A 537,270-nucleotide genomic window follows, 5' to 3' on the forward strand; every position below is an offset into this window, starting at 1 on the left:
GTGGAGGGATGCAAAAGCAACCGGCCTTGGCTGCAGCGAGCACACGGGTGCTCTGCCCCATGGGATGGAGGTGGCCCAGGAGACCTGCTACAGCATCAAGAGATGCTCTGATGTCCCGGACTAAAGAGCTGAGCAAACACGGGCAGACTGCAGATTTCGGGGCCCCTGGCCATGCCTACATCACTTTCAGCATTTCATAACATGGCATCAAACCAGCCCCCTTCTGCCCCCCCCCCCCAGCCCCAACATATGCTCTGCTAATGCCAGAGCGAGGCACATTTTAGGATCAGTCCATAAACCATCCGTTGTCAGACAAGGATTAGTGTGAGCCAGCCTTCCTGAAGAGCTCAGAGCTGCCGGCTGGCTCCTGGTACAGGGACCAGGGCACGCAGGGGGCTCAGACCATCCTCAGACCTTGAGTCTAAGCCCTCCAAATGCTCAGGCTGGCTCTTACCCTTGGATGCCCCCCGGGGTCCCCATCAGCCCCGCTCCCACATGCTGAAGGGCAGTGGGACATCCTGCAGCACCCCAGGCATGCAGAGGGCATTGCACGGGCACGCTGGTGCTGCTGTGCTTGTCCTGTCGCTTGCACATCAGAGATCATTAACACCGCAGGGCTGCGTGTCCCCTGAATCAGCAGATCTCAGCCTGGCTCCCGAAGAGCGAGGACAGCTAAAACCCAAACTGAAGGAGACGCCGTGGAGGGAACAACGCTGCTTTTCTGTAGCGGTGCAGAGAACATGCCCATCTGCCCCAGGAACCAAAACCTGGGAAGTGACCCTCAGCTCCCATCCCAGGGTCCCACAGTCCCTCAGCTTCTAACACCACATTGGCAACGAGTTGATTAATCAGCTTCAGCAGGGACCAAACGGGCAGAGTGTGGGGTAATGAGAGAGAAAACATGGTGGTGGCAGGGCAGGCAGGGCACACAGACTGTGTCTTTTTAGAATGATAGATGAGATGATGAAGGGTCTGGCAAGCACGCTGTCCCGGGCACGGGTGACAGCCAGGTCCCATTCCTCCCCTGGGGTGGGTGAGGGTGGGCTCCCAGCAGTGACCCACCCGCTCTCACACCAGCGGAGAAAAAAACCAAAGCAAACACAGGCAGGGAGTCTGACATTTTGTCCCCAGGGGTTCAGCTGTAAATGTTAGCACAGCATAAGGGAGCAGCAGGAGAGGAAAGATTGAGGCGCCAGCGATTCATCATCCCAACTGGCTGCTGTTCCCCCCGGCTGCTCCGCATGCTGCCAGCTGAGGAACGCCTGGCACGGGGCTTGCAAGATCACAAAATCCTTCAGGTTTCTTGTCATCAGCACAAAGATTAGGGCAGAGCCACCTACTACAAAGGCGCGGCGAGCTGAGGATGTGCCTGCCCTTGGTGCAGCCACCCAGCACCCAGCCCTCTCCCCAGCACCGCCCCACCAAGGTCTCACATGATGCCAAAATTCAAGGAGGGCACAAAGCTCCCAGAAGATGCAGGCGGGCAGGACACCCCGGCTGAGCTGGCTGCCTGCGGGCACCATCCAGGGCAGGGAGGAGCCGGCAAGGTGGGGATCTGAAGTGTCACCGCAGAAGAGGAATAAACCAGGCAGCTTCACCAACTTTTGGGGAGAAAGCAGGAACGTCACCCTGGCTCCCCATTCATAACGGGGCGGCTGCCAGAGGAGCGCTGCCCAGCCGAAGGGATCGGGGAGGTGAAGGCTCTGGCTGCTCCCCCGCCTCCGTGCCGCTCGCCTCTTAAAATAGACCCGAGGAGTGCAACCTGATGCAGCCACGGGGCAAGTCTTGGCCGAGGTGCTCCTCGCTGGCTCTTCCTAGTCGCTACAAACAGGATTATTTTTTTTTTTTTTCCCCAAATCCCCCTGAAATCAAATCCAGACACCACTTGTGAGATGGCATGTATCCTCTGGGCACAGGGCTGGCTCCCATCACCCCAGCGGAGCCCCGACCCTTGTGGCACCTCGCACGGACCCATAAACAAGGAGGTGACGCCGCACGTGGCACGACTCTGCTGGCGTTGGAGTTCCCCAAATGCACCGTCCCTCCTGTGCTGCTTGAGGTAACCCCTGCCCTGATCCTGACCCTCACCAGCCTCCTCACTGAACTTGCTGCAACTATTTTCTCTTGGAAAATAAAATACAAAGAAACGCATTACGCCACAGGGAAGCGGCCAAGCCCCAACAGCCCCTCGTACCCCTCTCCCTGAAGCTGCCACAAGCAAGCTCCTGGAGAAGACGATCTGCCACATGTGCAGGACTCAGAACAAGATTATCGCATTAAACATTAAAAGTCCCAATTCAGAAAGCACCAGCCAGCACTGCTCCCTCTATGGAGCAAAACTAGAATTTCCTCACAGCTGGGTTCATGCTAGCCACATAAAGAGAGAAAGCAAAGCTCGGAGGCCTCGCCAGGCAAGCGCAGCTCAAAGCTTTTGTTCCCAGGTGAGAAAAGACCCTTCCCCGGGGGCCAGCATCCCGGCCAGCCCACCCAGGCAGGATGCGGCTGCAGCCCGGCGCCTGCCAGGCTCCAGCTCTGCCTGCCCAGCCCACGCACGGGTGCCGTGCCCGCGGCAGCTCTGCCATTGCCACGCAGCATCGCGGTGGCGGCAGTGGCGGTCACATTCCCCCACCCACACGTGCCCCAGGAGGGCAGAGGTGAGGGACACCACGACAAATTACAGTGACGAGCCGGGGTGCCAGCACAGACCCGCCACAAAGGTGGGCAGGGTCTTCCCTCCCGGCTCCCCGCAGTCCTCATCTGGATCAGGAGCTTTTCAGGGCAGAAACTGGCTTTCAAGCACATTTGTGGATAGCTGTTGGCTAACACAGGAGACCTCTGATTTAAGTTGGAGTTCTTGCACACTACTGTATTACAACCTAAATTAAATATTTCATAGCGCTAAGCAAGTGACATTTGAAATCCAGTCATCGCAGGGGTATCAAATAAAGATATTTGCAACAGGATCCATCTAAATCCATGTAGTGCTTTGGATCAGTCCATCAAAACAAGCCCAGTGCTTTATTAAAATAAAAGTTATCAAACACCTGATCTCCTGGAGGAGGCTCTGGAGCCCACACAGTGGAGCTCAGTAGTTCGGGGAACGGGGGAGGGACAGTAAATAAGCTGAGCCCCGCTGACCCACGAGCCTGCCATTAAAGCGTAGCTTTGAAAGTTATTTTCATTAAAAAGTTAAGACCGACAAGAGACTTTGCATCACTTCTGCCTTCTGATTTCTGAACCTTCCATGACCGTACATTGCATGTATTTTAACCACCAGGACTGAAGTACCTGTGCCTCATCAGAGACTCTCCCTCCATCTCAGGATCACGCTCAGAAGAACTTAAACTTGCAAGGGAGCCACACCAAACACCACCAAAGCAAAGCAATTTCTTCCCAGGCCAGGACCCCCAAACAAAATGGCACATTAGGACCTACCGGCACATCATGGGGGCCCAGACTGGCAGAGGGCAAAGCGATCCCTGCCGAGGGACACCAGGGTGCAGGAGCAGGGAGGCCAGGCAGGACACCCCCTCCCAGGTGCTGTCCCCCCCCTTGTTATACCCTCCCAAACTCAGCCCAGCTGGGGCTGCCCCGAGCTGGCTGTAACCCACCCCCCGCAGCTCTTGGCAGGGGGATTCACCGCAGCTGCGAGAAGGAAAAGCATCGACCCCTGGCCAGAAATGAAACCTCTTTTCATACAGATCTCTCAAATAAGTGTTCTAGGAATTACCTTGATGTTGTTCAGTTCTGACAAATGCCTGATTTACTTCCCCAGTTAAGCAGTATGCTCGCTGCATAGAAACACACTCTAAAAATGAAAGTTTGTCAAAATATAACAAAACTACTTTCATTAACTTCCCTAAAAAAGTGCTTGGATAGATAAAGGCCGGAGAAGGATTTTCTGCATCAGTCACAGCAGATATGGCACAGAGTCCAGGCAGCAGGATCGGACTTGATGATGGTGAACATGCATTCAAGGACATATTAGGGGAAAATTTGCTTACCAGCACATGGTTCAGTCCCATCAGCTTCAGTGGGAAGGAAAGGCTCCCCAAGTGCTTTGTTACTGGGACTGCTCTCAGGTCTGCCCTCTGACCGCTGGCTACGAAGGCCTGAATTTTGGAAAGAAGGGACCAAGAGAGAAAGCCTGAGTTCGCTGATAACGCAGCGGAAGGGGCCGCCCCTCCACTGATCCGCCCTGGCACGATCTGTCCCAGATCTGTAGCACTTGTCATGGCGCTGAAGTTCCCAAACCTCCCGACTGCTGGGAAGAGCTTGAAAAAGCATCTCTAGCTGAAAGGCAGATGACAAGTAAAAAGAACCCCGAATTTATTGTTTTCTTAGAATTTAGAGTGGGAGGAAAGAAAATGGGACGACCCATGATTTTTTAATGCCTGCAGTTGGCAGTTCCATATTTAATGTGACAGCATCCCTTTAAGAAAAATATGTTCATACACAGGAAAGAAAATAAATTGGCAAAGCAATTTGCTTTCAAGCCAGCCTGACAATTCCCCACACAAACACTTTACTGCAGCCTTGGTTGAGCCGCAGTGGCCAGCGCTCCGTGCTGGGCAGCATATAATCTAAGAGTTTAAGGATGCTTCACTGGTTGACAAGCCCATCTGTGAATACTGGAAGCAGTAATTTATCCCAGAGATGGTACAAAGAAAGAGTGGAAGAAATAATTCATTGTGTGTGAGACAACGGGGAGACGCGTTGTCATGTTATCACGCTGACAACCCCACAATACAAACAGAGATGCTTGTTACAGAGTCTGAACCCGGCATGATCAAAAGGGTTTCTTCATTTGGGGTAGGAAGGGAAAAAAAAAAAGAAAGGAAGAAAGGAGAAGAAGACATAAATCAAAGCCTGTGCTTACCATTTCTTATGAAAGAAACTTGTGAGAAATGCTTTCTGCAGAGCAATTAGTAACCAGGATCTGAGGCAAGCGCCGTACGGGCAGGACCCCGCGGGACCCACTGCTGCCGTCTGTCCTCCTTGGGGCTGCGGCAGCATCAGCCCCCGCACGGGCCTTTGGTCCCCGCTCGGGGCAGCGCGGAGGGGGACGTGGCTGAGCCGGCAGCGCCAGCGGGAAGGACAGGTCTGAGGAAGGCGAAGAGCAACAGCACCGGAGCTGCGAGGAGGAGAGGAGCCAGAAACACAGGTCCGAAACCATCCCTTGCTTCTGCATCCGCCCCGGTCTCATGCCTGGGCTAGAGAGGGACCACACAGTCAGCGCTTGCCGCCTTCAGATTAGCCACGGCAATCCCTCCATCTGCAGGTTATTTTTGCAACCTTTTATTTGTTTTTAGCAATTCTGAGACGTTTACCAAAAGCCCTCCCAGAAGTCCTGTCAGCCAGCCGAGGCTGAGGGATCAGTCAGAGACAGCCCAGCCATTCCCATCACTGCTGGCTCAGGCAGCTCACCCCTTATCTGATCCGCCTCGCAGGAGGTGGGAGCTCAGTCATTTTCCTTTTAATTGGTTTTACTCATTTTTATTAACTGCCAGCTACCAGTGCTCCACCAGGTTTTGCAGTTTTGCTGGCTGCTCCGCAGCCCTGGCCGCCCCGAGGCGGATCAGAGCCCCGCAGCACGATGCCACGCCGCCCGGCGCTGGACCGCTGGCACCCCTGGGCTCCCTGCGGGCAGCAGCAGCTCTCAGGAGGTTCCACCTCAGCCGGTGTTCAGGTGATGGGGTGACTTGTCCCACCCTGCTGTACCCTGCACCTCCGGGGCACCCCGACACCTCTTGGATACTTGGAGCACCCAGACGGCACCGTGGCGCTGGCCTGGCCGGCTCAGGTAGCCCGGACCCACGGCAAAGGCACCGGCGAGCAGCCAGCCCCCGCGGGGGATTTGCCTCAGCCAGGTAATGAGGGTGTTTGTGCAGATCTGGCAGAATTATTAAACCCTCCAGACAGTGACAAAATCTCGCCGGAGTCAGAAGAGCTCTGCCTTGGAATAAGCTGGGGAGAAACGCGGAGACCTTCCTGTGATGCTGGGACAGACGGGGCACACGTTGGTATGTGGGAGCACTTTGGCCCCTTCCAGTCATCAAGCCCCTAAAGCCTCGAGCCTGCTCGCAGTGGTCCCCCAGCCCGGGGCAGCACGGCATGCCTGAGACCCTGAGCCCGGGGGCAGCGAGGACCGGGAGGTGCTGCTGAGGGGTTCCCCAAGAGCGATGGGGGTGCAATGGTCCCGTCACAGAGCTACGTGAGCGGGAGCTGCACTGTAGGAGCGCAGAATTTCAGCCTCAGCTCACATCTTGAAACGCTGACTTGTCTGTGAACCGCCGGGAAGCCATCACTGACAGGCAAGGAAATTAAATGGGACAGATGATAATTAATTGTCCATGTCTTTGAGTGTCTCCTGGATATGGACTAATGAAGTTATACATTACTCGCTGGCTAGAGGACAGAAGGAAGAGGAAAAGAGTTTTAGAGCTCGGGTTTAATCAGTTCAGTGATAAGAGTGGCCTGAATTAGTCACCTCCTCTCCGCACGCTGTCTTGGTTTCTTTGGTTATCTCTAAGCTCAGCAGCCCGTGGCTCCCGCGAGCCGGCTGGACTCACTCCCCTCCTTTTGCAGTGCCAGGATAAAGTTGCAGGAACCCAATCGCCGCAGTGTGAGCATCCTTTGCTGTAGCAGAGGTCACCAGTGTCAGGAGAGAAGCACGTGTGTCCAATTAAACTGAGAAACCTTTGCTCCGAGAAGGCCAGAAGGCAGCAAGTGTTGGCTGGCAGTGCAGGTGGCGGCTCTAATATTTATTTGGGCAGCACCATTAACGTTATTTAATGAGCTCTAGCGGGTCAGCTTTCCTGTTTGAAAGGAATTTGTAAATGGACTCATGAAAAGTTACTTGTCTCCCTGCCATGGAAAACACGTGGACACGGGCTGCGAGCAGCCGGCCCCGGGCACACCGAGCCATGCACGGTACGTGCCGCAGACGGCTCGCTGTATGGGGGGGCTTCGGGCAGGTTTGTAACAGCACAACACTCGGGTCCCATCTTGGGCTCGGCTGGCACAGGAGGAGGGACTGGTGACGGGACTGGGACTCACCCCCAGCACTCGGTGACATTTTGCCTGTTTCCTTTCCCACTCCAGCCGCGGGTGCTCTGGGGCCGCAGCTCTGCACCCACTCTGCAAAACCGTCCCAAAGGGGACAAGGAGCCCGTCACTGCCCCGTGGCCAGGAGAGCACTCGAGCAGTGACGGGGTCCCCGCAGGGTGCTGGGGCACCCGCAGGAGCCGCACTGAGCCCCGTGCAAGCCAAGGCACCCGGCACCTGCCTCCCTCCCGCGCATCGGCGCTGAACGGGAAAGATCTCCTTCCTCCCTCCTCTGCCGCTCACCTGCATCCCACACCGCCCAGCACGTGTGACACTGCGATCGCTGGAGCGCCGTCACCGCAGGGGCTGCCTTGCTGTCACCAGATGGTGCCTGACAGAGCGGGGATGGCAGGGCCGGGCACAGAGGGGGCAGCTCACATCGACCCCTGTGCACGGCCGATGAGCAGCGCGGCAGCCATGGCTGGAGGAAAGGCTGGTTCTTCTGCAGGGGCGTTCCCAGGGCGAAGCTTGGGAGCTGCCGTTCCTCCAGCCGGGTGTGAGATGCAGCCCTGTGCTCAGCACTGCCCGCCAGCGAATTCCAGGCGACGGGAAACACGGTGGCGAGGTGGCCCGGGCAGAGGTGCTGGCAAGTCCACCGCCCGGGACGCACGGCCGCCAGACAGCGCAGCCGGTCCGTGCCAAGGGTCTGAGCGTGTCCATGAGTGGGCACAGTGCCACCCTCGCAGACGGGATCGGGGGACGCAGCCAAGGCACGGTCCTGCAGGCTGCCCCCGGGGCGTGTGCCGGGGCCGGCATCCCATCGGGAACCCCAGCACCCGGCCAGCCCATCGCCAGAGCTCACCGCTCCCCCGGGCGAGCGTTGCTCCCGGGCGGATGCGAGAGCCGGAGGGGCGGCGCGTGCTCCAAACAGGGATGCGCAGGAGGGCGGGAGAGGGGGGTCCTCGTTTCGGCCCCGGCACACGTGTCCCCACGCCGGCTGCAGCCCTGCGCGCTACCCAGATGCTCGCTAACCGGGGCGGGCGGCTGGAGCATCGCCGAGCGGCAGCCGTGCGGCGTGCCAGCCCTGCACCAGGCAGCCAGCTCCGCAGCGCCCGCGCCCCGCACCCTCCCCGGCGAGTCCGGTGCTGCCCCGGCACCGACCACGGCCACCCGGCGCCCCGGGTGCGCGGGGACGCAAGCGGAGGACAGCGGCGAAAGGCTCGTCTCTGCTGGCAGCTGGCGAGAGGCGGAGGCGTTGCTGTTAGGAAAACATGCGAGGGCTGTGTCTGAAAACATTGCAAGGAGCCAGCTACATAAATAGGCCCTTTATGGCTCCTTCCTGCTCTGAGACAGGCCCTTTCACATGCGCTTGGCTCCGGCACGGCGGGGTTACTCGGCTAAAAGAACTCTTCATGTTGGGCGCGGGGGGAGGCAGGGAGGCACGGGCAGACGGGAGGCTGAGAGCCCCAGCACAGCAGAACTGCCCGGCCCAGCCCCACCACGCCGGCACCCGCCCGGGATGGGGAAAAAGCTGATTTGGGGCAGGTCAGAGGACAACAGCGATGGGGACGGCCAGGTCCAGCGCAGAGCGAGCCAGATGGGTGTCACGGAAGCCACGTGGTGCCTGGCCAGGAGCATCCTGTGCCTGCCCTGGGACATCCCTTGCGGTGAGGCTGGGGTCCAGCACAGGACACCCCCTGTGCCAGCCGGTGCCCTCCAGCCCAGGTGGCATGGGACCAGCAGATCAAGGGCCCATCCATAGTCCAGTCCCACACTGTTTTGCACCAAACCCAGAGAGGTCCCTGCTCTGTGCACACAGACGTGATTTGAGGACTCGGGGCTACCCCGCAGCTCCCAGCTCCTTTCTCCCCCGCAGCAATCACCTCCCGGTGAGAGTGAGCCTCTTCCAGGGACGGAGCAGCCGAAGCTGAGCTCCCCACTGGCTCCGCGTGCCGGCACCGTGCTCTGCTGCTTCCCACTCCCCGGCCCCACGGGCTCCCGGGAAATGAGGCTGTGCAGGGATCTATTTCTGTCTGGAGGCTCCAACAACGTGACACGCACCCGGCCCCCCAGCAGCACGGGGCGGCAGCCCTGCCAGCATCTGTCCTTCTGCATTTGCAGCTGCAAATGTGTTGACACCTGAGCAGTAATCTCTTTTTCCTCATCCAAGCTGCTTTGGGGCAAATGGCAGAGCAAAGCGTGCTGCGGTCCCCCAGGAGAAGGTGCCTGCTGGCACCCAGGTAAGAGGACAACAGGGATGGGACCGGGGCTTCCCCCTGGCCAGAGGAGTAAGCTGTGTTATGGGGGGAGCTTGCAGCCCTGGCTGCTGGCCGTACACGTTCGCAGGCAGGTTTGCAGCCCTGACTCAGTCCTTTCTCATATTTCCAGGTCACACACTTGAGAAAGAAGCATGGCAAATCCCAGCTCTCCAGCAAAATTTTCTGCTTGAAGGACAACAGCCTCCGGCTCAGGTGATGGGGGCAGGTGGCAGCTTTGCTTTCCCGAGTCCCAGAATCTCAGATGCGCCTCCACTGTGGTCACCCGAAATGTCCCATAGGGCGATGCCTGCGGAGATGGGCTTGGAGGGCACGGACCAGGACGCAGCGACCCGTGCTGTCACGGGACACGGGCAGCAGCTGCTCTGCTGGCACCACCTCCGCGGGGAGCACACCTCAGCGCCGCAGCACGCGGGTGCTATTAATCAATGGTTTCGTTAGGGAGTCGTCATTAATTGAGCACCTCCGGTGGCTGTACAGCCTGATGATCCATCTGGTGTCAGATGCTGCGCGTGCAGCAGCAGCTCTTTATTTCTTTCAGTCACATCTATTTAACGCGATTACAATTCAGTTTATGCCCCCTCAGCAGCAAACGTCCCCCCAGTGTGGGAAAGCTGGTGACTAAAGCAGCGGGTGAATGATTAGTGACTCAGCGGATAATTTTGCTCATCTCGTGGCTTTTTTTAGCATGGGGCGGACAGAGCTCGCTCGGCAAACCCTCGCCTGGCACCGCCACCGCTCCCACCCCCCCAGGCGTCCCAGTGCCGGGCTGCCCACCTGGGGCTGGGGAGCTTTTGCAGACAAGTGTCTGCTTGATGCAGTTCTCCGGAAAACAGGGAGAAGAAATCAGACAATGCTGCCAAGGGCTTTAGCTTTTTGTTATTTTTCCCTTTTATTTTTTCCTTCATGACTCAGGAAAAGGTATGGGGAGTGCTACAGCCCCGGTTAGCCGGGAGGCGCAGGCAGCCCCGGCAGCGGTCGCTGCACAGTTCACGCCGCACTGGAGCTGACCCGGCAGCAGCTTCTGTCAAGAGCAAAGCACTAAGCTCTTGTCTTGGCGGTAACTGATGTCTGAAAACACCAGGTGCCGGCTTGAATTAACAAGCTCTTTGAGAGGGAATTCTGCTGCGAAACAAGCCAACACCGGGGCGAACGCTGCCGGAGAGAACCTCTGCCCGTGCCATCTGCAGCAGCAGCACGAGGGGCCCCGGACCTGCTCAGACTGCACGGGCAGCCCAAGGACCGCGCGAATGGCTGCGTCCCGGCGGCTGGGGACGGTGATAGGGACGTGTCATGAATTTCTTCTCATCTTTGCAGACAGGGCAGCAGCAGCACATCAGCCGTCCAAGCACTGAAGCTCGACGCGGCGAGAGCTGGGTCCAGCCCTGGGCGGCTCCGTGCCCGGTGGCCAACCCCAGCTGCCGGCGTTTCCAGACCTTTTTTGGGTCATCAGGGCAGGAGCAGAGGCTGAGGTCCATGTCCTTGGCACCGCCACCACGCCTGCACCAATCCCCCTCCATCCCGGCTCAGCCCCCCCCAGGTCCCCCACGCCACCTCCCCAGCACAGGCCCGTTGGCAGGTGGCCCCTGCACCAGTGCGACCAGTGCCAGCTGCTCCCGTCTCCCCTGAGGAGCTGCTGGTGTTGATGGCAGACGGCTGCTCAGCATCGCCAAACGCTCTCACGGGGCTGGACCGACACGGCCCCAAAGCAGCTCCCGGGGGTGGCAGCCCCAGCCATCGTGGGGGAGGATGGGGAATTGCTGCCTCCCTAAAGCGGCTTCGTTTTCACTTTCTCTTTAATGATTTCCCAGCTGCTTCCCCATTTTAGCTGATAATGGGACTTCACTATCTATCTGGGTTTGAGAGTTGCTTGCCTTGTTCAAGCTGAAGAAAATCAATTCCCCTCTCACTCAAGTCTTTCCAAGACAGATGAACTGAAGATCGCGCCTGCCTGAGCAAAATATTTATTCAGTCTGGAAACAGATTTACTTTTGAACCTTCTATAAATACAGCTGAGGGCCTCGATTTAATCCCTTACCAGAAGACCTAATTTTATTTGTTTTATATTTTAAAAAATCCTCCCTTTTCCAATGCCTTGTCAGCAGGTGAAGAAAGGCAGAAATTTTGGCACCCGCCTCGACAACGGGCACAGGGCTCCGGACTGCAGCCGTGGGTGCTGGGGTGCCCGTGCACGGTCTCACAGCGGGATGGGGCTTGATGGTGCCAGGGAAAGGGCGAGACCCCCACGCCACCAGGGTCTGGGCTCTGCGGGGGCTTCCTGCTCTTGATTACTGATTTACACCCTATTGAAGCACTGCCAGGGGCCAGGGCAGGCAGGCAGAGGCCAAATTCTCCACAGAGGTGTCTTTGTGACCCTGCCTGCCCTGTCCGCACAAGGCGTCCCTGTGCCGGGGGCAGAGCCCACCGCCCTGCCTGTCTCGACGTGGCCCCACACACGACCCTCTGCAGCCCCCCGGGACCGGCTACCACCATCCCGCAGCCACGTCCCCCCCAGTCCGCGTGGAGTCCGCCAGCACCGGCTGCCCCTTCGCTCCATCCACGGCCAAAACGGGCTTCGTGCGCCTTGTGCTGATTGGTATTCAGATGGGCTGGCTGTTTATTAGCGATGCAGGCGGCGCTTCGCCACGAGCCAGCGCCTCTCCCCATCGCCCTCCCCGCGGAGGCGACGCACCGAGCGGGGACCCTGCTCAGGACCTGCGGCTTCACGCCGGCCCTGACGCCCCAGACCTCGGCGCAGGCAGCTGCCTCCATCCTCCCCTGCCTGCTGTTATCTCTGTCACTTCACAGCCAGCGTTATCTCCAGCCAGGGCTGCAGAGGAGTCGGGCTCCCCGCAACCGGCAGGAGAAGAAAAAGCTCCTTCGTCAGCCGGGTATGGGTGGGCAGTGGGGAATTGCCCCCCAGGGCACTTGGAGGGATTCTGCCACCTGCCAGCATCTCACCAGCACATGCCACCGCCTTCCTTGCCAAAGAGAGGATTTGCCCAAGTCCTTAGGAGGGGAAACGTTCCCAAGGACGAATTGAAAACCTTTCCCACTGCTAAGCAGAGGCCAGACCCAGGCGGGCACTGGAGCCGGATTTCCTACTGCCAAAGCCCATCTTGGCCCTTCCGTGGGCTGCACTGCTGCTGCCCGGAGCCCCCCGCCAGCGCGGAGCAGCATGGGCGCTGCAGCAGCGCTGGTGTCACGCGAGCACCCAGAGGTGCAGGTGGCTGCCGGGTTTCTGCAAATCCCTTCGACTCATCCGCTGCCTAAGTCGGCACTCATCCTGCCCCGCGAGCTCCCAGCCCCGCGACGCTGCGTGCCTTCCAGTGGTAACGGAGCAGCACAAATAATCTCCCCTCTGTGTCTGGCCGGGGAGGTGAGATACTGGCGCAGATTAAAACATTGAGGTGCCCGTCCCACGTCCCTCCCCGAGCTCCACAGCAGCTCCCGGCCAAGAGTGAGCTCACGCACGGCCGCGGGATGAACAGCCTGACCCCCAGCTTGGGCGAGGGGATTGCTGTGTTCCCATTTGAAAGGCCGCCTGCCACATCCCCACCCCATGGAAGGCTCCTCCAAAGGCACAGCATGCCCTACACCACGACTGGCTCGCTAATTTGACACACTTATTAAATTGCTATTATGCCTGTTGGCTAATTACCTCCTCTGAAAACCGGAGAGGACAGAAATTTGACATTGAGCTGTGAAAATCTGCAACCCTACAGATGCTGGCTGGGTCTGGAGTGCCCAGTGGGGCTGGAGGGCGAGGGGGGACTGGAAACAGGGCGGCCGCTGAAGCGTCCCTCCCTGTCCCACCAGCCGCAGCCCCACGGCCCAACCGCTGCTGCTGCCCCATGCCCCGGTGGGACGGGGAGCGGGGAGCCCCGGTGAACCCCCCGCACCGCGTCCCCGGGGCATCAGAGCTGCCCTTCCCGCGCCCTGCGCCTGCCGGAGCACAGATTAATCTGGGCGCGCTTTAATCCGCTAAAGCCCTTTCGTAACAGCGCTCAAAAATAAGCCTGGAGAGTTCCTAATACTTCTTGAAAATTTGGAGTTGGGATATTTATAGGCTCTGCCCTTGCGTGCGATGAAGCTCACCCGGCGATGGGTGGGAGGGCTCTGCTGCGGGGGGGGTCTCGCCCCCCCAATCCTGCCAGGAGCCCGCTCTGTGCCTCTCCCCCGTCTCCTGCCGGCTCAGTAACAAGCTTCCCTTGTTTGGGATTTTTATTTTTTTTTCCTAAAAACATTTCAGGGCTCCTCAGAAGAAACTCCAGCCCCCAGCGCACAGACAGGCTCTGTGCTGAGATGCCTTCAGCACTTCAAACGAATGCAAAGCAGCGGCGCTCCCAACCAAGATAAACAGTGGCGGTGCCTGCGTCCCCTGCGGCACGTGTTCCCTGGGAGGACGAGGGCAGGGTGAGGGGAGCAGATGACAAACAGTAACGGGAAAAGTGACACTTAAAAAAAAATAATAATAAAAATACAGCCTGGAGGAGCCCAGCCCAATAAACAACTGACCCTCCCCGCAAGTCTGGGGGTGGGCAGGGTGGGAGCACAGCCACACACTTGAGGGTCCTGGCTGCTCCACTTCACTCTCCAGGAACATGACACGAGGTTCCCCCCCTCGCCAGGAACCGGCCCGGCCCCCATCAGCATCTCCTCCACCAGCCTTGGCACAAGGACAAAGAGCCGGAAAGGTCCTGGAGAACCGATTCCCCTCCAGAGGTGGGTTAGATCCCGCTGGGGGACAAGGTCTCTCACCAGCTGCAACCATGCGGTGAAATCTGCTCCAGCGATGAGCAGCTCTCGGGCTGGACCAGCCCTGCTGGAGTCACAGCTTTGGGCAGGGGCTCACGGGGCTGGCATTGCCCCCGGTGGGGACAGGACATCACATCCTCCAGGCCAGCCCTGACACCTCCATCTGTCCCAGAGCAGGGTTCTTGGCTTTAAAAATATTGTCAGCTGCCATTCTTCTTTTTTATATCTTTGTGACTTACAGATTAAAAGAGGAGAGCGCAGTGGACAGTGTTGGTGCTGGATGAGGGAGCGGCACAAAGCCTTCAATTATTTCTCCACTAACATGGCAGGAATTCTTACTGAGGATCCGTACCCACAAATTACTGCCCGGGCTCATCGAGAATTAGTCGTGCGGGGAACCAAATGCGAAAGCTCTGAGCAACGTCGGGTGCCAGAAATTACCCACATCCACAAAAAACTGGAGGGAGCTGCTTGGTCAGGGCCACTGAGAAACAGCTGCGTGCAGAGCTCTGACCCCGTCTCCAGGCGCTGGAGCAGCCCCTGCGAGCACAGGGGCTGTTCGATGTCGTTGTGCCTCGGGGATGCCGCACAGGGCAGAGCCAGGTCGCTTGTGCTTTTCAGCGACGGGGCTGCTGCTGTCTCCCCTTGGGAAGCAGAGGCCATGCAATGCCAGCCGGCGAGATGGCGATGGCACAGAGCAGCCGGGCAAGGGGCTCCCTGGCTGCCGGTAGAGAAGAGGGGTCAGCTCCTCCACGCGCATCCCTCCTTCATGGGGACGGACCTGGCTGCTGACATGAGGGTCCTGCTCCCCTTGCCAGCGGGAGCGTTCCCTCCACGCCGCTTGCAGTGAGCCGTGACAGCCCAGGGGCTGCTGGCCAGGCACACAGAAACCTTGGGAAACCAGCCGCCCCAAAGGCTACGGCACTGGGACAGGGTCCTGCCGCGGGTACCACCCCCCAGAATTGCTGCTGCCCACAGGAGAGAGCTTGACGTGTTTGAGGCCAGAAATCCCTCTGGGTGCTGTACCTCGCTCGCCTATGGCCAGGATCAATCCCCCAGGACCTGTCCAGCTCCATCCGCCTCCTGACAGCAGCAGGCCAGGAGGCTGGGATCCTGCTCTGGAGGTCTGGTTTCCAGTAACCACCACTGGTGGCCATTGGCACCTCTGCCATGCTGGTCCTGGGCTCAGCGGCGTCCGGGAAGCAGGCAGACGGCCAGGGCAGCCACACCGCAGCACCTGCAAGGCCCAGGTCACCGGTCCCATGTCTTTCTTGCTCCAGCAGATAAAGGGAAAAAATAACCCCAAAAAGCTCTTGGCCCTCTGCCACGCAGTTTTACAAAGATGTGACCTGCTGCTCCCCACTGCAGTGGGCTGCAGTACTTTTCCCAGTTCAAAGGCAGCAGAGGTCTCAAAGAACTGGGAGGTGAAAGCAGGTGAGAAGCAGCCTCTGATCTTACACTGGCAAAACCCACCCGACATTCAACAGTTCCTTCATCCCCCGCTGATGCAGAGCAAGAGCCGCGACCAGACGTCAGAGCCAGAAATATCCAAACTGGAAATAAAGTGCTGGGCACAACCCTGCCAGGTGGGCGGCTGGTGGCATCTGCCTCACAGCGCAGCATCAGCCTGGATCCCCCCGACACACACGGACCAAAGCCTGTGCCGCGTGGGCTCCCACCGGACCACCAAGTCCATGTGGTCTGGGAGGGGAGGAAAACCAGCCCCGTGCTGGGGATCTGTTCAGATGGAGCAGAGAGTGCCTGGAGCAAGACAGGGCATGGGCCAGCAGCGGGAACCGTGATGGACCTTGGCAAAAGACCCTCTGCTCCCCACGGCCACGCTGAGTGGAGCCCAGCAGCCCCCGTCCTGCAGGTGCCTCCTCGCCACAGAGGAAAAGCATCCCTGCCGCCCAGCCCAGAGCCCATGGAGTATGAAATGAGAGCCTGGCCTCAGAGCCAAACCGAGCAAAATCCAGACTGGTTTCATTCCTCCAGGATCAAACCCTGTTGGCCAAAGGAGCCCAGCGCCTCGCCGTAGGAAGTGGCAGGGACGCCCAGCCTCCTCGGCACCCCGGCTGCTGCTGCCTTTACAAAGGTTCGCGGAGCCGGAGCAGCTCCCATCTTCAGGCAGATACTGGCACAGATTAGGACTTAACCTCAAAATGTTTCCCTTGCAATTTCCAAGTGATCTTTCTTATCAACTAATTAAAAAATTTCCATAATTAGGCCAGGGAAAATCACGACTCAGGAACGTTCCCATTTCAAAGCAGCACAGATCTGTTCCACGTTGACGGCTTGGACCCCGGGCCGGAGCAGGGCTACCCCCCACCCCATCAGCACCGGGGCTCAGCCCAGACTTGCCCCATTTGGGCCCTGCAGCCCCAAGAGCTTCAAACCCTACAGGGAAGGACCTGGCGATTCGGGGGTCCCCACGGGAGCTGGGGGTCCCCACGCTGCTCCACTGCCCTCACGGCGTGGCGGCACGGGAGCCCACGGGCACGGGTGACACCTCCCCGGGTCCCTGCGAGAGCCCCGGCCACCGCCGGCCCCTCTGCCTGGCACTCATCCGGGTATTCATTCTGGGGAAACGCTGTTTACATTGCAGGGGGAAAAAAAGTGGTGTTTTTTTTTTAAAAAAACCACAAACACAAATGGCCCTCTGACAGCAGGGGGACCCTTCCCTGCCTTCAGATCCTGCAAAACTGGGGTGCTCAGGGGACCCCCCCGCCTCTGCCCCACTGCTCTGCAGAGCAAAGGACCCCGCTGCCCGCAGCCCCGGGGCGCTCAGCCCGCAGCCCTCGCCCATGCCATGGGGTAAGAGCCCGGCCGGACCCACCGCTACGGCCCTGGGGGGCGAGAGCGCCCACCCAGCCCCACAGCCATGGCCAGGCCGGGCATGCCAGCAATTTGGCCACAGAAGGACATTGCAATGCCTCCGAAAGACAAAAACCTGCATCCTTGGCATCCGAGGGAAGCGCCGGGGAGATTCCTACAGGAATCCGGGACCCTCCCTGGGTACGTCCCATGCCTGCAGCTCGCCTGCAGAGCGGCTCGAGGCTCCTTAAATACGCAGGTTCCCTTTTATGACTTGCAAGTAAATCATTGTGGCTCTAATAAAAAATGAGCGCTTGTTACCATGCAGCCGCAGACTGGATTTCCTTGAGAGCACAGATATAATTCTTGACAGGGGCTTCCTGACACATAAATTATGACACTATTTTGGAGGCAATCTCAGAACATCAGACTAAGAAACACCCTTTGTACATCACAATATTGTTTCTAAATTGACAAATAGACCCTCATGGGCTTCATTACTTTGCTCTGGGTGCACATCTTTGCATTTTTATTTTCCCTAGGAATGATTAAAGGGCTCCAGAACTGTGGACTCTGGGTTTAGAAAGTTCAAACACCAGTCCTGATCAAGCTGAGAAACAAGAAAAGTATCTTGATGGGTTGCAGAGCTCAGAGAGGGGCTCTCTGTTCCTATAATGTTTAAGTTTAGCACAATTTGGAGATTGCCCTGTGCTTCCAGTCCTGGAAATTCAACACTGTAAAGCAACTTGATTAACATGTTCAGTACGCGATTGAGAGCATCTGTGCAAAGGTCCTTGCTTATTCAATAGCAGACTTATACTATGCACTTGTAGAAATATGTAGGTCTCCCCAGAAATGCCAGATAAAAGCCAAAGCAAGGGGAAGATCTCCAGAAATATAGCAAATAACAGCTCCAAGACCAGGTTTCCTTTACTGGCCGCCAGCCGATGTTCAAGGATGCTGGGGCAATGCTTGAGGAGTATTTTTGGGTTCGAATGGCTGTGGTCAGCCGCAGCCAGGTGAGCTCCTGGTGCTGCTTTGCCAGGGCCACAGTGTCACGCCAGGCTTCGCTCAGGAATGCCTGCCCTAGCGTCGACCCACGGGGATAAACAGCAGGAGGGTGCAGGCGGGACCAGGTGGGGCAGCTTTGCCCTGTCCCTGTCCCTATCCCCGTCGGCACATTGACGGGAGCTTCGTCCCATGCTGTGACAGCCGGCTATGCCAGGCAGCCACCACCAGCCACAAATAAACGGCGCAGAGAGCGAACCAGCCTCGAAACACAACCCGGCGGGGAGCACCGCAAGCGGGAGGGGAAACCCCACAGTTTTGGGTGCGACGTTGCTGTGCAGCCAGTTCAGTTTTGTACTTCAGGTTCTGCAGTATTTATACTCTTCCCTGACAGTAAAAATAGACTCATCACGTCTGAGTTGGGTGTCTCGCGTCTTTTGTGCTGAAAGAGATGGGAGAAGCCAGGCAGGAGGGGAGGGATGGAAAGGCAGCCCCAATCCAGCCGGCAGCACACGCGTGAGCGGGACGGCATCTCCCTGCACGGGTTCACTGCCGGGCTTTGCTGGGTGGGCAGGCCCCCGGTCCCCACCTGCCATGGCCGGGACACGCGTCCCTGCACAGTCCAGCAAGAGGGACGAGGCCTCGAGGCCAGCGAGCCACCAACCCCAACAAATATTTCTTATCTCGGGACCATTACACCAACCACCTGATTTATCCATACCAGAGGCCGGCTGTTTCGTCAAAGCCAAAAATCACTCGAACAGCCAGCAGCAAGAGCAGCCCGCTCCAGAGAGTGAGCTGAGCAGAGCACGAAGCAAGAGCTCAGGGATGCTCGTGCACAAGACGCACAGCGGGAAGTCACAGTTCGGTGTGACGTCACCACCCTGATAACATATAGCAAAGCTCTGTACATTTACATACAGAGAGCCACATCCAGGATTATACGAGTCTTTTCTTTAATGCACGTGGCAGATTACAGAACAAGCAAGAAACCCCACAGCACACGTTATCACCAGCCCGACTCTGAACTCTACATATGGCAGGAGAGTTTCTTGTCAGCAGAGTCACACCGGCAGCTACTGAGGGACTGGTGCGGTTCCTCCCATCCCCACAGAGCCACTTCAGCCAACTGACAAACATCACTCAGAGAAGCCGACGCTGGGCTGGATGCTCCATCGGAAAACACCTGCAGCCACTTAAAAAAAAAAAAAAGTCAATGACTGTGGATTTGACTTGCGTTGGCTGCAGAAACTCCTGGCCAGGCTGGCAGCTGGGGACAGAGCTTCATTTATTCGCAGACTGTCACATACAGCGGCACTGCCCATTGATGCTATTTTCAGGCACCGTGCCCCACATGCAGGCACAGCAGCTTACACCAAACATCTCAGCTCCCTGTTCAGACACCCCAGATAATCACGGAGATGAAGACAATTTTTGCGCAGCGCTGAGCAGCACAAGGCCAGCTCCTGCCTCACATTTTCACTGAAAACTGCTGCCGTGCTCCACTCAGGGCAGGGGGTGCTGCCAGCTTGCATGGGACCCGCGGACACATCCAGCCCTCACAGGAGCCTGCAGCTCGAGCAGCAAGGTGGCAACAGAGCTGGTGCTGATCCCTTTCACACCATTGAATTAACCTAGAAGTCCCTTAAAGATTCCAGGAGGGCAAAGCTGGGCCCTAGGCCCCTTACCTTCATACAGAATAATCTCCTGTATTTAAGATGCACTTTCAAGCTTTGCTCTGCAAATAAAAAGCAGCCCCATGTGCCAAGGAGAGCTGGGAGTTCAGATTCTGTGCAAGAAGTTGTTTTCCCACATGCACATCCAGCACGATCAGCACTCACAGCCCTGCCGCTGCACTGTCAAGGGCAGGCACAGGCACGCTCCTGCTCTCCGGGATCTGCAGGGTTTGCTCTCCGGCAAAGGGGACCTCCAGCCCTACCCCACCCTGATACACAATTCACCAAAAGCTTCAGCAGTAACTTGCTGCTGCTTCAACTTAATAGCAAAATATATCGATAAAAGCTGAGGAGAGAGTGGGCGATCTTCCAGATGAGGATGCTGCTTCTGTATCCAAGTTCACTCCTGCTCCGTGGGTTATGCTGCAGGTGCGTGCCCGGTCAGCAGGACCATGCTCTACCCCAGGCTGCAGCCACCCCGAGACACAGCGCTCACTGCCCAAATTGCTAACAGAAAGCGCTTTTGTGAGCCTTCAGTAAAAGTCCTTTTCTTTAAAAGCCGAGTACCCCTTGTGGAGACAGCCAGAAAGCCTCGGCTCCATTTCCAACACAAACCTCTCCGTGCCTCAATCAAAGCAGGGACGTGAGCAGCCGCGGGCACCCTGCGGCCGAGCCGTGGGACACGCAGGGTACGCCGCGCACCTCGACGCCCTGAGCAGCACAGCGGGGCCCGCGGACACGGCCCCACGGCCCACCCATGGACACGGCCCCACGGCCCACCCACGGACACGGCCCCACGGCCCACCTGCCCGGGTTGTGCCGCACAACCCGGTCGCGCTCAGACACCTTGGCAAACGCCGCCCGGGCCCAGGCGCTGCCGGCAGACCCAAGGCCACCGCGCGCCCGTGGGGATCGCACGCCGCGCACCCCAATGGCGCGGACACCTTGGCAGAGACGAGCCGGGGGGCACCGCCACCCGCCACGCACCCGGGCGCGTCCCGCTCGCCTGGGAAAGGCAGCCCCACGCAGGGAGAAGGGGCTGCAGCCGGGGCTTCGGCAAAGTTCCTCTGAAGAAGTTTCCCTCCTGACCCGACGCCTCCCGAGGGGGAGGTCAGCGGGCCCGGGGGCTCCGCCGCCCCCCCCCGCCGCCCTCGCCCCGGTGCTCGGCGCTGCGCAGCCGGGCTGTCCGTTTCCAGGCGCCGCAGGCGAGAGCCGGGATGGAGAGCGGGGACCGGAGCATCCCCCCCCCCGGGCCGGCATCCATCCCCTCTCCCGGCTCCGCGGAGCCTCCCCAGCGCGTCCCCCCGCCTCCCACAACTTTGCCACGGCCGCAACTCTCCCGGGCCCGCAGTCCGGCCGCCGAGGACCGGCGGTGCCGGGGGAGCCCGGGCCGCCCCCGCCCGCCGTACCTGCCCAGCCGCCCGGCTCCGCCGCCGTTTGCAGCATCCTCCCGCCGGCTGCTCGCTCCCGGCTGGGCGAGCGCGCTCCCGGAGGAGGAGGAGGAGGAGGAGGAGGAAGAGAAGGAGGAGGAGGAGGAGGAGGAGGAGGAAGGGGGGGGATGAAGGCAGCGCGCGCGCCGCCGCGGTCGTCCCCGTGTCCCCCCCCCGCCCCGGCGCCCGTGCCGGGTGGGAGGGGGGAACCGCAGCGGCGCATCCCGGTGCTGCATCCCGCAGCGGGGCCCGGGGGGGGCCGCCGCGCACCCCCTCGCTCCGGGGTGCCCCGGGCTGGGCCGGGGCTGCAGAGAGGCGGAGAGGGCACTGAGCGGGGGCTGGGGGGGGAGCGGGGGACCCCCGGGGACCCCCTGTCCGGCTGTGCCGCCACAGCCCCCTGGGCACCCCCGGGGGAGTGCGCTGGCTCCCCAGGCCCTTGCCAGGGGATTTGGGGGGTCAGTAAGGTGCGTGGCCGGGCACGCGGAGGAGGGTGACCCAGCAGGACTCTGGGGAGGGCACCCCGATTGCAGGGCGCAGAGATGCCCGGTGCCACCAGCGCCACGGAGCACGGAGGGGTCAGGTCTCAGTGCTGGCGGGACGAGGGTCCCCAGTCCCATAGCGCTGAGCGGCAGCAGCCAGCCCGGATCTCCAGGAGCAATCGGAGGGGACAGGGCAGGTGGCACCGCTGGCCCTTGTGGGGGCTGCAGGGCTTCGCTGGTGGCAGACCCCCGGTCTGACCCAGAGTGCGGCTGCGGTTCCCGTGCGGGCAGCTAGCAGCATGGCAGGATAAGGCCTCGCACCCTGCCCGGAGAGCCCGGGCAGTTCGAACGAGCTGGAGGAGCCCGGCTGCTCCAGGAGGGTGAAACTGAGACGGGCGAGAGGGACGGAGGGAGGGGGCCTGCAGGGAGAGGCTGTTTGCTGTTCAGTCATCATAGCTGGAGCGCAAGGCACCCGCCAGGCAAAGGCTCCTTTGCTGACATACAGCTGGCTGGTGCTAACATCAACATTTTTTTGAGTGCAAAAGCATGTGTTTTCCTATTGTTGCCATTGTTATTAATATTTTAGCAGCTCCCAGAGCCTTTAAGCAGGGCCACACAGTGTTGACATAGAAGAGCAGATATAAAAAAGACCTGCTCCCTGCCCCAAGGAATATACTGTCTAGACAAGTTATATAATCACATTTTGCCCTCCTCCAGGACATTTCGCGGAGGATCTCAAAGCACTTTCACAAAAATGCTAATTAAGCTTTGCAGCCCAGCTGCGAGGGAATTGCTCTGCCCTCCCGGGCTCTCTGGCCAGGAGCACTTTCCTCCAGAGCAGACGCACTCAGGGGCTCTCATCTCCAGGAGCTCTCGCCCGCTTGCTGCTTTGCCTCCACTAAAAAGTGGAATTGATGCCAAGACGAAGTCCGATCAGCCCCATGAAGTTGCTGGCAGAGGGGTGGAGGCTGTGGGAAGCGAGGGCAGACCACATGCTGCTCTGAGCCCCTCTGAGCCCACGGAGGACCACGGCTGCAGGAGGGCTCGAGGGCCCCCCAGCTACCAGGGAGGTGGAAACCAGGAGCAGAGAGATGGGGCTGTGAGCAGCTCTCCAGCAGCTATTTCTAGGTCTGTAGATCTTGGAACACAAGCGGATGGCCCAGCAGCGCTGGGTTACGCCTGTCCACACCAAGAACCCCTTTCCTCACTGCCACCGCAGGCAGGGTCGGGTCCTGAGGAACAGCAGTGCGGCACCATCCAGCCTCAGCGTGGCCCTCATAAACTACTTTGGCTTTAAGTATCCTTTCTCCAAAGCTTGGTGCATTTATTTGCCATGCCATCTGATTTTCACAATGTAGGGTGGTTTTTTTCTTCCTATAAATAATTACAGGCACTCTAATGGATCTCAAACCTTGCATTACCTTAGCTGTCAGGAGCTTGACGATTACGGTGTAGCCTTCCTCTCCAAGGAGCAGAGACAGGGCTGCAGCTCCTCCACAGACTTTTTTCATTTACCTTAACCCTTACAGCCTCATCCTGCCTCCACCACACCGTGAGGAAGGGGGCCGTACTCCCCCCTTCCAGGTTTGGGAACTGGGAAGCGGAGGGATGAGGCCTCTCGCCCAACCCACGTCTCCCAGCATTCCAGCACTGGGGAACACGGATGAGTCGCTCCCCCTCCACAGTAACTGCTGGCTTCCCCCTCCCGAAGGCAGCCGTTCACATCGCTCACAGTCTAATGCAATATTCCTCTTGCCGTCTTTCCCATCTCCTGAAGTTTTCATGGTATATTTAGCAAGCTTGCATGCAGGGATTTTTTAAATTAAACTAAACTTTCATGCCCATTCTAGCCTGTCCCTATGAAGGGAACAAGCCGGTGACACTTTGCTGCGTCAAAAAGATGGGTGAGAATGCTGGGCGGGAGGGAGGAGGGAGCTGTTCCCAGCCAGAGGCTTGGATCCGATCAGCTCACGCAAAGTGTCCTCAGCGGGACCCCCCAGGTCTGCACCTGCCGAGAGGAGCCCAGCTCTGCCAGGCGCTGGCTCCCCACAACACAAATGGGCTTTGCTGATTAAATTCCTCATGAAAATGTTCTCAGTAGTGCTCACTTCATGATCTGTTCTTTATTTCCCACACAACCTTGCCCAGCCCTGTCTGCTCCCATCCTCTTCACACACAGATCCAGCCCAGCTGACTCAAAACAAACTCTAACAGACTGCAAGTAAACTTGTTTTCCCATCCAGAAACATGCGCAAAGACAGGACAAGGCAATCAATGTGATGTGCATCTCAGCAATGCTGGCTAATCATCCCGGAGACACCTCTTCTCTTATGTTTAGTTCAGCTTCTCCCTGAGATTCTGTTTGTGCCAAGGCCAACGGAGACTCGTTGCCCTTAAACCTTTTAGTTTGCTGCAGATATTTCTGAAAATGAAGACAAATCTCTAAACAAAGAGAAGGTCGTCTCCAGCTGCACCACACTGAAATGCTGTGGGACAGATTAGCAGAAGGAACAGCATATCCAAATCCTCCATCTCTCTGCAGTTGCCCACAAAGTTTCTCCCACCCCCACGCTCATTTCTTTACAGCAGCTTTTTGCATTCAAAAGAGAAGAAATGAGCCTACAGGAGAACGGGCACTCCTCAGGGCTGAAGCTTCACCTTTCCTCCTGTTTGTGGAGTTCATCAACTCTGCGTTCAGTAAATTAGAAGTTTTACAATTAACCCAACGTCTACCTCCTCACAGCAGTGAGGGAGCTGCATTGTTGGCCACCGGCAGCTCCAAGCATCTTGCCACACAGGGAGGTGCTGGTGCTGCCCGGGGATGCCACGGCGGCACCTCGCCGGTGAGCTGGGTGCCGGGTGGGGCTGACGGAGGAGCCGAAGGCTGTCCCGGACGCGAAGCCATCGAGATATTTCCAGTCCCAAACGTGGAGCCACAGGAACATGAGCCCTGCCCATGTCCTGCCCAGAAAGCCACAGGCTCCTGCACATCGTCAGGGTCCCAGTTCACCAGTAGATAGGAAGAGGGATGATGAGGAGGAACCTGCCTCTGAAAACCACAGTCTAGACCCTCAGCTGCGCCCGCCTCGAGGCACCGCTGCAAGCACCTGTGACGGACCAGGAGGGACAGCAAGCAAGAGTCTTTGAAAGCAATTTTAAGCAACTGATTATTGCAAAGCCCTTCCCTGCACTGGCCAGCTCTGCAAAGAGCAGCCCCAAGCACGCAGCCCGAGCCACCAGCGCTGAGCTATCCCGGGCTGCTGGCCCCTGCCCGCGCAGAGCCTGTCTGCAAACACCGGGGCGCGGAGCCGGTGCCGCTACTGGCTGCTGCTGCCAGCGCAACAACTCACGCGTGATTCACGAGCGACAGATCCCCCCGAAACGGCTGCACAGGGTCTGCTGCGTCCCGTGGAGACGCGAGTCAGCAGCTAAGGTGCTGCCAAAGTGCCCCCCAAGAGACCCCAGCCAGGGTCGAGAGCCCCCCAGCCCCAGCCTCCTCTGGGCAAGCTGCCACTGAGGGCCTGAAGGTTTTTCCAAGGGGAGGAAGACCCCCCCTGCAGCTCCTGCCGGGGTCCCACCGGCGCCGGCTGGCTGCAGTGCCGCGTCTCCGGGCGCAGCCGAGAGCTGTTTGTCCCCATCCCCAGCATCGCTGGGGACCTGGGACAGGCAGAGCCTCTCCCTGCCTGGGCTTCTGGGCACCGAGGCCCACGGGAGATGGGTGGGCAGAGGAGGGTTTGTGCCACAGGAACCGAGCCCGGGGTCCCGCAGCCTGGGAAGGTCGGCACAGGGCAGCTCAGTCCCAGCGTCACTTTCCAGGAAGCCTCACTTGCTCCTCGGCCACTGTGCTGAGCCATGCCAAGCTGCTCCGGCAGCTGCCGTGGCCGTTCAGCAGCTGTTAAGCCTATAATTGCTCATTGAGTCTTTTTTTTTTTTTTTTTTTTTTTTTTGTGAAAGCAGCACTGTCAGGGAATTAAAATCTTTTCAAAAGCCCATAAAGATTTCATAAATGTTTCAGATCCAGATCAATGGGGATCTCCCGGCATCTTTACAGCCAGGAGAAGGGGGCAGGCAATGGGGAGACAGGCAGCAGAATGTCTCAACAGCCATCAGCTCCAGCCTGCAGAAAGTCATCCTTGCCTTTGTACCAAGACTACCATGACTCTGCCCGCCCCTGTGGCATGGGGCAGGATTGGTCCTGGTGAATAACCTGGGTGCAAGGGCCCATCTTTGGTGGGGTCCAGGTTATTTGCCTTAAATTCTCATGGCACGCTGCTGACACAGGTGGTGGGATGCCAGGATGCAGGCATGGCAGCACCACCAGTCTCCAGGAGAAGCCAACACAGGGCAACCGCAGCTACACCGGCCCCGAGCAATAGCCGCATCTTGGCTCTCATGCCTGTGCTCCACCCGTTAGCTGAATTAGCAGATTACCTGGCTCCGGCCAGATGCGGAGATCAGACCCAGCAGTCAGCACAGACAGGGAGGGCGCCGGCCCAGCAAACACCCGCATTTGGATTCAGAGGAGCCCACGGTGTCCTCAGGGGTGAAGGTTTGCACTCTGTAAGTTAAGAGTTGTTGTAAAAATGGGATAAGCTTTTCCATTTATACAGCCCTTTCCACACGAGCACTTTGCAAATAGCTCCTTAATTAAATCTCAGCATTCTTCTGCCTGCCTTGAGCCTACAAAAGCTTGAGACAAAGCGTGTGCTAGCAAAACCTTTGGAAACCAAAAGGCAACAAGAGGAGCGCAGTATCCGTCATGGTAACACTGGGGAGTTGGAGTCCATCCCTCAAGTCTTGGGAAGCTTGTTTATGAATTTTGAATGTTCTCAGCAGCTGATGCTCCACAGCTCTGCTGATCCCACACCGGGCGCGCGGGGTCCGTCCCTGCGGGGAACCCGGCCGACCAGGCGCTGCAGCCACGCTCGGCGCAGGGGCCCTGGTCCCACAGCGTGGTCCAGAGGCTGCCCCATGGCAGGGATGCTCCAGCCCCGTGGCAGGACAGACCCGTCGGCCGTGCACGCGGTCCGGCGCCCACCCTCGTCACCCTGCGGTAGCTGGGAGGAGCAGGGGCTGTTGCGTGACTTCAAGAACAAGCAACAGGGACAATCGAGCCCCAGCGGGGATGTTGTGGGCGACGCTCAGTGTTTACAGGTTACCGAGGCACCGTGCACTCCCACCGGTGGCCCCCGCTCCATCCTGGGCACCCACTATTTTTAGCACAAGCATGGAGCTGCCTTGATCGACTTTCTATTAAGTTTGTAAAATACCGGGGCCAGACGAGCGCATCGCGCAGCCTCCGCAGCACAGCTCCGCCATAACGTGCTTTGCAAGGAATGGCTCAGGAACGCTGGCTGCCGCTGGTGGGCCCACGCCGTGGGGAGGAACCCGGCATCTGGGGGGGGTCAGGGACCCACCCGCCTCTGGAGATTAAACACATATGGGGCAGCCGTACCCCCGCACCCCTGGCAGAGCCAGGCCCTGTGAACAGCCTGGTGCGCACCCCGGGGTCTGCGCATCACTGGGACACCGGCACCCTGCGCCCACAGGTGCCGCAGGCACAACGAGCCCCACTTTCTAACCGGGACGCAGACGCGAGAGCACAAAACAGGTCAGAGCCAGCGCTGCCAGGGGTTCAGCATGAGACGGGCTCTCTGCTGAGCTGAGCACCCGTTTGGGCACCCATGGGTACCAGAAACCCCTCGCCAAGGGCTAACAGAGGGACACCCGGCACCGGTTCCTGGAAACTGCCCCCCCCCCGGTGCCTGCAGCCCCAGCTGCCCCCGTTACTGCTCACCCTCGCAGCCCCGCGCTGGGCATCACTTCCTCAGCCGTGGCATCAGCTCCCAGGAAGGCCGCCCGAGTGAAAGAGGCACCAATAACTCATCATTAGTGGAGAGACTTCTATTATTTTATGGCAGTTGTTCTTTCCTTCCCGTTGTAACTTTTAATTAAAATCTACAAAAGGAAGATAACTAGTCCCTCTGCATAATTGCGGGGAGTAAATTTTATTGTATAGAGAAGTGGTTTTAATTTTTAATAGACTTATTTTTAAGGAAGAGCAACACTTTGAAGGGAGCTGTGAGCCCTGGTAACATATCAAAGGCGAGAAGAGGAACAAAGATGGGTTTATTACATGTTCCCTATAAAACTGTTATTTTAGGGGAGTTTTGTGCTTCCTCCTAATGAGAGATGAATTGCACCAGCTTCGTTTGCTGTAGGAGGAAAATTAAAATGAAACTGATAAGAGGCCCAGCCTCTAGCTTCTGACTTACCTCCCAATTATAAATGAAAGCTCACAGGCATTCCAGAGATGGGACTTGATGTCTACATTAATTATAAATAAATTATCTACACTTAATGTTTAAATGAAATTCCAGATAAAGCTTTATATTTAGAAGAGCATTGCATCACTGCATAAATATTTATGCGAGGAGTCTGGATGAACTGCGGCTGCTTCAGTGTGATGTTGGAACAGAGCTGGAGCAGGGAGCCCCGGCCGGGCGCTCAGGGGGAGCAGAGCTGAGCCCACAGGTGCCAGGAGGGGCATGGGACAGTCGGGTCTCAAACCCAAACCACCACCGGCATTTGGAAAGGGGAGGTAACGGAACACATCGGGGCTGCCTCAACCTGGCATTGGCCATGTGCAGAGCAGCAGAAGCATCCGCTGCAGGTGGCCAGGGTAGCCGATGACAGCGGCTTCCCCCCCCGCTCCGTCTTTCTCCATCTCCCCTGAGAGCCAGTGGCCACATCCCAGTGGGACCAGTGAGGCCCATGGTACTGGGGCAGGGGCTGGAGCCCTGGGTGGTACCTGGGGTCACGGTGACAGGGAACCAGCACTGTAAGCCCAGTGGCCCCAGCCCGGGTGGGGGCTTTGTGCTGGCAGCACGGGCAGCCCCCGCAGGTCTCCCACCAGTTGACGGACCACGGCAGCTTTCACAGGGGATGGCGGGACGGGCTGGGCAGGAGCAGGCGCTTGGGAAGAAGTCTGGGTCCGTGCTGGGGGGACGGCTGCTCCCCCAGCCCCTCGCTGCCGCTGGAGACACACACACCTGCCAGTTCCGAAAGGTTTCTCCTGCCTTGGGGCTCAGGAAACATCACCGAGTCCAGCTCCATCCCAGCAACAGAAATAGCCATTTCCCCGCAGAACAAACCTAGTTCTCTTTTCCTTCCCAGCATCCCTGCCCCCAGGCAGCCCCAGAAGCCACCAACCTCCCTGCAGCCACCCCGCTCACCTTTAAAACCTCAGCCCCGGGGTGGGGGAGGCTGAACGACCCCACCTGGGTGCGGGGGCTCAGCTGCCCTGCCTGCCCAGCTGCCTGCACTGCAGGGGAGCTGCCAGGACCCCCTTTCCCAGGAGGTAAACTGAAGCACAGAGAAAAGCTGTGATTTGCTCAACACCTTCTAGTATTAACCCTGACCACTTTAGCAACATGGACAATATGTTTTAGAACAGAAAATACATGCTGTTTTCCATCATGCCCTTTCCCTGCCGCCCCAGACCAACCCCCTGGCTGCCCCTGCCTGCACCCTGATCCCTCAGTCCTGACAGCAAGACGCCATTTCAGAGCTTTTTGGCTCCCCAGCAGTGAGAAGGGAACGTCATCCGTGCCACAGCATTTTTCACAGCTTCGCCTCAGCTGCTGCAGAAAGTTTTACGGCTCGCACAGGTTTGCCGTTTGGCTCGGGCTTAAAAGGAGACATTTTTTTATGCTTTAATGCGGCCAGGGTGGAAGAAGAGAAATTTGACAGGCCCATGGCTCCAAGCTGTGTAGAAAAACAGTAAAAGAGAATGAATAAAAGAAGATTGAAATTGTTCAGCCCCCAGTCACTTATGCAGCAGTTCAGCCAAGGTCTGGGTGGGATCCAGCATCCTGAGCAGCCACTGCTATGGTGGGACATCATCCCTGGAGACACAGGGACCAGCCCGTGCCAGCAGCTGCGTGCTCCCAGCCCGGTGCCCCCCAAAGCATGTGCCAGCCCCCCCCAGTGTCTGCCAGCCCCCACCGCAGCCCAGGTTGCTGGCATGTTTTATTAACACACCTTCCTGCTTGCTGATGCCGCTGTTTGCTCCTGCAACAGCCCCAGAGCAAGGCAGGGGAGCGGGGCCACAGCTGATGCCAGGCAACACTTGAAAATAAATAAACACCACGTCAGGGTATGAGCCCTCCTGCCTTGCCGCACGGCTCTGCCCTTGAGACTGCAGGATTTTATCTCCCATCCCTGCCATGCTGGAGGGGCCGGGGGCTGAGCACGGTGGGGCTCCTTTGGTCTCCTGGGAAAGTTCCTCTCCTCCCCTCAATCCCCTGCAGCCGAGCTCTGCCGGGCCTCAACTGGTATGTCGGCATGGCACTGGGCTGAGCTCTCGGCAGGCTCTCGGGCAGCTTGGAAAAAATCTGTGCTAATCCCCTGACTCCAACGACCACGTTCGTCCCTCCTGCCAAACGCTGCCACGGATGCTGGTCCCGGCCCCGCTGCATCCCCCGGGCCGTTCCCCGGCTGTGCTGCTTCACCCAGGATTACCTGAAGCACAGCGAGTAACGGTGCCCAACTGCCTCGTCCCTTCGGGAGCGGCTGTCGTGCCAACCGGCTGCTGCACAGGCAGGACGCATGTGGGACACAGCCGAGCATGGAGACCGCACAGAGCATCCCGGCCAGGGCAGAGCATCCCGGCCAGGGCAGAGCGTGCACGTGTGACCCATCGGTGAGGGTTGGCGCAATCGGCCCGGGAGTTGCAGGAGGGTCACCTTCGGTATGGCAGTGCTGCACAGTCCTCGTTCTGCAACGGGAGCGGTATCTCATTTCTTCCTCAATTAGCTCCTGATTATCAGTGTCCCGGGGCCCCTTTCCAGTCTCTGTTTAATGCACCATTAATAATTCATTTCTCAGATAGCAAGAACGCAGCGCGAGGTTAGGGCTTTGTGACTAATAAGTACCAGAGCAACCCTCATCTCCAAGGGACAAATGAAGGGAACAAAAATAAAGCAAAAGAATCAAAGATAATATGTTTTGTGGCCTTTAATTAAACACTGGATAAAGGGTTTGATTACTCAGGTGAAGAAAACACAGGTACACTCCTCCTTGGCAGCCGCAGGCTGCTGGGCTCCCACGCCTCGCCGGCACTGGCATCGTCCCACCACCTTCCCTGGTGGCAGAGAGGGAAACTGAGGCACCGTGAGGCAAAACCCGGGTGGTCACCAAGCCAAAGCAGGGGCTGGCCTGTGCCACCCCGCTCCCAGGGCTGGAGGTTCAGCTGCAAGCTGGATCTTTCCTCAAGCTGGAAAATCCCAGGCAGCCAGATTTGCTCAGTGCCCGGCCCTAACTGTTGGTCCCTGGGGCAGAGAGAGAAACCAGAAATCCTGACCCTTTCCTGGAAAACCCTGGACATTTCCTCAGAAGCCCCAAAAGCCCCAGCACCTCCACGGGGGCTTTGGGGATGGGTGGGAGGCGCAGCCCAACCTGACCAAGGGGCTGCAACGTCCCACTGCACAGCCCAAGACTCTGCACTGCACCAGGGAGGGTAAACGACATTGAAGAACTTCCATTAACATGCATGTCGTCCCACACGGGATGGGAAGGAAAAGCAGCTTCTTGCTCTCTCCCACCACTGCTGCCCCGCTGTGCGCTGTTTTAGGTAGTAGCAGAGAAACTGTGGGAGGGAAACAAATTACCGAACAAAAAAACATCCATCAAAGTAACCATGGCTGCAGGAGAAGCAGCTGGGCGGTGCGTGAGGCAGGGAGGTGTGATGGACCGGGAGCACCATCCAGGCCGATGGTGACAGCACGGCCCACAGCCCTTGGGTGCAAAAAACTCCTGCTTCTTCATACAGGAACCCGCAGCTGCAGCCAGCAGCACCAGGGTGGGACAGGAGACCAGGTGTTCCCAGTCCGCTGCTCCAGATGGGAGGGAAGAGCTCTTGGCAGGTTGAACGCCGAGGGGTTGGTGTCCGGAATGGGTGGGATGAGCAGCGCTCCTGTCGCAGCCATTCCCAACACCGCGCTGGGCAGCAGCGGTTGGGGATGTTTCTGCAGTGTGTTGGGGCAATGGGCACGTCAGGACAAGGCATTCCCGGCTGCCTGCCGAGGGGCAGGGAGAGGGGCAGAGCCAGCACCGGCCACAGAGCGTGGCGAGGAGCCGCACGGCGTCTTGGCAGCTGCACATTAAGTGTGACGGGTTTCTGACAGATCCAATTATAAAGCCAGGTCTCAGCAGAATCGCAGTCCTGAGATTTAGTGCATGAAATTTTGTTTTGGAATTTTCCGATATTGCAGCTTGTGCTGTGGGTCCCTGCAGGCTCTGGGCTGTGCCAGCACCCATCGAGCCATCCCTGGGTCTCACCCCCACTGTGCTGCATCCCCTTCCTTCCCCTCGTCCCGCCAATGCACAGCCCAAATGCAGAGTCACCTAAAAATTGGCAGGAATGAGAGGGAACCCCCCAGGCAGTGCTGAAGAAGGGGGGTACCTGCAGCCTCCTTGCTCTTCTGCCCGACGGAGACGTGCCCTGGCCTCGGCCCCGGGTGCTGCGTGCCAGGAACATCCCTGCCCCTGTGCAGCCCCAGGGACAGCCCGCTGGGATCACGCACGGGCTATGGGCTGTAAATCATTCGGGCTTCCAGTAGCTGAGGATCTGCCCAGTCTTTTGCCACACAGCCCTAGGACAGTATTTTTAGCCCAGCTTCCTAGAAAAGCAAGGTGGGCACGTGCAGGGCAGCATCTGCCTGGTCATTGGTGCCTGCCCAGGACCTTTCAGCCAATTTCAGTCGATTGACCGGTCTTAGGCCAAGGAGGTACCCACGAGGTTCCCTAAAAGCAGCGAGCCTGGGGAGGCAGGAGAGGCGGGAAAGCCTTCCCCCCAGTGAGGGGATGAGGCAGTTCGGCCCCAGGGCTGTGGCACAGGGGAGGCAGCTGCAGGGAGAGGAGCCACTTTTCACCTGCACTACCACTGGGGAGCAACCTATGGGTTCACCGGGTCCCATCTCAAGTAGGGGAGAAGCAGGCAGCCCACGGCTGGAGGAGAAGGAGACGCATGGCAAATCCCCCTCAGGAATAACTCCCACCAGCATCTCTCTTCCCGGGCAGGAGGCCCTGCACCAGCTCACACCTGGAACCCCAGACACCACAGGGGGAGATCTCTGCAGGGTTTCTTTGCCTTCTGATGAGGAAGCAAACGACTGTGTTCCCCCTCGTCACAGCCCCGTGCTAGCCCACCCACCGCTGCTGGGTCACCCCTTTCCCCAGGGCAACATTTCTGCAGGCAGCGCCATGCCAAGCCCCCCTCTGCCAGCCCACGGCGCAGCCACAGTCTCGTCTCAGCGAGCGGTCCCATCCTCCTTGGCTGACCAGAGACTTGGCCACCCTGGAAATGCTTCTCAGATGAAAGTTGCCGAGTAAACTCCAGGGACCGAGGAGATTTGGGCCAAAGAGGATGTGTGGATGCGAGGCTGGCTGCTCCCCCACGGCGCTTTGGTCCAAAGAGAAGTCGAGTCTCTGCGCCGAGCATGGGGCTGGCTACTCTGCCCCTGCCCCAACAAGAGCTGCACGAGTTCTTTATCAAACACACGCCCTGGATTAGAGGGTTTATTTTACTTTTTATATAGCGGCTGAGAGGGCAGTGCTCTGCCCCGGTGCTGATAGTGGATCCTGTGATCGTAGGTGGGGAGGAAGCTTGGGATGAAAGCTGGCAATTCTGCAGCACCACAGTCGTTGGATCAGAGCTGCGTCACTGTCCCCTGGCTCTGGAACGTGGGAGCTGTGGGGAAGACAGATTTGCTTTCACACCTGCAAAGCTGTTCCATCCTCTGCTGTCCACAGCTGAGCCCAGGCTGGCAGGAGCAGCAGGGATGAAGGTGCTGGGGGGGCTCGGTCGCTGCCTGGGGGCTGGGACCCTCCCCACCTCCAGCCCTGGCTTTTGTGCTCTCCTCAGGGGCATGTGATGAACAGCTTGGTTACACGAGTACCACTCAGGACACCTCCCCGAGCCCCCTGGGACAAGCAGCTCCTGGTCTTGGCATGCCCGTCACAGTCCCGGTGGGGACCCTTGTGCAGCAGAGGCAGCGGTGCCCCCGCAGTGCCCTGGGCACGTGCCTCCCTGTGCCACCGGCACGGCTGGCATCACCCGGCCACATGCCAGGGAGCTTTTTTAGCCTAAGCAGAATAAAACCGCAGTGATTATATTTCCTGCCTCCCTGCTCAGGGCGGGAGGGAAATTGTTTGATGCTAATCCCCTTGTTTAATCCACCAGCAACCTGACATGCTAACAGTCGAGATTAACTCCCGGCGGGGAATCGTTAGACATGCAGCCGTTGGTCGCAGGGACGGCGGAGCAGAGCAAGACGAGGACGTCCCCGTGCGTTTTGCGGGCTCCCATGCACTCCTGGCAGCAGAGGAGAGGGGAGGTATGAGCAACATGGAGAGAGGGCTTTTGGTTTTCAGGATCGAGTTCCTCCGCGATGAGCAGTTTTCACCAGGCTGGCATTTCCCCTGGTACAGAAAGGGAGGCTCCAGCTGTCCCGAGAAAGGTCACCTCGGGGGCTGACGTGCTCCCGGGCTCTGGCAGAGATACCGTGTGACAGTGAGTTTTTCAGATGTGACCGGGAAGCAAAATTCAGTCCCCAATCTGCCTTGCCCACAATGCCACCGGACTCATCCTGCTCCCCAACCCCACGTCCCCACGGGGCCAGAGCCATAGAGGCAGGACGGAGCCACCCCCCAGGACACAACCCCCGGCCCCAGGAACCTGTGGTTCAGCCAGGGCATCGCTTCGAGAAAGGTGCCCAGGGACCCTGCTCCAGCCGCTCTGCGCCCTCCTTGCTGCAGACCTGCGCCTGATTTTGTGTTTCAATTTGTCTGACTTTATCTTCAAGCCCTCGGTTCTTATTATTCCCCTCTCAGCTAAGTTAAAGAGCCCTTTAATACCTGGCAGTTTTCTCCCTGGGAAGGTACTTGCACACTGTAATCAAGTCACATCTCAGGCTACTTTTCGATAAGCTAAACAGATTGAGCTCTAAGTCACTGCTTAACATCCAGCCTCAGGAAAGGGCCAATCTGAGGCGCTGCCAAGCAGAGCGGAGCCGGAGTTTTTTCAGCTGGTGCATTGAAAGGTGAATTGTTGCTTTCTGATGCACTGATGATAAATGAAATGGGCTGTAAAAATTGTAGCATTGGCCTTGCTCTGGGCTGTGAGCACACATGGCTGCCGGAGGCACAAAGGGGTGCTGGGAAAGGAGAACACGGGTGCTCCTGGGGCTGTGCCCATCCCCACGCCAAACCCTGGCCTGGCAGCCTGTGGGCAGCTCACCTGCAAAAGAGCAGGTGGAAAACACCTTTGCTGCACTTTTGCCAGCAAAACTTGCTGCAGCAGCTGTTTGCTGCGGGGCTAATGGTGCCTGTCTCCACTTACAGGCAGGGAGTTATGATGGCCAGGAACATAAGTGCTTTGGGGAGCTGAGATAAGCAAAGATGCTCTGAGCCACAGGCTTAAATCCAGAGGTTATTGACAGGGGCTGTGTCAGGGCGCAAGAACTAGTCCAGCAGCCCTCTCTAATGCCGGGGTATTGACAGGGCAATTGGAGTGAAGTGAGGCTTCAGGCTGGTTTAATCACAGGACAAGCCCACCCAGTGCTGCTCGAAGGGCCAGGTACCTCTGCCACTCTCTGTGGGGGCACGGCCATGCTGTGCTGCAGGGAGCGGGGTGGCACAGGGCAGGGCGCAGCCCCCTCGGGGGACCCTGGCCCTGGGCTGTGCAAGGAGGGGGAGAACAGAGGGTCCCCCCAACCAGGGGTCTGACCATCCCCCCGGCAGAAGGACAAGTGGTGCAAAGCAAGGACACTGTGCTGGTGTGTGGGGAGAGCCTGTCGGGAGCGGGCTGGGGCTGGGGACACGCTCGGGCAGCCCCACAACACGCAGACCTGGTCAGACACAGACTTCCAGCCTCCCTGAGTCCCTGTGGCTCCAAAGCCACTTTATCAGCACACTCCAGACCTGATCAATGCGGGAGTGATCCGAATGGCTGATCAGAGGGGAGCAGCCACTGCCTCTGCCCCGGGCTGAGGGATGCAGCAACAGCACACTCGGGGGGGGTCTGCCGGCGACAGCCAGGGCAGATTAACAGGGCTCGCAGGGATGTGTATCCCCGCACCCTCATGCGGGCTGGCCCAGCCACAGGCAGCCTGGAGACTCAGCCACACAAGGCCGGCTCTGAAGGATGCCGGCTCTGAAGGACGCCGGCTCTGAAGGACGCCGGACAAGGTCGCAGCACGGATTGCTGCAGCTTGGCTGCTCCCTGCCACGAGGCCCAAGGTGACCGAGCCCCTGGGAAGGAGAAGCCAGATGAGGCTGGCATTAAAGCAGAGGTACTTAGGGAGGAACAAGCAGAGGCTGGATGCAGACCCACTTGCAAAACCCACAGAGTCCCACAGAGCAATGCTGTCCTGGCCCTGTATCCCATGGGGTCAGGTGAACCCCTTCAAAAATGGGCAAGTTCAGATCAATGTTGCAGAAAATCTGGTTTTGGACACCAAAGCGGACAATGAGATCCATCTAGGCTGTTAGGAGGTCGTACCACCCAGTGCACCCATCAGGTTAACTCACAGCCTGGATTCTCCAAGCACAAACCAGGGCAATTTGAGCTTAGCAAAAGGATCTGGGGTCCCTGCAGGAGGGATTCTGCCTGGGGAGAGGTAGGAGAGGCCATCCCGGCCCACAGAGAGCTACAAATAACTCGAACGGCCTCATTACCCAGTTTCTGATGAACAGGAGTTCGGTTTCATGTTTCCCCCGGGGCTAACTCCACCTGAAACTGGGCTATGCCTCATTACGGCAGAAGCCGCTGCCTTCAAAGTCAGGCAGGAGCCGCACGCTGGCTCCGAACGCGGGGCCTCGCCGGAGAGAACCGCCGGCAGCGGCCCCGGTGGTCGCAGCGCCCGGTACCGCGCTCCCGGGGGGGGCTGTCCCGGGGCGGGGGGGGCGGGTTTTGGATGGCGATCACGCTCAGGCATCCAGGTGCCCCTGCCTGCCCCTGCCTGCGCCTGCAGCCACCGGTGCCCGGGGGAAAAGCCGCCCCTCGCCCTCCGCGGGAGCTCCTTGTTGCCGGCAGGACCGGGCTGGGAGCACGGACGGACCGCGGCTCCCGGCGCTACCGCATCCCCCGCCGCCCCCGTGTCCCCCCCACACACACTCCGGGCACCCGGAGCGCCCCGTAACCCGCCGAGCGACCGCGCTGCTTACCAGGGCGGGAGGTCCCCGGGCCGGCACCGGCACGCGTGGCAGGATCCCGCGGGGAAGGGCCACGCACGGAGCGGCGGGTACGAGCGCCGCAGCCTCCCGGCCACCGGCCGGGCACCGGCTGAGCATCCTCCGGCCGGCGGGCGGCACCCCCCGGGCGTCCCCCGGCTCCCCGGGCATCGCCCTCATCCCGCGGCCGGGCCGGGCCGGGGCTTCCCTCTAGCGACCGTCGGCGGGAGAGCACGCCGGGGGGGGCCGCGGGATCCGGGGCTGCAGCATCCCGGGACCCGAGCGCCCGGCACCGACCCCCCCCCGCCGCCCCGAGGCCGGCCCGGCTCCTGCCGCCAGCCCTGCGGCTCCCTCAGCGCCCCCGGCTGGGGAGCAAGGGGCCCGGCCAGCCCGGCTTCCCCGGGCCGGCCCCAGCTGAGCCCGCGGGGACACCCGGGGCTGCCGAGCCCGGGCACCGGGGCCGGGTGACTCCCGACGCCCCGGTTCAGCCTCAGCAGCCTTTTCATTTCTGCCAGAAGGTCAAATCCACCCGCAGCTCCGGCCGCGTTCCTGCAGGGCTGAGCTGCCCCGGAGGGGCTGAGGCTCGTTCTGGGCCACGGGAAGGTTTGGTCGCGGGTGGGTGGGTCGCTCGGGCCGGTGTCTGCGGGGAGGGGTAGGACTGGGGCAGCCCCACGCATGCAACTCCAAGCACTCGCAGGTGCCTCCCTGGGGACCCCTGCCCTGCTGGCGCGGTGGGATCTGGCTCTCCAGCAGGTGATGGGGTGGTCTGGCTCTGGTGCGAGGGGGGTCCCGCATCGAACATGCCTGCGCACAGTGAGCTCTTGCAATGAATGAAACTGCCAACGCTTCCCTCATTCCCAGCGCACACACATGTTTTTAACGGAGGACCATCGAATTCACAAAGCAGACTGGAGGCTGCCAGGTAAACGCTGGTCTGTGTCCTGGGCCCACGTGAAATGGCTGGTTCTTCTGGCAGGGTTGCGGTGACAGCCCTCCAAGCCGGCAGCGCTGGGGGGCAGGAGGGGAAGGCAGTGGCACAGGGAGCAGCTGCCAGCGGGCAGGGAAGCGTTCATGTATTTTCCCATCCCAGTGTCTCGTCCTTTCTGCATGGGTGCAGCAAAGCCTCCTCCTGCAGTTTCAGGTTCTAGCAAGGGATGTGCTGCGGTGACTCAGTCCAGCAAGGAAAAGAGGAGCAAGCTGTGGCTTTCTGCACAGGCCTGGAGGTAGGGTCCCATGCCAAGGGCAACGGGAAGGGTCCCACTGCCCCAGGAGATGGCCTGGGAATAGTCCTCTTCTGAGCAGAGCCCATGCTAGAAGAACTGGCCATGGGTGCTGGAGCAGTACTCCAGGTAGTCAAACTCCTTGACAGAGAATGTCACAGCACTCCATTTCTTGTACCTCCTCTTCTCAGCCGGTGTCTCCACCACAAAGTTTTTGATGCAGAGGATGGGCAGCTTCACCTGTCGGTAGATCATCTCCATTCCCCAGTCCTGTGTGGGCAGGGAGGGGACAGTCATGCAGACCGCAGAGCAGCATCCCCAGGCTGCAGGGCCACACACACCTGGGACGGAGGCAGCTCCTTGCTCCCAGGCTACGTCCCGCTTGGAGACAGCTGCACGCGTCCATGTCCCACATGCGCAGCGCGCACATCACATGGGCATGTACTGAAGGGAGATACAGCTCCATTCCTCAGCCAGGAGCTGGGGCACAAGGCACGGTCCCTCCAACTCTGACTGGGCTGCAGTCGCGGGGGGATTGCCGCGTGTCCCACTCACCTGGCTGCACTCACTGCACATGATGCGGCAGCCGGGCTCCCAGTCCTTGAAAGTCCGCTGGAACTGTATTTTCCCGGAAACTCTGTAGTACACCCTGCAAGGAAGGGGCCAAAAGACACTCTAAGGACAATGGTCCAGGGGACAGAAACAGGGCAGCACATGTGCTCCCATAGTCACACAGTCCCACAAAGCCCCTGCGACTTCCCCGGACTGGTGTCCCCAAGAAAGAGCTGGCAGCAGGCTGCTGCCACCCCCTGCCCATCCTGGGTGGAGAGTGCAGCAGCTTATGCAAGTGACGCCTGACAGCTGGGCTCTACCTGAAGTTGGGGTTGATGTTAACGTGGTGCATGCCCTCCACAGTGCGGATGTCGCTGCCACGGCACACCGCCACGTTGCAGTTGACGCAGTAGAAGTACACATCGTCCGGGTCGTGCAGCTGCCGCCTCTCGCTGATCCTGGCCTCCTTCATTAGCCAGCTGGCAACGGCAACTTCCTGCAGGTCCCTGATCTGCAGAAGGCAGTGGGAGGCAGGACAGTGGGGAGGACAGGAGGCAGCACAGGGCTACGGGCACAGACAGATAGCAGACATGGCAAGACACATGGCTGGAGAGAGATGTGCTGTCCTAGAGAGCGCAAGCTGCACGGCAGGATGGGCAGGGAAGGATGGACAGGACGGGATGGGCACGCACTGCCCTGGGGACCTGATGCCTCCCCTACACAGGAGCCGGTGCTGTCCCAAAGGGAGAGCAGGTAGCCAAAACCAGAGCACGGGCAGGAGCTGCCTGGCCCTCCTGGTGCTCAGGGCAGGGCCCAGTGCTCACCTTGAGGCTGTACTCCTGCTCAGGCATGGCCTGCACCTCTCTGATCGCCCTCTCCATGAGCTCCACGAGGTTCTCATTGAGCAGCTCACGAGAGACCTCTCTGCTGTCGGCTTTGGCGAGGACGGAGTAGACGCTGTTTTCGGCACGGGCACGGCCCCGGGCCTGCGGCAGAAGGGCCAAATGCTGCGGTCAGCAGAGGAGGGCCGTGGCCGACCCCTCCTGCCCCCCCAGACCACCCCGCGAGGATGGATCCACCCTCCACACCCCACTGCGCCTCGCCAAGGAGATGCTCTGCCAGGGGCTGGGCTCATCCCCAGGGAGCTGCCAGCAGGCATGGGATGTGAGAGCCCCCGTGTCCCACACCCGTGGCTTTGGGGCATTCCAGCAGGCTGCCCTCCCCATGGAGCTGGGAAGAGCATCTGGAGGGAGCCCAGGCAGCTACCTGCACCATGGCGATCTCGTTGGTCATCAGCCCATAACGGACCACAATGTTACACTCGGGGATATCCAGGCCCTCCTCAGCCACACTGGTGGAGAAGAGCAGGTTGAGGGCTCCCACACGGAACAGCTTGATCACGTCCTGCTGCTCGTTCTGAGGGAAGAGGGGGTGATGCTTCAGCAGCTGCGTAGGGCTCTGAGCCCCTGGCAGCACCTGCAGCACCCACAAAGTGCGTAGGGAGGGATAGGTCCAGCTCCTTCCCACCCTCCACTCACCTGCGTCATGTGCTTGGTCTGGTTGCTGTAGCCGGCACCGGTGAGGACGGCGGCCCTGATGTGCTGGCCACAGAGCGTGGCCGTGTCCTGCAGCCAGCTGAGCAGGCTGTGGGCGCTCTGCCGGGTCTTGGTGAAGACGATGCCACGAGCGGTGCCTGGGGGCTGGAAGTGCTCCTGCAGGATCTCCTCCAGTTTGCCCAGCCTGGGGTTCTCGTAGCGCCGGTCCCTGGCAAGCGCCTGCAAGCTCATCCTGTTTTCTGCGCAGGCAAACAGGGCGTCAAGGGGGACTCCCTGCCCCCCAAATGCTGCCAGCACTAACCCCCCCTCCAGGCCTCTCCATTACCCTCAAACGTGGTGGTGAGGAACCGTTCGGTGGGGTCCTTTGCATCCCTCTCAGCAGTGTAGAACTGCTGGAGGCACTGGAAGGCGTCGATCATCCGCACCGTGTCGTTGATCAGCAATGCGTCATTGTACTTGCGCAGGTGCAGTGCGCACACCCGCGTCTTGCGACAAAACGTCTCTGCCGCTGGCAAGGGACAGAGCGTGCCGTGGTCACGGCCTGGCCCCGCGGCTGCCGGCTCTGCCCCTCCGCACCCGCACCACCACCTCCTCACCTCTCTTCTCCAGCTCCATAATGCGCTGCTCGTAAATCTGCGTGCCGAAGTCCTGTGGCAGGCCAGGCATCTCCATGTACTGCTGGATCTGCTCCATCATCTTCTTCAGCTGCTCGCCAAAGGGGTCCTGGGAGCAGAGAGGGGCTCAGGACCTGAGGAATCAGGTACATTGCTCCGGACAGCCTCGAAGGTGCAGCCCAGAGCGCCTGGCCTGGGATTAGGGGATTTTCGCACGGCAGGACCCAGGCGGTTGCAGGATCCCCCTGCACCAAGGCTCTGGATCAACCGGTTCCTCGTGCTGGCCTGAGCTAAGCAGGTGGAGGGACACAGCCCACCGGCTCAGCAGGGCTCGGGGGTCTGGTCTTCCACCCAGCGAGCAGCCCTGTGGCTCCAACCAGCTGCCCCTCACCTGCGCTCTCTCCTGGCACAGGTCGTACTGCTTCCTGGGCTGGGGGACGTGCCTCTGCAGGTGCTGCACCTCCTCCTGCGCCGACATGATTTTCTCGGTGTCCAGGTTGGCACAGATCTGAGAGGGCGAGACCCCACTTCCAGCCCTAAGCCTAGCAGCCCCGATGAGTTTGGGGATGTCTGCCCCAGGCCGCCCGGCTGCCCAGCACCTGCACACCAGGTTATCAATGCCCACACCGAGGGACATCCCGCTACACCCCAGGGGAAGCTGTGCCCGGGGCCATTGCACCGTCTCGGCACAGGACGGGGGGCACAAGACCCACCTGCAGGATGTGCTCTACGGCTCCCTCAAAGGAGGTTGCCCCCCCGGTACCGGGGGACGCCGTCAGGCCCAGGACCTGCGGCAGGCCCTGCTGCCCGCTGAGCTTGCGCTGGAGGTAATTCAGCATGATTTTGTTGTAGACGCCCTCCTTGTGTGTGTGGTGGCACTCGTCTATCACCAGCAGCGAGAAATCTGCGTCGGGCGAGAGAGGGGAGCAGGGTGAGCCGTGGCGGAGGTTTGGCCGGGGCAGTCGCACCCCAGCCCGGCCGCGGGGACAGCAGCGCGTGGGGTCCCGCACCCACCCGTCAGCTCCACGTGCATGTCCTCCTCCCCGCTGACCAGCGCGTTCTGCAGGATCTGGGCCGTGCAGATGACGACGTCGCTCTGCTTCACCACGCAGGCGAAGAAGGACTTGTGGTGGCTGTCCCCGCTGATGGCCGTCACCTTGAAGGCGTCCTGCAGCACGTGGAACTCCTTCTTGGCGTGCTGGTCCACCAGATGCACCTGCGCCCGCGAGACCCCGCTCAGCTCCGGCCCCGGGACCACCGCCCGCGACCCCGCGGCCGGCGGGCGCTGGCGCCCCGTTACCCCCGGGGCGGGGGACGGGGGCTCGGGGGGGCACCTTGTTGACCAGGACGGCCACCCTGCCGCCCCGCCGGCTCTCCAGGTGCCGCCGGCAGACGTGGACGGCCGCGCGGGTCTTGCCGGCGCCCGTGGGCAGCCAGATGATGCTGTTGCGGCCGCGCAGGGCCGGGGCCACCGCCTCCCGCTGGTACCCCCGCAGCTCCATCCCGCCGGTGCCGGTGCCGGTGCCGGTGCCGGTGCCGGTCCCGGCCGGGAAACGAAACTCGGGGCGGCGCGTCCTGCCGGAGCCCCAGCGAGGGGGGGCTCCGCCGGCCGCGCCGCCGGGACCGGGCGGGTGGCGGGACCGTGCTGAGCCGGGCCGGGCCGAACCGAGCGGGGCCGAGCCGGGCCGAGCCCCGCGCTGCCCGCGCCCCCGCCGCTCCCCTCCCGGCCTCGGCGCCCGCCCGGCCCGCAGCGGCCCGGGAGCCCCCCCCGGGAGCCCCGGTCACGAACAGAAACCGAAACCGGGCGGAGCTGCCGCGGCCGCGGCCGTCCCGGTGCAGCCCGGCCCCGCACCCCAACCTGCCCCTGCTCCCTGGCCAGTCCGGGTCCCCCCAGGGCAGCACCCTGCACCCCAGTTCAGCCCAGTGCACCCCAGCCCGGCCCGGGGGCCCTCCGCAGCCTCCCCACCCTGAGCTGCTCCTGGCCCCCTCCCCAGCTCAAATACCACCCCCCCGAGCACCCCACCCGGTCGTGCTGCAGGACCAGGCTCGAGGATGCACCTGGGTCTGCACAAGGACTTTTATTTAAAAAAACAAACAAACAAACAAACAGAACAACCGTCAAGTGGAATGGGTGGAGGGGGCTGGTCCCACCCTGGCGAGGCCAGTGAGCCGCAGAGCATCACCAGCGCCCACACGGCAATGACAGCACTGGGGGGGGGGGGGGGGGGGGGGCAAGGCAGCAGGGGACCAAGCGAGGGTGGGGGACAAGTCAATGCTGGGGTCAGGCACTCCCCAGCCCAGCACCCAAGTAGGCACAGGGGGAATATGGCCCGTGAGGTGCAAGGAGGGGGCAGCAAGGGGGGGGGGGAGGCAAGCAGGAGCCGACCCCACACCCAGGGGCAGAAGCTGGCTCCCAGCTGGGGCAGAGCCGGGGGAGCAGAGGCCAGTGCAGCACCGGGCAGGCCACTGACCCAGCAGGCAGGGCTACCAACCCTCACCACTCCTGGCCAGGCGAGGGGCAGCCCTGGCTGGCAGCAGGAGCAGGCAGGGAGCACTGTACAGACTGCAGCTGGGCCCCTGCCTGGGGCACAGGCAGGGCTGGGGGCTGACCTGCCCCCCCCAGGGGGAGGGAAGAGCTGATAGAGGCAGCAGGAGCTGGGGGGGTGTGGGGGCAGAGCACCCCCTCACAGCCGGACCCTAGACCACTCGCAGCATCGTTGCCCACAGCCCAGGGCGGGCAGGGTTGAGCCCTGCCGTACATTCAACAAGAGGGGCAGGAGCTGCCTGTGCGTGGACGGAAGCAGAAAACCAAAGCACTTTTGTATGCCCCTGCCCTGTCGCAGAGAGCCAGGGCAGAAGGCACGACCCTGGGGAGGAGGGAAGCGCTGGTGTGGGGCGGGGGGGGGGTCCCAGCCCCCCAGGGAGAGGCAGGAACTCAGCACTGCTGCTGCCCCTGCCCCAGGTAGATCCCAATGAGGCAGCTCCAGCCCTGCTGCTCACACACCCCCAGGGGAGGCAGCCACCAGCTCGGGATTAAAGCATCAGGCACCCCCCACCACCTTGCTGGCCCCCCCAAGGGAAGGCCCAGCTCCCCCAGGCTGCTCAGCACCAACAAACCCTCCAGCAACCCCTGCCCACGGAGCGGGGCTGGGGCCCACAGGCAGCCCTGTCCCTCTCATGGGGGGGGCCAGTGGCCAAGGCGGGTCGAGGCCAGCTCCCCTACTTGTCGATGAGCCCCCCCTCCTTGAGCTTGAAGTAGAAGAACTTCTCCAGGGTGTTGGCACACTTGCAGTAGTCACTGTCAGGCGGGTTGTACTCGCGGCAGTTGGTGATGATGCGCTGCAGGTCGGCGATGAACAGCTTCTTGGTGACGTAGTAGCGGTTCTTCAGGCGCTCGGTCATGGTCTTCAGGTCTGGGGGTGGGGAAGGGTCAGGTCCCCCAGGCCTCTGTGCCCCCCCAGCCACGGAGCTGGACACCAGCCGAGGGTCCTGACTCACCCCTCTCTCCTCTGGACTGTCCTGGGGCTCTCAGCACCCCATCACCCCAACCATGACTCCCTAGCCCAGACCCCACGACAGGGGGTCTTCAGCCCTCCCTCCACCATTCTGCACGGGGGTTCCAGGCACAGCCACCTACCGATGGGGAAGCGGATGATTTCGTAGTAGTCCGGCGCCTCCGACTTCTTCACTGGCTCCATGAAGGGCCACGCGCTGGGGTGGGTCTGGGGAGAGGGCGGGTGGTGGGTTACAACAGCGAGTACACGCAGCCCCTGCCTGCTGCAGCACACGGGGGTCCCACTCCCCGTGCGCCTGGGTCACCCCACCTGCCCCCCGAGGGCAGAGCCCAGGACAGCCTATCCCGGGGAAGCAGCTCCGAGGGCTGTCGGGGAGACAGGCACCCCGGAGCGCAGGATCCCCTCCTGCCGCACCTTGATCTGGGCCAGGAGGTTCTTCAGGGTGTTGTAGAGCTGGTCCGGATCCTTCAGCTCTTTTCTGCAGGACAAAACCAGCGCCCATCAGCCCGAGGGTGGGCAGCCTCTCTCCATCCCGGCGCTCCCACCTCCCCAACACCCAGCACCGGGCCACAGCCGGGGCGGCACCGGGGCAGTGCCAGGAGCGAGGAGCAGCCCAAGCCGAGCCCCCACAGCCCGGCCGCAGGACACCCACCCCCTCTGCGCAGCACTCACCCCTTCTCCTTCCCCAGTGGTTTCCATCCCGTTTCTCCTGGAAGACAAGGGTCAACATCACCATGTCTGCCCCACACCAGCAGGCGAGGGAGGATAGAGCCCTCCTGCCAGACAGCTCTTCCCCACCAGAAGCCGGCCAGACTCACGGATGCCGGGGACGCTCTCGATGGGGATCTGCCGCACACCCTCCTTGAAGCAGGTCAGGCCAGGGTAGACCTTGCGGATCTGCGCCTGCTTCCTCTCAATCAGCTTCTTGATGATCTGCAGCAGGAAGGGGAGGTTGGAAGAGGGGAGGTGAGCCGGGACTGCAGGATGCTCCGGGGAGCCAAACCGTGACGTGAGATCCCAGGGGCCCAGAGCACCGGCTGCGCCCGCTGCCCAGGGCTGGAGCCAAGCCCAGCCACCGTAAACACCACCACAGTGTCCCTCCCCTCTCGACCCTGCTCCCGGGGAGATCCAAGGGCCGGCACATCCCCACCCCTCTCCCCTGCCTTTGGGAGGCAGCTGGCAGGGGCCTGAGCAGGCAGATCCTGGCAGCGCCCGCCTGCCCGCGGGACGTACCTCCTTCTGCTTCTTGATGATGTGGGAGAGCTCGGTGTAGGGGATGCGGGGGTTCAGCTCACACTCCATCAGGGTTGCCCCCTCGTAGTCCTTGATGTAGCCCAGGTAGCGGCTCTTGGGGACCTTGATGTCCTTGGAAAAGCCCTAGGAGGGAAAGGGCAGGTGGGAGGGGGCTGGCGGGCAGGAGGGCTGAGGGGAACCACCCCGGGGGAAGCAGCCCACCTGCTTCTTGAAGTAGCCGATGGCGTACTCGTCCGCGTAGGTGAGGAAGTAGAGGATGTTGTGCTTGATGTGGTACTCCTTCAGGTGGTTCATCAGGTGCGTCCCGTAGCCCTGGGGGAGCCGCCGTGAGACAGGGACCCCCCGTGCCCCCCCAGGCAGCCCAAGTCCGATGGGACGCACGGCCCCCTCCCACCCACGGACACGGGCAGCTGGAAGACGTTCCTGAGCAATCGCTGCCACTCAGGGCTGGCCAGTGCCGAGCGGGTCTGGCTACCCCAGGGGCTGGGACACCCCCGGGCTCTACCAGCTACAGCAAGACCATCCTTCCCCCCACAGCCCCCACCCACTGCCCCACTCCTCCCCACCCTGCAGCCACTGCACTGCACTGCCAGAGACCCCCGTGCCGTGCCCACCACCCGCCTCCCCACTCTCACCTTCACTTGTTCGTTGGACGTGACGGCGCAGAAGACGATCTCCGTGAAGCCCTGGGTGGGGAACATGCGGAAGCAGATCCCCCCGATCACTCGGCCATCCTTGATCAGTGCCAGGGTCTTGTGCTTCCTGCGGGCAGCGAGGCTGAGGGTGAGATGGGAGTACCCTGTACCAGCCCCCCCTGCACTCCCCAAGCCACGCACGGGTCAAAGACGAGGCGGGTGATGTACTCCTTGGGCATGCGGGGCAGCTGGTGCGAGAAGACATTCTGCAAGCCCACCAGCCACATCAGGATCTTCTTGTTGGACTTCTGCGAGAGCGAGTTGCCGATGACGTGGAACTCGATGATGCCGCGGCGCTCCTCCAGCCGGGCCGTCTCGTCCCGTGCCGCATTTGCCGACAGCAGGCTGGTCTGGGGGGGTGCAGGGGCTTTCACTGGCCACGGCACACTCTCCGCAGAGGGAGACCAGCCAGGCCCCGGCACACCAGGAAAGCAGCTCTGTGGGCCCTGACAAGCACCGATGCCACCTCAGTGCCCCAACTCCGTACCTCGGGGCCCAGCATGGCAGCGGGGTCCGTGATGGTCAGCATGACCTCGTTCACCAGCTCCATGGGGATGTCTCCCATGACACGGATCCGCTTGGCATCTTCCAGCGTCAGGCTCTCGGGCAGCTTCCGCTTCTCCCCTGGGGACCGGAGCAGAGCAGCACATCCAGTGCCAGGAGGGACCAAGGAAGGTCCCAGCTCCCCCGGTGCCAGGCTCACGCCAGCCCTACCTGGCAGGGGCTCCGGGGTGCTGGCATCCATGCTCACTGCAGAGCTGCTGTTGCTGAGCTTCTTGCTGAAGAGCGGAGTGGTGGGCACGGCGACGGTGCTGACCGCGGCTGGAAGAGACCAATGATGCCCGTGACTGCCAGAAAGCAGCTCATCACGCTGCGGCAGCCCAGCCACTGCCACCAGCCAAGGCTCACCCGCACCTTGGTCCTTTATCCTACAGCCCCCGAGCTGGGGGGGCTGCTCCCCGAGATACCTGGGCGAGACACCAGCTGGGCACCCTCCGCGGCTGGCACAGTGAAATCAGCCTCCCAGATTGGAGAGTTCTCGCCATAGATCTCCTCCTCCAGCATGGACAGGAACCTGGCAGGGAGCAGCACGTCGGCCACACTCAGTGTGCGAGTGCCCTGAAGGAGGAGAGCCTCCCCAGCGGCACAGCAGCCATCCCCACATCAGGCACCTACTTGGGGAAGTGAGTGAGGATCAGCGTCCGCTTTTCTGGCACCAGCTTGTCCTTCTCCACCCGGAACTTCTCCAGCAGCTGCCGGCGGGTGACTGTGAAGATGGACTTCAGGAGACTGCGCCCGAAGACGTGGGTCGTCTCGTAGCGGGGAAGGCTGTCGCAGCTTTGTGGCACGTGGCAGTAGCACAGCCACCTAGGAGACGAGAACGCGCTCCAGTGACAGGGCTGGGACCAGCAACCCTGGAGCATCCGCACCCCTCCTGGGACTACACTGCTGGAAGCAGGGACCAGAAGAGCAGGCATCTGGGGGGGTCACAGCTGACGTTATTTGGAACAGTCTCCCCACTGGATGCCTGCCCTCCTAACGGACCAACAACCCTGGAGAGCTGGGGAGAGGCGAAGACCCTGGGAGTCAGGGGTCAGCCCCACTCAGGGGTGGGAGGAGCAGGCAGACCCCCAGGCTGGCTGGCTCAGACCCCCTCCCACCCTCACCTCGTGTAGTTGACCTTGTAGGTGGCCACATCGTCATTCTGGGAGCGCTGCCGGAACTGGGAGGGCGTCTCCAGCTTCCAGTAGTTGAGGCAGAGCAGGAACATCTTGGAGAGTTCGTACATGGTCTGCCGCTCCTTGGGTGGCAAGTGGCTGAACTTGTACTGGACGAAGTTGAGGACTCCCTGGGCAGAGGAAGGGGAGGTGGAGGGGTGCCGGGTGCTGCATCAGACCCTTCAGTGCTGCCCCCCAGGAGGGAGGGGACCATGCAAGAGCAGCAAAACACAGAACAAGTCATCAGTGCAATGCGTGAGCCTGACAACAGCCTCACCTGCTCAATGTTTGGTTTCTCAAAGGGGGGGCTCCCCAGGGACCCCTCGACCACAGGCTGGCTCATCTGCAGGATGCATTTCCGCAGGAGCTGTGAAGACACCGTCAGACACAGTTACTGAAGTCCCAAGAACCAGACACACCACAAGCGGTGGAAGTGGCAGAACGGTGCTGCAGGGCTGCACTGATTCACACAGCCGGGAAGGTGCCAGGGTCCACCTTGGAGCACACCCGTTTCTTTCCTGGAAACCTTCCTCCCAGAGGAATTCAAGGCCCGGAGAGCAGTTGCTCCCAGGACAGGGTCAGCATTTCAGGTCTCTAGCTGGGCTGGTGGGCTGGCTCACAGCCACAGACAGAGCACAGCTCCCAGCAGAGCAGGCAGAGGACAAGCAGCAGGACAGCAGCCCCAGCTCCCCAGCAATGCTGGGGACCCCTGCACCAGCCCCACCGTGAGCGGGGCAGCGAGACGTGCCCAGCCCCAGACGCACCTTGAACAGGTAGAAATACACCTGCTTGGTGTCCGTGTCCTCCTCCTTGTGCACTGACATGAAGAGGTTTTCCACGTCCACCACCATGCCCAGCAGCCGGTTGATCTCCTCCTCTGAGACATTCTCCAGGTGGGACACGTGGTCCGCTGTGGCGGAGAGAAAGCCGCAGTGAGACCGGGGTGGGGGTCAGCACCGCTCTCCCTCCCCATGGGGGTCCCAGGCACCCTGTGGGGGGGTTACCCAGTGCATGGCTGCAGCTCCGGCAGGGCTCGCTCAGGTTGGTCACCGGCTGCTGCAGGTCCATGCGAGGGGCGGTGGGAGGGTTGGGGTTCTTCCAGCCATTGCACTTGCAGGCATCATTGGCCTGGGATGAGGGACAGGAGAAGCCGTCATGCAGCAGCCCAGGCACTGCCTCGTGCCAAGGCTGCCGCCTTCTCCAGCCAAACAACTCCCCCTGCAAAGTCTCCTCCACCTGTCCCACCCACCCCTATTTATCCATCCCAGCTTTCCTCAGCACCCACCCTGCATGACCCAGCACCCTAACACTCTCCCACATTTCCCCTGTGTGCAGCCCCAGGATCTGCACCCCCTGCCCACGGATGTCATTGCATCTCCCTTGCACAGCCCAGCACCCTCCTCCTGCACCCCGCAGCCATATACGGCCCAGCACCTCCTTCCTGCACCCCCTGCACAGCCTAGCACCCTGCTTCTGTATTCCCTGCCCATGCATGTCCTTGCACCCCCCTCCTGCACAGCTCATCTCCTGCCTCCTGCACCCCTCTGCACAGCTCAGCACCCCGCTCCTGCATCCCCTGTCCATGCATGTCCTTGCATCCTCCTTCTGCACCCCCTCCACAGCTCTGCACCCCCCTTCTGCAACCTCCTGCCCATGCATGTCCTTGCACCAGCCTCCTGCACCCCCTACATGCTCCTCCTGCAACCCCTGCCCATAAACGTCCTTGCACCCCCGCTCCTGCATCCCCCACCCACGCGTGTCCTTGCACACTCCCCCTCCTGCACCCCCGTCCTGCATCCCCTGCCCATGCATGTCCTTGCATCCCTTCCTGCACCCCCTGCATGGCTCAGCACCCCCTCCTGCATCCCCCGCCCACGCACGGCCTTGCACCCCCCCCCCCGCACCCCTTGCCCATGCAACACCCCCCCCCCCGCCGGTCCTGCCCGGTACCGGTCCAGCCCACCTTGCAGGCCGAGAAGACCCCCAGCTTCTCCAGCTTCTTGCCGCGGGGGAACCCCCGCACCTGCGCCTTGCGCTGGCTCGCCCGCTGTTGCTGGCTCAGCCCGGGTCGCGCCGGATCGCTCGACCCCGCTCCTCCCGCCGCCCCGCTCCCCGTCGCCGTCCCCGGGCCCGGCGGGGGCCGCCCGGGCTGCGCGGCCTCCGGCTCCGCCATGCCGGGCCCGGCGTGCGCTCCGCGCTCACTGCGCCTGCGCGCCGGGCACGCCGGGATCGGTAGTCCGTTGCGGGGAGCCGGGTGGGTCCGGTGATACCGGGGCCGGTTCAGGCCTTCCGCAGCCCCGGGCGGGAGCGGAGCTCCCGCCCGGGGCTGCGGGAGGCCTGAGCCGGCCAGGGAGGATGGAGGTCTGGACCCGACGGGGACCAACCACCCCGAGAGCCCCTCCCGAGGCCGTGCCGGCGGCGCGGACCCATCACTGCTCGGTGGTGTCCCCGCTCCGGTAACCGGTACCGTGCCCGGTTCGACGGTGCTCGGCGCTGCACGGCGCGTTCCGCGCCCAGCACCCTCCTCCAAATATGGAGCGCGGCCCCGCCTTCTCCGCCAAATATGGGGTGAGGCCTCGCCCCTCCGCCTCCCGCGCCCCGCCTCCTCCCTGTAAACACGGGGAGTGTGCGGCCACGCCGCTGCGCCCCGCCTCCTCCACCCAATATGGAGTGTGGCCCCGCCCCCGCCTCCTATATATAAAGTGAGACCGCCCCCGCCCGCCCATTTATGGGAGTCCCCGCCCTTTTCAGTCTCACGCGGCGGAGGGGGCGTGGCTTGGCGGCAGGCTGGGTGGCGAAGGAGCGGGCAGCGCCTGGAAAGTGCCAGCAACGGGCGGGGGGGGCGGCACGGTAACGGGGGATGATGTCACGGCACGGGTGATGCTGTCACGACACGACTCGTGGCCGAGCGGGCATCGCACGGGAGCGTCCCAGCACCATCCCGAAGATGGAGGTCAGGTCGCGAGGGCTGCCCTGGGGGATGCTGAGGGCCCCCCCCGGGGGTGCTCAGCGTTGTGCATGTGCTGGAGCCCTTCAACCAAAATCCCTGCAAAGGCAGGACTGGGGAGAGGTGCCAGGGACGTGCCCTGTGCCAGCACAGCTCAGCTCCCTGGGCTGCCGTCCTGCTGCGTGGGCACAGCCGGGAGCGTCGCAAAGCACGGGGCCAGGCGAGACCAGCAAACACAGAAACTGCACAAATAAAAGTCAGGAATATTTATTACATATCAAAAAAAGCTACATGTTTTGGGCAGAGACCCCCCCACCGGGCCGTCACGCAGTCCCCAGCGCGGTCCCGCTCTGCAGCCAGCAGCTGCCCTGGCAGCCGGGCTCAGCCCAGCCCCACGCCGCTCCCCGTCATGCCTTGGCACGCTCGGCTCCGTCGTCGGTGCTGGCTGCCGACTGTGCCACCACTGGCCCCATCTGGATGGGCACGTTCCTCTCTGGAGCAGCTGGCAGGGCCAGCCTGGGGGCTTCGATGCGGAGCTGCCCTTCCTTGGACAGGGAGCATGTCAGCGCCTCGGCATCCACCTCTTCGGGCACATCCCACTCCCGCTTCAGCACCTCGTACTTGTAGGAGAAGGAGCCCTTCTCGTCCGTGCTCTGCGTCTCCTTCTGCCCCACCAGCACCACCTTCCTGCCCACCACCTTCACCGACAGCTGCTCGGGCGCAAAGTCCTTCACGTCCTGGCAGACGGAGAAGCCCTCCCCGGAGCCCTGGGTCAGGGCTGCGCTGGTGCTCGGGGCTCGCTCCGCGGCAATGCCGATCCGGCTGGGGCTGCTCCCGCTGCTCAGGAACTGCTCGAAGCTGCTCATGAACTCCCGAGCTCTCTCCATCTCCAGCCGCAGCTCTCGCTCCAGCTCGGCGAAGAGGGTGCTTGGATGCGGCCAGAGGGTGCGGACGGGTCCCAGCCACGGGAACAGCGAGCTGGACGCAGGCGGCATGAAGTGCAGGCGGCAAAGCATCTCTGCTCCTGGTGCGTGCTCCCGGCGCGTGCTGCGGCTCGGCTCTGTGCGAGAGGCTGGAGCAGTGCTGGGCTGGGGCTGGGGAGCGGAGGGTTTTATCCTCCTCTGCCCAGGGGTGTGCCCCTTCCAGAACGCTCTCTCCCCACGCACCTTCCTAGAGCCATCGCCTATTTTTGAGAGGCTGATTATCTGCCAGCCAAAATAGCAGCGCCTGCTTCTGGGGACGAGTCACACGCCACAAATAGGGAGCTGCAGTCACCGCTGGGAGCTCGGGTTTCTGCAGAGCCACCGTGATGCAGCAACGCCTGCGGGACCACTGGCTGGGGGGGCGAGCAAAGCCCTTCCCACAGCCCCTGCGCTGGGGGGCTCGGCAGAGCGCAGGTTACGCTGCGCCGGGAGCGCGTCACTTCGGCTGGCACAGGCACAGTCCCACCCCTAAAGCAACGCGTCCCTACGTCACCCACTGCCAGACACCTCTCGCACCTTCTAGGCCCCCTCCCTCCCCGGGGGCCACCCGCCATCCTGTCCTGGCCCCTCAGCACCCCGCCTGTGCACTTCGCCTGGGGAGGGGGCCCATGGGCTGGTTTCTGCTCTCACCCTGGTGTCCCCCCCGGGCAGCTGAGGGTCCTGCAAATGGGGTGGGGGGCAGAGAGGCTCTCCTGCCTGCAGGTTGGGGGGGGGGGCCACAGACAAGGGGGGGGAAGGCAGGGAGGAGAAGAGCCCAGCCCTGCTCCCTGCCTGGGAAGTAGAAAGGCCACAGATTTTTGGCAGGGGCAGCTCAGGCATCCCGCTCAGAGGCTGAGGTGATGCTGCTAATTATAAGCCAGGAGAGCAGAGCTGCAAGACTAAGGGCGAAGGTATGCTGGGCACGACGTAAGAGGTGCCTCACCTCATGAGTGAGTAACAAGAATGAGCTGGAACGGGCTGGAAAGAGCTGAGCTCTTCTCCCGAGGATGACGTGATGTGCGGGTTGAGGCCACTCCTCCCGGGAACAGGAATAAAAGCCACGGGCAGCAGAGCCGGGGCAGAGCGCTCCCAGCCTGAGAGCCACCAGCAGCAGCAGCAGCAGCAGCAGCAGCAGCAGCGATGCTTTGCCGAATGCATCTCGCACCATTCGCCTCCAGCTCCCTGGCCTCCCGGCTGGGCACAGTGAGGACCCTCTGGCCGCACGCTGAGACCATCTTCACTGAGCTGCAGCAGGAGATGGAGAAAGCTCGGGAATTCATGAGCAGCTTCGAGCAGCTCCTGAGCAGCCACGGAGCCGCTGCCTTGGAGCGAGCCCCGAGCACCAGCACAGCCCTGACCCAGGGCTCCGGGGAGGGCTTCTCCGTCTGCCAGGACGTGAAGAACTTTGCACCGGAGCAGCTGTCGGTGAAGGTGGTGGGCAGGAAGGTGGTGCTGGTGGGGCAGAAGGAGACACAGAACGTCGATGAGAAGGGCTCCTTCTCCTACAAGTACGAGGTGCTGAAGCGGGAGTGGGACGTGCCCGAAGAGGTGGACGCCGAGGCGCTGACATGCTCCCTGTCCAAGGAAGGGCAGCTCCGCATCGAAGCCCCCAGGCTGGCCCTGCCGGCTGCTCCAGAGAGGAACGTGCCCATCCAGGTCAGCCCTGCAGCCCCACAGCCTGGACCAGCCTCCGAGGATGGAGCCACCAACAAAGCCCAGGTGTAACGGGAGGGGAACAGATGGCCCGCGGCAGGACCGGAGCAGACAGCAGCAAGTCTCGGGTTTTAGCCCAGACATGCTCCATCAGCAATGATGTCATTTTTTTCACTATACTGGAATGTTTTTGTATCCAATAAAAATACTTTTGCATAGAACCTGCTTGTGGTCTCTTGGTGTTGATTAATGGGGTGGCTGGGCTCTGGTCTCAGCTCTCGATGCTAGAGGAGCTGGATGCACAGAGAGGAAGAACTTCTCTGGGTGCCTCAGGGCAGCACAAAATGGGGCCAACAGTGGACCCAAAGGGAGGAAAGGGATGGGATCTATGAGCCTGGTGCTGCTCAGGGTGGGGGGAGGCAGGAAGGGCCCCAGCAGGGAAGGGCAGCCCTCTCACCTGTACCTGAGCCGAGGCAGCTCTCCCAGGGAGCAGGCAGGTTGCCTTCACTTCCTCCTCATGCTACTGCCAGCATCTCAACCAGCTCCACAGCCCCTCCCTCCCTGGCCAATGCCACCGAAAGGCAAGACAACCATGCTGGATGGCCTGGCTAGGTGTAGGGTGCCCCTGTTGTACTTTTCTCCCCACACAGCTCAGAAGGGGGCTGCTGGAGCCCCCTCTGATATCCCAGCAGCGGGGATGGTGAAGCCCATCTCCAGGTACTGTGTGCAACCACCACAAACACCCATGCTCAGGCCTGGGCAGGCAGCAGGTATGCAGGCAGGCACACCTATTTGTGCTAAAGCTGCTCCAAGCTCGGACAGCCCTTCCCTGTGGCAGCAGAGTGCTGGCAGCAAGGAGGCTCCGCTCTGCAGAGCTGTGCTGCACACCTCTGCAGCCAGCAACAGGTCCCCAGCCCGGCTAGAGTCCCTTACAGCCAGCAGAGCAGCACATGCACAAATATGTGCTGAGCATATTTGCACATGCTCAGGCAGCAGTAAGACACCCCTTAGGGCATCACAGGCTCCTTCAGAGACCCAGAGTCCTGGAAGGAGCTAGAAATGAAGCCCTGCCGACCAGGAAACAAGGAAAAGAAGCCAGCAGATGGCAACAGCACCTCACAGTGTTTCACAAGATTGATCAGATTTGGGATTGGGGAAGCCTTTCTCCAACATGTCCAAACCAGCAGCACCAGTCCAAACCACACTGGAAGAAATGAGACCTCAGATATCCCACAGAGGTCCTGAGCTCCTCTAGCAGATGAGCAGCCAGGCTCCCTTGCAGGGGCTGGAAACAACCAGCACCAGGTGAGCAAAGCCCATTTGAAGCCACTGGAGCCCATACCACAGGCAGCCTGTGCTCCAGCCAGGCATTGGGAACTCGGTCACTGAGTCACTCCAGACCCTTCCTGCTCCCCGAATTTTTTAAGAAATCCACCATGAGCAAAAGGCACCAAGACCTTGGACAGAGGATGAAGCCCACATGAGCCAAGGCTGTTCACACAGACAACTTTATTTGCAGCTACCCAGCAGAGCTTTCAGAGCCCCAACACTGCAAGCCAAGGGCAAGCCCAGCTGAGGGATGGTCACACAGTTGACTGTAGCTGTGCCTCTTGCAGAGCTTCCACAGCAGCCACGCAGCTGAGAGGCAGCATGTTCAAGCACCAGCACATCACAATCTTCAAGATCTCCCAAGCACATACAGTGCTGGCCCAGCAGTAGAGCTACAAGGGGATGCTCCGTTTTCCATACTGACTCCAGGTCTCACCCGTGGGCGTAAGGATCTCAAAGTCCATGCAGCAGTGACAGGAAAGTACCGTCTTTCAAGGCCATTATCCTCCAGAGACAGAGCCATTTTCTTCATTAATACTTGAGCACAGTATTCCCAAGCCCCTCCAGTTGTCAAGCTGAACTCCTCTGCATACTGCTCCCCTCACCTCTTCCCAACTTGCACTGTAGACAGTTTCCCTAGAAGTATTAGGCAATGAATAATTCCCACTTTTTGCCTCAAGCTTCCTTGCACGCCACTGCACAGCACACCACAAGCTTACTGAACCACCTGCAGCATCATGGTAAGGAGTTCCTGTCTCTCAAGGGAGCTGGCTGCTGCAGGAGCAGCCACCGCAACCCAGACTCAGGCTGAGGTCCAAGGGCAAGCAGCCCATGTTTCTCCCTGCCCAGCAAAGGAAGGCCACATTTCCCTACAGAAGAGCTGGGTGTTATACACACCACTGCAGCCTAGCACATCTCAGCCTCCAGCACAACTGTTATGTTCTGGTCCACTCCCAGTCTGGTTCAAGCTGATTAAGAAACATGAACATTGTTGATTATGATAGGTTTATAAAAATTTTTTTTAATCACACAAAACTGAAGTTTGTGATGAAGACTAAGTTGACAGTTCCTCTTAAATACCAGTATGCATAAGACATTGCATTAGGCACTAGGCAGCAGCCAACATCAGTTAGAGTCTGGCAACGGAAGCCATTTTAATACCTCCCTTCATACTTTGTGGAATTACAGGCTTTTGCAATACATATTGTTTTCACTGACAAGTTATCCGAGGTTTTCCCCACCCCACCTCTGTACATCAGTAAACCATGTGTATTCACACTAGAGTAGGGTTAACAACATTAGTGGCATCACAACCATCAAAAAAAGGACAATTTTCTATACAAGATCTTTGCAAAAGTTGCAACAGGATTAGTGCATTACGACAGAACTGGAGATAGAAAAAAAAAGAGTTGGCATGCTAGAGTCCAACACAAATAAAGACAACAGGCAGCTAGTTGTATGTACTATATTGACAAGATACTGATTGGTTACATGAAGAAACATACAATACAAAATACAGAAGAAACCAGTTTTGCTTCCCTCTGCCCCAACCCAGAATACTCATCATTGATTTGGTCAACAAGCGGCTGAAAAGCCAGAGTTTGTCACTATAATGCTACAGTTTAGTGGTTGTTCTAGGCATATTGTACTGGTATTAGCCTTAGCTTTTACATACGGGTAATTTTAAACAAGGTTGTCTAGTCTCAATATCCCTTTGTTTCCAATAGTGAACTACAGTACTGTGGGACCTGGGTGCTGCTGGCCCTCACCCGCAGGAAGGGGTGAGCTGGCTGGGCAGACACCAGGTCATGCATCCACCACCACCAGGAAGAGGGAAGAGCAGAAGTTCATATATTAAAAAAGTGACTTAAGACTTAGAATTGAATTAGTATTTGTACAGAAAGGTGCAGGTGGAAGAACTCCCTCCAGCCTATGATCAGAAAGGGATGGAGAAATCACAGCAGCCACCAGCAGCAGCCGCTCTACGGTAAGTGCGATTGTTAGCGTGGATTCCAGTCACGTCATTCGAGGGCTCCGTCAGGCGGGAACGGCTGCTCAATTGCTGCAGCACTGGCTCCTGCTAGGCTGACTGCTCTCCTGAAGGTCAACCACCCGATTCCTACCTGGGCCACCAGGAGCATTCTGCGGTTCATTTTTTGGCAGTTTCTTGGCTAGAAAGAAACAAGATGTTAATAGGCTCCTCTAGAGACCAACCTCCTCCCCACTGCAGACCACAGGCTGGGCTCAGCTCTGCTCTGGCCCAAGCCCTCACACCTCTTAAGGAGTTTGGGATCAGGCATTGCTAGCAGCACAAGTACAGCAAACCAACCCACTCCTAGTTCCGGCTGTCATCAACCCTGCTCCATCCTTACTCACCACCCCAGATAAAGGGAGAAAGGGAAGAGGCCTTGCAAGGCAAAGGCTCCAAACACTCAGGGAGTGACTGTTCACAAAAGTACAGCAAACTGGTCATCTACTCCAGTAAGAGCCTCCAGGCCCTGGATGACATGGGACCTCCCATGGTTTCCAGTGGGCTGCACTGCTGGTACTCAGAGCTACTCCAGCCATCCCTCTGTACACGAGCTGTTACCTATTGCCATGAAGATTTCATTCACATTCATCGCTGTCTTTGCTGACGTCTCCATGAACAGCAAGCTGTTGTCATCTGCATATGTTTGTGCATCCTACAAACAATCATATTAGAGTGGTAAAGGCATCCTGCCAAGAGGAGGCCCAAGCAGGCTTCACACACTTCACTTGTTGGCAAACTAAACACTGAAGAAACACTGTCCCACCCCAGGCCAGACATTCCTACCCCAGTCCCCTGACCCTGCCTGGCCAGGACAGCTAGGAGACACGCACCGCTGACAATACTGCATGGCTAGTGTCCCAGCAGCCAAGCTGGGGTACAGCAGCAGACTGTTTGTGAGCCACTTGAGCCAAATGTAGACACAGCATGTCCCAAGCAGCACAACACAGTGTACTTTGGTTAGCTGGGAGAGTAATACACACTGTAAATGCACCACAAGCAATCCTGTGCAGAGGTCTGAGATAAAAGCTTCTCCTTTAAAGTCTGCCTTAGACAAGGTAAGAGCTGTGAAGAGTAGAGAACAAGCTGGGAATCATTCTTCACATGTCTTGTATCTAAAAGACGCTGTGTCATACGCTGCTGAAGACAGCCCCAGATAAGTAAAGCACCAGAAGAGACTGAAGACAGAAGCTTGTGCTCTGTGGGCCTTATTCTCCACATTCATCATAACTGTTACCAGCAAGAGCTACAAGTGCTGTGAAAGGAGTGCATGGGAAAGGCAGGCTATAATTCACTTTAAGTGGCATCCTGGGGTCCTCAGCAGCATAAATCTTGGCTTCCACTCTCCCTCAAAGCATTTTGCACATAGCCACCATATCCCCCACTTAAGCAAAAAACTGCTTTCCTGACTTGCTCAGGTAACAACTGATCTGGATTCCCACTCACCTGGAAGTCCACAGCTCTCTTGGTAGCAAGGTCTGCCTTGTTTCCTGCTAGTGCAATTACAATATTGGGGCTAGCCTGCCTCTGCAACTCTTTCACCCAGTTCTTGGCTCGTACAAATGTGTCCTGGAAGCAAACAGGAGGCAGCAGTCAGGAAGGGCAGCCTCTTACTAATCCACAGCGAAGATATGATTAGAACAAGTCTTTCCTGTAAGAAGTGTTCTGCCTCTACAGCACTTTGTAGCAGGATCCTTTATCAGCTTAGACAGCCTCGGTCAGAACTGAGGAAGAGGCCATTAGCAGTTTTCAAGAAACTCAGTACCTGCAGGCAGGCATCTGCAGGGACTCTGAACCCAGACACTCTCCCAGGGAACTGAGAAGCATCAGCTGCAAGCACAGATGCCTCCTCCCCAGCAAACACTCACAGCCCTACACAGTACTCACTGTGTTAGTGATGTCGTAGACAACAATGGCTGCCTGGGCACCTCGGTAATACATTGGCGCCAGGCTGTGATACCGCTCTTGCCCTGCTGTATCCCATATTTCAAACTTCACCGTTGTGTCATCCAGACAGACTGTCTGTGTTAGGAAGGCAGCTGAAAGAGAAGGTGCATATTTGCATTACCTCCAGCTGGAGAGCCCCTGCAGCAAGAGCCAGGAGCTTGGAGCAGTTCTGCTTTTGCATGGGAGTGAGCAGAAGCCCCAGACAGAGGCCAATGTGGTGCCGCTTGCTGTACAAGTTGCAGCTCTGCTGTATCAAGCTCTTTGCACATAGAAACCCAAGAGCTACCATGCAGCCAACAGGAAGGTGTCCCTGAGAGCCCAGGCAGCAGACAGCCACTGGAACAGCAGCACTGCTAGTCCCTTCCCCAGCCACCTCCTCTCACAGATCATACACTACAGCTGCAACATCGTCAGGATTAGCTTTAGAGAGCACCAAGTGCCAAAGCACTGAAGTCAGCCCAGTTACACTGCACTCTCCAATTTAGTAACTGGTTATTTTCTTGTTCCAGTGAGCATAATACCATGCATTACAACTAGGATAAAGGCAACCAGCCTTAGATACAGGTTGGAGCAGAACAGCAGAGTGCCCACATGGCCCTCCGCAGCAAAGCATTAAGCCCTGCTTGCACATAAGCTATACTTACTCCCTGCATGGGTTACTATAGGGACAAATCAAGCCTTTTCTCAGTACAGACCTCCTCATATTACTGCCCAGAGACATGGGTGCTGACTGACCTTTGATTGGTGACACTGTGCTAATGATTTCAAGGTAAAGAACTACCAGACCTGAAAGAGCTGTGGAAGTAGTTAACAGTATCATGCTAGAAACAGCCCCAAAATCCCAGGTCATGGTCTGAAAAGATAATTAAGGGCTATAAACCAAGCTGAAGGCCTCAGTTCTAATTAGAAGCAAGAATTCAAGCACTGGAAGTGAAGACGCCTTAGAGGCAGACCACACAGTTGCCATAGCATTATTCTCTGCTGCACTGATCTTACACTAAGAAATTGTACACCAAGAGTTAAAGCATTAGCTGCTTGACTGTGTAGCAAAAACCCCAGATCAGATTGAAATAGCCATTATTATTTCTGTTACCCCTCAACTACATTAGTGAGGCCAGCATCTTTTAGCCATAGCAATTTGGAGTTGGCACTCACCTCCAATCGTGCTCTCCTGGTACTCATGGAACTGCCCCTTCACAAAGCGCAGGACGAGGCTGGACTTCCCCACTGCTGACTCTCCCAGAAGAACAAGTTTAAACTGGCAGATTTTGTTTCCAGCAGCTGGTCCATTCGGTCGAGCAGCTCCACCTCGACCTGCCATTGTGGCCTAAGTGCAGGGTTGCCAAGAGTTAAGGATGCTGCAGGTTCTGCACTGGGATCCACCTGGAGGCAGGTTGCAACTGGAAGAGGAGGTCAGAGTTAGTGACACACTCATGGACCAGCTGTACCAGTTCTAGAGGGTGGGTTTGATGTGCAGCCACCATCAGCACAGGCAGGTGGTAACTCCTTCTCACAGTGGAAAGTTATCAAGTGCATGCACCACAGTACTATTGGGCACTTTCTGTCTGTCAGCAGCTCCTTCAGCAGAATCTTAAGTCTTCTGAGCCTCCTTGGAGAAGGGATATTGGTAAAACAAGCTTCCCTCCCCTCCAGCACTTCCACTGTGGGGATGTTACACACACCTTGCTAGGGTGAGGCAAGTAAAGAACAGCCGGCACACCAATTGGTGTTATTAGAGCTTCGTCTGTTAAAACAACAATTACTCAGTTCATGGAGGTAACCGAGGTTGACCTTTAGCTCCCTCCTCCACTCCCGAGTTCACAAGGCAGCAACTTCAGACTATCAATGCCATACAGAGATGTTTGAGTGCCACACAAGCCATTACAGGAAACAGTTCTGTATGTCAGTTCTTCAGATCACAAGGCATTCAAAGGCAGTTTCTATATTCAGTCTTAGTTTAGAGGCACTCACACCAAGCCATTAAATACTGTATCTTAGAGCAGTCCTGAGGAAGGCCCTTGAATTGCTAGGCAAGCAGCCTGCCACAGGGAGCAAAGTCATTTGGTAGCAGCCACTCACTAGGTACAGGCTGCATATTCAGAGACTGAAAACTACTACTGCCCATCCCTGCTGCAAACAGATACTTACCACCAAACAAGAGCCTAAACAGCTTGATCCAAATGCAGAGGCAACACCTAATGCTTGCCACTTCCCACACCCTGTCCCAGCTGCCTCAATGCCCTTATCCCACATCATTCCAGGTCATCAGGCTACTGGCCACATTCTTCAAGAAGTCTGTTCAAATCCAGTTACGCTGAACGGCACAAACAGGTAGCATCACCCATGATCAGAGCTGCCATCACATCTCCCCAGCACCAAACCTCTAGAGCTGTGCAGAAACACAAAACCATTGCACAAACAGCATGACAAGCTGGTTTACATCCATAGTTAACCACAAGTGAAGTCTCAGTGCCTTCCTAACCATTTAGCTCAACTGCATGCAGCAGAGAACAGGAGCACTTTCAAAGCACACAGTTACACAGATTTAGGCATATTTCCTGTACTCATCACAACTCCCACTTCCTGTCAATAATAAATGTTACAACTGATCGCATCTGCTCAGTATTGCTGCTTTCTCTTCAACTCTCATAACCCAAGCTTCTTGTTGACAGAGACAACTGCAAAAAAAAATCCCCCAAAAGCCAATTTCTCCTTGTTCTGAGTGTACCCCCAAAGAAACTCTGGGTATGCTCTGAGTACATCCAGCATTTATCCAGCAAATAGCAGATCCCCAAGAATAAGGTTAAAGCCAGTTGAAATGGGTCTGAACTGGAGCAGTGTGTCCTGTGAAGAAGGCTCAGGCCTGCCTCAGTACAGAGGCTTACTAAAGAAGAGTTTAAATACCTGCTTTCCAGAGCAAACCCTGTCCAGCTGTGACTGCTGTGAGGCTACTCAAGTTTAAACTCAATTCTATAGTTTGACAGGAAACCTACAGCCATTTCAGACCAAGAGCTCATCCAGAGGGATAGCCCATTAGTGTCATCAGCTGGAGAACTTCTTCAGCTTTCAAAACACAAAAGCACTTGCACATACTCTGACCTAGAGACATTCAACCTCAAATTGTTTTGACCAGGAGGCAAGTAAGAAGCCTACTGTTAAGCCAGTACCGTTCACTGAAGCTAGCAGGTAGGAAAGACACCATGAGGAGTAACTTCCCAGTGCAGTGAGATGTTTCAGTAGCCTGAGCTGTGAAGAAGCCATTGCTTTGAGTGGCCTGTCCAGTCTTGGGTTAAGTCAGTGAAGAAATTGCAATTCAGAGCTGGGTCCTTGCAAAGGCTAGTAACACTGTCAAGGACCCCCACCTCTGCTTCCGAGAAAGGACAAACACTGTTTTGACAGGATGAGAAAGCTTGATAGGAAGCAAATTAGCAGCTTGTTTTGATGGACAGTGAGGAAGCAGCATTTTGCAGATCTGGCCAGGAGCAGCTTGGTTATCACCACGTTTGCAAGGCACATCAGCAGCTCTACATCTCTACCAGCCTGAAACTTTCCACCTTTTAGAGTTTCTCCTCTAACCAGAGTTTGCAAGGGAATGCCTTTTGCTTGTTTAACCTTGTATTCATTTACCAGGGCAGTCTATCAGCAATATGTAAGCTCTGTTGCTGTTTCAGACTAACTTTCTGCACATTAAACACCACGTGAATCATGCCCCTACTGAGTTATGACCTCCTGAAACATGATAGGGGTGATCCCCAGAGCAAAACAAGGAAATGAGCCTGTTGACATCCTCAAGTCTTAGCGTAACCAGTATTTCACAGATCTTGATTCATTTTGCCATCTGGTTGTGCTATGTGAACTCAAACAGAATTAAGCAAGCATGTCTGTATGTCCAACCCATCATGGAGAGCTACCGATCAGAGCAAGTAGTCAAGCAGCTAAAGTCTTTGACCAGTTTTAATTATAGGGAACTTGATCATCATCTAAAGATCGTTTGAAGTTTGGCTGCAGGATTACATTACTTCACATCCACCTGAAGCTGCCAGATTTTCAGGATGTTTGGGTGGAATTTATGCAGTTCAGATGACCCTATTCACAGCCATGTCACTAAGGGTCTCAGGCTAAGAGCATACATGAGATCAGGATGACCAGCTTAGCACTTCTGCTGATGTTCATAAGACCACCAAATAATTGAAGTGAACTACCAAAGCTGTAGACACCAAGAACTCTCCACTGCAGGAGGATCAGTTTGGCACTTTCTGCTAACGCCAACATCTTTGAGGATTTCTACATTCCTGTCAAACAGAACTGTACTCTGCTGAATGCAGAAGTAACAGGCAGCTAAACTACACAGCCTGGATCTGCACTAGATCAGCCTACACCGATCAGTGAACACTGGCTTGAGAAACAGGGAATGCTTCCTGCTGTACAAAGCCATTTCTGATGCTCAGGGAGGCTGTTCATCCCCTCTTCCAGCAAAATGCAGTGGGCACACACCCCTCCCTGCTCCCTGGGAGAACACTGGCACTGACACTCGAACCATGGGTCAGTCAGACCAAAATAACTTCAGCAATACTGAGCAGACAAATGAAAGCAGCTGAAGTTGCAGCTTGCCATACTAATCCAAGAAGTCAAGACCATGAGAAGGAAGGGTATGATAGGGTACTCATGTAATTAAGAAGTGTTCATTTTCCTACTAGCTTCTTGTAACTAGTAAAACTCAGCAGCTTGTGATATCACAAGATCCATAAAAAGGTACATGCTGGTTTGTTTGCTTGCCCTACCCGTCTCCTGCTTACTGAAGCACTTGCAGGAGCTCTGCATTACAGGAAAAAGTACCAATTTTTTTATTGCAAACTCTTGGAAAAGTCTCTTTTGTTTTGAGATCAAAGACAAGTTTCAATACCTGATGCTGTCCAACAACCAAGAACTCTTAGGTCTATCATTTCTGCAGTTTATGCTCCTCTCAAGACCTCACCTGTTTGCCACTATTTGTTGTAGGGGCTTGTACACTTCCATGAATACTGAATTCAAGAATTTGAGTGCCCTAAATGAAGAAGTGCATGCCAGCACTGCTGTATTCCCAGCCTACCCAAGAACAAGGTAGTTCTCCAGAGCTGTTAGGATGCTCAAGAATAACACGAGAGCTGGTTTCAAACAAACCAGCCCAGTACAAGAATCCCAATCTCCACAGGGCCATTACTATGAGATCCCCATGTTAACCCCTGCATGAGACAATTGCTTCCCAAGACTCCCTACCACAGGAAAGCTGCTAGTTTAAGGTGCCAGAAGTTACAGACTCTGAAGACTGCTTCTGCTCTCAGCTATGCAAGAAGCCATTTCACTGGGGATTTGTTGGCTTAGAATCAAAATACTAAAGACAAAAGCCCCAGTGAAGTATTTATCTTGTTAAATAGCTGACAGCGTTACATGAATTCCTTGGCAAAGAAAGCCCTGAAGTTACTGAGTGGTTTTGCTTCACCTAACACTGAATGGGCAGCTAGCCACCACTAGCAGGAAGCTTGTGCTACCTTGCTCCCACTCAGAACTGTTAAGTCAGCTTTAGGACCCAGATTCACAAGCAACTTCCATGAGCAGGACTAGCAGCAAGTGTAGGACCTGCCAGAACAACACACAGACTCCACTAGCCCAGATTAGCATAGGATGGAGTGTCAACCTGATTTCCCAACACATTAATATGATTAATAAGAACAAACTTCAAAGGCTTACTGCAGTAGGGTCCACACTGCAGAGGAAGGAGTAGATCCAGCTCTTACCAGCAAGATGAACAAGGAAACAGACTTGAAGTACAGACCTCAGTCCTTCAGCCCCATAAAGTCTGATCAGTTTTAATACTTCATCTTTCTACAGACAACATGCACTTCGCCCCACAAAGAATACTTAGTCTCTTGATCAGTAAGGCTATTATCTGGAGCTTCAGCAACAGCTCTAAATTGGGGAATTAGTTATTGCAGTTGTCAAGAGCTACGCTACAGCTTTAAAATGTAGATTCGCAGACCTAAATCAGCCAAGGCAGCAGTTCCAGAAGTACTACTATGGTTGTTACACTATCATAAGTTAAGGTCACAACTTCTCTGAAGAGTCTCATGACCAAGTCTCCCAAAGACTTGGGCACACTCATTTTAATTTAGACCTAAATAGGATTTACATTGGCAAAAAGTCAAATTACTTTTTGTTGGTAGCTACAGTCCTGAACAAGCACAGTAGAATTTGTAACACCAGCTCCTTTTCATGCTTTTAACACATGCATCTGTTTCCTGACATCTGCAGAGCCATGGCCTCCAAAGCAGCCCCAGCAGCCGGCTGTTTTTCAAAGCAGCTTTTCAAAAACAATTATATCAGAGATTTCAAGGCCACTACCCTGCAGTTACCACTCAATCCAGCACAGATGCTATGTGCAGCTGAGCTAGCAGGACAGTACAACATGCAGCTACCCCCAGCTGGGCAATCCAGGGCCAAGCCTGCAGAGGAGGCCTTTCCATCGCTTCACAATGCAAGCTGAAGCCTGATCTTATGAAGGACAGTTGCCAAGCACAGTGAAATGGAGCCATCTTCCTTCAGTCATCTCTAAAGCTTTTTAAAGCTTCAAAGCAAGACAAACCCAAGAGAAGAAATCCCAAGGAAGGCTAACTTTCTGCTACTTCTCAGGGCCTCATGCATGAGGCCCCACCAACAGGCTGCTGCTCAGTGCCAAGCACAAGTGGCCACACTGCAGATCTCATCTGAACAGACAGCGCTGCACCTGGACAAGATCATCCAAAGTTCAGATTGACTCAGAACACATTGTTACATACAGAAAGCTAAATCTCATTTCCTAGGTGTCATCTGCTTGAACTAGGCAAGTCAACTCTAAGACTGTTAGGAAACTATGAAGCCAGGAACACTTCTGCAACCTACAAAGCTGATCTGACTTCTCTGGAAGATAAGACAAATATCACAGCCTGCATGACTGAGTCAAGAAGTGCAATAGTTTGGTCAAAGGGAATTCTCAAGCTCCCTCAAGCTGCCTTACAGCCTGTTTAACCCCATACACATCCCCTCAGAAGGGTTTCCTAGGTTTATGTGGTTATCCTTTACCAGGAATTCTCAAAAACACCTCATGATGTGAAAAAGATGTTACACTTACTGGTGCTACCTTGGAGCTACAGTTTTTTAATACTCACAGACAGTTGACTAGGTATCAGCAACAAGAGTTATTACAGTGTTGGTCACACTGGCAGCACAAGGCAGTTGTATGCCAAATCCAGTGGGGGTTTTAATTCTGCAGAATAGCATGACTAATTGCTTTTAAATCTGCAGTTAGTGTCCTATTAGATCACCATAGCTGAACAGAGAAACAGACAGCGAGGCCAGGCTGAGGTGTAGTGCTTCTGCATATCAGGATCGTATATCAGGAAGACAACAGGGATAACACTAGAACTCACATTCTAACCAGGGCCACCAAACCCCGAGTTGTGTTGACACAATAGCAAGTGAACTCACACAAGACCCAAGTGACGGAAGACCCACAAACGCAAGCTTTCAGCACTGCTTTGGTCAAGCTCTACTTACATAAGCTATGGAGACAATACACTTGCAAAGATTGCTTTAAAAAGAGTGGAATGAGAAGTGGCAGCTTTCTATGAAGTGTTATCAAGGCATGAATTGCAGCAAAAGACTTCTGTGAAAGAGTTTTGCATCCTCCTTCATTTCATATAAGCTTCTCATTAGCTGTAGGGAACAAAGCCTCCATATTCCCTGTCCCCACATTAACTCCCTCTTGGAAGTCTTTCTTACCTACTTTTAGTTATCCTTGATACTGCAAGAACTTAGTCCTATTTCACAGAAGATAAGGCACAGCTAGGCTGAAGGAGAAACTCATGAGTACAGACTGGACCAACTACAAATTGAACAAAAGCATCAAGTTTTTAATTCTGCAGGCTAGGTTCTTTTAACTTCTGTTCTTGATACCGTCCACTGCTCAGCATGCCCTCAAGACACAGCTTAATCTTGACCAGTAGTCCAGCAACACATGCCTTAAATAGCACCTACTGTTCTGTGAACAATAAGGCAAGATCATTAACAATGCAAAGCAGAAAATTGCCATCTTCACTGCAGAAGAGTCAGTGACCTTCATAATATCTTTTCCAGACTGCACAAAGATCTCTTGCCTCTAGCAGCTCCTTATTTGGAACTCTACCAAACAAAAGCAAACATGAAAACCAGGGTTTTCTTATCTGTTTATGTAGAACTACTCCAGCAGTTCATTCCTGTGCTCCAGGGGAGGAAAGCGTTCCTTTTAGGATTTAGATGAAGCTTTATTCTTCCCCAATACTGTCACTTCCAGGAAGGTTCATTGTTTCTGGCTAGCATTCAGAGTGTTTTCATAGTGTTACTCTGACAACTTCGCAGAACTTGCATAAGAGGACTTCAAACTTCATACCCCAAGGGAAGAAAACAGCTGACTCTGCCATTTCTACATTCTACCCTCTTTTAAGTATGCTGACTGAAATACTTTGGGCTACACCCACATCATTAGAAGTGTTCCCATTTCATTTCCTGTGTCTGAAAGTACTTGGCATTCTTGCCCCCTCCCTTTTCAGGGAGATGCCATGACCACCTATCTGCTAAACATGCACCAGTTTAAGAAGTTAGGATCACTATCAGGGCCTAGAGCAGTTCTAGAGCTGATCCCTCCACAGATGCAGAAGAGCTTTGCTATAATGGAGATAATGTCACTTCTCATCACAACAATTAAGTTTGGCCAAGCACACAAAGTATGAATACATCACTAGACAGTTTTGTTTCAGACACTGCCCAATCCATTACTGGTTTCATTAGTAAAGCAAACAGACCTAAACCCAACCCTGTTCATAGTAAAACTAGACAGATGTTTTATTTTACTATATTCATATCCATACATCAAGCGAGCCTTCCCCTTACTGCTCTCTAGTAACTTAAACCCTTCTTCAGGAGGCCCACTTCATCTTGCCTGTGTTGCTTAAACCCTTCTTCAGGAGCCCCACTTCATCTTGCCTGTGTCGCTCCCTCACCTGAAGGGGTATCAGCACCTACTTAAACAGCCTCGAGGGACCTACAGTGCCTGGCACTATCTTAAAACAAGTGTAATCTAGATTAGCCTATAGTATCTTAGAGGGAAAGATCGCCTCCAGAGGTGGATTTTTGCTATGAAAGTAGTTGATTGTTTGGGCATGCTGTTGAGAAGCCTGAGATGATTTCAGCACTGAGACCCAGTTACTGGATCCAAGCATTGCTTTTCTTAACTGTACAGGTCTATATAGACTTTTGCTTTATCTGCTCTCCTCACTCCAAGAGTGCTTTAAGACCAATGCTGTCTTGTAGCTGCCTACACACACTGTTCTGAATTCTTCACCCTTTTCAGTCACAGCTCTTTCCCCTTATTATCCAGTTAAGCTGAAAAAAGTGTAAGATACTTCTAGAGCCAAGGCAGTAGCAAACACTAATTGGATATTCCAAGAAAGTTCACTCAGACAGCATGGCATGTCAAGCCAATATGAATCAAAAGTATCTTTCTTTTTTTGGTCTCAACCAAGCTTCAGAGTCCTGCCTTCAGAGTAGGCTCAGGAGTCCTAACTTAGTGTAACACGGAATTGATGTCATGCTGTAAGCGGGGCAGCTCAAATATGTGTTGACCCACCACACAAAAAGCTATGAATAGTAGATGCAAGTTGTTCCACATAAGACTTAAAATAGTACCTCAGCATATTCTCTTCCCTCTGATTTCCTTACACGCTCAGAAACAGTCAAGGTCAGAACTCCAACAGCCATGTACAAAAGCAACAAGCTAAAGGTCAGCTGAAATCAGGTCAACACTGTATTTGGTCCCATTGGCAGACCAGTTTACAGCGAGAGTCACAGTTACATTAGCAGAAAGCAACTACAACTGCCGTGGCTTCTCACGCCCCAACCCAGCCCCGGTAGTTTTAGCAGTACCTTGAGCATTACCAGGAATAAGGTTCAAGCAGATTTCACAGGATTCAGCACTACAGACCCACTGCTCACACTTACACCTGCACTATTAGCCTTTGTAGGATCACACACCGACTGTGCTCTCGGCTTAGGCAGAGTGGTCTCTCCCACTGCGCTGAAGATCCGAGGATGGCCTCGCACCCGAGCACATCTGGGTTTCCTTCCTAACAAGCTACAAAACTTCCTTCCAGACTTTGTGCCTCGTTCAAGAGCCTGCAGCACCACATATTTCGCTTCACAAATGCCCCTTGAGGGGCATAGGGCCTGTGTTTGTCACCGGCAGCAATCCAGAATAGTCTCCATTCCAGCAGAACCTATTTTCAGCAGATAAAGTCACATCCTTCATTTAGGCATTCTCTGCTTGGGAACCTGGCTGGGCTTTCAGACTTCTGGCATTTCTACACCCACCTCAGCAGCCAACTAGCTACACCAAAACATTATACCACTTCTGTCCTTACAGGTGCCACACCTTCCACAGATTCCACTTAACTTTCAAACAGCCATCGCTACAAGAGAGAGAAAGGAATTGGGAAAGAGCGGCCAGGCAGACCCAGCACAGCGACAGCAGGCACCGGCACTCGCTGCCGAGCCAGCCTTTCCCACTCATGAAGGAACGCAGCCCAAAGGAGTGCCAGACCTGAGACTCTACGAGGCCGACGTGACGTTCTCCCCGAGTTTGAGATCGTCACCTTTGACGCGCCGGTCGCTCCCATCAGCACAGCTTCCCTTCCTGGCTCGGCTCTCCACGGGATCGCCGCCGGTGCCCCACGGCAGCGCCGCTCTCCCGCCTCGCCAGGACACCCAGAGGGACCGGCTCGCCCAGGACCCGGCGAGGGACGGAGTCCCCCTCCCTCCCCGCCCCGCCAGCTCGCTCCGGACCCCGGCTCACGAAACCCGGCGGCGCGACCGGGACGCGGCGGCCTCGCCCCACCCGGGGCTGCCTCCCCCGGCCGGCCTGCCGGGCTCCCGGGAGAGCCGGGCCCCCAGGCCAGGCACCGCCCGGGGTACGTCTCGGCTCCGAGTCGCGCCGGGCACCGCCTGCCCGGAGCTCCCTCGGGCCGCGTCACGCCGCGGGCGGCCCCAGCCCCACTCACCGCCCGGAGCGCCGCTCCCCCCGCCGCAGGTGAGTCTCGCAGGCCCTAGCCCTCACTTCCGCCTTTACCCGTTCCGCTTCCGGATCCTCCCACCCCTTCCGCTCCGAGCCCGCCGGCCACAGGCAGAGACGCCTGCCAATCAGCGGCGCCCCGCCTCGCGGAGGGCTCCGCCCACTCGAGGGGACGCACCGCCTCACGTGAGCCGGGCGGCGTGACGCAGGGCGCGTCTGTCGCGGGGGACGATGGGAGTTGTAGTCCGGAGGGGGGACACACGACCGGGCAGTCCCCGGCGGGGACCGGGAAAGGGGGTCCCGGCGCGGGGTGCGAGCGGCGACACCGCGGGCAGGTCCCGCGCAGGAGCGGGGGAGCCGCGGGCAGAGACTCACCCGGAGCCGGGGCTGGAAAAATAGAGCCTTTATTTCCCGATGGGGCGAGGGGTACGGGGGGGGGGCTAACGACCTAAACTACAGCCGCCGGAGAGCCGACAGCCGCGGAACCGGGCAGGAGCAACCGTGACACCCCCCCCTCCCCGGGAGACCCCCGCCGAGACCCCGCACGAAATCCGCCGCCAGCCCCTCCCGGCCCCGGGGCGGGGGGGGGGGGTTCAGCGCTGCCCAGCCCCGTCCCACGGCCCCGGACCGGGGGGGGGGGGGGCCGGGAGGGGCAATCGGGCCCGGCCTGGTTGTAAAAAAAGACCCCGTGGGCAAAGAGTATAAAATCGTATCAAAATCCCTGCCGGTGTCGGGCCGGGGCGAGCGCTGCACCCTGGGGTGCCCCCGCGGGAGCGGGGCGGGGGGTGCGGGCTGACCCCCACGCCGGGGCGAGGAGGGGGGGGGGCTCGGTCTGGCGGAGTCGGACCCGGTGACCGGGGCGAGGCCGGAGCTGGCGTGTCCTGGGCAGCGAGGAGGGCGGCGGGCGAGGGTCCCCCGGGGCGAGGGTCCCCCAGGGAGAGGGTTCCCCAGGGCGAGGGTCTCCCACCGCCCCCCCGGGGTCCGCGGGGTCAGTGGGAGCTGGTGGAGCTGGAGCGGGGGTGCCGGTGGATACGGTGCTGACCGCCGGCCGAGCAGCCGGGGAAGGAGCGGGCAGAGCGGGGCGGCAGCGAGAGGGGCTGCGAGTCCGAGCCCCGGCGGGGGTCAGGGCTGGGGGTGTCCCCCCGCGGCGGGCAGGGTCCCTCGGCGCCCACCCAGGGGTGGACGGCGGGGCTGGCGGCGGCGTGGGCCGAGCGGCTGCGGACGGGGCAGCGTTTGGCCGGGGGGCTGGCGGAGGGGGAGCTGCGGGAGCTGGGGGGCGCGGGCGGGGGCGAGGGGGGCACGGGGGCGGAGGGCGGCGAAGGCCGAGGGGGCGGCGAGGTGGCCGCGGGCAGGCGGTGGGGGCAAGCGGGGGGCTGCGGGCAGCCCAGGCGGCCCTGGAGCAACTCCATCATGCGCTGCAGCTCCCGGCTGAGGTGGGAAACCTCCTGGTTGAGGTGGTTGATCTGGAAGGGGAGGGAGAGCGGTGAGCACCGGTGGATGCCCCCGCTCAAGCCCCCCCAGCCCCGGCCCCCGCCGCACCTCCTGGTTGAGCCTCCTGATGTTCTGCTTTATCTCCTCTGCTTCCATCGCCAGGGCCGGCCCGCCCGCGTCGGTCCCTGCCGGGGAAGACACAGCCGGTGGCGGAGGGCTCCCCGAGCCCCCCGGGCCCGCGGCCAGCGCCCCTGGCCGTGCCCAGCAGCTGCTGGAGGTACCTGACGTGGGGGAGTCCCTGGCCGCGCTCTGCAGCGGGGGGTCCACGTTGAAGCAGAAGGTTTGTGGCTCTGAGGTCCCGCCGTTGTCTTCAATCCCGTCCACAACTCTAGGGCAGGGAGGGGGTGAGAGCTGGCCAACATCACCCCCTCGCCCCTCCGCCACCATTCCCAGTGGCCTCCTGGGGCCCCCCACAGCCCGGCCGGCACAAACCCGCAGCAGCGGGATGAGCCACCGGCACGTCCCAGCCTTACCTGGGGCTGAGGTCCGGGGGGCCATAGGCGTGCAGAGAGGGGATGAGGAGCTTGGCTGGCCTCCTGCCCACACCGCCCTCCTGCTCCGGGAGCCGGGGGTCCCTCCGGCACTGCGGAGAGGGGCTGCGGCCCCGGCTGCAGCGGGCAGGGGAGCGGCAGTTGCGCCTCAGGGCTGAGATCTGGCACAGCTCATCGCCCAGGAGGCTGCTCAGGGAGCCATGGCGCGCCGGGCTGCTCAGCTGGGGCAGCAGCAGCTTGCGGCGGGTGATGGTGGCGGGCGAGTTTTGGAAGACCTCGTCGGGCTCCTCCTCATCCTCCACGATGGAGGGAAGGGGCTTCTCCGGGGCGGCACCGCTTTCCGGACGAGGCTGCGGGCGGGCACGGGGAGAAGGTCAGGGCTGGTCCCCGCACGGGTGCCAAGGCCGGACACGGCCACCCCTAGCCCCCAGCTCGCCCCTGGCGTGGCACAAACCTGCGGTGCCTGTGACAGCCGTGGGGACCGGGAGTAGCGGCAGAGCCCCTGGGGGGAGAGCAGACGACGCCGGCTCAGTGGCACGCGGGACCCCTGCACGGCTCCACAGGGACCGGCCACAGGCAGACACGGTGCTGGGCATGCGCCCACCCACTCCCCGCCTCGGCACGCAGCCCTCCCGGACTCTCGTCCCCCCTGGATAACCAAACCTCCCCCAACCCCGTGCATCAGCCCCATCCCCGTCAGCCCCAGCACTGGCCTCTGCAGCCCCTCGCCCGCTCTCCTTCCTCTGCTGCTGTCATGACACTGATGAGCTGCCCAACCTTGGCCTGCGTTTCCCGAGCCAGAGCCAAGGCTGCACCCCAAATCCCAGCCCCGGCTCAGCCATCAGAGCATCAGCTGCCCCGGGAGCATGCCGCTGGCCAGGGGAGGGTGCACAGGGATTCTGCAGGACCCAGCAAGCTCTGTTTGCATTCTCCACCCTTGGTTTATTTATACCTCTCCTGGGTGATGGCCACGTCGGGTTGTGGTAGGGCAATCGGGGATCTAGAGAGCGACCTCCTACCCCAGCTCTACAGGGCCTGGGGGCGGTGAGTGCTGGGGGGAGATGCTCTGGAGGAGCCCCCGGCCGCTCAGTGCCAGCACAGAGCCAGCAGCAGAGACGGGGGAGGAAAAGCGCTGCAGAGCTATTTCTGCAGCAGAACATCCCCCCAGCTGCCGGAGTCGGCAGCATGACTAAACCCGGCAGCCCCCGGCGCTGCCTCCTGCGCACCGGGGGGGGGGCCGTGCCCCAGCTGCCTGTCCTGCATTGCCCCCCCAGTCCCCTCCACCCCCCATTTCCAAGCCTTCCACCCGCCTCAGCCTCCTGCATTGCCAGTGCTCTTGCTTCCAGTCCCCTGGGTCGCGCAGAGCCGCGAGGAGCTGGGACGGGACGTACCTGCACGGTCGGGGTGGCACAGCCGCAGCCCCCGCCCCGGCCTCGGAGCCTGGGGACCGCGAGCAGGGAGCGCACAAACTCCCCTTCTGCGGCCATGCGGAGCCCCAGCCCTGCTCCGGTCCCCAGGGCCGCAAGGACGGGAAGGGGCCTGCGAGGGAGGACACGCACCCACCTCCATCTCGCTGCCCTCCCGCAGGTTGAAGGTCAGGTCCTGGTGGATGTCCACCGTGAACTTGCTGGCGTACTCGGGGTAGAGCTGCAGCACCTCGCAGAGCCCCCGCAGCCCGATGTACTGCAGGTCGCAGTAGGTCAGCGCCTTCACGTCCGCGTTGGTCTTGATCACCTGGTCCGTGCTGCACAGGTCGGCTCCGATCAAATCCCCTTTGCCTGCAGGAGGGGACCGGCGTGGGCTAGCAGCACGAGCCCCGGGCCCCTCACCCGGCCGGGCAGCAGAAGGGGCTGGGGGAGAGCCCACACCGCCTGCCCTCACCCAGGATGGCCAGGACCACGTTGTCCTTCAGCACCTCGAGGGAGCCGGAGCAGACGAAGTAGTTGGCCTGCAGCGCATCGCCCTGGCGCAGCAGGTACTCCCCCGGGGCGCAGAACGAGGTCTTGATGTGGAGCGAGAGGGAGCGGAGGCAGCCCCGGCTGGCCGTCTCGAAGACGGGCAGCTGCAAGATGTCCTTGTTGAGGTGCATGGCCACGTCCGCCCGCAGCTCATCGGGGAAGTCATGCAGCAGCTGGGGAGAGCGCGACCGGGGTGCTGGGGTGCGGGTGGCGGGGAGCAGCCTTCCCCGCAGCCTGACAGCCCCAGGGGACGGATCCCCCTCCGGAGAGGAGCATCTCGCCACTCAGCTGCCCTGGATGCCTCGGCAGAGCCCAGCGGTCCCAGCTGGCAAATGCAGGACAGCTCTGGCTGTGGCGACGGGCTGCCTCTGCTCCACGTGCCTGAACCGTTCCCTGTGCTGGCAGGAAGGTGCCCCAGACCTGGCACGCAGCTCTGCTCCCTCCAGCAACAGAGCATGGACATGTGCACATCTGCACAGGCGCACGCTTGCGCACACATATGTACACACACGCTTGCGCTCTCATAGCTGGCCCTGCCAACCCCATCGCCCCCACGCTGGGTGCAGGACGGGGGGTCGGAGGTGGGCTGGCCCAGCCCGGCCGACACCTCCTACCTCGTTAGCATCGATGCCGTTGTTCACCGACCAGGTGGTCTGGAAGTACTCCAGCAGCCTCTGCTTGAGCTGCTGGGGCAGGCGGTGGACGCGGATGAAGTCCTTGAGGTCCTTCATGCGAGTGTGGTAGAGTGAGCGGCGGGAGTACATGCGCTGGATGATGGCCGTGACGTTGCCGAAGACGACGGCGTGCATCAGTGCTGGGGGCCGGGAGGGCAGCGTCAGGCCCGCCGAGAGGCCGGCCGGGTGGGGGCTGCGGCGTACGGGGGCCCAGGCAGGGTCTGGGCTCTGCCCCCGCCAACAACGTGGGGGCGAGGGGTGCAGCACGGGGGGCTTCTCCCCTGACCCCAGCCCCAGGGCTGTCCCACAGCGCAAACGTGTTCATCGCCTCCCCCCGGTGCCCTGCCCTGCCCGGCTACCTGATGCACCCGCTGCTCCGGCAGCCGGAGATGAAGCCCCCCCGAGCCCTGCCCCACTCCCCGCCTCACCCCCGATGAGCATGGTGCAGATGGAGAAGATCTTCTCGGCGTCGGTGTTGGCGCAGACGTTGCCGAAGCCCACGCTGGTCAGGCTGCTGAGGGTGAAGTAGAGGGAGGCGATGTAGGCGCTGCGGATGGAGGGGCCCCCCACTGAGTTGTTGATGTAGGGAGCCTCCAGCCTCTTGCCCAGCTCGTGCAGCCAGCCTGCCAAGCACAGCCAGGGGTTAGCACTTGCCGAGGGGCCCGGTGCCCAGCGCAGCTCCCGTCCCTGCCCCGGCCTCGCTTCGCAGGCAGGAGCCGGCCAGAAGGGCTGTAGCCCCCGCCACCGCCCGCCCCACGGGACGCCCCTCTGCCCGCTCCCTCCTGCCAGCAGCACGCAGCGGCGCGGCGGGGGGAGCCAGGCGTCCCGAGCGTGCCCCCTGCCCCGCGCAGCCCCCGCACGCAGGCAGCCCCGCTCACCGATGTCCCAGGTCTGGGGGTCGTTGCTCTCCATCTCCTTGCGGCCGATGACGTACCAGATGCATGCCATCCAGTGGGCCAGCAGCGCGAACATGGACATGAGCAGGGTGAGCACCATGGCGCTGTACTGCGAGTAGCGGTCCAGCTTCTGCAGCAGCCGCAGCAGCCGCAGCAGCCGCACTGTCTTCAGCAGGTGAACCAGTGAGGTCTGGGGAGCGGGGCAGGCGAGTGAACCCGGCGGAGCTGCAGGCAGGGGCAGGAAGGGACCCCCCACCACCACCACCTTCCCCCAGGGCAGGGACCCTTTACCCCTCCCCACAGCTGCCAGGAGGATCGTGGGCTATGGGGCCAGCTGGGAAGAGCTCGTCCCCAAGCAGCCTTCCACCACCGTGCCCAGCAGGCAGCCCAGGCCACAGCTCGTCAGGGCACCAGATCACCTTGGGAGATTTGGGGTGCTGGAGAGGGGGAGGGAGGTGACTGGCGGGAGGGGGAGCAGGAAGCAGTGGCTTTGCTAGCAGAGGCTGCGATTAGTGATGCTGTGCTGGCAGAAAGCTGATCTAATCTATCTGCGAGGGGAAGTCTCAGCAAGATGCTGCACCTTGCCTGCAGAGATCTGGGACAAAGAGAGCCAGAGATGCCCTGGCTTAGGCAGGTGGGCTTGGACATGCAGCAATGCTGAGTGCCCCAGGGCCTCCCACCTCGCACAAAGCTCCCGTCTCATCCTTCTGCCTCCTGCCAGCGCTGCACGGGGCACCTCGCAGGAGCCCAGGGCTGTCGGACGGGCAGGGGCAGCGGGCAGGGGCTGTGCCAGAGCAGATGCTGGGGTCAGACCCCACTGAGGTGGGCCGGTACAGAGTTGCTCCCTGGGTGGCTCGGCTCTGCTCACCTCCCCGCTGCCCAGAGGGTCCCTGCCAGGGCTGCCCATCCTGCCAGCCACAGCTCTACGCCCCCAGCTTGCCTGGCCCTGGCAGAGGCAGCGGCAGCAATGGCCCTTGCGGCCGCGGCCCCAGAAACGTGCCCCTGCCTCGGACGTGGTTGTTTTCCTGCCGGGCAGCGTCACCGGGGCGTGAGCGGAGCCAGATTTGGCTCAGGGGGGCAGTTCCAGCCCCAGGTGCCCTTGTCCTCCCCACACACTGCTCTGCCTCCAATAAGCGTAATTACAGTCTCTGCGCTCGCCTCCCTCCTCCCCTCCCTGCCCCAATTAGCTGAGGATGGGAAGGGGCTGGTGCCAGCAGTGCACTTGCGCAGCCCATCGCACCCGCTGCGCTGCGGGGCCCTCGGGAGCCCCGGGGAGGCTCAGGCTGGGACCTGCCTTCGTCACCGGCGTGTGCCCTCTTGTGCCTGCATGCGTGGTCACCCCTCTGCAAGAGCGGGCAACGTGCAAGTGCCCCTCGCTGCGACAGGGTGCGTGTGCGTGCACAAGGTATTTGCACGCAGATGTGGAGCTGCTCCGTACAGAGCACAGGCGTGCTGGGTGCAGGGCGGGTGCCCGCCTGCAGCTCCTGGAGCGGTGCCTTGGCAGTTACTGTCATTTGTGGCAGCCTCTGGTTAAATTAAGATGCGTGGGAGGCTTCCCGCTATAGCTGCCATCGCTGCTTCCCCTCTCTGCCCGTGCCGCTCCCAGACAGGCGCGCGAGGAGCGGATCCCTGTGAAAGGGGCCACCTCCCCCCCGCTGCCCCCGCCCACGGTGCGAGCGGCACTCACCACGGTCACGTTGAAGACGTAGAGCAGATCGAAGGGCAGAGCGGCGATCAGATCCACGAAGAACCAGGTGGCCACGTAATGGATGCAGATGGAGCGGGGGTCGTACACCACCTGGCCCGACTGGCTCACGTACGTCGTCCGGAAATTCAGGATGATGTCTGCCCCGGGGAGAGCAGGACCAGCCCTCACCGCCCCCGCCACAGCCAGGGATGCTGGGCCGGGGTCCGCAGCCAAGCTGGGTCCCACTCCCGGGGTGCTCAGCACCAGCAGCAGGGGCAAAGCGATGCCAGCTCCCCTCTCCATCACCCCTCAGGTCTGCTTTTCTGGCCGCATCCCTGCCCCACCCAGCCATGTCCCCCATCCCAAACGGGCGCTCGGCCCCAGGCACCGACCTACCCAGGATGAAGAGCATCTCCACGGCGATGTCACTGACGATGGTGCTGCGGGCAGCCGAGAGGCTGTCCTCCGTGCCCGTGAAGCAGACGTTGTAGGGGACAGTGACAGCCACATAGAAGGTGGCCAGCAGGATCAGCCAGTCCCAGAGGGCCTTGAAGATGCTGTAGTGGAGCAGGATGAAGCGGGACTTCTGCACCGAGGCCACTTTGTACTCAGGAATGGACGGCTTGTTCTCAAACACGTTCTGGGGGAGCAAGCGGCAGGGTGGCACACAGATGGCGCAGGGGCCATCCCGCGCAAGGGGTGGAGGCCATCGCAGCTCCCACCCCCTGAGTCCTGCCAGCCTGGCTGACAGCCCCAACGCCAGGGTGAAGGACACACTTTTCCAATGGGGCACGTGGGTTGCGCTGAGGTCACCCTCAGAGATGGGCACAGAATGCCCGATTATGGCACATAAATTAACGCTATGCTAATGCTATTAGCAGTAATCCACTGGCACTGCCAGCTGCTGCCCAGAACCATCTCAGGTGCCAATTCGCGTGCTGGGGCAGAGCAACCCTCGTGCTCTGCAGGGACACGGTGCTGCTGGAGAGCAGCAAGAGCTGGGTCCATCCCACCCAAGCCCCCAAAATTCAAGACTGGCACACCGAAACCCTTTGCCTGCTTGCCAGCTCTGGGCCCCTGGTCGCTCTCAGCCGGTGGCTGACCCCTGCCCTGGCTCCACATTTGCAGGCGGTGCCCGTTGCTGAGCCCATGCCCAGGGACCCTGCACCGCAGCCATGCGAATGGGCTGGCACAGAGACAACACCGGTCCCTGCTGCTGCTGGAAGCCCCGCTGCTCTCACACCCGTGGCTGCCGCAGCCTGGTAACGGCGCTCCCCAGGGCCGGCACGGCTGTGCTGCGAGCGAGCGGCTGGGTTTTCCTGACAGCTAACGTGTGAGGAGAGACACAGCCCTGTGAGAGCTGCCAGAAGATCTGTTCTCCCTACGGCAAGCTCTGGGCACCCGCTCTTCTCTCTCCTGCTGCCAACGAACCACATTTGCAGCCTGGACCATGGTGCGGCTGCTGGGGATGGAGGGCATTTCAGTGCCTGGGGAGGCCAGTGAGGTGCGTGCATGGGAACAGCATCCTGGTGAGACCGGGCTTTGCTGTGGGGCTGATCCCAGGAAAGCTGCAGCACTGCCAGCTTGCCTGCAGCCCCAGCCCGGGAGGCACCAGGCGAAGCTGAAGGCTCCCCCGGGTCCTTACGCGGTTGATTTTCATCTCGCCACGGTCCCTCCGGGCAAACTGGTTGCTAAGCCGGTGCAGCACCGTCCGGCCCTGCCTCCGCGCTGCTCGCAGGTGTGAGCTCCCAGGCTTCTTGCTCCTCTGTTTCTCTGCAGCGGACGAGACATGCTGGGTTAGTGGGAGCACTGTACCACAGAGCAGGGGCTGCTTTGGGGACCCCTCCTTGCGCGGGTGCACAAAGGTGGGCAGGACCCAGCATGGAATGGGGAGCCCCTTTGCCATGTGCCCACTGTGCACACCGCTCCCCAAATCCCATCCCCATCCCACAGCCATGGCTCACCCTCCTTCTTGTCACTCGGATGGCTCCTGCCCCGGCTCTCTGTGATGTCCTTGAAGGAGAAAAGGAAGAGCACCACCTCCCCCTTCTCGTTCTTGATGGGCATAATGTCCAGCAGACACCAGAAGGCAGCTCCTGCATGAAAAAGAGGGGTGGTGAAGGCGGGACAGTCCCCCCAGCTGCTCAGCGGCTTCACCCCAGGGCCGGCACGGGGCCAAATCCCAGCTGGAGCCGCGGGCAGGGACCCAGCCCCATGCACCACTCACCACCCTTCTTGTAGAAGCAGACCTCGGTCTGGTACTCCTGCCTGCCGTCCAGCACCTTCTCGATGCGCTGCAGGACGGGCTCGCTGGTCTCGGCCCCATAGAGGAAGCGGCAGCTGCAATTCTTCTGCATGACCTCGGTGCGGGCGAAGCCGGTGAGGTCGCAGAAGCCGTCAGAGCAGTAGACGATGGGGAAGCCGCGGCGGACCTGCGCGTTGGCCAGGATGAAGTTGCTGTCTGAAAGGAGATGCAGCCACCCCTGAGGGCTCAGGGCCACCCTGGGGGCACGAAGGGCAGGCCAGCCCTCCTGAATCCCCATGGCTTTCTCTGGGAAGCGGAGCCAGGTCTGTCCAGCTGCCAGCTGCCCCCAGAACTCGCTCATCCCCTGCCCTGCTGCCCCCAAGGCCCCGTCCCAAGCAGGACCCCGGGCTCATGCACTGGAAGGGCAAGGAGCCCAGATCCAGCTCCCAGCTCCCACCACCAGAGACGCGATCCCAAGCGAGGCAATTCATGCCTCCCCCTCGCCATCTGCCGCTCCCACCTCCCGCCGGGGCTCAGGCAGCTTAGCGGGAGCAGCAGCAAACCCAGCCAGGCACTGGCAGCCCAGAGGCGTCGAGCTGCGGTGCTGGGACCTCCAGCCCCAGGCGCAGCATCGTGGTGGCACCCGCCGAGAGGGTGGGAGAAAAGCCGTGAGCCTGGGGTGAGTCGAGAGCCCGTGCTGAGCTGGGACAAGCCAGAGGTGAAGGGGAAATGCAGTGTCCTTGGTCTGTCACAACATTGCAGAGCTTCCCCAGCACCACACCTGCCCTGGCAGGGAGATGGCACCAGGCAGAGGAAAGCCCTTGCCAGCCCCATGCCCTGCCCAGATGCAGAGGGGACACTCTCACCCCGCAACACCCCAGCCACCGGCCGGGCAGGGGCTCCTGCCCCCGGGGCCGCAGCAGCTCCTTGCCGCAGGCTCTGCGCCAGCGGGACAGATGGCCTCGTGCTAAAAGGGTGCCAAGGAAGCGGGGTGTGCGGCTGGCGTGGGCTGTGTTTGCACCCAGCGAGGGCAGAGCAGGGTGTCCCCAGCCCTGACACGCTCTCCAGCCTGCGGGTCCCCAGCCCAGCACCCCCGCACACCCACAGCCCAGGCACCAGGAGCAGGCAGATGTGGTCTGCCCCCTCCCACAGCAAAGGAGGGGAGCCCACAGCAGATTACAGCACCCGTGCACCAAGAGCAGAGCCATGCCAGGGCAGCGCGGGCAGGGCAAGGGCAGAGGAGGTTGCAGGAAGGAAGGGATGGCAGCCACAGGCAGCCCTGGTGTGATGGGGGTGCAGCGGGGCCACCACAGCACAGCTCAGCCCAGGATTAGCTTGGAGAAGCAAAAATAGCTTGAAGCTGTGACTAAGGCCAGATTTTGGCTCTGGGGAGCCAGGATTACAGCGTTGTCCAGGATATGTTATTAGAAAAGAAAAAAAAGGGCTTGCATTTGGGAGCAGCTTTGCTGAGCAGGGGGACACGGCCCTGGGGAGCTCAGTAGCCCCCTGCCACGGTGGCCAGCTTGCCTGGATGGGCACCCTTGGGCCCAGCGGGCAGCAGCTGCCTGGGAGAGGCAGGGTTAACTCGCACGGCTATCACTGCGGCTAAAGCCCCTCTCCATGGCAGATAAAGCTGATAAGAGACACATCAAACCTGAAAAGCCGGACACTGTTTAAAAGTGCCTGGAAGGCGGGTTGGTGAAGCTGTGAAGCTGAAGGCAGGTTGCTGCCAGGGTGCTGTGGGGCAAATCCTGTCTCCCCGGGGCAAATTCCCAGGGTTTTGTGTCGGGGTGTTGCAGGCAAGTCCCCTGGGGACCCTTCTCCTCAGAGAGCCAGATCCAGCCCTGGGGAGCCTCTGCCCCTGCGGAGGGACAGTCGTAGGATCACCAGCACGAGGTGCACAGCTCGGTCTGAACTGGGGAAGGCTCAGGGGGCTGGCTGCCTCGTTACGCATTAGTCCCAAAGGTACCATCCCAAATGAGAGGTCCTATAGGCAAACGACACCCTGTGTCATCTGTGGCCAGGATGCCAGGAGCCAGCCCAACATCGCAGCCAAGACATACCCCGGGCATGCTCTTGGTGCCCTGATGGTGCCGTGGGAGGTGGCTGCAGGCTCCCAGTGCCGTCTTCGTGCCAGTCCCTCCCAGCAAGGCGAGATACAGCCAGCCCCGCAGGCAGCTGGCCTGGGAGGCCCCTGCTCCAGGTGATTTTGGGGAGGCCTGGGGTCAGCCCTGAACACAGCCCACCCCTGGGTGACTGCACGGTCCCAGCGGTGCTGGGAACTGGCACGTGGCACCCCGGCATGATCCCCTTCCCAACGTGCCGGGGTTCGGCTCCACCCTGGCCCCAGCACACGGACACGGAGGGGAGCCCAGCTCCCGGCGACGTGCCACCAGCACCTCCAGCCCTGGGAACTGGCCCCAAAACGGACGGTGCTGGGACAGCACAGGCCCCGCTCCCGCCCCTGCCAAAACACCCCGCCACCGGTATCCACCCTGCCCAGGCACGTAACCCCAAGCCGGCGGGCGCTTTGCTAACGGGGGGGCTCGGGCAGGGCTGGCCGTGCAGCACCGGCGTTTCCCGAGGGCCCCGCGGCGTCCGTCCCGGGGGGGGCTCCTCGGGGCAGCACCCCGACCCCCGCGCAGCGCGGGGTCACGCACAACCCACACGTGCCCCCCGGGCCCGGCCACCGCTCGCGCACGGGACGGGGCAACGCCGGGCGGGCTCCCGGGGCAGCCCGGGCGGGGTGAGACCGGCCGGGCCCCCCCCCACCGGCGCCCCCGCCCCACGCCCGGCCCCGGGTCCCGCGCGGCCCCTCCCGCCGCGCCCGGGCTCTGTCCCTGGTGCTGAGCGCGGCCGCGCGGCACCGGCCGCGGGGACCGGGCAGCGGGGGGAGCCCCCCCGGCCGCACGGCGGGGGCTGCCCGGGAACGCGGCGGGCGGGCGGCGGCGCCGAGCCCGGCCGCGGCCACGGGGGTTTCCCGGGACGGCGCGGACGGACGGTGCGCGTCCCGCCGAGCCGCGGGGGCTGCGGGGCCGGGCCGAGCCCCGGCCCTCCCCGCCGCTCGCCGCGGCGGGGGCAGCGCCTCCCCCTGCCCGGGCCCCGCCGTGCCCAGCGCGGACCCTCCCCGCTCCCCGGTCCCCTCCGCCCCGGCCCTACGTGTGCCATCGAAGCGGGTGGCGATGGTGTCCAGGAAGGTGTTCTGCGGCGCCAGCAGCCCCTTCATCACCGGCATGGTCCCGCCGGGCCGCCCGCCGCGGGGCTGCGGCCCCGGGCCCCTCCGCAGGTGCGGCCCCGGCGCCGCGGGCTGATCCCGGCTCGGCTCGGCCCGGCCCGGCCCGCCCGGGGCTCCCGCCCCGCCCCCGCCCCGCCCCGGGCCCTGCGCGCCGCCGGCACCGGGAGGGGCCTCGGCACCGGCGGGCACCGGCAGCCGCCCGGGGGCAGGTCGCTCTGCCCCGGGGGACGCCGGCCCCCGCGGCCCCCGGGGACACCGCGCTGGCGGCGCCGGGACCCGCTCGGCACCGGGACCCGCCGCACCGGCGCCTGCTGGGCACCGGGAGGCACCGGCCCCTCCCGGGGGCCGCGGGGGCTGGGGAGGGGGCAGGACGCGGCGGCCCCCGGGGGCGGCTGCTGTGGGACACCAGCCCCAGCGCCGCCGCTCAGGGCTCAGCCCTGGGGAGGGCCAGCCCGGGGGCTGCGGGGCAAAGGCTCTGTCCTGCAGGACCCCCCCGAGGGGCAGCCAGGGGTGACAGGACCCAGCCGGAGCCGCCCCCCCCCAGGACCCTGAGCAGGGACAGGGCGGTGGGAGGGTGGCAGGTCGGGGCCCTGGGCTGTGAGAGGGTCACCAGAGGCTCCCGGGTGCTGCGGTGAGGGATGCTCCGAGCCCTTCAGGGGGGCTTCACAAACACCCTCCGCTCCTGGGAAGCCTGGTCGAGGCTCGGTTCGCCCCAGTTCTGGTCCTGCATCCACCCAGCTGGGCCCACGCGGGCCCCTGGTGCGGGCACCACAAAGGCACCAGCCTTGCCGGCTGACCCGGGGCAGAGCTGTGCCCCCCCCCCCCCGCCAGCCCCTCCCCAGAGAGAAGGCAGAGCCGGGTCATGTCAGGCTACTGTTTATTGTAAAAGGCCAGCGGTGCCTGCGGTGCCCTGAGCAGGCTCGGCCAAGGCCAGGAGGAGGTATGTGAAAGTACTATTTACACCGAGCTCCGGGCGTGTGTCCCTGGGGTCTGTCCCCCCAGGGATCCCCTCCCTGCTCCCGCTGCTCCCACCCCTCTCAGTAAAAGCTCTTCGCAGCTCCCTCGGCCTGACTCTTGGTCACGTCCTTCCCCGAGTGTCCTTGGCACTCCCTGGGGCTGGTAGGGCTGGCATCAGTGCCCCGCAGCGCTGGCGTCGGCTGGGCGTCCGCACCCACAGGGCAGCCCGATGCGTCGTGGCAGGCAGAGCCAGGGTGCTCCCCACGCTTGCCCATGGTGAGGATGCCCGCAGCGTGGTTGCCAGAGCTGTGCAGCAGGCGGTAGAGCCGGCTCTGGAAGGCCGGCGGGACGCTCTTCCTCTTGCCCAGCGTAAGGATGCCGGCGGCGTGGTTGCCCATGCCATGCAGGAGGTCATAGATGCGGCAGGAGCAGGTCTTCTGCCGGCAGCACTCGGGCAGACTCTGCCGGGCAGCGGCCAGGGAGCAGAGCAGGAGCAGGAGCAAGAGGCAGGCAGCTCGCTGGAGCTGCCGGAGCAACAGGCAGCGTTAGTGCAGGGCAGCCTGCAGTGCTGGAGAGGGGGGGCTGCACAGCCCCAGGGCTGCCCCCCGGTCCTGCCGTGCGTACCGGTGTCTCGGCTCCTGTCTGCCCTGGTTGCTGCAGTGCTGCCTGCTTGTCCCCGCTGCTGCTGAGACCCAGCCCCACATCCAGGGTGCACCTGGAGCATCACCCTTCAGTGCCCTGGGGCACAGCCAGCACCACACCCCCAGGGGAGCTAGGACTGCTGCTCCCCGCACCCTCCCACCAGCCCGAGAAATCACAGCCCCCACCCACGCTCTGACCAGCAGCCAGATGCTGGTGCCTGCACCGGCACTCCTGCCCTGCTCCGGCACAAGGCAGCTGCGGCAAACACCCTCCCCTCACTACCAAGTGCCACAGGACAACCAGTGAGAGCACCCATGCTCGACGCCGCGGGCACCACGTGCCCAACTCCCTCCCGAGGAGCCCACATGGGGCTGAGCCCTCCCAGTTGGCTGCTGGCCACAGCTGGGGAGCCCTGGGGCAGAGCTGCGCACTCAGGGCTTCCCAAGGAACTGGCCAGGCCTTCCGACACCCCCAGACCTCTGGCCCCACATCCTAACCTCTTCCCCATCGCTGTCCTCCCAACCCCATGGGCTGCAGCACCCCGGCCCCACCTTGGCATTGGGCACCTCCATCCTTCCTGGGGTCTTCAGGCAGCCGAGCAGTGCTGGGGCATGTCCTGCCAGGCAGCCAAGAGAACAGCACCCTGTGCCGCCCACCGCAGCCGCCACTTTATAGGGCCTGGCACAATAGCGGTGCCAAAAATACCGTTGGGGCCAGGCGGGAGCAGCTGGTCTCTGGGAGACACGGGTGCGCTGTGGCCGGTAGCTCGGAGACCAGCCAGGCCTTTCCCCTCATTTGCAGCTCCTCATTGTGTGGGTGCTCACCGGCTGGGCGCAGTGGCCACCGGCGTATGGCACTAATGAGGCCATAATTGCCCACGGGCCCTGCGGCCAGGCTGGCACAAAGGGGCTGAAGGTCAGCACTGGGGAGGCGCTGGCCTGCTCCCGACAGCAGCAGCACACGGGTCCACTCCTCGTGGCCCCATTAGGCTAATTACTTCCCTGAACAAAGGGGTGCCGGGCAGCCGCACGGCTCCTTGACGTGGGGAGCCGTCACCCTGCGCTCAGCTGGTGCCGCGGGAGGGATGATGCCGCCAGGGTCCCCGTACCCCGTGCCACCCTCCATACCCTTTGGTGATCCCACCCCACCTTGGCCCCGAACCAGGCGCGCAGAGGGAGCAGCACGGCACCACGGTGGGTCTCGCACACTTTATAACGCTCCGCAGCCCCGGTCTGACCCCAGACCGCCCCTCGCTCATTGCTTGCGCCGGGACCCCTGCGCCCTGGAGGATGAGCCCCGACGTTTCCCTGATGCCAGAGGCCGCATCTGCTGCCCAGGCCGGTCTCCAGCGGCCCCCCAGCTCCCCCAGCAACTGCACCCCAGAGCCTCCCGGCCCCTCTGCACAGCAGGGGCCCCAGGCACACCAGGGAGGAGAAGGGACCTGCTGCCCCGTGGAGAGGGGACTGGGACTGGCCAGGACCCTTCCCGCCAGGCAGGTTTTCCCCAGGGCTGGCGAAGGCAAAACTTCTGGCCCTGGACGGGAGCAGGAGCCCAGCCCCGGGGCTGCTTTTACAAGAGGAGTCTGGCACAGCAGGCTGGGGGTACATGCACGCAGGCACCGGGGTGCCAGCATCCACGCTGGCCCCGCAGCAGGGCGCTTGCTCCAGAAGCAGATGGGGGGGGGGTGGATGAGGCCCTGGGAGCTGGGGGGGGGGGGGCAAGCAGGAGCGGGGACACCCCTCCCCAACCTCCCCACTGGTCCCCGCCGCAGCCCCTCGGCACGACAGATCACGGGTACCCAGCCCCGCACACATCCCTCCGTGCACGCTGAGCCTGCGGGCAGGCAGCTGCCCATCCGTCAGCAGGCTGGGGCTCCCTGGTCCTGGCCCCCGCGGGCAGGGGAGCGCTCTGTCCGGGCCCCCGAGCCCCAGGCCGGGGTCAGCAGGATGCCGTGTCACCGCTTCCTTCCGTCTCGGGGATGGGCTCCAGCGGGGTGCGTAGCCGGGAGGGCTCTGGCGAGGCCGAGCCGTTCCTGCCGATGCCGCAGGACTGTCCCGCGTTGTGGATCTGCCAGAGGTTGTCCAGCGCCTCAGCCTTGGCGTGCTTGAGGAGGTCAGCCTGGCCCTGTGCGGCGAGACGGCATCAGGGGCCAGCCCCGGGGCTGTGCCACTCGGGCTGCCCGGACCCCCTGCGCGGAGCCTGGGCTGCCCCGCCGGCCAGCACCCGGGATGGGGGCTCGCTGGCTGTGGGCACCGCCTGGACCCCCTGAATGGGTCCATGCCATTCCCGGTGCTCACGGAGCATCCCCCGGGTGCGGGTCAGCGGGGCGGGGAGGGGGCCGCGCAGCCCTTGCCCCTCACCTTCAGGACGGTGATGTTCCAGGCGAAGCTCTCCAGCGCTTTCTGCAGCTTGCGCCCCCGCAGCCCCTCCTTGGCCTCGATGCGGTGCAGTTCCTTGTGGAAGTCCATGCCTGCGCAGACGGGAGCGTGGCTCAGCAGGCGCGGGGCCGCCTGCATGAGGACGGCCGCTGCCCGCCATGGACAGGGACTGAGCCGGAGAGATACCCTTTGCCCGGCATGGGGGTGCAGGCTGGGTGGGCTCCCCGCTGCCCCAGCAGCCCCAAACCCACTCCGTGCTGGGAACGATGGGCCGACAGAGCCACCACCACCTCAGCATCACGCTCAGCCCCAGCCCTTGGTGGTTTTGGGCCCCGGAGGCTGTGGGGTCCGGAAGGGCAGCCAGTACCCCAGGCAGAGGCATGGCTCTTGTACACCGTAGCTCAGCCAGGGGGGCTCAGAGCGGGGCCACCGGGCCCCCCCACCGGAGTGCAGGCCCCCGCGCTGCGCACCGCGTGACGTCCTCGTGAGCGGGTGCTATATTTACCCCTCCTGACGCAGCACCGGCTCCGGGCCCACACGAGGGCTCCCACGCAAGCCTGCTCGCCCACACGTTGTCAATCAGCACGCCCCCAGCCCCGCACCCCCGCCTGCAGCCGGCACCTCCCTGGACCCCACAGCACCCACCAGCCGGGCACGGGCCGGGCTGGCACCGCACGGGCTTGTCCGCAGCCGGGGTGAAAGCAGGGACGGGCAGCACCCTGGGCATGGGAGTGGGGGTTGCAGCCCCCGAACCGCTGCCTCCCACCTCCTCGAGGGGCCGGGCAGAGGCAGCAGCGGTGGCCGCACACCCCAGAGCCCCCCTGCCCCACGACACCCCCCCCCCAGCACTGCAGCAGGGCTCCCACAGCCAGAGGGGCACAGGAGGGCGCAGAGCCCACCCGTGCCCCGCACCCCAACCCCGCAGCCCGTGCCGCCCCCCGCCACTGCCGCTCTCCCCGGCGCTGGCAGCGGCGGCACAGCCAAAAGCCAAGAGCTCGGGGAGATTTCCGGGCTGCCGCGCAGGCTGGGAACAAACAGGGCTGCTGGCAGCAAGGCTGGTACCGGCTGGGGGTGGCAGAGCGGGGCCCCCTCCTTCCTCCCCGGCCCCTCCAGCTCCTGGCGGCTCGCCCAGCCCCGCAGGGAGCCCACATGAGCCCCGGGGCCAGCAGCCCCCGTGCAGCCGGGGGTGGCCGGGGTTATCCCTGGGGGGCCCCAGCCCGCAGAGGGGCCATGCAGCCATCCGTGCCTGGAGCAGGGCCGGGGGTCCCGGGCAGCCGCCGGGTTGGGGGCAGGATGGGGGGGGAGGACCGGGACAGGCAGGCGGCAGCACCTGCCTGTGTGGGTTCAGCCATGTGTCTTGGAAGTCGTAACATTCAGTTGCCACTTCTACCGTCAGCCCCAGTCTGTTATTTCTGGTGCTATAATTATATTCTGGCGTTTGGCAGCTAATGACTCTTCCCCGCTTCCTCATCAGCCTCCTCCACTCCCCTCCCTCCCGCACAGCCCCTGCAGCCCACCTGCCCAGCACCCTGCCCCAGCGCAGGCAGCTCCACGCCCCAGCACCCCAGTGGCACCCAGCACCAGGCAGCCTCCCATGCCCACCCTGCGCTGCCGGGACACGGGAAAACCGCAGAGCCAGGCTCAGGGCCGCCCCAGCTGGAAATCGCTCTCCCGTGGCCGGCCGGCCCTGGCTGCTCTGCCGCTGAACTCCGGCCCTGGCACGCACCCGCCCGGGGTGCAGACACGCACGTCTCGCCCTCCGTCGCACACCACAGGCGTGCAAGCGCACGGCCAAAAAAGCCGGCACGCTTGGCTGCGCCCACGCCCCGGTCCCGAGCCTGGTGCCAGACCCCCTGAACCCAGCCCTGCGGGGACACGTGCCCCCAGCCCAGTGCAGAGACATGGCACCCCCACGCCCGGCCCCCCAGGGACGTGCCCAGGTCTGCATCCCGGAGCATCGCCGGGGCTGGGCCTGCCCGCCCGGGACCCACCTGCCTGCTGCGCCTGGATGAGCTTGCCGTACACTGCGTCGGCGGACTCGATCAGCGTCCGGCTGGTCTGGATCATCTGGGGAGAGGGGCGGCGTGAGGAGCTGGGCAGCCCCCCGGCCCCACGCACCCCCCCGGGCAGAGCGGACGAGGACAAGAGGCTGGGGCAGGGGCTGCCCCTCGCCCCAGCGCGGTGGCTGAGGTCTGGCCCTCCTCGCCCCGCCGCGCACAGCCAGGTGCGGTGTGACCAGCGCCTGGCCGGCGGCCAGGTCTCCCTCCGACACAAAGGAAGGAAGCAGCTCCGGCTGCGGCTATTAATGGGATTTCTCTCGCCAGGCGGGACCGCAGGACGCCCCGCCAGCCGGCCCTGGCACAGGGTGCAGGCAGCGCGGGCAGGGGGACGGGGCTGTGGGGTCCCAGGGCTCGTACCCAGCCGGGCGAGCCTGCGCCTCGACAAGACTCCTCCCTGAGCAGCCCCCCACACAGCCCCCCGCCAGCGTCTCCCTGCAGTGGGATGGGTGCAGCGAGCTCGGGGTCCCCCATCCTGGGCAGGGCGGTGGTCCCGGTGCCGCCAGCCCCACAGCTCATCCCCGTGAGGAGCCAAGCCCCGGCGGGACGGCACCTACCGTCTCATAGGCGGTGAGGACCTTGCGCAGCAGGTCCGGGATGGGGCCCTGGGCCTCCATGGGGGGGTACTGCTCTGCCAGGTTGAGGGTGACGCTGGGCGCGCTGTCGCTGTGCAGCAGCCACGCGGCCACCGTCAGGATGCACTGCTTCATGTTGGCGGCGGGCGTCAGCCCACACAGCTCCTTGAAGGAGACCAGCGCGTTCTGCGGGCAGAGACCGGCGTCAGGGGCTCAGCCTGGGAGGGCCCCCAAGAGCCCCCCTGCCGGGAACATCCCCATTTCCCCCGGCTCTCTGCTCCAGACGAAGCTCCTCGCCCATGTACCCAGGAAGGGGGGGGGACACCCGGGCTCCCCACCGCTCATGGTCCGGCCCCGTCCTCCCCCGCAGAAACCAGGTCCCCCGGTGCCTCCACAGGGTCCGTACCTGCACGTTCTCCCGCAGGTCGGTGGCCTCCCGCAGCGGCTGGGTGGCTGTCCGGAAGACCTCATCGATGGCCTTGATGCCGGTGGCCTTGGTGGAGGTGTACTCCCGCACCCGGCGGCCCCGGCGCCCCGCCAGCCCCCGGCGGTGCCCCTTGCCCCCGCCGCGGCGGTCGCTGATGGCCACGTGCACGAAGAGGGTGGCGTGGGGCAGGGGCTCCCCGGCCAGGGACTGGAGGGGGACGTGGCGGTAGCCTGGCTGCAGGCACTCGAAGGGGATGGTGTACTGGGCGATGAACTCGTCCCCGATGTAGTCGTCGTCCAGCACGACGAAGCGCAGGACGGCCAGCTCCGGCAGGTTGATCTGGAACTCCAGGCTCTCGTCGAAGACGGGGTTGTCCCCGCTCTGCAGGGCCGTCTTGGTGCGGTGCTCGGCGCAGTCGGCCGGGATGCCGTGGATCTCGGCGCAGACGTAGGGCTCCACCACCTCCCCCTTGGCCCCCGAGCCCTTGGGCTTGGGCAGGTTCTGCCCGCTGATGACCTTGAGGTGCAGGAGCTGGGCAGGCACCCCGGGCAAGGAGTCCTTGGCGTTGGCACTGAAGTAGGAGACCTCCTCCCGCATGATGGCGGGGCGGAGGACGTAGCCGCAGGCCCCGTTCTGCCGGAACCAGCCTGTGTTCAGGTCCATCATGAGCCCTGGCGTCTGGTAGTTCATGGCCACCATCTGGCAGCCGCACTTCCAGAAGTCCTGGGGGTTCATGTTGCTGGCGTCGATGCGCATGGGGCTGGGGTAGACGCGGGAGAGGAACCGCTTGTTGTAGCTCACCAGCTCGGCCGGGCACTCGTTGGCGAAGCGTCCCGCCTCCACCTCGCTGAAGGAGCACATCTCCCAGTAGCGCTGCCCGCGCCGCGAGCTCTCGAAGTCCTGGAAGGGGACAGCCTGGCAGAGGCTCACCAGCTCCGAGAGCTCCCGGCTGAGGCGCACCCGCCGCGGGCCACCTCCCTCCGGCGTCTCCCGGTCCTCCTGGCCCAGCCGCCGCGCCAGCTCCCAGCCTTCCTCCTCGTCCGACACCTCCCCCTCGCTGTCCTCGCAGCCGGGCGGCAGCTTCTTGCCCTTGATGAGGATGCGGCCCTTGAGCTGCTCCGGAGAGGGCAGGTAGGACGTGGCAGGGTTGGGGGGCTCCAGGTACAGCTTCTCCCCCAGCGTCTTGCGCAGGCACTGGGCGGCGAGGCGCTGCTGGGCGGCCGAGCAGCGCACCACCAGGCAGAGGATGAGGGGGTAGGCAGAGGCGGCGAAGGCGTGCTGGTCGATCAGCCCCACCACGGCGCGGAAGGGCACGCAGGAGGCGGCCGAGGGGCTGGTGTAGACCACGGGCTCGCCCTCGGGGCCGTCCCACAGCACCAGCTCGATGCTGCGGCAGCCCAGGCCCAGGGCGCTGATGTAGCCGCTGATGTCCGAGCGGCCCCAGAAGTTGTCCTCCAGCAGGCAGGCGCTGTGGGCAGAGCTGATGTAGTAGTGGGAGAGGGGCTGCGCCATGTCCTGGCACACCTTGCGGTGCTGCGGGTCGAAGATGGAGCAGTCGGCGGAGAGCAGGTAGCGCGTGAAGCCGTCGATGGCCAGGTAGCCCTTCTCCCGGCCCTCCTTGGAGGGCTCGTACTTGCCAACGATCTCCAAGCACTTCTCCTCCGTCACCCCCTCCATGCCCTGCTCCACCTCCAGGAACATCAGCAGGTCCTTCAGACCCAGGTACTCCTTGTTGCTGGAGAACTGCACCAGCAGGAAGAAGATCTCGGGGCGGGTGCAGAGCTCGCAGTACACCTCCACGAAGAGGTCGCAGGCCACCTCCGCACCAGGACGCTCGCTGGCCTTCTGCAGCTCCTTGAACTTCAGCTCGATGGTGGAGGTCTTCATGCCCGGGTTGAGCGCTTTGATCAGCTGCACGGCCCGGGACACAGGGATGCGGCCAGACTTCTCCAGGTCGGCAAGGTCAAAGACGGAGGAGATCCAGGAGGTCCGGAGGCTGGGGTGGCCGGTCCCGGGCGCCTCGGGGGTGTGCTTCCCGTAGGACACCAGGTACCGGAGCCCCATCACCCAGGCGCTCACCACATCGGCCGAGCTGGCCACCAGGTCCAGGGACTCATAGTTGTCTCCGTAGATGATGGAGAAGGCGCACTCATCTGGGAACTGGTCGGAGAGACCATTGCTGCGCAGGACGGGCGTCTTCTTGCCCACGCGCACCTCTTTGACCGACTTGATCTCGATCTTGGCCTTCTCCGAGTCCTTCTTGGAGGGCTCCCAGCGCACGGAGCGCATGTCGGCGTCCAGCACGAAGAAGCGGCTGTACATGCGGGAGTTGGAGCGCACCTTCTTCAGCTCGCAGCCCTCCAGCATGAAGGAGATGCAGGCAGCCGTGCTGTTGATCTTGCGGTCGTTGGGCATGGTGCTGAAGGACACCGTCTTCTTCTTCTGTGGCGGCCGCTGCCGGGAGCCATCCTGCCAAGGTGGGAGAAGGGGCCACAGCCGTCAGGGACGGGGCCGGCAGCGCGCACCCTGCCGGCTCCCAGTGCCCTCCTGCCGCACACTGTCCCCACCCCAGCCCCGATGCACAGTGCAGCACCCCAGGGTGTCCCAGTGCCACGCGAAGCCCAGTCCGCCCTGGTCCGACCCTCTCCCCGGAGGCTGGGAGCTGGCTCCAGCCCTGGCCTCCCCCACAGCTCGCTGCCTGGCTTATTTTAACTCTGCTTTCCTTCCTTCCTTCCTTCCTGCTCCCGGCCCTGAGCCGGATCCTTCCCCACTGCTCACTCACTGTTGGAGGCACGGCCGTGCACAGGCAGCCCAGCAGTCCCCATCTCCCCAGCCTGGGGACACCGGAGGAAAACACAGGACCAGGCTGCGCCCACAGCGGCCCCATCCCTGCAGAGAGGCACACGCCATGGCCCCTCACGCCTTCCCCTGCACCCCAGGCATCGACCCTGGGCACCAGGGTGCGAGGATGCCTGGGGTGCCCCGAGGCGATGCCCGGGCAGAGCTGCTCCTGGGGGTCCCCAGCCAGACCCCCCCACTCTGTCTGCCGGGGAGCGGCGCAGGACGGCCACCTGCAAGTGCCACGCGCTGGGGACGAGCACGGCCCGCGGCCCGGTCCCGCAGAGCCCGTGGCTGCTGCTGCCTGGATGGGGTCACAGTGGGTCCGGGCTCTCTGCTGCCTGCACCCCATGCCTGCACTCTGCCCGTACGCCTGCGCCAGCCCTGCCCCTCGGCGGGGATGGAGGACCCTGCTGCCAAGGGGCTGGAGGGGGCAAGGGATGAGGGGGAACAGCAGGGCCAGGAGCATATTATGGGATGGATTTCATTAAGTAGTGCAGCAGGAGCAGATTTAATCCACTCCTTCAAGATTATGGTGAGTCACCTCTAATCTGGTGGTGTCTCCGGCAGAGGCAGGTCCTGCCCAGCTGCCCAGGTTGGGGGCGAGGGGTTGTCCCCTCTGGTGCCCCAAGAGCGTCCACACCTCCTGGACAGGGGGGCTGCAGAGCAGGCGGGCACATCCCCATGCCTGACCCCAAAGGGTCTGGATCTGCCCTTGTGGGGCCAGGCAGCCCCAGCTCAAGGGTAATCGGGACGGGTGATGCAGGCAGCTGGCCAGCTCCCCCGGGGGTGCCCAGGACACAAAATCCCGGGGAAGGGAGAACCGGCCCCAGCCCTCAGCCCCACGTCAGAGCCGGCTGGATCCTGCTGTCCCAGAGATGCCTTCCCGGGTAAGGGGGCAGTCGGCGGGCAGCAGCACCATTCCTCCACAGCCTCGCTGCCCGCTGGCAATGGCAGACGCCGCTCAGCCTGGCACAGGGGCTATTTCCCCCAGCTCAGATGCAGGAGCTGTTTGCATCCTCTCACTGCCAGATTGCTCCGGGGAGCCGGCCGAGTGCCAGGACCCTGCCTCCTTGCCAGCCAGCTCCCGGGGGGTGTCCCCTGCTCAGACGGCTCCCGGGCCCCCCAGCCAGCAGCAGCTGCCCCCTCCCCTCTGCAGCCTCCCTGGGCAGCAGGGTGGTGATGCACAGCATCCCCCGGAGCCTCACCATCCAGCTGGGACAATCACCCCTAGGGCTGAGCCAGGGACCCGGCTGTCGGGGGCCACCGTGCAGGACCCCAGCCAGCCCCAGTCGGCAGGGGGGGCTCAGCGGCAGGTCGCCCCATCGGCCAGCCCCACGGGGAAGGACTCGCTGCTGGCAGAGCTGCCGGGACGCTTCCTGCGAGCAGCAATCTGAGCGCCCCACTGATGGGCAGCCCTGGCCCTCGCCCCACCATGGGGCGATGGCCGGCACCGAGCGCGGCCCCCTCCTGTCCTCCCAGGCAGGACCCTCACACCTCTGCGGACCCGTTCCCCGCCCCGGCACACCCCACCCTGGGCGGCTCTGCACCGGGCCCCACAGCCGAAAACAGGAAATCCATCCGGAAAGGAAACACGGGCGGGGGGCCTGTGTGCACCCAGCGCCCAGGGACCTGCCTCCAGCTGCACCCACCGCAGGCAGCCAGACCCACCCCTCCGGCACCAGCCCCGTCGGGTCCCGTGCCACCCCGGCTCAGGGCAAAAACCTGAATGCCCTCCCTGCATCCCCCCCCCTCTCCCCAGACTTGGGAAGGAGCGGAGGTGCCTGCTGCAGTGCTTTGGGGTGCAGATGCACGGCACAGACCTGAGAGCGGCCCGTGGCACACGAGCTCTGCTCTCTCCAACTGCACAGGTGAACCTTGGCGGGCGCTGCTGTCGCCCCGTTCCAGGAGCTCCCAGCCCTTGCTGCCGCCGAACGTGTTCGCAGCCAGCGAGCCGGTGGCAGCAGCTGCGTGGGGCCTCCTGCCCGCAGCCGCCTGCCGGCTTCTCACCCTGACCTGGGGACTGGCAGGGAAAAGCTGCTGCTCCCTGGCAGCCCCTTACACAGGCGCTTTCCAGGCAGGCTTTGACCCTGGGGACACCCCACTAAGTGCTCCAGGAGGTGCGGGCAGGAGCGGTGCAGGCAGCCGGGCTGCAGAGCTCCATAAGGGGATAAGTAGGCCAGCAGCGGAGGCGGGAGGACGTGGTGCCCATGGCCACGGGAGCACAGAGCATCCCCGGGCACAGGGCAGGGCTCCGGCAGGAGCAGGGCATCCCACTCGCTGTGCCGCCAAGCTGGCAGCAAGCAGGCAGGGCTCTTGCCAGCACTGCCACACACGTCGCACCCACATAGCCCCGCTCTGCAGAGGGAAGACACGCCGACCATGAAGCCGATGCCGACCACGATGCCAATGGCGAGCACGGGCATCTGGCTGGGCACAGAGGGCACGTCCGAACCCAGCTGCCTGCACCCTGCCCAGCTCTGCAGCATGTGCTAAGCACCTCTTCAGCCAATTACCTCCCATGATTAGTGCCCTGGCAAGCGCAGCAGCCCTAATCTCAGCCGCCACGTGACCGCCGTTGTTACCCGGCCAAGCAACCCGCTCCCAAGCGCAGGGATGGGGAAGGGCCCATCGGCCGCCCCTCCCTTCCCGTTATCCCCCGAGGCCTGGCCGGGGGGGTCCCTGCCGCACAGCAGCTCGTGACGGCAGGAGACAGAGGAACTGAAAGCCTCTGGGGCTGAGGCATCTCGGCCCAACCGCGGCTCTGCTGCCCCGGCAGCAGAACCCCTCTCCTGGCCATGGGGCGTGCGGTGGGGACGCGTTTCACCCAGGGGACAGGGCTGTCCCCCAGCGTGGCTGTGACGTGACTCAACCGCAGCTGGTTTCCCCAGGTCCTGGGTCTTCCCACTGCCCCCATCCCAGGCTGGGCAGCACGAGCAAGGGTGCAGGCAGGCAGCAGCAGCCAGCAGCACCAGAGAGGAGGCAGTGGGAGGCCAGGCACAGCCAGGGCTTTTCTACCGTCATTTGTTCCCTGCCAAGATAGCGAGTGACACATCCACTCCCCGCGGCACCAGCTGCCGCTACCCAGCGAGGGGCCGTGGAGCCGGAGCCCGGAGCAGAGGCACCGCACAGCTCCTGGGGCTGGCACGGGATGGAGATGGGGAGAAGGGGATAGGACAACAGGGCACTGGGGAAGGGTCACCTCCTGCAAGCAGGGAGGGACAGATCCAGTACTCCCCCAGTCCCTCTCCAGCATCCTCCCAGCCCACCGGACCTCCAGCCCCCTCCGCTTCCAACCTGGGAAGAAAGCAGGGAAGCAGGTCCTCTAGCCAGGGCAGGGGGGGGCCGCATGGGGCCAGCTCTGCTGCCGCCCAGCATGGCCAGCCCCAAGCTCCCCCTGCCCCAGCACAGCCGGTGAGTCTCACTTTCAGATTCACTCCTCCAGCCTTTTCTGGAAATCCCAAAAAATAACAGAGCCGGCAGCTCTTCCCACATGTTCCTCCACTTCGTCAGCAGCCAGCCCCTGCCCAGCCTGCTGCCCCGCTGCCCGCAGCTCGTTTGTGCCCTCGCTCCAAGCTGTAGCCGGGCTTATGGCACTGGGCCCCCTCCCTGCCCCACAACCCCCGTACCTGCACCATGGCCGAGCAGCGGGCACAGCCCCTGACTCCCACCCACCACCATGCAGGGGGACAGCGAAGCTGCTGCAGAGCCCACAGCAGAGGAACAGCCTCAGCATGCCCCAGGGATTTGTGGTTGGGCAGCTGCTCCCCAGCTCCTGCTGGGGCTGGTTGGGCCCCAGACCTGCTAGGGATCCCCATGGACCCTCTCCCCAGCCGCTGTGCAGAGCTGGTCCAAGCGGATCCCCCAGCGGGGAGAGCCTGGGCACAGAGGGGTCTCAGCCGGTGGAGGGGCTGGTGGGAGACAAGAGGAACCTGCTCTGTCCTCTGTCCCTGCTCAGGCACAGGAGAGCTGCGCTGGGAAGCAGCAGGACCGCTCGCTGCCTCTGAACAGGCGAGGGCAGGAGGAGCACAGTGTGGGCAGGAGCACGGTGTGGGCGGCCGGTGCCTGCACGGTCCCACAGGCAGCATGTCTGCCCACCGTCCTTTGCCTGCCAGCCTCAGCCCATGGAGGGGCTCAGCACGGTCAGGGTCCTGGGGCACAGACAGGCTCAGCCTGGGGAACTCACAGCTGCAGGATTTGGGACCGGTAGCCCTCCAGCGCCAGGGCAGGATCAGGCTCTGGATGGACTCGGAGATGCATGATGGATCAGCACAGGCTGGGGACACCGTCCACCTCTGACCTCCTCCAGCACCAGCACCCTCCCCTACCAGCACTGGCCCTGGGCCACCCGACCTTCACGTGAGGCCAAATCCCACAGTGACGCATGGCCGTGACAGGGGATGCACCCAGCCCGGGGGCAAGTGAGAGGTTCACCTTCAGCCCACTGTGCCCATGGCCAGACCCCGGGCAGAGAGCGGTGAGGAGGCGTGCTGTCCAGACGCGGGAGGAACAAGAGACCCTGGCGAGGTCCCCAGGGAAACTGTGCACAGCCGGCGCACTGGCCTCTGGCTGCACAGGAGCACCGGGAGGTCTCCTTGCCATCACCATGTGGGGCACAGCCCTGCCACTCCTGCAACAGTTTGCGGCGGGAGCCCAGGTGGGCACGGGCAGGGGCACAGGGTCTCTCCGGCCACCCTGAGGAGGGGCTGACACCTCTGCCCAGAGGACTGGGTCCGGGGGGCAGAAGGCCAGGGCTGGGCCAGCACCACGGGAACAGCCCCCACACAGGTTATATTAATAGCACCAGAGCAATCCCAGCTTAAAATAGGTTGCCAGGAGTGGAGAGGCGGGTCCCGGGCGGACGCGACCTATTGTGTCAGCGAGCACCACCGGCCTAAGTGCAATTAGGTGGGATCATTTAGGAAAGCACGCATGTGTCCACTGCCCACTCGCGTGGGAGACCCCCAGAGACCCTCCCTGGCTCACGGCCCCGCCGGTACCCCTGCCCGGCCACGGCACGGCTCCAGGGAGGTGTCAGTCAGGAGCTGGTCAGGCTGGGCCCAAGGCTCAGCGACTTTGCAGGAGGGAGCACGGGAAAACGGAAGGTGCTCGGGAGTCAGGAGCAGGCGTCTCCTCACCGGCACCCATGGGTGCCCTGAGCAGGACGGGGCGATGCCGCGCTGTGACTCCCACAGCAGGAGCAGCGTGGCCGTGCAGGGGACCCACGGGAAGAGCGGCGGCTGGACGGGGCAATCCGCGGCCACGCAGAGAGGACAGGCCTGGCCCGGCAGCGCACGAAGCCCGAGCCAGGCTTTGCCCTTGGGGACCCACGGTGCCGGGCAGGGCGAGGGGACGCCGGGCCGGCCACCCGGAGAGCCCGGTGCTGCGGGCAGGGGGCAAACCCCGCGCCCGGCGGGGCAGGCAACCCCCGGGCACCGAACCGGGGGGGGGGGGGGGGGGGGCCGCAGCTGCCCCACGGCTCCGCGAACCCGCCCCACGGGCACAGGCAGCGGCCGGGCGGGCGCGGCGGGAGCCCGGGGGGGGGCGGCGGGCGCGGCGGGCATCGCAGGCTGGCGGGGCCGGTGCCCGCCGGCTCCGGGGCCGGGGGACGCGCAGCTCCCGCGGAGGGGGCACGGCACGGCACGGCACGGCACGGCACGGCTCGCCCCCCCCCCCCCCGAGCCCTGCGCAGGTGCCGGGCGGCGCCGGTCCCGGGGGGCCCCGGAGCCCGCTCCGGGGCGGGGAGGGGCGCGGCGGGGTGCGGGGCTCTCACCTTCATGATGCTGGCCCGGGGTGCGGCGGGCGCGGGGCTCCGCTCCGCCGAGTCCTCGCGGCTGCTGCTGCCCGAGCCCGAGCCGGGGCTGCCGCCGCCGCCGCCGCCGCCGCCGCCGCGGGGCCCGTTGGGCAGCGGCGCGGCGGGGCGGGGCGAGCCCGGCGGCGGGGCGCCCCGGGGCCCCTCCGCCATCCCCCGCGGCCTCAGGGCAGCGGCCGCCGCGGGGCCCCGGGCGCCCCCGGAGCCTGCGCCCGCCGCCGCCGCCGCCGCTGCTGCGGGCTCAGTGGCGGAGCGGGCGGGAGGCGGCGCGGCCGGGAGGAGGGGACGGGCCGGGCCGGGGGCGGGGACGCGGACGGGGACGGGGACGGGGATGGGGACGGCGCGCCCCCCCCCCCGCCCCGGGCCGCAACGGCGGAGAGCGGGGACGGGCACCGGGCACCTCCCGCCGCCGGGGCCCCCCCCCCCCGGCCTCCGCCCAGCGCCGCAGCGCCCGGGCCCGGCGGCCGCCCCATGCCGGTGGTGGGACCCCGGCCAAGCCCGCACCCTGCAGCCGGGCACCCCCACCCGGCCCACGCCCTGCAGCCTGGTACCCAAAACGAGCCTGCAGCCTGGCACCCAAACCCAGCCCACACCCTGCAGCCTGGCACCCTGCAGCCTGGCACCCAAAACAAGCCTGCACCCTGCAGCCTGCCACCCAAATCGACCTTGCACCCTGCAGCCCGGCACCCAAATCGACCTTGCACCCTGCAGCCCGGCACACAAACCGAGCCCGGACCCCGCAGCCTGGCCCTGCCCAGCGGGGCACACACCACACACCCCCGCCACGCCGAGCCTGCAGCCTCCAGCGGGGTCAGCGCCCAGGCAGGGGCAGGGGGCAACTAGAGCTGCCAGGTGAAGCCCTGGGCCAGCGCAGCTCTCCCGGGCGGGGGGCTCGAGGCTTTTTCCGGGGCGCCGGGTCACTGCCGAGCCCCTCGGAAGGGCTGTGCTCGCCCGGGGTGCAGGCACCTGCGTGGCGTGCGTGGCACAGGCGGCGGGCCCAGCAGCCCCCGAGGCTCTCTGGGCTGGATCCAGTTGCATGGGTCTCTGCCGGCGCAGGGCTGCTCGGGAGCCCCCCCACGGACCCCCCCCAAGCCCAGCTTCATGACCCCGGCCTTTATCAAGCCACCACTAAACCCCAGCCCATACCATGCCGGGGCCAGGCACCCTCAATGCCAGCTGGCCCAGCACCCGTGTCCCCACCATGCCAGCAGCAATACAGGCTCATGCCCCCCCCCCCCCAGGCATCCCCCTCCCAGCCACAGACACCCCACCAGCTGCAGGCGCTGCTTCTCCCCTCCTTGCACCAGGAATCTTGCTCCAGGCTATTTTTCTGGCAGGGATGGGGGGAAGGGGCCTTAGCCCGGTTTCCATCCCTGGCAGAGGTTTTGGCTGCACCGGGGCGGATGCTTTGTGTGGATCTTGTTCAAGACATTGTCTTCTGCCAGCGGCCTGGCTTGCCCCCACCCTGGGCAGCAGCTGCCCACAGAGCAGGTTCCCCAAGCACCGCGGCTCACTAGCCCTCAAAATAAACCTCAACAAGCAGGAGGGGAAAAGACCAGTCCCTCCCGCCTGGTACATTCATGCCTCAAAGACACAAATGGCCAGACGCTCCCAGAGCCCCAGCCAGATGCTGAACTGGTTAAATATTCATGGCTGCCCCTTCCCCAGGACCCCGAGGAAATTACAGCAACTTCTCAACTACCAGAGCAGTCAGGGCTGTCATCAAGAAATGTCTTTAATGAGGATTAAAAATAATAGTATTAAAAAATCAATCCCGGAGCGCTCCCTCTATTTATTTTTGAGAGGTAATCCTCCTTTATTTTGCTTCTGTTTTTTTAAACATTAAAAGCAGCCCTTGCTGGAGCTTATTGTTTCCTAAACCAGCGGATGTGCACTGGAGCCCGGCGGAGAGGCTGCTCCGCAGAAGCTGGCACCTGCCACCACTGGCCACCCTGTGCCCTGCCTGCGGTGTCCCTGCCCGCGGTGTCCCTGTCAGGGGACAAAATGCCACAGGGCCCCAGAGCTCAGCACAGGGATGAGCTGAGCTCCTGCACGGGCCTGAAGCTCCGCAGCTCCTCCTGCTCCTGGGGAGGTTTTCCGCTGTCCCCCCCACATCAGTCATGGGCTGTAATGGCCGAGGCGTCCCTCAGATAAGGCATAGGCACCCACTCTGCTGTGGCTGCCTGCAGGCACTGCCAAGGCACTCAGCAGAGCGGGGCGAGCCGTGGCCACTGGCAGCCGGACCCAGCTGCCCCCGTGACACTCACAAGCGCCCGCGGTCCCACCCTGCACCCAAAACAGCCTGGCGAAGGGCCAGGTCTGCTAGCAAGTGCCTGGGGCCGGTGCCGGGGTTGGGGTGTGCTGCACGTCCTGCTCCATCCCTGCGGGCAGCACCGAGCGCGATGCCCACCGGTGCCCGGCACCTGCTGCCCCTGCGGAGCAGGGGCACAGCCGAGCTCACCGATTCCATCCTCTCCGCTCAGCCAAACCCTCCGGGGCTGGGCACCCTCGCCCCCCACCAGGGACTCGGCCCCGCTCCGTCCCCGGCGGCCGCACGCCGAGCGAACCCCAGGGGCGGGAGGGCTGCGGGTCCCCCGGGCTGCCCTAGGAGATGACGGTGCTCTGGATGAGCTGCAGCAGCCGCTCCTCCCGCAGGACCCTGGGCATGGGGAGGGGGGACCCCAGCGCCTCCCGCAGCCGGGCGAAGCCCCCGACCCCCACCAGGTGCAGGCGCAGGGGCCCGATGCTGCCCTTGAAGCGGAAGGACTTATAGATGGGGAAATCCTCCTGGAGACACTGGTCCAGCTGCAGAGAGAGGGCAGGCTGCCCGCGCCGCTCCGACACCGGCCGGCCCAGCCCAGCCGCCGCCGCCGGGCCCGGGGCCCCGCTGGCGGCTGCAGCTCCCCCCCCCGCCCCGGGCAGGGCCGGGCTCTGCCCGTGCCCCCCAGCCATCCCCCCCCAGCCCCCGCAGCGAAGCATCCCGGCAGCGCAGAGGCCGCCGGGCCAGCACCGCCACCGCGTGGCTGCGGCCACCCCGCCGCCTCGCCCGCCCGGCTGGCAGGGGGCAGGCAGCGGGGGCAGGCAGCGGGGGCAGGCAGCGGGGGCAGGCAGCGGGGGCAGGCAGCGGGCCCTGCCTGCCTGCCTGCCTGCCTGCGGGGGCCTGCCCCGGAGCAGAGCCCGCGTCCCCCTCACCTTGTAGCGCTGCCCCTCCGACAGGTCCCGCAGGCCCCGCAGCTCCACGAACACCTCGTAGTGGGGGGCGCAGGCCCCCGAGGAGGCGCCTGCAGCGGCACCGGCGAGCACGTTAAAGCCGCCCGCGGCCCCCAGCCCCGCCGGGCGCAGGCAACCCAGGGCCGAGCAGGGTGCAGGAGGGCCGGCAGAGCTCCGGGCAGCGCTGGCCGCGCTTTTGGGGGGACTCGGGCAGCTCTGCGGGGGACTCACCCAGCAGGGCACTCTCCACGCAGACGTAGTCAACCAGGCGAGCGCCCGGCCACATGCCCACGGCGCGGCACAGGCTCCGGTAGAACCGCTCCTCGGGGATGCTCTCGCCCCGCACGCTCAGGGCCTGGCTCTCCCTGCGGTGCAGGGGGCCGGGGTGGGTGCCCTGTGCCAGGGGTGCCGCCAGCACCATCCCATTCGGACCCTGCCCAGCACAGGGCCCCCAACGCAGCCCCCCAAGGTGAGGGGTGGGAGCTGGGGTGTCCTCACCTGCGCACAGGCTCCACCACGGGACACTGCTTGTGGAAGCCAGTCACCCTCAGCACCTCCCCGGCACGGCACCTGCGTGGGCAGGGGGACCATGAGGGGGGCCGGTGCCAGGCACATGGGGCTGGGGCAGATGTGCCCCCCAGACCACCGCAGCAGCGAGGAGGCACCTGTACTCTCCCGGCCAGGCCGTCAGGACCAGCCCATACTCGCGTCCCTCCCAGAGCTCGCCCAGCAGCACCGTCCGTGGCTCCTCCTCGGCCGGGCAGGGCAGGAACTCATAGAAAGCCCAGTCAGGGCACAGCAGGAATCGGGGCGCTGGCTCCTCCGGCCACAGGTTCACACCAAGCAGGGCTGGGCAGAGTGCAGCGCGTGTCAGCATGAGCCCCCCCCAGACCCTCCCATCTCTGCCCACGCAGCCTCACCCCCCTCCAAGGGGGGCTTCTCAGCTGGTGCCAGGACAGAGCTGTTTTTGGAGAGCAGGCAGGTCTCCAGGGAGGGATGTGGCACAGAGATGCACCCATGCCTGTGGGGGCAGGGGGAGTTTGTGCTGCCGTACAGCCGCGGCTCCCCCCGTGCACCCAGGCCAGACCATGGGGACAGCCCCACGCCAGGGACACTCACCTCCTGCCGCCCAGTAGAAGGGGCAGTAGAACGGCAGCCCCTTGCAGTCGGCCTGGCGGAGGGCGTCGCAGTAGAGCCGCTCCGTGCCGTGTGCCGTCCCCACCACCACCACCTCCAGCTGCGGCCACAGGCGCTGCACGATGCCCTCGAAGCCGCGGGCGCACTCGGCCCGGAGCTCGGCCGCCCGGGCGGCGTCGGGGGCCAGCAGCGCCTGCAGCCGGCCCCGCGCGTCCTCGGGCAGCCCGGGCTGGGGGCTCAGCCTGCCCAGCGCCAGGTCCCGGGCCAGCTCGGGCCAGCCGGCGCGCAGGGCTGCCAGCGCGTCGTGCAGCTCGGCGGCCAGCCCGGCCTCCAGCACCCGCAGCGCACGCGCCTGAAGGGCAAAGAGCAGCTGCACCCGCAGAGCGGCGGCCCGCGAGGGCAGGGCGCCCGCCTCGGCCGGGGTGCAGTACAGGGTGGGCAGGGGCCAGCCCGCCGGGGCGCGGGGGCGGCCGGGCGCCCAGGAGAGCAGGGCCGTGCCCCGGGGGGCCAGGGCCTGCGGGAAGGCGGTGCGGAGGGCATCCAGGTAGAGCAGGGACCCCTGCGCGGGGAGAGGCGGGGGTCAGGTGGGGCAGACCCGGGCGGAGGTGCAGTGGGGGGCCCGTGGGGTGCCCGTGCTCCCCTCCCTGCCCCGTCGCCCCCCCCCCCCGTACCTGCAGAGGGGGGTCGGTGCCCCAGCAGCTGCGGAGCAGAGCCCAGGGGCGCAGCGGGGGGACCTGCCCCCCCGGCGCCCCTTCGGGGCAGTTCTGGCCCAGGGGGTGACGCTCCCGGAAAGCCTCCGAGCCTGCCGAGAGAGGCGCGGGCTGAGCGGGGCGACCCCCGGGACACCACCCCCGCCCCCCCCCCCCTCCCCGCCGCCCCCCCCTCTCACCGCGCTCCGTGCCGGCGGGCAGCAGCCGCCGCAGCCGCCGCTCCTGGCTGAGCCGCACCTCGCTGCCCAGCAGCTCCAGCCGCCGCCGGTACCAGCCCGCGGCCCGGCGCAGCGCGGAGCGGCACAGCCGGTGCCGCAGCGCGGGGGCGGCGGGCAGCGCCACGGCCACGGCCACGACCACGGCCACGGCCACGGCCACGGCCACCGCCACCGCCACCGCCACGGCCGGCAGCATCCCGGGCGCCCGCCGCCGCCCCCGAGCAAGGCCCCGGGACCCCCCCGCCGCGGCTATTCCGCCTCCGGCAGAAATGACGGGGAATGACCGCGACCGGCACCGCCCCCCACCCCCCCGTCAGCTCCGCCTTTATTTTTATTTTCATTTTCTCATTTCTGCCAACAACCCGACACGGCCCCGCCCCCCCCGCCCAGCGGAGAATTAAAGCGCAATTAAAACCCGAGAGCAAGCCCCCGCCGTTCTTCACGCCTCGGCAAAAGCAAGCTCCTTCTTTTAAAAAAAATAGTGTAAGCTGTCTGGTTTGCTTTGTTTTTCCCCCGGGAAAACGTCCCCAGCCTCTGGGCCCCAGCTGCATCCCCCCGCTGCCCAGGAACACTCCCAGGACCCAGGGGCTGCAGGTGGTTCCTGCACCCCCACACACACTGGGGAAGGGACATGGGGACACGTACCCCACCCCTGCACCGGGCCACCACTCACCTGCTGTGTGGCACCCAGAGCTTGGGGAACACGGGGCCACCCGTGTCCCCCACCACCCCTGGCCCCAGGGGCTCCTTCCCCCCCCCCCCCCCCAGGGCAGGGACCTGTCTCCTCACCAAGACACACGTGAAACCCAGAGCTTTTGTGTTATAAAAATATTCCGTGCTTTATTTACTCTGTGATAGAAAAATAACATGGCCAGGACCCCAGAACTTCTTGGCCAGAGCAAGGGGAGAGGCGGGGGGGTGGGGAGGCAGAAGGCTCCGCTCCCCCCAAACCACCCACACTGCCTGGCCACCCTCGCTGGGTGCCCTCGCGCCCTGTCTCCCTCGTGCTGCACCGGCTCTGGCAGGGGGCACTGAGGCCAGGAGCCAAAGGGGGTCCCACATCCTTAGGGGACCAGAGGAGGAGACGAGGTCCGGGAGGGGACCCTGCTGCTGTGGAGCAGAGTGCCAGCACGGGCCAGGGGGGAGCCCCGGCTGACCCCCCCACCCCCACCCCATGCCAGAGCCTGGTGCGCCCACACACCCCCTGGGAACGGAGCCACGGGGCAGAACAAGAAGGCGACACGTACATTCTTAGTGACGACTGCGAAAGCAAACCCGAGGCCGGCCCCCCGGCCCCTGCCCCGAGCAGCCCCTTGACGGGGAGCAGGGGGGCTGCGGGGCCGGCGCTTGCAGAAGCGGAAAGCCGAAGCTGGGCCTCTTAAAAGGAACATACAGGAAAACCATGCGACAAATCCGCTGCCGTTTATACAAGGGCATAAACACCAAAGAGCCGGACGCCAGCCTGCGTTTCGGGGCAGCACAGAGCAAATCTCCGGGGCAGGGCCCACCCGCCGCCCCCCTGGCACAGAGACACGAACACAGCACAGTCCCCACAGGGCCGGGGCCGGGGGGCCGGGCACCCGCCCGTCACGACTGGGCATGGGGGATCCACTGACTGTCCATAGGGCGCCGCAGCAGCTCCTCCACATGCCTTGCCACGTCCATGGTGTCATCCAGGTCGAAGTCTCCCTCGGGGTCCAGCACGGTGTCGGGGCTGCGGGAGGCAGGGGGTGAGGCGGGGAGGACCAGCCATGGCAGGACAGAGACAGGGGATGCGATACCTACTTCTGGGCATACATGTTGTAATGGGGCTGGGAGCAGACGGCGGGCGAGGGAGCCTGGTCCATGTAGGTGGCCCCTCCGGGGGCAGAATCACCTGATGCGCTGACAAACCTGTGGGGACGGGGGGCTTGTGAGCGCTGGCAGGGGACCGGACAGGCTCCCCCGGGGTGACGTTGCACTCTGGGACTTCCCCTCACCTCGGACCGGCATCTCCTGAGACTGGCAGGGTGCCGGCAGGCGACCCAAACCCCACACCCACAAGGAGTGACAATGTGTGGGGTCCCCAGCCCACTGAAGGGCAGCACGGCGAGTGGGGCACCTGCCCTCCCGGGGAACATACAGCCCTGCCTTGGCCACGGGCCCACGCGCCTCAGCCTCCAGCACCGGCTCAGCACCAACGTGGCCATTGGTGGTGCCGGAGCCCGAAAGCAGAGGTGCCCTGGGCTGCCGGCCACCCCAGCCACCTTGCTGGGGCCGATCCCACGGGACTGCCCAGGGTCTGCATTCAGGGTCAGGCTTACTCTGGCACCACTTGCTTGATCTGTGGCTTCACGTATCCATCCACGGCTTTAGCTAGAGGAAAGAAGGCAGCGCTAAGGCCCCGAGCTGCTGGTGCATGCTGCAAGCCTGCGGTGGGGCTGGGGGCTCACGCATGACCAGCTGCAGGGCCCCCGTGGGGCTGGACGCAGCCTTGGGGCAGAGGGATGCTGTGAGCCCCGGCTCTACCCCACTCAGATGCACGAAGGAGAGGGACGCGCGTGGGGTGAAGGGGCAGCGCTACCTGGCGTGGACTCACAGAGAACCGGCGTGTAGTACTTAGAGAAGACCTCGTCCTTGGGCCGGTCAGGGAACACGTAGATGAGGTAACTGAGGTCCCCAAGGCGGTCGGCCAGGGAGCGGATGGAGAAGTCCCTGGTGGTGAAAGGCATCAGGTTCCAGAACATCCTCTCAGCTGGAAGAAAAGAGCAAGGACCACGGTGACGCCCAAAGCTGCCGGTGGCTCCCAGCTCCGCTCCGGATGCAGGCTGTGAGATCACGTTGAACATCAGATGGCATTTCCTGCTCTGCATCCCTCCCCCAGCAACATTTAAGGGCAAAACACAGGTCGCCAGGAAATTGGATCAGCCAGGAGGCACAGTGAACTCGAAGCAGGTCTGGCCTCAACCAGACACGTGGGGGGCAGGTCCCCCCTGGCCGCAGCGGGGCTCCGCGGGGCTTTGCAGCGCTCCTCAGCCACACAACCCTCCAAAGGATGTTCTTACGAAGAACAGTAATGAGCAGACTTGCTGCACAGGGTCAGGCAACCCATGCAAACCCACCGAAACCAGGAAGCACCATGGAGTCGCTGCGTTTTGTACAGCCCCAAAGGGACTTGGGTCGGACGGTTTAGCCCAGTCCCTCCTCCCCACCGACACCGGCACTTGGGCTGGATGTGGCCACAGCTGCCACAGGGCAGCCAAGCTGCAGCAGTGCCGGTGCCCAGACGAGACAGGAGGTGCCAGAGCAGCAGCACCGGCCCCGTGGGCACGAGACGGGCAAGTCCTAGGCTGGGGCCAGGGACAGTGGGGCTGGGGGGGTGCCAGCTCTCGGCATGCACTCACAGGAGTCGAACTTCCACGCGATGGTGATGCCGCCAATCTCCGAGTCGCTGAACCGCAGGAGGAAGGTCCCATCGGGTTTGTTGATGAGCAGGTCATGCGCCTGCTGCTTGTTGACGAAGCCCAGGATGGCCCTAGGCAGAGCGGGGTGTCAGGGCCAGGGGTCTCGGGGCCGGGCAGCGTCGGGCAGGGCGGCTCTTACCCATCGTTCCAGTGCGGCTTCAGATGCTTCTTCAGCACCTCCATGACCCCGTCAAACCACTGCCAGAAGGTGTAATTCCTCCCGGGCAGGTTTTCCTGTTGAAATCCCCAGAAAATGAGCACTCCTGCCTCCAGCCTCATAGCTGCTGTCAAACAGCACAAGCGTTTGGCGCAGCAGCGGACACTTGGGGACTTGGACTGTGGGACGCCCGCCAGCGCTGCCGAACCAGGTGCAGGTCAGCCTGGCCAGGCAGCACAGCCCCAGGGGAGCACCAGCAATGCCTCCCCAAGAACACAGACCCTGTCTGCGGGGCCTAGAGCACCGGGTGCCTTCAAGCAAGGGAGGTGACACCTCCCGCCCCGCTGCAGCCGACAGCCATCTCCCCAGCGTCACCCCATTTTGCATCAACCCAGCAAGAAACGGCTCCTTGGGAGGGATGTGTCCCATCCAGCCCCCCAGCACGAGCACTGGTACCACAGATGTAGTGAAGCCCATCCCAGAGCACGGTGGGACCTCGGGGCTCCACGACTCTCCTGGCACACAGCCCAGCCCACTCACCCGGTTGAACTGGGACCAGGACACCGTGGTGCTGCTGTAGTCCTCCAGGTGGGAGCTGGTGCTGTTGAAGAGCTTCTGCGCCAGGAACACCAAGTTCTCCTTGGTCAGCCCGCGGCTGCTCTGCACCTCTGCCTTGAACTTCATGTTGAGTGCCTCGCAGAGCTGGGGCCACTGCACCTTGTCGGGCACGGCGAAGGGCACGCGGCCCTGGGGGGACACAGAGCAGGGTCAGCACCAAGCTCTGCCTGCCGCCTCCTGGCGCATCCCTGCCAGAAGACTGAGACCAATTCCTGCAGCCCCCCCGGGGTGGACGGGGCCCCTCCTGCCCCACCATGGCGCTGGCACTCACGGGCTCGGCGAAGGCGTTGTCCCAGAGCACGGTGGCTGTGGCATTATTGTCCTGGCTCCCATGCACGATCACCACCACAGGCAGGGACAGCGTCTGCCGGGAGGAAGGAGACCGGGACGGGCTGTGGGGCATCGCTGGAGCATCGCCCGCGGGCACCCCTGGCCTGCACAGGCACCCCGTGGCCCCAGCCCAGCCCCACACCCGTGGGCATGATGCCCACGGCTTGCCCGTGCCCTGCAGAGGGGACGTGGCTGGCGGCTTTACCTTCACCTGGAAGACCAGCTCGTTGCCACCAACACTGAACTGCGACTCGAAGAGGATGGTGAACTTCTCCTCCGTCACAGACTCAGCCCCACGGCGGTCCGAGCGCTTGATCCGCTTCAGGGACTGCAGGGACACGGGAGGTGAGCACGGGGAGATGGATGGGGACACGAGGGGACACCGAGGTGAACACAGGGGGAATGTAACACAGATGGGGATACGAGGGGTGAACACAGGGGAACGTGAAGGGGGGACAGGAGGGTGGGCGCGAGCGTCGGGAGTGGGGGACCAGGAGCACTCACCATGTTGCGGAAGTGGGCACTGAGCGTCCCCGTGGCCTGGTGGTACTCCATCACGCAGCAGTTGTTGAGGATCTCCCCGCTGCTCTCGCTGCCGCGGGAAGGCACAGGGTCAGGGGGACCACCAGGGCTGGGAGCCCGCGTGAGGTGCGGCCCCCCCGCGCCCCCAGCTCCAGCTCCTGCTCCCCACTGCCTCAGCAGTTGTCCCCCCCCCAGCACACCCCCCAGCCCCCTGGGCATTACTTGCGGGTGCTCTCGTTCTTCAGCAGGGCCTTGGCTTGCTGCTCACTGATGATGGTGGCCTTCACCTGGGGGGGGTTCATGTGCACGTTCAGCTTCCCCCCCACCAGGAGCCGCACGGTGGCTGCAAACTTAGTCTGTGTCTTCAGCACCTGGGGGGGCTGCTTCTCGATGATGAAGGTGCTGGGGGGGCACGGGGATCAGGGGCAGGCAGGCAGAGCAGCCCCAATCCGGCCCCCCCACCCTGCCGGATGCCTCAGCCGAGCCGGGCCCCCACCGCTACCTGGTCACCAGGGCAGAGATGATGTCAGTGATGGTGCCGTTCAGCTCCGACAGCATCTCCTCCACCGGGCCCGGGATCGGCAGCTGCTGGCACAAGTGTTCAGCCCGGCGGATCTGCTGCCGGTTCTGCCAGATGATCTCCGCCAGCTTCTCGCACCTGGGGGGGAGCAGGGCTCAGCACCGTGCCAGGCCTCAGGACCCCATCCCGCCTTGCCAGGCACGGCCGGCGCCAGCACCCACCAGCTCTGCAGCACGTCCAGGGTGCCCTCAGGGGGACCCCCGTTTCCCGCTAGCTGCTGCCGACGCTTCCACTGGATCAGCTCATCATCCAGTATGGTCGTCTGCTGCTTGCGCAGCAGCTGCAGCGTCTTCTGGTGCTTCTCGGCCAGGTCCTGCAAGGCGGGACGGTGTTACGGGGCACGTGGATGGTGGCACAGCCAGCATGGGGCCAGGGCAGCGGCACTCACCACACGGTACTGCTGTAGTGTCTGGGCCTCCCGGTGCAGCCAGGCCTCCAGCGACGCTTTCTTCTGCTGCAGCGTCGTCTCCCGCGACAGGCGCTCCTGGGGACCCAGCTGGGAGAGCTGGGAGAACTGGGCTGCGGGACGGGGCGCAGCGTTAGGACCGGCACTGCCAGCGCGCCGGCCCTGTCAGCCCCCGGTCTCCCACCCACCTTGGAGGCGCATGTTCTCCTGGTACTGGATGATGAAGTACTCCTGCGTCTGCTGCAGCTTCTTGAGCTCGTTCTCAGAGTCCTGCGTGATGAGCCGCAGCTCCTCGAAGGTCTGGTTGATCTGCAGGTGCTTCTGGGACATGGCATCCACCAGGGAGCCGGCCGGCGAGGGGCTCTGCACGGGGCACAGGGAGCGCTCAGCACGGCAAGGGGACCCTCCCCATCCCCCTGGGTGCTGGGGGCAGCGGGGACCCGGAGCACCCCCTGCCTCAGGGCTGCTCCCATCATCCCGGTACTGGAGCCTCTGAGCATCCCCCCCACCCTGCCGGGCCCCGCTCCCTGGCCCCCACTCACGTTGTTCGCCTCCCGCACCAGCCGCTGCTCGTGGTAGAGGATGTGCCGGATGCAGCGCACCAGCTCCATGGGGCACCGGTCGTACGTGTTCTGTGGGGAGAGCGCGGCCTGAGCCGGGCACGGGGCAGGGACACCCCCGGCCCTGCAGCCCCCACCCGCGGCCCCCCCCTCACCTGCAGCTGCGTGGCGTAGTGCCCCAGCTTGATCTTCAGCAGGAAGCCGTCTTCGCCCACTTGGTGGTCTGCCTTCTTCTGCAGCTCCTGGATCAGCCCCTCCAGCAGCTGCGTCGCCTTCACATTCTCCTGGGGGTTGTCGAGGTCGATGGAGTCCCTGTGTGCGCGGAGCAGAGCGGCGGCGTCAGGGCAGCCCCGGCCCCGCAAGGGGGGTCCCTGGCGGAGGGGGGGGCACCTGCCGGCACCCCCGGGGCAGGTGCTGCCAAACCCAGCATCCCCCCCAGGGACGGGGACCCCGCTGACCTACCATGCCTGGCTCTCGATCCACTGTGACAGGTAGTGCCGCACCTCGATGGGAAAGTGCTGCCCGTAGAGCGCCTGCATCTGCCGCAGGGCTTCGCCCTGGAGCTGCTGCGCCTGGATCCACACCGCCATGGCTCACCACCACCTGCCGCGGAGATGGGCTCGTCAGGGCACCGCGGCCGGGCCGGGCGCCGCGCTGTGGGTGGGGGTCCCGCCCTGGCTGCCCCTGCAAGCCCCTTTGCAGGTTCGTCCAGGTTCCCAAAGCCCTTTGTAGGAGCCTCCAAGTTCTCCAGTGCTGCTGGAGTCACCTCCGGCTACCGAAGGAAGAGGTGTGGGGAGGCAGGGGACCCTGGCTCTGAGTCACCCTCTCTTTTCTAGGAAGAGCCCTGGGGGGGTCTGGGGCCACGAACACGCCTCTGCGCTGCCTTTCCACATGGTAATCATTTCCCCTTGCTGCGCCGCAGGATCGCAGCCATCGCTGGCCACGCAAATGAGGAAACGGGGCTGGGAGGAGGGCTGGTGAGAAATCCAGGGTGACGCAGAGCGGAGGCCCCCCCTGCGCTCGCCCCGGCTCCTGCCCACACCCTGGCAGCGCCGGCAGACGGACAGGCAGGAGCAGACCCGGCCCCGAGGGCCCACGTGGCACTGCAGATCCTGGCGGGACCCCAGTCCCGCAGCTGCCGCAGGGAGACACCGGACAGAGGACGGAGCTTCCCAAAGCAAGTTTTGGGGCGGCTCTGGCTCCATGCAGGAGCGCTGCCGGATCCCACCCGCCACGCGGCTCTGGCGCCCCGGCTCACACGGGGCAGCGAGAAAGGACGGCACCTACAAAAAGCCAGAGCGTCCCCTGCCGCAGTTACACCTGCGGCTTGGCGGGACCTGGAAAAACAACTTGGCTGTGGAGTCTTTGAGGGTGACGTGGTGGTGAGCCATAAGGGAGGGCCTGGGGGGCTCGCAGCCCCTCCGAGCCAAGAATGCAGCAATAAATCGCATTTACACACACTCACACCCAAGCCCTGGGATTTAGTATCATGCAGAGGTGCCACACAGGGGCGCGATGCCTTGGGCTGTGTCCCAAGGCTGGGTGACCGGGACGGGATCCAGTTACTGCACTGGATGGTGACAAGCAGAGGGAGACCGCACTGGCGGTGGCTGTGCCTCCCTCCCACCCCAAAGTCCTTTGTTCGGCGTCAGAAATACCCGGTGGCTTGAGGGGCTCCAAAAGCAGCCGGAGCCGTCCCGCAGGCAGGGGCACACGCCGGGGGAGCACACGGCAGGGGACGGCGGCGGCAGCAGGTCCAAGCAGAGCAGCCATGGCTGGAGCCCCTGAGCCCTGTGCACCCGCCCCCTGTGCAGGAAGAGGAACAATAACCGAGAGTTGGCTAAAAATGAATTTTTCCCCTATAAAAAGGGAGGAACGTTTCCACATTCACAGAAATCACTGAGTTGGAAATTCTGCTGGCAAGGAGGGGCCTGGGGAGGCATAAAAATGCAGGCGAGGAGGCGAAGGGAAGGCAGGATGGCCGACAGCAGGACGCGCACGCTGGCAGTTAGAAATTGCGGACGCTTGATAAGGGGCATTGGTGAAAACCACTGCCCCGGCAGAGCAGAGAAGAGCGGCCACGGCCACGCCACAAACAGCCGAAGTCCCCAGAGCAGCGGGGACATCCGCATGGACACAGAGCAAACAAACGCTGCCCTGCCTATTGGGAAAATGGTGATCTCTTCCCATCTCGCGGTGACAAAACACTTCCTATTCCACTCCAGCATGTTGTTAAGCAACGAGTCTCAGGCTGCCGCTGCGGTGAGCCGGCAGACACCGCACTTGGCCGGCGCCGGCCTGGGAACGGGAGCACGAGCATCACTGCCGGGCTGTGTGGCAGAACGTGAGCCAGCATCACATCAGCCTTTACAAGGAGACCATGCAGTGGCCGATGGCAGCATGGCTCACCTGGTGCGTGCCCTGACTGAAGGCAGGGCCGTCCCTGGGGCCACACTACCCCAGGAGATAAGCACACCCCAAAAAAACCACTCGTGCCAGGCTTGGACTCGACCTCCAGCAGAATCCCCAATCCAACAGCAGGCACTTCCCCAAGCACCTCATTTTTGTCTCCCATCTCTCACCCGCAAACTGACAAACCAAACCTCCGCGAGGGCCACAGCGCACCCCGAGCACCCCAGCGAAAGTCACCAGTGCCACCTGCCATAAGCAAATGAGGCTTTCTGGCCACGAGGCCCAGCAAGGCTGGGGCAACAGCTCTGCTTCAGCAAGAGGTGCAGCATCACGGTCCAACAGTGCAGCCAGAGCCACCAGCCTTTCCGGGCAACCCTGCACTCCTGCGTCCAGCTGGCTGCTGGCAGCCAGTGCCCTGCCTTGGTCCATGCCCAGCACCATGCTCCTCGGCGGCACAGCCGTCTGCCCCACGCAAGCGCTCGCAGGGACTCCTTGGAGCCCTGGGATGGTTTCACCCCCGTGTCCAGGGACCAGCTCTCTCCTCGTGCTCCTGCCACCGGTGCATTGCCCCAGCCCCGCAGCCACCCGGCTCAGAAAACCTCTCCAGGGTTGGGCAGCCAAGGTCTGCTCCAGCCCACCGGCATTTGTCCCCCCCCAATGCCATCCCCACCCCACCAGCCACAACGCTCGCTGCGACTCCCGCACCCCGGCAGGGATGGGCAGTGCTGCTGCAGCGTCACACATTGCCATGGGTCAGCCGTGCTGCAGCCACTGGCCACACGTGCACTCAAACAACTGCAAGAGACAGATAATCGCAGTGGTTTAAGCTACTTTGCATTTACTTGCTGGCAGTGAGCTATAACCCACCCATTACTGCAGCTCGGTTAACCAGCAGCAACTCAACAAGCCACAGCAATGCACCCACCGGTGACTTACTACCTGCAAAGCGGTGCACACGGCAGCCTCCTGGAGGTAGGAAAAGTGTCCTGGAGAGGGACCCCAGCCCTGCAGAGACAGCGTGGGCAGGGGAGGTGCCAGCAGTCATTGCTTCTGCATCTGACAGCCCTGCTCCCGATGGGGAGGCACCGCTAGACCGGCTGCAAAATGGGGAAAACCCACCCAAAAGGGGCTCTCAGAGGGCCAGAGGCAGCAGCAGGGGAGACCCTGGCAGCACCGCTGGGGCCAGGGGTGGCCAGGGGACCCAATACGACCACGCTGGGGAAGGGCCACAGCCGCAGCAGCAGCCCTGGGGGCAGGAGCGGTGGCACCTCCCAGCTGTGGCAGCGGCTGGCGCTGACACCAGCGCTGGGTCACAAGCTGCAGGAAAGCCAGAGCCAGCCAGAGCACGTCCGCAGGCAGACAAAAGGAGGGAAATGCCTCACGGGGCGAGGCCGGCAGCGGCGCCTTCCCACGTGCCACGGGCACGGCAAAGCCCAAACACGGGCAGCGCCCGCCCAGGGGCTGGCAGGCGCGCCGCTGCGGGATGCTCACAGGATGCTGGCTGCACGCAGCCACGGGACTCTCGCAGCGCACAGCTACCTTGGGGACCTCCTCGTGGGCAGGACACCCCTGCCCCGGCGCTGGCACAGCCCCTGACTGCAGCCCCTTGCTCAGCCCCACGCCCTGCAGGGGCCGAGAGCCGGGCATAGCCCTGGGGGAGCCACGGCGAAGGGCTCTGGCCGTAATCCCCCCGCTCCCACGAGCCTGCCCCACGCGGCCCCTCTGCCACGGTGGCTCCCACGCTGCCCTTCGCCCGGTGCTCTCCCAGCCTGGGGGTCTCCGGAGCGGCACCCTGCCCTGGGCAGGGGCACGGCACTTCCCCCCGGCCCTGGGCTCCGACAGGCAGCAGCCCTGCGCCTGCTGCGGATGCCTCCCCCCGTCGCAGTAAACACACGGACACGTGGTTTCTCGGCACCTCCGGGAGCTCGCGATCGCTTCCAGGTCAGAGCTGGCCTCGCTTGTGGCCACAGGGCTGGACCCTGCACACCCCACGGCCGGTGCTGCCAGGGCGCTCCGGTCCTGCCCCAGCCAGCGCTGATCCTGCCCCCCCGACAGCCCCGGCGGGAGGGTGTCCTGCATCCCCCGAGAAGGGCAGCCCCACGCAGGCTCCCTCTGGGGCAGGATCCGGCCCCCCCAGCCGTGCCCTGGGAGCAGCAGCGCCGGCAGCTGATAGCAGCCGCTCGACACACAGAAGGGCTCCAGATCCCCCAACACAGACCGCCCACCCCACACCCCTGCCCACATCGGCTCACCCCCCTGCCCGCACCGGCTCACCCCAGGGGACCTGCTGAAGCCCCTGGGCGGCCCGACGGCCCCGCTCAGCTGGACCCCCACACCGAGGGCTCCCGCGGCTCAGCCCCCCTCGCCCTCACGCGCGGGCCCGTCAGCTGCAAGCAGCAAGCGCTGCTGCGCGCCACGTCCTGCCCCACAGCCGGGGGTCACAGAGGGCTCCGCACCCACCCAACGGGCCCCACGGCCCCAGGGCCACCCCAGCCAGGGGGTCCCCCGTGCACGGGCTTGGCAGGGTCTGGCGGAGAGCTCAGCAGGGCTCGGCACGGATCCCAGCTCCTCGGAGCACAGGAACCGCGGCCCCAGCTCGGTGCGGGGTGCCCCATCCCGCAGCCACACTCACCCGGGGTCGGGCACCGCTCTGCCCCACGCACCGTTCCGGCGTCGCGGCCCCGGGGGCAGCCCAGCCACGGCTCCGGGCAGGCGCTGCCGGCACAGCCGGGCTCCCAGGGCAGCCGTTTCGCAGGCTGCGCGCTACAGGAAGGAGCGGAGAGCAGCTATTTCCTTCCAAAATGTCAGCTGCCTGCGCAGGGCAGCCAGCCCCAGGCTGCCGGCAGCTTCCTCTGCCACTGCTGCGTGCACGGTGCCCGCCGAGGGAGCGGGGCTGGCACCCCCTCCGCGCTCAGCCCCCCACGCCTCGCCGGTGCCGGAGCCAGGCACGGCCTCTGGCCCCAGAAGGTCAGCGGGGCTGAGCCCCGCCGCAGGGACGGGACCCCAGGGACCGATGCAGGAGCTCAGCGTGGGGGGAGACGGGACGGACTCACCTGTGGCCCCGACTCCGCTGCCACCCCCGCCGGCACGCGGCGCTGCCTGCACTGGGAACGCCGGGGGGCTGGTGAGCGGCCCCCGGACCCCCTGGCCCCGCTCGGAGCTGCCGGCCGGGGCTGGCGGGCGGCAGGGAACGGCGAAGCCGGCGCAGACGGCCACGGTGCTGGGAATGGGGCGGCTCGCCTGTTTTACGCCTGCCTGTGGTTTCCAGCTTTCGGCTAGGAGGCGGCAGCGCCCGCCCGGCGCAGGGGGCGAGCTCCTTCTAGAAGCTCGGTGCTTTGATGGGTTTTGTTTGTCTCCTGCAGAAGAGCGGTGGCAGCCGATGGCTTTGCCCCAGCGACATCGGGGAGGAGGCAGCCAACCATCCTGGCCCGCCAGAGCCCACGCTGGAAACCACCGGGGCTGGGAGCCACGGGGCTCACGGAAGAGGTATGGCCGGCTCTGGAAACACAACGTGCCCCCGCAGGGGCAGAGGCAATGGACCCCGCAGCCGGCGGGCAGAGATGGGACTGGCAGTGCTGGGACCAGCCGAGTGTCCCGGCAGCTTTGGGAGCCAAAAATGGAGAACTCGCATCATTATAGGAACAAGGAAACCCCATGCGTGGCCTGATGCTGCCCAGGGAGAAACTGGCCCCGCACGCAGATGGAGACGCCCCAGTTGGGGACCGGCACTGCCGCCCAAGTGCCCAGGGGGGCTCAGGGCCAGCGGCTGCCTGCAGCTCAGCTCACGCCACAGCCCTGGGGCTGTACCTGCCCGTTGACATTTGCCGCCTTGGGAACGTTTCTTCTCCCCTCTTCAGATTTTCCCTTCCAACCACAGAGGCCCAGAAACCTGCGTCAAACCAAAACCACCAAAATACCCAACGAAATCCCAGCAAAATCCCTCGAATCCAGGGGGTGGGACCTCAAGAAAAAAACACCCTGGTGCACCGAGAGCCACCCTGGGGCAGCCGCAGCCAGACACAGGCGCTGCCCTGGCATCGGCAGGATTCCCTCCAATGCCGAGCAAGTAGCAGGACCAGCGCCAGCAGGACCCAGGTCCCCACGGCAGAGCAGGGGGGCCGCGGCCATGCTGCCACCCCCCTGGCCAAGTCTGCTGCAGCGCACGCAGGAGGGCCAACCCCAGCACCACCCGTCTCCAGCCCCATCCCCTGGGGTCACGCCGGCGAGGCAAGCCTGCCCCACCGCACAGGGAACTGGGCGCCCAGGACCACCCGCCTGGCCCCAGCACAACGAGCTGGCTGTGCCGGACCCCGCGCAGGCTGGGCTGGAGGCTGCGGCTGCACAGGAACAACGGGGGCCTGTCTGGGCACCGGGGGGGCTGGGGGCTGAGCAGAGCAGGGCAGCGCAGTGCAGGCAGCCTGCCCACCCGGACAGATGCAGGCAGCCAGTGCCGGAGCAGAAGCCAGGCACTGGTGGGCAGGATGCTCCACACAGCCCCACCGGCAGAGCCCAGCACCCACCTGGCCCCCAGGGGCAAAAGTCCAGCGTGGATCCTGCGGGACATCCGCCGCAGGGAGCCCAATCCCCGCCAGCGCTGGTGCTACCCCCGCCGTAAGCCCACAGACAGGATTAGAGAGGCTGGGGCAGAGCTTTAATTACTCCCGGCTCCCTGGGGCCAAGCAGCTGAATTAACGGCTGCGGGGCTGCCGTGGCAGCAAGCTGCCGTGGCAGCAAGCTGCCGGCTCCAGCGCCTCGGGGTCCCAGGGCTTCCCCCGGGCTCCATGGGGGAATGCTGGGGCAGGCACGGAGCCACTGCCGACTCGCAGCATCCTGGCTCTGGGCAGACACCAGACCTCACCCAGGAGGGGATGCGCAGCCGCCATGTGCTGGGACACTTGATGAAGGTATTTTTCCTCCACAATAACGACCCACCCCAACCCCCTGTAACACCGTGCTGAGGGCAAAGCACCTGCCTGCAGGAGGTGCAGCCCCATGGGACTTGCACGATGCCCTCATGTCTGCTCCAGCCCAGCAGAGAGGGTCCGGCTCCAGTCCCCATCCTCCACCCCAGGAGGGAAGAGGCACCACCCCAGACGCAGACCTGGGGAAGGACAGGGAGGTGACAGGATCCCAGCAATGCCCCCCCAAGGATGGGGCGGCAGCTTCAGGCATAGGAACAGGCCAGGCAGATCTGGGACAAGAGATAAACCCCCACACCCCGCCAGCCAGTTCATCCTTGAGTTGGCCCTTCCAACAAACCAGCCAAGGAGAACAGCCACCTCCCAGGGACCCCACAGATGCCCTGGCACAGCCCCAGGGTCCCGTGGGTCCCGCACTAGCCCCCAGCACTGAGGCTGCCTCCAGCGCAGCCCCAGGCTCACTGCTAATCCCTGCTCAGACCAGCACCAGCCCAGGAGCAATGGGCTGTTCGGAAGGACCTGAGGATTAAGCTCATTTCAGTGTCGAATTAGTGCCGATTGGGGTCTGGAGACACAATTTCATTTTATCTGCCACGCTCCAGCGAGTGCACACAATCGCACTAATCCAGTCATCGGCAAGGCTGGATTTGTAGAGCAGGACCCAGGTGGGCCATGGGAGATGCGGGCAGCACAGGCACCGGCTGCACCGCTCCAGCTGCATCCATCCCCCCCCGGCTGACACCACGCTCGTGCTCTCCACGGGGCAGGGAAGACGGTCCAGGAGCCTCCCCCACTACTGGCTCGGCAGTCCCATGGGACCGGACCAGCCCAGCCTGCGCGCCACGGCATGGACACCTGGGGCAGGACAGGGATAGCTGGTGAGCCCGGACAGGCAGAGGGATGCCAGCACCCTGAGGGCACCCCACTGCCCTGCCCGACCGCCCTGCTCGGGGAAGAGGCACCGACCACGCTGCGAGACAGCGCAGGGTACGCGCAGGACCCACTGTGCAGACCCTCACACCCGTCTTCAGTAGCAAACACCAAACGCAGGACGCGAGCACCCAGCTGCACACAAGGATGCTTGGGCAGTGAGGGACGCTGGGTGCTGCCGGCATGGAGCCTGCATGGTGCCCGGGAAAACGCTTGCAGTGCTCAGCCTCGCCAGCCCTTGCAGATGTCCCAGCCCAGCAGCACCCCGTCACCCCTGCCCGAGGGCAGGCTCAGGCAGCACAATACGGCACAGCGCAGGGATCCCACCAGTGCAGGCCGGCAGCCCAGTGACGTGTCTGGTTGACAGGAAAACTGCTCCCGGGCATCACAGCCTCCCGCCACGGCGGGCAGGCAGGGCCCAAGCCCTGTGCTGTCATGCGCTAAGAGGAGCTGATGTGTGGGACAGGCAGGTCCCCGCGGAGCAGCCCCTGCATCCCCCACCACACTTTGCCCCTCCAGGCCATTCACAGCCGCTGGGGTTCGTGCCCCCAGCAGCTGGAGCAGCTCTGAGCAGGGAGATGCTCTCACACCAGATCAGCAGAGTGGAAGGGAGGGAGGGTAAAGCCTTGCTTTTGGAAGAGGGGGCATGCAGACACCCAGGGATGCTGGCAGGAGGGTGGACTAGTCAGAATGGGAATGAAAAACCAAACCACCAATGGTTTCTGCAACAAATTCTCATTCAGGGTGGGTAAACCTCACAGCAAGCCTGGCCCGGGGTTAAACGCAGCTTTCATCCCCAAAGCACACAAACATGTCCGGGTCGGAGAGCTGGGTTTCAGCTTTCCTCACCCTGGGACATGCTCTGCAGCCCCAGGAGCAGCAGCAGCCGCTGGTGGTGCCAGAGCAAAGCAGTGCACCAGCCTCCCGGCTGCACCACGAGTGCCCCAACTAAGCGTTTCCAAAAGGCTCAGGTGACTAATGGGGTTATAAACGGAGCATGCCGGCCCAGGGCAACTGTGCCACCCAGAGCTGCAGCCCAAAAGCGCCAGGGCCGCATGTTAACACCACCAAATAGGACAGAGATCATTTTACAGCTGTTTTAGCCGGTGCGAGGGGCTCAGATATGCCGCCAGTGAAAACTGCCTCTTTCTCTGCTGAAAGCTTTGCAGACAGCCATCAACCGAGAGGGACAAAAAGTCAGACAGAGCATGCACCCAGCACTCAGCCGCTCGGCTGCCAGGGCTGTGCTGATGCTGCGCCAGCTCTTCGAGCTCTGCCCCAGCACCAGCCTTTTCCCCAATTCCCTCCCTGGCAGAGCTGTGCTATAAACCAGCATTTACATCTCATAACAACAGGAAGACACGAAGTTGCAGCGAAAATAGAGATTGCAAAACTCACCAGTGACCGAACAGGGAGCGAGTTGTAACTATATTATGGTTTGGCTATACCACCGCAGCTCCCCAAGCCCGGCAAGAAGCCACCCAGCAGCACATCGCTCTCCAGCTTGGCGGAAAGCAGGAGCTGGCACTAGGGGAAACGCAGGGCACCAAGCGCGCCCACCTGAGAGCAGCCAATGCTCCTGGCCCCTCTGGTGCAGCTAGATGGGTGGATTCTGCTTTATCAGCAAGTCAGCTCAGCCCTATCGGCCAGGAAGCCGCGTTCGCATGTGTGCCTCCCCCTCGACATTTCCCAACGCGGCGGGAGAAGCGGTTCGCAGCAGCCTACCTTTTATCAGCCAGCAGATGTTGCTAGAACTGTTGCTGCATGTAAAATTCAGGCATGCCCAGCACCGCTTGGATCCCTGCACAGACCACGCGGTGCCAGGGTAAACACCCCCGCCCCCTTCCTCCCGGGATCAAAACACTTGGGGGTTGCAAAATAGACACCCCATGAAAGGAAAGGCATGCCACAGAAACATTACAGCTGTCGAGGCTACTTCTCCCGGAGCATGCTGGAGCCCCAGAGCCAGCAGCCGGCACAGCCTCCCAGGCTGGAGCCGCCTGCGCAGCCACGGAGCCAAGCTCTGACCCGTCCCGGCAAGGTAGGGACCGGCGAGCCCCTGCCTCCATCCCCCAGCACACGTAGCCCTGCACTGGCTCCCCCACAGCAGCCACCACCACGGTGCATTCGGCCCCATAACGCAGAGGCTGCTCCAAGGGCAGCACCCACAGCCGCGCGGTGGGAAGCCGGCAGCCGCTGCAGCCCCACCGGGCAGAGGGACCGGGGCCCCAGCGCAGGCACCCAGGGGATGCCGACGGGAGGGAGGTCCTGCTCAACCCACACGCCATCCTGCCGTGCCCAGGCTCCCGCCGGCTCCCCAGGGCTGCCGTGAAGCCTGTCGAGCACAGCCCAGCTTACAGGAATTCCTTGCAAACCAGAAAGTCATTTCCCAGCTGACGGGGCCGCTTTACTGTACTCAGCACAGCACAGTCACTACTCGCTGCCCCACCACCCACGCCGTGGAGGGGTACAAGGAGCAGGGATTTTTCGCAAGCAGAGTATCTGAGTTTTGCTATCACTCGAGAGAGAGCTGGGAAACCCCACGGCGAAGACCTCACAGCCGCTTTGGAGTCAGCACTTCCCCTGCAGCAAGAGGGGAAGGTCCCTCCAGAGGCTCCATGCAACCCTGCGCCGAGCATCCCCGGCTGCAGCTCCCCATCCCCAGCACCGGTGCCAGCACCCCTCGTCCTGCCCCAAAGCATTGGTCTCAGGATAAGGCAGGTGCGCCGAAGCCAGCAAGGTGGCTGTAGTGACAGCTGCCCAGGGGGGCAAACACCCCCCGAGGGAGGACACCGTCAGAGTGCCACAGAACGCAGAGTGGGTGACGGCCGCCCGTCACGCCCCGTTCCCAGCCGGGCTCTCCCATGTCCCCGGGCACGGGCTGTTGGCACCTCTCAACCTGCACCAAGAGCTCCTCCTCCACGTGGCTGCACACGCGGCACAGCACAGCACGGCCCTCCCTGGCCCCGGGGACAAGCCCCACTCCCCAGGGATGGTTATAAAACCCAGGGAGACAGTCTCCATCCTTCCGTCCGGCACCTCGGGGATCCAGGAGCCACGTCAGCTCAGGTCGAGATCCCGACAGCTTTGGGAGCACCAGGGCTTGCTGCAGCCATCTGCGGGCAGGTGACCCCGACACCCCCCAACGCCTCCCCCTCACCCAGTGCCACGCAGACAGGGCAGAGCCAGGCTCGGCGCTGGGCCTCAAGCAAACCTCCCTCCAGCGCAGGACTGCTGCACCGGTGCAAAGCTGTCAAAGCACGATGGCAAACCTTGGCTCGAAAGCACCACCAAGAAAGCACCACAACGGCAGCCAGCCTTCCCACACCAGCGTAGGGCCACGCTCCCCGCAACGGGCGCGGAGCCTTCCTCCCAAAGTTGGGGTGTGGGGGGAGAGGGGGCAAAGCTCCTGCAGCGCAGGGCTGGCTCCCTGGTGCCCACAGTGGTGGGCAGGCTCTGCAGACCACCCTACGGTGCACGCACTATCTGCCTTCACGGATGCTGGCTGCTAGGGCTCACGCAGCTCCGGCTGCGGCCACGAGCGCCCTGGGGACACGGGGCTGGCCACAGGCAGCTGGCGGGGCGAGCCAGCCCGGGGCCAGGAACATCCTGCTGCAACAAGGCGACCCACGTTGCGAGGACTTCGCGTGCCACGTCCCTGCCACGGGCGAGCCACGCGGGCCCGCACCGCGCCGCGGTCCCGCCGCGGCAGCGCTGCGCCCCGCACCTCTCCGCAACGCGCCCCAAACACCGCCAACAAATGGCTTCTCGTCACTGCCCCCGTCCCCTGCCCTCTGCCATGGGGCTCCCGCCAAGCCTCACCGCGAGTTCGCACGAGCCCACGGCCCCAGCTCTGCGCTGCAGCTGACATCGGAGGTGTTACCGCCGTCAGCGGTTCAGGCGGAGGCAGAGCCGGGGAGCCCTCGGCGGTGCCAGCGCCCGCACCCCAGCGCTGGCGCGAGCCGGGCACCGGAGACCTGGAGCCGCTCGGCATCGCGGCGAGGAGCTGCCGGGAGCCCGGCCTGGCGCGAGCCTGGCGGCCGGCTGGGCACGGAGCCCTGACAGCTCCCGTATCCCGCCGGACAGGTGGCCGCCGCTGCCCCGGGCTCGCCGTCGCCCGGCCGCGCCCCGGCCGGCGCAGGAGCTGGGTGAAAGGCCACCGGGCGCTGCAGTCCCCCGGGTGTCACCGCTCCCGCCTCGCGCGGGGGAACGTTCTCCGTCTGCCTTCGACTCTGCCCAGCAGCGTGGAGCCGTGGGTCCCGCCGCCGGCAAGCGGGACGCCCCCGCTCCCGCTGCGCCGCCCCGGGCCGCTGCGCTGCCCGCGGCGGGCCCCCCCCCTCCCCGCGCCCGGAGCTCGGGGCTGGACCCCCCCCCGCCCCCCGACTCCGGCCCCCGCAGCGCCGGTTTCGGCGCTTCCCCCGCGGCCGCCGCTCAGGCAGGGCCCGGCCCGGGGCGGCGGCGGCGGGAACCGGCCCCGCTCCGCCGGGCGACGAGCGCCCCCGCCCCGGGATGCGCCGCGGCACCGGGACGGCGCCGCCGCCGTCCGCCCCGGCCCGCGCAGCGGCCGCCCCCCGCCTTCTCCCCGGGGAGCGCCGCGCCGGGGGCGGCCCCGCTCGCTGCCCGCGGCCCTGCCCGCACCTGCGCCGCCCCGGAGGCCGCGGGGCCCGGCCGGTGCCCCCGCAGAGCCCCGCGCCCGGCCCCGCCGCCGAGCTGCGCCCGGCCGGCAGTTACGAAACGCCCGAAACGCTCTCCGCCGGGCGGAGGGGGGGGGGGGGGGGGCGGCAGCCGAGGCGCGCCCCGAGCTCCCGGCCGCCCCCCGGGGCAGGTGCCCCCCCCCGCCCCGGCCCCGGGCCCGCCGCCCCCCGCCCCGGCCGCGGAAAGCGAAAGCGGCCCCGGCGGCGATGGCGGCCCCGCGCCCGTCCCTACCTGCGGCCGCGGCGGCGGCTGCGGCTCCGCTGCTCCGGCGGCTCTCGGCGCTCGGCTCCGCCGCCGCTCTGCCCCCTCCGGCCGCCGCCGCCGCCGCCGCCGCCTGCGCCGCCCCCCCCCGCCGCCGCCGCCGCCCGGCCCGGCCCGGCCCGGCCCGCGCGGCACCGCCCCCCCCCCCCGCGGCACCGCCCCCCGCCCGCCCCCGCCGCGCCACCGGCACCGGGCAGCGGGTAGCGGCACCGGGCAGAGCCCGAAGCGGTTGCGGGCTTCAGCACCGGCTACGGCGGGGCGCAAACCGGCACCGGGTAGCGGGGAAGGCCAAAGCGGCACCGGGCGGCGGTGCTGGGCGCGGGGGGTGCCCGAACCGGTGCCGGGCAGCGGCAGGAGCTGGCGCCGGCACCAGGCACCGGCACGGGGCCCTCGCACCTGGGGCATCCCACTCCAGCACCGGCACTGGCACCGGGGGGAGCCCACCGCAGCATCGGGCACTGGCGCTGGGATCAGGTCCCCGGCACCAGGCACGGCCGGGAGCCCCCGCGGGCACCGGGACCGCCGTCTGCACCTCTCCTTTCTCCCACATTCTCCCCGGTCCCCAACGTCGCTGGCCGTTTCCCCCTCGTCACCATCCCTGCCCACGGGACAGCTCTTCCCCCGCAGCCCCACAGCCGCCCACCCACCCCGCTGCGTGCCGGCCAAACCCTCTGCCGCTCATCCCCGACAGCCGCTGGGCTGCAGCGAAGGTGCGAATGCTGCCCGTTGCCCCTATTAATATTTCTGAATGCCTTCTTTGTGCTGCACTGCCTGCAGGCCTCAACTGCCTCCCGCACGCCCTGAACCTCTCAGGGCAGAGGCTGCGCCGGCTCCGGCGCCTGGGGAGAGCAGGTTTCCCGTGGGAGCGTGGGCCCTGCCGGGGTTTGCATGTGAGTATGCGGAGGGAAAGGAAATCACATCCCGTCAAGTGCAGGGTGAGTAACGCCATCGCCCCGGCTCCCTCTGGCTCCACAGGCTTCCTCCCTTCTGGTAACTCAGCCACGGGCACACGGCAGGCAGGCGCCAGGTCTGCTCCAGTGCTCAGGCTGGGCTGGCGGGGAGAGGCTCCCACGCAGCGGGGGGCTGGTGGGACTGGTGGGACCGGCCATCCCAGGGAGCTCCTGGAGCGAGAGGCCTCCAGGGACAAGCCATCCAAAAGGCGAGACCAGCAGGGACGAGCGTAGCAGCCGCGAGCCACCTCCCGATGACAGAGCCCTGTCGGGTTTCCTTAATCCCTGCGCGTGCCCGCCCGGCGTAGCAGCAGCCACTCGAGCAGGTACATCCACACCAGGGTGCAGCACCCGGCCACCGGCCCCGGCAGGAGCACAGCCAGGTTTGGGCAGTGCCGCAGCCGAGGCCGGGGGCCATTGCAGGACGAGAGTGCCGGCCCGGTGTCGCGGGGTCCGTGGGGTTTATCGTCTCCTGCCAAGCGCCTGCTGTGCCAGAGGTGGGCTCCCTGCACACGCCTGATCGGCGTTCCCCGGACCCCAGTGTCCTGTTCTCTCACCGCTGCGGTACCGGGCAGCCGCACACGTGGCTCCGGCGTTGCCTCGTGCTGACTATGGCCAGCGACTGCACCGGGCCCTCCGTGTGAGACGAGCTCGGCTCCCCCGTTTGGATCTGGATGCCCTCTCCCGCTGCAGGCCCTGGGTGACGCCGTGGGGCCACATGCACGGCCGACGTCCGCACCACAGCTGGGTCCCCAGCGCTGTCGCAGCCTGGTGCACCACAGGGCGAGGATGCTGAGAGTGAGGGCAGGGGAACAGGCACCAGTGCGTCTCCCTCTCCCGAGCTGCCACGAGCTGTAAGGAGACCTGAGGCACTACCTGCTCTTCTGGCATCCCCCAAACACGGAAAGGTGGCAGCGGCCATGAGAAAAACAGCTTAAGGGGCTCTCGCACAGCTGCCCACCCACACCAAACACCTCCCGGGCAGCGCTGGCACCCCAGGGCGATGGGGCACCCCGGTGAGGGGGCACCCCGGGTGACGGGGGACCCCGGGCAGCGGCTGCTGCGCGGTGGCAGGGACAGGCGGCCAGGCAGGAAGCAATACCGGGTGTGCTCATTTCTGCTTGAGTGCTCTCGCCGCCACATGGGATCTCCTGGGCTTTCACTTTCGTTACCAGTTAATCTTCTGCGGCCTGAAAAAACTCTGGAGGGAAGTTCAGCCGGCACAGGGCGCCATCCTGCTCCGGCCTGGGAGAAGCGTGGGTGATCCCTGCCCACGGCTGGTGAGCACCCAGCGCCAGCCCTGGGAAGCCGGGAGAGATGGGCTTGGCTCTCCTTGCTCGAGTGCCAGTGCTGGGACAGGATCGTTCTTGGGACAGTTAATGCGCCCGCAATTGCAAATTGATTGGCAATTACGTAAAAGCACGGTCCCAGCTTCTCACCTCTCTGTTTTTTTTAATCTATTGCTTTTGTATTAAATTCCTCCTCTTTCCTCTGGGACCATGCAACTGTGGGAACTGGCAGGCGGGGGGAAGCGAGCCCAGGGGACAACGCTGTGAGCCCCAAAAGCCGGGCCCATGGCAGGAACACAGCAGGATGCCCAGGGACCATTGTCTAGCCAGCAAAGACACAGCCTGCCCAGGGTGCCATGGCCTTTGGGGCTCTGCTGCCCAGACTAACACCCCCAAACAGCTCTTCTCCAGTTCCAGCTCCACTGCCTAGCCCAGCTCCACGTGTCCAAGAGATAAATATCTGTGGGCTGGGCAGGCACCACCCCAGCACCTGCTCCCATGCAAATGCCAGCCACAAACCAGTGTTTTTTGGCTCACCTCCTCCCTGCCAGCACTTGCTATGTGCCCAGAGTAGCCCAGGATGAATGGGACAGCCCGGGGGCACGAGTGGCTCCAGGCCGAGCAGCTCCTGGCTCCCACCAAACATTTTGTCGCCCGTGTGCATATGCTCAGGACGCATCTCGCGCACACGGGGCTGACACATCACTGCTGAGCCACTGCCAGCAGAGTCCTGGCTGCTGTTCCCAGTGCTCCCACGCCACTCCAGACCTCACGGGGATGTGAGCTGGGACCCCAGCGAGCTGGGGACGGGCGCCCAGCGTGGGGCCAGCATCTCCCACGGCATCTTTTTCCACTGAGACAAAGGAAAGGAATGGGGAAATCGGCAAAAGGACTGCACTCCCTGCCAGCCTTGCCTTGGCTGGGGACGCTCGCGCTCCAGCGAGTTGCATCACACGGACAAACGACTTTCACAATCCTCAGCCCACATAACCCACCAGCGCAGTCATCCAGGCACTGGCTGCTCCGGCCGAGAAAATCAAGGTCACGCACAATGTCTGTGGCTGCTGGGCCCCTGGCGGGGCACAGCGTGTCCAGGTGGATCTGGAGGGTCCCAGGGACGTGGCGCTTCCCATGCCAAAGACCTGCACAGCCACACGCACTTGGGAGGGCTGGAAGACGTACACAAAACATCATCTATTCCCCCTGCCCTTCCCTCCCTTCTCCTTTCCCTTTCTGGTAGGAAGGGGGGGAAAAAATGTAGAAGAAATTAGTGATAGGAGAGAAAGTGGTGCTCCTCCATGCTGAGAGGGCAAATGGAGTCAAATCAAATCAAATCAAGTCAAATCAAATCAAGTTTTGTTTCAAACAGATCCCGAGGAAAACTCTGAGCTGGCTGGTGAGGATGTTACCCAAGAGAAATTCTTCTTTTCTGGAGGGAGGAAAAGAACAGGGGAACAGTGGCTGCAGAATTAACCAATGGAGAGGCTACCCCAGCTCTGCCCCAGCGATGCCCCGGTGCTGCCCTGGCACTGTCCTGGTGCTGCCCTGGCACCGTCATGGTGCTACCCTGGCAGCAGCAGCTGCGCTGGTGGTGGCTCTTGGGGATGAGGGGGCCACATCAGACACTCCAAGTGACGGGCAGCCCCAGGATCTGTCCTGGTGGGACGGACTCTGCAAACACCAGCGGAGGTTCCTGGGCATGGCCAGCATTCCCCCCTCTGCCATCTTGCCTGGCCCTGCTTCGGTGCAGAATGGCCAGACCCTGCCATGGGAGAGCAGGCGCTGGGGTGGTGCATTGGCATCCAGGGGATCTAACAGGCAACATTGACACCTCTGGGCAGGACAGAAAGGTGGATTTTCCAGCCAACTGAGCATGGCAAAGCTCCTGAGCCCACTCACAACCCCAGCAAGCTCCCAGCGCTGCTGGGTCCCTGCTCTCATCAGGACCTCTCTTGCGTTGGTCCTCAGAAAGTCTCAAAAAAGCCTCTGGGAAGGTAAACAGTGCCCAGGCTGAGCTGCGGCCAAACACGTTGTCATCTCAGATGAGCTCAACAGGATGCCGAGTGACGCTGTGCATTCAGGGGAGAGAGGGAGCATGGGCCTTCGTAATTGATTTCCTAGAAAATTGCCTCTGTGTTTGGAGCAGGAGCATGAGGAGCGCAGGCAGAGCAGCCTTCTTCTCCAAGTGGCATCTCGAGGGTCTTGATTATTTCTCAGGAGTGGAAGCATTTATTTAGGCAGCCTCTGGAGAGGTCCCAAGGCTGCCGGCTGTTGCCCTCCCCTCCCCAAAGCCCTCCCAGAACATCCTGTACGTGAGGCTCCTCTGCATCCCTCTCTGCTGCTCCTGGGACACACAGGGCACAGGGCTTGGCCAAAACACAAATGCGCCAACCACGTCACCCGCAGGCCAGGGTGCAGCCTCTGATCTCCATCTCCTCAAGCTTATCAGTGAGGCCGGGAAGTCTTGCTGAGGACCCCAGCCTCGACCCATCCCTGCTTTGGGTCCCACGTGGTCCCAGATCCGTGCTGAGGCCAGAAAACCCCATTGTGATAATCCAGCCCAGCTAATGAAAAGCAGATGAATCCCCAAATTAGTCACAGCTTCATGTTTTCCCACTCAGTTTCAAAAGCAGCGAGGGTGAAGCTTCAGCAGGGCTGCGCTGGCACCACAGACCCATGGCCCCGGCACGGCACCCTTCTGCCCACTCTGGCAGCCCCGAGCCCCTTCTGCTCCGGGTGTGGGCACCCACGGACAGGGACCGTGTCACGGGCTCGGCCACGCGAGCTCGGTGGGCTCCAGCCATCCCCCGCTGCAGCGGGTTTTGCAGCACTGGAGCCGTTCCTGGGTCCCCTGCCAGCACCTTCCCCAGCTCCTCGCCCCCAGCAGCATTTGCTCCCCGTGCGCTCTGCAGAGTGGAGCGGGCAGGAGCGCCTCGGGCAGAGGTAAAGAGCCGAGGCCATTGCCTTGTGGTCCTGCTTCCCAGGGCAGCCATGGATCCACCTCCTGACCCAACCACCCCAGAGGAATGTGCTGTCCTGGTGCCCAGGCACGGCATGGTCTGATTTCCCTGATATGGGCCATAAATCCTCCTCCGGGGAGAGAGGGATGCACCCAGTGCTGCCAAAGCCAGGGTGGCTGCTGGGCACAGGGAATAGCCGGTCCATGCCCTGATGGCCCTACCATCCCTTGGGACCCAGGCATGACGCAGAGGGGTCGGCCTGGAGCCGGTCAGGCTATTTCTGCTGCAGCCGAGGGATGCGAAGGGAGGTCCCATCGGAGAACCAGCCCAGATTGGCTCCATGGGGCTCTGACCCCACTGGCAGGGAGAAGATGCAAAACCTCAGGGACAGCGCAGGCTGGTCCTATGGGCTGCTTGCAGACAGTAGGACCGGCGGCTGGCCGGGGGACGGAGCGGGTGGCACAGACCCTGCCACGGCCCGGCCAGCCCACGGGCAGCGTGCGGCTCAGGGCTGACGGGCAGGGGAAAGCAGGGGACACCTGGGAATCTCGTCATCGTTGGAAGCTCATCACTGGCACAGGCTCGGCCCCATGGTGCCTCATGCCAGTGCAAGGGGATGATCTGCTCGAACAAAAACCTAGGAAATGGTGTTTTGTCTGAGGGGGAATTTCCACAGGAAACCTCTGCTTCCAGCCACTCAGATATGGCTGGGAACAACCCCAGCAAATGCTCGGTCTCGGCAGCCAAGAAGCGTTACTGCCTGGGCAAAGGCTCTTTGTTCCCTCACATCTTTCATCCAGCTCGGAAAAAAATTCCAGGTTGCTGCCTACTGAAAAACACAGAGCGATAACAGCCGGTCTGGGTCTGCGATGGGAACTGGAGCCCCCCATCAGCCTGGCGAGCACCACCGCACCCTGGGGGGCACAGGAGGGCCTAGCCAGCACCCATGGCGCAGCCGGGACTGAGGGCACAGGCATCTTGTGCCCACCCCGGGGTCAGGGCTGGCTGGGGGGGATCAGGAGTGGGGGCACCAGGGCAGCACTTGGTCCCCCACCCCACGCCGGTGCAGCCACGCATCCCCGCGCTCGCCGGAGCGCTGCCCTCAGCAGAGCCCGGGTTGCCACAGTAACTGCTCGGTCCCAGCCAGCTCCTGCCATAAACACGCTGCTGCGGGTCAGCCCGATTCAGTGGCGGCTGCACCGGGGCCAGGACAGCGTGGCACCGGGGCCAGGACAGTGTGGCACCGCGGCCACCCCAGCGGGACCGAGGCCCTGATGGCGCTTCTGCAGGCAGAGACGGGGTCCCTGCCCGCCGGTGTGGGATGTGGGCACGGTGCAGCATGGCACAGCCGAGTATGGGACAGGGTCAGGCCAGGCGGCAGGAATGGGAACCGGCAGCCGGGGCTGAGAAGAAAGCATGAGGGAAGCGAAAGCAGGAACCTGAAAGTGAGAGCAGCCCTGAACCGCCCCCCCCAGGGCTGGGAGCTGCCCCCACAGTGGCCGGAGCTGGAAGAGATGGTGACTGGGCAGCTCTGATGGGAAAGCCGGCTGCTCCACCCTGGCTGGCAGTGGGGCAAAGCGTGGGCTGTGGGGCCACTGTGGGGCACTGCCCATAGGGTCCAGCTCCTGCGGTCCGAGTGGGCACCCAGCTCTGGGGATGGGGGGGAGGGCAGGTCACCCTCCCCATGCTGGTGGGTTTCCAGCAGAGCTGATGTACCTGGATGAAGGCAGAGGGATGCAGAGGGCTCCCGCCCCTGCTAATGACAGCATGGTGCTGATCCCCAGGCCTCATGCTGATGGACACTGAGGAAACCGCACCTCTGGAAGGAAAATAAGGGAGAAAACCCACCTGAGGAGCCCCCCGTGGCAGGCTGGCATCTCGGAGCATGCAGGGCTCAGAAGCTGATTTTGGTCAAACCCCACCAGCCTCCTGAGCAGCTGAGCCCGGAAGCGACGTTAGTCCATGGGGACGGTCAGGAGCTGCAGCGAATCCAGCCCGGGGCCCTTTACCCTGAGTTGGGGCGAGGTGAGCCCTTGGCGTTGGTGCCGGCACAGCCAAACGCCATGGTCTGAGCCAGGATGGGATGCACGCAGGACAACAGGCAGGTTGCGTCCCTCTGGCACGGCAGCCGCTGGCAGGGCTGGCAGATGGTGGCACTTGGGGACCGCGCTGTGCTGGAGCTCTGGGTCTGACCTCTGCCACACCTGGCAGCGGGCGCTGCTGCCGAGACCTTGCTTGGCTCAGCTCTGCTGTGTATTAAAGTTTGAGGGTGATGCAATATTTGACTGTTTTACGGGTGTCGGGGAGGCAGGGGTGGCTTGTGCTCTGCAGCCCAGCTCAAAGCCGCCCCGAACAAGGGTGTGACGAGGAGGAGGCTTACATAGGCATTTGGAGCGGAGCATCCCACCGCTCGTTCCCTGTTCCACCTTGACGGCAGCACGCGACTGGACAGAAGAAGGACGGAGGAGGATACCGCAACGCAGGTCTCCCCTGGCAAAGCAGCAGGTACAGAGCAGCATTTCATCCCTGCTGCCAACCCTGCCCGAGCTCCACGGGCATGCAGGCACAGGGCTGGGCATGGCTTTGGCCAGGGGCTGGCGCAGGGCAACGGCAGGGGCTGGGGCCAGGGCAGGGCACTGACCCTCCGTGCTGCCCCGGGGCCTTTGTGCCACCCATGCGCTCACCATTGCCTGGCACCAGCACTCGGCAGAGCCGTGGGCAAACGTTCCTGCCTGCTCACGGCGCTCAGGTACGTGCTGCCCTGCTGCGTGCAGCCCTGCGACGTGCAGCCTGTGTGCCGGAGAGCAGCCGGGTGCCAGGAGGGTCTGCTCCGGCTGCGTCCCCAACTGCGGAGGACGCACTTCTGCCTGCGCAGTCTGGCCATGTGGTGGTTTGGAAACGTGAACGACGGCTGCGATGGGCTGCGTGGGAGCAGACACGCTGCCGAGCTCGGGGCACGTGCAGCCCTGTGGAGGGCGAGGGGACCGGGGGGCTGGAACCTGCCGAGGCAGCTGCCGCAGGGCTGGGCCGGGAAAGGGGGAGGCTTGCGGTTTCCCTGCCTCATTGGAGCCGCCGGGGTCATTGCAACAGCAGTCAGGGAGCGGGGTGCTCGGCGCAACCACCCAGCATCGGCTGCGGCCCCGCGCAGCCCTGCGCTTTCCCCGCTCGCTGCCTCTGCCCGCACACGAGCGGGGCAACCCTTGGCATCGCTGCAGCCCCACCGACGGGCACGGCTGCGGGCACGGCCCGGACTGGGTGGCCGACGCCGGCTCTCTGCAGAGCAGCTTGGTGCCGCAGGGTGTTCAGAGCCTTGTCCCTGTGGGAAGACCCTGCGCAAGCGCCTGGGAGGACGGAGGAGGAGAGCCTCTAGCAGGTCTCCGGGCAGGAGGCGGCCAAGCCCCGGGGGTCTCTGCCTCCCACCCCCCCTTGCAACACTGCTAGACAAATTGCTTGGCCCCAGGGGCTGAGGCTGTAATCACGGTTGTGCCGCAGCCTCTCTAATCCCCGTCTGCGGGTTTATCCCCAAGGAACTGTCAATATTGCACAGGCTGGACTCACCTGGGGCCAGCGGGACCCTGGGGCTCAGCTGGCTGCAGCTGGGGCCCCACGCGAGCTGCCAGCTCGCTTATGCCAAGAGTCGCTCGCTCTGGACTCCCTGCGGCACAGGGCCGCCCTGGCAGGTGGCTGCCCGGCCCCGCGGGGCCGCCCCATCCCCATCACACGCATCTGTGTCCCAAGCAGCTTATCTGCATTTGGAAACCCCTAATCCGTTTGCACGTTTGGCTCAGACACCGTCCCCGCTCCCTCCCCGCTGCGCTGCCGGAGGGGGCGGCCACAGTCCTGGGGATGGAGCAAAGCCGTCCCCATGACCTCCTTTCGGAGCTACAAACAACCCCATTCCCTCACTGCCTGGCCCTCCCACCCAGATCCCGCTGCAGCACCCAGCATGGGGAGAAGGTGAGGAGCTCAGCCCCCCACAAACTGCAGCCCCCCAGGGATGGCCTGGGCAGGAGGGGGGACAGAGTGGTGGCAAGTGCCCCTTGCCTCAGCCACCCCCCAGTGCCGGTGCTGCAGGGGTCCAGCCAGCCCAGCCCAGCCCAGGGACCTTCCCCAGGTGCTTTCTCCTGCTGCAAATCAGGCCGTGGCACTTGCCAACTGTGCTGCCAACAGGAGCATTCACAGCATCAACCCCTGAGATCAGCTCAGCGGCCAATTAACCCCATTAGTCAAGGGCCAGGCCCCCTGGCTAAACTCAGGGAGCAGGGCAGGTTCCAACAGGGATGCAGCAGGGTGTGTGGGTGCAGGGAGATAAGAAACCACTTATCTGCAGGAGCACGGGACGGGACGCTGCGTTCCTGACAGCAAACGGTTTTGGCAACCCCAGGGTTTGCATATCAGCAAGAAAATTCCTTGTTCCGGGGTTTTCCACCCTATCCTGCGGCTGGCAAAAGGGAGCTGGGAATCACCAGGGGAGGAGGGGGGGGTGTCCCTGGGGCTGAGCTGTGTTCCTATGTGACCCACCTCCCCCAGCACCCCGGGCTGCACTGCCAAGAGCAGGCACACGATCCCATGCAGCTGCCATAGGGGCAGGAATGGGTTTGGCAGCTGTGTGCAGAACCCTGGTTTAGTTTGATGGTGAAATAGAGGGTCGTGGTGGGGCTGGTTCCCAGAGCAGGGACACACGATGGCCTCAGCATTTAGCTCAAACTTGAGCAGGATGCTCCAGGGGGTAGGGAGGGCACAGGAGGCTTCAGGTCCACCTCCAACGCCTTGAACCAGCCCAGTGCAGCTGGTTCCACAGGGGCTACAGGGGATTTATTGAGCATGACCTGCATGAAAAATCCCCCTGCTAATCCTGCTCTGACTGAGCAATAATCTCTCCCTCTCGGCCTCATCAGAGCCCCAACCCTGCAACAAAAATGCTGCTGCTCCGTGGCTTTGCAGAGGGCCGCAGGTGGCAAGCGCTGGGGGTGCGGATCCCACGGGGGCCCTGGGGGAGATGCTGGTGCTCTACGGGCAGCACAGCCCTGCTGCCGCCTGCCTGCTCCCAGCCCCAGCCCAGCACACACACCCCCCCCACGCAGGCACCTTGCCCTACGGAGCCTGGGACCTGCTGCCCTCTCGGCCCCGGCACTAGCCCAGGGCAATAGCGAGGGGCGACTGGGGGGCACCCCGAGAGGGCAGGGCAAGCCCACGCTGCAGCCCTGGGCCTGTGGCCAGGTCCCCGCAGGGCCCCCAAGCAGCCACCCCCTCACCCAGCCCAGGGATGCAGCCCCAAGGAGAGGGGCGGTGGAGAAAGTCACCTCCGCCTGGAGCCCAGTGACCCACCACCCCCCCGAGGCAGAAGCACCCGTGGGGGGAACAGCGCAGGGGTCCCAGTGCAGCCCCAGATGCCACCGAGCAGGCGGCAGCCCGAGCAGGGCCCCGGCGCAGCCATGTCCTCCCACGCTGGCACCGGAGTTTCCTTTACGCAAGCGGAGGAGACCCAGGCGCTGCTCCGGGGGCAGACAGAAAAAAACAGCCCTGTGCTGCGGCACGGCGATACGCCCCCCCGCCATCCCCCTGCTCCCCCAGGGAAGTGCCCTGCCATGCTCCGATAAGGCAGGCGGCCCGAAAGCAGCCTGCCCACGCGTGCCGGGCAGCGGCGCAGGTCAGGTGCAGGCAGCACTGCGCGGCGAGGGGGGTGTGTGTGTGCTGGTTTGCGCCGAGCAAACCGCAGCTCTGGCGTCAGGGCCGGCGTTTCGCTGACAGAGGCCCCAGTTCCCGGAGTGGGGTAAGGCAGGCGCCGCGCACAGACAGCTGAACTCACACGCCGAGAGCACGTCGCTTCAGAGCCTTTATTTTGGAGAAAGTTAAAGCCTGTAGATACAGCAATAAAATATACAAAAAAATAAAATTTTTTACAGTATTGAACGCTGCCCAGGTCTACAGTGACTGCAGCTGGAGTCAGCTGCACGGGAGCACTGGGGCAAACGGCCCTCGTCCCCTCTGAGCACCTCCCAACTTCAAAGGGCATTCCTGGCCCCAGGGCGAGCCACGGACACCCTCTCCTGCCCACACACAGCTAAAGGGGCTGGCCCGAACCCACAGCCCTCTCTCCCTTCCCCTGGGGATCCTACCCCCTGCCCTGCTCTCTGGCTCTCTACCCACAGGCTGCGATGCTGACAGCGCAGCCCACGGCTGGAGGAGGGCTGCGGGGACATCCCAGAGTCTTTACTGGGCAGAAAAGCCAGAGCCACGCGACGGGTCCACAGCACCGTCGCTGCACCACAGCGGCGTCGCTGGTACAGACTATTGAGGGTTTCTCTCCACCCAGGGCCAAATCAAGACAAATCAAGAGACCTGTAAAGCCTGGGGCTGGTGCCCACTCAGACACTTCTCTGCTGATGTTACCCACAGCCTCAGCACCGACAGCTCCCACAGCCCTGCCCCGAAGCACCAGGCCCGGCTGAGCACAGCACACAACCCCCTTGGCGCCACCCGCCACGGGCAGCCGCAGCCCCACGAACACCACGGGCTTCCAGATGCTGAGGGCAGGGAGTGCAGGCAGCTCTCCCGCTGCCTCTCCTGCCCCTTCCTTGCTCATTCGTGTCTGCATGCCCACCGCACGGAATGGGCGGGAGGGCTCCTCCCATTTTGGTAAATAAGCCATCGGCCAGCACAACTTCCACCTTTCCTCGACTTCCCGGGCAAGGAAACCTGCCCTCTGCAACACCCACGTCTCCGTCAAGCACTGGCCAACAGCAGATTCCTCCTCCTACGTACATCCTGCTCCCTTCAACTCTTGCCACCTCCTACCTTAACAGCAACAGCCAACCTCTAACAAAAATGCCACGCAAAGCCCCCAGGAAGCTGCAAACCCACTGCCTGGGACGTCACAAGCCATACCGGAGGGAAAAGGGCCAGGCTGGGCCATCCACTGCAGGCCACGTTGGATCCAACAGTCTCCCATCCTCCCCCCGGGGTGCAACGGGTCTAATTCTGCACAGCGAGGGAGGCACAGCCGTGCTCCTGTCATTAGCATGGCCACAGGGCAAGCCACGGTCAGGGCAGCCTCTGTGGTTATACCCAGGTCCCGAAACAGACCCAAGATGCAAATGCTGCATGCTTACGAGCATGCGCTGGTGTCGGGACACATCACTGCCCTGCCCCAGGGCAGCCTTTGCACCGCAGGGAAACCAGTTGTCCCAGCAGAAGCCCTGGGGCTGCTGGAGTCAGCTGGGTCTCTGCGCCCACAGCAGGAAGTTGGTGGCAAGCACAGGCAGCCACTGAACTCCCCGCTCCCAGCAAAGCCCAGGCTGAGCCCAGCCGAACCATCACCCTCGCAGGGCAGGAACGCCGGGGCCCATCTACCTTGCAACTCTGAGCCATGTGCTGGTCCTCCTGGCCAAAAGCAGGGCCAAAGGTGCAGAGAGGGGATCCCTCTGCACTCTGCGAGCTCTGGGAGGGCTGCTGGGGCAGCAGCCGGGCAGACCCCTGTTGCATGGCACATCAGGTAACCCATGCGGAGGCCAGGAACGGCCGATCCCTTCTCAGGCGCCTGGAGGCAAAATCCGGGTTCATAGGATCTTCACGGGCTTTTAGACTCTGGCAGTCAGGAAAGCAGCTTTCAACAGCAGGCAGCGCAACTGGGGCTGCAGAAGCATTTGTAAAAACTGAGGCTGCGATTGGAGGCTAATAGGCACTTGAATGAGCGAAACAATAATAAAAAACTGTTATGGAAGGAAATAGAAAAAGGTTCATCCCCCCCTCCCCCCAAAGAGACGAACGGCACCACCCCGGAGAGGGTGATGTTCATCTGGGTCAAACAAGGAATCAGTGGCAAGGACCCCAGCCCCCAGCTCCTCCCGAGGAAAGGCCCAGAGCAACCATGACCGAGCAGGGCGAGACCAGGGGAGCTCTTTGGAGGCGGCAAGCCCGAGTCCTGGGAGGGCCCCCGCGAGCGCCGGCGGGGCACCTCACATCGGTGAAGAAGCACACTCCGGGGTCAGCTCCATGTCGAAGGTCAGCGACTCTGCGGGGAGACACAGCCAGAGGTTACAGGGCCCGTGTGTGGCTACAGCCAGGACCCCCTCGGGTGCCACGACCCGCCAGACTCACCAAACTGCCCTCCTGCATTAGCCTCTGCTCCCTCACTGTTGTTGCCAAACTGCATGAGCGAGTCCAGGGTGCGCGGGGACATGGGCAGGTCGATGCTGTTGCTGAAGGAGGTGCTGTCCGAGGGAGGAAGGGAAAAAAAACCCAGAAACCTCCAGAGTCAGTGCCTGGCCAGAGCTCTCCGATACCCCCTCTCCCCCCTGACAGGCCCCAGGGCACGGCACAGCCAGTCTCAAGAGCTCTCCAGAGGAAAGGGGCCCCAGGAAGGGAAGAAGCAGCCTGCGGTTAGGGCAGCGAGCCGGAGCCTGGCTCAGCCCCCATGGTCTCCCCCTGCCCAGGCTGGGAGCCTCATGGTACCCAGGCAGAGTCCAGGCAGCAGTGGGAAGGAACCCCCCCTCAAGCAAGGCTGAGCACACAAATGCTGCCTCAGCACTCAGAGACACCCCCCCAGAACACTCACGGAGTGACACAGATGAACTTGGTCTTCAGATACGGAGCAGCACCTGCAGAGGAGTGAGCAGCCTTGTCAAGAGCCACCAGAGGGGGAACCTTGCTCTCCTCCCCCTCCAGAGCACAGACCTGCAGACAGAGCCCACCCTCCCAGCTCCGGCACAGCCCTCGCTGCCCGCACCCCATGGGGACCCCACTGCTAGTCCCCTGATGTGGCTATGCCCTCCAGGGACCAGCACAGGATCCTGGCTGGTGACAGCTCTTCCACCAGTGCTGTCCCTGGAGCCTCCTCACAACACGGGAGCCATGCTGGAGCACAGAAAGTCAACAACTACCTGAGTCAGTAGCTTCAGAGTGCTCCTGGCTCTCAGAGCGGCAGTACTTCCCAAATGCCTCCTCCTTGGGGATGTCTGGGTACAGGTACACCAGGGGGGACACCAGGATGTTGGTGGCATCCATGATTTTGTAGCCCATGATGATCTCCGCAAATGACATGTTGTTCAGCTGCTGCTTGGTGTAAGGCTCCACAGACTGGATCTGGGTCTTCCCTGTACAAGGAGACTTTTGACACAGGGCAAGACACCCACGTTCCTTGGGCAAAGACAGGGCCCTCCTCAGACACCCCAGGAGCAGCAGGGACAAGATCGGCCTGGGGCTGTGCTCAGCCTCACGAGGCACCCAGCAGACCACGGGACAGGACGGGGACCTGCCAGGTGGTTTCAGGGTCACAGAAAACTGCACCACATGGGCAGCATATAGACAGGGACACTCAGGAGGCAGAGACCAGCAAAGGGCACCCAGGCTTAAAGAGTTAACCTAGGAAGAATTCTTGTCAGGACAAGGACAAACAACAAGTGTCTTATCAGGGCGTTCCAAGCCCCCTTTGGAGCCAGGAACACTGGCTGAGAAAGGCACCGCACCCAGGGCAGCAAGGGGAAGAGCAACATACCGCTGATGTCCTTCTCCACCCACGTGAAGGTGATGCCACCTTCCTTGCTGCTCTCGCTGAACCGCAGCAGGAAGGTTCCTGGAGGCTTGGTGCTCAGGATGGCTCGCTCCCGCTCCTTGCTGATGAACCCCATGATGTACCTGGACAACAGAAAGCGAGGAGAGCAAGGGTGGGTCAGGATACTGGGGCAGCTATTCCAGGACATGAATCCTGCCAGTTCTCTGCACAGCATCAAGCAGCAGCAGAACCTGGGCTGGCCACCAGCAGAGCCACCGACATTTTAAGGACTCCCAGGTGGGTTTTCACTCTGAACCAGCCAACAGGGCATGGACAGAAAAAGCATCGCAGGAGAGCCCACCTGCACCTGGACGAGGCACCCCGCTCCATCAGGACACGACTCATGGGACCCCTCCCAAGACCCAGCCCAACCAAGGGTCTCTGGACCGACACTGGCCGAGGCTCACCCTTCGTTCCACAGCGCCAGGATGTACTTTTTCACCAAGTCAATGATGTTGTCCAGCCAGACCCAGAAAGAAAAGCCTTTGCCAGCCATGTTCTCCTGAGGAAGAGGGCAGAGAGGCCGTGAGCATGGCTTGGAGGAAGGGAACAGCCAAGGGAAGGTGCTGAGGGGAAGAGAGCAAGTTATACCTTGCAGAACTTGGCCCAGGTGATCTGACAGCCAGAGTAATTCACACCTGGCCCTGGCAGAGAACAGAACCATCAACATTTAGATAGAGCTGTTCTTCCAAAGACACCACACTTCCAGGGAGCAACCCGAGGTTTGTGTTGTTTGGGAGAAAACCAAGCAACTGAAAATTATAGCTCCTCTCCCAAACAACACGATCTTGCTCCTGTATTGCATTTACAGACAAGAAGCCACCCTGAGGGACAGCAGGGATGGGCAAGACACCCACAGCAGGTTACCTAGAAGTTTTTCTGCCAGCGTTGTCAGCTGCTCGATGCTGAGGCCGCGCTTTGTGGTGGAGGAGAACTGCCAGCTCAGCACCTCTGCCACCTGGTCCCAGGTCCCAATGGGGGGTTTGGTGAAGAAGTTCACGTTCTGCATGAGGGAAAACACAGCCCTGAGCAGGACATGGGACAGAAGCAGGGCCAGGTCCTGCCCCAGCCCTGCTCCCAGGCCACAGCTTCCCTCTCCCTGCCTGCAGCCTGCCTGCTGGGACACTCTGATCCCAAAGCCTGCACTGCTGCTCTGCCAGCTGTCCCCACAGCACCAGGCCCTACCTTGGGGTTGTTAGTCAGCATGTTGTACCACAGGATGGATGCCCAGGCATTGGGCATCTGGCAGATGTTGGAGATGACCACCACAGGCAGTGAGTGGGTCTGCAAAGACAGGATGTGACCATGGGCTAGGACATCTCCCAGGGCTCCTCTGCACCCAGGCCCATGGCAGTGACAGGCAGTAACCCACAGCTCACCTCCAGGTCGATCTTCAACCCCTGGTGATACACCTCCGTCTCGAAGGTGATGAGGTGCAGCTCCTCAGTGACTATCAGCGAGGCCTAAGATGGAAGAGGACACAATGAGCACGCAGGAGACACCTGCCCTCAGCCTGACACACGGCCATCAGGCCCAACGCTGCTGCTTAGGTCTGGGTGAAGAGGGCTGGTCTGGCAGCTGCCAACACACCAGAGGGTGCCTGTGGACACTCCCAACTCAGGACAGGGCTCCTGCTTCCCCTCATGGCTCAGCTGCTCAACAGGGAGCAAGACAGGGAGCAGAGCTGCTGGCAAAGGGCTCTCCTACCCAGGGCTCCCCCAGCACTTACATCACAGTTGGCTCTGCCTCCATTACCGCACCGTTGCTCCCGCAGGGTCTGTGGAGAGAAGGAACAGGCTGAAGCAACACCATGACGGCACACGGCCTTAACAGGAGCAGCCTGAAAGCTCGTGATACCTACCAGGTGCTTGAACTCTGCTGAGAGGCTACCATTGTTTGACTCCTCCATGTTCATGACCTTGGTGTTTGTCCCCAGGATGTTAAATTTCCGGGACCTCAAAAGAGGAAAGACAGAGCGTGGCTGACAGGGCCCTCTCAGAGCAAACGTGCAGCAGGCATTTGCCAGGATTAAAAACAGAAGCAAGAAAAGAAAAGACATTGCACTTACCCCCGAAGTGCTGCAACATCCCCGGAGTCCCTAGGAAAGGGGAGAGACACACCCGTTCATGGCCATGGCCTTCCCACCCTGATGTAGACCAGCTGGTGCATGGGGCTGGCTACATCACAACATCGAGTCCCACAGGCCCCCCAAGGCTGTCCCCCCACATGGGAACAAACCCCTGGGACCCAGTGCCACCCTGCACCCTCCCCTTCTACTGGGTGTCACACTGGCCCTCGGTGCAGGGATGGAGCCTGACCCAATGGCAGCAGGAACAAGTCCCACTCCAGTAACCCCACTCAAAATCGCCAGGATCAGAGCACAGGACTCACTTGTCAATGCAGACTTTAATTTTCAGCTGATAGTTCAGCTCTGGAAACTTGACCAACAACCTGCAAAGAGTTAGCAGACACAGAGTGTGAGCATGAACATCCTGCGCAGGCGAGCAACTCCAATTCAACACAGCATCTGGCACAGACTGCAGAACAGCTGGATGGACAGCAGTGCTGTGTGCATCCCCCCAGCAAACAGCACCGCAGTTCACACCACAAAATTCACAGAGATCCGGTATTACCCAGCTCCTCTGGCATCCCTGAGCCCATCTACACGCAGACCTCTGACACGTCAGCCCTGACACCTGTCCCCAGAACTGGGGAGGTGCCCATGCTCCCCTGAGCACCCTGAGAAGGGCTCGGTTTGGCTGCTGACTGCCTGCACCAGGTAGACATCTGCTCTGAACAAACACCCGCCACACTGCTCTGTGGCAACATGCTGCCACATCCCAAGGGGGCAACAGGGGCACAGCTGGGAGATGCTGAAGAAGTTCCAGGTAGAGCTTGGTGTTGGAGCAGCCGCTCTCTGTGGGGGCTGGCAGGGAACACAGGCCAGCTGAGAGACAGCTGGCCAGAGATGCATTGACTCTTCCTGCTCCCCACCCCTGCAGCGGGATTTACCAGAATTCCGGCTGCCTCCAGGAAGGCAGCAGAGCCCCAGCCAGCAGCCGCCATCCCTGCACTGAGTCACACAGGCGGCACTCCAGCAGGGCCAGCCTGCTGGGATTCATTCCCTCCCAGAACCAGCACTCCCCAGGCAAGCTGGAGGCTGGATCTGCACCAGCATCTCCTTCGGAGAGAGAGATCCTGCTTTGCTTTCCCCCGCACAGCTCATTTCCCCTGCCCATAGTGCAGCAGGATCGCAAGGACTGGTGACCCACCTGACTTTGGTGGTGAACTGCACGCCAGTTTTGATGACCAGGGGCCGGTCGGGGTGCATAGGCATGCAGGGCTGCCTCTCCACAACGAAAGCACTGCAGGGAAAGGCACAAGAACCACAGTTAAACCTCAGCCTGGCCCAACATGCTCACTGCCCACCCCTCCACCCGCTGCCTGTGACCAGGGGACTGTCCACAGCTCCCTCCCAGCCCTTGGCACCTTTTCATCAGGTTCCTGAACAGCTCCACAATCCGCTCCTCCAGCATGGGCCGGTGTTGGACAATTGGGTCACCCTTGTAGGACACTTTCTGCTGCAGTTCTTCCAACTTCTTTATCTGCTGCCGGGTCTGTAGCTGTGATTCAGCAAGAGAGGTTATCCTAGAGGAGCAGGAAGAACCAGTGTTAGCTCTGGCTGCCGAGCCCTGCATGGTCCCAGCCCGCAGAGCCCTACTCTTCTCTTGCTTGGGCAAGAGAGGATGCTCTCTGTACCAAACCAGAAGAGAACAGAACGTGCCTATGGCTTCTGGCCCAGCGCATTTTTCTAGGCCATGCATTACAAAAGAAACCTACACACACCCAAGTTCTGCAGAGACACAAGAGGAACTTCTCACAGCAGCCTCAAAATCCCACAGGCCTGGGGCTAACCATTCCAGCACTAGTGCCCACTATCAAGGATCAGCCTGACTAGCAGATTACATTTATGCTTGCAGGCATCAGAAGCCATTTTGCAAAGATGTTTCCAGAGGCAATGAGCTCACTTCCACTACAGGTGTTTGAATGCCACCTCTCTGGTGACTGATCCAACACCCAGCCAGCTCCTACCAGTTCTCGAGCCGGTCTAAGCAGATATTTGGTGGGCCACCAATGCAGGCGATCTGCTGCCGTCTCTTCCAGTCTGCCAGTTCCTCATCTGCCAGCATCTTCTGCACATACTCCATAGCTGACAACAGTCCAGCCAGCTCACTCACAATACCCTGTCAAAAAAGAAAGCAGAACCTCCAACACCGTCTGACTCCCTCCGAGATTTGCAAGTTTTACATTCACAGACAAGAAAGAAGTCGCCCAGGGCTGCATTTCCAGCACTGCTCTCAGTTCTGACCATGCAGGAACACTGTACTGGTTTCAGCTGGGATAGAGTTAACTGTCTTCCTAGTAGCTGGTACAGTGCTATGTTTTGAGTTCAGTATGTAAAGAATGTTGATAACACTGATGTTTTCAGTTGTTGCTCAGTAGTGTTTAGACTATAGTCAAGGATTTTTCAGCTTCTCATGCCCAGCCAGGGCACCTGACCCAAACTGGCCAACAGTGTGTTCCATACCATGGGACATCCCATCTAGTTTAGGAACTGGGGGGGAGGGGGCAGGGATTTCACCGCTTGGGGACTGGCTGGGTGTCGGTCGGCGGGTGGTGAGCAATTGCCCTTCGCATCATTTGTACATTTCAATCCTTTTATTACTACTGCTGTCATTTTATTAGTGTTATCATTATCATTATTGGTTTCTTCTTTCTGTTCTATTAAACCGTTCTTATCTCAACCCAGGAGTTTTACTTCTTTTCCTGATTTTCTCCCCCATCCCACTGGGTGGGGGGGGGAGTGAGTGAGCGGCTGCGTGGTGCTTAGTTGCTGGCTGGGATTAAACCACAACAAACACCAAACACATACCCCAGAAAAAAGGACACTGCTGCACCCCAGGGGGATCTGGAGGGCCAGCTGCACGACATACCCTTCGCATTTGGTCCAGCGCCGTGAGCATCTGTTCCAGCTGCTGCATTTTCTGCCGGGTCACCGACTGATTGTTTCCATTCAGGTCCTGCATGTCTGTGCAAAGAGGTGAGAAAGCTTCAGCCATGCACATGGACTCCTCCTACCCTCCCAAGCATCACACAAACAAAAGACTTCCACTGCAAAGGAGCGGGCACCCTAGAAAAACTTTAATAGTTAAGCTGCGATCTCACACAGCCTCTAAGCACCTTGCTGGCTTTCCTGCAGGCACAGCAGCGCTATCACCCCCACACGCCATTTCTCTGCTCACAGGCAGAGCTCTGGTTCAACTTCCCTGGAGGCAGTGTCAGAAGGCAAGGTTTCTCCAATTGCCATGCAAATGTCCTGAGCCTAAGCCACCCTTCTTGCTTGGAGAGGAGGCACTGGGAAGACTGGAACGTGCCCTCCAGTAACTTTCCTAGCAGGAACACATTTTGGTTTGCCAGATGCTAATGAGCTTCCATTACCTCCTTGGCTTTTCAAAGTCTTGTAGTTAAAATCAAAGTCATCCTGGAGATTCTCCACCACTTTCATCTTCTGCTCCAGATCCTGCAAGGCAAGAGATGTGGATTTATTCAAAGCACTAAATCACCCCGGTGGGTAAAGGAGAAGGTGCCTAGGCAGCACTCATACCTGCACCCTCTTCCTCACATCCTGCAGATGCTGCTCCAGCATCTGCTGTTTTTCCGTCACTACAGCTGCTGTTGGATGCGTTGCCTGTCCCCCTTGCTGCAGAGGGTACAAGGAGGGCATTAGAACAGGGCCATGACCCAGGGACACTCCCCTCCCTGCCTGAGGAGGTTTTGCAGGAAGGGTCTTCACACCCTCACTAACAAAACCCAGTGCAGCTGGCTGCTCGCTTGCAGCATTAGCTCCAGGGCTGCACAGCAAGGTGCGCGGCGCAGGGCGCAGCCCAAGCAAGGGGCAAGAGGAGAGACGGATGCACAAAGCTAACAGCCACCCCAGACAGAGAGCACCCAGGCTGTATCCTGGTGGGAAGCAGCTGCTGCCCAGAGAGCAGAAGTTATCAGCCACTGCAGCTGAACCATCCCTCAGCACAAAGCAGCTATCGTTATTGAAGGAAGCGAGTGGGGAGCTTCAGACTGCAGCTTCCCTACAGCATCAAGTACCCACACAGCGCTGCTGGGTGGGCGGTGGGACAGTGGCCCCAGGTTACCCAAGCCACTGACCTGGGCTGCAGTGGCAGCCGTCTGGAGGAGCCGGGACTCTTCCCACAGGCAGCGAGCCACGATGCGGGCTATTTCCATTGGCTTCTCCAAGTATCTGCTCTGTAAAAGGTTCAAATCCCCAAGTTCAGCAGGCACAATGTAACTCCCAGCATCCTTTAGGGGTGTGGGTCATGAGCTGTGCTGAGGAGGCCGTTGGACTTCCACAGGCTCCCCCCATGCCTCCCCATGCCAAACCAGCGCTTCCCATCTCACCTGCAGGAACTGCTTGATGCGCCGCAGGTTGTGCTGGTACAAGACGTTGGACTCCTGCAGGAAGCGGCTGTACTGCTGGTCGATCTCCCCCAGCAGGTTGTGGAACACCAGCGTAGCATGCGACTCCTTGCTGGCAGCATACGCCCTGCACGAGGGAGGGCAGAGTCCTGGGCGCCCAGCGCAGGGGAAGGGGCAAGGCAGCACTGCAGCCAGCACTGCAGGCAGGGCAGGTCTGCTCATGCCTGCCGTCCCCCACACAATTTAACACCCCAGCCACCTTCCTAACCTGCACCAGAGCAAGGGCCAGAGCAGGCCTGACTTGCTTCATGCCAATAAACCGAGCCCTTGGACTGCACCCACAAGGGCAGCACGACAGAGAGGTTTTGGACTTGGACTTAAAGTCTGGCCTTAAGCCAGGCAGACAGTGCATGCAAGCACCTCACCAGTCCCATGTGCTCTCTGGATGGGATCCAGGAATCAGTGCTCTGTGTCAACCTCGCTTACAACAGAGGTCAATGTAAGTCAGCCCTGGACGGGGACACCTCCGCTTTGGAGCTCTCCCTTCTCCTGGTCTGGGGTCTGGCACTATGCGCACAGAGTCCCACTCCCCTTCCTGCCACACCAGCCTCAGGGAGGAAGACCAGCCCTGCCACATCAAGAGCCCAGGGAAAGTGGCAGAGCTCCTCCAGACCTGCTGCCTCCCCAGAGCAGGTGTCCGGAGCAAAGTCCCTACACCGGCATTTCGCAAGACCTTACCAGTCCTGGCTCTCAATCCATGGGGCCAGAAACTGCCGGAGCTCCATGGGAAAGCTGTCGCTGTAGAGCTGGTGGAGCTGCTCCAGGTATCGCGTGTCAAGCTGCTGCAGCTGGTTCCACTGGGCCATCCTGGCCAGCTCCGGAGACCTGGTGGGATGGGCACACATGCTGCTCAGAGCTGGCACCCAGGACTCTCCAAACTCCCTCCTGCCAGCCATTCGGCAGGACCCAGCCACAACCGCTGCTCCCCTTTGGGGAGGGCTGATGGGGCAAGAACCAGAGACAGCCGGGGCACGGCGAGCCCGGGGCACACAGCTCCGAGAGGGCTGGTGCTGGCAAGGGCCAGGCAGTGCCCATCCCTCCAAGGGCAGCTGCTGTGTGCACAGCTCTGGGCCCACGACACTGCAGAGCTCCAACGCACCCCGAGGGATGAGCCCAGGCCCGGTGTCCCTGAGGAGCTGATCACACATCCAGGAGCTGGTTCCTCTTCAGCAAAATCCACCCCGAGCCAGTAGCCACAGGACCAGTTCAAGGAGCCCTGGGACCAGCACCAGTTTGTGCTTCCAGGCTGGGCTCTGGCAAGGCAAGAGTGGCTGCCAGCTCCAGCTGGCAGGGCAGGCACCTCTGCCGTCACCCGTGGGCAGGCCTGGGTCAAGAGAAGGCGGAACTGCAGACTGAAAATGCATCCTTAGTGTGGGAATACTGGCACGCATGCCTCGGGGAGGTTGGGGAAGGAACCAGCCTGGCTGCGAGGGGAAAAGCCCTTTTCACACCCGCTGACATCCGTGCAGCAGCACTCGGCCCTGGAGCCCCCGACAGCGCAGGACATGGCCATGGAGCCTCGCCTGCCTGCAGGTTGAGCGGCAAAGCAGCCAGAGCACCAAAAAGTGAGGGCCCAGCAACACCACTTCATCCCGAGGCTCAACTCAAAATCCAGCCAAAGGCAAGCATGGAAGGCAGCTTCGGCCCCAGCCCAGCTGAGCTTCCCAAGAAGAGCAGTGGCAGAAAGGTTTCACTCCAGCTGGCCCAGCTGCAAAGCTGAATAAAGCCCAGATTCTGACTCATTCTTTTTTCACCACATGTCATGAAATTAATCTGAAACATCTGAGCTCAGAACAGCAGAGCTCACACTGGCACCAGCAACCAGTGGCCGTTTGCACCAGATTACAGGAGCAGAGCAGGCAGGCCCTGGCTGCTGAGCTGAGCCTCATCCTCTCCCACCGCTGTGGAGGATCTCACAGCCCACAAACCCGAGATCTCGGGGAGGCACAAGCCCGCAGGGCTGGGTGCAGCCCCAAGCAGGTCAGGCCAGATGCAGTCGCTCTTACAAACCCAGTCAGGTAGGAAGCCTCACTTCTCAGTGCTCTTCACACTGCAGGGTCAGAGCAAGGTTAAAAGTTATGTCATAGGCAGCTCCGAACACCACCAAACCCCTCAGACCTGTGCTGAGCTGCGCAGAAGCTCCCCGAGCACAGGGAACACAGCTTCAGGCTCGGCTTCAGGTTGAGCTTCCATCTGTCCTGCTTCAGCCTGGCAAGCACCGAGCTTCCCCACACGAGAGCACACTTCCCAAGTGCTTGCCTTTGGCAAAGCTTTCTCCTAGAGAGACGCACCATTTCCCAAAGCTTTCCTACCTTCTTGCCACAGGGGAAAAGAGGGGTCTTGGGCATGTAGGTCACCAGCGACAGGTACAAGGCTTTAATGTGGTGCCAATGTCTTCCAGGCGCCCTCCAGCCAGAGGTGCGCATGCCTGCCTCTGCTCTGGGAGGCAGGGAAGGAGCTGCAGAGCTTACAGTAAGTGCAGAAGGCGGAGACTGCCAGGAAACAATAGAAACAAGGAAGGAGCAATTTTCGAGTTAGCGACTTGTATATCGATGGAAATCAAACTAATGCTAACGAGGGGACCGCAAGCTGTGCTTAGGGAGCAAAGGCACAAAGCTTTGCTCTACGCCAGCACAAAGTCACTTCCCTGCAGAAAGCTGTTTGCTCTTCCCAAAGGTCACTGCAGCAAGTGACATGCCAGCTGGGGTTTGGGGACGGCTGGGCAGCCAGTGACCAGCAGCCAGGCTGGTAGCCCAGCTGGTGCTGCAGGAGCAGAGCGCAGGCAATGGGGCCCAGCACCAGCCAGGAGTCCCAGGCTGGCCCTGCGCTCGGTGTGGGTCAGGGCACCGCACTCCATCCCGCGCCACCATGAGCACACGAGCCCGCCGCAGCTTCTGCGGGAGCAAACCATCACAGTGGGGCAGCCCCAAGGAGCCAGCGCGAAGGAAATCACAGCAAATGCCCCAGGAGGTGTGAAGGTCTGGGAACAGGCCAGCAGCAGGAGGTGTGCTAGGAGGCACAGAGCAGCGCCCAACAAACAAGCAGAGTGAAGAGGAGGTAGATGGGAGGATGGCCGTGCCACCCCTTGAGATGGGATTTATTCCCCTCCAGCAAACCAGGCTGCTCTGCCCTAGGCCCCAGGATGGGCTGGAAGCAGGTGAAGACACGAGCGAGAGCAGCTGCTCCACCTAGGAGCCAAGCAGGCTTTTATTAGGCAGGACAGTCATTTATGAAGCTTTGATGGCAAGTAAGACTTCCCTGGGCACACAGTAGCATCAGGCAGGAGTTTTGAACCTCGCCTGGAGCACAGAGCTGGGTGCTTGTGCAGATTTCCAGCAGCACAAGAGATGACCACGGGCACCCTGCCACCACCCGCAGCTGCCCACCCACAGCTCCCATGCCCCGAGGCCTCGCTTGACCACAAGGAGCTGCACAGCATAGAGAGCTGGGTTTCACTAGCGGCTTCTCCAAGATGGGCCCACATATCAGATCACTGTCACCTGACACTTTCAACATCACTATATGTCATGCTCTTCTGATCTTTGCTGCACGTGAAACTTTCCCCATTTTTCTGGATGCTTTTTGAAAAGGAGAGAAAAGGGGAACATCCTGTTGTGGACTGAGACACAGGGAGAAGACAGACACTGGCACCTGACATGGAGTTAAAGAGGTTTTTAGAATTTTACAGCATCAAACAGGCCCAAAGACAGGAGCAACATCCACAGGACATTAACCTTGAACAACAACCCTCTGGCACAACCCTCAGTGAAGGCCATGTGAACCAAGCCTGTTTTCAATGGAGCAATAAGTGAAAGGGAGGAGGAGAGAGACCCCAGCCCATGCAGCAGCCTGTAAACAACAGACAGTCCTTCACCCTCAGAGAAAGACTTGCCTTGATGTGACAGGGCCTTTGCAGCCCCAGAACTTTTGTTTTCTGCAACTGCAGACCAAGAAAGGCTGGGCCATTAGCTGCAGTTCATGGCTGTGTACTGGGCATCACATCAAAGCCCCCATTCTGCAGTGAATTCAGCTGTTTGCTGGCTGTTTGGCTGCAGCAGCATGTGGAGTGCTCCCTCCACGCAGGCAGCTATGGTGTGTTCACAGCCCTTTTAACTTGGTACTGGAGGCTGTTATTACAGTGTGAACCATACAGTGCTGCTTCTGGGGGGGAAAACCCCAACAAATACATGGGCCAGGCAACAGCTGAAAACCTACAAGCCACCAGAGTGCCCTGCCTGCCGGTGAGCTCAGCCACCTCATTTCCTATTGCACCACCACGACGGCAACCCCGTGCACGGTGGGTGCTTCTCCAGCCCGTCCGGAAACGGTAGCCACTGCCCCAGCCTGTCTCCTGCCAGAGCAGCGTCCCCAGCCCTGAGCCAGGAGCCGAGGACCAGTGCTGCAGCATCGCCATTGCACGGGAGCCGACTTCCCGGGCACTGCCGGTGCGGAACAGTCACAGACAGACTTTCTCCTATCAGGCTGCAGCAGCTGAACCAGATGCCACTTCACTGGACCCTCCTTGATCCGAGCGGATCTTCCACAAGAAAGCCACAACCTGGGTATTTCAGGGCAGTACTGGAGCCCCAGTCTGCAGTGCACCAAAAGGCCAAATGCAAAGCCCTCAGGCTGCCGCGCAGAAGCGGCATTTGGACAGGAATCAGCCACTTCTCACTGCCACAAATAGCTGCAGGATGAGCCACCGTGGCAGCCCAGGCTCCCGCTCAAGCACGAGATCCTCCCCGCTGCAGCGCATGCTCCGCGGCCGCAGGAAGCCGGCGCCCTGCCAGGGCCCCAGCACCGCACACCGTCGTACCGATCCCTGAAAAACAGAACTAGCACGCAGCGAAACATGAGCTGCTCTGCCTCTTCCCACCGCAGGCACCTCCTTGCAAGGCGAGCAGCCGAGGAAGCAAAGGAAGTCACTGCAGACCACAAGCACAAGTACAGAACCACCACGGCAGGCTCGCCCCGCGTGGGAGCGGGGCAGCAGCCTGCAGAGAAGGCCGCTGCCTGCTAGCTGTGCCTGCAGCCAGCCCAGGGCAGGACACTGTCTCTGCTCGCCATCCCCAGAGGCTCCATGGCACCCAGTTCTCACCTCGAGGGATCTCTCAGCCTCGAGGCGGGCTTTGCTAGAACATGGGCTCATGCCGACAGAGACAGGTCCGCTGCAGCAGGTGACAGGAGGGCACGCAGCCCCGGGGAGGGGGCCCTGTGACAGAGACTGCCTGGCCCACCGTCAACTCAGGGAAGGATGTGGGAAGACAGGACCAGCTGGGAGCAGGAAGCGGTCAGGAAGCCAAAAGCCTCCTCTCCCTCCCGAAGGGCTAAGAGGAGATGTTGCCTCCTTTGGTGTAGCACCGAGCTCCAGCTCCTCCAGCATCAACAGAAGGCAGCCAGGCAGCCTGAAGCACTGACTATCCCAGAGGTAAAAGGTCCCTGTGACGCTCCTTATTGTCACAGTCACTAGCGTTAGGGAAGCTCTGATCTCATCAGCCCTGAAACCCCACGCAGGAGCCTCTCGCCAGCCAGCCCCGCCACTGGGAAGCCTCCGTTGACTGGATTTAAAGATCTGAGGGTTGAACCTTTCCGATTCCGCTGGGCTTGCCTGTCTCTGCGGTTAGCGTCTCCTCCTGTCTCTGGAACGGAGCCAGGCAGCAACCGATGCAGCCAGGGCCAAGCACGGCATGATGCAAGCCCAGGGGTAAACACACTGTCCAGAGCTCAGAGCAAAGCTGCTAAAAGTAACTCAAGAGCTAAAGTTCATCTTTCTTTAGCTCCCCTGCAAGGACAGAGCACGAGAGCCGGGCCCGAGCTGCGTGGCGTCACTGGCAGCTCGGCAGAGCTCTGCACACTCCAAGAGCCTTATTTAAAACAGGGCTGCTGCCCTGGAAGCAGTCCCACAATTGCCTTCCATCTGCTTTCTCGTTTCTGGGATACGCCTGAGAACAGCCCTTGCCTGTACCCCCACAACAAGCAGCAATGACGCCCGGGGCAACATGTATGGGGGGAATCACCAGAGAGAGCCTTGAAAGGACTGTGGCACTTCTCATCCCCTGTATTGCCACGAGCAGGAGGAAGCTCAGTTACCGATAGCACAGCATAGGTCACTTTAACAGAGTTATCACCAGTGGGAGCATCATAGACTCATGATAGATGCCATCAACAACGCTTCATGGGAGCCCCGGCTTTCCACCAAACTGCTGCACTGACGCCAGGTGCCTCACTGCCCCAGCTTCCACACAACAGGCTGATGAAAAACTGTTCTTCTACAACAAAGCAGCTAATTGCTCCAGGCAAACACAAGAGCGAGTTTTGAAAAGGCTATTAGGAGAACTTGGCTCCGCTCCTCTGGAGTGTTTTCAAAGCCAGCCCTGGAGGTGGAAAAACAGAGCAGTGATGCAGAGATTTGTGAAAGGAGAAGAGGGTGACAGCGCAGGGCAGATGGAGGCTCTGGGAGACCTCACAGCCACAGCACTGAGTTCCCTGATCAACCCACAGGCCACAGCTGGCTGTTCCTCACTGCAGCTCAGCAGCTCGCCAGGGTCCATCCCAACACATAACTCTCACTGCAGAAGCTGCGAGTAATGCTGTCACCATCCCCCCCCAGGGCAGAGGATGCCCAGCCACACACCCCTCCTGTCCTCTGCCACCACCACTCCAGCAGCTCCAACAGATCCACAGGAAACAGCAGAAGAGGCTGCACTGGGGAGTGACAGCGACAGCAATCACTTTCAGGGTGGAAATGGGGTCAACTGCCCTGAGGTGCACACACAGGCAGGGACAGCACCCCGCAGACGCAGAAGGGACCTTCTCTGGAGCGGGCCCAGGGCAGCCCACCCTCCACACCTGGGACACCACCCCTGCTCCCCCCACACTGCCGGTCCTCCAGTTGTGCCCCTCCAACAGGTGCACATGGGTGTGCACAGGCAGCCTGTGGAACAGGAGTCACGCACACCTCGGGACAGTGTTGTGCTGAGTGGTGGGAAGCTGACAGGCAGCGCAGAGGCCGGCAGCAGGCAGGAGTGGTGGGCAGAGCTGTCAGTGCCCGCAGAGCACTCTGGCTACTCGGCCACACGGTTCATATTCACCCGAGATGCATGACCCGACAGCTCTGCTCTGCACCTGCTTCTCGGCCACTCTGCCTCACACATACTGCTGGCAAGGATGGTTATCGAACCAAAGCCTGGTCCAGGCAGAAGACCCCAAGCAAGACGTTGCTGAGCAGTTCTGTTCAAGGGGTGGCTAAAGCTGCAGCCCTGAGCTCACAGCTCTACTAGAGAGGTCAATCAGGTCTTCAAGCCTTGGTCTGCCCAGGTGCAGGACCCTCAGTTAGGCTTTCAGTCTTGGTTACGAGTCATTTCATCAGCATGAACATTTCACCACTGAGACAGGCTGCATCAACATCTGTCCTGAACCCTTGCTCAGGCAATCTGGAGTTTGTGGCCCAAGGGCCATCCTACAGTTAAACCCCTCAAAGCACACAGACCATGTGAGAGCCCACCATTCAGGCTCACCAAAACCAGGCCAGGTGGCAGCTCCTCAGGCCCTACCAGTCCAGACGCTTCTCGCTCTCCAATAAGCCCATTTAGGCTTTGAACCCTCTGTTGGGGTTTGCGTGGTGTAAGCACACTTCACTGCTTGGGGACCGGGGACCCCGCACGCAGCGCATGACGACGCCAGCGCCGTGGGAGCTTGGAGCCTCACCGGCTTCTGGAAACTGCCCCTGCCCAGCCAGGCTCGCTCTGCGCCTGCTGGGAACTGCGGGAAGGAAAAAAATCCCATTTGCTGCAAGACTAGAGGTTTAGGTTAATTAGTACCTCCCCAATTACGACTACCCCAGGAGCGCGGGGTGCTGCCCTCACCTGCTGCTGGGCACCCGCTCACAGCGGCACCAGGCCCAGCCCGGCCGCCGGGACGGGCCGCAGCGGGAACCAGCTGCCGCCTCCCAACAAAAGCGAAACCGCCGGCCCCGAGGGCAGGGACAGGACCCGGCCGACGGGGGAGGCTCCCGGGAAAGACCCCGCTGCGTGGGGCTGGGGGCTGTGCCCTCCGCCCCGACGGCCCCGCAGACACCCGACGGGCCGGAGGCGCTGCCGGAGCGGCCCCCCCGCCACCCCGGGCGGGGGTGGGCCGAAGCTACGGCGGCGGCAGCAGCAGCCGTGCCCACCCCCCCCTGCCCCGCCACGGCTCAGCCCCACCGAGGTGAGCAGCCCTGGCCCCAAAGCGGCTCGGGGAGGGGGGGCGAATACCGGTGCCCCGGGCTCTGGCTCCCAGCCCCAGCGGGCACCCAGCCCCGGGCCTGCGCACCCGGGCCCCGACACCCGGTTCCCCGGTGCCAGCCTGCCCCCGGGGCTCAGCAGCAGCAGGCCCGGGCACCCGGCGGCCCTGGCAGAGCCTCCCGGCACCTGGTCCTCGGCCCCACAGTCCCGTCCCGTCCCAGCCGCTCCCCGCGCTCACCGGCGGTCCCGGGCGGGGCGGGGCGGGGCAGCGGCTCCCGGTGCCGGCGACGATCGCGTCCGGACCCTGCCCGAGTGACGAGAAACCTGCTGCCCGCCCGGCCCCGCCCCACCCTCCGCGTCACGCCGAGCGCGGCCAATAGCGGCTCGACGCTCCCGCGGCCCCTGCGAGGGACGGGCCCTGACGGCCAATCAGCGCGGTCGCCCCCGCGCCTCGTCACGGCTCGCGGCGAGGCGGGGGGGGGGGGTGCTGCCCCGTGCCGGCTGTTCCCGGACGGCGCCGCCTCCCGCCGTTGGGCGGAGCTGGGGAGGGGGCGGCGCGGCGGGGGGGGCAGCGGCTGCCGGGAACGGCCGTGCGGGAAACCCAGCTGAGTTCCGGGCAGCGCCCTGACGTCAGCGCGCGGCCCGCGGCCGCCGCCACCGCCCCTTAAAGGGGCAGCGCCGCCGCGGGCGGGGCCTGTGCTCCGCGCTGGGCAGCGACCCCGCGTGGGGCGATGCCGTACCGCTCCCCGCGGGGGTGGCGGGGGTGTCCCCCCGAGGCTCTGGCCGCCGCCACGAAGAGGCTGCACGCTGGTGGTTTAGAAAAGAGACTTTATTAGTTGCGCTGCTTCGCCGGGACGCAGCCGCGGGCACGGCCCTCCGGGAGCTCCTCCGGGCTCCCGCCGCCCCGGCGGCTGTGCCCGCCCGGGCCTCCTGCCCTCGGGGCCAGCTGGCCCGGCCCCGCCGCTCCGTGAGAAGAAACACCGACGTCAAAACCGCCCGTGGGCCCTGCGGGGGGAGGCGACCCGCGGGCTGCGGGCCCGCGCTGGGCTGGGAACGGCCGGGCAGGAGCTGTGGGCGGCCAAAAGCCTGTGTCCCCTGCCCCCGAGGGGGGAGGCAGGGCCCCCGGCCCGACCGGGAGCCTCCAGGGCCACCCGCTGCCGTCCCCCAGCCTGCCACATGCCCGGCACACGGGCCTGGCATGGGCACAACTCTGGGGACGACGGCGGCGGCACGGCCCTGGGGAGGTGTCTGCCGGGCACCGGGATGGGACCCTGGGCCGGGGACAGGCTGGATGCAGTAGACAATAAGAAGGAAAATAATTCTTAGAGGAAAAGCAAGTTTATATATTCGGTTATGTTAGCAACAGCAGCCCTCCCTGCTGCTTGGGGGGAGCGGGCTGGGGAGGAAAGCGACTGCGCTTACAGAGGAGGGCTGAGCCCAGCAAGCAGACGGGGATGAGCACGACCGGGTCCCTCCCTCGCCTGCCCACCAGGATCAGCCTCCCCCGGGCGAAGCCGCCGAGGCACACAGCCTCCTGCCTCGCTGCCTGCTCCTGCAGGGCTGGGTCGTGCTGCAGTGGTGGCTGCCTACATGAGAGCCAGAGCGTGGCAGCCCCGGGCTGAGCCAGGGCAGTGCCCTCAAGCTGCGGTGTGCTATCCTAGTGCTGCCTTGCTGCAGGGGACAGGGAGTGAAGCTGCAGAAAGCGGGAAACGGGGAGGAAAGCGCAGGACCTGGGCACGAGCCTGAGCAGTGCCGGGACCCCTGGAGGAAGCAGATGCTCAGAAATACTCAAGGTCCGGTGCTGGACCGGTGTCAAGGCTGCTCTCTGACAGTCAAGATCCTCACATGGCATCAGCACATCCCACATCCTTCTGGAAACAAGCTGCACCCAGTGGTGGCTGCTTCCGCACAGCTGCCTGCACATCCCCTCTCCCTTGGCAGCGAGCATGTACCTTGCTGCCTGCTGCCACCACCCCTGCAGGTGTGGAGGGACCAGATCCAGCACCCCACCTCCACGGTGCTCCCTGCCCTGGCAAGGACTCGCCCACGGCTGCTGGGCCTCTGGCAGCCAGATCTGTAACCCGGGCAGGGGAGCGTGTGGCCCACGCTGCTCCTGCCGCAGCCCCGGGGCTGTCGCAGCAACAGCCCCAGCGCAGTGGGGAGGAACAGTGGACCCCGGCTGTGTGATGTGCACGCAGGCACCCGCGGCAGTCCCGGCAGCGGGGCGGCTTTTCAGCGAAGCCGCACTAGGCACTGCCACGTAATCCGGTCCTCGGGAGGGCAGAGAGGAGCAGACCCGCCTGCGTGCCACGCGGCTGGCTCAGCTTCGCCCACACTCTGCCCATCAGCAGGACTTGCTCAGCTCTTCCCTCCCGCACGCTGGGTGCATCACAGTTCCTCTGCTCCCCCAAAGAGGTGGCCAGCTTGGGTGCTGGGAGTCTTCCTGCCTGCAGGGATGGCCGTGCAGCCTGGCACAGGGAGCTGGGGTGGTGTGGGCTGGCAGGCTGCTTGGCAGGAAGCTTTCTTGACACCAGGTCTTTGCTCATGGAGGACACTTGAGCTTTCCAGGTGTACAGCCGTTATCTTGGTTTTAGCACTCTCCAGCTGGGCTGGGTCCCATCACTCAAAGCCCATCTTCAGGTCTGGTGCTAGAAGGCTCTCACGCAGCCTGCGGCAGGAATGGTCTCCAAGGGTGATTTAACAGTGTAAGAAAAACAGTCCCGTGTTCCTAACATTTCTGTGTGCTAAAACTAAAATATAAAATACACCTTGTCCAAGCAGGCAGGGGATTGGTGTCGGCTCTGCAGGGTAGTAAATATGCATCGTGTACACTTTCCCTGGGGCACCAGGGCAGAGAGAGATCTCGAAATGTGAGTGATTACGTGTTCAGCCGTCGTCCACAACCCTTCCGCACTGCAGCCTGTCCTACTCGCTGTCACTCTTGTCCACCAGTACCGCGTCGGACTCCTCCGTGATCTCCAGCAGCGTGTGCATCTCGGGACTCTCACCACGCAGCAGATCTGAGTTTTCTCCCTCCTCTCCACCAACCTCCACCAGCTCCGTGGCTTTCACTTCCACCTCGCCCTCTCTTATTTTCTTGACATGGAAAGTGAAGGGTGGCACTTTGTAGACGGCTGTCTTGGACCTGGCATAGATGGTGTGGTCAGGGGTGAAAGACTTCCTCAGCTTGTCCCGAGAGGTCTTCATCTTCTCTCTCCTTTCGTTAGTCACAATCTTGGTGCCCAGCTTGTTCATCCTCTTCTCCAGGTTGTGGCGGGTCTTCTCCAAGTTGTGGCGGGTCTTCTCCAGGTTCTCCTTGGTCTTTAGCTTAGTCTTCTCCATCTTCTCCTTTGAGAATGCCTTCTTAAAGTCATCCACTCTTTTCATGCCGCTCCTTTTGATGCGCTCTGCCCGTGACTCTTCGATAATCTCTTCAATCTCCACCTCTTCATCCGAGGAGAGCTGGACGTGGTCCTCCTCTCCATGGTCCTCACCCACAGGCACCTCCTCGCCCTCACCTTCCTTCTCCAGCTTTTCACCCTCCTTTAGAGACTTGCTGATGCTCAGTTTAGACGGGAGCTTCACTTCATCCTGCAAGACACAGAGCGGAGCCAGTGAGACACACACACTCAGCCTTTCCAGCCCCAGGAGCCAGCCCCCCCGCCCCCTGCCCAGCAGTGCTGCAGAGCAGAAGCACAGCTACGACCCACGGCTAAGCAGACCCAGGCGACGTCAGGCCTGGGCACATCCTCCCTTGGTGCACCTGATAAATTACTGTAAGGAGGACCTGCCCTACCCACGGCAGCTTAGAGCTCTGCTGTATTTAAGCTCAGGTATACCAGCTCTGCTCACTCTGGGCTGGTTCCAAACCCATCCATGACTCCAGCAGTGCAGGAAGAGGGAAGCCAGCACTGAAACTGGAGACTCTTCCCTTCCTCCTGTGCCCCTGTCACAATCCCATCCCCTCCAGTTTCATCATCATCCCAGGACCTGGCCGTCGCACGCTCCCTGCTCCTGGCCCCACGAAAGCCCCTGCCCACATCCTGCCGTGGAGGGGCGCAGGGAACCCACTGGAGCGATGCGGTGCCCCCTTGCTCCCCAGCGCCTGCCCAGAGCCCTTCCCGTACCCCCCCAGCCCACAGCGTTTCGGCTTCCTTCCCCTGGGTGGTCTTCTCTTGGTAAGACCGCTGGCTACCCCCAGGTCTCCAGCCTGGCCAGGGTCTGGCCCGCGGTGGCCCCGGGCACAGCGCGGTGCTGGGCTGCAGATGGCAGCACAGTCCGGAGCCGGGTGTCCGGCCACGCTGCCTGGCATGCACACAGTGGCCTGGCCGACCCCAGTCTGCACTCAGACTTTCCCAAGGCCTGTAGGATCCAGATGTGGGGCTGGGACATCTCTTGGGATGCAGCGGGCCGCCCTGTTTTTCCCATTTCTCCGCTGGAGGATAAGTTGGGGAATTTGTCCGAGCCTGTATCTGAAGACAGAGGAGATGGCAGCTCCGACTCGCACAGCTAGGTCTGCAAGGTTACGCTGTCTCTACTCGGGACAGGGGGTAAATTCATTCAGCTTCTCCGCTCCTCCGGGTCAGCCAAGTTTCTGATCCCAGTGGCAGAGGACAAGCATGTGCCCAGGAGAGGAGCACAGGTCTGGAGTGGGATTGGTTTTCATCTGAGCAGCACATAGCGTGCGTCCCTGCTGCAATGAATCACCTCTCTGTTCCCAGGACAGGCTGGAAATAGCCCATCACTGTACGAAGCATCACAGCTGCAGGGCTGCAGCCCACGGCTTAGAAATTTATTGCCCAAGGGGTTTTAATCTACGGAGCTGGGTGGGAGAAGCATGAAGCTGCTGAGACAAGCGCTGTCAGAAAGCCAGCAGCAGCTGAAAGGCAGTGCGTGGAACAGGCACGCAAAGAGTGGAGATGCTGGGCTGAGGTTTGGAAAAAGCCTGGGCAGCAGGATGGCCGGGTGCCATTTCCAGCCCCAGGGCAGGCAGGAGCTGAACAGAGCAAGGATGGGGGATCCCAGTCCAACACTGGCAGGAGCAGGGCCCAGTGAAATCAAGGGCAGACCCTGGGGTACCCCGAGTGCTTGACATGCGTGGCTCGCCTTTGCCCAGCTTGGGGATGCCAGGAGCGGAGCTGCCCTGTGTCCCGGGAGACTGAATCTGCCATGGCATCTCCCATGCAAGGCTGCACGCTCTGTGTGTCATGCTTGCACAGCAGTAGCCACTGCACCAATGCAGCTGCAAGCTAACAAGCTACACAGATGTCAAGAGCCAGGACGCTCATGATGGTCAAACTGTCAAAACAGCCACTGAGGCCCAGCCCCAAAGAGCCACACCAACTCCAGCCATGTTTCTGTGCAGGTTTCTCTGGCGCTGCCACGGCAGAGAATGTCCAGATCCCTCACGCAGTGCCGGAAGGAACGGCGTGTTGGCATGCCTGCACCGTGAGCGCTCTCCCACCACCACGTTGACGTGCTGCTGCTCTAGCTGACCAAGGTCACCACCACGCTGCTGCTCTGGCCTGAGCCCGTGGTCGGAGGCAGCACAGGATGGTCCGTCTGCAGATGTGGAGCTGCTTGGCTCAGCCAGCTATGCTGTCCCCAGCTCTTCTTTCCCTTACACCACTCAAGAACTGACATAAGCTTATTGAATATGTGACTCCAGCACAGCTTCACCTGGGTGAAATTCAAATGCTTTTAGCTGCTTTCTCATCCTTCCCCAAGCACAGGACAGTCAGGACAGTGCTGTTCCTTGGGCAAGCTGAAGTTCTGGAAAGATGAGGGCATCTGGGGAAAACTTTGTGAACAGTAAGAAGTCAGCTCTGTGGAGCACTGGGCTGTGAAGGCGACATGGGGGCTGCAGTGTCCGTGGTCAAAACACAAAGAGTCTGCCAAAGCAGGGGTTTTGTTCTGGGTTTTATTCAGAGCAGAGAGCTGCGCTGGGCAAAGCTCTTCACCCTCCAGACCACAGCTCAGCTCCCAAATACTTTCTGGAGATTAAGGTGAAGTGGCCAACATATGTTTTCTTCATTTGATTAGCCACTTCAAGAGAAAACAATACACATGCTCTCCAGAGGGTCAGGTCAGTCCAGAACAAATCCACATCACTGGGAAGGCAGGGATCCTGTTCTCCACAACAACACCTGCTGGAGCAATCCCAAGACTCCTGGGGATCCTGCCCCACCAGCTGAGAACATCAGGAACTCCAGATACTTCCTTCCTTCTGAGTCAACACAATGAGCCAGAACAAAGGCATCCCCCTCTCGCCTGGCACGACTGTCACTGGAAACAGGCCATATCCTGCAAACTCAGATACTTATCAGCCCCTTGTTAGCTCCAGAACATGTGTCTGCAGAAAGAAACACCACCTCAAAAACTCTATGTCTGCCACATAAATAACCACTTTTCCTCATGTTACACCAGCAAATCCATCCAACTTCGGCAGCGTCCTGCAACTCTTGCCTCACAACCGTGAAGACGTGGTGAGCAGCAGCTCCTGCTACATGGGACAGCTGGAGCAACCCCTGTTAAGAGTGTCAGTGCAGCTCTCTAATCCCTGCCACTTCAGCCCTGAGAACAGCAACTGCCCGGCTGTTTGATCCTAACTCCCACAGACTGCACTCATGTACAGACCCACGCGTTTGCTGTCCCACGCACTGTCCCCACAGGCAGCTGCTCTAGCCCCAGCCCAGCAGTGCTCATGGACTTGAGACTCTGCTTATGCCTCTATTGTGAGACACCCTCATTGCTCAAACACAGAGACAAAGAGGGAGCACAGCTATTCCCATAAGTAAGGATGTCTCCAATCCCAACCTCCCCCCCTCGAGACTGTTTCCGAGAGCTTTTCTCCAGCTGCACTTAGGAAACCCTTTGCAACCTTCACCCAGCCCCTTTCCTGCAGGGCCAGGGTGACAGGGTAGCGTGCCCGCTGCAGGGCTGTCAGGCCAGCCGAAGGCCCCCAGATAGTGTGTCTCTCCTATGCCTGGTATAATTCCTGCATTTTTTTCCCCTGACTCTTCCTCAATCTGATTGCTTACCCAAGCCATAGATAACCAGCTGGAGGACAGCTGGTAGATTTTCAGCACTGTGTGCCGTGGGTCACTTTCCTGACTCAAAGCCCACCTGCATCTTAGGGAGCATTCCTGCTGGTTTAGCGGACTCTGGCTTATGCACAGGACAGCTGGTGCAAGAGCAACCAACAGCTCTGGCACGTCTTAATGGGGACAAGTACATTGCTGCTGAGCATCCCTAGTGTGTAGCTCCCCACCCGCACCCAGGCACTGCCCAAATGCCACCAAGGGTCTCCTCTTCCCTGCTTGAGAGGTGTTTCTGCTGTGGAGAAGGGGCACTGCCAGCTGTGGGCAGAGCATGCCTACAGACACAGACAGAGTATCTGCCTGCGGGGGAGGACAATGGGACCTCACTTGAACAATCAAGAACCATCCTGGGTCTACGGGTGGCTGCTACACAAATCCCTGCTCTGGACAAGGCACTATGGTCTGTGCACTTTATTTCACTCATGACTCATCCAGATGAGCCACATTTTTAACACCAGGCATTCCAACTACTCTATTTTTACTGGGAAAACACTGACCCTTGAAGTGGGCGAGTCCAAAATCCTGGGTCTTGGCATCCCTGCCTGTTGGGGCATTCAAACCTTGGCTCCCAGTCAGCAGGCGCAAACCCGTTCTGTTCTCTAAGACAGCTTGAATCCAGCTGGCACAAAGACAGTGGGTAAACAAGATTTCTCAGAAGATTTATACCAGCAGAAGAAAAATCTTCCTGCTGTGTGCACAAAGCAGAACAACGCCCAGCAGAAGGACAGGCAGCATCTGCGTGTATGCTGGGACTGAGCTCACTGCCATCTGATGTGCTTCACACAAAGGTTCAGCTCTGATCCAAGTTCTAGTTTTCTTTTGCCCACTTGCATTTTGCTCCCCCCAGCCCATTTCACAATTGGACACGTACAGTTGTGTTGTCCCTTCGGCACAGACCTCCCTGGGGAAGTGGCTTACTTTGGGAAGCTCCCTCCCGCTGGCAGAGCCGATGGGACTGGCAGCCCGACGGCCTGCAGACCTTGTGGGCACTCGGCGGGGCCCCGGTGCTTGTACCCAGCATTGAAGGCAGCTGGCTGCCAGCTGACAGGGTGCTGGGCTGCTCTGTATTCCTCCTACCTCAAACAATTCAGGGCCGTTAGATCTACCCGGCCGACCAGCCTCTGCCTTGCTCTGCTAAGCGGGCTTTTTATCTGACATTGTTTTGAAGCCCAAGTTCCCTTGCAGTGAGTCACGCAGGCAGCCCCATATGGTCATGTACACACCGCCTGGTTGCTACAACACATGTAAACACTTCCCCTGTCATATAAAAGGCCAATGAGACACAAAGCTGAGCTGCATTCCCAGCCTAGCAGAGCTCTTCAAGCACTGCAGAATCACCAGCAAATCTGGGGAACACTCCCAAAATGCAAGAAGGCCTCCTGGATTGCTCTTGAAGAGGCTCTTATTGTAAGAGTGTAAAAAACAGAGTCCCAAAACTGCCAGCCACTCCGACCTCCAGTTTGAAGGTTTAATGGAAGATTTTTCACATGCGCATGCTAATCACATCTGCAATTCATTTCGTTCAGTTATTTTTACACAATTGCAACAGCACAAACAGTTGAGTTTGGTTGACATGCAGCTGTAACACGCAGAACATGGCCAGCTCACATCCCCAGGCTCTGCTATGACCAAAAAGGGCTGATCCCAACTACTGCTGGGTGAGCTGGAGCTTGCTGCACCTCCTGCGCCACGCCAGCCCTTCCTCTGCCCTCCCGGGGCAGGTCAGACAAGCTCTGGCCTGGGGGAGGCTGAGGGAGGATTAAAAGCATCTGGGCAGAAGACAGCTTTCCAGGTCAGATCGAGCCCTGCCAGAGAAGAAAAAGTTCTGCTCTCCCATTGCCGTGATAACTGTTTTGCTCTGCCAGTCCTTAGAGGATACTTTCTGTGCTGACCTTCCATCAGTGTCACAGGAAGGAAGATTCAGTTATTCCTAAGTAAAAGCAACACACTTGATAAGCACCCACAGCCTAGCAGAGCTCAGGGATGTAAAGATGCCCTGCACAGAAAAGAGGGCTGTGCTTTCTTCACCAATGCCTTGCTGGAACAGACGTCTGTGGAGATTGTATTGCTATTAGACTCTCTTGCTATATCACAAAACCCTGCCTTTTTAAAAAATCTTGTCACTCTCCTTGAAAAGAAGTTTACCCTGGCAGCTGCCCCCAGAGATCCAGACTCCTGGGCTGAGTTCACCTTCGCCTGGCTCCTGGGGCAGACCTCTCCACTGACCAACATGGCTGTTCCCACCAGACAGTGCTGCTCACACCAGTGGATGACCACCCAAAGGGCAGGCAACTGGAGCTTAGGGTATTTTCTCCAGTAGCCACACAATAAGAGGAAGGCTAGCAGGGGACTATGCTGTCACCAGCAGCCCTTGTGGCATGAGATAAGTGTTAGATAAAGAACAGTTCAAGTCACCACCGGCTCCAGTCTGTGTGCAGAAGCCTAGCTCCTAGTGAACAGCGCTGGGGGGCTGCCGCTGAACAGAAATGGATGCTGCATTGCCTACCTGAGACAACCGTAGTTTTACATCACACAGTTTGTGCTCTCTGCCTGTCCTTTATCTATTTAAAACAACTTCAAACCATTTCACAAACACTTATAAACTAAACATTACAAGAAGCCTGAGGAGGTAGGTATTACCAGGTCTCTATTTCAGAGAGAGAAACTGAGACTCAGAAAATGGGTAGGATTTGCCCAGTCACAGCGGACATCAGCAGAGCCAACTGCTCCTGGCTACTAGCCCTTCGTGCAAGCCATACAGCAATTCCTCCCTCCCAGATTGCAGAAATAGCACACAACAAGTCCTGTAATGCCTGAGAGAAAATCACAGCTCCTAACTATCCATTATAACTAGGGCAGCAGCATGCAGCAAGCAGATTAGTCAACAAGCGGAGGCATTTCTGCCAACTGAAAGATCAGCCTTCCAGGTCTGAAGGCTTGCAGCAGCCACAAGCAGGCAGAGAGGCAAAGGCTCTGGAATCAGTAGCTTTCAGAGTTTCAGAAGAGGTTCAAAGTGATCTTCAGGGGGTACTCCTGCTGAGGCCCTAAACTGCTGCCTCCTCGCATGTCTTCTGCTGATTTGGGCCATGGCACTTTCCGCAGCACGGGCAGAGGGAACCGTTCCTGGAGACAGCTCAGAGGGCAGTCCCTGGCGAAGACTCAAAGCGCACACTCTGGATCTTCTTGGGCTAAGACGAGGAAAACTGCATTTCAATGGCCGGCAGAAAGGAAGCACAATGGAAAAGCTTACCTGTCCCCCCCACTGGGAATCTGATCAGGAACATCGCCAACAAAGTAATCCAGATTAGCATGAGAACAGGCAGAGAGAAAAGGCACAGGGGTATGTTTTAGTAAAGGGAGAAGCCAGGTAGCAAACTTTGACAGAAAAGACAGTCAGCAAAGATTTATTAGAAGGAAGAGTGTCCTTCCCTAATTTATGGCAGGTCCTAGGAGATGCAGAATCCCTTCTATGGTGTCAGGCATGTTTACACTGAACACTGCCACAGGGCCAGATTCTGCTCTCTTTTCACACTGCTGTTCACAGAGTGGTTTGATGTCAGCTGTTCTGGAGGTATCTCCGACTTCTGTGGTGTAGCTGAAAGCAGAGTTTGCGTCTATGTGTAAGATTATGAAAAGATAGTGATTTGAAATCCCTGTGTTTATTAATTCAAATACACACACTGGAGAGATCAAAACAGCCGGGCGTGATTCCAGAACTCCATCCGCTGGTTTTGTCAGTGTATGACCTACACCAACACTGGACAATACCCAGCAGCTTACAGACATCTATACCCAGTGACACAGCAAACACGCTCACCGCAAAATCAGACATGACCTCAATTCTTACGTTCCAAAGGTTGGACAGATTTTATCGCCAAAAGGTCCATAAAAAGAGAAGCCTCGAGGCCTTAGAGAGAAGACTACCGAATCCTGCAATAAGAAGTCACCAAAGAATACTGCTGAGACAAAGGAAAAGATCTAAAATATGGCGGGGAAAAGCAAAATAGGTTGGGATTAGGCAAATGTGAAAGGGATAAGCCAGTTTGTTCTCAAGCAGTATCTCCCTGACTAGCAAAGTCCTTCTACCCTCAGTAATTTTGCATATTGTGCAATCTTCTTGGCACTTTTTTCTATCAGGCATGTCTAGTTACTCTATGTCCTGGAAGCTATGTCCTAAAGGGCTGTTATCTTCTTCATGAGGTGGTGAGAATGCGCAGCATGGTACAGGCACTGGAGCTAGTTCAAACCTGATGGTGAAAAGCAAGGGAGGAACGACACAGGGAGAGGAGGAGGCTGTGTTTAGAAAAGTGCTTTTTCCTAACAGTGAGTCAGAAGAAAGGTAGGGCTGTAGGAAACAGAGAAGTAAATAGATTGCAGAGTGAAAAGCCTTTTTTTTTTTTTTTTTTTCCCTCTGACAGCAGAAAAAAGTTTTGATCCTATTATCAGTCTGTTTGTAGAACTGGCTTTGCTCTCAGAACTGCTCCTCCCGGATAAACCTGTCTCAACTGATTAATAACTCCAGAGCTATTTCTGAACAGCAAACCAGTAAAGATGGAGTTTGCATTACAGATGATTTGCAGATAGATCTGTGATGATACTGACATTTCCATCCTCATATAAAGCTATAGACTAAACATCCTGAGACTTTTTATTCTAAATATTTGATTTTCCCTCACTGACACCGAGCATCTTTGCTTCTGGTTTTTGTCTTATCTTGCAGCTGGATAATGGACCCACAGTTCTTCAGGCACTTTGTAAGTTGCAGAAGATCTTGCAGAATCAAGAGGACAACATTATCCCAAACAGGATAAAAGAGGGCTAAGCATGTTGCCGAAAAGCCTGAGTCATTGCCATGCTTTACCTGGGTGACAGACGCATCACAGTACCTTAGAGAGTGGAGGCTACTCATTACTTAAATAGGGACAGGACACAACACTTCTGGGTAGTGTAGCAAAAAGCAGCTTCAGCAAAGATGCAGGAACAGCCCTCAGTTTCACCTAATCTGTGCCTAGGTCAAGCAGTACGTTCTTTGGAAAAATGACTGTGTTAGACTGAGTGTGGTTGCTCGCTCATCCCGCCCGGCAGAAACTGTGTGCCTTGCCTGGAGCTGGGATGGGGTGACAGCGCGCAGTGAGTCACCCACAGCAGGCTCAGTGCCTGCCTTGTGAGCAATGCTGAAGGACGCAGAGGGACACATGCCAGCTACAGAGCATTCACATTTACATAAAATTGGGGAAATGGAGATAATATGCAGGACTACCACTTTCCCACGATGCTTACACCCTTCCAGTGTCCTGCAGTGCCTGCAACACTAAGCAGCTTTTAACCATCTACTGGTCAAACTTGCACCCACGGTACACTGGAGAGTAAAGGTACTGCATCTTTCCAGAGAGAGGCACAGTCTGAGTACTGACTGGCTTCTTGAATTCTTTGGGGTTTCTAATCCCAGACCTGCAAACTTGGTTACATGTGGCCTTGGAGAATTTTTCCTGCTGTGTGTCCATGATGGGTTAATTTATTTTTGCTGAGGGCTCATATCTAGCTTAAGAATGGGTAAATGAGCCACAATCTCACTGGAAACTACAGCGCTCCAGCCACCTAGCCCAGTGAGCACGGCTGGCAAATTCCACACTTCATTATACTCCCGTGTGCAGTGGTCCCACTGGCATCACACAGACATCATGACAGATACTTAGATCCACTGCTGATAGGCACAAGAGAGGCCTGAGAGAGGAATATGTGATCAGAAGGAATATTACCTTTGGTTTTATTTTCATGAGCCATTAATCATCTGATCTAGCCTTAACCCAACTGGCTGAGCAGTCTCTGGCCCTTTGCTCTGAGACAATTTATTGCCACACAGCTCAGTATGTAACTATAATGCTGAAAGGATTTCAGCAAAGCAAACAGTCCTGGCACTACCTGCTGATAAATAATACCTAAGCAATGAAATATTAATGCAGTTGATTCCCGGCCCCAAAAGAGAAATCCATGGTCCAGAGCTGTCTTTCGGTAGAAAGACTGATAATCTGCACTAAGAAAAATCCTGGAAGTGAGAGCTATTAACATCCTGAAATTTTTTTAAGGCTTAGTCTCCTGTGAATAATTATCTTGAGACTCTTATAATTCAGTAACGTTCAGAGAATATGAAGGATTCTTTGCACATCAGGATGTTAGCATGGTGCTCCTTACAATGGATAGAGAACATGCAGCTGAATTCAGCGCTGCAGCCTGAAGGAGTTGAGGTGAACAATATTTCTTTCCTTCCCCTGGGATGGCATTTTTTCACCTCTAATTTTGCTTCATCCGTGGCCAAAAGCAGGAGAACAGAAGGGAAGATACAATAGCTTTCTGGGCTAAGACCCCTGTATTCCAGCAACAAAGACAAAGGATCAAAGACAAACAATATTAACTCTTAATGAGTATCAGTTTGTATGATTCAGATTTTTTTGTGGTTTTTAACAAAGGCTTCATGATTAATTCTCTTTTGTATTTCGTTTAAGAACATAATTAAGAATATAATAAAGCGAAAGCAAATACAGCACCAGAAGAATATCCTGTCCCCATCGACCACACCAGATGTCACTGGATGAGGCATTTCTTTAGATTTGGCAGGTTGCTGATGCACGAACCCACCAGTGAGAAGCTCATAGTAACTCTCTACTGAACCTGGGATCAGAACTGTTGTGGCTACAAAGAGAGCTGCTTTTGAGTGGATTCACAGCAAAATTAAGCCAGCCTTTTATTTTAAAGTATTATCAGAAAATAAATACAAAAACCACTGGCTGCTGCAATGCAAATCTCTGCAGTGAACCACTGGAAAAAAGTGATGCTACATACAGCGTGGCTCCGGATCCAAAGAGGTACTCAAGTTCAAGCACAGAGTGCTCCTGAGCTCACAGAGCCAACTGGTCTTGCAGGAAAAGTGTAACATGGGTGCCTAGTGTCCATGCCTACCCCCAGTACTGTCATTCAAATTTTATTTGAAATTTCTATTTATTCTTTAATGCTTGTAGTTGGACAAGCTCCACTGAATTCAAGGCATGTAACCCACACAGGCTATTCTTTGGGACTGCAGATCACTCTGGCTCTCATGAACCCTCTGCTGTCATTAGACTCATAAGGTTTTTGTTTCAGAATGATTAATTTGAAACAAAACCATAGCTCGGGGCAGCTGACATACTGTTAGGAGGTGGAGAAAGACTGCAGCCCAGGGACAGCGGGTGCGGTGGCTGCGGTACATGGGTTTGTACACCCTGTGCTCCCTGCCCCGTGCTTCTCATCAGACCCTGAATTCACGTTCTTTTCCGTGCTCTCTTCTGAGGAACACAGACCTAAAAATGAGACAATTCAGCTGTGACCCCCAAATCTGTCGCATTAATGTGTGGGTTTGAAATTCATCCCTCCTCCCCATGAACGACACTCTTGTTGCTCTCATCCGTATAAGGCCCACTCAAGGCACAAAAGCCAAGCTGTGCTATTTATATTTCCTTGTCCACCCCTACCTACCCTACGCATTGTACGGCTGAGATTCATGTTCTACCCTACTCTCATAACCACCTGGCCCTTCCCAGAGAAACTCCACGTCTTGCGAGGCTCTGAGCGGTCGCTGGAGTCACCTGAAGAGCAGAGGAGCCCCGCAGGAGCCCCCCGAATCTGACAGTGTGGGGGAGCAGCCTGTCCACACACCTCTGACAAAGGCCGCTGTCTTTCCAGCAAACAATGCCGTGCATCATGAGCCAGACTTCCCTCGAGTTCAGCGCCCACATGAGCCTCAAAATAAAGGACCAGCACACTATAGAAATTCAATACTCAATTTGTGCGCTGAGCGCTGCAAGCATTTGTCTGGCTGTAAGAAAATCAGGCCTTTGACATTTGCAGGAATAAGTTTAATTGTCGAAAAGTATTTGGAAGAAAAATGCTGTGCTTACATAAGTGCTGACACGTGCCGTTCTTCAGATGAATGTGGCATGCTGTCTGGTTTTAGAGCAGTAGCTTTTTGCATGGGACATCCATTATTTAATCATGAACTGTAGTAACCAGCCCCAGATTCTTGTATCCTAAACCCAGGAGATTTGGGATGAAGTCACTTCAGTTTGTTTTTATTAGCAACCACTCTAACTAAATGTGTTGATGTCCCAATTTCTCTGAAAGACGGGAGCCCAGGACAGACGGCACAAAGGGAGCACTGAGGAGCTCTGTTCCCATGGGCTGCTAATAAGTCACTTGACATCAGACTTTTTAGGAAGGCAAGTCCTGTTTACGGTAAGAGTACTGAACTTCTGTTTACACAGCAGCTTGTCAAAAGTCTGTCACCTTTGCTTTGGTAGGCAAGTTTTTTTTAAAAAAAAGATGTGGTAATTTGGAGGGGGGTTGTTTTTTTCAAATTTTATTCTCAAGAATCGATCTAATATCCTACGTTAAGTCAATACAAAAACTCTTACCTCGGTAGAAATCAGAGCAGCTCCTGGCAAAATAAGGTAAAAGTATATTTGAGAGAGTGAGCAAGTGAGAAAGCGCGCACACGTATATACATGACTGCGAGCAACAGCCCACAAACATTCTCCTTAATGCCTTGCCCTTAGCTAGCCCCAGGGGAAGTGATTTTCAGTTCTGCACTTTCTCCCCCAAAGTTTGAAACTACACAGGCTGATGTGCTCTAGGCTCATCTTGATAGGTCAAGCTTTCCCTGAATAAAATTTGATTTTCATTTCCTCCTAATCTAACAGCTAGCAAAATACAATCCTTGCACGTAGTTTGACCTCTTCTCCCAAGGTGCCAAAAGGTCTTATTTGCACTCCTGAAATAGTCCGTCCATAACTGCTGGAGACTAAATATTCAACGCTGAGAGAATAATCAAACATCTATAACTGGTAAAGAGCTGATTTATCTTTACGTCCTTTTATTTCTTCATACCACAGAATCATGCAATATTAAATCCCTATAGAGCATGACTACTGTTTTACTCAGCTCTCTTGCTTGAAAATAGCCACCGCTGGTTTTACGTATTTTTTTATGTCTCTTAAGACAAGTTTATTTCTTGTTCTCCAAAAGAAAAGACTAATAAATCTTTGCATTTTTAGCCATAGCAACTGAAAATGCAATTGCACAGGAAAGTTAATTACAGCTTTCTAAAGGCAGCTTTTTCTGAGTTAGAAAGTAATAATAATGTTGCTCACCATCACAGAATTAATTACATTATCAAGAAAGTAACATAAACTTTGGTAGGTAGTGGGTTTTGAGAAGTGAAACACTGAATTAGAAAAGAGTTATTTTGTAATTTATTTTTTTTAATGATAAGACACAGTTAGGAAAACACACTGAATTTTCCTCATTTAGACCCCCAGGGTGGAGCCCATCATAAAGTTTTGGTTTTATAGACTCTCGATACTTTTTTTTTTAAATTTCATGAGTATTAATACTGAAACATAGGATGACATTAGTAAATGGGTAATCCAGCGGAAATCAACAAGACTTCTTGCAACAAATAGCATTGTTCAATATCAGTAAAGCAGCTGAACATCATCCTCAATTTGATAAATGCCTTTACAATGTATACACAAAAATATCACTTCTTTCTGTATAGAGTTTTATGATTTAAATGCGTTAGCATTATCTGTTTTGCATAATCCCAGACAAAGTAACACTCTTGTCATTGATGTGCCTAGAATTACTGACAGTGATAAAATATTCATATGAATATTTCAGGACACAAAATTGTAACCTGATGTTTTTGCAAATCTGCTGTGCAACTCCCACAGGCAGCCTGTGTTAGGAATTTCTGAAGAATGACATCTCCATAATTACAGTAAGACACAAACTCTAAAAATCCTGTCCCTCCCAGGGAAAAACAAAGCAGAATAAAAACCCTCAAAGCCAAAAGTGAAACTTCCAAGAGCCCCTAAAATGTCTAACTTCTTCAGAATAAAAGGTCTCCACAAATAAGAGAGACTCCTATATATGACAGATTATTATTCCTTACACCAAGCCATACAATTCAGGTTTCTGTACATTGAAAATTACACGATGATGTTTTTATGGAGCACAATCTACAGAATAATGCAACTATCAAGCAACCCTATTTTCTATATGAGAAATAATAATGAGTGTAGCTCTGAGACAGACTGTAGATTGATATAATTTAGAAACATTCTCTGTTGACCAAAAATCTATGCTTCCATCGTATGCAAGAAAGAGCGGTATTGCAGAATACTGCAAAAATATACCCCATTCTTCCAGGGGATTCCCTGTGGTCCGTGTCTGGCCATTGAATTCTCATTGTATGGGTCTGTCTTTGCCACAGTAATGCAGCACAATACTACTTTTGATAAAAGTATTTGTTACTCAGGCACATTAGTATTATTATTGCCTATTTCTTTCTAGTATCCATCTAACATCAAAAGCCCATCATGGATTTTGTTTTTCAGTTTAAGCATCAAATTAAGAGACAATCAAGAGTTTCTCCTCCAAAAGAGACCTTCATTTGCCTTAGCAGTGCCTGTCACAAGCCTGCACGCCTGCTGCCACACCTTTGGCCTCCCCACAACTGGATCCTTACTCTTTGTGGCATGGTCTACTAAAGCTTCCCGCAGAAGTGCGAGGATTTCCATGAGGGCGCAAAATGCTCCATTTCACAGAAGCAAACCTGGAGAATTTCTCACTTGAGCTCTGTGGCCTCCCAGTCAAATCACACTAAATTCCATGCTGGGAAATTGTTCCAAATTACAAACAATTCTTTTTTCTTCCTAATATCTTCTTGATTCACAAAATTCCTGCCGTAGTCCCTTGTCAACTGATTCGCTTGGAGGCTGTTCTGTCCGCATTACATCAGCAAGAGCATTGCCCCTGATTTCCTTTAGAAGCAGGATTGCTTTTTCATATTCAAACTCTACTCAATATTCATAAGCGACAGCAAAGCAAAAGGAACAGCTCACAAAATGACAATCTGCCCATGTTTAGGATGCTTCCAAAGGACGTAGAAGCTTGCCAGCTTCCTACCTATTTCCGTAACCCACAAGGAATGTTACGTTTAAACAATTCCCTTCACTCTTCTCATTTTGCAATTTCTGTTGCTTCTGCAGTACATTTAGAGTTCTATTTTATTTTTCCATGGACAGCTCTATCCTCCTCCAAAAGCCTGATACAAAGAGGTTGTAATAAAATTTAAAAAAAAAAAGTGGTTAGGTTGTCTGTATGATCTGAACAGGCTTGAGTATTTCAGCCTTTCAGGCATGATAAAACTACAAATGCTTAAGCTCTGAATCACAGTTACGCAGGCTTCCGTACTTGTTAGATTCCTGAGCCTATTACGATCAGCTCTCCCTTCAAAAACCCTGCTCTAAGAAGTGTTTTCCCTTTTTTTCTGTTTTTCTTCTCTCTCTTCCTGTGATCAGCACTAGATGCTTCTCTATTTGTCCCTGATGCTGTCTATTATTAACCCAGAGGCTTCTAACTGAACCATTAACTATTTCACCTCACTTTTCTTTCGTGGCCCAATATAAGAGTTTGGTCTGATAAGGAAGACTAACTCCAGACAGGAAAACTGACAAAAACCTATTCCTCTCTTTCTTCTTGTTTAATATTAAAGGAAAAATCCAACACTTAGCGCAGCGGTTGAACATCAAGCAAACTAAAGCTGTTATTGAAACCAGACAACTAGAAGATTCAAGACTTGCAGGTTGCAGAAAAAAGAATGTGAAAATCTGTACAAGCACAATGGCAGACCCGAGTACTAATGAGCTCAAGGAGCTGTTCTGTATTTTCTCTAATGACTCTATCTGTCCTAGTCAGTGAGATTAACCCCAATGCTGGGGTTACTGTCTCTTGTTGTTATCAGATGCATGTCACAAATCTGAAATACTATCGCTCTCCACGTAGCAATACACATGTTGCCCCTCAGTAGAAAAGATGTTGACAGACGGATTTACAATACCCCCTTCCAGAACCCAGTGCATTCTTGTTCTTTTTTTAGCTAAGCAGAAAAAAACAGGTTATTTCGATACTTCTGGTCCATTGCAATGAGTGCTTAGGGCCATTCTCAGTATTTTCATTACAATTCCTGTTAAATGTAGCAACTCTATCAAACCTTGTCTTAGAACACATAGACAATGTTAAATCATGAATGAGAGTTCTACTTTGGACCCGCCTCAGTTGGGACCGCCAGACAGTCAGGGGAGTTTGGGTGAGTAATGGACTGACCATGCAGTGTGACAGAACCCTTAGCAAAGAAAACACCCACTAACAGGACATAAAGAAGTCGTGAAATAGCTTCTTACCTGGTAGATCATGACTTTGAAGTTTCTGCGTTTCAGAAGCTCCGCTTCATTGGCCTCTAGCTTCTTTATCTGCCCAGCTTGCTTTTCCAGGTTCTGCCGAACGGTTTTCACATTGACGCTCACCTTGCGCACTTTTTCCAGCATCTTGTTCACGGTGTTGCTGGTGGTGGTGTGTGCCTTTGTCAGCTTGGTCAATTCTCCCTGGATGCTGGTCACTGCGCTATCCATCTCTTGCTGTCTCTCCTCCAGCTGTGTTTGGGTCAGCTGGATCTGATCCACTGCTCCAATGATCTTGTCCAGAAGGGTCAGCACCATCACACCATTGATCTGGTCTGATTTGATGGGTTCTTCAGGCACTTGTTCCTCTGAGGCCTCAGAAGCAGTTGGTGGCTCGATAATTTGCAAAGTAGTATCCTCCATGATCGCTTGGGAGTCCTGGCTAGCAGAGCCCGGAGAAGCTGTCACTGCAGGGAGAGAGAGGAGGGAAAACTAAACCCGAGCCTCAGCTAAACTCTGCGCTGGGAGACACGCCAGAAATGGAGAGCACAGTGTGTGGATGTCTGTGCTGAAATTCAAATGGCACAGCTCTGCAAAGCCGTCCAGTGAAACTGCCCTGCAAAATTTTCCAGGCTTGCAGGTCATTGGCTGACTCCACCTCAGCTATATAAAAGGAGCCCGCTGCCAAATGCCTGATGACCCACCCTTTCTGAAATGATTAAAATAGTTGGAGGGGAGGCAATGGCTTTGCATGCAAACACAGGCGCAGCTCAGCGAGGAATGCAAAGCTCTGAAACTACAACTGCCTCTTCTTTACCATAAGTCTAAAGGCACTATAAGCAATGAGAGGAAAAAACAAAAACCTTGAGTAAACGGCTCGGGAAGCTGCTGGGAAGAAAGCAATCCCATCTGGGCACAGCTGTATACATTAAAGGAAGGCTGGTTTAAACAACTGCACACGTTAAAGTTCAGCTGGAAAATTCAGATCTTTTGCCAATACTTAGCTTTTTTTCCAGGACGATGACAGCCTGATTTTCAATACTTTAAAGAAATGCTACAATTTCGATTCAGTAGTTACGGCACATAACTTCTGGATCATAAAAATGCACGCTCCCATGTGTGTGAATGTACACAGTAGGTGTACACATGATATATACAGTGTGCACCACATCTCTATGCAGATTTAATACAGAAAGAATAAATACAATTCAATCCTGAAGTGAAGCAGCTGGCCACTCCCACCTAAAAGCAGCTATCTCAGCTCTGCAATCCTCTATCCATCAACAAATCTAGTCACTAGACTTTTAAATGTGGGACATGCTTCAGCATATGCCATGCAAAACTGTACTTGTAAGCAATGCACAGATACATTGTGTTACATAAGGCTTTATTGGTAAAAAAAATACTAATTGTTTCAGAACTTACTAGAGTACATACTGCTTTGGAAAACATGGGGAAGAAATAATCCTTATTTTGCTAACTTTTTACCTCAGTATTGACACAAAGCAATTCATAGAGTCTTATATAGTGTTGGCAGAAGTTTATGCCTCATGGAGCCATCACCAGCTTACTGCCTTTGAAGACACTCAGGGGGTGCTACCAAAGACTGTATACAACAACCCAGCAGGACCAAGCACAGGAATGCGAAGAAGCAAAATTCAGATCTTGAGAGTGACCCTGGGTGAGACCCTCTTCGCTATCACAGGTGTTGACTCAGCCAAGGGAATCAAGCTCCCATGGACAGAACTGCTGTGAAGCCTCTGCTGGCTTGGGCAGCAGAAAGCCCTTCCAGGCTCAGCTGAAGGGCTGTGGGTGGACTGGGAAGGCTGCTGTTTCCCTCTTGTCCTGTAGCCTTGACAACAAGCAATTCATACTCAGCACATCCTGCCTCCCGCAGGGGTCAAGCCCGCCCTTGCTATTTGCCCCAGACTGGCAAATAAAATGAACGCTCTACAACACTTGGTTTCTTCAGGCTTACAGCCTACCTCAACACAGTGCTGGAAGAAATGCTTAATTCCAAGCATACAAGCTGGGAAACCCACAACGCACAAACAAGATGTACAGCAACATTGTTTAATGATGAATGCTCATGACAGTCAGCACTTTCCGTGCCCCTGTATTCTCCACCATGTGACAGCTCGCTTTTTACTGCTGTTGTACCCACACTGCACCATTGATCTAGATTTGGTTTCACTGTGCATCAGTAAATTGTGCTGTGTGGCTTCCACAATAGGTATTATGTCATGTATTAAAAATAGGTTGCTTTTCTATACCCTGTTTTTTCCTGGAGGGACCTTTTTCCTGAGCATTTATTTCCAGTGTTTGCTGCTGATGAGTCAGTTCCATGAAAAAAATCCTCACTCCAGCCAGATAGCGTTGAGGCTCTGCAGTTGTTTCTCACTGGGGATGTCTGCTTCGGAGTGGATTTCCACAGATATCTGCTATGAAGTTTCAGGTACAGGACAGGATGCAAGCAGAGCAGTGCACTCTCTCTAGGTCTGCCATCTATTCCATGTGTGACTTCAATGCAGTCTCTGTGCCTCGTTTCCCCATTTGGGAATAATTTAAAAAAATCAGACTGAGTAGGTCAATCTAGGTAGAGTCAGATAAAACAACAGAACAGGAATTTATATTTGTTCTTGATACTCAGTAGAAGAGATGAAATGCCACACTCAGTGCTTGCTGTGCATGCAGCAGTCACACCCCAAGCTAAAATGCGATGAGTAATTTTCTATGTTAGGACTAACTTCATTTCAGCCATTTTCTGCCGTGGAGACATACCAGGAAAAGCCAATAGGTGGCAAACTGCAGCGTCCCCTCTGGAGCCTTCAAGCTGCCTTGAACACACAGGACCGTGAACTCTGACTCAATCTCTTCTAGTGTGAACAATTCCTTGCTGCTCTTGTTGTACCATAGATACAGTTTGATCTTTGACTCTTCCACGCTTACACTATGCCTTAGATATTACTGATCATTCCAATATTCCAGTGATTTTATAGCACCACTACTGAATTCTTTGTATGGACATGGAACAGACAGTCCAAACAAAAACTAGCATATTTCAGCTTCAAAGAAAAACTCTGTCAGATGTATGCAGGACGATGAAGGATGACAATGTGCAGCATCTGCTTCCACATCAGTCCGTGGAAGTTCCTGTGACTATATGAAATGGCTCAGCTAACTTCTTAAATAGCAAGATACAGCTGCTTTCGGCCTGCCAGAAATAAGGAATGGCTTTAGCTTGCAGTGGACTGACTCTCAGTTAAATTTCACCAAGATGCAGCTGATGCAATTCATCCCTTCACCTGTAGTTCAAGTATAGAGGACATGGACTGGACAGAGAAAAAGAAAGAAAATTATCCTCCCTGTTTCCCAAGGACCTGGGAATAAGTACAGGGGGAGGAAATGTGCAGTATGTGTGCAGCTTTCTGTACTGTTAGATGCATCCCACAGATGAGGAGAATTCAGTTTTATAGGCCACTGCCATGCACTTCGTAGGCACCAAACTAATTCCATGACAAGATACATGTTATTTAACCCTCTAACTTGCTCACTTTTTCATCTCTCAATCAATTTGAGAGATGTCAAATATCTGAATAAAAGCAAAACCTGAGAATGTTAGCAGCCCTGCCACTGCCATTTCCATCATGCAGCACCACTAGCCTCACTAACATGGCCTGAGCCTGCTGGCGTACGGTGTCATTCACTGTGACTGGAGTCCACCACGCTGACCTGTACGATGTCGTTATTTCCTTACATATCTGCAGGTGGTCCTTTGTCTCACAGGACCTCTTAGGAGCAGCACTTGGGATTTGTTCCTCTGAGCTTGAGCAGCACCCACACCCGCATCGGTGCTTCTCTGTCAGAGCATTATGAATAAGCACACAGTAATAACTAGGATCCTCCACTCCAAAGGAGGCAAATGCCTGCCCAAATCCTGAAGAGGCATCACACCTCCCCTGTGCTGTACACCGTAAGGGGCTTTCAAAACAAAGACAACCATGTGAAAAGGGATCTGTGGTTAAATTGTATTCTTGCTATTGCAAAAGCTCCTCTTTTAATCATATCAAGACCAAGCATTTACTTAGACATGGTCAGTAAGTAGAAGTACTTGGAAGTTTAGTGTATTTTAACTTAAGTATCTGTGATTTTTGGCTTCCTTCCCAATGACCCACGTTTCCATTACCAGCCTAGTGCAGAAAACCCCTGACAGGCAGGGAGGTTTCTTGTCTTTAATTGGATTTCCATGCTATGAAGTGCTACACCCATGGGTTAGCCTTTGGGCTGCTGGAGGGAATCGCCTCCATCGAGGCGTGCTTGTACATCACTTGGATTTGACTCCAAAGAGCGAATGTTCGCTCTTTCATCTCCCATAACCCTACTGACCTCAACCAGCAAACTTTTATTTCGGCCAGCTGGGGCGGGAAGGCAGCGAGGCTGCGGTGCATGAGGCTGCAGCGCACGAGGCTGGCGCACCCAGCTGTGCCAATGAGCCGGGCGCAGGGCTCGGCCGAGCTGGCCGCTCCAGAACCGAGCTGCAGGAACCGGCGGAAGGCGTCCGGCCAGGCACAGGCCGGGCGGGTGGAGGGGGCAGAGCCCAGGACCCCGGGGTTGGGGGAAGCCGCCCGCCCCAGCGGCCCCGGGCCCCCCAGGACCGTACCTCTGGCTGCCGCTGGTCCCCGCGGCCGCCTCACGGAGAACGAGGGCCGGGCCGGGCGGGCCCCGGCGGGGAGGGCAGGCCGCGCCCTCGCGCCTCGGCCACGCTGCCCGTGACGCCACCGCCTGCGTCACGGCATCACCAGTGGCGTCAGCGGCGGGCGGGTGACGTCACCAGCCCCTCCGAAGGAGCGGGCCCGGTGCGACCAGGCGCGGGGTGAGAGGGCCGGCCCCCTCCCGCCCCGCCGCCGTCACTTCCGGTGCGGGCCCGGCCGAGGCGCGCCGTCGCTAGGAGACGTGCCCGCGTGACACAGCCCCGCGTGCGCAGTGACGTCAGGGACGGGAGCCGCCGCGGATCAGCTGGCGGCGGCCGCTGCGGGTTCGGGCTTCGCGGGGACTGCGGCGGCAGGTAACATGGCGGGCCCGGGGCGGCGGCGCTCCGCGGCCGGGCCGGGGATGGGGCCCGCCCGCCCGGCAGCCGGAGCCGTGAGGGGCCGTGAGGGGCCGTGAGGGGGCGGCGGCGGGGAGGGGGAGTGCCGGGCCCGCCCGGGCCCCGCGCCGGCCCGCTCCCGCTGCCGCCCGCGCTCCGTCCTCACGGCCCTTCTCCTCAGAGACCGCGGCGGGGACGTCGCCGCCATGGGGGAGCTGTTCCGTAGCGAGGAGATGACCCTGGCCCAGCTCTTCCTCCAGTCCGAGGCCGCGTACTGCTGTGTCAGCGAGCTGGGCGAGCTGGGGAAGGTCCAGTTCCGCGACGTGAGTACCGGCCGCCCCTCGCGGGGAGCACCCGGGAACGGCGGCCGCCGCCGCCACCTCCCTGCCTCTGCCTGGGCCTGCGCCCGCCGCGGCGGGTGCCGCCGGAGAAGAGGCCGGGGGGTGGGGGGCGGGCAGCGGCAGCCGCCCCTCGCTCCCAGGGTGCTCGAGCCCCGGCGCCCCCGGCCGCGGCTGTGTGCCGGTGGGTGTCCTGAGGGTGTCCTGCCTCTCCCTGCAGCTCAACCCCGACGTGAACGTGTTCCAGCGTAAATTCGTTAACGAAGTCAGGAGGTGTGAAGAAATGGACCGCAAGCTCAGTACGTTTCTCTCTGGGTTTTGATATGGCTTGAACGCTGCAGCTTTTACCGAAAAAAAAAAAAAAAATATCAATGGAGGCTAAACCTGCAAGGCAGTGTCAGAAAACAAAGTGCTGACCGGAGGAGCGAAGGCTGCCTTTCTCCTCTGTGTCAGCCAGTCAGACTGCCTCCAGGGATTCGCTTCCTGCTTGAAAGATAACTTACCAAATAAGACGATCTTGGAGTAGGAGGTGAAAGAACTCACAGCTGCTAATCGGGCTAGGTGGAGGTTACAGCGGCAGTTTGACATTGAAGTATTGTTTTAGTTAACATTAACAATGCTGTCTCTCCAGGGTTTGTTGAGAAGGAGATTAAAAAAGCAAATATTCCTATCATGGACACTGGTGAAAACCCGGAGGTGCCTTTTCCACGTGACATGATTGACTTGGAGGTAATGATGTGTGTTAAGACTCAAGTAGTATTTGACTCTAGATGGAAACAGGGGAAATTAGCTCCGTTGGTAGATACTCATTGAATTGAGTCAAAAACTGTTGGAACTGCGTGGTTTATGGTGGGTCTGCGTTGAAGTTTATGAGGGTTTTTAATGATTTGAAGAACACTGTGTAAATCCAGTCTATAAAAGACTGGCTGAGTATGAGAAGTTTCAAACTGCCTGAAGAGAATGTCACTGATCTGGATCTGTGTGCTATAGCAGACTGGAGACGCATCTGTAATTGCATGCAAATTGCGTGGGGATGAAAAGCATCTTGCCTACTTTCTTGTTTTAATAGACTTAATAGCACTCATTTATGGAATTACTTTAAGTCCTTTTTCCTTCTCCTTTTCACATCTTGCAGGCAAACTTCGAGAAAATTGAAAATGAGCTTAAAGAAATCAACACGAACCAGGAAGCTCTGAAGAGAAACTTCTTGGAGCTGACAGAATTAAAATTTATACTGCGTAAAACTCAGCAATTTTTTGATGAGGTCAGAATACCGGGAGCGGGTTAACACTTGGGGAGCTGGTTCTTCTCCCATAAATTACCATTTTTATTCTCAAATATATTTTCAGTTGCTGTTTTGGACAGCAGGGTCATTTTTATGCTTTGTTTAAGAAAGCTTTTCAAATTATTTTCCATTTTTCATGCAGTACACATAGCTACCCACGATTTACCTCTTATGGTGTTGTTCTGGGTTTGTTTTAGTTAAGGTTTGTCTAAAAATTGTGTGCAATAATTAAGATGCTAGTAGTCATTAAAGCACATCAGTAGACCAAACATTTGGTGCTACAGCGAGCCCTTTCTTCAGTGGGTAAGAGTTTCTTTGGTACATGTGCAGATAAACAGTCATGCCTGGCTTTCACAGAGGAATTAGCCTTTGAAAGGTTATATGGAGATTACTCATTAGGGTCAAAATACAAAGTCCACTGAATAGATTATTTGTTTGTTTGTTTATTTGTTTATTTCATTGAGCCTTTGATCAAACCCTAAAGTTTTCAGAGGCAAGTTCTGGGGCAAAATCTTCAACATTTTGTCAAATAATTGCTAGGCCAGAAACTGGCAACTGTTTCACTGGACCTGAGAAGAGCTTCTCTGATGTCATTCATGATACAGACATAAAGCCTGCGTGAGGGAAGATATAATCCTTTGTTGTAAAGCTTAACTATCTCAAAGTCTAGGGAGTTTTCTCAAAGAACTCCTGTATGTTTTTTAGAATGGGAAGGACATGTTTTTGCTGAGTATATGTCCTGTTTCCTCTAATCCAAGGATTTGATCAAAGAATTCTTAACAGATATGGCTTCTGGTATTTACAAAGGCTGTGATCAAGTAGGGCTGGGCTCCTGCAAACTTCAGACCGTTTATCTAACGGTTTGTTTTTTGTTTTTTTGGCATAGGATGCTGCCTGTTCAGGCACTAAGGTTGTTCCCGTGCCAACACAAGTCTTAGTCACTGCTGACATAGATATTGCTGCTAGTATGATTGGTTGATTGGTCATGGGGTTGGTTTCAGTACAAAAAAACCTCATCTTTAAGTGTTGAATGTTCACTTACCAGTGTCTCCTTGGACAAACAGCGTTAACCTGATAATCTATTACTTAGCTGAGTTAAGGGGCCACTGCCTGCCTGTTCTGAGTATTGAGTAAAACCAAGTACAGCTAGCGCTATGCATTTTATTAATTACTGTCCTCTCTGGTGAAAGCTGGCTACTGCTTTTCTTCAAGTACACTATGATCATACTAAATTTAAAGATCAAAATCAATTTTCTAAGCAGTCTGTGTCAGGTCACCCACAAAATGGAATTCATGTCAGACTTAAATGAACTGGCCACAGAAGGTTTAGATACGTTCCCGCTCCTGTTTGATAACTGTTTTCTGTAATAATAAAACAAAATACAACAAATAAAATGTACTGCTATATGTAAAAGCAAACTGAACAGCTCATGTGTGAAGTTCAGTAAAACATAGGTGTTGAAAATTTAAAACTGTTTCAGTTCACACGATAAACAGCAATCAGCTGTGCGTGAGAGATCCTGACTAGTCCAGGACTTCTGAGCCTTGTGCTGTCTACTTATTATCCCGAAGTGGTGAATGCTTCATTTCTTCATGCTGTCATTTGCACAGTACCTTCAACACTTGAAGACTTCAATAACTTGTAATTAAGATTGTGTTATTCATAGTAATAAGTTGCACAAGAAATGGCTTACTATCCAAATTACTTTATACTTGGCACTTGCTCTGCCCTCTGGAGTTTGTGCAGTGGGGGAGGGAGGATGGCAAAATTTTTTCACTTGTTCTTCATATGACCATTATAGTCAAAGTAGCCATTTCTTGTTTCAACATATCATGTTGATAATTATGCTCCTTTTCTCAGTCTTCTTGTCTTTGCTTATGAAGAACAGTATGAGCTGGAGAGATTTCTCTGAAAGTTTTGCCTAGAGTGTGAGCGTAAAAGAAGACTGGAAAAGTAATGGTTAATGGCATGCAGTCCCCTTTCTCTCTTTCCTCTAACTCTTCTTGCCATCTGCTTTTTTCTGTTTGTTTTGCATCTGTAATTTCTGTCTGGGCTCTGGGTTAATAAGTTAGATGGTGAAATAAATTACTTTTAGTTCTTGTGAAAATTGATTTTTGTTCTGTTCGTGAACTGAAAGGGGCTTGAATTGTATGGCACTGTGTGTAGTGATCCAGAGCCGTTACAGAGCAGAACTATAATCAAGAGTAGGGGAAATGAACCTCATTTTCAGGCCTTGAGATTAAAGGTGCTGATCTGGGTGAAAAACAAGCAATTTGAAAATGTTTAATAATTAAAGGTCTGCATTCTAATTACTGGCATGCAAATGCTTGGGTTTTTCCAATCCTGAGTGACCTGGTGTAGTAAAAATTCTTCACAATAACTATGATATTTCACTTGCTGCTGGTGAAAACTCTTATTCAAAGTAAATCTCCTAGAGCCTTGTTTTTCTGCATTGTAGCTGGATAGCTCTTTCATTTCTACATAGTCTCTCAATTTTTTATTTCTGTTAAATCTTACAGTGCTGCTTTAGTTGTGCTTCCAGAACCAGAGCTGATGTTGCCATGCCGTTTCCTTTCTAGAAAGGGTGTGATCATCGTATCAAAGTAGTTGTTGAGAGATGAAGTTAAAGAACATAGGGGTTTGTTATGCAAATAATCCTTGTGGAAGAAAAATCTTGTTTAGTAAAACTGGTCTAATCCAAATTTATTCTAAACTGCTTTGTTTTGTAATTTCAACCGCTCTAAGCAGGACTTGTCTCTGTTTTATACAGCGTCCTGAATAAAGGACGCATAGCCCAAAAGGGTCAGAGGTAATATTAAATGTTTATAAGAATTACTCTCTGAAGGGAGTCAGATCCAAAGTTTTCACGTGTGCTATCCTTCTTTTTTGTGTTTCATATGCTAAAATGTGGTGCATCTCACAAAAATTATCACAGAGAGTGTCTTGATTACTGATAAATACAATACAAGCCTCTTAAAATTTTAACTTGCTGGTTTTCAACATCCGGAAATCTAGATATCAAATAATCACTGGTATGTTTGGTCTGTATGTTTTGTTTTGGGGTACCAAACTTTCTTATTTTGGCTGTGTTCTCTGTGAAGCAAAATTTTCATTCAGTTTTTGATGTTGCAACAAGTTGCCTTAAAGTTGAAAGGATCAGAAATCCTTCTTGTTGGCTTTCCAAACTAAATTAAGGGCTCCCTTACTTTTGTAACATCTGTAAGCTAAAGCAAGTGTGTGTACAAGCAATTCAGCTGCATTTGATGTCAGCCTTGCAAAAGCTTTTCTCGTATATGGTAAATACTTTTATTTGACATGCAAGTAAAATGTTGCAGAGTTTTTCACCAAAGTTATGACACAGCACAAACAAAGAAACTACGGCTGAGTCATTAAACTTGCTATATGCTTTTGCAAGGCTGCGCTGTATGTGTGCATGCATTTTACGTGTTCTAGGGTCAAACTCTACTTTCAAGTGTATTTTGGCAAGTTCCCTTGACAGCTGTGTGGGGAAGACCTCCTGTATACCACAGAGGGTAGAATTTGGCCCTCTGTTTGTGCTAAGGAACTATAACTCTTGTCATTTCGTTATATAAGCTGCAGAGGTAGAAATAACTATGATGTGGGGTTGAATGAAGGATGAAGATGGTGCACAAGAGGATGTGATTTGAGCATCCTTCCTGACTTGAAACGCTGATGCTTACAAGCTATATTCCCAAGAATTTTACGCTGCAAATTAGTTGCAATGAAGGACAGTATAAAACTGCATCCTATTTTAATGCCTGGCTAGTCAAAAAATGAGCAACATCGTCAGACTGCCCTATGCAGGCTGCATCTTATGTGTCTGGCAATAATACATATAGTGAATAAGGATAAATATCTTGGAACAATGAAAAGATTTAATCAGTAAGCATGTTTTTAAGCTGGAATTATTGTGTGTTTTTCCTCGAGGGAGAACTTTGTAAAGCCAGTAAAGAAAATTACCGTCCGGTATTTCCAGGTTTTGTTACTGATTCTGACCCTGTATCCACACTGATGTGGCAAGTAACACGGAATCAATCAAACTATGGTCACGCCGTTCTGAAATGAATGAGGTATTGCCTTTGCTTTGGAGTATGGCAGAAGGCCAACACACATAGGGTATGCAGGTCTTGCGTAACTGGTTGTAGGGTTACAGCCTTGTGAAGTTGCAAGTTGCCCTAAGGTCAATTAAACTGTCTGTGGAAGACTTACCTGTGTATCGTTCTTCCTGTTGCGTAGAACGAGACTCCCAGGCTACTTTATGTGCAAGTATAATTTCCCAGGCAGCTCTTAGAAATGTCTGTTGCATCTTTATTAATATGCAGAAAATGCAGAAGTAGTGCAAGAGGGAATCGGCATCTACCTTCACATTTTTCTCCGTTTAAGATATAGGGAAAGATGAGAGTGTGTCACGCTGTTTTGTGCCATTAAAAAATGGTTCTTGGGAACATCACTTGTATTTAAAACTTGATAATTTTTTTTTAATTCTGCCTTTCTTCAGACTTATATATCCCACAGCCCCATCATTATGCTGCAGCAATCTTGAGACCTTTCTTGTAAGGAAGCTTTGCTGAGCCATTCCACTTCTCCTCTTGTTTTTCTCCTTCCTTGTGTGATTCCTACTGTCTTTTCTATCATCTAGTTCCTTTTTCTGCTGTCTTGTGTTCGTTCATTCTTTTTCTTCTTCTTTTTTTTTCTTTTTTTTTTCTTTTTTTTTTTGTCTCCCCAAGCTATCTCCTGGTTCCTCGTTCCCTGCATGCCACTAACTAGTTTCATTAGATATTAATTGATTTGTGAATTCAGGCTGAATTGCATCATCAGCAGATGGCGGATCCAGACCTGTTGGAGGAATCCTCTTCACTCCTGGAACCAAGCGAGATGGGAAGAGGTGCCCCGCTACGACTTGGGTAATGGCAATTTCTGCTTTCTTTTGTCTGGCTTTAGGATTGCTGGCTTATGCTCAGCCTGTGGAATCTACAATCATTTGAGCGCAGTTATAGAACTTTCCAGACTGGCACATCAAGCAGATGAAGGCTGATCTAAAACCAGTTGCTGGTCTCTGTTGTTGTCCTATGTACATTAACTTCCCAGTTCATATTTGTGCTTCACACATTTCTGTCTGCACAAAAAATTATACTAGTTCGTTCCTTGTAAATCTGTTCTGGTTGCTTTTTCAGACATTCTGAGCTCTCACAGCTTTGTGGAAACTAGTAACTACTGTGGGCACATAGTTGTCTGAAAAAACTGTATAGTACTATATCCTTTTTATTAGCTGCTTCCCGACTGTCTTTGTGCATGTGTAATTCTTTATCTGGACGTAGGGGTTTGAACTAGTGAGGTCTTCCGAAGCACATGCCTAGAACATAGTCAATGGTAGCCTTGACTGCTATAATCCTTGCCATGTAATGTGCCAGGAACCTGTTGAAATGAAGACTAGCAGGCATAGAAACTGTATGTCTGAATGCATTTGTTTCTCCTTTAACCAGTGAATTATTTTTTTTAATAGACGATTTCATTCTGTTAAAAGGCATAGCTTGTGCTATAGTGCAGTTGTTTTTGTTGTGTTTTTATCTCTATGTATTTAAAAGACCTTCCATTTTGCTTAAAGAACTAATTTTAAAACAAGATTTTTCTAGCTTTCAATCTAATGCTAAACTCTAGTTGCCATCAGTGTTTTGGGTGTTAGACTATGTATTCTTTTTGGTGCAGAACTTACATTTATGCTGCTCCCTTTACAGTTTTGTGGCTGGTGTGATCAACCGTGAGCGGATCCCCATGTTTGAGCGCATGCTATGGCGAGTGTGCCGAGGGAATGTATTCCTGCGTCAAGCGGAAATTGAAAACCCCCTGGAGGATCCTGTAACGGTAAAAGGACCTATTGTTTACAGCAGCAAAAGCCTCAGATGTGTAGAAGGATCTAAGATCTATAGATCCAAGCCTCTATCCCTCAATGAGCTCCACGCAGGCAGACGTTTGTTTTGCGTCCCTTCACAGTACCTACTTGCAGCTTCTGAGGCTTTAGTGATAAATGTTTTCCTGTTTTATTAAAACAAAAATAGCAGGATGGATGGTGAATGCTGTTGAAAGGGGGAAAAACAACTCAAAATTTGGACTGCAGCAGGTCATAGTTGCTTCTCTGGAACAAACTACAAATGCAACTCCTGCATGCAGTTCTGAATAAGTAGTAATCCTCCTTGAAAGAGGCTCTTTTGGACATTAGCAGTGTGTAACATCTGTAGCTCGTTTACTCTGAACTTGGACCTTTTGTTTTTTCTTATTTGCTAATCAATAATTTAAACATCCACCTGAGAATTGTTGGCTTTATTACAGATATAAATAGTACATATTGTAGTTGAGCCTGGTTTTACATTCAGTGTCCTCTTTGCTCAAATCAAGGGACAGTGCTCAAACTTCAGGAACTCTTGCTCTTAACCAGTAAAAAGAACGGCTGTATGTAGGCTGCCCTGGAACAAAGACAGAAGAGTTGAAACTCAGTAACTGCATCTTTGTTTCTCATGTAAGGCTGACTTGTTCTCTTGTCCCACCGACTGCTGGTAGTTGACCTGCTGAATTATCTGTCTACTAGGAGAGACTTTGTTCTTATTGTGCAACACTTCCTTAAATTGAGGTTACACCTAATGTAATTATTCTTGAAACATTATGTTAAAATTTCCTAAGTAAGGTAGAACAATAACTTGTCAACAAATGCAGGAAAGGGGACCTGGCTACCAACATGAAAACAGCTGTACAAAGAATGTGCCCTTGGCTTCCCTGGAGAATCAGTTGTTAAACTCTGCTTCATCTTATTTTCATTCACTCTTTAGCTTTGTGCTTGCTTCTGTAGGTGAGCTGACTGCAGTAAGGGCTGATAAATATTTCATTGCATCTCTGTTCTTTTGGAGATCTTCCCAGGCTTTCCTGTTTATTGTATTAGATAGAATAGATAATCTAGAATGTTTTGCTTCAGTAAACACAAGTACGGTAGGGGTGTTCTATACTGAGGCTAAGAAAATTGCTTTCCTTGTGACTGTTTCAGTGTTGTTAAGCTACATTCTTGATGCACTGCAGATATAAATACCATATATACAGATTCAGAGGAAGGAAAAGTAGAACTCTGTTGTAATTTGCTATAACGCTAATTTCTGTAAATAGCTGAGCTATTACAGTGCACTCTTTTTTCTGTTCTAGGGGGATTATGTGCACAAGTCTGTGTTTATCATCTTCTTCCAAGGCGACCAGCTGAAGAACAGAGTCAAGAAAATATGTGAAGGGTATGAAAGTCTTACAGCTGGGCAGCACTCTCAAATATTTGAAACACATTGGCATGACTTAATATTGATACTTTTCAACTCCTAATTTCACAGTGACTGTAGGAGTACATATTTTGACAGCAAATAAAATGTACCAAAAGTAGCTGAAACATATTTTACAGTCAAACTAGCCACTCCCCAAGCCTGTAATGTTCAAAGTAGGTGACTGCTTTGCTAGAGAATGCCTAAACAAAGGGAGTTCAAGTGTTGAACTCTCAGACAGGCCTAGTTGGGATGTCAGCGGGCGATATTCTCACAGGGGAGATCAACAGTAACTACTGCTAGCAGCTGCATTGGTGTGATAGCAGCACCCTGAACTGGGATGGCTAATCAACTTTGGGACAGTACCTTTGAGATGCTGGCAGTACAGGGAACGAAGGGTTTTCTCCCACTTCCATTTTCTTAAGCATTCAGCTTCTGGTTTGGCCTAAAGCAAACTTCTGCACCCACTTGATTTAAAGACTGAAACTCTGCTTGGCAGTCTTTGCTGATCAGAAACTTCTCTTAAGGTGCTTCTTGCTTTATTTGTGTGTTCAGGCTCAGCCATCTATTTCCCTGACTGATTTATCTTCTTCTGTCTTTGTTACTAAGGTGGCTTGCATGTCTTTCAGATTCCGTGCCTCCCTCTACCCATGCCCAGAAACACCACAGGAGCGGAAAGAAATGGCTTCTGGTGTCAATACCAGAATTGATGATCTTCAGATGGTAAAATAACTGGGGTTAATGCCCCTTTTTCTTTTTTCTTTAATAATATAGTTGAAAACTTCTTTGGATCCTATTAAAACAGGAGAATTTTTGGCCCTATTAGATAACCGTATTTTCACCTCCAAGTAGCTTGAGAGCAGCAGCTCAGCAGTGCAAGAAAGATGTTTGGAGACTGTCTACTCAGTTGTTTTCTTTGTTGTTGTTTAGGATGGTGGGGTGGTTTGATCTTTCTGGAGGGCTGAGCAGTTAATTATATGCATGTAAGTGCAGCATCGACAGAGAACTGCATACCAGGGAGCAGAGAGGAATATGCATGTGTAAGGAGATAGCATGTTTTCCAACTCTGAAAGCATGCTTGCGTAATTGCCTGTTTCATCTGCAAGAACTTTGAAAATATTTAAACTTATTTCCAAGTTGAGATAACAATGCCAACCTTAACTTAGCTGTTCCTTTTTCTGCCTGTCTTCATATTTTCACATTGTGCTGTCCTGAAGAGCTTCTGCTTTACAACTAATCTCTTGTGCAGCAGCCTGAGTGTTGGTAAAAAGTAATCAGCACACAAATCTACTGGGTGCCAGCTCTGAAATACTTGATGCTTGCTTCAAGGAAGAAAGGCAGTATCTTATAATGCAGAAAAATTGAAGGGATTTGAGACAAAAAGAAAGAAAAGGTTCAGAAACTAAAAGGAAAAACAGTTGAATTTGGACTGCTTATTTGATACAGAAACTGTCTCAAGCTGGGAGTTGTGTAGTGCAGCTGTTTACCAATTTCAAAGTAGACAAGAACTCAGAAGCAATTTAACTAGTAGGATTCAAAGCCATATGTGCCCTGTGTCCTCACTTTTCCTTGAGTCTAAGACTTTCCAGCCTGGAAATCTGACTTGGCCCGAGTTAGATATGTTCCAATTGGAAAACACCCTCAGTAGAAAACACTTTCTCCTTTTCCCTTCAGTAAAAAAGTCTTTCACTGTAATCTTTGTGTGTTTTCTTAAGGCAATGTCCACCTCACATGTAGAATTCTTCTCTGCTCTTTTAACCTGGGTGGAGGAAAAAACGTTCTCTGTGGTCTCTGAACAGTTCTTTGTTTGAAATACCCGCTGACCTTGGAGTTGGAGGAGGAAAATAGTCAAAAAGTATCCCTGGAAAGAAGCCTTAAAACCTTTTAGCAGCGCTAATTAATATGGAAACTAAAGCATATATTGCAGGCTTGTTGCAATCTTGTGCATGGGACGGGGGAAAGGGCTTATCCATTCGTCCTCTGGTGGGTAAGGCGTGTCTTGTTGGTCAGCCCAATTTCACACTGCACTTCTGTATGCTTTTGAGTTTTGGTCAATGATTTTGCCTTATCTTTATCCTACTTCTCTATGAAAGGTGCTGAACCAAACAGAGGATCATCGCCAAAGGGTTTTGCAGGCAGCCGCTAAAAATATCCGTGTCTGGTTCATCAAAGTACGCAAGATGAAGGCTATCTACCATACTCTGAATTTGTGCAATATTGATGTGACACAGAAGTGCTTGATTGCTGAAGTCTGGTGTCCTGTTGCCGACCTTGATTCTATCCAGTTTGCTCTCAGGAGAGGCACTGTGAGTAAATGCTGTACTGCTCCTGTCTGCTGCTGTTCAAGCAGACTATCAACTGTCAGCAAACAGCATGGATTAATTGATTTTTCCGAATTGTGAGTCTCTGAAAACAATCCCTGAGGGCTGTTTGAATCAGTCCTCACAGAGGACCGTTTATTTAACATCCAGGAGTCATGGCTCATAGATAAACTTTGTAACAAATATGTTGTGTAAAGCTTTAAGTTCAGGAAAATGCTGTAATGGTAAGGCATTTTCCTGTGTTTGAGTCCTTTGATAAATTTAGTTAACCTGGCTGTGCTTTGTAGTCCTGCTGTTTAGATGCATAGTGGAACTTACTACTGAAAGGAGCTATCCAGGACATTAGCAAGCTTGCCCTCTGCTCAGAGAGTCAGATAATAGAGTTGGGTGTCTTGAAGTCCTTTCATTTACTGTTTTAAAAAACCAAAATCTTGCATGAGGTTTCTTGTCTGTCCTAATCAGACAATGTTCATCCTTACTACAAGTGCATCTCTTCCTGCCATACAAAGTGGAGAGTGGTGGAAACTTGGCAAACTTCCTCAGCTGTTCAAGTATATTTCTCATCATGCAAGCACAGGACAAAAATGCAGCCTTGTAGTTTTCCAAATGCTAATGAGAAAGTAGTGTTTTACTCTGTCCTCCAGTGCTCTGAGGACGGGTTTTCTAATTTTTTTTTTTTTAAACAGGAGCATAGCGGATCCACTGTCCCATCTATTTTAAACAGGATGCAAACCAATCAGACCCCACCAACATACAACAAAACTAACAAGTTTACTTCTGGCTTTCAAAACATTGTTGATGCTTATGGCATTGGAACATATCGGGAAATAAATCCAGGTAAATTCATACTTATAAAAGTCCAAGATATCTCAATTTTTTAGTTATGGTGTTTCTCTGTATTGTCTGTCCTATGTGAAAACTTCTGATAGAGTACTTAACACCTTTCAGAAGCAGAGGGGAAGCTGGGAATTATATTGCTAAATTGCATAAATTGTACTGTAGTAAATCTGGGCTTACTCAAATACAGTGCACTAGGGGTGTCATCTTTTCTCTTACAGCACCCTATACAATCATTACCTTCCCGTTTTTGTTTGCTGTGATGTTTGGAGATTTTGGCCATGGAATCCTGATGACTCTGATTGCTGTCTGGATGGTGCTTAGGGAAAGTCGTATTCTGTCACAGAAGAGTGACAATGAGGTAAAATGGCAGGTCATGCTGAGCTTTGCATTTCAAACAAAGGTAAACCAAGCTGCAACTCTCACATCCTTCCCCCTTGAGTTGACAATCTCCATTACTCCTTACACTTGAAATTTGTGAAGCACACAGACAGACTGGGAAGCCTGTAGACCACAAACCAAGTAGCATAATTTCATAATAGTAGTGAGTTCCCTTGGTTTTCCTTTCAGATGTTTATAGGAAATTATTCTTTTCATTTGTTTGAAGGAAATGGTCTATCAAATGTAGCAGATAAGCTGTTGTAAATAAATCACTCAAAACTTGGTTGGATCATAGAGGGGTTCAGTCACTGCAAAACTCTAACTTCTGTACATGTATATCATATCTCCAACATTCTTCCTATTTGCTGATCTAGGTGGGTTTTGCTTGCTCGGGGCTTAGATTGGCAGGAGGTGAACCAGAGTTAAGATATGTTGACAGAGCACGGAGAAAGCTGAACAGGGTCTGCACTGCCTAGTTCCAAACTAATGCTGCCAGCTGGGGGTTTGCATCAGTGTGTAGAGTGCAGTTTATCCTCTTCAGCTAATCCCAGATTCTCTGTGGACAGTCACACTGCCTGTTTATCCTCTGTATCCAGATTCTGTTCTGCAGTGCTACCTCTTGCACCCTCAATCCCTGCCATGGGGAAGTAGAGACTTTGGGCTTTTAGTCTGTATGGCTGATACTGTTCTGCAACTGACTGATCTTACTGTCTCATCTTTATGAGAGACCTTCCTTGTTCTCATTGACTTTCTTTGTTCCTTTTTGTTTTTTTTTTTTTATACTAGATGTTCAACATGGTTTTTAGTGGTCGATACATCATACTGCTGATGGGACTGTTCTCCACTTACACAGGCCTCATCTACAATGACTGCTTCTCCAAGTCTCTTAATATGTTCGGTTCATCATGGAGCGTGCGGCCGATGTTCTCAAAAGGCAATTGGTCGTGAGTAAATAGTTGGTAACTAAAGAGTGACAGTGATAAGCAGGTGACTTATCCTTCCCCATTGTCCTCCTAGCTCAGGAAAACAAAAACTTCTGAACTCACTCTCAAGTAGAATTGGAAGAGGGATGTAAATGTGATATCTATCAAGTTTCAAACCAGCTTCCCCCCCCCCCCCCGAAAACTTAGAAAGATGCAGTTTAGCACCTTTCTCCTCATAGACGTAGTAAGACTCCTGTCCCCTGTATCTTTCTTCCTTGTGACACTGAGTAACAGATCAAGAAACAGATTTATTTTTCATTCGGGAAAATCTGTAGGACCACACAGGAATCTTAAAGTTCTTTCAATTTTAGATATTCCTTGCTCTCACAAGGGAATAACGTTGTTAGTTTTTACAGAAAGAGGACAGTGTTGCTCGTGTTAATGTTTGTATACTCTACTTATACCCAAACAGAGATGCCTTGCTAGAGAATGCTCCTCTGCTTCAGCTGAACCCTGCTATTCCAGGGGTGTTCGGTGGTCCTTATCCCTTTGGCATTGACCCGGTAAGAGCTTTTCCTTTGCTGTCCTTTAAGAACATCCTCTGTGTCAACTGAAAGAAAAGTGCCTGTCCAGTTCACTGTGAGAGATTTCCATAGGCCAGCCATTCCCTTGGCAAACTCTTTATCAATGTTGGAAATACTCCTGAACAATAAAATTAATTCAGTTCCTACTGAGACGCTAGATTCAGGACAGAGAGACTTGTTCTCGGGTCCATTAAAGGCTTCTTTCTCACCCTTTCTGACCTGCAGTGTTTTAATCAAATCTGGTTAGACTTGCAAATCACTTTATGAAGTTACTTTTTTACCTCAGAGAAAAGTTATTTGTCTCTTTTTTTCATTCTGTCTTGGAAATTTAAGTTTCCAAGTAATCCTGTCATTTCGTATCTGCCTACATCAATAACACTGCTCCTAACACTGCTTAAAATATTTGATACAAAACTTACATGTGTTCCACCATAAAGAGGAAGTGCATAAAAACAGAACTATGTGTAATTGTTCATTTAAATGGATAGTCATATTTTTTTTTCTGTCAAGGATCCAGCCCCCTTTTTCCTGAAACTTTTGCCTACCATAAAAACAAGCAAGGCTTGATTCCTTCTCTGATGGTGTGATCTGTTGCTGTAAGATGGTGTTCCTAGCAGAAAAGGTTGCCTGCTCATTTTCCCAAAAGATATCCATGTGACAAACAAACACATCTTTAAAAAACCCCTGCTCTTACAGCCTAATACTTCCTGGATGGTTAAAACCATTTAGCTTAAAGTGAACACTTTCATTCTCCTCTGTTTTTCTTTTACTCAGTGTTTGGCTGACTCTGTGTTGTTTTTTTTCACAGATTTGGAATATTGCCAGCAATAAGCTGGCCTTCCTCAATTCGTTTAAGATGAAAATGTCTGTGATTCTTGGCATTATCCACATGCTCTTTGGTGTCACATTGAGTCTTCTCAACCATATGTAAGTACTTTGCTCTGTTTTTCTCATGGCGGGGGGGAGACTTCTTTGGGTGTAATGTGTGTATCAGTTTAAGATGCAGGAGCCTATCAGACTTTAACCTTCTGATTGAAGGGTGCAATACAGTTGTTTCTGTCAGCGTATGTAGAACTATGCATGTCAAGTAGTTACTGTGTTTAAGTCCCAGCTATTGCTGAAATGCTGAGCCCCTGCAATTTTGTTCCAAAGACACTCTTCACATTCTCATTAAAAGTTTTTGCCCTACATATGCCTAATGCTAACCAAATGTAATATTAAACTCTCCTTTTTTTTTTCCTCTAGCTATTTTAAGAAGCCACTGAACATATACCTTGGATTTATTCCAGAAATGATTTTCATGTCATCACTGTTTGGATACCTTGTTATTCTCATTTTCTACAAATGGACAGCCTATGATGCTCACACATCAAAGGATGCACCAAGCCTTTTAATACATTTTATCAACATGTTTCTGTTCTCCTATAGTGATACCAGTAATAAGATGCTATATAAAGGGCAGGTACGTGTTCTTGCTAGAATAAGATTAGAGATGCTTGATGATATTAGAGTCTTTCATTGACCTTATAATAATTGTGAAATCAAGTGTGAAATGTGTTTTCTCTGTGATAGAGGAAATGTGGCATCATTTCCAAAGCCTGACACTATGTAATGTTAAAGAAGGAAGGAGTAATCCCTATACCAGGGATTTATATCGGTCTGAACATAAGTCGGCTGTGGCTCCAGAACATTTGGATCCAGATTAATAGTGGAAAGTGATTAGGAATATTGTCCTGCATCTGCAATGAGGTGCCTCTAAGCTTAGCTAAGACACTAATGCCATTTCCTCCCAGCTCTATCAGACATCTGCCAAATTCTCATTCCCCACAGAATCTTCTGGATTTTTCCCTAATCTAAACCAGTATCAGCATTACATGCTGATGGGGCAGCTGCAAGCAGGCATTACGTACAGCACATCTTGCTGTTCCAGGAAAAGAGAGAGAGAGAGAGTGAAGCGTCCGTGTACTCTGGGAATTCAGTCATTCAGTGTTGCATAAGACTGCTTGCTAGGTTTTGTGTGTTTGAGCATGGACTGCCACTAAATCATCTGAGACTTGTTTCTTTTACAGCAAGGGCTCCAATGTTTCCTTGTGGTGGTGGCGTTACTGTGTGTGCCGTGGATGCTGGTAGCTAAACCCTTGGTCCTTCGCCATCAGTATTTAAGGAGAAAGCACTTGGTGGGTGACTACCTCTTGTATTTTCAATATGAAAACTAATTATGGTTGAAAAGCTATGTTCTCCATCCTGATCTTGGATACATTGGTTCACACTGCATTGTGACCTGTAAAACGTTTTTGCATGTTCCTAGGCATAAAACCAGGTGGGTTTTACTGGAGACAAAGTATTGCCTGCCTGCTTCTCAGATCTGGATCCAGCATCAAACCTGCTTTTAAAAATGCTTTATGTTGGTAATGATAAAAACAATGTATCTGGCTTGGGCTTTGTCAGCTGGTTTAGGAACACTGTCTTACTGGTTGCTGGATGCACTTCTGTGCCTTTGCTAGGCTGACAATGTAAAAGCAAAGATGTAAGCTTAATTGGCTGGCAGATTTATCAGCTGTCTTTGTTAAAGCAGTTTGGAGGGTAAAAAGTAACAATTAAAAGGAAAAAAATAAACTTACACGGTCATTAAGTGAGAGGTTGTCTTCTGGGGTACTCTCTAGGTTTCCAACTGTACTGTAAAGTATCTTTATATAAAATGCAGGAACCTGGCACACGTGCACTGAGGATACTTGAAAATTCTCCCTGCATGTATGGCAGACAGGTTTTAGGATGTTAAGTGAGTCAAAGATCAGTTCAGTTAAAGACACTCCCTCTCCCTTCTCTGACCATCTTTCATCCTCCCATGTCCCCTCCATTCATCCCCCTTTCTCTTTTGTTTTCTTCTTCCTCCCTTTCTTTTCTTCCATTCACTATCAGGAAGGGCAACCCGCGGAGGCCCAAGTCAGCACAGTCCCGAACGAGCAGGCACTAGAGGCAGCAGCGGCTGCAACAGTGAGTGGATTTAAAAATCACCTGATGGATTTAAAGATGGGAGTTGGCTTTCTATCTAATTATCAAGAGAGCATGGAATGTATCTGAATTTCATAAGTGAATGACAACTGCACCTTTAGGGTGAAAAACACTTTCTCTTGGAAAGAGCAAAGTTCAGCAAAATTGATACATTCTGGAAGAACTACCAGGCTGAAGGATAATAGTTATGTGTGCTGAATGCAGAGACACTTCTTTGCAGGAGTGCTGCTGAAATCAAAACCTGCAGAGCAGCACAGGAATACCTTGCTACCACAGCCCCCCAGGTTAAGTTCCCCTTTTTTCCTTTTCTTGCATATTTGTTTAAGGTAGATTAGGATTCTTCTCAGTGAAGCATTTCTGTTTGCATTATGTGTTCCCGAACATCATGTATATGTGATGGCCTCCCAACAACTTCATATCAGTAATTACTGGATTTTTGACACCTGTGCCCCTGTAGACACTTTGACTTGAAACTCTTATAAAATGGTTGTGCACAAATAAGCCTCTCAGCAGCAGTTGTTTCTACTTATTTGTGTCTAAACCTATAGACAGCCCTTTACTGCCAAAGCTTTCTGGCGAAGATTGCAGCAGCTCCCAGAACTTGGTCCCTTCCCCAGTATTGCATATTTCAACTTGGTTTTAGTTGTGAATGCTGCCTGTCTAACTAGGAAGCGTAAATCTCACGAACTGTGTAAAGCACGTTGTACACTCCACATGTCGAAGGTACTCTGAGGCACTTTTTAGCTGTTTGCCAGTGTTTCTATCATGTCATTTTAAATAGCCTCATGGAAATGTCAGAAATTAAAATGGTTCTTTTGTGCATAATCCATCCAGCGTATTAAGTGCATCTCAATACAAGAAGCAGCAAGGGAAGGTCTTTGTATGAGGTGTGGTTAGAAGTATAAAGTAAATGATTAGAGCTTTTGGAGCCATGTTTAGCTTGGATAGTTTACAGAGAATGGATCCAAGTTGAGTGCGAGGGAAAAGCTGCAAAAGTACAAATTCACACAGGCCAGAAATACATAAATAGAATACTGATACTAGTCATCAGTAACTTGTGATGTTTCAAAGATGCTGAAAATCCTAATAAAAGCATTGTCTTACTTATAAATTTATTATAATTTTTTTTCATTTTATTTCTATTTTCCAAGCATAAATGTCTACCTAATTTGTTTTTAGAAACCTGACAAGATCTTTAATTCACATCTGGCATTTTGGGCAAATTTATAGTTCAGCCTAAAATAAAAGTAGGCTTCTAAGAACAAGTCAGTTAAAAGAACATCAAGCAGCCCTTCTGCTGGTATGCCAGAGTGATACACTGTGAAAGCAGACAGGTCATGGGATCTTAAGCCTCCTTTGTTTGCATAGTCATCCCTCAACTTCTGAAGTCTTCATGTGCCAAGTTAGCCTATTCACATTCCGTGTCACAGATGACCCCAGTACAGTGCTAAAGCTGAATGCAGGGCTTTTCTTTCCATTTGTGGCATTTCAGTTTGCCTCTCTAGGTGGGTCACAGGTCTTAATTTGTAGTCCCTCAGATCAGTCATGAGCATTTTCTGTCTTTGGAATATCTGAAGGGAGATAGAAATCCTGCTGTAGTGCACAGTGCTGCTTGCTGAACAGAAATCCAAAGATAGTGATGTGCTCGTTAAGCCTTCTTTGTCCAATATGCATTTATGATGCATAAAAGCTCTGCTTGAGGGCCCTGTCAGATGATCAACAGGTTTGTTCATCCTTTCTTGGTGGTAAGATGGTATGGAGGAGGAAGCCTGCTGTAAATCAGATGTTAACTGTGCAATGATTACAGTTGTCAAGTGAGAAGAGCTGATTCTTTCAAAGTTCCAACTCAGTTCCTGGATTATTCATTTCTGTTTGGAGTGCAATGGAGTTGTGGCTGAGAGTCAGATGTTGAATGTCAGAATAAATGTCTATAAAAGGGACTGTTTGCACAACGTAGAATTTCCAAGTAAGGGAAAGTCTGATTTCCCATGTGTGGTGTTAGTATGCCTAACACTGGTGGGAAGCAAGTGTGCATATGTGTATTTGTGTCAGTCTATTCTGCTTTGAGTTGCCACTATGTGACTTGTTTCATTTACAACAGCAGTGGTGTTTCAGTGCTTGTTCAACAGCTGCTGGGCAAAACGTTGGTCTGTTGCACGTCAGTGCCAGCAAATGTCCTCTTGAGAGATGTCCCTTTTATTTTGCTTAGGCTTGCAATTACTTTGTAGAAATGTATCAAGTATTCATTCAGACAGACTTTTTTTCTCCAGCCCTAGCAGGAATCAGCATGTTTCCCATCCAAGCTGGGAAATAGAATTGTACAGCTGGCTTAACCTGGGTCTTAATACTTTTTCTTCTGTGAGCTGCTGCTGCACACGGACTCATAAGAAACATGCACTCTTGCAGTAAAACACAAACAACACTTTGCTCTTTCTTTTTCTGCATGTGTTAGGGAACGCACAACTTCGGTGGGATCCGGGTGGGCAATGGACCAACTGAGGAGGATGCTGAGATCATTCAACATGACCAGCTATCTACCCATTCCGAGGAGGGGGAAGAGGTAAGCAGCACCTGACCATCCTCCCTCTCAGGGCAATGTACTTGGTAGCAGAAAGTGCTAGCGTTTTGACTGTATTTGCTGATTTCCAAGCTGTTTAAATAGCAATAGCAACATTTTCAGTGAAGTGTTTTCATAGCAGTTTTCATACAGACTATCTCTTTGCCATTCCCAGGACTCCAGAAAAAGCAGTATAATTTGCATATAAAGGGAAATGTGGCTCTGTTTGTCCCCATCACAAAGAACCATTATCTTAGAGGCTACACAGTGAGAGCTGCACAGCACTCCCAGATGGCGTACACAGCTTACACTCCGGCTGAAGTGCAGGGCATTTGTGCTACTTGCTTCTCCAGTGTCAGCAAAAATCCAGGGGCTGTATTTCTGCAGCAGTGAAATCTTGTTTCTATATTCATTTTGACTGTTGGGGGTAATATTAATTGCTTTGCCTTACCTGGTAGAGAAGAAAAAGGAGTCGATCTTGCATAGTTTGAGAGTATTCTGATGCCTCTTAATTCTTCAGTGGTATCTTGCCTCTATAGTGCATGTAATGTGTTACCACTTTACTGTGTCGTGTTTAGGAGGGAATTATTAAATGTGTTCGTAATTAATGTGATTGAGACACCACACTAAATGTAAACTTATGTTTTCAAGCCTACAGAGGATGAGGTGGTAAGACTACAGCCAGCTTTGCATTCATGTGTATCTGGACCATTTCCTGTTGGTGTAAAACACATGCTGAAGTAAACATGTTATGTCACGACATCTTGTTTTCCAAAAGATCTAGCTATTTACATGTTACAGGCCATTTTTAATTCTTCATATGTACATGCCCATTAACAGACCTTTAATTACTTCATCTATACAGCTTGTTTGTCTTATCCCTTGTCTGCAGATCTTTCTTAGTTTACCTGGAAAGCTGTTAAAGCTAGAAGTCTGAAACTGAAAAGTTTTTGCTTTTAAACTTCTGAAGAAGTCTCGTTTGCCTCGTGTTGTGTCTTTGGTAATTCTGCACTGCAACAAACTGTGTAAAGATTTTTTTTTTTTTTTTTTTTTTTTTTTTTTTTTTTTTTTTTTTTTTTTCCCCCAAACTGTCTGCTATTTTAAGGATGACACTGGTTGTTGCCAGTCAGCAAATACAGCAAAACCAGTCCAGTTTCATACAGTCCAACAACTTAACTAACTAGTATCTTTCTGTAAAGGAGAAGCTCTGTTCTGAGAAACTGCTCATTCATAAACACTTGTAACAAGTATTAGTATTAAAGAAATGGGTTTTTAGGAATACTCATGCAGGATTGATGGTAGGTTTCAGCGCTATCAGGTAACCAATTTTATTACAAAAAAAATATAAATGCCATGGAATTAGAGTAGCTTCACAACAGTGATGCTGTTGTAAATTGTGCTGAAAGTGATTTTGCTTAGAGATATATTATGCATAGGCCCATCTGGAATTGAGGAGGGCACAGAAACAGTGTGCTGGTGTACCTGTTAATTCTGTATATCACTAAACCTGTGAAAAATGTGTAAAACTACAAATACTTTGCCATAGCAATCCTGCTGATTCTCCTGCTCCCTAGCATAGTGGTAACTCTCTCCAGCAGTTGCACATGGCTGTAAATTGTCATTGTTTAAGTATCACATTCCATTTACTGCACACTGACTTGTCATGTGTGCTGGGAGATGGTATGGTTCACTAGGGCAGGCTTTATTAAAGAACTTTGCAGTTCACATTCTGTGGAGAAAGAATTAGTCTTTTGACAGTTAATTTAACTTAATTGTTTGAAATATTTATTGCTCTGGATATACCAGGGGAGAAATAAGAATATAAATAGCTTTCTGTGCATGCTTAGAGCATTAGTCACTTGATGTATTTGAAACATCATGTTCACTTAACTTAAATACGAGCAGTTTCTGAAGCATGGATTAAATCCAAAATGCAGGGAATGCATTCCCAAGCTGCAAAATTAGAAACTGTCCTACATGGCAGACTTCCTTATTAGTTCTTTTATTATTGTAGAAAATTACCAAGACACAGAGACTTTGCCAGTGAATGGTGCATAGATGTGACTTTTTCAAGATTGCTTTATGCATTATTTTTGCTTTCAAGGGCAAGTTCATATCTTGCAAAATGCTCTTGTTGATCCTGTAGCAAAGGTACATACACAGTATCGACTTGGAATACTGTCTCCTCTTTTGTAGCGGTACATACAGTTTATTGGTGAATTCGTATGAGTACCATCTTGTTGCTGAACAGTCTTTTCCTGGAAAAGTCCATGGCTGAATTTGAAATATCTTACTTTCATATGCTAGAATATGAAAACAATAATATTCAAGCTGAAGCAGTGAACTATAATTCTACAAAACCTAGCAAGACAAGAGAATTCATTTTTCATTTATAAAACTGACATGTTAAACCAGGAGAAGACAGTATCAGTGTCTAACTTCAAACATAATATCCTTGGTAATAGCACCAGGTAGTGTGCTTGTTTTCCCCAGTTGGCCAACCCTTGCTGCTTGCAAGGCTCGCAGCTCTCTTCATCTTCTGTGTTCTCTTTCCAGTTCGACTTTGGTGATACTGTGGTGTACCAGGCTATCCACACCATTGAATATTGCCTGGGGTGCATTTCAAACACTGCATCCTACTTGAGGCTCTGGGCTCTCAGCTTAGCCCATGCACGTGAGTATTCCTTATGGAACTGAGATTTGGATCCATGTGTCTGATCACCCTGGGCAGGCAGTAGGTGAAAGGCAGGTAGCCTCTCAGAGCTCAACTGTCAAGCACTGCTGGAAAAGGACTGAGCTGTGTGTGCATTAGCTGGGAGTAATTAAGTCTAAACACCAGTGTCTACTTGCATAGTGTGTTGCTAAAAGGGAGGGATGGAGTTGAAAGCACTGAATAAAGCAAAGAGCTGCTGAGCAAGGACTCTGCCCTGCTCTGTGTGCAACAGTTGGAGACAGTGTCCTGGCTTACTTGCCTGCAAAAGGTGTTCCTCTTAAGTTTCCCACCCCATTATAGTGGGAGTTTGCTTGACTTTAGTTTTTGCTTTATCAGTAAACTGTAACAACCCTCCATTCTTGCTGAATGCTCTGAAATGAGCCCCCTTCTCCCCTTTCTCCTGGCAGAGCTCTCGGAGGTGCTCTGGACCATGGTGATCCACATTGGCCTCAGCGTGAGGAGTCTGGGCGGAGGCTTTGGCCTCTTCTTCATATTTGCTGCTTTCGCTACCCTGACAGTAGCAATTCTCCTGGTCATGGAGGGGCTGTCTGCTTTCCTCCATGCTCTTCGCTTGCACTGGTGAGTTACTGGAACATGCAGAAACTTCAAAGCTCTTCATAGCAAGAAAATTGATGTCACCTGGACTACGCAGAAATGCCATCTTCTAGAAAATTATATTGACCCTTACACAGGAAAGCTAAGGCTGTTAAAATTGGGGTAGTGGATACTATTGAGCCAGGATCAGCAATGTTCAGAAGTGCCAGAGTACCACAAATCTAGCTAAACATCTAAATGTCCTACAGCAGATGTGCTCTAACAGCAGAAAGTCTTTAAAAGGGTCAGATTTCAGTCTTGTTTCTAGTGATACACCACTCTCTCCTGACCCTATGCATACATGTTGCTTAGAAATTGTGGAGAGTGATCTCTGCTTAAAAATAAATTAGACTAAAGCTTTGTGAACAGTGGGATGGGAAGGTTGTGCTAGATGGATGAGTGTGCTTGTGGCTTTCAGTAGGATTTGCTTGTTCTGTCTTTTGGTCTTTTGCCTGGTTCTAATGTTTGTTTTCCTTAATGTGCAATAGCTACTGACTGCAGTTTCCTTCATGTGATCTTGTTCATCTTCGTAAGACCTTGCATTAAACAGCGGTAGCTTTGCCCATCTGCCCTTTGGGGTGCTGTGGAATGGTAGCTATTTCTTGCTGTTCTTGCTTATTAGCAGATGCTTTTGTAGCCCCTTTCCTGTGATTATTAAGCTCCTGTGTATGCAGGCAGCCAGTAAACAAGAAGGAATTACTCACTAGAGTGCTCATCGCTTTCTCTGCACCGAAGTGTGGAAAGTATTCAAGAGCTTTCTCTAATCCATATTTAAGAGTGCTCATTGTTCCACTTCAGATTCTGTGGTTAGTGCACTGGTGGGATCAAAGGAGCAATGTGGGAATGGGTTTTGCTTGCCTCGGGTTCTCTTCAGCCTAAAGTGTAGGAGAGTGTGTCTGTGCCTCTGTAGAGTTCAGGTCGCTGCCATCTCTTAAGGTAGCTTGCTTCTTGCTAGGTCAGAAGACCAAAGTGAAGTCCCATGAAGTTCACATGGAATATTCTGTCTTGCTTAAATGGGAAGAAAAGGTTGTGAGCACTTTTAAAAAGTAGTTCTGTAAGTGAAAAGGAAGCCGGTGCCTTTAAAAAAAAAAAAAAAGGAAAGAAAGAAAATCGGCCTTCTTGCAGTTTTGCCCTGCTTCTGGGGAAGGAAAACTTTGTCCTTTTGCCCTGCGTTGGCAGCCTGTGGGGGTGTAGGCTGGAGTGTCCTGGAGTGCCTGGGTCTTTGTAGCTCAAGTGAGTCGAGCTTCACCCAGGGGCTCAGAGCTGTAGCCATCTTGTGCCGAGGGAGCCCGTGGGGGGGCAGCTGCTGAAAATGGCTGCTGGATGGTGCTTCTGTTTTTCCTGGCATCCAGCCTAGAAATCTTCATACCAGTCACTTGAGAACTTCTTGCTGACTGGCTGGTGTTTCCGCATCCTCATCCTGCTGTCACTGTACTACACCATTGCATCAGTGTGAAAGAAGGAGCTCTGCAAGACCTGCCTGGTATTATTGCTAGCAGTCCAAGAAGAGCAGAGAGTAAGCAGTACTCTAACTCTGTATGTGGTGGTTTTGATCTGCAATTGCTTGTGAATTAGTGGATTTTCAAAGTCTTGCTTCACTGGACTGCAGTGCTGCACGGCACGTTTCTGAGCAATAGCAGATCAACAGTTCTGAACAGCTTTTCTTCTTGGCAGGCTCTGTGTTTTCTTTTTTACCCAAAGGGATGGGTTAAGATAAGAAAGCATGTTTTTCTGGAGACACCTGTCTTGTGTTAATAACCACAAACTGCACCTACGGATACCACTCACAGAGCACCTGGAACAAGTGTGAACTGGAGGCTGCAGTTCAGCCAAGAGGTGGCTTTTCACATTGCCAGGCTGTCTCTAAAGGGTGGTGAAAAAATTGTCTGGAAATGTGTCAAGGGTAGATGCATGTCACTGAAATGGCAAGCGAACAGAGAAACCCAGCTGGGCAATAGCAATAAGCACATGGATCACTGTCACCATGCAGACCAGTACAGAGCATTTGCTGGGAAGCTGCAGAACTGAAGCTCTTAATGAAGTCATATTTTCCCTAAACATATGTTTCAAACTTGTAAGACTTTAATACACATAATCTAAGAGAAAATCTGTTCAATCTTAGAGCCTGAAAAGCAAGTTTAAGGCAATATTTCAGACTCCAAGTAATCTGCTGAAATTATTTTGGATTTGTTGGATTTTTTGTTATCACAGTGGAGAGGAAGGCACCTGCAGTTGTTCAAAAGAACATACTGTTAACATTCCTTTTTGCTTCTGAATGTGAAATCAGGATGTTTCCAATGGTAGGTGTTCCCTTTTTAGAAGGGGGGGGGGGGGTGTGTCAAATACAGCTGTCCTGGGAGGAGCAGATCAGATTTTCTGGCTGTGGGAGAAGAGTCACCTATCAGGAATTCTGAAGGTGTGGGTTGTTCAGCCTTCCCGGAAAGGAGGAGGAATTTAGCATGTGTCTTACTGGTGGGGAAAAAAAGCACAGATTGTTCCATATGCTCTGCCTATCAGTCCCAAATGAGGAAGATTTGTTTTGTGCTTTTTCAGAAAGTATGCATTCTTTCAGCAGGTTGGGTTTTTCTGGCACATTCTGGGGTGGAGGAAGCACTCTTTGAGTGCTGCCAAGATGCAGGCATGTGTATTGGAGGTCTGCTGGAGCTCAGTAGCTGTCTGAGCTATACCCCCACATTGTGCTGTTAACTCCTTTTACTGTAACATCACTGTTCTGAAATACTTTACTTTTCTATTTTCTTTTCAGTAATGTAGTTTGACATGAATGTTTAGATTAAAGTAGCTTACCTTTTTTTTAAGCTAGTCAGCTCTTCTAATATGAGCAAACACAGACTTCCCCCAAAAGGAGTAGTTCATAACTGAATTCAAAGTAGGGTCCCAACATCATGGGTTGATGCAGGAATACAGTTTCAGTGGAGGTGTCTTCCTGTGTAAAGCAGTATTTTAGGCTCAGTTTTAGGCCTGATTTGGAACCAGAAGCTATGTCCCTGGATTATGTCCCAAGACCAGGCCACAGCTAGAGAGAAAGGATAGCACTAGGCATAATACAGAGCAAATCAGGTTAATTCAGATCAGTGAAGAGTGGGGTTTATTTTGCTCTGTAGGAGAGAGGTTGGTGTTAAATTAGCATCGTGATGTAGGGGCTTCAGTTCCAAAGTTCAGAGCAGTCAAACCACATTGTTCAGGCTTGGCTCTGGTTACCCAAGAGTCTCTCAGCCAGTCTCCCATCCCTCAGTCGATGTCCATCAGTGTGGAGAGCATGGGTCCTGGCGATACGTGACTATAGGTTTGGCAAACACTGAGAACCGTGTCTGCTCTTGCTAAAGGTTTCAGTCTGTTCTCTCCCTCAGGTGTAGTAGCATCAGCAGCTTCACTGGCAGGTGTGTGCACTTCACCACGGCCATACTTGAGACGGACACAAATGTGATTTTTTCTTTATCATGAGTTGCCTGAGCTGTTTGCCACTGGTCCATAAACATCCCCAGAATGAGCTCAGACGCTTGGAGGCAGTGAAATGGATCTGAAGCAGTGCTCTCAGCCGTGCAGCATTAGAAGCTCACGTGATGTCTGTTTTGTTCTGAATGGCAAACTTGGAGGTCTGCGCAGGGACACCAAAATAGATTTCAAACACAACAAATGTGGTCAATCTCTGACAACTGTGTGGAATAAATAAAAATCGGCAATTATGTGGCACTTTGTCGACGGCTGTTCTCGGTTGTAAACTGAGAATGGACAGGCAGACCCTCCTCTGCCCAGGCAGAGCTCCTGGCCCGCTGCCACTCAAGGGGGAGTGCTGCTTTCTGAGAGGCGTGGGTGTGCCAGAGTTGCATCCCACTCACAATCCAGCTCCCCACCCGTCCTGCCAGAATTTTATTTTTCTTTGTAAAGGTCATGAGCCAGAGCTTGTCTGTAGTGTGACCATAAAAGCACGCTACTGCTCTAAAAGGCAGTCTCCTGTAAGTGCAGGACAGAATGACCCACGGTGCCGCATATGAAACTGCTGTCCTTTTTGGGAAAAAGTAACTGCAACAACCTCTACACAAACGCCCCCATTGCTTTCTGACTGTAAGGTGCGCTGTAGGCTGCCCTCTTCAAGGTGCGCTCTGAATCACAGCCGACCCCAGGCATTGGCACACGCCTTTAAGAACACAAACAGCAAGCAGGAATTTGCACTTGTGCTAAACGAAAGTTAGGGTTCCTGTTCAACAACTGACTCTGCTGTTGCTTCTCTTGGGACTGCAGGCTGCATAGTTTTCCATACAGTGTGGGTACTCTATGACTTGGGTTGGAAAATCCACATAACTTCAGTCCAACAAACACTTGAGCTAATTATTAATACCACAAAGCTGAAGAGTGGGTTTTCTTTAATGCTGACTGCCAGAAAGCTTTCTAGTCTGTTTTACAGTGCAGTGCTAACTCTCTAGTGAATTCTTCTGCAGAACTTGATCACTGATGGAAGACATGCAGTGCAAAGTTTAGCAATAGAGCTGGTACATGACAGCCAGTGATCCTGGAAAAAAGCAGTGTCTCATACTAAAAAAAGGACCTTGGATTCTGGGTGTTCCTGTAGACAATTGCAGAAAAAAACACACAGCACATTTAAGCCATGATTGTTTGGTTAACTAAACTTTTTCACTAGTTCCCTAACCTTACAACAGCTTCTCCTCGAGCTTCAGGCATCCAGTTGTGGCCAGTTGTAACTGAGTGTGTCCAAAAGGAGCTTTCAGATGTCGGGGCCAGCTGGAACAGTTAATCATCAGGGTTAAAATTTCATTTACAGTGGGTTGGTACTGTGTGACTCAGATACCCAACCCTCTGCTTCTTTATTTCCCTTTGCTTACAGAATAGTTACTTAGTCACAGGATACTTATGGAGATTATCAGGGTTCCTGAAAAACTGGAGCATGTTGGCAAGGAGCCCTTCCTCCCACACGGAAAATCCTGCTCATCCTAGGGATTCCTCTGCAGGGAAGTCTGTGTATCTGCATGAACAGGCAGCAGAAGAGATGAGCCGAAAGCTGTTTTTCTGAATGTTTCCCTCTTGAGCTCTGTTGGGAAATCACTTTTTGCCAGCTGAAATACCAGCAGCTCTGAAGTTTACTGCGATTCCTGATTTAGAAGAAAATAATTTAAGTCTGCTTTTTTGTTCTTCATAAAAATACTTCTGAATTGTGTTAAATTGCTCTATGATTTGCTGTCACTTGATTCCTACAGAGACTTTGTTCTTTTAGTGGATCATGCAATGGAAAGTGTTTCTCATGAGGCTCATGAAACACTGTGCTTGTTTTTACTGTGAATCATGGGATTATTTTTTTTCTTTCCCTATTTGGCTGTTGCTGACCATTGGACAGTTCTCTAGAATAATTCTTTTTTTAAACTGAGTTTATTAGGGGAAGCAGGCAAACAAGTCTAAGTTAATGTTCAGATGGAGACAACAGGCACATCTCTAGCTCAGCTGAAGTAGTCATGTGGGTATAAACCAAATATGCTGAAGTAAATAAATAGAAGTAGCTGATGGAGAAAGTCTGAGCACAGCATCACGCGGTTGAGGTTTGTTCTAACTGAAATGTGAACTTTAGTAATGACATCTTATAGGAAATGCTCTGTGCTCCTAGGTGCTTCTAAGTGATACCACGGTTAGGGAGTTCATCCTATTTTTGTTGCCCTTTTATTGCCTTTGGGGGGTGGGATCGAAGTACCTAGACAGTTCTCCTCTGCTCTGCTCCAGAAACATCAAACAAAAATGTGCGGTTTGTGCCAAAAGATACACTACATAATACCACTTTTTCTCTTTAGAGTCAATAATCATACTTTTAATGGAGTTCTTGCTAACTCATATCTGAGAGCTGCCTTTTTAAATGAGCAATTGCTCTTCCCTCTCTTGCAGGATTGAGTTCCAGAACAAGTTCTACACTGGCACTGGATTCAAGTTTCTCCCTTTCTCCTTTGATACCATCCGTGAGGGGAGGTTTGACGATTAAAGATCCCTCCGCTCAAGCAGTGTTAAACGTTGTGTGTTTATGGTTAGCCCTCTCCTGCGTGTCTGAGTTGCATGTAATTCTCCCGTAGTGAAAATAACTTATTGCAGCACCCTCGAGTGTTACTGTGGCGTTTCGAAGCCAAGAGCTTTGACATTCTTGGGTAATGAGTGACACTGGATCAAAGAAACTTTTCGTTCCTTAAGTTTACCACTGAAGATACCACGTGCATGAAGTGTCAGAGTTTGGTGTATAATAGTGTACTTCTTGTGTTGTGAATTCCCTGGCAGGCTTATCAGGGCAGCATAAGAGAAATGCAGCTATGGCTGAGTGGGCATACAAGCACATGGAGAAAAGGTCTAACAGCTTCAGCTTGCACAAAGCTTGCTGCTCGGGAAGAGATTTTTTTAAAGAAAGTTTTACATGTGGATCCTACGTGTCTCTGCCTCTGATTAAACAAATTATGAGCAGTGGGCAGTTGACAATCCAGGGCATGCTTCTTCTACCTCCAGGGCTTCCACATGTGCCACGTCTGACAAAAACAATGTCTCATTCCGTGCAGGGATTCATCTCTTTGAACTCTGGCTGGGGCTTGGGGAGCTGATATGAAGAGGTAGAACTCAGCCTCAGCTAAGTGTATGGTGGCTCTCCGTTTGCTCTAGCGACAGGGAAATACCTTGTCTTTGCAAGAGACCTTCCCTGGAGAAGAGATGCTTCTCTAACTGTGCACCTGCACACTCGTATCCCAGGCAAAGCCCTATGTCCAGCAGCAAAGGCCCGTTCCACCTCTTGTTTCTGGAGGCAGTGGTGGGAACAGGGGGGTCAGGCGCAGCAGGCTCGGCTGCCTTGCTGTGGCCTGGGGTGAGATGGAGGAGGGACAAGCTGCAGTGCAAACTGTCATCTCAGGTACTGACCACTGGCGATGGAACTTCCTGCATTTCTTGTTTAAGGACAAAGCCCTGAGGCTGCAAAGCCCTAGAGGTGCATCCAGATAATGCCCATGCAGACTTGGCATCGGTGGAGGCAGCTTTTGCAAAGGTGGAGGTACTAGTGACATATGTTGTCATGTATGCTCAGGGTCTTGGGAGCCCTTTAAGGGAGAACTGAGGCCGAGTCTTGCCAAAATAGTCCCATGGCAGTGGAGTCTCGGTGGTGTTTCCCCGCACTAGCTGTTGCTTTTTCTCCAGTACAAGGTGTGAATAATTTCTTGCCCTCCTCAACTTGATGTAGCTGTAGGAGCAGTGGGGTGTGGGTATGTGTTAGTGCTGTGCGTAACTGTCATGTTTAATTCTCATAGTGGATCTGAAGTATTTGTGTATGAACAGATTAGAACAATAATGAGAATCATTGTAACCTGGAATTGAGGAGGCAATGCTACACAGTGCAGGGCTGTTTAAAATTATGTGACAAAGGTGCGTGTGCACTGCACACTGTAACGGGTGTGTGCACGGAGCACGGGGATCCTTGTGCTGCGCATGGGCAGGTTCTGGGTAATCGTGGTGTTTACAGGTGTGCTCAGCTGTATGTTTACAATGGTGTTTGCAGACAAAAGATAAAGTCAAAATATGTCTACGTCTGGAGCAGTGACACCAGTCCTGCTGCCTGGGTGAAATGCATTGCAGTCACTGTAAAAATTAAACTAACTGCACAAGTGGTGTGGCCTCTTTTCTGCTTTGCCTGTGCTCTCCGAAGGGTGCTCCCCGGCAGCCCTGTCTGACACTGGGCAGAGCCGCGAAAGCTGCCTGGGGGGGGACTGAGACCTTCAGCTTTCCTGCCCTGGGCTCCTGTCACCTTGATGGCCAGTACGATGGATGGGGTGGGCAGAGCTGGTTTGTAAAATGAGACCAGCATGACCATGCCTGGGCTGAAATGTCTCGGTACTTATCAAGCCCTGGCTGACGTCCTGAGTGAAGGCCAAACAGGGCCACCGAACAGGGGCTGTTTTTGTCCTGGAGCCTCCTCCCTGCCTGGATAAACTCGTTAACTGAGTGAAACAAGTGGTTATGCAGGAGGAGAAACTAAGGCTTGATCAAACCTGGGTGTTGTAGATGCCCTTTGGTGGGGACTGGGGCAAAGACGCTCTGCCTGCTCGGGGCTGCTGCCCCACTCCTGGCCCCCCAAGCCGTGGGGCATCCCCCATGGGAACCTGCTCCCCGACCCGGGAGGGACGTGTTTACTCAGGCCTTTCCTGCAGGGCCTGGAGCTGCCTGAGGGGGTTTTTCCACATGCCCGGAAGGGGCGGAAGGGAGGTTTCTGTGGGGGTTTGGCAATTGTTTTTGAGGCTGTTGCAGCCCAGTGTGTTTCCCGTCTCCTAATATCTAGGGGAGGGCGAGGAGCTGGTCTGTGCTGTCCCTGCAGCCGCAGGATGCCTGTCCCTTGTCCTCCGCACCCCTCAAAAGAGGAGACGGATTCATTGCTGTTGCCGGTGCCAGCTGTGTCCAGGGGATCTTCTCCCCTTTCACCCGTTCCCCTGCTCTCTTGCACCACTCCCATGTGCAATCACAGCATTTCTGCCTGTTTCCATGGCCCTGCTTGGCTGGTTTCACGGCTCAAGGGCCATGTGGGCAGCCCTTGCCGCTGGCTGGCAGGGCAGGAGCCCCCGGCTGCCTCCATGGCCTGTGCTGGAGAGACTGGGGGGAGCCTCGGCCCCGCCGTGGAGCAACCCTGAGCTCGTCCTTCCCTTCTGCACCAAAGGAGGTGGCACCGCTGTCCCGTGCAGCCAGTCCTGGGAAGCGCCCACGACGCCCTCCTGGAGCCAAAAGAGACCCTGCACAACTTGGGCAAGCCCCTGCTCCCTGGAGGTTCACGTTTGTGCCCCCCAGCAGTGCTGCGCGGAGGCCCGGCAGCCCTGCGGGACCTCTCCCAGCCGCCGTTGTTGGCCGTTTCCCCGGCTGGGGCCCGGCTGGAGCCCCGCTGGCCCCTGCTCTGCCTGCCCCGGCGCTGCCCTGAGCCCCCCCGCCTCAGGCAGCCCTGCCCGTGCGTTCTCCGCCTCGGCTGATGCAGAACACCGAGGGTGCACAACGGCCGCCGGGTGCGAAGGCCGCGGGCGTGCGCTGGGGCCGGGGTGCAGCCTCCCCCCGGGGTTCTCCCCCGGCTCCCCGGGGCTCTGCGCCCACCCGCCTCCCGCGGCAGCGAGGCCTGGGCCCCTCGAGGTGCGGAGCACCCGCCCGCCTGCGCCCCGGGGCGAGGGGGCAGCCGGGGCGGCGGCTTGGGCCGGGTCCCGGGTCCCGGGCTGCTCCGGCCGCTGCTGGGGGCGGCCGGGCCGCGCCCCCGCCCCGGGGCACCGGCTGGGGCCCGGGAGGCCGGCGGAGCCCCGCTGCCCGGTCTCGCAGCGCTCCCTACAGGCCGGAGCGGGCCGGGCCCGGCCCGGCGGCTGCGGGGGCCCAGCGGGGCTGAACCGGCCGCGGTGGGCGCAGCCCCGGGAGCGTGTCTCGGACGATCCCGGGAGCCCGGAGCCGGGCAGCGCCGCTCCCGCGGGCTGGTGGATGCTCCGGGACCGCCGCGGGTGCGGAGCCGTCGCGGGTGGAAAACGGGATATGAAAACAGCCCGGAGCCACCGGTGCCAGCCCCGGCGCTGCCCGGCCCCTGCGCCCCGCCCCGGCGGCTCCTGCTCCCGGCGGGGGGGGGTCCCGCTGTCCCAGGCGGGAGCTGCAGCCCCGGCCCCGCCGGGCCCGGCCCGGGCACCCAGAGCGGACGGCGAAGGGGCCGCGGTGCTCCCGGTGCGCAGGCAGCGCCTGCCCGTCCCGGCTGCCGGGACCAGCCCTGCCCGCTGCATCCCCGCCCGGTAACGTCCCCGTGTCTCCCCCGCTCCGAGGGTCCGGGACCCGCCCGCGGAACCAGCCCCGCTCCCGGTACCGGCTCGTCCCCGCCCACCGCCGCTTCCGCCCCGGCCGGCCCCGCCCACCCATCGGCGGCCGGCGGCGCGGATTGGCGGAGTGCGGCGGCGCTGGGGCCGGGAGCGGCGATGGCGGCGCGGCCGGGACCGGGACCGGCGCTGGGGCTGGCGCTGGCGCTGCTGCTGCTGCCGCCGCCGCCGCTGCTGGCGGGCGCGGGGGACGCGCGGCAGGAGGCGGCGGTGCGGGCGCTGGCGCGGCGCCTGCTGGGCCCGCGGGCCGCCGCCGTGGAGCTGTCGGTGGAGGCGGCGCTGGCGGCGGGCGGGCCCGACACCTACCGGCTGCGTTCGCCGCCCGGCGCCGCCGTGGCCGTGGCCGTGACGGGCTCCAGCGGCGTGGCGGCGGCCGCCGGCCTGTACCGCTACCTGCGCGACTTCTGCGGCTGCCACCTCTCCTGGTCCGGGGCGCAGCTCCGCCTGCCCGACCCGCTGCCGCGGCTGCGGGCCGAGATCCGCGCCTCCGCCCCCGGCAGGTAACGGGGCGGCGGGGACCGGCGGGGGACGGGCCGGGCGCGGGGCCGGGCGCTGCTCACGCCTCGTTAGCCCGGGACAAGGCGCCCTTACGTAACGGGAACGGGGCCGGGAACGGGGCCGGGAACGGGGCCGGGAACGGGGCGGGGGGGCCCAGCCCGCAGCCTCCCGCCCGCTCCCCCCCCAGGTACCGCTACTACCAGAACGCCTGCACCCAGAGCTACTCCTACGCCTGGTGGGACTGGGCGCGCTGGGAGCGGGAGATCGACTGGATGGCGCTCAGCGGCATCAACCTGGCGCCGGCCTTCGCGGGGCAGGAGGCGGCCTGGCAGCGGGTTGAGTATCGGGGACGGCGGGACCGGGCAGGGCAGCGGGGCGGCCGCGGGGCCGGCTGAGCCTCCGCCGCCCCGCGCAGGTGTACCGCTCCCTGGGGCTGAACCAGTCGGAGATCGACGGGTACTTCACGGGGCCGGCGTTCCTGGCCTGGAACCGAATGGGGAACCTTCACGGCTGGGCAGGGCCGCTGCCGCCGGCCTGGCACCTCAAACAGCTTTACCTGCAGGTACCGGGGGCACCGGGGCTGCCCGCCCGCCCGCCCGGGGCAGACCTGTGCGACCCCCTGCCCCGGTCCTCCAGGCCGACACCGCGCTCACGGAGCCTTGGGGGCCGCCGCTCCTTTCCCCCAGCTCCAGCAGCGCCCGGGGGCCCCTTGCGGGGAGGTGGGGGCTCCTCTCCCCCTGCTCCCTCGCTCCTTCTCTCTCCCAGTACCGGATCGTGGAGAGGATGCGCTCGCTGGGGATGATCACCGTGCTGCCGGCCTTCGCGGGCCACGTGCCCCAGGGGGTTCTTCGGTAGGTGCAGACCCATGTGCTCACAGACCCCCCCAGGGCAGATCAGCCCTGGCCACAGCTCCCTCCCTGGTGTCTCAGCCCTGGGCCCTTCCCAGGGTCCCGCTTCCAGCCTGCGCCGGCTACACCGGGTGCTCCTGGGGCCGACTCAGCTCGCAGCCCTCCTGTGCCCTTGCCGGCTTCCCCGGGAGGCTGCCCTGTCCCTGCTGGGGCACAACCGTCCTGTCCCACTCCTGATCCCCCTCTCTGCCCTCCGGCACAGGGTCTTCCCGCATGTGAATGCCACTCGCCTTGGGGGCTGGAGCCACTTCGACTGCACCTACTCGTGTACCTACCTGCTGGACCCGGAGGACCCCATGTTCCAGGTGATCGGGACCCTCTTCCTGAAGGAGCTGATCAAGGAGTTTGGCACAGACCACATCTATAGTGCTGACACCTTCAACGAGATGACCCCCCTCTTCTCTGACCCTGCTTATCTCTCGAGGGTCAGCAATGCTGTCTTCAGGTCGATGACAGGAGGTGGGTCAGCATGCGGTGCCAGCCTGGTCACGGGGCTCTAGGTGGGGATAGCTGGAGGCCGGTGGGGAGGAGGCTGCGGGCCCCACGCGAGCGCCGAGCTGCCTGCGCTTGGCAGACCTCGTTGGCGCCAGACCCTCAAAGCCCCCTCTAAGAGGGGCAGTTGGTGGCCCCGGGGCCTTGCGGGATGCCCACCGTGCCTACGGGGCCTGCCTGGAAGGGACCTCACTGTGTACTTCTGTCCCCAGCTGACCCCGAGGCGCTGTGGCTGATGCAGGGCTGGCTCTTCCAGCACCAGCCAGACTTCTGGCAGCCGGCACAGGTGCGGGCCCTGCTGCACGGCGTGCCCCTCGGCAGGATGATCGTTCTCGATCTCTTTGCTGAGTCCAAGCCCGTCTACCAGTGGACGGAGTCCTTCTACGGGCAGCCTTTCATCTGGTGCATGCTGCACAACTTCGGGGGCAATCACGGCCTCTTTGGCACCGTGGAGGCCATCAACCACGGCCCCTTTGCAGCTCGCCGCTTCCCCAATTCCACCATGGTGGGCACCGGGCTGGTGCCGGAGGGCATTGAGCAGAACGACATGGTGTACGAGCTGATGAACGAGCTGGGCTGGCGCCAGGAGCCCCTCGACCTCCCCAGCTGGGTGACCCGCTACGCCGAGCGCCGCTACGGCGCCCCAAATGCCGCCGCAGCCAGTGCCTGGAGGCTCCTCCTCCGCAGCGTGTACAACTGCACCGGCGTCTGCGTCAACCACAACCGCAGCCCGTTGGTGCGCCGGCCCTCCCTGCACATGGACACGGAGCTGTGGTACAACGCCAGCGACGTGTACGAGGCCTGGCGCCTGCTGCTGAGCGCCAGCGCGGAGCTGGGCTCCAGCCCCACCTTCCGCTACGACCTGGTGGATGTCACGCGGCAGGCGGCTCAGCAGCTGGTGAGCAACTACTACCTGAGCATCCGTCAGGCCTTCCAGAGCCACGCGCTGCCGGAGCTGCTGACGGCCGGCGGCGTGCTGGTCTACGACCTGCTGCCGGAGCTGGACAGCCTCCTCTCCAGCCACAGCCTCTTCCTGCTGGGCCGCTGGCTGGAGAGCGCTCGCGCCGTGGCCACCAGCGACCAGGAGGCCGAGCAGTACGAGCTGAATGCCCGGAACCAGGTGACGCTCTGGGGGCCCAGTGGGAACATCCTGGACTATGCCAACAAGCAGCTGGGGGGGCTGGTGCTGGACTACTACGGCGTGCGCTGGAGCCTCTTTGTCTCTGCCCTGGTGGAGAGCCTCAACTCCGGCAGCCCCTTCCACCAGGACCAGTTCAACCAGGCTGTCTTCCAGGTGGAGAGAGGCTTTGTCTACAACAAGAAGCGCTACCCGGCCGTGCCGGCTGGGGACACGCTGGAGATCTCCAGGAAGCTGTTCCTCAAATACTACCCCAGCGCCCTGCGGCGCAGCCGGGCTGGGCCGGCGTGACTTTGGGCTGTGCCTCCGGAGCCTCCCCCAGGAGGGAGGGCAGAGATCCCGCGCCCTCCCGTGTCCAGGCTCCCACAGCTCCTGGCCTGACGGCTGCGTCCTGGCCATGCTGGAATGAAGGCACAGAGCCTCGGTGGCCCCCAGCCAGCCTGGACCCACCATTTCCCCTGCATGGGCAGGACATGCCCTGAGGGGGGCTGGCAGCCTGATGGGGGGGCAGGCTCTGCCCCAGGGACCCATCCTGTGCCACGCTCTGTTCTCAGCCCTGCCGGCCCTGCCTGGCTGCCCTGAGCCTGTGCCCAGGAAAGCTGGGCTGCCCCAGGTGTGAGCCCGGAGGCAAGGGCTCTGCTGCCCCAGTGCTCCCAGCTGGAAGCTCGGACTGCACAGAGGGACAGGGCACATGTGTCCCTGCCGCAGGGCCCTGGCTGGCGGGGGCAGTGATGGTGGAGAAGCAACCAGGGAGGTTGCAGTGGTGCGAGGGGCAGAGCAGCCCCTGCCCCCAGGGAAGCAGGGAACTGGCCTCACCCCTGGTGGGGTCCTGGGCCTCCCTGTGCCGGGTGCTCCCCACCCCATGGGCACAGCCCTGGTCACGCTTGGTGGCTGTTGTATCAAAAGAGACTTTGCGGAGTTTTCTGCAGCGTTGCTGGGGCTGCGCTCCCCGGGACAGGGTTTTCTAGGCTTTTCCCCTGCAGCTGGGGCTCAGGCAGAGCCCGGCTGTGGTGCTGCCAGCCTGTGGACCAATTAAAGGCCTGGCCGCTGAGCACTCTTTTCTCCCATCTGCGTCCATCTCCTCTCCCCAGCGCGGGACTTGTGCAAAATGGGGGGCAGAGGAGTGGTGCTCGGCCCCCAAGCCTCCATAGCAGGAAAAATGCGCTGCCAGATGCGTGCCGGCAGCCAGGGTGCCTGACACAACGCGGCACGGCTGGTGCTGGCCCTGGCTGGTGCCAACCCCCGGGGCTGTGGCTCCCCTTGTGCCCCAGAGCCTCCTCCCGCGGGGGGGTCCTGGCTCCTCGGGGTCTTTATCGCAGCAGCTGCGCAAGCATCAAGGCGCAGGGAGGTGGGTGGAGGGGCCTTGAGATAAGGCAGCAGACACAACACCCGCGGCGTGGGGCGGGGGGACCCCCGCCTCCCAGCCTTCTTAAACAGCACAGTCCCCTCGGCCGGCACTGCCTGCTCATGGAGAAAACTACGGTGCTGATCACAGGCTGCTCTTCGGGCATCGGCCTGGGGCTGGCCGTGCGCCTGGCGGCCGACACCGCTCGCAGGTTCAAAGGTAAAGGGATGATGCTGCGCTGGGGGGGGGCGGCACCCCTGGGGGTCTCCCGGGCTGGGCCAGGCAGCACTTCGTCAAGGACAGCTGGTGCCCGGGGGTGGGCTGGGGCCGGTGCTGGCCGAGCCGCTCGGCAGTACCGCTGCCCTGCTTTCTCCCCCAGTATACGCCACCATGCGTGACCTGGCCAAGGGCGAGCGGCTGCTGGAGCGCCTTGGGGGCTGCTGCCCTGACACACTGGAGGTCCTGCAGCTCGATGTCACTGACCCGTGCTCGCTGGCAGCCGCTGCGCAGCGGGTGCAGGGGCAGCGGCTGGACGTGCTGGGTACGGCTCTTCCCGGTGCCCCCACTATCCCCGGGGTGGCTGGGGGGACCTCTGTGGGGTTGCCAGCCCTCCCCAGGGCACTGGAAGCAGATGCCAAATCATGGGAGGTGCCCGCAGTCCTGGGGCTAGGATGGGATGTGTTCAGCAGGGCAGGGGTGCAGGAGCTGGGTTGGGGGGTGCCAAGAGTCACTGGCCCATCCATAGGGAAGGACCCCCATGTTCTTGTCTTCTGGCACCTCGACGGTGCCAGGGAGTGCGAGGGGGGCTCTGGTGCCTGGCTCACCGGTGCTGTGCCCAGCAGTCTGCAATGCGGGGGTGGGACTGATGGGCCCCCTGGAGACCTGCTCCGACCAAGCCATGAAGACCATCTTCGACGTGAACCTCTTTGGGGCCATCCGCACCATCCAGGCATTCCTGCCCGCCATGAAGCGCCGCAGGGCCGGGCGGATCATCGTCTCCAGCAGCATCGGGGGGCTGCAAGGTGGGACCTGGCCCTGCTGCAGCAGGAACCCCGGCACCCTGTGGCACGGGGAGCCACAAGGAAGGGACCCAGTGCTCAGGGTGCGGCTCTGCCCCAGGGCTGCCCTTCAACTCCGTGTACTGCGCCAGCAAGTTTGCGGTGGAGGGGCTGTGCGAGAGCCTGGCCATCGTCCTGCGGCCCTTCAACATCCAGTGAGTGCCGGCAGCGCCGCAGGGGGCTGCGCTCCTGCCCACCAGGCACCGGGACGGAGGGATGCCGGGACGGGGGGTACCGTGGTGGCTCACGCGCTCAGCTGAGAGCTGCCGCCCCGCTCCCTCCCGCAGCCTGACACTGGTGGAGTGTGGACCCGTCAACACCAGCTTCCTGGCCAACCTGCAGCGCCCGGACCCCGAGGGCAGCGAGCTGCAGGGCCTGGACGCCGAGACGCGTGGCCTCTACCACCGGTACCTGCGGCACTGCCAGAGCCTCTTCCACGACGCGGCCCAGGAGGTGGAAGAGGTCCTGCAGGTCAGTCCCTGTGGGATGGGGGTAAGGGGCTCCGAGAGGGGTCCGTGCCCGGGGGGGTGGCCGTGGGGCCGTGCCGGGGACGAGTCTGACCCCTCTGCGGTGCCAGGTGTTCGTGGAGGCCATCGGGACCCCCTGCCCTCCCCTGCGCTGCGTCACCACCCAGCTCTTCGCCCCGCTGTCGCGCCTGCGGCTGGCCAGCCCCGACGGCTCCGCGTACGTCCGGGCCATGCACGACTTCGTGTTCGGCCGCAGCGAAGCCGGCGGGGACCAGCCCTGAGCAGAGCCGCCGTCGGCCCGGGGGAGCCGCGCTCCGGCGCGGACCCCCCCGGCCCCAGCCCTGCGGTGTGCCTCCCGGCCGGGGCGGGGGGGGTCTCGGTCCCACCGTGTCGCCAATAAAGCCCTTCGCAGCCGCCCGGCTCCCGGCTCCGTCCCTCTCGCCGCAGCCCCTCCTCGCCCAGCAGCCCTGCCCGGGGGCTGGGCCCGGTCCCCGGGGGCTCCCCCCGCGCCTCCGCTCCGGGGTCCCGCGGCGGGGCGGCGAGGGGGGGCAATCCCCGCGACCCGGCCGCGCTCGGCGGGGGCCGCGCCCGGGGCTCGGCCCGCGGCCGCCCGCGCCCGGCGCAGAGGCGGGGGGCCGGCTCCTGCCGTCTCCTCCCTCGGCGGGCGGAGCCCGGTCCCGACGCTCGCCCGGCCCCGGGGCGCCCCGCGACCTCCCTTCCCCGCTGGCGGGCTCCGAGGCCGGGCAGCGGCCGGGCTCCCCCGCCAGGCGCGCCCGGGTCGGTTCCGGGGCGGCGGCGGCGGCGGCTTCCGGCGGGGCCATGGCGCCCTTCGCCTGCGGGCTGCTGGTGCTGACGGCCCCGCTGGGCGCGCTGCCCCGGCGGGCGGCGGCGGCGCTGGCGGCGGCGGCGGGGGTGGTGGCGGGGCCGCTGTACGTGCACCTGCAGCCGGGGCTGCGCCTGGCCGCCCCCGACCCGCGGCCCGCCGCGCCGCCCGCCTGCCCCGCGCTGCTCCGCGCCCTGGCCGCGCTCTACGCGGCGGCGGCGGCCCAGCGGGGCCTGGACCTGCGCGTCCTGCTGGGCCCCGGCCGCCGCCTGGCCCGGCGGCCCCGCGTCCTGCTGGCCGCCGCCGAGGCGCCGGGGCCGCCGGGGCCGGTGCGGCTGGGCCTGCAGCGCCTGGCCGCCGCCGCCTACGGCTGCCCGCCGCGGCTGCCCGCCGTGCTGCTGGAGGAGGCCGGGGGGGGCCCCGAGCGGGAGCCCGAGGAGGAGGAGCCCGGCGCGGCGCTCCCCGACTTCGCCGACGTGGCGGTCGGCGGCACCTTCGACCGCCTGCACGGCGCCCACCGCCTCCTGCTCAGCGCCTGCTGCCTCCTGGCCCGGCGGCGGCTCCTGGCCGGGGTGGCCGACGGCGACCTGCTCCGCCGTGAGTCCCCCCGGGGCGGCCGGTGCCGCGCCGGGGTGCGGGGGGCCGGGGGCGGCCGGCCCCGCTGCCGGTACGGGGCCGAGGGGCCGGCCCGGGGCCGAGCGGGACGGGGCAGCGAGAGGGGCCGGGGCCGCGGCCCGGGGGCCCGGCGGGGCGCGGGGGCCCGGCGGCCACGCGCCCGGAGCGCCCGGGCGGCGCTGTCGGGACGGGGTGACGGCGGGGACCCGGGGTGACGGCGGGGACCCGGCGTCCCGCCCGCGCCAGCGAGCGAGGCGAGCTGACGCGGAGCTGAGGGCGCGGCGGGGGCGAGGGGAGGCGGAGGAGGCAGCCTCCCAAAGTCACGGTCGGGTTTTGTCTCCGTCTCCCGGTCTTGCTCTCCACCGCCGCTCCGGGACCCGCGCCTCGCTGAACGGACCGCTTTCTTGCTTCTCCCCGCGGGCACCCGGCAGACAAGGTCCTGATGGAGCTGATCGAGCCGTACGAGCTGCGAGCGGCGAAGCTGCGTGAGTTCCTGGAGGACGTGAAGCCCTCGCTGCATTACGACATCGTGCCTCTGGTCGACCCCTACGGCCCCTCCGTCACGGACCCTGACCTGCAGTGCTTGGTGGTCAGCGAGGAGACCCACAGAGGAGGGGAGGCCGTGAACAAGAAGAGACTTGAAAACGTAATGCCTGCGCAGGAGCCCAGTGGGCTGCCCCTTCCCGCCCTCTCGCCCCTGCCTGCCGCTGCCCATGGGCAAGTCGGGTCTCGGTGAGCAGCTGCGGCTGCTCGGTGCCACGGCCCGGGCTCAAGAGCAGGATGCCGGTGTGCGCATCTGCCGGCACCCCCCAGATGGGTGCTTTGCGCTGAGCTGTCCTGGCCACGTGCGCCCCAAGGGTGGCGCAGCAGCCTCTGCGTGCGGCATCACCCCGGGCGGGCGGAGGGTTGGGGTCAGACGGGCAGCTCTGTGGGCTCCCTTCCCCTCTTGGCTGCCGGGAACGTGCCCCTCGCAGGGACGGAGCTGCCCCGTGGGGATGCTGGGGGCGGCCGCGGCCTCATTTGCGCTATTTCGTTCAGGTCTTGACCTCCCGCTGAGCCCCCTTCCCTCCGCTGCGGCTGTCAGGGCTGACGGCCCTCAGCGCTCTCTTCTCTTGCCAGGGGCTCCCTGAGCTGGCTCTCTACGAGATCCTGTTGATGAAGGACCCCGAACACAGTCAGAATGAGGAGGAGAAGATCAGCTCCTCCAGCCTCCGGCAGAGGCTGCTGGGGACGCTGCTGCGGCCCCCGCGGGTGAGGGGGATTGCTCGGAGAGCCGTGGGCTGTGATGGGAAGAGAGTGCCTGGGAGGAGGGGTGGCAGCCTTGGGAACCGAAGAGCCAGCTCCTCTCCCTGCTGCAGGGGGACGAGTTGCGGAGGACTGCCTGACTGCTGCCTGTACTGGCCCCCCAGCAGGAGCAGGCCCCTGCTCTGCAGGGCCAGGACCTTTCACACCCATCTCCAGGCCGGGTAGTCGGGATCCTTCTCCAGCAGAGCCCACGTCCTCTGTCTGCTGGCAATGGCTTTCCTTCTTCCCTTAGCAAGACCCTGCCTTGCCTTCGCGCCCATATGTGATCGGCTTGACTGGAGGAACCGGTAGTGGGAAAACCTCCATCGCCAAACTCCTGGGGCACCTGGGAGCGTTCCTCATCGACGCTGACAAGCTGGGCCACGCCGTCTATGTCCCCGGTGGCCCTGCCTACGAGCAGGTGGTGGCAGCCTTTGGGGCAGGTAGAGCCACCGAAGACTGCAGGGAAGACTGGGAGGAGGAAGAGGAGGGAGGGGTGTGCCATCATCCTAGCGTCCCAGGGAGCTGTCCTGGCCTGCGCTCTCCTTCCCTCCCCGGGGGTTTTGGGCTCCACACCACCCAGATGGGGCTCTGTACCTGATTCGGTGATGGTTGGCCCCAAGCGGGGCAAACCACTGCTTTCCCGAAGTCTTGCACATCCCACACCAGAGCTACTGTAAACTGGCTGGTGTGGAAGGCTAAACTGGGCTGCCGTTTATCTAGGGAAAGCTCTTCCCCGTCCTTTTCTAGAGTAAGGTGAAGAGCTGCCAGGTCAGGTCCTACAGCTCCTTTCTGGGTCCCTTTGAGAACCCTGTGCTGAAATCCTTTCACTCTAACCTAGGCTTGCCGCAGGGAAGAGTGTGGGATTAATTCTTCCCAAGCCTGTTCTGCTTCTGTCTTGCAGAAATCTTGAATGAAGATGGGACAATTAACAGGAAAGTCCTTGGGGCCAAAGTGTTTGGGAACCAGGTAAGAGCGGCACAGAGACTGCCAATATTTAATCTCATGAGCAGGGAGCTCTCCATCTGTGCTGAGGATTTTTATTTTTCAGCCCTTTGAGCTGATGATGCCTTCCTGACTGTACTTTCTGGTAGTGATGCACGGACAGCGCAGGACACAGAGATCCCATCTCTGTAACTGAGTCAGCAGCCATGCTGGACAGGCTCCTCTCGCCCTGGCAGCTGCTGCTGCCTCCCCATCCTCATCCCCTCTGTCCCACGCTTGTCCTTTACCCAGCTGGACATATGCAGAGCTGGTGCTCTCTGACCCTTGTGTGGTTTGGGCTTGTACCCTGTGAGGCTTGGTGATGTGGCAGCCAAACCTGACCCTCTGCGCCTGGCTTTGCTGGCCAGGCCGGTGTTCAGCCTTTTGCTCAGGTCCTGCGGGCTGCCTCAGCCCACGCATGAAGGCAGCTCGAGGGCTTCCCCCAAGACAGACGGGTCACACGTGGATGCTGCTGCGTGGAGAGCTCGCTGTGCTGTCGGGGGGGTCTTTGCAAAGCACCTCTCGCAGCAGAGACCGAGGTTCTGCTGTGCCTGGCAGGGCAAGGAAAATAATAGTAAAAAGAGCCTTGACCCCGTCAGCGGGCATGGGAGCCTCTGGCCCGCGTGGAAGTTTTCCTTCCTTGTGCTTAGCGAGCAGGCGATGGGCTGGGTCCATCCCCTGTGCTTTAGCAGGTTCTTTCTGGGTGCCCCCTGTGACTGCCGCTGCCACCAGCGATCCTCTTGTGGGCTGCCCAGGGGTTCTGAGGGCAAGTAACTGAATCCCATCGTGGTCCTTTCTAGGAGCGGCTGAAGAGTCTCACGGACATTGTGTGGCCTGAGATGGCCCGGATGGTCAAGGAGCAGATTGGGGAGGCAGGTGCTCAAGGTAACTGGGGCAGCTCCCATCGTAGCACAAAGGTGGGAGTTGGGTGCATGGTCTTGTGCAGCACACCACGACCCAGAGCCACCGGGAATCTGCTGCTTTTGGCAGCACCGTGAATATTTTCGACGCTCAGACACCCCTATTCTCTGCTGGGCAGCTTGCTGAGGATTTTCACTTGGCACATCTCTGAGCAAACCCCTCCACACAGCTGGGCTGGCAGCTGGGACAGGCTTACATCAAGCTTCCTACTCTGAAGGAGAGTGGAGGTTGCTTTCTCTTTCCTACAAGGCTGTCACAACCCAGACTGGACAGACCAGGGAGTCGTGTTTAATTTGAAATTCCCTCGGGCTAAATTAAGGTGAAACGACACCAAACGATCAGTTAAAAGATTTTATTTATGACAGAAGCAAATGGAACTAGGGAGGCATGGTAGTAGGTGGCAGGGTTTCTCACAACAGGAGTTGGCATAAGACTACTTCTGTAAACCATGTAACCATATACATCAATTCAGGGAATAAGGAGATCCCTCCCATTGAGTCACAAGGTTCAGAGCAGACCCCCTTGCTTTCCAGACTCCTCCTTAGAGAACGGTCTAGGGGCGGCTGGATCCACTCTTGGTCTCAGACTTGGTCAACGGTTTATATCTTGAAACGGATGAGGTGTAGAGATTTGGAAAAGGAAAGAGAGAAAAGAAGACAGAGAGAGAAAGGAAGAGAGAAAGATTTCACCGATCCTGGGCCCAGCATTGGTTCAGTCAGCCGAGGTGTCCAGTCCCGGTGGGCTTGCGCGCCCGGGGCTTCAGTTTGTGTCCTTTTATCATCCTTGCCCCTCCTTTGGGCGGGCACCCGAACTTGTCAGGTTAATGAGCAGTTTGTGAGCTTTTGGGCTTGGGGGTCGTTTGTGGAATAACTTCTCCTTCCCTGCAGACACAGCCATTGTTTGATCTTTGTATAAGAACAGCTTATCACAACAGGGAGCTGCACACCCTCCAGCACGCCGTCCCCCTTCTGTTGCTGATGTCTGAGCTGATGGGCTTTTCACCTTGATTCCTTGCTGTGTAGGGTTTGTCTTTAAGCAGAACTTGCCCCACTGCAATGTTTGAGGCATGAACTCTTTCAGTCTCTCACAGAGGCTTCAAGTTCATTTTTGGTGTAGTGCTTTAGCAGCGAGTCTGCTCCTTCTGGGAGCAGACTTTTTCCAGCTCTTGGAAGGTGCTGTTCATAGCTCTAGAGGCATTTGGCTGAAGGCATTGGCTTGCCGTGCCTGGGAGACCTGCCATCCCAGGTGTGCCCTTTAAGCAAACACAGCCTTTGCCTGCTACTCTCTTTTCCACGTGAGGTTCTTTGGCTCAGCAGTAAAGCGTCTGTGCTGCCAGTTTGCAGGAAGGTGTGACTCTGCGAGCATAAGTGGACGGGCTGGGTTGGACAGCAAGGAGCAGTCGCGCCGCCTTGCGATTGCCAGGTAATGAGGAATGGCCTCGTTCCATAGGAAAGGCCGTGTGCGTGCTGGATGCTGCCGTGCTGCTGGAGGCTGGCTGGCAAGACATGGTCCATGAGGTGTGGACGGCCATCATCCCAGAGGAGGAGGTGGGTGATGCCCCTTGGCCCATCGCTTGCTGCTGGGGCTGGTTCCCGGCTTCCCCTCCAAGCAACTGAGTGTCCCCTCTGGTCCTGCCAGGCTGTCAAGCGCATCATGGCCAGGGATGGGCTGAGCGAAGAGGCTGCTCGCAGCCGACTGCAGAGCCAGATGACCAACAGCCAAAGGGTGGAGCAGTCGCAGGTGGTGCTGTGCACGCTCTGGGAGCCGGATGTCACCCGCAAGCAGGTGAGCCCCAGGCTGGCTGCAGCACTGGGGTCTGTCACAGGTGGCAAAGGGGCAGGCAGGTGACTGACGTGTGCCAGAGGGCTCAGTGCTGTGCCCAGGTCACGCATGGTGTGCTTGGGCGTGCTGCTCACCATCGAGGCTGCCTCTGTGCACGGCCATGAGGGACGAATTCGGGGATGTAAATGCAGCAGGGAAGGGGCAGGAAGCATGGGACCCTCGCGTAAGACTCCTGCCCCTGCCGTGGTGCCGCTCGCCTTGTCCCCGGCTTGGCTGCGGGCTCTGAGGTGCTGCCCCACGTGGGCTCTCTGGCAGGTGGAGAAGGCCTGGGACCTCCTGCAGCAGCGCCTGAGCCAGGAGCACAGCCTGTGAGGGGGTCACGCTCCTCTTGGCCGTCACGTGCCAACCCTGTGGATCCCACACCAGTGGGATGGGAGGCGAGGGTCCATGTCCTGGCCTCGCACGCCAGCAGTGAGCCAGCCGTGCCGGGGAGGAGTGCAGCGCGGGGCCTGAACCCACCCACCCTGTCCAGCCCCGTGGAGGGGCCGGGGGTGTCCTGCCGTACCCTGTTGTTGGGGTGGGGGGGCATTGCAGCGGCTCCTCAGGCCAGAGGGCTGAGCCTGCACTGGAGCCTGGACCTCCCTGTGGGACAGTAAAGAGCCTTCTCCCTCCGTAAGTGTCTGTCTGCTGGTCCTGTCCCCTGTACCCCCCAGCCCACCCAACAGCTGGCTCTCCTGCCCCTGGCCCCTGCCCTGCCTGAGCCCCTGCCTGGTTCCCACTGTGGGGCATCACCCCTGGCTCTGGGGGATTGGGGGGGGGTGTTCCTGACTGCTGCCGGCAGCGGGTCCCAGCACCCAAGACACTTGGTGCCGTTAGGAGTCCCCACAGCTGGGGCCCTGCATGGTGCTGCCAGGTCGGTCCAGTTGGGCAGGGTGGGGATGGCCGGTCCTGCTGCTGGTGCCACCCTGTGATGTCACTGGGAGCATGAGACCATCCCACCCCGGTACCCGTGGGGCAGAGACGAGCCACGGCCAGGCGCTGCTGGGGCGCTGCAGGCGGCAGGGCCAGTGTGCCGGCAGAGCCATCTCCCTGATCCCCTGGGCCCTCCAGGTGTGTCAGCATCCCCATTCCCCACTGGTGCAGCCCGTTCAGCCATTCCTAATCCTGGAGGGCACCGGGAGTGGTGGGTCCTGGGGCGAGTCTTCCATGCAGCCCCCAGCCCTGACCGGTGCCTCCGGCCCAGGTACTTGGCGGAGCAGATCTACGGGCTGGTGGCTGATGTGGGGGAGTACCGGCAATTCGTGCCCTGGTGCAGCCAGTTGGACGTGCTCCCCCGCTGCGGGCAGGTGCTGCGGGCGGAGCTCAAGGTCGGCTTCCCGCTCCTCCTGGAGCACTACGTCTCCCAGGTCTTCCCGGACTCCCGGCGGAGCCGGGTTGGCAGGGCAGGACTGGGGTGCTGCGAGTCCTGCTGGGGTGGAGGGCGTCAGGCTGCACCGAGGGAGCCGGAGACCCCAACAGCTCTGTGAGGTGGGGGCCTGGGGGGGACACGGTGCTGGGACCATCCCGGCCTGCGGACACGGGTCACGCCGCCCCAGCGCCGTCTCGGTGCCGCAGGCCGGCAGCCGGGACTGCCGCCGCTGCCGCTTCAGGCACCTGGAGCTGTTGTGGCGGTTCGGGCCAGGGCGGCCCAGATGGACAGACGGACGCCTGCTTGCTGGACTTCTGGGCGAGTGCCTCCCCCTGCACGGGGTCCGCCGGGGCAGGCGGGGCTGCGGGCACCACCGGCTGCCGTTCCGCCCCCTCACCGGAGACACCGGCCTTTCCCCGCCGGCAGCCCCGCCCGGGCCTTCTGCCCGGCCCGAGGCAGAACGCCGGGACCCCCGGTTCGCCGGACGGGGACCCCCGCGCGGGCGCTGGACTCTGACCCAGGCCCGGCGCTCCTGCGTCACCCTGACGTCAGGGCGGTTACGAAAGCGCCGGGCATCGACCGGGCCCGGGGCGCCGCGGGCCGCGCCGCTCTCGCCTGCCCCGGCGGTGCCGGCGCGGGCGCCCCCTGGCGGCCCGGCGGTGCGGGGCGGACTGCTTTTCCCGGCGGCCCCCGCGGCGGCCACATGACCGGGGCGGGCGGAAGATGGCGGAGCCGCCCGGCGCCGCGGCCGAGGACTCGTGGGGGAAGGTGGGTCCGTTCGTCGGGCTCCGCGCCGGGCTGCGGGCGGGGGACCGGGCCGGCCGGCTGGGGGCACCTGAGGGCGCTTCGGGTGCGGGGCTGCGGGCGGGGGCGCCGGGCCGGGGCGCCGGGGGCGGCGGAGCCGAGGCCGCGGGCGGGGTGAGCGCCGGGTCGAGGGTAGAGGGTCGGGGAGAGCACGAGGGGCAGGGTCAAGGCGAAGGGCAAAGGCCAAAGGTTACCGACCGCGCGGGGACCGGAGCTCTAGGGGTGTGGGGGGGTACCGCTTGGGCGACCGGGACTCCGGGCGGAGCCGGGGCCCGGGCCGGGGGCGGGGGGGCCGCGGTTTGCTGCCCCAACCCAGCTGACGTCTCTCCTTCGGCCCGCCGTGGCTCCGCCGCCGGCCCCGCGCAAGGTGGACGCTGCCTACAGCGACAATGGCCTGGACTCGGGTAAGGTGCCCAGCGGCCCCCCGCCCCCGCCCCCCGCCTCTGGTCGCAGCAGCTGCTTGTCGTGAGCACGACAGCAACAGTGGCTGCCTGGTGACCCGTCCACCCCATCCCTCTGGGCCTGGTCACGCACCCCGGGTTTGTCGCTTACTCTGTGAACTCTCTTCTTCCAGCACTCTTTATGGAAAACTCGAGGAAAGGAAGCATAGTGTCACGAGCCAACAGTATCGGCTCCACTAGTGCCTCTTCTGTCCCCAATACAGGTGGGCCTGTGGGGTTTGTTCTCTGTGACCTTGGGTCTTTCTGCTCACTGTGGTGCCCAGCACATAGCCGGGCTCACAGCTCTCGCCCCTGTCCTGAGGATGTGAGCGCGGCTGCCCCTCTTGCTGGCTGGGCAGGATTCCCACCCCGAGGTGGGGAGGGAAGGTGGTGGGGAACAGCGTCGGGGCGTTGTGGTTTCCAGCAGCGTTTGGGGTGGGCAGTTGGTCAGGTTTTGACGCCTTCTCAAGGGAGCTGCAGGCGTCTTCTGCCTGCCCAGCTCTGCAAGGAAAGGGAAGGGGTTGTCAGCGCCTCTTATAGTGTTTGTTCTTGGCCCGACCTGCTGGAGCTGAGTGCCGCCCTGGGGGCACCAGGTGGTCCTGGGCCTGGCAGCAGCCTATAAGGCCCACCTGGTACCTCAGCTGTCACCCCCTCCTTGCACCTCTGCCCCCCGTGATTCGGGAGCTCACCAGTCAGGCGTCTTCACGCTCATGCGAGTTCTCTCCACGCAGATGATGAGGACAGCGATTATCACCAGGAGACCTACAAGGAGTCGTACAAGGACCGGCGCAGGCGGGCGCACACCCAGGCGGAGCGGAAGAGGCGAGATGCCATCAAGGTAACCTGAGAGGCTGCGTGTGCTGTCAGAGCGCAGCGACTTTCTGGTTCCCGGGGCCCTGCACCTGCTGTTTTCAACACCTTCCCCTTTGTTTTGCTGCTGGACCTACCCTCCCCAGACACAAGTGTGCTGGGAGCCACCTTGGCTCTGGCTGGCTGCTTGGTGGGAGCTGGGATTTGACACATTTTGAAACAACCAGTCTCACACTGCTGAACTCCAAATACATGTGCCATGGCTCTGCTTCCCCACAGAAAGGCTATGATGACTTGCAGGCCATCGTTCCTACCTGTGAGCAGCAGGATTTCTCCATAGGCTCCCAGAAGCTCAGCAAGGCCATCGTCCTCCAGAAAAGTGAGTCTTTGTTGTGGTCTAACCCCAGCCAGCAACTAATCACCACGCAGCTGCTCACTCACTCCACTCCCACCCACTGGGATGGGGGAGAGAACCGGGAGAAAAAAAAAGCAAAACTCGTGAGTTGAGATAAGGACAGTTTAATAGAACAGAAAGGGAGAAAGTAATAATGATAATAATACCAATAATAAAATGGCAATACTAATAAAGGATTGGAATATACAAAACAAGTGATGCACAATGCAATTGCTCACCACTCGCTGACCGATGCCCAGTTAGTTCCCAAGCAGTGATCCCCCCCAGGCCAGCTCACCCTACTTTATATACTGGGCATGACATCACATGGTATGGAATATCCCTTTGGCCAGTTTGGGTCAGCTGCCCTGGCTGTGTCCCCTCCCAACTTCTTGTGCCCCTCCAGCCTTCTTGCTGGCTGGGCACGAGAAGCTGAAAAATCCTTGACTTAGAGTTTATATTACTTAGCAACAACTGAAAACATCAGTGGATTATCAACATTCTTCTCATACTGAATCCAGGACATAGCACTGTACCAGCTACTAGAAAGAAAATTAACTCTATCCCAGCCAAAACCTGGACAGTCTTGAGGGTGGGGAGAGGGAAGGGGGTGCTGTCAACCCCCAAAACGCCTCGCTGGAGCCATGCAGCATGGAGGTTCAGCACTTTGGGACCTTCTGGTGTGAAGATGCTCTGGGGGACCCCAGGTGCTGTCCACCTCCCCAAGGAGAATCGGGGCAGCTGGGAGCTGATGCTGCCCAGGCTTAGGCACCTTCTGTGGGGATCTCGGGGTCTTGTGTCTGCTCTCAAATCCTCACTGTGTGTTTTCATGCTCAGCCATTGACTACATCCAGTTCCTGCATAAGGAAAAGAAGAAGCAAGAGGAGGAAGTTTCTACCCTCAGGAAAGACGTAATGGCTTTGAAGATCATGAAAGTGTAAGGGAAGAGCTGTCGGGGTGCTGCCGCCTTCTTCCTGCTGTTTTCCCCTGTCCTTGCAAGGCTCCGTGGATGCACTCAGTGCTTCACAGGCAGCCTGGCATCTGGAATACCAAACCTGTCCCTGCCTGCTGTCATTGTTTCTCCTCCAGCGGCTCGTTAGTGTGGGTCTGTCTCAAGTCAGTTGGTGGAGTTTAGTGTGAAGGTGGATCTGAGTCAGAAAATTAATCTGCTCCCAGTGTCAGGAGCGGCTGCAGCTCCCCAGTGTTTCTTTGCTTGCAGGATCTTCCACAAACTCTTGGTCCTCCCCACCCCTGCAGCAGTTCTCAGTGGCCAGTGACAGGCAGTGAGCTCTGCCCCCGCAGCTGAGCAGAAGCGAGGTGTGGGAGGCCTCACTCTGCTGGTGAACACGGGGCGCTTGGTTTGTTTCAGGAACTACGAGCAGATTGTGAAAGCTCATCAGGACAACCCGAACGAGGGGAAGGACCAGGTCTCTGATGAGGTGAAGTTCAATGTTTTCCAAGGCCTTATGGATTCCTTGTTCCAGTCCTTTAACGCCTCCATCTCAGTAACGAGTTTTCAGGAGCTCTCGGCATGCGTCTTCAGCTGGATTGAGGAGCACTGCAAACCCCAGGTGAGCCCGGCAGCTGCAGGTGGGCTGTTGAGATGGCAGAGTGAAACGTGGCAGAGACCATTGCGCACATCTGCACCCAGTCCCCTCTCCTGGGGCTTCTGAAAGTGCAGCGTGTGACCGGTGCTGGGCTGGGGCAGGGTGGGAGTGTGGGGGGGATGGGAGTTGGGGCCCAAGCTCCAGCACGTCCCACTCCAGCTGCTGGACTGGTTTGGTGCTGAAACCTGGCCAGGGTGAAACAGGGTTCAGGAGAGTCCTGCTGGTTCCCCATCACTCCTTCAGGACACTTAAAGGTTTTCTGGTAATTAAGAAACCACTGAGGGAGGCAGGCACTGAGGCAGGGCTGGGTCCCTGCCCTGCTGCAGCTGCCTGAGATCCTGTGGCCCAGGAACAGAGGTGGGAGTGTTTCCCATACAGGTGTTGTGGTGCTGGGCACCGCGTGTGCCAGCCCCAGGGCCACGGCATATGCCCGAGCCTCTCATGGGTGTTGCTCACTGGGGACAGGCCGTTCCCACACTGGAACAACTGACCGTGTCTCCTCTCTGCCCCAGGCGCTGCGGGACATTGTGATCGGGGTCCTGCACCAACTGAAGACTCAGCTCTACTGAGCCTTCCCCTCGCAGTGCCAGCAGCGCCGGGGCTGCCGCCGCCTCTACACCCGCAGGGACGGGGCACCTCCTGCCCGGCGGCCTGGGTGACGGGTGCCAGGAAGGGCTGGGCCATCTCCCTCATGGCTGTTCTTAAAGCTTCTCTGAATTATTTATTGTATTAACTACAAAACCAAAACGAGGCTGTGCAGACACCTCTGCTCCACAGGTACTGTGACAGTCGATATTACCAAATATTTGTAGGGACTTAGCAAAGAGAGGAAAAAAAGCGTGTATTGAGTAGAGGTCTTTTAAGGTGCCAGAGAGTCTTTAGCTCAGGCAGGCACAGTGGGGTTTGCCTGTGTCACTGACTCTCCACTGTGAAGCAGATCTGCTCTGTAACCTCAGGCCTCTGACACAACCCCTTCTGATCCTGGGGAAGGGGGAATGAAACAAGAACGGATGCTAAAAGCTGTTGGTTTCTGTAAAAACAGACTATGAATAGGCTTCTCCCGTAACTGCGGGCTTTCTTGTACCTCTCTCTGAACCAGCTCTTACAGGGCAGGGTTTTTAAGTTAAGTTGCGTAGATGCTTTGGGGAAGCTGGCAGAGCTAGCTGAAGGATGAGCCCCTCACCACCAGGGAGACCCTTACTCGGCACAGCCACAACCTCCCTGGTGCAGAGCTGGCAGCACGGGATGGGGACTTGCTAAAACCTGACCTCTTCTGCTGTAGCCGTAGTTCCCCTGAAAGGGAGATGGGAGTGAGCTTTCTGTGCTGGCTTTTCCTGAGCGAGTGCTGAAACGTGTGTGGCTTCATGTCTTTGGGTTTTGATGTGGCCGTACTGAACAGGAAAGCAGTTCAGCAGCTGTAGGACAGCACTGCCACAAGCTCATGCTGCTCCTCCTTAGAACTTTTATATACGCACATATATACATAACAAGCCTTGATTTGATTTTATTTTTTTGGTTTTATAAATCACTGAAATCATCCTGAAATATTATCAGTGTCAGCTTTGCAGACAGATGCTCTCTGGAATACTTTTTAACCTGTCACATGCTGCTGCTGTCAGTATGGTTCATGGCTCTGGCCAACACAAATACATTGTGGCATGGTGTAGCTGTTGCCCAAGTGATGGTTGTTCACCGCACAGAGCGATTGTATCAGGGTCTTCCTGTGCGGTGATGCTTGCAGCAGGATTTGTTCTCTGTAATCATGTTCGTGCTCCCGCTCCAGGGTAGTGGATATTTATTTTTACACTGTTTTTCCACTGTTGATGAGGTAGCACTTGGCGCCAGGTTATGTGGTTTGAATGCTGCAGCATGAGAATGTTTAAAGCTACTGCCCCACTTCATTTAGTAGTGGAGAACCCACTCGGGGGTATGATTTCTATACAGAATTATTCTTCAAACCCTGCTTTTGGGTGTCCTTTCCAAGGCAATGCAATGGAAGCCTCAGAGTCAAACCCTGCGGTGATGCACATCACTGATAAAGCATGCACAGGGTCAGCTGTGTCTGGTCTGGAAGATAATGCTTTGTGATGAAAAAAATCCTCTCGTGGGTGAGCAGGTTAGGGTTAGGGCTCTGCGGCTGAACAAGGGGCACAGACTGAACCCCTGGAGATTTTCTGCCAGAAGCTGCCTTGGGAGGAGGACATGGAGTTTTACAGACCTCACATGTGAAAGCGACATATTTTTCTATTGTGAAAAGTAATTAAATAAATTTTGCTGAATGGTTTAATGATTTTTCTGCTTTTATTTCTGTTGCCAAGTTCCTGGACCCTTCCCCTAGAACCAGTCAGAGATGGAGAGGTAGTTTATGGAAGCCCGGCCCAGCTGTCATGGCTCAGGTTACTTGCTCCTGGCTCTTGCCTTCCCCACCCCTCAGGGCTGCTGTGACCGAGAGCCCAAGCCCTGCCCTGACGCCCTTTGAACAGAAAAGCACCACAGCAAAGCACAGCTGAACCAAAAGCCTGGTGTTTAATGGGCTGTTTTCTCCTGTACCACTCAGTCATGCTGCAGGAAGCGGCCGAAATACACATAGAGCTCTGCAGCCCTAACAGTCACTAGCTCATTCGCCTTCCTGAGGCACTCTCTTCCTTTTCTTACTGGAACACCAGGGACTCTACAACAGTGTACTTACACCTTCCCCACGACAGCTCGCTGCACCAAAGCGCAGGAAGAAATAACATTCCCTCTGCACATGAGACAGTGAGAGGGCCCAGTGCTGAGTCAATCCCTGCAGCCACCCTTCCAGCTGCAAAGCATTTTAAAACAAACACACATAAATATGCAGGACCAGCCCCATCCCTGCAAAAAGAGGAAAAAAACCTCCAACAGCTGCATTTCAGCATCAGCTCCTTCTTCCTGGGGCAAAGGCTCCCGCAGTGCCTCACACAGCTGCTGGCAGCATGACGTTATGGTCCTCGTCCGTCTCTATCCCAACCTCCTCCTGTACAGGCGCAGAGCGTCTCAGCAGGGCAGCTGCCCTAGCCTGGCAGTGTAGGCAGAGCTGCCACTACCACCCTGGGGCCACAGGGCCAACCCGGCCTCAGTACTTACAAAGAATTGCTTCTTGCTTTTGGGGTACCCCTCCAGGATGGCCTCCAGCAGCTCAGTTGCCTGGCAAGACAGGGGCACTGTGAGGGCTGTACCGAGGTGCCAGCACCAGGCAGCCCTGCCACAGCTCTTGGGGACTGCCCCCCGTAGGCAGGTCACAAGCCAGCCCAGCTCAGGTGACAGCATGGGGGCAGCCATCTCTAATGTGAGAAGAGTCTGCTTTGTTTCCCAAGGACAGACAGAGCTCTACAGGGACTCATGTATTTAGGTGCTGCAGCAACACAGCCTTTTCCCAGGGGACCTTCTTGGTACCCACGAGCCTTCCCCAAACCCACACGGCCCCGGGGGCAGCACTGAGCGCAGCCGGCACAGCACTCCCTGCTCCACAGCTACAGCCATCGCCCAAGGTCTCCTCACTTGGCTCTGCAGCGGTGGGAAGCCGCTCCACTCAAACAGGGGCGGCTCCCCGAGCTGCCCAGCAGACCCCATGTCCCCGGCAGGGTGCCAGTGCCACCGCAGGACTGTCACTGCCACCTCCCCGGCACTGCCCACCTGCCCTGCTTGATGGCATGACCATTACCATTCGCTTCCTCCTCCGCCACTCCTTGCAGTACAGCTTCTGCTCGCTACAGACCTGTGAACAGCAAGACAAAAGTGAGAATGAGCAGCCGTCCCACGAAGCTGCCATAAGCCCAAGGCTGGGAGACAGAGGGTTATTTAACAGCACAAGTGGCTCACGAAGCCCCTGCAGGGACGTGAACCTCTGCGAAATGCATCTCCCGAAACAAGAAAAAATGAATTGACCAAGTGGCAGATGACTGCCCAAAGCAAAGGTTTGCAAGGAAGACGCAGCTCAGGCTGTTTCCTAAAGAAGAGAGAGTCGTCACCATCACGCACACAGCCAAGGCTTGCGCAGAGGCTCTGCGGAGCAGCCCAGGTCCCACGCAACCCCCTGTACTGGTATCAGTCGGACCGGGGACCAGGTAAGCTGGTGAAGAGTCTGTTACAATTGACCCAGCCCCAGCCTGAGCTCAGCCCCTGGCAGCTCTTTACCTTCTCTTTTTCTTCTGGAGTCACGTGGTTGGCGGCAGACTTAATCCTCTCCAGCTTCTCTGCGTAACTCGCACAGTCCTTCCTCAGCTCCTTGATCTCTCCGGCCATCTCAGGGGTTGTCATGGAGCTGTTCAGGTCCTTCAGCTCTGGAAAGCAGGCACCGATCACCAGTGGGACTGACAGCCCAGGCACAGCCACCCGTGCCCACGGGGTCTCAGCCAGCGCAGCCGTTCCCGGTGCCGCGGGCGGGGGGCTGGCCGGGCAGGCAGGGTGTGCTCACCCGCCTCCATCTGCCGGCAGCTCTGCTGTAGCACCTGCACCTTGGTGGAGAGCGCGGCGATCTCCCCGTCCAGGCCGCGGAGCTCCGACTCGCTGGCGGCCGGGAGCTGCTCCTGCAGCGAGGACGGAGGCGGCGGGTCAGCGGCGGCGGCAGGCGCCGGCAGGGGCGGCGCCCGGGGCCGAAGCTCACCTGGTCGGCGAAGTAGATCTTCTGCTTCCCGTAGGCCTTCTCACGGACGCGGCCCTGCTGCGCCAGCTGCTCCAGCGCCTTCACCACGGCCTGCAGAACGATCGCCGTCAGCCGGGCCGGGCCCCGCCTCGCCCCGGCCCCGGCCCGGCCCCGCTCACCGCCTTGCCCAGCCCATGCTCCCGCTGCAGGTTCCCGAAGGCGTCCTGGGCGCTGTACGGCCGGTTCTGCTCCCGCAGGTACCGCAGCAGGATGACGGCGGCGGCGCCTCCTGCGGGACAGCCCGCCGGTCACCGCGGCCGCCCGGGACCGCGACGGGAGGGCGGCAGCCGCCCGGCCCCCGCTCGCTCGCCGCCCGGCCCCCGCTCGCTCACTCACCGCCCGCCGCGGGGCCCTCACGGCCTTTGCTCATCCTCCGCCTCCGCTCGCCCCGCTCCGCTCCCGACCGGCGGCGCTGACGCACTTCCGGCGCGCCGCCCGCTCCCCGCCAATCGGGGCGAGCGAAGAGAGGGGGACTCCCATTGGCCCCGGGCCTCGCCTCGAAGCCACGCCCCGAGGAGGCGGGGCGCCGCGGGAGCAGTGGGCGGTGCCAGGCCCGGTCCCGCAGCAGCCCGCCGCTCCGCCCCGCCCGGAGGAGCGCGGCGTGCCCCGGCCGGGCCGCCCCGCCGTGGGGCGAAGCGGTGGCCGGAGAGCGCCGGGCTAACAGGCAGGGCCGGACCAGGGCCTCCGCACCCCCGGGCTAGACGGGAACCGGCCCTAAACCCGCAAGGGCGAGGAGCGCCCACCGTTCCCCCCGCCTGCCCACTGCCACGGCACCCCAGGACCGTGAGAGGCCAGCGCCGAGGCTTACGCTGGTAAAACACAACCCGTTAACGACACCCCCCACTTACCCAGGGCCGAGGCCAGCCGCCCCCCACCCCCAGGCCAGCACGAGCACCCGTACAGCCACCAACACTTGCAGGCAAGCGGATTTAGACAAAAAGAAGCAGATAAAGGGGTTTCCCTGAAGAGGTACGTTCTTTGCTGCACAAACATGATCTGAGTCAGGTTCTATGGCTTAGAAAAAGCGATGGGAAAGCTCAGTGGGGCAGAGGGCTCAGGCCGTCCAGCTAACAGAACGTTTCTCCCCTGTAGGTTGCTGGTTTGTTTACGGGACCACAACGGGCACAAGCTCTTCGGTCACTGGTGGCTCAGGCTGGCGTTCCCCGTTCAGTTCCTACCGGCGGGCTCTCAACTGCACAAGGCTGGGAAGCAGCGGGCTGTCCCTAGGGCCAGAACAAAACTGGCCGGGCAGACCAGCTCCAGCTCTTTCCCTCCTCCAGAAAACCCATCCCTAGCAGTTCCCCCAGAGGCAGCGTCAGGGGAAGTGCAGTATTGCCACTGTCCACGCCAGACATGTGCTGGAGGGGCACAGGGGGTTTTTAGCAAAGTGTTAGTCTGTTATTTTAGGAAAGCAACACAAGAGCAGCTGCCACATGTAGATGTTCTTTGCAGGACTCTAGTCATCACAGTAGATGTCTTATTGCCATCACGTCTCTTACAAAATAGCATCACTAGAAAGCTGGAACCGGAGATGAGTGGTCATTGCAAGTACAAACATTGTGGTCATACACCATCATGTCCACAACAGGAGCAAGGGGTTTGTTTCTATCCGGAGCTAGATATTGCTGGGAGAGAAGACTTGGATTCTGTGCACGTTTTAGGAGCAGGGAACAGTTGTCTTAAAGACAGAATAGCATTAAGTCCCAGACACTAAAGTCTGAGGGGAAACCAATCCAGTTCACCTGGTTACACATCAGCCCCGGAAGGTTGGCTTCAAGATTGTCCTCGGAGATGCTTAGTCAGTCTGATCGGTGGTCTCTAGAGCTGTAGACACCAGATTTATTGTCTTAGGTGAGGAAGTTTGGAGCAAGCAGCATCCTGGCAGACAGTGCAGGGCAACGCATGGGTGATTGTGGAACTATCACATCAACGCCTTTTCCCTATGAATTACCAGTGTAGTTTATTTTAAAATCCAAGCGAGGCTACAGAGTCACAAGTCACAGTGGTGTTCCCAGCCAGGACTGGCTGTCACATCAGTCATACTCACACAGGAGACAATCTAGGTAACTGTGCAAGGCTTTTCCTTCCAGGATTCCCTCCACGATGCACAATAGAAAACCAGAGGGAAGTGATGGGATTGCTTACTGGCCCCGTGAGCCAGCAGGATCCAGCTGGTTCAGCTCAGACTGATCCAGCAGTTCAAAGTCATCCCCTTCCGCATCAGTGTCCAAGTCCGAGCTGGCCGTTCTAAGATAAGTCTTTGCACCTCTCTGGGGATTGTCGCTGCGTGAGAAGCCTGGCTGAGGGGCTCCTGACAGCGCGAACTGTATCATCCCTCTGGTGACAAATCCGGCTATGTCATTAGTAAGATTCTGTACAGACGGCAGTGCGCCGGATTCTTCCTGGTCATAAGGGAGATGCAGATCTTCTGCCACTTGTGGGCGGTAAGCCAGACTTGGGATCCCAATGCTGGTGTCATCTTCGTCATCTATGCCAGTTGCTTCTGGGTTTATGGAAGGGAAGTCGGCGAGATCCCTGGCAAAAGATTCTTCTGGGTCACTGTGACCGTCCAGGTCTAGAAGAGGAGAAAGTGCTTTAAATACACAGCACACACCAAACACCCTGCAGGCAAAGGCAGCATGGCACACAAAAGCTGGGCCATTACCTCCCCAAGACAGACTGTCTCTTGTCATCTCACAGACCAAACGCTCTTTAATCTCCCCCTCACACAGCTATTTGGGATGCCTGCTGACTTCCCAGCTCACTCGCAAAGAATGCGGATGCTGAACCAGACACCTTCTGCCAGAGGAAAGCACCCCCTCCCAGACTTTGCACTGCAGCCTGTATCCCTATAGCCAGAGACTGGCAGAGCTGGATCTGCCTTTGAAGAGCAGCTGTCATTGCTCTACTAAAGCACCACAGGAATTAAGAAGGAAGCTCAGTTCTGAAAAAACAGGTAATTGCATCTCATCTTAAGCAGCAAGACAGACATCAAGCAGCTAGACCTCAAAGACAGAAGGCAATGGATCCTCCTCTCTCCAACCCGTCACAATGGCACCTGCTCAGCCTTCCACACCTTCCAGAAGCTTCCCATTTCCTCTCACCTTCTGATCCCTCTGTCAGGGGAGTCTGGCCCCTTGAAAGGTTAAACATCCCGTTTTCAGTATAGGAAACCTCAGCATCCGAATGCTCCGAGTCAGAGATGGTTAGTTCCTTGGCGACCACAGAGTCATCCAGCTTTGAAATAGGAGATAAAATTGAAAACTACCAAATACCAGAAAGCTTATTCCTCTGCCTCAAGACAAAACACGTGATCCAGTGGCTGCCAGTTAAAACCAGTCTGCATGCAAGGCTGGTATCCAAGGCTCATTTCACACTTTACTCCCAGCCTAAGAGAATGTAGTTGGTACAAGCAGCTCTGGACATACTTGAGTGAGACAGAACAGGAAAGACCTCTCTAAAAGGAGACTATCCTCATCTGATCTTCTGTCACAACTCAGCTACAACGTGCTGGATACGCAGACACGCGCTGTATGTCCACGCAATGCAGTGAGTTTGTTCTATTCAGCTGAGCTTTTATATTTCCAAGAAATTTCATTACCTTGGGACAGAATGCAGCAAGCTCCTCTTCGCTGTCACTCCCATCATCCACAGCCTCCTGATTAAGGGATCGGCGACGCACTGCCAGAAACCAGAGTCAAAACTTATTATTGCTGCTAGGACAGGGGTCTGTACAGGACCAGCATTATGTTGAGCAGAAAAACCCTAAACTGGCAAGCTTGGACATAACGTAACACAGCATGCTTTGTTCCGCAGCAGAGCAACGTGATCCGTTTCTGACTCGGGCTGCTGCAGATCTTTTGCTGAGATGAACATGTTTAGCAGCTACCTTGCACTGAGTCCTTCCTTTTTTTTTTTTCAGTGCAACTGCAATATGGAACACACAGTGCTGGCAGCTGAGAAACAGACCAGCTCAGCACCATGAAGAGCTTACACCAACCACTCACTGAGAGAGGCCTGTGGAGGCAGAGCTGCCTTGCTTCCTTCCCAAAGCAGTTGCAAGTATTTGCCAAGGGCGCTGGAGTGACTGCCATGCCATACATGCAGCCCCATCCCCCTCCAAGACCAGGGGCTCGATTCACAGGCTGTTTCAGGTACCAAGGGTCAGAAACACAGTACAGAAACTTACATTGCTTCTCTCGCTGCTTTGATATCATGTAGCCTCGAACACTGAAATCCAGCCGCTGCAGAGCTGGCTCCAGCTTCATGTACATGCGCTGCCCCAGTCTGTGGTACACAGCAAGGGGCCACAGCAGGATGAAGAGCACTGAGGTAAGTGGGAACGCTGATTAGAAGTTGGTTCAGGATGCTACTTGGCAAACATCTTGCCCATTTTGTGATGCAGTATAACACATACACAGTATGCAAGATCTGAGTACTGAAGGCAATGGTGTGGGAGGCTGTTAGAATTGGTGCAATCACCTCTGCCAATTTAACAAAATTGAGAGGCCAACATATTAGTGCTCAGATCTATGGTTACTAAGCACTCAAACATGTTCTCTCTGGACCAGAGACCTTAGAGTCCTAGACAAGAACCACCACATTCCAGGCAGAATGTATTATTTTAAATTTTAAAGCCATTCACACAAGCTTCCCTTTTAAGCAGAAGAGCCCCATCCCTTGGACATTCAGATCCCACTCATCTCTACCCCTTTTCACTTGTAAGTCTGTATTTGGCACAGAGATCTACTTACACAGCAAGTATGAGAGCAAGAGTCCAGGGATATACCGGCCCAGGACAGCCAGGAAAGTAAAGACTCCACACACTAGAAGGCAAAACTGAAGACATGGGAGACAGTGAGTTTCCAAGATTAAGCAGTGGATTCACTCAGTTCTTGACTGTCTTGTTCTCTGCAGATTCTAGGTCAAGTCATAATTCTAACGACAGCAAAGCCTTCCTAATGTTCAATTACCCCGCTCTAGGGCTAGCACAGACACAGGAGGTATCTGGCTTCAGAGTGACAGGCAGTGTCCCAAGTCCTCTGCCTCAGAATATGAGGAGCTTCCCAAAGCAGGTAAGCTAAAAGCAAGGAAGAGGCTAAAGACAGAACTCTTTGAGATGAAAAGGACAAGGACAGTACCACCGTGTTACACGTTCCTTTTTGCATAAGCCTCAAAAAAAAAGAAGAAAAAAAAGCTTGACAAATTTTCTCAAACTGTTAAAGTCCAATGAGGGACATGAGTTTGACAGACACTTTGAAAAGCTAGAAACCTACAGAAAGAGCAGCTACGTTTTCACTTCACTAGTGCAATCAACATGCCAACACTTGTTTTCTCCTCCCTCCTCCACAATCTGATTATTCTACCTGTGCTTTCTATTACTCTCCAGCACTTAATAGCCATGTTGTTGTGGGAGACCTCCCGTGGTAACCACTCATGTCTGAATGCATTCAGCCAACACTGGATGCCACCACAAGAAGATACTAGTGGTCAGCAGAGGCTCCGCACCAAACATTTTATTTGCTGAGGTCTGTACATTCTTACCTTGCCAGGGTTTTGCCTCTTGAAAATGAAGAGATTACTTAAGAAGTTGGTCCCAGCCACCCATCCTTCAGCCAAATGGTGACAGAGTTCTGGCACTCCAAGCAGCCGAGGGTGAACGTATCCCCAGCTGCAGCAAAGGGAAGAATTTGGGAACAGATATTACTGCGTCGATGTCAGTGCAGAAGTCACTTGTTACAAATGCTTGTCTCAATACTACCTTCTCTTCTCCCCCAGCTGCTGAGCTCTAGAGATGAGGATCAGCCTGCCTTCCAAAACACCACCTTGCCAAAAGCAGCACTTCTCTGTACCATTCTACAAGCATCCCAGTTCTCCCATAGCAGCTAAGGAGCAGTAATTTCAGTCATTCAGTCTTTTGGCTTAGACTAGTTTCCATGCTACTGGAAGGAGAGGGCAGCGCAGAAACAAATCAAGCGAATCCGTTTGCTTTTTCTACATTTATTTGGTCAACTGCAACACCTCCAAGAATTCAGCAAGAGGTCTACAAGCAGCCTTGTACCTTAATATGTTCAGTTACTTCAGAGGCATTGTCTTTGGCAAGTTCTATTAGTGCTTCTTAACTGCTAGTTGCAAGTACTTGAAGGTTAGGAAGAGCAATTCCTTTTGTACTTGGGCCTCTTGCAGAAAAAAAAAAAATAATTTAAAAATTGTCATTTGGCAACAGCTCAAGTGATTTAATCAGGAGTTGAGCATCCAGTGCGGCTTGGCAGCACAGGCAGGCAGAAAGGTGTGCCCAGAGAGAGGAAGGTGTTATTAAGACAACACCCCAACATTTCTCAACCCATTATTAATGCTGCAGTCAGATCATAACTATGCAGTAACAACTTCTGGAACAAGCTTGTTAAACATTCCCCATCAAGTCTTAGAAGACTTCATTATTTCCAAAAGAAATGCTGTTTTCCTGCTACTGGAGGCCCATACAAAAGGAATTGCTTTTAAGGCAGCACCTCTCAGTTAAGGGTGCAGGGGCAAGTGGCAGGGGAATTTTTACAACACTCAAGCAAGCATTACTGGAGGCCAGTATGAAGGCAAAGATTAAGTATAATATAATAGCTTGGGCAAGTCAAAAACTTTTCACAACTGCTTGACAGAGTCCAGGGCTCCATTATCCCTCCACTAAGCAGCTCCCTTCTCCCCCTTCCTTCCTCGCTCAAAGGAGCCAACATTACAAGCACATGCAGGTAACAATTACACGGTATCACAGCAAAGTACCAAACGGCAGAGGATTCAATTAGTTTCCTACCTCTCATTGTCTAATTCGTCAGGTCTTGCCACTAAAATATTAAGAACAGACACTACATTAGTTGCAAGGAATTTGCCATGAGAATGCTTAGCTCTTGGGATTTAAGTAAAGCTTTAATGAGCTGGGGAATACCTGGAAAGGACATTAACTGTAATTAAGAACTGGAGATGCATCACAATTTTAATGTATATGTGTGACAGTACAAGACTGCAAGAGAGTCTCCTTGTTGCTCCTCAATATTTGTTGGACACTGTCTGGAAGGCTGCTCTGGTTACACTGACAGGTAATAGCAAAAAATACCACTTTCATCTCCCTCCCTTCCCCTACACACAAGCAGATGGTGAAGGAAGAACAGCTTGCTTGCTGAGAAGCACTGGAGATTTAAGTCTTTTGATACTTTCTCTCTCAGGTTGGGATTTGAGAAGCGATCCAGGGAGGTACCAGTTATCCTGACAAATCGAAATCAAGGTTATAAGGGAACTGGACAGACACTTCCTCCTAAGGAGGAACACTTCAGCTACAAAGCCTGAGCCAAGCTGCTGCTAGAAACTGAGGAAAGCTTTAATGTCTTCCCAAGAACTACACAGAACACAAGTTGAAGCAGAAAGCTGGGAGTTGTACTTGCTAGTTAGTTAGGGAACCACCTCTGGGAGCATGCAAACCATCCACACGGCTTCAAAACCAACCTGTCCATGCAAAGCCAACGAAATCCTGAGCTGCTAAGAACGGCAGTATTCACAAGTATATTAATATCACAAATGACAGATAGAACTGCTTTGTTTACTGAAAGCTTAAGACTAACTTCTTTAACAGCTTTTAAGATATCTCTACTTTCAAACAAATCTCTACTCAACAGCAAGGCTGGGACTCATCTTCATCCTAAAACATGAAGCTGGTTTATTACAGATTCTGACGAGAAATCCAGATGGATTCCACGTACGCTTCAATTTCTTGTTCTTGTACTGAATGCTTGGGAGGTGAATCATTGCTTCAAAACCTGCACTGGTTCACGTATACCAGACGTTTCAAGATTATGAGAGAAATACCGGTGTCACAAGCATGAAAAGCTCTTCTTATGTTTATATAGGTTAGGATTTTCCAAATCCAGGAAGAACACGCCTACAGTGTTTTTGCCTGCTTCTAGGCTCACAGAGCAAAAACTCCAGGATTTTAACTATTTGACTCCAGGCAGTGCAGAGCCTATGTACCTCTAGGACTAAAAACAGCACTTGATTTGCTGGTATCAACTCAAATGTTGCAACTTACCTCCAATTTCAGGCCAGATTTTGTTCTTCCACTGATCTAGACAAACTACTACTATAAGGGTAAATGCAACCAGGAACAGCAAGCGAAGAGAAGTCAGAGCAAAAAACCTATGGGGAAGAAATGAACAAATCGGTACCAACCAGCTCTGTGCGACACACACGAAAGGGATGACACTAACTAACTCAAAACGAATCAGTCACTTGGTAACAGTTATAGCCAGAGAAAAGTAAGCAAGGGCTAATCGGTCAGCATCCAGCCTGCCCGCGCTGCCTGGTGGGGACCTTATCACGCAGCTGCCGTCAGGCTGCCGTAGGGACCCTTATCTGTTTGTGTCACTTCTAGCACGACAGCCCAGCTTTACAGCTCACCTGTCGGAGGCAAGCAGAACCTGCTGCCCTTCCTCCACTGTTCACAGAACAGGCTGGCTTTTGCCGATTAGTTTCATGCTTTCAGATAACAAGGAAAACACGCTGAGAGCGACAGAGCTGAAGCAGGCATCAGCACTCCCAGGTTCCTTCCTGCCTGCTGAAAGAGGTCAGGGGCTCAAACTCCTACGCCAGCCGCTGGGGTCCCACTCCCAGCCGTGAGCCGTTCCCAGCCAGCCCGCGGGAGCCGGCTCTTCTGCGGGAAGCGGCGGGACCCTTCCTCCCTGGAGGACTTGCTCGCCAGGTCCCAGGAGAGGGGCTTCGGGGCAGCCGTGAGGGTGCGGGCAGGCAGGGCGCCGCTCGCTGCTGCCCTCCGGCCGCCGGCCTTCGCCCACCCGAGACCCGCCGCCACGGGGACAAAGCCCGTCAGGGCAGCTGCGGTGGCGAACAACGGCCCCCGCCGCCCAGGGCGTTCCGCCGGCCCCCGCTCTACCGAGCGGCCGCGGGGGAGAGCCGACCCGGGGCTGCCCGCCCCCGCGGCCCCTCCGCCGCGCCAGGGGCCCCGTCGGGCCGCGCCTTCCGACGCAGGGACCGCTCCGCTGCCCGGCGCCCCCGCAGGGGGGAACCGACCCGGGCCCCCGCCTCCCCGCCAGCCGCGGCCCGGGACCCCCGCCGCCGCCGCTCACCAGAAGAGGCCGTGCGCCGCCGCCCACCACAGCGCGCTGCGGCCCGGCCGCTCCCACACCAGCGCGGCCTGCGCGGCGCTCAGCAGCGGCTCGTAGGGCCCCAGGCGGCCCCGCAGCGCCGCGCTCAGCGCCTGCACCCGCCGCTGCCGCTCGCCGGGCCGCGCCGCCGCCGCCGCCGCCGCCATGGCTCCCACACGGCATCAACATCCGGCCGCCCCGCGCGCGCGCACGGTAGCCGCCGACATGGCGGCCCCCGCCGCCGGAGGCAGGGCCGCGCTGGACGCCGCCATCTTGGCGCAGGCGCGGCCGCCACCCGTCCGCCGGGGCGCGCGCGCGTTGCCAGGGCGCCGCTCGCCCCCGCCCCTGGCGGCGCCCTCCCGGAAGTGCGCCGCGCGCACGCGCAGTGCCGTTGGCGCCGGGCGGGAGACGCGGCGGGGCAGCGGGGAGCCGGGCGGAGGAGCGGAGCGGACCGGAGCGGGCCGGAGCCGAGCCTCGGCCGCGATGCCGCGGGAGATCATCACCCTGCAGCTGGGCCAGTGCGGCAACCAGAGTGAGTGGGCGACCGGGGCCGGCGGCGGCAGGGCCGGGCCGGGGGAGCGCGCCCCGGGCGGGGCCGGGATGCTGTGGGGGGCGTGGGCGGGGCCTGTCGGGGCCGGGGCGGGGCCTGTCGGGGCCGGGGCGGGGCCTGCGGGGCCGGGGATGCTCCGGCCCCGGCCCCGGCCCGTCTGACCGCGTCCCCCCGCAGTCGGGTTCGAGTTCTGGAAGCAGCTCTGCGCCGAGCACGGCATCAGCCCCGAGGGCATCGTGGAGGAGTTCGCCACCGAGGGCACCGACCGCAAGGACGTCTTCTTCTACCAGGTACTGCCGGGCGCTGCCCCTGCCCGCACTGGGTCATGGAGCGGGCACGCTGTGCTGCGGGATGCGCCTGCCCTCGTCACCGGGTTGAGCCACGCCTGGATGAACGCCGGCAGGGCTGTCTGTGACTGCTTCGGCTCTCTCCGGCAGCCCCAGCCCTGTTCAGGGACTCGTGGGCTGACGCTGACCCCGGGCTGGTTTGAGTGGCAGCCTCAGCCATGCGCTCCTGCTAGGCAGCACGCTGCCAGGGCTCCTATCTCTGCTCCCGTTTCTGGAAATGGATGTGTTGTGGAGGCAGAAGCACGAGGCTGAGGCTGCCATAGAGACCACCTTACGTAACCACCACGAGTGCAGGCCCCTTGGGGGAGAGCCGCCCCCCCACCTGCCCAGCGTTCAGGATATGCTCTGGGGCGCATAAAGATGCTGCGTTACAGACAGGCTGTACATAACAAGTTTCCCTTCCTCCTCTTCCCTGTCAGACACCAGCTGTGCCGTGCTCTCCCACGGCCAGGGGGTGGCACACGCACTTGCAGTTTCTCTTGCAGTAAGAAGCGGCGCTGAGCTGCGACTGCATCATGATCTTACTGCTCCTTGTTAAAGGCAGACGATGAGCACTACATCCCGCGGGCCGTGCTGCTGGACCTGGAGCCCCGAGTTATCCACTCCATCCTGAACTCCCCTTACGCTAACCTCTACAACCCAGAAAACATCTACCTGTCTGAGCACGGAGGGGGAGCTGGGAACAACTGGGCCAGTGGCTTCTCACAGGTAACAGCTCTAGTGCTTCTGGGTGCAAACACAGGTCAGCTCGTTAGGTGTGAGGCTTTATCGTGGCTCTCTCATGTCAGGCTCAGTATGCGGTTTCTGAAGAATACGTCATCATTCAGCAGGGACTTACGCCTGACACTTTGTGGCACCCTGGGTGCAGGGTCACATTGCCAATCTGACTTGGCTTCACACCAGGCTTGAGGAGCTCTTCTTCATTTTCTGTGGGAAAGGAACAAATCCTGGTCTGGTCTCTCTTGCAGGGAGAAAAAATCCATGAAGACATTTTTGACATAATAGACAGAGAGGCTGATGGGAGCGACAGTTTGGAAGTAAGTAAGCCAGGGGATTTGGATCCAGTTACCCTGCTTGATGTTTTCAGAGCCAAGCTGCTGTTTTATAAGGTCGAGCTTAGCCATTTGGTGTACGCAGACTTCCTCAACTTGCTTCCGGGTGCCGAGCAGAGAACACATAGAGAGGGGAAGCAGGGAAAGGAGGTCTTTCCCATCACTACTACATCTTCCAGGCTTCCCCAGAAGTCTTCTTACTGTTTGCTCAGCAGGGCATTTTTCTGCCCCAAATACGGCTTGCATTGGGCATTTCCTGTAGGATACAGTCTGCAGGAAGAGTTCCAGGCATTATGGTGCTTTTTCCTTTCCCTGTTCCACCTCCATCCCATGGCTCTCCCCCGCATCAGCTGAAGCAGGACACACACTGCTTGTCCTCTGGTGAAGGTCCTCATGGGTAGGGAGGGCTGTGCTGGAACAAGGCACCTGCTGCTCCTCTGTCTGCAGCAGAAGAGGGAGCCATGGACTGCCAGCAGGAAGGTGTTTAGACCCAAAGTTGCTGAGTGCTTTGAAATCCATGGAATGAGCACAGGCAGCTGCAGCTTCGTCTTCTTTCCAGCCGGGTTAAAGGGGCACCAGGGGTACCGACAGCTCTTCAGCTGCTTTGCTGTGTGCCTCTGCAGGACCTTGGCCACCGTCCCTGTAAACCTGTTCCCTGTGCGTAGACAGACAGGGCTCCCTGGTGTTTGTGTCAGGCTGTCACATGGCAACAGGGGAAGAGAAAATGTCATCGTAAAATAAGCTGGCAGAAGATCCAAGAGCTAGCTGTTTGTGGGACCTGCAGCAGGTGGGAACTGTCCTGAAGTCAGGTAGAGGGAGTTTGGCCTCAGGCACTCTAGAAGGAGGGGAATGGCATGGAGGACCCAGGGAAAGGGCTGAGAACATGTACCTCCGTTTTGTATGACTGACTGGACCCTGAAGGTAACGTTGGAGCTATTCTGAAGGCTGTTCTGGGGTGGGAGGAATCCAGGAGGCTCCTGAGCAGCAGTTGCACTTTGTGGTATGTGCAGAGACGTGGATTCCACCCACGCTGGCAGAAGTGGCCTGATGAGTGTGTGGCCGTCGCTGTGGTCTGGAGGAGCCAGGGCTCACCTCCACTCTGTCCACAGGCATCAGCTCCATGCTCTCATTTGTCACAGGGGGAGTTCTCACCCTGGCTGGCAAGTCTCTGCTGGAGGTGGCGGCGGTGGCACAGCATGCTTTGCTCTGCCTGCTCCTGGGCCTGAGCTGGACCTTAAGCTGCCTGCATTTTGCTTCCTTCCAGGGGTTTGTGCTTTGCCACTCCATTGCTGGTGGAACGGGCTCTGGATTGGGCTCGTACCTCCTGGAGAGACTGAATGACAGGTAAGCATTCAGCCTCATCCCCTTTCCTCATGGCAGAGTCTGGCCCAGCCTGGGCATCCTGCCAAAGTGGGGAGCTGGAGAGCGCTGACTCAGAGCCACCGCCCCCACCCAAACACTGTCTTGTGCAATCCCTGGCACACTGCCCAGGGAAGGGATGGCTCCTGATATGCCTGGGGACTTCAGAGCCTCTGAAACTGGACTCAGGCTGTCCAAACTCTGCCTTCCCTCAGCCGTTCTTATCAGGCAGCTGCCTTCTGACACCCTGACTGTGCAAGGGAGGGTGGGAGGCTCTAGCTGTGGGCTCTGAGCTACCATCCCTGCCTGTTTCAGCTTGCAGCCTCTTGAAAAGGCTTGTAAGCAGCTGTTTAATCAGCCTGTGGATGGCTCAGCCTCGGCTGTAGCTCTGTCTGGCAGCCTGCTCCTGTACTGCTAGGGTAGGCACTGCTGGGACAAATTCTCTCCCTCCCTGGGAGCTGACTCTGGCATGCAGCGCTGGTGACTCACTGCTGTCCTGAACCCTGGAGACTGCAAAGGGAGCTTGTGGGAGGAGAGAGTGCTGGCTTGGTGGTGTTAACCCTTGAGATGGCTGGGCTTTCTCACCAGGTATCCCAAGAAGCTGGTGGAGACCTACTCGGTTTTCCCAAACCAAGATGAGATGAGTGATGTTGTAGTCCAGCCGTACAACTCTCTGCTGACGCTGAAGAGGCTGACTCAGAACGCTGACTGCGTGGTAAGAGTCCTGCTGTGTGTCAGGCCAGCAGTGCAGCCCGCTCCTGCATGGCAGCCCTGTCCCCAGCTGCTCAAAAACTCATCTTTTCCTGGGGCAAGTGCCCTAGCTGTGTGGGGTGACTGCCACAACAGCGTGCAACATGCCTGTGAAGCCCCAGGCGCAGCAACGAGTGCATCCCAGTCCAGAAGGACTGAGCAGATGTGTTGGCTCCAGGGACAAGGGCACTGCACTAACCCCTGCTGAGCTGTCCGGCTTGGCATTTCTGCCTCCAGGATCCAGCAGAATTTTCCCAGGGCAGCAAGGAGTGGCTGTGCTTCCTCCGCATAGCTGCGCTGCAGCCTTCTGCTTGAACTTGATTCCAGCATCACTTTCAGCACCCACAAGCCCCAGCCAGGCAGCATCTTCAGCCTGCACCAGGGCCTTCAGTCAGGTCCTAACCAAGACACTGCTTGTCCCTCCCAGCTTATCTCTGCACGTGGCAGGGAAAGAGCAGCTGTGCCAGAGCTGCTGGGGCTGAAGGTTGCTGTGAGGTGGTGGCCCAGAGGCGGTGCTCTTTGGGAGAGCGCTGGGGAGCACAGCCAGGACGGGAGGGAAGAGCTTCCATTGACAGTGTCAGTTACGCTCCACAGATGAGTCAGCTTGTGGTTTCAAGTGTCTGCCACCTGCCGTGGAGGGCTCTGCCAGGCTGCGGCGCTCGGGGCCTGTGCTGGGCAATCTGGTGCCCTCGGACACGTGGCTGGGGCTGCCCGTCCTCAGGCTGCCTCCAAGGCTCTTCACAGAGCTTTTTCTCTTGCAGGTGGTCCTGGACAACACAGCCTTGAATCGGATCGCAACGGACCGGCTGCACATTCAGAACCCATCCTTCTCTCAGATCAACCAGCTGGTGAGAAGGGCTCTTCCCTCTGGAGAAGCTGGCATGGGGCTTCCCTGCTGTGTTCAATTCGGTCTGAACCTACTCCATGGGCTGGGCACGGTGCTGGGCAGCCTGGAGCTGTGAACGAGGGTCCTCCACCCTTCCCAGGGGCAGCCTCCACAGGCACTCCAGCTTCCCCCGGCACGGCTGTGTGAAGCAGGTTTTGAATGTGCTCTGTGACCGTGTGGTGATGCGGACACTGACCCTGTCCTCTCCCCCAGGTCTCCACCATCATGTCTGCCAGCACCACCACGCTCAGGTATCCCGGATACATGAACAATGACCTCATCGGGCTGATTGCTTCGCTGATCCCCACCCCCCGGCTGCACTTCCTCATGACGGGGTACACGCCGCTCACCACTGACCAGTCGGTAAGGCAGCCTGCCAGGCACTCCTCCCCTTCCCCGAGGGCAGGAGGAGCTGCTCACCTTCCCATGGTCTTGGTGTGAGCTGTAATTGTGTGTTCCAAATCCCAGGCCCATGTGCCCACACCACGTGACAGCCGCGTGTGATATGAATCAGACGTGAGCAGGCAATTGTGCTTGTGCTGGGCTACCTGCTGCATGCATCAGGATGGCTGCGGCAGCTATGAGAGAGCTGACAGTATCTGATCTGGCAAAAGCCACCCTTAGAAACGATCGGAGCAAGCCCAGCAGAGTGGCCCTGCCAGTCCTGCCACCCCGGTGGGCCACCAGCCCAGGCCGTTTGGGTCAGAACACTCTTGGTCATTTTCATGCCAAGACTGATTGTGGGCTCCAGGCATCAGCCCCTTCCCAAGGCTTGGTCTGTGTACTGGGAGGGGATTGCCACCCCTCAGCTGCTTCAAACACTACTGCTTGCATTTAGCTTGTCCTCAGCCAGTGCCCCCTCAGCCCCCCCAGTGAGAATGGGGCAGTTCTGTTTTGAGAGGCACTCACCTGCGCTGGCTGCGTCTCAGTTCTGCTGGGAGCTAACAGCTGCTGTTCTCCTCTCGTTGTGTGCATTTCCTCAGGATGTTACTCAGAGAAGCAAATGTGAAAAACTGCTGGCTCTGAAAAGGGTATCAAGTGTGTGATCTGTCCTCCCAGGGAGGAGTGCGGGAAGGGCTCAGCCAGCAGCTCAGTCGGTGCCTGGAGCGGGGCTGCCACATCGCCAAGCTGTCCCTGCTATGGGCACTCCTTCGGGTGCTGGCCCTGGCTGTGGCACCTTTGGCAAGCAGCAGCTGGGCAAAGCCCATGACAGCCCTCGGGGACTGCAGTGGCTGGTCTGCCCACAGGCTCAGTGCAGGGTGACGTGAGGAGGGGGTGCAGCAGGGAACAACCCCTCCCCTGTCATCCAGCCCTGCTCTTTGCCTTGGCAGTGGAACAGGGCAGAAGTTTGACAGCACAACATGAAACGCATCCCTGTCACTCTGGTCTCAGATGAGCTTTGCCCCCAGCCCCTGCTGTGCTGCTGCAGGGGGGGCAGCTCAGCACCCTTGTGTTGGAGCCTCCACCGATGCTCCGGTTCTGAGCCTGGCTGTGTCTGTTGTGTGACTTTGGGATTTCTCTGTCCTGCATGCGGCTTTGCATGTGGCTCCATCCCCATGGCGAGGGCTTCTCTGTCCAGCTGCCCTCCACTCCTGTGTGCGTGTGCATGTGCAGGGCAGCAGGAGGGCAAGGGAGCAGCACGCCCACTCCCTCTGACCCCCAGCTGGCATTTGCAGGTGGCCAGCGTGAGGAAGACCACAGTCCTGGATGTGATGAGAAGACTGCTGCAGCCTAAAAACGTGATGGTGTCCACAGGGCGAGACAGGCAGACCAACCACTGCTACATTGCCATCCTCAACATCATCCAGGGGGAGGTGGATCCTACGCAGGTGAGCTCCCACAGCCGTTTCAGATACTGATGGCAATGGTGTGGCCTGCCAGGGAAGGGCATGGTCACTGTCCTCCTGTGCAGGGATCCTGGGGTGAGACTGAGCAGTGCCTGAGAACTGGCTCCAAGTTGCTCCTGTGTGGGCCCTGGCCCTGTAGAAGGGCTGCTAGTCCCTTGGCGTGAGGAGCCTCCCTGCCTGCCGTTTGCTGAAGTCCACCTTCCTGCGGCCATATGCCCTGTGAGGAGCAGCTCCTGGGTCTGCTGGGACCAGGCTGCTTTGCCCATCACCCTGTTACCCCTTGCTGCTCTCATCCCGCCAGGTTCACAAGAGTCTGCAGCGGATCCGGGAGAGGAAGCTGGCCAACTTCATCCCCTGGGGTCCTGCCAGCATCCAGGTGGCTTTGTCCCGCAAGTCCCCCTACCTGCCGTCCGCACACCGCGTCAGCGGCCTCATGATGGCAAACCACACCAACATCTCCTCGGTGAGTGTCTTCCCTCTACACCGTGGGCAGCACTGGGGCCCCACAGCCGCAACTCTGATGTCCTTTCAGTCGCAAACTGTCTTCTCTGGGGGCTTTAACAAAGCCATGGCAAGCCCTACAGATGAGGGGAGGGTGGGCAGCTCCCAGCTGGGGCACAGCAGGGCTCAGGTCTGGTCTGGGGTCCTGTCAGTCCTGCTGCACCCCTGGTGCCGTTCTCCCAGGAGCCGGCTGCAGCAGGACTGCCCCTCCCTGGCCAAAGGCAGCCTCGGAAGCACGAGCTGATCCCGAGTGTTGGCTGGGTGCAGGGTAGCAGCTACTGCCCTGCCGGCCTGGGGCAGGCTGCCTGCCTGCCTGTCTCCTCCTAGGCAGCAGCCTGAGGAGGTTGGGCCCCCCGCCCTGCCCCACGGGATCCCCAGGGAGCTCTGGCGCGTCTGACCGCTGTGCTGCTCTCCAGCTGTTTGAGCGGACGTGCCGGCAATACGACAAGCTGCGCAAGCGGGAGGCCTTCCTGGAGCAGTTCCGCAAGGAGGACATCTTCAAGGACAACTTTGATGAGCTGGACAACTCCCGGGAGATCGTGCAGCAGCTGATTGACGAGTACCACGCGGCCACACGCCCTGACTACATCTCCTGGGGCACGCAGGAGCAGTGAGTGCTCTGCCAGGGGACGGGAGGGTCCCACGGCCACCTCCACGCACGCCGGCAGGGCTTGTCTCTGTCGTGCCCACGTTTAGCACCCCTCAGCGCTGCCCGGCCGTGGTGGAGTCGTCGCAGCGGCTGCACACACACGCTGCGCTCCTCAGCGGAAGCAGCTCTGCAGGGCGCAGCGCTGCCCCTGAAGACCCTTGGCGGGGGACAGCCTCCGCTCCACTATGTGCCCTGGCCCAGGACGGGACTGGGGCAGCTGCACTCTGTGCTGGTAGGGAACCTCTGCCTGTGGGAGCAACACTCGCTCAGAGGAGGAGGAGAGTGAACCCGGGGGCTTGGAACAGGCCTGGCCGAAGAGTTGGGTGCATGTGACCCCTGTGGCCAAAGGCTCTGTGTGGCTGAGCTAGTCCTTGCCCTGGGCAGGAGCCTTGTTCCTCCTTCGCCAGATCAGGCCTGGGGCACAGGCTGTATCTATATTTTTGTAGGTTATTTTGCTTTAATAAAGGCTGTTCCTGCACTGACGCTGCCTGCACGGCTCTTGGAGCGAGCAGCCGGGCAGGGAAGCAGCTGCAGACACTGCAGGGCCAGTGCTTGCCTTGGCCAGCTGGCCGGCCCCGCTGCACAGCCACAGCCCACCGGTGTACCAGCTCGGTGGGAACGCTGAACCGGTGTCACTGCTCACCTGCACGTCGCAGTGGTGTGCGGGGCTGGCCCTGCCCCGGCCGGGAGCCAGCCAGCAGCATGCTGTCTGGGCCCGGGCAGCACTGGGCGACCGCTGCGGCAGAGCCAGAAATACTGGAAGGACCTGCCTGCGCGGCTGACCAGGGACAGGAGCCGGCACCACCCTGCCCGCCCTGCCTGCAGAGCATGCGGTGCCGTGTTAATGTTTCACAGGGGCGAGGCCCCGTGCAGGAGGGAGGCCCCTGAGGGACTGGGGGTGCCCTCACTGCTCTGGATCTGAGGCAGGGGACGGCATCACCGGGAAGGATGCAGGCTCAGGGCCAGCTGGTGTCAATGCAAGGTGGGAGGGGGACACACAGACAGGGCAGCTCCGGTCCTGCCACGCGTGACTCAGGCTGCAAGGGATGGGGGGGCGTGGGGCAGCTCTGGCACCGGCCCAAGCCCAGGCAGCCCAAGGTGAGAATTAGCCTTTTCCTCTGACCCTGTGGCACAGAGGAGCAGGCTAAAAATACCCACCCGCCATGGCAGCGCCAGGCTCCCACGCCCTCTTTGGCACTGGCCCCGCAGAGGCGCCCGCTGCTGGGGCAGTTCCCCCCCCCCGGGGCAGCCAGTGCCAGGGGGTGCCGGGGAGCTGGAAGCGGAGCCGGAGCACTGCCTGCGCTGTTGATGAAATGCCAAAGGGCGCAGCAAGCAGCCTGGCTGCTGGCGCTGGCCGGAGGGACGGCGGTCCCTGCCCCCAAGGACATGCTGTACTGCTCCTCCCCGCCGCCACTGCCTGTCCCAGGCCCCGCTGCACTCGCTGCCCCGGGGATCTGACTGTCCCTGCCTCCCACCACGGGCCCGAGCTCCAGGACAGGAGGCCCAGCCATTCCTTTGTGCATTTATTTAGAAAAACAAACAAATCAACCCCCCCCCCCCAACACAGAACTGACAAACTTTACAGAGGCAACATTGAGGGGCCAAGCCCCAGCCGTACCAGCCGCCACGCCACCACCGGCCACCCCTGCACCACAAGCTCTGCCACGGGGCCACCGCGAAGCAGCAGGACTCGGCCGCGAGGAGCCTGCTGGTCCCCAAGGCAGCTAGGCCAAAAGCCGCCCGCAGCTTTCCAGGAGGGGTGGGTTCAGCAGATGGACAGACGGTGGCACAGCACCACTGCCCAGCACCCTGTGCCCCAGGCAAAGCCCCCAGGGCAGCAGGAGCCAGGGTACCGGCAGAGCTGCCAGGCAGCACAAGTGCTGAAGGGAAAGGCACCGGGATACAAGGGACAGGGACGGGGACAGGCCTGGGGGCAGCATGGGGGGGGGTCCGCGGCATGGCGGCCCCGCTGCCCTCCAGGGAAAGTGCTGGGAGACGTGGGGGGTGTGGGCGTCTCGAAATAAATTAAGGAAATAACCAGAAAGGCAACAGCGGCGTGGAGAGCACGAGCCCCTGTCCCCCTGCTCCGGGGGAGTGGCTGGGGACCAGCACTGACCTGCCGCTCACTGCCCACTGCCGGGCCAGCTGCCCCCCACCGTGCCATCCATCAGGAGCACCCCGTGTGGCCGCCACTGGCCGCCGGGCTAGCTGTGGAAGGAGCCCACCGGCGGCCGGTGCTGCCAGGGCCCGGCTGCGGGGCAGAGCCCCTGGGGCAGCGTGGCGGGGTCCGAGGCGGGGGGGCTGGTGGCCGACTCCTGGGGCCGGGGCGGCTGCCGGGCACCCGCGGAGGCGAGGTACGTGTTGAGGAGCTGGGCGATCTCGTCCACCTGCGGGGCAGAGGGGACACGCTGGCTCAGCCCGGGGCGCCCGGCACGCCGGAGCCCCTGGAGGGAAGAAGGAACGGAGGGACGGCTGCCCCTTACCTGGGAGGTCTCAAAGAGCAGATCCCGGTCCTCCACAGAGAGGCGGAAGGTGCTGCTGTCGGAGGCGCCGAAGGAGGAGATGCGGCCATAGCAGAAGCTGTCCAAGGGCTCGGGCTCCCCCGGCTTGTAGAGCGAGACGGCCTTGGCCCCGATGCCCAGCCACAGCCGCTGGGCCCCAGCTCCCACCGGGCTCTGCGGGGAGAGGGCCGTCAGTGCCGCCCGCCGCCAGGGCCGCCCGCCGCCCCCGCGCCCCCGGGGCCTCACCGCGCGCAGGTCGACGTCGAAGAGCGTGGAGCCGAAGCCGGGCCACTCCCGCACCAGCGCCACGTAGGCAGCCATGGCCTCGGGCCGGCCCATGCCCTGCAGCAGCTTCCACTTCTCCACGATGGCGGCCATGGTGCTGGCCCCCTCCTCTCGCAGGCGGCCCCGCAGGCGCTGGTCCCGCTCCGCCCGCTGCTTGGCCAGCGCCTGGCCCCAGAGCCCGCCGGCCAGCAGCCCCGCGCGCAGCCGGGCCCCCCGGCACTTGGTGGGGGGCCGGCGGCGGGGGGCCGGCAGGCGGGCGTGCAGCACGTGGGGCGGGAAGAGCTCCTCCAGGCGCGGGAATGGGGCGTGGGTGGAGAAGTCGCTGTTGAGGCTCTGCAGGCGCAGCGCCGCCAGCGTCTGCAGCGTCTCCTCCGACGTGGGCACGTAGCCCCGCAGCACCATCTCGTGCGCCTGCGGGAGGGCGGGGTGAGCCGGCGCGGCACGGCCACCGCGGCACGGCCACCCCGGCGTGGCACGGCACAGCCGGCCCGGTATGGCTCTCACCTGCTCGAAGAGGAGGGCGAACTCCAGGCTGTCGCGCGGGACGTTGTCCGTGTCCAGGAAGCCGTAGTGCTTGAAGCAGAGCCGGCACGGCGGGTCCTGCTCCTGCTCCTCCCCGGCCAGGCTGCGGCAGAAGGGACCGGCCCCATCAGCGTGGGGGCAGGTGGGGGGAGGCACCCCCACACCGTCCCCTCCCGCCTGTGACTCCCCGGCCCCTCTCCCCCATAGGCAGTAGAGCGGGACATTTACTTTTCAAACTTGGTGAGGACATCAGCCAGCAGCGTGGCACTGCCCACGGGCTGCTCCCGCCGCCGGGACTGCTCGTAGAGGGCAAAGAGGTTGGGGCTCTGGGACAGCCCCAGGCGTGACACCAGCTCCCGGGCCACCTGGGGCGAGACAAAGGCAACCGACGATGACTGCGCGTCCCTGGCCGCGGCGCTCAGGGCTGCAAAGGGACACAGACAGGTCACGGCGGGCAAAGGCGAGTGGCCCCAGCCCCTCTCCACTGCGGCTCAGCTGGGAGAGACCCACAGGAGCCCCTCGCCTCCCACGGCACGCTGCCCACCCAGCCCCATGTGCCGAAATGTCCCGAGCCCCCTGCCCGGCACGGACGTGGCCCCTCACCTCCTCGGCCGTGGTGTGGGAGCTGATGGCCACGCTGCAGGCGGGCGCCCCTGGGCAGTGCACGGTGCAGATCATCTCCTGCCGCCGCATCAGCACCAGGATCTCCTCCAGGGAGGGCACGCACTCCCGCCCCTTTGTCTTCCCCAGCGCCTCCCGGATAAAGCAGGCGTACTTGGCCATCTCCGAGGCAGGGAACCGGCTCTCTGTCCTGCAAGAGATCCCAGGACCGTCACAGCGGCACTGACCCGATGGGGGTCCCGGCACCCAGCGAGCTCCCTGCCCGCAGCTGGTGCCCAGGAATTCCGCCGGCACTTGCCTGTCCAGGTGGAAGTGCAGGAAGCGCAGGATGGGCGGGGAGGGCAGGAAGGTGCAGCTCATGCAGGTGAGCAGCTGCCAGTAGTGCAGGTCGCCCTGCCCGCCCGGCGCCGGCGGCTCCGTGGTCTGCTTCACCAGCTGGCAGTAGATCTCGTCCACCAGCGGCGGCAGGTCCAGGCAGGTCTGCAGGACGCCCTGCATCAGCGGCACTGGGTCCCGCTCCGACTCCAGCTGCTGCAGTGAGTTGAAGAGCTTCACAGCCTCGTCGCGCAGCGTGGTGTAGCTGCGGGGGCCAGGGGCTGCAGGACAGGATGGGGGTTAACAGTCCCGTGGGCTTTCCCAGGGGGCCCAGCCCAGCACCTGCCCACCCTGCGCAGCCCCCAGCCCACCATCGCGCCCGCCAGCTGGGGTCGTGGGACCAGGTTTTGCATCCCCGCGCCCATCCCTCACCGCTTTGGTCCAGGCTGCCGTAAGGGAATGGCAGCAGGGGAGCGTAGAGGGGGCTGCTGGTGTAGCGCAGGATCGGGTTGCAGCGGTAGATCTGCTCCAGGACCTCGGGGCTGCCGCAGTTCTCCTGGGAGGGCGAAGGGATGGCAGCAGCTGCCGAGGGGCTGCCCGGCACAGGCACCTGCACCAGGGCAGGCAAGGCCCCGACCGTCCGTCCCGGTCCCGGCTCTGCCAACCGCTGCAGGCGCAAGCAGCCCTGTGCCATGGGCTCACCTCAACGTCACGCATGAGCAGTTGGGTGGGTGTCTGGACGGGTGCTTTGCTGTCAATGACCTTCTGCACCGCACACACCCAGTGCACGGCCTCGTTCAGGTGCTCCGTGTACAGGCGGTAGCAATGCTTCCTGCCAAACACTGTCACGCTCCAGTAGCCTGCAAGGGACAGACAGCTCACCCGCTGCCCACCGGCACCCTTGCCCAAGGACCCCCGCCCCAGCTGGGCCACTCGGCACCCCGGGGCTCAGCACAGCCCCTCCTGCGGGCGATGAAGGCCTCCTCCTGGGGCTGGGAGGGCGACGCAGGGCACGAGGGGCTGCAAAGGTGCAGCCCAACTGAGGGGTGCCGGCACCTTACCCGTCTCCTTGTAGGTCTGCTTGTCCGGCCACAGCACAGAGCAGAGGCTGGTGAGCACGAGGGAGCCCAGCCGCCGGGCCCCCTTCTCATTGCTGCTGTAGTAGTCCAGGGAGTCGGGAGTCAGCACGAACCAGTACTTCCGAGGCCGGATCCAGGGGGTCTTCACACCACCCCGCACCTCCCGCTGCAGCCAGCCTGGGAAGGGGAAGCCTCAGCCCCTGCCACCGGCACCATCTGCCCCACTGGCTCTCCGGTGCAGGGCAGGGTCTGCCCGCTCCCTGCCAGCCCAGCCGGTGCCCCCTGCCCCTCTGGGGCAGGATCCAGCCACGCTCAGGGCACGATCCTGCCAGCCCTGGCTTTGCCCCAGCTACTCCAGAGGCAGAGGCCCCAGTGCCCCAGCCCCGTTGTGCCCACCTTTCACAAGAGCGTCGGGGTCATCCTCCACTGGCCCTGGGCCCTTCTCCACGATGAGGCTGCGCATCTCCTCCGCAACGAGCAGGGACCTGGGGACGACACGGGGCTGAGCTTGGGCGCCTGCGGGAGCCTCCCATGGCCCCCGAGTGGGGACCTGGCCCGAGGGCTGGGGTGAGCCGGGTCCTGAGGGGCTCCAGGCACCCCACAACCCCATGGTGGGAACGCAGCAGAGCCATCGGGTGCAGATGACCCTGGCTAAAAATAAGCTGTTTGCAGTCACGGCCCTGCCAAGGAATTCGGAAAATGAACAACCAGGAAGGAATGTTGGCAGCAGCGTCGGCACAGAGAGGACGGGGAGCAAGCAGGCCCCTGTGCCCCGGCACCCCATCGCCCCGGGCACACACTGCCCCAAGGCATGGCCTCTGCTGGGGACACGGTCCGGCAGAGCCTCCTGGCCCAGGAGGAGCCATGCGCAGCCCCCATTGGCTAAGTGTGTGGCAGCCAAGCCATCTGGCATGGCAGAGGGATGGAGACGTGCCCAAGGATGCACCAGGGATGGGGACGGAGTGCAGCAGTCCCGGCTGTGCCATCCTCTGCTCTAGCCGATAGATGGGCACAGCGTGGTGCCGGCCCCATGGGCAGGATGGTACGGCGCACAACGGCACCAGCGCATCTTCCCACCGCGTGCCAGGACCCCAGCTCCCACAGCACCACGCGAGGGACGTGACGGGATGTCCAGCGGGCCAGAGGCAGGGTTTCACTCACCGCTCCGAGCCACTGCTGCTGCGGGTGGGCTGGCTCAGGCTCACCTCCAGGGACCCCTGGGGAAGAAGGAGATGTCTCAGACCCACAGTCACCGCCTGGCACCCCCGAACATCCCCCCAGCGACTGCTCGCCTCCTCGCCAGCCCAGTGCCAGGCCCAGAAGGACAGGCTTGCATCCTGCTGCCACAGGGCAGGGAGCCCCGGTGCCCCCACAGCCGTGGCAGGAGCCAGGGCTGCAGCTGGGGCACCCCGGGGGCGCGGGGGCAGCCGCCGGGCATGCTGGCTGTGTGTCCTCAGTTGACCTGGCAGGCTGAATACCGTGCAGAATTGCACAAGGTCAGTGCTGAGTAATACGCTTACGGCACAAAGTCCCATTGTAATGGGGCCGCTGACTTCCTGCCTGCGGCGGTGGGACACGGCACAGGGAAGTCCCTGGCCCTGCAGCGGGATGGGGACCGGTTCCTCCTCGCGCAGCGCAACTTGACGTGGACGGTGCCACTCACATGATGACCCTGGCACACGTGCTGGGACACGAGGCAGAGCCCAGGCACGGGCAGGCACCGGGTTGGGCAGGGTGCCCCAGCAGAGCAGGGTGCGGGGATGTGGCAGCGCCGGCGGATGGTGCCCTGGGAGATGCATGGGCGCTCCTGCCAGCTGCAGCCCATCGGGGCAGCTGGAGGTGCGACAGGCCAGAGCACGCCACGAAACGCCAAGAAAAAGAGACGGCTGCTAAAAATAGTGGCGGGGAGGGGGGAGCTGCTGCAGGTACGGCTGCGCCGCGGGGCAGGGCCGGGTGCCGTTGACCCGTGGCATTAAGGGCACCTGTCGCGCAACGCCGGCGCCTGTGCACGGGGCCAGCTCCTCCAGCGACCGTCCTGCTGCTGAGGCCGGGGAGGGCCCTGCGCACTCCTGCACAGCTGTGGGCACGGAGACGGTGCCCAGCTCCTCACCCGCGGGAGGAGGAGGCGGCGGTGGCGGCCAGCTCCTTCTCGGGGATATAAATAAACAGGAGAGGAGCCACGGCAGCAGGGCCGGGGTAGCTGCTCCCACGCTCCCAGGAAGGGGTGGCCAGCACTGCGGGTTTCCAAGGACCCCCCGGCCACAGAGAAAGGCTCCCTGGAGAGCTGGCGTCACAGCCGCCCACGCCAGGCTGGACCTCCGGAGCTACCGTGGCCCATGGGACACAGGAATCCCAAAGATGGCTCCTGCCATTGCCGTGCCCTTGGCATTGCCACCGGTGCCCAGCTCCAGCTCTGCCACTGTTCCCGCTGCCCGCCGTCCCCTGGGGCGGGCTCTGCTGGAAGGGGACCTGCTGCCAGGGGACAGCCAGTGGGGGGGGCTCAGGGCCACCCCCAGCCCCGCACAGCCAGGGCAGCCCAGCAGCAGCAGGGCCGCGCTGCAGACCCTGAAGCGGGCAGGGAGAGAGGTGCTGCAGCAAGTGGGATGGGGCTGCCACCACCCCCCATGTCCCCTCCGGGCAGGGACATGGCCCCGTGGCTCCGGGTGCAGAAGGCAGCCGGGACCGGCAGGAGGAACCCCTGGGAGCCGGGGTTCCCCCGCCGCCCCGCGCTATCAGCCGTCCTCCACGCAGCCCAGCCGGAGGAAGCGCCGGTTTCCGCCGCTCAGCTTCCCTAAACAGAGGAAGCAGCCGGAGCGGGGAGATCCAGGCCTGCTCCCCGCGCCCGGCACGTGCTCCCCAGGCGCTGGCTGCCGGGAACAGTCCCGGCCTGCTCCGGCAGGCCTGTGCAGAGCCGTGGCCGGTCCCTTCGCACCTCGGCCAACCCGACCTCGGCAGAGGCACAGGGCAGGTACAGCCCCGGTGCGGGATCTGGCACCGCCAGCCCCACGGCTCCTGCCCCGAGGAGCAGGCAAAGGCAGGGCAGTGCGGGCAGGGCAGCACCCGGCACCGCAGGCAGCTCCACTGGCGGCTCCGCTGGCCCGCCGGCCTTGCAGCGCCTCGGCTTCGGCTGCACCCCAGCACCCGACGGGCGCCCGGTTCCCGTCACCGCGGCATCCCGGGATCCCGCCGGCAGCGGCCCCTGCACCCCTCGGCTCTGCCCTGCGGGCTCCGGGACCCCCAACGCCCGCCCGGAGGCTGCCCCGGGGCAGCGGCTCCCCCGGGCCGACACCCCCCCCCCCCACGCCCCCTCCGCGCCCCGCGGGGACCCCCCCAGCCGGCGGCGGGGACGCGCCAAGGGCAGCCCGGGCGGCGGCACCGGCGGGGACGTGCCCGGGCAGGCGGCGGCGGGGCTCGCCGGGGCGACGGGGACCGGGCCGGGCCGGGGCAGCGCCGCCGAGCGCGGGGCCCGGTGCCGGACGGCCGCGCCGAGCGGGGCAGAGCCGGGCGGGAGGAGCCGCGCACCGCCGGTGCCGCCGCGCCGTGCCCAGCCGCGGCTCCGGTGCCCGTCCCGGAGCCGGTGCCGGCCCCACCTGGTCTCCCTGGGCGCGGAGCTCGAAGGACGCCTCCTCCTCCTCTTCGGCCTCGCCGTCCGCCTCCCGGTCCGCCTCGCCGTAGTCCCGCCGCAGCAGCGTGAAGCCCTGCCGGCAGCACAGCAGCCACCACAGCCCGCCCGGGAACGGCATCGCCGCGCCGGCACCGGACGGGACGGGACGGGACGGGACCGGCCCGCCCGCGCCGCGCACCGGCCGCCGCCGCCGCCGCCGCCGCCGCCGGGACCGGCCCCGCCGCCGCCCCGGGCGGGCCGGACCCGGCGCGTCACCGGCCCCCGCCAATCGCCGCGCGCGGCCCGGGGCGGAGCCAGCACGCCCGGGGCGGCGGGGCCGCCGCTTGCGTCATGTGCCGGCCGGGGGCGCGCGCGCCGAACGGGGGGAGCTCCGGGGGCGCCGCACGGCCGGGCTGCGACGGGGCCGGTGCTACCGGAGCCACCGCCGGCACGGCGCGCCGGCCACCGCCCGCACCCGGCGTGGGCGCCGGCACCGCGTGCAGCCCACCGGCACCGGGCACAGGCCCCGTGCCAGGCGGAGCGCGCTGGTTCCAGCAGCCCCGGGGTTTCGCTGGCCACGGCGTCGAGCCGCCCCGCGGCACCGGCGCCACGTGCTGCCCCAGCCCCTCCGCGCTGCAGCGCCAACGCCCGACCCGGGAAGGCGGCTCAGCCCGGCGCGGTGCCGAGCCGTGTGCCGGCGGGCAGCACCACGGGCTGCCGGTGCAGGCAGGGGCTCCGCGGGCAGGAGGGCGCCGTGCTCGGGCAGGCCTGTCCTGCCGGGCCTCGTGGCGCCTTCCCACGCGAGGGGCTGGCAGAGGGGGCTCGTGGCGGGGTCACACCCGGTGCCGCAGCGAAGCGGCGCGGCTCGGCTCAGCCCTGGGCCCTGCCCGGCGGCAGAGGGTCCGCAGCACTCTCGAGCCGTGGGTGCCGTGGCGGTGCCCACGCCCCGGCCCCACTCCTGGAGCCCCAGAAGGGGTTAAGCACATCAGCCGCAGCTCTGGCTTTGCTACAGCTGTTGGGTCAACACTGTCTCTGGGAGCCCGTGGAGCTGGGATGCGCACGCAGGAAGCGCCGGCTGCCAGCTCTCCTCCCACGCAGCCAGCGCCGGGCCTGCGCCGGGGGCTGAGCCCTGCTGTGGGGCCGGCAGGGCAGCTGGGGCAGGCATGGGCACCGGCGCTGAGCCCGCCAGCCATGGGGTGGGAAGGAACCAGCGTGGGGCTGGGCAACGCGGGGAGATGGTGGCACAGCTGTGGGGCAGCCCCAGGCACGACTGTGGGGCTGGTTCTGGGGCCAACCCCGGCACTGCCATAGGGCCAGCGGAGGAAGGGAGCGAGGCCACCCGAGGCCGCAGGCCAGGCAGGGAGCGGGGGCAGCTGTGCTGCTGGGCCAGGTACTGCCCAAATCCGGCCCTTGCTCCCTGCCAGTGGCAGGGTCAGCGGAGGGCTGTGGGGGCCGGGGGCCCATCACCCTGGCTCTGCGGCTGCTGCGTGGGGATGCAGCTGCAGCTCCTGAGTCAGCGGTAATTGCGTTCTGGGCCCAGCAGTAGATGAAGTGTCCAGGATGGCTTCTCCCACTCAGCACTGGGCTAAGCCTGAGCAGGAGCCTGGGGGCGAGTGGGAAGCAGCTTCCAGCCCTGGCAGAACCAGGAGGTGCTTCCCCGCACATCCAGCTCTGCTGTGGAGACCCCATGAGCAGCTGCACCACAGCCAGGCACCATTCTGCTCCTGGGACCCCGGAGCGCTTCTTCAGCCAGGCCCAGTGTGGGGGGCTGCTGCACAGCCCCAGGCGTTGCCAGCCCCTGGCCCTGTGCCGCTCGGCACGGTGCCAGCCCTGGGGGGGCGAGGGTGTCTGGGCCGTGACAGTGCCAGCGGCAGTGCCCTGGCCCCGTGGGAGGTGGGAGCCGCTGGGCCGGGATTTGCCAGGGCAGAGGAGCTCGTGGGGGAGGTGAGGAGCAGGGAGGAAAGTCCCCCTGGCCCTTCCGACCACCCCGCCCCGGGAGGGGGTTTCCAGCCGGACCCAGGGCAGGTTTTTCCAGGGGGGCCTCTGCTGTCACCAACCCCGGGGACTCCCAGTCCCCTCTGGCACCCTGCCAGCGGGGGACGGTGGCCTCGTCTCTGCTGCCGCCTCGGCCAGGGGCTGTGCTGTGCTGGGGGGGGGGTGACCCCCGCTCCTGCCCCTAGCCGCCCCCTCCGACTGCCCAGGCCAGGCCGGGGGCACCGCGGGGCTGGGGCTGCCGGGCCCGGGCCCGGAGATGCCCCCACCCCGCCCCGGAGCCGCCGTGGTGCCGGTGCCGGTCCCCGGGCCGTCGCCCCCCCGCACGCCCCCGCGGAGCCCCCGCTCCCCGGCCCGGTCCCTCCGTCCCCAGCCTGTCCCCCGCCCGCTCCCCGCCTGCCGGAGCCCCGGCTGGGCGCCCGCCCCGTGTCCGGGGGAGCCCAGGCAGGGGCCGGCAGGGACAGGCAGGGCACAGGCAGGGGCAGGCAGGGGACGGGCAGCGGACGGCGGGAAGCGCGGCGTTCTGCTGCCGCCTGCAGGCATCCCCCGGCCAGCGCCGGTGGGCAGGGGCAGGCGCGGGGCCGCCCCCCGGCTCCCTGCTCCCCGGCCCCGGCCCAGCAAACCGCCCCCCCCCGGCAGCCCCGGCCCGCACGGAGACGGCGCTCGCCCAGCGGGGCTCAACCGGGGTTTATTGTGAGGGTGGGAACCAGCTGCCCGGGCCCCGCTGCGTGCACCCACCGTGCCGAGCTCGCCGGCACCGCCCCGCCCCCCCAGATCACGCGTGACATTGCACGCCCCCCCGCAGATCACGCGTGACATTGCACGGTGCCGCCGGCCCGGCCGTTCGCGGGGCAGCAGAGGCGCTCGCGGTGCGCGCGGGCGCTGCGGGGCTCACTCTGCCCACGCGTGTGCGGGCACCGTGCGGGTTGTCCGGCGCTGGCCCTGCCAGGCCGCTCTGCCGGGGCCCGGGGCAGGTCCGTGCACGGAGGAGGCTGTCCCCGGGGGGCCGGTCCCTGCCCCGGCCACGGGCGCCGTGTCCCTACACCACGTCCTGGCAGGTGGAGAGTGATGTCCGCTGGCGGGGACTGGGGCAGCTGGGGCAGCGTGGCTCGAGGGGCCCCACGCACCTGGCATCACTGGCCAGGAGCCACAGCTCCCGGCGGAAGCGCTGGCCCAGGAAGGCGTAGAGCAGGGGGTTGAGGCAGCAGCGCAGGTACGCCAGCCCGCCGGTGACCAGCAGTGCCAGGTCCTTGCGGCGGCTCTGGGCACAGCTCACCTCCCAGCTGGCCAGCAGCTCGGCCGCGTCCAGCAGCACCATCAGGCTGTGGGGCAGCTGCAGGGCCACAAAAACCAGCACGAGGGCCAGCAGCACCCGTAGCGCCCGGTGGGGCTGGGCGCCGCGGGCCGCCAGCAGAGTTCGGGCTATGGCCGCGTAGCAGCTCGCCATCACCAGGAAGGGCACCGCGAAGCCCAGCACGACCTGCACCAGGTTGGTGGCCCCCCGGGCCGCCCGCGAGACCGCGCGGGGGAAGACGACGTGACAGATCCGGAGGTCCTGGTGCTGCTCCGCTTGGCTGTAGATGAACTGGGGCAGCGCCAGTAGCATGGCCAGCAGCCAGGCCAGCCCCACCGTCAGCCAACCGTGGCGGCGAGCCCGTGGGCGCAGGCGGCAGGCAGCCGGCACCCGCACGATGGCCACGTAGCGGTCCACGCTGATGCAGGTGAGGAAGAGGAAGCCGCTGTAGAAGTTGAGGGCGTAGAGGCCCTGCAGCGCCTTGCAGGTGGCCGTGCCTGTGGACCAGCCCTGCAGCGTGTCGGTGATGGCGAAGGGCAGCGTCAGGAGCAGCAGGAGGTCAGACAGGGCAAGGTGCAGGAGGCAGACGTCGGTGATGCTGTGTGCCTGGCGGTAGCGGGTGTGCGTGAGCAGCACCAGCCCATTCCCCACTGTGCCCAGCAGTGAGAGCAGCAGGTAGACGGCAGGCTGGTAGGTGCGGGCGAAGCCCTGCACTGCCTGCTTGTCACAGAGCTCGGGCAGCATGCCGTCCTCCCATGAGTACCCATCCTCCCAGGGGTAGAAGTCAGTGGTGGCGGTCAGCTCCATTGAGACGGGGCTGGGGGTCGCCTGCACAGAGGGAGGCTGAGTGAGGGATGCTCGGAGGCATCAGCCTGGCCGCAGCGTACAGTGCACCGCACCCAGGGCAGCCCTCCTCCACCCAGCCCCGCTGCGGGGAGCCCCGGGCGTGCCACGGCCCTGGACCCCACACTCGGGGTGTTTTCTGTCTCACACCCACTCCGAGGCAGTGGGAGGTTCGCCGCACTCAGTCATTGTGAGAGCGACCACACACTTCCCGAGCAGCCGCCTGCGGCACAGAACTGGTGGGGAGACGTGACCCCAGCCATAGCGGTCCCAGCACAACACCATGTCCCACAAACTAACTGTGCGTCTGCTGTGGGGGACCTGCTCCTGATGTCCCCTGGGGCTCAGCACCCAGCCCATGGCCCCAGTCGCCCTGTGCAGCCAGGCCTCAGGGCTCAATGCCGGCATCTGCAGGTGGGTGCTTTGGGCAGGTCCCCACGCACACCCTTGGGGACGTGTCCAAAGCACCCCCCCCCCCCCATGCACCACCTGGGGGACCTAGTGCCAGCACAGCCCCACACTGCATGGTCCTGTTCCCAGTCAGGGAGGTCCCAGGGCATCCCATTGCCTTGCACAGGTCGCAGGCAGCTGTGCACAGTGCTCCCAGCTCCTGGCCTCTCAGCCCTGCTCTGGGGTGGAGGGACAGTTCAGCAGCCTGGCAGTGAACAGCCAGGACCCCATTGCCACGGAAGTCAGGAACCAGCATGGCTCTCACTCAGAGCAGCCTCACGACAGCAGTTCCCCTCTGGCTCCTGCCAGCGAGCCCAGGCGGCTTGGTCCAATCCCCCCACCCACTTCGGGGATGCAGGTGGGATCTGAACCCAGTGCCAGAGCAGGCTGACTTCCCATCAGCTCCCCCAGCCCCTTCCCTGCTCCGGGCCCCAGGGACCTGGAGCACCAGGTGCTGCCCTGCGTTCTCTGGGGCTTTGTCTTTCAGCCCAAACCCACACAGCTCAGAACCATTTAAAAGCAACAAGAAACGCCAGCGAGGGGGGGATCCCTGCCTGACCCTCCAGCGAACCCCTCACCCAGCGCCCCCTCACCTGCTCCTGCATCGCGTGGTGGGACATTTCCCCCTTGCCAGTGGGTCTGGAGCTGCTGGTGTCTCAGCGCTTTGCAACCTGTGGTTTGACCACGTGCCTCTCCTGATACTGAGAGTGGTGCAGAGCACAAGCCCAGCCCCAGGGGAAGAAGGCGAGGAGGCAGATGCGACCCCACTCCGAAGCCTGTCCTGCATGTTTTATTTTGTGGCTAGCATCTGCGCGCCAGGGACAGAAATAGCAGCTCTGCTCAGCCCCTGTCACGCAGGGCTGGGGGACAAGCCCGGCAGCGCCCAGCCGGGGGGACCAGGGTCTGGCTGAGGGCACCCAGCACATGCAGGAGACCCCAGCCCGCCCTGGGGCTGTTTGCGGCTCCTGCCCCACAGGGACTGCTTCTGCAGAGGAAGAGGGGAGACTGGAGGCAAGAGGGCCAAGGAGCAGAGCGTGGGCCATCGCTGAGCAGGGCCACAGGCAGGACACTGGTCCAGCAGGCCCAGCAGAGCCGCGTCCGGTCCAGGAACAGTCCAGATGGGAAGTGTGGTGGTTCCAGGAACTGGGGCGGTTGCTGGTGCAGGGTGCCCCCCTCGCTCAGGGGTCCCAGCCCTGCACTGCACCCCTGTGCCTCTGCACCCCCACAACCCCATACCTCTGTGCCCCCGCACCCCTGTGGCGCTGGGCAGGCGTGTTGCTGGTTGTTGACAAGAAAATTTCCAACTCCTCATTAAGAGGCAGATTAGTTTCTGTGGGGCAGAGGCCCCACTTTCCTCTCCCCAGGGGGGAGAAAATTGATCCCCGGCTTTAATTGGGTTTAGGCTGTTTGCTGCGGTAATCCCTCAATCCCCCTTTCTCCCTGCTACAGCCGTCTTTGCTGTGGCTTATCCCAGCTCTGCCCTCGGCCCTCCTGCTGCCTCCAGCCAGGCGTGGGGAGCAGGCAGGATCCCTGCCAGCCCTGGGAGCTCGCTGCCAGCACCGGTGGCGTGGCGGGACCATGGAACTGCTGCAGCCTGGCTGGAGAGCATCTGGGCAGAGGCAGCCTGGCCCTTGGGCCCCGGGGTGTCCCCAGGGCTCTTTGCTGGAGGGTGTCTCCCCTTCCCCTGCTCTTCCTGCAGCACAAGGACGCTGGCTGCAGACCTCCACTCTGTGCTGGCTCGGGGGGGCCATCCTGCATCCTGGGGGAAGGGGAGGGTGGAGGGTCCTGGGGCAAATGCTGGCCCTACGGCCAGCTATGGGTGCACAGCAGGGACCCTGCGTGCCCCTGCTGGGGCTGTCACAGACCTGACCCAGCACAGGGACGGGACATGGGGCTGTGGCTGGAGCAGGCAGCACCTCTGGAGTGTCAGGATAAGGCCAGGTGGGGCTGTGCCTCTCCTGGGGATGGACCTGCACGTGCTATGAGGGTCTGGGGGACAGGAAAGCTGGCGCCCATGGCCCTGGCACACAGCTCCAGCTCCTGGTAGCAGAACTCCTGGTGTGCCGTCGGCTGCCCGGCAGCCCTGCCACACCTGGGGTTTTCTGTTCCCTCTTTTGCCCGCCAGCCCCGGCCTCAGCTCTGCCTGCTCAGGAAGCGGCCCCAGCACCGACTGCGCAGGTGACAGCCGCACTGCCCTGCCCGGCGGCAGCCAGGTGCCCGGCACGATGCTGCCAGGCCTGGTGCAGTGCCCTCATGCCAGCGGTGTGGAGCTGCCGCGCTGAGCACAGCCAGGCCAGGCTCCTGCCCAGCACCAGGACCCTGCTTGGACCCAGTGGCCCCCGGTGTATCCCTGTCCCTTGGGCCTGGGCTTGGGGTGCTGCACAGGGCTCCTGGGAGAGGGGGACTCCCTGCAGAGCTGGGGGACACACACAGGGCATCACGGGGTCTGGGAGGCAGGCAGCGTATGTAGGCCACGTGTCTGCCAGCCCCCCCGTCCCCTCCGTGGATGTCTGGGGATGTTTAGGAACAGACACAGGCTAAATCCCATCTTCGGCACAGGCTAAATCCTGTCTTCGGCACCACCGGAGAGACGGGCGACCCCGAAACCCGCAGGCCTTAATCTGTGGCTTGATTACAAACTGCCGCCACATCTGCTGCGGGAGGGCTGGCGGGCACCGCTCCAACCCCCCCCGCCGCTGCCGCCGCAGGTGCTGGGCGCCTGGGCCGTGTCTGGGGGGGGCCGGGTCTGTGGAGAGGGGCTATGCTGCCCCCCCCGGCGGGAGCTCGGGGCGGGGCTGGGCACGGCGAGGCCCGGGGGCCGCGCGGGAACCGGTGATGCCCGGGGTGCTCCCTGCACGGCCCCGCTTGCGTCCGTCCCACGCCGCGCGCTGCCCGTGCCCCGCTCTGCCCACGCACCCCCGCCCCGACCCCACGGAGGCCTCGAGCCGTGGCCCGGCGGCAGCCCGGGGCTGCCGTTCCCCCCCCCCCTCCCCCGCCCCGCTCTAGGACGGTGCCGACGGGGCCGAGGACCGGGGGAACCGGGTTCCCGGCGGGAGCATCCCTCGGGAGCGGGGGAGGCTGGGGCGGGGACCGGGGCTCTGCGCTGCGCTCAGCCCGGCCCCCGCGGCCCCCCCCTCCGCCCCCCCCCCTTCCCGGTCCCGGGGCCGCCCCCCCCGCCGCCGCCACCGCCGCCCCACGCCCCGTGGGCGGAGCCGCCGGCCCCGCTCCGCCGCGCGGCTGCAGCACCGGGAGCGGCGGCGCCGAGGGCGCTCGGGGCGCTCCAGCATGGGCGCTCGCCGGCTCCTCGGGCTCCTGCTCGCCGCCTGCGCCGGCCTCCTGCGCCCCGGTCCCGGCTGCTTCGCACGTAAGTGGGGCCGCAGCCCCGGGAGCGGCCGGTCCGCACTGCGGGACCGCACCCGCACCCCGGCCCCGCACCCCCGAGCCGCCCCAGCCCCCCGAGCCGCCCCCGGCCACCCCCCCCCCCACCCCCGTTCTCCCGGGCATCCCCCCTTTCTCCTCCCGGCACCCCCCCGGCGCCCCGGTCCGCGCCGTCCCCAAGGTCACCGCCGGACACGGGTGGCCGGGCGCGGCCCTCCCGCCCCCGCCGCCGCGCCCTGCCCGGGACCGCCCCGCCGCAGCCCCTCCGCCGGCCGCACCGCGCCCGCCCAGAGCCTCCGGGGCCCCGGGGGATCCGGGATGCCCGGGGATGCCCAGGGACGCCCCGGGCACCCGCCCCGCTGCGCCGCATCGCCGCGCCCGGCGCGGCCCCCTGTCCCTACCGAGGAGGGGGCTCGGGCCCCCGGCCCCCCCCGGCCCGGCCCGGCCCCGTGTCCGGGCAGCACGGCGAGCGGGGGCAGCCCCGCGGGACCCGGCCGGGCTCCGCCAGCACCTCGGCCAGCGCCGCCGCCCCGGGCCGGCCCCGCCGCGGGGCCGCACCGGGCTAGACGCGGGCCCTGGGGCGGGAGGGGCGGGGGGCGGCTGCCCGGGGACGGGGACCGGCAAGGCCCTGGCCTCACCGAACAGCTCTCTGCGGCCCCGCTGAGCCGGGGCCCTTGGCCCCTTCCCCCAGGGCCGGGGTGGCCCGGGGACCCGCTGGCTGCGGGGGATGGAGGCGGGGGACGATGCAGGCAGGGGGCGATGCAGGCAGGGGGTGATGGAGGCAGGGGGCGATGCAGGCAGGGGGTGATGGAGGGAAGGGATGATGCAGGGAAGGGGTGATGGAGGCAGGGGGTGATGCAGGCAGGGGGCGATGCAGGCAGGGGTTGATGGAGGCAGGGGGTGATGCAGGCAGGGGGCGATGCAGGCAGGGGGTGATGGAGGCAGGGGGTGATGCAGCATGGGCGCAGCGCGGCTGCCCTTGGCCTTGCAGTGAGGGCTGGGGGTGCAGCAAACGCTCCTGGGGCTCCGTCCGACCCGGCCGGGGGGAGCCCTGCGAGGGAGTCGGGACCTCGGCCCCGCCGGAGCCTCCTCTGCAGATGCCGCGAGGGTTTGCACGGGGGCCCCCCGGCCTCCCACGCGGGACTCTGCCCCGGCGGGGCGGGGCGGGGCGGGGGGGTCCCGGCGCCCACGTCAGTGCGGAGGCGGCTGGTGCGGGCGCCGGGGCCCGCAGAGGTGTGTCAGCTCCGCTGCAGTGGGAGGGGAGAGCGGGAGCTGGACCCGCCGCGCCGCCGGCCCGCGGAGTCCGCAGGGTCCACGGGGTCCCCAAAGCCCGCAGCGTCCGCGGGGTCCCACAGGGTCCCCACAGCACGCAGGGTCTGTGGGGTCCGCGGGGTCCCCAGAGCGTGCAGGGTCCCCAGAGCCCGCAGGGTCCGCGGGGTCCCACAGGGTCCCCAGAGCGCGCAGGGTCCCCACAGCACGCAGGGTCCGCGGGGTCCCGCAGGGCCAGGCCGGGGAGGCTGCCGCGGCGACACCGCCCAGTTCAGTGCCTGAGCCCCACTCTCCCTGCAGGACCCTGCTACGATGAGCTCGTCGCTCCCCTCTACTCCTCATCCATCGGTGCCTCCTCCAGATACAACATCTTCTACTCGGCCAGCTTTGCCCGGCTGCACAGTGAGTCCCCCCGCAGGACCAGGGTGCAGATGGGGTGGGGGGCCATGGGCAAGTGGTGTCCCCAGCAAGGTCTTGCCTCGTGTGGGGCTGAGGGGTCCTCGGGTGCCCACGGCAGAGCCCTCAGCATCCCCCAGGGACAGGGGAGAGCCCCGCAGCCCTCCAGCTCCCACCCACAGTAGGGTGCTGCAGTGTGGCTGAGCAAGCAGCCCCTGCTCAGCCAGGATCCACTGGGCACCAGGCTGTGGGGCCGGCTGAGCCTCTCCCCCTGCAGGCACCAGCGGCTGGTCCCCTGACCCCCGGGACAAGCAGCCCTGGCTCCAGATCGACCTGATGCAAAAGCACCGGATAAATGCGGTGGCCACGCAGGGGACCTTCAACACCTACGACTGGCTGACGCGCTACATTGTGCTCTACGGAGACCACCCCACCAGCTGGAAACCCTTCTTCCAGCAGGGCAGCAACTGGGTAGGGAGGTGCCTAGGGGTCCCTGTGGGAGGGGGTGCCCTGGCGATAGCAGAGACCCTGGCCCAGTGCGAGGTGCTGATGGTAGCTCTTCGTCCCCAGACATTCTTCGGGAATGTGAACGAGAGTGGGGTGGTGCGGCACGACCTGCACTACCCCATCCTCGCGCGCTACGTCCGCATCATCCCGGTGGCCTGGAACCCGCGTGGGAAGATTGGGCTGCGCCTGGGCCTCTATGGCTGCCCCTACCGTGAGTACCCGGCCCGGGGGCTCCAGCAGCCCTGCGCAGGGTGGTATCGTGGCCCAGCCACCCACGTGGCAGGGGACCAGCCCCTGGCGCTGCGTGCCAGAAAATCCTTTCCCAGAGGGGATTGTGTCCAAGCCATCTGCAGTCATTAGCTCTGGCATAAACCATAGCAGAAAGGAGAGTTTCCCATGCTGGGGCACCTGCTGCTGCGGGCAGTGATGTGGCTGGGGCTGCTCTGCTCTCCCCAGGGTCCCACGTGCTCTACTTCGATGGGGATGACGCCATCTCCTACCGCTTCCGGGCTAAGAGGATCAGCACTCTCGAGGATGACATCTCCTTCAACTTCAAGACACTGGAGCAGGACGGGGTGCTGATGCACGGGGAGGGCTCGCAGGGTGACTACATCACGGTGGAGCTCAAGCAGGCCCAGCTCCTCCTGCACATCAGCTTAGGTGAGCTGGGGCCGGGGGGTCGGGGGATGCAGGGCTGGGGGGCCGCTGGCTGAGGCTGCCCCTCCCCAGGCAGCAGCCCGCTGCACGCCAGCGAGGGCCACACGACGGTGGCGGTGGGCAGCCTCCTGGATGACCAGCACTGGCACTCACTGCACATCGAGCGCTACGGCCACCATGTCAACCTGACGCTGGACGGGGAGGTCAAACGCTTCCGCTGCCACGGCACTTTCAACCAGCTCGACCTTGACACCGAGGTGGGTACGGCAGGCAGGGAGCTGCTGGGATGCTGACCCGCGACATCCCCCAGTGAGGGGCTAAACCCCCACCTCTGCCTCCCAGATCTTCTTTGGGGGGGTGATCGACCAGGACAAGCAGCACCTCACCTACCGGCAAAACTTCCGGGGCTGCGTGGAGAACATCATCTTCAATGGGGTCAACATCGCCGACCTGGCCCGGCACCGGAGACCCAACATCCGCTTTGAGGTCCAGCCCTGGGGGGTGGCCCCTTCCCTGGGGGTCCCATCTCTGCCATGGGGGAACCCGTTTCCTGGAGGAGGGCCACGCCCTCAGCCCCGCTGTGGGGCGACCCTTTCCCTGGGGCCAGGCTCCCCCCAGATGTGGGGTGACATGAGGCCAGGCAGCGGCTGTGCTCAGCTGAGTGGTGCCACATCGACCGTGCAAGGTCGTCCCTGGCCCAGGGCGCCTGCCCGGCACTGCCAGGCGATGGGATCGAGCGGGGGCTATTGGGGCCAGGGCTGTGGGGATGGGGGGGGGCCTCCTCGCCATGGAAGCATCCTCTTCCTCACCACCTCCCGCGGTCACCCCCAGGGCAGCGTGGGCCACTACTGCCAGGACCAGCTGAACACCCCCATCACCTTCGCCGGCATCAACAACTACGTGCGGGTGCCGGGGATCCCACGGAGGAACCGCTTGGCCGTCAGCTTCCGTTTCCGCTCCTGGGACACCGCCGGGCTCCTGCTCTACACCAGCTTCGCCGACCGCCTGGGCTCCCTTGAGGTGGTGCTAAGTGAGGGGCAGGTCAATGTCTCCATCGCACAGCCTGGCAAGAAGAAGCTGGAGTTTGCTGCAGGTGGGCTGGGGAGCCGGCGTGGGGCCGGGGGTGGGTCTGGCGGCAGTGCCTCCCCATGAGCCCTCCTCTCCTCGCACAGGGCATCGCCTGAACGACGGCTTCTGGCACTCGGTGCAGCTGGTGGCGCGGGACGGCTCAGCCGTGGTGACCATTGATGATGACGACGGCGCCGAGTTTCGGGTGGCGCACCCCTTCCAGCTCCGTACCGGCAGCCAGTACTTCTTCGGAGGTGGGTGGCGGAGCGGGGTTGGGGGCGGTGGGTGCCTGGAAGCCGCTCACCACACTGTGCCTTGCAGGCTGCCCCAAGCCGGCCTCGGTCACCGGCTGCCGGTCGAACCAGACAGCCTTCCACGGCTGCCTGCAGATGCTGAACGTGGACCTGCAGCCCGTGGATGTGGAGCTGCTGGTGCAGCACCGGCTGGGGCAATATTTCAACGTACTCTTCAACGTCTGCGGCATCACGGACAGGTATCGGTTGGGACAGGGGTACCGGCTGGGAGCGGGTGGGGGACGGGGGACTGTGCCAGTGCCAGGACAGGAGCCATCTGCGCCCTCAGGTGCACCCCCAACCTGTGCGAGCACGACAGCCGCTGCGTCCAGTCCTGGGACGACTTCATGTGCATCTGCGACCTGACGGGGTACAAGGGGGAGACCTGCCACAAATGTGAGCCTGGCGCCTCACGGGTCGGGGGTCAGGAAGGGCACCTGCGACTCCTCCCGCTGCCTGACACCCCGCTCGTGCTGACCCCAGCCCTGTTTCCCCCTTCCAGCCCTTTACAAGGAGTCATGCGATGCTTACCGGGTCAGCGGGAAAACCTCAGGGAACTACACGATCGACCCAGATGGCAGTGGGCCGCTCAAGCCCTTCACGGTGTATTGCGATATCCGAGGTGGGGGCGGCGGGAGGGCATGGGGGTCCCTTTGCCCAGTGCCCCCGGGGACCAGCCCCTGCCTGTGTATCAGGGCTGGAGCAGGATGGAGGGAGCAGAGGTGTCCGGGGGGGCCAGTCCTAACAGCCCCCCTACCTCCGCAGAGGACCGAGCATGGACCATCATCCGGCACAACCGTCACTACGCCACGCGGGTGACAGGCTCCAGTGTGGACCAGCCCTACCTGGGGGCTGTGGAGTACTGGAACGCCTCCTGGGCTGAGGTCTCGGCACTGGCAAATGCCTCTGAGTACTGCGAGCAGCGCATCGAGCTCCACTGCTACAGCTCCCGCCTGCTCAACACCCCCTGTGAGTGCCGGGGGCAGTGTGGCCATGCCGCGAGGCTGTACTGTGGGACCGTGTCCTCACCCTCCCCTGTGCCCACAGCTGGGCTGCCCTTCAGCTTCTGGATGGGCCGACATGATGAGCGGCACTACTACTGGGGGGGCTCACGGCCGGGCATCCAGCGCTGTGCCTGCGGGCTGGACAAGAACTGTGCTGACCCCAAGTACTTCTGCAACTGCGACGCTGACCATGCGCTGTGGTGAGTCGGCAGGGGCTGTGGGCACAAGGGGGCACAGACTCTGGATTGTTCAGGCGGGGGTTCAGCAGGGGTGCATGCTGGCGAAGGGGCAGAAGCCCCTCACGGCCCCTCCAATGCATGCACCATTTGCAGGAGGACGGACAAGGGTCTGCTGACCTTCGTGGACCACCTACCTGTCACCCAGGTTGTGGTCGGAGACACCAACCGCTCCGGCTCTGAAGCCCAGTTCCTGCTAGGGCCCCTGCGGTGCTATGGAGATCGTGAGTGATCAGATCCGCAGAGGGTCCCCTGCCTGCAGGAGTCCCATGCCCATGGAGGGTCGCTGCCCGTCCCTCACCGCCCCTCCTGCTCCCCACAGGCAACACCTGGAACACCGTCTCCTTCAACAGGGGTGCAGCCCTGCTCTTCCCCACCTTCCAGGCCAACCACAGCCTCGACATCTCCTTCTACTTCAAGACCACCGCGCTGTCTGGTGTCTTCCTAGAGAACCCCGGTTCCCGAAACTACATCCGCGTTGAGCTCAACAGTACGGGCGGGCAGGGGGTGCAGGGGTGCAGGGGGTGGTGGGGCCGGGGGCTCCTCCCGACACCATGTCCCTGCAGCCACCAGGGACGTGGTGTTTGCCTACGACATCGGGAACGGGGACGAGAACCTGACGGTGCGGTCGGCGGTGCCCTGGAACGATGACGAGTGGCACCAGGTGAAGGCTGAGCTCAACGTCAAGCTGGCGCGGCTGCGGGTGGACAAGCTGCCCTGGGTAGTGCGGCCGGCCCCCCCGCAGAGCTTCGTCCACCTGAACTTCGACAGGCCCCTCTACGTCGGTGAGAGCCCCCGGCTGCGTCCCCGTGTCCCCAGGTCCCCGTGTGCCACAGGGCGCTGAGTCTCGGCCCCGCTGCAGGCGCAGCAGAGCACAAGATGCGTCCGTTCCTGGGGTGCCTGCGGGCGCTGCGGATGAATGGGGTGACGCTCAACCTGGAGGGCAAAGCCAACGAGACGGAAGGCGTGCGGGTCAACTGCACCGGCCACTGCCAGGACCCGCCGGTGCCCTGCCAGAACAGCGGGCTCTGCGTCGAGCGCTACAGCCACTACAGCTGCAACTGCAGCATCTCCGCCTTCGACGGGCCCTTCTGCAACCACGGTGAGCGGGTGCACCTGCTTGCACCAAGGGTGGGGGCCCTCCCCGGGGCCGGGATGGGGGAGAGGAGCCGGCGTTCCCGTCACCCTGTCTGTCCCCCCCGCAGACATCGGCGGGTACTTCGAGGAGGGCACCTGGGTGCGGTACAACATCCTGCCGATGTCGCTGTACGCCGCCCGCGAGTTCGCCAGCATCATCAGCAGCCCCTGGCAGCCCCTGCCCGGCTACAACCTCACCAGCGAGGAGGTCAGCTTCAGCTTCAGCACCACCTCGGCGCCTGCCGTGCTGCTCTACGTCAGCTCCTTCGTCAGGGACTACATGGCCGTGCTCATCAAGGACGACGGTGAGGGCAGAGGGACCTCCCCAGCACAGGGGACCCTCCTCCACCCTGATGCCAGTCACCAGCCCTATGGAGGGGGTGGGCTCGCCCACCGAGAGCCCAGGCGCCGCTGACGGCCCCGCTCGTCCCGCAGGGAGCCTGCAGCTGCGCTACCAGCTGGGCACCAGCCCCTATGTCTTTGCCCTCACCACCAAGCCAGTGACGGACGGGAGGCCCCACCGTGTCAACATCACCCGCCTGCACCGCACGCTGTACACCCAGGTACGGGGCAGGGGCATCCTCCCCGCCGGGGCCTGGGGGACTGCGGGGCTGGGGGTCAGGCTAGGAGGGGGCATGGGCAGGGTGGCAGGAGGCAGAGGAGGCTCAGCGGGTGCTGACACCGTGCGCCTGCCTCCCAGGTGGACTATCTCCCTGTCATGGAGCAGCAGTTCTCCCTGTTCGTGGACAGCAAGCTGGACTCGCCCAAAAACCTGTACCTGGGGCGCGTGATGGGTGAGCTGGGTCCTGCCCTCGACTCCCCCACCCCATGCTGAGATCTCCAGGGTCTCCTCTGCCCAGCGTGGTCCTCGCCCTCCACAGGGGATGAGCCTTCTCCTTCTGTGCCCCCACAGAGACCGGCGTGATCGACCCTGAGATCCAGCGCTACAACACGCCCGGCTTCTCAGGCTGCCTCTCAGGGGTGAAGTTTAACAGCCTCGTCCCCCTCAAAGCCATCTTCCGCCCCACCAGTGTTGTGCGGCCCTACAGCATCCGGGGGGAGCTGGTGGAGTCGAGCTGTGCCTCCATGCTCCCCCTCACCACCATCCTCATCCCTCCTGAGATGGACCCCTGGTACATGGGCACAGGTAGGTGCGGTGGTGGGACCCCAGTTGGGAGGGAGCCCCCCGGCAAGCATCAGCTGCAGAAGGGATGTTCCAGCACCAGACCCCCCTGCAGCCCAGTCTCAGGCGCCCGCTCTGTCTCTGCAGAGTTCCCCCACGTGCACGATGATGGCTGGATGGGGATCATCATTGGGTGTAAGTGAAGCGCTTGGCCGGTGTGTCTCCCCACCTCTGCCCTGGCCCCGTGCCCCCCGCCGACCCCTCACCACCACCTCTCCCCCGCAGTCGTGACCTTCCTGCTCCTGCTGCTCGGGGGGCTGCTGGTGCTGCTGTACTTTTACTACCACCGCTACAAGGGCTCCTACCACACCAACGAGCCCAAGGCCATCCAGGACTACGGCAGCGCTGCCAAACCGCTGTCGGTGCGCAAGGACCAGAACCTGCCCCAGATCCTGGAGGAGGCGAAAGGGGACTAGTGGGGCCGGGGTGTGGGATGGGCTCGCAGCCCCCGCAGCCCTGGGAGCCGCCCGGGGACGAGCAAGCGTCGCGGGACCAAAGGGCCGAGCACCTGAACTGCCAACACCCACCTCCGGACCGGACTGCACCGACCGCCAGCTCCTCCCCGCGGCTGCCACTGACCCGGCCCCGGAGCGTGGCTGTGACCCACCGAGCCCCAGGGTCCCGCTCGCCCCGGGTGGGCATGCCGGCAGCCCCCACACCAGAGGCAGGCTGCTGCCTCCCACGAGCTGCCAAATCCTGCCCTGCCTCCGGTGGGGAGCCCCAGGGCCAGGCAGCCCACCCACCCTCCCTTTCGCAGGGGAGCGCACTGGGTGTGCCCGGCTGCTGCCGACCCGTTAGCGATGCCCGTGCGTAGATTACCCACCGCTTTGCTCGCTTAGCCAGAGCCACGAAGGAAGCCACGCAATACCCAGCCTTGGGCACAGCCCAGGGCACGCCAAGCAATACCCTGCCCGTGCGGGCAACGGCTGCCGCTGCCACGCATGACGCCACCGCACTTTGCTGAGATGCTGCTTTCATACAATCAGGTACGGATCCTTTCTACCATTTTTGTTGCTGGATATTCTACTACACTCTGATTTTTTTATTCTATCGGTTTGTATAAAAAACCAAATGGAAGCTCCTGTCGGGTGTTACGTTCCGCGTGTCGTGGTACGTGGTCTGTAGTTTGCTACTTCTCTGTACGAAGTGCCGGTCCTGCCGATTACCTCCAGCCCAGGGAAATCTCCTGTTCACTCGCTGTATTGTGGTAAGACGATGTTACAGAAATGCATTTATCTACCCAAAGGCCTAGCTCCACTGGGCACTTTATTTTTAAAAAAACTGTTTTGCTGAATGAGATGTGAAGATACTCAAATAAAGGCAGAATGATGGTGTTTGACAGTCCCCAGCCTTTGCTTCGGCAGCCTGGGCACACAGGGGCAGCCTGCACCTGGGTGAGGGACCAGCACAGCCAACGGCAATTCCCACTCCCGGAGCAGGATGTAGAAAGCTGGGGCTGGATGCAGCTCAGCCCACTGCTATGCTTGTACATACATAAGTATGTCCTGCTCTCCCCACCATGCACCTCTGCTGCCTCCTAGCCCTGAGCCGGCACCAGTTAGGGTAACTGGTGGCACCGGGCTGCTCATGAGCCCCACTGGGCAGAATGAGCCCACAACAGGCAGAGAACATGCTGCTGCCAGCTGCTCCCTAGGGTAACAGAGGCCAGCAAGCCACAGGAGGATGTTCACTACCACTTTATTATGACAAAGGCTACAAGCCACATTATTTTTAAAGTGCATTATTATTCACCGTCAACAAACCACAGACACAAGCCTGGCATAGTGCAGATATGGCCAAAGTGGCAGAGGACGCTGAGCTGAGAGCAGGGTCGGGGTGAGCTGGGCGGACGGAGGCGACAGGGAGCAGGGCTCAGGCAGGTGCCAGGGTACAAGTGCTGCTCCAGACAGACCCAAACCCATCCGAGCCCCAGGAGAGAGTCACAGACAGCAGGAAGGACAGACGGGCAGCCTCGCCTGCCATGGGGGAGGCTGGGAAAAGCATGGCGCAGGGCTGTGCCAGGGAGGGTTTGGCTCCCAGGGCAGACCCAGCACCTCCCTGCATTCATGGACCACAGGGCTGGGACGGGGCTGTGCCTTAGGAGCCCCGCATTTCCTCAAAGAAGCAGGGCAAGGGCCCCAGTGCTGCTCACCTCTGTGCAGTGCCCCCAGGCAAACACTACCCACCCTCCTCACACCCTACGGGGGTGAGGGGCTCCAGCCCCCTCAATGCCATGTCAGGCCTCAGCTGGGCTCCTTGTGCCATCCTGGGACCCCAGCACTGGACACCCGGCGGAGCACCCTCCGGCACCCAGCATCAGCCTGGGCAGCTGGCTGGCAGTGTACATGGCTCCTAGGGGACAGCCCCATCCTTCAGGTCACCCCAGGCCCTGCTCAGGGAAAAGCCCCCTCATCCAGACTGCCCCATCCCAGGCCCAGAGCAACGTCCCTGCAAAGGTGCTGCTGAGAGATGACAGCCGTGGTCCCTCCACCACCAGAGTGGTACCTGGGGCCCAGCTGCCAGCTGAGAAGGATTAAAGTGCTTTTTTCTTTTTCTTTTTGCATGGGGTGCTAAGGCCAAACCTCACCCTGCCAGAGAACATTTCCCCTTTATCTCCAGGGCCAGGACCAGGACTAGAGTGTCAGAAACCCCTAGGTTGGTTTCTGAGGAGCCTTCCCTGGGTCACCGCAGACAGTGGCAGGTCTGCTGCACCTTATTCAAACCTCATCACAGCAACATTTAACAAGTCCTGCACAACGAAAGGCTCTCGCCCCAAGGGGAGCCACTCTGCTGGCTCCTGAAGTCCCCGACACCTCCCACAGAGCCTGTGCTGCTCCAAAAGGGAGCGTCCTGACAGAGCAGGGTGGAGGAACCAGCTCTGGTAACACATGGTCAGGAAGCACCTGCCTGGAGCAGAGGGTGGCCAAGGCCATCTCCTGCTCCGGGTGCAGCCCCAGCCGGTCAGCAGGAGTTGCCCCCCTCTGCAGCCCCAAAACTGCCCGGCAGAAGCATCCACGCACCAGCCCCAGAAGGGCCAAACAGCAGAGCAGCTGGGGACAGGCACGAGCCAACCAGCCGTGCCACAGCCACACCACAGCCACACCACGGGCTGGAAGGGCTCACGGGTTCCTGCTGCCTCTGGACTCCTCTTGTGCGTGCAGCAGCACCCCCGCAACATTGTCTCTAACCAGCTCAGTGGCAACCCTACCCAAAGTGACTTTTTGCATAGTGCTGCTCTCCCCATCCCCAGGCATCGTGCCATGCCAGTCACGGCCAGGCGGTCTCTGTCCCCCAGCCAGCTGGGGCAGAGGGGAAACGGAGCCTCAGCAACAGCAGCCTGGGGCCCAGGGACCACTGCAGCCGTGTCTTTATGGCTTCCAACCCTGTTGCTGTCCTTGTCAACAGGACAAAACAGGCAGCAAGAGGTAGCACCCAAGACAAGAGCCTATCCCAGGGGACAGGGACAGAGGGGACCACCAGCCCCTCTGCCTCCCAGCTGTGCCCCAGGTCTCAGTGCAGGCAGTACCTCACTCGCTCTTGTTCTTCCAGCAGTGGGCAGAAAATGGAAAGAGACTGAGAATTTGCAGCTGTCCCTCCTCCTGCACCACAGCTTTTCTTCAAGCCCCAGCTGCCTTGGTCCACGGGCTCCCTCCAGCCCGGGAGACTGCTCGCAGAGCAAGGCTCCAGAGCCTGCCCCAGCCCAGGGCTGGCAAAGCTGCCACCCCAGCAGCAGCCATTCACACTCCTGCCCTGAGTCTCTCTCTGGGCGTCTGGATGGAAAGTAGCACTTGTGACACACACAGCAACGGGAACAGCAGCAGTCATGTCAGCGTGAAGCAAACATGGCATTGCTTACAAGGTGCAGCAGCAAGGTGTGCTGGCGACTGCCCCACACAGAGCCTAGATGATATCTGTCTCCCTCTCTATGCCGACATACTTCAGGGCATCTGCTTGGCTGTACCTACAAGACAGGAAAGTCACAGCTGCTGTAATGACCTCCCGCGCTCCCCACAAACGTGTGCACAGAAAGTGGGGACAACCCTGCACCCCAGTTCCCAGCCAGCTGCTCCCCAAGGTACCTGTAATCAAAGAAGAGCTCCTCTCCTGCCTGGATGGCCCTCTTGGCAAAGATCCCTATCCGGTGGTCTCCATTCACCATCACAACTGCAACCAGAGAGACAACATCAGAGACTTGCAGCTCCAGCTCAGGCCAGGAGGTCTCACAGCACTTTTGCCCTGCCTGGCCACCTCCCAGGGGCCACGGTACCCGAGCTCCTGCCTAGCAGCAACGGGGTGCTCCCTGGGGAGCTCCTAGCCACCCTCTAGCAGCAATCTCTCCTTGTGAGGCTGGGGCCACCACAGAGCTGAGTGGGGCCCTCACCAGCAGGAATGTGATTTGCTGCAGAGAGGAGGAGACTTTGTCCAGGTCTTTGAAGTTCTGCTGCTCCCACAGGCTCAGGGTGACTTGGGACCCCAGAGAATCCACTGCAATCCCGGAGCTGAGCAGGACCCCAGAGAGCCATCCCCCACCAAGGTCTGACTGGGCAGGGATATCTCACCTTTGGCATAGCAATTGGGGTTCACTGAGTGATTGGCAAAGCGGATTTTATTTCCTTTGCGGGTGGCATCAACAACAAAATCTATTAAAAAAATGAAAAAGAAAACTGTAGTGTAAAGAGAGGCCTGCCGCTCGGATGACAGGCTGAGACTGCCTGCCCAGCCACCAGCCCCCTGCCAGGAAGCCCAAGTCTCCTCCACCCCCTGAAGCCCCAGGCGAGTTACCATTGTTGAGGTTGAAGAGGAAGCTGGACATATACTTGTCATAGACCTTCCCTCGCCGGTCAGCCTCATCCTGTGAAATAAGCTGGAGAAGGAGAATGCCTTGAGAGACTCAGCGCCTGAGGGCACAGCGAGGATCGCTGTGAGGAGCAGCGCTCGCCCACCTCCTGGAAACACCCTCCTGCCCTCCCACCCCAATGGGCACGAGCCTGCCAGGGCTCCCAGGGAGAGAACAGAGGCAAAAGCTGGGCTCTCAGGGAGCAGCACATACACGACATGTTCCTCCACAGCGGAGGGCCCAGAGGTACTGAAATGGGTCCCAAAATAGTACAAGATTCAATCTCTAAACCTGGTCTGAGTGAGCCCGCGACCATGGTCAAGCTGGGGAAGGCATGCTGTCGCCGCCGGACCAGCAGCCGAAGGAAGCACTTCCACTAAATGCAGCCTCCCGAGCACACACCACAGCAGCCCCAGCATGGGCAGAAGCACTGACCTCACCACAGTACTCCGAGATGAACTCATTCTTCTGCACAGATTCCTTGATGAAAGTCCCCCAGCCGGCGACATCTGATGGTGCCAGTAACAAATGCTGAAGCCAAGGTGAAAAGGAAACGGTTATGGTCAGCAGGCCCACCACCTCCCAGCACACAGGTCAGGCCCCATGCATCAGGGAGACCAGAAAGCAACAGTGAAGAGCTCTCCACCTCCCAGAACTGTTGCACATGCCGGGGTTAGGGCAGTGCCCAGGAACAGCCGTGTTGTGCTGGCTGCCACACTTGAAGTCCCAACATCACAGGGTCAGCATCCCCTGGATTAAGGTGACACACAGCTCCCTACAGACTTACATATCATAGCACCATTAGGCTGGAGCTGCACATTACTTGACACCCACTAATTTGCATCTTTCTCTGAATTTTTGTCTTTTTTACACGCAATTCCTTGCCCTGACCAGCAGAATTCAAGACTAAACCTCTCTCTGCAGTCACTTTTTACATGCCCTTGCTCTCACCCTTCCTGATATAACTCCCATCTCCTAACTTTCACATCCATAATCCATATTCCAGATTAAGTGCTACAGAAGCCTGGGGCAGAGCAGCCTCTCTCCCAGACCTCCTCACTCAGGGAGCTGCGGGTGGCTCACACACTCTCTCCCACACAGCAGGAGCTCTGGTTATCAGCTCTACCCCGAGGCAGCCCCCTGCCAGTAGTCCAGAGCCATGCTGCTGTCAGTACCTTTTTGAGACCTCGCTGGATGCTGCAGTTCTTGCAGGAGACCACCTTGCAGTCCCAGTGCTCTGAAGCCCCACAGGTCAGGCAGAGGTCCGGATCACATTCCCGCACAGCCAGGTAGCACGGGCACTGCTTGGTGTTGCACTGGGTTTTACAGCGGCAGCCTGGAAAGCGGTTCTGACCTGCAGCAACACAGCCCATGGTTTTGCACCATGAGGTTTTTCAGAGAATAGAGGGGCCGTGCAGTGTCCCTGCCCCACCAGATGTCCTCCCTGGCAGGCCCTGGGCAGGTACAGAACTAAGCCTGTCTGTGACAATGGGCTACGCTGCCTGCCCACCACCCTGCTAACATAAGAACATAAGGAATGTGCCTTTGTGCTAATAAAGAGCTCCACATTCACTCTGCTCTGGGCAGCAGAGACAGGAGCCCCCAGCCCGCCTTCCTGCCCCCCGAAGTCACCAGGACAGCGCTCACTAAGAACACAATGAGACAAGGTGAACACAAGGCAGCCTGGGCACCCAGGAGCTGGAAGTAAATCACAGAAACACTCTGTGCGCACAGGAGCTTTGATCACTGCTCACCCCTAACAAAGCACAGACCATGCACAGGGTCCTTCCCATCTGCATGGCTGGAGACGCTGCTCTGCCTCTTGGGACTAATTATGTGCAGTTTGCAAATAAACTACTTGGATAACATAAACATAACAGATCAGTACTGAGCCTGAGTTGGCTCCCTTTCACCCTGTAGTCCTTCCAGCCCCAAGCTGTGTCATAAACCTTAACAAATCCATCCTCAGAAGCCCCACTGGTGTGGGCAAGTGCAGTTATCTCCATTGCAGAGCTGGGAATGGAAGCCCAGAGAGGAAAAATAACCACAGCAGAGCAGTGACCCAACTCCCACCCTAACTGCTGGCCACGCATCCTGCTCTCAGGGAACCAGCAGCATCAGCCAGGGGTTGTTGATGCTGGATGCAGATATGTGGACAAGTGTTCTCTAACAAGAGCACATATCTCAGCTGCTGAGAGTCACTGGGCAGCATGGAACAGTTTCCCCTTGGACTTTAGCAGACTGCTAATCAAACTGCTGCAGATGGACAGAGTAGTGAATGCAGGAATAAAGCAGGCACAAAGCAGGCACAAAGCAGGCCTCCAGCAAGTCTCAACTCTGCACCCTCCCTCTGGTCTGTGTCAGGAGAGCTGGCTGCTTTCCTGCCCGATAATCCCAGGTTTCTCCTTACAGTCAGGGTTGCACTGGCAGAACTTCTCACAGAAATTCTGAGTCATGATGCAAGGGCAGGAGCTGTCACAGGGATGCTCGGGGTGGTCACAGGGCTGGTAGTTGTACACCTGGGTAGGCGAATTATCTAGAACAAGAGGAGAAATGCCCGGATTAGAAGCTGCATATTGCAGAAACGTTTAAAAGCAACACGCCCAGGGCTCTGGAGCAGGGAAGGTGCAAGCTTCTCATTTGCCTGCAGAGGGCTGGGAGCCCAGCAGCACCCAGTGCACAGCTCCTGCAGACACATGGCTGTGATTACCTGCACACGGCACACGTCTGCTCTGCCCCGAACAGCCCATTTTACAGCGGGGCTGCACACCAAACCTCAGCCTCCCCTCTGGCTGGAGCAAGACCGCACTGCACATACAGCCTCAAAGGGAGCATTGGCACGGCGGCGATTCCCATGGCACAGCTGCAGCGGGACCGGCCCGAGGCACCCCAAGGAGCCTGGCTGGGGGAAACCGCTCCCACTCTGCTCTGCTGCAGCTGCCAGGCTGGAGAGCAGGACGCAGCCGTCCCGTTGCGTGAGTCAGAGACAGAGAACTCGATCCCACGGGGCAGTGGCCACGCAAACCTCACGTGACGCAGCCACAGCAAACGCTACCTTTCTTCAGCTGAATCTTCCTGCAGTGAGCAGCCCACAGCCTGGAAGAGAAGCAGAGAGGGTCTGAGGGGACGCGCGAGCCTCCATCAGGAAGAGCCGGCCACGACTGCTCGGCACCGCCGGTCAAGCGCGACAGCGGGAGACAGGCGATTCCAGCGAGGCTGTCTGGCAGCTTCATGCATTAATAACCACCAGACAGCCGTAAAGTGGAGAAAGATGAGAATGATGCAGCTACAGCAGAAGTTATTTGAGGCAAATAGTAGAGCCAGAGTAATACTGGACACAATGAGATCAGCACACAAAAAGTAGGTTCTAAGTCAGGGAGCTGAGGCTAAGGGTGCTGTTAGGACAGCAGTACTGTCCCTCCTGCAGCAGTGCGGCACTACAGCCGGGCACTGTGCTGCCCTCTCCTCCGGGGCTGAGCCCAGGGCTGCAGAGCCCCCCAGCCAGGGCAGCAGCACTGGGGAGACAGGCCAGGGGCCAGCGCCCAGCCAACAGCCCTGTGCGACAGTGGGATGTGCACACAGATGGGAGCCAGATGGGGATTACCAGGAATGTGCTGGCACAGAAAGCAGTGGATCTGGTTGCATTTTAAGAACAAAACAAGCTTGTCCAACACTTGCCTGTGCTTCCTTTTCTTCTTCTGGGATGGATTCATTAATTCGTTTGTTGGCAGTTTTGTTATAAGCGATTCTTTCACTGCAAACTGAAAGACCTACCAAAGAACAGAAGCAAAAAAAGAATAAAGTTCAGTGTACTCAAGCTGGTTTTATCTAAAGCATAAACAGAGAGAGTGCAAGCAAGCACACACAGTGGGGGTCCCAGTCCCGGGGCCAGTAAGTGGACAATTCTGCCCCCAGTTTCACTGACCACAGGTGCCATTGCTTCTCTTGCCTGGGAAACAAGAGCACCTGCCTTGCCAGGCACACAAAGTGTTGATGCAACACATTCCTCAAGGTGGTTTGTGGCAGAGAAGAAAAAACAACAGGCAAGCTCTCTCCTGCTGCTGGGCCAGGCACTGCAGTGCCTGCCCTCTCCAGGCACCCACCTGCTTGCATGTCTTTGTTCCCAGCAGCCTGGCAATTGAGCAGAAGTTATTGAAGTAGGTCCCATGGAAGACGCGGAAGAGCGACTCCTCAGCTCCCGTCCACTCAACGGGCTCCTGTGGTGTCTCCACCGCAAACAGCTGGGAGGAAGCCGGGCTCAGCTTCTGCTTGGTGGGGGTCTGGCAGCGGGAGTTCGCCTCTGGCAGAAAAGGCAGACGTTAGGCCAAACACAGCATGGGAGAACACACCCTCGCTGTCACAGCTCCCGAGGCCAGCGGTCCCCTAGCAGTGCCTGACACCTTGCCTCACCCCGGCACCTGAAACCAGGACACCTCTATACCTCCCGGCAGCCCTGCACCACGCTCCCTGCTGCAAGCTCCTGCCTCTAGTCAGGCAGCCCAGCACCAGTCGGGATAGTGGCACTGGCCCCCTCGCAGCAAGGCAGCACCAGAGCCACTGTGCCACCTTCCCCTTCCAGGGCTGGCCCAGGACGGAGCCCCCTGACCAGAGCAGCAGCACCAGAGAGGCCCAAAGACGAGGAAGTTGCTCCCTCCTCTCCCGCCCTAGATGGGACCCAGATGTATGGGAGCCCTCTGCCCCCCAGGAGCTCATTCTGCCCCAGCCACCACCACTTCCCCTGGCATGACAGGAGCAGCTTGGTGCTCATCTGCAGCACCGAAGAAGCGCTCACCCCTGGCAGGTCCACGGACAAGCCCCCCGCCTCAACAGCTCCCTGGCCACTGCTCTGTGCTGCAGCAGGGACAAGCGTGCAGACCAGCGCTGCCTCGGCACTTTCCTCGTGAACTGCCAGGCAAGGTGCTCAGAGCCGAGGGCTCTTGGCTTTGCAGGTCCCAGCAAAGCTCTCACTTTGCCTGGCAAGATTCCTCCTTCCTGGAAGAGGACAGCGAATCCCACAGCAGCAGGGGCAGGGCCTGGTGTCCCTCATGTTTGTTTAAGCCCAGCTGGAAACACCAACTCTGTTTGCTAACTCTGAAATCCACACTGCTGTGCAGGACACAGAGGCAAGCCAGGAAAGGCCCCAGCTGCAAGGTGCCGCCTGGCCTTACTGCTCATACCGCCGGAGGGGAGAGGGGTGTCTCTGGGCTGGCATCGTACCCGAGGAGCTAGAGGCCCACTCGTTGCCCGTGTCTCGGTCACTGTCGCCCTCCCTCGTCTCAGCGACGGCAGAAGCTGGGGTGTTTGAGCAGGAAGCACCCACCACGTGGTGCCTCCGGCGGCGCCGGCCTGAGCACTTGGACCTGGGGTTGTGCAGCGCAGCAAACTCCTTGGCTCCTTCCTGCAACCAGAGCAGAAGACAAGGCGGATGGCAGATGACCAGGGAACATAAAAAGGCTTTTCCACAGGCCCTGGCACAAGCCCTGCCCTGCCACCACCAAGGGAAGGTGGAAGACCCGCCATGCGTGGTCACTTCAGCGACTGCCAAGGCCCTGCCGCCTGCCCCACCACACGTTCCCGCTTTGTTTCCTTCAGCGTCGCTGCCCGCTCGGAAGAGGCTCCCCAGCCCTGGCCCTCCAGTCCGCTCCCCAGTCTCTTGCCCTGGCAATGAAGTTATCCTGGCCTCTCCCTTTGCTCCGGCCCTGCAGCTCCCTGGGACATCCTGTATCTCAGCCAGCTGACCAGCTCCGACACCACCAAGCGCACCCACGTCCCTGCAGCCAGCTCTTCCGATCTGCAGCTCTCATGCCCAGTAACACAGCTAGGCTGCGTTTCTGAAAGATCATTTCTAAAATAGTTCGAGCCTTCCCCACATGTGCTAGACTCCTTCCCTAGCATTTTTAACCTGGGCTTCATTTTTCAAGTGCTGCACCGAGTCTAGAGAAATAATTTGTCACCACATTTTCCCATCTGCTAGCTATGAAATCAGTCTTTGTTGGAGATTCACTAAAATATGCATCTGGCAAGGTGTGCATTTGGATTCACACTCCCCTGAATCCTATGAGGATTAGAACTAATTCTGAAAAATCATCAAAGTTGTGAAAAGGACCCACAGAGTTCTGCAGAGCAAGGCTGCCCAGGCCACTTCTCTCGTGGTTTCAAAAGCAGCAACACAGAAACATACCAGCCAGAGGAAACAGTCTGCTCCGCAAGGATCTGGCTCGATCTTGGTCTCTCTATTCTTTCGTTTGTACACATTAGGAGTAGCATGAAAAGCTGAAAAAATAACAGTTATCTTTACTATTAGCATCACCCCAGAGTCTCCCCCCACATTGCAAGGGACAGGGGCAGCACGAGCTCAACTAAGGTAAGTGGGAGCCTGACACAGTCAGCAAGAGTGCCTGAGCAGCTCTCCCAGCAGCAGGGAACGAGGCAGCAGGACCTCCTGGCCAGCCCTGCTCCAACCCATGACAGGGACTCAGCAGCAGTGGGGGAACACTTGGGAAGGAGAGGCCATAGGAAAAAGATCTGTTTTCAGACTGAAACAAAAAGACCACATGATCTTAATATTATATCTTTTAATAAATAATTCACTGGAAAGAGTCTTGTGACTTTCCAAAGAAGCCCTTAGACCTGGGAAACAGCAGGTCCAACAGCTAATCAGTATCCAAAAGGCTTTGGCAGGACAAACCGCAGGAACATGACTAAGAAGAAGCTGTAAGTTCCAGTGAGGCAACAAAACACAGGGGCATGTCCAGACTTTGGAAGTGAAACATTCATGCCTTTCCCTGATGAGCTTCTGCAAAGCAAGAGTAAAGTCTAGTCACGGCAGTATTTCTGGCACAAACTGCCAGGAGGCTCGAACGCAGCGTGCTGAACAATGGTGAGAAAGAGGGGACGGCCACGCAGGTCGATTTACCATCCGTTTGAGGAAATGAGTGGAGCCATCTTTATAAAAGGCTTCTGGGCACCTGTCAGTTCCTAAGGCTCCACTGCAAACTCCGTGGAAGCACCACCCTCTAAAGACTGCAGCACAGACACTAAGCAAGGTGGACAGAGGTATGAAGCACTGAGGAAAAATGAGGAGAAAAGGGCTCTAGGGAAGCGTCCGGCCGAGACTGCACTTACGATGCAGAAAACAGTCGTATTTGAAGCAGCGGCGGCAGAAGAGGGTGTGGAAGGAGTGCAGGGACTGCTCCCGCTGGACAGACTTCGCGCATGGCCCATCTATGTTGGGAGTGCACTGCGGCGGCAGCACGTTTGGGTCCGACACTTCCGTGAGCTCCCTGTACCTATTTGACAAACAGAAACACCCACAGATGTGCAAGCTTTCCTGATTTGGGACATTTTACATGACTACATTACTATCTGGGCCAGCGTCCTACTGGCCCAGATACCTTGAGGCTAAACTAAAGTTTCTAACATTCAAAACCCACTCTGCTCACGGTGCCTGCAGCCAGCTGAGCTCTACTTTCTGGTCAGAGCACAGTGCTGTTTTCTGAAATACAGATTTCAATTGTTGCTAAGAAAGGTAACAGACAACTTAAGTAGAGATCTTCTACCTCTCTTTCATATCATCTGGGAAGCCATATTCAGGAAACATAGAAGAAATAGCAGTGAATATCATGTCATTTGGAAATCGCTTCTTTGAACCCTTCTTGTTACCTGAGAAAAAGAAGAGAGACAATTCCTCAGTTAAGCTGGATGTGAACATGTCTTTCCTTCTTCCACCGGGAGCGATTCCAGTAGGTGTTCGGAATTGTATTTTAAGAGACAGAAATGTAATCCAATATACAACATATAAATCTTTTGTCCTGCAACTAGGCTAAAGCATTTCCAGATGCAGTACACTCTGCCACTTTCAGAGTAGCATAATGTATTGATGGAAGTACTAACAATTTCTTAAGGACTATTACTATTTATTTTTACCAAGACAGGATTTGCAGACAATGCTATTCTACACCTATGAAAGGTCCCAGTATTTGTGCTATCCATATCACTATAAACCAAAGACAAAGATGAAACTACCAGTCAGCACTCCTGAGGTCATGCAGGACGCATGAAAATCCCACAAACCAGAGCTTCCTCTATGCAACAAGAGCTCCAAGTGGCACAGGAAGGGGGGGAAGAGGAACACAAACATATGGAAAAGGGGTCTGGAAGGGATTTGAAAAGGTCCACCTCCCTGGTCTACAGCAGAATCAGATCTACCTACAAATGTACTGACATGCGCTTGCCAGACTGGCACTTTAAAACCTCCAAGAGCAGAGATCCTGCAGCCTCCTCAGATAATACCCCACTACTTTGCTAATCTTACCATGAAATAGTTTTCCAGATGACTCATCTAAATTGTTCCTCACCACACTTTAAGCTGGTGACTTCTTATCCTGTCCACACGGGACAGTGAGAACAACCGATTTCCCTTCTGCTTTCAACTACTGTACCAGAACTTGCCAAGCTGGTCACTACCCTTAACGACACATTAATAACCAAGAGTGATGGCAGGAGAGCAGTGGCCAGCTAGTCAGGCAGGGCAGGATGGAAATGTGACCAACATAACCCCAATTTCTGTGGCCCAAACCCACCTTCCGCTGCAATTCGCTTTCTTTTCCTTGTGACAGGCAGCTCCTCTTTCCCATCCTCCTGTTTAACTTCAGAATCATTGTGTCCTTCCTCTTCCTCATCCGAGTACTGATTCAGGGCATTCACTAGCTCCAAGAACACAGCATCGCTGATGAGGACTGACCCTGAAATCATTTCTGAAACACAGAGATGTCAGCCAGTTTGTCGTAGTGCCATCATCTTTCACACGCCTCGTGGTGGTAAATCACAAGCCAGCCAGATGACATTGTTAGCAACCAGAACCTTTCTCTCCATTTTGTAAGGATAGGCGGGATTTTACTACTAGAGAGTCCTAAGAGTGGTGTATCATTTTTAGCAACCTGAGGACAGGCCATATCAGTGAGTTTTCCACTGTCTTCCTCCCTCCAGACAGAGTTTTATGACGGGGTAGGCAGCACTGTATGGAAACACACCAGCTTTTCAATTCTGAAAAGACTGATTAAAGTCTTCTAAGGTCACAAGCAAAACAAGGTTGCAGAGCGCCTCCTAACCTCTAGCATGTTTTTCAGCATCCCAGAGCACGCCTGTGAACCCCTGTGAACAAGAGCATCGGCTCCAGAGCACCCCAGGCCTAGAACGGAGTGGGATATCAAAAGGCAGGACTGTGTCCTTGCAAACTAGAACAGCAGGCATGATCCTGTTTTTCTGCTCTAAGAGCTCCCACAGAAAAGCTGGTTACTGCTGCCACCTTTTGACTTCTAAACTACTTTGATATGTTATTTGCAAGACACTGAATGGACAGGGCTGACTGCTGCCAGGTTACCTTCCTCTCCATGAACTTTCCCGTCATAGTTATTAATAAGTTCTTCAATGAAAGTTTCATCTTCTTCCTTCACCTCATCTCCCATGTAAGGGATATTGCACAGAACAGTTTCATCCTCCACCTGAAAAGAGATCAGATACAACTCAGCAAACCAGTCCTTGCTGATCCCCAGCCAGGCTGTGTGTCTGAGGTTGCTCCTGTCCATTCAGACCTGCAGACAGCACAGTGCAAAGCAAAGGTTCAGCCTCCCTGGCTGCAGTTTCAGATGTCTCATCACTGATATTTCATTATCCCATGCCAGCAGCATAACTCTGACCGACCCCTGAAAGTGCAGTTTGCTCTGAAAAAAGAAAAGCAGTGCCTCCAAGGCTTACAGAAACTCAGAAACACACATATTGCCAAGAATAATAAACAGCCAAAAAATGTCAGTGAGATTGTGTTCGAGGCAGAGTAGAACTGGAACAGTGAAAGGCAAACCGGTAACTCACTCCCCAGAGGAACACAGTCAAAGCTGAGGAGCATTATCACGTTAACCAGAGGAGCAAGGACATTGAACCTTCATTGCCATGGCACCACCGATCAACCCTTTGCATTACAGCCACTGGTGTCACACTACTCCCCCAGTCTGCTTCCGGAGGCTTCAGAGAGCCCTGCAGGCTGCAGGAACACATCCACACCCCACACCAGGCAACGAGCCAGGCTAGCCACAGACCACCTGTTTGTTTAACAAATAATCTTAACTACACCACACCAAAATCTGCATTTAAATCACTCCCCTCACTGCTATGACAGAGGGACTAATCCTCAGTAGCATCCTTACAATGAGACCAGCATGGTAATCCAGTCACAAAGGAAAGGACCTGCCTAAGAAATAAAATTCTTCATTTAAATGGGAAGAAAAATCTTAAGAAAAAAAACCAAACAAAACCAAAACAAAACCCCCAAAAACATATTTAGTCCTTGAATCCTGTGAAATAATGGTGACCCTATCAAGGAGTCAGGTATAAAGGAGAGACTAGCTGGGCAAGACTGTGTGGATACAAGGCTGTTCTATGGGATTCAACAAAACAAGCAACTAAAACGATACCTTCCGTCATCTCTTGAGCAGACACTGCTTGAAACAAGTGGGTTGAAGAAGGCATAATCACTCCACAACCACGTAACGCTTACACACTAACTGCACCAAGACCTCACGCTCCACAGCCTTCCTACATACCATGAAATTCTGCTGAAGAGGGGACCAGGAATACATAATGGGCACCAGTGCCACTGTGTTCAGGGTCCTCATGTACAGCGTCTGGCTTGGAAATCCCGGGAAAATGCTCTCAACAGTACACTGGAATACAAGTAAAGAGAAGGGCAGTGAGGAAACCGCCCCTGGGAGGCACTCACAGCCAGAGGGAAATTGCACTTCAGGACAAACACAATGAAGCCCCTGGTTCACTCTTTGGGACTCCTTCACAGGAAAAGCCTTTGGAGGGTTTTTCTGCCCATTTCTGCATCCCAGAAGAGTGCGAGGCACGGCCTGACACTAACATAGGATAGCACACACAAAAACTAGTCCCGTATCCTCACAGCTCCCTGCAAAGCCCCGGTTCTAGTTCACACTTGCTGCTGCTGTGCCCCTTTTCCTCTCCACACCTGTTTTAGGAATGGATGCCCACTGACTGGCTTCATCAATTGCACCGGCTGGACTCGAAGCTTCTTCCAGTCCTCATTCAGAATCTGAGTCTTTTCATGAACCTTCGCAAAGTTGGCCACAAACAGAGCCTGAAATGAGAGAAAGCAGCACTCAACATTTAAGAAATCATGTGGAGAACACTAAAGCCCCTCTTGAGATTTTGTTTCAAGCATCAAAATGTACGCAAGGCAGAGCATTTCAAATTGATGATGCTCATTAGATGGAATTCTAATTAAACTCAGTATTGGTACAAAACAGTGTTGAAAATCTACCCAACAGCCAGTAGCTTTTGATAACTCCTGATCCCAGCTGACCTCTTCTAAAATCCTGCCTGCCAAGGAGAGGAGTATCAGAGCAAGCCATCTGAAACCCACCAGCACAGAGAGGGTTCAAGCAGGGAGATACTTTAAAGAACAAGTAGAAGTGAATCCTCTTGCTGCAGTTATGCAAGTACTCAGGCAACAGACTTCTACGTACAACAGACACTGACTGCACGGCTCGAGGCTAATAATGGAGCATGAGGAGAAGTAATCTCTCTTCCAACTTATCCAGCTTGCAACTAACACATAGCTTATCAATCCACAGGATGAAGCACCCATCTGATAGCTGCACAAATACCATAAGCTAAAGTGAAGCATTTAGGAGATACCCTTTCAGCTAGAGCTACCACCGATATGTCTTTACCTTAGCTCCCATGTTCGCCTGAAACCTCTTGAGCTGCCGGAGACGCATATATTCAGACTTGACTTTTCTTTTCCAGTATATAATACACTTCGATGTTGGAGGAGTGGCGATTTCCATTTTTCTATAGAAGTACAGAAGGAATAAATTACCAAACGATGGAGAGCTTAATCCTGTAAACAAGTGCTATTAGGATAAAAAAATCCCTGTGGATTTTAAATGCATCACAGACACTAACGAGGAAAAACTAACGGCGTAAATCCGCACCAGCCCTAGCTAGGGAACAACCGCGGCACAAAGCGCACTGAAGAGCCCGGGGAGCTCCTGGACGTCGGCTGCAGCGGGGAACCAAGCCTGGCCGGGGTCCGGCCTCTCCTGCCCCCCCGGAGCCCCCACGACCCCTCCGCCGGCAGCGCAACGGACGGCGGCCCCGGAGCCCCGCTGCAGCCCCGAGAAGCCCCGGGGGTCCGCTGGGTTCCCCGCCGCTGGAGAGCCCCGGGGCCGGGCGAGGGAGCAGCGGCGGCTCCCGGGCCCCCGCCCCGGCCGGGCCGGGAGCGGGCCGCGGTGCAGCCCCGGCCTGGCCCGGCCCCCGCGCCAAGGGCCGCTCCCCCCGCCCGGCCCCGGGGCGCCCCGGCCTCGGACCGCGACGGCGCTGGGGGCTCCGAACCGCCGCCCCGGCCGGGCCCGAGCGGCTCCCCGCGGGGCCGCAACGGCGGAGACGGAGGCGGCGGCAGCGCCGAGCACGGGCCCGCAGCCCGGCTGCGCCGGTGACACGCACCGTAGCGGGCCAAGGCCGGCCGGCGCCGCTGGAGCGGGGGAGCGGGTCCCGGCCCCGCCGCCCGGCGCGGCCACTGCCCCAGGCGGCCGCGGGCCCCAGCCGGTACCACGGGAACCCCGCTGCCCCCCGCGGGAGCCCCCGGCGGCCCGTGCGTGTGTCGTCGCCCCCCGGCCCCGCTCCGCACCGCCGGCCCGGGCCCCGCCCCGCACTCACTCCTCGGCCATCGCGCCGGGGGCAGGCCGCGCGCCCCTGCGCAGCCGCGCCTGCGCCGCACCCGGCCCCGCCCCGGGACGGCCCCGCCCCGCGCCGCGGCCCCGCCCCCGCCCCGCCTCAGGCCCCGCCCTGCGGCCCCGCCCCGCTCCTGCCGCTGCCGGTGCCGGGCGGGGCGGGGGCGTACGGGGCTCCCCCGGCGGGGCGGGCAGCGCGGGCGTCGGGGGCGCTCCGCGCCCGGAGCCGCACCGGCAGGACCCGGGCGGAGCCCCGCGGGGCGGGCCCGTTTCAGCGCAGAGCACACCGGCCGCGGGGAACGGGCCTCGCCCGGCGGCTCCGAGCCCGATGCCCAGCCCGCCCCGGTGCTCGCCCACGCTCGGCTGCGCCCGGCCCCGTCTCTCCCCGCGGGCTCTCCCCGGCCCGGCCCTGCTGCGCAGCCCGGCCCGGTCCCGCGGGAAGCGCTTGGCGGGGCAGCGCCCGCCCCCGCCCCGGCTTTGCCGCCCTCCGGGCCCGGGGGCGGCCTGGGCCGGCGGTGCCGCGCTCCCCGACGGGGCGGCCCCGGCTCCGGCGGTCGCGGCCCTTCTGGGCCCCGCCGCCGGGGCCGCGGAGCGGGCGGGGACGGGCCCGGCGCCCCGGGGGACGCGGGTGCCGCCTCGCCGCGGGACGATGGCGGGGCCGGTCCCCGCGGCCGGGCGGGCCCCGGGCTTCCTGCGGCGGCGCCGGGCAGGAAGCGGCTGTTGGCGGCGGCCTTCCTGCTCCGGGGGCGCCGGCGGCGGGGAGCGGGCGGTGCTGGGTCCTGCCCCGGCGGGGGCCCCGTCCTTCCCCACCGCACGCCGCGGTGCGGGGCGCCGGCTGCCCCGGCCCCGCCGGACGGGGGCTGGGGGCTGCCCCGGAGCGGCGGCTCCGCGCCCCCGGGCCGTCCGGGCTCCGGCGCGCCTCTTCCCGGCGCGGGGGGAGCGGGGGGCGGGCGGCCCCGCCAGGGTGACCGCGGAGGACAAGCAGGGCCGGTCCGTACCCTCAGCCCCGCATCTGATGCCTCCGGAGCTTCGCTGAGTCAGGCGGGGCGGGAGCCCGGCGTCCCCCCGACCTTCCCGGGCATTGGCTCAGGAGCAGGCGGGCAGCACTGGGCCAGGCCAGGGACCGGGATAAATGCCCGGGCACAGCCCCAGCCCGGCCACAGCGGGCACGGCGGTGGGAAGATGCGCCCCGGGGTGCGGCTGCTCTGCTGCCTGCTCCTTCCTCTGCTCCAGCGGGGTAAGGGCAGCCTGGACCTGCAGCTGCCGAGGCTGCTGCTGTGCGGTGCGGAACGGGGGGGGCAGCCGGGGGGGGCTGCATGGAGGCACTAGGGGGTCAGGCACAGGGTCTGGCCAGGCAACGAGTCCCCACAGGGTCCCTGGCCTGTTTCTCCCCTCCCTCCCAACGTGTCCATGCTGGGTGGCAGCTCCCCTGGCCCCTCCCGGTCTCCTCTCGGAGGATGCTCTGGGCAGGGTTTGCCACGCACTTCCCTGCCCACGGGGTCAGTGTTTGCTCAGAAGCTGCCCTGCCCTGGTTGCAAAGGCTGAGGCAGAGCCAGGACCCTCCTGCTCCCCTTCCCTCCCCTTGGCCCGGTCACCTCTGCTGTGCTCAGCTTGGCCGGGGAGGAGGAGGGATCTCCAGTGTGCTGTGACCACCCTGGCTTGTGCCCCACAGCCAGCTGGGCACTGAGGCTGTCCCTGGCTGTGGAGCCCTGGTACCCCATGTGTCCTTGCTGCAGGGCGTGGGGACGCTGAGTACGGGGACCTCGAGGATGAAGGTAAGACCCTGGTGCCATTGTCCAAGTGTGGCTCTGGTCCCGGCTGCAGCAGCTTCGCCATGGCCGTGGGCTCTGCTGCTGGTGGAGAGGGTATCTGCACCCCTGGGGGACGGGGCCCTGCCCTTACGTGGCCCCACGGGTCCTGCCAGCACCAATAGCACCGTCTGTCCTTCCAGGTCACTACCTGTACCTGGATGAGGATGGTGAGTAGAGCTGCCATCCTGGCTGTCCTCCCCATCCACCCACAGATCTCAGTGGGCCCCGTGTGGTCTGTGCTGGGGCTTACAAGAGCCCAGGTCCCAGCTTGGCTGAGCCCATGGGGCCCCTGCGGCCACAGGCAGCCCCAGCGTGGAGACCCCCAAGGTCATGTGTTGAACTCCCACATGGCAAGCGGGGTGCCTGGCCCATGCTAGGGAGAGCTGGGAGTGTTCCCCAGGGATGACCCCAAACAGCCCCCCTGAAACCAGGCTCGGGGGGGAGAGCTAGGGGTGGGGTGGCATCCCAGGGTCTGGCCGGTGCTCTGCAGGACCACTGGAGGTGCTGGGGGGGCCAGGCCGCTGCCAGGACACCTACCAGGACTGGATCTCCCTCTACTGCTGGGCCCCCTTCCATGCTGCCCTCATGGCCACCCCCGAGGGCAGCCGCTGCTGCTGGGACCAGATCAGCAGGTGGGTCGGCATCAGCCCCAGCGGTGCCAGATGCATGCTCGGAGCGGGGCCTTTGTGGGGCCACCGTGGTGCATGTGTCCCTGTCCCAGCAGGCCGGCCTCATGCCATCCCCTCCACAGCACCTACAGCGAGCTCTCCAGCTGCACCCAGCTGTTAGCCCAGCTGCTCTCCTGCCCCTGGCCCAGCGCCGTCCTCGACGCCTTCTTCCTGCAGGTCCACGCCGAATACTTCACCAACTGCACCGGGGCCGGGCCCCCCAGGCTGGGAGGGCTGCCCCCCAGGATGGCTGTGGCTGTGGCCGTGGGGCTCAGCTGCCTCGTGCCCCTTGCAGCCGCCCTGACGCTCACCAGAGCCCGGAAAGGGGCTCAAACCCCAGCGGGCAGCTGCCCAGCCCCTGCCTGCCTCTGTGCCTGCGAGGGGCTGGCAACAGCCCCCTTCCCTCCCAGCCCTGGGAACTAATGAGCAGGACGAGTGGGCCAAGGGTGAGGGGGACAGGGCAGAGCGGGGACAGGGCAGAGCAGGTAGAGGAGTCTGGGCATCCCTGGGGATGGAGCGGGTCCCGTGGCACCGGGGGAGGCTGGGCCCGGGGCTCCGGATGCCTGCATCTGCCCCAGGGCAGGGAACTTTGGGAGAAGGGTCCCAGGTGCTGCTGGGGTCCTGACCCTGCATGGGCCAAGCCCCTTCCTTGGCACCCCCGGGTGGGGGCTGGCAGGGAGCACCGGGGATGCCAGGCTGGGGGGCGGTGGGAGCCCCAGGTCTTGGCTGGCAGCCACTGTCTCATCCCTGCCTGTCCTGTCCCTGCCCGTTCCCTCTGGACGCCCCAGGAGGGGGGCGGCCATCCCAGGCCCAGGGCTGTGCTGAGATCATTGGGTGTCTCCCTGGCAGAGGCTGCTGCCGCCCGGCTGGAGGCTCCAGGGGCTCCAACCCTTCTGCCCCCAGGGCGCTATGGCCTGATGGTTTCCAGATGCGGTCACTCGCCCGCAAAAGGTCCCACAGTGCCCTGGAGCGGTGGCTGCCGCTGCCTGGGGAGGGTCGGGCGGTTCTGCCAGGACGTTTGCCGGGGAGCGCGAAGCCCAGCGAGATCATCTTTCTGCAGTAGGGAGGCTCCCTCCGAGCTGCACTTCATCATGCTCCGATTCATGCTCTGCGCGTCCCGCGGGCGGGCTGTTAAAGGGGCAGCTTTGGGCTCATGCTCTGCCCTGGGCCAGAGGTGAAATGAGCTCAACCAGCCTCAGCCTGGTCCTCAGGTGGGAATGCTGCAGACCCACGGGGCTGGGCTCGTCCTCGGTGGCGCTGCTCTGCAGGGGGATGCAGGCCCCGCAGGCGGGAGCCGCGCCAGGACCGAGGGGCTCCAGCAGAGCCCGGCAGGCACCGGGCTGGGCGGTGCGGGAGGAAGCCGTCGGGGCGGAGGACTGGCAACGTCAGCCAAGTCTCTGCCCTCTCCCCATCTCCCCGCCTGCGTCGGCCTCGCACCCGTGGGCAGGTCGCACCACCGCCCTTCCCTTCCCGGCTGCAGGCAGGGGCCAGGGGGCTGCTCTGGCGATGCCCGCCATGGGGCAGGTGGCCCGGTGAGCCAGAAGCTGTGGTGATGGGACCGTGGGTCCCCCTGCCGCCCCAGCGCCCGGGCAGCAGCGCCTGTCCGAGGACATTACGCTTCCCCGTCCACTCCCCCCCGGCTGTCGGGCTGCCTGCCCTCCACGCAGGAGACGAGGGATTTCACAACCCAGCCCAGACAGGATTAAAGAGAAATACACAAGTAAACAAATAGCGGCCTCGTAAAACTGGACGTGCTGCGCGGGGAGCGGAGCCTCTGGGCTGCTGGGTGAGGCACGGGCTGCCCGGGTGCCGGGGCGCGGGAGCGATGCCCACGGGGGCCGGCACCGCGCCGCATGGCGGCGGGGTCCTGCCGGGAGAGCCGCTTTAAAGCAGAGCTGAGCAATCTCATTTTTCACACGTCTCCTGTAGTCAAACTGCCCCTGTCAGAGGAAAGGAGTTGCTTCCTGTTATTTCCATTGAAATACTTGTCCCGGTCGTTAGCCGGCAGGCTTTTGCAGGATGGCACCGTGCGCGCAGACGGGCTCCGGCCGCCTCTCCCGAGGGCTCCTGCTGCTCTGGGGTAAGTGCGCGGGGGGCGGCCCCGGGGCCACCGGCGGCGGGAGGCTCTGCGCCTCGCACCACCCCGCACGCAGCCGCCCTCCCGCGCGTGGGGCCCGGGGCCGGGGTCTTGGCTCAGCCCGACCCACCGCCCACCCCGGTACGGGGCCAGCCGGGCAGAGCTGAGGGTGGCCGTCGTCTGTGTGGCTGGGGGCCGGTGGCAGGCGGGCAGCGGGCGCTGCGGGGCGTCCCCCACCACGCTCGACCCCAATCTTTTTGCAAATGACCCACAAGAGAGTGGCTGGGGAGCCCTGCGAAGCCCCGGGCCGGGAGCCATGGCACCACACGTGCCCGTGCGGAGAGGGGCTGGACGGGGCCGTCGGGGACAGAGACCGGGACAGGGCGGGCTGCCCTCGCTGCAGCCACCGTGCCAGCCTGGGAGCACCCCGCGGCCAGTGCCCGGCCGTGTCGGAGCTCCCCACGAGCGCCCCAGGCAGAGCCCACCGGTGCGGTTCACCACATGACCGGCATCGCTGCCCCACGCCGTGGGCCCTCAGCTGAGGGTAGAAGATGGACAGGGCGGTTTTGTCGGGCCGTGGGGCTCCAGTGGGCCAGGCGGGACGTGCCCCACGGCCATGGTGGGCTGTGCTGGGTGTGGGGCGGATGGCAGGCGGAGGGGCTCTCTGGCAGTGCTGAGTTGTGGCCAGCGCTTCCTCTTCCTGCCCCAGCCCCGTCCGGCTGCAATGCAGCTGCCTGGAGCGACGGGGCGGCCCCCGCGCTGGCTCCCCATGGGTGGGGAGCACTGCTCACCCCTATGCTGTGGCCCACGGCCCAGGGCCCAGAGGCCCTAGACAGCCCCTCCGAGCTGTTGGGCAGCTGCCCGCAGCCTGGCCCCATCCCCACAGCTCCTGCCTGTAAGGGGGCTGAACACCCTGGTCCCAGGTGCGTGCTGGGCTCCGGACAGCACACTTCCCTGTGCCCTGACCACCGGCTCCAGCAGCCCCCGAGGGACACCCGAAACCAGTTCCCCCCTGCAGACCCAGCCTCTGTCGGGGCAGCTCCCGTGCATGGAGCCCTGCCAGTGCCCGTCCCACACTGACCCTGTCCCCTCCCCTCCGCAGCGTTCCTGGGGACTGGGCTCTGCCACACAGGCACCGAGGTGGAGGGCTTTGGCCAGGATGCCAGGACAAGCCCACCCGTGGCCGTGTTCAACTGGACAGCCCAGCTTGTTGGTGAGTGCCAGGGCTTGGTGAGGGCTGGGCAGCACTGTGGGGCCAATGGTGCCCTAGCCGGGGCCGGCTCTGCACCGCAGGGTGACCCCCTCTTTCCCCTGGCCCTGTGATCTCTGTCCATCCCCAAAATAGCCAGCCTGTGCCACGGAGCCCTCCCTGGCGCTGGCCACAGTGGGGGCAGCCAGCAGCAGCCTGCCCTCCTGCCATGCTCCCGGGCATCGCCCCGGGGCTGCTGCGGGATGCAGCCCCACACCGTGCCCATGTCTTCCGTGCTGGCCTGGGCACAAGTCCGGCTGCCGGGTGTCACCTGCCAGCAGCCATGGGCAGGGATGGACTCTAGTGGGGGTGAGCTGCCCACACTCAGCGCCTTTCCCCTGCAGAAGAGACGTACACCAACATCACGCAGAAGTGCTGGGAGTTCTTTGTCGACCTGATGAAGAACGTGACAGTGTCGGAGCTGTGCGAGTGGAAAGTCATCAGCAGGTACAGGGCGGTGGGATGGCCGGAGAGCCCTCCTGGGTAGCACTGCAAGGGTGCGGGGGGGGCAAGGGGCTCTGACCAGCTCTGGGGATGTCCCTGGCTGGGGAAGCCACACATGGGGACCCTTTAGTGGGGGAATGATCTGTGGCCGCTCTGTCCCCAGGTCCACATGAGTGGAGCGGCTCCCGAGGCAGCGGAAAGTGTTCGGTTGGGGCAGAGCCCCCGGGCCATGCCGACGAGCCACCAGCTCCTGGCCTGAGGGACCCAGGGCCACCTTCCCCTCCAGCAGCTCCTACCTGCGCAGGGCTGGCTGGCGCAGGCAGTGGAGCGCAGGGCAAGCCCCGGGCAGTCCGGAGGGGTGCTGCTGGGCCAGGGCAGGGGGCTCGGGGGCACCTGGGGGGGGGTCTGTGCCTCTGGTGTCCCGCAGCCACCCCGTGCCCCCGCACGTCCCCGTTCTCTCCCAGCACCCCATGGCTCTCTTCCCAGGCCCTATAGCTTCCTGCAGACCTGCCTGGAGACCTGGGCCGACCACCTGCACTACGGCTACCCCAACGCGCTGGCAGAGCGGTACATCTTCCAGAGCCACCACCACTACTTCCACAACTGCACCCTGGAGCACCAGGTCTACTTCGACCCGCCCGAGGACGTGCTGCTGGCCATGATCATCGCCCCCATCTGCCTCATCCCCTTCTTGGTCACCCTGGTCATCTGGCGCAGCAAGGACGGCAAAGCCCAGCCCTAGCGCTGATGCCCGGGCACCCGCGGCCGCCCCCCTCTGCTGCCTGCGGCGGGCAGAAAGCGGGCAGCGGTGGCCCTGCAGGTCCTCCGCCCGGGCGCTGCCCCACGCTTCCCGCCTTCCCTCCCCTCCCCGCCCCGGGCTGCGGGGCCACCGGTCGCTTCAGCAGCCCCGGGGGGGGTCCCGGGGTTACCGGCACACGCTGCCGGGGTGGCCGGTTCTCGCTGTGCCGCCGGCGGCGCCTCCCTCCCCCGTCCCCCGCTCCACCGCCGGCCCCGCGGCTGGGGATTAAACGCTTCTTCCCCCACGCGTGGCGCTGGTTCTTCCGCCGCTCGTTCCCGCCGCGGCCCCCCGGGCTCGCTCCTGCCGCCAGCACCGACCCGGCACGGCCTCGCCGGCAGCTTCTCGCCGCGGGGCGGCAGCGGGCAGCGCTGGGCGCGGACGGAGCCCGCACCCCTCCGCGGGGAACGCGACAGGCGGGGCACCGGGCACCGGGCACCGGGCACCGGGCAGGGGCCGGGCCGCCGCCGCCGCCGCCGCCATGGAGGGGCGGGACTCCGGGGGGGGGGGGCGGGGCTCCGGGGGCGGGGCTCGGCTCCGGGGGCGGGGCTCAGTGGGGGCGGAGCCTCGCGGGGAGGGCGGGGCACCGCGCAGCGGGCCGGAAGCGGGGCGGGGCGGACCGGAAGGCGGCAGCGGCGGCGGTTCCGGTGGCGGCGATGAGCTTCGCGTGGCCCTGGCAGTACAGCTTCCCGCCGTTCTTCACGTGAGCGCGGGCTGGGGCCGGGGCTGGGGCCGGGGCCGGGGCAGTGGGGCTGGGGTGGGGCGGGGGGACTGGGAGGTGCGGGACCTGGGGGGGGGGCGGGCCTAGCCGCGGCTGGCGTTAGGCCGGGCCGGCAGCGCCGGGTGCCCCCGCGGAGCCGCCCGGTCCCGGCCTCGGCCCGGCCGCTGAGCGGAGCCCCGCAGGCTGCAGCCCAACGGGGAGACGCGGCAGAAGCAGCTCTCGGCCTGGTGCGCGCTGGCGCTCGCCTACAGCCAGCGGCACCGGCTGCCCGCCATGACGGTGCGGGAGGCCCAGGACAGCCCGCTCTTCGCTAACCGCCGCCTGCAGCGTATCCTTTGGGGGCCCGGTGCCCCCCCGTGCCCCCGCCTGCCGCCCCCTCCCCTCCCCTCCCTGCCTCCCGCGGTCGGTGAGCGTCTCCTTAACCCCCGCCCAGGGAAGCTCCCGCTGGAGTCCATCCAGGTGGTGCTGGAGGAGCTCCGCAAGAACGGTGGGTGTCATGCGTCCGTCCGTCCCACCTGCGGCCGGTGCCCGACCCGTAGTTAGTGAGGCAGGAAGGGTGGCAGCTGCTGGGCAGGCCCTGTCGTGCTGCCGGGAGCTGGACCCGGGGCTTGCCCAGCTGCCGTGGACCATGGCTCTGCCTGAGCAGGGTCCCGGGACCCTCCCTGCCCACCACGGTCCCCCGGCATCACCCATGCGTGGGAGACGGACCTTGCCTTTCCAGGGTGGATGAAGTTGTGGGAGGAAGATGGGGCTCGAAGGAGAAATTAATTTCTGTACAGGTAGAGATAGGGAGTTGGCGCGAGCAGTCATGGGGCAGGGAGAGGCAGGTACCTGAAGCTACCTGTGGGCGTAATGTCCAGCATGTGTTGTGAAATCTGCGGGTTTGATCGTTACTGTAGACTTGTCCTCTGATTAAATACCTTTTCTCTGTTGATTTTAGGGAACCTGGAATGGTTAGATAAGAACAAAACCAGTTTTCTGATCATGTGGAGGAGACCAGAAGAATGGGGAAAGCTCATCTATCAGTGGGTGAGAACGTAGAAGCTGTCTCACCCCACAGACCAGGCTTTCTGTGCCCGGGAGGACAGGTGGTATTGGCTGCGATTTGTGAAAAAGACCACTGTGATATTTTTCTCTTGCTTCTTCACTGCTTTTGCCTTTCTTCTTCCATTTCTCTCTGTGGCAGAGAAGTGTAGAGATGTTAACAGCTTTTTACTTGCTGTAGGATGCAGTTTGAGCAGTGGATGCAGTCATCTGCTCCCGCTGCAGTTGGCTGTTCTGTAGTGAGGACAGAGCAGCGTTGCCTTCGTTTGGCACAAGTCCTTATTGTGAAACACGTGGGCAGAAAGAGCAGAAGGGCAGGGAAAAGAACTGTGTTAGTTTCCTTAGGTGTCATTTCTTGACTCTCCAGTGCCCCTAGAGCATTTCCAGGGTATTTTTCCTCATCGAGTGCTATCCGCATTCCATTTCATTTGCGCCGAGATGTACGAGAAGATCTTGCCAAGGACGTTAAATCACATGGACAAGATTTGCTATATTGCTTTTATGTTTCCAGGTGTCAAAGAACGGCTTGACTAACTCCGTATTCACGCTGTACGAATTAGCCAGTGGAGATGATACAGAGAATGAAGGTAATGTTGTGTGTAATGTTCTGGCACAGGTTTTCAGAGCACACTTGATTTGAGTGCATAAACAGTTGATTGTCAGATTATAGTTTTGTAGATTAAATGTTTTAAAATTGCTTATGCAAGTTCACACTGGTCGCCACTGGCAAACGCCACTCTGAAGGCTTTTTTACCGCTTTGCAGGAACATCTCCCTTTGTTATCACTGTTTGCTTTTTAAACCTTCCCCCCACCCCACAAGCCTCCATAGTGCCTGGCTCTTTATCTGGCGTGAGGTGCAGGGTGTTTTGGTTTTGTGCCTAGCTTCTGCTCTGCCTTTGAGACTGCTGTGACTCATTCCCTTCTGTCTGTTGACCTTCAGGCTTTGTTCCTGATACAGCAATGTAGTGATGAGTCTGTCAGTGTAGCCGTGACTCTGGATTTGTCGTAGTGTTACGGCGCTGGAGTCTGAAAGGTGCTCTTCAGAGCCCTCTGCTTCGCTGCCAGCAGTCCCTGGACTTTGTAAGCCTGTTTGTTTCCTGATGTGATTTTTTTTTTTTTTCCTGTTGATGGGGATCTCTGTCCTTCCCTAGAGTTCCATGGCTTAGATGAGACTATGCTGCTCCGTGCCCTGCAAGCCTTGCAACAAGAGCACAAGGCTGAAATTATCACGCTGGATGATGGCCGAGGCGTCAAGTTCTTCTGATAAGAGCCCCCTCCACTCTTCCCTGGCTGCTGAAGCAGTTCTCGCTGTGAAGGTTTGTTCTCCTGGCCTGGTTTCAAGCTGTGACTGCAAGCAGCTGCATACTCGGGATTTCTTGGGGCAAGGAGAATCTGCAAAGCCTTCCAAAGACGTGACTTCTTAGAAGTATTCAGAGATCCTCTGTCTTTTCTCCCTGTTGATTGTGTTTGAGAGGCTAAAGCTGCTCTAGGCAGTTCTGAGAGGGACCACCCAGAAGTTAAATAATGGGACTGCTCCTGTTGCTGATCCCTGTTCCTGTGAAGGCCACGGAGCGGTCTCTTCAGCTGGCTGGTCGAGCTTGGCCTCGAAGGGCAACTCTTTCCCTCCTGCCAACCATATGCTTGGGCTCTGCAGTCCCCGCTGTGTTGCCACGTGGGGTGAAAGCGAGCACAAGGAGCTTGCTGTCGCTGCTGTGTTGTAGAAGACCTCAACGGCAGAATGATATGTGCTTGCTGCAAAGCAGGCTGTGCAGCAGGGTGGGAGTGGATGCCAAGGAACTAATTTGAAGTAATTAAAATGAGATGTATTTATAGAGCAGCCTGGGTGTTTTCGTCTATCTTTATTTTTCCATCAGAAACAAAACAGAGCAACGTACCAGATTCTTGCCCTTCAGCCACGTTTCCTTACTGCACCAGATGAACATAGCAGTGTGCTGTGGGGAGGGTAGGCCTGCCAAGCCACCCCACCCACCCCAGTGGGAAGCAGGCAGCACAAGTGCTTTTTTCCACATGCCAGAGCTACAGACCATGTGGGCCCTTGCTGCCTGTCTTCAGGGCAACATTTACTTTCATTTTCCACGTGCAGTCCACTGAAAGCTAATGGGTTTGTTGCAGAGGTGGTGGGGTAAGTGCCATGCAACGGTGGCTGGTAGAAGGTATGACTAATTTTTTAGATTCTCAGTGCTGATAACAAAGTACCCAGCTGGTCAGAAAACACGACCCAGGTACAGTCTTTGACCCAGTAAATCCTTAATCGTTGACCAGGGGAAGCTGGACAGCTGTGCTGGGGAAGGATCATGCTCGCCTTTCCCATTCTTTGCCTGAGTTTTCAGTGCTTGTTGCACGCAGAGGTGGGGTGCTGCGCTGGAGCGACCTTTGATCAGACCCAGTGTGGTCGTTCTCGGGATCTGGTGGAGCAGACGGTGCTTGCTTCCTGGCATGCTTTAGCCGTCTGTCCCCAGCCAGTGCTGAACAGCTTGTCCTGCCTGCCCTGCCCTTGGAGGATGACTTGGCACTGGTTCAGCTGCAGTGCTGCTGACAGCCATTGTCGATAGTAGGTAATTTTCAGTGTAGATGGGATGCTGGAGTCCAGGTTGAGTTTGTGTGGCTGTGAAACTTAAAAATGTACCTTTTGTAGCAGGAGCCTGTTGACCTGAACTCAGTGGGATGTGCTGGCTTGATCTGGGCATGTCACTCTGGAGCTGTGGCTGGAGGCTGGTGCCCAGGGTTCCTCTCTGTGCCGGTGACAGCAGTGCTGTGGAGGGATTCCCATGTGCCAGGACTCCTCTGCTGGAGAATGGCACTTGCAGCACTCCTGCCGAGTCACTGACACGCTGGGCTACTGTAGTCTCCAACACTTTCTGGAGACCATCATCCCTGTGAGCGTTGAGATGACTTACCTGAGCGAATGTGATGGTGCAGCCTGCAGTGAGCATACCTACCCCTGGTTCTACAGCAGTCTGGGGGCAGCCCAGGCTGGCTTCATGTGCCCTACTCTCAGGTGCCTGTTCTGACAGCCTAGGCTCAGTCCTCACCTGAGCCATGAGGTTTGAGGGCAGTGGATGGATGTGGCAGCCCTTGGGGACGGACATGCTGGGGATGCAAAGACCTGGTTTGGTACCACCATGCACTGACTTGCTGGGGAATGTCTGATGGTGGCTGAGCAAGCCCAGCTCCCCACAGCCGCTGCCAGCCACATTTGCAGAAGCAGAGGCTGTGCTATGCCATGTGCTGGCAGCCCCACAGCGCGTCCTGGCAGAGGCAGCACATGTGTCCCCACAACTGTCACAGGCTCTGCTCAAACCAGGGCTCACTGGTTGGATGGGGGTCCTCCCTCTGTGTTTGCAGCCAGGAGAGTCTCTGTGTAGGAATTGTCTGCTACCGGTGTCTGCTCTGGGCTTGTTTTGATGTCCAAGATCTGCCTCTTCCTCCCTCTTCATGCCACGCACATTGACTCCTTCCCTCTCTGGTTGCTGCGCCCTCCCCTCTTGCTGCTTTTGTACCCCTGCAGTGAGCCGTGTTTCTATGCTGGCTGTTCTGTGCCTGATGGCATCTGCGTTTGATCCCAAATAATGAGCTTTTAGCAGCTGGGCCCGGGATGTTTGCATTTCTTGCTCTCCATATGTGTGATGCCAACCTCTCAGCATTGTGTTCTGAGGTACATGTGCTGTATGTAACCTGACTGTCCTTGAGTGAGTCTGTGTTCTTAATTAAATTTGCTCCCTTCTAAGGAAATGGCTGATGTGACATTAGATAAGCCTAAACCACCCTTTTTCTTTCCAAGGCACTCCTGGCAGCAATTCACTGCTCTTTTTCAGCTTCCTATTTAGTTGCTTACTTAGTGAGAGGAGGAGGAAGAGTATGTCCCCCCCTTCAGAATGGATATGGTGTAAAATTCCTTTTTCTGCACCCTCTCAGCCAGTTATGAAAGGTTGCATCCAGCCGTGCCTGTGTGGTCCTTGTGGGACCGACTCCCTGTGCCGGGCACTACGGCAGCGCGGTGGCAGCAGCAGCTGTCTGCCAGCGATTGCCCCAGAGCTGTGGGATGGGTCCTGGGGCTGGAAGACCTGCTGCCGGTGGTGCTGCCACCCTGGAGGGAGCAGATGCTCCCTGGCTGTTCCTTCTGCGTGGGGAATGGTGGCAATTTGTAGCTCTTGGTGATGTAAGCTCCTGTCAGCAGGTAAAACAGAGCCTTTTAACTGTCCTCTGAAACTGGCTTCCTTATCTTTATTCAGTGCTTCATGATGTTTGATGATGTAATCATGGGATTGGGACACCAGAGCCATCCCAGAGATGCTGCATGAGGCTGCTCTGGTGCAGAAGCCCTCGGGTGCTGGGTAGAGATGGAGGAGACATAATCAGACTGCTCAGAGGGAGAGAGCGTGGCAGCCTCCAGCCATGACATTCCCATGAACCGGAGCAGTCACGCCTCTTCCTGATGCTTCAGGCACAGCGCGAGAGCTGCAGGCGCTCCCAGGGCAAAGTGAGGGGCAGGGGAGGCCTGTGTTCATGCAGGAGTATGGCTGAAGCCCGTCTGGGCAGCTCCCTCGCCTGCCGCTTCTCTGCCTCCACCGTGCTGCCTGTGGCAGGGGACCCCTGCCCCATCGCTGCAGTGGGGCCAATCGCTCCTCACACGGGTTTGGCGTTAACAGAGTTTAAAATCCAAACCCAAACCTCTCTACGCTCCCAGGTGTACCAGCACAGGCACGGCTCAGGCTCCGGCGCTTTCAAGCCTGGCCACGCAGCCCTGCCGAGGGGCTTGCCGGAGATGGTGGCATTTCCATGATGGGGGGGGTGGCGCAGGCCCCTGCCTCCGGCCCATGGCCGCTCTGAGGTAGTTGCCATGTCTGGCCACGGTGATTAGGCCTCTCTGGCCAGGGTGAGGCAGAGTTTGGGGGGCTGGTTCTGAGATAAGGTGCTATCAGGCTGATGCACACTTGGATCCTGCTGGTCAGGGAAGGAAAAACGCCAAGAGGGGTTTTATTTAATGTGACTGGTTAGGAGCAAGAGTTGTTTCAGTTTGATAAATTTATATGTTGGGATAAACTTGCAGGTGGGTTACATCTGTAACTCTGGGCTAAGGAAATCCTCCAAAGTTATCTGCCTGGGGTTAAAGCCACAACTGAGGTTTGGGTGACATCTCCTCCTCCCTGAACTCATGTGCGTTAGGGCAAGGAGGGACATGGCAGGAGGGAGGCTGGGAGCTCTATGGGCACAGGGTGCTGAAACCAACTATGAAACAAGCCCTGGGTCGCTGCAGAGCCCTCCTCTGCACTGACTCTTCCCAAGATGGGCACCCCATGCCTCGCAGCCCGAGCTGTGCATCCCCCATCTGCGGGGGACACCTGCATTCGGACCCATCCTGGCCCCTCCGTGATCCTGCCCTGAACTCTGGGATCAGAATGGACAATTCCTGGCAGGGCTTGCTGCAGCAAGGAGCTGAGCAGGACTTTGTTTCATGATCTAATCCTGAGGAGAGCGATTAGAGTCCCCTGTTCTCTTTCTAGCAGCCAAATGCAAGTGAGAAATAGTTTACGTTGCCTGATTGCAGCGGCTCCTCAAAGCGGAGGACTGGTGCTGGCACCCGGAGCCCAGAAATGTCACCCTGATAACGGCTGGGGAGCTGTGGGCACCATCAGAGTGCTTACTATGAGCAGCTGATTGCCGAGCAGGAACCTTCTGATTTCGGGCCAAGTTGGCTCTGGCTTGGTGTCCCGGGCCAGGTCAGGAGGGGATCTGTACCCCTGCCCGAGCTGCCTTCCCCCCTGCCAAGCTCACGGTGTGGGATGGCATTTGGGGGGGTGGCTGGGGAACTTCTCAGGCCATTCACCAGGGATGTGTGGGAGGGCAGCAGTGGGAGTGAACTTCAGCCCTAATTTCCTTTCCTGTCTGCAGGGGCCTCACCAGGACCGGGACACTCCTCTGCTCCTCTGGGATCTTCTGAGGCATCTCATTTCATGATGAAAACACTTGATTAGGTGACGTGAGCCTACCAGAGCCTCAGCCGAGATCCCTGCCTGGCTCCGTGTCTCTCTGAAGAGCTGGGGCTCCCTGCCAGCCTGGGCCGTGTCCCGGTGCCTGGGCAGTGCAGGGCCCCTGGCAGGGACCCCCGGGTGGGGGTGGCTGCAGAGCCAACCCTCAGGGGCTCGGGCAGCATTTCGGCTGGCCATGGCCGGGAGCCATGCCGCTGCTCGAAGCTGCACCGGTTCATTCTCCCTGCCCAGCTCGGGGCTGGCCACCCTTGGGCTCCTGTCGTGGACGTGCCAGGTCTGTCCTGTGGCCACCCTGCTCCATGCTGTGCGGAGGGAGCAAGGAGCTGGGACTGGTTTTCTGTCTTTGGGCTCCCCAGGCTGGGGACAGCTGAGCTGGACATGCTTGGAGCACATGCCTGTCGTGGGGCGGTGGGAGCTCCCACCCCACCTGGCACTCTTTCTCCCCGAGGACAAATCTGCTGTCCTGTTTAATTTAGGAAGCCATCAGCGTGTGCTGGCCGGTGCTGGGATCGATCCTCCAGCAGGCCCCACTGCTGCCTGAGCTGCCAGATTTGCCTCTGGTTCGGCAGCTGCAGAACAAGATGTGGCGCAGCCTGTCCTGTGGATCAGGCTGGGGATTTTCAGCTGGGAAGGACTGAAATCTCCATCTCTGCTGGAAGCTGTAGTCAGGACAGGATAAAAATAAAATCAATTATTTTTTAAGAAGGGAGGTTTTTAAACCTGACGCATGTTACATGAGTAAAAGCCACAGTCTCTTGTCCTGTGATGGGCTCCAGAGGAGAGGCAGAGGCTGAAGGGGCCTGACAGATGGCTCTTTGCACACCTTCTCCTGCCCTCCCGGGCTGGGACAGAGATCACCTGGCTCCTGCGTGGGCTCCTTACTTTGTGCAGCCTGCGAGGTGCTCGAGAAGAGAGTTCAACAGGACCAGGAAAGCCCGAGAGATGCAGTGTCGGAGGCAGCTGTGAGGGCAGCGGGAGTGCACCCCTTCCGGGCAATGGAGCCAGTGAGAAGCGGGCAGGTTCTCAGCAGGTCTGGAGCAGGGTTCATCTGAACAAAATGCATTGTTTGGCAGAGCTGAGTCAAACCGTGTCACATCTTACAACATGAGAGTTTCCCAGGCCAGGGCCAGCGCAAGCACTGCACCCATCAGCCCATCCGCCCCGGCCTTATGCCTCTGGCAGCGATGGGTGCCCAGTGCTCTGGCCGAGGGGCCACCTCTCCCGCAGACAGTAGGCAGAGTCCTGTGGGGGGGGTCAGCGCTGAACACACGTCTTTCAGCTGGCGGTGGTTTTTCCCCCGGGACCGTGCCCCATGCACACTCCAAGGAGCACAGTGCTGGGTGAGGATGCAGTCACTGCTCTCTGCTCACCCGCCTGTGCTGCAGGCGAGCGGCTCTCGGCAGGGAGACAGCGGTCAAACCCCTTCCTGGGGACGTGGTACCTGGCTCCTCCGGTGAGCTGGAGAGCAGGGCTGGACGAGTGGGGTCACGCGGAGGGAGCAGAGCCTGCCTGCGCGGGAGAGCAGCACTGTGACACTCAGCCTAGCCGAAGCTTCTGTAGGAACGACATTTCGTTAAATGTTTCTCCCGCCGGATGGGGATTTGTGGGGCTGCAGCTGTGCGAGACGTGGCCTGCAGCTGTACTGTGTCTCCAGCAGCCCCGGATCACCCGGCGTCACCCTGTGTGCGCCAGGTTAGCGTTTGAGTAGGACGTGGCTGTGGTCCCGTGTTGATCCCCTCCTTCATGTTTCCGGTATCGCTGAGTAGAAACAACCTGACCTTAGGGAACAGAAATTAGCGCCGGCCTCAATTGCTTTGTGTTTTGTGTAAACAGCCTCACCGGGGAGAACAACCTCCTCGTTTAACCCAGAGAGACAACAAGCTCTTGTCCGGGCTTTTGGCTCCCGCGGGACTGACACACACGTTCGTATCCTTCCTATTGGCGTGACCCTCGTCTGAGGATTTCGGACCGCAGTAAACCCGAGAGGAACGGCTGCCTGGGACGGCGCAGGCAGCGCGGGGGCTGGTCCCGCAGCCCGGGGAGCGGGACGGGGCTTCTCCTGGACACGCCGCTCCGGAACCCCGCGCCAGAACCGCCGAGGAATTGTCTGAACCAGGCGCTTTCCTACGGCTCCACTTAGGCTGCCTCGCCCCGGCCAGGGCCCCGCGGGGAGGACGGGGCGGGGGGGATGCCCACCGTCCCCGCTGGCCGAGCCGGGGCGGCGGGGCCGCCGTGCCCGGTGCCAGGGTGCGGAGCGCTCCGCCCGCTGCGCGCAGCCCGTGTCTGGGTGCCCGTCCCGGTGCCGGTGCCGGTGCCCGTGCCCGGCGGCGGGGCCGGTGGCGCCGGTGGCGCAGCGCAGGCGGGGGGCGGCGGCCGCTCGGGGGCGGGCCCGGGCGGGGCGGGGGAGGTGCCGCCGGGCGGAGCCGCGGCGGGGCCGGTGCCGGGGCCGGTGCCCGTGCCCGTGCCCGGCGGTCGCTCCTGGCTGCGGGGCCGCGGCGGCACCAGGTGCGAAGCTCCGCGGGAGCGGCCGCCCCGGGCCGGGCCGAGCCGATGCCGGCGGCCGAGCCCGCCGCCGCCGGAGCCATGTCCCAGCCCGAGGCGGAGCAGGCGGCCGGCGGCTCCGCGCCGGGGCCGGAGCCGGAGCCGGAGCCGGAGCCGGGGCCGGGGCTCCCCGCGCGGGCCCCCCACCGCAGCCGCGGCCGGCGGCCCTCGGGGCGCGACTCCCGCCGCGCCTCCTCCCGCTTCAACCGGCGGAGCTCGGCCGAGCTGGAGCTGCTGGGCTACCCGGCGCCGGGCGGGGGGCGCGGGGGGTCGCCGCCGCCGCCGCCGGGCGCCGCGGGGCACCGGGAGCCGGAGGAGACGGAGAGCGAGGAGGTGGAGACGCGCGCGGTCGCCACCTCCCCCGACGGCCGGTTCCTCAAGTTCGACATCGAGATCGGCCGCGGCTCCTTCAAGACCGTCTACAAGGGGCTGGACACGGAGACCACCGTGGAGGTGGCCTGGTGCGAGCTGCAGGTACGGCCGCCCGCGGGGCCGCGTTGCCGGGGGCGGGCGGGCGGCCGCGCCTCTGCCCCTGCCCGCGCCCTGCCGGTTCCCGCAGACCCCCGCCCCGGGGGAGGGGGTGCCGGCAGGGGCAGCTGGACCCTTCTCCGTCCCGTTCCCCTGGCGTGGGCAGCCCTCCCGCCCCCCACACCCCTCCGGCCCGGAGCCCCTCTGCCCGCCGCTGCCGTGCGGGAGCCTCGGGGCATCTCCCCGGGGCTGGAGCCCGTCCCAGAGAGGGCAGGGTCCCGCGATCCCCCGTTTCTGCCAGGCACGTCGGTCCCCTTCTGCAGTCGGGCTGCAGCGGCAGAGCAGGGCCGGGCACCGGCCGCCGGGCTCGGTCTCGGTCTCCCCGCGCTGCGCCCGTCTCTGCCGGTGCCTCGGTGCTGCGCGGGGCTCTTGGCCCGGGCCCAGGCTCCGGCTTAACGCTGCTGCTCCCGGCCCGCCTGCCCATCACGTGCTGTTTTCAATTTGCCTTCTCACTGCCTGCGCTTCGGAGCACACCGGGACGCCCACGCTGTGGGTGCCAGTCCCTGCTCTGGGGGCTTACAGGTGGATCCAGGACCAGCTGCGGGGCTGAGCACCCCGCTGCCCTTTCAGTGCCCACCAGCTTGCAGCGCTCCCTTTGAAGGGCGGCGAGGGCAGCGGTGCCCTCTCTGGTGCCGGCCTCTGCATGTGTGCCTGTGCCAGCACTGGAGCCGGCTCTGAGGTTTGCTCCGATAGCCCTCAGCGTGCTCTGGAGCACGTGCCTGTGGTGAGCCTGGGGCTGGGCGTCAGTTGGGAGCAGGGTACGGTGCGACCTTGGTGCGCTTTGGCCACTTGACCTTGGCTGAAGTGGTGTCTGTGGGCACCTGTGTGTGGTTTCTGTGATGCTGCCACGGGCTCTCTGCTGGGAGTGCCTGGACCTGTGGTTTTCCAGGTCTCTGAGCATCCCTATCTCCTCTCTGTTGCCCCACTCTCCATCCCCTTCGCTGCCCGCAGCAGGACACTAACAGCGGGACGCTGAGGGCAGTGGTGAAGGTGTTGCCTCTGCAACACCTTCTCCCGCTTGTTGCTTTTGATGGGCCTGATCGTGTCCAGGGAAGTGCAGAGGGAGAGCCGTGCTATGGGGCACCCTTTTCTCCTTGGAGCCCCTGGGGAGGGGCTTCAGCAAAGTCCATAGTCTCCAACAGGCTCCTCACCCTGGGGTGGCTGCTGGGCTGGAAGGTCCAAGTCCTTGTTTACACAGAAAAACGTGTCTTGCGAGTTTGTTGTCTTGTTCCTAAAACCTTGGTGCAGCTGCAGGCGGCTGCCTGGGCTGGGTCCTTGGAGTGGCTGCAGCCCAGTAGTGCAAGAAGAGATCCTGAGATAGCGGTGGGTGATTTCTGGAGAGGCTGACTGTGGCCTCTTAGCAAGGAAGGTGAGGTCTTGGGCCTCCGCCTGCCTTCGTGGATTGCACAATTGCTTCAGCTGGCTGCCGAGAACCGGCTCAGGGCTTCCTCCCTTGTGTGGCCCTGTGGCTCCGTCTGAACGCTCCTGAGATCTGTTTGGGTCCTGTGTCCCTTTTGGGCGGTGGGGGAAGCGCCGGTCTGTGGCTGGCAGGGAAGGGCTCTCCTTGGTGAGCCCAGGACCTTCTCTGGATGAGTCAGCCATGCCTGGTGCTTCCCGCCTGGCTGGCTCCACGTCCCTCCCTCCAGGCCTCAACCCCTCATCACAGATGTGCCCCGGCTCCCCTGTGCTGGCAGCCGGCATGTGTGGCAGGGCTGGCAGCACAGTTCGCTCCCTGCCCTCCTGCTCGTCCCCGCGGCTGGGCTGCGCTGTTCTGCAGGACCCCGGTCCCCACCCTGCTGTCAGAGCGGCTCCCGTGTGTCCGCTGGGGCTGGATGCAGCCCCCAGCACCCGTCCCGCAGCCCAGGGCAGGGTCTGTGTGCACATGGGGCTCTGGCAAAGAGCTGGCCCTGGTCCGGCAGTGGTGCAGGCAGGGCGTGCCTGCGGCTGCGTGCGGGCAGCGCTGGTGTCCTGCAAGGTGGCTGCTGGGGGAACAAGGCGGCACCGTCCCAGGTGGAGGAAAGGGAGTTGGGAAGAAAAATGCTCCTGTGCCCCGAGTCCAGCTGGCACATTCCGGCCCCGCTGCCCGCCCTGCGAGCCTGCCAGGCCCGTGTGGGCTGGAGCTGCGGGAGCCACTCACTTGGCCCACGGGAGCTGGCGGGGGACATTGTGGAGAGGCTGAGCTCCTGCTGGGGACCATCCCATGAGCATCCCACGGTGTCTGGCAGACCTGGCTCCCCTCTGCTGCCCACCATCACCCTCCTAGAGGAGCACAGCCTGGTTGTAGCTGAGAGCCCCTCGAGGGCCGGATGGCACGGGCAGCCCTGGCCCCACTCCAGTCCTGCGCAGCCCCGATGCCTGCCCTGCTCGCTATCCCTCCCCCCAGCCCTCTCCCATCCCCACCCAGTATTCAGCTGCGTCCCACTGACTGCTCTTTATCCAGTGTCTCTTGTCCCAAAATCCACGTCCCACGAGGGGCTGAGAGCACAGAAGCAGACTTTAAAAAGTTTGGGTTTTTTCAGCAATCATGCAAAGAATCAGACACTGTGACACAAATACGGGATTTGGAACCGCAAATAAAAATGGTTGTGGTTCTGCCCTTTTAAAAATAGCTTTGTCCTGTGTCTTTCACAGTTCTCCTTCTATTGCCTTTCAACTCTAAATGAATACCTAACCTCAGCCCTGACCTGTTCCGGTCCAGAGAGCCTTGTCCAGCTGCTGTGATGGCTCCCAGTCCCAAATCCCAGCTCTCCATGCCGTCCTTGCCCTGCCCTTCCCTCCCCAGTGCCTGGCAACCTGGAGACCGTTTTTGCCTGTCCCCTGCCTTCCTGTGGGACCCCTCTGGGAACCTGCCTGTCCCAGTCCCCCCAGTCCTGAACACAGTGTCTGTCTTTGCCTCCTGCCCACGTCCCGCAGCTCTGTTGTGACCTGTTTGTGCTTTCCAGCTTTAGACTGGGGACTATTTCTGTTGATAGGTGCTGCGGGCAGCAGGGAAGGAGGAAGCAGGGAGGAAACCAGAGGCCCAGAGCAGGATTGAGCTGTAAATACCTGGCCGTGAGCGGTTTTCCTGTGGGTCCCCTCAGGCTCCCTGCAGGCGAAAGCAGCCTGGGCGGTGGGCGCTGCCATGCCTCCCCCAACTCCCATGCCCAGGTCGGGCAGGTAACCTCGGCTGGCTGCCCCAGGGCCTGCAGGACATCTTTCTTCCAAAATTCCTGCATCTTCTCAAAATCCTGTCCATCGCATGCCCAGCCCATCCTGCCTGCACTGTGGCTGGGAATTTAGCCTCCACTGAGCCTGGCGAGGCCCTGGGGCAGCACCCGGGACTCTGCCCTCCACAGGGACGGGAGCTGTGCCTGTCTGGGAGACAAACAGAGGAGACTGGGAGGATTTGCTCGATGGGGGTCCTGCAGGCTTGGGAACTTGAGCGTATGCATGCTTGTGTGCCTGGGAGCATGGACAAGGTCGCCACTTGCCAAGCAGTGGGGGGGCAGACCTGCGGGGAGGAGCAGCGGGGCACAGGCACTCGCTGCTGCCGTAGTGCTGGCTCCTCTGCTGGGGGTTGTTGGGCTTGGGGCCTCCTGCAGCTGGAGGTGCTGTGGCTGTGGCCAGAGGGAGGGTGCTGGGTGGTCTCCAGCACGTGCTCCATGCCCTGGCATCACTATGAATGTCCCTCCAGTGCGCGTGTCCCCCTTTCCGGGCATGAGTCTCAGTGCCGCACAATGGGGCTTTTGCTGGCCGCTGGGACCCCCTGCCTGGGGTATCGCAGAGCCAGGGTCCTGCGAGGGCTGCAGGAGTGGAAGAGCCCCGTGAGGGCTGCGGACTCTCCGCCGAGCACTGGTGCTTCCTTGCACTGGGGAGAGCCTCCTGCCGCAGAGGCGAGAGTTGTCCTCTGCCACCGAGCCTGGCCCTACCTCCTCCCACGCTGGCCTCGGCTCCTGCCGTTGGCCATGCTGGGCTCCCCAGCAGCCAGCTCCTGGCTCATGGGATGGGGCTGGACCGCTGCCACCCAGCTTCTTACCCAGCCCCGCGCTGCCATCCCCAGCGTCCTCCTCTGCCCTGCGCGAGGTGCTGCTAGGAGAGGACACGCTGTCCCCGCATGCTGTGCGGGGTGACGGGGCTCTTCTGGCAGTCCTGCCTGCCCTGCCCTCCCCTCGCTGGTGCCCAGTCCCAGGCTGAGCAGCTCCTCTGGTCGGGCTGGGCTCTGCTTCCCGCTGCCGGTGCTCAGTGGGGAGAGCTTCAGGACGCCTGGACCTGGGACCAGCCACCGCTTTGGTCGTGTGGGAGGAATGGTGCCGGGCGAGCCCAGCAGTCCTGGCACAGGCTCGGGGGATGAGCTTGGCTCCCCCAGGCCTTGCTCCAGGCGCCCTGGGAGAGGTGGCCTCGTGCCAGGGGTCCTGCCTGGGGCTGGGGGTGGCACGGCGGGAGCTGCGCTGGCACAACTGCTCCAAGTGGGGTCTCCTCTCGCTGAGCTGGGAGAGCCGTGGCCACCCATGACTCCCTCTCTGCCCGTGTTCGTAGCCTGTGTCGGCTTCCCCGTGCCCTTGCAGGTTTGTGGGATGCTGTGAAGCCTCCAGGCTCCTCGGTGGGTAGTGGGGGACCAGGAGGTCCGAGGGCAGCTGTGGCGCTGGGCAGGGCAGCCGGTGTGCTGCTGGGCTGCACAGGGGCTTTGGTAGCTGTTTTCCTCCTTGGGTATGAAAGATCCCATTCATCCCGCTGCAGCAGGGCTCAGGTTCTCATCTGGGCTGAGCCGGGTCCCTGAGCGTGTGTTAAAAGCAGAGGGGATTATGGAGCGGCTCCAGCCTGGCCGTGGGGCCGGCTGTGATGCAATGAAAATATTACGAAAGCTGCCCGAGCTGATGGATGGCGGCCGCAGGCCAAGGAGCTGAGCAGGGCTCTGGCAGCACAGTGGCTCTGCAGCAGCTCAGGTTTCCTCCACTCCGTGAGCGTGGGCTGGACGGGGGTCCCGGCTGGGAGGCCCCCAGGCTCTGCAGTGGCTGGGCCCTTTGGGATCCCAGGCTGTGGTGGAGTTGTCACTGCTCTGCTCCTGCTCCTGCCCGGGGCTCAGCGCTCACAGTTGCCCGGGCTCGGGGCAGGATCCGGCTCCCTCTTGGTCTGGCCGGCCGGCTCCCCCCTTCCTGCACTTCGGGGCTGTGTCCCTCCAGGACGAGGGGTCCGTGTCCGCCCCGCTGGCTCCAGCTCTGCTCAGTGCCTGTGTCAGTGCTCGGCTTTGGTTTCCACTTTAATTAACTCGAGCAGGAGGAACATGGAAAAACCTGGGCTGGAGCCTCCCCCGCCTGCTTTCCCCAACAAAGGCCTCATTGAGGCTGGCCCGGCACCCTGCCATGCCGGTGCCCGGTGCTGGGAGCCGGTGGTGCCCCGGTGGGGGGGCAGGGCTGTCCTGGGGGGCAGAGGGGCCACGGCTGACAGGTCTGCACGGTGGGCAGCAGCCATTGCAGAGCCCCCCCGTGTCCTCTCCGCTGAGTGGCTGCAGGCTGGGGCTCCCTGTCCTGCAGTGGGGTGGTGGGCACCAGCTGGGGGCTAAGAGCAATGGGAGCGGGGACAGGCAGCCCTGGCACAGGGCAGCTTTCATGGCAGGGAAGCAACATGGGCTTCTTGATGCACCAGCTGTCATGGGAGACTTTGGCCATCCCTCCCCAAACCAGGGGAGAGTGGCTCCATCCAGAGCAGTGCTGTGGAGGACCAGGGTGTGGGGAATGGCCAGGTGGGGTGAGACCATGGTCTGGGACAGCCCCAGCCCCGCATGAGCCCCTGTGGTGGGAGAAAGCAGGTCTGACCCTGGCTCTGCACTGGGGCCACAGCAGCCCCCACTGCCTCATACATAGGGAGTGGGGACGAGGACATGAGGGTCTCTTGTAAGCCAGGGCATCCCCCTGTGCTCGCTGTGGACCCTGCGTGTCCCCCTCACCTCCCCACCGGCTCCTGCAGACGCGGAAGCTGTCGAAGACAGAGCGGCAGCGGTTCAGCGAGGAGGTGGAGATGCTGAAGGGGCTGCAGCATCCCAACATAGTCCGCTTCTATGACTCCTGGAAGTCGTCCATCAAAGGCCAGATCTGCATCGTGCTCGTCACAGAGCTCATGACGTCTGGCACCCTGAAAACGTGAGCAGGGTCTGCCAGGTTGGGGTGTGCAGAGGAGGGGACGGGGTCTCTGCGGTGACAGGGAGGCGAGGGACAGGCTGGCACCCCCCGGCTGGGCACTTGACGTGGGCATTCGGGTGGGGATGACAGGCTGTGGTGGGATCTGGGCAGATGACAGGGCAGGGCTGGGAGCTGGAGACAGAAATCAGGGGTTGCTGCTGGATGTTTGGAGACCCAGGAGCTTCACTGGCACTGTCCCGCATGGGGACAGTGTGGCCCAGGCGCCCTCGTGCCATGTGGGGTGGCAGCACTGGTGGCTCAGGGAGCTCGGCTCCTCCTGGGCTGCATTTTCTGTGCTGCCTCTGCAGAGCCCAGCCGGGGAGGGGACTGGGAGCCCCTGACTCCAAGACGCTCTTTGCCGCTCACCCTGCACGGGCACCTGCGTCCGTACGGGCTTGGCATGGCAGCGGGAGGCGGGTGGGCTGGGGCCGGGGCCGGGGCTGGAGCAGAGGGCTGAGCCCCATGGGTCCGAGCCCCGTGGGTCTCCTGGCAGCTATCTGAAGCGGTTCAAGGAGATGAAGCTGAAGGTGCTGCAGCGCTGGAGCCGGCAGATCCTCAAGGGGCTGCATTTCCTGCACACCCGCTCCCCCCCCATCATCCACCGCGACCTCAAGTGCGACAACATCTTCATCACGGGCCCCACCGGCTCGGTCAAGATCGGGGACCTGGGCCTCGCCACGCTCAAGCGAGCCTCCTTCGCCAAGAGTGTCATAGGTGGGGTACTGGCGCGGCACCAGCGGGGCCGGGCTTGCGGCTGCCCTGCGGGGGCTGCGGGTGGGTTGGCTCCCCAGGGGTGCTGAGCCCCGCTGCCGCCTCCAGGCACCCCCGAGTTCATGGCGCCAGAGATGTACGAGGAGAAGTATGACGAGGCGGTGGACGTCTACGCCTTCGGGATGTGCATGCTGGAGATGGCCACCTCGGAGTACCCCTACTCCGAGTGCCAGAACGCCGCCCAGATCTACCGCAAGGTCACCTCGGTGAGCGGCCTCAGCCCCCTGGCTGGGGGCGATGCTGCTGGCTGGTGCCGTGGGCACGGGAGCTGGCGTGAGGGGACCGGGGGGGGGCAGTCAGATGGAGCTGTCGTGCCTCGCTGCTCCCTGAAATGTGTCACCGTGCAGGTTGTGCAAGCAGCTAAAAATAGTCTGGGCGGTGAGAGGGTGCTGTGCTGGGGCCCGTGGGGGGCGGGGGGACTGTGGCTTGGCCAGACCCCGTGTCCCTTGCCCCGCGCCAGGCGCTGCCAGCACATTAATGAGGTGGAACAGGAGCGGGTCTGCTTGGGCACCCCCTGCCTGGGGCACCATGGCTGCCCCAGCTGGTCCTGGCTGGTTCCTGCCTGCTCCTGCCTGCTGGGGTGGAAACTTGGAGCCGCGGGGCGTCCTGGCCCCGGTCGCCCGTGCAGGCGCACGTGGCCCGGCTGCGGGAGCCACTGCTGGGCCGGTGGGGCCCCGGGCTGGGAGCCCTGTCCCCACACGTCCCCCGCTGCCAGTGCGGCTGTGCTTGGGGGCACCGGGGACTGCGGGGCTGCGGCTGCCTGGGGAGCATCCAGCAGCACCACGGCCCCGCAGAGCCTGGGTTCAGCCCCAGGCCCTGGAAACCCGGCGCTGTGGCAGGGTCTGGCACAGGAGGCACTGACGCCCATCGCCCCCAGGGCCTGAAGCCCAGCAGCTTCTACAAGGTGAAGGTGCCAGAGCTGAAGGAGATCATCGAGGGCTGCATCCGCATGGACAAGAACGAGAGGTGGGGGGTGAGCCGGGGCTTGGGTGGCAGAGCCCCCCCCCGGCTCCCAGCCCCACACTGAGCTGTGCTCCCCACAGGTACACCATCCAGGACCTGCTGGAGCACTCCTTCTTCCAGGAGGACACGGGGGTGCACGTGGAACTGGCTGAGGAGGACGATGGCATCAAGTCTGGACTCAAGCTCTGGCTGCGCATGGACGACACGAAGAAGCTGCATGGCAAGTACAAAGACAACAACGCCATCGAGTTCCTCTTCGAGCTCTACAAGGATGTGGCGGAGGAGGTGGCCCAGGAGATGGTGGGTACAGGGATGGAGGGACCCTGGGCACCACGGGGGTCTCTGCGCCCTGACTCAATGAGCCCTCTCCCGTGCAGGTGGTCCTGGGCTTCGTCTGCGAGGCTGACTACAAGCTGGTGGCCAAGGCAGTGCGGGACCGCGTGGTCGCCATCAAGCGCAAGCGGGAGAAGCTGAAGCGTGCCCAGGACATGCCATCGCCTGCAGAGCCAGAGCAGCCGCCGGCTGTCCTGCGGCTGCTGGAGGAGCTCAAGTCCCCACTGCCGCCTGGCGTCCCTGTGCCTGCCCCAGCCACCCCCGGCTCCGGGGACTCTGTCTTCAGCAGCACCTTCCCCCCGGAGCCCGAGGAGCCCGAGGCTGACCAGCACCAGCACTTTGCCTACCGGCACACCAGCTACTCCTCAGCCACCTGTGCGTAGGCACCAGGCAGGGGGACAGCAGGGTGAACTGGGGTGTGGGGACAACGGGGGGGACGGTGGGGTGAGCTGGGGCAGGAAGCGGGTCCCTCCCCACCTCCGGCTGTGCCGTGCACCCAGTCCCACAGCCATTTCCCAAGGGCGCAAACCAGGGAGGGGGGCTCGCTCTGGCCACGCTCACGTGAGCGCTCCTCCACAGCTGACTGCGAGACGGACGGCTACCTGAGCTCTTCTGGCTTCCTGGACTCCCCGGACCTGGCCCATCACAGCTTCTCGGTGGGGGACCCTGCCAGCCCGCCACCCACCCGCCCCGTACGCTGCTTCCCCACGGTGAGTGGGGCCCCGCGGGCCGGGGGTCAGGGCAGCTGTGGCAGCAGCTCATGCCATCCTCTCCCCACAGAGCATCGCGGTACAGCTGCCCACTGAGCGCCTGCCCCCAGCCAGCGGCTTCTCCTCCCCGGTGGACAGGTAAGGCTGTGGGGGTCCGGGTGGGGGGCAGACAGGGAGTACAGCAGCTGGGAACGGCCACGCTGATGCTCCAGCGCTGGGGCTTCCCGCAGCTATGCCTCGGACGTGGCATCTGGCATGAGCGACAGCTGCGAGGGGCTCTCGGCTGGTGAGCGGAGCGCCAAGCTGCCGCCCAAGCGGGCTTCAGGGAAGCTGCTGCGGCGCCGAGCCCGGTCCAGGCTGCGCATCACCAACGTGAGTGCCGTGGGTGCCAGGCGGGCGGGCGGGTGCGCGCTTCCCAGGCTGAAGCTGGCCCTGCTGCTTGCAGATCTCTGACAAGAACGACCGGGTGGTGGAGTGCCAGCTGCAGACCTACAACAACAAGATGGTGACCTTCAAGTTTGACCTGGATGGGGACAATCCGGAGGAAATCGCGGCCGTCATGGTGAGTGCAGAGCAGGGGGTGAGGGATTGTCTGGCTGTGCTGGGCACTGACCGGTCCCTCCGCCTCCAGGTCCACAACGAGTTCATCCTCAAGTCGGAGCGGGATGGCTTCATCCACCGCATCCGGGACATCATCCACCGCGTGGAGACCCTGCTCCGCAAGGATGGGCGCAGCACCACTGAGCTGCCCGAGAGCCCTGAGGCTGAGCGTGGTGCGGGCAGCCCCGTGAGTGCCCAGCCTGGCCCTGCCAGCACTGGGGAAGCTGCTGATGCTGAGCACGGCTGGGGGTGCTGCCTGGCCCCAGGGAGTCCAGTGGGGAGGGAACTGGGGTGCAACATTCTTCCAGCCCTGGGCAGAAGCAGCTCTGTGCCTGCAGCTCTGGGTCACTTGCCCACTTCTGCGATGGGTTGTGGTGCTCCCCTTGCCCAGCAGAGCCACCGGATCCTGTCCCTGCACACAGTGGAGCTGGGGTGGGGGCCAGCGGGGGCTTGGCTTAGCCTCTCTGGGGTCTCTGCCTTGGTGCTGGGCTCAGCCACATCCCCCTTGGCAGGCGGACCTGCAGCTGCTGGAGCTCTCGCGTTCCATCTCCTCCTCGTCCTCGCTCAGTGGTACGTCTCTGCCCCTGTGCGGGCCCTTCCTGCCCCCCCCCAGCCCCGTGCCGGGCGGGTGATGGCCCTGGCTGAGCCCAGAGGGTCCTGCGGAGCACATCCTGCCTCAGCTGAACATCGGCTGTCACCCCTGTGCCACAGACCTGGGCTGCACCAGTCCCAGCCTTTCGGTCCAGTCCCCCATCCTGCCGTTGCTGAGCAGCTCCCCGTTGGAGAACGACCTTGTCAGCCCCGCAGAGCTGCCGGCAGCCCCAGCGCATGAGCTGCAGTCGACGCTGATGGGCTCCCCCACAGGTACCAGCCCTGGCGGGGCCAGGCATGTCCATCCCACCAGGGCTGCCGGCCGCAGCCCGTGCAGCCGCTGTGCCTTGACCGGTCCCTTGCCAGCGTGGGGCTTGGAGCTGCCTGGGCACGGGGTGGAGGGGGCTCATAGGGCCTGGGGCCACTCCTGGTGCTCCTCTCTCTGCAGGCTCCATGCAGACCTGGCCCCTCGTCTCAACGGCTCCCTCCTGGCTGACGGCTTCACCGGCATTCCTGCAGACCCCCCCGAGCACCCCGGGGGGGCCTGTCCCACCAGCCCTGCCCCAAGCCCTTCTGTCCCCACTGCCACTCCCCACATCCCCTGTCCCCAGTGGGCCCAGCAGCCCCCTGAGCCCAGCTGGGACCAGCACGTCCTGGTCCCCCACCACCCCCCTCTTGTCCCTGGCCAACGTCTTCTCCCTAGCAGTGATGAGCGTGGCCCACACACTGCTGCCCACCATCTCCTCCATTGCTGGCTCAGGCGGGCACCTCTACCCCCCACTGCTGCCACGGCCACAGAGCCTTGTCCTGGGGCCCCCGCGCTTCGTCTACCCTGATCCTGCCAGCATGGCCAAGTCAGCCCCGGCCCGTGGTGGGACCCCGGAATCAGCGGGGGCTGATGTCCCCACTGCTGGGGTGCCCATGCCATTCCCTCCCCCGGCACCAGCCTCGCCATGCCCCGCAGGCAGCGAGGCTGTAGGGAGTCTCCTACCATCACTGAGCACGTCTACGCCGGGGAGCCCAGAGGGTAGTGCGGTGAGTGTGAGGGTGACAGGGGCTCCCTGGGGCCATTTGAGGTGGGGCTCAGCACTGGGGGGGGCTAGGTTGTTGCTGCAGATGCTGCCCTGGGATGGGACAGGGAGCCCTGTGGCATGGGGAGCAACAGTGGGGGGAGCAGGAGACATGGGAGGACCCAGGGCGGGGAAGCTGACGGCGCTCGGGTGCCTGCAGGTGCAGCCTGGCTCCCCCAAGCCCAGCCACTCGCTCATTGTCTCGGAGTCGCCAGCCCCTGGCATGCCCAAGGCCCGGCTCTCACCCATCAACGAAGGTGAGGTGGGGAAGAGCCAAGGCTGCGCCACATGGCCCTGTCTGTGCTGGGGCACCACAATGTCCCCGCTAGCCCATGGGCCCCGAATCCCACCAACTGTCCTCTGTCCCCAGCAGAAGCCAAGCCCCAGATCCTGGGACGGTTCCAGGTGACGCCAACCAAGGACCCAGACACGACCTCCCCACTGCCAGGCAGCAGCGAGGGCACCAGTGAGGGTGAGCAGTGTGGCACAGAGCCGGCGCTGAGCGGCTCCCCACCACCCGCAGCCCCTGACACAGGTGGCAGCTCAAGCAGCGACTCGGACTCGGCACTGGTGACAGCGGACCAGGACCCTGAGGCTGAGGAGGCACTGGCCAAGGAGGGCACGGTGGTGCTGGCAGAGAGCGACCGGGAGGGCCCCGGGGAGGAGGGCGCAGAGAGTGCGCCGCAGGCGGTGCTGAGCCAGGTGTGGCTGAGCTATTCCCGCAGCTTGTCCTACCTGAGCAGCGATGACACGGAGAGTGAGGATGAGGAGATCTGGGAGGAGCTGCAGAACCTGCGCCAGAAGTGAGCAGCCCCATGGCACGAGGGGGAGCAGGGTGGTAGGCTGCACCTGGGAGGCAGAGCAGGGGCTGCAGGAGGGGACAGGTCTTCCCAACCTCCCCAGGTGGGAGGATGATGGCCCCTCCCTGGAGGCCCTGGCTTGGCCTGGCGCAGTGCGGCGCAGGGCTTGCAGGGCTCAGCTGTCAGCCCCCATCTCCTCCCCAGGCACCTGGCTGAGGTGCAGCTGCTGCAGAGTGCCCAGAAGAAGGAGATCGAGGAGCTGTACCTGCGGATGGGGAAGCAGCCGCCGCTGGGCATCGTCTCCCCTGCTGCCATGCTCTCCAGCCGCCAGCGACGCCTCTCCAAGGGCAGCTTCAACCCCTCCCGCCGCAACAGCCTGCAGCGCCTGGAGCTGGCGCAGCCCCCAGGTGCCAGCCCCTGTCCCCCAGCTCCCTTCCGGGGCCCCTGCAGGCTGAGCGGGGGCTGCGGGACGGGGACCCCTGCGGCTGGGGGTCGGGCCCACGAGGGGTGCATGTCTGCACCCGTGCCAGTGCCCCCCTGCTCAGGGCTGGTCTGTCCCAGCAGGCATCATGCGCCGTAACTCGCTGAGTGGCAGCAGCACCGGCTCGCAGGAGCAGCGGCTGAGCAAGGGGGTGACCTTCGCTGATGACTTTGGCCGGATGGTAAGGAAGGGGTGGAGGGCTGATCCCACTGCTGGTGGCCCCATGGCGCTCCCGACGGGCCCGGCTCACCACTGCTTCTCTCCCCAGTAGCCAGCTGGCCAGGAGTGACCTCATGAACTACCTCAACCAAGTGCCTGCTACCCCAGGGGTGGGTGAGAGCCTCTGTGCCTCCTGGGAGGACAGTGCCGGCCCTGGGGGCAGCCAGCACCCTCGGGCTGAGCCAGCTGGGTGCCTGGCCCTGGCCTTGGCCCCTGTGCCCCTTGGCCATGCGCCCATGGCAGGATACCTGCTGCCTCTGTATCAGAGGGAGGGCAGGCCTGTCCCACACTTGTCCTCCCATCTCCTCCCTCCTTGTGCTCCCTGGCCCCCTCCCTGCCGCTCCCAGCCCATTTGCTCAAGCCCGGCCCCAGCTGCAGGACACATGCAAGGCGCCGCCATCCTTCATGGCTTTACTCTGAGCTGAACTCGCGCAGGCAGAACCAGGCCCCGCCAGCGCCCTGCCCTGAGCAGAACCACCTTCCCCCACTGTGTCCCAGCCATGATACAACCCCACCCCTGCCACCATGCCGTCCTCCAGCTCTGCCCTGGGGCTGCTCCAGCCCCGCTACCTGTGTGAGACAACACACGAGGGGGCTGAGCCCACTGCCCTGGGGCTGCCCTGCTCGCTGCCACCCTCATCTCATTCTGCACAGCCCAGAATGACCTGGCTGCGGAGCAGGAAGAAGCTTCCCTCGGCCCTGTAAGGCGATAGAGCTGGTGCACCAGCAATGGCAGTGGGTGCACTTTGTTACAAACTGATGTCTGGAAAGTGTTTTCATAAATATGAATTAAATACAAATGGGGTCTGTCTGTGTCTGTCCGGCGAGACTCGTGGACACTGTCCTTGCCGTTGGCTCGTGATAAGAGTGCAAACTGAGTAAGATGATAAAGAGGAAAATAGAAAGTTGCTTTATCTCAGCAGACACCTGAGTGAGTATTAAGATCCTGAGCTGGACTCTGGCCACCAGCTGTTTAACAACAGGCGCTGACGCAGTCTCCAGACAGGGTATTTATTGTGGAAAGCGACGGGCACCTGGGCACCCCTGCCCTTCCCAGGAACAAGTTCCTGGCAAAGACCCTGTTCGCTCTCCAGGACAAAGGTGGCTGCCTGCAGGGGAGGAAGCCCTGCCTGCAGGGGAGCCACCCCAGTGCACTGAGCGCCGTGCAGGCCCAGACCCCTGTAAAGGCAGCTGCCCCGTGCTCAGGGCCAGGCGCATCCCCTGTGCTCCAGGCCCGTCCTGCCCCGCGGGGGCTGCAGCGCACTCACGGGGTTTACCGGGTCTGGGCCGGGCCCTCCACACTCAGCTCGCTGCGCTCTCAGCCCGCGCCTGGGCCCGCGCCCGCGCCGCCTCTGCCTCCTGCTCCAGCTCGTCCAGGAACCGTTCCTGCGACACCGAGTAGAAGGTGTAGCCGTCTGGGGGGGGATGTTAAGGAAAAGAGCGGGCGCAGCCCCGGCGCGCCCCCCCCCGGCCCCGCCCCGGTCCCGGAGGATACAGATGCCAAACGTCACCGCGCCGATGCCGAGCGCCAGCAGCGCGTTGCGGCTGCGGAGCCGCCGCTGCAGAGCCCGCTGGCGCTGGGCGCGCTCCACCTGCGCCATGAAAAGGCGCTGCTCGGGGCTGAGCCCCGGCTCCCGCACCGGGTCGATGCGCCGCGCGAACGCCGCCTCCCCGCCCGGCTCCCCCGGCGCCGCCATCTTCCCCGCCGCCGCTTCCGCACGGTGCGGCGACGTCACTTCCGGAAAAGGGGCGGGGCGGGAGGGCGCATCCAATCGGAAGGGCGCGGGCAACGCAGGCTCGCTAGCGCAGCGGCGGCGGCGGGAGCGGGGCGTCGAGCGGTTGGCTGTGAGGCCCGGCGCGCGGCGGAGGCGCACTCTGATTGGCCGGCCGGGGCCCCGTGACCAGGAAGGCGCCAAGGTGGGGTCGTGGCGGCCCCGTCGCGGGAGCGGCGTCACCGCCGAGGGGCCACGGCTGCCCGGCTGCGCCTCTTGGGCCCCGGGGCCCCTCCCCGCCGGCGGTGACGAAGCGCTGGGGTGCCGCCGAAGTTAATTGTTATCCTTAAGGTTCCTGAGCTGAACTGCTGGATGGGGTCCCAGGCGCAAGTGGCATCCCGGTGCTGTGACCCAGGCCCCGTCTTCGGCGAGGTTGCTCCTGAGGTTATTGAGGATACGTTGATCCATTTGGCCACGGAAAATGAACAGTACCTGAGCAAACTGTCGGATCGGGCCGGATGCTTCAAAGAGACCCAGGTCGTGGGTGAGGCTCCTTTCCTCAACTACAGCTAACTCTTGAGGTGGTTAATAGCTGTATGATTAGCTTCAGTTGACTGAAATGAATGACTGTTGTGCTTTTTTGCAGAATTTATATTCCTTTTGTCTGAAAAATGGCACTTGGACCAATCGGCAACATACCAAGCAGTGGAGTTACTTGAAAGGTAATAAATGTCCTGAATGCTTGGTGCATTTCTCATTTCTCTCACATGGTTACGCTGTGCGTGTTCCATACCACTCGTTCAAACTGTGCATAATGTTTTTTGCATGTCTAGAGCTTTGGCTCTTTACTCATTTAGTTCAAATTAATACCTATCTGTATATTCTGAGTACATGCAGAACTGATTTTCTTAGCAGCAGAGAACTGTTTTCTGAGCAATTGTGGGTTTTGTAGGTTTATGATCAAGCAAGTAGAACACATCTGTAAGTCCTCCAGAGAGAACGTTAAAAGTCGTGAACAAGGACAAGGGAGCAGCTGGAGCTCTCTGAAAGATCAGATATACAACACGTTTGTCCTGCGACTTGTGTCGTGCATCCAGCTTGCAAGCAAACTTTCCTTACACTATAATGTAAGCCAGCTAAACCTTTTCTTATACCATTTTTTAGCAGTGTAGTAAATTATGTAGTATATTAATTTCTCTTAAAAAGTAGATTTCCTCTTTGAAAGACAATAGCGATAATGAAATGCAAAGGATATTGGAGACCTAAATCCCTTCCATTTAGGGCATGTTAGTTGTCACTCATCAAATAACAATTTGTCAGGAAATGTTCCCAGTACTAGGGGAAAAAAGTACAGGTAGTGGGAAAACTCAGTCTGTGGTTGTCGAAAATTGTATGGCTACAGAGGGTTCACCCCTGTCTAGGGAAGGTTTGTGGAGTAGAGGAAACCTGCAGTAAAGAAGGTCTGAGCTGTATTTCTCGTGCCAGCTTAAAAGACAAGTTAGAGAACTGGGTTAGTGGGCAGCATCACCACTGCGGTGGCTTATGCTTAAATTCAGTGGAAGGAGTAAAACAAGAAAGTCCTTTGTTCTTAGCAAGTGCCTTCTTGCCTAGAAAATAACTTGTCTTTTTTTTTCCTCTTCAGATAGTTAACAGTGACACAGCTTTAAAATTCCTGCAATCCTTAAAATACTCATACACTAAACAGGAATTGCTTGAGTCGGAGCTCACCGTTTTAAAAACTCTGCATTTCCAGATCAACATGTCAACTCCTTTGGCTTACGTGGAATTGCTTTTAGAGGTTTTAGGTAAAAGTATTAATAGGACAGAATGGGAAAGAATTTTTTTAAAAGCGTAATAGAGCTATTACTGATCTGAACCAAAATGTCTCATACTACAGATTTTTGCATACTGTGATGGCAAGTGAAACATTTCAGATTGTCCAGGACTTTACTTTTTGAATGAGAACTCTGTCCTTAGTAGAATCTGATGAATGTTGTTGGACAGCCAGTCGTGACTCATTCAGTAAAAGATTAAGAGTGTAAAACCCCCAAAACCTAGTGTAAGGCCACATTTTCTCCAATGACTTGCCATTTTTTTGGCCCAGGTCTGACAACCTCAGTTTCAGAATGAGTGAAATTATCCTGAGATTGAGAAAGCCTATGGCATGAGAAGGCCTGTGGCATTCAGAAACAAAGGGCAGTTGTCACCAGAAATCTTCATCCCTCACTTAACAGTAACTAGCACTTCTTTCTAATTCAGTTTAATGACTTAAAATGCATGTCTGATAATGTACAATCTCTGTGCTAGGACACAACGGCTGCCTGCTTCCTGCAAAACCATTACATCAGATGTGTATGCAATTACTAGACTTCTCCTATCTTACAAGAGATACCATCTATGACACTTTGTTGAAGATTGCCATTGAAAATTCAACACCGAGCAAACTGCAGGTGTAAGTAGCTTGTGTGACTATTGCTTAAAATAACTATTTGAAATTAAAACCCTAAAAAAACCTAAGAAATAGTAGCATAATTCCCATTATGCCATTTTTTGGGCATGTTTGAAAAAATTTTAATTTGAGGGGCTTTCAGCTTTATTGATCTTAATATACCAGTTCAAAGCAACATGCTTCACCACATTTGCTTTAGGGGCAAGCTAGGAAAGTGTTTAACTTAATCGTAGAAATCTTTAGTAGAAATCATAGTGCTTTAGCACTGCCAATTAAACTTAAAAGTATCAGGCTTTATTGGACTGAAAGGCCGAATAAGCTAACACGTCTGTAGGCTGTACAGCGATTACAGAAGTAGGTGCTTTTGAACTTAACGCTAGCATCATTTTACACCAGAAGATGCTTTTAATTCTGCAGAGCAAAGTTTTTGACAGTAAAGGAAGATTTCATGCTCTTGGCTGTTGGAATCATCAGCACAAGCGTGTTCATACTAAACCCTGGGCATTGGAAGCAGGTACAGTCACTTCTAAACGCATTGGCTCTACAAGAAAAAAATGCGAAGGTTGTTTATATGTTTAAGCACAGCAAGAAGACAGGTGGACCCTACTGGGAATAGCATGAGGGAGGTGACACCTTTCAGGTTTTTTAGCAGGAAGCGTGTGTACTTTTGTAAAAGCGTTACGAGGGTACACGGGCAATTCCGCAGGAAGGCTTGTGCTTGCGCTAGTGTGAGTGTATCCTCACGCTTCAGCTTCTTTATAGCCAGAACAATTCCCCACAGACATCGTTTCATTGACAGCTGGAGAAGCAATCCCATGGGACAACTTTCTGCCCAAACTGGTACTGAATACTGTAACAAATAACCTATTACAGATAGCAGCTTTTTCATTTTACTTCTTTAGTAGAAGCAATTAAATTTAAAAAAAAAAGAACAAAACAGAAAAAAACCACCGCAAAGCAAGTAAACAAAAAACCAACCAAATAAAAAAACATACCAAGAGGCTTCAACTTTTGTTGAAGTGCACCCATGGAGCACTATTATTCTCATTAGATTTGGAGGATGAAGAAGTATGTCTGTAAACTAATGTCTCTTCAGGCACTGTAAGTAAGTTGTTGTTTGTTTTTTTTAAGGTTGTGGAGCATTTAAACTGTATCACTGGCATTACTTCACAAAGTATCTTAGAATTTTCTTACGCAGTACTGAAACACATCATTGGCAGTACCACTCCAAAGCAGCGCTATAGGAACTGTGGAACAAAAGCTCCAGAGAACAGACTTATGCCTCTTAAATAGAACTATCATCTCCTACGGCCAGTCGCTAGCATATCAGTAGCAAACTGTTACGCTGCTGGTAATAGTCCATCTTCTGCAATACTGCACAGGGAACCCAACGCAATTTGGGTTTACTTTCAGTTTTGAGCACCAGGTGTTCTGTAACATTTTGTATGTTACGTGTTAACTAGAAAAGCTCGTCCTTTCAGGCAACGCACTAGTGCTGTGATGGGAGGCACATGGGAGGAAAGCAGCACTTAGAAATACCTCTTTCAGCACCAAAAAAATTATTGTAAGGGCTACATCTTCTAAGTTATGAATAGAAGTTTCCTTTGAATAAAGAGATAACTCTAAGAAGTGTCATGTTTTGAAAAGGCGTTAATGTGCATGGTATTCTGCTTGGTAATCAGTTTGGCTAGAAGCAGCTCGCATGCTCAGTCATTACAAACAGGGCTGTACTTTCTTTCTCTGCTTACTGCTTTTTAAGAAATTACTGTCAGGCAGCCTGCTGCAGCCAGGCTGCTTGTTACTGTGTTCCCTCTTTGCCAGGGCTCAGAGCCTGTTTGCTTTTACCTTATGACAGCCAGTTAGTTGACCAGTGCTGTGAAAAGGACAGAATCCCACCAGTTTTGAAAGCAATGCAATTGTTGTGACAGCAGGTGCCTGTTCAGCGCGTCCCTGTAAGTGCCTGGGGCTGTTTATGCTGTGCCTGGCATATGCTAGATGAAAGCACTCTTTGTGTAGAATAGTGTTTTATTATTTATTCAGTGCACCTCTCTGCAAGAACAGGCTACAGGAAGTATTAAAAGTAGTTAATACCATCATAGCTAACAGTATTCTAAACAGGATCAAAGCTTAAGTTAGTGACACACAGAAGTGCTGATATGACTTAGAAAATACTTTATTTCAAACTGTAGTTACTCTTTAATGACCAAGCAGAGCTTCACTGAGTTCTTCTTTGTTATTCCCTGTGTTTGTAACATTTTGTTTTTCTAACTTGTGTGTTAAGCTGTAACAGAGTTGTATCAAACTCACTGGTGTTTTGAAGTTCAACAGTAATTTATAAGCGTATCTACAAACCCCAAAAGTACCAGTTTAGCATCTATTTAATAGCTAATTTTTTTTTATTCTGTTCAGCTCAATGATATAACTTTACATATTGCTTTTCTATATACTACTTGTAATAATGGTATTCTAAATAAAGTGTCTTGTGGATTTTTGGTATTGTAAACATTTTGTACTGGTTAATATTAAGAGACATCTTAATTTGACTTTCTCCAATGAAATGCAGACACTCTACAGCTGCCAGGACAAGTTCTTTACATGGTTACTTGTTATAGAATTGGGATGAGACCCAGGCAAGACCCCACTTCAGGTTAGTTAACATGAATTTTAGTGCTTTTGTCCATTGCTCCTCAGAGTTAAATTGTGTTTTAATAGAGTAAGATCCACCACTGCCACCTGTATCTTCAATCTTTCCTTTCTCCACGTCCATCCTGTATCACACACAAAGTTTTATTAGTGCATTACTATTGCAAGCATTTAATCTCAGTATGATGTCAAGTACTAAAATTGAAATCTGACATTCATATTATTCTGTGTAAGAATACTTTGTTTTTAAAGGAAATCTAGCAAGCCTCAGGTCTTCACCTGAGGAACTTGTTTTAGATTTCAGTTAAACTAAGAGCAAATGTGGTAATCCTGCATATTATAAAGAACACGGGATGATTCTAGAAAGACAGGACTGAAACAGCAAGCAGTGCTGTAGACTGGTTCAGAGGTCAGTTAGCGCTGTTCGGGACAGCATATGAGGTGTTAATTTGACATGTTACATAGCAACACTCACCTATACGGCAAGCAAAACCGAGTTTCGCCTTTTTCCACTTCCTCTTTAAATTGCTGCACACAGTCCAGGAAAGCCACCATTGCATGATCAAACTTATTGTCCCAGAAGAACCTTAGGCCTCCAGAACAGTACAAGGGGAGCTCCTGGAAAAGAGATTCATTTCAGGCACCCCAGGCACTCCATTTTAGATATGGTCACTGCAGCTCTTCAGTGTTGTGCGAGGCTTAACTTTGTCACAGGATGCTTAGAAACGCTTTGTGGCACATAAGTGTGACTTCTTTTGTGGTAAGTGTCTACCGCATGCAGGCTTGGGTTCCTAATCACCAACAATCATCCCAAATCATGCTATCTTCCTCTGGCCAGCTGCAGTGTAGAGTTCAAGAGTCCTGTTGGTTTTAATGCTACTAGACAGCAGAACGTGTGGCTTGATATAGGATATGGAGTGAGATTATTATGTTGGAGAAGTCAGGGCAGCTAGCTCTCCTGTACCATAAATTCATAAAGAGCTGAGCTTGTCTTCTGCATCCCCCAGCGTGACCAGGGCACTGTGGCATTCAAGGTCAGTGTCCTCCAATTTGTGTAGGATCTCTTACCTTTGATTTGTCTGTGAGGGACTCTAAATACGAGTGGTTGCCATATGGTACAAGACGGTATCTGAAAGGAGATACAATTCACAGGCAGGTGAGTCTAACTGCCTTTATCCGAGCCATAAATGAAATGTGTATTATATTGCATATACCTTTGAAACTTCAGGCCCATTTTGTTAGCAAGGGCATGTAGCAACAGCACAGTCTGCCCCCAGGCAGCGTTGATCTCATTCCATTCTACAGGAACGCTGGGGAGACGGCCAAGTCTGAAGTTATTTATCGTGCCAAACTGACCACTGTGCCTGCGATAAGAGGAATTATAAATAAGCACACTGGGGCAGGAACAGCTTCTAGCATGCAAACCTAACAGTTACAGAATGCACACTGCTAACCAAGCAAAAGGAGGGTTTGGGGGCTCTAGTTAAAAAGCGTATATAAATACCAACCACTTGTTCTCTTCTTATGACAGAGTTAATTAAAAAAAAAAACAAAAAAAAAACCCCACAACAAAAATCCCCAACCAAACACCCAAACCCCCTGAGCTACCTGTTCTGTAATGCCTGACATTAGAGCATTACCGTTGGCTAGCAGAGTAGGTCCCAGTTTGTTAACAGGGTCAGTGGAAGAGCCATTTCACAGTCTACTCTGACATCTGCACAGCGTCACAAACCTCTCTCAGCTGATGCTGTTGGGAGCCATGACCAGTTGCTTTGTTGTGGGCTAACTATAACTTGACTAGCACCTTTCCTCTCAAACGCAGTATTACTTTAACAGCCCTACGTTGCAGATTCTTAGCAAACTAACGCAACATTCCAGCGTCTACGTTACCAGATGTGAAAGGTTGCATTGAACACGTTGGTTTTCTTTAATTTATCCAACTGCATCTGGGCATAGCGCATTTGGTTGTCCACACTTTTCAGCTCATCATCCAACTCCAATTGTTGCCTCTTGAATTCACAGTATTCTTTCTGATACCTTTTAATAAAAGCAAGTCAAGAACTGCTGAGTGCAACCTTTTACAGAGAAGTGATTGCTCACACAGTATACTAGGTTTCTTTGGTCTAGCCAACTTCAATTTTGCAAAGAACAAGCCACTCATATTTGGGCATTATTTACAGGTTTCTCCACATTATAATCTCATTTATCTGTTACCTAAAAACCCGGGCATAACCTGCAGTTGTAGTTCACTCACTGAGCTTCTTCCTGCTCCAGCCGCTCTGCCTCTGCTCTGACTCTCTCAAAGTCTTCAGCCACAATCTTGCGGTTCTTCTCAACATCCTCTAGCTCCTGAATCAGTTGCTCTTCCTCCAGTGCAAGTTCTTTCAGTTCTGTTTGCAGTTTCTCCTTATCGTCCTCATTCATTTGTTCCAGTATCTCCAGACATCTCCTAAAGGAGAGTGACAGGATTACCAAAACTGGGATCCTGGGAACCCCCCCGCCAACAGTCCCCGGTTCCACGACAGCCTGCAGGTGTGAGCAGAAATGCAAGCAGGGGCTCTGATCTCACATGCACCTCTCGTTAATCCCGAGCCCTCTGCGTTGATCCTGCACTGTGAGTCAGGAACTCACCCAGGAGAACAGGGGAGCGAGATGGTGACCCAGGGTCTGTTGCTGCCTGTCAGTAACCATCTCTGTGAAGCCCTCGATTGCACAGGAATGCTGCCACGCAGGCGCTACGGGCAGGTGGTATCATTCATTCCGATGGGCTCACAGACTTCAGCTGGTGAAGCTGTGTACCACAGGACCCTCAAAGTTTTTCATCTCATTCAGACAAAGAAAACCCCAAGCGCTGAACTCAGGGACATCTCCTACTGATCACGGAAAGCCGAATCAAGGCTGTATTCTTTCCCTAGGCTTCAACCTAAAGCAACTTGGTCTCAGATGACCTGCAGATCACTCACTCACTTGTAGTTCTGGCACTCATTCTCTGTGATGTTAAGCTGGGTGTCTAGTTGGTCTAGCAGAGTGTCTGTGCATTCCTCACACAGAGGGTGATCCACATCTGTCTGCCCAGACATAATGTCAAAGAGGTCGCCGGTGACCTGCAGGAAGAGTTCACCATTAGCTCAGGTGAAGCCACAGGCAGCTGCCAGCTGGTTTCCAACAGGCGGGCTTGTGCTTCTTCAATTGGCACAGTATTTTTTGCAGGTCAAATCTTGATTTAAAATAAGCCAGCTTTACTGAACTACTCACCCACAAAAATACTGGGAGGCCAGTGCTATGGGAAACTTTGCAGTTTAATCTTGGAGAGCATCTAGTGAGTTTACCAGCTCACGTAAAACTTGCCTTCAGTCTCCGGCTGAGGTTTTCCATCGTGCCGCCATCTGATGCCTCTCCGATCAGCGTGAAACTGTTGGCACTTTCTGTTGACATCATTCTTGGAAAGAGTTTTATTGAGAGTTGAGTGCCGAGGGCCTCGGGGAGCCGGGTCTAGCGCTAGACTTCAATTTGAGACTAGCTCAAGAGTCGGAAAGGAAGAACATGCAAGATGTACTTGCAGATGGGCGGGGGAGCCTGCGTTTGAGAGGAGCTCTATGGGGACAGCCCTTGGGGTTAACCCGCAGCTAATAACCAGCGTCCCAAATATCGCACGTTTACATGCTGCGCCGGCCACCCGCGGAGGGGGATCCCTCGGGGGAAGGTCTAAGGGGGTCACGGAAACGGGTCACGAAGTGCAGCGCTGACGAGCGCTCTGCCGGCAGCGGCGGTGCCCCGCGGGGCCGGGGGGGGGCCTACCCCGGGCAGCCCCTCAGCACCGGCTCGGCCTGGCGGGAGCGCGGCGGCGGCCGTACCTGGCTGGCGGGATGAACCTCCTGGAGACGCCATCCTGCCGGTTCTCGGCGAAGGCTTCCTGCGGGGCAAGGGGACGCGGTCACCGGCGCCGGGGCCTGGGGGGTGGGGGGGGTGCTGGGGGGCCCGCCGCCGCGCCCGACCCCGCCGTACCTCCGTCAGGGTGCTCTCCTCTTCGTGCGCGTCCCCGGGCCGGGCAGGGGCGGCGGACAGCAGCGGGGCTGCGGGAGAGGAGGCGTCACCCGGGCCCGGGCCTGGGCCCCCGCCCCGGTGCCGGGCCCCCGCCCCCCCGCCCCGCCGGTACCGGTGAGCTCCTGGATGGTGAGGCGGTCGAGGATCTTGAAGGAGGTGTCGAGCTTCAGCGGCTGGCTGCAGCGCTGGCAGACGAAGCTGACCTGCGTGGTGCAGGCGGGCGGCCGGCTCCCCTCCATGCCGCCGCTCAGCCCCGCCGCGCCGCCGGGCTCCGCTCCGCCATCGCCCCGCGACGGATGTGACGCGGGCGGCGGGGGCACGGTCCTGGCAGGGGTGTAGGGGCCGCGGCGGCCATTTTCTCTCCGCCCCGCCCCGCCCGGCCGTGTGAGCGGCCAGGACCCCGGCGGCGCGTGCGCGCGGAGGGAGGGTCACGCGGGCGGCGGGGCGCGCGCGGCATTGGCGGGCGCGCCGCGTGAGGTCAGTTCCGGTGGCGGCGACGCCGGTGGTGGGGCAGGCGGCAGCGCGGCCCCGCGCCAGAGCGAGACCCGGACCCGCCCGCCGCCGCCATGGCCTCGCTGCTCAAGGTGGACCCGGAGGTGAAGCTCAAGGTGCGCCCTCCGCGCGGCCCGCCCTGCCCCGCCGCCGCCTCGGCGGCCTGTCGCCTCGCGGCCCCGTCGGGCTGGGCTGGCCCGGCTCGGGCCTCGGGGCGGGGCGGGCTCGGGGCCGCCCCGGGGCGCCGCCCGGCCGTTTCGCCCCGGTCGTTGGTCGCGGCGGCGGCCGCCGAGCTGCGGCCCGCGCGGTACAACCGCCGGGCTCTGCCCGCCCCCCCCAGTGCCGCCGCCCCCGCGGGCCCGGCCGCCGCGGCTCCGCAGGAGCGCCGGGAGGGCGGGGACGGGGCTCCCCCGCGGACGCCCCCCGGGCGGCCGGCTCCCTGGCGAAGGGTGGCCGCTGGCCCCGGCGCGGGCTGGGCGTGTGCGGCCCGGTGGCTCTTCCTTCCCGTGCCGCGGCCGGCCCGGCGGGAGCCGCTCGGCTCGCCGTTCCCCGCCATCGCTCTGCGCCTTCCCTCGCGCTTCCGGATCGTCCTTCCGAGTCTGGCCCGTGCAGGCGAGGCGGACGGGCAGCTGCCGCTCGGTGTTTGTAGGCTCTTCCAGTCCTCGGGCGTTTCCTCCGAGGACGGGAGCTGTTCCCTGAGAGAGCCTGCGTTCAGGCCGTAGCTGAACCCCACAGCTGCGGGGCGCAGCGCTTGGCTTGCATGGAGCCCTGCTTTTTGAGAGTGAGTCTGAACTGTTGCTTTTTTCCTTCCACAGGTTGACTCCTTCAGGGAGCGGATCACGAGCGAGGTGAGTATCCCTCTGCCGCTGGCCCAGAACATCATAGGACGGGAAAGAGGCCATTCGGCCGTATCTTTCTCACAGACCCGATTGCAATTTGAGCCTCTCCTGGAAGCTTAGCAGCACTCAGGGCATCAGTCACCAACTGGAGTGAGGTTACGTAGCCTCATGGCTCTCCTGACATCTTCTCACCTTGGCTTTGCATGACGGTTGGCAGCAGGCAGAACTTTTGTTCTCTCCTGTCTCCCGCCTTTGGACAGTTGATTTCCCCAGTGTTCTTGCCTGCTAGTGGGAACCTTGCGGCGTTGTTTCGTGTCGTCATCTGTTCTTTCTTTCTCTCTCAGGCTGAAGACCTTGTGGCAAACTTTTTCCCAAAGAAGCTGTTAGAACTCGATGGGTTCCTTAAGGTAAGGTGTATGTTGTCCTATGTATACTCTTTCATTTTCAAGCCACGTGTTGAAAGTGATGTGGTGGGTCTCGTCCTGTGTATTTTCTTCTGTATTTCGTCTCATTACAAAGTAGTGGCTCAGTTGCTTGCGTGCATTTGAGCGCTGTTAGCTCTAGAAGGGGGTGCTTCCTTTTTCAGTTTTCTTTGCGTGATTGTCACATTTATCTTTTTTACGTATTTGGCAACTTCGGGCTGTCCTTCACGATGCTGTAGTCTCACAGGGACTCCAGCGTTGCAGACAGTTGATAGCTTTGATCACAGTCTGGAGCTGGCACACTGTTCTTGGGTGGAGGGAGGTCTCATCACAGGCCTATTGTTAGACTTGTTTTTCATCCGTCTTTATTTTATAGTTGGATAAGAGGGAGGTCTGAATCTTTTGTCTTTTCATTGTGTTTGGTGTGACAGAATTTGTTAGTTCATAATTAAATAACAAATCTGCTTTATTTTCCAGGAGCCTATCCTGAATATTCATGATCTCACTCAGATCCATTCGGACATGAACCTCCCAGTGCCTGACCCAATTCTTCTCACAAACAGCCATGATGGACTGGACGGGGTAAGGTTACTCTCTTGGCGGTGATCCCTACTTCTGTTAATTAAAGCTGCATGGCTTGCTCTGTGCTGGAGTAGGATATTCTTATTTAATAACAGGCTATGGGTCTCCCAAAGGCTTTTAGGAATTGGTCTCTCAGGCCTGGGAAGTCTGCTAGAGGTAATGCTGTGCTCTGCAGTCCTCCTTTGTTTTTAAAGAAGGATGCTTAGAAACCAGGAGCGTGGCAGAGGCTCTAAAGTTTTCCTTATTTCCTTTGCAACACTGTTAAAGCTTACGACTAGTTTGTGAGTAAAACATTTTGTATATTTTAGCCAAATATGAAAAAGAGGAAGCTGGAAGACCGCGAAGAGACCTTTCAGGGTAAGAGTCCCCAAGTCTCTTGTGTTGCTGCCTGCCCCCTGAACCAGTGCACTGTGCCATAGGGATATGAAGTCACATGAACCCCACTTGCCCTGTCTTGACAGCAGCTGCTGCTCATGCAGGCCTCTCCCCACAACCTCTCAGAGCCTGAGCTATGGATGTTCTGTTGTGGAGGAGTCAGGTTCCAGCTCTTAGAAGCATAATTAGGACTACTCTGATAGACATAAGTAATACTGGCTTGAGCTTGGCCTGCTGACAGAGGCAGCTGATCTCCCTGTGGCTCTGTGCTGAAAGCTCTCCTTGTCTGGAGGAAGATACCAGGCTTTGGATTAAGCTGAGGCAGAAAGAAACAGCTCATACACGTGCATCAGGAAAATCCTTTGTGCCCAGCCTCAGCAGCCTAGAGTTCTTCAGCTCTCGTCTCTGCTCCGTGTTTTCTCTTTTCCTTCCTTCCTTTGTGGTAACTGCTGTTATCCCATGTCAAATTTCCCCTTCCCCACAGGTTAGCTATAGCCTGGCTCAGTGTCCACTGCTAGCCTTTGCGGGAGATAAGACGCTCAGGTGGACCTTCGGTCTGATCCTCTGGCGCAGCTGTTCCTACGTGTCGCTGATGCGAGGTGTTTTTCTTCTCTGCTGCTAGGTACCAAAGTGTTTGTGATGCCCAATGGGATGCTGAAGAGCAACCAGCAGTTGGTGGACATTATTGAGAAAGTGAAACCAGAAATCAGGCTGCTTATTGAGAAGTGTAATACGGTGGGTATAAGCGCTGGAGCAAGTAGAGACAGTAGGATGCTTTTGCTCCTGGAGAGGCAAAGCTGCTCTGAGTGGAAGGAGCAGGCCCCTCTGTATTCTGTAGATGAGGAAAGGCAGGATTCGTACTGCAGCGTCTAAAAGTGGCTAGGAGTTAGGTGTAGGGAAATAACGTTTTTCCGAGTCCTCAAGGAGCTCTGCAGTTCACCTCCTGAAGGAGGATTATGACTGTTATACCAGCTCCTTACTTGAGGCTTTTCTTCACTCTTCTTTTGCACAGTCACAGACCCCTGCTGCGAGCTTCTGTGGCACAGTCAGGAGAGCTTCCCATGAGAAGCTGTGCTTGTGCTGGCTTGTGTGGCATGCCAGCCATGTGGGAAATGATCTCCTCAGAAGTGTTGCATGAGCGTGAAGGACTTGCAGGAGTTTATCATGAACTGCGTGGCAAAGGCAGGGTCCTGGGGGACTTTTGGTAAAACGTTTGAGAGAGGTCTCTGTGGAGATGTTGGCATTGATCAGTGTTGTGATTGCTCCAACACAGGTCAAAATGTGGGTGCAGCTTCTCATCCCCAGGATAGAAGATGGAAACAACTTTGGTGTTTCTATTCAGGTAAGGCACCACTGGCTCTGTGCCCTGCTGTAGGAGAGAGCTGTGCTTCAGGGACATGGATCTCTTGGGTTCCTCTGAATCTTTCATGTGATGGTATCCAGCAGCTGCAGTCATGGGGTTGGTTTAGGTTTTAAAACCTAAACCTGAAATTGACATGGCACTGCTGAGATGTGTTGCTTTCAGAGCCCTGAAGGCCAGCTGCAGTCTCATGAAGCTAATGGCTTCCTTGTCTTCCCTGCAGGAGGAAACAGTTGCTGAGCTTCGAACTGTGGAGAGTGAGGCAGCATCCTACCTGGACCAGATTTCTAGGTAGGTGTGCAAGAACAGACCTCTTTTTCGGAATCCCCTTGAGGAAAGTAAAGTGCTTGGGGAAGGTCCCCCAGCTTTTCTAGGGCAGCTTGGGCCTGAAAAAAAATCTTGCTGCTATTTATCTGACCTTTGATCTCTCCCTTTTCCTACCAGATATTATATCACAAGAGCAAAGTTGGTTTCCAAAATAGCTAAGTACCCTCATGTGGTAAGTAAACAGGGAAGTGGAGGTTTACATGTTACGTGCTGCTGCTTTTTGGGACTCTTTGGGCTGCTTCATTGCTGTCCTTTTTGAGCTGAGGGTCCTGGGAGGGAAAAGAGGGGATCATACAAGGATGCAGGACATCTGCATTAGAGGAGAGCAAGCTGAAGGGGGGATTCCTTTGTAAAAGGTAGGATCTTCACTTGGTGTATGGGAGGCACAGCTGAGCTCAGGCTGCTCAGCTATGTGTCTGCTCTCTGTAGGAGGACTACCGCCGCACAGTGACAGAGATCGATGAGAAGGAGTACATTAGTCTGCGCCTGATCATTTCAGAGCTGAGGAATCAATATGTAAGTGAAAAACCGGAGCTCGCACTGGCTCCTTGCACAGCAGTGGAGAGCCCTTTTGATTCTGCTGCTGCTCTCCCCTTTCCCTGTGAGCACACCTAGTCCTGGCAAGAAGCCTCTTGTCTCCGCTCCGGCTCTAATGAGAAGAGCCAATTGTTGCCCCTCCACCACCTCCTAGAGGTGCAGGTGTTTCCAACTGAGTGTTCACAGGAGTCTAGCACAAAATATTCCTTCCACCTCTGTGGGAACCTGTGATCCTAAACTCTTCATGCAGTGTAAGCCATTCCTGGTGTCTGTAAAGAAGTCTGTCTGTGGTGTTACATGCAGTGGCTTCTGTAAAGTCTGGCTGAAAGAAGCCCTTATCTTAACTAGGTGTGTGACTGCATGCAGGGGTTGAGGGTAGTGCCAAGGTGAGCTGTGCTGCTGTTTTAACCAGTGCTCATTGTGAAAGCTGAACACTGGGTGACTTCACCCTTCTTGTCTGAGTCCTGTTCTCCCTTTTTGCAGGTCACTTTGCATGACATGATCCTTAAAAACATTGAGAAGATAAAGAGGCCTCGGAGCAGCAACGCTGAGACCCTCTATTAAGTGTCAACGTTTGAACTTGAGAACTGTTCAGTCAACTAAAGACCGTCATTGCCTTGGTTTGTTACGTGACTATCGAGATGGGAAACTGGCTGGAAATAGTATCGCATTCTTAGTTAAACTCTAAAGAAATTCTCACCTAGTTTTGTGATTGGTTTTGTTCAGGTCTCAGGAGCTCTCCCTCCCTCTAGTAACTGGTAAGGAGAAGGCTGTGCTGCTTTGGGGTGCCCTAGAGGCTACTGCAGAGTGAGAGCACCAGCCAGGCAGGAACATTCCTTCATGCCTTTCTTCCTACCTGAGTAGGAACCACATTAGAGACCAAGCCCTTGTCCTGTCCCATCTCTTGGCTGGAGGCTTCACTGGGGTCTCTGGGAATGGGGCAGACAGTCTTCAGCACGAGAGCAAGCCCAGGTGGTGGTGCAGTGGCAGAGAAGCTCACTCTCCACTGCTGGTTGTAGCTGGGCCCCTCTGCCGTCGGTGCTCTGCACTGATCCATTGCAAAGACAGGGGAACCTGCCCCTTCTGGGCTGGTGGCAGCAGCCACGCTCCAATGCTGCTGAGCGGTCTGCACTCCTTTTCTGACTCTCTTCTGACTCAGCAGAGCCTGCCCCATCTGTCTCTGCCTTGTCAGTTGTGGCTAGATCAGTGCAGAGCGTGAGGTGGTGCTTGAAAACTAGGGCTGGTTGCTGTCCTGGCTGGTCGTGAGCTCAGGTGACTTGTGCTCCTGTTTGCGATTTGACTAGAGCCACTTTCTTGGCTACCACCAATGTTACTTCACGTATGTCCTAGTGCCCCTTCAGCATGAGATGCTTTTGCCCTGGCTGAGAGAAGGGAGGGGCTGGAGGTCCGATACTAAAGTCCTGATAGTTTCCGCACATGGTCAGGCTGAGACCTGCTGTCTCCTGGCAGTGCTCCCTGCTGCCCGGGCAGAGCAGGCCAGCTGCGACAGCTGAAGCTTGGGGGTGAGGGTGGCCGATACCCACCTGGTACCGTGGCAGACCTTGTAGTCTTTCCCCTGCAAAGGGCAGACCTTGTAGTCTTTCCCCTGCAAAGGGCACGCTTGGGTGCCTGTTGACTCCCCTAAGCTGCCGGAACATTTCATGGTCCATTACAAACCCCTTTGGAAATGACTGGTTGTGTTGCGTCAGTTTTTGTGTGTGGCAAGTGGGCCCATAACGCTGCAGGCTCCAGAATTTTCTTATTTATAGTATTTCTACTTAAGTCCCCTATTCAGGGAACGTTAAATCATTTGTTTCAGGAACCTCGCTGTTTCCTGGGTCTCGCTGTTACACCTGTATATTCTTATTGTGCAGTAGCCTTAATAGTTGTGTTAACCTCATTGTAACAACAGTGACAAATGGAATGAACTTTCTCCCCTTCTTTTTTTACTTTGTTTTTGTTTCTTCTGCTTCCACATCTAAGAGCCATGTTGTCTCTTGCTGGTTTCCCAGGGATTTGCCCAGAGTGTGGAGGGCCGCTGGCCCTTGCTATAGACTCTTCTGTTGTTGTTTGTAGTAAGTCAACTCTTAGTCTTCCCGCTAATAAATATTCAGTAACAAACCAACTGCGTTCTAGCTGCTGTCTGGGAGCAGCACTTCCCCTTGTGTTTCTTTGTATTGATTCCTTTTAATTTGTTCGGCTCTCTTTGCCAGATGAAAGTATGTAAACTTTTACCCTGTCAAGAAATTAAAATAAGGTACTTGGAATTCTTTTAAGGTAGCCCCTTGTGTGTGATACTGAGCTCTTAGGCTGTGCAGTGTTAACGTCTGTTCTGGTCCTGCCTTTCTCGCATCCAGTTGCTCCTTCCCTGCGTTCTCCTCATTCCTCTCTTCGACTGTGTTGTAAACTGCTGTGCACTGCTTTGTCGGTTGTTTCTCTTCCTTAGTATGCCTTACATTGGGCCCACGGTCTTGGGTCTGATGTGATCCATCCCATCTCAACCCAGCGTGTGGGACTCCGGCCGTCTCAGTTAAAACAGGTGCAAGAGATTTGCATGGTGTTTCTCGAAGGGTCTGCAGCCTGCTCTATGGCTGCTCCTGCACCTCTGCCAAGCAGGTGCCTGCAGCGCTGTCCTGGGACAGGCGCCTGGAGGCCACACCTGGTGCGTGTGTTCAGCGCATGTTCCGCTACGCTCTTGGTACCAAAGGAAAACGCCGGCCGCCCTGCAATCCCCCAGCCAACGCGTCCTCTGCTCTCCCCAGGGGATCATCCTCGTTTTTGTTGCGCTTCCCCCCGTGTCTACTGCACCGCAGCCCGGGGTGCAGAGGCCTGCCCAGTGGCACTCCTGTTCCCTAAGCGTCCTGTCCTGTAGCCACCCCTCCCAGGCAGGGTGCCGCTAGGTGGGGCCGGTGCCCGGCCCCGGAGCGGCCGCCACAGGCCAGGGCTCCTGGCTGGCACATCCAGCCTCGAAACCTTCAGCTGCTGAGAAGCAGGAGCAGCTGCTTGCGGACAGACGGTTCCTGCCTCCCGCAGGGCCGTCTGCCCCACGGTGCTGCCTGCCATGTGGGAAAGTCCTGCAGGTGCCCCAGCCGCTCCGGGCAAGGTGGGAGTCGAGCTGGAAATGGGTCACTGGGGGCCGAGGTGGCTGGAGCCAGAGCTCAAAGGAAGGGCTGTTGCTGGCAGGGGTCGATGTGGTGCAGCACAAGGGGTTCCTCTTCACTGCAGCCAGAAGAAACTGAACTCCCCAGAGGCTTGCGCCAGCGGTCCTGCAGAAGGACGGAGCATCCAGGACAGTTGTCTCGGCGGGTGTTGGCAGGGAGTGTGGTTCATCTGCAGGAGCCAGGGGAGGGTTTATTGTCCGTGATCTTCACCCCTCAGTCTCAGTGCAATGGTTTCTGCTTTGCTCTCCGGGAGAAGTGGCAGCGTGCCGCCACAGCTCTAATTTACAGGTTCTTGAGACATCCCAGCTTATATGCAGTGACTGTTAAAACCTTGAGAGGAGAATAAAGGCACAGCAGTTGTGTGCAGACGCAAGCACTGCCAGAAACGCAGCTGGCATGGGTAAGGGTCAAGCAATTTCCACTGTTCTGTTTTACACAAGCTGACCCTATGAGATGAGAGAATGGGAGTGGGAGTTTTCCAGAGTCTGAGGTCTGGCTTGGGGTATGCTTAAGACTCGCCTGTGTCAGGATTGTTGGCAAGGGGGTTTCTGTACCGTACTCTTTACCCAGCTGTCTGGCAGTCACTGACTCCAAGTTTCCTTGAGCCAAAAGCTGTCTGTCTCTGGTTTTGGTTTCTATAAATTTCAGAGACTATTTTTTGCCACCTCTACCTTTCTGTCTGAGCAAAAACCAGCAAACTCCTCTCTTCCTTGCTTTGTTTGGGAGACATGGGCAATTTAGCAAATATAAGATGTGCTGTTGGGCAGTACCTAAAAGGAACTGTGTAGCCAAAATAAACATTGGTAGGATGCGAATTCTCCATGTTAGGTGTGGGGCAGGGTGATGGGCTAATCAGACTGGGGAGCTGAGTTGTGGGAAGAGGTATGTGCACTAAACAGGTCATAAACAAGTTACGCTGCTGTTAGTGAGACATGTAATTTCTTAAATTCTAGGTTAGCTTTAAGCTGCTGCAGGCTTCTTTTGGAGAAGGTACACAAGCAGTTCAGTGGTATGTGTGGCCCTTAAAGATCCCCAATTGCTTCTCATCAGTAAGGTATTGACACAGGTTTCCTGGCTCTGCAGGCTCAGTTAATTACTCTGCTTCCTGAAATTTCTGCTGCAAGATGGAGATGGATTTAGGGCTGTTCTGTTTATTCTGAAACAGAGCTCCCAGAAAGCGCAGGCTGATTCTTGCATTGCTTGTCATAGGCTTTAAAAGTCCTCAGCTTGAAAAGTACAGCAGAAATGGGTGGTATTAAATAATGTGGTATTAGACATGGCATCCATGGCGCGTATCCTGTAGTGGGGCAAAGGCAGCGCACAAAGCTTTGTTTGCATCATCTGTATCCTGCAGACCTGGGGTGTGGGCTGTGGGTTGGTTTCTCATGGGGATGTCATTACAGGTTAGAGTTTCTCTTTTTTTCGAAACACCCGATGTGCCCAGAACTAAGAGTGTTCCCACACTTTATTTTCAGACATCTCCCAGGCAAAGCTGCAGGGTTGAGTTGTGATTTGTGGGGCAGCAAGGCCTGTGGAGTTTATCCAGTTCTCTTAAACTGCTGCTGTGCTGCTTAGAAAATGACCGTCTGTAATTGCAGCCTGTGCCTTGACTTTTAGGGACTTGGGATGCAAAACCAAGAGGCAAAGTCAAAACTGAACGATCTGCTCTTTTTGTACTTTTTTAAGGAAATGTCAATGTGAGCATTTTGCATGCAGCCTCGCAGAGTCGTGCAGTAGTCTCGGCTCAGCTGTGTAGGTGCGTGGTGCAGCAGAACACTTGTTAAATTCCTGGGAGGCAGGAGGTATGTCCTGGCTCTGCTCTAGACCTTAACCGGGGTAACAGTGCTTCCTCTCGGCACTCTGAGTGAAATGGATAGCATGTTCTAGGCTTACACCGAAAGGGAATTTTTCTTTCAAGCCTAAACCCAGGTAATCCTCGAAGCCTTGTTGACTTCATGGATTGAAAGACTGACTTGGAAGTTGGCGCTTCTTTGCTTAATTTGGGGCTACTCAGGGGCATCTGATTCTGCCACTGGAGGCCAATTGAAAGTCGATGAGAGCAGGGTACCTCTGAAACGTGTAGCTGTTGCATCCCCTGTAGCTAAGGCTCTCCTCTTATCTGTCCTGTCTCTCCCCTTTGCTTGTGTCTGTGCCACAGAGTGAGCCCCTCTTCTGGCACAGTGGCCACGTAAATTGACTGCTGTGGCACTGCAGGCTTTGCTGGCGCAACGGCCAGTGAGGCAGAGATGACGCGTGCTGGCACAGAGTGGACGTGTGTGTCCCTGGCCTGCACAGCTGCAGCCTGGGCTAAAGAAGGCCAAGGCTGCCAGTGGTGGTGAGGATAATGGAGTGAGTCCTATGGCAACGTGGCCTTCTGCTTACCAGTGTGGTGTCTGGTAAGCGCAGCCGGAGGACCGCAGAGGGACTGAGTCCAGGGCAAGAGCTGCTGCTGGAAGAACTGGAGGCAATGCTGAGGCTGAGGGGGCCATCTCGCACCAGGAAACTCTGACGGGAGGAGGAAGAGAAGGCCAGGGTGAGGTGAGGTGAGGCTGGCAGCAGGAGTGGAAATGTTGGGTCGAATCTCCAGCCCTGGTTCTCTTGGATGCCTTGTGCTTCTCAGCACCAGCTCAGGGACAGGCAGGGATAAAGTATCTAAAGTGGTACGTCTTGTCTACCCCAAGCATCTGCTGCGTGGCAGGATGGAGCCCCAAGTCCTGGTGTCTGGCCGCCTCATCCTGCCAAGGCCTTTCAACAGTGCTGTGAGACCAGCAGAGAGACATTTGGTGGGGGTGGCAGAGGGCAGTTATCTCAACCTTTGGTAGAAATCCTGGAGGTGGCTGCTCAGCCTGGGCAGTGGTAGCCTGGCAGCACGGTGATAGCAGGCACTGCCATCAGCTGCCTGCTTGGATGACGCAGGTTGGGGGTGGTTTTGTCCTTGAGGGAACTTCTCAGAAGCTGCACCTCAGTTTATCTTTGAACTGGAGGCAGAGACAAAAGCTGTGTGATCTTGTTTCAGTGGAATGCTGGGGGATTAATTAATTCATAGCTGTTCAGAGGTGCAAACTAAGAGCTAGTTGTTTACAGCACATTGGGGCCTGAATCTCATCCTGAACTACATCTCTTCATGCCCGCCAAAGTTTTTCTACTACTACACAGATGGATGTGTTTTCAGCAAAGGCTTCCATGTGGAAGATTAAAAAAAATAAAATAAAAAGTAACTCCAAGCTTGGAATCATGCTGCCAGGGAGAATGTTTACAAGGAAGCAGCCTGATAAACAAGGAAATTTGGTGAGTTGCAAGGAGGTGAAATTCTACAGTGTGGCAACAATTCCCAGCTTGTCAGAGCCTCACAGTGGTCCCAGCCACCTCAGGCTGGCTACAGGATCTTCGTTTTTACAGGCAGCCTCAGGAAGCTAGGTTGGACTGAAAAAGTAACAGAATTACGTGAAACTTGTCTGAGTCACTGACCCTGCATCTCCGCTAGTTCTTTCAGGGCACTGCTCGTGGCAGAGGACAGAGGAGGCTGCAGCTGAGAGAGGAGATCTGCCCTTTCTGGTCACCACGAATTTCAGATCTCCTCCCCTAGCCTCTCCCAGTCTTTTGTACTTTCCGTGCTAATCCATCCAGTGCAGCGTAAACTGACAGAGGCAGCAGCTAGAAACCCTGCTCTGAAAGCTGCTGTGAATGCCTCAGGACTAGCAGCAGGCATGCACATGAAAACTCTGCTCATCCTCCTCGTTCTGGCTTTAGCCACGATATTTGCTTTAGTCTGTGTGTTGCTGACAAGAGGAAGGGCCCCCAGCACCTGCCAGCACCAGCCCCTGGAGCAGGAGGACACCGATGATGGCCAGAGCCTGGTCTTTGCCGATCTGACGCCCGAAGAGATGGTGCAAGTGGTGCGGTACCTGCAGGGAAACCTTGGGGTGCAGCTGGTTGATGCTTCGCATGCAAAACCCTCCGACAACTGCATCACCTCCGTCGACCTGCAGGTCCCCGCCAAGGCGGAGGTGCTGCGGTTCCTGGATGGTGGAGGGGCTCGCCCCCCCCGGGAGGCGCTGGCTGTGCTGTACTTTGGGAACCAGCCAGACCCCAACATCACCGAGTATGTGGTGGGTCCGCTGCCGATGCCGGCATATCACCGGGATGTCACGGTACAGAAGTATGGGGGGAAGGTACCGTATCACCGCAGACCAACGCTGGCTGTTGAATACAAACAGATTGCAGGGTTTTTAAAAAGCCAGGTGTTCCCCACAGCTCCATCTTTCATGCGTCAAGTAATGGAGTATGATGGAGCCAGTCTAGCAGCCCTGACAGCTGCTCCCCGTGGATTCCAGTCTGGAGACCGTAAGTCCTGGTTCGTCATGTTTCAGAATGTGAGCGGGTTCTTTGTGCACCCAGTGGGGCTGGAGGTGCTGGTGGACCACAGCAGCCTGGACATCTCCCAGTGGGCAGTGAGCAGGGTCTTCTACAACGGGCAGTACTACAGGGACATGGTTCAGCTGGAGAGTGCCTACGTGCAGGGTCGCATCAGCGTGCAGAAGGTGAGGAAAGCGCCGCGGGATGGGGACTTCTCGTCCATGAAGCCCCGAGCACCTTCGGCTGCGCTGTTCCCTTTGCAGTACGAGCCCCAGGGTCCCCGCTACAGTGTCAGGAACAACCACGTCCTCTTCCAGGCCTGGAGCTTTGCCTTTGGGATGAGCGTGAACACAGGCCTGCGCCTGTTTGACGTCCGACACAAGGGGGAGAGGGTTGCCTATGAAATCAGCGTCCAAGAGGCGTTGTCGGTGTATGGCTCCAACTGCCCTGGAGGGATGTCAACGAGGTACATGGATGGGAGCTTTGGCATTGGGCGCTACACCTCCCCCTTGGTGCGAGGGGTCGACTGCCCCTATTTGGCAACATACCTGGATGTGCACTACCTTGCTCATTCCCAGGTCTCTAGAATTAGTAAAAGTGCCCTCTGCATCTTTGAGCAGAACCTGGGCTCCCCTCTGAGGCGCCACTACTCCAACTTGCAGTCGCTCTACTATGGGGGGCTGGTCAACTCTGCTCTGGTCGTTCGGTCCATTGCGACTGTGGGCAATTACGACTACGTGTGGGACTTCATCTTCTACCAGAACGGGGCCATCGAAGGCAAGGTCCAGGCCACTGGGTACGCGAGCTCGTCCTTTCTCCATGGGGACGGTCTGAGATACGGCAATAGGGTTTGGGAGCACACGCTGGGTACGATACACACCCATTTCATCAACTATAAAGTGGACTTGGATGTGGGAGGTAGGTCTGGGTCTTCGTTTAATGTTTGCTATTATACTGGTAAACCCCAGAGCTTTGGGGGAATTCTCCCTCATCTGTAGAGTCCCTAATAACTGACATCAGAACTCTGCTTTTTCACTCTCCTAACCTCTTCTTTCATTGCAAAATTATTTTTCTGTGTACAAGATAGTCTGTCAAGGTCATGGAGTTGAAGGCAGTGGGAATTGTCTGGGAGCTCTGTGTTCAGCCCAGGGAAAGTATGAAAGGTAGCAGCTGAAAAATGTTTGTGTTTCCTTGAGGCCTCACGTCTGGCACGGTGCGTGTTGCCATAGGCATGGCCAGGCAGACGGGGAGACACAGCCCTGTCTGCAGGACTGAAGGTCTGAGCCTGCTGTTGCTGCACCTGATGCCGATCCTGGCGCTTCTTGTAACTTGGTAAAGTCCTTTTTGTATCTTGACTGCCCAGCGTAAAGCAGGGCAGCTGGACTGGTGCTCTGCAGGACTGAGTTTGTGCAGCTTTATCCCCGCTTCTCTTTTGAGGAAACACTTGGAAGCTGGATCCTGCGTCTTGGGCTGCAAAGCCGCTGCAGTGAGCCAGTGAATTCCCCTGCTCCTGCACAGAGTCACGGTTTTTGGCGGTGGTTCCCTGTGGAGGGTTATTTGAGTCCAGGAGCAGCCTCTTGCTGCACCGTCTGGCGGGCTGAGCCCTGAAGTGCTGGCATCCACCCTGGGAGGCGCAAGGATGCTCAGCCTGAAAGGACAGCTTTGCTTCCCCTTAAAGGCCGTTCCAGTAACTGCAGTCCCAGAAGGTGCAAGGGCAGTGGTGGTGCTGTGGCCACAGGCTGGCAGCATTGGGTGTCTGTTATTGAAACCTGCTCCCGTAAAAGGTAGGGGAAAAAAATGTTTCACACCTGCACAGGACCAAACAGATTGCTAGTGGGCAGTGGACTGCATGTGTACCAGCCTGAGGAGAAATAAATGCAGCTCCAGGAACCCATGCTGTCTCCTGGATTGCGGGGAGTAATCGGAGAACTACATATGTCAAGCTGCAGCTGACTCCAGTGCAAGCATTCAGTCCTGGCATGTGTCCTCTCTTGTACCTGCCTGTGATGCAGCAGAGGTTTGTGTGGCCTTGAAAGGTGGTGCTGCTGTCATTACAGTCGAAAACAGGACTGATACTGGTTCCCTTCCTGGAAGCAAGGCTCAGAAACGTGCTAAAATACAGTTCCTGCATGGTGGTGGCAAGGTCCTTTTCTGTGACTGCTGTGCCCCGCAGTTCCCCGCTCTGTTTACAGACCGTGAGCCCTGGCTGCTGCAAAATGCTCTTGAGAAGAGTTGTGTAAAATCCCAGACTTGTTCCCCTTTAGTGAGGGAGGGGAGCCCTGTCCCAAGCAGCAGGGCTCGGGGCCGTGCCGGGTGCTCGAGAGGCGCCCTGCGGGATCCCCACCTTCTGAGCGCAGGGAAGGCAAAACTGCAGCACAGCAAAAATGGGTCATCTCCCACACAGGTTTCTTGGATCCTGATCTGAGGCTGGTGGGCGACCTGCAGGGAAAAAAGGCAATTGTTCCCTGGCTGGAAGTGAGAATGAAAACATAAGTTCCTAAATTAACATGATCGCAAGAGCAGTAAATTGACCCAGTGCTGTAGTGGTTTCAGCCCCTGCCCAGCCCCTCTGCCTGCACTGCAAACCATCTCTACCAGAATGGTGTGAAGTGGACCACAATCTCAGGAAAGCCATCCTTGGCTGTCGATGTATCGCTGCTGCCTCGCACGGGGCTGGGTGCAGTGGGGCCAGCCTTGCAGAAGCTGGTGGCCCTGCAGGAGCAGCTGCCTCACACCACAGTGGGGTGGCCCCAGCCCCCTGCTCACTGCCTCCGAAGGGCTGCTCGCTGCTCTCCTTGCCGGGGAAGGTCTGTTGTACAGTCAGGAGTACTGAACAGTTTCCTGACAGTGACCATTTCTGTCTGTGACAGCTCTTGTCCAAGGATCATGTCCGCTGGAGTGGGGTCGGGATGCCTGCATGGGGACAGCTGTGTCCTGTTAGTCGTTCTGCAGCCTCTGCTCTTCCTGGTGCAGCCACTCCGGGTGCTGCCCGTCACTTGCAGTTGCTGCCAGGGGTTCGGAGAATGTCTGCCTGTTCTTACCAGGGAGCTTCCTCCTGTCTCGGCTAGTCTGCCCACAGCTGGAGCCAGGCTGGAGCTGCCATGTCCCTTCCCTCAGGGTAGGGAGAGACTTGGAGGCAACAGATGATGGGGACAGGGAGAACTGGCATGTGGAGGTGCTGGGGAGCCGGCTGGTCTTGGGCGCTCCTGGAGTGCCAGCCTAGACCGGCCCTTCAGGGGAGCAGGGCTGGTCCCGGGGCACCAGGGTGCAGAAGGACCAGGCCAGCTGAGCCTGCCCCTGCAGCATCGCTGAACTCCACATGAGATGGGATGGGGTGTCCTGGGAGAAGCAAAGGCCCCTTGGGCAGACTGAGGCTGGGGCTCTTTGTGGTGTCACCCTGCAGCGGAGAAACCCATCAGTAGATTGGGGAGTGAGTCAGGGACAGGCTCCCCAGCTGGCTTCCTCGGTGTGTCTGGGGTGGGGAGGAAACAGGCTGAACTGGCTGGGACCTGTGATCTCCTCTCGGACTCCCATGCGAGCTCCAGGCGAGCTCCCCACCTTGCAAGCAACGCCTTTACGCCCACAGTCAGCAAATGAATTAAGAGCCTGGTCTGCAGGTGAGGGACGTATTCTAGATGCTGCAGCCAAACACTGCACGCTGTCTCTGCACTTGGAGAGATGAACCCCAAACTTCCCTATGTTCTCCTGGTTGGGGCTGCAGTGATAATCTTCATTCTTTCCTGCATGCTGCTGAGCAGGGGGAGGCGATCACCCAGCTGCGAATCCCAGCCCCGCATTGTGGAGAAGACAGGATCCACAAGCCAGAGCCTGGTCTTTGCCGATCTGACGCCCGAAGAGATGGCGCAAGTGGTGCGGTACCTGCAGGGAAACCTTGGGGTGCAGCTGGTTGATGCTTCGCGTGCAAAACCCTCCGACAACTGCATCGCCTCTGTCGACCTGCAGGTCCCCGCCAAGGCGGAGGTGCTGCGGTTCCTGGATGGTGGAGGGGCTCGCCCCCCCCGGGAGGCGCTGGCTGTGCTGTACTTTGGGAACCAGCCAGACCCCAACGTCACCGAGTACGTGGTGGGTCCACTACCGACGCCGACATATCACCGGGACGTCACGGTGCAGAAGTACAAGTGGAAGGTACCGTACCACCGCAGACCGATGCTGGGGAGTGAGTATGAGCAGGTGGGAGCATTCTTAGAGAAGGTGGCGTTTGCTGCAGCCCCAACCTTCCTGAAAGAAGTCTTCGAGTACGACAGCACCAACGTGGCATTTCAGACCACAGCCCCTCACGGATTACGGTCTGGAGACCGTAAGTCCTGGTTCGTCATGTTTCAGAATGTGAGCGGGTTCTTTGTGCACCCAGTGGGGCTGGAGGTGCTGGTGGACCACAGCAGCCTGGACATCTCCCAGTGGGCAGTGAGCAGGGTCTTCTACAACGGGCAGTACTACAGGGACATGGTTCAGCTGGAGAGTGCCTACGTGCAGGGTCGCATCAGCGTGCAGAAGGTGAGGAAAGCGCCGCGGGATGGGGACTTCTCGTCCATGAAGCCCCGAGCACCTTCGGCTGCGCTGTTCCCTTTGCAGTACGAGCCCCAGGGTCCCCGCTACAGTGTCAGGAACAACCACGTCCTCTTCCAGGCCTGGAGCTTTGCCTTTGGGATGAGCGTGAACACAGGCCTGCGCCTGTTTGACGTCCGACACAAGGGGGAGAGGGTTGCCTATGAAATCAGCGTCCAAGAGGCGTTGTCGGTGTATGGCTCCAACTGCCCTGGAGGGATGTCAACGAGGTACATGGATGGGAGCTTTGGCATTGGGCGCTACACCTCCCCCTTGGTGCGAGGGGTCGACTGCCCGTACTCTGCCACCTACATTGACACACACTCTCTGTCTGAGACCCTGAGGCCCAGCAAGAGAAAGGCTTCCCTCTGCATCTTTGAGCAGAACCTGGGCTCCCCTCTGAGGCGCCACTACTCCAACTTGCAGTCGCTCTACTACGGGGGGCTGGTCAACTCTGCTCTGGTCATTCGGTCCATTGCGACTGTTGGCAACCACGACTACGTGTGGGACTTCATCTTCTACCAGAACGGGGCCATTGAAGGCAAGGTCCAGGCCACGGGGTACGCAAGCTCGTCCTTTCTCCATGGGGACGGTCTGAGATACGGCAATAGGGTTTGGGAGCACACGCTGGGTATGATACGCACCCATTCCATCAACTATAAAGTGGACTTGGATGTGGGAGGTAGGTCTGGGTCTTGTCACTCCTTTGTGCCCTCCCTGAGTACTTCTAGACTCCCAAAACTTGATGTTTTTTTGTCCTTATACAGATTTTTCTTTTCACATGTGGGGTAGGATGGTGTGCTCACACAGAGCTGCCTCCCTTCTGTTTTTAGAGCAGCAAAAAGCTGTTGTGATACAGGTATAGGTTCCCCCTCTGTCCCATGCAGTTACCCCTGAGCGCCATGCAGAGCTGTGGCTTCCTGGGCTGGGTAATGCCAATTCTGCCGTGTGCCCAGCCCCGACCCTAATGGGAAGGGCTCCTTCCTCTCCTGCCTGCGCAGGCAGACCCAGCCCTGCCTTCGCCCCATCGGCCTTGATGCCTCTGGGGCTCTGCAGAAGTTGGGATTTTTCCCTCTGGCCCCCTTCCCCTGTCCTGAGCCCCAAATGATAGTTAGAGTCAATCAGGCTGGTTTGTTGATGTGGTTTCCAGCTTGCGTTCCTACTTCCTACAGCTTTGTCGAGCTGTTCCCACTGCTCGTCTGTGAGTGGGACAGGCAGCTGCCCTCTCCATGGGGCTGTGGGCACAGCAGGCAGATGCTGGGCAGGCAGCCAGCTCTGAGCTTATGGCTGTGCTGCATTTTGCTGGGGGTACAAGGGATCCTTAGCTCACAGCAGCAACTGGATCATCGGCTGCAGTTTTCTTAGTCTTCCCCTACCATTTATGCCACAAATCTCTCCTTGCACTCTTGCTGAAATTGCGTTTGCTGCATGCTTCTGCCACCTATTAAAAATTTTCCCATTTCCTTTTAACTGGGAGACAGAAATTTAAAGGCTGTCCATGTGGTTTTAGGATGAGTTTTGAGTGCTTAGGTAAAAATGGGGGATTGCAAAACTGCAGGAACAGGAAAAAGGCAGATGAAATCAGACTCACTGCTGTTACTGGAAGGGGAGGTGTGGGGTTAGAAGTTTTGTTCACATGAGAAAAGGGAAGAAAATGAGCACAGGGGCAGTTGTTGGGCATGGCTCCTTTTCCATGGGGCTCTGGCTCTGGTGCTGACCTTGATGGCAGCCCCAGGGCTCAGGCCCAAGATGCTGCTCAAACCTTCCAGCATGGCCAGAGCTTCAGATCTGAAATGGCCTTTACACAACCTGGAAACTTGCATGGGACTGAGGGGAGTGGAGCCCAGGAGGATGTTATGCCATGCGCTCTGACCGGGACAGGCAGCGGGTGATAAGCACTGGCCCCTCTGCCAGAGCTGTGCTGATGCTGACCATCGAGCACTCTCGGCCAGCTCTTTGCCATCTTGTCCCTGGATTTATTTGCTCTTGTGCCCCTCCTGTTGCTCTGAGCCTCTGGCTCATGACTCCTCTTAGTGGAAAGACCTGAACTGCTCAGCACTGCTCCAGTTCTGTGATGTGCAAATGTGCTCAGAGCCGGGGCTCTTCCTAGTGCTTTCCAGCTCGCGGGATGCATGCTGATGAGCACAAACACAGTGCCTGGGCCATCAGGCGCTTGAGTTAATTAGACTGTGCTTGCACTGGGATACAAACCTGTTCTTCTGCACTGGGATGAGGCTCCCCTCCTGTCCCTTGCAGAGGGACAGAGCCCACGTGGATAGCGATGGTGTCTGCCACAGTATGGTGTTGCCTGGGTCAGACAATCGTACAGCCGTACAGCCATAGATAAACCTACACGATGTACAGTCACAGTGCAGTGGAGCTGCAGAGCGGTAACTGCTCTCATGGGCAGGAGCCAGTGCTCTGAGCCCGGAGTGCAGGAAGAGAGGATGGAGAGAGCGAGCTCTGGCTGTACTGATGTCCGTGGGGAACAGGGGACTGCAGGGACACTCCTCATTGACTTTGCTTTTGCTTCACAGGGGTGAAAAACTCCCTGGTGGCCCATGATATGGCATTTGAGATGGTGCGGGCTCCCTGGAGCCCGGAGCAGCAGATAGAGCGGCCACGACTCACCAAGAAAGTCCTGGACACGGAGGACCAGGCTGCCTTCCGGCTCCAGTCGAAGATGCCCAGATACATCTACTTCGCAGCCAACAGCAAAAACAAGTGGGGCCACCAGCGTGGTTACAGGATCCAGATCACCAGTTTTGCGGGGGACCATGTCCCTGAAGCCAGCTCCATGGAGAGGGCCATCAGCTGGGCAAGGTCAGGCTGCTCTGGCTGGGATGGCACATTCTCAGAGACACCCCCAGCCCAGCCGGCTGGGGACGCATCGCATGGATGTTCCTGGATGGAGAGGCACAGGGCAAACGGCCTCCTGGGCTGGGGTTAATACGTAGGAGCAGGCTTGTGCTCTGCAGACTCTCTGGGGAGCTGGTTTTTAGTTCTGCCCTGCCCCAGGGGGCCCCTCCCATCTCTTTTTTTGTCCTCAGGTACCAGCTGGCCGTCACCCGGCGGAAGGAGGAGGAGCCCACCAGCACCAGCATCTACAACCAGAACGACCCCTGGACGCCCACCGTCGCCTTCGCTGACTTCATCAACAACGAGACCATCACCAACGAGGTGGGCTGGGCTCCCCTGGGCTGGAGCTGTAATACCCAGCCCCAGGCTGAGCAGGAGCCCTAGGGCTGCCCCAGGGGCTGAGCGACCCCAGTTTCCCCCACAGGACAGCGGGCTCAGCTGGGAGAGCAGCAGCCCCGGGGAATGAGGAAAGCGGGTTTGAGCATCCCCTTTTCTGTGTATCTGCTTAGTGCTTTGGTCAGAGTGCAGAGCAGGAGCTCATTTCTCCCTGTGGAGAAATGCTGGCAAAACGTCAGGAAAATGCGAGGCCAGAGCTTGGCTGCGGGGGTCAGGGCAAGGGCCCTTCCGCTGGGTGGACATCTGCAACTGGGGCTGCAGGCAGGTCTTTGGGGAAGGGAGGGGATCTTTCCCAGGAGCAGGGAGCTTGGCATGTGGGAACGTGGCCGGGCTGGTGCCTGTGGAGGTCCCCTCCTGCTCTCCTGTAACTTCCCATGGCCCCTGTGCAGATTTTGGTCGCTGCCACTGCAGGCCTCTGAAATAACCGCAGTCTTGTGGCTCTTCCCTGCCTAGGACCTGGTTGCCTGGATAACCACTGGTTTCCTCCACATCCCGCACTCTGAGGATATTCCCAACACTGTGACGGTGGGAAACTCGGTTGGCTTTCTCCTGAGACCCTACAACTACTATGACTTGGACCCCTCTATATACTCACATGATGGCGTGTTTTTCACCAGCGAGCAAGACTTCACGGCATGTGAAATCAACCCTATTGCATGCCTGCCCAAAACTGCCTCTTGTTTGCCAAACTTCCCCCCATTCACCTTTGATGGTTTCCAAAATATAAGCAGGCTTTAACGCTACAGGACAGTGTTAGGAGACACAGTCAGAGACACCAGGTTGACTGTTCTGTCTCAGATTTTCAGTTTTTTAGTGAAGTTGTCTCAATTTCCCGTTGTGCAATGGCTTCACTTTTTATCATTGCTTTTTGAAATAGTGCTCTTTAAAAGGGAAGCATAATCTTCCTGGCATGATGCCAGATGGGAATCTACATTATCTCTGTTAATTGCTGAATTTGAGTGTTGCAGGAGGAAAGTGAGGAGAAAATCCTGTTCCTCTGCTGTAGAAGCAAGCGCTGTGTAGTGTTTATCTCAGGTTAAAAAAATGAAAATGGTTCTCTGGTCCAGTGCACTCTCGAGTGTCTCGTTCTTACGACTTACGGCAACATCTGCTGGGGGGATGATGCTGGGTCTCTGCTGTGATTCCTGCATCCACAAACCAGCCCAGCAGCAAGGCTCTGGGTACCCGTCCATGCCCAGGGATGGTCCAGCTGGAGGGCAGGAGGGGATGGACTGGAGAGTCCCAGGGCTCTGGGAGGAGGACCGAGGCAGGCGCTGGCACCAAGCTCTGCGGGTGCTCAGGGTGAGGCTGGGGACAGAGCCAGGAGCCGCTTGGGCTGCAGCTCTTGGGCACTTGCCGCTGGGTGCAGGTGAGGGGAGCGGAGGGGATTATTGCAGGGATGGGTCTCGCCACCCCTGTGCCAGCACCGTCCCCACAGGGGTGTCTGTGGAAATCAGCTGAACCTCAGCCCCGCAGGCAGCACGTGGGCCAGCTCAGCCTCTCGCAGCCCGATGCTGGCCAGGTTCACATGAGAGCCCTCCTCCGGGCTTGGGGCAGGGTGCGGGAGCCGCGCTGCTGGTGGTGGTGCTGCATGGCCAGTGCCACTGCCCATTTGCCAGGATGCTGGGTGGGCTCTGGAGCCCTTGTCCCCCTCCTCGCAGCCCTGTCTATGCTAGGACGTAGCCCTTGAGGGGGTGATGAGCAGCTGTCCCCTCCCTCCCTCCTGGCTGCGGGACTGGTGCCTTCCCACACGTGAGGTGCGGGGTCATTGGCAGCAGCTTGCCATGCTTCGATGTCTCTGCACAAGCTGTCGAGGCATTGCTGATGATGGCGGAGCTGTGGCACGTGGGGCCGTGGTGCTGTGCTTGGTGCTGCTCCGCATGGAGGAGCGTCGTCCTTGCGGTGTCTGCTGCCTGCCCAGCTTTTTTCCTCTGTGGGGTTAAGAGAAGAAGGTGCAGGGAGATGCATTTATTTCCGCCAAGCGACCGGATCTGTCTTCTCCAAGGTCTGCAGGGTAGCATGTGGGACAAGAGGGGAAGGACAGATGCAGAAGCATTAAGTTTACTTAAAATTATGACCCACTGGGGAAGCAGAGCAAAGTTGCCTTTTATGGTTCCCAGCAAATCCTGAGCATTATCTGAGAACATCCCTCTGCACCCTCCCTGCAAGCTTCTCTGGACTGTTCGCTGTTGAGAAAACGGGGGAAAAAAACAAACCCAACCAAGCCCAGCCCCTTCTGTCAGTGAGTCACTGGGAGGATTCTGCAGCTGGAAACCCAGCCTGCCAGACTGTGGGAACTCTCAGTGGCTCAGCAGACATGAACGTGAAAACCGCGCTCATCCTCCTCGTTCTGGCTTTAGCCACGATATTTGCTTTAGTCTGTGTGTTGCTGACAAGAGGAAGGGCCCCCAGCACCTGCCAGCACCAGCCCTCGGAGCAGGAGGACACCGATGATGGCCAGAGCCTGGTCTTTGCCGATCTCACACCTGAAGAGATGGTGCAAGTGGTGCGGTACCTGCAGGGAAACCTTGGGGTGCAGCTGGTTGATGCTTCACGTGCAAAACCCTCCGACAACTGCATCGCCTCCGTCGACCTGGAGGTCCCCGCCAAGGCGGAGGTGCTGCGGTTCCTGGATGGTGGAGGGGCTCGTCCCCCCCGGGAGGCGCTGGCTGTGCTGTACTTTGGGAACCAGCCAGACCCCAACATCACCGAGTATGTGGTGGGTCCGCTGCCGATGCCGGCATATCACCGGGATGTCACGGTACAGAAGTATGGGGGGAAGGTACCGTACCACCGCAGACCTGTTACCGGCAAGGAGTACATGGATATCAACGCCCTCATCCAGCGGGAGCTGAGAAAGGCACCACGCTTCCTCGCCGCATGCTGTGAGTCTGACGGGACTGACCTGGCTATCCTCACGACGGCCCCACGGGGCTTCAAGTCCGGTGACCGTGCAACCTGGTTTGTCCTCTTCCACAGCGTGGCTGGCACCGGCTACTACCTCTTGCCGGTGGGGCTGGAGGTGCTGGTGGAGCACAGGGACCTCCATGTCTCCCACTGGCAGCTGCGCCAAGTCTTCTACAATGGTCGGTACTTTGCCAGCATGGGAGTTCTAGAGGAGGCATTTGTGGCCAGCTTGCTGGAAGTCGTCAGGATCCCGAAGCCCCAGGCTGAAGCAGTGCTGGGCTCGATGAGACCCCAGCGCCCACCCGGCTCCCCAGGTCCACTGCAGTATGAGCCCCAGGGTCCCCGCTATAGCATCAGGGGCAACCGTGTCACCTTCCAGGGCTGGAGCATTGCCTTTGGCATGAACCCCAACTCTGGCCCGCGACTCTTTGACATCAGGTACCGTGGGGAGAGGATTGTCTATGAGCTGAGTCTCCAGGAAGCCTTAGCCCTGTATGGCTCCAACTGCCCCGGGGGCATGCTGACCCGCTACCTTGATGGGAGCTTTGGCATCGGCAGGTTTGCCTATGAGCTTGTCCGGGGCCTCGACTGCCCCTACACAGCGACCTACGTGGACCGGCACTACCTGGCAGAGTCAGAGACCCCCAAAACCAACCAAAATTCACTCTGCATTTTTGAGCATGACGCTGCCCTCCCTCTGCGGCGCCACTTCTCTGACTCACAGTCCTTGTACTACGGAGGGCTGCGGAAAAACACACTGGTCATCCGTGCCATCTCCACTCTCATCAACTACGACTACATCTGGGACTTCATGTTCCACGGCAGTGGGGCTGTGGAGGTCCGGGTTCATGCCACCGGCTACATCAGCTCCTCCTTCCTCCACGGCCGAGGCACTGACTATGGCAACAGGGTTGGGCCCCACACGCTGGGGACGATGCACCTCCACCACATCCACTACAAGGTGGACCTGGATGTCGATGGTAGGTCCGGGTGCCGTTGTGCATGGCTGTGGTTCACTGTGAGCTGCGGCTCTGCCTGGGGCGTGGAGCTCAAGAGGGTTTTCCCTTCTGCTTCACAGGGCAGCTGAACTCCCTGGAGACCCAGGACATGGCGTACAAGATCATGAAAGAACCCTGGAGCATGCAGAACACCATTGAGCGGCTGTACCTCCGCAGGGAAAGGCTGGAGAGGGAGGACGAGGCGGCGTTCCTGCTCAACAACCCCATGCCGCGCTACCTCTCCTTTGCCAGCCCCAATCCCAATAAGTGGGGACATCCGCGCAGCTACCGGATCCAGATCACCAGCTTCGCCGGGGAGCACCTGCCCGCCAGCAGTCCCATGGAGAGGTCCATCAGCTGGGGCAGGTGGGTGCCAAGGCTGGGTTACGCATGGCCCCCACCCGCTCTCCTCCCACCCTGACACCGTGTCCCCGGCTGCCCCTGTCTCTCAAAGGAACAGGGGCTGCTGCCTCCCAGCAAGCCTGTGATAGGCTGCAGGGAAGGGTTAAACAGCGACCATGCATATTTTTTTGGCTCTGAAAATCCCTTGAAAAGTTGCTCAATGACATTAGTTCCACAGGCAGGAATCTGACCCCAGATAAGACTAATTTAGAGCAATCACATGTGTTTTTTCCTGTGAGGGTAACCAGGCTGTAGGACAAACTCCCAAGGGAAGCATGAGCATCCCCAGGTCTTGACATCTTCACGTGAGGACAGAATGTCCTTTGGAAAATCATAGAGTCACAGAATCTTTTAGGTTGGAAAAGACCTTTAAGATTATCGAGTCCAACCGTCAACCCAACAACACCATGCCCACTAAACCATGTCCTGAAATGCTTGGGATAAACACAGAACTGGCTCACTGCCAGGGTGAAATTTAACAGCTCGCATTCTGGGGGAGGCTGTAGGAGTTAAAAGTGGCTGTGGCTGAAGTGAGCATGCTGGGCAGCAAGCAGCAGCATCTGCGCCTGGACGTGTTTGTGTTTCCCAGCCATGCTGGAGCAGCTGCAAGCAGTGAGTGATCCCCTGTGAGCCTGAAGGCTCCAGGGCTGCTGCCTGTTACTGCCACACTGGTCCCTGCCAGCCCCTTCCCTGCCTGACCCAGGACAGGCCAGGTCCCCCAGCACGCACCAGGGATGCATCCAGCCCCAGTTTGCCAGCGCATCCCCAGGTGGCAATGCCATGGACGCCCTGCCCCGCGCCGGCACGGACGAGCCCCTCTGCTCTCTGTGCTGGCAGGTACCAGCTGGCCGTCACCCGGCGGAAGGAGGGGGAGCCCACCAGCACCAGCATCTACAACCAGAACGACCCCTGGACGCCCACCGTCGCCTTCGCTGACTTCATCAACAACGAGACCATCACCAACGAGGTGAGCCGGGCTCCCCTGGGTGGAGGGGAGCTGAATGCCGCGGGTACCACCCTGGCTCCTGCCCCAGCCAGAGGCTTCACCCGTCCTGTGGCCAAACCGGGCGGTTGCCAGGCTGGAAAGGTCCTGCTCAGCCTGACAGGGTGCCTGGCTCCCCTCCTGCCCAGGACCTGGTCGCCTGGATCTCTGTGGGGTTCCTGCACGTCCCCCATGCTGAAGATGTCCCCAATACGGTGACCGTGGGGAACGGTGTTGGCTTTTTCCTGAGGCCCTACAACTACTTCGATGAGGACCCCTCGGTGGACTCGCCCGACAGCATCTATTTCAGCAGCGAGCAGGATGCCGGGGCATGCGGGGCCAACCCCCTCGCCTGCCTGCCCCCCGCCGCTGCTTGCGCCCCCCACCTGCCCCCCTTCCGCTACGGGGGCTTCCTCAACCTCAGCCTGCCACTGCCGCCCGGTGGGCTCTGACGGGGACAGGGCTGCCGCCGCCCCCGTCCCTGCCGGTGCGGGCAGTCTGTGTCCAGCCATCGAGTGCGTATTTGGAGGGGCTTTGCAGCCACACCAGGACCTGCCCTCCTCATGCCTGGGACGTCTCGTGCTCAGGGTCAGGTTTTCGAAGGAGCTCAGCTCTCGTTTCAGCACTGCAATGCTGCCGAAGGCGGACTCAAAGCCTCTGAAAAAACAGCCCCTAGGAGTGATTTTTGGAGTCTCCATCAGGATGCTACCCAAAGTGCTGTGGGCACCCCACAGCTGCTCTCGTTCTCTGGGACCAGGGCTCCCGCTGCCTCCCCAAGGTAGGTCAGTGCACGCAAGGCGATGGTGCCAGCCAGGGCTGAGCACTACACAAAGCCGCAGCTCCCCTTGGAGCCGTGGTCAATGCCAAGGTTTTGCCCGGGCTGGCAGGAGCGGGCAGCATGGTGGCTGCTGTGGCCCGGCTGCATCCCAGGGGCATTGGGCCATGGGGAGCCAGCAGCTCCAGGATGCCGGAAACATCCACCCCAGCCCTGTGGCCGCTGCACCTCCAGGGCTGCTGAAGCCCAGGCGATGCTGAGCTCTGGCTGCTGCAGTGGTGCCAAGCTCTGGGGACGGGGACAGGGACAGCGTACTGGGCTGCACCGGGAGCCTGCAGGAGACACTGCAGGGCAGCGGAGCAGGCACTCCCTGGGCTGAGCTGCCCCTTGCCTGCCCTTCCCCAATAAACAGGCACTCAGGTGCTTTTTCTGACCAAGATGTTGTGTAGCTCGTGAGTGCTGCTGCGGCTCCTGCGGTTGGTGGCCAGAGCCCCCGCACTGTTGATGCTGCAGGCGCTGGTGCCCTGTAACGGACGGTCCTGGCTCAGCTCTGTGGTGCTCACGGGGGTCCAAGGGACTGGTACAGCGCCCAGCACAGCTGCGCAAGCGTGCAGCGGCTGTGCTTTTGGACCCCAGGGGCTGGCAGGAGGCTCCTGCCGGGGAATATGGGACAAACAAGGGAGTTAATGTGTAACGGCTGTACTGAGCCGCATTAATCAGTTCTGGCCTTGGCTGCTGCCCGGCACGCTCAGCCCCCACCACCACGGGGACCCTTGCTCCCACGCCCCCAGCTGCGTGCACAGCCCTGGGCTGCAGGATCCCGCAGCCTCCGGAGCCCATTCCCGCTGTGCCAGGCTGGGCTTGGGGACACTGAGGAGCTTGGTGAGGACAGTTCGGCTCCAGCCTCACAACCCGGCCTTGGCACGTGGCTGCAGATGCCAAGCGCTGGCCAACATATCCCCGAGGGCATGGTGGGCATCCATCCCTTCTGACCCCTCGCCTGGCTGCTCGGTCTGCCAGCGCAGGGAAGGGATGTTGGGCAGGAGTAGGCAGCTTGGAGGCATGGCTCAGTGTGAGGCTGCAGCGGTCCCGGGGTGCCCTGGGGTGCCAGGAGGGGCCCTGCCACAAAGGCACCTCCCGGGGCTCAGGGGGAGCAGGTGGGGTGCTTCCTGCAAGGCGAAGGTCACAGCAAGCCAGCTCCCTGCCTGCCGCTGTTTGCCCACGTGTTTGCGAGTGCTGCCTGGACTCTGGCCGTGTGCTGACGCAGGTGAGACCAGATGTGCTTCCATGCTGGCAACGACCCAGCTCGCTGCCCACTGCCTGTCCCCAGACCTTGCAGCAGGCTGGGAACTTTCTGGATGAAACATTGGCACCACGTGTGGCACATTATGTTACAGCACCCATGTGTGCTGCGCCTCTTGCAGCTGCATCTGGTGCCTTGGAATTGCAGGGACACCGTGTCCCGGAACCAGCCACTGCCACTGCAGGCACGCAGCTCCTGGGCTGCCAGCTGATCCTGGGCTCATTGCACACAGACCCCAGTGCAGAAATAAAGCACCCCCAGCCTGGCCCCATTCCTCCCCTGGGAAAGCCACCCTGGTCAGTTTGCAATGCACATCGCAGGCTAGCAGGGCTGCCAGCGTGCCTGCCCAGTGCAAGGGACGAGCAAGAGACTGGCATGGTGCTCCCACAACCAACGGCCAAACCGGCCAGGATGCAAAACCCCAGGTGCTGTCGGCAGCACAGCTCCATCGGCAGCGCTTCATGTGCGCTCCCACGCTGCTCCAGCCCTCGCTGTGCTGGGAAGGAGGAGGTGGCTGCTCCCGTCCCGTTTCCCAGCCTCTCCCTGCTGCGGCCCCAGTTTTACTGCAGTGACCCTTTCCAAGGGGACTGGAGCATGCTAGTCCCCATCCCCCAACACCTTTTGCCCCTATTTTCTGCTATGAAATCTCTCAGGGAGAATTTATTGCTGACTGTTTCAAAACATTTTCAATGCAGAAGCCAAGTCTGTTGCATTCCTTCACGCTGGCCAAAGCCACTCTCTGTTAAGGACCCTATGAGCTGTTGGGGAATTTGTTTTGCAAGATTAATTCCATTTCTGTGCAAACTTCTGCTTTGTTGGGGTTTTTTTGTAGGTTGGGAGCTCAGTCTGGAGGCTGGAGCAGCTGCGTCCGTGTCCCCTGGCCTCAGCGAGCCCAGGCTGGGAGGGACAGGGAGGAGCAGCCTCGGGCAGGGATGCGCCTGCGGCCGGGGCTGATCCTGCAGCATTTGCACAGTTTCTCTCTCGGGCACTCAGTTTTCCTCTCCTTCACGTGAATTTCCAGTTCACTGACGGCAGCTGGGAAACTTTTGCTCGGCAGGACCAGCGTGAGCCCCTTAGTGCTGCCTCCCCACCCCATGCATAGCCCTGGCCACCCTGGAACTCCCCTGGCCCCGCTCCCCAGCACAGTGAGGCTGCTCTGGCTGCACTCTGTCCCTGGGAACAGGGTTGGATCAGGCCAGCCTGGGCCAAGGATGCTGAGAGCAGGGTCAGGCTTTGGCTGTGCCCACGTTTCCCTTTGCCCAGGAGAGTCAGCCCTGGTGTGAAGCGAGGATGCCGGGAGGGATCCGACCTGCTGCCACCCGACAGGCAGGTCCTTGAGGCCAAGGACAAGCTGCCTGCAGAGCACAGGCATCACTGGTCTGCAACTGCAGATCTGCCCTGGCAGTCCCAGCCTTGCAAGGCAGATTGAGGCAGAGCTCTAATCGTCCAACTGCCTTCAGAGCACAGGCATTTGCGAATATGGTCGGTTTTCCTCAGCCTGGCAGCTCCAAGAGCGGTCTGTGCCTGTATCCCAGGGAGGAAGGTTTGCTGTGTTCGCCTGTTAGATCCTGTGGCTCCCCAGATGTTGTGCAGGCAGGAGCACAGGATGCTGCGCAGAGCCCCCTCTTTGCAGGCAGGACTCCCCACTGGACACAACCTCTGCCTGCTCTGCACCCGCAAACGGCACATGGGCAGTTCAAGGATCTTGACCTGAACTTTCTCGAGGAGAGAGATAAGTGATGCATTTTCACTGGCTGCTAATCATTAACGCCTCGTTGCCTGTTCCCCCATGAAAGGGCAGCTGCCTGTTTTGCTGCAGCGGGCTTTGGCTGGGCAAGTCGCTCCACGGCCATGGGGCTGCATGTGTGTGCGTCAGCAGCCGTGATGGCCGGCCAGAGCTGGGGAAGGAGGGCTCCTGCCAGGCTGACCCTGTGTCCTCAGGCTCCTGGAAATAGCTCTCCATGTTACTCATTCACCGTTACCTCCTGGGGACGAACAGGAGGATAAAGCTGCGGTGCCGGCACTGCTGCCAGCAACAGCGTGGTGCGGCTGGGGTGGGGAAAGGCCACAGGCAGGGACCTGGCACCGGCTGGACGAATGGTGTGTTCGGCTCTGTCCCGGAGCCGGGGTCTGACAGGGCAGTTTTGTGCAGAAGAGGGTTAAACCAGGGGAGCTGTGCTGGGAGGAATGCCTTCCCTCACTGGGAATGTCATTGGCAAAGGTCCTTTAACCCCACACCAGAGATCAGAAAAACATCGATGGCAGCCAGGAGCTCCCCAAGCCTCGCTGTCTGAGGCTGCAGGGAGCTCCAGAAATGACTTGGAAAGTTTTCCATTATGCAGAGTCCTCATTAAATCAGCCTGGCAAACACCATGGCAGAGAGGTGTTTTTTCATCAGCTGGAGGTTTCAGCTGACGAGGGGGTGGTGGACAGCCTGCCCCCCAAGCCATGCACGACCCAGTCCATGCTCCCGGGCATCCCTGCGATGCTCCAGTGGTGCTTGGGGTGATGGCAGAGGGATGGAAGAAACGTCACAGTTTGGGGCTGCGGCAGCTCTGCAGTGCTGTTCATGCAGAGTGTGGGTGCTTGAATCTCCTCCCTCATATCGGAGCAAACTCAGGTTCAGTAGGAGCAGCTGAACTGTTGTGTTGGGCAGCAGGAAGAGCAGGGGCTGCAGGATCCCCCCCGAGTGAGGCAGCTGCCCACATGCTGGACCGTGCGGGGAAGGGTTAAGGTGCTGGTGCCGGAGCACCCCACGGTCCATGCGCCCTCGAAGCCTGTTTTTCCCTTTTACGTAAGTTGTTCCAAACATGTTTGTAACAACCCCCCGGTGATGCACCTTTGGCAAAAGTGGGTTTGGGTCCAAAGATCAGTGCTGGGACAAGCGACCTGCCCGCAGCAAACAAGAGCCCACAGAGTATAAAACCCCAGCGGCACAGTGGAGCGTGGGACAGCCTGAGCTGCGCTGAAGGGCAGTGGCTGCTGAGGAAGATGGAGGCTGGCATGAACCTCCTGCACGACATGGGCATCCAGGCAACACACTGGCTGCAGGAACATTTCCAGGGCTCCCAGGACTGGTTCCTCTTCATCTCCTTTGCTGCCGACCTCAGGAACACTTTCTTCGTCCTCTTCCCTATCTGGTTCCACTTCAGCAAGTCAGTAGGCATCAGGCTCATCTGGGTGGCCGTGATCGGTGACTGGCTCAACCTCGTCTTCAAGTGGTGAGTGGCCCTGCGCCACGGCTCCCTCTGGGCATGTTGGCACAGCTGGACTGATGCAGGCCAGATGTGCACTCTCAACCTTGACACTGGTGTAAAACAAAGACCAGAATTTGGCCTCCAGCTTGCCAGTGGTAATAGTCACTCCTTCCTGAACTGTGCAGCAGCGGGTCTCCCCACTTCCCAGAAGCCAGGCAGAGAGATGGACCCTCCTGCAAACAGACCCCTTTGCTGTCAGCTGGGGCTGCAGTTCTGCGTGGGGGCTGCATGGAACCCCTCACCACGGGAGGCCTCTGGGATGGCCTGGCACGGCTCTGATATGCGGGATCAGGGCTTGGTGCTCCCCTGATCTTTTAGGCAAGCATTTCCCATGGGTAATCCAGGACACTGATATTCCCTTCCTTTCCACGGCTGATAACGCTGATGCAAAGTCATGGTAGGGAGCACACGAGGAACCCAGCCACTGCTCCAGGCACGAGATGGCCTTGTCAGCCGTGTCAGTTGTACCATGAGGCCGATCCATGCTGGCATCACGGCCCGGCAGGGTTCGGTGTCAGCTGGTAGCCATGGGTGCCATCCCTGTGGGTGGTGGGCTGTGGTACCAGCGGCTGCAGGGGCAGTGGACCAGCACAGTGCCATCCCTGCCGCTGCATTTCAGCGTCCCAAGGTTTTGGGGCTGCATGCACCTGTGTGCGTGTCCCACATTCCTGTGGCAGGACCCAGCAGTGTGGTAGGGGGTTTGTGCTGGCTGCCCCAGTTCTGCGGCTGCCCTGCAGCTCGAATAACCCGGGATGCTCACACTGCCTGCATGTGTGATGGGGCGGGTGGCCTCTGCCTCTGATGCCACCATGAGACAGTTGCTCTTGGCCTGAAAAAGACTTAGAGGGAGCAGACACCGCTCCTCTTTCTCAGCGTGTTGACTTGCTCCCAGGAAGTTCTTGCTCTTTCCCTTCAGGGCCCAGGGATGGGGATACGGACAGGCAGTGTCGGCTGTTGGGACCAAGCGACCAGCTGGATTCTGTGTCTGTCAGGATGCCCTGGATGGCTCATGGGTCCTTTGCCTCTTCCAGCTCCTGGGCCAGAGCAGAAACCGCAGTGGTGCCTGCCTGCTCTAGTGCCCAGGACCCCTAGAGCCCTCGTTCTCCTTTCTTTTCAGGATCCTCTTTGGGGAGAGACCATACTGGTGGGTCCACGAGACGGACTATTACAGCAACACCTCCGCCCCAGAGATCCAGCAGTTTCCACTCACCTGTGAGACCGGCCCTGGTAGGGACCCCCAACCCTGGCAGAGGCAGCAGGCGCTTGCCCGGGGGACCTGCACATGCAGCTCCCCACTCTGGGTCTTGGTCCCCGCAGGGAGGAGGGTGCTGCCATCGCTGGGGCCGCGGCTGGCAGCCCACCAGCGGCACATACCCCTAGCTAGCTCTTGAGAGAGGGCTGTTATCACTGAGCCACAGCATTGGCCCCCGCCTCAGCCCCTGGGGACGCCGGCTGTGCCCGCAGCAGGGGGAGGCAGGGCAGCCCCTGCACGGAGCAGACCTTGACCCTCGGCACAGACGTGGCGGTTCAGCACAAACCCCTGCCTGTGCTCGGCCACAGCCTTGGCCCTTGCCGGCGCTGTGCTCTGCCCTTCAGCCCCAAATGTGGGCAGCCGCTCCATGGGGAAGGGGCTTGCCTGGTTCCAAAGCAGCTCTGTCTGTACTTTGCCTGGGGGTTTCTACCGGAGCCAGGGAAGGGCTTCAGGTGTTCCTGGCGCACTCAGCACAAGCCATCGGGAATGGTCAGTGCCCTCCGCCCAGTCTTGCCTGGCAGATGGGCTGCGGAGCCAGAGCCATGCTCCCACACTGCCCCTGCTGTGCTGTCTCCTGCTCCAGCCTTGCCTGCGCCTAGGGAGGGAACTGGGCGCCTGCCATAGAGGTGGCACCACAGCCACTGGGGGACTGGTGCTGGGTGCAGTGCCACCCAGTGCCGCAGCCCCTGGAGCCTGGGCTGCTGCCTGGGAGCCCCCCAGGCACGAGGGCACAGCCTGCTCTGAAGGAGAGTCTGACCTGGGTCTCTCTTCTTGCCCAGGGAGCCCCTCCGGCCACGCCATGGGCGCAGCAGGTGTGTACTATGTCATGGTGACAGCCCTCCTCTCCACTGCCATGGGGAAGAAGCAGTTGAGGACGCTCAAATACTGGTAAGCTGTTTGCCAAAATCACCTGTGCTGGGCAGAGGGTGCTCCAGAGCCGACAGGCTTGCATCTGAGCCCACTGAGGCACAAGGCTGTGGGCAGACAGCCGGGCCATGGCACCCCAGGCGGGGTGTGCACCAGGACATGCTCGGTGGGCAGCCAGGCACTGCTCAGGGTGCGACCGCAGCACTCCGGGCAGCGAGAGCTGGCCCTGGCACTGATGTGGCCGCCTGCCCCTTGCAGGGTGCTGTGGATGGTGCTTTGGACAGGGTTCTGGGCAGTTCAGGTCTGCGTCTGCCTGTCCCGAGTCTTCATTGCTGCCCACTTCCCCCATCAGGTCATTGCGGGGGTCATTTCAGGTGAGTGCATCAAACCCCCGGTCCCCTTCCCCACAGCACCGCCGTGCTGGTCCGCAGCACCGGCCAGGAAGAGTGCACAGCCTGACAGATGTGTGCGGGGTTGTGACAGAAAGCTGTATCAGTGGCTCTGCAGTTACTGCCCTCATCGTCACGGGCAGGATGCCCACCAGGACATGCCTTTGTCCCTATCCCATTTGAGGCACGAGTCCCAGGCAGGCAGGGCGCTGCCAGCCACTGCTGGGTTCTGGGGGACAGTGAACGTGGCCCAAAGGCACAGGCAGGGCAGGCCTGGGGTGTGGAAGGGTTGTCACTGGGCAACAGAGCAGAATCAGTTGTCTGTGAGCAACGGGGCACAGTGGTGGCCGTCGGGGCAGTCAGCACTACATGGGAGCAACTGGGTAGCCCCCAGCACATGTCCCCCGCCAGAGCACCCAGGGCTGTGGGATCTGCTCGGCTCCACCGCCCTGAGGCAGGCAATCACTCACTGATCAGCACCGCCTCCTCTCCTGCTTCATTACTGGCAGGGATGGCTGTGGCCAAGACTTTCCAGCACGTCCACTGCATCTACCATGCCAGCCTCCGCCGGTACCTGGGCATCACCTTCTTCCTCTTCAGCTTTGCCCTGGGCTTCTACCTCCTGCTGCGGGTGCTCGGCGTGGACCTGCTCTGGACGCTGGAGAAGGCGCGGAGGTGGTGCGCCCACCCCGAGTGGGTCCACATCGACACCACCCCCTTCGCCAGCCTCCTCCGTAACCTGGGCATCCTCTTCGGGCTGGGGCTGGCCCTCAACTCCCACATGTACCTGGAGAGCTGCCGGGGGAAGCAGGGCCAGCAGCTGCCCTTCCGCCTGGGCTGCATCGCCACCTCCCTCCTCGTCCTACACCTCTTCGACGCCTTCAAGCCGCCCTCCCACATGCAGCTGCTCTTCTACGTCCTCTCCTTCTGCAAGAGCGCAGCTGTGCCACTGGCCACCGTCAGCCTCATTCCCTACTGCATCTCCCATCTCCGGGCCACTCAGGACAAGAAGGCTGTCTAGGGGCGTCCGTGCAGGTAATGGTGTGCCTGGGCAGGCGGCCCCCCCAGCTCTGGGCTCGGGGGCAGTCACTGGACCACGGGTGCAGCCCAGCCACAGTTTGCTCCCCGCTAAATCTGCACAGACTGACTCCACACTGGGAGCAGACTAAGGCCGGGCTGGCTGTGCTGCCAGATGGCTCCCGTGGCGTGGACCCACAATGCTGGTCATGCTGTAAGGTCGGGTGGTCTGTGGCCAACCGATGGCACAGTGAGCCCTGTGCTCCCAGGGCTCTCCTGCCACCCTTCCCGCATCCACGGGTGGGGTTCATCAGCCGGGGACCCGGTGGCAGCAGAGGGAAGACCCTGCGGTCCCCTGCAGCTCATGGGGATGCACCACCTCCATGCTGCAGGGCTGGGGACGGCAGCACTGGAAGCAGGGTGCTCACCCATGGGTGCTCGGGGGCTGCTGGCGAGGCAGCTCTGTTACAGCAATGGGCAGACACTGGGATTTGGAGGTAAAGCACCGGCTTGCAGGAGCTCCACCCCAGTCCTGAGGTGTTCAGTATTCACTGCTGTGTGAAGTGGCATGGTGTACACATCTGCATATGTGTGTACACATACATAATGCGTAGCTATAGACACATATACATATGGGTGTATCTGTAAACGAGGTATTTTATTAAACCTGAAGGTGTGTTTAGCTGGTGAGTTCGGACATCTCGCTGGCCAGTGAGGCGGGATGGGGGATTGGCTCCCACGTGCAGGGACTGCGGAGGAGGCTGCTGGTGGTATTGAAGGAAGGACATCTCCCATGGGGTCCTGCTCCTACCACCACCTGCAAGGCATGGGCATACCACTGGGAAAGGCAGCGCCAGGCTCCCCCAGTCCTCGTCACCTTTCACCCTTAGGTGCAGTTGGACATGGCCAGCACAGTGCAGGGGGACGAGCTGCTTTTTGCGCTGTTTATCCAGGGTTTCTGGGTGCACCTTGTGCCAGGACAGGGACACACTCGCGTCACCTCGCTGGTTACGGAAACAAGCACGGCTTTGAGACCAACCGGCTCGGCTGGGGCTGTGCTGAGCCCCCAGGCTGCGGGGACAGAGCTGCCATTTGGCTGCTGGCTGCATTGCGGGGTCAGGGCCCAGTGGTCAGTGCTGGCTTGGTCTCCCGGCACTGCTCGCCTGAAGGCCGGGTCTGCCCGGGGCGCGGGAAGCGGCTGCGTCAACGTGGGGTCAAGCTGCTTCGCTGCTGCCGGCTCGGCGGACACGTCCCTGCCTCGGCGCCGTGCTCGTTAGCAGGAAGCCGGCTGTGGGCTCGCCCTGCTGACTTCAAAGCCGTACAGGCTGTACAGCCTGCCAATTAACTCAGTTAGTAAACATCCTCTCTCAGTCTGAGATATAGTTTAAAATAGATATGAAGGTACAGATACTTTCTTCCTGCCAGACTCTACATGTGCATGTGCAGTATCTCCCCCAAAACACCAGTTCCTGCAGCATTTACCCCATACCCAGCTATAAGCATCAGCAGTGTTCTCTGCTGTGGTGCACCTGAGAAATGCCATCTCCCCTGCCCAGATCTTGCAATGCCTTCGGGAGACGGTGTCCAGCAGAGCCATGGTAATGTCCCTTGTCTTGCTGTGGTTTGGATGGCCTTTACCACATGTGGCAGCAGAGTGTGAGGCTTTGCAGCCTTTCCCAGCCATCTGATGGGAGCCCTCCCGCTGCCAAAACACTGAGCCATCAGGTGAGAGAGCACCTCCCTTCTGACCAAACTGCACATCAGCAGAACCCCATGCTAAAACCCATCCACGCTAAACTTCCATGGCAAAGTTTGCTGTAAAGCTTGCTCAGTACAGAGCTCAGCTGTGGACCTAATTCTTTGTAGAAAGTTTACCTAGATGCACACACACACACACACACACCAAGTTTCCTCCAGCTGGGGAGTGGGCAGGCTTGGCCTAGTGGTTATTCCAACCAGGAAGGATCAGGATGGGGCAGCCAGACCCCACGGAGGCGAGCGCAGGAGGCTCCTCTCTGGGAGCCTGCTGTGTGCAGTGGGAACAAGGGCTGCTGGTCCCCCCCGCAGCGGAGTCCCAACAGGCGCTGATGGGTGCCGCAGTCGTGACCCTGCGCCTGCTGCTGCTGCTCACCAACAGCTGGCAAAGGTCTCTCGGCTGAATGGTACCTGCATCAGCCGTGTACGGAAACCCTGTGTGCTGGGGCTGCTGCTATCCTCTGTGTTCATGATAGATAAACCTCCTTAAGATAGAGGTTTCTTTTCTTCTATTTCTCGGTTTATTACCAACATCTGGACCAAACCTGTCATGCCATTTCCAGCAAGAAGGGGAAAAATAATTCCCAAATTACCTGCCGTGCTTTTTCACACTGTGACTCCACAGCGCCCTTTAGTTTCTGCAGCTGAGATTGCAACAGCTCCCGGACCCACCCTGGCAGAAAAGGCAAGCTGAAGAACAGTGGGGAGTAGCTCTGCCTGATCCCAAGGGAGTTTACATCTGCATTAGCAGGAGAAACTGCTGATGTTCAAAAATGGACCAGTAACAACTGCACCCCAACAAGGGAAAGGACTGATACACCTGTGGGGCACCCATTCCCCCTTCCAGCTGCTCTCTGCCCCAGCTGATTCCAGACTGTACCCTTTGCTGTGCTTGATCAAGCCCGAGGAAAGCTTGCCACTATCCAGGCCGAGATGTCAGGTGGGGAACAGCTTCCTTTTGCTGAGCATTCGTGATGATACTCACTCGTAAATGAGTTTGGTTGCTGGAGACTCCCAAACTCGGGTACTGTTCTTGTGATGGGACGTCGAGAGGAGGACGGGAACTGACAGAGCTGCAGAGGGATGGGAGATGAGAGTGGGGATGATTGTGACCTTGCTCTTCTCTTTGAGAGCTGCCCTGCTGGAGGACAGCTCAGGGCTCAGTTCCTCTGCCATTACCCCACAGCAAAGTCCAGGTGTAGGAGTACTGTAGCGGACCAGGAAGACGCTTTCCCGATAGTGGCAAAGACAAGGCACTACCAGCACAGCCTGGTGCCGATGTACCCACGCACAGAAAGCTGCTGTCTTTACTTAGGGGACTCCAGAAACAGCTGCTGTTCCAAAGGCGAATGCTCAGGAGCTCTAGGCATGAGCTTGGACAATGTCATATTTTGCAGACTAGCACGGAAAGCAGCATGAGTCAGCTGTATGCCAAGACCCAATCTGTCATTGACAGTCGTAACCGTACAACCTAGCCGGCCTTGTTCAGAATAATGCTCGGGCCAGATGACTGCTTTTCTGTAGAGCTATTTCTTATCATGTAAAAGAGCCAAACAAGATACTATTGCAGAGGCAGGGGAAAGGCCACTGCTGGGCAGAAGAGAATGGTAATGAAAGCTCAAGATTGTGGCAACAGAAGTGAAGGAAGTGTTCAGGCACACACCTACAAGAAATGCCCAATGTACAGCTCAGACAAATGACTTTAATATGGTTTTCCATCTGCCTGCAAAACAAAGCACTAGGTGGCTGCTTCTATCTGCCTTTAATTCTCATATACAAAGAGTCAGCATGTGTGTGTTAACATTGTTCTGCCAGGCCAACTACAAATGGATGAAATTCCCTTTTGCAGTAACGTACTTGATGCTACCGCTGCGGAGCTTTGGGACTGCAGCGATGAAGCTGGTGTTACCCGACAGCTGCTCCCATCAATGTCACAGCTGGGTCAATAGCAATTGCTGCCCGAGGGAACCCCCAAGTCCAGAGGTCAGCAGCAGCCCTGCGTGTTGGCCAGCAGAGAGGGGCCCTGGCAATGGCATTAGCGCAAACATCTTCAGACCTCCAGCATCTACAGATTTCTGAGTAGTCAGGAAAAAAGGTCAGATCTTTTTTTTTTAAAAAAGGGCTCACAGCGACTTGTCCTTTGGTGCCCCCTCCTTTCCTTGCTCACAGGCTTGAGAACAGCATCTTGTCTTCTTGCCTCCCCATTCTACCTCAGGCAGCCATAAGTGGTGACCGGCTTAGTTTGGTCTTTTAAGGGGGATTTATTGGTCTGAGCATCCTTCCAATTCCTGCCACATTTCATTCCTTCTCCTCCCTACAAAATTTCAGCAGCAAAAGCTTGATTCATTTTCTCTGCACTTGTTGGCAAACATCATACTCAAACCCTCTGCTTCTTACCAGTATTCTGATTTTTTAAAATGCATCCAGCTTATTATAAATAAATATGCTCACAAATCAATTACTCCCCAGCAACTGGTACAAAGTAAAAAGCCACAGTGTACTGCAAATAGGAGGGCCCCTCTCTTGGTTTTAGGAAGCCTACAAAATGGTTAAATAATGACTACTTTTAGAAAGTGTACCATTTGCCTGGGGAAATGAAAGAACCCTTGCAGCAAAGTGTGGACAGCAGATCCCCTCCCCCAACTTTGCATGAGCACCAAATCAGCTCACACAGAGCATATGCACACCAGCTGTTGTTTTTATGTCTTTATTCTCTGGAAGAGAAGTTAGTGGAGCTTATGCAAAGCAGGGAAGACAACCCTACTTTGAGCATTGTTTCTTATGCTTCAGGGCTTCGACGACTGATGAATTCCTGGAGCAGAGCTTGCACTTCTCCTCGCTGACTCATCTTGGTTGCCTTGCCCTGAAAGCGGCCTCGCTTCCCAGCTCCTTTGCCTCCCAGCAGCTCTGCCACCCTGCAGTAACAACAGTACAGGCTGAAGGCCACTTACTTGCAGAGAAGAGAGTGACCTGGCATAACCTGGTCTAGTGGAAGGTGCCCCTTGGCAGAAGGGTTGGAAGTAGGTGATCTTTAAGGTCACTTCCAACCCAAACCATTCTATGATTCTATGAATGTGCTCCAGAGAGCAAACAAGGATCCATGCCCTAATTATACTGCTCAGCTGCTTAGTCTGCAACATTAGAATTCTTACTCATTTTAAAGAAACCATAGAACATGTTACCTGGGACCTAAATTCTCAACTGCTTCAACAGGTCCAGCTAGAAGAAAGAGTCCTGCTTCTTTGTCATCTCCCACAGTCAGGAACAGCAGGGTTTCCTGTGGACAGAGAGATGGACCTTGTTCCAGAATAACCAGTGCCTTCTTTGTCTGGGAAGAGGACAGAGACGCTGGCCACAGGACCCATCCAAGCATGCAAACAATTCAGAAGTTTTTGTGCATTACTGAGACAGGGACTCAATTTGAAGAAAGTAAAAGTGAGAGGGGCTTTTGAACCTTTTATGCTCAACCATATATTGGGGGGGACAGAATGGGTACTGGGGTATCCTAAGTTAAAAGGATATGGTTGGCAGTTGCACTAGATCATTGTTGTAGGTTTCTTCCAGCTGAAATAGTCTATTCTATTCTATTCTGTTCTAAAACAGCTGATGAGGTTCCATACAGCTCTTTGAGGGACAGGCTCTTCTACAGTGCTCTGAATTTTCACTGTTGTATTTCCTGACTGTTGAGCTTTCTCCTGCAGACTGAGGCTGCTGGGGACAATAACCTCATGTAACTTTTAAAAGGAAACAGACCTGTACCTTGTGACTATGGTACAAACAGAAGCTGAGCCCTGTCTGTGCTACAGCTTGAATGAAGAAGCCAGTGGTGTCAGGTTAGTCTTCATCAGTGACTCACCTCTGATCCAATCTCATTAGCGATGATATTCATAAATTCAGAGTCACCCTCTTTCCTGTATGAATGGGTAAAAACAACACTTCATAAAGAAGCAAAAATCCCCTCTAGAGTCCAAAACATCAGTCAGAAACCAAAAGCCTGATCAGGCCTGGGGTTTTGGCCTCTTGCTGTGAGGATGCAGATTAGGTCTTTTCTATATATCTAAATAGTCATTGTGCATTCCTGTGGGCATATTAGAAATTACTTAAGTGTTTATCTTTAAGAAGTAGAGCTCCTTAGTTTTATTTGAAAATATCAAGGGCAGAGAGAAATCAGATAGACACAGTTATTTCTTAGCTATAAAACCAGAAGAATTCAGTGACTGAATTACTAACTCATTCCTTTAATTACACAACCTTCCAGCAGGGTGAGACAGTTTAATATTCTATTCACCTTGTTTATATTCTTCCTTGAGAAACAAGCCTGAACAGGTGTCAGAGAGATGCGACTGCCATAAAATGTGTAAGATACCATTTCACCCCTTTCCCTGAATTCCCACATACCTGTGTAACACGAACAGCTGACTTTGAACAGGTTTGCTCTTGAAATCCCGGGCTATCAAAACAGCAATGTCTCTAAGCAGGTTCAAGTTATTCTGAAAGAAAAGCAAATAAATTATACTGCAGATGGAGAAGTCCGTGTGAACACTGAGTTGTGTTCCCAGAGATGGGAGCAGTTTTCATAATATCAACAAAAACTGACATCTACGATTCAATTCCTGGTTATCATGACTAAAGCGCAAGTCTACAGGAAGCAGCCGCCATCTGCTTTTCTCAGCCATCCTCATACCTTCTGAAGCAGTTTCACAGAACTCTGCAGTCTCTTCACAGCCTCTATGTGCTCACCTGGTCCATTTCTGAAAGAAAAAGGAGAATTTGGATCGCCACTCTGGAGGACAAAGAAAGGATTTCTTAAAGGAGCAAAAGCAAGTAACATCATAAAAACCACCGCATAGATGTACCCCAAGTCTTATATGGTATTTGTCAGACGGAATAGTAAAGATGAAGTAATCAAAGTGGAAAGGGTATTACTTGAGCAGTGACGTTAGAGCCTTCTCAGTACTGTGACTTTGTTCGATTGACTTCAGCACTCTGTTTCCTGCCAGGAAAACCAAGTTGGTTTTGTTCTTTTTCCCTTTTTCTGTGCCAAGGAGTTTAATAACCTTAAAAAAAAATCACCCTGGTCAGAAAAGAACTGTACTTTGCTTATACTCACACAGGTGGTCAGTTCCTATTAGACTATGCCTTGTTGTACATATTGGCTCTCTGCCAGTGAAAATAAACCGATTAAAATCAGCCATAAGATCAACATACGCACAAAAAAAGGATGGCAATACAGGGCAATTAATACAATTTGCTAGTCATGGGCTGCACTCTGCAGTGTATCTGGACGTCTCTGCTGGGATACAGACTCCAACAAACGACTGAAAAGACAGAAGCACTTAAAGGCAGCTCTAGAATTTTATCTCCACCTCTCTGCACAGAGGATTTCTCATTCATGACAAACACTCAAAAATATCAGAGCTTTAAGCAGAGGGAACAAACGGCTAGCAACCCAGCAATGCACCGCCAAACTGGCAATATACCATATGCCCTCCGCAGAGGCACTGGCAGTTCAGAAAATATCATCGCTACAGACAAGGGCTGAGTTCTGTTACCAAGAAAGAAAGGAGCCTGACTGGACAAAGGCTGCCGACCTGTGTGAGGCCCTGTTGGGGCTCACCCAGCACAGGGCTTCCCCTTCACCATCAGGACAATTTCCAGCAGACCCTGGATCTCAGGGACTGCTGCTGTGCTAGGTCTGAATGTGCGGAGCGAGGCTCCCAAAGGCAGCTCAGCTGCAGCCCCCCACCTGCAAGTCACTCAGGTTGGACACATGTGTCCCACAGCACATGTTGGAGTCTATGCCTTCGATGTCAACAACTCGCACTGGCCCCGCGTGGTCATCTGGCAAACCACGGCTTCTCACCTAGCAAAAGGAGGACAGTGGCAAACAAGGTGACATTCATGCCACAGTTATTTGGTCCCACAGATATCATCAGTTCTCTCCCCACCACTCACTCTTTCAATTTCAGGGTCATCTGCAGCCAGTTCCCTCACCACCACAGGTACCCTCTCCCGGATTTTCTCATTCACACTCCTCTCCAGGGCCTCTATTTGCTCTGCTGTCATGGAGGGGGTGTCCAGCTCAATGACACTTCGCTGACGGCCCAGCTCCCTGCAGCGATGAAGAACATCCGCTGCTGTAGCTAAGACCAGCTGGAAGGTCCCTCTGTGCAGCCCTAAGTGCCATCCCACTGCTGGGAACGTGACAACTGAAACAAAACATACTTCACTCCTCTCCCTGTTTTTTACAGATCACCACATGCATACGCTTGGAGGAGGACAAGGCAGAGCAAATACTTTGCACAGCTTCTCTCCAGTTCAGTCACCTCTCCCAGGCCCTCTGAGCTTGAGTGAAATGTCCAAGGGCAAACTGCTTTTGATTTATCAATGTTCAGATCCTTGTGGCCCAGCACAGTGGCACAGGCCAAACAAGAAGCCTTTTTCCTGCTCACCATGAAGTTGTCTTGAATCCAAACATATGTTCTGCGATGGCAGTGATGAGATGCTGTCCTGGAAGAGAGGTGCAAGCAACAGCTTCGAGTGCCACCAGACATAGGAAAAAAGATTTTCAGTCAGACTGTATTTTTTCTGCTGACATTCCCCCTGACATTTGCAAATGCCCAGCCACGTGCTCGGTGCTGTGGGGCTTATGCTACTGCTTGGGAGCAAACAGAAGAGTCAGCCATTGCCTCGTGGGCCTTGGGACCCTGAGAGCACCATGGCGCGCTGAAGACTTCGAAGCAGGTTGAACTCTTCCTTCCAAACTTGTTCACGGTGGGTTTGCTTCCAAGCCGAGGAGAGCCCCAGGATGGACTGGGTGTGCGGAGCTGTCAGGCTTCCCCCATCCCTGACCAGGGTGGGGACAAGCTGGGCACTGAGGGCCCCCCCCTCGGCCCCCCACCCGGGGCCCGGGTGAAGCCAGGCGAGGCCGCCCCCGCTGCGCGGTGTTACCGGACGCCCCTCGGTCGGGCCGGGGCACGGACCTGAATGCTGCTGCATGTGGTCGAAGCGGCGGTCCCAGTCCAGCGACAGCAGCACCTCGGCGCCCGGTTCCAGCGCCTCCTGCACGAAGTGGACGGCCTCGGGGCCCCGCCGGGTGACGCGCAGCACCGGCACATCGCCGATGAGGCCGCGGTCGTCCGGCTGCGGACACGAGGGGCGTCAGCGCCGCCGACCCGGCCCCGGCCCCGGCCCCGGCCCCGGCCCCGCGCCCGGCCCCTACCTGCCCGCCGCCCTCGGGGAAGAGGATGGTGTCCTCCAGCACCACCTGGAACCCGCGCACCGGCTCCCCGCCGCCCTCGGGCCGCAGCTCCGCCGGCCGGCACGACACCACCCTGGTGGCGAACTGCGACAGAGGCGGCGGCGCCGTGAGGGCCGGCCCGCGCCTCGCCCGCCCCGCGCCCCGCCCGTCCCGCCGCTACCTGCCGGGCCCAGCTGTCCCGCTGGCACTGGAACACCATGGCGGCGGCGGAGCGGCGGCCGCGACACGGGGCTGGTGGCGGCGACGGTGGCCGGGGATGGACACGGGGGCTGGCGGCCGCCGTGCCGCAGGTGGGCGGGGCCTGCAGGGTGACGCGCGGCGCGCGCTGCCGGTACCGGCGGCGGCGGGGTAGGACGCGGCGGCGGCGCGAGCGGACAGCAGACGGCGGCGGCAGCTCACGTTTATTGCCCCGTGCCCCGCGCGGGTAACCGGCACGGGGAGACCGGACGGCTCCCGCCGCCCTGGGTCGGGGTCCGCTGCGCTCGGCGGGGAACCGGCCGGGGCGGCTCCGCTTCCTCGGAGAGCCCTGCCCGCGCTGCTCGTCGGCGCGTGCTGCCGGCGCACCGGGAAGCCTTCTGCGGCCGCGGCGTCCCCGGGGGGCCTGGGCTTCAGAGGTCGTCCTGCGGGAGGGAGGAGCGAGGTGCCAGGGAAGGGGGCAGCCCCCGGCCGCAGCGGCCGGTACCGGCCGGGCAGCCCCCGGCAGCCCTGGGGAGCGTGTCCCCGGCGGGCCCCGGGACGGGCTGCCCGAGGAGAGCAGCTGGAGCGGCTGCCGGCGTCCCAGAGTGAGCGGAGGGCCAGAGGCTCGGCTCGGCGCGGTGCGGTGGGGGCGGCTGCAGCGTGTAGCAGCGCCTGGGGGAAGCAGCTCGCAGGCAATACTTACATCCAGGTCGTCCATGGCCGGGGGGGGACCTTTGTCCGTCACCTTTTCCAGGAGCTGGATGGGAAAAAAACAGCTGTGGGAACTCCCGAATCCCTAGCTCCACCCCCATCCCAAGCACCCACCCCACAAGCACCCCGGGACACCGAGGCTTGCAGCCTGGCTCACCTCTGCATACTGTTCCACCATGGCCCTCTCCACCTCCTCGTCCCCTTCCCAGTCTCGCCAGTTGTCAAAGTCCACGGAGAGCCAGGCTGGCTGTGGGCAGAGAGAGCATCGCCTGAGGGAGGGAGCAGCATGGAGGGGACCGGGCAGCCCTGTCCTCACGGCCCAGGCATTGCTCTGTGGGGTGAGCGCAGACTGCTCCTGCTCAGGCGAGGGGACTGGACAGGCTGGGGCAGGGCAGGAAGGGGAGTGTGTCCCTTCATCTGCGGGTGCTGGTCCTGACTCCGCCTGTGTCGAGGGAAAGGGGTGCTGCGTCCTTCCTGGACGGCAGAGATCCATGGACTGGCAGTGACCATGAGGTTGGGGTCTTTGGGAGCTCTGTGTTGGGATGCCCGCATGGGGCCCTCGGTGTCTGTCCTAGGGGCAGGTTGGTCCCCAGGACCCATGAGGTGCTGTGTGGGGACAGCACGTGCTAAGGCTGGTCCTGGCTGCCAGGGGCCACACACACCTTGATGTTCTCCTTGGTGATACGGGGCCAGGCCACTTTCTCCTTCCACTTCCTCATAAAACATGTAATGGAGCGGTCGGAGCGCTTCTCCCGTGAGTCCTGCCAAGAGATTGGGGGTGCCACATCTCAGCGTCTGCCAGAATCCTCTCTGTAATCCACTGCAGACACACACAGGATTAAAGCTCAGCCACGTTCAGGCTGTGGGGGACACAGAACCACAGAGACAGGTTGTTTCTGGCCCCAGGTAGCACTGCAAGTGCCCGGCCCAGGGTCAGGGCTCAGAGGCTTGTGCTGACCCCACTCAGGCTGTTGGGAAAGGGGCAGGATTCAATGCTAAGCGGCGTTGCTCAAGACTGCACAGGCTGGATTTAATTCTGAGCCTGATGCAGGCTGTCAGAGAACAGTTTGCTGGGCGGAAGCCTCACCTTGGAGTTGACCCTGGCATACAGGTTGATCTCGTTGTAGAACTCCACACCATCTGCATTTTTGCAACTGCCAAAACACCGTAACAGCCTGGTTTAGGAGAGGGCTGAGGCCACGCGTGCCCCATCCCCCAGACCACCCCCAGTTCAGGGCCACGTCCCTGGTCGGCAGGGCAGTGGCAGCTCACCTGAACACCAGCCGCTGGTCCTCAATGATGACCTTAACATCCGTGCTGTCCTCGACACAGAACTCCAGGTAGACGTACCGTGGGCGGTCGTACCACAGTGTCTTTGCCGGTTGCCTTGGGAAAGAGCAGACCAGCAGGTTTTTCCGCGGTGCCCAGCAGCACTCCACAGGGACCGCGCGAGACACGGGGTGGGAATTGGGGCAAGGAAGGTGCCCCAAACATGTACCCTGCCTGGGCCGAGCTCCAGGGCTGACAGCGAGAGCGAGGTGGGTGCAGGGCCCGGGCGGTGGGCACGCAGCTCTCCCCTCTCACCCTCCAGACGGCCCCTCGCCTCGGCAGCCAGGGAGGCCCGGCAGGCCGTTCTGCCCTCGCTCTCCACTGCCATTGCTGGAGGGTCCCGGCCGGGGCCCCGCGGCGCTGGGCCCTGCCCGGTGCTGCCTCAGGCTCCGGGACCTGGGCGGGTGCCCAAGACCCTGACCGGACACTGCCCCGGGGACCGGGCGCCGCCCGTCCCGTCCCGTCCCGTCCCGTCCGGCCCGACCGCGCTCACCTCGCCATGGCGGTGCCGGCCCCGCCCCGCGCTATTTCGGGCCGGGGGCGCGGCTGTCGGCGGGGCCGGGAGCGGGGGCCGGGAGCGGGGATCGGCCGGGCCGGACCTGGCGCGGCGCGGCCACCTCGCGGCCCGGTCGCCGGCCCAGCGCCGCCCCGCGGTGGGCGCGCCCCGCGCCGGGCCACGCGCCCCGGGACCCCCGCGACTCCCGGGACCCCCGGCCCCGCCGCAGCCGTCCCGCCAGGCCGCCGGGGGGCGCGCTGGCGCCGCTCAGGCCTCGCCCCGCTTCCGCCCCGCCCTCGCCAGGCCCCACCCCGCGCCGCGTCGCGGCAGCAAGATGGCGGCGGCGGCGTCGCGGCGCCGGTAGCGGCAGCCATGGAGGCAGAGGGCGGCCCGCTGGGCCCGGGGGAGCGCTGGGCGCCGGTGGGCGCCGTGTCGGCGGCGACGGAGGAGGACGAAGAGGAGGAGGAGGAGGCGGCGGCGGCGGCGGGCGGGTCGCCGCAGTCGGTGCCGCGGCTGCGGGCCGAGCGGCGCCGCCTGCACGGCGCGCTGCTGGCGCTGGCCTCGCACTTCGCCCAGGTGCAGTTCCGGCTGCGGCAGGTGGCGCGGGCCGGGCCGGCCGAGCAGCAGCGCCTGCTCCGCGACCTGGAGGACTTCGCCTTCCGCGGCTGCCCTGCGCCGCTGGCCCACGGCCTCGGCGACGCCCCGGTGAGTGCGCCCGCCGTGACCCCCTGCCGGGGCGGGGGGGCGCGGGCCGTGCCGAGCCGACTCTGCGGCCCCGGTGCCGGCAGAGCGACGGCTTTTGCCGGGGCGAGGAGAATACGGCCTCCTCTCGGGCGGCGGCGCCGGGCGGTTTTCTGTTCCGCGCCGCCCACCCCGGGGTCGGTACCTGCGTCCGGCGTGCTGGAGCCCGTTGGCGGCGACCGTGCCGCTGTTCGCGGCGGGGACGTGCGGAGGGGGAGCTCGGTGGCCGAGGCGAGCGGCGGCTGCTGCGGCCACCTAATGCCGTGCCATCCAGAGGGACCGCACGCTCCGCTGCGGGTTACAGCCAGCTCCGGGGAGAGACCAGGCCGGCAGGTTTGCATGAAGCTCAGTCACGGGAGCGTGTGGGTCCCTGACAGCTTGGAGCCGGCTGGCGTGGACGTGCGTTAAAGCCCTGCTTTGGGTGTCACTGCTCCACTCCCAGGCACGGCGGTGACTCAGAGGATCTTTGATACGTACACGTTATTTGGCGACTTGCAACAGTGCTTCTGGATCCCAGCCTTGTGAGACGGGGCTTGGGCGTGGGAGGTCTGGAGAGGCTTTTCCTTTGTAAGATGAGGTGGTGCGGCTGGTACCTCTCCTTGATGTTCAGGCACATCTTTCTCTCAGACTGGCAGGCAGTGTTCACTGGTTAAGTGTATGAACTGAGGGAAACACTCCTCATACTGTGATCCTGTTCTCTGGGGTTTGGCTATGACAATAAATCTTCAATTTTATTTACTGGTAACTTTTTTTCAGAGCGAGCGAGAGAAGCAGGAGCAAATTGAGGTCCAGAAGGAGAAGCAGAGAGAGCTGATCCTGCAGCTCAAGACACAGCTGGATGACCTGGAGACGTTTGCTTACCAAGAGGGCAGCTATGATTCTCTGCCACAGTCTGTGGTTATGGAAAGACAACGGGTAAGGCTCGCAAAGTCCTTCTGCCTGTACTTCTTAGCATTTGTGAGCCTCTTACCGACGGTCGGAGTTGGTCAGTTCTTAATTCTCACCAGTGGCTGTAGTAGAGTATCAGTAGTTCATCTGCATGTGTAAACCTGTCGTCTTTTGCAGTTTTCTATGTGCAGCAAAGGTGGCCTGTCTGCAAGGCAATGAGTGGGTAAAGGAGTATTTTGAAGCTCATGGGCAGCAGCGCCACATGGTGAGATCATGCTACTAACTTGTGTTTTGCAGATGATTATAAATGAGTTGATAAAGAAGCTGGACATGGACTTGAGTGAAGATATTGCAACGCTCTCTCCAGAGGAATTGCGACAGCGTGTGGATGCTGCCATAGCACAGATTGTTAATCCAGCCAGGGTGAAGGAGCAGCTGGTGGAGCAACTTAAGACACAGATAAGGGACCTCGAAATGTTCATCAACTTCATTCAGGGTCAGTGCTGAGTTTTTAGATGAGCAGATTGAATTGCTTTGTAATTTCCTTGCAGAAGTCATGAGGAGGGAGGTCACAGATGTCAGAGAATGCAGGAAGAGTTTCTGGGTCACAGGGAGGTACAGATCTCTTTGAACTGATGGTGGGGAGAACGAGAGACTGACAAAAACGGTGCAGAGAGGTCTAAGGAATATTGACCTTAATACTTGGGATACACAGCTTAAATGCACAAGTGTGAAATAATAGTGTGACATGAAATTCTTGTTCTAGATGAAGTTGGAAGCTCTGGTAAGGCGGAAGACGGACACTGTGAATGTGCAGGCAGAAAAGATGGCGGTGGCTCCTACAAACCAAATACACGGCCTTCTGGAAATAGAGGTGCGCACTGCTTGGCTCAGAGCTTCCGCACTGCTCTTGCTGTCTCTTACTTGAGGTTCAGCAAGCGTGAACCAGCATCCAGTCATGCTAGGCTGCTTTGCTTTTTTCCTGGCAGTTGGTTTCTGTGCTTTCCTGCTCCCACTGACAGAAGGCCTGTGTCCACTTACCTCCATGGGTTTGTTAGAGTAGTCACAGAACCTGAATGTGCGGCCTAGAGGGTGGGATTGGTCCTCAGCAGAGATCAGGAGTAGAAGGGACTTCTGATACTTAGTGCAAAATGCAGACAGACTGAGCAGCCTTGTCTTGTACACGCTGTTGGTCTTGGACTGTAATTAATGCTCTTTGAGTTCTTAGCTCCGCAAGCAGGTACAGTGAGCTGGATGGATCCAGTGTTCTTTATAATTTGAGACTTACCTACTTACCACATGAATTTATTGGAGCTAGAATAATAAACTAGAGAAAATACTACAAGGCCTTTACCTCTTGTAATCTGAGGCATCTGCTGCTAGTCAGAGATAGAATACTGGCCCAGATGGACTTTGGGTCTTACTCTTGCAAATTGAATTTAGTAATGGCATCAGGAGTAAGCAGTGTATGTTAGCCTGCTGAGACAAGATGCTTCTTGAAATTAGGCAATGATCTGCTTCAGCAAAGGTTTTGGTATCTCCTAATTACCCATGTGATGTCATCGTGTCTAGAGAATGATCTTTCCTCGCTATGTATACGCCCACTAGGAAAGCTGTTGTAGGATTTCTTCTTTGTAAGATGACCTGATTGTTGAGAACAGGCCATGCAAATGTTTGCTTTTCTGGTTGGCTTCAGTGCTTTGAAACTAGAAAAAGTAGCATCAGTCGTGGTGACAAAAGCTCCTGAGAAGGAGGAGAGTCCTTGGCAGAGGGCGAGCAGACATTTGCTCTCCCTTTGTGCGTATGGAAGAGCAGAGCTGTTGATTCCGTAATGAGAGTATTTTTCTCTTTTCTAACCTGATCAGTGAACCCAGAAGATGCCAGAAAGATGCGAGAAACGGGCCTGCACCTCATGCGTCGCATGCTTGCTGTGCTACAAATATTTGCTGTGAGTCAGTTTGGTTGTGCTACTGGTCAGATTCCTCGCACCCTCTGGCAGAAGGACCAAGCCAACAAGGACTATTCCCCCTTAATTAAGAAACTGGAGTTGTCAGTAGAGCGGGTGAGGCAGCTAGCTGTGAAACACCAGCAGGAGGACCACATTACCAGTTCCTCTGATCTGCAGGACATTCCCTTAGGAGGCAGAGATGAGCTGACTCTAGCTGTGCGGAAGGAGTTGACCATTGCTTTGCGAGACCTGATGGCTCACGGGCTCTATGCCTCCTCTCAAGGAATGAGCCTGGTATTGGCACCCATCGCGTGCTTGATTCCTGCGTTCACCTCGTCGCCACAGACCATGCACCCCTGGGAGCTCTTTGTGAAGTATTACAACACTAAGAACGGACAAGCGTTTGTGGAATCCCCGGCTCGCAAGCTCTCCCAGTCCTTTGCCTTGCCTGTGACAGGAGGAGTGGCCATTACCCCCAAACAGAGCCTGCTGACAGCGATTCACACTGTCCTCACGGAGCACGACCCCTTCAAGCGCAGTGCAGACTCTGAACTGAAAGCTCTGGTGTGTATGGCGCTAAACGAGCAGCGCCTGGTCTCCTGGGTAAATCTGATCTGCAAATCTGGAGCTCTGGTACAGTCCCACTACCAGCCGTGGAGCTACATGGCAAACACGGGCTTTGAGAGCGCGCTGAACATTCTCAGTCGCCTGAGCAACTTGAAATTCAACCTCCCAGTTGACCTGGCTGTCCGGCAGCTGAAAAACATCAAAGATGCTTTTTGATGTATTTTTATTGTAGATCATCCATTTTCCACAAGTAGGCAGCTGTTGGGCTCAAGAAGCCTGGCTTTTTTAAGACCAAGTTTAGCTCTTTGAAATTGATATTTGCTTTTAGGGAAATCTTACGGTGTCTTGATGCTGGAAATCTGTGTCTTACAAGGCTGCCACTGCAAAGCTGCTGGAGGTTGTGCGCTCTACAGCACCTCACCCTGCCCCTTTTATGCAGCTCTGAAGAGCAAAACTGCTTTGCTGGTGAGCAGATGCCGGTGAGCATTCAGTGTGTAGGGCTGGCTGCCCCGAGTGTGGTAGAGGCCTGGCCATGGAGCCTGCAGGTGGGGGAAAGCCCCTTCAAAGGTGCAGCTTAGCTCCTGTGCTGCGTCCGCATGGTTATTTCTCAAAGTTTGTGCTCTAAACGATGCCCCTACGAGACACCTCTCACGGGAAGAGCGAGGCAGGCTGGCAGGTGTTTAGTTGCCTCGGGGATCACCCAGCCGTGAGCGACTTGCCCTCCCCAGTGTGAACGTATGAGAAAACTGGGGCAGATGTGCTGGGCCACGGATGCGGGGGGCTGCAACCCCCTGGTGGCTCCCCAGTCCACAGAAGCGGCCGTGTTCTTCCAAGCTGCCGGGTGAGGGGCTGGCACCCACGGTGTTGTCCAGCAGTCCCTGAGCTCCTTTTTTGAAGCTTTTGTGCAACGGTCAGCGCACCGGTGGCCCGGTGTTTTATAGGGGAGGCATTAAATGGCTTTAGCAAGTGTTTGTGTGTGGAGAACCCACCTGCAGTGACTGTGTCTTAATTTGCGTTCGCTACTAGCCTTTGTGCTGCGGCTGCGCTAGCTGGCTTGGTTTGTAATATTTATAATCGGAGTTTAAATGATCCGCGGTTCCTGCTGGAATGGGGACTCGCTCTCTGCTGGCTGCAGCAGTGGGCCCGGCCCGCCTCGCCGCGGCCACCAGGGAAGGCCGCGCGGCCGGTGTGTCTCCGCGCGGGGGTCGGGGGTGGCGGGGACCGGAGGGGACGGGACCGGCGGGGCAGGGAGGGGGGGCGGACACCCGGCACCGCCGCCTGTTGCCCCGCAACGGTGGCGTCGCCCGGCGCATGCGCGGCATTCTCCTCGAAGGCGCAGCGGAAGTGACGCAGTGACACGAGGTGAGAGGTCAACGGCGCGGCGGCTCCTCTCTTTTCCGGTCTGGGAGCCATCGCGGCGGGAGCCTCGGTGAGTGCGGGGCCGGCCGCGGGATCCGCCGCCATCCGCGGGGGCGGCGGGCAGGGGGAGTGTCGGGGGCCCGGCTGTGACTGCTGCGCGCTGTCTCTGCAGAGATGGGGAAGTTCATGAAGCCGGGGAAGGTGGTGCTGGTGCTGGCCGGCCGCTACTCGGGGCGCAAGGCCGTCATCGTGAAGGTGAGCGCGGGACCGCCCTGTAGAGCGGGCAGGAGGCCGGAGCGTTGCTGCTGCTCTCCGTTTCTGGAGGCGTCCGCACAAAACGGGGGTCCCTGCTGGGCTTTCGCGGCGGTGGCTGGCGCTCCGCGGTGCCATCGCCGGCTGCGGTCGGTGTGTTTCAGAACATCGACGATGGCACTTCCGACCGGCCGTACAGCCACGCTTTGGTGGCCGGCATCGACCGCTACCCGCGGAAGGTGACTGCCGCCATGGGGAAGAAAAAGATCGCAAAGAGGTCCAAAATCAAGTCCTTCGTGAAGGTTTACAACTACAACCACCTGATGCCCACCCGGTGAGTGGGGCCACAGGAGTGCCGCCAGCGGGGCTGCAGCCTGCTGCTGGCAGGGCCAGAGAAGTCTCGTCTGCTTTCAGTGATAATAGTTCTGCAGTGTTCTTCCCGGTGAACGCTGGGAGTCACTGAGATTCTTAATTAGCCGGCTGAACGAACGCGGGGCATGTGCTCTGCAAAAACAGGGACTTGGGGGGTGTGAAGCTGAGGGGAAATATTAGTGAACTTCTGAAATAAGGCACCTGGCTCTCATTTCAGCCACACTCGCTTTCCTCTTGATGACAGGGTGTCAGTGGGTGAGCCTTTGAGACAGTCATAAGGGTCTGGGGTGCTGGCAGAGCTGGTGTGGCCCAGTGACATTTCTTCCTGTCCCCTTGGAGCTCCTGTTGGTGCAGGCTGCCAAATACAACATGCTGAATATAGCTGCTCATCTCTTGGGAAGTGTGTAGCTGTTTCCTGTGTAGGCTGAATTAAATGTCATTGGATGCTGTGGTGGTTTGGTGATTTCCTGAAATGAGAAGACTTTAAGAGCTGTAGTCCCTTAACCTGGCACTAGTACATGCATTTGACCAGTTCGGGCTGCCTGCTGTGCTTTCATCCCTGTGCTAGGTACCGTGACTCTTTTGAACCTTGCCACTCTCTCACCCAGGTATTCCGTTGATATTCCTCTGGACAAAACAGTGGTCAATAAGGACGTGTTCAGAGACCCTGCTCTAAAACGCAAAGCGAGACGTGAAGCCAAGGTGAAATTTGAGGAGAGGTGAGTTGGAAGCTCATCTGTTCAGTGGTGTGAGCACCCGTCCCTGGGCGAGGACTTGGTGTGGTTGTGCCACAGCCTGGGTGAGTCCCAGGTTGGACCCTTCTGCCCCAACCTCCTTGAATACATTTTTGGTTGAGTACATTCCTCCTCACATTCTGTGTGTGTCTTGACACAACTGTCTCTTCAGGGAGCTGGTGGGTTGAGATGGGGAACAGTTTACCCACAGCCATAGACCCAGGCTGACATTTATGATGATGCTGCAGCCTCATGCCAGCATGAGTGGGGCCTTTCGGGTGCCAGGTGACAGATCACTTGGCATCTCGCTACCAGTTCATCGACTGTCCATCGCTGGACATAGTGGGACAGGGCAGCACTGAGGCTTTGCCTGGGAGTGTTCCAGGTTAAGACTCCTTTTCAGTTTTCTGTTCAGAAACTCCTTTAGTGGAAGGAGCTGCGCGGCCTCAGCGGGACGCAGGGTATCTCGCAGGCAGTCCAAGGTGTTGGCTGTTAGAAAGCGCTCTGCCCACGGTCATAGGCTGTTCTCCAAGGGCATCTCCTGATGGCTGCCCCCCATGCAAGATGTCTAGCGGGACTGCCGTGTGCTGCCCTCATCTCTTGGGGTGAAAGCCGCCGTAGCGTGGATGTCCTTCACGAGGTGGATTCATGAGAAAATCTGGAAGCTGGCGTTTCCTTCCCTTGGCAGTGTAAAGGTTTAGAGCAGGTCTAGCTGCAGCCCAGGCTGAAGAGACCAGGCAGATTACTCCGGGTGAGCCGGGTGCTGCATCCTGCCTGTGTGGGAGGATACGGACAGCTCAGGTGCAGGTCTTGTGCTGCTGCCCGCTGGTATGGAGTGTTAACTGTTGTGTTCCCCTTCTTTCAGATACAAGACGGGCAAGAATAAGTGGTTCTTCCAGAAGCTGCGGTTCTAAAGGTGTAACAAGGTTGCATCAATAAATGTTTATCAAAAACCATTTTGTTTTGTTGCATAAAAAAAAAGCGTTGCTAGGCCTTTTTCTCTTTGGTGTGGATGCTTTTGCTCTGCGTGTCCATAAGAGCTGGGAAAGCAGTTGCAGCCTTCAGAGCGTCAGTGGAGCATTGTAGGGCCCAAGCCGTGGGTGAGCCTGCTGCCTCTGTGGGACTGTCCTTAGGCACCCCCGTTCTTTCCCCTCCCTGCTGCCCAAGGTGATCTCCATCATTCCAGCCCCTGCTGGAAACTGCTCATTCCCAAAACCCCCATGGTCCCTGGGAGAGGGAAGGTGAATGGTTTGTCCCAGGTGCCTCCTGCTCTCCTCTCCAGCTGAGACATACAGCCAGGCAGAGGGTGACTTGTGTGGTGACTTGGCAGTGGCCGTTCAATGTCTGGTCACCCTCGCCAGCCTTCTCTGCTGCGGCAGGGACGGGGCGGGGGTCGAGGACAGCTCGGGCTGTCACATCCCGGGGGATGTGGGGAAAAGCGGCTGAGTCGCTGGGGCTGGGGAGGACTGGGCCGCTCCGGGGAAGCGAGTTCCACCGGGAAGAGGGTGCGGGCGAGCGCGGGGTGGCTGGGCCGGCGACGGCCCCGCGGGGAACGGGTGGGAAGACGGGGCGCTCGGGTCAGCCCCGCCCGCGGGCTGTCTCGGTTGGGGCTGCTGCCCTCCCCGCGGGGCCGGGGCGGGCCGGGGCGGGGCCGCGAAAGCGAAAGGGAAAGGCGAAGCGAAGGGCGGGAGGGGGCGCGGAGCCGCAGGCAGGCAGGGCAGCCCCGGTGCTCGGCCCTCCCCACGGACAGGGCTTCGCCCGCTGCCACCGCCCGACGCCGCCGCCGTTCTGCCGCCAGCGCCGCGGGGATGGATGCGGAGGAGGTGAGGGGCCGAGCCCCCGGGACCTGGGGGGCGGGAGGGGGGGGGGCGGGGCTCAGGGCAGCGTGGCTGAGGACCTCTCCTGCCTTTAGGACTCCTTCATCCGGCTGCCCAGCCCCGGCAGCCTGGAGGACCGCTTCCCGGAGGTGACGCCCGAGCAAGTCCAGCAGCAGATCGAGTGTTGCAAGGTGGGTCCTGCTGCATCCGTGCGAGGCGGATGGGGTCGGGTCCGAACCGCCCCGGGACCCGGCCTGGCCGGGCCAGGCTGTGAGCTTGAGTGCCTTGGTTTTTCTTGGACCAGGAGCGGCGGCGAAGGGGGTATGCTGTGGTTAAGAGACCCTGTACCGGGGTCCGGGGCTCTGCATGGGGAGCAGCCGCCCTCCTTCCCAAAGGAGCTGCGTGTGCTGGGGCTGGAGAGCCAAGGGGGGGGGGGGGGGGGCGCAAAGTCTGCAGGGTCTCACCGTCTGATGGCACCTCTCACAGGAACTTTGTAGTGCTCTGGAGAAAGAGCATGCAAAGCTACAAATGGCCAAGGAAGCTGTAGAGCAAAGGACACAAGATCTGAGGAAAGAGGAAGAACTTCTTCATAAAAATATTAAGCAACAAATGTCTTTAAACAGAGATGAAGACAGATCCTGCCAGGTTGGTGGTCAGAGGACTCGTCTTGGGCTTGGAAAGGTGGCGGTGGGTGGTGGGGCTGCATCACTCTGCTCCCTGCCCTGAGATCACTTTGCTCTGGACCTGGTGGAGGTTTCACAGGATGTCATGTACATCAGGCCTGTGCCGAGGAGTAAGCTAGTGCCGCAGTGGAGGAGGAAGGGCTGTAATCGAACACGAGGAGCCAGGGCAGGGCTGCAGGCAGTCAAGAGCAGAAAAACAGTGTGGATGGAGCCGTGTCCCAGAGCGTTGCTGTGTTTAAAACAGAGAGCATGCTGCAGCCCCTCACAGCCTGGTGGTTCCCTTACTGCCCCCTCCTTCTTTCCTTCCAGATGGGCATTGTTTTAGCAAAGGACGAGATGAACAGACTGAGGCAGGAGAAGCAGGTGCTGAAAAAGGAACTGGAAGAAGTGAAGAAGAGGGTCCTCTGGGAGGATCCAGTGATGGTAACAGAGTGTGTGTGGGAGCTTGGGTCCACTGGCAAGGGGTGCGAGCCTCGCTGGAGAGGCTGCAGGTGAATGCAGCTGGGCACTGTGTGACAACTGACACATCTCCTGCTAGTGGGTGTCTCCTCTGTCAGGGCCAGAAGCTCCAGTCATGGCTTTGGGACTCCAGGCACAGCCAGCTCCTAGGAGAGACTCTGCTGAGGCTCTCCAGCTGTTTATTTTGAGTCATGAGCTTGTTTCTAGTCTGTGGATTGGCAGGGACAGGCCCTGTGCGGGGTCCAGTCTCCTCCAGGTGTTGTCTGTGTACTCAAACCTAGATGCTGCCTGCCTTGCCAGAGAAGAAAATGGTGTTTAAGGGACTTGTGACAAACAAGGACAACATGAACAAGCTGATGCTCACCCCACTGATCCGCTACCCTCTGCTGGGGGGCTCAGCTCTCATCACCTTTGAGAAGGCAGAAGGTAAGAGAAGAGTACTGCCACAGCCAGGTGTCCTGTTCGATCGGCTTTGGGGCCTGCCCTGTATCCCCTCCCTGGGCCAGGGCTCGGAGCTCTGCCCCCTCTGCTGGCATTGCACGGGGCTTATGCCCCTGTCCCCTGGGCATTAGCTGCCCCGTGTCCTGTCCCGCGGTGCGTATGGAGCAGGCGATCAATCCCCTGTACTGGGGGCTCTCCCTGCTTGCAGTGGCCCAGAGGATCATAGAGGCGAAGGAGCACGTGGTTGAGCTGAGCTACGGGGAGGACCTGGAGGAGCTCGATCGGTGCAGAGTGCGAGTGCAGGCAGCACCAGTGGATATACTGCTGCCGTCTGCCCTGGAGGTAGGTCCCGAGGGCCCACTGCTCCCCGCACTGCAGAGAACCATAGAGCTGCCCTGGGCACGCACCAGCTCTGCTGTGCCCTGCTCCGCCACTACCCAAGCTTGCCTCTGCCAGGTGACTGGTAGCAGCCCAGCTCAGCGCATTAGTGCCGCAGCTCTGCCGAACTGTGGGCCCGGCCCTGCCCTGTCCTGGCACTGACCAGCCTGTGCCACCCGCAGATCGGGCTGACTCGGAGTAGCAGGAGTATCCTTGTGTCTGACCTGCCCAGCCTGGCCATCCCCGAGGAAGCACTGCTAGACAAACTGGAGCTCTTCTTCAGCAAGACGAAGAATGGGGGCGGCGAGGTGGAGAGCAGGGAGTTCCTAGACGACTCTGGCCAGGTGGTGCTGACCTTCGTGGAGGACGGAGGTGCGTGGGGTGTACTGAGGTCGGGCTGCTGGCTCCGGGGGAGACACAGGTTGTCTCCCAAGAGCAGATGGAGCCATGTCTGTGGGGAGCGGGGAAGGCGGAGTGAGCCCAGACTGTCTTGTCTCCCCTGAGACTGTGTGGGTGCAGGTGAGCTGGAGCTGGGCAGTGCCAGCCTTGGTGTCTGTGCCAGGGGTGTAACCTCCCCTGGAGCTCAGCAGGGGCCTGGGTGGCTCAGGGCTTTCCCCTTCATCTGCAGTGGCAGAGCCGCTAATTGCAAGAGGACACATCCAGGTGCTTATTGGGAAAGGAAGATACGAGCTCAAAATATCACCATGTGTGAGTGGAGACATCACTAACCTGCAGGTAAGGGCAGGAACCCTGGTGCCAAGCAGCACCTGCCAGCGCAGGGTGACGCAGCACGGGTGGGGGTTCCTGAAGAGCCGCTCCCCGCACCGCTGTGCGGCCCGAGGTGCGGTTCCTGCAAGCGGCCTGAATGGCCCTGAGCAGAGCGGCAGTCCACCCTGCTCAGCAAGTGCCCCGAGGGGACCCCTTCCCTGCGTGCCCTCCCACGGGGCCTGCTGCAGCTCACCGCCGGCTCTGCCCAGTTCCAGCCCTCCCGCTGCCCCAGGACCGTCCTGCTCTCGGGGATCCCGGACGTGCTGGGTGAGGAGCCCATGAGGGACGCCTTGGAGATCCACTTCCAGAAGGCCAGCCGCGGCGGGGGAGAGGTGGACGCCCTCGCCTACGTCCCGGTGGGACAACACGGCGTGGCCGTTTTCACGGAGGACGCGGGCTAGCGCTGGCCAGCGCCGCCAGCCTGATGCAGCAGAGCTCTGCGTGGTCGCTGGCCCCTGGGCACAGCGGGAATTAAAGCATCTGCCAGGAGCGCCGCGTCTGTCGTGCCGGGGATGGGACGGGGAGGATGATGGGTCCGGCGTGCAAGGGCGGTGGGCGAGGCTGGGCCCTCCGCGGGCACGGGGGCGGCGGGGCGCCGGGCCCCCAGCCGGGCTCTGTGGGCACCGGGCCGGGCCGTCCCGCGGCGCTGAGCGGGGGCCCGGGGCGGGCAGGGCCCGGCGCTCGGCGGGGGCGGTGCCGGCCGAGGCGGGGCGGCCCCGGTTTCGCTTTCGTTTCCCGGCGGCGGCGGCGGCGGCGGCGGCGGCGGGTGGGGCCGGAGCGGGGCGCAGGTAGCGAGGCCGGGCCGGGCCGCGGTGCCGGGGGCTGCCCGACGCTGGGGCCGGGGCTCGGCGGGCGGGGGCAGGGGCTGCGCCGGGGCCTCGGCCGGGGCGGGTGAGGGTCCGGCGCGGCGAGGGGGGGACCGGGGCCGCGGCCCAGCCCCGCGGGGCGGCGGAAGCTGCTGCCGGGGCTCCGGCGCACCCCGTCGCGGCGGCGTGGGGCCCGGCTGCCCGCGGCCTCTCTGCGCAGGCATGGCGGGCCGCACGGTGCGGGTGGGGGGCCTCCCCGCCGACCTGCCTCCCGACAGGGTGGCCGACAAGCTGACCATCCACTTCCTGCGCTCCCGCAACGGCGGCGGCGAGATCGCCGACGTCCGGGTGCTGGCCGGCTCCCAGGCCTGCGCCCTCATCACCTTCGAGGCGCTGGAAGGTAACGGCCGCGAAGGGCTGCGCCTGCCGCCGCGGCTGGGCACGGCCCGTGGGCTCTGCCCGCTCCCGAGCACCCTGCCCCAGCCTCCCCTGCCCTCCTGCCCCGGCCTCCCCTGCCCTCCTGCCCCGTGTCCCCGCATGCTCAGGGCAGGGTCGGAGCTGCTGCTCCCCGGCACGGGGCCGGGCTGGCGCAGGTGCCTGATGGCTTTTCCCACCCAGTGGCCCAGAGGATCCTGAAGGCGAAGAATCACGTCTTGTCGATCGGAGGGAAGAAGTACCCGCTGGAAGTGACGGCGCATGTTGCGGAGCTGAGCCCCGACGAGGTAGCAAGGAGCAGACGGCTCCTGCCCATGTGGCCGTGACAGCCCCAGCTGGCTCCCAGGCCGGCTCTGTGCCTGGCAGACACGCTCGGGAAGGGAGACTTCACTCTCTCCTTTAATCTTAATTAGACTTAAAGCAAATCCACTTTTATTCATATTCAAATGAGGAATTTTTTTTTTTTTTATGTGCTAATAGCACAGGGACCGCCAGGCAGGCTGTGCACTTGGTTGTTTGGTGTTTGTGCCTGTCAAAGCAAGGAAGAGTAGTCAGACTGGAGGGAAGGGGCACTTTTCCCCAGCCCATCTGGTGACACACAGGGGATCCTGTTAATGCCTCTGCCGTGTCATTAGCTGGACACCGTGTCATTAGCTGGACACGCTCCTTCTCAGGAGAGCTTAGGAGACTGACATGCTGGTGTCTAGGAGGCACTGGAGAGTTCTTGCCTCTTCCTCCAGTTTGAGGTAGCCATGTCTCACTTTTTCCTGTCTGAGCACTGAAAACAAGGGCATGGGAGTTAGCCTGGCATTGCAGACCTTTCTGCAAGCCTGCAGTGCCAGACTGCTTGAAGGTCTGCAGCTGAAGCTCTGGGAGAGGAAGAGGGCAACTGCATTTCAGGTGCAGAAGGGCTAGCGTGGATTTTTTGGGTTTGGGTTGTTTGCAGAGCTCCCAGGGTGTAGCAGTGGGCCTGCATTTCTGTGCAATTTGCCCCTTGTGTTCCTTGTTTGCAGAAAGCTTTTGACTTATGTGTACAAGGTCCAAGAGTTGCTTGGGCTGGCTGGGTCTTTCAGTCCTGCCTGTGTTATGCTCCCATTTCATTTGAAAGCAGGATGCTGAGAGAGAGAGGTGGCAGGTCATGTTGTCTCTTCTGTCATAATAATGCAGGGCCTGTGGCATCAGGTGCATTTGCTGCCCCTGTGCCTTGGAAGGGGGGTTATTTTTGGTCCTTGCTCTCTCACTCCCTTGCTGTCTACTTGCAGATCTTCATACGTGCTTGCATGATAGTTGACTATGGCAAGCTTCCTGCTGGCAAAACCCTCCTGAGGAACTTGCATAAAAGCTACAGTAATGTGCAGTTCGACTTTGACTCCAAGAACACACACTGCATAGTCAAGGGACAATTCACTGAGCTGCAGGCCTTCAGCAGAGACCTACTGGGCAGCCTGAACCTCAAGAGCCAAGCCATTGGAGAGATCCTCCTTCCAGATTCCAGCCATGTGGCCGAAGAGACCAGAAGGCACGATCATCAGCAAGTGCCTGACTCCACTAAGTCAGTACGAGAGACAGCAAAGCTGCCCAATTGGGACCAGGTGTGTGAAAAGGCAGTTAAATTCCCATCACCTCGGGACCCAGTGGATGGGGAAGCTGTGGAACAGCTGGAGGACTTTTCCCTAGTGATGGACTCAGACATTTACTTGTACTTGCAGCGGTTCTGTGCTGCCGAGTACCAAGGTGTGCTACGCCAGCATTGTGTGGATGTGGTAGATGTTAGCAGCGATGGCATTGTCATACTGTACCTCCAACCATCTGCAGGTATGTCTGGGGACACGGATGCCTTGCAACAGGCCCGCCTGGCCCTGCAGCAGCTTTACCAGCAGCTGGAGGTGAGCTTGCGCAAGGAAAAGATCACCAAGGGAGGACTGGATATGGACAGCCAGACACTCAGGGCTCTGACACGTGAGCTGCAGAAACTGTATCCCCAGTTGCTCTGCCATGAGGATGAGAAGCAGCTTTATCTTATTGGAAACCTCGTTGATGTGTCCCAGGCCAAGCAGTACCTTCAGGATTTCAGCACCAGAAGAGGTGCCACACACACTGTTGACATGCTCAGCAGGTCCCTGCCCTCACACCCAGCAACCTCCTGCACCACTGAGGCTGCACCGCACAAGCCCAAAGCGCCTGTAGACACCTCAACCTCAAGGCTCAGCCCAGGCAGGCCAGAGCTGAAGGGTGAGCTCAAGCTAGCTGCCAACTTCAGCCCTCTGAAAGCTGACAGGTCTCAGGCCAGCTGGGGCCTCTTGCTGAATCAGGACTCTCCACCTGTGGGACAGGCGCAGCTTTCTGGAAAACACTTATCAGAGACAGATGCTCTAGGTCCAAGTGACCCAACAGCACTGACCCAGCAGTACCAGCCTTATGTGTCTACAACAGATGTGGTTCTGGGGTCAGCAGCAGAGTCTAGGCAGAAGGATCCCAAAGAATGGGACCATGTGAAAGGAGGTGTCAGGCTTACAAGACACAAGACTCTGTCTCCCTTTGGGGACAAAGAAAACAGCACTTTGCAGCATCCTGGGGACTCTAAAGGCTCAGGTCCCATCAAGCACCACACCCTTGCTAGCACGTCTAGTACCTTTGACACGACAAGGACCTCTTCTGCTTTAGACCCTAAACCCTCTGAATCTAGGCCTCTGCTGCGACGTTCCAACAGCTTCTCCTTGCCAAGGTCAAAGGAAAGCGACAAGGCCCAAGACACTGGCAGGGCAGACAGTGGAGGCAGTAGGGTGATTGAAGAAATGAGCCTGGACTCTCTGCAGTGGTCTTACCTGAAAGACGTTTGCCGTGCTGCTATTGATGAACTGTGCAGGCATGGAGGTGTGCAGATCTCAGAGCATTGTACTGGGGACTGCACTGTGCTGACGCTACAGGCAGCAGAGAGGAGCAAGCTTTTCCAGGCTAAATCGAAGGTGGAAGCTCTTGTGCAGAAGTGTCCTGACCTGGTGTGTCAGAGTATGAGCTACTCGGAGCTCGCTGTAGATGGTCCAGATGACAGTGCCCTGAGTGAACTGTGCAGCCTCTTGCGAGGAAACTCCCCTCAGGTTGGACTCAGCACAGACAAGTACAAGCTCTATCTTGCCTGCCCCAAGGAGATGCTTCCAGGAGTGACTGAGGCCTTCCACGTGTTTTCTTCCAGGAGGCTCCATGCCCTGAAGTCTTCATCCTTGTCTCCAGGACCAGAGAGTACAGCGCCCTCAAGTGTCATCCAGCCAAGCAGAAGCCAGGACACAGTGCTGGGTGCAGCCCTTCCTGGCAGCCTGGCTTCCCTGCAGCACCTGAACGTAAGCGATAAAGCAGACCACACAGATGTGCTCAGGGCTTTCCGGCTGCCAGAGGCTGAGGAAAAGAGGTCCCCCAGTCCTTGGAGGTTCCAGCAGGCACTGGGGCAGGAGGAGGCCAATGACCATGTTGATTCTGGGGCTGTGCAAGGAGGAAGCTGCCTTCTGAGCCCTAGTGTAGCAGATAAGCCAAGTCCTGCCGGTCTGAGGGAGTCCCAGGAGCAGCTGAAGACAAAACTGTCTGGGGGGGAGCCTGACGTTGCACGGCTAAAGCAGGTTTTGCCAGACAGATTCCAGTTTGCAAGAGACAAGAACAAAGGAGGCCACAATGAAGCGATGGGACAGCTGCGCTCAGCAGCTCCTGCAGCAGACGGTGCTCCTCGTTCCCTGCCCACCTGGCTGTACAGGGCTACGGCTGCCGACCCACCTGAGGCTGCAGCGAAACAGTTGCCTGCAGCAGAGCCCAGGGGCCAGGAAAGGGCCCTGCTCTCAACCGGCAGGAGCAATGTGCAGGAGGAGCCTGACCTCTCGTCACAGCAGACAAGAGGCCCCAGCCTTGGACAGGAAAGTGGCAAGACCCCTCTGGGCCAGTGTGATGCTTGCCAGGGCTCAGGTGTGACCTGCCAGGCTCCCTGCGGTCATGCCTTGTGCAGGACATGTTTTGCAGCGGACAGTACGCAGCCAGCTTGCTGCAGCTCCTCCTTGGTTTCCCCGAGCCGCAAGATCTCAGGGACATTCAAGATCTCCTCCCTGTCTCAGAGTCTGCCTGGCTACTATCGAGACCTAACGCTCCAGATTGCCTACAACATCCCTGATGGCTTGCAAGGGGTAGGTACCCACCACGGGGGCTTCCCCATCCCACTGCAGGACATGCAATGGGTTCTGTCAGTGTGGCTGGGGTTCGGGGGGAGTGTGTGTTTGGGGTGGGGGGGAGAGGGCAGTTACAGTTCTATGGCCCACATGCAAAGCAGCAGAGGTATCGACTCGTGGAATGCAAAAAGCTCCACACCAAGTCTGGGAGCAGCTCGCTGCTTTTGAAGAGTATGTGACCTCCTGTTTTAGTTCAAAGTGACTAGCAGCCCATGGGGGCCACAGTTGTCTGTGTATGTTCAAGCTGGACAGAATCTCAGAAGCCAACTCTGAGGCACAGGACTTGGGTGATTGTTTAAAATAAAATGCTTTCTCCCTGTTCTAAGGTTGGTGACCCCCGCCCAGGACAGCCTTACAAAGGGGGGGATTTCTATGCCTTCCTGCCTGACAACAGGGAAGGGCAGAAGACAGCAATGCTGCTGAGGAAAGCATTTGAGCATGGGCTGACATTCCAGATCAAGTCCTGCAATGGGGAGGAAAGAGTGACATGGGGCCTTATCCCACACAAAACCTCCTGGGATGGAGGCAAAGCCAGGTATGGCCCAGCTTATCCCGCGCTCCCAGGTGTGGGGGGTTTTTTTTAGCAACCAGAGGAGGAGAACCATGGGGTCCAGTTCAACATATCCTGGCATGGGTGGCTCTTCCAGGCTCCCACAATGGCAGAGTTGGTGCCTCCCTTTGCTTCAGCTTGCAGGGCAGCTGTGGAATGGCAGGCCAGTCCTGGCAGACTCCAGCTGGAGATAAAGTCCTTGCCCACCCCACACCCATAAGTTCCCCATGGACAAGAATTGTGGGCCCTGTTCACTTACAGCTTTCCTAGCTTTTCCTGTGACAGCATTCTGCAGCCAGTGCTGGGTGCAAGCTGTGCCTGGGGACAGCAGCAGCAACCAGGGAGCAGGACTTCCACCCTTGGCCCCTGTTGAAGGGATGGGGCAAAAATAAACTGCTGCTCCCCTCAGTGGCTTTAGTACCATCAGAAGGATTTACACCAGTTCCCTCTCTGCCCCACAGGAATGGCTATCCAGATGCCCAGTATCTCCGTGAGGTTTGCACAGTACTGAAGAAACTGGGCATTGCGTGAGACTCCGTGCCTGAGCGGCCACAGCCCATGCCTTCGCTTCCCCTTCCTTTCCAGCTGACAAAACTGCAGCTTAACACAGCCAGCTCAGGAAAAAGCAGGTGTTTGTCCAAGGAGCTCCTGTGTCCCTAGAGGTAGCCAGAAATCTGCTCATTAGTGACAGCAGCACCTCCACCCCTGCCCCCCACAAGCCTCAGCATGGAGCAGAGCTTCCCTGAAACTCCAGCTCCTCCTGGCTGTGTGCCCTCACCAGCCAGTTACGCAGCTTGTTTCAAAAACAGTTCCTGGCTGAGCCCTGGCGTGGCTTTCAGCAGCATAACCCAAACCTGGGCGGGAGCCTCCATGTAGTCCAGCCCCAGCTTCTGGAAGCCTCTTGCACCTCTGGCCGCTACAGGCAGGTTCCAGCTCAGCCACCACCAGAGCCTTTGCCAGAGCCGAGCTGTCTAATTTCAGCTGTTCAGTCACACATTTCAGTCCTTGAGCAGACAGCCCTGAGCTACAGCCCCTCCCCACCACCTGCTCTGGAGCCAGCAGGCAACCCGATGCTCTCTTGAGGAGAGCATTAACAGCTTTCAGCGTCCAGGACAGCTGCCTCCCATGAGAATATACAGGCATGGACGCAGTCTCTAAGCAGAGAAACACAAATAAAATTTATCCTGCATTTTTAGTAGTGGTTGTTCACGCCTTGTCTTACCATCACCCCAGGCCCCCATTTCAATCCCAACTGGCTACAGAGACACCCAGACAGAGAGTAAAGTGCAGAAGACAGCTAAGGGTTTTGCAAACAAAATCACCATAGCTCCCCTGCAGAACAGAGGAACAATTGAGGCAACAATTAACAGTTGTCCTTGAGAGCAGAGGCATCTTCTCACCCTGGGAAAGTTAGAATTTATAAACTGACTGCATCCACCTGCTGACTGCCTGGAGAAGCAATAAAAGTGCCCCAGAGGCTGAGCTGGGAGCAGAGCATTCATTCTAACAGATGATTGAGCAGCACACCACTGAGGGTTTTGTTATGCTTTTAATTAACATTTGAAACACATAAGGCATATGGTAACATTAGACAGAGGAGCATTACACATCATAGTCATGTAAACAGCATTGGCACACTTGCTTTCTGTCCAGCTTGGTTACATGCACAAAGCAGAATATATTTTTTAAACAAAGATTTTCCGTGTGTCTGTAGGATGAGTATCACTCATGTCACATACCTGTAAATCAACAACTCAGACAGTACAGACCAGACCATATGTTCTAAGAGGCTCAGTCTAATGCATTTCACATCACGCTCATGTACTACTTGCCAGTCACACTTTGCCAGCACCAGGGCTTAGCACACTAGAGACTTCATTAGGCAACAAGAGTGGTTTTACACCTATGACAGCAGCTGTAAGTGGGCCAGGATCCTGCACTGATTAAAGCCTGAGGCCCCCAATGCTTCTTACTTCTCCCTGGTCAATCGATTCTAGTTTAATACAGGCGTCCGAAATGACATGTACAGCTAAACTCCTTCCCCTGTCTCAAAGTACTTGGCAGGGGCCATACTCCTCTGCACAAGCCAAGGCTGCTTCCACTCCCTCCTCCTTCTGCAGTTAGCGTGCAACACAAGTGAGCTTGAGAGAAACCAAAGAGAAAAACATGACAAAAGCTGCCTGGCGATAGCAAAGGAGTTGCGTTTTGTCCAAGACCAGCAGTACCAGCCTGGGAAGGCGACTGCAGTAATGACACAGGAGTGGCACTTGCACAGGCCTCCCTGTGCTGAGCAGCCCCCCCACAGCAGCAGGCAGGGCCAGGGATGCCTCTCCTCTGCTCATGAACTCCTTACTCACGTTTTCCACTTGGACTCCTCACGACACAACCTTTGGGTCAGACAATCACTAAAATAAACATTAAATTGCACTTCTGATAGCTGGAATGGCACATGCAATTTAAGCACAGGAATCTCCCATTTCCTCAATAGCATGACTTCGCCCTAAACAGTTAAGCAACATTGAGTGGAATGATTTTTATCCTAGGGTTTTTGTTTGTTTTTTTGCTTTGGTCCTTAGTATACAAACCTGCTGGTTAACTTTGAGTTAAGACACTTGAAGTTGTTTTACATAGGTTCTATACTTATTGGCCCATAAAATGTTTGTCCATAAAAAAAAAAAAAAAAAAAAAGGAGTATAAAAACAAAACCAAAAAACAACAAACCACAACCACGTGGAGCAGAGCATTGATCAGTGAGGCAGTAGAAAGCAAGATTACATTTAATCTTGGTCTTTCTCTAAAAAACATTGTTGCTACCAAGGGACATAAAACAGTCAGTGCTAAACTCTACAGATAGTAACTGCTTAGCACTCCTGCCCTGATAAGGGCTTCAAGAATTTGTAGGTAAAAGATACATGAGCAGCTACCCAAAGAGAGTCGGGAGCTGGGATTGTTTCCAGAGAGCCAAGGCTGGGGCAGCAGATAAAGCCTCACTCAGGGTCTGGCTGGAGCCAAACAGCTGCCCTGGGGGAGACAAGGGCTTTACAATAGCTCTTCTGGACCGGGGAGCACAGAATCACCAGGACAGCCCTGGAAAGGCTGTAATACATGGAAAGGGAGCATCTTATTCACAGTAAGTCAGACTACATCACCAGTGTTCAAAAACAGAGCTAGCAAGACAGGTTTTTGGCAACACTTTGAAAGGCCAGAATAGAAAAGGCTCCAGTGACTTCCTAGTCCTTACAGGCATGTAGAAGAAGGCACTGAGATACTGTTTTCTGTGGCATAGGACAAGGCAGCATGTCAGAGGTGTCCCATGGGAAGCTGCAAGACTCCCACTTTCCTCCTTCACGCTGCATTGGGAGGGACAGACTGCGAGACTCCCGCTACGCTGCCTGATCCAAGGCCATCCAAGTAAGGCACTGAGCATGCGCTTAGCCGAGAGTAAAGCAAGGAGAGGATGTTACTGTGAAACACAATTTGATAGTTTTCCCCTTTACAAGTGTGCAGAACCTGAAGATGTGTGGGGTTATGTGACATTTGAGCATGCTGCTCTTGCACCAAGGTAAAGTCCCGTTTCTTGAAGGAACAGGTCCAGACTTCCCATTTCAGTAATTTACACAGTCCTTCTGTTGTCAGACCTGGTAAAGCAGCATTAGAGACTGTTGGATTTAATCTAAATTAGCATGACAGGGCAGGCTGAAAAGAGAAGCAGCAAGATTTTGGATTCAGAAAGGTTAAAAGTTGTGCTTGTGAGTTTCGTCAGACCATGTTTATGAAGTTCACTTATCAAGTGCAAGAGACAGACTGACAAGGATCTGTGACAAGGCTCCAGCCCTCCTCTGAGGTTGTAGGGAACGGGGTTGTTTTAATACTTAAAAGTTAGCCAGAGCAAGTCCCCTGGAGGCTGTGGCCACACGATTCTAAAGAACTAGGGTCTGAGCCCAAGCACCTGAAATACAAGCTGCACTGATAGATAGGAGCCCCGCCGGAGGATAGAGCTGGCCAAGGAAGAAGCCACACTCCTCACCTGCACAGGAACCCCCAGCCCTGTGCCATGCTTGGCTGCTCTCAAGTGGCAGAGGGGCTTCGCACACAGGGGCCTTCGCCCAGCAGGCACCTTCCCTCCTCAGGGTTTGGTTAAGCAAGGCTTTGCTCCTGGAGCCTGAGCTCTTCCACGATGGGCAGCTCTTCTTGGTGCCCTCAGGTTTACCTTTTCAAATGCAAAATGAAGCCTAAAAGACTGCAGCACCTACAATCCATGGCAAAGCCTCAAAGCAAGCACAAACAGCACCACAGTCACTCAGGGCTGAAAACAGGGTCCAGCAGGAAGGTGGACACCACTCATTAAGTGCTCACAGAACTAGGCTTAGGTCTCTGCACAGGTCCATTTTCAAGTGCACAGAAAAAAGAAAAGAGGAAGAGAAACTGAGTTCTGGTCTGGGAGGAGCACCCCAGGCAGCTCTTAAACCCCCGGTGCTGGAAGAGAGCCCAAGGGTCCCAAGACTTGCAGTTTCAGGGGAGGAAGAGCCAAGTCCTACTGCAGCACTGAACCACGAGCTGAGAGCTGGTTTGAGTGGATATCTAATGAGCTAGCTAGAAGAGAATGGAAAGCACAATTTAAACTGCTCACAATGCCCAGGACAAGAGGTTTGACCCAGAGCTAAGCAGTTTACTGTCTACACTGGTAAGTTGGCAATAGCTTTACTGAGTGGCGTGCCACAGAAAGAGCCAGCCCAGGCTCCTGGGAAGCAGCCTTACAGGACTGGTTCTTGCAAGTTACTTCCCAAACTGCAACACCTCCCCAGTGCACAGGGCACAGCACAAAGCAAGCATTAACCGGAGCTTATTTTGTTCCCATCTTGTTGAAGTCCGATTTAACACTGCAGCCCTTGGAAATACAAACATGAGGGTGAAGTTTAGCCTTAATACCAACTTGGAGCCCAACATTAATAAAGCACAGAGCCAACATCAATTGTTCCAGTCATTTGAGACACAGTTGAGTCCTTATGGTCTCTAAAAATCAGACACAGTTTAGATCTCCCTATACAGTTTGGAATCAGAAAATAGACAAGATCAAGTTACCTAATTGAAATTTTTTCTTCGGTATTCAGACACAGATCAGCCCAGCCCAGCCCAGCCTGTCAGGTTATTTGCCGACTGCACAGAGAAGCAACTGCAAATTAAGTGCAATATGCCATAGACTCCAAAATGCCAGGACGGTTATTTACAAGGCAAAGGCAACATGACCTGTTGCTATCTGACTGGTGTTAGCAGCCTATGGAAGCAGAGGGGAAAGAATGGGGTTACTGTAAACAGAAGAGTAGCCCGTGCTAGAATTAAACTAGGCCAGCCATGCTTTTCCTCTGGCTGTTGAGGAAACATCCTAAGTTTAACCCACTCTCCTGTTGAACAAGCTTCTCAAAGGTGACAGTGCAAATGCTTCAGCAGGGACCAGTTTCTGTGGAGATACTTGGCAGTTGCTACAGTATGTTACATCTTGACTTTACAGTGACAGGCTATGCAGTTGTTAACTGCCTGGAAGCTTCAGCTGCACTGCTGGAGAAAAATAATGTTAGTTTGGAAATTCAGTAGAGAAGCAAGTGATTAGAAAAAATGTATGAAATAAACAGGCTTCAAAACAGAGAGCTAGGGCAGGAGGCATATCTGGCAAAGGGTCAGTCACAACAAGAGCATGCAAACCTCATCTGAACTTTAACCACAATGTTCTTGTACTGGTGAAGACAGAAGCTACTGATCTGTCCATTTCCAGGTCCCAAAGAGATCAGGGAGTTAAACCATGAATTCACAATCTGCACACATCTTTTCTCCTTAGTTCTCTTCTTTTTTGGATTCTTCCTTGGGTGCTTCAGGAACCAGGATGACTTTTCCAACATTCTTCTTCTCTTGCATCTGCCTCATGGCATCTGCCACCTGGAAGCAACAGCAATCTCGTGAAACCCACACCCACCCTGCAGTGCAGTCATGCCCTTCGTGGGCCCCTTGGTCCACCCAGACTAGTTGGAGGGCCACCCAAGAGGCAGCTTTCCTGGCAGTCCAAGCAAGAGCCAAGCATTCAGGTGCCTCTGCACAGACGTGCTTTGGACAGAGTTGGGCAGCTACCCCAGCCCGCCCATAGAAAACCATCCTCAAGAATTCAGACAGACCAACTGTAACATACACAAGGATGTTCTGCTACGCGAACTGTGGAAGACTGAAGTGCTTGCCACCACACCTTCCTTTCCAAACAGAGGGGAGCACTGCAGAAACCCAGCTAACAGCCAGAAGGACAATGCTTCTACCATCTACACAACCACAGAACAATACATGCACAGATTTTTATTATTATTTTTAAGTAAAACAGCACCTGGGCCAGGCTGGAATCAACAGAGTTTTCCTTAAGCATTTGCATCAGACTCGTTCTCAGGTATTAACACCAACTGATCATTATCAAGTCCTTTGCTCCCCTGCAGTAAGTCCTACCCCAGCAAAGGATTTTCAGGGCAAGAACCTGACTCAGCCTGGACACATCAATGCAACAACACTGAGCACAGCAGAGCTGCCGAAAAGCCTGCCGCTCCCTTCCAACATCCTCGTTCTGCTTCACTGCCTGGGCTCTTTTTCACTGGTGGAAAGGCAGCAGCAAGCTTCCCAGCTCTCTGCTTAATTACAGGGTGCAGATGCAGGGCAGACTCCAGTCTGATGCATAACCCAGCCTCTCCATGGGCTGCTGCTGCTGCCCACAGAGCACAGCTGAGCACCTGCCCTATTCCACAGGGATGCTGTCTGGCATTGCCCAGCTCTGTGCACTGGAGCAGAAGAGCCCAGTCACTTTATTCTCCTTTAATAACTTAAAAGGAAAAAGGCACTGAATGTCTGAGAACAGATGGTTATTAAACATCTGCAACAGCTCAGCTCCCCTGAGCAAGGTGCTCACACTGAACCAGAGCTCACTGTGCAGGAAACAATCACCCAGTAACTTCTGGGTGCTGCCAGCCTACATGTTAGCTCAGACTCACCTGATCAAAGGGCCATACAGAGTCTATTTTGGGCTTGATTTTTCCTTGACTGTACAGGTTAACCAGCTTGGCTACAACACCTCCGACAAGCTCAAATTCTTCATCCATATATCCAAGGTGGTAGCCACACACAGCCTTGTTATGGTGTAGGAGCTGCAAGGCATTGATGCTGAACTGGTTCCACCAGGTTTTAGCCATAGCCATGAGGTTCTTCTTCTGTCCAGTGAGAAGGTTTGCTACCCCTAAAAAGAAGGCAAGCCACAGGTGAGCTGGAATCAACACAACACGAGAGGCAGTAGGCATCCCATGTAACAGCTCAGACAATACACAGGGTAACAGCCGCTCACACAGTGATGGAGGACAGAGGTAAGAACTGGATCACATCAGGATCTGCCCAGCCAACCGTCAATGGAAACAAGCACCTGCCTCAGCCTCAAGATACGCAGAATTTGGATTATCAGCACCCATACATTGCAAAAGTATAGAACAACTCCTCTCTTAGGAGGGCAGCAGCAGCACAGCTAGACTGGAGTGCAGGCAGAGGCAAGAGAGGGTTACAAGTCACATCCAGCCAGGCTGGCAGGACAGCACTCCCCTTCTCCTACAGCCAGGCTTCTTCAGGGGAGCCACATGCTGCAATGGCTGGGACAACAGAAGCAGCACACTGGTGCAAGTATCTGGAATCCCACTGGGGGCTGTGTGAGGGCTTTGTCTACAAGACAAAAATCACAGTGTTTCAGGGCTGGGGAATGGAGAGATAAGTATTCAGTAGCCTCAAACCTCATCACCCACACATCCTCTAGAAGAAAAGCAAGGCTCTATTAGTGCTGTGCATTAAGCCAGCCCAGACAAAGCAGCTCTGCCAGCGTTCCTCCGTGAGGACATTCCAGCTTCCCCTGCAGGCACCGGCTTGTACTCGAAGAGATCTCACCACAGGAGGCAAAAGCCTTGGAGCCTGTGACCAGAGCTCTTGGGACAAGGCACAAATCTCACTCCCCTCAGTGCCTCACCCAGTCGAAGCATCCTAAAGACTTTCATGAAATAACAGCACTACAACACACACAGCAGTCAGCAGCAGCGATGCTCCCTCACGGCTGTGCATCCAGGCACGGAGCAGTGTGCAGCATTCCCGCGCAGATCCACACCCACCCTGCCATCGCACAGTCCCTCCTACGCTGGAGCTGGGGTTTGGGCGCACTGCTCACACTTACCGTAAGTGATGAGTTTGCCCATCGGCTTCAACAGGTTAAATGCTTTGGATGTATCAGATCCTCCCAGGGGGTCCAGGACAATGTCAACACCTAGAGGGAATTGAAAGTAACTAGAAGTTTCCTTGCACTTGAAACAAATGCAGGACAGTTGTAGAAGTCCTTCACCACACAGTACCTTTGGGAGAGATTTTCCGGACCTCCTCTGCATAATCCATCGTTCTGTAGTCAATGGGGTAAGCAACTCCGCTCTCCTTGAGTGAATCATGCTTGGAGGCAGATGCTGTGCCAAAAATGGTGACGTTTTCTACAGTCTTGCACAGCTGGATGGCAGCAGTTCCCACACCACCTGAAAACCAACAGTGAGAAAGACTTAGAAGCAGACAACCCCAGCAGTCAGGAAAGCCTCTGGATAGGTAAATTATCCCTGCTTGTACCGATCACACAGCGCCAGGAGGGTTTGGAATAAAGGTTTTGCCTGGGGCAGGCTGATGCCTGTAACGTGCTAGGGGAGACCAACCCTGGCTGCTGAGAAATGGGTTCAGCATTTGCCAGCGCTTGGGTCAGCGCAAAGCCTGCATCTCTGGCAGGCAATGTTTTGTCAGTCCAGCCCCGTTCTGATCGCTTCCTCACCCATGCCACCCATTCAGAAGCTGCATGCTGAGGCCAAGAGTCTCAGCATGGGCTGGCAAGAACTATGTACCTGCAGCCATGTGGATGAGGACACTCTGGTTGGGTCTCAGGTTTCCAAAGTCAAACAGGATCATGTAGGCAGTGATGTAGTTGACAAGAAGAGCAGCTGCTTCCTCAAAGCTCATCCCCTCAGGCATCAGGAAAGTCTGACTGGCTGGCACGTTCACGACTTCTTGCCAGAGCCCTGACCTAGCCAGGACCATTACCTTGTCACCAACCTAAAATCAAATAGAGGACAAGGCGGTCTGAAACAAGCCCCAGGCTAGCAGAAGTCATCACCCCCTTGTCCTCTGTATGCCAGAACCCGGTACACGTGTGCCGTTCTCTGTGCAGAGTCTGCAGGGACTGCGGCACCCCTGGGCTTGGGCGGGAACCTGCGGCCTGCGCTCCACTTGTCGGGCAAACCGCACAACAGCACCTCTCACCACAGAGCTGGGCACAGGCCACGAGCCTCCGAGGGACTGCAGGCGCCCCAGGCTCTGGCTTGCACCCAGCGTGCTGCCTGACTGCCAGCCGCCCAAACCAACGGACCCCCAACAAGGTAAGAGGGATGGGGGCCGTGTCCTGCCCTCCCTGCGCAAGCCGGGAGACGGAGTCTGAACACTGTGAAATATTACCGCTGCCCCTTGTAAGGATCATTCTGCCAACAGGCAGGAGGCTTGAGGCAATGCTTAATAGGATCAGCCCCAGAAAAACCTTAGGAAAACCTCCCAGGTCTAAGCGTCAGGCCTGAAGTCTGAGGCATCCCCCAAAATCTGCTCTTATCCCACTGGGCGAGAAACATCTGCTCGCTATGCAACGGGAAAGAGACGGCAAAACACCAAGTGGTCGTATCAGCAAGCAGAGATGAGGCAGAGCCAAGGCAGCGAGCAGAAAGGCTCCTCAGTGTGTGGGTTCAGCATTTACACTTAAATAAATCAAGATGTTTTCCTGGAGCGGAGGGAATCATCTTTGACACGCTGGGGTTTTTTTGAGACACTGTGTTTTGCTAGTTGCACACCCAAGAATCATCTTAAAGCACCATAACTGCAACAGCCCTGAGGTCCAAAGGTCTAGGACATGCGGAGAGCCAACTCCTCTGCCCCCCGAGTTGCTAGAAACGCAGCAGCAGCACGCTGGCGGGCCACAAACCCAGCACCAAGAGCAACTAACCAGCTCGTGCCCACAGCTCACCACCCTCACTCAGACGGCTCCGGACAGCTCCGCAGCAGCTGGAACCGCCACGTTCGTGGAGTTCAAGGGGACGGTCCCAAACGCGTTCAGAAACAGCACAGTCATGCTTTAGCCCAACACCCTACTAGCGGTCGCCGACCGCTAACGAGAAAATTCTGCGCGTGCAAATACAGCCGGCGGTCCCCAAGCGCACGACCGCCTCCAGCCCTGCCCCACGGCTCCGGAGCAAGACCCCGGCCCTCAGGGCGGGCAGCCAGCGACAGCGACGCTCTCGCCGGTCCCGGGGGCCGGCGCGGCGTCGGCAGGGCGAGGGCAGCCAGGGCCCCCGGCGGCCGGGGCCGGGCAGGGACGCGCCGGGGCCGTCCTGCCCGCGCAGCCCCTTTGTCGCGGGCGCCGTCCGCCGCGGGATCCCCCGCGGGCGGGATCCCGGAGGACGCTTCCCGCGCGGCCCCGGGCAGGGAGCGGCGGCTCTGCCGGCGCCGGGCCGCCCCTGCCCCGGCGGAGGGACGGTCACCAGCGCGCCGCCGCCTCCCGCCGGTGGCGCGGCCCGGAGGCCGGCGGAGGGGGCCCGGGCGGGTCCGCACCTGCCGGGCGGCGGGGGCGCGGCGCCGCCGCAGTGCGGCGGGGCCGGGCCGGGCCGAACCGGGCCGCGCCGCCCCTCACCTGTCGGTCGCGGACGCCGTCGCCGAGGGCGCGGACGGTGCCGGCGCACTCCATGCCGGGGCAGACGGGCGGCGGCGGCAGCCGGTCGTACAGCCCCTGCCGCGCCATCAGGTCGGCGAAGTTGAGGCCGCAGGCGCGGACGCGCACCGAGACCTCGCCGGGCCGCGGGCCGCCGCCGCGCCGCGCCTGCACCTTCACCTTCTCGTAGCCGCCGAAGCCCGTCAGCACCAGCGCCCGGTGCTCGGCCGCCTCCCCGCCGCCCGCCGGCGGCGCGGGGCCGGGGGCCTGCTCGGGGGCGGGGGCGGCGGCGGCCGGGGCCGGCTCAGCGGACATGGCGGAGCGGAGCGGAACGGAGCGGAGCGGCGGGAGCGGCTGCGGGCGCGGGGCGGCGGCGGGCGGGGAAAAGCCGGGGCGCGGGGCGCGGCCGGGGGGGGGGGGGGGACACGGGGACCGGGGGCGGGGGCGGGGGCGGGCCGGGCGAGCGGCGCCGCGGCGGGCGGGGCGGCGCTGTCCCGCGGTCCGCCTCCCGCTGCCGCGCCCGGCCCGGCGGCCGCCGCCCCTCCGCAGCCCGGTGGCCCGGGGGACGCCCCGCCCCGCCCCGCCCCGTCCCGCCGGGGCCCCGTCGCCGCCGCTGCCGCTCCCTCCGGGCGGCCGGCCCCGAGGGAGGCGGCCGGCCCCGAGGGAGCCGCCCGACCCCGCCGCCGCGGGGACGCTTCCCCCGGCGGGTCTGAAGCCGATGCCGGGGGAGAAGGGAGCGGGGGCAGATTTGCCCCTACGCCCCCCGCCGGGGCGGGAGTTCCCGAAGGCTCCTTAGGCCGCAGCCCTTGGCATCTGCGCTGCGGCGGCGGCTGCGGCTCGGCGGGGCCCAGCCGGCCGCGGGTCCTGCACGCAGCGTCTCTCGTCCTCCGCACCACCTTTTTTTTTTTCTTTCTTTTTTTTTGGCTAAATGATTCCTTTCAAGCAATCTGCTTGCGCCTTTTCTGGAGACCACTGAAATGGCTGTTTAGCTGGAGCGTCATCTCGCTGAGTTACTGCTGCAATTTATTGTGAGTAACGGATGTCACTTGCAGGGAGGTTTAATAAACATCTCTCTGCTCGTAGCCCTGAAATGGCTGCATGTAGCGGAGATGAGGCATAGACTGGCTCACAGACAAGAGGGAGGAGTGGAGCTCTAGTCCTGTAACTAAAAACAAATAAAGAAGGGAGGGTGCGTTAGACGGATGGAACCAGCCTCCCTTCCTGCTCGTGACGCATCTGCCAGCAGACAGCAGCCTTCTCCATGAATTCACTGCTCGGATCTGTGTCCAGCTCCCCTGTATCACGCTTGCCATCAAGACTGCTGATTCAGTGCAGTTTTGCGTGCGATGAGCGCAGATGGATCCACACCTCTCTTGTCCGCTGCTTGGTGGACACATCCTTGTCCCTAGTAACCCACAGCTGTGGCAGGGTGACTGCTCCAGCACACAAGTCAAAGAGCCCCTGAAAAACATCCACCCCCCCAAAAAAAGCAAAGACCACCTGAAAGATAATCAAAACACGTACTGGGGAAGTGTCTGTGTCACTCCAGTGCTCCAGAATTCCCAAGCCAAGCAAAACCCGGCACAGTGCCTGCTTTGGGCAGGGCACTCCCAGCACTGCTGACAGCATTTGATGTAAGGCTCTGGCCGGCCGGCAGATTCGCAAACCCCAGCGTTTCCAGGGGCTTTGTTTGCGACAGCAGTCCCGCTCATTACGCAAATGCAATCTGCTGACTGAGGCCAGCGGGAGTTTTGCATGAATGTGGCCGAGGCCAGCGGGAGTTTTGCATGAATGTGGCCTTGTCCTGCAGGGCTGCTCTCCAGGCTGGGCTGGCCCTGGAGCCGTGCGAGCCGGGCGCGGGCTGGGGCTGCTCAGGAAGTGGAGCACAAAGGCAGGAAAGCAGCCAGGAGGGCAGAGGCCTGGAGCAGGCTGCACATCATCTGGCTCTGCAATGTGGCATGTTTATGGGTGTTTGGATGGCTGCAGTGGGTAAAGGAGGAGGTGCATGTCCAGTTGCACGACAGGACCGCAGTCCGGCTTGGACAGTTACTTTACACCTTTTACAGATGTGCCTTCCTGATGTCTGGGCATCTCCCATGCCCCAAATTAGGAAGAAGCAGTCAAAGCACAATCCTCCGTCTCCCACTGCTCTTCTTAGGAGCTTTCCTAGCATTTGTCCTTTCAGTGGTTTATTTTCACAGTTGCCAGGGCTCTTGTGGTGGATGAAACGTGCTGGCCAGGAGGGAGCCCCTATAGACACCTGAGATAAGAGGATAACTCCCAAAGGCTCAGAGAGTGGTAGATGAAGGCAGTGGGTTTTGGGAGTCAGAGTCCTCTTCTGCTAGACTGCTCCAGCTGTATGCAGCAATAAAGCAGGTTAGATAGGGGTATTTTTGCATAGTGGCAAGTCTGATTGGGCAGGCTGCTCTTGCTGCCTTTGTCTCTTTTGTGCTTCTGAGTCAATATTTCCTTATCAGCTCAGTTTAGTAACATTTTCCCTGTAAATCTTACTTTACCCAGTTCAGTTTGTGTTCTGCTGTGGTACTTTTTCCACTGTATTTAAGCTGCAGATTTAAGAGGGACAGTTCTGGCGAGTCACTGCTCTGGAGCGTCAGTGCGGGTGAAGCGTTGCCATTTGCGGGGAGCTGATGGGGATGTGCCATTGCACGTGCTCGGGCCAGGCGTTTGCAGCTGGCACACTGTGAGCTTGCAGATCTGCGATCCCCAGCACAGCATGGCAGCTGGCTGCTGCTTACTGGGTATGGGTCACTGGCATGGGCTAGCAAGGGAAGCGTTAGCCAGAGAAAACAATAAATTTTCCCAGTGGAATTGGTGCTCACTCCTCCAGCCGATTTTTCAGCAAGCTCCCCAAATGTGGGCTTTCGCTGCACAGGAGCACGCAGCTGAGGCGCTGGGGCCTTCTGAATAGTGGTGACTTGTAATTTACAGCCAGAGGTAGGCACAGGCCACCGAGGAAACTGTTCTCATTATCTCTCCCCCAGATGCTCAGCTTTCCAATAGCCCTGCACCTCACCCTGAGCTCCCTGCCTGCTTTTTTGCAGCCTCCTGCTGCTCCTCCTGAGCCTCTGGCAGGGCGGCGAGGAGGATATGCCCACAGCAGGACCAGTGCCAGCCTGCCCTGTGCAGCTCTTTGTTCTACCTCCCTCTCCTCCGCTCTCCAAGACACTGAAACAACAAAGAGGCAGGAGTTAAGAAAGCCTGGCCGTGGTTTGCCGGTCAGTAGTCAGCTGCCTGTGGTAGCTCAGCTTTGACCCTGGGGCTTATTCAGGACGGACCAAAAGCCTTCCCTCACCCTGTGAGGCTGCCTACGACCCCGCTCGGGGCCGGCGGCTGCCTGCCTGCCGTGGGACGTCTCCACACCTGGCCGCAGGCAAAGTACTCGGAGCCGTTTCCCACTCAGGCCTTGACCTGGTGCCACCATCTCCCTGCTTCTGCTCTGCTGGTGCTGCCCACGCTCCCTGAGACCGCCCGCTCCCAGGCCACCCCCGGCTGCAGACCAGCGCAGGGGTTTGGCTCTGGAGGGGGCTGTGGGGCTGCAGTAAGACCCCACAGGGTGCCAGGGCCCACGGTGATGTTTTCAGGGCTGTATATTTTGGCGTCCTGGATCTACAGCAAGTGTTGACCTCAATCCATCTATCTGGGTTTGTTGGGAACTCGAGAGAAAGATTCCTCCTGCCTCTGTTCTGCCTTTTTCTCACCTGTGTCTGCGGAGTGTTGGATTGCACGCAGAGGTAGACACAGACGAGTTCTCCCAGCTGCATCACATGTACCAGGAATGCTGTGCCTCCCGGATGACACCGTGCCTGTATCACAGTAAATTACATTTAGATTTGACAGGTAGAGCAGCGGGTGGAAGAGATCTGACACAACGCCTCAGACATACCTGCCACTCACAGCCATAGTTCCCTGCACTGCTGTTTTGATCACAGAAACAATGGAGGCGATTGTCAAGTGGTAACTGATGCTCAGCGAACGTCAGTTCACTTCTCATGGTGACAGCAGACTGAAGAAATCCTCCCAGCACAGAGTATCATTCCCACAAAGAACACTGCCTTAGCTGGGCTAAGACTGCTCCAGCATCTTCCCCTGCACAAACCCAAACAGCAGAGGCTGAGGAAGCGCAGCACAAGCAAGCAGCATGGTTAATGCAAGGCCGGATTCCAGGTGCGCACAGAACAGCATCCCACCATGTCCCCCTCTGGAGGCAGGCACCTTCTCTACTGCGGTCCTTGGAGAAATCCTGTGAAATGAGAATCCTTCTCCTTAACTTCAACCTTCCACCACAGCATCAATAATTTACTGACAATTACTGTCCCAAAATAACCGGCTTAGCACATCCACATGCTGTGCATCCACTAGAGGCCGATTATTTGTTCAGCATGTCTTATCTCACTGAAAACGCACAAACTTCCCTTCAGTGTGCTCATCATGGCTTTCAAGGGACTAAGTAACCATATGACTTGCAGGACCAGGTAGCATTGTGTGTGTGTGTGTGTGTGTGTGTGTGTTGCAATGGGAGACAGTTTTCTCTGCACCATTGAAAACTCTGCTGCTGCTCAAGGGTCCCAGTTCCTGGCAAGTCCCTGCACTGCTGTGCAGCAGCAGTGCCAGCAGCTCGCCATTCACCCGGCTCACCCCTGGCACATAAGCTGCTTTGCAAGGAAAAGCAAGCATGGTACTGAAACGCAGCAGGGTGCAGCAGTGGGGCAGCTAAGCCCGAGACCTTCACCTGCACCCAGCCCAGCTGGAGCAGCCCCCGAGGGAAGCCCCATCCCTCAGACCGCAGCAGGGACCTTCCCACCGGCCTGCGGCCCCACCGGGTGTAAGGGAGGGGCCCAACCCAGCCTGGGCACACACAGCCCATAGGATGCTGCCTCACTGTGTTGGGCTTGCTTAAAGGAAGACTTTAAAAAGAAAACCGTTTTTCCCCAATTTGTGTTTGGGATACGCAATTCATGTTGGAAATTAAATGGAAAAGAAACTGAAGTTTTAAGGGCTCATTTCTGTTCATTCCCTGCCTGCCCCATCTCCACCCCTCTCCGCATGAAAAAGAACTGCAAAACTGAAAATACTTCATTTTGATGAGTGATTTCAAACACAAAGGTGGTGGAGATCCTTCCTACTGCTGGAGAAACCATTTACACTGAGCACCTCTGCCAGGGAGCGTCCAGCTGGGCTTGCTCTGTCGCCCCAACAGCTGGTGCTGTGTGCCGGAGCTGTGGCCGTGCTGGCGCTGGCAGCCCTGGCAGAAAGGGCATGATGGGACCGACCGTGTGCGTGCTGCACTGTCTGCACCCAGAGCGAGGCGAGGGGAAGGCCAGCGCAGCAGTGGAAGCTGCATTTCAAGTAGCTGGATCCGGTGTGGGAGGGGATGTGTGTGGCGAGGAGGCTTCCACACCCAAGGGGACAGAATCAAAGAGCCAGCCATTTTCCTCCTCCCACCCTGACCCTCTTTGTGTGCCTTCAGTGCTGCAAGTCCCTGCCCCTCCGAAGAGCCTCTTGTTCCCCGCAGGAGAGCGATCAGCCTGCAGCCAACCTGTGGAGTCCCCCCAGCCGCCCACATGTCTCGCCAGCTGGTGCTGGGCCTGATAAATCCTAAGGAGAGTTGTCCTGAGAGAGAGGGGAAAAAATGGAGCTGCTCGCCTCCTAAGGAGCGTTGCAGAGGCTCCAGATCACTTTCTTGATACAGAGAAATCCGCAGCAGTAATTGAGGTATTGTGCCTCCTCAGCCTGTAACACACATGCTCCGACTGCAGTCTTTCCAGCAGAAGCCTTGTCAGTTGAATGCCTCCTTGCTTTAATCCCCGAGATTGCTGAAGGATGCTGCTCTCATCTGATAGCATTTATGGACTGTTATAATGAGCTTTGGCTTGCTGAGATAAATTAAATTGCTCACCCAGAGGTGCAAACTTCATTAATGCCAGCAGTGAGTCAGATCAGCGTTATTCTAGCACAGAATGTAAACTGGCTGGACACATGAAAGGGGATTTGGCTGGGATTTTTTTTCTCTTTCTTTTAACCTTCCTAATTGCTGTTGATTTGTATCTTTTTGCTGCGTGTGTTCAAACTCTACTGCTTCTCCATCTCTTCATCTTCTAGGGGAAACCATCAAATAACACACCATTCAGGACTGAATGATTTAACTGCTCAGTGTTAACAGTTAGCAATACTCTGCAGTTTTGCCTGGCGGGTTTCTAGCTCTTTCACATATTTGACAAGTCCAAGAAGATACTTAAGACTAGATCTGATGAGAAATTAAAGTGTGTCCCTTATTTCTGTCCCAGTTTAGAGGCCTACTAGTGGAAATAAGATGTTGCAGACTGAGATAAATGGCACAGAAAAGATAGGTATGAAGTTAACAATGCACACACTGTAAAAATCCAGAGAAAGTGTCACTGCATAATGTGATGGGCATGAGCTCTGTCTTGTGTCCTCAGGGGTGACACTCATGCACCTCTCATTAGGTACATGCGTGCATGTTGCGGGGGGCATGGCCATATGACAGAGTACAGGAGATTCCTCACTCGTTACATTCACCTGTTTCAGCAGGTATAAAATTAGCTCCAGAGCCTGTGACTGGCTGTAGGGGACCAGACTTTGAGGCTCTGTGCAGGCACAAGAAAGATGTCACATATTCCAGGTTTCAGGCTGTGGGTCCTTCGGTAAAGGTTGGTTTCTCCCAGTACATTTCCCTAGTACAGGTCCTGAGGATGTCTTCTAGTTTCTTTGTACAGGAAATAACACAAATATAACACAATAAAGTTAATTCATAATAGCAATCAAAAGCCCTGAGAGCATGGATCAGTAAGGGAGGATCTAGCCACTGGAGAAGCATTTTCAGGAGCAAATGTGTGGGAGCCATCTGTCGCCTCACCATACGTGGTGATAGTCACAGCATGTCTCTCTCTGCATCCTATTCTGAAAATTTACACCGTGACTGTAGGTTGCCTAACATATTTTGCAAGTGTTGCCTGCCAAAAGGTGCATTGCACCAAATGGGACACAAGGCTCAGCAGTGACAGTGCCCCAAGTGGCTCTGAGCAAAAGGCAGTCTCAGCTGCTTTCCCTCCCCAGGGGAAGTCAAACGCGGGTCTTGAGTATTCAGTACAGAAAGTTGCCTGCTTCCTCTAAAGCAGGGGCACAATGATCTGTTGGTTGGAGGCAAAAAACTAATTCCTGTTGAGAAATACGGTGAAAAGCTTTCAGAAGAAAGGGTATTGGCGAGGGGAGCAGCTTGCTCCAGGTGACAGCTATGGCCACCCAGCACTCCTTTACCTGCAGTCACAAGCACAAGGAACTTTTCTTTCTGTTCCTCCACATAAAAGCTGGGCAACATGCACACATGTAAGAAGGCCAAAAAACCCTACAGGGCTTACAAAACATGACACAGTGCTACACAAGCTCCTTTCCCTGGGGAGGCTGGAAGGAAACAAGCGTGTGACAGTTACTCATCACATTGCTTAAGGCAAGACTGGGAGGCACAGAGATGCTGCAGCAATACGCATCGCAAAGCTACAGAATGAGGAACTGACTGACAACAGTTTCCTGGCCTATATAAAGCAGGAGTCAGACCAGGTGAGGACGTGAGCTACGCTACTGTGATTCCAGGACAGCCTCATCGCCTTGGCTCTGGGGTGTTGTCTGGTATTTGATGATAAGATGAGGGGGGACCTGAATTCTCATTTGACCAGCTGAATGTGCCAAGGACACACCTTCAGCCCGGCTTGCACATGGCCCCTGCCCGCCCTGAGGGTGCATCCTGAAGTACCACTGGGTACCTGTATGGCACCATGCCTTGCACCACGTCTCTGTTCGTTACTCATCCCGACTTCACGCACAGTACCAATATTTATATGTGAAAAATGACTGTGATTTCAGCAAAAACAAACTGCCCCCTCAGTCCATTAATAAATCCTGTTTCACTGCCAAAACATTTTAATTTCCACTTCTTCAGACTTGCTTTGTCTTCATTGTCTCTATTTTTGCTGCATTTTGTCACAGCCAGCTTGTCTCTGACAAATGAAGGTTTGCCATTATGGTAAATCTTTCTGCAGTGTGGCCAGCAAAATACGAGCCGTAGAGAAGCCTCTCCTTTTTCAATAATCCTGCTAATTAAAATCACTGCCCGTACTTTCTAGATGCACTGTCTGTACTCGGGGAGGAATGGAAAGCAGAAATCGCTGCCCTCTTGGCAGGAGGCTGCGCAGCCAGGCCTGGGGTGGTGCAGCCTCTACGACAGACGGGTCTCCTGCCCTCGCCGATGTAACCTGGCGGTGGGCGTCGGAGCTACGGGATTCTTAAGGCTCCCGCAGAGCTGGCTACAACGCGGGGTGTTCCCATCTCTGCCAAATTCCTCAGGGGAACGAGCCCCGTTCCCCAAGCAGCGCCAGGCCCGGAAGACCCCGGTGGGCAGGGGGCATCCCCCGCGCAGGGCAGGAACCCGTCCTTGCGGGTCGTTCTCTCCAGCCCGCTGCCGGAGGGCGGGTGCTGCGGGGCGCCGGGCGGGTGCGGGCGGAGGCCCGGGTCCTCTGGGCCGCGATGCGGTGGGAGGCGCCGGGCGGGGGCCGGGGGGGTGGGGGGCAGCGGGCGGCGGGGCGGGAGCCGGGCCGGGGAGGGGGTGCCGGGGGTGCCGCGGCCGGGCGGGGGCAGCCCGCGGCGGGGCCGTCGCCCGGCCCCGGCAGAAGCCCCGCGCCGGCCCCCACGCCGCGTCCGCGGGATTCGCGACGAGCCGCGGCTGCCGCCGGGGGGACGCCCCGAGGAGGGCGGCGGGGGGGGGGGGGCGGCTCCCGGGGCCGCGGCCGGCGGGAGGCGGCCGGGGGCGGCCGTGGCGGCGCGGCCCTGCCCAGCGCCGGCTCCAGCTCCGCGCCTGGTTGGTGCCGTCGGGGCCGGGGGCGCGGCCAGGCCGGGGCCGTCCCGGTAAAGCGGCGGCGCGGGCGGCGCGGCCCCGCACCATGGAGGGGCACCTGGCGCGCTGCAAGATCGTGGTGGTGGGGGACACGCAGTGCGGCAAGACGGCGCTGCTGCACGTCTTCGCCAAGGACTGCTACCCCGAGGTGCGGCGGGCGGCGGGCGGGGGCGGCCGGGCCGGGCCGGGCTGGGCTGGGCTCACCTCTGCTCTCCCCTCCGTCCCCCCAGAGCTACGTGCCCACCGTCTTCGAGAACTACACGGCCAGCTTCGAGATCGACAAGCAGCGCACCGAGCTCAACATGTGGGACACCTCAGGTGGGCCGGGGGGGCTGCGCGGGGGGCGGCGGCGGCGGGATCGTCGCTCCGGTCGAGGGCCTCCCCTTCCCCGGGGCTGCCGGGCCGGGGCCGGGGCCGGGGCCGGGGCTGGAGCGGCGGCCCCGCGCCCTGCGGCTGCGCCCCGCGGTCCAGCAGCCTGCGAGCTCCCGGCCGGGTCCCGGGCCGCCGCCGGGCAGCCCCGCCGCCGGGCAGCCCCGCCGCCGCTCCGGGGTGACTGCCCGGCATCGCCGCGCCGGGCGTTCCGGTCTCTTCTCCTGCAGCCCGCCGTGCGGGCTCCCAGCTCCGGCTCTGGTGCCGCCTTCGCGTGGGAGCGGCGCCATCCGTGCCCGGGTAGGGACGCGGCCGAGCATCGAGCGGACCAGCGCCGGGCTGCGAGGTGAGGCCGGGGAGGAGCGGGGAAGAGGCGAGGCGCAGGTCGGGGAGGGAGACCTCACCTTGGAGAGGAATGCGCTGAGGGAACGCGCTGTCCTTTCATCGCTCTCTGCGAGAGCGCGTCCGGGGTCCTTTGGGGTTTTTTTGGTTTGGTTTTGCCTCTTTGTGTCCCCAGCTGTGATTCTGCATGAAGCCATAGGCACCCCTGTCGCAGCCCACCGAGACCCTTCCCAAACTTCATGCTGTCTTTCTGTGGAGGCGCAAATCGCAAGTGACGTGCTTGATGCAGAGCTAATCAAAGTATTGGCATTCAGCAAAGTTCATGTGCACCTTTTAGTTTACCTCTGACAGCCTTTTTGGACCGCTGTGTACACATGGTGCAGCTGAATGCTGTGCTCTGTCGGTGTACGTACATCACAGGCTTGCTAATGCTCTTTCCCCATAATTTCTGGAGTCCTTATGGCAGATGAAGTCCTCTCGATGTCCAAGAGCAATAGTAAATTAAAACATGACCTAGGAGGAAGACCTAGGACTTTCTTTGCTCTTGTACGCTCTGATTCCTTGCTGTAATTTTACATCCATCAAATTACAGCTGTAGCCTCAGCACAGCTCTACCTACAGTAGTGGCTTTACTGAGTCTTGGACTAGCTCTAACGTGTAAAATGTGTTTATCGAGTCCGCTCTGGAGCTTCCTGACCCAGGAGACCTTGCTTTTGCTGCTTTTTGTTCCCTGAGACAAAAAGGGGTCTTCTGCTTTGCCCGCACGATGTGTGCTGTGATGTGAGCCACAAGGATGCTGGCTGTTAGGGCAGCTCTTGGTGCTGGAGCTGTGAGTGAAGCGTTGGCTCTCAGCATTTGACTGGGAGCTGTGCTTGGAAGGACAGAATGGGAGCTACACCGTGGAAGTCACTGCACGGTGGATGGTGCCAGGCTGATGTGTCTGCGTGAAGTCCCTCAGACGTGGTAACGGCGAAGCCATCCTGGTCGACCCGGGGGCCTTCCCTGCAGAGGTTTCCCTGGCGCTGCTCCAGCAGGGTGAGTCCAGATCGAGGTGTACTGGGACTGAGGGGTGGCCAACCTCTCCTGTCACCTGGGTGTGCTTGCGCGTACACCCGCAGCTTGGTCACCCCTGTGGCTGTGGGGCTTTCCAAACCGTGGACTTTTGCAGCCTGCAAAAAGGGACTGGGTGGAGTATCTTTGTTAGGCACTGAATGGCTTTGCTCTGAGAGTCTGTATTTGACATGAGAAACTTCACCTTTTGAGGGTGCGGGAGCACATTTGATGCATTGTTGGCTTTTTAGGAATTCTCCAGAATGTTTGGCTTTGATCTTACAAACGTTAAAAGAAAAGGACATGATAAAAAGTCTTTAAAGCTGTGTGTATGTATCTGATGCCTGCATCGGATGCTGTCATGCGTTAATTTTTATCCTTTTCAACCAAAGATATAAGTTTGTCTAATGTTTATAGTCAAGAGGAAATGGACTTCGATTCTTTCTCCCTTCTCCTTATGAAAAATATAGGACCTTTTTAACAGCTTTGATGTAGATAGAGTTCGCTAGATAGTTTTCCAGATAAATTCCCTTCTGTTGCAGCTTTGATTTGAAATACACAGGAGCTAGTTCTTCAACAAACAGTCCTGCAAAGCAATACACAGCAATTTTCCCTAGTAATCAAACTGATATTTTTAGCTGTAGACTGCAAGTTGCTGTTGAGTTTCCGCTACCCTTCAGAGACACTTGTAAACAGGAGCTTTAGTTTTGCACAGTAGTGAATTGAACCAGCTGAGCTGAAGGGATTGAGAGTGGCTAATTGCCCTCCTCATGCAGAATGACAGGCACTGGGGTGCACTTTCCCTTGTCTCTGTGCTACCTCCTGTCTGTTTTAAGCAGCTTCGCGCGCAGGGGCTTATTGTTCATGATAAATTCCATCCCAGCAAGAGCGGGAAGGGAGGTGCTGAGAAACTGCTCCCCTCCTCCTGTCAAGATCACCCTTTATATTTTAAACACTCGCCATCTCTTAGATAAGTAATGGGAACTGAAGGTCTCCTTCAGAAATCAGAAAAGTAATTCTAGTTAGAGAAATATTGCCATAGGATGGACAGAAGTGATGGAAAACTGAAAGGCTCCCAAATTGTATGGGGACCTCTGATTTCCTTTAAATGTCTTTTAACCCTTTGTCCATTGATTAGTTTCTCCAAGGCTGGAAGATGGCTCTCCAGAGTTTCCAGCACTGAGAATCTGTCATGAGGATGCAATCTGTGCCGCTCAGACAGGGCAAATGTGAGGACTCTGCACCGTCTGAAGTGCCTCAGATCTAGGAACCTACCGGGGAGAAAAGTGAACCAAGTTTGAGCTTGACCCCTTGCCTGTCATCTGCAGGTCTGGTTGCATTTCATGCTTGTTTCTTTTTAAGTTAGTCCCAGCTCTGGGCACACTGTGAGAATGAAATTGCTTCAGGTGTCATTTTATAGCACAGGAGGGATGTCCAATCCCTCCCGTCCCCCTGAAAGCCTGTGCTACATGCTGTTTTCTAAAGCCTCCATTAAAACGCAGTTTGACATCGTTGTATGTGAGGGAAGAGGTGTGGAGCCTGCCTGCCGTACTGGGTGGACAGGGCTCCGACTCCAGCAAGCTGCCGTGCTCTGGCACCTCTGCTCGTGAGCCTTAACGGAGGACACGGTGCTTTGCTGCTCTTCGTGCTCCCATTCTGGCAAATTCTTTTTTTGCTGTCTGTTGGCTGAATGTGCTCGGCACAGAAACAACTCCTCTGCATGGCAGCGGTATCTTGTGGCGGGAGGAAACTCCTGTTCGACGGGATGCCTGATGGCTTGGGAGTGCTGTTCCCAAAGGGCTGGGTGCCTCCCAGACCCGCAGTGCCGGTGCCCCAGACCCGTCAGGAAGAGCTTTCTTCCTTGCGGCCAGGTGGAGGAAAGACAGATGGTTTTGTGATCACTAGCAACGCTTTGCAAAGAGTAGGCGGGTTTCATTTCCATGCTTCAGAGGTGTGAAAGGGAGTCAGTTACCACCAGGTATGCACTAGGCAGGTAGGTTTCCCTCAGCGATGCGATAGCTGTGTTGCCCGTGGGATCAGGGAGTGTCCATGGGTCTGTCCTGCTCTGGGAGGTGTCGCGCCTCAGTGCATTCCTGTGGTGACTCGGGCATTGCCAGGGGCCTTGCTGCCCACACCTCCGGACTGGCCCAACGTTGCCGCCTGCCACACTGGCAGCCCCGCAGAGCCCCTTTCCCTGGGCTGGGTACCAGCAGGAGGAAAGAAGGGCTCGGGCAATGCTGCTGCCCAATGCCTCAGCAAGGCCAGGGTGCTACAGCATCAGTGCTGGCAGGCCTGAGGCTTTGCCCTGTACCTAAGTGGGGTTTTTGTTTTGTTTCCAAAAATAATGGGGAGGAAGCTACTCTGTGCATGGCAGCCTGGGCTCAGCTCCTTGCTTTTGGTTCACACTCCCTTTATGCTGGGAGGCTCTGTCAGCCTTCTGTGTCTGTGGCCTCTAAGTGCAGGCAGGCAGAGCAGTGATGTGACCTGAGGCCATTTATCTGCATGGTGCATCTTTTGCTGATGCAGAACCCGGTGCAGAGTGGAGCTGCCCGTTTCTGGTACAGGCATCTGTGCCAGCGGCTCAAGGGGGAGGCCCAGGCCTGGCACTGTGCCTTGCACATGATCATTGCCATCTTGGAACGCTGCTGGAGAGGACTTTTCTGTCCTTTGTGGCCCAGCAAGATGCACTGCTGCTGAGAGCTGCAGTATCTACCACAGCCTGCAACGTTGCATAGATCAGTGCCCACAGGTTCAGCAGTGCCACTTTGTCCCCCTCCATGCTGCAGCTCACAACAGGGGAGTTGCACAGCTGCCAGTCCTTTGCCGGGGCTTCTGCCTCTTAGGCAGATGTGCTTTCAAGACAAGAATAACATTGTAAGTTGAAAATCCCCCTCCGCCTCCCTCTTCGCCTGTGCTCGGCAAACAGTCTGCCTTGGTATGGCCTGTGTGGGAACCTACAGGCTGCGGTAACAGATCCTTCTTTAGGGGAGCTACTGAGGAATGTTGATGAGATTAGAGAGCTGAAAGAGGCCAAGTTTAGCGATGGCATCTCCATGGATGCTGAGGCTGTCTGTGCCTGGATTCCCAGCATGCGGCTCCAGGATTACCGTGGCTGCCTCTTCCAAAGTGCAAAAGCAAGTTCTGTTTTGGGAAGAGTTCAATGCCGCTTGTACTCTGAGGCAGAGAAAAACCGTGGAGCTGCCCTTTCCATACCAAAATAGCTCCTCTCATGCTCCCTGTTGAGGCTGGGAGCCTGAAACCAGCATACTTGTGTTCTGCCTCTGCGCAAATACAAAGTTAAGCCTAAAAATATGTGCAGCTGGGTCACATTCTCAGGCATGTCAGTAACCAGTCGGACAGAACTTTAAAGAGGTGCAGCAGAAACAGCAGCAGAAATGCTTATGCTAGAGTAGGTGGAGGATGGACATGCCATGCCATGCCATGCCATGCCATGCCAGTCCCTGTGAGGATTGTCTCACTGGGCTGGGCATGGTGTGGGGATGCTGCGATGCTGTGTGACTCAGGGATGGAGGTTGATTCTCTTGCACTTCCCCGCAGCATGGGCAGCATGCCCTGTGGCAGCATCTGTCCTTTCGCCCCTACAGACCTGGGAGGCTTAGCCTCTGTGGGGTTGTGGGGTGTCCTGGCAGTCACGGGGGGTGCTGCGTAGGAATGGTGCCATTAGCAACAATCAGCTGACCCTGTTGGCTGCTGTGACCTTGTAGGCAAGGAAGGGCTTTCTGTGGGGTGGGTTTGTTCCCAGCTCTGATGCAGACCCCTTTCCCACAGCACGGAGGTGATCCGCTCTCTCCTGTGGGCAAGGACAGCACCGCTGTGCTCTCCCTGTTTCTTCTTCAGTCTGGCTGCTCTGTGGCACCCGTGGCACCTCCCGATGCTGCTTTAATGCCGATGTAACGCATGTTTAGGGCAAGCAGAAGCTCCTTATTGAGGCAGTCACATAAACAGACCTGCAGAAACTCCCTGGAGCAGGGCAGTCACACCCCGTCCTCTGCCTGTGTTGGCTTGCCTTTCTAATAGCCCTCACCGAGCGTGGTGCCAAAGATGCCCCTTTTGCCCCACCAAACAGTGCTAGTCTGCTTTGAGACAGCTGATGTGGGACAACAGGAGGCTTTGTGGGAGGGAGAGCTCTGAAGGAGCTGGTTGTCACACACCCTGGGCCCCATGTGTGCAGTGAGGACATGGATGCAGCTTTCCTTCTTCCCCAGATTCTGAAGATAAAATCTCCACTCGATTAAACTTCACAAGTGTACAGGCCCAGCCTTCCCTGTGGGGAGAAACCTTATCTGGTAGCCAGGCAGTCAGGGAGGGATCTGCTGCTTATGCACAGCAAACCTGAAATGTGCAACATTGCGTAAAGATAATTGTGTTCGTTCAGCCCTCGGACATGTTCCCCAAAGCCAGAGCATGCACTGGCTGTGCTGTGGGAACCTGTTGCCACTCCTAGTCCTTGTTGTATGCCATAGAAAGGATGACAGGCAGGTTGTGGCAATGCCAACTCCCCTTGTGACACGGCAAGAGTGCCAGGAAGGGACTTCTGGCTCCCATTTGTCTCCCTTGTCAGCTGCCACAGGCGTGATTTCCAGCATGCTTGTGAGAAGCCTGGACGAGCTACTCGGGCTGCCTCTGCAGCCTCAGCCCTCCTACCCCGGACACTCAGTGATGCTCCCCCTGAGTTGCCAGCAGGGACTTCTGCAAGAAGCTTCCAGAGCTGCCTCCCGATTGCCAGAGTGATGTTTGCATCTGAGCAAGCTCCTCTGAACCTCTGTGAGCTGCATGTGTGAGACAGGGCACAGGATCTAGGTAAGGCAGAAGCACCTTGTGCTTGCTTGAGCTGGGGGTTCCTCTGCTGGTAAATCCAGCAGAACAGCCTCCTCCTGAGTGACAGGTTTCCGGTAATAAAGATCTGGAGAGGGGCCCAGGAATGCCACCTCAGCCTGTGCAAATACCATTCCCTTCATCCTGATCATGTCGGTCCTGAAGGTATGCCAGCTGGGCTGTTTAGTAATTTACTCATTTTTGTACGTGTATCGTAAGAATTAGGAGCAGAGGTTAATTGTCCAAGCTGAGTAGCTGTTGTTTCTGTCATGCGCTTTCCAGACGATTGCTTTTTCCGTGTCACGGAACAGTTTCCTCCTTTCCTACGCTTTGGGGGTTTGCAGTGGTGTTGCACAAGCAAGAGAAATGTCATGGTCCAGCCACAAGAGAAGCTTGTAAAAGTCCTGGGGCTGGTGGCTGTACCTCATTCAGTGTCCCTTGGAGGGCTGGACTAGGGGTAGTTGCAGTTGTGACCTGCAGTTCCCTCTGCTGCTTTCTGTCTCCCTCCAGCTTTGGTGGGATGCTTCATCTCTCCTTGTTTTGCCCACTTTCTCTCTGGCAGGCAGGGCTTTGTGTCATTTCAAGACAACTCTCTGCCCCTGACCTTGCTGCCCGTCAGGGTCAGGGAGGTGGGGCCCTTCCCATCCGAGGCTCTGTCGTACCCTAACTTCTGAAGAAGAAATTGTGACCTTTGCTTGGGTAAAACCTTTCTGAGGCCTTGCCTGGAAGGATGGCAGGATCTCCTTTCGTGGCAAAGCCTGCCATTGGAGGGGTTTCTGTGAGAAGTCGTAGGGGATGTACTGGTAAAAGCTCTGCCCCTTGGGCTGTGATGGGGATGGCCACTTGGAGAGAAACCGCAGCCAGCTTTGCCTGGCTGTGGTCTTGCTGCGGGCAGAGCCACTGCACAGGCACCTTGGTGCTGGCAGGGGTAGCAGTACGTGTTTATCAGCTTGGCATTTCGCATGCAGACAGACAGGTCTTTGCTGCGGAGTGCAACTTGGCATGATGGCGGCTCTGTTTGACTCTATTTCACCAGTCTGCTTTGCTCTTAGTGCCACTCACTTTAATGTCTAATGTCACTAATTGCTGCTTCTTTTGTAATTGTGACCCCAGAGTTGTCAGGTCTGGGCTTCAGACCGTGGTACTGCCAGACCCCGTCACTACCAGTATCTCTGAGTCTGTCACCAGTGCTTTAATTCCTGTCTCTGCCACTTGTCACTCTTCTGGGCTGGACTCTAATGAGTACTGTATTAGTGTCAGAAACATGTTTTTTGTGTCAGTGGGATCTGCATTGTCCTGCCCTTCCAGACAATAATCAGCCAGGCAGGGTCAGGGATCCTTAACCTGTCTTTGAGCCCTGGCTGAGCAGGGACCTGCAGGGTGCTCAGGAATATTGCTGCAGTTTATCAATCTTCAAACAAAAAAATCCTCTGATTTTCTTTCAGGAGAGAGGGTCTGATTTCACACTGGGAAGATGAAGTTAGTCTCTGAACTCCTGATAGTTCAGATCATTGTCTCCCTGACGTGCAGCTTTTGCAGTCTGGGAGGCTGCAGTGGCTCATTTCCTGGTCTTCTGTTTATAAAGCCCATCAACACTAATGGTACAGGGAATGAGGAGGGCATTTGCATATTCAGGTCTGTTGTATGCCAGGCACACTGTGCTGCTCTTCAAACATTGCCTTCTGCCTTTATAAAGGCAGCTAAAATCTTCAGGGCAGGGACCTGTGTCTGCAGAGTTTACCATGCTCGTGGTTCCTCCTAAGTGAGAGATCATCTCTGAGAAGCCCTTTGTCGTGGAGACGACTGTTCCAGGGCTCCGGGAGGCCCGTCTCCCTGGCTCCTGCCTTGCAGGAGATATCTTGGGGGACCTTGCAAGCAGGATGCACCTGCAGAAACCCCGGGGAGACTGCTGCTGGAGCCATGTCGTGGGCCACGCAGGAGGTGGATGGAGGCGGCTGTGGGCACGGCAGCTGCCAGTGGACACGAGCGACATGTCAGCATGGGTGGCTTCATCCTCGCAAACAGAGATCTGAGCCCGTTGGGTGCGCAGTCAGGGAGCTCCTGTGCCGGGTCCAGGACCTGCCTGGTCCCACAGGTGCTGGCTGGGCCGTTGTATGGTCGAGCTAAGAGTTGAGTAAGAGGAGCACGGAAGACAAATTTCCTTCCTAGTCTGTCTCCAGTAGGATAAAGGGACTGGGTATGACCTTTGGGGCTGTTTAACTGCTGCTCTCCAGTATTCCCCGAGGCTGAATTCCTCTTCGCCCGCCACCGTAAACTCTGCCATTGTTTCTCTGGGCCGATTTCCCCTTTTCTAGCAGTGGGAAATATTTTAGGGTGACTCCGTGCCCTCTTGTTGCATCTGCAGAGGAAGTGGCAGCTCTGGAGCGTCCTGCATGTCTCAGAAAACCAGCCGAGATTTTTGCGGGCTCACCATGGGGACTGGCCTCGCCTCTCTGTACTGGGGTGTCTGGGAGAGCTGCCACTTCTAGCCTTTCATTCATGGCCAGGTTTTCAACCCAGCATTTTTATGCTTTCCCCTTGACGGGCCCTGGGAGGAGACAATAGCCGGGCTGGTCCAGGGGATGCGTGCCTTTCTCATGCAAATGGCCGCCTGCACGGGTAGAGCCCCTACAAAGCCTCAGCCCGGAGCTCAGCCTCGCCGGCGGAGCTGGGTGAGGGGCCGGAGGAGGGGTGGGGGGCACCCGGCCGGCGCGCCTGTTGCAGACCCCTTGCCCAGCAGCAGCTCTCTGCACCGCTGCAGTCCGACCCAGGAGCAGCTGGGTGGGTTGTTCCCGCCCGGCACAGCTGTGAATGGTGCAGAGATTTCGTGTTCGGTCTGAAAGGTGTGGTATAAATAAAATATATTATTATTAACACCTTCATCATCATCTGCCCTGGCAGAAGAACGACTAGCCATGAAAGCCGTTGCATTCACTGGCACCTCATGTAATATTAACCGGGTCTGGAGCCCTCACGTGGGGAAGGCACGCAGTGATTGAATGTGAGCATCCTGTGCCCACGCCAGACCTCTGCTGCAGCTGCGCGGAGGAGTCCCTGCCCGGCCTGGGGAGGTGAGAAGGGGGCTCAGAGCCATGCCTCTGCATGCAGTGCCTTTGCCTCTAGTAAGCAGTCACTCAGATAAATTGCTCTGGAACAAAAAGCCACTTGGATCTGTGAATTCAGCTCCAGAGAGCCCTGCTTAACCTCAGGAAACGCCGAGCACGTGTGCTGGTACACGGCAGCCCCGAAGGGTTTGAGCCCCCATCTTGGGAAATGCTGGAGGGCCACACAGCTGGTGAAGCTCAGTGAAGGGGGATTTGGACCTGTGGGAGCAGAGGGGATAGTCTCCTCGTGTCTGATGCTGGCTGAGAGGTGGTACAGGCTTCTTGCCATGCATGGGGAGAGGATGCTGAGACAGCTGCACCTTGGTCCTGCTTTGACAGCTTTGTTCTGTGGACAACAGCTTGGCTGAACTGGCGGTGGGATTTGTCTAGCGAAGAAGACATCCTCTGTAGTCCCTGAAGGCTGCTGCTTGTCTGGCACTGCTGTACGGGGAGGTAACCTGAAGCTCTTTGGGCTTATGGATGCAGCACTCCAGAAAGCTGGGATGAATTTCTGCTTCATTCTGTGAAGGATGTTCTTGGCTGTCCCTGCAGAAAGCAGCATGCGCCGCAGCATTGCTGGCTCTATGGGGAGAGTTTACAGTGAGCCCTCTGAGACAAGTGCTGAAAAAATTTAGGTCTTGGCAGTGCTCGTCTCTGTTTCAAGCCAGAGCTGGCTGGGGTTGCAGGAGCCCCTTGCAGAGCAGATCATGGCTCTGCATGCATATTTTCTTTCCTGGTTTGTAATGTGCTATTGTTGGATGGAGGGTGCCCATGTGAGGATGCTCATTATCTCTCAGAACAGCTAATAAGGAACAAATGAAGATTAACACTATGTTGGTATAGATGAAACAGCATATTTCAGTCCCCTGCCCGAGAGTGGCATCTCTAAGTCACAGTGCCAGGCATTTTGAGGGGCTGCTAGCTGATGAGAAAGAGAAGCTACTCATGGCTGTATCCACCCCTGCATTTCAGACAACCGTGTGGCTTTTATTTTTAAGCTGGTTTTTGGCTAGCTCCAATGTTCTCTCTTTAGTCATGAACAGATGCACATAGGTCCTGTTTCTTGCAAACCTGGGTGCCAAGTGGGAGAATGACTCATGCAGTGAAGGAAGGCTGAATCTGCAGACACACAAGCCTTGGGTGCATATGTGTGTATGTGTGTGTGTGTTCAGAAGTGCCAGACTGTGGGTCTCTGGGGTGTCTTGCTGGAGTATCTGAAAGGTGTTGAGTGCTCAGAATTGATAAAACTGAAGACCTGGAGTTGAGGGAACTGAGGCTTCTGTGTTTTGGTTGGTTTTTTTTAATTGTCATACTCAATGAAAAAGTAATAGATGCAAAAACTAGAAGAATAATCACCCAAACAGAATTTCCTGATTCAGTAGAGACATCTCCAAAGAAACCCAGAGATTAGCTGAGTTTGGAGCACAGCAGCTCTCCTGCCCTGCTGGGCAGTGCTGACCATTGGTCTCCATTTGTCTCCTGGGGTAGGGCAGAGGCTTCTGCAGCTGAGGCTGTGAGCACTGGCTGTTACCTACTGCCAGAGCAGCTGGTGAGCGGAACTACCAGTGAAGGTGCCAGGGGCTGCTCCTGCGCTTTGGAGTTGGAGCAGAAAGTTAATGAATACGAAAGCAATTTTGATCTCATTAAGAAAATGAGGTTCTTGACTTAGTGCATCCCTTCTCTCAGCTCCTCCCGCCAGCACAAGGGTCTTTCCTCCTGTGGTCCCAGGTGGTGAGACTACGATTCCTGGCACTGGGGTGGGGATGGTGGTGGTTCTGCAGGATATCCAAGGGGCCATGCTCCACTGCGCACTGCCGCTGCAGGCTCTCGCTGAGGAGCTGGCTGGCTGCTGAGAGGAGCAGCAGGTTGCTATGATACAGTTTGCTGTGGCAATGTCTGTGATGAATGGAGCCAAAACCACCTCTACAAAAGGAGCATTCCTGGGCTGGGAGGGGGCAGATTTATCTGCAGTGTTTATGTAAAGCTGAGGACCGGCAGGGAGAGGATGTGTGTGGGAACGCTTTCCTCCAGCATGTGCTGGGGGCCCCTGTCTGGAGGCAGATACCCTTATGTGCATGAGGGAGAGGACACGGCTCGGATAAAGGACCCAGCAAATCCAAGCATGCAGACCAGTGCTGGAGCTCACATCCCATCCGGTACACCCACACCAGGCACGAGGCTGAAAACTCAGTTCAAAGGGGAGCTCAGCGCTACTAAGCTCAGTGCTGCCTTCGAATGCGGCCTCGTCCTCAGCGGGAACTGGGTCACCTTGCTGCACTGCAGGAGCATGGGAGGGAGCAGTTCACTGGTGCCAGCTCTGCCAGTCGTGAACTGAAGCAGCTTGAGCCTGAAGTGAGGTCAGAAATCCCTACGCCTGGGATGCAGGGCTGCCCTGGCTCACTGTACCTCCCTGTGCACCAGCCTGCATCCCCTGTCCCCAGAGCTGGCCAAGGCACCACAGGGACTGGCTCCTTTCCATGCAGGGAACATGACTTTATCTCTAGGAAGAGGGCTGGGCTCTGCAGAGATCAGGGTCTGTTTCTGCTGTGCTGGATCCCAACTGCTTCTCTTCCTGGTGACTTTGCAGGGACAGAGACCCAGGCTGCGGCTTCTCTCACTGATGGGAGCAGGGGTGCAGGTGCCTTTGCTCCTGCGGGCTGGCAGTAGCGTGGCTGTCTGTAGAAGCTGGAGATATCTGTAGCGGATTTTGCTGAGAATCCAAATGCACATCGAATCCCAGGGTGCCTGCCTGGGAGACTCCGTGAGAGCAGCGGGGGCTGCGCAGGCACGGCTGGGGCTGCGCTGGTTGGAGCGTGCCCTGAGCTCTGTGCTGTGGAGGTCCCAGTGGGGGCTGCCACTGGTATCTCGCTGTGAGCTGGCGTCAAGGGGAGAGTGGGTGGCCAGTCTCCGGAGCCGGGCAGGGTTTGGGAAGTCAACACATCTCAGCCCTCAGCCTGCCCTGTATGGGCTCTGGGCGAAGGAAGGAGCAGTCACAGCCAGGTCTCCTCTCCCAGCTGAGCCTTGCAGAGGGATCTGGGGTGTTGGCAAAACACCTGGCCTGCAGAGCTGTGCTGGAGGGGCCATACCCGCTCTGCGCCGTACATCAGTTGTGAGCCCCTGCGCAGGCAAGAGCCAGGGTCAGAGCCCTGAGGAGAATCAGCCTATTCTCCTCTCATGCTTATCCCAGGCAGATTCCCATCCTCCCGGAAACATAAGCCACCATCATCCATAATTCATCAGGTGCTGAACTTCATCAAGGAGCCACCTGACACCCGGGCTGGGTGCTCCACCCTCCTCCCAGGGTGGGAAAGTGCCGGGTCCGGGAGTCCCGAGGGGCCACGGCAGGAAGCGCGTCCGGTTTCTTCGGCCTCGGGGTGGGCGATCCTTCTTTCGGAGGAGGCAGATTCAACAAGGACTCTGGTGTCTCCACTTCCCCTTTTCATAAATAAACATCTGCTTCTCATCCCTCCAGGAAGTTTCAGCCATTGTAAAGCCAAATATAAAACCCAAACAGGGTTTTTAAGTAGCAATGAGCTGATTGCTCCATTACTGTTTACTGAGGTATCTACGATCACACACCGAACGCACTTAAAATAAAAACATTGTGGGACAATAACTTTAATGCCTGAAATTTGCATCGAAGGTGTGTGCATGTGCATGCGTGTGCGTGCGTGGCAGAAGCTGTGCAGGATTCAGGCTGGGCTCTCTTCCTGCTCACTGAGAAATCCTGCAGAATACAGACTCATCCCCTCCAATTTATAGCTTGTTCACCAAATCCTGTCACATCTTTTATGTACCAAAAAGAATCTGTCTGACTTTTTCCAGTACAAATCCAGAGCAAAAGGCAGTTCTTTTTTTTGCCTGTCTTAAATTCTCACAAGCTGTGTGAGCCAGCTCTCCTATATAAAGATAGCAAGAGAGGATAAAAAACAGCAGCAGCATTCCCTGTCTTCTCTCAGCCACACCTTTCCACCGTTAGTGGTACGGCAACTGCATGACAAGTAATAGGATACATACGCAAGTGGTGCAAAGAGGCATGTGCTGCTCTACAGTATCACAGCCCTTCCAAGCTCCCTTTTCTGCAGTGAGCCAGCATGCCCTGGCAGCACAGCTCCACCGCCTCTTACATGCCAGATGCTTACTAGGGAGGGAGAGGGATGCAAAAGTTGCATTTATTTCCACTCTGCGAAGGGATACATGTAAGAGCACAAGGACAAAAACCTCTGACTTCCACACCTAAACAAAGGGACCAAATCCTCTGCAAACCAAACTCTGCTGAACCTAATGGTGTCTGGTCACTGGTCAAAAGCTTGGGTCAACATCCTTTGTCTCTGACAGAGCAGTTTGCATCATGTGGCAAGGTCTCCATTTCTTATTGGAATTAAAGATCTCTTTGCCCGGCAGAGAGGACCGGGGGTCCTAGCCTGCCCGTTTGGGTAATAAGCCGTCAGTGGGATGAGACTTCCTGCTCACCAGTCTCCTCCTGCTCCTCTCTGCAGGCTCAGCGTATTATGATAACGTCCGTCCCTTGGCCTACCCGGACTCAGACGCTGTGCTCATCTGCTTTGACATCAGCCGCCCGGAGACCCTGGACAGTGTGCTCAAGAAGGTGAGTGCCTGGTGTGCCTTCTGGCTGGCAAGATGGGTCCTCTGCAGCAGCATGTGGAGCCGCCCTGAGGTCTCTGCTCCTTGGGCTAAAAGCTCTGGCCCTGTGGCCAAGCCTTGGCTGGAATCTGTGTGCTCAGATGAGGATGGTGGCTGCTGCTGATCCCTACATGGCCTGTGCAGAAAGCAAGATATTTCCATTTGCAAGGAGCCCAATGAATGGTGTAGCCCGTGGTAGCTTGCAGCATGTGTGTGTGGGTCTGTGTGTATGCACACATACAAATGTGGGGACAGAGAGAAATGTAGGGCATTTGTTCTGTTTTTCATGAAGACCTTGGAAAGTGTTGTGCGTCTCGTTAGCGTAACCACCAGGGAGTGTGCTGTGGATTGCTTGCAGCAGTTGAGAAGTGGCCCCTGGTGCCTGTTTCCATGCAAGTAGAGAGCTCAGTTTTTTGGCTGTCCCCTCAGTTCAGCATCTGCACAGTAAGAAAGACAGCAATCAGTTCCCTGTAGCTTGACAACAAGAATAATGAGCTGCGGCACTGAATTTCAAGCCTCTGAATGAATAAAATGAGATGGCACAATGCCACTGGACTGGATAGCATGCAGGGCCCTGAACACAGTCTGCCCTGGCAGAGCTGACTGGCCATGCTCTGCGTTAGCAGCCGAGAGTTTTCTACCTGCGGGTTAGCGCCTTTCAGCTAAACAGATATTTCCAGCTGGCAGGTCTGGCAGGTCCCAGAGAGCCCCACAGGGCTGGGGATCTGCTGTGGAGCACCGCTGGCTGGTGTCCCAGCAGGTCCCTGCCTGCCACGCTCTAGGCTAGTAGGTGGCACCCAGGGAGGGGTCCCCATGCAAGGCTTTCCTCTGAGATGGCATGAAGTCCAGCAACTAAGGATGCTGCTCAGGGGAGAGGGTAAATTGCCTCCTGGCCACTCGCATCCCTTGGTCCTGGCCATACCCTGCTTCCTTCCATGAAATTCAGGCAGCTGTGTTTTCAGTGAGCTCTCACCGCTGTGCAGCAAAGCTGCAGAGAGCTCACGGGCGGCTGCATCCTGTCCCAGAGGCAAGTCTTGGCTGGCGTCTCATTTGTGAAGCTCTCTGAGACACCGAGGCGTGAAAAGCACTACAGAATAGTGATTCCTGTAGCTGTTCTCCCCAGTGAGCCCCAGGCTGCAGGGGCTGGACTGGCCACTGTCTGAACAAGTCACATTGTACTGACTGCCCTCTTGGCCTCTCCACATTTTGCCAAATGTTGTGCTGAAGCAAGTGCCTCTTACTCAGCTGCTGGGAGGGCTGAGAAGTGGGTCTGTGTCTCAGAAGTGTCCTGGTGAGGGGACAAAGACCCTTCAGATAACTCGGTCAATGGCTCAGTGTTCGTTTCTAAAGCAGGTCCCGGGTACCAAGCGTGCTGGGTGGAGGGAGGCGTGTTTCATGTGGACTGAAAGAATTCACTGCTCAGCTTGGGAGTCAGCAGAATAATAATGCAAGCAAATCACTTATACCTTAATAAGATGCAAACCCATCAATAATTAGCTGGGGTTGGGATTTATTTATGTCTCTCTGCACACTCTTCATGTGAGTCCACACCGCTCAGTGCGTGGTCTTCCCTGTGCAGCCTCACAGATGCTTTGAGTACTGTTAAGCAATGTCTTTTTGATATGGTGACTTAAAATAAACCCTAAATCACAGGGGATTTCTTAAGTGCCTCTGAGTACATGCCTTGTTTCCTTTGGTGCAGGCTTGCAGCCTATGGAGGTGAGGAAAATTCCTAAGACACCATGAAGTTGAAATGGGTTTCAGCTTTTGATATCAGGCAAATAAGGAAACTAACACTCCCTATTCAAGCCTCAGGCAAAAATGCTAATTCAGCAGAGGAAATCTTTATTATTGCTGCCCTTCTGATGCCTGGGCTGCTGGTACAGCATGTACAGTTGAAGGGAAGGAGCCATCTGAGAGAATGCAAACAAGCAGCTCTTCATTTCATACAAAGCAGGTTTTAGTGGGGTGGTGCCTTCATTCTGACAAGTCTTGATAGCGCAGCAAATCTTAGGCTCTTTAAGGTGTCAGTCATGTAAGAAGAGGGTTGCACCTCTGTCCATAGACCAGGGAGCCTTATGTCATTACAGCCAGCCATGACCTCTGCTTGGTAAGAAGAGACCTATAGCTCAATCCCTTCAGGGATTTTCATCCTTCGGGTAAATTAGGGTGCTTGAATTCCAGCTCCAAAAGAACTGCATCATCTTCCTCTTGTGGCTATGCTAGCCCTTGATGCTGTGTGGCTGTGACACCAGAAATCTCCCAGATGCTGTGCAGCCCGGCGTGCTGCCCAGCTGCTGGGGATGTGTGTGAGTCTTGGCGGACAAATGTCCCTGGCGGCAGGGAAGGGGAGTTCATGGTGAAGATACTTGAGCCCATCTCCTGGTGGAAAATAAGATTTTGCCATATTTTGCGGTTGCTTTGGTCTGATATTGGTTGAATGAAACTTGGGTCATTCTTGGCACTTCCTTTCCCCACCAGGTTATAAACACTGGGTTGTGGGCTTGGTTTTCTTTCCCCTTCTAATTGCCTAGGGTATATGCTTAACCATCAGTTAGCATAGCAGGAAATTGCTAATTCCAAGTGACATCTTTAGCCAGGGGTAATCTCTATTTATCATCTGCCACCTACTTCAGAAACACTAGATAAGTAACCAAGGTGTTGACACACTGATGGGGCTGTACAAATTTCCCCTGGGTGAGGTCACAGGTGATTGTTTTATTTACTGCTGTGGACACTTAGCTGCACACTGGGCATTCATTTTTGGAGTTCTGAAAGGGATCGTTAGTGCCAAGGAAGTGGATGTTTGCCCTGGCCTTCTCCTTCCATTGCTTCAATTCTTTATTTCCCTGGCTGTAGCTACACTCTGAATGTCTTAATGTCTTTAACATGTGGCTCCCAATAATAAACAAATAATGAGTGTGTTGTGAAAAGACCTCCCCGCCAACCATGGTTCAAAAGGTCCAGCAAGGTTGACCTTTGGAGTCTCAGATCTATGCACCAGACTGTGTGGTCATTATTTTTCCACATTCATACCCATGAGTGGTCTCCCGTGACCTAGCACAGGGAACTGCAGCTTAAATTTAACGGGTTTGCAGGGCATATCTGGAGCAAGTGAGCATAAAGTTATCTGAGAGGCACTCTGACCATTCCCGTCCTTGCCTCTGGCAGTCATTAAAGTGCCCTGATGAGGCTAATCAGTCTCTGAACAGCTGTGACCCCCGTTTGGAAAAGCCACACACACCAGAGTGCATGGTCTTGGCCTCTGAAGTCTGCTTTCCAAACCCAATCCCATCAGAGCCTCATGTTACATTCCGAACACCGAAAGCTTGCTGTCCCTGTGTTTCCCGTCTTCAGCACAGTCTCCAGAGCCACTCCTGGCCTGCGTCCTCACTGAGAGCCCCCATCGATCACGGTGACCACCATTGCCTGTGCCCCTTCCTCTCTTCCTGAAATCTGGGGCATGCAGTCTGCAGTGGGGCCAAAACCAGCCTCAGTGCTGGTGCCAGGCACCACAGGTCTGAGGCAAGAGACCTAAAAGCAGCATTGCAGTGGCTACCAGTAGCAGTCCTGCTGCCCTGACTGGTCCAGTTCTGGGTCCTGTGCAGAGACAAGCCATGCCGGGATGGCTTGGCAGCGTGTGATGATGGTCAGGAGGTGCTGGGACCCCGGGCTGCCATAGTCATCATCCCTCTGTGGGAGAGGGAAGTGCCATTTGCTGGTGGGAGCAGGAGAAGCTACGGACCAGACTCATGGGCTCTGCTGTGGCGATGAGGCACACAGGATTTTGGCTGGATGATGCTGTCCGGTAGGAACTGATGGCACGAGTCTCCTGGCCTGTCCTTCCCTCCAGGGCTGGAGAATCTTGGACGGGGCTCTTGGCCTGGTTGGAGAGGGGCTGGGAGCAACAAGCTGAGACCCTGTGATTTCCTTTGTTGTTCCAACCTTGACCCTTTCGCAGGCTGCCCGCTGTCAAAATTAACTGACGTGGAGGTGCCATCGGGCCTCTTGCAGTGTCTTGAATACCAGCAGCCCCTGACCGTCTGTCTTCTCCTTCTTGTCTCCTCTGCAGTGGCAAGGGGAAACTCAGGAGTTCTGCCCCAACGCGAAGATTGTGCTGGTTGGCTGCAAGCTGGACATGCGGACAGACTTAAACACGCTCCGGGAGCTTTCCAAGCAGCGCCTTATCCCTGTGACGCACGAGCAGGTGTGTTTCAGCAGCTGTCCCCGTAGGGCTCAGGCAGGTGAGGCGGGCACTTTTCTGCAGGACCTACTAGTACAAGGAAGCTCAGCAGCAGATGACCCACTGTGCCCAGGTCTTGGTCTGAAGCTGGTTTGATCTTGGCTCATGGACTCTGAGCTGCTCCTGCTTACAGCACTCTTTTTCCCCAGCTTTGGCAGACCTTACCTTATTCCCGATGCTCTGTTGAACAGCCTCCTGGTTAGTAGCTGAAAAGCCTTTCCTCAAAGGTGGCAGACATGCCTGATTTGACAAGTTGGACTGGCTGAAGGGGAATGTTGTGCTTCTGCATCTCCTAGTTCAGTGCAGCTTCTGCTCCGAGTGACTCTTCTGGTCAGGTTCCGTGTTGGGACAACACTGCTGGGGGGGGGCAAGCCACAGCTGGGGGGTCTGAGGGTCTGCTGCCAGGCTGCTGCGGCCACCAGTGGACACAGCAGCGTCTCCAGGCTGGCCCAAAGACCCAGACTCTGTGGTGCAGTGCAGGGGTGGCTGCGCTCTGGGTTGCTCTGTGCCTGGCTCCGTATTGTGCAGAGCAGGTCCCAGATGACTGTCCTGGTGAGAGGAGTTGTCCAGGCCCTCAGCTGCAGGGGTGGCACCGCGTTAGTGAGAAGGTGCAAATGATTCAGGGTCCGGTGCCCGGCAGCACTGTCTGCTTGGGAGGCCATGCTCATGTGTGGTGCTCTCACAGATGCTTGCACTTTATTTACTTAGAACTGAGGAGTAAACACTGTGAGAGAGCCGCTCTTGGGTGTGCCACGGTGCTCTGACAGGGCTGCCAGCACAGACAGGGCTGACGGTGATGTGAAAGGATGCTCCTTGCAGAGCGCTGGTGTTTTAACCTTCTTCCCTCTTCCTCCCACTCTCTCTGGACTGCAGGGCAGTGCGCTGGCACGGCAGATTGGCGCGGTGGCCTATGCAGAGTGCTCCTCCAAGGTCTCGGAGAACAGTGTACGGGATGTGTTTCATGTGACCACACTTGCCTCCGTCAACAGGGTGCACAAGAACTTGAAGCGCAGCAACTCCAAACGGGGACTGAAGCGGGCATCACAGATGCCTGGCAGGACGGACTTACTGAATGACACAGAGATCAGGAAAGACCGAGCCAAGAGCTGCTCCATCATGTGAAAAACAGGCTGTAAATAATGTGTGTGTGTTGTCCATTTTGTACAGTAACTGGCTGAGACAAGGGCATGGTGCTGGCTGCAGGAGCCAGCCCTCCTTTCCAAAGCCTTTCGCTCAGTCTTTAGGGCTGAGCAAAGGTCCCAGCTGCAAACTGGGGTGTCGAGTCGCCCCCCCCACCGTGGAGACTTCTGGGTTGGCTGCTGCTGTGCGGATTGCTTGGGGTGAAGGAACCACTTGGCAGAGGAGTATTCAGGTGCTGGAAGGTCTGTGACTGGGTGAAACAAAGTAAAAGGGAGCGATCCTGTGTGTGTCACCCTCCTGTACCCATGGCCCAGCCTCTGTGCCTGTGTGCAGCTATACAGAACACACAGTGTGGGGCAGTGGGCTCTGTGGGACCTGGGCTGGAAGGTAGGAGGTGGGTGGAGTTGCTAGCAGCAGAGTGCAATCAGGAGAAGGTATTCTTCCAGTCTTCCTTTAGAAGAGAAATGATGTTTGAGGTGGTGCTGCCTTCAGCTAGGCTGGACAGCAAGTTGCCATGGAAGGTGCAGGTCTGGGCCAGAGCTGGGAGGGAAGGCACCCTGGGAAGGAACCTTAACCTGTTGAGACATCACGGTAGTCCACCTCCTGTGAAGAAAACAGATAGGTGGCTCCTTACATGGTATTTTAGATACTTGAACTCCATTTGAAATGCAGCAGAGTAGATCTGGCTCTAAGGGAGAGGTCTATGCCAGTAGATGCATCCTGAGAATTGTGGTTTCCTTCAGCAAGCAAATGCCACTCGGGAGCTTGCGTCCCAGCTGCTGGCAGCCTGGTTACTCATCAGACTGCTCCCTGCCATGGGCAGCTGTGCTTCCGAGGCACATAGCTTCCGAAAAAGCAGACTGCAATAACTATCCATATCCTGCTCTCCACCCATTTCCAGCTGCAGATTGTGTTGCATGGTGCTGTGTTTGTCTGGTACAGATAACCGAAAAGATTATATGCGTATCTGCACCCTGCCTCCACTGTGGCAGTGGGAGGGAAGGTGCTCCCTGCCCCTCTTGTCCTGCTGTACAGCCTCCTCCCAACACCTCTCATTGCTTCTGCTGCTGCCCTCTCTAAATGCCTTTGACTACAGTGTTAGCCTTGACTTAATGTCACAGACACTTTAAGGAAAAAAGAATCTGCTCCATTGCCAGATCCAGCTGTGTCAGTGGGCTACAGAAAACAAATAAACATCATTGGAAAATGCATAGTGCTTGACTCTGTTCATGTGTCATTGAGTCTCTGTCACATCATCATTGAGTGCTGATGCCTCAAACCAGGCATCCTCTCAAAATGTCTTACTGCCTAACTTCTATTTGTGTCCTAATGTATCTCTCTAGCTCTTGAAATACACTCACACGTACACTTGAGTGAAAAATGCAGAGGACTTTTAGTTTCATGTATTCATTTTGGAGCTGAAACACTTGCCTTGAATAACCTCTCACTCCATCCTGAATCCTTAAACATTGTGGAACATTTGCAGGTTGTCTATGCCTGATCTACCAGTCCAAGCTGACACGAGCTGCCCTTGCCCTCATTTTATCAATAGCTGCAAATGAAGATAGCTTTTGACTTAATATTTTGTGTCCACTCTCCCACCCAGGTCTTGGACTTCAGCTGCATCATGAAGGCTATTCGGGGACTTGGAGCAGCTGAATTACCAGCACAAGGAAAGCTCAAGCAATGACTGAATGCTGTTGTGCTGGGTGCAGGTTGCAAGAGCATGAAAATGCCCATCTGCAGCCTGGGAGGAAAGAAACTGAGCAAGGCACCATGCCAAGAACAGCATTCAGCATCACGATGCTTTTCTCTTACTCTGCAGGGTCCCCAGAGCCTTTACGAACATCAGTGAGCAAAACCATGTCCCTGCTTGAACAGTAGCAATCGGTGGCTCACAAGTGTCACTACCAAGTCCTTGTAACTTGTGTGCATTTGTTCTCATCATCCTTGTGTAATATAAACACTGTGTCTTCCTTCTTTCCACGTAAGCATAGCATTATTTGGCAAGCACATCTCCCTTTTTCTGTCATCTAGCATCTTTTAGGCTTTTGAATTTAATCTGGCCGTCTCTACAAATGCAGTTTCTGGTCCACTGATTAATTTAAAGTCCCAGTGGCTCTATATTAACTTGTTAGTTTACCCTATAAGCAAATCTCCAGTAATGGGCAGCAATTGTCAAACCTGAGCTGTGTCAAGTATAGGTGCATGAAGGAATGGGCTGTTGCTACAGGAGGTGGCTGTAAGCCTCACTGAGATGTCACCTGGGTGCCTGTTCCCCTCCAACTCCTGCAGGGAGATCTGGAGACATGCAAAAAAACCAGCAAAGCTTGCAGAGGCACTGCAGGTGTCAGGCTGTTCAACCAGAGGGGAGATAAGCAGAAGGGGCGATGGCTGAATTGCGTGACAGACTAAGCAGACGAGTTTGGCAGGAGAGAGAATGCCCCATTTACCTGCACAGCGAGCTGGGAAGCAGCAGAATTGAAGTGCCAGGCGCTGGCTGCTCTCCATCCCTGGCCAGGGGCTGCAGCAGCAGCACCTTCCCCTCCCTCACTTTGGGAGGAGACGCGGCTGCTGGCGGTGCTGTGCTGCCCTTTGTGCAGAGCTGGTCCTCAAAGGAGACAGGCTTGAGCTGCCTGGAAGCTCCCTACAATGCTGTCCTGTTTTCTTGGGTCATTGGTGCGGAAAGATAACTGGGCCCCCAGTGGCCCTGGCTGTTAGCTCTGCTGTGACCACAATGACACTTCCCTTGCTGCTGCTCGTGATTTTCTTTTTGTACACTGAACTTGCCAGGCTCTTGCTGCTCAAATGGCCCTCCGGGATGGATTGTGGCAGTGTAAAGACATGTCTCAGCAGCAGCTCTGGAAGAACCAGTCAGAATTAATGGCAACCAAAACCTCTCAAGAGACTAAGGCAAGTGAAACAGCCTCCAAGACCATTTATCATGAAATATCTGAGCTGGATCCTTGGACAGGGTGAAGTAAAGATGTTAAAGCCCATGGGGCTAAGCTCTTACATCCTCAGTTTCCATCAGCGGGCTCGTTTCTTGCAGGCACATGAGCATTTCTGCTGTTGCTCGTAGCCCAAGTACAAAACCCAGGACAGCCGAAGGTGTTTTAGGGTGCTGACCTCTAAGGAAGTCATTTCCAGGAGGATGGAGCATTGCAGTCCTGTTGTGTCAGTGCATTTACTACATCCACCTGCCTCTGCACGGTACCCAACATCTCTCTAAACACTTGGGGCATTTGCCATATGCTGCTGGGAGCATCTTAATGTGGGACCAGGGCTTTCTTCATGCCTGCCTTAGAGGGGACAGCCTGACACACTCCCAGCTGACAGACGTGGAGGGGCAGGAGGCTGCCACTGGCAAATCCAGAGAAAGCTACTACAGCCTAAGGATTCCCAGCGATACGTGAACTGGAAGCCATGAGAGAAGAGAAAGGTGCATCCTGCTCGGAGAGGTGAGCCGCCAAAAGGCACTGTGAAAGCTCTGGGCTCAGAAAAAGCTAGCCGCAGCACAGACCGCGGGGAGAAAGCGACACCTGAAGGTGAGCGGTGCCTGGGGAACAGGCGCTCGGGTGGGTTTGTGGTGCCAGTGGGCCTGTCCAGCACACACATGGCTGCTGTGCAGACCTGCACAGCCCCAGCCATCCCACCAGCAGAAAGCCACGAGCACCAGAGTGCTGCAGAAACAATCCACATGGTGATGAAACCGCGGACAGCTGGGTTTAATGGCCATAGCCCACGCTGGGGCCAGGGGTCAAGGTTAACAGGCCCAGGACCAAATGCAAACTGATATTCATGAAGGGCTCCCCAGTGTACTGGAAGTGCGCAGAGATGTGGCTGGGTCACTGCTGACAAGCAAAGCTTTATAGATGAAAGCACAAGGCAGGAAAGAGCCTGACCTCTGTGACTCAGCAATGGGGCTGGGGGGGGCAGAGGGCAGTGGGAGCCGGCAGTAATCACAGCTTTCACACTGCAGCCTGTCTTTTCACAGTCACTGAGAAATGCAGAGAACGAAGGATGCTGATGGTCCTTCCGACCTAGTGGCAAGCAGTCAATACTCTGCTACTACCTCTACAGAGTATCTAGTGCCTATTTGCCCTCTAAAGTGAGAGGGATCAGAGAGGAGAAATGTGGAGCTGTAGAGGAGGGGCGATCAGGCAAGAGAGCATTTACAGGGCATTTACCTGGGAGCCTGAGCCCCTTAACTCCCTCAGTGCTGCTGTTGTCTGCAGGCACCATGTTTTTAGAGCACTGCAAAGGTTGTATGGGCAAGTGCCTGAATAAGTTAAACTGGACAGGGGGGATTAATCTTGCTGGTTGTCCATACAGCTCTTGCCCCTGTGCTTTGCCTTGTCTTGGACAGGGCGGGAGGGAGCAAGGGCCACCATGGCACTGCTCCAAAGCAGCCTGAGCTGGAACAAATACAGGCTTACTTCCACATGTTGGAAGCAGTGGTGGGGCTCTGGCAGGGACGAGGATGTGTTGGCATCCCCTGTGAGTTGAGAGACAGACAAAGGGACAGCACGACACTTCCCAGGATCTGTCCTGAGGGGCCACAGCTGTGAGAGCAGGGCTGTGCAGGGCAGCTTCACCTCCCCAAAAGCTTTAACCACTTGCATTTGCACAGCATGCCAGACTAAACCTCCCAAAGTGAACCTCCCAAAGCACACCTTGTGGAGATGTGGGGGCCTCAGCATCACCTGTTTCAATTTACGGAGCTGTTCTACTGTGTTGAATGCTGCTGTGCTGGTGTAGGTATGCTGGCTTACAGTGCTGTCAAGACCAGAGAAAACAGAACAACTGTGTTGCTCAAGACTTGCAGCTCAGAAGTAGTGGGCTGCATGAGCAAGGTTTGTTACAGTCAGAGGAATCACAGTGCCCACTCTCACAAGATCCCCCCAAGTAAGGGAAGAAGGACATGAAACTCAAAATTCAGGCAGCTGTATTATATATGGCCTTCCCTCTGCTTTCCACAGGACACATTCAGGTGACATCTCCCAGGCATATTCAGCACTCGGCACTGCAGGTGAAGCTGCAGTGCCAGAAAAGCAGCTGGTGTTTGAGGTTACAAAAAAGTGTCAGGATCTTTCTTGAAAGCTTCTGGTTCTGGTTTTGTGAATTTGTTTATTTTCTGTACTGAAGGGAAATGTCATTGCTATTCCCCCCCCCCCCCCCCCCAGTATAGCTCTAAGAAGCTGGAAGCCTGTGGTATGAAAATAATGATATTGGAATGAAAGTAATTTGTGCCCAGCTGCTTCTAGAACGGCCAAAAAAAGACTAAAATGAAAAAAACATGTAGCAGCCAAAAAATGTGCATTCTGCCAGAGTGAGCAGGACTAGAGGTCAGATGCAGATCTTGCCGGAGCGGAGCTAGAGATGGAAATGTACAGCCCGCTAGAAGCTAATGAAAACCAAAATGTAGATGGCTGCCATGGCTGAACTGAACCCAAAACATGCATCTGCCACACTCATATAAAACCCAGACATCAACTGTTTGAAGCCTTCTTTGAAGGCTTGGGCTTGTAACTTCAGAGTGGGATTGAATTCTGGGCAAATGAGTGTCCCCATCCCTTTCTCTCCCCCTCCTAAGAGGACTGCGAGGGCTACTCTTTGCAGTCACCATTCAGCATGTAGCTTAGTATTCTGGCACTTACTTCTCCACCAGCTTGCTTGACTATAAAGAGTATTTGGACTCCCACAGTGGTTCATTTAACCAGACTTTTCAAAGGAGTCCCTCTCCCTCGCTCTCCTCTGCAGAGGAATAAACAAGATAAAACAGGAAGCAAAATCAAAAGAAGTAGAGAAAAGGCAACAAAAAAAAAAATCTGAAGGAGGAAAGGAGAACCACAGACACAGAACAGACCAAATAAAACCATTGTTGGATCCCTACTCCTCCAAACGAAGCCAGCAGCTTGCCTGGGAGCAGTTTGGGAGATTTCTGTTTTATATATATATGTAAGAGAGTAGATGGAAAAGTAGACAATGAAAATGGTTTGGGGTTTTTTTTCCCCTTTTCATCATGGGAACAGCTCCAAGGAAGCTGCTGAATTTAATGGCAGGTAATTTTGGAATAAATAAAAGGCAACAATACATCTGTGCACGGGATGTAACAGTGGCCCTCACTACCTAGCAGTCAGAGTGCCAGGCACTGCATTTCTGCTAAAAAGCACCCGGTAACTCTGTAAGCGACGACAACCTGGTGCACCAGCTGCACAGAGCAGTTGGATGCCACAGTGTGGGATTCTAATTCTCAGCTTCTGCAGCCAGGAGAAACGCACAGGGACCTAACCTCAGTGCGTGCTACCTTACAGACGCATGGAAGGCATGGATCTTCCCACCTTCATCCGAGTGCAAAAGATGGATCCAGACCGTGTGAGGAGAGCAGGAACCATGCTGACTGCAAGCTGGGCGATCTTATGGTCAGGTGGGGATGGGGGTTAGCTTAGGAGACCAGATACCCTAGACTGCTGCATCTTCAACAGAGGGAATCAGTGTTTTGGGTTTGTGTGGTGGGGTTTGGGTAGTGGGGAGGGGCTGCAGGGGTGGCTCCTGTGAGAAGCTGCTAGGAGCTACCCCAGCTCCAAGTCGGACCTGCCGCTGGCCAAGGCCAAGCCCATCAGCAACAGTGGTAGTGCCTCTGGGAGAATGTATTTAAGAGGGGAAACCTGTAGCAGGGGAGGGGAGTGGGATGTGAGAGAAACCCCTATGCAGACAGCAAGGCCAGTGAAGAAGGAGGGGGTAGGAGGTGTGCTGGAGGAGGTGGAGAAAATCGGGAGTGGAGTTGAGCCTGGGAAGAAGGGAGTGGTGGGGGGAAGGTGTTCTAAGATTTGGGTTTACTTCTCATGATCCTGTTTTGATTTGATGGTAACAAATTAAATTGATATTTTTTTTCCCCTGAGCCTGTTTTTTTGCCTGTGACCGTAACTGGTGAGTGATCCCTCCCCATCCTTGTCTCGACCCCAGAGCTTTTCTTTCTATTTTCTCCTCCCCATCCCACAGGGGCAGGAGGAGTGAACGGGCAGCCTCCTGGTAATTTGTTGCCAGCTGGGCTGAAACCACAACAATCAGGTTCCCCGAAAGAATGACTCAAATCGCCAAAGCTAGCTTCTGGTCTAAATCACAGCCTAGAGAGTTCTTGGTCAACTGGGAGTGCTGGAGCTTGTGAAAGCTGGCTCTAGCTTACGTGGTGTGAACCCTCTGCTCCCTCTAGGCTGCCTGGATGCCAGCTTCACACCTTGCCTGCCCATTCTGGCACGGAGCAAATCTTCAACTCACAGGCGCAGAACAGAAGGAATGGCTGCCTCCAGAGCTCATGGCAGGACAACAGCCACTGGCCACCCGAGGACTCTCCTGACACGCACAGGCTGTCTGCGGCAGATGAGTCAGCACAGAAAAGAGAGAAGCAAAAACAAGCAGATGGAAGAAGTGGAACCGACACATGAAAGACACAGCAAGCAAGGAGGACTTTAGGCCTCTAATTAGCGCCTGCAGAAAAATTAATGAGCAACACTGCCAGTGCAGGTGCCCTGCCTAAAAAAGCATTCCACAACCATGGGGTATGATAAGCAGCTAGCTGACTGGGACAGACAGCCCCTTCAGTCTGGATCATGACAGAAAACGTTCTGCTCCTGAGAGTGGTAACTTGAAAATTCTCTTAAAAGCCCAGGTCTCTCCCAGGTGAGCTCTGCACCAGTTGCTTCTGCAAGGATGGTGCCCCATCATAGGAGCTGCAGCTTCCGAGGAAGGATGCAGGTGTCCGTGCACCAGTAGGCAATGCCCCACTGGAAGAGGGTATGTCCTGGGAAATATGAGGTCTGACACCAAGGCTGCATGGATCCCTGGGCTGGGGGTCACCAGAGGGATGACTCAAGTGACTGAGGCAAAGCACAGGTGCAAGAACTGGCAGAGCAGCTGCTTCTGGATCCCCCACTCCCATGACTAACTGCAATAATTGCAGGGCCGTGGAGGAATGGCTGCTTCTTGCCAGCCTGCATTAGTAACCTGTGTCCTTGGCTGCCTGCCCATCTCCACAGGAGGTCTGTTTTCCTGTTGAAGTGATTTCTGGATAGCCAGGGTACCTAGGAGTAAATTAGCTTCCTCACAAAATATGTTTATATGCTATGTACGTAACTCACTCATTACTCTTGTCATCAGGATCTTACTACAGGGAAGAGTCACATCTCAGAAAAATAAGAGCAGTTATGTCTGCTACAGAAAAGGCAAGACCATACCTACAGGAAAGGAGAGGGCATCTATACCAACAAATGCCCTGTAACTATTAATATCCCATTATTAAGAACACCTGACAGGTAAATGAATTCCTTGCTCCTCATTATGTATCACTATCTTCTATTACTGAGCATCAATATTGATGTCTGGGATTTTCACAGTCCCAAGCCTGTAAATGAATTAGCATGTGCATCTGTATACATGGAAACAGATTCTTCCCCCAAGCAGTCCTCTTTTATAAATGTATAGAGACTTGGAGGAGTTTTAGACTGTGTTAACAGAATGCTGAGGGTCTAGTCTTTCTTGAGGGATCTGGGTGAATATCCTCCTCCGGTGTCTTCTGTGTCAGCACAGAGATGGATCCTTTAACTTGTTCTTAGAGCTGTTGGGACACAAGTAAGTCAAAGGTGCTTAACACTGCCAAGAAAAGGAGGGGAGTTTCAGCACGTACTGGTAAGTGAAGAAGTAGTTGCACAGAGAAAATCTGATTTCAGGTGACAAGCGTATGTATGGCAGAGCCAGGAGAAGAAACTGTCCTCAAAGTCAGCCCTCCCTAGTCTAGCACAACACCCTGGGATTTCTTACTCCTGCATTTGGCCGAGTCCCCTGACTGTGCCCAAACTCCAGCAGGTACAGGTATGCAGCTAGGGAAGCCAGACTGAAACAGATGAATTTTAGCCTGATCGGTGGTGGTGCTTGACTGGGAGACCTGAGCTCCACTCGGCTGTCTGCAGACGCTCTTTGGAGCACAGACCGGGGGCTGGGGTGGCACTGCTCCTCCTGCCACAGTTCTGCAGGGCTGGAAGCCCCGAGGCTGTGGCTCACCCCAGGGACAGACCTAGCACTTGGCCACTGCACCCACAAGTTCCCAGGGCTTCATCACTGAAGCACTTTTACCAGGCATAGAGTGTGTTGCTTCTCTGATCTCATGGTATAAGACTGGCAGGTATATAAATAGTTAATTCTTGAAAGTAATGGGAAGCCTGATGTGAGAAAGCTGGCAGCACAGAGCTGCTTTGGTCCCTCCTGCACAGAGAGCAGAGTGCCCCCCCCAATGCTGATAAGAGCCTTCCAGCCCAAGAGGGGCCGTTGATGAGCAAAGGCTGCTAAGTTATCTTGCGTGCTGAGAAAAGCGCATTAGTGTGTGCTGGATTCATTCACAACAGCACTATTGTCTGCAGCCTATAAGCCCAGGCTGCTGTAGCTAATTAGCATGTAGAAATCAGCATTCTTGCTCTACCCCTCATGTCACCAGGGAAGAGTGACACACTGCCAAGCAGCTTCCCAGTGCTGCGCCTGCCCCCAACAGGGAACGAGGTCTTTTCTCTCTGCATTTGTGCAGGGTTTCTTGGATTTATATCCCCGATACAACACAGGAGCTCCTTATGCACACTAGAAGCAGGTTGATTAGGACAAGCTGTTGGTGCATCAGTGACAGGGGATCACAAAGCAGCAGAGCTGCTCCCCAGACACTTGACCCAGAACACATACTGCAGCAAGAGATACAAATGGGCAAGCTCTACCCTTTATTTAACCCTTTGTCAGTCCACTACTGTTAACACCCCAACTCTTACTAGGCATCAGAAGGGCTGCTATAGCCTGCCCAAATATGTTTCTCTTTTATCCTAACTGCATTCTGCTTGTTTAGCCTCTGCTGGGGATGCAGAGATCCCAAGAGTTGGTAAAGCATCCCATTACCTATATAGGCTTCCCATTAGACTCAGAAGCTGGCAAGGTCACAAGAAAAGCACATCTGCATGTTTCCATTAGAATTTCTACTTCCTAGAAAGACTGAAAACAGGGAATGTAGGAAGAAAAGGTTATTCTTCTTCTAAAAGGAGAAGCTCCTAAACCTCCACAAACTGCTAAGAAACTTGCAGCTCCATTTAAGCATTAGGCTGGTATTTTATCTAACTCTGACTCTCTCCATTAACGTAAGATTTCTGAAGTTTCCTTTACCAACCACCTGTTCCCACAAGGACCCAAAAAGAACTTGAAGGACACATGACAGCTCCCAGAAGACCTATGCTGCAACCCATCTATTTAATAAGTCAGAGCAGCTGCAAGACATTTTAATTGCAAAATCAGGTGATACTGAGTTTCTTAGAAACTCAAACAACAGGGTTCCTATGGGTTTACAAATGTTTTGATCATCATCATCTGAGTTCCAGACAACTCTGAGTTGAATCTTAAGTTTTCTGTCTAAAACAGAGTATTTTTTAAGGAATTCCCAAAGACAGCAGCCTATATCTCCATTAAAAAGCAATGGAAATCAGCCATCTTGTCTGTAGTTGTGCCTGTAAGTCTTCTGCATCAACAGATGCATTGTATCTTTTCCAGGAGTACCTTCCTTGCTGTTCACAAGCTCTCAAAGCATCTTTATTTTACCAGAATCCCTGAGGGATTACCAATATGCTTCAGACTAATACAAAACTATTTTTATCCTACAGAAAAAATAGCAAGATGTTATGAACAATCAGCAAAGAGGCGTTTTGATCCATCTAGCTTGGACCAGTAAATAAAAGGTCATAAGGACAGTTAAGGGTATATTCCCAACACACAAAACCACCAAACTTCCTAATAGCATGTCAGCTGATATGGTAAGGAGAAACTTGTAATTCTGGCTGACATCCACAGCCCGACTGCTTATTAGGAAGCCCTACATAAAAAATAATGGATATTTCCTTCAATATTAAAGACCTATGATGCACATTGCACATCTAAATCTGCCTCTAAGTAATGAAAATAGAGATTCCAAAGAGAAGGATTTAAATCACTGGATTAAATACCAGAGATACAATTAAATCTGACACAATGGGGAAACTGAAAACAATTAATTGGATTATAAAGACACAGTGTGTGAGTCACCAGGAAAGATACTACCGGAAAATGGTAATAATTGGTAGGGACATCATTCCTTTGGTGAATGACTAAAGCATTTTGAAGGAAAATATTAAAAGAAACACCATTCCCTTGAAGTGCAGAGAAGGACTGTCTCAATTAGTCTTTTGGTTCCAGTTTTCAGTTGCCAGTGCTTTAGCGATAGTATGAAATACATCAGCAGTCCCACCCAGTGATGTGAGCTAAGACAAGATACCAGCCAGGACAGGGGTGTTACTGCTGCCTTCCACTGCTGCTGGCGCAGGGGCCAGCTGCTGCGCTGAGACCAGCCGAAGCATCCCTGTGCGGCAGGCAGGCTGTCCTGGGTCAGCCCTGTGTGCTTGCGGGTCACTGCAGCTGCCTGCAGGTCGCTGCAGCTGCGTGGGTGTCCCTGCAGCTGCGTGGGTGTCACTGCAGCTGCCTGCGGGTCACTGCAGGTGCTAGGCTCAGGTCAAGCGTGGCAATAACTGAACAGCTTTAGAGCTAGTTTGGGCCACGCGGTTCTGAAGCGACGAAACCAACCAAACTATTCAGAGTACAGGGCATGCAAAATGTTTTTTGTTTGCTTGCTTGTTCTGTCACCAAGCAGAAACACTTGGCTCCAAACAGCGCATCCACCCCCGGAGTGCCGCAGGTCTGCGCACCGGCAGCCCCTCGCATCCCGGGATCATTCCAACAAGCTGGCAGCTGCCCTGTGGCTGGGCAAAGGAGAGCATCTCCAAGGCTGCCCGCACCCACATCCACCCCATCCCTGTCGGAGGACCAGACTTGTGCACAAAGGCTGCCCAAGGCTGATGGCTCTGCAGTCCTTCACTCCAGCAAGATTTGGTTACAGCAGCTTCCCTCCTCCTTTCATCCCTTACCAGCACTTCTGGAGCATTTGCTGGTACGACACCAGACCTGTAATTGCAGCGCAGCCTGCGCCCTGGCAGCGGATCTCCGAAGGGCGGCTCTTCCTCCCCGGCAGCCCCAGCTCGTGGGTCGGCTGCTGCATGCGTGGGACCCCGGACCAGCACAGCACGAGCGCTCAGGGGCGGATCACAGCTCGGGAGAAATTACTCTGCTTTGTTAAACTCTTTCCTCCTCAGTGGCCTTCTAAAGCAATCAGCATGTGAGCGAGTGAAAAAAGAACCTTGATACAGTAGAGTAACAATATGATCTATAATGCATTTCTGAGGCTCAAAACGTTGCACTGTTTCTTGATATAATGCAGGACAGTTCCAGACCCCACCTGGCTGCTGCACAGGCCAAAATGGTATATTTGCTTTCAGGAATCAACCTGAATTTTGCCATTAATTTCAGTCAGGCCTAAGAATGAGCCTGTGTGTCTAGGGTGTGATGTTCTCCCGCTGCAGCCGATTCTGCAGCAAAGAAATGGCACAGGTTTGTCCAGAGTTAAGCTGCCATTGTTCAAATGAAACTCTACTTTACAAGCCAAATATTATTGAGTTAATAGATCAATATCTGCCATTATCTGACAAGAATACATAAAATACAGTTCTAAAAATAATTTAGGACTGTAACATACTGGAAATATTTTTCTCATGTGAGATTTCACTATGTCCATAGACTTTGGAAAAGCTGATATTGTAAAGACACTGATTCAACAATTTGGGCTTGTTAAAAGGAGATGCCTCTCCCATTTTCAACAGGATTACCTGTTTTTAACAGTTCTGGATGCTTGCTGAAAGAAATTATAAATATAACAGGTTCTTTGACGTCGAGGTTAAGTGTGGTTAAGGAATAATCACATTCCATGGTAGTAATGGGTTTTATCTGCAGGGCCCCAGTTGCTCGATAATTTCTTGTATGGCAACATTTTTCTGGCTCATGTCTAGAATATGAATTTAAATGTCAGAGCAGCTCTTGAGCTGCCATGCACACTCGGATTCATTCTCTGCCTGTACACCCAGTGCAATGGCCAATTAATTGTACAGGATTTCAGTTTGGCCACAAAAGCCATGCAAGTGATTTCTCCAGTGGGAAAGGCAGAGGGAAAAAAAGCAATTCTTGATGGTTAGCCTGGATGGGAGTGAATGTGACATTAAGGTTTGCTTCGATAAGCCTGCGTTACTCTGTTTGGAAGCCCTCAAAGACCTCTTCTAACTGTGAAATCCATCACCGAGAGACTCAGAGCAAGCCCACCGTGAGCTTTGTCAGGACTCCAAGCTTTCCTTCAGGGTGAGTTTACAGTCTCTGTAAGGAGCTCAGGAGATCTTTACTTCTGATGGAAAATGCTGATTTAAGTCAAAGAAAAACAGCATGAGGAAAAGGTTCCCTGAGCTCTAAACCCTGCCTTGGTGTTCTTGCTGTCTGGGGCACTGAGGTCCTCAGGCTCAACTGCAGCCTGACTCTGCCACCTCTGCCCAGCAAGAGACAGCCTTTGGGTGCAAATGACGGGCAGGCGCTGGAGCCTAGCACTGCAGGATGCTGCAGGGAGATGGGGCAGGGGTTAGAGGAGCTTCTGACCCCTCCTGTGAGGGCTGATAAAATGTCTGTGTGTGGGCAGCACTGGGTCATCTGCTCTGCAACACTCCTTCCAGTAACATTGTTAATGAGAGATAATTAATCAGTATATGTGAGAATGGCAAGAACCATAATAAAGTCTATTACGATTCCAAGTTGGGTTTTAAGTGTTAATTAATGGGCAACTTCCAAGGCAGGATAACATTACAGTGACAATTTCCTGTCAGCAATCCTATCTTTACTAATTAATCTGGTATTTAGTGTAATAGCATTGACCATAATGAACTTAAATTATCGAAAAGAAATATATAAAGACTTTGTTAATCATTAATAGCATCTTCCTGGTGTATTATTTAAAAAAGGTTCCATGACCTGTAAGATTAACAATCAGAGGACCCAAGAGAGAAGGAAGTAGAATGGATGATCAAAGAGAAAGGAATCAAAAGCATTTGAAGAGTTCATTTCTTCTGTTTCAATTTACTTTCAAGCTCATGAACTGCAGTAGGGTCATAGTCTTTCCAGATTTGACCACTAAGTTAGCATCCTATTGCATTGGAAGGAGAGGCTACAGTAGGATTGCTGAGACGCAGCACACCTAACATCTATTTGAATATAAAATGTCTTTTTGCTTTCTGACAGTGAAGTGAAACTCATATCAAAGACTCTTCAAACGGACTGTCTGAAATGGAAACCTGTCATGGCTCACTGCATGTAACATCTGAAATGGACTGAGTGAAGTGGAGGTTCTGTGTGGTCAACCAGGGATTTTGAACCAGGCAGGGTCTAGCACAGCTGCTCACTTGAGGTTATTAGCTGTAATTCTACGGCAAGCTTGCTAAGAATGTCACTATTTAAAAGGGAAGGGGTGCATGGCCCTTCCTCATAGTATTGCACAGCTGTGCTGGAATAAGCTTTGGTATCTTATCAAAAGTGCACTGCCATTCAAAAACATCACCTGTGGTATTCCAGAAAATCTGCTCCTTCCTACATGCCCAGGATGGTCTTACAGGCTTGTGCGGATGGGGCACCACCAGAGCTCCTGCTAGTTGTTTTGACTGACTCTAGATAAATCAAGCAGCTTTCTAGTTTCCCTATGGTGCCTGCCAAATCCTGCTGCAACTGCAGCCACAGGGATCTAGAAACGAATGTTTGAGATATATACTGATAATTACACATGTAGCCAAATCTAAGTTGTCTCTCTGACATCACCCACATAGCTATTGCAGATCTTATGTTTTAAGCATGCTGTTCTTTCAGTACAAGAATGCATTTGCCTTCAGTATGTTTTGTAACGTTTATATCCACTTCCAGACTGTTTAGACCTCCACCCTTCTGGGAATGAAATGAGATCATTTGCTCCAAAACCATCAGCCTCACATCTTTTGCTCTGATTTGACCTTGCAATCTCCAAATTGTTATTTAATAATGTATTAATTCTTTAATAATAATACTTATACCAATATTTTTATTTATAATATTTATAATTAATAATATAAATTAATTATAATGGGTAGATGCCCGTACGCTTCTGGATACATGCATTACTGTTAAGTTTGGTTTTATTAGTCCAATTATTACAATACCTGGACAAATTACAGTCTTGTTATGTGGGGTACCAGTTTTTCAATTTTTGCATGGCAAAGTGTATATATCTTATGAAAGTACATTATTGTTATTTCTTTGAAACTATGTGGTCTCCAGATAAAAGTAATAGTGCCTTGATCTTTCCTGTTTGGTGTGCTTAACATTTATGACTGTTGCTCTATCTCTATTAGGCATTCTGCCTTTTTTGGAGCACTAGTGCACTTTCGAGTTATACATTTTCAGGTTTTAAATCTGCAAGTCTCCAGGTTCCCTTAAGCTAAGACATCTGAAAAACCATCACGTTTTCAGCAGCCGCTGGCCCCCTGCCTTGGAAAGTAACATTTTGATTCAGTATTCCTCCATGCTTTGCTACTGTGCAAGGGGCTGTGTCAAGAAACTTCACATTTCAGCGCTGCCCTTTGCTCACTGGCTGAATGATCTGATTTCCTTTGGATAGGGCATGATCTTGTTGTCTACAAATTGACTACATACTGCTGTTTAACAGACAGACATACAGTGTTCTTACAAAGGGTAAATAGCCTGGAAATGTTGAATTCCCATAGTACTTAAAAGAATCAACAGAGAGTCAGGAAAACAAATGATCTAGCACAGAATGCAGGCATGCTTCATGCTCAGCGGCCTATTGGCTCACAACTAAGAAACAGATAATTATTACCAACAGTCATTGCCTCTATAAAATATTTCTACAAGTAACAGGAGAAAATAATCTCTGACAATCCATTCCCCTGTTAGTGTGTCTTCTTTAGGAGCCAACTTCTCTTGTGCCTGTATTCTCTGACTTCAAAACCTACATGCATCCTCACCCACAAATTCTCCAGCACTGAAATCTATACGCATCTGAAGTGTTAATGTGGAAGCTTTGAGTACAGGTGTAGAAGTTAATTTTGCTGTTGGCGTGATTAGTATGGCAGAGTCCTGTCAGACAGTCTCGTCCACTGAGCACAGACCACACAGGAGTTAGTCAGCTATAAGTAGTCTCCACTATAGGTAGTCTCAGTGCTTTCCCAATCTAAAGTATCTTCCTCCATCTCAAAATATTTCACGCTGCTTTACCAACCTCATTTACTGAACCTTTGCAAGCAAATTCCTTTGTCCCCAGCTATCCCTCTCTGCTCCAGTAGCTGAACTGCTTTGTGGTGATCTTCGCTTCTTCCTAGGACTAGCTAAGAGATGAGACGAGACCGGTGACTGGCCACAGGCCAGGTCGATGTGGCATATCGCTGTGCTGGATGACATTCCCTGCACCTCTTTCGTATGCTGTTGTTGTCTAGGAAGCTAGCTGGTTTTCACAGGGGAAGTTCACAACTTGCTGTATGCTACCAGATGTTTCTCTGAGCAGTGTTGTAGTCTTGTGACATTTGCTGCTTAGCAATGATTGAGAGTGAGGAAAACTGACCAAGCATACACAGAGGCAAGTACGACAATAACTACATCCAGCTCGAAAACTATGTATCAAGCATGTCCAACTTCCAGGCTTGGAGGTGTGCACAAGGGAATGCACACAAGGCAGGAGACTTTCCTCATTCTACTTTGTAGTTGACTAAGAGCCTTTGACCATTAATGAAGGCAAAATACCTAACTATGAAGACCAGTGCCCCTCCAATGTGGCAGGAAGTGAGCAGCAAGACTGGACAGCCCAGTGTCATGAAATGGAGTATCAGGGAGCTCGCAGCTTTGCTTTACTCTGTCACAGTAAGAACATACTGCCAAGCAATGTTTCCCAAGTTTCTGTGTAGTTAAAACTGCTTCCTCTTTCACAACATCTCCTGTGCAAACCTGTCTGAGATGGGACTGATTTTCTCTGACAAATTGTGTGGTTGTAGAAGGAGAAGGGGTGACACAAAAAGCCTAGTGTTTATTAATGCTATTACTACTCACAGACTCTGTGTATGCAGTAACAGTGGTCACTGCACCATTTCTATCAAAAACTTCAGGCAATAAGAAAAAATAAAGCTTATCTGCAAGAAAACACAATGCTAGCAGAAAGGCTGCGAACATGATGCCCAGCCTTGGGCTAAGGAAAACCTGGTTGTGTGCCCAGATTCTCAGCTGGCACCAGTGAAGCTGCTCCCAGCCTGAAGCGTGGTACTGACTCCATGATTAAATGGGTTTTGTTTGCGGGCCTTTAATTCCCTGGGGAAAGCCTCCGTTTGGGTGATCTATACGAGAGCAGGGTGCCTAACAGGAATGATGTATCGCACTAATTCATCAGCCTGGCAGCCTGCTGTTCTCAGTGATAGATCTTTATAGGAGTATGTCTCCAATGAGAGAGCCATGCAGCAACCAACCAGCCCAGGACCAGAGTTGGTGTAATTCAAACGTCACAAATCTTTCTGACACAGAGACAGAACTGGGTACCAAGCAGAGACAAGATACTCTTCAGCTTCTTTGTTTTAGGGATACCTCCTAGAAAGTCAAAATTCCTACTTCTGCATTGTCCCCAGGCAAGTTGTGTATTGCCAGAGCCATTCCCAAACCTGCTTTTCTGGTCTTTTCTTGTGTAGACAGGTTAATTCCTGCTGTCCCAAGCCCAGTCTTGCAACTCCATCACCATTAGTCTGGCTTGGATGTGTTAAAATACAGCTGGGTATGACATGAGGGCAGTTATAAGTCTCTAACTGGCAGGAAGCTCTCTGTAAGTAGGATTCACTATTGGGAGCTCCTACAGGCTATGAATTTAACCTTCCTTCTCTCTCTATTGATCAGCTCCATTCTCCTGCCTGCTTCCCCTCCTTCCCCTGTGCTGTTCAGGCTGTGAGCACCAGGACCAGGGCACCATTTTCCACTGCGCAGACACAGCGTTTGTGCAGTAAGGTCTGGGCAGAAGGATGCAGGAGCTACCCTAAAACAAACATTAAAGTAATGCAAACATGAAAAAGGTCACAGGAATTTCAATTCCTCTGCCCCTTTTTCTCTGTGAGCTTTTCTCCTTTCCTATTTTCATGGTTTTGATTTTCTCAAAACGATCCCCTCTTTACACTTCTCTCTCCCTCTTTTCTCACACTTCTCTAATCTGCTGGAACGGGGTAAACTATCCGAGAGATGTAGCTACTTCTACAGTTAAGCTGGACACTCAATGAGAGATGGGCCTGTTTGTCCTTGAAAAAAATCTTTGTAAGGAGGAGCTCTTGGGAGGCACATGCTCTCTGATTTCCCACAAGAGCCCATAGTTCTTAGGGGCTGAGAAAGTGGAGGAAGTGATGGTTGAATTGTTTGGATTTGGGAAAAAACCCACACCTCTCTAGCCACAGAAGCAAAACAACAAAGAGAACACTTTGCAGACGGAAGGGAATACACAGCAGTAAGGAGCAGCAAGGACAAAGTGAGACCTGCTCCCAGAGCTGACTTACCAGGAAAGATCAAAACCACATATTGATATATTCAAGCATATTGTATAAAAATGCAGTTCTGCTCTCCAAATCTGCAAGGACTCATATGCCTCCCAATAGAAACTTAATTTGAGGACTAAACTGAATGTGCACAGTTCCTTTTTTCCCCTTACATTTTAAACACATACTAGTTGAATAACATATGCAAACACTAATAGTTTAAAAAAAAATACGGTTTGCAAGTGCAGCTATTAATATTTATTTATTCTTTCAGGTTTTTACCCCTTTTATGCTTTTGTTGTCATAAGACCTATATAAATAAATCAGATACTTGTGCTTGTAGTTTTTGGAAGCACTTTGAGTGTCAATCTGATTATTTAGTGCTGTGCCTGCAGCAGAAATTAGCACATAAACATGCAATCTGTTGTATTTCAAAAAGGAAAAAAGAAAAGTAGTAGATACGATACATATACAGAAAAATGTCTCCACATTTTCATAAGCTGCCTCTGGAACTGAACCAAGCAATTAATACTAGGGAGTTTCCGTTAGCTCTTAGATTTGATGGCTGCTAGCAATGTTTATTTATTATCTATTGGAAAAAAGTTATCATATTTTGAGGTGACTTTGCATGATCTATTCTGTTTAGTAAATATTTGCCTTAAACACATTTAACAAGAGTCTTTTCCAAGACGATCAATCTGTGTTTACACTTGCTGATGGAGACAGACTTGAAAGTGGTCCCAGCACAGATCACAAGTATAAGAGAAACCCCAGAGCCCCCGGCAGAAGATGCCCCAAGGAGACAAGAGCCAACCACACACCAGGTCACCAATCTGGGTGGAGAAGACACCCACGCTACAGCACTGCTGGTGCTCTCTGGGCATGCCACCCTGCTGTCGCCACAGGCACAGGCAAGCGTCACCGGAGCCTGGCACAGGCTGCATGGGCAGAGCAGCTCCCCATGGAACACAAGGTGAGATTTAATTCTGCCTGAGGTCCTGAGCTTCCTCTAACTTAATTCAGTCAGGGCACTGAACAACTAACAAGCTATTCTCTTCTCCCTTGAAGAAAATACGTCTCCATTGTCCCATATTTACAGGCAGGAATGAAATGTTGTTCCCAAACTGGAAATACTTTTTCCTTTTGTCCAGACTTTTTGGATCAGATCCAAGTGAAACATTAATGGCATGTGTACCTGCAGTGCACAAATAACCACATCCTCTCTCCCAGGGTTTCCATCTCCATCCAAAGACAAATACACCTAAGTCACATTCCACAGGGTGGCACTGATGCAAACCTTTGTAGCCAGCATGCATGTTCAGTCTTTCTCACACGAGTGGAAAACAGCCAAGGCATGACATTTCCTCCCTGTCAGTCTCCCAGTTTATATTTCATTGGCATTTCTCAACACACTCCAAGCAAACTATTCAACAAGCTAGATACCCGTGGAGAGAGGACGCATGAAACACCTCTCTAGCCAGTGGACCATCAATAACATCCCATGTGGATTGATTAATATTTTTGATTAGTGTCAGTTAGCCTATGATGAGGAATGGAAGGGGAGCAAGCGTATTGAAATTATTTATGCTAGCAGTATGTGACATAGAGCATTGCTGAATGGCTGTCTCCTGGCTCAATTCACTCACCGTGGCACAGGAATGCAAAGACAGTATCATGTGGCAAGGCCTGGCCTCTTCTAACTTCAGCAGCAGCTATTAGGTTAATCCTATACCTTCTCAGTCCATAGGTTGGTTATTCTTTAATAAATAGCTTATTCATGCTCACTTAGTTCAGCATCTTCTTTACAATAGTACCAGGAGAGAGGGTCCTGGCAGCCCCACTGTGACATAGCCTGAACTGAGCATCCCAGCGAGCTTGTTCCTGCCTGTTCCCACAATTTCCTGGGGATAAACTCAGTGCAGCTTTTTTATTGAAAGCTCAGGAGTCGTAAATTGCTGGCAGTAATTTCAGATGGAGCACGATAGTGTAGATGGGTACAGAGGTGGGCACAGCCCTTCCCCTATCTAGGAAAGGGTCTAATCACAGAATGAAACAGTTGGGTGCCATCCCTGAGCCTGTGAATCTTGGAAAACCAAATGATCCTAGTCTGTCTTTCACTGCAGGTGCTGCTATGAATTAGTGATGAAAGGACTTTCTAGAAGCCCATAAGCCCATTACCAGAATGCCAGAGTTTCAGCCTTCTCAGAGAGAAGCCTGTGCCAGACTTCTTAATAACTGTGACCTTGCAACTCTGACCTCCACTGCTTCAGCTTTCATTTGGGCTACTGGAATGCTATCATGTCCCAGAAAGTCCAGAAATTAACAGATTAAAATTTTTTCACAGAACAATGAAATATTCTGATGAAAAGATGTTTGTCAAATGTACCAGAAATTCTAAGCAAACCTCAAAATACTTGACTTGAGTTCTGTTTTTATTTTGTTTTTCTGTGGGAATGAAAAAAAAATTGTATCATGCCTAGTGTCACTTGGTACTAAAATCATAGTATTTCTTCATAATTTTAGCAATGTACACCAAAAAACTACTTTGAATCTCTGAAAAAATCCTCATGACACAATTTTGTAATGACACTTAAGCAAAATTCATTTCAGGAAAAACCAACAGTGTAAAATCCTATGCTGAAGTATATTTTTCTCCAAAGAGTCAGGGAACAAACTTACTACATAATTTCCTCCAGATATTTTGATTTGAAATCCTAGTAAGTTACTCATCCTGGCCTCTGTTTAACATATTCATGTATTAGCTGCCACTGTTTCTGTTTAACAAGGAGATCACAGGAATAAGTGGAAAACCTGAAGACTTCATTCCTACATATGCTAATTCCTGCTTACACTGCTCTGCCATAAAACCACATCTGTAGCCCAGATGAGCCTTTGTTATTCTACAGGAGAGCCATAATACAAATGTAATTCAGACCCTATTTGAATATATCTAGTCTACCTTTGCTGCTGTTGCAAAAGTGTGCCTTCTTAGTTTTCATGTGTCGCATAAGAGGTAACTACATTTTGGAGATGGCTGCATAGAGACGTTACCTGCTGCAGCGAGATGATGGTGTAATGGAGAGCAAGCGCAAGCTGATCAGCAGAGCACAAAGTACCTCTTCTGCATTGCAAGGCATGCTTCTGAAAACATGTTATTGATTCAGAGATGAATATTTATTATTGTTGATTAGCACAGTGAAGTATATGTAGTAGTGGTCAAACAGCAAAAATCACAGACTGAGGACTCAGAATTATTTGCCTGGGATTTGTTTGCTTTATCTGTTTAGTTTATAACAGAACAGACTTTTTAGCAGTTTCCAAGTGCAATACACATTGATAGTGTGCCCTGGTCGAAATGCAAGTAAATATAACTGAAGGCAGGCCCCCCTCTGCATCCCACTCATATGGGCTTCCTGAAAAGCTTTAATTACAGATTTGACCTTGGTCTTTGTCTGAAGAAGGACTATAAGTATGAGATGCTGTGTAATTTCTGTCAAAAGTGTTTTAGCTCATTAAATGTCTACATGAGGAACCTTCTTCAGTTCCTGGTGTTGCCAAGTAGGCTTTAAGGAAATTAAAAACCTAGGTCTTTGTAATCATCCTTATAGCCAGTTGGGTGATAATTAATGAACATATCTGACATCATTAAGCCAGTATGTATTCCTCTGCATCATTAGTCAGCACTAACTATAAGGGTGGCATAAAGAATAGCACAGAAGCATTTGAGGGAGGAGCTGCCGGAACAAGGAGAGAGCAGAGGGCTGCAGAAATCCCATGGACTGGAAAACACTTAGCACTTTCCGCTGATAAATAGGCAGCTTCCTCCTGAATGTATCCAAATCACTGAATTTATTCACAGATGTCAGCGGCCCCTGCTGCTGACCATTGCAAACCCATGAATTTAGCCTTACAAACCACCCTAAAGGTCAGAAAATACTGTTTTCCATGCATTACAAGTGGAAATGGAGCACCTAAGGATGTGTTCAGTGTCAAAAGAAGAATTGGCGTTAAGAATTAGAAACAAAACTCTGATTATTTTTTTTTCCACACAATTGAAGAAAAGTTCCCCCCTTGCAAGGGTAAAGCTGGTTTCAGCATGAGATAAATTCTCAGGAGCTTGCCTGAGACCTTTGGAAAGCACCCAGAGACAACAGTGAAGAGCGGTATAACAACCTGAATAGCCTCCCAGGGAATTCTGCTGTTCACAAGACTAATCTCATTTTACTCACAGCTTGTATGATCCACCTGGGTACACCTGGCACATTCAGCAGTACTGTGCAAGTCTTCGGTCTGCATGTAGCAGCCTACTTGAAATTGCTAGGAATGAGTAGGGCTAGTGCCTTTTCTTGCACCTGTTATGCTCATGGGCAGCACAGGTGTTTCTCGACTGTAGGCACACCTGTATGTCTGCCCCCAGTAAGTAGAGCGCGCAATCTCAAGGGTTGCCTGTAATTCATTAAACCAAGAGATCTGGTATTGGATCTGACAATCAGGAATAACATGCTGATTGTTTTTATACAGTAGCTTGGAAGTAAGCTAAATCAAAGAGAATTCTGACATAGATTAGGTGAGTTAATTACTGAGTATACTGAACAGAGTAGTGTTTACCTACATATTAATCTGTCTACACATATATTTACCTGTGAGATTATCAGACACTCTCATACTGCCCTCTGCTTCCTTTAGGTTTGTGCCTTATAGTTTATGCAGCTTCTCAAGCTGGGTTTTTACGTTTCCACCCATACTACCCTAGGACTTAATTCTGGGGTTAAGATCTCTAATTAGCCAGCAGTAATTTGACATTTACACTAAAAATTCTCTTTCAGAAAGAAAATGTTTCTATTCCAGTCTAGTGGTAGGAAACCTCTGCAGGCAAAATGGGCATTGCTGAGGTTCCTACTCTTAAAATTCGTTTCATGGGCTCTTTGAGTGCTGGGGCGGTTTTCACTGTCTTTATCCCTGACAGCCAGTGCTTTCTACTTGTGAAAAATGACAAGTGCAGAGATACCAAGCCAGCTGGCATCCACAGGAATGGTGGGGCTGTTGCCTTAGTTTTGCTGCAGTAAGACAATTCTGCAAGCTTCGCCGAAAGTCATGGTTTCCAGCAGCTGTTGTGATTTCAGTGCTCCTGTTGTGCTGCCTTTTTGTCCCTTAGTTATTCATCTCTCCTGCTGATGTTGTCAGAATGAGACACCTTTCTCTGGAAACACCTGTCACTTCAGTAATAAATAAGCAAAGCTTATCAGTGATGGACTTTCTACTGATGACTTTCCCAAAATTATCTGGACAATGATCAGTCAGTCCTCTTAAGATGGGAAAGGTAGATTGTGTTGAATGGGCTTGTGTTCTTCTCTGCTAAGGTGTGTGTTTGTTTGCTTTTCCACTACTGAAGAGGTATTTTCACTTTGGAGCTAGAAACACAACCTAGTTTATTATACCTGAGCAGCAGAGGGAGCTGGCAGAAGAATCTAGCTAGTCAATAGGTCAAACCAACGTAGGTGGCAGCCTGGCTGGGTGAGTGTAGGGAATGAAGGGCAGTTTCATATTTAGTTTTGTAACATTTAGTGCTGGTTGCCCTGAAAAATCCTGATGGAATACGTAAATAACAAACCTTCCTATACATGTAAATTTCTGAATGGCTTGGGTTTTCCTCCTCCTACCTAAGGAAGTCCAGTCCCTCTAAGAGATGGAAAACATCAAACCTACTGGTCCCAGGGACTCCTTCCATTCAGAAGGCCACTTGACAACTTGGATCCAGTCAGATCTCACATGGTGAGCGGGAAGAGCAGAAGACTCCCTTTTAACTTCAATTCACATTCCTCTCACATCACACATTTGCAGGACGGATGCTGATTCCCTCCCACTTTGGGATCCCATGTACCGGGTGCTACTGGGTGATGGATCCGCACGCTGCTGTCAGCCTCTGCTGGTGCCCTGCTTCCCACAGCGAGGGGGATCCAGCCTCTGCCCCCCCCCCAATCCCATCCCTTGGGCTTTTCTCTGGACTGCTGTATCTTTCTTCACCTGCCAAAACTGGGCTCACTTTTGCAGCTCCAAATGAGTCTAACTTAAGGATACAACCAAGTCTGACAGACAGATATATGGAAAATGCCATATGGAATATCACTGGGTTTATTACACAGTTATAAATTGTAAAATGTTGAGCGCAGACTTGCCAGGTATCAGAACAGAGGGTGTGGGGAACCAGACGCCGAAGATCCAAAACATACTACCTCCCACCGCAGTCAAAGGCAACAAGTCATCTCGTCGTCAGGCTACTGGGATCAATCCTGCATTGACAGATGACTAGGATGGAAGGTACAAGAGGTTTTTAATATCTGGTTTCTAGAACTCTAAGACAGATGCCAAGGGAAGGATTCCAGGGTCTTAGGAAGAGGAAAGAGCTTCCTCTAGCCAATCCTAACAGCATGGCTCTAGAATTAAAACACGTTTCCTGACATTAAGGAACTGGTATCCTTATGAGTCCTTTGCCCTGTCCCTCTGCTGATTCAGCAACTCTCTCTCTCCCCCCCACTCCCCCTGCAGCTCCAATTTGTAGGCCAGAACCTACATCCTCTGGAGCAGCCTTTTGGGAGTCTGTTTTCCTTTCTTATGGCCTTGGCTGTGCAAACTCAATGAAAATGCCATGCTCGGGTTGACTCCAGGCACCAAGCACCATTACATACTTTTAGTACAGGCCATTGCAACAGGGCTGTTAGATGACATCTGGTACGGGGGTAACCAAATTCTGCCTTTGAGTTCAGACACACTGATCTGGTCTCCTAAGATCCTCTATGGGCATCCTCTAATAGTAATATTTTTCCAGTGAAAAGCCCTTTGATCTTAGCACACAGCTTCATAGATTGGAAGGAGATAAGGGAAGGAACAACTCTGTGTTTTTTAAGTCTCAGCAATACTTGGAGCGTTGTATGAACTCTCAGGTCCTGTGTGGCTTTGTGCACTCCCTGGGTGTGGTTTACCCACTTCATTCATATCTCCTGTGGCCCAAGGATCACTTGGCATTTCCTAGCTCTTTACAGCAATCTTGGCTTTCTGGCCAAAAGGCTAAGGGCAGTAAAGCAACCTGGAGCAATCCCCACATTTTGGCACACAAGAGTACAGACTCATTTTCAGGAAGAATTTGACATGAGTCCAGGCCAGGTCTTTAAGTACACAGGCTGTTGCTTTTTTGATTTTTTTTTTTTTTTTTTTTGAAACATACACTACTGAAAGGTTGGACCCTCAGACAACTCTACTAGGTTGCACATACCCTTTAGATGATCCTATCCCTACATCAGCAATGTTCTCCATCTATTACTGAATCAGATATTAAACACAGGACTGGTTTCACCTATTTTATGCTCAGAGGAAGACTAGGATTAGAACACTAGGATGTGCCACAGGAGAAAGGCAGCCTGTCAACAGATGTATGTTGTTACCATACCTGGTAACACTGGTAACGCTGGTGTAACACTGCAGCAGAGTGATCGGAAGTAAGGCCGGAGCACTGTCGGTATTGTAGGGTAGGGCTGCAATTTGTGCGTGTGTATGGATGGGAAAAGATAAATGTAAGGATCTAGCATTGTTCTCGGCTGTGACCAGTACCATTGACCTTTCACAGTCTGGGCAAACAGATAACATGAGAAAGAAATGCCTAGTTCAGAGTGTGGATCTGAGGCAGGAGAAGCACAGAGAAGATACTGGGGTTCCTGGCAATAGCGCTGCTTTGTTTTTCAGTGAACAGTGTCTGCCTCTGTCATAAAGTTCGTTCTTCTGTTTTATCAGTGCACTGTTCAATGAAGTGCTCAAAACCCCCCTACCTAAGAAATGACAGAGAACCGTTGATCTGAGGTAAAAATTGAACTGCAAGTGAACCACTTGTCTTTTCCATGTGTTTACTCTGACCCCAGCTGATTTCTACAACTGTCACTTAATTAATAATCTTATTTCATTTAATCAATCAACCCATTGCAGTTAATTGAAATGTATGTATGCAAAATGGCAAATGCTTCTCTCAGGAAGGGCCTTGAGGGAACGTGCTGTCAGCAACAGTGCTCTGGAAAGCTTGTTCCATTTATTTAAATGAATAAATACAAATCCTGATGACTTCATGGCCTGAATATTAATGCAGGTAATTAAGCATGCTTATTCTGGCATGTAACAGCATGCCAGGCCCTGGCCTGGGGAGGCTCCATAAACAGAACCTTCTCCCTGAGTATCTTGCTATTGCCTGTGGTCCATGAATATATTCTTGGCCTTTGATTTATCTCCACAGAAAGGTGGGAAGGGGAGGCATGAAATGGGTCAGATGATAGGAAAGATAATGTGCAGGACACGGATGAAATTTCCTCCTTCTTTTTGAGTCAGCTTGTTAATATCTAGGTAGTGGAACAAGCCTGGCACATTGCTTTGAAATTGTAACAGACTGAAGAGTGGCTCCTGCTGCCTGGTCGTTATGGTCTTGCATGGATATGTTATGACTATTGGCAGTAGGCTAGAGTAGTCTCTAGCCCTCTTTGCAATGCACCTCTGGGAGTCCTTCCAAGTGAAGTCTTGCCCAAGTGAAAGCAGCAGGACTGGGCTTGAAGCATGCTGCCCAAAACACTCCTCCTGACCTCTGCTGTAACACTGCCATAGCACCCTGCAGCAGTGCTCCCTGGATGAGAGGAGCAAAGACACAGCCTCTGGCCTCAGGGTAATCGTTAGCTTTAGTTTGGCAAGGGTCTGTATGTACCTGGGGCTCTGTCTATGCTGCAGGCTGTTGAACCAGGCTGCAGTGACCTTTTCCTTCAGGCCCACTTCACCACCTCTACACCATGCAGTGGTCTGCAACAGAGATGACCCTAGTACCTCATCAGGCACATCCACCTCTGCTCCAGCAGTGCCTTTGTCCCAGTTGCTCCCAGCAGTTAGTTCTAGGTCCAACTACTCTGTACATGGTTCTTCTAGAGTTATGAGCTTTAGGATGAGGTTTGGATATTTCAGGGAAAGGAAAACCTTTTTAAACAGTTGGCAAGACTCTGTCCCTTAGGAAAACCATCACTCATTTCACTCAGGAGCACATTTCCCTACCGTCACAAGCCCACTGAAGAGTTTCTACTTGGAGTCAAGGCCAAGAAGTATGTCCAGGACAAGTTGTTGCAAGAGAAAGTTCACACATCTCCCAGTCATAGCACTGAAATGGTTCCAGGTGGTGGCTATCCTTTTCCAGCCTTCTACCTCCATTTACAGGATCAGTTAGAGACAGTTCATGTAGAAATGTTGGTTTCCACAGATTTTATCTGATGGAAGTATAAGAAAATTACACTGTGCCTCTCTGTATGGTTACTCCCAGCACCATGGCTTAACCTTGCCTTTTTACAGCTGTTTTTCTTATAATCCTCCATAATTGTGGAGATTTAAAGAAACACGCTGTAGGTCAGGTATAAGTCCGTGTCTTTACTTGTTTACCCGTATATGCTTTCCTCATATCTAGCCAGATTCTCAGCTGCTTGGTTTTCATTTACAACAGCAGAAAGCATTGTATTTGCTATGGGACTGTGGCAGGGGAAACTGCAACCCCTCTAGTCCAGTTGCCAGAGTCAAATTAAGATTAAGAAGGGGTCAGTGGTTTTTAGAAAACTGCATGGTGATCAGCAAAAGAGTAAGCTGCTACCATAAAACAGCGAGTTTGCTGGGCAGGGCTCTGCCAGCAGTTCTATGATTAGTACTGCCAGCACACACTTGCACAGATGCATGTCTGGTTGCTTGGCTAAGGGTAGAGATCATTCAGTCTTCTTTCCCCCTTCTCTGCAACTTTCAAGACAAGTATTAACTGCAGGACACACCACACAAACCTCTGTACAATTGACTGGCCATATGAAAAATAAAAATCAATAATTCATGAATTAAAATTAGTATTTCCGTGCTCAGCAGTTCTCAAGGAATGGGTACAGAACTCTATATGATACACTGAACAGTCTGAAGTCTGCATTCTTTATAGGGACTCAGCACTGAGTTTTCTTCCTGGGACAAGGGAAAATAGGTTTCCTTCATCTGCTAATCTAGAGCAAAAGCTTGATGAGGAAAAAGGCCATCCTAATAGGCTACAGGATCAGATGCACTAGACATAAGAACTTAGTTCCCCAGTCCAGCATCAAGAACGCAGGCCAGACCTGATGCTTTGAATAGAGGGACAGGAACACCATCAGCCTCTGGAGTTCCTTGTATGTGAAAGCCCTCCAATCCAAGTAAAGGCTCTAGTTCCCTGCCATAACAAATAATCACAATCACCAGTTCAGAAACAGGTTATAGAAAATTCTTTGAAGATTTCCCTCACACACTCAGTTCTAGCCACAATGACAGTCTGTCAGTACTTGGTTGATGGTGAGGCTTTGGGCACCAACTCCTCTTCCTCTAAAGTATAAGCTTTTCATCTATGTTTGTCTAATTCTGAACAGGTTTGAGGCATTTCTCTCATCAGTACTGATGATTTTCGCCAAGAGATTACTTAAAGAGCCTCAGTGAATCAAAAAGTCCTCTAAGCCAGGAATGAGAAATGTGTAAGAGTGCAAGCAGAGGTGAAAGTCTCCACAGACCTCCTAAGAAAGTTTCTGGACAGGTTCTTATGAATAGGAGAAAATGAACAAAGGAATTAAGAGCTTGTGGGAAATGGTTGACCCAGCATCCCTGCAGGAGTAGTATAAATAGCTGCCCCAATTCACTGCATTCACATTGGATCAGTCTGCCCTTTGTCAAATCTTGCCTGGTAAATACTTGAAAAGTATCTCAGCAGCTGCTCTGCCGGCTTCAGGAAAAGGCTCAATCTTAAGTTCAGGGTTTCTTCCTGTTCTGCACCTCTCCACCAAATAGGCTCCCATAGCCTGGCTTGGCTGGAAGAGCTAAACCAGACCCTAATACAGTTAACGTTGTTGACAACCCTACACTACGCAAAGGAGCTAGCTCCAAGTAGCAAGCATACAGTAAGTACTGTGTTCTGCACTAACACCAGCTTGAACTGAAATGGTGCTTTTATCTACCTTACAAACTGCATTTCAGCAGGATTCACTAGCAGGACACAGCCACATGCTGATAGTTTTTCTATCTTTGGCTCACCATTCAACTCATGAGGGTTTTCTGCTCAGTAAAACCTGGCACAGTGTGACACATCCAACTTCCTTACTTAACACAGATGCACTGCAGTGTAGCCCTGACTGAAGCACTTCATCCACTCTAAGTTCAGTACTACTCCTTCAAATCTTCAACAGGCTGCTAGAACAGAGCCCACAGATAAACCAGCCACAGCCTCCACCCAAATCCAGCTAGGGCAATTCTCCCCATCTTTAGTACAGAGCACTGATATTGTGAGCCTCTGTTTGCAGATATGTCTTCGTCAGCTAGCTTGGAAACTCCCGGTACATACACATGAACACAGGTGATTGTGCTGTACACATGTGCAAGATGCATGCATGGAAACTCTTTGGTAATGATGCAGCATTAGTATTTCTGGACATTTTGGTTCACAGGGAAGAGAATTCAGAGGTTGCTTGGGAGATGCCCAGACAGTCTCAGATTTCATTAGTGGATAAAGCCAGAGCATCCAGAAATCTGTTTGCTGCATGGACTGTTGTTATATACGCTCGTGACAAATTGGAGGAGCCAATTTGTATTAAATAAAAGATTGAATTTATTAGCAAGCGATAAGAGAGCAAAACGGCACTGGGCGGCCGGGGAGACAGTGCTCCACCAAAAGCTCGCCCCGAAAATGGGGAAGAGTCTCTTTCTTTATACAGTCTCTAGTTCCTGTACACGTGGTGGCTGGTATCTTTGGCATTGTGTGCGCTTGCGCCATCAGTTGTTAGGTGGTCGTAATCTGCCTTCTGGTGGTTGCTGGATGAAGGCCGAAGTCTTCCTCAGCTGTCCTTTAGGTGACCTAAGTCCCACTCATGCTCTATAAAATGTCTTTCTACATACATTAATCATCAGTATGCAGTTGTTTTCTTAACCGGATACTCATGAACAAAGTTAACCCTTTCATTACAATCCCCCCTTTTCTATTTTATCCTGATTTTGTTCATTAAATCGATCCAATGCTTCTTTTGACCGCCCGAGGATAGGAGTAATTCCTCCGTCCCTGATTTGTTCATATTGCTTTTGTAGCAGCATTAAGTGTGCAGCTTCCAAGCGCCCTTTAACAATAGCAATCAACTTATTAAAAATGCATGGCCCAAAAGTCAAAAATAAGATCAACAAAATAAGAGGTCCTGCAATAGTTGACAATAGGGTGGTTAACCAGGGTGAATAATTAAACATAGACTCATACCAGCTCTGTTGTGCTTCCCAGTCTTTTTTTTCGTTTTTCTAACCCCTCCCGTAGCTTGTCCATTGTATCTCTAACTACTCCAGTATGGTCAACATATACACAACACTCCTCCCGTAGGGCTGCACATAACCCCCCCTGCTGCATGAACATTAGGCCTAAGCCCCATCTCTTTTGTAATACTACTTCTGATAAAGACCTAACAGACTGTTCTAGGGCTGTCATGGCTTTTTCTATCCTAGCTAAATCCTCGTCGACTGCTACCCTTAGGGATTGAAATTTTTGATTTTGTTGTACGAGGGAGGTTATTCCTGTACCAGCTCCAGCAGCTCCGACTGCCATGAGGGTTGCCACCGTGAGGGCTGTAAAGGGCTCACGTTTTTGTATGTGATGGGCCTGAGTAGTTTGATAGTCATAAACGAAATCTTCGGGATGGTAAAGAAGCCTAGGTATCACAGCTACTTGTATACAATATTCAGTTGTCCAATTAAAGACCTTTAGGGATATACAAGGTGTAACCCCAGTTTGGGAACAAATCCACTTAGTATTATCTGCAGGAATTAACCACTCAGCTGTTATTTCTCCTGATTTGCGAGTTGTGTTACACAGGTGTTGTTTGTCTTTTGGGACATTTCCTATACACTTTCCTTTTCCCGATACTTGGGACATTGTTATCCCTTGCTTACGTCCAGATTCCTTATTCCACAAGCACTGAGCTGGATTTGTTCTGTTGGCCTTCTTAAATCTACTGTCCACCCCAATAGCTTCATAAAAGGGTGGCCGAATGTTGTAACATAACCAACAATGCTCAGTTACATTAGGGTAGGTGGCATTCAGTACCTGATAACTGGCTTGAAGCATATCCCACAATGGGCTGACTTCGGGTGCAAGAGTCAAGGGTTTGATTTTTGTTGATACGCCCAGGGTGTTATTTTCAGTGACGTTTATGTTACGAAAGATTGTAACAGTATGTACAATACTGTTACTATCACCTTCCTCTGCTATGACTGGATTTGGTCCCGTCCCACACCAGACGGTTCACTGGGCACCGGCTCCTTCCTTATTAAAATTATTCCCCCTGTATCAGTGCCTGGTTCCCAAAACCTGATTCCCCAAGTTCTCCCTATAGTCCATCCTAGATCCTCAGGTTTCGAAATGTTAAGATAAATATGCCAACATGTGCCTCCCCGAACCGAACCTTGAGGCCCATAGGTGGGTTTTTGACATCCTGGCGGTCCCCATCCTACAGTTAAAAATTGGTCTTTTCCTCCCCCTGGTGCCCATTCTGATGCTATTGTTTCACAGCCCCAATATGCACAGTAATATTCAGCTGGGTGATTGCAATATCCTTTTCCTGGATTATTAGCTGGACACATATAAAAGGCTTTACGCTGAACTGTATACTTGCGAGTATTCTCATCAATGGGGGCCCATCCATGGTATGACCTTACTAGGGAACTTAAGTGTGCCGTGAAAGAGGGAGCGCCCGAGGTAATTCTGTTTTGTATGACAACTGAGTGTTCTAATTGTATTAGTGACCATTTGAAGGGTTGATGGCTGACATTGCCAGATACCGTAGGCCCAACAAGCAAACACCACAGTAACATCATCCAAACATGGATTGCTGGTGGGGTTCCCCAAGGAACACCAATAGGTATCGATGTCAATTCCTGATTATCTCTTTGCCAGGGCATACCCGGTCGGGCTCCCAGAGTCCATTCTTCCTCTCCAAGTGTCTGTTTCTCGCTATTACCCACCGATGATCTCACGGTGTACTCACACGCCCTTTTCCGTATGCCTCTGCCTACTTCGCCTACTCCGGTGCCTGGAGCAGCGAGGTTCCTCATCTTCTCGGCAGCAGTCGTACTTCTTAAGGGCGTGTTTTCCACTTGCAAAGCCCTTACGGGATTTAGCTCCTCCCCGGGAACTGTGCAGAATATTTTATATTACCTGGGAAATGACAAGACACTCGCAGGATTCAGGGTTATAGGAGCTTCGGGTTGGTTAGGGATTTCCCATAGCTACCCCCCTGCCCCGTAAGGCAGACGTGTTTAGTCCCCTTCTCCTTTGGGTACACTGTGTACAGCCGTCCCTAAATGGGTGGCTGTTCCTACAGTGTGTCCACCAGCATTCCTTACACAAATTTTATTTAAGAGCAGAAGCCATTCTAGTGATACGTCTAGCTTGCTTCCACATGAATCTGATAGCACACCGCCTTATAGTTTCAGGCCAATCGTTCTCATATACTTCCCAGGTTTCAGGTACTAATAATTCCCACCCACAAATTAGTCTATTAATTTCCACTCTATTCAATTGGTCTCCACGGGGGAATTGGTACTCTCGACACTTCATACAATAATAATGTCTCCTTCTAGAACTGCAATACCATTTCTGACCGTACTTTACACAGTTACAAAACACCCAACTCCAATGGTTGTGGTTACGATGCTTTAAACACGGAATCCCGCTAAAATATTCTGGTGGTCTAGGGACTTCAGTCTCCACTTCACAACAAAAAGGTAAGTACTGAGGAGTTCCCGCTAATTTATATATATACCAGCCCCGCTGGTTTGATGAGGTATCCGTTCTGTACGGCAAGGAGTAAAGTTCACCACCTGTAAATTATCTCCAGGTGATACCTGGAACCACTGGTATAAACTAGGTTTTACCGTTCTTCCAAAAGGATTCATTCATTCATGCAGTTCCTTTTTCTTCCTTATCACTAGTTTTAAGTAAGTCCTCTGAAGTCTTTGCTACTTCCCACTGATCTCTGGGTAAAGGTCCTTTAATTCGCAAGGCGTGCGTCCATCCTCGTTCTGCAGTCCGGAAAGCAGTTTCTGTGGCAAGTAAAACAAGAATGGGCCCCATTTACTCGTTCGGGGTCTAACTTCTTAGTCCCCTTGTTTATCCAGTGTCCTAAATATTTTACCTCCTCTTCCACAAACTGTAGTTTCGACCGTGATACCTTGAGGCCTTGAAGGCTCAAGAAATTTAACAACCGTATGCTTTCTTTTCTGACTGTCTTTTGATTTTCTCCTGCCAACAATAAGTCATCCACATGCTGTACTAGCATGACCCCATCTTGTAGCTGGTATTCCTGTAGAATCCGTTCCAGGGCTTGTCCAAATAAGTTTGGGGATTCCGTAAACCCTTGGGGAAGTACACTCCACCTTAATTGCTGTCTCCTATGAGTGTCTGGGTCTTCCCACTCGACGGCAAAATAATCTCTACATTCCTCCTTTAGAGGGCATGACCAGAATGCATCCTTAAGATCTATTACACTATACTATTGGTTCTTGGGCCCCAATTGGCTCAATAGGGTGCGTGGGTTTGCCACTACCGGGAACCGGCTGACAGTCCGTTTATTGATTTCCCTTAGGTCATGCACCAACCTCGGATTTTTTTACTGGTAAAATCGGGGTATTAAAAGGGGACATGCAGGGTTTGAGTACCCCCTTTCCTAATAGTCTCTCGATCTCAGGTTTTAGTCCCCTTCTCCCTTCATTAGATAAGGGATATTGTTTAATTCTCACTGGAATCTCGGGGTTCTTAATAACCACCTCAAACGGTTCAATATCCAGTTTTCCAACTGTTTTGGGAGTATACCACACTTCGGGGTTAATTTGCTTCTCCTCCACCTCTGTAAGGGGACAAAGCCTGATTTTTAACTCTTCCTTTTCCATGTCCACCTGAATCCCCATTTCTACGATTAAATCCCTACCTAATAGGTTATATTCCGCTTCAGGTACTAACAACAGCATTCCGATTCCGTATCTGCAACTTGATTCCACCGCCACATCTTTTATAACGGGGACCCTAAAAGGTTCCCCTTTTGCTCCAATTACATTAACTTTATCCCCGGATATTTTACATCCCGGAGGTAATGATTGTACAGTAGACCTTTCGGCTCCGGTATCTACAAGAAAGGTCACCTCCTGGCGCTGAGGACCCACTTTTAAAGTTATCAAGGGTTCTTTCTTACCAGGGGTCCTCAGCACATAGAGCCCCTGACCCCGCTAATCCTCCCGGAACGCTTTTTCATCCTGAATCCTTTTTCTACATTCTCTCTTCATGTGTCCTTTTTTCCTGCAATAGAAACATTCTACGGCTTTATCTCCTCTCCTCTCGATTCTTTCCTTAACTCCCCCACCAGGCCTACCGGGTCTCCTTATCACACCCTTCTGTCCTTCTCTTACCGCTGCAACCAGCAGCCTAGTCTGCCGCTTTTCAGTTTCCTCTTCTCGCCTCACATACACCTTTTCTGAGCTTCTCTAAGTAATTCATCCAACCCCCGCTCCTGCCAGTCCTCAATTTTCTCCAACTTCTTCCTAATATCTCCCCACGATTTGGCCACGAACTTAGTTTTCAGCAACGCTTGTCCCACAGGAGTGGCAGGATCTACCCCAGAATATAACTGGAAGCTTCTCCTTAACCTTTCAAGCCATTCTGTTGGGGTCTCATTTTTTTTCTGCTGCTCACTAAAGGCTTTATTATATTCTGTCCTCGGGGAACAGATTCCCGTATCCCCTGAATTATAATTGTTCTCAAGTCTGACATATTATTCCTGTGAGCCGGATCCTGATTATTCCAGTTTGGCCGATTTAAGGGCCATTTTTGATCTGCCGCCGGGCCAGCCTGATGTTGCTGGTCCCACACTCTCATCCCAGCCCCTCTAATCATGTCCCTTTCTTCTACGGTAAATAATATGCCCAGGATAGACTGTAATTCATCCCACGTGTACAAATTCGGTCCCAAGAATTGATCCAGCCTCTCGGCTACCCCCAGGGGATCATCTAACAAACTCCCCATTTCCTTCTTAAATTCCCTTACATCCTCTGTATTAAGGGGAACTGCCACATACCCTGTTCCCGGTCACCCCTGTCCATCCCCACCAGGCACTAACATTTCCCGAAGAGGAAACAATCTTTCCTCTCCTCGCCTTATTCTATTACGTGCAGACCTTCTGGGAGGGGGTGCCGGGGTCGGGGAATCAGGTTCCGAATCGGACCCTTCCTGGGCCTGGGCTATTTCCTGACCTTGGGGTGGGTCCTGAGGCGGAGGGGCCTGAGGGGCATAGGGAGGGGGCCAAAGGGGGTCCTCATCATCTTTTCGAGGTTTATCTGGTCTGTTTTCCCTTAAGGCAAAGAGGAATGACGGTTCCCAGGATTGGGGAATTCATAAGGCAGCATATTCACTCTCCTCTGGGCTGGCTGGTGGTCTCTTATTGTTTACTCATATATTTAATTGTTGACACACCCAATCCTCAGAGGACCCGAACACGGGCCAGAGTACATGAGGATTGCTGAGAGGTTTCCCACCCCAAATCTCAATACAATAATTAATCATCTTTTCCTTTCTCCTTGGTGAACTGTCCCAATATCTTATCATCAGGCCTAGGGGACTATCTGGGGGTACGTCTGGTAACTTATCTTTCTTCCCCGTCCCCACGGGTCCAGAGGGCTTGCTTTTCCTCTGCCCCATCTTCCGAGGTGCCCTTATCCACACACACACTCACTTCCCCTCGGTCGTGACTCGCTCCCTCGCGGGCTACGAGAACTGCACTACGGGAGGGTCCGCACTCGCGTGATCTCAGAGAGACCGCTCACACAGCCGCACCTCGGGATAACCACCCCAACCAAACGGCTCACACCTCATATACTCACCCGCTCCTGGGTCTTCGCTTGGTCTTCGTGCACAAAATTTAAGGGGTCCTGCAGGTTCTTTTGCTCAGTTATCGTAATTTAAAGGGGTTCGTGGGTCCAGGGTGTGGCCGCGGCACGTCCTCAAGACGGGGCTATGCGGGGTAGGGCGCCCACCGCTTGCGAGGGTCCGCACCAAAGAACCTGCATCCGAGTCACGGCACCAAGTTTGTTATAGACGCTCGTGACAAATTGGAGGAGCCAATTTGTATTAAATAAAAGATTGAATTTATTAGCAAGCGATAAGAGAGCAAAACGGCACTGGGCGGCCGGGGAGACAGTGCTCCGCCAAAAGCTCGCCCCGAAAATGGGGAAGAGTCTCTTTCTTTATACAGTCTCTAGTTCCTGTACACGTGGTGGCTGGTATCTTTGGCATTGTGTGCGCTTGCGCCATCAGTTGTTAGGTGGTCGTAATCTGCCTTCTGGTGGTTGCTGGATGAAGGCCGAAGTCTTCCTCAGCTGTCCTTTAGGTGACCTAAGTCCCACTCATGCTCTGTAAAACGTCTTTCTACATACGTTAATCATCAGTATGCAGTTGTTTTCTTAACCGGATACTCGTGGTTTTAGATAAGCGAAGAATGTCCCTACCCCCACGTGCGATTTCATGAACAAAGTTAACCCTTTCATTACACTGTGACTGGACAGAAACAGAAAGGACTGTAATGAGCACGAGTGTACTGGCTACATGCCCATCCTGTCTGATGGGAACATGAACCCTTGCATGGTAGGCACAACGAGCCAGGACAGCTAGTACTCCAGAGAGTCAGAAGAATTAGCTGTGCATCTGAACAATTTTATTTTTTTTTGTGAACAGTAGCACTGTTCGGCAGATATAGGGAAGCCAGCTTTCAAATTGTAGGGTACCATCCCCACAGAGAACTGGAAGGAAAGAGCTGTTTCACTGTGCAGCTTGGTCCAACTGAGCACAGCCTTTCTTCTGTACTTTTCACCCAGGAATTGGGTACTGATCAGGGAAGGAGAAAAAAACCCAGTCAGACCACAGGTTGCTTTTCACAGAAAGGACTTGTAAAATCTTTGCATAACTAAGTACTTCATTTCAAAGCCTGCAATAACCAGACTTGCAGCTCATAAAAAAAATTTTAAAAAAATCCCAGCAACAGTTTCTCCTGCAACTTTTTGACTTCCAACAGCAACTTCAGTATTCAAATTATTCCTCTGCAGGCAGGCTGCATGTCACCTTAACATCAAAAGTCCATGTCAGGCCAGATGCCTATCCTGAGTTGCATTCAGATCTCCTACCTCTCTAAGGGCCAAGTGCAGTAGCAGGCATGGCAGCAAACAACATAGAAGGGAGAGCCTGCCTACTGATTTGATCAGGTACATGAAGGTACGATTGCTTTGCATCCTGCTTTAGGGAAAAAGACATTGTGTTCTGCTAAAAATCTGAAATTTACAGTAAATCATACACTGAAAGCTTTTTTTTTTTTTTTTTTTCAATTAGATGTTGCAGCAGCACTCAACACGGGAGTAAGTCACAGCCTGCAGAATCTGCCCTCCCTCATGTGCCTGCAACGATAAGTACCTGTTGCATGACAAACACTATCATTCCAGCGTTCTCAACATTAAAGGCTCAAAGCCTGATGAGCTGTGAATGTCTTTGCTCCACAGCAGAACAAGGAACTGCTTTGCAGAAGTGCTCTTTACATCAAAGAAACAAGCAAACAAGAATTGATGCTTTTCAAGTCTAAGCTAAGGCTTATAAGCTGCTGGTAGGCACATAATAAATAGCACATCCTTTCCAATCGAGATGAACCTGCATAGATAAGAATGAGTTCAGAGTCTAATGTGTGTATGACTTGAGATAAACTGCACCACTCTCCTCTTTTCTGTAACCTCCTGGTAATACACTGGTCCAAGGCTAAAATTACCTGTCTCAGATGCTGGCCTTTTCATAGACTGCAAGGAATAAAATTCCATCTTCAGCCCTCATCTTGCTGCTGCCCAGCAGTTAGCTGCAACTGAAGATGGACTATCTCCATGCTTTGGGCAAAAGGCAAAGCAAGAGACATTGTTATTCCTACCCAGGACAGGATGAAGAGATTAGTTGACACACAAACGCTTGGAAGGACTGTCAGCACCAACTGCTTCCCTGCTTTCTTAAGTGACTCCTAAACTCAGGCCATTGCTTCTGGGAGAGGTGGTTGAGTAGCAATCAGCCTCCTTTGTGTGTTGGCTGTTCTCTCTATTGCAGTGCCCATAAAGTCTGATGGGCAGCACAAGTGACAATCCACACAATTTCACTTTGCTCCAGCAGCTTTTGCAGGATACAGTCACACTGCCACCACAGAAATCAGGATTTTTTGACCTTTGGAAAATGCACTGCTGTGCTTCACCAGTGAATAACTTGTTAAAGCAAAGACCCAATGTGCAGGCATTCTTATAGGAGTCCAACATCGTACCTTATGAACTCACCTCTGAACTGCAGAACAGTCTCCAGCTGCCTCTGCCACCCCAGAAGAACAGAGCCTGTACTCTACCCCCGGCCTCCACACCTTCTGGCCTTACCCTGTAAGTAGCTCCTACACACATTCCCCCACCTGTCTGGAAGTGCTGCAGAGTCTGTAAGCACAAGTCTTGAAATCTCTTTAGGAAAGCCCTTCTCACCTCTTTTCTGAGAAAGTGTTTGTTCTTACTACCTGTTCAAGAAAAGCTGTTACCTATACTCCAAACAATTAACATTCCATCAAGTTCATCACCTTCAGCAGACACCACTGTGATCCAAGCCAAATGCTTAACATACAACTTCAGCAAAGAAAGGCGTGTAGTGCAACTCGTGCTAAAGAATCCCTGCACAAAACCTGGAGAGTCTGAACAGTCCTTTTACAGTCTCAGGATCATAGTTAAGATTCTAAAGGAGAGCCAGCAAACACCCACAACAATGTAGGGAGAGGAGGACAAAGCCCTTACCCATCACTGCTTAGCCTCAGCTCGCATTATCTGTCTTGTGAACCAGGTGAATTCATAGGCATTTTCTACCAAGTTGGATCATTACAGATTATGCGCAAGGTTTTTATTCATAATATCAGCAAAATAAAACTGACACCAGACCCCAAATGAAAACAATCCAGCAAATCACCAAGAATAATTATAGGAACATACTGAATATTTCTTTGATTTACCATTAACTCTAGTAATGAGTCAGACAAGTGTTCTAATTGCATCCATGAATAAGCTGCTCTCTTACAAATGGCTTCAGATCTGCAAGGAAATAACTCTTTGTGTATGGATCCAAATGCAGAGGGAGGATTTTAAAGAGTAAACTACTTCAGCAAAACCCTATACATGTAGTCATTACTGCTCATCAGCAGTATTAGTAGGTCAGGTACCGAAATACATACAACTTTACAGAATTCAAAAGGAACATTTCAAATTTAAGGCACCCACAGAAAAGCCAGTCTAAGGCAGCAGAATAAAGTTGCTGCAAAAGATAACGTTGTTGAAGAAATCCCTACCATCCCAAGCCACAATCAAGCCCTTGTCAGTCTCCTTTCACAGGGAAGGAGCAGTTGGTCTGGCAAACAGACACTGTCTATGGCTGAGATGCCTCCAGCCTGTACACAAAAATGCTCCTGATCTACCTAGGACCAGAAACAACTCATAAACTAGGGGCAGTAATATCTAGCCTCAAGCAAAAGGGGAACAGGAGAGAAGGATCAATCATACCTGTAAAGTTTTTTGAGATCCACCATTTAGTGTAATTGGTGTATGACTGACCCTTGTAATCTAGGCAGTGCCAGCACAACATGCTTGCCAGAGTCCACAGTCCTTTAGTCAGCTTGCCCCAGTCCCAGCGTAAAAAAGGCTCAGGCACTCTCTATAAATCAGTGAAGCCTCATGAATCTTTGCTCTGCTGTGGGGCTGCGTAGAGAAAGACCCCAGCCAGACAATGCTGCATCCCCACTGGAATTCAGCTTTTCCTTCTGGAAGCCCTGTGCCACAGTAACACACACATCAAATTCTGCCATCAGTCCCATAAGCAGGGAGTTACCACTCCTTTGAAGGAATGAGGTAGGCAAGTTGGAGTTCCAATAAATTAAAGATGCACTTTTGCAGTAAAGTCCCTTTCCAAACAATAATGACAAAGTGAAGTGGCAAGGCAGGGCATGCAGGCTATAGAGCACCCCCCCAACCCCGAGCAGGAAAGAACAAGGGAGATCTCTATACAGCCCAATCAGAACAGAGCCTGCTGTGGGAATCCCAGCTGCTGTCTTCTTCCTTTGCTTCCTACATGTTAAATGGATTTGCCACTTTAATATTCTTTTATAGCGAGCCTCAAAGAAGCTCATTTACAATGCATAACGACTACAAGGCTCTGCTAGTAGTTGCATTTAAAAATCTCTACATTATAGCATGGAGAGCAAGCCTCCCTTCACCTCCTTTTTGAGCAGAAGCTGCCATCCATAACCTATCAGGAATGTAAAGGGTGTTCCACAGCAAACAGCCACCACCACCACCAATTACCCTGTGAGTCTACAAATTAGGATGCAGAGTCAGAGGTGGAAAAAGCAGTGTGCTGGCACCATCCTGCATGCTCAGGTTGTAGTAAAAACTGACATAAATTTGGCAGCTGTATTAAAGGGGATTCTCAATTATACCCCACCCCCTACTGCTTTAGCCTTCTCCAGGCTAAACAAACCCAGCTGGAGTTTCTAGCATGTGGACTCTTCCAGCATATCAGTCTTCAACATTAATGCCATGCAGGTGTTTCCAATATCAGCAGCAGCAGCTGTGCTTGCATGTTAAAGAGTTCTGAGCAAGGAACTGGACCAAGGAGGGAAAAAGAGTGACAACACGGTTCAGTCTCACCCCCTTATGTGGGAAGGGTCTAGTATACCTAGGAGAAAGGCATCAGAGGCACTGCACAAACATTTTAGATGTAGATGCACTGCACTGATGTGCGGAAAACAGACTCCACAATCCGTGAGATTGTAAAGTAGGTATGTTCATTCAGCGCTAGGCAGCACGGGAGGTAGTCCCACCAAAGTCGTGTGCGCCTGATTTGGCAGTTCACTTTAAATTTATACAGTCAAGTGTTACATATACATAGAGTTTCGCAATACGCCTATACATAGGCATTACCTATCCCCACTTCATATTAAAATTAGCTCTAGGAAGTCATTTCCATAGTCTCCTCTCAACTGCGCTTGCGCAGTGCCTCCTTGTGGTGGTCGTCTGGTGGTCGTGAAGATGAAGGCTGTATGTCTTCTTCACGGTGAGCTCTTAACCTTCTGTCCCTGCGCAGACTCAGTTGTCCCTTGGCATTTGTCCAAATCACAAGGTCGGTCTTGGCTGGTTCTTGGAGTCACTGCTGCTTCTTATCAGGGACTATCTCCTGTCCCAGCCAGCCTCAACAATGCAAGTGTTAAACATCACTTCTCATCCCCTTGGGCCATGTCTACCTCTACTGAAACTTCTTTAACTTCATTATAAGCTAGATAATTATTAAACAATTCCTATCCACATTCATATATCTACTCTATCTGCTAAGGTTTCTTTGGTTCCCTGTCTCAGCACCATGTTCCAGGAGAAAGTCTGCTGTTTTGTTCTCTTAAGGAGCATAAACTCACTTTGAGAAGCAGTAGAATCCTACGTCAAAATTCAGTGTTGCCAAACACAAAGGGCTTTTAACTATTGAGTAATATTTTTACTTTGATGCTTAATTACCCCCTACAGTCCACAAACCTCTCCCTGTTGCTTCAGTCTGCAGCCTTCACAATAGCTATGAAAGAAACAGCAAGTACACATTATTCCAACAACATTAATGTAACCTGAGTGGGCTCTGTCAATGCATAACTCCATGCTGCCTAGCAGCAAAATGTAAAGGACAGTCTGAATTGGTAACAGGCTGCTTACTCTCAGCTGGCCTCCACATCAGCATGACTGATAAAGATGCAAGACAAAGCTACACCTAATTTACATACATGAATTTTAACCAGGAATCCATTCCCATATATTAGAAAATAAGCCCTGGACAGCTTCTGCCCCCCCCGGCTTGTTAATAGTTTATCTGGAAAAATAAGGCAGCCTCACAGAAATACTTCAATTGATTTGTGCTGGTGAAAAAGCAGGAACAGAGCCCCTGAACACCTCTGCAGGGCCTGAAAAAGCAGGAACAGAGCCCCAGAACACCTCTGCAGGGCCTGAAGCTTTGGGCTGTGCCTGATCTCAGATGCTATAGTAGACAGGACTCAGGCTAAATGTTTTGGATGGGCCTGCCTGACACTACAGCTGTGATTCCTACTCTACATAGCTGAAAGCTTGGTGAAATAAAAAACAGAAACCATGCATGGCATAGCCAGGCATCAGGCAAAATCTATTACCCAGAATCAGATGCTAAGAATTCTCAACAACACTTTAAGGGGAAAAAGGGATTGGCTGCAACAATGCTAGTGCAGTGGCTGCAAGACAAAGCTAGCCTATTACTGCCCCAGTGCAAGGTTCTCTCATTAGCACAGGATATACTTTCTTCCCCCAAAGTAGTAAATTTCTCCCCTTTGCATTAGGAATTACTTAGCATTTAACAGCCTAGAAAAAGGGGAAGGAAATAATTCAGTTGACCCACCCCCTTATGTACTTTTGAAAACTTCTGTACAGTAAAGCATTATTCTGATGCATCGGCTCCTACCGATTCAGAGAAAGCATGGCCTGAACATGATGTCAGGAAAGTACTGACCAGAAAGACTGGCTCAAAGCTCTGTGGTCAATAGATTCCTCCTGCAGCTGGGACCATGGGAGGGGGCATGTACAACTGAACAACAGCAGAGCTCAGGTTTCTTGGAAGTTGACCCCGATATGCTGCTGCATTGAGAAAAGCTCCTGCTAAGTTAAAAAAGCAGAGCAGATACAGTACTTAACTGATGGCAAAGCTTCAGGCAAACCTAACAGCAAGCACCAGCCTTGCCTTTGTTTCTTCCCCGCTCTAGTGGAGAGTAGAAAAGGCACATGCTGCTTACTAGGACAGTTTGTATGCAGTCCCTTTAACTAGTTCTCTAGTTCTTAATGATGTTTGATTCTGCTACTTGTTACCCTCAGGTAATTACTGTAAAAGGCACAGCATGGCCTAGCCATCTCAAAAATGCATTCACCTCAGAGGCTTCCTACCCTGGGAAGTGTCATAAAGCAAGCTGCTCTTGCATATGAGCAAACAGTGAAATGCAGCTCGATCCTCATGTATAAAATGGCATTTCCAACCCATATAGTTGCTATATAGGTCTAAGTGCTAGGGCTTTATTACCGAAGCTGGAAGTCAGACTAGAGAAGTCAACATGGATTCCATGATGGAGGCCACATCAGCTCCCCTTAAACTGTACTTCTCTGGAAGCATGTCCTTCCTTTACCTAGCTATCTGTTTAGTCAAACTGTTTTACTTCATTCAAATCTTAAATGAGATGAAGATTACTACAAAAGTTCATAGATGATACTTACTTTATTAGAAACAGAGTTTCCACAGATCCAGTCTAGTCACCTCCAAGGAAGAAGGGCAATGTCACTGGTGTCACTCCTACAGACAATTATCTAGCTGGAGCTAGTACCTTACCTGCTAGAAAGGACAACCTTTGTGTCAAGATCTGAGGGACAATTTCACAATGGCAGATGCAAAACAATCTTGCTTGGCCTTTTACTCACATCTAACAGGCAGCATTTGGTCGTTCCCCCTCAGCTATCTTTTGAAATGTAGATTATAAAAAAAAAAAAAAACAAAAAAACCACCACCACAAAAAAAACCCACAACCAACCAATATGGACTCTAGAGATAAGAGGAGCATCAGTCTGAAGGTGAGGCTGTGTTGAGCAACCTCAATAGTTATTAAATATTGTCACATAGAAGAAAACAGTAATGTATGTCAACTGAGCAAATCCTTCCAGCACTTACACTAGCAGTAGCAATGCCTTGTTAGACTACATTTGTCCCCACTTGGCAAATGCAAGACACTTGATAACACATTTGCTTCTCAGGTTGATGGAAATTACAATTCTGATTCCAGCTCTGAAATTCTAATTTACATTTTTGACCTCCTCCAGTAAGTCTCCACTCCCCTCATTCCAGGAGGCTGGACTTCAGACATTTTTTCACATACACCTCAATGCAGAGACTGAGTGACCGATTCACTTAAGAAGAGCTAAACAATTAAGTAAAATACTTGCCAAAATAATTTTATTTCCTTTGAGCATTCCAATATTTATAAACATTTCTATAACTTTCCAAGAAAAACCTAGCAGCATCTGAGCACTGACCAATTCTCTGAACTTAGCTACAATTTTTTTTAAACAATAACTTTATGAAAACAGGTTCTCTTTCTGCTCTGAAAGTACAAAATTATTTATGAAGTTGAATTGCTTGGCAACAGAAACAAGCAAAATATTTTCTTCCATAAAAAGAAATTTATTTTCTTTGCAGTCTCATTTTGCAGGCAGGGACTATTAGAAGCAGATTCTTATAGGGCTTATTATAGGTCACTGGGATACTAAAGTGCATCTGTTTTTTATATCTTCATAGGTGCCACATACACTTCTCAGAAAGACAACTGACACAACATTGGTATAGGCTTGTGGTTTTAAGGATTGGTTTATGTTGAGAATCAAGTGTTGGCTTTTCAGGGATTGTACTTGTGGATAATTTTCTTGGTTAGGGCAAGCTGGCATTTTGATATACAACAGGAGAACTGCTTGTATAGTTTTCAACACAACTATAATCCATGGCCTAAGATTAACCAGGCTGATGCATTAGTCATCACAAAATAATACTCCATTGTATTGGTATACACCCTTATTCAGGGTATGTATTTATGCAAAATGAAAATATGGAGGTTGCTCAGGAGTGCAAGTACATTTTTGATTCAAGCCCTGAGCCCAATATTACTCTTTTAAATGAATGTCTCCAAACTGTCAAGTATATAAACAGGAACTGGCTGCAATGGTAAATAATACATCACCATTTCTCTGAGGAGGCCACGTTCTACACTTTAACTTTTAAAATTTGTTTTACATTAATTTAAAGGACTATTTTGAAATTAGAAATGTTAATCTTTAAAGAACAGTGGGTAATTCCATCTTTATATGGTAAAGTTGTTTAAGTAACTTTATTGTTAATAAAAATGTAGTTAGTTTACTCTGAACAAGAACACTACATGCACATAATCTCTGCATAAGTGACTTAAAATTCTTGGTCCTTAAAATAATTACTAAACCATAAGCACTGATGAGAATTTCTGAGCAATGGAAAAAGAACTGCAGATCACCCTTAGGACACAAGGTAAGCATCAAACTCCTGGCACTCATAGCAAGCAACACTGTCTAATACCCACTCTCGAGTCACCATGGTAACATTGCTCTGTTGCTGGATTGCTGTAAGACAAAGACACAAGCGATAAAATTGTTATCAGTGAGTCAAAGCAAGCTTAAGGTGATCTTACTGATGTCTCTAAGATTAAGCTATTTGCTTTATCTTTGACATTTTAAAGGCCTTGATAAAAACTAAGAGTCTAAAAACAGCAATGTGGCACTACTACTCCTTTTAACAATGTAGGTAATATTTCTGCTCCAAAAAGAATAGCTGTTTGGCAAACGGTCAGGCAGGAAGTTTTGAGCACCATAGAATAAACACTAAAAGCAAGGAGTGCAGTGTTATCTTTTAATTTAGGACCTCAGTGACAGAGCCTCAGTTCCTGTCTGCTCAGGCATACTGAGTATGTGACAAGCAACAAGTCTCATTAAGAGAGAAGCAACAGAAAATTACTGAAGTGCTGCCAGACTGTTCTTCACCATTTCAGAATCTTTTTCTTTATTTTCTCATTTTCCCAGTGCCATGGAAACTGCTGTTGTTTTTACATCATCCTCCTGCTCCATTTTTTTGTTGAACTCCACTATAGCCTAACTAGCTCCCATTCATCCCTTAACTCCCACCATCTCATTTAAAAGTACGTTAGTCTGGAACACTTGCACCAAAGTCTCATGGTTTCTCTGGAGTATTTCGATTAAAAAAAAAAAAAAAAAAAAAAAAAAGTAAAACAGTAAAAAAATTGCAAAGCTATATCAGTTTAATGCTTTGTAGCTAGATATTCTTTCCAGACCAAGAAAATCTTGTCCCATCTGAGGCTTTCTCCTAGATTTTACTAATCCTCCAAGGGCATGCTTTCCCACCTTTTAGAAACTATCTCCAATCAGAAAAGTTTCTGTAAAGCTGATGATATGTGGGACAACTAAGCCAAGAATAGGATTTGCATGCCAGACTACCTTTTAAGACTCTATTGCTGATTTTTGAGATAATATACTTTGTCCATCCAGATTTTTCTTCCAAGACATACCTCCATTTCCAGATGCAGTAGGATTTTATTTCCCTTCTTCTACAAACCTCCCTGATATTTAACTATTAAAAGGGCTGAGGTGATAGAGACACTCAGTGTCTACCATAAACCAGTCCATGACTGTGTGTCATTTTACCTCTATAATCAGTGTTTTCCATCCAAGCATCTGGCTGCACAACCACAACAGCAGTAGAATTCTAGGATTTCAAGATAAGAAAATAAAAATACTACTGTTATTTGTCTGTCACTAAATCACTCTCACACCTACCTGCAGAGAGTGATAACTGGGCTAACTCTGCTTCAACGCATCACTTCCAGGAGGACTTTAAGAAGTGGTAGTAGAGGGAGAAAGACATTAGCTCCTAAGATTTTTCTGTGATCTCTCTCCAGGAATGCTGTGACTAAGTTAAAGCACTAAAGGCTTTTTTGCACTGGCAAGTGAGGCTCAGTGCTGATTTCAAGAGAGATTAGCTATCTGGCTAGCATAAAATACTCTGATCAGTTTTCCACTACAAGTTAGCCTGTCTTCTAATACAGAGTGGCCAGAGCCTAGAACACGAGAACTGTTACCATGCAGTTTGGCATCATTACTGTGCAGACAGTTCTCTAACATACCTGTATGCATCAGTCTTTGACAAGCCCATGAAGGCCATATAATCTTTCAACATGCTGTGTATCACATAACTATAGACCATTTACTATGTTAAGTGTAATGTTCATTAACACTTACTGTTGTGTGTGTGAACAGATGAAGTTGCTTCACTACAGAGGCACCACAAAGCTCCACCATCCATTCTAGATGTTCTGAAGAAATGAGATAAACAGTCTATTACTTCAATATTTTATATCACATTGAAACTGATACTGTTCCCTGAGTCCTCATGTGTTTGTTCCAAGATATAAACTATCCTAATTTGAAAGAAATGTAAGCCTTAGTAAAGAATAAGTCCTTTCACTTTCTAGCCTGCTGAGGAACATCAACTCACTCTCTTCCTTCACCCTCTAGTCAGGATTAAACAAAATAAAAAACCTCTGAAAAAGCAAAACACCACACACCCAAAACTTAAAGTCACTAATAATTTATTTCCTCTTATAAGCATGTAAGACATGAAATTAAATATCAGAAGTTAGAACTGTGATTATCTCTCATTAACAAAAGTAACCGAAGTATTTAATTTCCACCAATTTGTTAAATTGATAGTGAAGTAGGTAAGTAAGTCTAAGAGCCATAAGTAAGTGTAAGAGCAATAATTGATGATTCACTGCAGCAGGTGAAAGCACTGCATCCTCTGTAGTTATTAATGTAAATGTCAAGAGACATGAAGCTATTTCACCGAGTCAAAAATAAAGCTATATCAGACAAATCAGAAAGTACCTGCTGCACAAGCCACAAAAATGGGAACAGAGGTACAAATATTTTAAGTAGAAAAATTGTAGCTTAAATTTTCAAAACATCTATTATACTTTAATCAATTTTAAACTAACAAAAAGAAGCTATCCTGCCCAGCTCTTTCTTTGTATATAAACTTCTAGCTTTGCTGTGTTTTTAACTTTTAACATCTGCTGCTAGAGAGAGAAGATTACACTGAGGATGTGTCAATTGCTAGAAAAATGATACTTAGGAACTGTTTACTATGACAGAAGAAAAAAATGCTCAAATACAAGTGTTCAATAGCATCTAAAGCAATTACCAGACAGCATATTAATGCTTTTCCTTCATTGCTAGAGAATCAGAGATAAACTAGATAAAAGGCCTGTTCTGAAATACAGCAAAATTGCCAGAGCAGTTCTCTGAGGATATCCAAATAGAACACCGCTTCCATTCTATCTAGAGATATAAATGGATAAAGTTCTTTACCTACACTATACCTCACGTAGGTATTTTGAAAGTTTCAGAGTAAAAGAGGTACAAGAGTATCCAAGAAGAGGACAAATATAAAACTCTGGTGAACACACACAATCCCCCTCCAAATATTTTTTTATGCTAAGAGTTCATTTAATTCCACTAAAATGACACACCTGTAGTCATATCAGTGAAAGGTCCATAGCAACAGATCTCAAAGCCTTTAAAGATCTGAAAAACAAGGAACATATTAACAGAGTACGTACAGTGTCTTTAAAGGACAATACTTAATATGCCGGTTTCATTGCACTTCTAAGACTGGTTATCAAGCTATCACTGTTTCACAAAGTATATCTGAAGCTCTTTGTAACCTACAAAAGAAAAGAATATCATAAAAAACCTGCAACCCTGTGCTATCCTATACCGATGTTATAAAAAGATAGCATTCACTCTAAGCATAGTGAGTCACTTGAGCATATCTGCTCCGCTGCTGACAGAGCTCACCTTTCATGTATAAAAATGCTTAATTTGTAAAACTCTGTATATATAGAATAGCAGAGAAATTGGAAGAAGTTCCAGATGTTCAGCTAGCATAGCAACATATCTGAAACAGTCACAGCAGGACAGGATTTTCAGCCCTGATGTGCTCATACCTTTTCAGTTAGAGACTGCCTAGCCCTCTTAGGACCTTGGTGGTTTCTCCCATTGATTACATCTCCTCTAACTTCAAAGTTCTCCTGCAACATAACAATAACAAGCAATCAGAAGTTAGAGACTGAGAACGCTTTCCTGGTCAGAGTTCTGCACCAGAACAGGAAGAAGTTGTCAGATTTCAAAACTGGAAACCTTACAATTAAGTGTGTGCAGAAAATGAATTAAAAGACTTTTCAAGAAAAATTATGGAAAGCAGTAATGAAACCCCTGCAGCATCAGATAATTTTTAAAGAAACAAATTATAGTCAGACTGTATAGTAATCTAGGAAACTGTATAAAAGAAGGGGCACACTCCAAGTCTGTAATTAACTTATCAGTAAAGTCTCATTTGATAGAAATTAATTATCAGTACATAACCTCTAGATCTTCAACATGTGTTTTATTTCAAGGCATTCACTTAGTATATAGATTAGTAACAAATACAGTGCTGCATTTGATAATTTCAGGCCTACATCTGACTCAAACTCCCATTTCTCCAATACTTTATTGAAACCTCTCAAAAACTTCCATGCAGTCTAACCTGCTACAAGAGTATGAAGAACAGCTGCAAATTTTCAGTTTACTTGAAAAAAAATTTTGGTTTTCATTATAATTGGAGGCTCTTCTCCTTGCTTAAAGCAATGTGAGAGCGTATGACAATGTTAACAGCTGTCCCATATTCTAGCATTCCCAGTCAATTCTGTAGCAACTTCCCCCTTTCACCCCAAGCATGGGAGAGCCTTTAATAGCCCCCAAAAGGCCCTAGGAAGGGGTAAGATTTTTCTTCACCCTTAGCTTGACAAAAGGGCATATGGATTTCATACCAGGAAGTGGGCATTTCTGCTCATTAGATACATGAAACCCATACTGTGTCACTAATGTGACATTCTCCAAAAAACTGTACTACAGAATGAAACTCCAACTACTACCCAGGAATACAAAAATCCACCTAAATAAGGGTCATATCAAATAAGCTATTTCTACTAGGAAAGGTAGTAAATGCTGGCACAAGTTTTCAGTAGTTGGCTATTCTAAAGTTTAAAAACAAAACTATGAATATAGCCATGTTCCAATGTTATTTCCATAAGCAAACAACAGATCTTTTCCTATATGCTGTAATCCATCAATATCAGTAGGAACACTTAGAAAAAAGTATGCCTATAACTTGTTCCAAAAAACAAAAGGGGCCCTTTATGTCTTCAATAACAATGAATACATATAGCCTAGGTGTGGCTTTTGGTCCTAGCATTTGGTAAAACTAGAATCCCATTTTTCAGTGCCGTATTTCCATATATTAAATGCTTAGATGATATATGAGGTTACTAATACGTCTATCGACATAACAGCACTCCTTACACATTTGACATTTCACTCTTAAGATAAAAAAAACCTACCTCATCCAGTATCCTTCCTTCTTTAAAGGACTGAATTACCCCTAAACAAAAAGATCAGAACAGGACAAGTCATTTTATCCAGCAAAATTGTTCTTCCGCTGCCAATAGTCTGACTTCATTGCTATATTAAATTGAAGGTATTTGTATTAAGGGAAACTGAATATGGTATGATGCCTGAAATAACTTAAAGAATTTTTTTTACCTTTTATAAATAATATTAATTTTGCACTAACTGATGCCATGCATCTCACAGATTTAAATTAAGAAGGAGAAAAGGCTTTTGTCAGGGTGGGGAACAATCCAATGTGGTTATTTGAAAGCAGGAGAAGTATTCAGAAGTGAAAGAAGCTTGATATTGCTGTTTGTTTGGAATTTTTAAATTTATTTTAAAGTATTTAGAAGAAACTCTGCAAAACATCAGATGCCAAGACAGAAAGAGATTTTTTTTTTTTTTTTTTTTTTTTACTGAAACAAGAGTACATTTGTGGTAGAAGGGCAGAAACCATTTAGCTCCAAACCAAGTTATACTTACACTGATAACTAACTACCCATTTTCTTCCTGCAATACCCAGAAAGTACTTCAGTGTCCGTTCACACACCAGCTCCTTATCTGCAGAGCAAACAAGAATAAGATCTCTTCCAGTTTTGCCACTAGTGAAAAAAACAGCTCAGGTTATCGGCAGCTCTGCAGCAGCAAAATATCAAGACCATCTATAGAAAGGTTCTGAAATTCTAGTGTCGTGATTCTACTAAACTGAAGGAAATGAGCAGAAACTAATCACATGTACAGCTTCTGAACCCTTTTTTAGTTATTCAGTAAAGAGGCAAGAAAAAGCATGAATACTAGTCAAGACAGAGGACATTAGCAGTAGGATTCAGTGCCTAATGTTAGCATAAACTTTTAAGTGACTAGTCATTTAAGATCATCTTCTACTCTACCAGAACAAGCATAACTTCAGAAGGCAGGTTGTCCTATCTGTATTTTGTATGAAGACAGAACAATCTACCTCTCCAAAAACATATGGCCATGGTGTCTATGATACACTTCCTGAAGAAAAAGGCAAAAATTGAGTCCATAGATTTGGAAGAACAAGATTTTCTGGCTCCTCTTCTATGTTGGTTTTCAAAAGCAAGAAAGGCTTATGTGATAGATTGTATCCAAACATGAGCCAGCTAGAAGTGCTTCCATGAAGCAAAATGCAAGCATAGTACATAGCATAGCCACACCCAGATTTGGCTCAAAATACTTTGCTTTTTAAGAAAATGTTGGTTAAAAAACTAGGTGGTGGGTTCAGTAGAGAGCCTAAATATAACATATGCCTAGACACAGCAATATAATAACTTAATTTTCCTGATTAACGTTACACTTTTCTGAAGTCAATATAATGACATCTGTTTCAGAATACATTTGTCAAATTTGAAACTGTAGTATTGTATTGAAGTTTCTATAAAGTTCCTTCAAGCTTTTAATAATGGGATTCCTGAGCTCTACCAAAGAGCAAAGCCTAATTTAAGTCCCTTAATTAAGCACTCAAATAATAGTTACGATGAAATGGTAGGGCTGCTTTGTTCCTATGGAAGCATGCCTTCACTAGCAACTACCATCAGTTATACATACAGTTAAGTCCCACTTCCAGTTTTCTATTAAAGACAAGTTTCTTTCAAAAATTTAAAATGAAACAGCACTTATAATCCCCACAAGGAATTAGGAAACCAAAACAGCATCTTATTTCCAGAATGTCTGTATCCCTTTTCTTTAGGGACCATCATGCTTTCTTTTTGGTTGATTCTGAACTACTTCATGTTAATGTCCTGTAAGCACCTCAAAATTGTGACCAAACAGCTGGAGGAAAAAAAAATTAAGTAACATTAAATTCAAATCACACAACAAAACATACCCTCACTCTGATTCTGTGAAATAGAGTAAGATTCCCAAGTTTAAACTAAAAAATTATGATAGAGAAGAAAACAATTAATACCTTCTCCTCAAACTTAGTAAAATTTATTGCTGAACTGTCTGCTTGTTTGTTAGCCTAGAGTTAAAATTCTATACAGTGTGTAAATACAGGATTTGTTCACATAGCTCCCCACAAACCTGTTTTCATTATGACATGGGTTGTTCCTTCAGTAATGTGATTAAATAAAGTGCTCCGAGTTTTTCTCACAAACTTCTGGACCATCAACTGAAAAGTAGTGAAGAAAATTAACAGCTAGCAGATTAAAAAACCCCAACAACTCCAATTTATGGGAGTATAACATAAGATAGTTACTTCAAAGTAATGGTTTTATTTGTTTTGGCATGCAGAATATACATTTCCTTAAAAGTCAATAATTTTGGCACCATTCAACAGGCTAAAGTAAACAAGAGCTCTTGGTCAGTAGTTTATAAACCAAAAGCCATATCATCCTGGAAATGGATCATAGAAACAGGCTTATTAGCAATTCAGAATTGATTAATTACAGAAATCCTCACTATGGATCAGAATTTGGGTAAAGCAGCAGCATCTGAGAACATTAAGGGAACCACCCAACCAAACAGCCCCCACCCCTCCAATCCCCAAGGCTTTCTAGAAATAAAGTCCTCTTGCTTTGGAATAATGTGTTTTTCCCCTAGACAGTAGGCAGTCATTTAAAAAGTTCAAACATCACTAAGCTTTAGTGCTGTTTACAGGCAGCATTCTTCATATCTACAGGAGTGAAAAAGTTTGACTGAGTTGCTTTATTACTAATCTGCCATTCCTGTAAGATTGGTTTCCAGGACACTTAGATCTCTCTATGTTGAGGACTATAGTGGTAATCAGAACAATTAACAAGTGATCTCTAAAACTTCTGATATATACTTACATGTTCACTTTGATTTAGACCTGAAGCCACAACAGACATTTCTTTCCTGTTAGTCACAACTGGACTTGTAGCATTTTCTTTCCCAGCTGCATTGTGCAGAACAGATGTAGGAAAACACACACTCCTCTTCGATTTACATTCTTGAGCACAGCTTTTATTAGCGTTCTGAACTACAACAGAACTATTTGTGGCTTCTGCAGTTTGAGGGTTAAGAAGCCTTATTGAGGAGGAAGCATTATTTGGACTCCTGGTCACATTTCCAGAGAGATTTGGTAAGACAGATACACTGTTTAGCCTGGTCCCAGATTTCTGTTCATCTGTGTTTTCTGAAGGAAAAGAGAAATTACTCCTTGAAACAATTTCATCCTTCTTGTAGTCACGGTGGAAGACTGTTTCTCTACCTTTTAAGTTTAAATGCTGCAGTCACTTCCTCTCCTTATTTGTTTATTACTTTATCTTTGCCTCTATCATTACTTTTTCATGATCTATACCTGAGACACTAGAATACCTGTGAAAATTTTAGTAGCTTATCTGTCAGGAAGTACCAATTTATATATAAGACAGGTAATAACTCCCATTACTGTCAAAATGTTGTCCAACTCCATCCTGATGGCCAGCTATATGTTGGGCTACCAAACAAAACCAACCAAACAAGAATTAACATCTTTTTAAATTGACCAGCAATATATAAATTAAAATCATTATTTACAAGAGTTGTATCTTGCTGGTATGTAAAAACATGAAAAAAGCAGAAATCAAAATACGTTGGATCCCTCTTAGATGTTACCTGTTTCAAGCTGACACTGACTATATTTTTGTACTGCTTCCTGCACAGGTTTTGTCTTTTCAGAAGGAGCTTTGTTCTTCAGAATACTGTCACACTGAAGGGCTTTCTCCAAATTTGGTCTCTTTAACGAATAGGATTTAGAAGATGGAAGCAACAATTCTGGAGACCTTGAGAGAGGGAAATCGGTTTTAATACCTTTCTTACTCTTCTAAGTATCAGAACCATGTAGCAATAGCTAAGCTATCATAACTGCTCAAAAGCTGAGAGGTGTTTATTTCAAGACTTTTAATTTTTTTTAATACAAGATTAGAAATAAAAGTAAAACAAAACAAAACAAATTTACCTTTCTTTTTCTAACTCCTTGATTTTACTGTTGAGAGAATCACTTGACATAATATGGAAATCATTGGCTGAAAATCCCTTTGAACTGCTGCATTTATGATTTTCCAAATTTCCTTCTGAGGTTGACTCTGCCCCTTCAATAAAGAAAAATAATTCTTAAACAAGCAAAATAAAAGCAACTGTTCTTAATTGATTCTTCTGGTAAGTAGTCAAGCATACTCCAAAATCTCAATCCAGATACACTTTAGAGAGGCAAGTGTCCCAAAACAGAAATCTACACAAAATAGTAAGACATCTGAAACATGGCTAACAACTACATTTTATTTCACATATTAAATCGTCCACAAAACTAACATGTCAGCTGTGTATTAGGTGGAAGAAGTAGGATGTAAAATGGGCTGAAGGCAAATTTACACTATTTAGTGCAATTTGTTTATGAATCCCTTCAACACATTACCAAATCTCTGTTCACAAGCAGTAGAGAGGCATTTATTTGATAGCTAGATGCTTGTAATTTTTAATCAAACCATCAATAACTCTAATCAGTTTAAGTTTTTATGAGTCAGAAATCCATATTCTAGCATAACAACATAAACATGCATTGTATTAATGAAATTATTTTAAGTAATTTTCCCATCTGAAGGAAACTAATCATTGATTTGCTGACTTAATCTTCAAGCAGTCTATTTGTAGTTAATCTTGCGAATTTGGCCTACTATGCTTAGAAATGTCACTTTCCAAAGCCTTCTCTATGAAATATTCTCAAACTGTAGTAACGTTGAATGCCATGCAATTCAACCAGCTTTGTTAACTAAGCATGGATTGTAACCAGTCTCTTGGTATTAAGTATACTGTTAATGTTTTAATGGCTCAAGATGTCCAAAAGATGAGATAGAGGGAAGGCTGAAAACACAGTGCAGCTGTTAAATGAGTAACACAAAATCAGAAGAGGATCACAGTGAGTTTCTTCAACAACAAATGGCCCTACTTTCCTGTCAGGAATCCAGGTATCAAAGCAGCAGCCACAGCAGGGAAAGATGCTGTTACATCAGATTTTTGAATCAATTGAACAAACCACTGCATACCTTTCAAAGGCTCAACCTCTTCACTTTTCTTTTCTTAGCTCTCTTTTCTCCACAAAGGAGCTTCTTGATGCAGACTACACTCTTGACAACAAAAACTAACACACAAGCAGAAGACCTATTGGTATAGCTGCACCATATTGGCTGACAAATTTCACATTTTTTGTACTTTTTTTTTAAGATAGAGGTTAATCTAAAGGTCCATACCTCACACTGTACAATGCTATCATTCAGGAGATTTAAAAGCAATCTACAGATCATTTTGTGATATTTGACTAACACCCACAGCAGTGATGAAAGTCTTTGAATTTAGACAGAAAAGACTCCACAGTGAAAACCATACACAGTAAAGGCATAATAAGACACTAGATAACTTCGAATTTCAGGATGTTAAGTTATTCTAGCTGCCCTCAGAAAATAAAGATAACTGACTGAAGTAAGACAACAGAATTAGAAATAAATTTTTAGCAGCAAGTAGGATAATAAAGCACTGGTACAATTTATCTAAGAGTTCAGAAAGCATTACATCTTTGGATGTAATCAGCATTGGGTGCCTTTCTAGAACACTGAAAAATTCAAGAATGAACATCTGGACTTACTGTAGGCTTTGTTCAAAGAATGCTCTATGCTCTGTTGCAGACAGGTTGTCAGAACAGTAATCTCAGCATCTGCCTTGCCGTAAAGAAAAACCTTAAATAAAGCCCTCTCACTATTACTTACATAGCTGGCAGCATCTCACTTTATCCTCAATATACAATAAGCCTTTGGCGATTACTAAAATATTCTTCACTATTTATTTATTGCCTTGTGCACTCTACAGCTAGGAACTCTACATTCACGTCCCACTCAGGGGATTTACACACCACTATAGGTATTCTCCTCTTCTTTGCTGATCAGCACCCTGACCTATACTGTATTACTTTTGACAGCCAATACATACCCAGCCTAATTTCTGTCTTGTTCCTTGATATACTAAAAGACAATTTCTACCACAGCAATAGAGGCCAAGTCCATTTGGGCATTCAGCCACTCTCCCAGTCCCTTACTCATTCCAGTGAAAGAAAACAAGAGTACAACTAGAACTGACAGAACAGCAACATGGATTAGTACTGCCAAGCCACAAGGCCTACTCACACCATTTATACAATCACATCATGTAATCTCACACAGATATGTAACAAGAGTTTTTGAGACTAAGTGTAGTAGCTGAGTTATAAATAAAGCATGTATATCTCACTGAACAGCTGAATTTAGGTAAAATTCTGCTAACGTATCAATTTTAAATTAACACTATAATTTGTGGTAGAGGGAAAAAGGACTAGTAATAGTCACACAACTGTTCCTAAGAAAGCTGGGAAAGGTTTTCATTACTATTTACCTCTTTCTTGTCTCCTTTGTTCCATTTCGAGTGTTCCTTCATTACTGGAACGCGGCAGTTCCCTATGGATAGGTAAAAATGCACAGTCCTGACTTCCATGCTGCTTTAGCACTGCTTCAAGTACAGCCATTTCTTGCTGAAGTTTTTTAAGGTTATTTTGCATAGCATTCTTCTGCTGCAAAGGATACACAGTTGTGCCAACATTAGCAAACTCAGTTTTAAACAGTAAGATTAATTTCTTTGACAAACGCTTGAAAATTAGAGAGCGCAAAATTATTTTGAATAATTTTTTTACCATGTGTTCAGAAGGTGACTGTGGTGCTTTTACTGTTAACAAATGATGCACACATACTATGTTAAAAGCAAAAAAACCCCATACAACCACACAGTCATTTTGCTGTTCAAATTATTTCAGTTTAGATGGCTCACCAGAGTTTAGCCAGTCAGGAAAAACAAACAAACACACCCCCCTAACTTCTGCACAGATTTCCTTAAAAGTAATTTTGTCCCAACTGCGTTAGTTTGCATTAGCCACTTAATTTAAAATTTAATAATGAACATCAAGTATCGAGTCTCTGCACTTCCCACCATTACTGAAAGCCCCAAAGACTTTTTAAAAGGAATAAAATATTTCATCCTACTCTTCCTTACTTTCTCTCTCAAAAATTACAATACCCTCTATTAAAAACATGCCATATACACCTCCTTGTAAGAAGAGCTCAGGGCTTCAAAGGATCCTTTTAAAAACCAAAAACCTTCACCATACAGGATAAAGCAGTCTCCACAGCACTGAATACTACATTTGTAGCTCTAGCACTGGCACCATGTGGAACTTCCTTGTTACTGAATCAATTGAAAAAACCCAACGAAACAGAAAACCCCCACCACATAACAAACCAAAGAACTCCCACCAATCCATACTGCCACTATTCCATTCAATCCAGGTATATCCTAGAATCTCTATCAGTGAAGCTACATCAGCGTGCAATGTCCTGCCAGTTGACCACATTTCAGTCTTGACGTACATTAAAACCCAAAGGGCTGTTAATCCTGAAGAAAGATTTGGCATAAGACCTACCTTGAAGTTAGAGGACACCCCACCCCCACCCCCCCCCGACAAAACAAACCCCAAAACCCCCAACTGACACCCCCCCCCCCCGCCAACCACCCAATACATAAAGTCAGGCCATTAAGCAGTAATCAGAAAATAGTAGAGAAAACGTACTGTGCTAGATGTACCTTTCATTGGACACTGCCTGTTGGGTGTTGTATCTATAATATTCTAATACAGAATGATTTGATTTCAACTTTCTGCTTAGAAGGCAAGTCTCCATGCTTCTAAATATCATAATGTAGCAATCCTAACCACCGATCATTATAAATTCCTATCAATAAAGCTTTTAAATACAGGAAGCTCAGGTTTCCAGCATTGGTCAAGTGTGGAGATTTGTTAACTAGCATCTTCCACAATTAAGCACTGTAATCAACACCACATAACAAGTTATGGCCATTAGAATGTGATGTTACCATGGAAGACAAAGTTGGACAAATAATGGCATAGAAGCAGTTCTACAATTCTTCATTAATTATGCTCTTAGAAGTAATCTAGTGACACAAAGAATTATGATTAAAGCAGTTTCCTACTACACTGACTTCACAGCTTTCATGTACTTGCTTATATCCTAGAATGCAGCTAATTTTAGAATTTAGTGCATAAACTCACTCACCTGTGTAGTAAGGATTTCACCCTGAGAGAATGGTCCACATGAATCTTCTACATTACTTGTTTCACTGTCATATCCAGATGCTTCACCTTGAAGGTGGAAGAAAATCTGAGTTAGTTAAAAAAAACAAACCAAACCAAAGATCATCCATAATCTCTTACCACACAGACCTTTCAGTCAACTGTTAACTATAATGATAAAGTGACAAGTTTTGAAAACACGTAAGTTAGAAGCACAGATTTACTTTTAGTGAACATTTTGAAGAATACCCTGTCACACATATGGCAAAGTAAATAGAACTCAAAGTGTTTCAATAGTGATGAAAGAGTCCTAAATATTTATGAAAGCCATAAAAAGGTCAAAACAAGCACTACAGAATTCTACATCCAATTGCAACAAACATTTCATCTGGGGAAAGAGCTTAGGTCGGCTTTATGAAATTTTGCTGATAAATGCAAGTATCAGATTGCAGTAAGAAAGCTAGCATTTCACTCAAAAATTAATTCCCATCAGACAGACTCAGTCTTGCCTCCAGTGCCCAGTCTATTCATTTTTGCTCTGAACAGAGAATACTGGAAGAACTTAATTTTTAGGAAATAAACCACATAGGGTTTTTGTTTGATTGTTTAGAGCTGATATACTGTTTTAAAAGACCAAACACCACCTAAATACAGAACAAAGTTCCCATGCAAACACCAAAAACCTAGATGCAATGACATTACAAACACAACTGCAGAGATAAAAATCTTGGTTTGTACCTAGGTTTGCTCCCATGTTTGGGTCTTCTTGGCATTCATCTTTAAAGTTAGTTTTGTTTATCTTCAGCCCTTCATTACAACTCTGAAAAGCTTCTTTACTCTCATTCACATTGCTCACTTGTTTGGATGTATGAACTTGTATTAAAGGTTTCTTCAGCTCTTGTGCTTCATCAACTGATTCTTCAGACACGTTGGACTGGGAAGAAAATAAGTTGACTGAGCATTCCGACTCCTGGCTTGGTGAAACACACCTATTACTTAGGGTGGCTTCAGGCATTTTCTGCATATTATTGTCATCATGACTTCCATTGTGAGGCAATGTGATGGGACTTACTGAAGACTCTACCACAGATGTCACTTGCTTACTGATCTGTAAAGGTGTGCTTACTGATTTGCCAAATATTAATGTCTGAAAACACGGGAAATCTTCATCCTCACTAGATTCTTCATCTGAAGATTGCAGTTTCTGCGCTCTTCTTCGAGGTCTTTGAATACATTGAGATCTTGGCTTAGAACTAACATTTCTATTGTGTAGTTCTTTTACCAGCACATTGTCACTTCTTTTTACAAACACAGCAGATCTCTCTCTCCTATCAGTTTCAGAAAAGCTGCTGTTCTCTTCAATATCATCATCAAAGCACAGTAAGCCATCAGGGGTTTCAGACAAACCTGCAAAATCACTATTCCCTTTAAGAGGTTCTTCTAGAGACTCTGTAACTGAACACTCAGGCATCACTGTGCTAGTGGTTTGGGTTGCTTGTTCTTCATTCCCCTTTACTTGTTTTCTTTCTCTTTTGCTACCTTTTTTCCCAATGACTTCACAGCTGAATTCAGCAGGCCTTTGCTGACAAGTTGCAGGACAAATCATTGACCTGGACTGAAGATGTAGTACTGGTCCTTTTCCATCAACAACTTTGGCCTTTCCTGCTTGATTGCTTTCTGAACTGAAGCATATTTCATCAACTGTGTTTAAATTCATTCTTCTGAAAATGTGCTCCTCTGTATTATCCTGATCACTTTGGCTTCTATTACTTCTGATTGGATTCTGTCTCAACTCATCTTCTATCCCTGTGTCAGTTGACAGTGCCTTTTCATTTCCCTGCTCTCCTTTTTGCGATCTGTTTTTGTCTTCAGTCCTAGCAGTATCCATTCTTAATGGTGTCAGATTCCCTTGATTTGCAACCTGTGAAACATCATCTTTATGTTCCCCTGTCTGCATACATTCAGTGTTGCTGCCAAAGCAAGTCACAGGACTAACACAAGCAGATTCATAGGTCTTAAGCTTCTCTTTCTCATAAACCCTACTCAAGCTTTCAGCAGTTTTCTCTTCTTGCAAGTTTTCTGTTTTTAAATATTTTCTATGCTTATTTTCTACCTGATCAGCACGTGATCTCTTTAAAGTTTCAGAAGCAGCATCTTCTACTGCACACACCTTCATCGAAGTAGGATAAAGGCTAAATGATACGCGTTTTGAATGCCTAAATATATTTCGCAGATACTGTGTGTCTAACTCACTATCTTCAGCTTCCTTGGTCAATTCTGAAACATTTTTAGCCATTGGCAATTTTTCAGTTCTAAAGTTCCCTGGAACATTTTGTTTATCATGTGCACTATCCCATGGAAATGTAGTACATGATTCAGTCATCTTTTCAGCCAGGTGGGAAGCAGTTTGCACAACAGCCATTGAAGGAGACTGCAGGAGGAAAGGGCTACCTAGTATTTCACCTTCTTGAGAAACTGCATCAGGTGCAAAGGAACTACAGTTTGAATGCTGACATGAAGATGTAGGATTGAAGAGACTTTTTCCAGTTTCTGCAGTGTCGGATGAATTCTTTAGACTAATCTGCATTTCCTTTGCTTCCAGATCACCACCCTCCAGATTAGCGACTGGCTTGTAACTCAATGTATCCTGGGGCTCACACAAGTCTTGGCATTCCGAAGTGTGAACTAACACATTCCTTTGGACTCCAAAGAAAGACCCTTCATGGTCACTGTCATACTTTCTTGCTCCCTTAATTACTACTCCTTTTCCTGTTTCTTTTGTCATTTCTTCAGAAAGTAATTGAAGCCTCCTGCTGCGCCTGACTTGTCTTTGCTCAGAATCAACTCTCCTTGGTTCTTCGCTGCTTGGATAGCTATCAATCTGTGGCTCAGCTGGATCAGGGGAAACAGAGTTTCTATCCACTAACTGTAGAGTACACATGGTTCTAGTAGAACGCCTGCACCTTTTTGCTGCAGAACTTCTCTTTTTAGAGCTTTTCTGATCACAATTATTCCATTCTAGCTCCCCATCACTGTGCTTGCCAGTTACCTTTTCAATAGCTTTTTTCCTTGTAGATCCTCCTCCTTCCTCAAGTTCTGTGAGTGTATTATCCTCTCTATTCTCAGAGAGGCGATTCTCATTAACAGCAGAACTTTCATCACATCTTTTCTTTTCAGTGTCTCCAAGGCACCAGTTAACACTTTGAGGGCACCCATTTGCCTCTTCTATATCTTTTTTCTTGATGAAATCCTCAGGTTGCAGGACATGGACAGTCTTCCTTTTTCGTTTTAGTCCATCTTCGCTGGAATTATTCAAGCACTTCTCATCAGCAGCCGTATCTTCCTTTTTTGTAGTAGGTAAAATGTCTCTCAAGCTAACAGGGGGATTTGACTTCCTCTCTCTCTTGTATGTTTTCCCAAATATTTTGTCTTTGATGCTATCTGCTGTTTGTTTTGACCATCTCTGGTTTCCTTCAACCACTGCAATTTCCATGGAATCTACCATAGGGTCAGTCTTTTCTGAAATACAGGAATCTTTATCTGATAAATATTTGTCTCCTTCACCTGAAATATCAGTTGCTCCAGCAGAATCATCCTGTGAAGAATTGGAAGACAGAATGTCGTTGGTTTTTGAAAACCATTCATTGACTTTCTGAATGCTTCGCTTCAGTCTCTTCCTAGAGACTCTATTCAGGGTAGAACAGTGAAGCGTCCCTGGCTGAAGCAGTTTCTCCAGAGGAAGTTCTTTTTCATGGAAAGAATCATTCTCAGGTTCATACATTTCCACAGCTTCCACACTTTGTACAACAATACCTATTCCCTTGCTTTTATCCAACCTGCTCTCTGAGCTATCTTTTAAGTCAAACTCTTTGCTTTTACTATTGCACTGAGTTTGCTCTGCATCCATTTCTTCTTCTGTGTTCTTAAAGAAAGATGTATCCCCATTCCTTAAGGGACTGGCATTACCTATTCTGTCAGACTGCTCTGTGAGTAGGTCTACAGCAAGAACACTTAAAGGAGAACTCTGGTACTCAGTCGTATTCACTTGGCCAGGTTTGGCATATTCAGTGATGCTCCGAGTGCTTTTCTTGCTGAAGCCTTCTTTCGAGAAATCGCTTTCACCTGAAGATTTATAGGTATTATAAATTATTGAGCCCTATTTTACACGCACAAGAAGAATGACAAGCTTCATGGCTACTTTGTTTTAAAAGAACTGTTCTTATTTCCCCCCCAAACAGAATATTACACTGCACAAATATCCGTCTAGAGAAAGATCAAATTACATATGACATACGTTCATCCAACTTCTTACATGAATTACCAGACAGTGCTCTCAACTTGTATTAAAAAGGATAATATGGCTTATGTAGAATAGAATAAGTTTTGCACGTTGATAAATTTACTTTTTTTCCCTTCTGTTCCTGTGCACAGAATACCTACATTTTAAATAGTCTATAGGTACAGTCTTCTATTATACTGTCACTAGCTGTAGGCATCAACAAAACTACAACATGCAAGACTGCAAGTATACATAGTTAATCATGTCAAATCAAATTGTTAACTTCTTGTCTTTCTTTCAAGCTTAATCGTTTTTGTCACCAAAATAACAAACACACCTATGACATTTGGTGGAATTATTTCTTTAGCAGCCAGCTTGTCAGGCTGTGTATTGCAAGAATATTCGTTCCCCTTCTCAGCACTCTTAAGTTCTTCTGGCTTTTCTTGAGATGAAATCTGAAGTGCTTCTTTGTCTTCTAACCTGTTGGGAAGGGAAATCTACTTTCATTACAGAGAAAACCACAATAGACAGAAGATGATACTTAATTTTCCCTTTTTGCTCTCCGAAATAGTTTTTGGAGAAGTCAGGCTGCATGATTGGCACTCACAACTAGATCCCTTCAGAGTTTCAGGCCATTCCTTTAAAAGATCCCCTCCCACATTCCTGAATTTAACATTTACTTTCTAAAGCATAGTAGATGCTTTTCTCTTTAAGATCTAATGTCTGTGTAAGCAACAAAACGTTTAGAAAACGGCTTTAAAGCATATTATATGACAAACTGATGGGAGTCAGCTACCCATTCTACCCTGATGCCCTCGAAATTGAAAATCACTTGTCAGCTTGAAGAATTCTATCAGTCCTATGCTAAGAAACTAAAACATAGGAATGAGAATACTGAACTATTGTCTTTAGAAAATATGAATTCCTTAATCACCTTTACTTACCCTGTATTGCTTGTCTGTTTAAAAAGCTCTTCAGATGAATCAGAGCCTAAAGACAAATCAGCTGTTACTCTGGTTGAAATGATTCAGAGAAAGATGACTTGCCAGATTCAGTGTTTATTATCACAGAAGCATGCATGCTTAGTTCTTTCTAGAGGTAGATGCTTTCAACTTTTATCAGATGAAATCAAGTTCAGTTGTGCAGTATTTTAACTAATTATAAGGATTTCTATATATAAATATCTACATAGCTCCAGCATAAAATTCTGTTTAAATACAGTGACTGGTAACAGAGAGCTACTAAGAGTTAATTAACTAAGACTTAGTTTCCAATTTCTAAATTTATACATGAAACAGCTGCTAGTATTTAGAATTTTGAACTGGAAGTCAGAGCAATATATTTCAATATCTGTCTCAGATCCTTTGATTGATCTTGGAAGAAGCAGTAAGGGAAAAAAAAAAGGTAACAAACACTATCTGTTAAAAGAAGCAATTCCTTCCTTGAAGGAACAGGGAGAAAATAAACTACACACAGCATCTATCTTGTTTCTTGCAGCAGTCAGCAGCAGATAATAAGGAAGTTCTGAAAAGCTAAGATAGACAGAAATGAAATATTCTTTTCTCAATTAGAATTCATTCTTATCTCTAGTTATTAGCTAGACCCTCAAGCACTGGTAACAAGGCTTAACATTCTTTAGAAAACAGTAGTTATCATTAGTTACAACAACTATAACTTTTTTTCACACCTGTAAGAATCTTCTCTTCTTTGGATCTTGTACACTGAACCTTAAATGTTTACTACAGCAGCATTACTTCCTACAATATAATAAATTATGTAAAAAACCCTTTGATTTACCAACTTGGAATTGTCCATCATTTGTCCCTTTGTTCTCATTTTGGGTGTTAAGGAGAAATTAGTGTTTATAAAGACTTTGAACTTCATCAACCTTACTACTTTGCAAGCATCATACGTAAGCTCAACTAGCACGGGCAACAGATCTTACCAAACTCTATATAAATCCCTTTTTCAGAGTCACATTTCTGGGTTTTGTTTCTTAGGGGACACCTTTTGACCCTGGTATCTGCAAGCTGTGTATTCACATTAGCTTCCTGCTGACAGGAGAATAGAAAGGAATAGTTATTTATAACAGTAGGCTGTTTCAAAAAAATAAATAGTAATTATTTGAACTACAGCAGGGTGGGCTGATACATATGAACTAAGTATTTAAATTGGCAGCCTCTATACAAAAAACCAATACATGTAATTTATCATACTGATATCAGTAATGGAATGTGTTAATAGAAACAATTATCATGCATTTAACAGCTCAAATCTTTAACGGTTTGATCTTACTTAAATTTCTATTCAGCATCAAGCAGATGAGACAAGAAACAACGTACCATGAGCAATCTCATACACACAGCAATCACCTTAAGTTTGGTAATGTCTTAAGAATTCTTAAAACAGATTTATGGTCTTACCACTACAAAAGTAAGAAGCCTACCAATAGTTAGACAGCCTCATTAAACAAGCAGTACAAAAAAGCTTTCGATCCTGGTTTCAGTAACAGATTATACCAACATTATCTTTAAGTTCAGGTCATTTTACACAAACAACTTTTTAAAGTAGGTTAGGAAGACAAAAATATTTAGATGTCCTTGTCTGGAATAATATTCAAGTCAAACAGTGATCTGAAAGAAAACCAAAATCTCCTATTCCATTCATTTATGTATATGCATGTATACACATTTCAAATAAAACACTAAACTATCCACAAAAACAAATTGGGGAAAAAAACAATACCAAGGTGGAGTTTTCTTGTCCATATTCTTTAGCACTTTTTTTCCTGTTTCTGAAGCCCTTACTTTGGATGACAGAACTTTCTTTACACAGGAACTCAGCAGCATTGGCTTCTGTGGATGTTTTAGGAAAGTGATGACTGTTTAAAACTGAAAAATGTCAACAGGAAATAAAAGCAAAAACATTTTCTTACACTGAGCACAACAGCAGGTATTATATATTAATATAATAGCCTTGCATAGACCCTATGCAACTGGTACATATCCAGCTAAAATACAATTATCGAAGAAAGAAATCCAATTGGATTATTAGTCTGATTGTTCTTTGAGTACTTTTCAAGTATTAAGTAAAATCTTGATCTTGCCAACTAATTTCCCAACCAATTTTGCTTAGATAATCTAGCAAGAACAGGATCCAATACTAGTGATTTTAAAATGACTGAACAAGTTGAAAAGAATTTGAAAAGAAAGTCTAGTTTTTTATAGCACAATATATTAAGAAAAAAAAAACCAAAACAAAATGCACAAACCACCACCCACCCACAACAACATCTTGTTTCCCAAAATATAAATAAGCATTTGCCTGACTTGCCAATACCCTTTACAAGACACTGAGTACTAGTAAAGATAAATTTGGATTCCAAAAGGATATACCTGAATGGGACAAGTTAACATACACTGTTACAGCACTTGCTAATTCAGGCTCTTAAGACTAATAAGTTAAAGCTGCAAGGTTGGGCATAATCAAGAGCAGGGCTTTGCCACACAGTTATAGACTAAATATTATTTGGTACACATTCAGCTGTATTTCAGGAACTGAAAATAAGATTGGCTGGAGTCATCAAATGCACAATAAAAACCCTTAAGACTGTTCAAGAGGTTATTGTAGGAAAACCTTGGGAACTTAATGGAACTTATGCTTCTACATCCAAGAAAAATTTTTTTATAATTCTTCCCATATTGAGTACAGCACAGTAAATGAGATACCCTGCAAATAATTATGATACAAATGCCAAAATCTTATTTAAAAACCCCTGGGCGTATACATTCATAACACTTACACTTTACTCCAGTGTCAAGCTCAAATGCATGGATAGTTTCCAACAATCCCTCAATTAGTTGCTTAAATCTGGAATTTTCTTTCAGACTTCTGAAATAACATCACCACATGAGTTGTTTTAAGACAAACGTATGGGTCAACTATTAATAATTTTCCTAGAATTTAGGCTGAACAAATAAAGGAGTAGAACTCCAAAGCGGGAGACAATGAGAAATTGTTGCCAAGGAATAACACCACAATTCCCCAAAACAACCATTACTACGGGAATTAAAACTACCACAAAGTGAAAATTTCATATTTTTCCCTACATAGGCTTAGCACAGAGAAACTAATGTAATGACTGAACAATAATACAGTCTGTACTTGATAGCACAAACATTTGCCAAGAATGGTGTCTTCACCTGCAATCACTTGAAAAAAATTAATATTGAGGTAAGGCACTAAAGAGTTACTGCTTTAGAAACTGACAGTTTACTTAATAACCACCTTTTCCTGTTTATTTCTGTCTTCTGCTAAGACATTTTTAAGACAATGATTAGCTTTTCCTTAAGAGTTCAAACTTCTCATCCTCAAGTCCACTTGCAAAGATGCATTACCTCTTGGTAACTTCAGTCTTACACAGAGGACACTGTATCACCCCTTTTTTCTTTTTGCTGAGAAGTTTGAACATGCAGAACCTAGGGAAAAAGAATAATTACGATGGTAACAAAAGGGAGGATTTTATTTTCTTTAAAATCGAGCCTAAGCATGCACCACTTAGTAGAAATCCTTCATTATCAAGCTGAATGCCTGTATTCTTGTTCTGGTGTTACAATGAATTAATCAATCCCCTTTGACACATCTGTGAAACTGCATTTATTTCTTATTCAGAATTGATTTTCCCCCTAAAATAGCTACACATTAAGTCATCAAAACAGAGTATACATCATTAGCACTAAAGAAAACAAGTATACATGGAGAATAAGAACAGATTGACTAAGCATTGCAATTACAAGTTTTCAAACCTACCTGCAGAATATGTGATCACATTTTGTTGAAACCGGCTCTTCTACCACATCCAAGCTACAAAAAGAAAAATGAAGGAAAACAAGAACACAGAAGTTACATATAAAATGGGAACAACAAAATAAGATTCAGAAATAGTCGCTTTCTGAACTTAAAAAAAAAAATCTTGGTCAGGAAGAGGAGGACACATTTGACAATTTTTCATTTGAGAACCAGGTACATTAACAAATACTGTGATTATGTGACATATACATATCTACTAACTTTTCACAATCTTTGTCTGCCTCTGGCAAAAAGACAGCATTTTTTGGAAATGCCAGTTCAGCAGAGCAGGAAACTTGGGTGTTAGAACACTAATGTCTTCTTTTTCAATGCTGACCTCCTGTGACAAGAATAAAGGACAGTAGTTCTGTTGGGTTCAGGAGCCCACTGGACTCTTACTATGTTTGTATAAACCAAATGCACAGATGTGTCAACACAAATAAATACTTAGGTTATTTCTTCCCCGCCCCAGTTTTCTATTCTAATCCCATTCCTGTCTAGCAGTGTGAAAATTAACATTTAATTTGATACTAGGGCTTTCAGAAAACCTCTAACCAATTCACTTGTTCAACTATACCTTAAAAATAGTCTACCTTGAACACATACTAAAACCAAACGAACAAAAAATCATTTTAAAAATACTGCTCTAATTTAGGCATACATTTTGTTACGAACCCTAGTTATGTAGGAAAGGTTTCATGAGTTTCATAGACTGTGTATGTATATAAGGAAGACTCCCCATGATGACCATGTTCTGTCTAGAACCTAGTAGTATGTAAAAAAGTTTAAATAAGAATTCCAATTAAACAACATAACTTGGATGAAAACAGCCAAACCAAATATAACGCTATTACTGCGGAACAGTCTAACTTGTGCCTATAGCAAAATATACACCAAGAGCCAAAAGCAGCCTCAGCATTACTTTTGCATGCATTATTCATTCCCCAATATCATTCATTCATATTTTGGTATGTTTTAACATTTTGATTTGCCATAATACAAAAATAAGATTATACCTTTATGCCTTAGTGTCGCATATGGAAATAAAGTGAGACAGGCCCAACCTCACCACATTGACAGCCTTCTGCCCAGTTAATAATTACGAACAAAACTGCTAGATGCATTAAAATCCTGGTTTTGAACTGCCATTCACAACGTGTCTTGCTATTTAACCTAAACAGTACACACTTCCATGATCTTTAATGCACACATACGAAAAAAAGTAGACATTAAAAAAAAATCTCCATTCCATGTTGAAGTCAGCTTCCTCCCAACAATCAGCTGCACGAGACTGTGTAAAATTACTTTCTGAGATATTTCATTATTCCATCACATTCCACATGCAATAAAGAACAGTGGATGTAGGAAACAGTTTCTATTCTAGCTCTTTTAACATTGTTTGTTAAGCCAATGAATAACCAAGCTAACCATCTAACGGTGATACCTCAGTAAAAAGCATGCTGCCTTTTCAGAAAGGTTTGGATGCAAGTTTTCTGCGTAGTGATACAGACATCCTATGCTTTCTGCTCTGTGCCTTCATAATAGGTGTTATCACCAACGCAGAAATTATTTTGGTTTTCCAATGGCAGTAAAGTAAAATCTTTCCAAATGGATTTGAAATTTAAGGATTTAGAAATATTTGCCACCATAGACAAAATAAACTTCAGCAGTTTGGTTCAATGGAAACAAAAGTCTTTCAAAGGCTCATCAGACATTCTAGGTATGTAGGCTTTAACTAGAATCTATGCTATTTCAGCATTTGTTTGTATTAAAGAACTACAGACCTCAGTTACCTTTTAGAGACAAAGGACAAAGATCCAAGCTGCTTTACAAACAATACTGTAATCCAGTCAGCTACATTTTTTTCCTAACTGGATAGAGGACTGACACATTTAGGTTGTAATAGAAAAGCAAAATTTACTAGAACATAAGAGCAAAATACAGGTTCTGTCTTGCACTTCCTCACTTGAGCCTTACAAAACATCAGTATACTTAGCCTTAAGACAGAATTCTTTTTGCTTTCTGATAACCCATAGAACTGACAAAGCGTTTGAAAAAAAAAAAAAGAAAAAAAGAGAGAGAGAAAAACAAAAAGACTCATTAACTATACTAATACGGAGTTCACATTATTCTCCTGGCATACCATATTGGGCACTCCAAGTTCTTCTGCATAGCTGAAAGCACATTTTGTACATCTCCAATAGCAATCACTGAGAAGGCCATCCTTCAGATCCAAAAATACTCTACAGAAAAAAAAAAGTAATCAGCATTGTTTCTGATCTGTTGCATCTCATAACCATGTTTTCTCCCGTATGGCTTTTCTGGAGCATGCTGAACATCGAATACTTAGCTGCTATTTCTTGAGTGAGGCTTTACAGCATTGGAGTTCTTACTCTGAATGTTTACAGTTAAAATCTGTCAAGTCTCTCATAGTCAAAGAGGCAAACTGAAAGGGTTTACAGAAGTAACATTCAGCAGAAACTCAGCAAGGGCACACACAAGCGTAACAGCAAAAAAAAGGAGCTTCCTAGGTAGAAAAGCATGTAAAGGAGACAGCAGATGTGCTTACGCAAAGGACCCTGGGAACTGCCTACACCAACCGGCACAGGCAAGACCCTACTGCTGTCCCACAAACGGGGTTCGTTTACCTGGTGTGCAAGCTAATAACACACAAAGTCGAGGTATTTTCAAATTAACTTAATTGATGCGCATGAATAGGTGCCTGTCTCAAGACAGCACACCCTTGTCTCAAAAATTCTCACATTTATACCCTTAACTAATACATATTCATTGTTATTTTCTTCAATGATTGGTTCTTTCTTCTTCACCCCTCATGTAAATTAGTGTGCAGACTTTTTCCTTCATTGTCTTCTTTTGAGTAGGTGGTCAATGAGTCGGTGGTCACAATCTCCCCCTGTAGGGATTACCTTTTACCTACTTCTTGCCTAATCTTGGCAGTTCCAAGTGGTTCTTCAAGGTTTATTGACCAGACCACAATCCATTACCTCCTCTGACATAAACATAAAGCTCCATCATCTAGTAGTTAGTTCCTAAACCCCAAATCACATCTAGTTATTGTTTCCCTATTTTAAATATTAACTGATGGGGGCTGTACACAGGACTTTAGCAGCTCCCTAGTTATTTCAATCACATTATGCATATTAATTAATAACACCGCGGCAAGTACTGCAAATCCTGAAAGCGAGGAGAAACCGCTTAACCTTTACGCGGCGGCAGCTCGGGAGCAGGGACAGGCCCTGCAGCAAGGCCTATCAGCAGGCCGAAGCGAAGCGGCCCAGCACCCAGCTCACCGCGCTCCAGCTGCCCAGCCCCCACCATCCCGCCGCTGCAGGGAGAGCCGGTCGCCGCTGCTACGGCCCACCGGGACGCTGCCGAAGCAAAGACAAAAGCAAAGGCAAATCGCAGCCGCCCAGCCCAGAGCCACTCACCCGCCCTCAGGAGGCGCCCGTCCGCATCGCATTTCGCGCCCTTTCCGCCACGCCAGGACACGGCGGACCTGAGCAGCCAATCCTACACCTCAGCCACAGCACGTGGGCCGAGACGCGTCCTCTTATTAGCTCCTTCCAGTCGCGTGCCGCTCCCGCTCCTGCCACGGCGAGGCGGTGCAGGAAAAGGCATGGCTGATTGGCTCTGCCGTGTGACGTCGCCGCACGTATCTAATTTGCGTGCCAGCGCGGTGCATTGTGGGAGCTGCGGTATGGCCTCGGAAGTGCGTGGGAGGTGGCGGTGCCCCGCCCCCGCGCTGCCTGGCTCTGTTTATTGTTGTGGTTCCACAGTGTCTGGCCCTGCCCCCGCTGGCCAACCAGGGTGGTGAGGTTGATGAGTGGCAGGCGGGACTGCCAATAGTATCGTGCGGAGGGTGGGGGGGGCCGGCCGCTTTCGGTCCGCCATGTTAGGATCGTCGGACCGCCTGACAGGGCTTCCCTTGCCTCCTCAAGAGCGCGGCATGGAGCCGCAGGTGAACCTTCGTGTCACCTGCTGTGGGGAGACCCAAAGTTTCCTCGTGTCAGACTCGGCGCACACGACGTGGGCGGATGTGGAGGCCATGGTGAGCGCTGCCTGTCCCGTCCCTCCTCGCTACGGGAGGCCGAGCGGAGGGCCCGCTGCGGGGCAGTGCTGCCGTAGCCGCGGTTGCCGCAGCCGTGGGGACCCGTGTCAGTGAGGTGCTGGGAGTGTAAGCGCCTCTCTGAGGCCCCAGCATCTTCTCTCTCGTCTTCCTAGACTGTGTCCCCCATTTCACAGGCTGTTAGAACTGGTGTTTTATTTTGCTGCTGTCTCAGTTTTTCTTTTAGCGTTAACAGTAACTTTTATTTCTGTTTATGTACTTAGAGTGGCATGAAAAGCCTGTTTTGGATAAAGCTTCTTATGGGTCGCTTGTTTTTCTGTGTGAGCAGGTGTCCTTAGCTGCGTGCTTTGCTCTTTTCCACAGTTACGGATACTTGGTTTTGGCACTGTACCCCTATAAAGTACAGTCTGTTCCTCTTATTTCCCACTCTTTTATGCATTGAAGTAGATAAGGTGAAGTAGCACTTTTTTGTTGCTTATAGAATGTTTTCCTGCAGACTTATCTTTGCTGTCGGGTGTACCGAGTCACTAATATATTTTTGGTTTCTTGCTTCCTGGCATCTTGTTTGTGCTAGTTTGGATATAACTGTTTTTGTTACTGGGCCATGCATGTATAGGCAGTTGCTTATGAAGGTCTGTATATCATGCACTTGGTATATTGAAGAGTTTTTGTTTGGCTGTTTACTTCCAGTGCTATTTAGTGAAAATTCCTGTATGGGTTGAGGTTGAAATTGTGCAGTAAGGATTCCCTTGGTTATGTTGAAGCTGCAGTGATTTTTTTATTTATTTTTTTAAATTCTGTAGCAACTGTTCTGGTTTTTTTTTTTTTTTGCTTGCTCTCAAAGTTGCATTTTCAGAGATCTTGCCAGTATTTTATTTTCTTTCTTTCAGTTCTTTTTTTTAGCTAACGTATTCCAGTACCTTGTAGGAGGTTCTTGCATTGTAAATTATTCAAAGTTTAAACTGCATCATCTTCACTCATCATATTTAAGTCTTCTAGAAGAGGCACTAGTTCAGGCTTAAAATACTTGGTGGCAAGTAGACCGTGCAGGAATGTCTGAATTAGTCAGAATCCTACTTGCATCAAAGCTGGAAGCAGATTGCTATGTAAGCATGGTGCTGCCCTTCATCTTTAGTCTGAAAGTGAGGGTGTGTTTGTTCAGTTCAAGGTGTGGTGTTCTATTATAATAATGTTTCTCTAACCAAGGTAGAACCACTGGGTGTCTCTGCGCTGTGTTGTGTGACTTACTGTTTCAAGGTAGTATCAGTTAAACTGTGTCTTTCCTATGTTTTAATGTGTTACTAAACATTTGGTGTTCGTAAGGCATAACCCAATCTCTGGTTCTAGCTTGAGTTTTACAGGAACAATCTGTGGTGCTAGACAATATAGATACAGACCACAGTCTCTTCTTGACAAGCTGAGTTGGTTTTCTTGATGCACTCCGAAAATTAATTTGGGATATATCACTGGAAGAACCTGCCTGTAGCACATTCATTGCAGAGTGTTAAGTCCCAACCATCTGCTGTCTTGTAAGGCTCCTAGTAGTGTTCCTCTGTTAGGTCCAGGCTAGCAGAATGTCTTGGGTATATCAGTTTTTCAGAGAGAGTTTCTGTTAAGAAAAATATAGCTTGTGTAGGTAAATGATATAAAAATGCATGTGAGCCTCAAAGACTGTTACACAACATAGGGAAACAACAGCCTTCATTTATGGTTCATTTGATGCTGTTAGTTCTGCCCTATTAATGCAAAATACAAAATAGCTGCTCAGCTTTATTCTCCTAATTCTGATCTCTGTAATGGATTTATATGTTCAGATGTACAGTGCAACAGCCAGTGAGTAGCAGAATGAGATACTTCGCTCCTTTTAGTATTTGAATTAATCCTAGTTTCTCAAAACACAAGTAGGTTTGTGGAGAAAAGGCTGATCACCTGTGTGAGCTGTCTTCCCAGTACTTTTTAATGTAAAAATTGGCATCCGGTGATTGTTGGCTTTAGCCTCTGTATATTGCAGTGTTTGCTGTGACTGAGTTCATTAACCCTGAGCTAGTCCTCTTATAATGGAAAGGTTATTATTATTTATTTTGGGGTAAACATTAACTGGGGAAGGTGAAACATTAAAGAAATGAATTTTTTCTTTTCGTTATGGAAGGTTAGTAAAGGTTGGAGGCAAGGCACTGGGGAGAGTTGTTCAACTCCAGAGGAATGGATTTTGTAAAACTGTGTTTATTTCAACTGAGAAACTGAAGGGAGGGGTGGAAGGTTTAAAATATTTTTCCCTATTAATAATCATGCTTATTATGTCTCACTGTGGTTTTGTGTTCTTTTTTCTTACAGGTTAAAGTTTCATTTGACCTGGACAACATTCAGATCAAATACATTGATGAAGATGATGATGAGGTAAAATATCCGCCACCCCACCCTCCCAGCAGGTCTACCAAAATATGTCTGGTGTGAACCTTTCTGCCTCTTGATAATTTGTAGTGGGTCCTTGAGGAGTGTGTATTATGCAGATCAGAGGTGATTTTTTTTTTGCTCCTTGATAAGAAAATAGCTGTTAGTCTTGTGGTTTCACTCTTAATGTAGCATACTTATTTTAAAATAATATTTTTTTTAGAAGCTACTGCCTTTCTTTTTCCCACCCCGTAGAATCAGCCAGTGGTTCTATGTGCTCTGAGGGAGCAATGCTTCTGTTGAGGGACTCTTTTAGTTTTCATTTTATGAGAATAAGGTAGTTGTAACCATTTGTGTCTGCAGGCATGGTAAAGCCCTGTCTCTTCAATCTACGCTCCTTCCTCTGGAAAATGTAGGTCCCCTGTCATTAGCATATGTTTACTTAAGTGATCTGGTGTACTCAAATCCTCTGCTTGTTTTATGCAAATGCTATAATCTCCAAGCAGATTACTGTCTTGGAAAACAAATTGGTTACTTCTGGTTGTCCTTGCTGAGTAACTTCCAGCTTGGTGTAACCTCACCCTCTCATATTCTTTCTGTTTATCTAGAGATTTAGAGTAGAATTTAGCTCTCAAACAGAAGGTAACTTTTGCAAACTCAGTGTTCCACTACTTGGTTTGTAGCTCTACTAAATTGCAGAGATGGGGATCTTAGGGCGGGGAAAAAATAAAAACAAAGGAGAAATGTCAAGATGCTTGCAGCAGCATTTCAGGGAAAGACTCTCCCTGTATTTTCCAGCCTGCATCTATATAAATATATAGATGCATCTGTTGAAGTTCTTTTTCAAATACTAATAGAGTAAACATGGTTCAGAATCATGCAATGCTGTAGTGATTAAATAGCTTCTTGTATTAGTAACTTCTATATGAAAAATTAATAAATGAGCACCTGTGGAAGATGGGCTTGGCTTGTGTCTAAATCATGAAACACTTAACTGTTCTTTTGCTGAGCATTAAAAGCAACCGGATACAACATCTGTGTACTTTTATAGCAAACCCAGTGGTACTGGCTGCAGCTTACTTCCAGTAGATGAGACCACACTTGTTCTGGGTGCTAGTAGGTGCTAGAGACCTTGCTTATTGTGCAAATCTAGTAAAGGACATGGTCTACTCCAGAACACCACAACATCGATTAATGATTAAACATGGCAGCAATAACAAATATCTGCAGAAGTGGTATTTTGGAAACTCTGAATAAAAGTACATTTATTCTGAAAGCGTGTTAATTTTAAGAGAATCACAAAAATATATCAGTGGCTATTACTCACTATTATTTCTCTTTGCAGGTCTCTGTGAATAGCAAAGGTGAGCTGCTACTTTACTGAAGTGAAATCAGTAAACGGACCCCAACTGTTGTTCGTGTTTTTGGAGAAGCAGTTGAGAATGCTTGCTTTTTGATTTTTGCATTTTATGTATGGTGGGACATCAAATTCTTCCCAAAGCAAGGAGTTTTTGATCCATAGGAACAAATTGGAAATGACTAAATTAATGGAATGTGAAGTCTCTAGGCTGTGAGAGCATGTTTGCTTGTTGTCATGTATACAACTTCTTCTTTCAGTAGCACTATTTTAAAAGAATTTACAGAAGGTATGGGAGAAATTGCTTGATGTAAGGGTCCCTAAATACTGCGTGCTAAACTTATATCTGTTGTTTGAGACAGGGAAAATTCACATTTCTTTCTCTTTTTCTTTAGAGGAATATGAAGAAGCTCTGAAGGTAAATGCTCTCTGACTTTTTTTCAATATATTTATCCTTCTCCAATTAAAATTGGTGTAGCTGAGAAAAAAAAGCATTACCTGGCCCATGGAAATCAGAATAAATTGGTGTTATAGCTTTGGACACTAGCTTGAATGTTTTGCTACAATATTTTTTTCCATCTAGGCTAAGCTTGATTTGTATAAATTAGTTGAATAGACAGTTGTGATTCAGGGCCCTGAGCAGCCAATTCATTGGTTAAATGACTGGCTTTCTCAAACACTTAAATGGTAATCCCATGTTTGGAGATACTGGGCTCTAATGGGATCCCTTTAAAAATCTTGCCATGTAGACTCTATTGCCAGAGAGTACAACATTAAAACTTTAATTGGTATCAATGCTTAGTTACTTTATAAGCAGTTAATTTTACTTAGGCAAAACAAGAATTGCATTCCTTTAAATTTCAGTTGTACAATATTAACGCTTTCAGAACTTTTTGCTCATGGTCTGAATCTCAAATCTGATAATAATTTGAAAATAATGATAAATTAAAATCTACTGAAAGTTCCTGGACAGAATCTCTGTTGTTTACTGGCCCATATGAACAGTTTTATTGTAGATTGAAAAATTCCTGCAGAATATCTGCATAAGTATCCTTTTGCTTATAATAAACTTTGTAATAAGCATATTGTTAACCTTATAAGAAAGGCAGAATAGAATATCAGCTGACCGTACCTTGGCATTTCACCCAGTTTTTCTTTTTGTATGTGTTAGTCTTTCCCCAACCTCTCCAGTATAGTGTAGTGCTGTATTTTTACAGGATTTTGTATGTTGGTTGCAAGTGGAGTAAATACGGTGTGTGTGTACTGTTTATTTAGATTGCAGTTAGACAAGGAAATCAACTTCAGATGAATGTATATGAAGAAAACTCTTCTCTGAAAGAAACTTCGTATTCTTGTTCTTTGCAACTACATGAAAAAACTGTGACAGAAAAGTTGACACTTACTAAAGATGAGAAGAAACCTCTATTACACTATTCCATGCTAGCTCAGGGATTAGAGGAAGACATAAAAAATGAAAAGGAGCTGACAATTCAGGTAGGATGCAGAGCTGGATTAAATATTCATTAAAACAAAGAATTCATAAGTGTAATTCACTTTATAGGCTGATCGTCATCTTTACCCATACATAATGGGTATGTATGGGTAACTTCTTGAATTTGGAAGTTGGTCTTCATTTTCAGCTACCTGCACACCCATTGAAGCTGGCAAAATTGTTTGAATGTCTTCAAGAGGCTATTTTGATGCAGCATTTAGAAATACAGATTCTTTCATGTTTACCGTTCTTAAGTATTTTAATAAACAAAGCAGTTGGTCTCCTGAAGCTCTGATTGCTGTCTAGTAACTTCTGGTTGACTTGATTTCTTTGGCTTTGATGTATGATTATACTCAAATGCAAGTAAGGCAGAAATCTTTCAGGCAAATGTCAGTTGCTTCCTTGTGTTGCTTTTCCACTGTTCTCTGAAGAACTTGAAATATTTATTTTTTTTTGTAAAGACATTTGAGGGGAGAGCTATTTGAAAGTGGTTAACTTGCTGTATTGAGGTTTTTTTCGGCTTTGCACACTTAAGGTTTGTGACTTATTTTTGTGGTATGTTTTTCTGTTTGTTTTGTTTTTTTCCCCAGCAAAAGTTAAATTACACTAGAAAAGGAAGAACAAATGAAAATCCTCCAGAATGGTTTACTAGCTACTTGGAAACAGTAAGTGTATTTTCTTCTGAATTTTGGTATTCTTAAAGGAATACAGGCTGTGGGTGGAAAAGATACCTGTGATGCCTGACTTTCTATATCTGATTACACTTCCTCTCAGTACTTGTGACCAGGATCTTAAAGGGCATTTAGGCATCTAATCGCTTTGCTTTTGTGGTGATAAATGGAAACTAGAGGTCTAACTATGACTGTGCAGCATAGGTGTTACCTTAAAAAAAAAAAAAAAAGAAGTTTGATACATGCCACTTCTTGTGAAAAGTGGATTGTTTGGCTTATGCACTTGATTTGTTTGAGTGTAGTTTCAAGTACCTCCCATGATAGAATACTTGTTGCACTCCAGATGGTCCTAGGAACTTTAGGGCACTCATCATGAGAGAGAGCATGAAATACAATGTTGCTGTTGGAGACTCTTGTTTGACCAGTTTCAGTAGGGTAATACTTAAGGCTTCCTGGGATTTGAAGCATAGCATTTGATGACCTTGCTTTTCTTGATTGTTCAGTTTAAGAAAATACTTTGAGACCATTGAGTATAACCTATAGGTTAATAAGATGTGGGTGTTAACTTGTTTTGAACAGCTAATAAACATCACTGAGAAGCAATTAGATATGAATGCTAAGAATTAATTGACTAGTGAGTTCTTGAAACTAAAAGGTAGAGTGTACAATAGCATATGCGTTTAGCTTTAAGCTTTTTTTTTTCTAGAGCCTCCCTTCCTTTGCCACCTCTTTATGCAAACTAAAGATAGAGGAACTTAATAGTTGTATTTAGAACATCCCTGATGGACAAAATCAGGATTTAATAGTAGAGACTCCAGAGGGGTTTGTTGGGAGTTGTGTTAATTGTCTTGGAGATTAGTTTCCTTCCCTTCATGCAGCGTTATGGAAGAACCACCTTAATATTGTAAGCATGATATGATTTTTTATTTGCCTTGTCAAAAGCTGTGGGCTGGTATTTTCTAAAATGCAAATCCTCTTTGAGGAGTGTGATACTTGTTAAATTTCATCTGGAATGTGCTGGGTGGATGGGAAGTGGATTCTGAACTGCTTTATGACTTAGGGATTGGGAGACTTGGGACAATGTAATCCAACTTTTGAAGCTGCATGGGTGGGTCTCATCCATGGTTACTTTTTTCCAGTTCAGGGAACAAGTAGTTAAGGAAACTGTTGAGAAACTGGAACAGAAGCTCTATGAGAAGCTTGTTCATCACAGTCAGCCTCCGGATTTTTCCGAGAGCTCTATTACAGCAGCACCTCCAACTTCAGAGAGCCAACCAGGGAATGGCAACCAGTGTGACTGGCTGATCTCCTGCTGCAACTGCCAGGCCCGAATTGTTGGAGTTCGCTACCAGTGCAGGTAGAATATGATGAGAGATGGGAGCGTGGGAAACCTAACATGTAGGGTGTGTGAATGAGTCCGAGAACCTATCCTGGTGGTGTAGACTTCCAGATTTCTAATCTGCAGCATGCTGTACGTTTCAGAATGGCTAGTGTGTGTCTCACAAACAGCTTATATTCTCTGCCGTGGTCGCTAGACCTTATCTGCGTAAGAGCAAGATTAATACTGTTTTGAGAAAATGTGATTGTTAGTGAGAGAGTGTTTTTGAGTGCTTCATAGCACTCAAACACTCCTTTACCTTTTTTGCATATAACATGCAGTAATTGTAAAGGAGAATGTTTAGTTCAGTTAACGAAAGAAGAAAGCAAAACTTAAAACCACCAGTCTATAATAGTGCTCTATTTAGTTCTGACACTCAGTGAGACTAAGGCAGGTCATGGGGTTTTTTAATGATCTCACTGTTGTCAGTTTAATAATATGAAATAGGTCTTGCTGAGTGTCTTAAGTGAGGTGTCAAAAGTGAGGTTTTTATTTGAATGAGGCAATTGCTGTAAAAGTAAGTATTTTAGGACTAGGCAGCAGCAGTGAATGGAATGCCAACAGGGGTTTTTCTTTGTATGTTTATTTTTCTTGCCGGCAGGAGATGACAGTCTGTTTTTTAGCAGTCCTGTTCCTGCAGGACCAATCTGCTTTGCATCCCTGAATACTTTAGTTGACTTATCCTCTGTTTTCATAAGTATGATGCAGTTTCTGGCATTGGATTTCAGTATACTGTTTTATCCTTTATAGCAACAGTTGTTAGTCACTTGTGCTAAAGGAAGCATCAGGTTTTTTTCAAAGTGTATTCAAGAAGGAAGTGGGAACTATTACAGTTTTGCCAAGAAGAGAGGTACTGATCCAGATATTCCAAATGGCTCCAAATATTGATGTATAAGTGAGAGAACCAGCTTCTGTTTCACTCAGGCACTGCTTACAGTGGTAGTATGATACAGAGTTGTTTCTCTGCAGAAATGTAAGGATTAATTATCCTTCAGTGTCTCTTTCTAGTGCATTAATTCTTTGCCTGCCTTTTGGTAACCTTCTGCCTTTTCTGCTTTTCAGCCTTTGTCCAGCGTACAATATCTGTGAACAGTGTGAAGCAGGAACATATGCACATGATCCTAACCATGTCTTGTTAAAGCTGCGAAGACCTGTACTATGTATTGCTGAGAATTACGGCCTTGCAGAGTTTTCATCTCGCCTGCCTGCTACTCTGGAGCAAGTTAGGTAAATGGTAGTGCCTGTCAGTACCTGACAAGATTATCCTGATAGCAAAGTGGGAACACCTGTATTGGGGTTGATGTTCAGCTTTTAGATTTAGAGATAACAAGAAATGGAAATGGTATTCCAACTGTATTGTGCGTAGCTAAAAATAGCTAAGTACTAATAAATGGCCCAAGCCATGAATCTTACAATGTTTTTAATAACAAAGTAGAAAAGACAGAATTTTGTGTTTATAGGTGGGTAACAGACTTTGAGAGCTTGCTTTTTCTTTGAGTGTACTGTAATCTGCCTTCAAGTGTGCTCTTTCACTGATGCCATTCAAAATACCTTCACAAGCAACTATGAAGATGTTCTTAAAATTGTCTGGTATCCAGTCTAGAACCATAAGATATTTCCTGAAGTGTTCCCTTTGAGGCTAAGACTGTGTTGGCTAAAGCTAAATTCTAATCAATTTAGTGTATTGTAACAAGGTGGATATTCTCTCTGCAGGCTCCAGAAGCAGATGGACAAAAGATTTCTGAAGGCAGAAAAGCAAAGATTACGAGCAGAGAAGAAACAGCGGAAGGCAGAGGTCCGAGAGCTCAAAAAGCAGCTAAAACTGCACAGGAAAATTAATCTGTGGAACTCGGTCCATGTATTGGAAACTAATGGCTCACCTGCTCTGAAATCTGAGAGTCTCCAACCTAATACCTTCCTGTAAGTGATGTTGTTAGCTGAGTGTTTCTTAGTTGTGCTGTCTGACCTCTCATGATGGGACCAAGTTAAAGTAACAGGAGGAAGTTTATGAAATTACTGATTTAAAGTATCATTTGTCATTAGACTTCGAGAATTTTGTCTAAATGGCATTTGCAAGGTGGAGTGTTTCTACTTGGGAGGAAAGTAGGAGAAGAAAAAAAGCAACTGATGGTTATTACCAGAAACTTGTAGATTTATATAGATTTAGGTGGAAGGGGAATGCCTAGGTTTACATATATACACATGCATGTGCATACAGTGTAAATTAATGTTATTACCAGTTTTAAAAAAGTCTGTATCTTCCTGCTATATTAAGTGTCTCTGCATAAAGTCAAGTACATTCTGTGTGCTTATGTTCAGTGCCTTTTTTTTTTCTCTTAGGCTGAGGCTCATTAGACAGCAGCCTTTGCAGGCACCCACTTTGCATTTTCCATTCCCTTTTGGTTTTATGAATGTACAGGTGTAAAACTTGTATAGTTCTAGGGTTTTTTAATTCATCCCTTCCGTTTAGGGCATTCAAAAGTCAAATTAACATTAATCAGTTACTTAGATTTGTGGGGAGCTTGAAACAGCTATCTTTGCTTTCTTCTTGCTGAACAGGTGTGTTACAGGAACAAAACCAATGTTAATTTAGGTCTGAATTCTTTCTTTTAGCTCTTCTGAAGTTGGCATGCATATGAGCTGCTTCACCAGTCCTCTCTGAGTGTGCTCAAATTAACAGTAAAGCTTTGGATTAAATCTATTTTTGAGCCCCTTTCAAGCAAAAACCTGGTGTCTTACTGAAAAATGTTGCTTGTAAGGCCAAGTAAGACACTAGCACTTAGACCAGAGCACAATCTTTTTGCTTCAACATCATAAAAATGACTTCATTCTCTGGCAGAATAACATAGCCCAAAGTGTTGTCAGACTAAATCAAATCAAGTGAAGAACAGTGAGCTTTTTCTCTGTTAAGCCTGAGTTCTGTAATTGTAATAATATTCTTCCAAATAAGAAAATCTTGTTTCGATGTGTTTCTTTTTTCCTTAAGCAAAGTGAACGGCTATGTAGTGTTTAGGCTTAAGATGAAAACAGTAGCTAAAAAGTTAAGAATTTTGAAATGCTTCCAGAGGTAGAAAAAGAAAACAAACTAAATGGCTGCCTCCATGTTTAGCCAGTGAAATAGCAGCTGAATGACTTCCTCAGTTTGGTAGTGTTTTGGTGTATTTTGTTTATTTGTTTCCTCCCCCCAGTCCCAGGAGTCCTAGTCAACCCTTCCAAGCAGTTGTCCCAACACTTAGTGCGGTGTTTGTGGATGAGAATTTGCCAGATGGGACTCACTTGCAACCAGGAACAAAGTTTATCAAACACTGGCGAATGAAAAATACTGGCAACGTGGAATGGAGCTCAGACACAAAGGTATCTTGCCTTTGCTATTGCTTTTACACACTAAAATAGTTCTGGAAGATAATATTTGTATGCATTGGGAATCTGAATTCTCTGTCAGAACCTGTGTAGGATTTCATTTGACCTGTTAATTCACAAGCTGGGAATTCTGGAGCATAAGCTGTCTAGGCACTCTTTACAGCTGCAGACTATAGGAGGAAAGCAATCAAGATTAACATCACTGAACATGTGGTCTAGTGCTGTTATGATGTTGCAGTTCAACCTTGTTTACAACAGATGTGTTGCTTTTCTGACTTCAAAAAGCCTTTCTTCTGTGAGTGACTGTGTTCGTGTTGAAAGATGGGGGTACCTTACTTTGTGGTGATAGTGACTAATGTGAGAATGTTTACTAGCAGCCTCTCTTCTCTATGCCTACTATCTACAAGGCCTTTCAGCACAGGAACTTTAAGTGCTCCTTACTGCCTGCAGTTTGCAGAGAAGCTTGTGAAGTTAACTTTTGCTTTTTCTGTTGTACATTTCAGCTGAAACTTATGTGGGGAAATCTGACCTTGGCATCTTCTGAAAAAAAAGATGTGTTAGTGCCGTCTCTTCCATCTGGACAAGTAGGAACCGTTTCAGTTGAGTTTGTAGCTCCTAATATAGAAGGAACTTACACCTCTCACTGGAGACTGTCCCACAGAGGGGAACAGTTTGGGCCCAGGATCTGGTGCAGTATTGTTGTGGATCCCTCCCCAGCTACTGACTATCTAGAAAGCAACTGGAAGGATTCTGACTCCTGTCAGAAGGATAAAGCTTCCAGCACCAAACAGGCAAGTGACTAATTTGGTATTTGTGTCAGTTCTGAACTGCCTAATAGAAGGACCAATGTGCATTGTTTGGTGCAATGGTGTAGAGTCCCTAACTATATTGATTTCCAGGGGACTCTTTAGTTACTTGCTTCTAGTTTTTATTTTTAATAGTAAAGAAACAACTTTTATTGCATTTTTAAATTCTAAAATGGTCATTCTTTTTTGTCATTCTTTTTGACAGGCATGGGATTAGTTATGTGTGTTGCAGCTATTTGTCTAGTTTCTTTGATTGAACTGAAGCGCTGCGGGATTTATATTTATGTTAGATCTTGTCCTTTTGGCTCTCTTTCCAAGTTACTTGTGTTCTTATACACAAAATTCAGGCTTTACCTTTCATGTAATTATTTCCTGCCTGCCTAAGGGGACTCTGGGACATTACTTTTTTGCTTTTGCAGGATGCTTCCTTAAAGACAGAAGCAGGTGCTCAACTGATGGGTGAAATCATGGAGCAGGCTGAAATACCTCTGCCAACTATTCCTTTAAAGATCAAAAATCTGCCAAGTGAGAGAGAATTTTATATCCCATCAGTTGATCTCCTCACTGCACAGGTAAAGTGCTAAAATTCAGGTAGAGATAAAACAAACCACCTTGGGTTTGATATCTAGGTACATAGACATCCATAAGAATAAAAAGCTTCTGAGCTCTAAAATAACCACTGTATTTTTGGGAAGAGTATATTGCATTTTAAGTAGCAGAACTATTTTCTTAAATTAGTATTGGAGACTGTCATTATGTTGAAGGTATGCGCAGGACAGACTTAAGATTCTCAGAGTCACAGCGTTGGGTCTTTCTCTGGCCCCTAACAAGGGAGTACTTAGTTCTGCCTCTTGCTGCCCTAATTTGTGTACCATGTTCTATGATGTGAATGTACGTTATGGGAAAACTGCCCTCTGTCTGAGCTCATGTTGAGTAACTAAAAAAGTAGAGTTATTTGTTAGTTCCTGGGATCTGATGCTGGAAAGTACAGCATAGGATTCCATTTCAGCGTTTGCTGATGAAAACTGTGGTGTTTTTTTTTCTGTAGGATTTGCTGTCCTTTGAGCTGTTGGACATTAATATTGTGCAGGAATTGGAGCGAGTGCCACACAATACTCCTGTTGGTAAGGTTCTCCTATATCTGTGTGCTGTCTCTAGCAGAGAGAGCTATCCTTTGTATTTTTCAGTCTTGGCTTCTTTTCAGCTTCACATCCCCAAGACCATAAGATTCCAGACATTGAAGAAGGCTGCCATTTTCTTTGCTTAACCAGTGCCAGTGTAATGCTAAGCTAGCTGTTTATTTCACCAAATTATCTTGTAAGATAACTGGGTTTCTTCAGTCTCAGAAAAATGTGCTTTAAAAAAGGGTAACTTCTGAAAAGGTTGCCTCCTGGAGGAAGGAAGGTTCCTACTGCCTTAGTGCCAATTATCTTTGCTACCTTTGTTTTTCAGACATGACTCCCTGCATGTCCCCTTTGCCACATGAAAGCCCCTTGCTGGAGAAACCTGGCTTAGGTCAGATAGAGGAGGAGAATGAGGGGAGTGGATTTAAACTGGTGCCTGGTAAGCAGTAGTCATGGGAAGCTTGGGAGTGAGGGGGGGAGGATATTGTCACTTCTGTGCCTTCAGCAGACTTGATGTCTAAAAAGAATTCTAAGTCCTGTCTTTCCCTTTTGTGGAAAAACAAACAGTTGTTTGGCTCAAACCAGTAGTCTGATGTGTAATATATGTATGTCTGGAGCATAATATATGTAGAATTCAGAAATGCAAATTGTCCAACCACTAGAATTGTTGGGAGAATTAAGAATTTGCCCTTCATAGACTAGATTACACTCAAACACTTCAGGTGTGGCCCCCATATTTCTCAATTACTTTCACATTCAACTTGAACTGAATTCCCAAATCTTTCAATTTTTAAAAAGAATTAAGACATAGGGTCGATTTAGCCTTGGCTATCCTGAAAAATTCTTCTTGTCTTTCCTTGTGGTAGCGTTAAAATTATCTGTTGTGCTTCCCTTTCAAAGGAATGACGGAAGCCTGCTTTCCTGCAGATACTTGCAGACTGAAAGTGAAAGCTGAACATCCATTGAACCAGGAGGAAGGGGAAGAAGATATGAGTGGGACTCAGTTTGTCTGTGAAACTGTAATTCGATCTCTAACCCTGGATGCTGCACCTGACCATAAGCCCCCCCAAAAAAAGAAAATCCTCCAGAGTAAGTACTGTCTCTAGCTGGCTTCTGTGGCTTTACGTTTTTGCAGTCAGACATTGGCCACAAATTGCCCTGCACTGCAGGTGGTGACAAGCTTTAATTGTTTTTCCTGATTGTTTTATTAGACTCTTTACAAACATTGCAAGACACCTTCAGTTGCAGTATGATAAATGAAGAATCTTCTAGAATAAAAAGTAATTTCACTTCCAAAAAGGAAGCAAAGAGTCATCAGTCAGAGGCAATGACAGAAAATGACTGTGGTAAGTAAAATAGGTTTGAATTTAAGATAAAGCTGTAATAAAGGCTAAAAAAAAATTGGGTGTAAAAAGATCTGACACTGTTCTAGGAAATTGATCCTCATAAGGTCAAGAGAATCATTATTTTGTCAGAAAATGGATGTCAGTACTCTGAACAAGCAGCTAGTTTAAGAGCTGCTTTAAAAAAAGGCAAAACAGACATAAAGGTTCTAATTGGGTATTCGAATAAGTGCTCATATGTTAAACATGGCTGGTGTTTCCATATTTTGTACATGTAGCTTGAAGTCAGTGCTTTGAACTGTTTCTGATGCATGTAATTTAGAAGCTGGAAACTGCTATTTTAAGTTCTCAGTGTAGCTCTTATTCCTATTTTTATTATAAGCAGTATACATATATCAGCAGCCTATCTGCATAGGCTTAACAGTAAGATCTATTACTCCTTCACACTATACCCCCACCCTCCCCCCCAATATAAACCATTAATAGCAGTAGCAAAAGTTTACAGTTGTTTCTGAATACTCGCCTCTCATTTCTGGGACAATACTGTCTTTGCTGTTATCCATACAAAATGGATAGAGTGTTAATACTTAGCTTTTTTTTTTTTTCCTGTTAGGGGACCTTCCACTGTCTGATGAGAGACCAAGCCCCTGTAGTGATACTGGCAATTCTGATGAGGAGGAAGAAGGTGATGATAAAGATGATGTTCAAAGTCAAGGCTCCTCTGCTTCGTCAGAAGATTATATCATTATTCTCCCTGAGTGTTTTGACACCAGTCGTCCTTTAGGGGAGTCTATGTATAGTTCAGCTCTTTCTCAGCCCAGTTTGGAGAAGAGAGGAGAACCTGAAACAGGAGCAGAGAATCCAGAAGGGGGAAGCCAGCTGCAGATCCACAGTGTCAGTGATATGACAACCTCACAGACACTGGCTATAGTACCACTAACCCCAGAGATTGCAGACACCTTACCCCAGACACAAAGGTATACTTCTTGGACAAGAACAAAATGGTTATGTTAGTGTTGCTGTAGAATCTGCAATGCTGTGCTTAAGTTCGGTGTCCAAACAGAAATTGTTGCAACAAAAGTTTTGTCACATACTGGAGTGAATGTCCTAAAGCCTGTACTCACTGATTAGGTGAATGCAAGAGAGGGAAAGAAGGGAGCGTGTGAACCTTTTTTTTTTTTTTTTTTTTTTTGTCTGTTGATCTTGACCTACCTACATGTGTACATGTAGAATGAAAGTAGTAAAAGTAATTTTTTTTGCCTTACGTTCTCAGGAATCTTGCATCTCTTCAGAATCCTATCTTTCAAGAACCAAACATATCGGCATTGGAGAATATCTCTTCCACTCCTCATCATCAAATAAGAGAAGATATTGACGGTACTTAATGAAGGGTGCATCCTATTGTTATCACCTATTCCTTATGCCTAGTATTGCATTTGATGTCTTGTTATTCTTGAGGAGAGCAGAAATCTACCAAGTAGTGATTGTTTTTTCTCTGGTGTTGAAATTTTACTATATAGAAGATTTGCATAAAGAAATAATTGGCTTTGTGGATCAGTTAAGAGCATCTATTCATTAGAAGTGGTAGGAGGGTACTCAAAAGTATTTGTAGGCATCTAGAAAATTACCTTGTTCTGGAATTAATGAGCTATGTATTTAAACTGCTGTTAAAATGACTGGGAACTCAGACAGCAGTTCATCTCATGTTAAAGTGAACACCCACTGACTAATCAGCCAAATGACTTCTGAAATACTTTGGTTGTTTTGACTGCAGTGAGAATCTTGCATATCTAGTTTGTGTCTGGATAACTAAACTTGAAAGTATTAATTTTGGACTGAATCCCACTCCCATTTATGTACATGTTGCATCTCTTCAGCTTTTCATTAACTGGGCATGTTGATATGATATTTTCTTTTTTTCTTGCTTTTCTAGAACCTAGTGGCGAAGTCAGTCATGGACCAGGATCTTCTGGATTTCTAACTAGTAAACAGAAGTGCTCAGAATACCCAAGGTAATGAAACTGAAGCTGTGACTTCACAAATACTGTTTTAAACTAAGAACTGCTAAATTAGGCACCTAGGAAGAAGCACTCGCTTACAGATTTCATGTAGTCAATATTTTGGAGAAACGCCTCCCTTAAAGGAAACATATACTGAATTATATAATGCTATATTTTCATAAGATCTCGGTTTCTACTTAGGAAAGTGAAGGATGCAGAATTGGCAAGCAAAAGTGTATGAAGAGCTCAAGCTGAAACCTTCTAAAAATTCTGTGGTGTTTTTCTGGAAAATCTCAGGATTCTTAAAATAGGGATTTTGTAAGTTAGCTGCAAAGTTAAGCATCTTAAGACACTGAGGCTGAAGGAATAAGACAAAGCATTGAGCAGAATATTAAGTGACTTAAGAATTGATGGAAGACAAACGAAAGTTACTCTGACCTGAATGGATGTGTCATAGTATGCAGCTTTCATGTATAGATGTACTCTTCTGGGTGAGAATACTTAATTCTTTACAAAAGGTCATGTTATGGAAGCAAACTAAGGTACATTAGCATAAAACCATAATTTCATAGAAGGTATCAAGAACAAAAGAATAGGCTTCTTACATAGCTCAATTACTGAACAGCAGTGATTCCTTTGTATCATAGGTTGTTCTCTCCAACAAGAACTAAATCTCAGTTGTCACATCAACAGGGAGAGACTTGTGTTTCGCATGAAACAAACACTTGGCTTTAGTGACCCTAAAGTAATGCTTGACTTCTCCGCAGATACCCTCAAGGAAGCAGCATTGCAGGAGAACTAGTTAAAGGAGCTTTGTCGGTTGCTGCTTCTGCCTACAAAGCATTATTTGCTGGACCACCCATTATACAACAGGTAAATGTCTTTCCTGTATGCTCTGTGAGTTTCACAGAATGCCAACCTTAAAATTATAGGTGCATGTTTTATAAATGTATCAGTATTTTCTATAGGACTTCATGCAATAGTAAAATGTTAAGCTTGATGGCATCCCTTTGAAGTATGCTGCTCTACCAGCAGATAGGGAAATCAATACCATGGGGATAGAAGCATGTCTCTTACACCATCATGTAAGAGTAGTAATTCACCTTTAAGTGAACAGTGAAAGTGAATATAAACGGCTAATTGTGGACAAAAGGGCCCCTGTGCCTTAATTACATCCCAGTATAATGTAAGACCACTGCTTCAAATGGCAAAATTAAGTGATCGTTTTATAGCTTATTTCACTGTCTTTTGGTTTTCAGCAGCCTGCAGCTACAGAAGAGCACACTGCCACTCTTCTATCCAGTCTGTGTGAGATGGGATTCTGTGACAGGCAGTTAAACCTGCGACTGCTGAAGAAACACAACAATAATATGGTTCAAGTGGTAACTGAATTGCTTCAGATCACTAACAGTGACTGGTACAGCAGTAGATGCTGAACCTTCCTGGTGGAAGGAGGAATTGTCTTCATTGAGTAAACTCTCGTTAAACACTGCAACAGTAGCAGGCTGCTCCTCAGCTGCTTTCTGTTTGGAGGTGTGACTAAAACTTTGGCTTTTCTTTGAGCTTTTGACTTTTTTTCTCATGGAAATGTCAAACAGTGCTTGTCACAGCATCTTATGAATTGGAGACCAGAATTTCAACTGTTATTTGGACCTCATAGTTAAATGAGTAGTCTTTAAGTCTCTAATTTCATACAGAATCCTTTTATCAGGGAATCCTGTAGAATTACTTAAACCTCCACCCAGATAAGAACTTCCCCTTTGATTGTGTGTAAGAATTTTTTTTTTTTTTTTCTTTAGGCAGCTGGAAACTTGTTTTGTTGACCTTATAACAAGCTTTGGAATAGGAACCAATGTAAAATGCTGCTGTAAAATGTAGTCTTGCCTAATTTACAAGAGATGCCCCCAGCTAAAAAGTTGTTTATTCTGATACGATTTAGTAATTGATGTGTCCAATGCATGATAGTAATATAACAGACTTAAATCTTACAAATGAGTCTTAGAAGAAAAACATCGCTCATACATGAAAGCCATCTTGAACCATCAAACAACTTTTGAAAAGTCTGAAAGTGTAACCACTGTTAAACTGATAAATGCCAGGGAAGTCATTGTTTCTTGTAGCAGAATGAAGCAGGAGAGTGAATTTACCAGCAGCAATTGAACCAGCTCTAGTAATGATAGTGCAAAACATACCTCTAACAGGAAAATACAGCCTACGTAAAATATTTTGTTAAAAATGGAGTGTAAGAGTAGGAAGGGCCTTTCCAAGAATCTTTACAGGCTCTTTGTAAAAATGTTAAAAATTTGACCACTACCTTTTTTCAGTATAGTGCAAAACTTTTATTCTGTTAATACCACATAGAAGAATTGAAGAATGTATAGAAACCCAGACCTGAATTGGAGTACAAACTCTGGTAATGTTTAGGAATGGGCAGAGTGCTTGAGGTAGGGATTGTGTGACTTACGATTATAGTTTGAAAAATGCATTAACTTAAGGAGTTTTAAGTGTACAGTCTCCTGTGATGGTTCTAGCTGCTCCCATGTTTCCATAGACACTTCTGTAGGATTCATTTTTCTCACAAGATTTTGCTTTAGATGCCCATATTTAATTTGAAAATCTAAGAATTCCCTTCTATATGTGCTGAGAGAGATTTGATTCTGAAGAATCGCAAGAAACAAGCAACATATACTGCTGTGCAGTGGTGTATCCATAGATGACTTTTCAGAGTCCAGTCCCTCTGAAGGTGACAGCAGTGTTGGCTATGTTCTTACTTCTAAGCAAACTTTTTTCCTTGCTGCAGTAAGAGACCATTGATCCTAAAATATTTCATATTACTGCTGCTTCAAACTAAGGTGTTCCTGTTTTGTCACAATGTAGCTGAAGTAGTATCAGTATTGTGACTGACCAGGTGATGAGTAGTAGTAATTTTTTAAAAGATGTAATACCCTTAGAGATAAGATACCATTAAACTAATTGAAGAAAAAAAGTATCATACCATTTTTTTTGTTTTAAACCTATTTTTATAGATTGTGGAAGATATACTCTTTAAATGTTTATTTTGAAATACAGTAGAACTATTTTGCAGTGTTTCCCATCTCTCTGTATGCCAGTACAGCTGTCTGCTGTGGACCAGATAAAGATCTTTCTGTAACTTGAAACCAGTGTTTCCCCCCCCTTAATTTATGCATAGTTTTGAGTATCTTTTCGCTTATGCCTATGCTAGAATGAGGAGGAGGAAATGACATGGATGAAGTGCAGTAGCTGGTGAAATTTCTAAGCATAGTGTGGTTATCTGCTTTGATCTGGAATGCCCAGCAGGACACATGTTCTTTCTGTGTGTACCCTCATACTTGGAATGTTACTGTGTTCTATAAATTAGCAAAACACTAAGACGTTTGAGGAGGAACACTTCATTACAGACTGAAATGTGACGTGTGAAATGCCGTTTTCTCTAGGTGACTTTTTACTAGGGTTTAGATAATGTATGCTCAGGCTTAAGATCTGTTTCTGTTGGCTTTGTATATTTTGTTAATGGATGCATGGTATAATTTATCTTATATTCTATAGTGCAGATATGACCTCTGTATCTTATTTAGGGTGAGCACTTTAAAGTCAACTGTGATGAGGGGGAGGACCACCTCTTCCTCCGTCCTTACAATAAAACTCTTTATCCCTCCGGCTGTCCCTCGGGCTCTTGACAAGCGGCGGGCGGCGCCCGTGGTTGGCCCGGCCCGGCCCGCTCTGCTCTGCTCCCCCGGGCCGCCGCCGTCCCCGCTTCCGCCCGGAGCACGTGCCCTCGGCCCCGGCCGTGCCGCCCCGCGGCGCTTTCGGTTCCACTTCGCTGGGTGCGGGCGCTCGGTAAGCGGGAGTGGCCGGAGGGGCCCGGCAGCGCCCGCCCCGGACGGCGGGGCGGCTGCGGCCGGGATATGGGGGGCTGCCGGCGCCGCGCTCCCGGGGGCGCGAGGGGCAGCGCCCAGAGAAGCAGGCGGCGAAGGGCGGGGTCGAGCCGGGCCTGCGGGAGCCGGCGGTGGCCCTTGCGCCTGGGGTGCTCGGTGGTAGCAGGGCGCCGGTCGGTCCTTGTCGAAGCTCGCGTTCGTTACTGACTTTGGGTTCCGCTTCCCCTTGCGGGCCTCGGGACTCGCCCCGGTGGTACCAGAGTGGTGTGTGAGGCAGGGGGGTGGTAGGGGTTCGGTGAACCTGAAAGACTGCCTAAGGGCAGTACGTGAAGGGGTTAAACTTTTCCACCCACTGTGCCTTTCGCTTGGTCTCTCTGATACCCACTCATGACTTTCCTGGCTTTTGTCCCAGTTCTGTGAAAAGGTTGCCGCTCCTCCTCACTGCTTGTTTCTGAAAAGCTGGTAAACATTAACTGAGGGTGTAGGTAAAGCTGCAGCTTCGCTGCCTGAGGTCCTCAAGAGACTGCAGAGATGGGGACTTGTGGTACATTGTGGTACCATATAATGAGGCCCTTCCCGTGTTAGAAAAGCTGAGATCCTTCAGGCATCTTTGTCGTTCCTTTCCCTCTGCATGCCGCAAGAGGGTGGGGAACACTGAATTACCTTGAGCCTCCAAACAGTGTCTTGCAGAATTTCATAGTCTGGGGTACTGGGCTGCTGAAAGGTCCCTCTGTGGTCCTCCAGGGCTGAATGAGCAATCCTGCAGGCATGTCCACCTCTACTAGTTAAATGAGATCCTGATTCTTCCTTTGTCAGCAAGAACAGCAGCTGCCCCTGGGATCAGCCCATGTCCTGCTGTTGTGGCCTAGATTTGTGGACTGTGGAGTGAGCCCTATGCTCTGCAACTCTGTCATGGTGGCTCTCTACTGCCAGACAGTGATTTTCATCCCCAGTATGTTTTATAATAGGGCCCTGAGGAGTTATTCATGCAAAGCCTCTGGATCATCTGGGCAAATGTAGAAGCTGTGGTTTATCAAAGCTAAACATCCTACCTATATCTGAGTTGCTGAAACAAGACTGCCTAGAGGAAAGACTGGCACAGGTAGGAAACTGCATTCAGCTGATGTCTTTGTGATGAAAATACAGTTGCTCTTCCTCAGCTTGGTATCGTTAATGCTTTTGGGAGGATTACTAGGAACTGATGTAAAAATTTTTGATTGTCAGGAGCCTAGGAAAATGAGTTCAACTGTATTTTTAACTTTTAAAATAGACTAGATTCTATTATTTTATCTATTTTTAGATTCTGTTTGCACACTATTGTTTTTAGTCAGGCAACTGTTACTGTTAGTAACACTGTGCTTGATTGGGAATGCCAAGGCCTTGATGTTCAGGTGAGTTCCTTGTTGAATGTAGGTGAATAATGACCAGTCAAGAACTTGGCAGTTCTTCTGGGCTATGTTGTCATCTTGAAACCTTCAGGAGCTTTGAGTCAGTGTTCCCCTCTTTTACAAAATACTAAGAGATAAAGAAGAATCTAGTATGCTCTTCTATAGCATGGCATTCTCAGACACTTTTTCTGCAACCAGGGTGTCTAGAAGATTGAATGTTTAAAATATGAATGTTTAAATTTGAATGTTTAAAGCAACATTAGAGCTGTGCTTTAAGAAACTTGCTAAACATTAGGATACTTATGATCTACTACAAATGCTAATGGTGCTGCTCTTGGAGGTTGGTTCACAGAGACAATTTTCTTAATGCATTTTTGTGTTGGACACCTAGTGAGAATTCTTTCAACCATGGGTGGAAAACTTTCACTGTTCTGGAAGACCCCTGACCAAAAGGAGAGGGAAGGCAAACTGATCTTACCCAGGCAACTGGATGCTGAAGGCGAAATCGCCAATTATGCTAGTATCAATGACTCTGCTACATCCTGTGCACCCTGTGCGGGCATTGCACGTCGAAGCTGTGTCAACTGTCCAACATGTCAGGGAACAGGAAGGATCCCCAGGGGTAGGTGATTCTTCCCTGTCAGTGCTTTTTGAGCCTTCTGAGGTTGGTACATGTCTCTTTGCCTAAAGACCTTTGTTGAGTCAGTTGATCTTTATTGTATCCAGTCTAGGAACGTCCTGTCGTTGTACCTCCAGCTCACTTGTGACTTCTGTGGGCTGCCTCTATTGCAGGAGGATGGGGTGGGAAGGCAGGTAGTGCTGTTTCTAGGTGATTACTCAAAGCCCACCCTGGAGCCCCTGGAGAATTGTTGTTTCTGCTGAGAGATGGGAACGCTCAGACTGAAATCTTAGCTGCATCACACTTGCCTTCTAATTGGACAGTGTCACCTGTGAAGCGAGTGCAGATGGACACTAGGCTACTGTGCAGCATCCTGCAATGCAGTTTGCTTTACTTGTGTGCTTAGTGTGGTTTCTGATTTGCTGCCACCTCTTCCAGAGCAAGAGAAGCAGCTGGTGGCGCTGATTCCATACAGTGACCAGAGGCTGAAGCCTAGACGAACGTAAGTCCTGTTAAATTTTCCCCTTTTCTCATCTTTTGAATCTTTCTTGTGCATATGAAGGAAAGCCTCAGTCCTTCGGGTGTTTTGCTCTTTGTGGTCTGTCTTGCATTAAGTTTGGTGTTTGCTGTGTCTTTTCAGCAATAGCAGATGGTGGACAGTATTCTGCGTGCAGTTGTTGGGGATCTCCAGCAATTTGTACTGTAATGCACCATGTCAGTGTTTGAGGGACTACCTTGCTTCTGCTGTGATTTGATAGCTGGCAAATAGTTCTGCACAAACCCATCCCAGTTTTCTGGCACCCAAGCTTTCATTGTCTCCTCCCTTTGAGCTGGAGCAGAACTGCAGGTGCTTGCAGCTGACAAACCAAGAGAATGATTGTGGCCCTGGTGCTGTTTTGCAGGAAACTCTATGTGTGTGTTGCTGTGACAATTTGCCTGCTGACAACATCTCTCAGTATTTTTTTCCTGTTTCCTCGCTCTGTTACTGTGCTGCCTGCAGGGCTGAATGCCTCCTCCGTTGGCTTTAATGCCACTACAGCCAGTATATGCCTCAACATGACGGTAAGTGCTCAGCTCACAGTTAAAGGGTGGATCTGAAGGGTTCCCTGCTTATCTCCTGTGCCACTCCATGTGTAGGCTAACTGATCACTGTCTGAAGTTAGTCTTGCCATTCCCACTGTCTCGGTCCACTCTCTGGCTGCTTGGAATCAATGTCCAGAGCATGTTACAGCATCAGAGGTGTGGCTGGCCAGGCTGTGAGTGAGCAAGTTACAAAGTGGCCGAAGGGGCTGTGTAGAAGCAGCACTGTGATTCATTCTGGGAATCCTTGTTCTTTTGCATCCTTGAGCTGCTTGGTTGTCCCCCTTTGACAGTCATGGGAGATACTGCAGCGTACATGCCTTTGTGGCCAGGCTGGATGTACATCTGAGGATTTGAAAGGGACCATGTCATCCAGTGTTGCTGTAAGGTCATAGCAGGGATATCTTTAAAGTAGCTATGCAGCAGTAAGATACGGCCCTGCTGCAAGGTGATTTGTGTTTTCATTTTGTTTGTTTGTTTTTCTCCCTAGAACATGCTGAACATAACTAATAACAATTTCTACCTGGTCACTGTTGTGCAGCTAGACATAGAGGTTTTGCACCAGTCCCTAGTAGTAGGGAAGACCACCATGAAAACCCTGCTGAATATGAGCCCTTTGCAGAGCAGCCAGGTGAGCTGTGCTGTTCCTTGCATTTTCTCCTGAACTAATCTGGATGTCCTGGACAGGGAGGTGCTTATTGTATGGTTGATCTACTTCTTTGTCATCTGCCTGCCAAATACTCAAAGCTCTTCCACATGCAGCTTTCCCCATATCACTTCAGGAAGGGGTGTTGCAAGAATTTACATGTTGCTGAGTTTGAAGCTAATACGTTCCTGGGCAATGAATATCTGTCTGCTTTTCAGGTAGTGGGCTGGGTTGTGTGCTTGCCTTAAAATGATGGCAAGCTTAAAAACAGGTTATATAAAACCCTGTTGGGAACAGTTTGAGTACAGCTGATCCATTCTTGGTGTAAAGGTCAGGTGTGTGGCCTAGACAACCTTTTAAAGGCCTTTTTAGATCTAATTTCTGATTCTATTTTCTTACTGACTGTTAAAAATAATTGTTAGGCTAGATCTTGAAATTCAGGCTCAGACACCTAATGAGAGTCCAGTTCTTACTACTTTAGGTCTCTGAATTGTATAGAAACCTAACTGTAGTTCTTGTGTACTTCCTGCTTTCTCTTCTGTTTGTATTTGCAGATCTATTATACAGTGGCCAGTAGGATAATGGACGACAACACCTAGTGAGTAATTCTAGAAGATTTCTTCCTTTTTAGTAAGCAATGTTAATGCTTATAGGCTTCTCATGACTAGATTTCTTGTGCTGGTCCTGTCTGTAGAGTGAGGCTGAGTGAGTGTCCCCTTTTCAGTTTAATAGGTGGAGCTGATCTGGATATAAGTCTGGCACATCCATTTTAAACTCATTTCCTTTTCTATTTATTAGTATTTTCTGCTTAGTGTTGGCTCAACAATGTTGTTTTCCATATATTCTGATGAGTAAGTGATGACATCAATTTAATGTCTAGGTTATCAACTTTAAATGCTCTATTTGTGAGCAGCTAAAGGTACCTTGTATGAACTGCATTTCTCTGTAAATGACCAGCAAACTGTGAAGTTCATAGCAACCAAAGGCTTCTGTGCAGACAGGGTAGTCCATTGCATATTTGAGGCCCATGGTTACTAGATCCACAGTTAAGAGTTACACCAGCAAAAACATGTTTTACTGGTGTAGATACTGCTGTGCTTGAAGAACTTTGCCTGCGTAGCTGTTGTCAGAATATTGCAAAGACAGGCCTTTTTGGAGAAGCAGAAAAGCAATGGAATAATTGAGGACAGGAGACACATGGTGCAGGCAGCTCCTGTGAAATTAACTCTCTCTCTTCTCTTATAGTAACATTTGTACCTGGACAAAAGTCAAAGTTCACAATGTTCTGCTGCATATACAGTAAGTGATGCCTGGTTCAGAGCTATAACAAACATGCATGTCACCTACATTGTGTCTCAACTCCCTTCAAGAAGGTCTGCAGTCAATGTTCTTCAAGACCAGGACTGCATACAATGTGTATGTGCTGTTACCCAGATAGGTATGCTGAGGTGTGAGGAGGAGGTAATTCTCCAAAGCCATTGCTGCTCTGAGAAGTCCCCTGGATTCAGGCTTACTGACAGCTTTAGCTGTCACTGTTGCTTAAGGCAAGCTGGCCTGGCAAACTTCCTTCTGGAATGCTGATTGTAGCTGTTGGGAAGTAATTCTTTAGTCCGGATCTAGAAGTACTGACTGGTTCAATTATGCCTACCTGCCTTGTGGTGTTGGGGGCAGACTCAATCAGCCTGGACTCTGTGCAGATGTGTGGATGATTGCCTCCAAGTGTTCTGAGAGCAGCTGCCGAGAGCAAGGTGGGACAAAGCAGACTCTTCTGCCTGAGGCAGCTCCTGTTCAGGGGATGGACCAGAGGACCATGCTCAGCTTGACTGTGTTTTACAGTGTGAGAGGCCCTGCTAGGAAAGCAAATTCAGGTTGGCTGTTCCTCCCTGCTAGGGAGGAAGGAGCACTACTGCAGTTTTATAATATAGCTCCTGCTGGGACAGGTTGCTACTGTTCTGGTCTGAGTTAGAGCTAAATCTGGTGTGTGAGACAGGGAGACTTTTACAGGGTATAGCAGTGCTAGAATGCCTCCATGCAGTCATGAAAACATGGTCTTCATTAGCTGAGTTTAAGCCAATTTGGAAAACTCTGCATCAGAAATTGTCTCCTTGTGTAGCCTGTGTCCACTAGAGAGATCTCCCTGCACATCTGTGTTGACAGACTCCAGGTTGTGAGCCCACTCTTGGAAGATGGACTGCTAGGTTCACCATCTGCAGATTGTTGTCACTGAGTCCATGATTCTTTCAGGAAGGAGGAACTGCTTTTGCATCATGGTCTTTTGTGCTAATCTAAAGCAAGGGCTTCACCTGCTGCATCTGGAAATGGACTGTGAATATTAGGAAAAGTGATTGGAGAAAGTGTGTGAATCTCTTGGAGGCATGCCAGGCTGGAATTCTCCCAGGTCACTAAAGAAATGTCACTGGTGATCTCCCAAAACACAGGTGTTTAAGTCTTGGTCTTCTGTTGCAATTTGAAGGGCTGTATTGTCAAGTTTCTGGTTTTTTATAGGTCTTAATGCAGGTGGTTTTTTTTAATTGGTGCTGAGTGATGTGAAGTTTGACCAGGTAAAGTATGAAAGAAGTCCCACACTACTCGAAGCATGGTAAAAATGGTGCATTTTGGACAGCATAGTGAATGGCTCTGGCTGTTAAGGCAACTTTGTCTTTCTTAGCTGATGCTGTGGGCTGACAGGACCTTTGCTCTCTCTACCTGCAAGCTCTCCATTAGCCAGAAGCTGATATTACCCACTGATGGATTGTGTAGTGTTAGGAGAAACTACTTGATGCAAATAGCTCTTGAGGTGGCACAGAAAGACAGTGATTGAAAGATACATGCTTTTGTCTAGCTAACTCCATAAACGGCCACCCACTGTGACTTGTACTAGCACTTTGGGAACATGTAAACAGTGAAATGGCACAGGAGTGTTATGCTGGGTTAGGAGGTCTTAATGGGCTTCTAGAATGGTCAAAGTGTCTTGTGATGGCAGTGATCTTGTAAAGGCTTTTTTTAATGCAGTCTGAAAGATGCTTTCCCTCCCCAACATGTGAAATTGAGCTGTGAGGGTATCTTGACTGTTGTGTTCTGGGGCTGTGTAATAGGGACAAAACAGGATGGCAGTGGGAGCTCGCCATGGGACCTTTACATTATGAGATGTCTCATCTGGGACAATCTCAAGTGCAGTTCTGGTCTGCTTTTGCCTTGCAGGGGTACCCTGACCTGCACGTACCTGTGTCATTCAGAGCAGTTGGCTTTTGAAGACTACCAGTATGTGGACTGCCGGGGGAATGCCACGCTACCTCACCCGCTGTACCACCGTGTGCCATGACAGGGCCAGGTTGACAGAGCTTTTGGGTGCAGCATATTCCAGCATAAAGGCAAGTCACAGGGAGACAAACTTCTGGGGCTTCTTCTCAAGCTACGCCTTCAACAGGAGGCTTGGTGTTTCCTGGATAAGACTTCTATCTCTAATGCAAAGATGGTAACATACTTGGCCTTGTGAATGTGGACTCTGCTGCCTCAGATTGCAGCTTTCTTTTTTTCAGTGCTTTATCATGGCTGATGCTTCAGCAGAGTCACCAGTGCACAGGGTGTTTCTGCGTGGCTGATCGGAGTGGACCACACTCTGTTTCACTGCTACTTTGGAGGCAGCGCCTGTTAGTCAGACTAACTAGTTGTTTCCTCCTTGCATAATTTTGCACTTCTGTCCTGAATTTAAGTATTTTGTAACTTGAAAAAGAAGGACTGTGATGAGACTTTTTGGCTGGATTGCATCTGCATCACCAGAATCTAATGACATTTGCACAACCTGCACAACAAGAGCAAGAAACAGGACTGATGTCTCCATCTCTTGAGTCTTAAGAAAAACTACTGCATGTCATGCCAAAACACCTTGTGAGAGTGACTCATGGGTGACTGCTGTTTTAAGCTGTCCACTATAGCAGGTGAGAATATGCATTTTTGCATATATGTATTTTTAAAGCAAGCTCATCCACTAGCTGTTGCTTAACAGTGTCCATTTCAGTGAGAAGAAAATGCATTTTGTACCACAAACTAAAAAGATTGCTGCTTTCCCGCCAGTGGTGTTTGGTGACGAGTGCATGCTGTTTGTTGCATTGTTTTCTTGTATGCTTTGGCATTTAATGCTTTTGACTTGAACAAGCATGAGAGAGGTCATCTCTGACTGGAAAAAAAGCTTAGTTTACAAATACCAGGAAACAGCTGGGTTTAGGGGGTGGTGGTTTGGTGTGTGGGTTTGGGGGTTTTTTTTGTTTGGTTGTTTTTTTTTCTAAAGCTGCAAAACTACCCAACAGACTTTACAGGAGGAACAGCCTTAGCAGCCTTCTCTCCTCCCAGGGCTGGCAGTTATATCCCCCAAATGACAAAGGTGTTAAACATTATTCCTTAGGTTCTAGTTTAGATGCTGCCTGATGCATTCTAGATGGTAAAATAGGAGCCTGTGAGTTGCTGGACTGAAGTTTTTACTCAGCAGTTCAGCATTTTCCTCTACCTGTCCCACTGAAGGACACAACCAAAGCATCGACTAGTTGAAGACTAATGAAGAAAGTCTCTAATCCTGTCTTCAGAATATGCTTCCTAAACCAGCACCTCTTACAGAGCTGTTGCAGAGTGTTGCTCCTCACTGTATCCATTGAGATCACACTAAAATGGTAACTAGTCAGCTTCCTCCCTGAAGCTGGGACGAAGAAGCTCCATGTCCCGTTCTGAAATCCTCCCTGCTTGTCACCTCTCTACAGTGCTTTTTGTATTTGCCAATGTGGTGTGTTGACCCTGGCTGAGTGCCAGGTGCCCACCAAAGCCATTCTATCACTCCCTCCCTCCTCAGCTGGACAGGGGAGAGAAAATATATCAAAGGGCTTGTGGGTTGAGATAAGGACAGGAGAGATCACTCACCTATTACCGGCACAGGCAAAACAGACTCAAATTGGGAAAATTAATTTATTACCAATCAACCAGAGTAGGGTAATGAGAAATAAACCCAAATCTCAGAACATCTTCCCTCCACCCCTCCCTTCTTCCCAGGCACAACTTCACTCCTGGATTCTCTACCTACCCCTGCCAGCAGCACAGGGGGACAGGGAATGGGGTTTATGGTCAGTTCATCACACATTATTTCTGCTGCTTCATCTTCCTCAGGGGCAGGACTCATCACACTCTTCCCCTGCTCCAGCGTGGGGTCCTTCCCACAGGAGACAATCCTCCACGAATTTCTCCAATGTGGGTTGTTCCTGTGGGCTGCATGTCCCATGGGGTCGCAAGTCCTGCCAGAAAACCTGGTCCATGGGCTCTTCTCTCCACAGATCCTGCCAGGAGCCTGCACCAGGGGGGGCTTCCCATGAGGTCACAGCCTCCTTCGGGCACCCACCTGCTCCGGCTTGGGGTACTCCCCGGACT

At 55.5% G+C, this 537,270-nt stretch overlaps 46 protein-coding genes and 1 long non-coding RNA gene across 82 annotated transcripts in view; 25 read left to right on the forward strand and 22 right to left on the reverse strand.

Annotated features, from left to right (window-relative positions):
• Positions 1–37,096: 37,096 nt before the first annotated feature.
• Positions 37,097–42,180, reverse strand: DHX58 (DExH-box helicase 58). 2 transcript variants are annotated; one of them, XM_075036953.1, is made up of 12 exons: positions 41,999–42,180; positions 41,679–41,880; positions 41,378–41,568; positions 41,056–41,172; positions 40,647–40,773; positions 40,376–40,558; positions 40,033–40,289; positions 39,761–39,910; positions 39,319–39,480; positions 38,815–39,005; positions 38,498–38,591; positions 37,097–38,212 (listed from the first exon to the last, which is right to left on the reverse strand). In XM_075036953.1, the coding sequence occupies exons 1-12, from the start codon at positions 42,164–42,166 to the stop codon at positions 38,033–38,035; spliced, it is 2,022 nt and encodes a 673-aa protein (XP_074893054.1). In that variant the 5' UTR covers positions 42,167–42,180; the 3' UTR covers positions 37,097–38,032. The 2 variants fall into 2 exon arrangements, with proteins under 2 accessions (XP_074893054.1, XP_074893052.1); XM_075036951.1 differs by having other exon boundaries at positions 38,815–39,059.
• Positions 42,181–43,289: 1,109 nt separating this feature from the next.
• KAT2A (lysine acetyltransferase 2A) lies at positions 43,290–50,103 on the reverse strand. Its single transcript, XM_075036577.1, has 18 exons — positions 49,810–50,103; positions 48,851–48,974; positions 48,611–48,756; positions 48,124–48,213; positions 47,796–47,977; positions 47,305–47,496; positions 47,097–47,203; positions 46,843–46,950; positions 46,616–46,752; positions 46,270–46,478; positions 46,069–46,195; positions 45,635–45,745; positions 45,413–45,556; positions 44,998–45,112; positions 44,852–44,888; positions 44,594–44,657; positions 44,302–44,386; positions 43,290–44,077 (listed from the first exon to the last, which is right to left on the reverse strand). The coding sequence occupies exons 1-18, from the start codon at positions 50,017–50,019 to the stop codon at positions 43,884–43,886; spliced, it is 2,382 nt and encodes a 793-aa protein (XP_074892678.1). The 5' UTR covers positions 50,020–50,103; the 3' UTR covers positions 43,290–43,883.
• A 941-nt stretch (positions 50,104–51,044) lies between these two features.
• On the reverse strand, positions 51,045–51,931 carry LOC142034796 (heat shock protein 30C-like). The gene has a single exon (XM_075036574.1). It carries the CDS (start codon positions 51,807–51,809, stop codon positions 51,201–51,203), a length of 609 nt encoding a protein of 202 aa, XP_074892675.1. The 5' UTR covers positions 51,810–51,931; the 3' UTR covers positions 51,045–51,200.
• An 868-nt stretch (positions 51,932–52,799) lies between these two features.
• Positions 52,800–53,629, forward strand: LOC142034797 (heat shock protein beta-11-like). Its single transcript, XM_075036576.1, has one exon. The coding sequence runs from the start codon at positions 52,896–52,898 to the stop codon at positions 53,478–53,480; it is 585 nt and encodes a 194-aa protein (XP_074892677.1). The 5' UTR covers positions 52,800–52,895; the 3' UTR covers positions 53,481–53,629.
• A 2,233-nt stretch (positions 53,630–55,862) lies between these two features.
• RAB5C (RAB5C, member RAS oncogene family) lies at positions 55,863–69,908 on the reverse strand. Its single transcript, XM_075036578.1, has 6 exons — positions 69,816–69,908; positions 59,869–60,113; positions 58,654–58,805; positions 58,213–58,335; positions 57,328–57,421; positions 55,863–56,908 (listed from the first exon to the last, which is right to left on the reverse strand). The coding sequence occupies exons 2-6, from the start codon at positions 60,032–60,034 to the stop codon at positions 56,793–56,795; spliced, it is 651 nt and encodes a 216-aa protein (XP_074892679.1). The 5' UTR covers positions 60,035–60,113; positions 69,816–69,908; the 3' UTR covers positions 55,863–56,792.
• A 907-nt stretch (positions 69,909–70,815) lies between these two features.
• On the reverse strand, positions 70,816–82,580 carry KCNH4 (potassium voltage-gated channel subfamily H member 4). Its single transcript, XM_075036954.1, has 16 exons — positions 82,428–82,580; positions 79,251–79,484; positions 78,988–79,119; positions 78,669–78,796; positions 77,420–77,663; positions 77,024–77,181; positions 75,319–75,526; positions 74,869–75,063; positions 74,381–74,580; positions 73,690–73,939; positions 73,372–73,586; positions 72,263–72,310; positions 71,791–72,158; positions 71,539–71,645; positions 71,366–71,442; positions 70,816–71,289 (listed from the first exon to the last, which is right to left on the reverse strand). Exons 1-16 carry the CDS (start codon positions 82,501–82,503, stop codon positions 70,816–70,818), a joined length of 3,114 nt encoding a protein of 1,037 aa, XP_074893055.1. The 5' UTR covers positions 82,504–82,580.
• Positions 82,581–83,363: 783 nt separating this feature from the next.
• On the reverse strand, positions 83,364–84,971 carry HCRT (hypocretin neuropeptide precursor). Its single transcript, XM_075036972.1, has 2 exons — positions 84,927–84,971; positions 83,364–83,984 (listed from the first exon to the last, which is right to left on the reverse strand). The coding sequence occupies exons 1-2, from the start codon at positions 84,969–84,971 to the stop codon at positions 83,541–83,543; spliced, it is 489 nt and encodes a 162-aa protein (XP_074893073.1). The 3' UTR covers positions 83,364–83,540.
• Positions 84,972–85,295: 324 nt separating this feature from the next.
• On the reverse strand, positions 85,296–98,357 carry LOC142034800 (inactive phospholipase C-like protein 2). The gene is made up of 6 exons (XM_075036579.1): positions 98,151–98,357; positions 89,519–92,008; positions 89,095–89,298; positions 88,472–88,547; positions 86,463–86,572; positions 85,296–86,226 (listed from the first exon to the last, which is right to left on the reverse strand). Exons 1-6 carry the CDS (start codon positions 98,340–98,342, stop codon positions 86,041–86,043), a joined length of 3,258 nt encoding a protein of 1,085 aa, XP_074892680.1. The 5' UTR covers positions 98,343–98,357; the 3' UTR covers positions 85,296–86,040.
• Positions 98,358–99,903: 1,546 nt separating this feature from the next.
• Positions 99,904–103,716, reverse strand: GHDC (GH3 domain containing). The gene is made up of 8 exons (XM_075036955.1): positions 103,426–103,716; positions 103,208–103,338; positions 102,519–103,095; positions 102,065–102,248; positions 101,898–101,969; positions 101,631–101,764; positions 101,382–101,470; positions 99,904–100,994 (listed from the first exon to the last, which is right to left on the reverse strand). Exons 1-8 carry the CDS (start codon positions 103,658–103,660, stop codon positions 100,794–100,796), a joined length of 1,623 nt encoding a protein of 540 aa, XP_074893056.1. The 5' UTR covers positions 103,661–103,716; the 3' UTR covers positions 99,904–100,793.
• A 591-nt stretch (positions 103,717–104,307) lies between these two features.
• Positions 104,308–123,407, reverse strand: LOC142034801 (signal transducer and activator of transcription 5B). Of its 5 annotated transcripts, none has more exons than XM_075036582.1 (20): positions 123,268–123,407; positions 110,543–110,683; positions 110,236–110,392; positions 110,063–110,152; positions 109,709–109,883; positions 109,503–109,633; positions 109,276–109,427; positions 109,037–109,192; positions 108,757–108,936; positions 108,517–108,604; positions 108,218–108,340; positions 107,954–108,046; positions 107,605–107,811; positions 107,047–107,141; positions 106,848–106,978; positions 106,043–106,198; positions 105,768–105,819; positions 105,250–105,357; positions 105,056–105,178; positions 104,308–104,760 (listed from the first exon to the last, which is right to left on the reverse strand). In XM_075036582.1, the coding sequence occupies exons 2-20, from the start codon at positions 110,668–110,670 to the stop codon at positions 104,529–104,531; spliced, it is 2,577 nt and encodes an 858-aa protein (XP_074892683.1). In that variant the 5' UTR covers positions 110,671–110,683; positions 123,268–123,407; the 3' UTR covers positions 104,308–104,528. The 5 variants fall into 5 exon arrangements, with proteins under 5 accessions (XP_074892683.1, XP_074892682.1, XP_074892681.1 ...); XM_075036581.1 differs by having other exon boundaries at positions 105,059–105,178; positions 106,028–106,198; XM_075036580.1 differs by having other exon boundaries at positions 106,028–106,198.
• A 10,907-nt stretch (positions 123,408–134,314) lies between these two features.
• Positions 134,315–153,164, reverse strand: STAT3 (signal transducer and activator of transcription 3). 3 transcript variants are annotated; one of them, XM_075036588.1, is made up of 24 exons: positions 153,062–153,164; positions 145,280–145,426; positions 144,524–144,668; positions 144,272–144,370; positions 143,715–143,810; positions 143,549–143,630; positions 143,044–143,138; positions 142,142–142,293; positions 141,539–141,697; positions 141,322–141,414; positions 140,441–140,500; positions 140,118–140,147; positions 139,911–140,004; positions 139,779–139,826; positions 139,429–139,512; positions 139,235–139,333; positions 138,917–139,052; positions 138,641–138,693; positions 138,457–138,551; positions 137,993–138,132; positions 137,379–137,591; positions 137,054–137,096; positions 136,597–136,709; positions 134,315–136,510 (listed from the first exon to the last, which is right to left on the reverse strand). In XM_075036588.1, the coding sequence occupies exons 2-24, from the start codon at positions 145,405–145,407 to the stop codon at positions 136,455–136,457; spliced, it is 2,313 nt and encodes a 770-aa protein (XP_074892689.1). In that variant the 5' UTR covers positions 145,408–145,426; positions 153,062–153,164; the 3' UTR covers positions 134,315–136,454. The 3 variants fall into 3 exon arrangements, with proteins under 3 accessions (XP_074892689.1, XP_074892687.1, XP_074892688.1); XM_075036586.1 differs by having other exon boundaries at positions 137,376–137,591; XM_075036587.1 differs by lacking the exon at positions 153,062–153,164 and adding an exon at positions 145,701–145,925 and having other exon boundaries at positions 137,376–137,591.
• Positions 153,165–153,637: 473 nt separating this feature from the next.
• Positions 153,638–177,003, reverse strand: CAVIN1 (caveolae associated protein 1). Of its 2 annotated transcripts, none has more exons than XM_075036594.1 (3): positions 176,856–177,003; positions 172,199–172,662; positions 153,638–156,414 (listed from the first exon to the last, which is right to left on the reverse strand). In XM_075036594.1, the coding sequence occupies exons 2-3, from the start codon at positions 172,616–172,618 to the stop codon at positions 155,749–155,751; spliced, it is 1,086 nt and encodes a 361-aa protein (XP_074892695.1). In that variant the 5' UTR covers positions 172,619–172,662; positions 176,856–177,003; the 3' UTR covers positions 153,638–155,748. The 2 variants fall into 2 exon arrangements, with proteins under 2 accessions (XP_074892695.1, XP_074892693.1); XM_075036592.1 differs by lacking the exon at positions 176,856–177,003 and adding an exon at positions 174,469–174,556.
• Positions 177,004–177,104: 101 nt separating this feature from the next.
• On the forward strand, positions 177,105–207,783 carry ATP6V0A1 (ATPase H+ transporting V0 subunit a1). 3 transcript variants are annotated; one of them, XM_075036591.1, is made up of 22 exons: positions 177,115–177,260; positions 177,463–177,604; positions 177,840–177,918; positions 178,251–178,348; positions 178,755–178,883; positions 183,727–183,830; positions 184,662–184,788; positions 186,112–186,194; positions 186,845–186,938; positions 188,309–188,521; positions 189,223–189,373; positions 189,595–189,734; positions 190,541–190,698; positions 191,150–191,240; positions 192,070–192,188; positions 192,507–192,723; positions 193,331–193,438; positions 194,181–194,255; positions 196,726–196,833; positions 199,387–199,504; positions 199,951–200,122; positions 206,042–207,783. In XM_075036591.1, exons 2-22 carry the CDS (start codon positions 177,488–177,490, stop codon positions 206,133–206,135), a joined length of 2,595 nt encoding a protein of 864 aa, XP_074892692.1. In that variant the 5' UTR covers positions 177,115–177,260; positions 177,463–177,487; the 3' UTR covers positions 206,136–207,783. The 3 variants fall into 3 exon arrangements, with proteins under 3 accessions (XP_074892691.1, XP_074892692.1, XP_074892690.1); XM_075036590.1 differs by lacking the exon at positions 194,181–194,255 and having other exon boundaries at positions 177,105–177,260; XM_075036589.1 differs by lacking the exon at positions 194,181–194,255 and having other exon boundaries at positions 177,117–177,260; positions 183,748–183,830.
• A 2,263-nt stretch (positions 207,784–210,046) lies between these two features.
• NAGLU (N-acetyl-alpha-glucosaminidase) lies at positions 210,047–214,090 on the forward strand. The gene is made up of 6 exons (XM_075036595.1): positions 210,047–210,497; positions 210,683–210,830; positions 210,911–211,057; positions 211,261–211,346; positions 211,606–211,862; positions 212,108–214,090. Exons 1-6 carry the CDS (start codon positions 210,097–210,099, stop codon positions 213,322–213,324), a joined length of 2,256 nt encoding a protein of 751 aa, XP_074892696.1. The 5' UTR covers positions 210,047–210,096; the 3' UTR covers positions 213,325–214,090.
• Positions 214,091–214,203: 113 nt separating this feature from the next.
• On the forward strand, positions 214,204–216,440 carry HSD17B1 (hydroxysteroid 17-beta dehydrogenase 1). Of its 2 annotated transcripts, XM_075036598.1 has the most exons (6): positions 214,204–214,597; positions 214,758–214,919; positions 215,221–215,400; positions 215,498–215,591; positions 215,724–215,907; positions 216,014–216,309. In XM_075036598.1, the coding sequence occupies exons 1-6, from the start codon at positions 214,501–214,503 to the stop codon at positions 216,182–216,184; spliced, it is 888 nt and encodes a 295-aa protein (XP_074892699.1). In that variant the 5' UTR covers positions 214,204–214,500; the 3' UTR covers positions 216,185–216,309. The 2 variants fall into 2 exon arrangements, with proteins under 2 accessions (XP_074892699.1, XP_074892698.1); XM_075036597.1 differs by having other exon boundaries at positions 214,758–215,400; positions 216,014–216,440.
• Positions 216,441–216,576: 136 nt separating this feature from the next.
• On the forward strand, positions 216,577–222,983 carry COASY (Coenzyme A synthase). The gene is made up of 9 exons (XM_075036596.1): positions 216,577–217,323; positions 217,773–217,987; positions 218,461–218,592; positions 218,879–219,068; positions 219,530–219,594; positions 220,410–220,494; positions 221,980–222,077; positions 222,169–222,315; positions 222,628–222,983. The coding sequence occupies exons 1-9, from the start codon at positions 216,723–216,725 to the stop codon at positions 222,682–222,684; spliced, it is 1,590 nt and encodes a 529-aa protein (XP_074892697.1). The 5' UTR covers positions 216,577–216,722; the 3' UTR covers positions 222,685–222,983.
• Positions 222,984–224,426: 1,443 nt separating this feature from the next.
• Positions 224,427–230,047, forward strand: MLX (MAX dimerization protein MLX). The gene is made up of 8 exons (XM_075036601.1): positions 224,427–224,488; positions 224,892–224,928; positions 225,099–225,188; positions 225,696–225,802; positions 226,054–226,153; positions 227,006–227,105; positions 227,538–227,739; positions 228,288–230,047. Exons 1-8 carry the CDS (start codon positions 224,444–224,446, stop codon positions 228,342–228,344), a joined length of 738 nt encoding a protein of 245 aa, XP_074892702.1. The 5' UTR covers positions 224,427–224,443; the 3' UTR covers positions 228,345–230,047.
• A 235-nt stretch (positions 230,048–230,282) lies between these two features.
• On the reverse strand, positions 230,283–232,892 carry PSMC3IP (PSMC3 interacting protein). The gene is made up of 8 exons (XM_075036603.1): positions 232,778–232,892; positions 232,561–232,670; positions 232,403–232,492; positions 232,214–232,325; positions 231,934–232,079; positions 231,461–231,514; positions 230,884–230,943; positions 230,283–230,773 (listed from the first exon to the last, which is right to left on the reverse strand). Exons 1-8 carry the CDS (start codon positions 232,809–232,811, stop codon positions 230,714–230,716), a joined length of 666 nt encoding a protein of 221 aa, XP_074892704.1. The 5' UTR covers positions 232,812–232,892; the 3' UTR covers positions 230,283–230,713.
• Positions 232,893–233,310: 418 nt separating this feature from the next.
• RETREG3 (reticulophagy regulator family member 3) lies at positions 233,311–241,861 on the reverse strand. 2 transcript variants are annotated; one of them, XM_075036599.1, is made up of 9 exons: positions 241,564–241,861; positions 240,513–240,619; positions 239,247–239,277; positions 237,986–238,112; positions 237,196–237,280; positions 236,631–236,768; positions 236,043–236,122; positions 235,546–235,678; positions 233,311–235,016 (listed from the first exon to the last, which is right to left on the reverse strand). In XM_075036599.1, exons 1-9 carry the CDS (start codon positions 241,746–241,748, stop codon positions 234,583–234,585), a joined length of 1,320 nt encoding a protein of 439 aa, XP_074892700.1. In that variant the 5' UTR covers positions 241,749–241,861; the 3' UTR covers positions 233,311–234,582. The 2 variants fall into 2 exon arrangements, with proteins under 2 accessions (XP_074892700.1, XP_074892701.1); XM_075036600.1 differs by lacking the exons at positions 239,247–239,277; positions 240,513–240,619 and having other exon boundaries at positions 233,313–235,016; positions 241,564–241,860.
• Positions 241,862–241,974: 113 nt separating this feature from the next.
• TUBG1 (tubulin gamma 1) lies at positions 241,975–250,004 on the forward strand. The gene is made up of 11 exons (XM_075036604.1): positions 241,975–242,113; positions 242,309–242,421; positions 243,019–243,186; positions 243,447–243,515; positions 244,795–244,874; positions 245,478–245,604; positions 246,401–246,487; positions 246,739–246,888; positions 248,202–248,354; positions 248,674–248,835; positions 249,290–250,004. The coding sequence occupies exons 1-11, from the start codon at positions 242,065–242,067 to the stop codon at positions 249,485–249,487; spliced, it is 1,356 nt and encodes a 451-aa protein (XP_074892705.1). The 5' UTR covers positions 241,975–242,064; the 3' UTR covers positions 249,488–250,004.
• Positions 250,005–251,010: 1,006 nt separating this feature from the next.
• On the reverse strand, positions 251,011–258,696 carry PLEKHH3 (pleckstrin homology, MyTH4 and FERM domain containing H3). 2 transcript variants are annotated; one of them, XM_075036606.1, is made up of 13 exons: positions 258,436–258,695; positions 256,007–256,062; positions 255,242–255,330; positions 254,828–255,022; positions 254,469–254,626; positions 254,199–254,322; positions 253,750–254,047; positions 253,434–253,641; positions 253,059–253,195; positions 252,813–252,933; positions 252,270–252,719; positions 252,006–252,197; positions 251,011–251,909 (listed from the first exon to the last, which is right to left on the reverse strand). In XM_075036606.1, exons 1-13 carry the CDS (start codon positions 258,586–258,588, stop codon positions 251,727–251,729), a joined length of 2,364 nt encoding a protein of 787 aa, XP_074892707.1. In that variant the 5' UTR covers positions 258,589–258,695; the 3' UTR covers positions 251,011–251,726. The 2 variants fall into 2 exon arrangements, with proteins under 2 accessions (XP_074892707.1, XP_074892706.1); XM_075036605.1 differs by having other exon boundaries at positions 252,006–252,719; positions 258,436–258,696.
• Positions 258,697–261,480: 2,784 nt separating this feature from the next.
• Positions 261,481–263,633, reverse strand: CCR10 (C-C motif chemokine receptor 10). Its single transcript, XM_075036956.1, has 2 exons — positions 263,622–263,633; positions 261,481–262,563 (listed from the first exon to the last, which is right to left on the reverse strand). Exons 1-2 carry the CDS (start codon positions 263,631–263,633, stop codon positions 261,481–261,483), a joined length of 1,095 nt encoding a protein of 364 aa, XP_074893057.1.
• Positions 263,634–266,258: 2,625 nt separating this feature from the next.
• On the forward strand, positions 266,259–275,382 carry CNTNAP1 (contactin associated protein 1). Its single transcript, XM_075036607.1, has 24 exons — positions 266,259–266,392; positions 267,976–268,077; positions 268,349–268,542; positions 268,642–268,789; positions 269,035–269,238; positions 269,308–269,492; positions 269,578–269,721; positions 270,067–270,328; positions 270,408–270,557; positions 270,625–270,796; positions 270,886–270,992; positions 271,099–271,218; positions 271,362–271,565; positions 271,644–271,800; positions 271,933–272,060; positions 272,159–272,326; positions 272,403–272,621; positions 272,699–272,938; positions 273,042–273,278; positions 273,409–273,536; positions 273,674–273,767; positions 273,887–274,120; positions 274,244–274,291; positions 274,382–275,382. Exons 1-24 carry the CDS (start codon positions 266,314–266,316, stop codon positions 274,570–274,572), a joined length of 3,915 nt encoding a protein of 1,304 aa, XP_074892708.1. The 5' UTR covers positions 266,259–266,313; the 3' UTR covers positions 274,573–275,382.
• EZH1 (enhancer of zeste 1 polycomb repressive complex 2 subunit) lies at positions 275,169–291,790 on the reverse strand. Of its 6 annotated transcripts, none has more exons than XR_012651750.1 (20): positions 291,729–291,785; positions 290,741–290,861; positions 290,017–290,145; positions 289,592–289,711; positions 288,376–288,496; positions 287,576–287,749; positions 286,553–286,655; positions 286,119–286,282; positions 285,175–285,266; positions 284,211–284,391; positions 283,097–283,293; positions 282,672–282,763; positions 282,049–282,089; positions 281,404–281,529; positions 280,169–280,347; positions 279,429–279,524; positions 278,939–279,020; positions 278,716–278,796; positions 278,013–278,320; positions 275,169–275,353 (listed from the first exon to the last, which is right to left on the reverse strand). XR_012651750.1 is itself a non-coding variant. In XM_075036613.1 (20 exons), exons 1-20 carry the CDS (start codon positions 291,737–291,739, stop codon positions 278,057–278,059), a joined length of 2,256 nt encoding a protein of 751 aa, XP_074892714.1. In that variant the 5' UTR covers positions 291,740–291,790; the 3' UTR covers positions 275,839–278,056. The 6 variants fall into 6 exon arrangements, 5 of the variants coding, with proteins under 5 accessions (XP_074892714.1, XP_074892709.1, XP_074892710.1 ...); XM_075036613.1 differs by lacking the exon at positions 275,169–275,353 and having other exon boundaries at positions 275,839–278,117; positions 278,236–278,320; positions 291,729–291,790; XM_075036608.1 differs by lacking the exon at positions 275,169–275,353 and having other exon boundaries at positions 275,839–278,320.
• A 4,077-nt stretch (positions 291,791–295,867) lies between these two features.
• Positions 295,868–299,227, forward strand: RAMP2 (receptor activity modifying protein 2). Of its 2 annotated transcripts, XM_075036616.1 has the most exons (5): positions 295,868–296,007; positions 296,151–296,301; positions 297,401–297,511; positions 297,892–297,994; positions 298,478–299,227. In XM_075036616.1, exons 2-5 carry the CDS (start codon positions 296,241–296,243, stop codon positions 298,731–298,733), a joined length of 531 nt encoding a protein of 176 aa, XP_074892717.1. In that variant the 5' UTR covers positions 295,868–296,007; positions 296,151–296,240; the 3' UTR covers positions 298,734–299,227. The 2 variants fall into 2 exon arrangements, with proteins under 2 accessions (XP_074892717.1, XP_074892715.1); XM_075036614.1 differs by having other exon boundaries at positions 296,004–296,301.
• Positions 299,228–299,361: 134 nt separating this feature from the next.
• VPS25 (vacuolar protein sorting 25 homolog) lies at positions 299,362–302,390 on the forward strand. 2 transcript variants are annotated; one of them, XM_075036618.1, is made up of 6 exons: positions 299,362–299,490; positions 299,691–299,836; positions 299,942–299,995; positions 300,449–300,537; positions 301,064–301,139; positions 301,705–302,390. In XM_075036618.1, the coding sequence occupies exons 1-6, from the start codon at positions 299,444–299,446 to the stop codon at positions 301,815–301,817; spliced, it is 525 nt and encodes a 174-aa protein (XP_074892719.1). In that variant the 5' UTR covers positions 299,362–299,443; the 3' UTR covers positions 301,818–302,390. The 2 variants fall into 2 exon arrangements, with proteins under 2 accessions (XP_074892719.1, XP_074892718.1); XM_075036617.1 differs by having other exon boundaries at positions 299,691–299,995.
• A 6,624-nt stretch (positions 302,391–309,014) lies between these two features.
• WNK4 (WNK lysine deficient protein kinase 4) lies at positions 309,015–323,126 on the forward strand. Of its 2 annotated transcripts, none has more exons than XM_075036619.1 (20): positions 309,015–309,579; positions 315,577–315,749; positions 316,282–316,502; positions 316,608–316,765; positions 317,437–317,525; positions 317,603–317,822; positions 317,900–318,230; positions 318,435–318,565; positions 318,636–318,703; positions 318,796–318,937; positions 319,011–319,127; positions 319,197–319,352; positions 319,678–319,735; positions 319,877–320,029; positions 320,205–320,791; positions 320,987–321,083; positions 321,197–321,629; positions 321,831–322,033; positions 322,191–322,288; positions 322,379–323,126. In XM_075036619.1, the coding sequence occupies exons 1-20, from the start codon at positions 309,115–309,117 to the stop codon at positions 322,394–322,396; spliced, it is 3,918 nt and encodes a 1,305-aa protein (XP_074892720.1). In that variant the 5' UTR covers positions 309,015–309,114; the 3' UTR covers positions 322,397–323,126. The 2 variants fall into 2 exon arrangements, with proteins under 2 accessions (XP_074892720.1, XP_074892721.1); XM_075036620.1 differs by having other exon boundaries at positions 309,016–309,579; positions 322,376–323,126.
• Positions 323,127–323,323: 197 nt separating this feature from the next.
• On the reverse strand, positions 323,324–324,063 carry COA3 (cytochrome c oxidase assembly factor 3). Its single transcript, XM_075036631.1, has 2 exons — positions 323,822–324,063; positions 323,324–323,741 (listed from the first exon to the last, which is right to left on the reverse strand). The coding sequence occupies exons 1-2, from the start codon at positions 324,021–324,023 to the stop codon at positions 323,629–323,631; spliced, it is 315 nt and encodes a 104-aa protein (XP_074892732.1). The 5' UTR covers positions 324,024–324,063; the 3' UTR covers positions 323,324–323,628.
• A 216-nt stretch (positions 324,064–324,279) lies between these two features.
• CNTD1 (cyclin N-terminal domain containing 1) lies at positions 324,280–328,271 on the forward strand. 2 transcript variants are annotated; one of them, XM_075036628.1, is made up of 7 exons: positions 324,280–324,582; positions 324,685–324,760; positions 324,991–325,165; positions 325,681–325,843; positions 326,346–326,490; positions 326,905–327,001; positions 327,619–328,271. In XM_075036628.1, exons 1-7 carry the CDS (start codon positions 324,411–324,413, stop codon positions 327,778–327,780), a joined length of 990 nt encoding a protein of 329 aa, XP_074892729.1. In that variant the 5' UTR covers positions 324,280–324,410; the 3' UTR covers positions 327,781–328,271. The 2 variants fall into 2 exon arrangements, with proteins under 2 accessions (XP_074892729.1, XP_074892730.1); XM_075036629.1 differs by having other exon boundaries at positions 324,483–324,575.
• A 371-nt stretch (positions 328,272–328,642) lies between these two features.
• Positions 328,643–333,530, reverse strand: BECN1 (beclin 1). The gene is made up of 11 exons (XM_075036627.1): positions 333,287–333,530; positions 333,136–333,203; positions 332,985–333,043; positions 332,479–332,569; positions 332,098–332,234; positions 331,385–331,579; positions 331,021–331,167; positions 330,345–330,494; positions 330,199–330,259; positions 329,606–329,748; positions 328,643–329,255 (listed from the first exon to the last, which is right to left on the reverse strand). Exons 1-11 carry the CDS (start codon positions 333,411–333,413, stop codon positions 329,087–329,089), a joined length of 1,347 nt encoding a protein of 448 aa, XP_074892728.1. The 5' UTR covers positions 333,414–333,530; the 3' UTR covers positions 328,643–329,086.
• Positions 333,531–333,629: 99 nt separating this feature from the next.
• Positions 333,630–340,243, forward strand: PSME3 (proteasome activator subunit 3). Its single transcript, XM_075036630.1, has 11 exons — positions 333,630–333,782; positions 334,482–334,514; positions 334,850–334,912; positions 335,405–335,509; positions 335,818–335,866; positions 336,507–336,619; positions 337,158–337,226; positions 337,468–337,535; positions 337,689–337,743; positions 338,001–338,087; positions 338,592–340,243. Exons 1-11 carry the CDS (start codon positions 333,741–333,743, stop codon positions 338,670–338,672), a joined length of 765 nt encoding a protein of 254 aa, XP_074892731.1. The 5' UTR covers positions 333,630–333,740; the 3' UTR covers positions 338,673–340,243.
• Positions 340,244–344,370: 4,127 nt separating this feature from the next.
• Positions 344,371–346,963, forward strand: LOC142034821 (amine oxidase [copper-containing] 3-like). 2 transcript variants are annotated; one of them, XM_075036625.1, is made up of 2 exons: positions 344,371–346,543; positions 346,822–346,963. In XM_075036625.1, exons 1-2 carry the CDS (start codon positions 344,977–344,979, stop codon positions 346,959–346,961), a joined length of 1,707 nt encoding a protein of 568 aa, XP_074892726.1. In that variant the 5' UTR covers positions 344,371–344,976; the 3' UTR covers positions 346,962–346,963. The 2 variants fall into 2 exon arrangements, with proteins under 2 accessions (XP_074892726.1, XP_074892727.1); XM_075036626.1 differs by having other exon boundaries at positions 346,713–346,941.
• A 2,172-nt stretch (positions 346,964–349,135) lies between these two features.
• On the forward strand, positions 349,136–354,994 carry LOC142034820 (amine oxidase [copper-containing] 3-like). Of its 2 annotated transcripts, XM_075036623.1 has the most exons (5): positions 349,136–349,242; positions 349,384–350,873; positions 352,729–353,014; positions 353,242–353,371; positions 353,900–354,993. In XM_075036623.1, the coding sequence occupies exons 2-5, from the start codon at positions 349,484–349,486 to the stop codon at positions 354,182–354,184; spliced, it is 2,091 nt and encodes a 696-aa protein (XP_074892724.1). In that variant the 5' UTR covers positions 349,136–349,242; positions 349,384–349,483; the 3' UTR covers positions 354,185–354,993. The 2 variants fall into 2 exon arrangements, with proteins under 2 accessions (XP_074892724.1, XP_074892723.1); XM_075036622.1 differs by lacking the exon at positions 349,136–349,242 and having other exon boundaries at positions 349,297–350,873; positions 353,900–354,994.
• Positions 354,995–355,165: 171 nt separating this feature from the next.
• On the forward strand, positions 355,166–359,942 carry LOC142034819 (amine oxidase [copper-containing] 3-like). Its single transcript, XM_075036621.1, has 4 exons — positions 355,166–357,333; positions 357,432–357,717; positions 358,591–358,720; positions 358,885–359,942. Exons 1-4 carry the CDS (start codon positions 355,764–355,766, stop codon positions 359,185–359,187), a joined length of 2,289 nt encoding a protein of 762 aa, XP_074892722.1. The 5' UTR covers positions 355,166–355,763; the 3' UTR covers positions 359,188–359,942.
• Positions 359,943–363,766: 3,824 nt separating this feature from the next.
• On the forward strand, positions 363,767–368,420 carry G6PC1 (glucose-6-phosphatase catalytic subunit 1). Its single transcript, XM_075036957.1, has 5 exons — positions 363,767–364,034; positions 365,188–365,297; positions 366,102–366,210; positions 366,448–366,563; positions 367,088–368,420. Exons 1-5 carry the CDS (start codon positions 363,805–363,807, stop codon positions 367,597–367,599), a joined length of 1,077 nt encoding a protein of 358 aa, XP_074893058.1. The 5' UTR covers positions 363,767–363,804; the 3' UTR covers positions 367,600–368,420.
• Positions 368,421–371,032: 2,612 nt separating this feature from the next.
• Positions 371,033–379,836, reverse strand: LOC142034826 (alanyl-tRNA editing protein Aarsd1-like). Of its 3 annotated transcripts, XM_075036635.1 has the most exons (17): positions 379,322–379,836; positions 378,772–378,885; positions 378,587–378,653; positions 378,162–378,260; positions 377,657–377,746; positions 377,492–377,545; positions 376,573–376,695; positions 376,334–376,493; positions 375,803–375,860; positions 375,306–375,462; positions 375,097–375,213; positions 374,277–374,407; positions 374,035–374,101; positions 373,749–373,840; positions 373,207–373,261; positions 372,533–372,627; positions 371,033–372,265 (listed from the first exon to the last, which is right to left on the reverse strand). In XM_075036635.1, the coding sequence occupies exons 1-17, from the start codon at positions 379,696–379,698 to the stop codon at positions 372,130–372,132; spliced, it is 1,992 nt and encodes a 663-aa protein (XP_074892736.1). In that variant the 5' UTR covers positions 379,699–379,836; the 3' UTR covers positions 371,033–372,129. The 3 variants fall into 3 exon arrangements, with proteins under 3 accessions (XP_074892736.1, XP_074892734.1, XP_074892735.1); XM_075036633.1 differs by lacking the exons at positions 378,587–378,653; positions 378,772–378,885; positions 379,322–379,836 and adding an exon at positions 376,772–377,231 and having other exon boundaries at positions 378,162–378,229; XM_075036634.1 differs by lacking the exons at positions 371,033–372,265; positions 372,533–372,627; positions 373,207–373,261; ... (6 more) ...; positions 376,334–376,493; positions 376,573–376,695 and adding an exon at positions 376,996–377,231.
• RUNDC1 (RUN domain containing 1) lies at positions 379,697–383,684 on the forward strand. Its single transcript, XM_075036973.1, has 5 exons — positions 379,697–380,464; positions 380,822–380,980; positions 381,251–381,449; positions 381,720–381,827; positions 382,819–383,684. Exons 1-5 carry the CDS (start codon positions 379,697–379,699, stop codon positions 383,682–383,684), a joined length of 2,100 nt encoding a protein of 699 aa, XP_074893074.1.
• Positions 383,685–384,801: 1,117 nt separating this feature from the next.
• Positions 384,802–387,141, forward strand: RPL27 (ribosomal protein L27). The gene is made up of 5 exons (XM_075036636.1): positions 384,802–384,897; positions 385,000–385,082; positions 385,244–385,413; positions 386,060–386,170; positions 387,051–387,141. Exons 2-5 carry the CDS (start codon positions 385,002–385,004, stop codon positions 387,097–387,099), a joined length of 411 nt encoding a protein of 136 aa, XP_074892737.1. The 5' UTR covers positions 384,802–384,897; positions 385,000–385,001; the 3' UTR covers positions 387,100–387,141.
• Positions 387,142–387,845: 704 nt separating this feature from the next.
• IFI35 (interferon induced protein 35) lies at positions 387,846–391,180 on the forward strand. The gene is made up of 9 exons (XM_075036638.1): positions 387,846–388,008; positions 388,098–388,193; positions 388,489–388,647; positions 388,995–389,108; positions 389,426–389,570; positions 389,794–389,927; positions 390,146–390,335; positions 390,592–390,698; positions 390,941–391,180. Exons 1-9 carry the CDS (start codon positions 387,994–387,996, stop codon positions 391,130–391,132), a joined length of 1,152 nt encoding a protein of 383 aa, XP_074892739.1. The 5' UTR covers positions 387,846–387,993; the 3' UTR covers positions 391,133–391,180.
• A 77-nt stretch (positions 391,181–391,257) lies between these two features.
• On the forward strand, positions 391,258–397,922 carry LOC142034828 (uncharacterized). Its single transcript, XM_075036637.1, has 6 exons — positions 391,258–391,519; positions 391,758–391,937; positions 392,156–392,259; positions 393,235–396,135; positions 396,504–396,712; positions 397,189–397,922. Exons 1-6 carry the CDS (start codon positions 391,258–391,260, stop codon positions 397,256–397,258), a joined length of 3,726 nt encoding a protein of 1,241 aa, XP_074892738.1. The 3' UTR covers positions 397,259–397,922.
• Positions 397,923–401,699: 3,777 nt separating this feature from the next.
• Positions 401,700–407,900, reverse strand: VAT1 (vesicle amine transport 1). Its single transcript, XM_075036639.1, has 6 exons — positions 407,481–407,900; positions 405,655–405,862; positions 405,130–405,300; positions 404,955–405,044; positions 403,744–403,985; positions 401,700–402,658 (listed from the first exon to the last, which is right to left on the reverse strand). The coding sequence occupies exons 1-6, from the start codon at positions 407,811–407,813 to the stop codon at positions 402,557–402,559; spliced, it is 1,146 nt and encodes a 381-aa protein (XP_074892740.1). The 5' UTR covers positions 407,814–407,900; the 3' UTR covers positions 401,700–402,556.
• Positions 407,901–416,372: 8,472 nt separating this feature from the next.
• Positions 416,373–437,363, forward strand: RND2 (Rho family GTPase 2). 2 transcript variants are annotated; one of them, XM_075036640.1, is made up of 6 exons: positions 416,373–416,572; positions 416,655–416,742; positions 430,625–430,734; positions 434,842–434,976; positions 435,162–435,210; positions 435,886–437,363. In XM_075036640.1, exons 1-6 carry the CDS (start codon positions 416,471–416,473, stop codon positions 436,086–436,088), a joined length of 687 nt encoding a protein of 228 aa, XP_074892741.1. In that variant the 5' UTR covers positions 416,373–416,470; the 3' UTR covers positions 436,089–437,363. The 2 variants fall into 2 exon arrangements, with proteins under 2 accessions (XP_074892741.1, XP_074892742.1); XM_075036641.1 differs by lacking the exon at positions 435,162–435,210 and having other exon boundaries at positions 416,388–416,572.
• Positions 437,364–466,308: 28,945 nt separating this feature from the next.
• LOC142034833 (uncharacterized) lies at positions 466,309–473,295 on the reverse strand. Its single transcript, XR_012651751.1, has 2 exons — positions 472,629–473,295; positions 466,309–469,802 (listed from the first exon to the last, which is right to left on the reverse strand). It is a non-coding gene; the product is annotated as an uncharacterized LOC142034833 (long non-coding RNA).
• Positions 473,296–480,889: 7,594 nt separating this feature from the next.
• On the reverse strand, positions 480,890–507,804 carry BRCA1 (BRCA1 DNA repair associated). 3 transcript variants are annotated; one of them, XM_075036643.1, is made up of 23 exons: positions 507,673–507,804; positions 506,367–506,466; positions 504,185–504,238; positions 503,773–503,853; positions 503,178–503,266; positions 502,121–502,266; positions 501,321–501,426; positions 500,320–500,365; positions 499,713–499,855; positions 495,835–499,218; positions 495,080–495,165; positions 493,353–493,527; positions 490,894–491,026; positions 490,551–490,717; positions 489,764–490,089; positions 489,015–489,102; positions 487,452–487,529; positions 486,920–486,960; positions 485,486–485,569; positions 485,009–485,063; positions 483,720–483,793; positions 483,126–483,186; positions 480,890–482,030 (listed from the first exon to the last, which is right to left on the reverse strand). In XM_075036643.1, the coding sequence occupies exons 2-23, from the start codon at positions 506,444–506,446 to the stop codon at positions 481,927–481,929; spliced, it is 5,601 nt and encodes a 1,866-aa protein (XP_074892744.1). In that variant the 5' UTR covers positions 506,447–506,466; positions 507,673–507,804; the 3' UTR covers positions 480,890–481,926. The 3 variants fall into 3 exon arrangements, with proteins under 3 accessions (XP_074892744.1, XP_074892743.1, XP_074892746.1); XM_075036642.1 differs by having other exon boundaries at positions 501,321–501,429; XM_075036645.1 differs by lacking the exon at positions 483,126–483,186 and having other exon boundaries at positions 501,321–501,429.
• A 166-nt stretch (positions 507,805–507,970) lies between these two features.
• NBR1 (NBR1 autophagy cargo receptor) lies at positions 507,971–527,908 on the forward strand. 6 transcript variants are annotated; one of them, XM_075036656.1, is made up of 21 exons: positions 507,971–508,292; positions 510,645–510,707; positions 512,047–512,065; positions 512,454–512,476; positions 513,334–513,552; positions 514,141–514,215; positions 515,361–515,578; positions 516,662–516,826; positions 517,313–517,519; positions 518,788–518,953; positions 519,463–519,750; positions 520,185–520,337; positions 520,814–520,889; positions 521,218–521,328; positions 521,817–521,978; positions 522,101–522,235; positions 522,846–523,209; positions 523,506–523,609; positions 524,166–524,244; positions 525,000–525,105; positions 525,495–527,908. In XM_075036656.1, exons 1-21 carry the CDS (start codon positions 508,134–508,136, stop codon positions 525,666–525,668), a joined length of 3,066 nt encoding a protein of 1,021 aa, XP_074892757.1. In that variant the 5' UTR covers positions 507,971–508,133; the 3' UTR covers positions 525,669–527,908. The 6 variants fall into 6 exon arrangements, with proteins under 6 accessions (XP_074892757.1, XP_074892752.1, XP_074892753.1 ...); XM_075036651.1 differs by having other exon boundaries at positions 507,972–508,292; positions 521,790–521,978; XM_075036652.1 differs by having other exon boundaries at positions 507,972–508,292; positions 525,492–527,908.
• A 1,974-nt stretch (positions 527,909–529,882) lies between these two features.
• On the forward strand, positions 529,883–535,247 carry TMEM106A (transmembrane protein 106A). Of its 2 annotated transcripts, XM_075036657.1 has the most exons (7): positions 529,925–530,138; positions 530,574–530,637; positions 531,038–531,197; positions 531,706–531,846; positions 532,416–532,459; positions 533,107–533,160; positions 535,063–535,247. In XM_075036657.1, exons 1-7 carry the CDS (start codon positions 529,925–529,927, stop codon positions 535,181–535,183), a joined length of 798 nt encoding a protein of 265 aa, XP_074892758.1. In that variant the 3' UTR covers positions 535,184–535,247. The 2 variants fall into 2 exon arrangements, with proteins under 2 accessions (XP_074892759.1, XP_074892758.1); XM_075036658.1 differs by lacking the exon at positions 531,706–531,846 and having other exon boundaries at positions 529,883–530,138.
• A 462-nt stretch (positions 535,248–535,709) lies between these two features.
• Positions 535,710–537,270, forward strand: part of DHX8 (DEAH-box helicase 8) — a 22,553-nt gene continuing 20,992 nt past the window's right edge. The window contains exon 1 of the mRNA XM_075036647.1: positions 535,710–535,799. Coding sequence (XP_074892748.1) covers positions 535,763–535,799 — 37 coding nt within the window. The 5' untranslated portion in view covers positions 535,710–535,762. The remainder of the gene's footprint in view (positions 535,800–537,270) is intronic.

Source organism: Buteo buteo, chromosome 9 (assembly GCF_964188355.1).
Source record: "Buteo buteo chromosome 9, bButBut1.hap1.1, whole genome shotgun sequence".
In the NCBI taxonomy this organism is placed as follows: Eukaryota; Metazoa; Chordata; class Aves; order Accipitriformes; family Accipitridae; genus Buteo; species Buteo buteo.

Coding starts and splice junctions, on each gene's coding strand:
- DHX58 (XM_075036951.1), bottom strand. CDS start 42,166: ATGGAGCTGCGGGGGTACCAGCGGGAGGCGGTGGCCCCGGCCCTGCGC. Junction 41,173..41,377: donor CCGTAGAGCACATCCTGCAG/GTGGGTCTTGTG, acceptor TCGCCCTCTCAG/ATCTGTGCCAACCTGGACAC. Junction 38,592..38,814: donor AACATCAACCCCAACTTCAG/GTAGAGCCCAGC, acceptor CCTTCCTTGCAG/GGTGTACTACAGAGTTTCCG.
- KAT2A (XM_075036577.1), bottom strand. CDS start 50,019: ATGGCGGAGCCGGAGGCCGCGCAGCCCGGGCGGCCCCCGCCGGGCCCG. Junction 46,753..46,842: donor CACCCCGGAGCCCCTGCCAG/GTAGGGCTGGCG, acceptor TCCGGTCCCCAG/GGGAGAAGCGGAAGCTGCCC. Junction 44,889..44,997: donor CGAGAGCGTCCCCGGCATCC/GTGAGTCTGGCC, acceptor CTTGTCTTCCAG/GAGAAACGGGATGGAAACCA.
- LOC142034796 (XM_075036574.1), bottom strand. CDS start 51,809: ATGCTTTGCCGCCTGCACTTCATGCCGCCTGCGTCCAGCTCGCTGTTC.
- LOC142034797 (XM_075036576.1), top strand. CDS start 52,896: ATGCTTTGCCGAATGCATCTCGCACCATTCGCCTCCAGCTCCCTGGCC.
- RAB5C (XM_075036578.1), bottom strand. CDS start 60,034: ATGGCAGGTCGAGGTGGAGCTGCTCGACCGAATGGACCAGCTGCTGGA. Junction 58,806..59,868: donor CCAGGAGAGCACGATTGGAG/GTGAGTGCCAAC, acceptor CTTCTCTTTCAG/CTGCCTTCCTAACACAGACA. Junction 58,336..58,653: donor TCTACGACATCACTAACACA/GTGAGTACTGTG, acceptor GTTTGCTTCCAG/GACACATTTGTACGAGCCAA.
- KCNH4 (XM_075036954.1), bottom strand. CDS start 82,503: ATGCCGGTGATGAAGGGGCTGCTGGCGCCGCAGAACACCTTCCTGGAC. Junction 74,581..74,868: donor CTGCACCATGCTCATCGGGG/GTGAGGCGGGGA, acceptor CCCGGCCCCCAG/CACTGATGCACGCCGTCGTC. Junction 71,290..71,365: donor TCAGGAGGCTCAACCAGGAG/GTGCGGCGGGGG, acceptor CTCCCCTTCCAG/ATCAACCACCTCAACCAGGA.
- HCRT (XM_075036972.1), bottom strand. CDS start 84,971: ATGGCCTCATTAGTGCCATACGCCGGTGGCCACTGCGCCCAGCCG. Junction 83,985..84,926: donor GTGGCCACTGCGCCCAGCCG/GTGAGCACCCAC, acceptor TTGCTCCGGCAG/CTCCAGCGAGCTGCCTGCCT.
- LOC142034800 (XM_075036579.1), bottom strand. CDS start 98,342: ATGGCGGAGGGGCCCCGGGGCGCCCCGCCGCCGGGCTCGCCCCGCCCC. Junction 92,009..98,150: donor CCCGGGCCAGCATCATGAAG/GTGAGAGCCCCG, acceptor CCACCTTGGCAG/GATGGCTCCCGGCAGCGGCC. Junction 86,573..88,471: donor CATCCAGGCGCAGCAGGCAG/GTGGGTCCCGGG, acceptor CCGTCTGCGCAG/GCATGGACTTCCACAAGGAA.
- GHDC (XM_075036955.1), bottom strand. CDS start 103,660: ATGCTGCCGGCCGTGGCGGTGGCGGTGGCGGTGGCCGTGGCCGTGGCC. Junction 101,970..102,064: donor GCCTGGCCGGGAGAGTACAG/GTGCCTCCTCGC, acceptor CTGCCCACGCAG/GTGCCGTGCCGGGGAGGTGC. Junction 100,995..101,381: donor CGGAGGGGCAGCGCTACAAG/GTGAGGGGGACG, acceptor CTCTCTCTGCAG/CTGGACCAGTGTCTCCAGGA.
- LOC142034801 (XM_075036580.1), bottom strand. CDS start 110,670: ATGGCGGTGTGGATCCAGGCGCAGCAGCTCCAGGGCGAAGCCCTGCGG. Junction 109,428..109,502: donor CACTACAGCAGTACCGTGTG/GTGAGTGCCGCT, acceptor CCCGCCTTGCAG/GACCTGGCCGAGAAGCACCA. Junction 105,820..106,027: donor TCTCTGTGAGTCCACGCCAG/GTAGCGCTGCCC, acceptor TCTTTCCTCTAG/CTAAAGCCGTGGATGGATAC.
- STAT3 (XM_075036586.1), bottom strand. CDS start 145,407: ATGGCCCAGTGGAACCAGCTGCAGCAGCTTGACACGCGATACCTGGAG. Junction 139,827..139,910: donor CAGCAGAGTTCAAGCACCTG/GTAGGTATCACG, acceptor TTCTCTCCACAG/ACCCTGCGGGAGCAACGGTG. Junction 138,133..138,456: donor CTGGCGCTGTGGAACGAAGG/GTGAGCCTCGGC, acceptor TCTGTTGTCCAG/GTACATCATGGGGTTCATCA.
- CAVIN1 (XM_075036592.1), bottom strand. CDS start 174,541: ATGGAACTGACTCATCAGCAGCAAACACTGGAAATAAATGCTCAGGAA. Junction 172,663..174,468: donor TCCCTCCAGGAAAAAACAGG/GTATAGAAAAGC, acceptor CTCTCCCTGCAG/TGACAGCTTCTCCGGGCTCT. Junction 156,415..172,198: donor TCAAAGTCATGATCTACCAG/GTAAGAAGCTAT, acceptor TGTGTCTTGCAG/GATGAAGTGAAGCTCCCGTC.
- ATP6V0A1 (XM_075036591.1), top strand. CDS start 177,488: ATGGGGGAGCTGTTCCGTAGCGAGGAGATGACCCTGGCCCAGCTCTTC. Junction 177,605..177,839: donor GGAAGGTCCAGTTCCGCGAC/GTGAGTACCGGC, acceptor CTCTCCCTGCAG/CTCAACCCCGACGTGAACGT. Junction 192,724..193,330: donor AGATGCTATATAAAGGGCAG/GTACGTGTTCTT, acceptor TTTCTTTTACAG/CAAGGGCTCCAATGTTTCCT.
- NAGLU (XM_075036595.1), top strand. CDS start 210,097: ATGGCGGCGCGGCCGGGACCGGGACCGGCGCTGGGGCTGGCGCTGGCG. Junction 211,058..211,260: donor TCAAACAGCTTTACCTGCAG/GTACCGGGGGCA, acceptor TCTCTCTCCCAG/TACCGGATCGTGGAGAGGAT. Junction 211,347..211,605: donor GTGCCCCAGGGGGTTCTTCG/GTAGGTGCAGAC, acceptor CCTCCGGCACAG/GGTCTTCCCGCATGTGAATG.
- HSD17B1 (XM_075036597.1), top strand. CDS start 214,501: ATGGAGAAAACTACGGTGCTGATCACAGGCTGCTCTTCGGGCATCGGC. Junction 214,598..214,757: donor CACCGCTCGCAGGTTCAAAG/GTAAAGGGATGA, acceptor TTTCTCCCCCAG/TATACGCCACCATGCGTGAC. Junction 215,908..216,013: donor AGGTGGAAGAGGTCCTGCAG/GTCAGTCCCTGT, acceptor CTGCGGTGCCAG/GTGTTCGTGGAGGCCATCGG.
- COASY (XM_075036596.1), top strand. CDS start 216,723: ATGGCGCCCTTCGCCTGCGGGCTGCTGGTGCTGACGGCCCCGCTGGGC. Junction 217,988..218,460: donor ACAAGAAGAGACTTGAAAAC/GTAATGCCTGCG, acceptor TTCTCTTGCCAG/GGGCTCCCTGAGCTGGCTCT. Junction 219,595..220,409: donor CCAAAGTGTTTGGGAACCAG/GTAAGAGCGGCA, acceptor GGTCCTTTCTAG/GAGCGGCTGAAGAGTCTCAC.
- MLX (XM_075036601.1), top strand. CDS start 224,444: ATGGCGGAGCCGCCCGGCGCCGCGGCCGAGGACTCGTGGGGGAAG. Junction 224,489..224,891: donor CCGAGGACTCGTGGGGGAAG/GTGGGTCCGTTC, acceptor GCCCCGCGCAAG/GTGGACGCTGCCTACAGCGA. Junction 227,740..228,287: donor AGGAGCACTGCAAACCCCAG/GTGAGCCCGGCA, acceptor TCTCTGCCCCAG/GCGCTGCGGGACATTGTGAT.
- PSMC3IP (XM_075036603.1), bottom strand. CDS start 232,811: ATGAGCAAAGGCCGTGAGGGCCCCGCGGCGGGCG. Junction 232,671..232,777: donor TGAGGGCCCCGCGGCGGGCG/GTGAGTGAGCGA, acceptor GCTGTCCCGCAG/GAGGCGCCGCCGCCGTCATC. Junction 232,493..232,560: donor AGCATGGGCTGGGCAAGGCG/GTGAGCGGGGCC, acceptor ATCGTTCTGCAG/GCCGTGGTGAAGGCGCTGGA.
- RETREG3 (XM_075036599.1), bottom strand. CDS start 241,748: ATGGCGGCGGCGGCGGCGGCGGCGCGGCCCGGCGAGCGGCAGCGGCGG. Junction 237,281..237,985: donor AGAGGCAAAACCCTGGCAAG/GTAAGAATGTAC, acceptor CCATGTCTTCAG/TTTTGCCTTCTAGTGTGTGG. Junction 235,679..236,042: donor TTGCTGCATTCTGTCCCAAG/GTAATGAAATTT, acceptor CCTATTTCAAAG/CTGGATGACTCTGTGGTCGC.
- TUBG1 (XM_075036604.1), top strand. CDS start 242,065: ATGCCGCGGGAGATCATCACCCTGCAGCTGGGCCAGTGCGGCAACCAG. Junction 242,422..243,018: donor AGGACGTCTTCTTCTACCAG/GTACTGCCGGGC, acceptor TCCTTGTTAAAG/GCAGACGATGAGCACTACAT. Junction 243,187..243,446: donor GGGCCAGTGGCTTCTCACAG/GTAACAGCTCTA, acceptor TCTCTCTTGCAG/GGAGAAAAAATCCATGAAGA.
- PLEKHH3 (XM_075036605.1), bottom strand. CDS start 258,588: ATGCCGTTCCCGGGCGGGCTGTGGTGGCTGCTGTGCTGCCGGCAGGGC. Junction 252,934..253,058: donor GTCCTCACCAAGTTTGAAAA/GTAAATGTCCCG, acceptor CTTCTGCCGCAG/CCTGGCCGGGGAGGAGCAGG. Junction 252,720..252,812: donor TCGCCCTCCTCTTCGAGCAG/GTGAGAGCCATA, acceptor GCCCTCCCGCAG/GCGCACGAGATGGTGCTGCG.
- CNTNAP1 (XM_075036607.1), top strand. CDS start 266,314: ATGGGCGCTCGCCGGCTCCTCGGGCTCCTGCTCGCCGCCTGCGCCGGC. Junction 269,239..269,307: donor CCTCCTGCACATCAGCTTAG/GTGAGCTGGGGC, acceptor GCCCCTCCCCAG/GCAGCAGCCCGCTGCACGCC. Junction 269,493..269,577: donor AGCTCGACCTTGACACCGAG/GTGGGTACGGCA, acceptor TCTGCCTCCCAG/ATCTTCTTTGGGGGGGTGAT.
- EZH1 (XM_075036608.1), bottom strand. Junction 282,764..283,096: donor GAACAAAGACATGCAAGCAG/GTGGGTGCCTGG, acceptor GTTCTTTGGTAG/GTCTTTCAGTTTGCAGTGAA. Junction 279,525..280,168: donor TCCAGCGAGGTCTCAAAAAG/GTACTGACAGCA, acceptor CCTTGGCTTCAG/CATTTGTTACTGGCACCATC.
- RAMP2 (XM_075036616.1), top strand. CDS start 296,241: ATGGCACCGTGCGCGCAGACGGGCTCCGGCCGCCTCTCCCGAGGGCTC. Junction 297,512..297,891: donor CTGGACAGCCCAGCTTGTTG/GTGAGTGCCAGG, acceptor TTTCCCCTGCAG/AAGAGACGTACACCAACATC. Junction 297,995..298,477: donor GAGTGGAAAGTCATCAGCAG/GTACAGGGCGGT, acceptor CTCTCTTCCCAG/GCCCTATAGCTTCCTGCAGA.
- VPS25 (XM_075036617.1), top strand. CDS start 299,444: ATGAGCTTCGCGTGGCCCTGGCAGTACAGCTTCCCGCCGTTCTTCAC. Junction 299,996..300,448: donor GGAGGAGCTCCGCAAGAACG/GTGGGTGTCATG, acceptor TGTTGATTTTAG/GGAACCTGGAATGGTTAGAT. Junction 300,538..301,063: donor GAAAGCTCATCTATCAGTGG/GTGAGAACGTAG, acceptor TTATGTTTCCAG/GTGTCAAAGAACGGCTTGAC.
- WNK4 (XM_075036619.1), top strand. CDS start 309,115: ATGCCGGCGGCCGAGCCCGCCGCCGCCGGAGCCATGTCCCAGCCCGAG. Junction 315,750..316,281: donor ACGTCTGGCACCCTGAAAAC/GTGAGCAGGGTC, acceptor GTCTCCTGGCAG/CTATCTGAAGCGGTTCAAGG. Junction 319,353..319,677: donor AGCGTGGTGCGGGCAGCCCC/GTGAGTGCCCAG, acceptor CCCCCTTGGCAG/GCGGACCTGCAGCTGCTGGA.
- COA3 (XM_075036631.1), bottom strand. CDS start 324,023: ATGGCGGCGCCGGGGGAGCCGGGCGGGGAGGCGGCGTTCGCGCGGCGC. Junction 323,742..323,821: donor CGCGGTGACGTTTGGCATCT/GTATCCTCCGGG, acceptor ATCCCCCCCCAG/ACGGCTACACCTTCTACTCG.
- CNTD1 (XM_075036628.1), top strand. CDS start 324,411: ATGGGGTCCCAGGCGCAAGTGGCATCCCGGTGCTGTGACCCAGGCCCC. Junction 324,761..324,990: donor GCAGTGGAGTTACTTGAAAG/GTAATAAATGTC, acceptor TGGGTTTTGTAG/GTTTATGATCAAGCAAGTAG. Junction 327,002..327,618: donor ACCCTGGGCATTGGAAGCAG/GTACAGTCACTT, acceptor GTTTTTTTTAAG/GTTGTGGAGCATTTAAACTG.
- BECN1 (XM_075036627.1), bottom strand. CDS start 333,413: ATGGAGGGGAGCCGGCCGCCCGCCTGCACCACGCAGGTCAGCTTCGTC. Junction 333,204..333,286: donor CACCATCCAGGAGCTCACCG/GTACCGGCGGGG, acceptor CCTCTCCCGCAG/CCCCGCTGCTGTCCGCCGCC. Junction 333,044..333,135: donor AGGAGAGCACCCTGACGGAG/GTACGGCGGGGT, acceptor CTTGCCCCGCAG/GAAGCCTTCGCCGAGAACCG.
- PSME3 (XM_075036630.1), top strand. CDS start 333,741: ATGGCCTCGCTGCTCAAGGTGGACCCGGAGGTGAAGCTCAAG. Junction 333,783..334,481: donor ACCCGGAGGTGAAGCTCAAG/GTGCGCCCTCCG, acceptor TTCCTTCCACAG/GTTGACTCCTTCAGGGAGCG. Junction 338,088..338,591: donor CAGAGCTGAGGAATCAATAT/GTAAGTGAAAAA, acceptor CCCTTTTTGCAG/GTCACTTTGCATGACATGAT.
- LOC142034821 (XM_075036625.1), top strand. CDS start 344,977: ATGCACATGAAAACTCTGCTCATCCTCCTCGTTCTGGCTTTAGCCACG. Junction 346,544..346,821: donor AGTGGACTTGGATGTGGGAG/GTAGGTCTGGGT, acceptor TGTTTCCTTGAG/GCCTCACGTCTGGCACGGTG.
- LOC142034820 (XM_075036622.1), top strand. CDS start 349,304: ATGAACCCCAAACTTCCCTATGTTCTCCTGGTTGGGGCTGCAGTGATA. Junction 350,874..352,728: donor AGTGGACTTGGATGTGGGAG/GTAGGTCTGGGT, acceptor TTTGCTTCACAG/GGGTGAAAAACTCCCTGGTG. Junction 353,372..353,899: donor ACGAGACCATCACCAACGAG/GTGGGCTGGGCT, acceptor TTCCCTGCCTAG/GACCTGGTTGCCTGGATAAC.
- LOC142034819 (XM_075036621.1), top strand. CDS start 355,764: ATGAACGTGAAAACCGCGCTCATCCTCCTCGTTCTGGCTTTAGCCACG. Junction 357,718..358,590: donor AGGTCCATCAGCTGGGGCAG/GTGGGTGCCAAG, acceptor CTGTGCTGGCAG/GTACCAGCTGGCCGTCACCC. Junction 358,721..358,884: donor ACGAGACCATCACCAACGAG/GTGAGCCGGGCT, acceptor CCTCCTGCCCAG/GACCTGGTCGCCTGGATCTC.
- G6PC1 (XM_075036957.1), top strand. CDS start 363,805: ATGGAGGCTGGCATGAACCTCCTGCACGACATGGGCATCCAGGCAACA. Junction 364,035..365,187: donor CTCAACCTCGTCTTCAAGTG/GTGAGTGGCCCT, acceptor CTTTCTTTTCAG/GATCCTCTTTGGGGAGAGAC. Junction 365,298..366,101: donor CACCTGTGAGACCGGCCCTG/GTAGGGACCCCC, acceptor CTTCTTGCCCAG/GGAGCCCCTCCGGCCACGCC.
- RUNDC1 (XM_075036973.1), top strand. CDS start 379,697: ATGGAGGCAGAGGGCGGCCCGCTGGGCCCGGGGGAGCGCTGGGCGCCG. Junction 380,465..380,821: donor TGGAGCCGGCTGGCGTGGAC/GTGCGTTAAAGC, acceptor ACTTTTTTTCAG/AGCGAGCGAGAGAAGCAGGA. Junction 380,981..381,250: donor TGGTTATGGAAAGACAACGG/GTAAGGCTCGCA, acceptor TGTGTTTTGCAG/ATGATTATAAATGAGTTGAT.
- LOC142034826 (XM_075036635.1), bottom strand. CDS start 379,698: ATGGCTGCCGCTACCGGCGCCGCGACGCCGCCGCCGCCATCTTGCTGC. Junction 377,747..378,161: donor TCACCAAGGAGAACATCAAG/GTGTGTGTGGCC, acceptor CTCTGCCCACAG/CCAGCCTGGCTCTCCGTGGA. Junction 375,463..375,802: donor GGATTCAAGACAACTTCATG/GTGAGCAGGAAA, acceptor TCATCGCTGCAG/GGAGCTGGGCCGTCAGCGAA.
- RPL27 (XM_075036636.1), top strand. CDS start 385,002: ATGGGGAAGTTCATGAAGCCGGGGAAGGTGGTGCTGGTGCTGGCCGGC. Junction 385,083..385,243: donor GCAAGGCCGTCATCGTGAAG/GTGAGCGCGGGA, acceptor GGTGTGTTTCAG/AACATCGACGATGGCACTTC. Junction 386,171..387,050: donor AAGGTGAAATTTGAGGAGAG/GTGAGTTGGAAG, acceptor CCCTTCTTTCAG/ATACAAGACGGGCAAGAATA.
- IFI35 (XM_075036638.1), top strand. Junction 388,648..388,994: donor ATGAAGACAGATCCTGCCAG/GTTGGTGGTCAG, acceptor CTTTCCTTCCAG/ATGGGCATTGTTTTAGCAAA. Junction 389,928..390,145: donor TGCTGCCGTCTGCCCTGGAG/GTAGGTCCCGAG, acceptor TGCCACCCGCAG/ATCGGGCTGACTCGGAGTAG.
- LOC142034828 (XM_075036637.1), top strand. CDS start 391,258: ATGATGGGTCCGGCGTGCAAGGGCGGTGGGCGAGGCTGGGCCCTCCGC. Junction 392,260..393,234: donor CGGAGCTGAGCCCCGACGAG/GTAGCAAGGAGC, acceptor GTCTACTTGCAG/ATCTTCATACGTGCTTGCAT. Junction 396,713..397,188: donor TGGGATGGAGGCAAAGCCAG/GTATGGCCCAGC, acceptor TCTGCCCCACAG/GAATGGCTATCCAGATGCCC.
- VAT1 (XM_075036639.1), bottom strand. CDS start 407,813: ATGTCCGCTGAGCCGGCCCCGGCCGCCGCCGCCCCCGCCCCCGAGCAG. Junction 405,863..407,480: donor ACGGCGTCCGCGACCGACAG/GTGAGGGGCGGC, acceptor ATTTGATTTTAG/GTTGGTGACAAGGTAATGGT. Junction 405,045..405,129: donor CCGGAAAATCTCTCCCAAAG/GTACTGTGTGGT, acceptor AATTCCCTCTAG/GTGTTGACATTGTCCTGGAC.
- RND2 (XM_075036640.1), top strand. CDS start 416,471: ATGGAGGGGCACCTGGCGCGCTGCAAGATCGTGGTGGTGGGGGACACG. Junction 416,743..430,624: donor CAACATGTGGGACACCTCAG/GTGGGCCGGGGG, acceptor TCCTCTCTGCAG/GCTCAGCGTATTATGATAAC. Junction 430,735..434,841: donor TGGACAGTGTGCTCAAGAAG/GTGAGTGCCTGG, acceptor TCTCCTCTGCAG/TGGCAAGGGGAAACTCAGGA.
- BRCA1 (XM_075036642.1), bottom strand. CDS start 506,446: ATGGCCTTCTCAGTGATTGCTATTGGAGATGTACAAAATGTGCTTTCA. Junction 490,718..490,893: donor AAGGAGTTAGAAAAAGAAAG/GTAAATTTGTTT, acceptor CCCTCTCTCAAG/GTCTCCAGAATTGTTGCTTC. Junction 482,031..483,125: donor GGAAAACACTGATTATAGAG/GTAAAATGACAC, acceptor TTTGTCTTACAG/CAATCCAGCAACAGAGCAAT.
- NBR1 (XM_075036650.1), top strand. CDS start 508,134: ATGTTAGGATCGTCGGACCGCCTGACAGGGCTTCCCTTGCCTCCTCAA. Junction 520,338..520,813: donor TTGATCTCCTCACTGCACAG/GTAAAGTGCTAA, acceptor TTTTTTCTGTAG/GATTTGCTGTCCTTTGAGCT. Junction 524,245..524,999: donor AAGTGCTCAGAATACCCAAG/GTAATGAAACTG, acceptor ACTTCTCCGCAG/ATACCCTCAAGGAAGCAGCA.
- TMEM106A (XM_075036657.1), top strand. CDS start 529,925: ATGGGTGGAAAACTTTCACTGTTCTGGAAGACCCCTGACCAAAAGGAG. Junction 531,847..532,415: donor GCCCTTTGCAGAGCAGCCAG/GTGAGCTGTGCT, acceptor TTGTATTTGCAG/ATCTATTATACAGTGGCCAG. Junction 532,460..533,106: donor ATAATGGACGACAACACCTA/GTGAGTAATTCT, acceptor CTTCTCTTATAG/TAACATTTGTACCTGGACAA.